Source organism: Choloepus didactylus, chromosome 13, assembly GCF_015220235.1.
Source record: "Choloepus didactylus isolate mChoDid1 chromosome 13, mChoDid1.pri, whole genome shotgun sequence".
NCBI classification, from domain to species: Eukaryota; Metazoa; Chordata; class Mammalia; order Pilosa; family Megalonychidae; genus Choloepus; species Choloepus didactylus.
The window spans coordinates 85378456-85955171 of NC_051319.1; the positions used below are offsets into that span (position 1 = coordinate 85378456).

At 44.2% G+C, this 576716-nt stretch overlaps 9 protein-coding genes, 1 long non-coding RNA gene, 1 other non-coding gene and 4 pseudogenes across 55 annotated transcripts; 6 read left to right on the forward strand and 9 right to left on the reverse strand.

Moving 5' to 3' along the window:
• Window positions 1-67763: 67763 nt before the first annotated feature.
• On the reverse strand, window positions 67764-68654 carry LOC119507774 (annotated as a pseudogene).
• Window positions 68655-83850: 15196 nt separating this feature from the next.
• TAF7 (TATA-box binding protein associated factor 7) lies at window positions 83851-86166 on the reverse strand. Its single transcript, XM_037801945.1, has 2 exons — window positions 85855-86166; window positions 83851-85453 (listed from the first exon to the last, which is right to left on the reverse strand). The coding sequence occupies exon 2, from the start codon at window positions 85382-85384 to the stop codon at window positions 84335-84337; it is 1050 nt and encodes a 349-aa protein (XP_037657873.1). The 5' UTR covers window positions 85385-85453; window positions 85855-86166; the 3' UTR covers window positions 83851-84334.
• Window positions 86167-94653: 8487 nt separating this feature from the next.
• On the forward strand, window positions 94654-274415 carry LOC119508506 (protocadherin gamma-C4). 29 transcript variants are annotated; one of them, XM_037802124.1, is made up of 4 exons: window positions 94654-97199; window positions 260305-260363; window positions 267238-267326; window positions 272351-274415. In XM_037802124.1, exons 1-4 carry the CDS (start codon window positions 94779-94781, stop codon window positions 272575-272577), a joined length of 2796 nt encoding a protein of 931 aa, XP_037658052.1. In that variant the 5' UTR covers window positions 94654-94778; the 3' UTR covers window positions 272578-274415. The 29 variants fall into 29 exon arrangements, with proteins under 29 accessions (XP_037658052.1, XP_037658044.1, XP_037658048.1 ...); XM_037802116.1 differs by lacking the exon at window positions 94654-97199 and adding an exon at window positions 115007-117781; XM_037802120.1 differs by lacking the exon at window positions 94654-97199 and adding an exon at window positions 120093-122751.
• Window positions 149709-150008, forward strand: LOC119508509 (annotated as a pseudogene).
• Window positions 200368-202924, forward strand: LOC119508507 (protocadherin gamma-B2-like). The gene has a single exon (XM_037802137.1). It carries the CDS (start codon window positions 200379-200381, stop codon window positions 202872-202874), a length of 2496 nt encoding a protein of 831 aa, XP_037658065.1. The 5' UTR covers window positions 200368-200378; the 3' UTR covers window positions 202875-202924.
• On the reverse strand, window positions 228140-229634 carry LOC119508385 (annotated as a pseudogene).
• LOC119508508 lies at window positions 236087-237345 on the forward strand (annotated as a pseudogene).
• Window positions 274416-276380: 1965 nt separating the features above from the next.
• Window positions 276381-383421, reverse strand: DIAPH1 (diaphanous related formin 1). 3 transcript variants are annotated; one of them, XM_037802236.1, is made up of 28 exons: window positions 383221-383337; window positions 356305-356331; window positions 355105-355260; window positions 352570-352671; window positions 352090-352220; window positions 351822-351908; window positions 350898-350961; window positions 349257-349396; window positions 347965-348073; window positions 347397-347507; window positions 347114-347232; window positions 346314-346430; window positions 344938-345053; window positions 344349-344413; window positions 343472-343651; window positions 341732-342457; window positions 340081-340195; window positions 339558-339566; window positions 296212-296310; window positions 289608-289702; window positions 289092-289193; window positions 288661-288900; window positions 288398-288527; window positions 287523-287647; window positions 286759-286923; window positions 286494-286629; window positions 284515-284601; window positions 276381-278406 (listed from the first exon to the last, which is right to left on the reverse strand). In XM_037802236.1, exons 1-28 carry the CDS (start codon window positions 383335-383337, stop codon window positions 278249-278251), a joined length of 3828 nt encoding a protein of 1275 aa, XP_037658164.1. In that variant the 3' UTR covers window positions 276381-278248. The 3 variants fall into 3 exon arrangements, with proteins under 3 accessions (XP_037658164.1, XP_037658165.1, XP_037658166.1); XM_037802237.1 differs by lacking the exon at window positions 356305-356331 and having other exon boundaries at window positions 278249-278406; window positions 383221-383421; XM_037802238.1 differs by lacking the exons at window positions 276381-278406; window positions 284515-284601; window positions 286494-286629; window positions 286759-286923 and adding an exon at window positions 287783-287880 and having other exon boundaries at window positions 287522-287647; window positions 383221-383421.
• LOC119508630 lies at window positions 335585-335691 on the forward strand. The gene has a single exon (XR_005211531.1). It is a non-coding gene; the product is annotated as a U6 spliceosomal RNA (small nuclear RNA).
• A 1890-nt stretch (window positions 383422-385311) lies between the features above and the next one.
• On the reverse strand, window positions 385312-398949 carry HDAC3 (histone deacetylase 3). 3 transcript variants are annotated; one of them, XM_037801363.1, is made up of 15 exons: window positions 398822-398949; window positions 398627-398709; window positions 397233-397375; window positions 393465-393546; window positions 393278-393334; window positions 393100-393155; window positions 392573-392706; window positions 391953-392033; window positions 391508-391581; window positions 391281-391345; window positions 389983-390072; window positions 389797-389855; window positions 389437-389516; window positions 388971-389128; window positions 385312-385965 (listed from the first exon to the last, which is right to left on the reverse strand). In XM_037801363.1, exons 1-15 carry the CDS (start codon window positions 398940-398942, stop codon window positions 385896-385898), a joined length of 1353 nt encoding a protein of 450 aa, XP_037657291.1. In that variant the 5' UTR covers window positions 398943-398949; the 3' UTR covers window positions 385312-385895. The 3 variants fall into 3 exon arrangements, with proteins under 3 accessions (XP_037657291.1, XP_037657292.1, XP_037657293.1); XM_037801364.1 differs by lacking the exon at window positions 393278-393334; XM_037801365.1 differs by lacking the exon at window positions 398627-398709 and having other exon boundaries at window positions 398822-398910.
• Window positions 398950-399058: 109 nt separating this feature from the next.
• On the forward strand, window positions 399059-403596 carry RELL2 (RELT like 2). 3 transcript variants are annotated; one of them, XM_037801367.1, is made up of 8 exons: window positions 399059-399852; window positions 400302-400541; window positions 400954-401019; window positions 401125-401191; window positions 401649-401828; window positions 402134-402509; window positions 402599-402632; window positions 402922-403583. In XM_037801367.1, the coding sequence occupies exons 2-7, from the start codon at window positions 400358-400360 to the stop codon at window positions 402629-402631; spliced, it is 906 nt and encodes a 301-aa protein (XP_037657295.1). In that variant the 5' UTR covers window positions 399059-399852; window positions 400302-400357; the 3' UTR covers window position 402632; window positions 402922-403583. The 3 variants fall into 3 exon arrangements, with proteins under 3 accessions (XP_037657295.1, XP_037657294.1, XP_037657296.1); XM_037801366.1 differs by having other exon boundaries at window positions 402898-403582; XM_037801368.1 differs by lacking the exon at window positions 401649-401828 and having other exon boundaries at window positions 402599-403596.
• FCHSD1 (FCH and double SH3 domains 1) lies at window positions 401483-412833 on the reverse strand. 3 transcript variants are annotated; one of them, XM_037801361.1, is made up of 20 exons: window positions 412783-412833; window positions 412456-412553; window positions 411818-411863; window positions 411344-411411; window positions 410854-410989; window positions 410633-410769; window positions 410476-410539; window positions 409625-409753; window positions 409053-409175; window positions 408787-408879; window positions 408237-408362; window positions 407748-407852; window positions 407383-407544; window positions 406664-406792; window positions 406502-406585; window positions 406218-406320; window positions 405862-406082; window positions 404992-405079; window positions 403967-404022; window positions 401483-403828 (listed from the first exon to the last, which is right to left on the reverse strand). In XM_037801361.1, the coding sequence occupies exons 1-20, from the start codon at window positions 412801-412803 to the stop codon at window positions 403763-403765; spliced, it is 2055 nt and encodes a 684-aa protein (XP_037657289.1). In that variant the 5' UTR covers window positions 412804-412833; the 3' UTR covers window positions 401483-403762. The 3 variants fall into 3 exon arrangements, with proteins under 3 accessions (XP_037657289.1, XP_037657288.1, XP_037657290.1); XM_037801360.1 differs by having other exon boundaries at window positions 410854-411010; XM_037801362.1 differs by lacking the exon at window positions 404992-405079 and having other exon boundaries at window positions 410854-411010.
• Window positions 412834-414525: 1692 nt separating this feature from the next.
• Window positions 414526-438111, reverse strand: ARAP3 (ArfGAP with RhoGAP domain, ankyrin repeat and PH domain 3). Of its 9 annotated transcripts, none has more exons than XM_037801377.1 (34): window positions 438036-438077; window positions 436609-436705; window positions 435820-436328; window positions 435625-435689; window positions 435408-435519; window positions 431514-431717; window positions 431304-431373; window positions 430958-431078; window positions 430690-430874; window positions 430510-430616; window positions 430047-430246; window positions 429866-429951; window positions 429540-429722; window positions 429298-429436; window positions 428558-428674; window positions 427608-427755; window positions 427393-427495; window positions 425362-425581; window positions 423755-423818; window positions 423373-423536; window positions 421860-422072; window positions 421486-421591; window positions 420354-420501; window positions 419977-420045; window positions 419205-419279; window positions 418996-419110; window positions 417382-417510; window positions 417170-417303; window positions 416844-416926; window positions 416721-416756; window positions 416523-416586; window positions 416260-416397; window positions 416024-416062; window positions 414526-415544 (listed from the first exon to the last, which is right to left on the reverse strand). In XM_037801377.1, exons 3-34 carry the CDS (start codon window positions 436107-436109, stop codon window positions 415059-415061), a joined length of 4413 nt encoding a protein of 1470 aa, XP_037657305.1. In that variant the 5' UTR covers window positions 436110-436328; window positions 436609-436705; window positions 438036-438077; the 3' UTR covers window positions 414526-415058. The 9 variants fall into 9 exon arrangements, with proteins under 9 accessions (XP_037657305.1, XP_037657300.1, XP_037657304.1 ...); XM_037801372.1 differs by lacking the exon at window positions 438036-438077 and adding an exon at window positions 437591-437969 and having other exon boundaries at window positions 435820-436360; XM_037801376.1 differs by lacking the exon at window positions 438036-438077 and adding an exon at window positions 437591-437968.
• A 50-nt stretch (window positions 438112-438161) lies between these two features.
• On the reverse strand, window positions 438162-446833 carry LOC119507988. Its single transcript, XR_005211374.1, has 3 exons — window positions 446761-446833; window positions 439097-439169; window positions 438162-438331 (listed from the first exon to the last, which is right to left on the reverse strand). It is a non-coding gene; the product is annotated as an uncharacterized LOC119507988 (long non-coding RNA).
• A 73276-nt stretch (window positions 446834-520109) lies between these two features.
• LOC119507775 lies at window positions 520110-535289 on the reverse strand. The gene is made up of 5 exons (XM_037800926.1): window positions 535139-535289; window positions 534526-534653; window positions 529217-529421; window positions 522032-522117; window positions 520110-520355 (listed from the first exon to the last, which is right to left on the reverse strand). The coding sequence occupies exons 1-5, from the start codon at window positions 535272-535274 to the stop codon at window positions 520110-520112; spliced, it is 801 nt and encodes a 266-aa protein (XP_037656854.1). The 5' UTR covers window positions 535275-535289.
• Between the last annotated feature and the right edge of the window lie 41427 nt (window positions 535290-576716).

Genomic DNA, 576716 nt, shown 5'->3' on the forward strand with positions numbered 1-576716 from the left:
ATCCCTCCCCAGCTTGCAGTTCCCTATATTATTAACATCTTGCATTAGTGTGGTATCTCTGTTATAATTGATGAACCAATATTTATACATATCATTAATTATCATCAATAGTTTACCTTAGGGTTCACTCTTTGTATTGTACAGTCCTATGGACTTTGACAAATGTGTAATATCATGTATCCACCATTAGAGTATCATACAGAATACTTTCACTGCCATAAAACCCCCTGTGTTCCACCTATTCATCCTTCCCTCCCTTCCTCTGAACTCCTGGAAACCACTGACCTTTTTACTGTTTCTAGTTTGACCTTTTCCAGAATGTCACATAGTTGGAATCATACATTTTGTAGACTTTTCAGACTTGTCTCTTTCACTTAGAAATATGCATTTAAGTTTCCTTCATGTCTTTTTGTGGCTTTATAACTCATCTCTTTTTATGGTTGAAAAATATTCTGTTGTATGGATGCTATAAAGTTTGTTTATCCAGTCACCTTTTGAAAGACATCTATGGTGCTTCCAGTTTTTGGAAATATGAATAAAAACTGCTATAAACACTTTCGTGCAGGTTTTTGTGTGGACATAAAACTCATTTAGGTAAATATTTAGAAGCATGACAGCAGGATCATATGGTAAGACTATATTTAGCTTTGTAAGAAACTGCCAAACTGTCTTCCAAAGTGTCTGTACCCTTTTGCATCCCCTTCAGCAAAGAATGATAAAGTTCTTGTTGCTACACATCCTCTCCAGAATATGGTATTGTCAGGTTTTTGGATTTTAACCATTCTAATAGGTATGTAGTAGTATCCTATTGTTGTTTTAATTTACAATTCCATAATTACATATGATGTTGAGCATCTTTTCACATGCTTGTATGTTATGTGTATATATTCTTTGGTGAAGTGTCTTCAGATCTTTTGTCCATTTTTTAATTGGGGTGTTTGTTGTGGCAACCCGTGGTCTCAGCAAAACAGGCCTGCAGATCTTTGGTGCACAACAGTCCGCATGACTTAGGCAGCTAAATGTTTAACCTACTGTCTTTCTAAGCCAGTAAAGAGAAAAAAGGTAAATTGACCTTAAAATGTAACTTTATGGGAAGCAGGCAGGAAGTGAGAGGCTCTTAGTCTCACAAAAAGAGCAAAATGTAATTGTTCAAGTGTTATTTTAGTCCTTCCTGCACCACCTCTCAGGTCTATGCATCTATGCTCCCCCCACCCTTCGGAAGGTCTTTGTCTTAAACCCTTATAAAAGGCTTTCTGTCCTCCTTGCATTGCTTGGTTGTCTTCCCTGCTAATGCGATGCCTGCCCGACCTGAGAGAGCCGTCATGATCTCTCCATGACTTCTCGTCCTGTAAGTAAGCCCTGAATAAAAGTTCATGTATCAGAAAATGCTTGTTGTCTTTTTTGGCCTCTGGACTGGCATGGCCCTCTTGGGCTGCGACAATTGGCAGAGCCAGCCTGGAGAATTAAATAGCCGCCAGCCGAAGACTAAGGAGATCCTGGGCACTGATGACATGAACTTGGGGAGGGGAAAGGAGAAGGCCCTGGGTGGGATACTGGGGAGGCCTGTGACATCTATGTGGGAAGGGCTGCCCACCCTCCCAGTGGAATGGATGTCTATGTCGGGAGGAGTGGCTACCCTCCTAGATGAGTGGAATCTGCCAAGGGAGTATGGAAATGTTTATAACTCTCTGGCTGGACAAATAGCCATCCTGTATCAGGCCCCAGGACCACTGGGGATTCAGAAAGAAAAAAAGGGCCACCAGATTGCAGCTGCGGTGGGCTGGCCATTGTTAGAGGCTGTATGTGCTGCTACTGAGGAAGCTTTAGCAGCGAAGTTGGCTGTAAGCCATCTGGGAGGTAAATTAAAGCTAGAAAAAGATATGAGGCTAGCACAAGCAGAATTGAAAGATGCTCTGGATAAATGTTTAGAAATATTGGCACACCAACACACTAGAGTAAGAGGGCATAAGCTTCCCAAAGTGCAAGTTAGGCATATCCTGACTTCCCCTGACTGGGACCCTAAAGTGTGGGACCCCAAAGTGTGGGACCTTGCTGACTCCTCATCAAAAGATGGTGAGCCCCTGTCTGACTGGGAAATTGATAGTGAGGAAAGTGGGCATGCTCGACCTCTGGTCCAAAAAAGGGTTAAAGCAGAAGTTCAGCACCCTGATCCCCCATGGAGGGAAGAAGGTGGGGCAGTAGCAGCAGCTTCTAAGAGTTTTCCCCAGCTGAATTAAGAAATATTAGTAACTAATATTGACAAAAACCTAGAGTGCCATTAGTGAACTTGTTAATCTTGTTTAACTTTGTGTTAAACCTTGCTAAAATGTTCTTTAGAATATTTTTAGATTTTTTCCAGTCAACCTGTCTTAGGCTTCATATGGGGAAAACAACAATGGACATTTGCTGTGCTTCCACAAGAACACCTTCAAATGTGAAAATCTCCAGAAGAGCCTGACTACTCTATCAAGTTCTTGGGTATTGTCTGGTTGGGTAAAACTAAGGCTATTCCTTCAGCTGTTGTTGGTAAAATGCAAAGATATCCCACATTGCTTACTTCTGAAAAGTTGATGGCTTTTATTGGTTTGTTGGGTTGTTGGGAAGTGTTTATACCCTATTTAGTATGAATTTTAAAACAGGTATGCAGATATGGGACACTATAAATGAGCCCCATTTGGGGAGTGTTCAGGTGAGCACACTGACAGAATGGAAAGCCTACCTCCTACGATGTGGAATTTTTAATAATGACTCTTTAAGTACAGAGATGCATGAAATTTTAGGACCAGCCTCCTATGTGAAAGAGCAGCATGCCCTGTTTCCTGTTGATCCTTCCGAGGTGGCTCCTCCCATGCCCACAATTGATGGACAAGGAAATGCACCTGACTCTGCATAGAGTGGCACATGGATAACCTACTACCTGGACAGCCATGACTGTCCAGCCCAGTACCGACACTATCTGATGGGAAGTCATCTGGATTGCCTGCCACAAATATAAGGTAACTGTTTTTCACGTCTCTGCCCACAACACCAGTTCATTACCAAGTAACATAGAAGCAGATGCCCTAGCAAAATTCCACAGCCTAACACCAACAACACATGAAGTGGCTGAAAGGCTGTGCTGGAAGACTGGGCACCGAGGACACCAGATTACTGTCACCTGGTGGCAAGCAAACTATATTGGCCCCTTTCCTCTGTCCAAAGGGACAAAATATGCTTTCACTGCCATGGATACAGCTGAACATTAAAAGATGATAGAAACAATAGACTCAAGGACTGTATCAGCATTAACTCCAGATAAAGAGGCCAGCTGCCTTCAAGCCACAATGGGGCATTGACAATAACTCTCTCCAATGTGTGCCACAAACACTAGAAATTGGGGAAAATAAGGTCAATTGGCTCTGGTTCTGGCCCATGCAGCCACACTGTTTGAGAATCCTAAGCCCATGGGTGTTAGAATTACATAGGAAACTAACTGTAGATCTGACACTGAAGGGCTCCCTGCGGGGGGGGGGGGGACATGGTATTTAAAACCCCCTCATCTGTAAACCTTCTACTATGAAGACTCAGTTTACATATATATATAGTTAAACCACTCAGCTGTCAAATTTAATGCTTACATGTGTTGTTAATTCTTGTTAAAAAAAGTATTACTATTTCAATAATGCATTGACTAAAATGTTTTCAGTATTTAGCCTTCTAACAAGAGTAATGTTATTGGTAATAATATGTTGTGAAATGCTTAACAATTTCCAGAATTATTTTGATGACTTGAATGTAGAGGGTATGAGGGATGTTTATTATTATTATTATTATTGAAGGAAAAAGAAGTCATTTTTTCCTAAATGACTTGTATCAGAATAAAAATAAGGGGGATATGGAACAAAACCTGAATGAATATAGAAAGTTGCAGAAAGTTGGTGGAAAGGGAAATTTATACCTGTAGTCAAGGTTGAAAAATGGTAAAAACTAGATATAGAATAAAGCAGAATGCCTGGCAGTTTTATTCTTTAGCTATTTTAGCCCAGGCAGTACTTGTGCTAAATGGTAGAACACATTAACCTGGCCATAGCCCCACTTTCTAATAGATTTATTATTTCTCTGTACCAGTATATTATTACTATGTTGTTTATTGTATTGTTGTTGTGAATTATGGATGTAAAGTCTGTCCTATGGTCAATGCAAACTGTTGTGCAGGGGTGGATTGTGGCAACCCGTGGCCTGAGCAAAACAGGCCTGCAGATCTTTGGTGCACAGCAGTCTGCATGACCTAGGCAACTAAATGTTTAACCTGTTGTTTTTCTAAGCCAGTAAAGAGAAAAAGGGTAAATTGACCTTAAAATGTAAGTTTATGGGAAGCAGGCAGGAAGTGAGAGGCTCTTAGTCTCACAAAAAGAGCAAAATGTAATTGTTCAAGGGTTATTTTAGTTCTTCCTGCACCACCTCTCAGGTCAGAGTGACCTGTTCCCGCATCTATGCTCCCCCCACCCTTAGGAAGGCCTTTGTCTTAAACCCTTATAAAAGGCTTTCTGTCCTCTTTGCATCACTTGGTCATCTTCCCTGCTAATGTGATGCCTGCCTGGCCTGAGAGAGCCATCATGATCTCTCCATGACTTCTCACCCTGTAAGTAAGCCCTGAATGTATCAGAAAATGTCTTCTTTGGCCTCTGGACTGGCATGGCCCTCTTGAGCTGCAACATTTGTTTTTCTTAAAGTTTTAAGAATTCTTTGCATATTTTTGGATACAAGTCCTTTGTCAGATATGTGTTTTGCAAATATTTTTTCCCAATCTGTGTCTTGTCTTTTCATTCTCTTCATTCTAACTTCTTTTGCAGGGCAGAAGTTTTAATTCAATGAATTCCATCTCATGAATATTTCTTTCATGGATTGTGCTTTTATGTTTGTATCTAAAATCTCATTACCAAACCCAAGGTAACCTAGATTTTCTCCTATGTTATCTTCTAGATGTTTTAATTTACATTTAAGTCTGTATTATTCAGGTTTCTCCAGAGAAAGAGAACTGAGAAATACATATATATATATATATATATATATATATATATATATATATATATATCCTACATACCTTTTAGAATATATATATTAGAAATATATATATATATATATCAATATAGATATATAGATATATATAGATATATCTATATATATATAGATATATAAAGAGAGGAGAGATTTATTTTAGGAACTGGTCCATGTGACACTATGGGGATTAGCAAGTCTGCATTCTATAGGGTGGGCTGCAAGTTGGAAACTTGATGAAGTTACCCTAGGAGAAGCTGGCTGGCTGAAGTAGAGATAGAAATTCTTTTTTCTGACTGCTGAAATTCTCAGTTCTCCCTTTAAGACCTCCAACTGATTCACTCCTCTCATTGCTGAGGACAGTCTCCTTTGTTGATTGCAGATGTAATCGGTGTAGATGTAATCAACTGACAAATGATGTAAATCCATCTACGAAATACATTCAAGCATTCTGCTTTTAATTTCAATTTCTAATCATTCATTACTTGATATAGGAAAGCAATTTACTTTTATTTTTATTAAATAATTATGAATGGTGAATTCACAACCATTGCATGTTCATTATGAAAATTTTAGAGCATTGACTTGGACAAGAGTGGTATTCTGAGAATTAGAATGAAGACAGATGGGTGAATTCAGATGTAATTTAATATCTTGAATACCCAAACTCATTGAGCTTCTTTTCCAACAAAAGCAAACTCACCTCAATCTTAATCAGGCTTTCCTGACTAGTATGTATACTCTGCGATTACCTCAACTGAGATAGTGACATTGCAAAGGGATGTTGATTTTCCTCATTCTCTATACTTACCAGCTCTCATTGCCTGTAGATTTATAATTACAGTCATATTGTGGCATGTTCAAGAGGAGACAAAAACCAAAATTTTCCCAACATTCGAAGGCATACATACTAAAAGAATCTCAAGATTTTGCTAATTACATCACATAAACCTTAGGAACATGTTAAGAGTTGGTTGTTAGTATGTTAGACCAGGAAGCAGAGAGCAAAGCTTTAGATTAGGCTCATTTAGATGAGCTCATATAGTAGGTTGAATAATGACCACCAAATTCATGTCCATCTGGAACATCACAATGTGACCTTATTTGAAAGTAGAGTTTTTGCTGTTATAATTAAAGTAAGGATCAAAATTAGATCTTACTAGATTATGGTAGCCCCTAAATCCAATAAAAGTGTCCTTATAAGAGACAGAAAAAGACATAACAGAGGCACAGAGAAGAAGGTGATGTGAAGATGGAGGCAGAGATTGTAGGGATGAGTCTTCAAGCCGAGGAATGCCAATGGTTGTCAGCAGCCACCAGATGCCAGAGAGAGACAAGGGATGGTTTCTCCCTCAGAGGCTTCAGAAGGAACCAACTCCATAAGCATCTTGATTTCAGACCTCTGTGAAAGAATAAGTTTCTGTTGTTTTAAGCCAACAAGATTGTGGTAATTCATTATTTCAGCCCCAGGAAACTAATACAGTACATCTGATAGAGGTTCTGGATTCAGTGTTTAAGCTTGAACATCATTGGTCCTAATAGCGTTTTGGTCAGTTCATTTAAACCTTGATTCAATGGTGGCTGAAATTAAATGACACTGATATGCCATTAATTACTTAGAATAATGTAGGCAAAGGAACCAAAGACTTAAGGAGATAAGCTCCTACTTTTAGTCTTGTTCCAAGCACCACAAAAGCTAAGGGTGCTCCTGCTCCTGTTGAGAGTCATGAAGAGTTTGATTATCTCACTGTCTGTGGTAGGCTGCATAATAGACCCCCAAAGATGTCCACATCTTAATCCCCAGAATCTGTGAGTATGTTACCTTATATGGCAAAAGGAACTTTGCATATGTGATTAAGTTAAGGATCTTGAAATGGGGCGATTATACTGGATAATCCACAAGCTGGGAACTCCAATAAAGGTTTTTGATGAATTTCTCAGGAGAAGCTGGCTGACTGAAATAGAGATGGAAATTCTCTCTTCTGACTGCTGAAATAGTCAATTCTCCTTTTAAAACCTTTAACTGATTGGACGAGGCTCCTCTCATTGTTGAAGGCAATCTCCTCAGTTGATTGTAGATGTGATCAACTATAGATTCAATCAACTTACTGATAAATCCACAAAATATCTTCACAGTAGCAATCAGGCCAGGGCTTGCTAGACCAAACAACTGGACACCATCACCTGGACAAGTTGATACACGAATCTAACCGTCACAGTAGTTAAGAGTCAGAAAAGTTGCTATAATGATGAAGGAGAAATAAAGAGATTGGAAGATGCTATGCTATTAGCTTTGAGGATGGGGGTTTGCTCCACTACCCAAGGAATGCAGGCAGCCTCTATAAGCTAGAAAAAGCAAGGAAACAGATTGTCTCCCAGAACCTCCAGAAGGAATGCAGTCCTGCCAAGACTTTGATTTTAGCACAATGAAGTGATTTTGGATTTCTGGCCTCCATAACTGTAAAATAACAAATACATTTTGTTTTAAGCCACTAAGTTTGTGGTAATTTATTACATCACTAATAGGAAATTAATACACCATCCCATAGGACATCACACTCTTTTCATCACACTAATGAGATCATGCTGATTGTACCTCTTCAGTAAGAAGTAACAGGTACCTCAGATCCTTGGTAAGACACTTGCATGCCAGAGAAGAAGATAAACCCCATAAAAATGTAAGAACCTTCCATCTCAGTGAAGTTTTGGGGGATCCATAGATCTAGAGCATGTACCCACTAAAGTAAAAATCAAATTGCTGCTTTTTGCATTCCCTGCCATTAAGAAAAGGTAAACTCGGTGAAACTCTTTTGATTTTGGAGGTAACATATGTTGTATTTTGTCATCCTTCTATGATCCTCTTGCCAAGTAACTGTCAAGGCTATCAGCTTTAAATTGAACCCAGAGTCATAGAAGGCTCTACAGCTACTCCAGAATGCATTAAGAGCAGCATTGCCTCTTGGGACTCATGGCTCAGCAGATAAAATATTTAATGTGTCTAGTATAGTGGATATTGCATGGAGTCTGTGCTATTCCTTAATAAGAGAATTATAGCTCAGGTTCCTGGGGCTTAGACCAAAGTCATCAAATAACGATTGTCCTTTAAAGAAACAGCTCTCTTTCAAAGTATCTCTCCATAAGATACTTATTAATTACAAAGATATTTGTTAAGAAATGTATTAACCATAAAAGGAAAAATAGTACCTTTATAGTGGAGAAACCCAGGATACAAAATCTTGATCAACATCACCATAATGAGACACATTAATATCATGTACCTCCTGACATGATGCACAGAGAATCTTTTCTGTAGTATTCTTGCCCAAAATATACAGCCAAAATTTAATCATGAGGAAATAAAAAATATAAATACAAATTAAGAGACATTCTAAAAAATAACTGGTCAGTACTAAGTTAATGTAATGGAAGACAAAGAAAGACAGCAGAACGATCCCAGATTGGCGAGAACTAAGGAGACATGACAACTAAAAGCAATGTGGGATCTCAGATTGATTGGTTCCTGGACCAGAAAAAGGACATTAGTGTTCAAAATTTGAATAAGGTCTTCATATTAGTTAATAGTATTGAGTCAGTGTTAATTTGTTGTATTGTGGTTATGTAAGGCATTAACATTTGGGGAAGCTGAGTGAAGGGTAAATGTGAACTCTTTGTACTATTTTATAAATGTTTTGTAAGTTTGAAATTATTTTAAAATTAAAAATAAAAAATACTTTTGATGGACATGGAGATGCACCATCCAGTTGCACCTACAAGGAGGGCCTTGTTGCCTCAGCTCTTAGAAGGGCTGTCGTAGACAGTGTTCAGCTACAAGAACCTTCAGGAATGTCCTCAGTTAAGGAGAGCTGCCTCATCCAATATCATGCCCTTTCTGGGAAGCCTACATCTAATGGTTTGTCAAGACAAGGCTATAAAGACTTAGCGATATTGGTTCCATGTGGGACAAATCTAAAGGGCCATTTTTGCTTCTCAGCTTCTAGTGGGGTTCGCAAGTCTATCGTGAGGACTGCATCACAGTTTGACTTTTCCCTCTTCCCAGTCCTGCTTCCAACCCCTTTCTTTCACAGATGGTGATCCCAAGGGCACACTCTAATAAATATCCTTCACACTAAACTCTATCTCAGATCCTGCTTCCAAGGGACTTACGTGACTCTTGGTACTAGGAATGGTCTGAGAAAGCAGGCAATAAGATTGAGTGTTGAAAGTAGGCAATAAGATTAACCCAGCAGGTTAATAAGGGTGGTGGGTACAACATAGATTGCTCCAGGCGCAACTTGGCAGTCCACTTGTTCAAAATTTCACTAGTGGGTGAACTGGGATGGTATACCAGTAGAAGAGAATACACTGTTTCAATTTGTCAAGCATTTAATAAATATGCAGTGTGTGCTGGTTTGTATATATTACGTCCCCAAGAAAAAGCCATATTCTTTGGTGCAATCTTGTGGGAGCAGATGTATTAGTGTTGATTAGGTTGAAATCTTTGGATTGGGCTGTTTCCATGGAGATGTGGCCCACCCAACTGTGGGTGACACCTTTGATTAGGGCATGACCTCTTGATTGAATGTTTCCATGGAGGTGTGGCCCCACCCATTCAGTGTGGGTCTTGATTAGTTCGCTGGAGTCCTATAGAAGGAGCTCACAGATGAAGGGACCTTGGAGGCTGGGAGTGACATTTTGGAGAGGAGCTGCAGCCTAGAGAGGAATGTTCTGGGAGAGAGCCATTTTGTAACCAGAACTCTGGAGCAGACACCAGCTACGTGCCTTCCCAGCTAACAGACGTTTTCCAGACCCCATTGGCCATCCTCCAGTGAAGGTACCCTATTGTTGATGCCTAACCTTGGACACTTTATGGCCTTAAAACTGTAACTGTGTAACCAAATAAACCCCCTTTATAAAAGCCAATCCATTTATGGTATTTTGCATAAGGGCAGAATTAGCAAACCAGAACATGATGAAAGTAACCGTAAGTGTCATGGGCCCGTTAGAATGGAGCCATTTATGGATCAGCTAATAAATGAATTCCTGGCCAAGGTCCAGTTCATAGTGATACACAAGGTCTACAGACCCACATGGTGGTCATTCCCTTCATCTCCAAATATAAAATTGAGATAGTCAATTCTTAATTTGCACAACCGCTCTCCCCTTCCCATTGGATGCTTGGCCTGAGATAAAAGCTATCATGGTTTTGAAGGCCAAGTATATCCCTCTGAAACTGTCTCCCATGGGCAAGATATTAAATAAAAAATAATGTCTGGGAGATGGCAAAAATTAGTGTCACCCTTAAGGATCTAATGGATGCAGGAATGATGGTGTCCATTATATCTCACTTAATTCACCAGTCTGGCTCCTGCAGAAACCATGTGAATCCCATAGGATGACAGTAGATTACAACAAACTTAAACAAATAGTATCCCCAATTGAAGCCTCTGTGGAAGATGTGATATTTTTTCTAGATACATGATATGCAGCCATTGATTTGAAAACTGAATTATTTTCTCTTCCTATCAGAAAAAAAGTATCAGAAACAATTCACATTCACATGAAATGCACAATAATATATAATTACCATCTTGTCCAAGGCATATGTTATCTCTTCTGCCTCTGTCATAGTATAGTCTAAAGATATATGGACTATCTGGATAACCTGAAGATTATCACATTGATCCAATTCTCAATGACATCATGTAATTGGACTGGATAAGCAAGAAGTGGTGAGCATATTGCAGGTCTTGGTAAGGCATATGAATTCTAGAGGTTGGAAGGTAAACCTTACGAATATCCAGGGGCATGCCTTATCAGTAAAATTTTTAGGGAGCAAGACCATTCCATCCAAGATAAAAGATAAATTATTGCATTTTGTACCTCCTGTCACAAAGAGGAAAGCATAAAACCTGGTATAATTACTCCACATCTGGGAATGCTGTTTCAGCTTATATACTGGGTGACACAAAATGTTGCCAGCTTTGGGTAGATCCCAGAGTAGGAAAGGGCTCTGCAGCAGGGCCAGAATGAAATGCAAGTACCCCTGCTATTTGGACCATACAACACAGCAGAATTGATGGTTTCAGAGATACGAGTGGTGGAGAAAGATGCTGTGTAGAATTTTTAGCAAGTTGTCTCATAGGGAGACTTACAATGCAGCTCTTGATATACTGGAGCGAAGGCAGTGGAGAATTACTTGCTTTAAAAAATGGTGAACTTCTTGGCCTGGCAGAAACAGAAGACCTGATCAAGAGAAACCAAGTTACTATGTAACTGGGACTACATACCATGGACTGGTTTCTGTCAGACCCACCAAGACATAAGGTTGGATAGGTCCAGCAACAATCTAATGTAAGACGGAAATGGTAGATATGGGATTGAGTAAAAGTAGAGTGCACAAGTTTGCATAGACACTCATGTCATCCTCCACTATTACACTAGCACTCCTCCCTCAGCTCACATATGTGGCCATATGTGATCCCTTAACACCAACCAACAGGGAAAGGAAAAATTTGAGCTTAGTTTATGGCTGAGTCAGCTTGGTAAAGTGAATGCAAGCTGAAAACAAATGTCAGCTGCACTACAGCCTCACTCATGGGTTGCCTTGAAACTCATCAGTAAGAGAAAATGCTCCTTGAGGTGGGCAGAGCTTCAGATGATGTGCATGCTCATCCTCTGTGTGTGGACCAAAAAGTGGCCTGAATTTAGAATATAAATGAATTTATGTTTAGTGGTAAATGACCTAATTGCCTTGTCAAGGATCCAGGAAGAAGAAAGATTGGAAGATTGGGTACAAAGAGGTCAGAGGTCTGGCCTAGAAGCTTAGGGATGGTCATATAGGAGTGAACACAAAATGTGAAGACTTTTGCATGATAAGCTAATGACCACCAGCAGGCATCCCACCACCTAAAAGGCAATAGACAATGAAGTAGACAAAGAGGCTTGCCCACTTAATATCGGATGGCCTCTTCCATCAGCCAGACCAGTGTTGGCATGATGAGTCACATGATGAGGCCACAGTGGCAAAGATGAAGGCTATGCATGGATCCCATTCAAGGCTGATCTTGCTGTTCTCATGGCCCAGCAATAGAGACCAACACTAAACCCTTTATATGGCACTACTCCTCAAGGAGAATAACCAGCCACTTGGTGACAAATTAACTACATTGGTCCCTTACTACCTTGGAAAAGCCAAATTCATTCCTGCTAGCAGGCGTGGCCCCAGTTATCATTGTTCCCAAGTATCCACTTGGGATAATTTCTTCAACTCTGGGCTCTTCCTTCTCCCGTCTGGCTCCTGAAGAAACCATATGAATCCCATAGGATGACAATAGATGACAACAAACTTAAACAAGTATTATCCCCAATTAAAGCCAGGTTTAGAAGTCTTGGTCCTCAAAAAGAAAGATTTCTACTAGAGATCATGACAAGATTCCCAATTTTAAGTTAAATCAGCTGCTTCAACCCTTTGGGTTCCATTTGCATCAGGTCTAGTAGGTAAGAAGAGGAGTCACTTCTCAGCAATGACCCTGATCATCTGGAGGAAGTAGAGCTGATATTCCAATGGGGAAGGCAGAATATGCCTGGCACCCAGTTGACCCACTTGGGTGAGTCTTGGTACCCTTTCCCCAGTTATTCTGGTAAATTGATAAGGGCAATAAACCCAGACTGAGAATTTTATGGTGTGGGCTCAGATCTCTCAGGGATGAGGGTCTGGATTACACCATGAAGTGAGTCACTGAGCCTAGCAGACATGATAGTGGAAGATGAGAGGAAATCTAAATAAATAGTAGAGAAGGGAGATGATGATTATCAGTTGTCACCCTGAGACCGGCTACAATGGTTGGGGCTATGGTTCATCCCATTAAACTTTTTTTTTTTTAATCTTCATTTTATTGAGATATATTCACATACCACGCAGTCATACAAAACAAATCGTACTTTCGATTGTTTACAGTACCATTACATAGTTGTACATTCATCACCTAAATCAATCCCTGACACCTTCATTAGCACACACACAAAAATAACAAGAATAATAATTAGAGTGAAAAACAGCAATTGAAGTAAAAAAGAACACTGGGTACCTTTGTCTGTTTGTTTCCTTCCCCTATTTTTCTACTCATCCATCCATAAACTAGACAAAGTGGAGTGTGGTCCTTATGGCTTTCCCAATCCCATTGTCACCCCTCATAAGCTACATTTTTATACATCTGTCTTCGAGATTCATGGGTCCTGGGTTGTAGTTTGATAGTTTCAGGTATCCACCACCAGCTACCCCAATTCTTTAGAACCTAAAAAGGGTTGTCTAAAGTGTGCGTAAGAGTGCCCACCAGAGTGACCTCTCGGCTCCTTTTGGAATCTCTCTGCCACTGAAGCTTATTTCATTTCCTTTCACATCCCCCTTTTGGTCAAGAAGATGTTCTCCGTCCCACGATGCCAGGTCTACATTCCTCCCCAGGAGTCATATTCCACATTGCCAGGGAGATTCACTCCCCTGGGTGTCTGATCCCACGTAGGGGGGAGGGCAGTGATTTCACCTTTCAAGTTGGCTTAGCCAGAGAGAGAGGGCCACATCTGAGCAAGAAAGAGACATTCGGGAGGAGACTCTTAGGCACAAATATAGGGAGGCCTAGCCTCTCCTTTGCAGCAACCGTCTTCCCAAGGGTAAAACTTGTGATAGAGGGCTCAACCCATCAAACCACCAGTCCCCTATGTCTGTGGTCATGTTAGCAACCATGGAGGTGGGGTAGGCGAATACCCCTGCATTCTCCACAGGCTCCTCAAGGGGGCACTACATCATTTTTTTTTCCTTGTTTTTCTTTCTTTCTTTTTTTTTTTTTAACTTTCCCTTCTTTTTTAAATCAACTGTATGAAAAAAAAAGTTAAAAAGAAAACAAACATACAATAAAAGAACATTTCAAAGAGACCATAACAAGGGATTAAGAAAAACACAACTAACCTAAGATAACTGCTTAACTTCCAACATGTTCCTACTTTACCCCAAGAAAGTTACATAATATAGCAACCTTTCTGTGAACTTGTTCCTACTATATCCATCAGAAATTAACAGACCATAGTCATTTCTGGGCATCCCCAGAACGTTAAATAGCTTATCTGTTCTTCTTGGATTATTGTTCCCCCTTCCTTAATTACTCTCTACTGCTAGTTCCCCTACATTCTACATTATAAACCATTTGTTTTACATTTTTGAAAGTTCACATTAGTGGTAGCATATAATATTTCTCTTTTTGTGCCTGGCTTATTTCACTCAGCATTATATCTTCAAGGTTCATCCATGTTGTCATATGTTTCACGAGATCGTTCCTTCTTACTGACGCGTAGTATTCCATCGTGTGTATATACCACATTTTATTTATCCACTCATCTGTTGAAGGACATTTGGGTTGTTTCCAGCTCTTGGCAATTTTGAATAATGCTGCTATGAACATTGGCGTGCAGATATCTGTTCGTGTCACTGCTTTCCGATCTTCCGGGTATATACCGAGAAGTGCAATCGCCGGATCGAATGGTAGCTCTATATCTAGTTTTCTAAGGAACTGCCAGACTGACTTCCAGAGTGGCTGAACCATTATACAGTCCCACCCACAATGAATAAGAGTTCCAATTTCTCCACATCCCCTCCAGCATTTGTAGTTTCCTGTTTGTTTAATGGCAGCCATTCTAACCGGTGTTAGATGGTATCTCATTGTGGTTTTAATTTGCATCTCTCTAATAGCTAGTGAAGCTGAACATTTTTTCATGTGTTTCTTGGCCATTTGTATTTCCTCTTCAGAGAACTGTCTTTTCATATCTTTTGCCCATTTTATAATTGGGCTGTCTGTACTATTGTCATTGAGTTGTAGGATTTCTTTGTATATGCAAGATATCAGTCTTTTGTCAGATACATGGTTTCCAAAAATTTTTTCCCATTGAGTTGGCTGCCTCTTTACCTTTTTGAGAAATTCCTTTGAGGTGCAGAAACTTCTAAGCTTGAGGAGTTCCCATTTATCTATTTTCTCTTTTGTTGCTTGTGCTTTGGGTGTAAAGTCTAGGAAGTGGCCGCCTAATACAAGGTCTTGAAGATGTTTTCCTACATTATCTTCTAGGAGTTTTATGGTACTTTCTTTTATATTGAGATCTTTGGACCATTTTGAGTTAATTTTTCTGTAGGGGGTGAGGTAGGGGTCCTCTTTCATTCTTTTGGATATGGATATCCAACTCTCCCAGCCCCATTTGTTGAAAAGACCATTATGGCTCAGTTCGGTGACTTTGGGGGCCTTATCAAAGATCAGTTGGCCATAGATCTGAGGGTCTATCTCTGAATTCTCAATTCGATTCCATTGATCTATATGTCTATCTTTGTGCCAGTACCATGCTGTTTTGGCAACTGTGGCTTTATAATAAGCTTCAAAGTCAGGGAGTGTAAGTCCTCCCACTTCGTTTTTCTTTTTTACAGTGTCTTTAGCAATTCGAGGCATCTTCCCTTTCCAAATAAATTTGATCACTAGCTTTTCCAAGTCTGCAAAGTAGGTTGTTGGAATTTTGATTGGGATTGCATTGAATCTGTAGATGAGTTTGGGTAGAATTGACATCTTAATGACATTTAGCCTTCCTATCCATGAACATGGAATATTTTTCCATCTTTTAAGGTCCCCTTCTATTTCTTTTAGTAGAGTTATGTAGTTTTCTTTGTATAGGTCTTTTACATCTTTGGTTAAGTTTATTCCTAGGTACTTGATTTTTTTAGTTGCTATTGAAAATGGTATCTTTTTCTTGAGTGTCTCTTCAGTTTGTTCATTTCTAGCATATAGAAACATTACTGACTTATGTACATTAATCTTGAATCCCGCTACTTTGCTAAATTTGTTTATTAGCTCTAGTAGCTGTATCGTCGATTTCTCAGGGTTTTCTAGATATAAGATCATATCGTCTGCAAACAATGACAGTTCTACCTCTTCTTTTCCAATTTGGATGCCTTTTATTTCCTTGTCTTGCCGGATTGCCCTGGCTAGCACTTCCAGCACAATGTTGAATAACAGTGGTGACAGCGGGCATCCTTGTCTTGTTCCTGATCTTAGAGGGAAGGCTTTCAGTCTCTCACCATTGAGTACTATGCTGGCTGTGGGTTTTTCATATATGCTCTTTATCATGTTGAGGAAGTTTCCTTCAATTCCTACCTTTTGAAGTGTTTTTATCGAAAACGGATGTTGGATTTTGTCAAATGCTTTTTGAGCATCTATTGAGATGATCGATTGATTTTTCCCTTTTGACTTGTTAATGTGTTGTAATACATTGGTTGATTTTCTTATGTTGAACCATCCTTGCATGCCTGGAATGAACCCCACTTAGTCATGGTGTATGATTTTTTTAATGTGTCTTTGGATTCGATTTGCAAGTATTTTGTTGAGGATTTTTGCATCTATATTCATTAGGGAGATTGGCCGGTAGTTTTCCTTTTTTGTAGCATCTTTGCCTGGTTTTGGTATTAGATTGATGTTAGCTTCATAAAATGAGTTAGGTAGTGTTCCATTTTCTTCAATGTTTTGAAAGAGTTTGAGTAAGATTGGTGTCAGTTCTTTCTGGAAAGTTTGGTAGAATTCCCCTGTGAAGCCATCTGGCCTGGGCATTTATTTGTGGGAAGATTTTTGATGACTGATTGGATCTCTTTGCTTGTGATGGGTTGGTTGAGGTCTTCTGTTTCTTCTCTGGTCAGTCTAGGTTGTTCATATGTTTCCAGGAAATTGTCCATTTCCTCTACATTATCCAGTTTGTTGCCATACAGTTGTTCATAATATCCTCTTATAATTTTTTTAATTTCTTCAGGATCTGCAGTTATGTCACCTTTTTCATTCATTATTTTGTTTATATGGGTCTTCTCTCTTTTTGATTTTGTCAGTCTAGCTAGGGGCTTGTCAATCTTGTTGATCTTCTCAAAGAACCAACTTTTGGTGATATTTATCCTCTCTGTTGTTTTTTTGTTCTCTATGTCATTTATTTCTGCTTTAATCCTTGTTATTTCTTTTCTTCTACTTGGTTTAGGTTTGGTTTGCTGTTCATTTTCTAGCTTCTTCAGTTGATCCATTAGTTCTTTGATTTTGGCTCTTTCTTCCTTTTTAATATATGTGTTTAGTGCTATAAATTTCCCCCTCAGCACTGCTTTTGCTGCATCCCATAGGTTTTGGTATGTTGTGTTCTCATTTTCATTCGTCTCTATATATTTAGCAATTTCTCTTGCTATTTCTTCTTTAACCCACTGATTGTTTAGGAGTGTGTTGTTTAACCTCCAGGTATTTGTGAATTTTCTAAGTCTCTGATGGTTATTGACTTCTAATTGTATTCCATTGTGGTCAGAGAATGTGCTTTGAATAATTTCAATCTTTTTAAATTTATTGAGGCTTGTTTTATGTCCCAGCATATGATCTATTCTGGAGAAAGTTCCGTGAGCACTAGAAAAGTATGTGTATCCTGGTGATTTGGGATGTAATGTCCTGTATATGTCTGTTAAATCTAATTCATTTATCAGATTGTTTAGGTTTTCAATTTCCTTATTGGTCTTCTGTCTGGTTGATCTATCTATAGGAGAGAGTGATGTGTTGAAGTCTCCCACAATTATTGTGGAAACATCAATTGCTTCCTTTAGTTTTGCCAGTGTTTCTCTCATGTATTTTGTGGCACCTTGATTGGGTGCATAGACATTTACGATTGTTATTTCTTCTTGCTGAATTGCCCCTTTTATTAGTATGTAGTGGCCTTCTTTGTCTCTCAAAACATCCCTGCATTTGAAGTCTATTTTATCTGAGATTAATATTGCTACATCTGCTTTCTTTTGGCTGTAGCTTGCATGAAATATTTTTTTCCATCCTTTCACTTTCAGTTTCTTTGTGTCCCTGTGTCTAAGATGAGTCTCTTGTATGCAACATATTGATGGTTCATTTTTTTTGATCCATTTTGTGAATCTATATCTTTTAATTGGGGAGTTTAGTCCATTTACATTCAACGTTATAACCGTGAAGGCATTTCTTGAATCAGCCATCTTATCCTTTGGTTTATGTTTGTCATATTTTTCCCCTCTGTCTATTAATATCCTTTATTGTACCCATACCGAATCTCTTTAGTACTGAACCTTTCTCCAAGTCTCTCTGTCCTTTCTTTGTTTCTCTGTCTGTAGGGCTCCCTTTAGTATCTCCAGTAGGGCAGGTCTCTTGTTAGCAAATTCTCTCAGCATTTGTTTGTCTGTGAAAAATTTAATCTCTCCCTCAAATTTGAAGGAGAGCTTTGCTGGATAAAGTATTCTTGGCTGGAAATTTTTCTCGCTCAGAATTTTAAATATATCGTGCCACTGCCTTCTCGCCTCCATGGTGGCTGCTGAGTAGTCACTACTTAGTCTTATGCTGTTTCCTTTGTATGTGGTGAATTGCTTTTCTCTTGCTGCTTTCAGAACTTGCTCCTTCTCTTCTGTGTTTGACAGTGTGATCAGTATATGTCTCGGAGTGGGTTTATTTGGATTTATTCTATTTGGAGTTCGCTGAGCATTTATGATTTGTGTATTTATGTTGTTTAGAAGATTTGGGAAGTTTTCCCCAACAATTTCTTTGAATACTCTTCCTAGACCTTTACCCTTTTCTTCCCCTTCTGGGACATCAATGAGTCTTATATTCGGACGTTTCATATTATCTATCATATCCCTGAGGTCCATTTCGATTTTTTCAATTTTTTCCCCATTCTTTCTTTTATGCTTTCATTTTCCATTCTGTCATCTTCGAGGTCACTGATTCGTTGTTCAACTTCCTCTAGTCTTGTACTATGAGTGTCCAGAATCTTTTTAATTTGGTCAACACTTTCTTTAATTTCCATAAGATCATCCATTTTTTTATTTAGTCTTGCAATGTCTTCTTTATGCTCTTCTAGGGTCTTCTTGATTTCCTTTATCTCCCGTGCTATGGTCTCATTGTTCATCTTTAGTTCTTTGAGTAGCTGCTCTAGGTGCTGTGTCTCTTCTGGTCTTTTGATTTGGGTGCTTGGGCTTGGGTTATCCATATCGTCTGGTTTTTTCATATGCTTTATAATTTTCTGTTGTTTTTGGCCTCGTGGCATTTGCTGAACTTGATAGGGTTCTTTTAGGATTTGTAGACCTATTGAAGTCCTTATCTCTAATTTATCAGATCTACAGCTTCGTGGAGTACACTTTCTCTAACTAACCAGCAGGTGGCGTCCACGAGCCACCTGTCCTCCACAAGCCAGTTCTCCCCTGCTTAGCCTTTTTGGTGAGTGGGGGAGTGAGTCTTGTGGGGTCCAATTGGTGTACCAAGCTTGCGTGTGTAGTTGGTGTTGCCTGCCCTGTATATGGGGCGTGTTTCTGGGCAGTCAGGGAGGGGGGGTGGCTCTAACGATCAAATCTCCCTGGTGATCCTAGAGTTTTAAAGCTGCTGCAATAGTGTAATCCTTCAGTTCAGTCCTGCCACAGTTTGTCTCTGCCACTGACCCACAAGTCCTTGGTATTGGCGTATGTCTCCTGAGACTTGCAAGTGGGCCCCTCTTCCAGGCCGTGCACCCCGGGTCCTCTGTTGAGGGATGACTGTGCTATGTCACAGGTGAGTGCTGTCCCCCCAGGGCAGTTCTGGGCTGCTGGGCTGTGTAGGGAGGCTCCCAGTCTGCTGAAATGATGGCTGAATGGGGCTTTGTTAATTCACACTGCTCCACCTTCCCAACTCTGGGACAATCAGCTGAGGTTGCAGGGAAGGCTAATGTCCACGCCCAGTTTTGTGGTGTGTGCCTGTTATTTGAAGAAACTTCCATCACACTGGGTTGTCTGGGGCAGTTCTGGGCTATGGGGCTGGCGATGGGCAGGAGTGTTTCCTGTCCACCAGGATGATGGCTGTGAGCGGACACCCCCCTTTTCTTGGGAAGTTGTGGTGTTTAGTGAATTTTCTCAGCCACTGGATTATTGCGTTTTTCTCAGAGCTCTCCTAGTTCTGCTCTTGACTTGTCCTGCCCAAATAGTAAGTCTTTGAAGCTTTCTGTATTGGGCTTAGATTTTGCTGATCTCAGCAGTTCCACGTTTTCATGAGTGTTGTATGAAGTATGCCCAAAGTCAGATTGCTCTGTGGGGTCCAGTCCACGCAGTTCCTGGCTTTCTACCTACTTTCCTGGAGGAGTAACTAAAACATACAGCTCACCAGTCTGCCATCTTGCCCCGCGAATCTATATCTTTTAATTGGGGAGTTTAATCCATTTACATTCAACGTTATAACCAGCTCACCAGTCTGCCATCTTGCCCCGCGAATCTATATCTTTTAATTGGGGAGTTTAATCCATTTACATTCAACGTTATAACCGTGAAGGCATTTCTTGAATCGGCCATCTTATCCTTTGGTTTATGTTTGTCATATTTTCCCCCTCTGTCTATTAATATCCTTTATTGTACCCATACCGAATCTCTTTAGTACTGAACCTTTCTCCAAGTCTCTCTGTCCTTTCTTTGTTTCTCTGTCTGTAGGGCTCCCTTTAGTATCTCCAGTAGGGCAGGTCTCTTGTTAGCAAATTCTCTCAGCATTTCTTTGTCTGTGAAAAATTTAAGCTCTCCCTCAAATTTGAAGGAGAGGTTTGCTGGATAAAGTATTCTTGGCTGGAAATTTTTCTCACTCAGAATTTTAAATATATCGTGCCACTGCCTTCTTGCCTCCATGGTGGCTGCTGAGTAGTCACTACTTAGTCTTATGCTGTTTCCTTTGTATGTGGTGAGTTGCTTTTCTCTTGCTGCTTTCAGAACTTGCTCCTTCTCTTCTGTGTTTGACAGTTTGATCAGAATATGTCTCGGAGTGCATCCCATTAAACTTTAACTTCTAAGTCTGGTCCAGGAAGAGACACCCACCAAAATCCAGAAGTATTAGCTCCATGAATATATGTGAAGAAGAGGATCTGAGCAGCACAAGAGGTAGGCTGTAAGGACATAGAGATACACTCATATCCCACTTTAAAGAATGACTTATTTCTACAAGCACTGCTGGGAGTTCCAAGAGTGCTGTCAGCAAGCAGCCTTCAGCTTTCAGACCCTTGTGGGATTGCCTCAGACCACACCCTTCCCAGGGCAGGCCACATCCAATAATTGATCAACGTGGAGATATAAATGACTGGCCATTTCAGCCTAACACAGAACAACTCTGAAGGGTCATTTTAGCTCCAGAGCTCCCCACATCTCTCTCTGGTGAATCTTGCCTCCTTCAACTCCATTCCATAGGTGTTAATTCCAAAGGAACCTCTAATAAACATCTGCACACTAACTCTATCTCAGAGCCTGCTTCATAAAGATACCAAACTCATAACTAAGCTCCTAGCTTGCTATTGGACCATGGGAAAGACGGAATCTCTGACTATGGGATCCTAAGTAAACATGTGATCTGAGCTGCCTATAGTGTACTAGATATTACCTGATTCATCAAGCCATAAAATTGGGCATGTGTATCAGCACTCCATCTTCAAGTGCAAGTGGTGTTCGGGCCCAGACCAACTTCATGCAAAGCATGAGCCAGTGCTGCCCCAAGACTAGAAAACATGCCAGGCACAGAAGTAGACATAGATTTATTAGGACTTATGAACAGGAGAAATTCTCTGGTGGCAGCCAGTCCAGAGGGATAGCCCTCTGCAAGGGACAGGAGTGCAAAAGACAGTATGGATAAGATTTTAGAACAAAGACATTCCATGTAGTGTGAGGACATCGGGCCTCTAGGATAATCATTAAGGGGGGCTTATGACCTGATATTTTACTAAGATTAATGTTTAAGACGAAGATACAGTCAATGCCATTTTACATCAGTGATTACATTCTTCCCCCTCCGGGGATAGTTTTAACTTTCTTGACCTTTGTCCTGGTTAAAGCAGTCTTCTTATGTACTCGGGGTCTTATTTCCATTTAGGAGGGGGGCCAGGCCCTGGGCCACCACAGGTGGTAATAAAAGATCATATGTGAGCATGTCCAGAAAGCTTACATATGTTTCATGAGTGGGTGTGGTTCAATGCACCTACTTTTGCCTCTCAACCTACACTATGGCCTCATTGGGAGTTCCCTGAGAACAGATGCCTGAAGGAGGGAAACTTGAGCTTGATTTAGAAATAGTTCCACAGAAAAATCTGGCACAAGTCATAAGGAGACTTCTGGAGCATTAGACCTGAAGTGGGACTGGCTCTGAAGAATATCAGGGAAGGGAGGACCTTGTAATTGGAAAGAACTTCAAGTGGTACATCTGACTGTTTACTCTTCCTGGAAAGAGTAATGGTCGGAAGTAGGAGCTTGCATTTCGTCATGAGCAGTGGCTAATGATTGCCTTATTAGTCATGGAATTAAAAGGAATAATATTAGAGAATTTGTTAAAAAATTGTCTGGGTAAGAGATATGTTTATGGAACACTTAGAATGTGGCACAGAGTCTGTGGATATATGTATTTCATATGAATGTTTATTAAATGCTCAACTTTGCAGTTGTGGATTTTTTTTTTTAATCATCATTTTATTGAGACATATTCACATACCACAAAGGCATACAAAACAAATCGTACTTTCGATTGTTTACAGTACCATTACATAGTTGCACATTCATCACCTAAATCAATCCCTGACACCTTCATTAGCACACACACAAAAATAACAAGAATAATAATTAGAGTGAAAAACAGCAATTGAAGTAAAAAAGAACACTGGGTACCTTTGTGTGTTTGTTTCCTTCCCCTATTTTTCTACTCATCCATCCATAAACTAGACAAAGTGGAGTGTGGTCCTTATGGCTTTCCCAATCCCATTGACACCCCTCATAAGCTACATTTTTATACAACTGTCTTCGAGATTCATGGGTTCTGGGTTGTAGTTTGATAGTTTCAGGTATCCACCACCAGCTACCCCAATTCTTTAGAACCTAAAAAGGGTTGTCTAAAGTGTGCGTAAGAGTGCCCACCAGAGTGACCTCTCGGCTCCTTTTGGAATCTCTCTGCCACTGAGGCTTATTTCATTTCCTTTCACATCCCCCTTTTGGACAAGAAGATGTTCTCCGTCCCATGATGCCGGGTCTAAATTCCTCCCCGGGAGTCATATTCCACGTTGCCAGGGAGATTCACTCCCCTGGGTGTCTGATCCCACGTAGGGGGGAGGGCAGTGATTTCACCTTTCAAGTTGGCTTAGCCAGAGAGAGAGGGCCACATCTGAGCAACAAAGAGGCATTCAGGAGGAGACTCTTAGGCACAAATATAGTGAGGCCTAGCTTCTCCTTTGCAGCAAACGTCTTCCCAAGGGTAAAACTTATGGTAGAGGGCTCAACCCATCAAACCACCAGTCCCCTATGTCTGTGGTCATGTTAGCAACCATCGAGGTGGGGTAGGCGAATACCCCTGCATTCTCCACAGGCTCCTCAAGGGGGCACTACATCATTTTTTTTTCCTTGTTTTTCTTTCTTTCTTTCTTTTTTTTTTTAACTTTCCCTTCTTTTTTAAATCAACTGTATGAAAAAAAAGTTAAAAAGAAAACAAACATACAATAAAAGAACATTTCAAAGAGACCATAACAAGGGAGTAAGAAAAAGACAACTAACCTAAGATAACTGCTTAACTTCCACCATGTTCCTACTTTACCCCAAGAAAGTTACATAATATAGCAACCTTTCTGTGAACTTGTTCCTACTATATCCATCAGAAAGTAACAGACCATAGTCATTTCTGGGCATCCCCAGAACGTTAAATAGCTTATCTGTTCTTCTTGGAATATTGTTCCCCCTTCCTTAATTGCTCTCTACTGCTAGTTCCCCTACATTCTACATTATATACCATTTGTTTTACATTTTTCAAAGTTCACATTAGTGGTAGCATATAATATTTCTCTTTTTGTGCCTGGCTTATTTCACTCAGCATTATGTCTTCAAGGTTCATCCATGTTGTCATATGTTTCACGAGATCGTTCCTTCTTACTGACGCGTAGTATTCCATCGTGTGTATATACCACATTTTATTTATCCACTCATCTGTTGAAGGACATTTGGGTTGTTTCCAGCTCTTGGCAATTGTGAATAATGCTGCTATGAACACTGGCGTGCAGATATCTGTTCGTGTCACTGCTTTCCGATCTTCCGGGTATATACCGAGAAGTGCAATCGCCGGATCGAATGGTAGCTCTATATCTAGTTTTCTAAGGAACTGCCAGACTGACTTCCAGAGTGGCTGAACCATTATACAGTCCCACCCACAATGAATAAGAGTTCCAATTTCTCCACATCCCCTCCAGCATTTGTAGTTTCCTGTTTGTTTAACGGCAGCCATTCTAACCGGTGTTAGATGGTATCTCATTGTGGTTTTAATTTGCATCTCTCTAATAGCTAGTGAAGCTGAACATTTTTTCATGTGTTTCTTGGCCATTTGTATTTCCTCTTCAAAGACCTGTCTTTTCATATCTTTTGCCCATTTTATAATTGGGCTGTCTGTACTATTGTCATTGAGTTGTAGGATTTCTTTGTATATGCAAGATATCAGTCTTTTGTCAGATACATGGTTTCCAAAATTTTTTTCCCATTGAGTTGGCTGCCTCTTTACCTTTTTGAGAAATTCCTTTGAGGTGCAGAAACTTCTAAGCTTGAGGAGTTCCCATTTATCTATTTTCTCTTTTGTTGCTTGTGCCTTGGGTGTAAAGTCTAGGAAGTGGCCGCCTAATACAAGGTCTTGAAGATGTTTTCTTACATTATCTTCTAGTTTTATGGTACTTTCTTTTATATTGAGATCCTTGGTCCATTTTGAGTTAATTTTTGTGTAGGGGGTGAGGTAGGGGTCCTCTTTCATTCTTTTGGATATGGATATCCAACTCTCCCAGCCCCATTTGTTGAAAAGACCATTATGACTCAGTTCAGTGACTTTGGGGGCCTTATCAAAGATCAGTTGGCCATAGATCTGAGGGTCTATCTCCGAATTCTCAATTCAATTCCATTGATCTATATGTCTATCTTTGTGCCAGTACCATGCTGTTTTGGCAACTGTGGCTTTATAATAAGCTTCAAAGTCAGGGAGTGTAAGTCCTCCCACTTCGTTTTTCTTTTTTAGAGTGTCTTTAGCAATTCGAGGCATCTTCCCTTTCCAAATAAATTTGATAACTATCTTTTCCAAGTCTGCAAAGTAGGTTGTAGTCTATTTTATCTGAGATTAATATTGCTACACCTGCTTTCTTTTGGCTGTAGCTTGCATGAAATATTATTTTCCATCCTTTCACTTTCAGTTTCTTTGTGTCCCTGTGTCTAAGATGAGTCTCTTGTATGCAACATATTGATGGTTCATTTTTTTTGATCCATTCTGCGAATCTATATCTTTTAATTGGGGAGTTTAATCCATTTACATTCAACGTTATAACCGTGAAGGCATTTCTTGAATCGGCCATCTTATCCTTTGGTTTATGTTTGCCATATTTTTCCCCTCTCTCTATTAATATCCTTTATTGTACCCATACTGAACCTCTTTAGTACTGAACCTTTCTCCAAGTCTCTCTGTCCTGTCTTTGTTTCTCTGTCTGTAGGGCTCCCTTGAGTATCTCCAGTAGGGCAGGTCTCTTGTTAGCAAATTCTCTCAGCATTTGTTTGTCTGTGAAAAATTTAAGCTCTCCCTCAAATTTGAAGGAGAGCTTTGCTGGATAAAGTATTCTTGGCTGGAAATTTTTCTCACTCAGAATTTTAAATATATCGTGCCACTGCCTTCTCGCCTCCATGGTGGCTGCTGAGTAGTCACTACTTAGTCTTATGCTGTTTCCTTTGTATGTGGTGAATTGCTTTTCTCTTGCTGCTTTCAGAACTTGCTCCTTCTCTTCTGTGTTTGACAGTGTGATCAGTATATGTCTCAGAGTGGGTTTATTTGGATTTATTCTATTTGGGGTTCGCTGAGCATTTATGATTTGTGTATTTATGTTGTTTAGAAGATTTGGGAAGTTTTCCCCAACAATTTCTTTGAATACTCTTCCTAGACCTTTACCCTTTTCTTCCCCTTCTGGGACACCGATGAGTCTTATATTTGGACGTTTCATATTATCTATCATATCCCTGAGGTCCATTTTGATTTTTTCAATTTTTTTCCCCATTCTTTCTTTTATGCTTTCATTTTCCATTCTGTCATCTTCCAGGTCACTGATTCGTTGTTCAACTTCCTCTAGTCTTGTACTATGAGTGTCCAGAATCTTTTTTTTTTTTAATCATCATTTTATTGAGATATATTCACATACCACGCAGTCATACAAAACAAATTGTACTTTCGATTGTCCACAGTACCATTACACAGTTGTACATTCATCACCTAAATCAATCCCTGACACCTTCATTAGCACACACACAAAAATAACAAGAATAATAATTAGAGTGAAAAAGAGCAATTGAAGTAAAAAAGAACACTAGGTACCTTTGTCTGTTTGTTTGCTTCCCCTACTTTTCTACACATCCATCCATAAACTAGACAAAGTGGAGTTTGGTCCCCATGGCACTCCCAATCCCACTGTCACCCCTCATAAGCCACACTTCCACACAACTGTCTTCGAGATTCATGGGCTCCGGGCCGCAGCCTAATAGTTTCAGGTATCCACCACCAGCTACCCCAATTCTTTAGAACCTAAAAAAGGTTGTCTAAAGTGTGTGTAAGAGTGCCCACCAGAGTGATCTCTCGGCTCGTTTTGGAATCTCTCTGCCACTGAAGCTTATTTCATTTCCTTTCACATCCCCCTTTTGGTCAAGAAGATGTTCTCCATCCCACGATGCCGGGTCTACATTCCTCCCCGGGAGTCATATTCCACGTTGCCAGGGAGATTCACTTCCCTGGGTGTCTGATCCCACGTAGGGGGGAGGGCAGTGATTTCACCTTTCAAGTTGGCTTAGCCAGAGAGAGAGGGCCACATCTGAGCAACAAAGAGGCATTCAGGAGGAGACTCTTAGGCACAAATACAGGGAGGCCTAGCCTCTCCTTTGCAGCAACCGTCTTCCCAAGGGTAAAACCCATGGTAGAGGGCTCAACCCATCAAACCACCAGTCCCCTATGTCTGTGGCCATGTTAGCAACCATGGAGGTGGGGCAGGCGAACACCCCTGCACTCTCCACAGGCTCCCCAAGGGGGCACCACATCTTTTTTTTTTTTTTCCTTGTTTGTCTTTTTTCTTTTTTTTTTTTTAACTTTCCCTTCTTTTTTCAAATCAACTGTATGAAAAAAAAAGTTAAAAAGATAACAAACATAGAATAAAAGAACATTTCAAAGAGACCATAGCAAGGGAGTAAGAAAAAGACAACTAACCTAAGATAACTGCTTAACTTCCAACATGTTCCTACTTTACCCCAAGAAAGTTACATAATATAGCAACATTTCAGTGAACTTGTTCCTACTACATCCATCAGAAATTAACAGACCATAGTCATTTCTGGGCATCCCCAGAACGTTAAATAGCTTATCTGTTCTTCTTGGATTATTGTTCCCCCTTCCTTAATTGCTCTCTACTGCTAGTTCCCCTACATTCTACATTATAAACCATTTGTTTTACATTTTTCAAAGTTCACATTAGTGGTAGCATATAATATTTCTCTTTTTGTGCCTGGCTTATTTCGCTCAGCATTATGTCTTCAAGGTTCATCCATGTTGTCATATGTTTCACCAGATCGTTCCTTCTTACTGCCGCGTAGTATTCCATCGTGTGTATATACCACATTTTATTTATCCACTCATCTGTTGAAGGACATTTGGGTTGTTTCCATCTCTTGGCAATTGTGAATAATGCTGCTATGAACATTGGCGTGCAGCTTTCTGTTCGTGTCACTGCTTTCCGATCTTCCGGGTATATACTGAGAAGTGCAATCGCTGGATCGAATGGTAGCTCTATATCTAGTTTTCTAAGGAACTGCCAGACTGACTTCCAGAGTGGCTGAACCATTATACAGTCCCACCAACAATGAACAAGAGTTCCAATTTCTCCACATCCCCTCCAGCATTTGTAGTTTCCTGTTTGTTTAATGGCAGCCATTCTAACCGGTGTTAGATGGTATCTCATTGTGGTCTTAATTTGCATCTCTCTAATAGCTAGTGAAGCTGAACATTTTTTCATGTGTTTCTTGGCCATTTGTATTTCCTCTTCAGAGAAAGTCTTTTCATATCTTTTGCCCATTTTATAATTGGGCTGTGTGTACTATTGTCATTGAGTTGTAGGATTTCTTTGTATATGCAAGATATCAGTCTTTTGTCAGATACATGGTTTCCAAAATTTTTTTCCCATTGAGTTGGCTGCCTCTTTACCTTTTTGAGAAATTCCTTTGAGGTGCAGAAACTTCTAAGCTTGAGGAGTTCCCATTTATCTATTTTCTCTTTTGTTGCTTGTGCTTTGGGTGTAAAGTCTAGGAAGTGGCCTCCTAATACAAGGTCTTGAAGATGTTTTCCTACATTATCTTCTAGGAGTTTTATGGTACTTTCTTTTATATTGAGATCTTTGGTCCATTTTGAGTTAATTTTTGTGTAGGGGGTGAGGTAGGGGTCCTCTTTCATTCTTTTGGATATGGATATCCAACTCTCCCAGCCCCATTTGTTGAAAAGACCATTATGGCTCAGTTCGGTGACTTTGGGGGCCTTATCAAAGATCAGTCGGCCATAGATCTGAGGGTCTATCTCTGAATTCTCAATTCGATTCCATTGATCTATATGTCTATCTTTGTGCCAGTACCATGCTGTTTTGGCAACTGTGGCTTTATACTAAGCTTCAAAGTCAGGGAGTGTAAGTCCTCCCACTTCGTTTTTCTTTTTTAGAGTGTCTTTAGCAATTCGAGGCATCTTCCCTTTCCAAATAAATTTGATAACTATCTTTTCCAAGTCTGCAAAGTAGGTTGTAGTCTATTTTATCTGAGATTAATATTGCTACACCTGCTTTCTTTTGGCTGTAGCTTGCATGAAATATTTTTTTCCATCCTTTCACTTTCAGTTTCTTTGTGTCCCTGTGTCTATGATGAGTCTCTTGTATGCAACATATTGATGGTTCATTTTTTTTGATCCATTCTGCGAATCTATATCTTTTAATTGGGGAGTTTAATCCATTTACATTCAACGTTATAACCGTGAAGGCATTTCTTGAATCGGCCATCTTATCCTTTGGTTTATGTTTGCCATATTTTTCCCCTCTCTCTATTAATATCCTTTATTGTACCCATACTGAACCTCTTTAGTACTGAACCTTTCTCCAAGTCTCTCTGTCCTGTCTTTGTTTCTCTGTCTGTAGGGCTCCCTTGAGTATCTCCAGTAGGGCAGGTCTCTTGTTAGCAAATTCTCTCAGCATTTGTTTGTCTGTGAAAAATTTAAGCTCTCCCTCAAATTTGAAGGAGAGGTTTGCTGGATAAAGTATTCTTGGCTGGAAATTTTTCTCACTCAGAATTTTAAATATATCGTGCCACTGCCTTCTCGCCTCCATGGTGGCTGCTGAGTAGTCACTACTTAGTCTTATGCTGTTTCCTTTGTATGTGGTGAATTGCTTTTCTCTTGCTGCTTTCAGAACTTGCTCCTTCTCTTCTGTGTTTGACAGTGTGATCAGTATATGTCTCAGAGTGGGTTTATTTGGATTTATTCTATTTGGGGTTCGCTGAGCATTTATGATTTGTGTATTTATGTTGTTTAGAAGATTTGGGAAGTTTTCCCCAACAATTTCTTTGAATACTCTTCCTAGACCTTTACCCTTTTCTTCCCCTTCTGGGACACCAATGAGTCTTATATTTGGACGTTTCATATTATCTATCATATCCCTGAGGTCCATTTCGATTTTTTCAATTTTTTTCCCCATTCTTTCTTTTATGCTTTCATTTTCCATTCTGTCATCTTCCAGGTCACTGATTCGTTGTTCAACTTCCTCTAGTCTTGTACTATGAGTGTCCAGAATCTTTTTTTTTTTTAATCATCATTTTATTGAGATATATTCACATACCACGCAGTCATACAAAACAAATTGTACTTTCGATTGTCCACAGTACCATTACACAGTTGTACATTCATCACCTAAATCAATCCCTGACACCTTCATTAGCACACACACAAAAATAACAAGAATAATAATTAGAGTGAAAAAGAGCAATTGAAGTAAAAAAGAACACTAGGTACCTTTGTCTGTTTGTTTGCTTCCCCTACTTTTCTACACATCCATCCATAAACTAGACAAAGTGGAGTTTGGTCCCCATGGCACTCCCAATCCCACTGTCACCCCTCATAAGCCACACTTCCACACAACTGTCTTCGAGATTCATGGGCTCCGGGCCGCAGCCTAATAGTTTCAGGTATCCACCACCAGCTACCCCAATTCTTTAGAACCTAAAAAAGGTTGTCTAAAGTGTGCGTAAGAGTGCCCACCAGAGTGATCTCTCGGCTCGTTTTGGAATCTCTCTGCCACTGAAGCTTATTTCATTTCCTTTCACATCCCCCTTTTGGTCAAGAAGATGTTCTCCATCCCACGATGCCGGGTCTACATTCCTCCCCGGGAGTCATATTCCACGTTGCCAGGGAGATTCACTTCCCTGGGTGTCTGATCCCACGTAGGGGGGAGGGCAGTGATTTCACCTTTCAAGTTGGCTTAGCCAGAGAGAGAGGGCCACATCTGAGCAACAAAGAGGCATTCAGGAGGAGACTCTTAGGCACAAATACAGGGAGGCCTAGCCTCTCCTTTGCAGCAACCGTCTTCCCAAGGGTAAAACCCATGGTAGAGGGCTCAACCCATCAAACCACCAGTCCCCTATGTCTGTGGCCATGTTAGCAACCATGGAGGTGGGGCAGGCGAACACCCCTGCACTCTCCACAGGCTCCCCAAGGGGGCACCACATCTTTTTTTTTTTTTTTCCTTGTTTGTCTTTTTTCTTTTTTTTTTTTTTAACTTTCCCTTCTTTTTTCAAATCAACTGTATGAAAAAAAAAGTTAAAAAGATAACAAACATACAATAAAAGAACATTTCAAAGAGACCATAGCAAGGGAGTAAGAAAAAGACAACTAACCTAAGATAACTGCTTAACTTCCAACATGTTCCTACTTTACCCCATGAAAGTTACATAATATAGCAACATTTCAGTGAACTTGTTCCTACTACATCCATCAGAAATTAACAGACCATAGTCATTTCTGGGCATCCCCAGAACGTTAAATAGCTTATCTGTTCTTCTTGGATTATTGTTCCCCCTTCCTTAATTGCTCTCTACTGCTAGTTCCCCTACATTCTACATTATAAACCATTTGTTTTACATTTTTCAAAGTTCACATTAGTGGTAGCATATAATATTTCTCTTTTTGTGCCTGGCTTATTTCGCTCAGCATTATGTCTTCAAGGTTCATCCATGTTGTCATATGTTTCACCAGATCGTTCCTTCTTACTGCCGCGTAGTATTCCATCGTGTGTATATACCACATTTTATTTATCCACTCATCTGTTGAAGGACATTTGGGTTGTTTCCATCTCTTGGCAATTGTGAATAATGCTGCTATGAACATTGGCGTGCAGCTTTCTGTTCGTGTCACTGCTTTCCGATCTTCCGGGTATATACTGAGAAGTGCAATCGCTGGATCGAATGGTAGCTCTATATCTAGTTTTCTAAGGAACTGCCAGACTGACTTCCAGAGTGGCTGAACCATTATACAGTCCCACCAACAATGAACAAGAGTTCCAATTTCTCCACATCCCCTCCAGCATTTGTAGTTTCCTGTTTGTTTAATGGCAGCCATTCTAACCGGTGTTAGATGGTATCTCATTGTGGTCTTAATTTGCATCTCTCTAATAGCTAGTGAAGCTGAACATTTTTTCATGTGTTTCTTGGCCATTTGTATTTCCTCTTCAGAGAAAGTCTTTTCATATCTTTTGCCCATTTTATAATTGGGCTGTGTGTACTATTGTCATTGAGTTGTAGGATTTCTTTGTATATGCAAGATATCAGTCTTTTGTCAGATACATGGTTTCCAAAAATTTTTTCCCATTGAGTTGGCTGCCTCTTTACCTTTTTGAGAAATTCCTTTGAGGTGCAGAAACTTCTAAGCTTGAGGAGTTCCCATTTATCTATTTTCTCTTTTGTTGCTTGTGCTTTGGGTGTAAAGTCTAGGAAGTGGCCTCCTAATACAAGGTCTTGAAGATGTTTTCCTACATTATCTTCTAGGAGTTTTATGGTACTTTCTTTTATATTGAGATCTTTGGTCCATTTTGAGTTAATTTTTGTGTAGGGGGTGAGGTAGGGGTCCTCTTTCATTCTTTTGGATATGGATATCCAACTCTCCCAGCCCCATTTGTTGAAAAGACCATTATGGCTCAGTTCGGTGACTTTGGGGGCCTTATCAAAGATCAGTCGGCCATAGATCTGAGGGTCTATCTCTGAATTCTCAATTCGATTCCATTGATCTATATGTCTATCTTTGTGCCAGTACCATGCTGTTTTGGCAACTGTGGCTTTATACTAAGCTTCAAAGTCAGGGAGTGTAAGTCCTCCCACTTCGTTTTTCTTTTTTAGAGTGTCTTTAGCAATTCGAGGCATCTTCCCTTTCCAAATAAATTTGATAACTAGCTTTTCCAAGTCTGCAATGTAGGTTGTTGGAATTTTGATTGGGATTGCATTGAATCTGTAGATGAGTTTGGGTAGAATTGACATCTTAATGACATTTAGCCTTCCTATCCATGAACATGGAATATTTTTCCATCTTTTAAGGTCCCCTTCTATTTCTTTTAGTAGAGTTATGTAGTTTTCTTTGTATAGGTCTTTTACATCTTTGGTTAAGTTTATTCCTAGGTACTTGATTTTTTCAGTTGCTATTGAAAATGGTATCTTTTTCTTGAGTGTCTCTTCAGTTTGTTCATTTCTAGCATATAGAAACATTACTGACTTATGTGCATTAATCTTGTATCCCGCTACTTTGCTAAATTTGTTTATTAGCTCTAGTAGGTGTATCGTTGATTTCTCAGGGTTTTCTAGATATAAGATCATATCATCTGCAAACAATGACAGTTTTACTTCTTCTTTTCCAATTTGGATGCCTTTTATTTCTTTGTCTTGCCGGATTGCCCTGGCTAGCACTTCCAGCACAATGTTGAATAACAGTGGTGACAGCGGGCATCCTTGTCTTGTTCCTGATCTTAGAGGGAAGGCTTTCAGTCTCTCACCATTGAGTACTATGCTGGCTGTGGGTTTTTCATATATGCTCCTTATCATGTTGAGGAAGTTTCCTTCAATTCCTACCTTTTGAAGTGTTTTTATCAAAAAGGGATGTTGGATTTTGTCAAATGCTTTTTCAGCATCTATTGAAATTATCAATTGATTTTTCCCTTTCGAGTTTTTAATGTGTTGTAATACATTGATTGTTTTTCTTATGTTGAACCATCCTTGCATGCCTGGAATGAACCCCACTTGGTCATGGTGTATGATTTTCTTAATGTGTCTTTGGATTCGATTTGCAAGTATTTTGTTGAGGATTTTTGCATCTATATTCATTAGGGAGATTGGCCGGTAGTTTTCCTTTTTTGTAGCATCTTTGCCTGGTTTTGGTATTAGATTGATGTTAGCTTCATAAAATGAGTTAGGTAGTCTTCCATTTTTTTCAATGTTTTGAAGGAGTTTGAGTAAGATTGGTGTCAGTTCTTTCTGGAAAGTTTGGTAGAATTCCCCTGTGAAGCTATCTGGCCCTGGGCATTTATTTGTGGGAAGATTTTTGATGACTGATTGGATCTCTTTGCTTGTGATGGGTTGGTTGAGGTCTTCTATTTCTTCTCTGGTCAGTCTAGGTTGTTCATATGTTTCCAGGAAATTGTCCATTTCTTCTACATTATCCAGTTTGTTGCCATACAGTTGTTCATAATATCCTCTTATAATTTTTTTAATTTCTTCAGGATCTGCAGTTATGTCACCTTTTTCATTCATTATTTTGTTTATATGGGTCTTCTCTCTTTTTGATTTTGTCAGTCTAGCTAGGGGCTTGTCAATCTTGTTGATCTTCTCAAAGAACCAACTTTTGGTGATATTTATCCTCTCTATTGTTTTTTTGTTCTCTATGTCATTTATTTCTGCTTTAATCCTTGTTATTTCTTTTCTTGTACTTGGTTTAGGATTGGTTTGCTGTTCATTTCTAGCTTTTTCAGTTGATCCATTAGTTCTTTGATTTTGGCTCTTTCTTCCTTTTTAATATATGCATTTAGTGCTATAAATTTCCCCCTTAGCACTGCTTTTGCTGCATCCCATAGGTTTTGGTATGTTGTGTTCTCATTTTCATTCGTCTCTATATATTTAGCAATTTCTCTTGCTATTTCTTCTTTAACCCACTGATTGTTTAGGAGTGTGTTGTTTAACCTCCAGGTATTTGTGAATTTTCTAAGTCTCTGATGGTTATTGACTTCTAATTGTATTCCATTGTGGTCAGAGAATGTGCTTTGAATAATTTCAATCTTTTTAAATTTATTGAGGCTTGTTTTATGTCCCAGCATATGATCTATTCTGGAGAAAGTTCCGTGAGCACTAGAAAAGTATGTGTATCCTGGTGATTTGGGATGTAATGTCCTGTAGATGTCTGTTAAATCTAATTCATTTATCAGATTGTTTAGGTTTTCAATTTCCTTATTGGTCTTCTGTCTGGTTGATCTATCTATAGGAGAGAGTGATGTGTTGAAGTCTCCCACAATTATTGTGGAAACATCAATTGCTTCCTTTAGTTTTGCCAATGTTTCTCTCATGTATTTTGTGGCACCTTGATTGGGTGCATAGACATTTACGATTGTTATTTCTTCTTGCTGAATTGCCCCTTTTATTAGTATGTAGTGGCCTTCTTTGTCTCTCAAAACATCCCTGCATTTGAAGTCTATTTTATCTGAGATTAATATTGCTACACCTGCTTTCTTTTGGCTGTAGCTTGCATGAAATATTTTTTTCCATCCTTTCACTTTCAGTTTCTTTGTGTCCCTGTGTCTAAGATGAGTCTCTTGTATGCAACATATTGATGGTTCATTTTTTTTTGATCCATTCTGCGAATCTATATCTTTTAATTGGGGAGTTTAATCCATTTACAATCAACGTTAAAACCGTGAAGGCATTTCTTGAATCGGCCATCTTATCCTTTGGATTATGTTTGCCATATTTTTCCCTCTCTCTATTAATATCCTTTATTGTACCCATACCGAATCTCTTTAGTACTGAACCTTTCTCCAAGTCTCTCTGTCCTTTCTTTGTTTCTCTGTCTGTAGGGCTCCCTTTAGTATCTCCAGTAGGGCAGGTCTCTTGTTAGCAAATTCTCTCAGCATTTCTTTGTCTGTGAAAAATTTAAGCTCTCCCTCAAATTTGAAGGAGAGCTTTGCTGGATAAAGTATTCTTGGCTGGAAATTCCTCTCACTCAGAATTTTAAATATATCGTGCCACTGCCTTCTCGCCTCCATGGTGGCTGCTGAGTAGTCACTACTTAGTCTTATGCTGTTTCCTTTGTATGTGGTGAATTGCTTTTCTCTTGCTGCTTTCAGAACTTGCTCCTTCTCTTCTATGTTTGACAGTGTGATCAGTATATGTCTCGGAGTGGGTTTTTTCGGATTTTTTCTATTTGGAGTTCGCTGAGCATTTATGATTTGTGTATTTATGTTGTTTAGAAGATTTGGGAAGTTTTCCCCAACAATTTCTTTGAATACTCTTCCTAGACCTTTACCCTTTTCTTCCCCTTCTGGGACACCAATGAGTCTTATATTCGGACGTTTCATATTATCTATCATATCCCTGAGGTCCATTTTGATTTTTTCAATTTTTTTCCCCATTCTTTCTTTTATGCTTTCATTCTCCATTCTGTCATCTTCCAGGTCACTGATTCGTTGTTCAACTTCCTCTAGTCTTGTACTATGAGTGTCCAGAATCTTTTTAATTTGGTCAACAGTTTCTTTAATTTCCATAAGATCATCCATTTTTTTATTTAGTCTTGCAATGTCTTCTTTATGCTCTTCTAGGGTCTTCTTGATTTCCTTCATATCCCGTACTATGGTCTCATTGTTCATCTTTAGTTCTTTGAGTAGCTGCTCTATGTGTGTCTCTTCTGGTCTTTTGATTTGGGTGCTTGGGCTTGGGTTATCCATATCGTCTGGTTTTTTCATATGCTTTATAATTTTCTGTTGTTTTTGGCCTCGTGGCATTTGCTGAACTTGATAGGGTTCTTTTAGGGTTTGTAGACCAGTTGAAGTCCTTATCTCTAATTTATCAGATCTACAGCTTCGTGGAGTACACTTTCTCTAACTAACCAGCAGGTGGCGTCCATGAGCCACCTGTTCTCCACAAGCCAGATCTCCCCTGCTTAGCCTTTTTGGTGAGTGGGGGAGTGAGTCTTGTGGGGCCCAATTGGTGTACCAAACTTGCGTGTGTAGTTGGTGTTGCCTGCCCTGTATGTGGGGCGTGTTTCTGGGCAGTCAGGGAGGGGGGGTGGCCCTAACAATCAAATCTCCCTGATGATCCTAGAGTTTTAAAGCTACTGCAATAGTCTAATCCTTCAGTTCAGTCCTGCCACAGTTTGTCTCTGCTACTGACCCACAAGTCTTTGGTATTGGCGTATGGCTCCTGAGACTTGCAAGTGGGCCCCTCTTCCAGGCTGTGCACCCCGGGTCCTCTGTTGAGGGATGACTGTGCTATGTCACAGGTGAGTGCCGTCCCCCCAGGGCAGTTCTGGGCTGCTGGGCTGTGTTGGGAGGCTCCCAGTCTGCTCAAATGATGGCTGAATGGGGCTCTGTTAATTCACACTGCTCTCCCTTCCCAGCTCTGGGACATTCAGCTGAGGTTGCAGGGAAGGCTAATGTCCACGCCCAGTTTTGTGGTGTGTGCCTGTTATTTGAAGCACTTCCGTCACACTGGGTTGTCTGGGGCAGCTCTGGGCTATGGGGCTGGTGATGGGCAGGAGTGTTTCCTGTCCACCAGGATGGTGGCTGTGAGCGGACACCCCCCTTTTCTTGGGAAGTTGTGTTGTTTAGTGAATTTTCTCAGCCACTGGATTATTGCCTTTTGTCTCAGAGCTCTCTTAGTTCTGCTCTTGACTTGACGTGCCCAAATTTCAATTCTTTGAAGCTTTCTGTATTGAGCTTCTTAGAGTAATTGTTTTAGAAAAAGCAAAAAGGATTTAAAAAAAAAAAAAAAAAACGGCCCTCCTCAGAGATCTAATGGGTTATTGAAATGCTAATAGACAAAGCAACCAGGGCCATTAAGGAAAGGTGCACAGGGCAGAGAGATCAGCCTTGCTTTGGGATTTGCATATGCGCCTCAAGGCCTGATCTCCGCCCTTCCCCTTTCTGTGTTCACCAGAACTCCAAAAATCCTCTGCTTTTATTTTGGAGTTTTTCGTGTTGTTTTTTTTCTATGCCTGTCTCCTCTCTGCTGGCCTGCTGCTCTCAGAGTCTCTGGTGTCTGGTCTCAGTCTATCTATGGTTGGAGTTTGAATCAGTAGAATGAGTTTCCGATAAGAGCAGCCACTGCAATTCTCCCTTCTCCTTCCTGGAGCTGACAGCCCCTCCTCCCCCGGGACTGAGCCTGGCAGGGAGGGGCGCGGGTCCCCTGGCCGCAAAAACTTACAGATTTCGCTGATCTCAGCAGTTCCACGTTTTCATGAGTGTTGTATGAAGTATGCCCAAAGACAGATTGCTCTGTGGTGTCCAGTCCACGCAGTTCCTGGCTTTTTACCTACTTTCCTGGAGGAGTAACTAAAACATACAGCTCACCAGTCTGCCATCTTGCCCCGCCTCTCCTCCAGAATCTTTTTAATTTGGTCAACAGTTTCTTTAATTTCCATAAGATCATCCATTTTTTTATTTAGTCTTGCAATGTCTTCTTTATGCTCTTCTAGAGTCTTCTTGATTTCCTTTATATCCCATACTATGGTCTCATTGTTCATCTTTAGTTCTTTGAGTAGCTGCTCTAGGTGGTGTGTCTCTTCTGGTCTTTTGATTTGGGTGCTTGGGCTTGGGTTATCCATATCGTCTGTTTTTTTCATATGCTTTGTAATTTTCTGTTGTTTTTGGCCTCGTGGCATTTGCTGAACTTGATAAGGTTCTTTTAGGGTTTGTAGACCTATTGAAGTCTTTATCTCTAATTTATCAGATCTACAGCTTCGTGGAGTACACGTTCTCTAACTAACCAGCGGGTGGCGTCCACGAGCCACCTGTTCTCCACAAGCCAGTTCTCTCCTGCTTAGCCTTTTTGGTGAGTGGGGGAGTGAGTCTTGTGGGGTCCAATTGGTGTACCAAGCTTGCATGTGTAGTTGGTGTTGCCTGCCCTGTATATGGGGCGTGTTTCTGGGCAGTCAGGGAGGGGGGGGTGGCTCTAACAATCAAATCTCCCTGGTGATCCTAGAGTTTTAAAGCTGCTGCAATAGTCTAATCCTTCAGTTCAGTCCTGCCACAGTTTGTCTCTGCCACTGACCCACAAGTCCTTGGTATTGGCGTATGGCTCCTGAGACTTGCAAGTGGGCCCCTCTTCCAGGCCGTGCACCCCGGGTCCTCTGTTGAGGGATGACTGTGCTATGTCACAGGTGAGTGCCGTCCCCCCAGGGCAGTTCTGGGCTGCTGGGCTGTGTAGGGAGGCTCCCAGTCTGCTGAAATGATGGCTGAATGGGGCTTTGTTAATTCACACTGCTCCACCTTCCCAACTCTGGGACAATCAGCTGAGGTTGCAGGGAAGGCTAATGTCCACGCCCAGTTTTGTGGTGTGTGCCTGTTATTTGAAGCACTTCTGTCACACTGGGTTGTCTGGGGCAGCTCTGGGCTATGGGGCTGGCAATGGGCAGGAGTGTTTCCTGTCCACCAAGATGGTGGCTGTGAGCAGATACCCCCCTTTTCTTGGGAAGTTGTGGTGTTTAGTGAATTTTCTCAGCCACTGAATTATTGCCTTTTGTCTCAGAGCTCTCTTAGTTCTGTTCTTGACTTGATGTGCCCAAATTGAAAGTCTTTGAAGCTTTCTGTATTGGGCTTCTTAGAGTAATTGTTTTAGAAAAAGAAAAAAGGATTAAAAAAAAAAAAAAAAAAAAGGGCCCTCCTCAAAGATCTAATGGGTTATTGAAATGCTAAGAGACAAAGCAACCAGGGCCATTAGGGAAAGGTCCACAGGGCAGAGAGATCGGCTTTTCTTCGGGATTTGCATATGCGCCTTAGGGCCTGATCTCCGCCCTTCCCCTTTCTGTGTTCACCAGAACTCCAAAAATCCTCTGCTTTTATTTTGGAGTTTTTCGTGTTGTTTTTTTTTTTCTATGCCTGTCTCCTCTCTGCTGGGCTGGCTGCTCTCAGATTCTCTGGTGTCTGGTCTCAGTCTATCTATGGTTGGAGTCTGGATCAGTAGAATGAGTTTCCGATAAGAGCAGCCACTGCAGTTCTCCCTTCTCCTTCCCGGAGCTGACAGCCCCTCCTCCGACGGGACTGAGCCTGGCAGGGAGGGGCGCGGGTCCCCTGGCCGCAAAAACTTACAGATTTCGCTGATCTCAGCAGTTCCACATTTTCATGAGTGTTGTATGAAGTATGCCCAAGGACAGATTGCTCTGTGGTGTCCAGTCCACGCAGTTCGTGGCTTTCTACCTACTTTCCTGGAGGAGTAACTAAAACATACAGCTCACCAGTCTGCCATCTTGCCCCGCCTCTCTGCAGTTGTGGATTTAACACTTAGATGGAAAAAAGTGATCCATTATGCGGATTTTTTATTTCCCAAACACTTACATAATGCTTACTATGTGCTAAGCATACTTCTTAGCACTATATAAAAATTAAATCATGCAGTCCATACGATACCAGACAGCCTTTTCCCCAGCTACACTGGTATTTGCTCAACGGGTCATGTATAAAGGGGCCATGGCAATAGGATGGACAACTAGCATTGGTTCAACAAAATGAACATCTCTTCATAAAGGTTATCACCTCTGCTGAATGCCAATCTTTCATCAGCAGAGACCAAGTCCATACCCCACCCACACCCCAAATAAAACAAAGTCCATACCCGAGGGAGATAGCCAACCGACAGATGTCAGATTAATTTTACTGGACTCATGGAAGAGGCAGTGATTTGACCTAACAGGTATAATTATTTATTCTGGATATGGATTTGCCTTTCTGCTCTCCATGTCCCTGCCTACATCACCCCCAAGAAATTACTGAAAAACAAAATTGTTAGTTAAAATAAAGTTGTATTCATATTAGCATCTTAGCTTTCATACTTAAATCTCTTAAATTTTTAAATTGGTAAACCACTACATTTTAGCTTCTTATGAAGAAATCACTCATATGTAGTCATTCTTCCATATACAAATTTTAAAAGAAATTATTTTATATCTTTTATAAACATATGGTTTATTTTTTAATTAAACTTTTCATTGGCTGCTTGGAGGTCATCTTTTCTAAACATATATTATTTGAGACTTTGAGACTAAATTAAACTTCCATTTTAAACTTCCTTTAATTAATAATCAATTTGCATAGTTTTGGGTTGTATATTTGTTACCAGAATAAAAAAATTTTTAAATCCCCATATAACTGTACAACCCAAAGAATGAACCCTAATTTAAACAATAGACAATAGTTAATAATATAATTATTACAATATTTAATCAATTGTAACAGACATATCACACTAATGCAAAATGTTAATAATAGGAAAAATGTTGAGGGCAGTTTATGGGAACTCTGTATTTTCTGCATGATTTTTCTGTAAACCTACAACTGTGCTAATAAAAAAAGTCATAGCTGTTTTAGAAGATGCAAATCCTGTCTCTAAAGACAAATTTACACATATTAAAATAGGCTGTAGCTTAAAATGGCCAACACAGAAACTTAAAATTTTAATTAATTCTGAATTTAAAATTTTATAGCATATTCTGCTATCTCTAGATCAGACTCCTAATTTTTTTTGCCAAATGAGTATATAAAGGAGTTCTTTGGGGACAAGTTTGGTCACCTTTTCTTCTCTGAGAACGTTGACCTGTAGTATTCTTAGATTACTTTAAGAATCCTGAAGATTCATCAATCTATTTCTACAAACACTTTATTTCTTTGAACTGATTAAAATAAGAATTTCATTGGTATTAGAGCATCTATCTTCCATGAGCCTCAATGATACATCTAAGATGCAAAATCTTTTATCAAATCATGTATGCCGAATCCATTTTCATTGTTAATGACCTACAGCCTTTACATGCATATTAAATGCTAATGTCTGAGGCACTTCCTAGCTTCCATACTTTAATTCAAATATGAATTATTTATACTCTTCAACCTAAGTTCACCCTACATGAATTTGGGCTCACTCAGGGGATCCCTATACACTCAGAGGAAGAACATAATAAAATCACATTTACCCTTAGGTTGGGGCCTTCACTTTACTGAGTCTTTATACCTAAGAACAAAGTCCTCTTGCTTATAGCTGCCCACTTAAGTAGATTCAGAATTTCTGCCCAAGCCAATGCACATATCTGAGTCTATTTACTGAAAGACTTTACACAGAATGCATCTAGACTTCAATTCATTACTAAATTGATAGAACATTTATCCTTAAGTCTAGACATCCTGTTCTACATATTATACATTATATTATATCATATCATATATAATATATAATACTATATTATATTACATTACATTACATTACATTATATATCCCTTAGCAAAAGGCTGAGTGGCATAGCTCTAACCCAGAGCTGGGAAAAATAGACAGGCAGCTCCTCAATGAAAGTCCTTTTCCTCTGGGTTTAATTTCAGGAAAATCAACAGTGAGAAGTCTGTCTATGGTTCTTCTGAGATACAAAAAATCTAAGTTACAGCAACAATAATTGACAAATAAATCAGTCCTCATGTTATCTTTTTCTATTAGAGAAGCTGTAGGTTTACAGAAAAATCATGCATAAAATACAAAGTTCCCATATACCACCCTATTATTAACACCTCTCATGTTATCTTTTCATTTTGGTCTGATAGAGAATTTCATTGGACAATACTCCAATAATTCTTGCGAAGAATCTGTGAAAAAAAATGTCTCCCAACTTCAAAACAAGATAGACAGATTTTTAATAATGAATAAGTCACATAAAAAGTGAAACTGTGATAATTTTTCTGAGTGTTCAAAACATCAGATGGTCTGATATACGCATCTTAAGCATTGTGGTTTAGCACTCTTCAAAAGTCCCTGCTCCTCTCCCTTCTACAAAGATCTAAAAGTAGACCCTCCCACAGTAATCAGGGTTCCCAAAGGACTACACCTTCATGGGGAGCATTAAGACGGGTGGACCTGCTTTTTCACGGAATTTCAGCCTGTGTTCAAAACACCTGGATCTTCCAGGGAATCTCAAGCTTTGAACTTGGTTTAAGATAGTCCTGGAGTCATAGTGCCCCCACACATTTGGAAGATGCAAATACAGATTCACTGTAGAGAAGGTACCTTCATCACAGGTCTCAAATTATTCCTGAAAATTGTTTTACAAATACAACTACAAGCACACAAAGAATTAAGACAGCATTTGTGAGAAGCAGCTGAAACAGGAGACAAAAGAAAGAGACCTACAAAAATTGGAATTATTAAATGTAGACCATAAACAAGATTAATTATGTTTTCCTTTTACCTTTAATACTATGAAATATGAGAGACATATAAAAAAGTACACAAAACAAGATGTCCAGCTCCATGATTGAGCACAAAGTAAATGTTCACATAACCATCACTATGTCAAAAAATAAAGCATTGCCAGTGTCCCAGCAGTCTTTCTCTGGTTCTTCCAAACCACATTGTCTTCTCTCCTGCCTAGAGGTTTTGACTTCTGGTTTTTATGATAATCACTTCATTACTTTTTTTCAGTTTTACCACCAAATATTAGTTTTGTCTGTTTTGTAAACTTTATATAAATGGAATAATAAATGATGTATTTCTTTGTGCCTGGCTTCTTTCATTCAACATTGTATTTGTGAGATTCATGTTGTGTGTAGCTGAACTTTTTTTCCATTTCATTACTGGATAGAATAAAACAAATTATTTATCCATTCTACATTGGCAGGCATGTGGAACTTGTGAATAATGCTGCCACAAGTTCTTTGCTATTCCTGAATTTTTACATTTCCATATCAATTTTAGAATCAACTAATCAAGTGCTAAAAAAGAAATCTGTTGGGGCTTTTAATGGGATTGAATATATGTATGAAAGAATTGATAGCTTTATAATATTGACCCTTCCAATCCTGGAATTTGATATATCCTTCAATTTTAATTTTCCTCAAAAATCTTTTATAGTTTTCTGCTCCACTGCGATGGATAGGATCTCTAGTACAAAGCTGAATAGAAGGTTGATGGTAGGTGTCCTTGTCAAGTTCTTGGTATCAGAGAAAAAGCTTTTAACATTTCACCATTAGTGTGATATTTACTGTATGCTTTTTGTACTTACCTTTCAGCAGTTAGGGAAGTTTCGTTTTAATGCTGATTTTTATCATGAATGGATATTGAATTCTATCAAATACCTTTTTTCTGCATCTAATAAGATGATTCTATGATGTTCTCCTTTATTCTTATAGTATGGTGAATTGCATTAGTTGATTTTTCGAATGTTAAACCAATTTTTAAATTCTGGAATACACCCAAATTGGTCATCATGTATTAACCTTTCTACACATTTTTGAGATTTGTTTGATAATATTTTTGCACCTATGTTCAAAAGTGAGATTAAATTGTAATTTTCCCTTTCAAGGTTTTAAGGTAAGCTTGGCCTCAAAAAATGATTTACATGTATATTCTTTTTTAAATTTTGTAGAAGAGATTGCATAAAGTGGGCAGACATTATCACTTCCTTAATTGATTAGTAGAATTCACCAGTGAAGTACATGAGCCTGGAGTATCCTTTGAGTAAAGGTTTCCAAATGCAGATTAAATTTATTTAAAAATTATGTGGATGTTCAGATTTTTCTATTTCTTATTTCAGGTTTCGTGAATTGAAATTTTCTAAGTTGTCCATTTCATTTCAAATTTCAAATTTATTAGCATGAGATGTACTGCTCACAAATTTAGCATAATATCATTTATTAGAATGTATGTAGAATCTTGGTGATTTCTATATTTCCATTCTAAACATGTGCTATTAATACATTCTCTTTTTTAACCAGTCTTACCAAGAGTTTCTCACATTTATTAATCTTTTATAAAAAACAAATATTGGCATTTATGATCCACTGTTATATTTTTCTTTCTATTTCATTAACATCTTCCCTTCTCTATTGTTTCCTTCCTTATACTTTCTTGGGGTTCAATTTGCTGTTCTTTTCTTAATTTCCTGATACAAATGCTTGGCTCATTGATCTTCAGACCTTGTTTTCTAATTTAAAAGCTATAAATTTCCCTTCAAGAATAATTTTACATGACTGATATATTTTGATTGTCATTCATTTCAAAATATTTTCTAATATCTATATTAATTTCTTCTTTGACTCATGGATATTTAAAATTATATTATTAATTTCTAAACATTTGGAGATTTTCTATTAAGGTTTTGTAATTGATTTCTAGCTTATTTGCATCGTAGTCAGAGAACATGTTCAGCATGATTTCAATCCTTTGAAATTTGTTGATATTTGTTTTATGATCCAGCATAATGTAAATTTTTGAAAAGTTCTATTCATGTTTAGAAAAAATACATATTCAACACTTGGTAGGCACAGTTTCCTATGTTTATCCATTAAGTCAATTTTTTTTATTTTGTTTTTTCTACATTTGTATTGTGGTTTTATTTCTTGTCTATTTGTTCTAACAGCTACAGAAACAAAAGTTCTATAATATCCTCCCATGATTATGAATTTTTCTGTTTCTACTTGTCAACTTTTACTTAATATGTTTTAAGTCTATGTTTTTAGTACATATATTTGGGATTTTTATATCTTCCAATTCAATTGAAGTAACCCTATTAATCTTTAGCAGTGCTTTCTTTGTTAAAGTTTTCCTTAACATAGCTTTTTTCCCTCTAGTCAATGGTTTTTTACTTTTCTGTCAGCTGATATTCGTAGGTGAAGCAAGTCTGGATACAATTTCAGAGTCTATGCATCTTGATTGTTTCTCATTTCTTTTTGTGTCCTGAGAAGAACTGATTTTTAAAAAATACATTTTTATTGTGAAATTTAGCATATATACAGAACAGTGGTGACTTTCAAAGTATGATTTAACAAATAGCAAATTTCAAAGAATGTTATGGGTTACAGCTTCACAATTTTAGTTATTTCCTTATTTTGATATATAACATTTACACAGAAAGGTGATAACTTTCAAAGTATGATTTAACAAGTAGTTATATAGGTATTTTCAAAGAATGTTACATATATATATATATATATATATAAAGATTCAGTATTGAGGAACCTAAGATGGCAGCTAGGTGAGACAGGGCAAAAAAACACCTCTGTGAAAAATACTAGATGAAAGCCAGAAAGTGACCCAAAACACCAGTTCCAGCGATGCACCAGCCAGACAAGGTCTGCTAAATCCACAGGGACGATGCATTTGGTGAAACCAGGAGTCTGCATTCTGAAACAAGTGAGTGAGCTGGATGAAAGTCCGGTGGCCATGCTGCAGTGTGGGGAAACTGTGGGTTGGCGTTTGGAGATGGACTAGTTCTTTAAAAAAAAAAAAAAATCTGGGGAGCGGCTACGGATACTGTGGGGAGAACCGTGCAGTGAAGCACAGCAGGAGTGGGCTGTACCAATGCCTCAGTGTCAGGTGTGGAGGATAGCCCTTCCCACATCTGCTGCTGATTGTCTTGGGGCCAGGGGGGCAGAGGGGAGCCAAAAGGAGAAAGAAACCACGCCCCTTGCAGCCATCTCCCCGGCAAGCTGGGGATGCTCCTGCCCGGGATGGAGCCATAGCCCAGAGCCACGCCAAAGGTCCCAATGCGATGGGGAGTGTTTCCCGCAGCACCGTGCACATGCCACAATATCGGCTGTGGACAGTGGCCTTTAGTGTACCTGCAGCTGGTTGTCCCAGAGCTGGGAGGGTGGGGCTGTGCGAGGAGGGGGAGATTAACACGCCCATTCAGCCATCTTTACAGCAGGCTGGGAATGCCCCTGCATGGCCGGGCGGCCCAGGGCTTCACTGGAGGGCCAGCGTGCACTTGTGACGTGGCACAACCTTCCCTCATCAGAGGTCCTGGAAGAGCACGACTGGGAAGGGGGACTTGCTCGGAAATCCCAGGGACCCTACGCCAATACCAAGGACTTGTGGGTCAGCAGCAGAGACAATCTTTGGCAAGACTGAAATGAAGGGTTAGACTCATGCAGCAGCCTTAAATCTCTGGGAATACCTAGGAGGTTTGATTATTAAAGCTGCCCTGCCCCCCTAACCACTCAGACACACACCCCACATTCAGGGCAGACACCACCACCAACACACCCAAACTTAGTGCACCAATTGAACCCCACAAGAATCAGATCCCCACATACCACAAAGACAAAGTTGGGGATAACTGACTTGAGGGGAATAGGTGACTCGCGGATGCCACCTGCTGGTTAGTTAGAGAAAGTGTACTCCACGAAGCTGTAGATCTGCCAAATTAGAGATAAGGGTTTGAATCAGTCTACATACCCTAAAAGAACCCTATCAAGTTAAGCAAATGCCAAGAGGCCAAAAACAACAGAAAATTTTAAAGCATATGAAAAAAAACAGATGATATGGATAACCCAAGCCCAAGCACCCAAATCAAAAGATCAGAGGAGACACAGTACTTGGAGCAATTAATCAAAGAACTAAAGACAAACAACAAGAGCATGGTATAGGATATAAAGGACATGAAGAAAAGCATGGCACAGGATATAAAGGACATGAAGAAGACCCTAGAAAAGCATAAACAAGAAATTGCAAGAGTAAATTAAAAAAAGAGATGATCTTATGGAAATAAAAGAAACTGTTGACCAAATTAAAAAGAGTCTGGATACTCATAGTACAAGACTAGAGGAAGCTGAACAGCAAATCAGTGACCTAGAGGATGAAGGAATGGAAAATGAAAGAATAAAAGAAAGAATGGGGAAAAAACTGAAAAAATCAAAATGGACCTCAGAGATATGATAGATCATATAAAACACCCAAATATAATACTCATTGGTGTTCCAGAAGGGGAAGAGAAGGGTAAAGGTCTAGAGAGAGTATCCAAAGAAATTGTTGGGGAAAACTTCCCAAATCTTCTAAACATGATAAATACACAAATCATAAATGCTCAGTTAACTCCAAATAGAATAAATTAAAATAAACCCACTCTGAGACATATTCTGATCAGACTCTCAAATACTGAAGAGAAGGAGCAAGTTCTGAAAGCAGCAAGAGAAAATCAATTCACCACATACAAAGGAAACAGCATAAGCCTAAGTAGTAACTACTCAGCAGCCACCATGTAGGTGAGAAGGCAGTGGCATGACATATTTAAAATTCTGAGAGAGAAAAACTGCCAACCAAGAATTCTTTATCCAGCAAAGCTCTCTTTCAAATTTGAGGGAGACCTTAAATTTTTCACAGACCAAACAAATGCTGAGAGAATTTGCTAACAGGAGACCTGCCCTACTTGAGATACCAAAGGGAGCCCTACCAACAGAGAAACAAAGAAAGGAGAGAGAGACATGGAGAAAAGGTTCAGTACTAAAGAGATTCAGTATGGGTATGTTAAACGACATTAAGAGAGAGAGGGAAAAATATATCTGACAAACACAAACCAAAGGATAAGATGGCTGATTAAAGAAATGCCTTCATGGTAATAACGTTGAATGTAAATGGATTAAACTCCCCAATCAAAAGATATAGATTGGCAGAATGGATAAAAAAATGAACCATCAATATGTTGCATACAAGAGACTCATCTTAGACACGGGGACACAAAGAAATTGAAAGTGAAAGGATGGAAAAAAATGTTTCATGCAATGTACAGCCAAAATAAAGCAGGAGTAGCAATATTAATCTCAGATAAAATAGACTTTAAATGCAAGGATGCTATGAGAGACAAAGAAGGCCACTACATACTAATAAAAGGGGCAATTCAACAAGAAGAAATAACAATCATAAATGTTTATGCACCCAATCATGGTGCCACAAAATACATGAGACAAACACTGGCAAAACTAAAGGAAGCAATTGATGTTTCCACAATAACTGTGGGAGACTTCAACACATCACTCTCTCCTATAGATAGATCAACCAGACAGAAGACCAATATGGAAATTGAAAATCTAAATAATCTGATAAATGAATTTGATTTAATAGACATATATAGAACATTACATCCCAAATCACCAGGATACACATTCTTCTCTTGTGCTCACAGAACTTTCTCCAGAATAGATCACATGATGGGACACAAAACAAGCCTCAATAAATTTTTTAAAAAAATTGACAAAGCACATTCTCTGACCACAGTGGAATACAATTAGAAGTCAATAACCATCAGAGACTTAGAAAATTCACAAATACCTGGAGGTTAAACCACACATTCCTAAACAATCAGTGGGTTAAAGAAGAAATAGCAAGAGAAATTGCTAAATATCTAGGGACAAATGAAAATGAGAACACAACATACCAAAACCTATGGGATGCAGCAAAAGCAGTACTGAGGGGGAAATTTATAGCACTAAATGCATACATTAAAAAGGAAGAAAGAGCTAAAATCAGAGAACTAATGGATCAACTGAAGAAGCTAGAAAATGAACAGCAAACCAATCCTAAACCAAGTAGAATAAAAGAAATAACAAGGATTAAAGCAGAAATAAATGATATAGAGAACAAAAAAAAAAAAACAATAGAGAGGATAAATAACACCAAAAGTTGGTTCTTTGAGAAGATCAACAAGACTGAAAAGCCCCTAGCTAGACTGACAAAATCAAAAAGAGAGAAGACCCATATAAACAAAATAATCAATGAGAAAGTTGACATTACTGCGGATCCCAAAGAAATTAAAAAAAAAAATTATAAGAAGATACTATGAGCAACTGTATGCCAACAAACTGGATAATGTAGAGGAAATGGACAATTTCCTGGAAACATATGAACAAGCTAGACTGACCAGAGAATAAATAGAAGACCTCAACCAACCAATCACAAGCAAAAAGATCCAGTCAGCCATCAAAAAGCTTCCCACAAATAAATGCCCAGGGCCAGATGACTTCACAGGGGAATTCTACCAAACTTTCCAAAAAGAACTGACATCAATTTTATTTAAATTCTTTCAAAACATCAAAGAAAATGGAACACTACCTAACTCATTTTATGAAGCTAACATCAATCTAATACCAAAACCAGGCAAAGATGCTACAAAAAAGGAAAACTACAAGCCTATCTCCCTAATGAATATAGATGAAAAAATTCTCAACAAAATACTTGCAAATCAAATCCAAAAACACATTAAAAAAATCATACACCATGACAAAGTGGGGTTCCTTGCAACCATGCAAGGATGGGTAAACATAAGAAAATCAATCAATGTATTATGACACATTAACAAATCAAAGGAGAAAAATCAAATGATTCTCTTAATAGATGCTGAAAAAGCATTCAACAAAATCCAACATCCCTTTTTGATAAAGACACTTCAAAAGGTAGGAATTGAAGGAAACTTCCTCAATATGATAAAGAGCATATATGAAAAACCCACAGCCAGCATAGTACTCAGTGGTGAGAGACTGAAAGGCTTCCCTCTAAGATCAGGAACAAGACAAGGATGCCTGCTGTCACCACTGATAATTCAACAGTGTGCTGGAAGTGCTAGCCAGGGCAATCCAGCAAGACAAAGAAATAAAAGGAATCCAAACTGGAAAGGAAGAAGTAAAACTGTCATTGTTTGTAGATGACATGATCTTATATCTGGAAAACCCTGAGAAACTGACGATACAGCTACTAGAGCTAATAAACAAATTTAGCAAACTAGCAGGATACAAGATTAATGCACATAAGTCAGTAGTGTTTCTGTATGCTAGAAATGAACAAATTGAAGAGACACTCAAGAAAAGGATACCATTTTCAATAGCAACTAAAAAAATCAAGTACCTAGGAATAAACTTAACCAAAGATGTAAAAGACCTATACAAAGAAAACTACATAACTCTACTAAAAGAAATAGAAGGGGACCTTAAAAGATGGAAAAATATTCCATGTTCATGAATAGGAAGGCTAAATGTCATTAAGATGTCAATTCTACCCAAACTCATCTACATATTCAATGCAATCCCAATCAAAATTCCAACAACCTACTTTGCAGACTTGGAAAAGCTAGTTATGAAATTCATTTGGAAAGGGAAGATGCCTCCAATCACTAAAAACACTCTGAAAAAGAACAACGAAGTGGAAGGAGTTACAGTCCCTGACTTTGAAGCTTATTATAAAGCCACAGTTGTCAAAACAGCATGGTACTGGCACAAAGCTAGACATATTGATCAATGGAATCAAACTGAGAATTTGGAGATAGACCCCCAGATCTACAGCTGACTGATCTTTGATAAGGCCCCCAAAGCCAATGAACTGGGTCATAACAGTCTTTTCAACCAATGGGGCTGGGAGAGTTGGATATCCATATCCAAAAGAATGAAAGAGAACCCCTACCTCACACCCTACACAAAAATTAACTCAAAGTGGATCAAAGATCTCAATATAAAAGACAGTACCATAAAGCTCCTAGAAGATAATGGAGGGGAAACATCTTCAAGACCTTCTATTAGGCGACCACTTCCTAGACTTTACACCCAAAGCACAAGCAACAAAAGAAAAAACAGATAAATGGGAAATCCTCAAGCTTAGAAGTTTCTGTACCTCAAAGGAATTTGTCAAAAAGGTAGAGGCAGCCAACTCAATGGGAAAAAATTTTTGGAAACCATGTATCTGACAAAAGACTGATATCTTGCTTATAAAAAGAAATCCTACAACTCAATGATAATAGTACAGACAGCCCAATTATAAAATGGGCAAGATATGAAAAGACAGTTCTCTGAAGAGGAAATATAAATGGCCAAGAAACACATGAAAAAATGTTCAGCTATTAGAGAGATGCAAATTAAGACGACAATGGGATACTATCTCACACCAATTAGAAAGGCTGCCATTAAAAAACAGGAAACTACAAATGCTGGAGGGGATGTGGAGAAATTGGAACTCTTATTCATTGTTGGTGGGACTGTATAATGGTTCAGCCACTCTGGAAGTCAGTCTGGCACTTCCTTAGAAAACTAGATACAGAGTTACCATTCGATCCAGCGATTGCACTTCTCGGTATATACCTGGAAGATCGGAAAGCAGTGACATGAACAGATATCTGCACGCCAATGTTCATAGCAGCATTCTTCACAATTGCCAAGAGATGGAAACAACCCAAATGTCCTTCAACAGATGAGTGGGTAAATAAAATTTGGTATACACACATGACGGAATACTATGTGGCTGTAATAAGGAATGATGTCGTGAAACATATGACAACGTGGATGAACCTTGAAGACATAATGCTGATTGAAATAAGTCAGGCACAAATAGAGAAATATTATATGCTACCACTAATGTGAACATTGAAAAATGTAAAACAAATGGTTTATGATGTAGAATGTAGGGGAACTAGCGATAGAGAGCAACTAAGGAAGGGGGCATGATAACCCAATAAGAACAGATAAGCTATCATAGGTAAATTTAACGTTCTGGGAATGCCCAGGAATGACTACGGTCTATTAATTTCTGGCAGGTATGGTAGGAACAATTTCACAGAAATATTGCTACATTAGGTTATTTTCTTGAGGTAGAGTAGGAACATGTTAGAAGTAAAGTAGTTATCTTAGATTAGTTGTCTTTTTCTTACTCCCTTGTTATGGCTTGTTTGAAAGGTTTTTTTATTATATGTTTTTTTAAAATTTTTTTATATAGTTGCTTTTAAAAAAGTTAATTAAAAAAAATGAAAAAAAATATGCAAATACCCCTTGAGGAGCTGGTGGAGAATGCAGGAGTGTTGGGCTTCCTCACCTCGATGGCTGCTGATGTGCTCACAGACATAGGGGACTGGTGATTTGCTGGGCTGAGTCATCTACCACAGGACTTGCCCTTGGGAAGACTGTTGCTGCAAAGGAGAGGCCATGCCTCCCTGTAATTGTGGCTAAGAGCCTCCTCCCGAATGCCTCTTTGTTGTTCAGATGTGGCCTCTCTTTCTAGCTAAGCCAGCTTGGCAGGTGAAATCACTGCCCTCTCCCCTAAGTGGGATCTGACACCAAGGGGAGTGAATCTCCCTGGCAATGTGGAATATGACTCCTGGGGAGGAATCTAGACCCAGCATCGTGGAATGGAGAGCATCTTCTTAACCAAAAGGGGGATGTGAAAGGAAATGAAATAAGCTTCAGTGGCAGAGAGATTCCAAAAGGAACGGAGAGGTCACTCTGGTGGGCACTCATATGCACAATATAGCAACCCTTTTTAGGTTCTAATGAATTGGAATAGCTAGCAGTAAACACCTGAAACTATCAAACTACAACCCAGAACCCATGAATCTTGAAGACAATTGTATAAAAATGTAGCTTATGAGGGGTGACAATGTGATTGGGAAAGCCATATGGACCACTCTCTGCATTGTCTAGTTTATGGATGGATGAGTAGAAAAATGGGGGAAGAAAAAAAAAGGCACCCAGTGTTCTTTTTTACTTTAATTGTTCTTTTTCACTTTAACTTTTATTCTTATTATTTTTGTGTGTGTGGTAATGAAAATGTCAAAAATTAATTTTGGTGATGAATGCACAACTATATAATGGTACTGTAAACAACTGAATGTACACTCTGTTTTATATGACTGCATGGTATGTGAATATATCTCAATAAAAATTAATTTAAAAAAAGACATAGACTAGCAGAATGGATTAAAAAACAGGACCCACCTATATGCTGTCTACAAGAAACTCACTTTAGACACAAAGACAAAACAGGTTGAAAGTGAAAGGTTTGAAAAAGATATTTCATGCAGACAACAACCAAAAAAAGTGGGAGTAGCTATATTAATTTCAGAGAAATTAGACTTCAAATGTAAAACAATTTATTAAAAGAGACAAAAAGGACACTATATATTAATAAAGGGGACAATTCATCAAGAATACAAAACAATCATAAATATTTATGCACTGAGCCAGAGTGCCCCAAAATACATGAGACAAACACTGACAACACTAAAGGGAGAAGTAGATACATCTGCAATAATAGTTGGAGATTTTAATATACCACTTTCATCAATGGATAGAACATCTAGACAGAGGATCAATAAGGAAATAGATAAATTTAATTGTTTGATAAATGAACTAGACTTGACAGACATTTATAGAACACTGCACCCCACAACAGCAGGATACATATTTTCCTCAAGTGTTCATGGATCATCCTCTGGGATGGACCATATGTTGGGTCACAAAGCAAGTCTCAACAAATTAAAAAATAATGATATTATACAAAACACTTTCTTGGATCATAATGAATGAAGTTGGAAATCAATAATAGGCAGAAGGTCAGAAAATTCACAAATACATGGAGGCTAAACAATGCATTGTTAAACAACCAGTGGGTAATGGAAGAAATTACAAGAGAAATTAGTAAATATCTTGAGGCAAATGAAAATGAAAACACAACATATCAAAACTTATGGGATGCAACAAAGGCAGTGCTGAGAGGGAAATTTACTGCCCTAAATGCCTATATTAAAAGAGAAGAAAGAACAAAAACTGAGGAATTAGCTATCCACCTGGAGGAACTAGAGAAAGACCAGCAAACTAACCCCAAAGCAAACAGAAGGAAAGAAATAACAAAGATTAAAGCAGAAATAAATGAAATTGAGAACAGGAAAGCAACAGAGAGAATCAACAAAACCAGAAGCTGGTTCTTTGAGAAAATCAATAAAATCAATGGACCCTTATCTAGACTAACAGAGAGAGAGAGAGAGAGAGAGAGAGAGAGAGAGAGAGAGAGAGAGAGAGAGAGAGGATGCAAATAAATACATACTGACCCTGCAGAAATAAAGGAGACAATGAGAGGATACAATGAACAACTATATACCAATAAACTAGACAACTTAGATGAAATGGACAACTTCTAGTAGAGCATGAACAACCAACATTGACTCAAGAAGAAATAGATGACCTCAATAAACCAATCACAAGAGATTGGGTCAGTCATCAAAAACTCCCCCCAAAAAAAGAAAAGCCCAGGACCAGACAGCTTCAAATGTGAATTCTACCAAGCATTCAAGAATTAGTACCAATCCTGCTCAAACTCTTCAAAAAATTGAAAAGGAGGGAAAGCTACCTAACTCATTCTATAAAGCCAACCATCACCCTAATACCAAAATCAGACAAAGATACTACAAAAAAAGAAAATTATAGAGCAATCTCTTTAATGAATATAGATGCAAAAATTCTTAACAAAATACTCGCACATTAAAAGAATTATACGCCATGACCAAGTGGGATTTATTCCAGGTATGCTAGGCTGGTTCAACACAAGAAATTCAATTAATTAATTCACCACATCAATAAATCAAAGTGGAAGAACCACATGATCATCTCGATTGATGCAGAAAAGGCATTTGACAAAATTCAACATCCTTTCTTTATGAAAACATGCAAAAGGATAGGAATAGAAGGGAACTTTCTCAATATGATAAAGGCAGTATATGAAAAACCCACAGCTAACATCATACTCAATGGGAAAAGACTGAAAGCTTTCCCTCTAAGAGCAGGAACAAGACAGGGATGCCCACTGCCACCACTGTTATTCAACAAAGTGCTGGAAGTCCTAGCCAGAGCAATTAGGCAAGAAAAAGAAATAAAAGGCATCCAAATTGAAAAGGAAGAAGTAAAACTTCCACTGTTTGCAGAAGACATGATCCTATATGTAGGAAATCCAGAAAAATCTACATAAAAGCTACTAGAGCTAATAAGTGAATGCAGCAAAGTGGCAGGCTATAAGAGCATCACGGAAAAATCAGTAGTGTTCCTATACACAAGTAATGTGCAACAAGAGGAGGAAATCAAGAAAAAAATTCCATTTACAATAGCAAGCAAAAGAATCAAGTATTTAGGAATAAACTTAACCAAGGCCAAAAAAGACCTATACACAGAAAACTAAAAGAAATTGCTAAAAGAAATCATAGAGGATCTTAAAAAAAAAAAAAAAGGAAGAACACACTGTGTTCATGGATTGGAAGACTAAATAGAGTTATGATGTCAATTCTACCTAAACTGATTTATAGATTCAATACAATACCAATTAAAATCTCAACAATTTACTCTGCAGAAATAGAAAAACCAATAACCAAATTTATCTGGAAGGGCAGGATGCCCTGAATAGCCAAAAATATATTGAGAAAGAGGAATGAAGTTGGAGGTCTCACACTACCAAACTTTAAAGCATTCTACAAACTACAGTGGTCAAAACAGCATGGTACCAGCATAAATATAGATATGCCAACCAATGGAATCAAATTGAGTTTTCAGAAATAGACCTTCTCATCTACAGACAGTTGATCTTTGACAAGGCAGTCAAGCCAATGCAACCAGGACAGAGCAGCCTCTTCAATAAATGGTGTTTGGAAAACTGGATATCCATATCCAAAACAATGAAAGAGGACTCCTCTCTCACACCTTATACAAAAATTAATTTGAACTAGATCAAAGACCTAAACATTAGCACTAAGATCATAAGACTTTTTTAAAAGGAAATATAGGAAAATATCTTAAGACCTTGTGATAGGAGGTGGTTTCCTAGACCTTACACCCAAAGCATGAGCAATGAAAGAAGAAATAGATAAATGGGATATCCTCAAAATTAAACAGTTTTGTACATCAAAGGACTTTGTCAGAAAAGTAAAAAGGCAGTCTACACAATGGGAAACAATATTTGGAACCCACATATCAGATAAGGGTTTAATATACAGAATATATAAAGAAATTCTACAACTCAACAACAGAAAGACAAACAACCCAATTTAAAAATGGGCAGAAGACATGGACAGACACTTTTATGAAGAGGAAATACAAACGGTGCAAAAACATATGAAAAGATGCTTAACTTCACTGGCTGTTAGGGAAATGCAAATCAAAACCACGATGAGATATCATTTCACACCTACTAGAATGGCCATTATAAAAAAAAAACTGAAAATTACAAGTTCTGGAGAGGATGTGGAGAAAGAGGCACATTTATTCACTGTTGGTGGGAATGTAGAATGATGCAGCCACTCTGGAAGGCAGTGTGCTGATTCCTCAGGAAACTAAATATAGAATTTCCATATGATCCAGCAATTCCATTACTAGATATATACTCAGATGAACTGAAAGCTAAGACACAGGCATTTGTAAACCAACGATCATAGCAGTATTATTCGTGATTGCCAAGAGATGGAAACAGCCCAAATGTCCACCAATGGAAGAGTGTATAAACAAACTGTGGTATATACATACAATGGAATATTATGCAGCTGTTAGAACAAAGTCATGGAACATATAACAATGTGGATGAACCTGCAGGACGTTATGCTGAGGGAAGTTAGCCAGAAACAAAAGGACAAATACTCTATGGTCTCACTAATATGAACTAACATTAATGAGCAAACTTTGGGAGTTAAAGCTGAGAACACAGGTTATCGTGAGAGAGAAAGAGGGTAGAGATTGGGTACTTGATGCTGAAGGTATATAGAATGTTCAACAGGATTGATAGTAAAGGTCCAGAAATAGACAGCACAATATTGTGTGATGGTAGCACAATATTGTAAAAGTACTATGAACAAAGATGTCTGTGAGTAAGTTGAAAGAGGAAGGCTAGGGGCATGTACGATAACCAGAAGGAAAGATAGATGATAAAGACTGGGACTGCATAACTTAGTGAAACCTAGAGTGGTCAATGATGGTGGACAAAATGTACAAATATAAAAATGTTTTTACATGTGGGAAAACAAATGAATATCAACTTTTCAAGGTGTTGAAAAGGGGATGGTATTGGGGAAAAATATAATCAATGCAAACTGGAGTCTATGGTTAACAGTAACATTGTAATATGCTTCCATTAAATGTACCAGATGAAATATACCAAAGCTAAATGTTTATGAGAGGGGGATATAAGGGAGGGGTATGGGATTCTTGGTGGTGGTGTTGTTGTCTGACCTTATTATTGTATTGTATTGTGTTTTTGGTTTTTCTTTTACCTTTTAAATAATTTTTTAATTTTTTTCAATTTTTTATTTATTTATTTTTATATGTTTTTTTGTTTTTTGGAGTAATAATATGTCCAAGTGCCGACTGTGGTGATGAATTCACAACTATATGATGATACTGTGAACAATTGATTATACACTGTGGATGATTATGTGGCATTTGAATATATCTCTCTGCCAGTTTGGATGTGTTATGTCCCCCAAAATGCCATTATCTTTGATGCAATCTTGTGTGGGTAGATGTATTAGTGTTCATTAGCTTGTAATTCTTTGACTGAGTGTTCCCATGGAGATGTGACTCAATCAACTGTGAGCAAGATCTCTGATTCGGATAACTGGATAATTTCCATGGAGGTGTTACCCCACCCATTCAGGGTGGGTATGAATTAAATCACTGGAGCCATATAAAAAGCTGGCAAACAGGACTCAGAGCAACTGAGAGCAGCATTTTGGAGGAGCTGCAACTTACAGAGACATTTTGAAGATAGCCATTGAAAGCAGAGATTTGCTGATAGTTTGGAGGTACTAGCTCAGAGTTTGCCCCGAGAAGCTGCAGCCTAGAGAGGAGAGTCCTGGAAGAAGCCATTTTGAAACCAGAACTCCAGAGCAGACAACAGCCACATATCTTCCCAGCTAACAGAGGTTTTCCAAACACCACTGGCCATCCTCCAGTGAAGGTACCCAGTTGTTGGTGCCTTACCTGGACACTTTATGGCCTTAAGACTGTAACTGTGTAACTAAATAAACCCCCTTTTGTAAAAGCCAATCCATTTCTGGTGTTTTGCATTCTGGCAGCATTAGCAAACCAGAACAATCCCTATAAAATTGCAGGGAAAAAAAATAAAATTGCAGGGAAAAATAAATAAGTCCTGGAGAAAGTGTAGAGAGAGGAACGTAACCAATCACTGTTCGTGGGGAGTAGAATGGTGTAGTGTTGTGGTTCCAGAGAAGCTAAGTATGTGAGTGCCATAAGATTCTCCAACTTCATTATTGGGTATATACTTGGAAGATCTGAGAGCAGGGACATGTATGGACATTTGTACACTGGTGTTCATGGCAGCAGCATCCATGATTTGCAATGGATGGAGGTGGCCTAAAGGTATGTTGACTGATGAACAGAATGGTAAACTATAGTGTATGCATGCAAGAAAATATTGAGAAGTTGCAAGAAGGAATGAAGTTGTGAGACATAAAACTAGGTGAATGGATCTTGAAGACCGCATTTTGAGTGAAGTATGCCAGAAACAAAAAGACAAACATTATAATGCTTCACTAATATGCATTAACAATAATGTGTAAACTCAGAATGAATCTTAGAGCACAGGTTATTAGGGGAAGGCTTATTGTAAAGGTCCCTAGATTGTAAGCTCTTAAGTCAGTCACATCTATTCCTGAGTTGTAATGGTTATCTCTAAATTCTGAGATGGTGAGCTCTTTGTGTATAACCTTGTCAATCTCTGGAACTTTGGGTATCTGTATGACACATGAGACTCAGAGCTAGAGTTTGGCAGCTATGAATGTCAGTATTAGTGCATACAGCAACTGTTACAAAAGCTGAAAAAGAGTTGAGGCTTCACATAGAGATATGAATGAAGAGGATCTGGTTAGAACTAAGGCAAATCAGGCCAAAGGGTAAAGGACGATACTGACTGTGTTATAAAACTTCAACTTCTGTGTAAGACCAAAGAAGAGATGTTTATTTGGTGCAGGATCTATATTTCCTATAGCATACTAAATAATTTAACTTGTACAGTCAGTTTATTCAAACACCATAATTACATGGAACTTCGAATAGAAAATGAGATCTGGTAGGTTTGTACAGGTTAGTGTGAAATCCCAATACATCCCAAAGTAATTTGCCACAGAATAAAAATGTATTTGCAGGGCCCCCCTGAGGAACTGAGGGAAAATGTGGAAATATTTAATTTCCCCACCTGGGTTATTGCTGATGTTCACTCCCAGGGATGAGCGTGGACCCAGCAGCATGGGATTGAGAAAATTTTCTCCACCAAAACAGGGAAGCAATATGAAATAAAATAAGGCTTCAGTGGCTGAGAGACTTCAAATGGAGTCAAGAGGTCACTCTGGAGGGTATTCTTATGTGTTTTATAGATAATCCTTTTTTCTCTTTAGTGTATTGTAATAGCTAAAAGGAAATACCTGAAATTGTTGAATTTGCAATCCAGTAATCTTGATTTTTGAAGACAATTGTTTAACTATGTAGCTTACACGGTGTTACTTTGTGATTGTGAAAACCTTGTGGCTCAACACTCCCTTTATCCAATGTATGGACAGATGAGTAGAAAAAGGGGGGTGAAAATTAAATGAAAATAGGGTGGGAAGGGGGGATGGAATGTTTTGGGTGTTCTTTATACTTTTATTTTATTCTTATTTTTAACTTTTTTTTGGAGCAATAAATTGTTTAGAAATTGATGGTGGTGATGAATGTACAACTATATGATGGTACTGTGAACAACTGATTGTGCACTTTGGATGACTGTATGGTATGTGACTATATCTCAATAAAACTGAATTTTTTAAAAAAAGCAGTTGCCCCACAGTGTCAGGGCCTCTTGCCCCTCAACACGCTTTTCTTGCAAGAGTGTCCTCATGTTCTTTCACACGCATTCTTAATAAACTTTCTACCTGCTTACTCAAAAAAAAAAAAATTCCTACAAAACCATATAAAGAAAATAATAGAAAAATGGGAAAAGACATGAACAGATATCTCACAAAAGAAACATATATAATCAGTAAAAACTTGAAGATGTTCAACATGTTTTACTGCAATCAGAAAAATACATACCAAAACCAGTATAAGGTATGATTTTTCACATTTAATTGTTGGGCAAAAATTTGTCTATATTTAAATAGATACTTAATATTTAAAATCCATACAGTATTTCATAGGAATACCTTACCAGTACTGCACTAATGCTAGGGATGAATTATTAGGGAATGACAGGAGCTTTGAGATGTTTTGTATTATGATAATTGTTTATAATTGAGACTGATGATGAGTACACAACTAAATGAGGACAATGCGAGATACTGATTGTTTACCTTGGACAGAATATATGTGTGCCGGTTTGAATATATTGTGTCCCCCAAATGCCATTATCTTTCATGTAATCTTGTGTGGGCAGATGTTGTCAATGTTGATTGGACTGTAATTCTTTGAGTGTTTCTGTGGAGATGCGCCCCACCCAACAGTGGGTGATGACTCTAATTGGATAATTTCCATGGAGGTTGTGCGGGTTAGAATGTATTGTGTCCCTCAAATGCCATTATCTTTGTGGTCTTGTGGGGCAGAGATTTGCTTGGAATGTGCCCCACCCAGCTGTGGGTAATGATAATTTTGATGAGATGTTCCCATGGAGGTGTGGCCCCGCCCATTCGGGGGTGGGCCTTGATCAGTGGAGCTATATAAAACATGCTGACTCAAAGAGACTAAAGGCAGTGTAGCTGTGAGTGATGTTATTTGAAGAGGAGCAAGCTTGCTAGAGAGGAATGTCCTGGGAGAAGCCATTTTGAAACCAGAACTTTGGAGCAGACGCCAGCCATGTGCCTTCCCAGCTAACAGAGGTTTTCCGGACGCTATTTGCCATCCTCCAGTGAAGGTACCCGATTATTGATGTGTTACCTTGGACACTTTATGGCCTTAAGACTGTAACTGTATAGCCAAATAAACCCCCTTTTTATAAAAGCCAATCCATCTCTGGTGTTTTGCATTCCACAGCATTAACAAACTAGAACAGATTTTGGTACCAGAGAAGTGGGGTGCTTTTGCTGCTGAGTCTGCAAATACCAAACATGTTGGAACAGCTTTTTAAGTGGATAAGGGGAAGATTCTGGAAGAACTGTGAGGAGCTTGATAGAAAAGGCCAAAACTGCTTTAAAGAGACTGTTTGTGGAAATATGGACTCTAAAGATACTTCTGACGAGGCCTTGAACAGAGATGATCAATGTGTTGTTGTAAACTGGAAGAAAGGCGATCCTTGTTTTAAAGTGGCAGAGAATTTGGCAAAATTGAGTCCTGGTGTCAGATGGAAGGAGGAATTTAAAAGTGGCAACCTGGAATACTTAGCTGAGGAGATCTCCAGACTATGTGTGGAAGATATACCATGGCTTCTCCTTGCAGCCTATAGTAAAATGCGAGCGGAAAGAGATAAACTTAGAACTGAACTCTTGGGTTCAAAGAAACCAGAAGCTGATGGCTTGGGAAATTATGAGCTTCCAGGGGTTGGATTCCCAGAAGCTACAGCCCAACGTGAGGATATAACTGAACATGGAACCCAGCCGCCATTTCAGTACAAGCCAAGATTGGAGATGGAATTATCTAGAAAGGATTTGTGGAAACTCCTATTGTCTGATGGCTTTGACCCCTGTGTGCTTCATGCAAAGCCAACGGAATTTTTGCGAGATCTTTATAGACAGAGCCATTGCCGGTCTGGACTGGAGGAGACAGACAAGGAAAAAATTAAAGGAAAAATCTCTTCAAAGACAGAGCCATGGAGGTTGAGGTCTGGAGTCAGGAGGTCTCGGGCTGGGAGAGCGGAGCAGCCCACACGCATGGAAAGGATGAGTTTGCCCTGGAGGTCGAGGGCGGGCTTTCCACCTCGATGCTCGGGAAGAGTTTTGCCACCTCAGGTCCCAAAGAGGGTGGATCACATTCCCAGGGAATTGGGGAGAGCCTGGCTGCCACCACACTGTTCTGAAGGGGTTGAGCGTGTGCCCCGGAGATGGAAGGGAATCCGGGAGCAGCCCTGATGTTTGAGGAGGGTGGGGCCGAGAAGGTGGTCTCCCCAATGTGTGGGTATGTTGGAGCACTCACCTAAGCGTTTGGAGAGGAAAGGGCTGCCGAAAAGGCCCTTGGGAAGGGTTAGGCTCCCACTCTCTCAAGCCCCAAAGATGCAATGTTGTTTTGTAAATGACTCTCAGACTTTGAAATCTAATGGAGTTTGTCCTGCAGGTTTTAAGAACTGTTTTGGTCCTGTTAACCCTGTTTTTCTTACTGTTTCTCCTTATGGCAATGGGAATGTTTATCCTATGAATGTCCCTCCTTTGTATATTGGAAGCATATAACTTGTTCTAAGTCCACAGATCCACAGCTAAAGAAAGATTGTGCCTTGGGACTGACCACGCCTAAACTGATTTTGATGGGATTTTGTGCTTAACTTTTGTTACTGAAATGATTTGAGTTTTTGTGATATTGTGATGGAATGAATGTATTTTGTATTTGGAAAGATATTGTCATTTTGGGGTCCAGGGGGTGGAATGTGCCAGTTTGAATGTATTGTGTCCCTCAAATGCCATTATCTTTGTGGTCTTGTGGGGCAGAGATTTGCTTGGAATGTGCCCCACCCAGCTGTGGGTAATGATAATTTTGATGAGATGTTCCCATGGAGGTGTGGCCCCGCCCATTCGGGGGTGGGCCTTGATCAGTGGAGCTATATAAAACATGCTGACTCAAAGAGACTAAAGGCAGTGCAGCTGTGAGTGATGTTATTTGAAGAGGAGCAAGCTTGCTAGAGAGGAATGTCCTGGGAGAAGCCATTTTGAAACCAGAACTTTGGAGCAGACGCCAGCCATGTGCCTTCCCAGCTAACAGAGGTTTTCTGGACGCTATTTGCCATCCTCCAGTGAAGGTACCCGATTATTGATGTGTTACCTTGGACACTTTATGGCCTTAAGACTGTAACTGTATAGCCAAATAAACCCCCTTTTTATAAAAGCCAATCCATCTCTGGTGTTTTGCATTCCACAGCATTAACAAACTAGAACAGAGGTGTTGCTCCACCCATTTGGGGTGGGTCTAAGTTGAGTCATTGGAGCCATATAAATGAGCTGTCAGACAGGGGAATGCAGTGCAGCTGTGAGTGATGTTTTGAAGAGAAGCTACAGCCAAGAGGGACACTTTGAAGAAAGCACAGGAGCTGCAGATGAGAGATAGTTTGGAGACAGCCGTTGAAAGCAGATTCTTGCTCTGGAGAAGCTGAGAGAGGACAAATATCCCAAGTGCAACTAAGAGTGACATTTTTGAGGAACTGCAGCCTAGAGAGGAACATCCTGGGAGAAAGCCATTTTGAAACCAGAACTTTGGAGCAGACGCCAGCCACGTGCCTTCCCAGTTAACAGAGGTTTTCTGGACACCACTGGCCATCCTCCAGTGAAGGTACCTGATTGTTGATGCATTACCTTGGACACTTTATGGCCTTAAGACTGTAACTGTGTAACCAAATAAATCCCCTTTTATAAAAGCCAATCCATCTCTGATGTTTTGCATTCCAGCAGCATTAGCAAACTAAAACAATATGCTATATGAAATTAGGAATCCCCTACTTAATAAGTCAAGCCCTTGATCTTGAGGCTTGCTCTTGTGAAACCTATGCCTGTAAAAGGGAGGCTAAGCCTTCCTATTATTATGTCCCAGGGAACCTCTTTTGTTGCTTAGATGTGGCCTTTCTCATTCTAAGCCCAACTTGGCAAATAAATCCATTAACCTCCCCCCTACATGAGACATGACTCCCAGGGGAGTGAATCTCCCTGGCAACCTGGAACACAACTCCCAGGAATGAGCCTGGCCCTGGCATCAAGGAATTAAAAATGCCTTCTTGACCAAAAGGGGGAAAAGAAAGGTAACAAAATATGATTCGAGTGGGTAAGAGATTTCAAATAGAGCCGAGGGTTTATCCTGGAGGTCATTCTTATGCAAGCTCTAACTAGATATCCCAAATGGCCACAGTATGCCAAGGCTTAACCAACAGTAGTCCTGAAATACCTAGGTCCCTATGTGAGACCCTTTAGAAGTTCCAGTCACTAAGTTTGTTTTTCAGAAACTTAAATCCACCAGTATTCCTATGCCAGATAAGTCCTAAAACCTAGAGGCAACAGCCTCTTTAAGAACATCAACCAGATGCAGCCCCCTTCCCCACAATGTCGACAGCCCTTCTTAATATGAACAAGTTAGGATGGTCACTGCCTAGACACCCTTGAAGATTGAGGAAGTGATTAAACTAGAGGAAGGGGTAGCAACAGACAAGATAGGATTTACCTAAAGATTATGAATACTGAATCTATATTTAAAAATATATTTACATATATATGTATTTTAGATGCTAGAGTATTAGAATAGATAGAAGAAAAGAACTAAAATGGTGGAACTACAACCCATAACATTCTTTGAAATTACCTATATAACTACTTGTTAAATCATACTTTGAAAGTTATCACCTTTCTGAATATATGTTATATATCACAATAAGAAAATAACTGAAATTGTGGTACTATGACTCATAACAGTCTTTGAAATTTGCTAACTACTTGTTAAATTGTACTTTGAAAGTTATCACTGTTCTGTATATATGTTAAATTTCACAATAAAAAATGTATTAAAAATTTTTTGAAGTCTGACAATACCAAGTGTTGGAAAGGATATTGCTAGTGAGAGTGAAAACTGGTAAAAAACACTGAACAATAGTTGGGCATTAGCTACTAAATTTAGACAAATTTATGCCTAGATAATACTTCAGAGTTCCAGAATTCCTATTTCTAGTTACTTACCTGTACTAATTTCCCAGGGCTGTATATCTGCATTAGTTTCCTAGGGCTGTCATAAAGTATCACAAATCTGGGTGGCTTAAAACAACAGAAATTTATTCACTCACAGTTCTGGAGGCTAGAAGTATGAACTCAAGGTGTCAGAAGAGCCATGCTCCCTCTGAAGGTTCTAGAAAAGAATCTTTCCTTTCCGTGCCTCTTTCTAGCTTCTGATGGCCCCAAGCATTCTTGGCAGCTTAACTCCAATCTCTGCTTCCGTCTTCACATGGCCATCTTTTCCCTGTGTGTCTCCATCTTCACATGGCATTCTCCTCTCGTTGTCCGTGTGTCTCTGTCTCCTCTTCTTATAAGGACACCAGTAATAATGGATTAGGGCCCACCCTAATTCACTATGACCTCATCTGAACTTGATTATACATGCAAAAACTCTATTTCCAAATAAGGTCACATTTACAGGTACCTGTATTAGGACTTCTACATATCTCTTAAGGGAACACAATTTGACCTGTAACAATACCCAAGAGAAACTCTTGCATATTTACATAAGGAGATATTTATGTGAGAATATTTATATTGGCAGTGTGCTCGAAAGCAAAAATCAGGAAACCATCCAAATGCCCATCAACTGAATGAAGAAACTGTGGTATATTCACAAAATGGAATCTTTTACAGAAGTCAAAATAAATAAGCTACAGAGACACCACAAGATTATTGGATTTTAACAATAAAATATAAGTGGAAAAATAAATACAAAGTATTCCATACAGTGTTTTACCCTCAATGTAAAATTTAAAACAACTAAATATATATTGAGAGAAAAAATGCATACACAATATAATAAAAGTATGTGCCAGAAAAAGAAAGAATGATGTACATAGAATTCAAGATGGTGACTATTCTCCTTTGGCAGTGGTGGGGTATGAAGGACAATATGGTTAGATGTAGATTATTACCAGGGCCCTGGCATTTGGAGGAGGTACTATGTTCATGGATTCTTATTACTGTTTAGATAGATTAGATAGTGTTTTAGTTTTCTGGCAGCTAAAACAAATACCATACAGTGGGTTGGCTAAAACAATGGGAATTTACTAACTCACAGTTTTGAAGCTAGGAAAAGTCCAAAATTGAGACGTCAGCAAAGCAATGCTTTCTCCCCAAAGACTGTGGCATTCTGGGGCTGGCTGCCTGCAATCCTTGGTCCTTGGCTTCTCATATGTCAATACACAGGACAGTGTCTTCTGGGTTCCATTGACTTCCAGCTTCTAGTTGCTCCCCGGGGCTTCTTTTACCATGTCCTATTTCCCTTGCTTATACAGACCTCAGCCATATTGGATTAAGGCCCACCCTCATTCACTTTGGGCACTCCTTAATTAATAACACCTTCAAAGGTCCTACTTACAAATGGGTTCACCATGCACATGACCTGAGGTTTGAGACCTGAACATGCCTTTCGTAGGGAACATGATTCAACAACCCATAGAGAGAGAGAGAGGTGATATTGGATAAGTAAATAAATAAAACAGGTTATGCTGCAGACTACTGATAAGAGTATATCATAATCTAATTCTATGAACCTGAATTCCAGTGGGATAAAAATATATATATATAACAGAAAGTAAATAAATTCTCAAAGAATTTTACTTTTTGAATAAAAGATGTGCAGATTTTGGGGGATAGAGTTATAAAAATGTCATTGGAAGACATTAAAGAACTACATAAATAGAATAATTTTAGTGTTCATGTAAAGGAAGATTCAGTATCATTAGGATATCAGATTTGCCTTTATTCATCTGTAGATTCAATGACATTTCACTTGATATCTCAGCAAGGTTGTTATGGAACTTGTGGGGTTTATTCTAAAAGTCATATAAAATATCAAAGGGACAAGACTAAACAAGAAATTCATGAAGAAACAGAACAGGGTGGGAAACTCAGCCTACCAGGTATCAAGATTTGTTATTATGCATTACTAAATAAAATTACTTATATTAATTATGATATTGGTTTTAGGCCAAAAAGTAAGCCAATGCAGCACAATAAGTGTCCCATAAACTTGTGGGTCCCACATCCACACAAATGAAGAAAAAACATTTTTTTTGTTTTTGCCTATTTACCAATTTGTCATTTTATTATAATAGTAGTTGAATTTTCTAAATAACCCTAGTCTTCTGAATGTATTTCCTAGAGTCAGTAAAATGTCTAAATGACAATATAACTCATAATGAAAACATATTGAAAAGTACAAGAGCTGATGTAAAATAATCAAGTTTCCAGGCATCACAAGATTGGAGTAACTGAAGAATAAAACTGGCAGTCTCCAAAAGACAGCCCAGTCCCCAAAAGAGGCAAGATGTACCTGGTTTAACAAAACTGCTGCCTAAGAAGTCCATCAAACTTACACATGAAATCTTATGTGTGGTAACTGAGTCATGGCCAGAAAAATATTTCTTTGGGGTGATTTCCTAATTTTTCTTGTGTCTAGAGTTGCTCTCATTTAGCAACTTAAGATTCCCTTAAAATAACAGTTCAAGTTTAAAATAATTCATCAAACAGAAGGCATTTTATAAGCAAGGTAGGCCACAACAAATATATTCAGACAATTTTGTTCTTTTTTAAATCAAAAAGCTTTAAAAACGTCAGGGATTGACAAAGATAATTAATATACATTTCAGATTTTTACCATCAATGAAAAATAAAGTATTTTTATGGACTTAAAGTTGTCATTAGTGCATTTAGCTTTGGTTAAAGGACTCAAAATTTAAAATACCTCTAAAATCATAGTGTTAATAGAAATTGGCCACATACTGAGTTCATTTTGGTGAACTACCATCATGTAAGAAAAGCAGTAACTTGGTCCCAATTAGTGACACCTTTAAAAAGATTTTTTTTAGAGAACTTTATTTGAAGACAATGTTTTTTTCAGACATATTCTGATATTCAAATCCACTTTATAGCAGAATTACAGATTAAATTTTTAATTTTTTGTTTTTAAAAAAGCTGTCTGTTTTCCATTTCTTAGGGAGATATTTTCACCAGTGTATATTTCCACTGGAAATATTTCACCAGTTCAATTCCATGGGTTAAGTTTTCTTCATTATTATTAAGAATTTCATAAATATTAGAGAGATTGCCATTCATCACTTTCTCTTTTCCAAAAGACAATGGCAGACTTGCCAGACTAAAACTGAGATCTTTAAAGGCATGCAATAACAATAGCCCCATAATGATGATAAGGAAGCCACTCAAAGTAACAATAGCATCATCAACAGGCATATCTTGCCATCCTTAAAAAGAATAGACCAGAAAACAGCTCTTCAATAGCGATTCTCAGGCCTTTGACACAGGAGATCGAAACGCTCCAATCACAGAGCAGACTGTTATATACACAAGATAAGAACGTTGGTCTGTCCGTGGTGAGGTCTCACTACGAAGATTAATATCAAGGACACAATGACCACAAGTGTTGCAACAACCACAACACCTACCTTGTGAAACATTTCATTTAAGGTAACTATCTCCTCTTCTTCTGGACCACCGATGGCAGTAACTGTAGACACAAATACCCAGTTAAGAAGTATGAAGAAAGAAGGGTACTCACCAAAACACTGAGAGCTCGCAGTGGAGTCACTAATGTGGCTGGAGCCAACGCTTACGCAGCCAAGTTGGCCACCTCACCAGCTCCAAATGATAGCAGTCCAGCCCACCACAACCATTCTTTAAGATACACATGGACACTTTGACCTGCTCTCATGGAGCCTTTTCTGGCAAGCAGCAGGAGTGTTTTGTTTGTTTTGTTTTATTTTGTTTTGTTTTGTTTTCAGAATGAAACTCCCTCCATTGAAAATGCTGGGGCTTATAGCCAATCCCAGACAAATACGAGTCATATTTTCCACGCCTCTGGCTCATTTCATTTTCTTCTTAAGAAGTTCCCGTGAATCACACTGATCACAGAACAGAGAAACTGCTGGTACTGGAGGCAGGTCAATGCAGTCCTCAAACAGAAAACATCGGCGTGAATATTCTGAAAAGTATGAGTTACTCGGCTATTCTCAGACCCGATAATGCCCTGCTCCCATTCACTATCATTGAGAGTCAATGACAACTGCGAGAACCCGGGTTGGCCGGCCGGCCGCGCGGCTGCCCCTTCCGGATCCGACCGAGTCGCCGCGGTTCACATCCCCATGCGGCTGCCACGGTCACCCCCGCCTGCGCTCGCGCGGCCACTGCCCTCATCTCGGTCCTGTAGGAGGTGCGAGCGTCCGGGGCTGCAGCCGTGCGCGCCGCCTCCTCCGTGGGGGAGTCCTGAGGGGAACCTGCCCCAGATGACCTCCGGCCAGCTGCCGCCGCCACAGCCACTTGGACCCAAGAAAAAATTTTTGCAGTAGATTTGACATGTCAGATCAGTGGGGAAATAAAAAGCTATTCAATAAATGATTCTGAGGCCACTGGTTATCTGTATAAAAACATGACTTTAGATTTGCACCTCACACCATACCTAACAAAAATTACTTCCAAGTGAATTAAGTCCTTAAATATAAAATATAAGCGCACCATTTTTCATTTCAGCATCGCTTAAAATAGAATAGGGAAGATTTTATATACTGATCTAGGAAGAGCTCCAAAACTTGTAAGTTTAAAGGTAAGGGTTTTACCAGTAATTATGTTATTATTTTATGTTAGAATGGAGAGGGGACACATGCGCGCGCGCGCGCGCGCACACACACACACACACACACACACATACATATCTGTTGGGGAAAATGTAAAGCATGCTGATGAGGGCCAAGTGTGAGAGGAAGGCTTTTCACTTTATGGTTTTTCATCTTGGGGATTTTTGAAGCTCACATCTAATCAAAGATGTTCTCTAAGTAACTTTTTTACAGCAGGCTCTCTTTTTTTAACTCTAAGTAATTTTAAATATTTAAATATAAAATACAAAACTACAAAAACTTTTAAAAACAATGTATGAGAAAATCTAAATTAAAAGACACAAAAAAACACAACAAAGAAAAAATTAACAAATTTGACTACCTTAAAATCAAGATAATCCGTTCATCAAAAGATTTCAAAAGAAAAGTCACAAACTGGGACAACTTATTTGCAAAAAATGTAAGAAAAAAGACAAATCAATAGAAAAATGGGCAACAGGTTTGATTAGGCATTGTTTTAAGAAACACAAAAAGCAAATAAATGTTTGAAAGATGATTAATCTGTTTAAGAATCAAATAAATGCAAGTTAAAGCAATGATTAGCTATCATTTTGGCAAAAGTTTAAAAATCAGATAAAATCAAGTATTGGAAAAAATTTGAAACAATGAGAACTCATACATACTACTGGTAGGGATAAATACTGGAACAACCATTTTAGAAAACATTTTGGTATTATTCAGTAAAGCTGAAAGTGTTTACAGCCTAAATCTCAGCAATTCTACTCCTAGTCATATACCTTAGAGTAATTGTTCAGTCTTTGACTGTAAGCCAGGGAAAGAAATATGTTTTACATTGCAATGCAGTGCACATACACATGCCAACACACACATACAACTAAGAGAAAAGTTTCATTAAGCAATGTGTGATGCTTACTGATACATTCTCTTGTGTTCACTAAATTGAATTCACAACTCATTAATGGGGAGCAGCCAGAATTTTGAAAAATACTGCCCTAGAGAAACTCTTGCATGAGTACACCAGGTGACAAGTATAAGAATATTCAAACAGCATCATTTGTAAAAGCAATAAAACCATTTGCAAGCTAAATTTCATTGACAGGAGAATAAAGAGTGATATAGCTATACAGTATAATATTATACAGCTATGAAGAGAAAGGAAATAGTTTCACATATCAGCATGAATTGATTTCACAAATAAACAAGCAAAAAAGCAAATCGCAAAATAGGTACAGTACAATTCCAATTATATAAAGCTCAAAAGCATACAAAATAATATATTGTTAGGGATTCATGCATGTGAAATGACAAAAAAAATCATAATAGTAGTTACCACTGGAGAAGGGTGGAACTTAGAAGTGGGGAGGAGCACATAGGGAGCATCCAGTGGATTGGTAATGTGCTCTTAAGATGGGTGCTTGCTTGTATTGTGATTTTTCTTATAATATTCACACATCATAAATATTCTTTTGTATGTATACAATCGATACAAGGGATGACAAAATTAAAAACACCCTTTAACAAGGTCAATAAAAGAATGTATTCAGGTAAAGATTATCAATGGCTGCTAAAACTGTTAGGTGAAACATTTTTGAGGAACTGAAGATTCACAAGATGTCATGTCCATCAGCTTCTCCCAGATACTTGCTAATTGCAAAGTGAGAAAGTATCTTTATACTAGAGAACTTGGCAGTCTTCTCATAAATTAAGTGATCAAACTTGTATCACTAATAGCAGGACAAACTGATTACAGGCCTCCTGATTTGATAGATAGAAAGCCCACAGAGTCACTTACAGGATGTTGAGGCTTAACCAAGCCTTTATACCTTCTCTCAAGAACCAAAAGCACAGAAACCAGGACCCTTCCTGCCTAGTTGTTCTGAAGTAACAGGACAGAATCAGTCTGGAGGAACAACTCTTGAATGTAGAGCAAGTATAAAGCAAAGAGGAAAGGCAAGCATACAAACAGAAACAGAGAATAGAAAAATAATGGCCAGTATGTGCTAAAATTCTGGAATCAAATTATCAGAAGACAATAGTGGCAGCTCGGCAGTCTCCAGACTTGGAACTGCAGACTAATCTTGCTGTGCTGTCTCTTGGTAATAAAATGGATGCCTGAATCTGAGAAGACCCCCATATCCAGTGCAGAGGAGATGAGGAAGGCTTTTTTTGTGGGCAACATTGCCAAGAATCTATATCTGGAAAATTGGATGCTGGCAAGAGGAGAGTCCACTATTTTTCCAAAGGTAGAAAGGAGCACTTCCTCTGCATGCACAGAGAGGACATTTTTATATCAATAAGCAAAGAAGCCTTGGAAAAATGCCCTAGTTGATGTCTACTGATAATCTAGGTTGTTGGGGAGGACCCAGTGAAGCTTCTTTAGGCTGAAGTAGAAACCTCACCGTATAGACAGTATCTGGCTTCCCTGTGGAAGAAATAGTACCCAAGTTTTCATCCATAGAACATGCAGGATAGTTAAGAGATGTCCATTTTCTATGAATCAGTGACCATTTTGTCCTCAAACTGCAGACTAAAGCCAGTAATATCAAGTGTTCTCAACTGGTTTTTAAAAGGTCATTAAGCCACCTGCACTGAAGAAAGACAGTCACCAACCACAAAGAGCTGGAGAAGTCGGGAAACAGGAAGATCCCAGTCCACTGTTTAAAGGTCATTGACAGGGAGCCTGTTTTTTTAGTGTTGGCATTAGGCGGGAGTTAAGAACACTGCAAACACCTTGGGGCTCACAATGCAAGCCACAGATGTGGATGATAGTTCCAATACTGAAAAAATTTACTTTCTAAAAAGGCTCTCAGAGAAGACTTCTGGGATATTCCAGGTGGATCTGGCTACCAGAGAATTACAGATTTTGAAAACAAGGATTTCAAACCTCAGGAGTTATTCAAGTTGGCAATGCAGGCCCTGGACAAAGGGATATTTTCCAGCCTTGAGCAAAAATCTTCTGTGATTATTTTATGGGCACAACAACTTCCTGGAAAAAATCAGGCCCTCTCCTAGAGGTCTGGGCTGGAAGAAAAAGAGCCAACTCTTCTTGCAGGTTCTGCACCAAGATCAGAAAGAAAATGGGCAGGCTTGGAACTCCAATGCCAGATATGACCCTTCTGAAATAATGTATTTACTTAACTACTACAGCTTGATAATTAGTAAAAGCTGGGACAGAGAGTGCATTTCTAGTTACAATATCACTATAACAGTGCAAGATGCAGACCATCTCACCTTGGTATCTGACCAAAGGATATAATAAATAACAAGATATCAGAAAAGATTTTTTTAAAAGCCTGAGGAATAAATGTATGCTATGTGGAAGTGAAGTTTAAAATAAGGCTAGGCTCAGAAAAATTATTTTGACAAATTTAAATCTTAGAATACCATGACACTAATTTAAAGAATACAAAGAAACCATAATACCATTTCATCAGAGAGAGCCAAAATTTTTACCCTAGTAACCCCATTACAAGTTTATTGCTTCATTGTATGGCTCTCATACCCATCCATAATCCACTCTGACCAGGTAATGTGACATGCTGATTGATTTAGGCCATGGTTATGCTTAGGCCATCCTTATGCACAAATTGGAACAGAGCAGGGAAAGAAGAGAACCAGAGGTTGCTGAATCAGGAAAAAAAAAAAGACATGTTAAAAATCCCTGCATGGGTTATATTGTGAAATAGTATAGGCTTCTCCAAATTTGGGAGGAGGGAAGGGAAGAAAGGGATTATCAGGGAATACTCCGAAGGTATATGGAGATGATAACCTAGCCCCGGAAATCCTATAAGAACCTTAGGAACTCGCTATTATCCAACAAATAAATTGAACTGTGTCTTTCAAAATGGAAAGCCAAACTAAGCTAGAAATTCCCTGGGTTGTTAAAAGAGAAAGTCTATTCCTGGTAGAGAAATTGTGTTATTGAACTGAGTAAAATTAAATAAACTTCCACCTGTGGTATACAAGCAACATGGCTGCGAGACAGGCAAGGGTTCCTGGGAAAATGTCCATTGGGCTATTCCATTGGGAATACCATTCATCCATCAATTCATTGACTCAGTCAACAAGTATTTCTTGACTACATAGCATTTGCCAGGACAGTGCTGGCCCTGGATTATATAGTGAACAAAAAAGTTACAGAAGGGTAGACTAAGGGATGTGAGGTAGGCGCAGTCATTGAAAATTCTATGCTGCTGTATCATATTTAGAATTAAAAATACTTGCTTTTTTAAGTTTGCATTTACATTTTCTTTTGTGTATTTTGCTTTCCCTTACTTTTAATTTTTTTCCCTTTGAAAAATTCCAAGAAGTCTCACTTGTAAGGGGAATATGGACAAGGATTTTGACTTTGTACTTACAAAAAGACAGAAAAGAAAGGTAGGTGGTACTCAGATAGTATCGGCAGAAGACCTCCAGACCACTAGGAAGTGCTACAGCTTACACAGCAGCCCTTCCCCATCTAAAGAGTCTATTTTTCTGGAATATTGGGTGTTTTTGTAAAAGATGTATTTTCCTTTCAGCAAGTCTTATAATTGTAGAAGTATACTATCCCGCCCCTTCACAGGCATCCCAGAGAAAAATGGTCCTCAGCTGTTTTAGTTGTGTCATCTGGGACTCACCTCTTTTTTCTAAATAATAAACTTATATTGCTACTCCTTTATTTAATAGTTTTAGGCATCCATTCACTTCCCATGATAAATGAGGCCCTAGCCCTTACATATTACCACCAACCTCACTTCCCCTTCCCTCATATGTCCAACATAATATACCACATTTTTTAGTGAACTCAATCATGTTTACATTATTATAACTATACAAACATCATTCATGCAGTGCACTATGATCAAGCCTCCTTTCACCTTCCTTTGTTTTTCCTGGAATAAAATGTTTCTTTTTTCATGTACATATTTTTCTTGTACTCTTTATTGTTTTTCAAATACACTGATATCTCTGCCACATCCCTATCAACATTTTTATATATGTATATGTATCAGTTCCATTAATTTTCATGTAAGTCTCCTTTCCAAAGCCATCTTACTGCTCCAATCTGAATCTGTTGTTCCTTATTCTTGCTATTCATTTGTCCTAGGACTTCCTCTCACCACTCACCTTCGTTGGGGCCTCTGTGTTCTAGATCTCATATCTTCTTTGTCACTCACTCCTTCATTTTACTGGAACATATATCCAATGAATTTCGAGGAAAGGAGTATCCCACTCATTTAAATGACTGATAACTTGGCTGAGCACCTAATTTTAGGTGGAAAATAACTTTTATCAGAATTTTATATTGTGGGATCCTAGCTGCCAGTGGTGCAATTGAGAAGTCTAATGCTACTGCCATACCCAATCCTTTTTTACATGACCTGCTTTTTTTTTTAATTAAATTCAGTTTTATTGAGATACATTCACACACCACACCATCATCCATGGTATACAATCAACTGTCCACAGTATGATAACATAGTTATGCATTCATCACCACAATCTATCTCTGAACATTTTCCTTACATCAAGAAGAACCAGAACAAGAATAAAAAATAAAAGTGAAAGAACACCACCCAAATCATCCCCCCCATCCCACCCCATTTGTCCTTTAGTTTTTATCCCCATTTTTCTACTCATCCATACACTAGATAAAGGAGGTGTGATCCACAAGGTCTTCACAATCACACTGTCACCCCTTGTAATCTACATTATTATATAATTGTTTTCAGGAGTCCAGACTGCTGGGTTGGAGTTTGGTAGTTCCACGTATTTACTTCCAGCTATTCCAATACATTAAAACCTAAGAGGTGTAATCTATATAGTGCATAAAAATGTCCACCAGAGTGACCTCTTGACTCCATTTGAAATCTCTCAGCTACTGAAACTATTTCGTCTCATTCTGCATCCCCCTTTTGGTCAAGAAGATACTCTTAGTCCCACGATGCCAGGTCCAGATTCATCCCCGGGAGTCATATTCTGCGTTGCCAGGGAGATTTACATCCCTGGGAGTCGGGTCCCAAGTAGCGGGGAGGGCAGCGAGTTCACCCGTTGAGGTGGCTCAGTTAGAGAGAGAGAGGGCCACATCTGAGCAACAAAGAGGTACTCAGGGGGAGACTCTTAGGCACAATTATATGCAAGTTTAGCCTCTCCTTTGCAGTAACGAGCTTCATAAGGGCATGTCCCATGATCGAGGGCTCAGCACATCAAACCGCCAGTCCCAATGTTTGTGACAACATCACCAACAGTCCAGGTGGGGAAGTCCAACACTTCTGCACCTTCCCCCAGATCCTCAGGGCTGGGGAGGGGGAGGCTGTAAATATATTTTTTATTATCTGCCCAAATTACTCTGGGATGTGTACATGACCTGCTTTTGCTGGAAACTTTGTAACCTTCTTTTCAGCTCTTGCATACTAAATTTCCCATTCATTATTTATTATGTCTGGGCATTTGCCAAAACATTTCAATATGGAGACTTCTGTTCTTAAGTTTGAGAAATTTTCTGGTATTATTTCTTTGTTGGTTTATTCTTCACCTTTTTTTTTTTTTTTCTGTATTCTCTTCCTGAAATTTCTATTAATCTAATATTGGATTTCCATTACTAGGCCTTCAGTTTTCTTTTTCTCTGTTTAAATTATATTTCATCTCCTTATCTTTTGTTCTACTTTCGGGAGACTTTGTCTATTACCTTTTCAACACTGCTATTGATTTTTCTTTTGTTTTGCCAACATTTTGTTTTAATTTCAAGTTATTCCTTATTCACTGATTATTTCTTTCCTATTGGCTTCTTGTTTTTTTTTTTCACGAATGTAATCTCCCCCCTTCTGTATTTACAGGGATATTAGTTAGAGGTGAGGTGTGGGGGAGAGAAAGTCTTCCCTCCCAGATAAATTTTTGTTTGTTGGAGTCCCTCTCATTTAGAAAACTTTCCTTGTTTTTTTACCATTAACTTCAATTAATATTTAAAAGTGAGGCACTAAAAAGCAGATTGTGCACAGACAAGAGTTTGTCAATAGGTAGCATCACCAGATATTGACCTGGCTTTTTCTTTAGAGATTTCCCATACATCAGTATCTGGAATTCTTCTCTGGGATATCACTTTTTCAGAGAATCATCTTTCAATCTTAGCTTTGTTTGTGTGTGGTGGTGGGTGGAGGACAGGGAGAATATATATTCTGATTTATTGAGAACAAGGCTGGAAAAGAGGGATGAAATTCCTGCAGTGGAGTATACAGACTTTCATATAATTCCCTATTTTCTGCTATACACCTCAGCATTCATCTGTGCCTCCTTAATCTGAGTTTGGGCCTTCTTTGGCTCAATTTACCCAGAAAAATAAACTTGCCGCCTTCTGTGGGATGGGAAAAGAAGATTCAGCTAGTTTCCCAGGACGGGTTAAGTATTCTGGGCATCCAACAGCTCTGAACACAGACTTTAATGTATCCCATAATTTCAGTCCCACACCTTCTCCCCGTCCTTGGAAACTTTGCCTGCAAAAACTGAGCCTCTCAGGGGTTCTATATCAAGTAAGTTTTTCTCTCTTTTATATACCTCTTTACAGACATTTACTGTGTTGGTTTGAAGCTGTTATATACCCCAGAAAAAGCCACGAATGGCTTTTTCCTATGGATGCAGACCTGTTACAGGGGGGACCTTTTGGTTAGGTTATTTTAATTGAGATGTGACACACCTCATTCAAGGTGGGTCTTAATCCTTTTACTGGAGTCCTTTATGAGATGACAAAATACATACAGAAGCCAGGAGATGAAGCCCAGAGAGCTCAAAGAAGCCCCAGAGAAGCTGAGAGACAAGGACACACCCACAGAAGCTGAGAGAGGAAGCCACTGAAGCCAGAAGCTGAAAGCACCAAAACCTGGGAGAGAAGGACCAGCAAATGCCGACCATGTGCTTTCCCATGCGACAGAGGTGTCCCAGATGCCGGTGGCCTTTCTTCGGAGAAGGTATCCTCCTGTTGATGCCTTAATTTGGACATTTTCATGGCCTTAGAACTGTAAATTTGTAAGCTAATAAATCCCCATTGTAAAAGCCAACCCTTTTCTGATACATTGCACTCTAGCAGCTTTAGCAAACCAAAACGTTTAGCATGTACCTTCCTCTGATCTCCGAATTAATTTATCATTTTCCTAGCTCCACTCTGGCCTTCTGAAACTGTGTTAAGCCTGCAAATAAACATTGAATACCAAATATAATGGACAACTATAAATTCATCCACTAATTCAGAAATGGTTCCAGCCATTAGGTGTACCTCTTAAGACAAAGGGAGTCCATTATCATAGCTGTAATAGAAAGTCCAAGACATTTTGAGTCCAACGACGTAGCACACATTCTCTTTGCATTACCATCTCATTATGGACAGATCTCAAAAACATATAAAGGTTAGTTACTATAAAGGTGTTAGTTATCTCAGTAGCATTTAAAAAATATTTCTACACAACAAATCACCCAAAAACTTAGTGGTGTAAGAAAAACAATGAACATTTATTATACCATTCAGCATCTGTGGGTCAAAAATTCTAGAGCAGTTTCTCTTGATCTGAAGACCCAATTCCAAAGCCACTCTCACACTTTAAATTTTTGTGGCAGCACCCCACTTCCAGGTACCAAAAATCTGTATTGGCTATGTATTGCTACATAACAAATTACCCCCAAAATGTAGTGATATAAAATAATAAATATTTATATCTCATACAGTTTCTGTAAGTCAGGAATTCAGGGGCAGCTTAGCTAGGTATTTCTGGCTTGGGTTTGCAGTTAAAATGTCAGTTGTTGTTGCAGTAATCTGAAGACTTAACTAGGGCTGGAGAATCTGACGCCAAAATGCCAACTCACATGACTGGCAAGCTGGCGGTTGGTAGGACACCTCAGTTTGTCACCCTATAGACCTCTCCAGAGGGCTTCTAGAGTGTCCCATGATATTGTGGCCGATCTCCCAGGAATGAGTGAACCAACAGAAAGCAAGGCCAAAGTCCCATGTCTTTTATGACCTAGCTTTGGAAGTCACATTTCATTATTTCAGCAATATCCTATTGGTTACTAAGGATATTCTTATTCAGTGTAGAAGAGAACTGCACAAGGACATGGATACTGGGAGGGAAGAATCAGTAGGAGTATTCTTGGAGTCTAACTACCACAATGACTGTGAGAATTAAAGAAAAAATATATAAGAGAAGACTGGAGAGAATGTGGTAGGTAGGAATTTCCACTGAAGGGTTACTCTCAGGCTTCAGGTATATAGGAAGGAATAGGAATTGAGAACATGCAGGAAACTGAAGTAAATCCATGCATGTGGACCAGCATGGATTTAATAGTACCTCAATTCAAAGGACACCCATGAAAACTTATTCCTGGTTAAGAATATGTTTACCTAGACACACAAGAAAAAAAAAAATACAGTATTATAAATACAGACAGGAAGGGGACATGTTTTCTGAATGGGTGAGAAGGGATGTGGCCAGGTGAATAACTCTGGGTAGAACGGAGAAGAACAGGAAGTAAACAAGAAATTTAAAGTGTGAGAGTGGCTTTTATAGAAGTAGACACTCCTTAAAATCAGTGAAAGACTATCACTTGGCATGAATTTCCAATTCAAGGATACTCAAAACTCTGACATGGAAACTAATTATCTACTATAATCTGGGAAGCAATGCTGATTTATTCCTAGATAATAAATTAGATCAAAAAGAAAGAACATTGTAGAGCTGATCCAATGGAACAATTTATAAAAGGAAGAACAATTCTTTTCATCTTCACATTATGACTACCATAGATGAAACACTGAAACTTTAACATATGGAGGAGCCAAATACCCACAAATATAGATAAATGTAAACAACAATGTCCCAGTATGTCCTAGTTCCATTAAATGAAGCTGGTATGTAGGGAAATATCACATTGGAAACCAAGACAATGGGAAGTCTTCAGTAACTGAAACCATTTTTCTTGAGTCTAACTAACCAAAATGATGATGCTTCTGTTTAACCACATTTCCACCCAAGAATATATACCAGAAAATAATGGCAAAGGAGCTTCCAACTTGTCAGTGAAGTCCACCACCCTTCACAAGATAAGATGAGTACATCAAAATCACATGCTCCCTTACAATTAGATTGAGTGACCAGATAGGTTTACCAGAAGAAATGAGATTTAAACTGAGGACTGAATGAAAAAATAGCTAGCCATGAGTATATCTAGACACTGTTGCAGGAAGAGGAACTGCAAGTGCTCAAAGCTCTGTGGTGAGGAGCTTGGCATTTGAAGTATAGCAAGAAAGCCAGTGTGGTTGCTATGCAGCGAGCAGTCTTCCTTGTCTATGTTTTAACTTGTAGAATTTTTACTGGATAATAAAAAATAAAACCCATAGCTCAAGACAGTCCTTCAGAGACATGATTTGTAGTCACAATTTGTCCAAATTTTTCATCTCAAATAAACATTTAATCCTCAAGATGTGAGGTTTTAAGACATTTAATACTAAATATAAAGATTTCATTTATCTAATCAATAGATACAATGCAAAATAGAGACCATATATACATGAATGTTTATTGCAACATTCTTCCCAATAACAAACAAACAAAAAGGGACAACCTAAGAAGCCATCAATATAAGAAAGGATAAAATTAGGGAAAAAATTTATGTCATGAAAAAAGTCAGTAAATCTATATATGCTCACAAGAAAGGGTACCCATAATATATTTTAAGCAATAAAGTTGCAGAAGTGTTTAAAACAAAAATACATATTTTGTTTTAAAAAAGGACACATGCATACAATTGAACTGTACAACAAATAAAGGCTGGAACGATATGCACCAAAATGTTAAGAGTTAACACTGGAAAGTTGGTGTGAGGGCAATGACTTTTTATTTTATTTACCTCTGTATTGTTTCAAAAATTTCAAGGAATCCTTTCCTATTTCTGCAATATTTCAAAACACTGATTTTTTTTTAAAGTTCTTCAAAAATTCTGTTCACGAACTCAGAAATATTGGAAACTGTAGCCCAACTACACCAACACACTCATTAGCCAAGGGAGCTGTGAGAAAAGTGAGCCTTTTCTGGTAACTTGAGATTTACTTAAATGGAAATGGATTTCAATCTTCAGGTGAATCTTTCTCTTTTGAAGTTTATGTAACAGATAATTATCCTCCATATGGAGGGTTTTTAAATATTAATGAAAAGCCAGCCATAAATAAATCAAATAAAAAACAGTAAAGCTACAGCAGTAAATTGAGAAAGTTTGTTTATGCTGCAGGCATAATTGAAGCACACTTTGATTCTGTTGTAATCTAATTTGTAAGCCTGAGTTAAAACAATTTTTCAAATTTGATATCAATCAACCATATTTTTAAAAACTGTTTCTTTATATATACACACTTTTCCACCATTTTCATTCACTCTTTAATTCAAAAAATAATTTATTTAATCCCTATTACGTTCCAGACTCTAGTGGATAGGCAATAATAGATTGCTTTTATTGTACATTTACTATATTCCAGGCATTGTTCTAAATCCTTTATATGTATCCACTCAGCAGCCAACAGCCAACAACACAACAGCCCGATGAGGTAGGTAATTTTTTCACCTCCATTTTAAAGATGAGAAACCAAGGCAAACAGATTAGGTTGCACAACTAAATGGTCACTGAGCTAAAATACAAACTTAGGCACTACATCATGACCTTGAGATCTTAATCTCCTTACTATTCTTTAATAAGTTTATAGTCACTAACAAGCCAAAGGGCCTACTCCAGGTGAATTTACAGCCTAGTGGGGGATATAAACAACAGATAATTCACCCTTCAGTATGATAAATGCGTAACAGTATTTATCCCAGTAGACTGCAGAGTGCATGAGATTATAGACACTGAATATTTAGTTTAACACTTTATATTCAGTGTCTGGTACTGTTTGGCAAAATAAATGTGGGAGAAGGAAGCAGAATACAGGCAAAAGCCATAATAGGGTCACTTAACCTAGATGGAGGAGGAGGTCAAGAAAGCCTTGCTGGAGTTAATGATATTTAGATTGACACCTGAGGGTTAAGTAGGAGTCAGCCAGGCAAAAGGGAGAGTCTTCTAGGTGGAATGAACCCCTTGTTAAAAGGCTCTAAGGCCCAGGGAGGGAAAGGAGTAATTAAATTCCTTGAAAAAAATGTAGATAAGCTCAGTATGGACTGAAAAACATAGTGAAGGGATGTGGTAAGATGAGGCTGAAAAGGTAAATGGAGCACTCATAATCTGTTATGTCTTTTTAAAGAAATATAAACAATCCTGAGCACAGTCATGTCTCAGTGAAGGGTTTTAAGCATAGGAGTGACATGACACACAAATACACAGACACACACACCAATTAAGAAGCTACTGTCATTTGCTATGCAAAAGAGGATACTGGCTTGAATTAAGGCAGTGGGGATGAAATAAGAGTGTATGAAGAGCTAATTAGGAAATAGAAATCAGAAGTAGCAAAATGAAGTCAAAAGTTATGGGTTGAATGAAATAGCCCAGCATAAAAGGACATGTATAATCTCATTTGTATGAAATAATTAGAATAAGCAAACTCATAGAGTCAGATTCTAAAATACGGGTTACCAAGGACCAGGTGGGGATAAGGAATAGGGAGTTAAGGCTTAAAAAGTACAGGGTTTCTATTTGGGATGATGGATGGAAACATTTTGGGAATGGATAGTGGTGATGGGAGCACTCAGTGAACATGATTAACAGCACTGAATTATATATCTGAGTGTGGTTAAAAGGGGAAATTTTAGGTTGTATATATGTTACTAGAATAAATTTTGTTTTTAAATCCATGGACCTCACAACACAGGTTGAACCCAAAGTTAAACCATGGAGTATAGCTAATAGTACAATTATAAAATGTGCTTGCATCAATTGTAACAAATTTACCACACCAATGCAAGATGTTAATAATCGGATGGTATATGGGCACCCTGTATATGCATGTTTTTTCTGTAACCCACAACTTCTCTAATAAAACAAAAAGAAAGAAAAAAGTTATGAATCAAGTTTCCAACTTCAGAAAGTGGGATGGATGGTCGTGTCGTGTATTTTCATTGATGAAACACAGGAGGAATAGCAGTTTTTCAAGGAAAGGTAGATGATGATGAACTCCATTTTGGACATTCAGAGTTGATTTGCCTGAGGGATATTTCCAAATGTTTCCAGTACACAACTGAATATACTAAATCTGAAGGTCAGAAAAGAAATCAGGCTTGGAAACAGAATCATCAGCATAGAGCTAATAATTGAAACAACAGGCATAGAGGAGATCACTAGGCCATTTTGTTGTGCCATTTCCTTTCTGCCATTGATGGAACTCAACCATCACTGGCACTGAGGTCTTGGAAAGAATAAAATTATTTTGATAGACAAGCCACTGCAATGCCAAATATCATGGGAGCGTTTCAGGTGTGAATCTTCTAAGTGTAACAAAATATCCAGGTGTACTACAAGAGATTTGTTACCTACAACCCTAATATATTAAGAAAATTTAACTCTTATTATTTGCAAACATAGTCCAAATCCAAGATATTGAGGAAAACCTTGTCTAAATCACCACTTTCTGAACTAAAATCTTAAAATTGTGAAAACGTTTTAGCAAAATAAGTGATGATCCGATGAGAGAAAAATTAGCCTTGTGAAAAGTTGCAAATATCAGAACATATGATTATAGACTTGAAGTCTGAATAACTGATTTAACATTTCACAACTGACATTTCCTGTCAAATACAAAATTTAAACAGGCTTTAAATATTTGCTTCTGAGGCTAATAGTACTTTCAAACCAAAGTTTTTTTGTTTTTTTTTTTCATTAAACAATGTCAGAAATGAATTGCTCGCAATGCTGCGTTTTGTAAATTTTACCACTAATTTTTCAAAAATAGTTCAAGTTTGAAACATTAGATTACCTTCAAAGCATGGATCATTTAAGAGACTATGAAAATTCTAAACATGTTTAAGAAATTATGAAATACCAGACTATGATACTGATTTTTATTAGCAATTTTGATGAACTGATATGAATAAATCACTTCAGTGCTCAAATTATTAAATAATTGTAGAAATTAAATTGAAAATATTTAGAAATATAATCTTAATCCAAACTAATGGAGTGATTCACTGAACTGTACTTGATAGCCACTGTTTTACTCATATAAGCGGATGAGCTTCATCTACAAAAATTGAGGTAGCTAAGGCAGATTCCATATCAAGTGTTTCCTAACCTCCAAATAAAGGAGGAGGATTGGAAATTTAATATAGCACAAAGATAACATTTCCCAATTTCTCTGCCCCTGCAGTGTTCCTCTTTTTCTTAAAACCCAATGTAACCGTTTTAGCTGTGAAACAGGATCAAATTACTCAGTCACTAAATCCACCACGAAACACCTCACAAGACTCCCACTATCCATGGAAGACAGATTAAGAGGTGAAAATCAGTCGCTTTTATTAACTGTATTAGAAACAACTTTTTGAAATGATTTGCATTTCTACATGTGAGAGCAATTGCTTTGAATAGCTTGGAAAATAGCTAATGCATGGGGAAAAAATGCAAACTAGCTTCACTGTCTTTTCTTATTGATCTCAGATGGCATCACACAGAAGCAATAATAGCATATGGCAAATGAAAAAACAGCAGCAAAGTCTTGCAGTGAAGCTGTGATTATGAACATTAAACTGTTCATTCCACTAAACCTACAACTTTTCTACAATCATTTTTCTACCTATACAATCCTACTTCCTAGAGGATAAACATCTAGCAAACTGGTTCTGAGAGACAAATCGGGTCAATTCAATAGAAGGCAGTGGAGAGAAAAGGAACTACTACAAGGTCATAATACCCAGTCCTAGGTGTTTCTTTTATGCTGACCCGCCTGAGGAATGAAATTAAGTATCAGGGTTTTTCTCACTTCTCTAGGAGTGATTCTAGCTCTTCTTGCAAAGAGCTAAGCTGCTCCTTTTCTCTGTCTTCCTTCTGTTTGAGTTCATCCAACACAGCCTGAAACCTATTCTTGAGTGCCAAGTTTTCCACCTTCATGATGAGATCCTCCTGCCGTTTTGCCCTGTCCTGGGTCTCTTGGAGCTTGCCTTTCATGTTATCAATCTGTTTCTGAATTCCCATAACCAGTTGATTGGTTCCCTCATTTTCTTGGTGCTGTTCATCAGATTCATTTAGCTTGTCCTGTAGCTGCCTCTCCAGATCTTCCTCTGTATCAATGATGTTTATATCTTCTTCATCGTGATGATGTGTCTCATCTTCATCTTCACTGCTGCTGCTGAGGTCATTGAATATCTCCCGAAGTTCATCATGTTCTAATGAGTCATGGCCCTGCCTATGGCCAGACATTCCTGGAGAGGAGATATCCAGGCCCTGATTTTCTGTCTCTTTTGTTTCATCTTCAGCAATTATTTCCCAACGAGTACTGACAGCTTCTGCATCTGTACTCAGCAACCGCTTCACTTCCTTTTCTACATCTGGAGATTCAATATACTTTTTCTTTGCTGTCTTACGGAACCTTCTCTTTCTGACATTTTTTAGAGGCAGAGTAATTCCATGGTTCCAGATAAACTTTTTCTCTTTGTCCTTATCCTTTTTCTTGCTTGCTTTTGGATCAGTAGTAGCAACTGGCTCTTCCACGGGAGGGTAGAGATCACCATCAACTGTAGATACAAGCATCTGACAGATATCAGCTGTCTTGTAAAAGGTTTTTTTATCAATGGTTTTCAAGCTTTCCATAACACAGGGCAGATCTACCAATTTTGAAGCCAAAGGGACCCGGTCCACTCTGACAATTCCATGACGCCCATCAGGATGTAACTCAATTGTCAGTCTGTCTTTCAGGTTGACATGGCCAGACTGTACTGCCCTCCTCACAGTAGAGGCATATTCCGGAGGTAGGCGTAAGATAAACTGGCTTTCTAGTTCATGAGGAGCATCATCTTTGCTCTTACTCATCTTTATTTCCTTATGACTCACTTCTCCTCTAATGAGCACTTGTTTCACCAAAAAGTTCCACGTTACTTTCTGCAATAATTAGAAAGTCCAGTTAAAAACTGAAATCTTCAATTACAAAGAGTTCTAAATAGAAAAGCAGGTAAGAGTCTATTTCGACTTAATTATGAATTAAGCCCCAGATCTTTTCTCTAAATATACTGTGACTGAGTACCAGTCGTTACTGACACAATGGCTTATTAGCAGTTATGTTCGTTTAATTCTATTAGATGCAATGCCAAGTTCCAACCTCTAGATGCCGCTGCCGAACAACGCAGAGAGCTAGCAAGCAGGAAAGAAAATGGCGGTTCCTGCGAAATTATTTTCGGCACAGAAAGTAATGCCCAGTACACAATCCCAATCCATAAACTCTCCCGGAATAAAGATATTCAAAAAGCGGGGCGCAGTGAACTGTCTTCGCCTCGGGTACTTACAATCCACTGAAGATTATAAATTCAGCTTCTCCGGACCGGTGCGAGCGGAAGAGGACGCCGCTTGGAGGAAGGAGGCCGGAAGTCGAGCGTCTCCTAGATTCGTTTGTTCTTCCTGGCTGTTGGCAAAGTAATCCGCTACCGATTACCGATGAAAGGGCTCAGGACGGTCAGCGCAAAATCTCACCGAGATACGTTGCTCCGAGTTCGGCAGCTCGGCAGCTAAGCAGCTCAGCAGGGCTCAGTTCAAAGCTGCAGGATTAGCGGAGAAGGAAGCGCCACGTCCCGCGCGGGGAAGGAGGCTTGAGAGACAGGATGACCTGCCCGGAAATGAGAGCCGCCCTAGCGCGCGCATGCGCTGTTGCGCTGCTGGGAAGTTTTTGCGACAATGTGATCGTAAACCCCGTAAGAGACGAAACATTTCGTAAAGAACTACTAGTTTGAGAATTTTATACAGAGACAGCGGTTCCTAGAAAGAGATAGATTCGCCCTACCCTCCTCCGACCACCCTGTTAAGCCAGCACTTTTACCGGATCGCCGTGGAGCGGGATAGCCTCTAGGCTTCCGGGTGATGACGGGAGATAAGGGCTTCAGCGTGCAAAGTGTAGTTGGTTCAAGAGACATTTAGGATACTCCCCAGAGCATATCTGACAGCCAATACAAGAATTTATAACTAATCATGCGATGGGTTTTAAAATACCCAAATCAGTGGGTAGTGCTGCCCACTAAATAATTCAAGGTCTCTATTTTGTTGACTATGAAAATATTTGGAGACATTTCCAATTTGGAGGATCCCAAGGGAACAGGGGTGATTTCTTTTTTAAATGTGCTTGATGTAGATATAATATTAACAAAGAAGTAAGTGTTATTCTCGAGGTACATGCTCATTTAGGACAGATGGTCTGATTAAAGTAGAATATAATTGAACTATTGTTCCCTGCCTCTTACTTGCCAGAAATTCTTTAATGCATTTGGAAACATACTAAACTTTTTTCACTATACCTCTACTATGTTGCTGGCTATTTCTGTTTGTCTCATCTATGTGTAGTCGGGTATGCACCAATACCTATTTATAGTATTGCCAAGTAATAGATAACAGTTTCAACTTAGTCTTACTCATTTCCATTTTTAAAAAATAGGATCAGTTTGGTAGAGCATCAGAGTCATTTAGAATTTAATTTCTATCCTTTCAAATATTAACAATTACACATAAATTTAAGAGAACTCTTTTATCTGATTAACATTTCCAAAATTGCTTTATTTATGTACTTGTTAATTGTTTTCCTCACCCCAGACTGAAAGCTCTGTGATAGTCAGGGATCATTTCTATCTTCTTCATCATTGTGTCCCACTACCTAGTACCATAACATGGGAGATACACAAAAAACGTTTGCTGATTGGATGGAACAATTGATCCATCTAGAAAGAACATAAATATAGGCTAAATTCTATGATAATTTATGAGAGTAGATACTTCTTTTGTCACCTTAAAATGAGATGGAATCATTTTATAAATGTCGCTAATACATAGAAAATGTTTTCCTCTCTAGTCAAGGATAGTGCCAATTGTTATGGGGTAGGAGAGATTTGCTAACAATGTATATGAATGTGTCCTCTTTGATTTAGGTAGATTGTGATATTGTATTATAGGAGAAAATTTAAATGGCCTAACACTAATTTGGTTTTTTTGTGTTATTTTTTAAGAAGAAAATATGCTCTTCCAGATTATTTTTCTCTTTGTTCTACAATGTTACTTGACTCCTCTACAATTCCCTGTTTTCTCTTTGTTGAAGAGGAAATTTTTTCAGTGTGCTTGTCCCTTGACAATACCTGATTTTACTTATTTTACAGATAGAAGAGTTAAACATGCTAGCCTCTGCGTAATGCTTTGTTTAACCATATAAAAGATGAAGTCATACTTACACATGAAAATCTAAATGTTATTTTACATTTTAATTTCCTGAGTTTTGTGTATTCAAATGCCTTCATCACAGAAAGTAGCTTGACATAAAGTCTATAAAATTCTTATTTGCCCAAATTATGATGTATTTTAGTTAGTAAACCTTAAAATGGAAGATAGTTTGAAATAACTAACGGGATTAACTGAAGTTTCCCTAAAGTATCTAGCTCCTTTAATCCTGGAACATATTATCTGCTTTTAAGTTCAGCACATTTTCTAAAGGCTATTAAGTGGGGCTTGGAGGGAGTATATTAACCCTAAAGTTAAGGTGTCTGCCACATCACCATCACCTTAATGTCTATTAATAAATTCAGGTTCATTTGTTTTTTCAAATCCATTAAACATACAGAAAAACATAAACTCTGAATTAATAAATTACCCTCCTGTTGTTGTTCCATGGAATATCTGTGATACCAATGAGCCAAATATTTAGGGAAGGCAATAAATTCTCCAGTGTGGTAACAAGTCCTTCAAAGGCTTCCTAGCTATAATAAAGGAGTATGATAATTAGGCTACTAATAACAGTGTATTTTTTAAATTTTCCTGTAGTAAGCTTCCAGTTTCCCTAAAGGGCTGCTTATACTTTGGAGGTTAAAAAATTATGGGTGATGAGAGAAATCCTGTTTATATTTTGGAATTAGAAATGTATGGGGTAAGGAAATACCGTACATCCAAAAAAGGAAACTTGTTTACTGTTATATCACCATATATGTTAAAGGCAAATTACCTAAAAATATATACAACATATACAACATATCTGTGTCAAGTGGGAAGCTTTTTATAAGACAAAAACTAATATATACTGATTTAAGCAATAATTATTGGATCACTGTCCAATAAAAATATAATGTAAGTCACAGATATGAGCCACATATGTGATTTTAAATTTTCTAGTAGCCACATTAAAATGGTAAAAAGGAACAAGTAGAAACCAATTTAAATAGTATATTGTATTTAAATCAATATATGTAATATTATCATTTCAACATGTAATCAATATAAAATTGCTAATGATATATTTTATGTTCTTATTGTGCAGTAGTCCTTCAAAATCTGATGTGTATTTTACACTTACAGCACATCTCATTTTGGAATAGGCACATTTCAAATGTTCAATACCTGATTTTACTTATTTTACAGATAGAAGAGTTAAACATGCCAGCCTCTGCATAATGCTTTGTTTAACCATATAAAAGATGAAGTCATACCCACACATGAAAATCTAAATGTTGTTTTACATTATAATTTCCTCAGTTTTGTGTATTCAGATGCCCTCATCACAGAAAGTAGCTTGACATAAAGTCTATAAAATTCTTATTTGCCCAAATTATGATGTATTTTAGTTAGTAAACCTTAAAATGGAAGATAGTTTGAGATAACTAAGGAGATTAACTGAAGTTTCCCTAAAGTATCTAGCTCATTTAATCCTGGAACATATTATCTGGTGGCTGGTGTATTGGACAAGAGAAAACTAGAGGTATGACTGGCTCTAGGCATGATACAATTGTGACCTGGCACAATTTGTTTTTCTCTTCCTGATTTTGAAGAATGAGAATTTATTTCTGCTACTATTTCTATTTTTTTCAGCTCTTCCCTCCTCTGCCTGTAAATTTCAAAAGTTGCCCACCTTTGTGGTTGTGCCAGTTTGAATGTATTGTGTCCCCCAAACACCATTATCTTTGATGTAGTCTTGTGGGGCAGACGTTTTGGTGCTGATTAGATTTGCTTGGAATGTGCCCCACCCAGCTGTGGGTGATGACTCTGATGAGATATTCCCATGGAGGCATGGCCCCACCCATTCAGGGTGGGCCTTGATCAGTGGAGTCATATAAATGAGCTGACTCAAAGAGAAGGAACTCAGTGCAGCTGTGAGTGACATTCTGAAGAGGAGCAAACTTGCTATAGAGGAACGTCCTGGGAGAAAGCCATTTTGAAACCAGAACTTTGGAGCAGACGCCAGCCACGTGCCTTCCCAGCTAACAGAGGTTTTCCGGACGCCATTTGCCATCCTCCAGTGAAGATACCCGATTACTAATGTGTTACCTTAGACCCTTTATGGCCTTAAGACTGTAACTGTATAGCCAAATAAACCCCCTTTTTATAAAAGCCAATCCATCTCTGGTGTTTTGCATTCCACAGCATTAGCAAACTAGAACAGTGGTCATAAGATACCTGCCAGCAGTGACTAGGGAATTTCCTCCCTTGTCCACGGCAAGTTACCAGAGTGGCTCGCCACCAACCAAAGTCTTCCTTTCAATCCAGTTGGATCAACTTATGCCATATACCCATCCCTAGAACAATAACACCAGAGAACTACCTTAAGCCTATGATTCTCAACCGAGAGGGGGGTGGGGCGCACCTGGTAATGTTGGAAGACATTTTTGGTTGTTAGACCTGGGGTGGAGAAAATTGCTACTGGCCTCTAGCGGGCAAAGGACAGAGATTATTGCTAAACATCATACACTGCACAGCACAGGCCCCTACAACAGAGAATTATCTAACTAAAAATGCCAGTAGTAGTAAAAATGAGAAAAACCCTGCCATAAACGAATTATTTTAAGCCTATATTCCTAAACCAACACTGCCAAGAGAAATTACCATTCTTGGCTTAGATTTATCAGGATCCACTGCATCTATGACTAGCTGCAGCTTCCCCTTAGGTGAATGGGGTTGGGGTAGGGTGAGGGGCGGACACCTGAACTAAATGGGAAGTCCCATCAATAAAGCAAATAGAATCTAATGAGGAGTTTCGGAAATAACTCGCGGGAGATATCACATAGGGCCTCTGGGTGCCGCTGTCGGCCAATCCGTGGCTAGAGTGAAGCAAAGCAATCCAATAGACAGTCTGACGCAGCGATCCCTGCAGATTTTTTAAGAAACACATCAAGAGAGGACTCTGCAAGCTCTCTTTCCCGCAGTCCGTTCCAGATATTTGGATAAAGAATGTCAGGATATTTAATGACCCAAACGCGGCGCTGCCTTTTCTTTTCAGAGCACCTCGGTAATCTGCGAAAAACCGAGAAGAGAAAGTGAAGAGGCGCGGAGCCACAGGAAGCACTATTTCGCTTCCTGCTCTCTTTGTGCTGCTTAGTGAGCTACGCACCAGATGCACTACGAGATTCCGGAAGAGATGGCCAAAGTGGAGAATCTCGCCAAAAATCTGGGGCTCCGTGACCAGAAACATACTGGTAAGTACTGAAAAGAAACCTAAAGGTGAGTGCTTTACCGCGAGGGATGAACCTGAGAATGACTGGATAGATCGAGCTGATATGCCAAAGGAAGACCCCTTGAATTTGAAACAGTCACTGATAATCCTACAAGAATTTCTCATATTGATGTATTCATCCTGGATATAAAAGATAACAACAACAACAAAAAAACCTTTTAAAACAGTTATTTTGTTTTGGAAATCCTGGAAAACGTCTTAATAGGAGCAAGGTTTACTTTAGAATCCGCGGTAGATTTGGACGCGGGCAGTAAATCTCAATAAATTACCAGATTAGTTTCAGTAACCACCTCTACCCCATCCCCTCCCAAGAAAAGAAGAGCGCTGAGGCAGGAAATCCTCTAAATTCCTGGAAAAACCTGGACTGCGAGGAGCAGAGCTGCCACCACTTAATGCTGGGAGGAGGAGCAGAACAGCTCATAGAAAGATATGGGATTTGGATGCCCATGAGAATTCCTCCGGTGTTGAACCGCAGTGTGTACAGCAGAGTCAGCCTGCAGAGAACCTCCTTTTCACCTTCTCCTTTGCATTCTTCAAATGACCAGCACTGACCTCCACCAGGCCCTTAATGCCGAGTTCTACACTTTCCACACAATTTCACAGGGCATACGGAATATATTCAGCCTACTGTCCAATAACAACAGCACAGTACTCCACTTTGAAGAGTGGCAGTTAAAACATGGAGTAGAAGAGAAGAATGGGAGCAGTTTGATGACCTATTTTAGAGTCCTGGTTGAAATGGATGTGAGGAACTCTAATGCGGTGTAAGTGCCTTTCATCTGGGTATCTAGTCCTATCAGAGGCAACACTGGACTGTCCTAACTAAAACCACAGGACGGAGAGACCTGCTTCATTGGAGAGGTGGAAATTATTGTGGAGAGGAATGATCTGGCCAGCAAACTTCACCACAAAGATTACCGTGTGGTTCTTTGTAAGCTACTGATAGATGGAATCCTAATCTGGGAGCCGGCCTTGAAGTAAAATGCTACCATCACAACCACCGGCAAGGGCAACCTGTCCCTCTCCTCCCCCTCAAGCTTTAGCCTGTACATAACAGACATCAACAAAAACGCCCCCATTTTCCAACAGGCCTCCTACATGGTACAGGTGTCTGAGAATACCCACCCTGAGCACCCACACTTTAGTACCTCCCACCCTGACCTGGGGTTGAATAGCCATGCTTCCTACTTCCTTCGTGGCCAGTGACCTGGTGTTGCCGGCATTATCTTCCTGTGCGTGGATGATCGCAGAGCTGAGTGGTGTTCACGCAGTCTACCTTTGAACTGATTGCAGGCCCGTGACCTGGCTTGGACCCGGCTCCGCCTGATTGTGAGCCTGTCTGTGATGGTGGACAACTGCCGCGAGAGAACGCCACGGACCATTTGCACGATGCTGAAGCCCAACAGCGGAGCCCTCTTCAACAAGGCGCCACGCACCTCAAAGTACAGCCCAGCTAACCGGTCACCAAGGTGGAAGCCGACTGGGCGCAATGACTGGCTGCTCTACCTCGTGCTGCCATCAGGCTAACATCCGCTCTTCAACCTGGGGACGTGCGTGGCTGAGGTGTGCACTGCGCTGCTGGGAGCGACGGAGACGCTGCCCGCCAGCGCTTGCTGATAACGTGCCAATAGCGACAGCCTTGGTCCCGCTGCATCTGGTCTTCGCTGACAGTTTGCAGGAGTACCTGCCGAAACCTCAGCGACCGCCCGGTACCCTCCGACAGGCAAATTGACCTGCAATTTTACTTGGGGGTGGTCTTAGCCTTGATTTCTGCTCATTTCCTCCTTGCTATGGCTCTGATCATCACCCTGCGCCTGCAACGCTTCTTAAACTCCACAGTTTTCATCGTGCTCCCTCCTCCTAGCCTGGATTTGGAGTTGCTACCCGCTTCAGCGAAGGAAATTTGCCCTATTCCTACAATCATTTGCTTCTGATGTTATGAAATAACTTCTTCAAGTGGATTCCAGAAACATCTTTCAAGTGGATATTCTCTGTTGTACCACTAATGAAACCTTAACTATTACATTGGAGTCAATGTCTTTCCATGTGAGTTTTAACTTTTTTGTTTCCTAGTGTCCTTTTATAAATCAATCCTGATTTTTCATTGCTGTTGGGAGAGGAATCTACAAGTTTACTTGCTAGTTTCTATTTATATTTTGATTTACCTTATTAGCCTGGACAATTCCTTTGTGGGGAAAGTTTGTGTCATTAGTGTATGTTTTGAGAAGTTATGTTTCATTTTAAAGAATCCTTTCCTTGCGTTTTCAAAGGAGTTTAACTCTATCTTTAAATTCCTACCTTCCGGCCCCATACACTTGTCTTTGAGAAGCCATGAAATTGTAGGTTCGGTTATACAAGGAGAAATGCTCCTTCCAAGAACTGTTCTTATGGCCTTTGATTCTTTACTTTTCATTCCTCATTTTCCTGACCCTTCTCAGATATGATGTCCATGGGTTGGTTGTCAGTATCTGGTGCTGTTTGTTCTTGAAAATATCAAACACTGGAATGCAGAGAACATTCTTTGGTAAGTTTGAAGTAAAAATAAAAATTGCTGTGAGACTGAGGAATTTTAGTCAGTACTCTTTTACTAATATTGCCATGGGCAGAAGAAGGAAGGCAATGTCCCCATTTTTCTAGTTTAAAAATACTGCTATGTCAGAAAACCAACTTCTCTTGGGGAAAATATTAAGTGTGGTTTTAAAGGAATACATATTATTCTAATAGCCTGCCTAAAAATAAATATGTGAACTTTTATTTTTAGTTTTGAGGAATATCACTACTTCTTCCACCTCTTAAATTTGAAGTCTAAATTATATATTCATATGATATTTTTCCAATACAATCTCAAAAGCTCAGTGTTATTTTACTCAAAGTATATTACTTTTGGGTAAATGAAAGAACTTCTTAAAAACCCATACAATATATAGACACTCCAAAAAAAGAGTGAAAATAAGGATGGGTAAAGCACATCATTCAAAATGGCAAGATTTCTGATAATATTCAGGGCACAATGGAAAGGAAATGGATGGTCCAATTTTTAAAAAGTCTGATATTCTAAAACTTTGTTTTTCCCTCCAAATTTTTTTCATCCTCCCATTAAAAGGAAGCCACCCTGACTTATGTGACCTGAAAGATTATCAAGTGGTCAAGCTACACTACAGAATTGGTAGAGGGATGATTTTGTTCTCTTTGTGGTATTAGACAGCTCTCTACTACTCCCTGAATAGCAAACAGGGAAAGCAGATGTCTGGAAAACTGGGATTCCACTGAATATTGGAATTTAGAAGCATTTGGATAGTTTTGATTAAATGGGCATGATATTTTCTCCTTTTCATACATATATTGTAGGATGATTAACTATTTCCTTAGGCAATAACTAAGACTTAAAAGATAAGTCAGATTAACGAAAAGGGATAGTATTATCTAAGAGTGCAGTAACGGGTTAGGACTCTGGGCGCCGCTGTTCACCCATCTGGGAGATACAGGCAAAACACACACACACACACACACACACACACACACACACACACACACACACACCACATAAAAGAAATAGCTTGTGCCTCTTAAAACTTCAGCCACTGCCAGAAAGGAAACAATTTCCCCGAGGCTGCCTTAATTCTACTTCTGGACGACTCTCCACTCTAAATTACCCCTAAATACAGGTAATTTAGGCTCAGAACAGCAGAGAAACATTACCCTTAGTACCCAATTAGAAGAAAACTACGAAGCGAGAAAGCAATGGCGATTCAGCCCCAGCTGCCGGGCTGCAGCGGGCTGGTTGTGCTGTACCTTTTTCTGGGGCTGATGTTGGAAACCGGAGCGGGGAAGATTCGCTACTCGGTGCTAGAAGAGACAGACAAAGGTTCCTTTGTGGGCGACATCGCCAAGGACCTGGGTGTACAACCCCAGGAGCTGGCAGAGCGTAAAGTCCGCATCATCTTCAGAGGTAAGACGCAGCTTTTTGCTCTCAACTCGCGAAGCGGCAGCTTGATCACAGGGGGCAGGATAGACCGGGAGGAGCTCTGCACCCAGAGCTCGCGGTGTCTGGTGAATTTTAACATCCTAGTAGAAGATAAAATGAAGCTTCTTCCTGTCGAAGTGGAAATAATTGATATTAATGACAATACCCCACAATTCCAGTTAGAGGAACTGGAAGTAAAAATGAATGAAATAACCACTGTGGGTACCCGGATCCCTCTGCCTTCTGGGCAAGATCTAGATGTGGGGATGAACTCGCTCCAGCGCTACCAACTCAGCTCCAATCCTCATTTCTCGCTGGATGTGCAACAGGGAGAGAATGGGCCCCAACACCCAGAGATGGTGCTGCAGAGTCCCCTAGATAGGGAAGAAGAAGCTGTCCACAACCTGATCCTCACCGCCTCTGATGGGGGCGACCCTCTCCGCTCAGGGACGCTCTGCATTCGAGTTCAGGTAGTGGATGCGAATGACAACCCTCCAACGTTTACTCAGGCACAATATCACATAAGTGTACCCGAGAATGTGCCTCTGGGCACTCGGCTACTCATGGTAAATGCCACAGACCCAGATGAGGGCACCAATGGGAAAGTAACATACTCGTTTCACAATATAGACCAAAAAGTGGCCCAAATATTTCAATTGGACTCTTACACTGGAGAAATATTAAATAAAGAACCACTGGATTTCGAAGAATACAAAATTTATCCAATGGAAATTCAAGCTCAGGATGGTGCTGGGCTCATGGCCAGAGCTAAGGTGCTAGTCAAAGTTCTGGATGTGAATGACAATGCCCCAGAAATGACTGTTACCTCCGTCTCCACTGCTATACCAGAAAACTTTCCTCCTGGGGCCATAATTGCTCTTATCAATGTGCATGACCAGGACTCTGGAGACAATGGCAGAATGACGTGTTCCATTCCTGGAAATCTGCCCTTTAAATTAGAAAAATTAGTTGATAATGATTACCGCTTAGTGACAGAAAGAACACTGGACAGAGAGTTCTCCTCCGGATACAACATTACAGTGACAGCAACAGATGAGGGAACTCCAGCTCTATCTACTGAAACGCACATTTCACTGTTAGTGACAGACATCAACGACAACCCGCCTGCCTTCCCTCATACGTCCTACTCTGCCTACATTCCGGAAAACAATCCCAGAGGCGCCTCTATCTTCTCTGTGATTGCCCACGACCTGGACAGCAATGAGAACGCACGAGTCACTTACTCCCTGTCAGAGGACACCATCCAGGGGGAGCCCCTTTCTTCCTACTTCTCTATCAACTCGGACACGGGAGTCCTATATGCTCTGCGATCCTTCGACTACGAGCTCATCCGTCACTTGGAGTTGTGTATGATAGCCCGCGATAGCGGGGACCCACCGCTCAGTAGCAACGTGTCGCTGAGCCTGTTCGTGCTGGACCAGAACGACAACGCGCCCGAGATCCTGTATCCCGCCCTCCCCACCGATGGCTCTACCGGTGTGGAGCTGGCACCCCGCTCCGCAGAGCCCGGCTACCTGGTCACCAAGGTGGTGGCGGTGGACAGAGACTCAGGGCAGAACGCCTGGCTGTCCTACCGCCTGCTCAAGGCCAGCGAGCCGGGACTCTTCGCGGTGGGGCTGCACACGGGCGAGGTGCGCACGGCGCGGGCCCTGCTGGACAGAGACGCGCTCAAGCAGAGCCTCGTGGTGGCCGTCCAGGACCACGGCCAGCCCCCTCTCTCGGCCACCGTCACGCTGACCGTGGCCGTGGCCGACAGCATCCCCGATGTCCTGGCCGACCTGGACAGCATCAAGTTCCCCGCCGACCCTGACTACTCGAGCCTCACGCTCTACCTTGTGGTGGCAGTGGCCGCTGTCTCCTGCGTCTTCCTCGCCTTTGTCATCATTCTGCTGGCGCTCAGGCTGCGGCACTGGCACAGGTCGCGCCTGCTCCCGGCTGCAGGAAGCATGTTGGCAGGTGTTTCAGCCTCGCACTTTGTGGGCGTGGACGGGGTGCGGGCTTTCCTGCAGACCTATTCCCACGAGGTCTCCCTCACCGCGGACTCGCGGAAGAGTCACGTGATCTTCCCCCAGCCCAACTACGCGGACACGCTCATCAGCCACGAGAGCTGTGAGAAAAGCGACCCTCTTCTGATAACTCAGGATTTATCTGAAGACAGAAGGGAAACATTTTCTCAGGTAAACTCTTTGTAGCAAGCTTATAAGCTAACTTGATTTATTTTAAATCTGAGTTTATTTGCTTGCTTTCATTTTTTACTACAAACAGTTCTATTACTATATAGCCTTGTAGTTCTATTATAAGTCCTGGAAAATCATTATTAGCGGGTCTACACGTTTTTAACCAGGCATATTTATAATTGTTCTCACATTGGAAGGAAAGAAGACTGTAATCGCAAAGTAGGTGGTTGAGATGAAGTGGATCCTAAAGGTCCTATCTTGGTTGTGGAAAGAGCATTGCATTAGAAACAAGGAGATCTAGCCTCTAACATTTTCTTATTTGCTTTTGGCCAGAGCATTTTATCATTCTGGGTTTACCATCCTCTTGTATGGAATGGATAGGGTTAGACTAGAAATTTTCCCCAACTCTCCTTCTGCTTTAAAAATTGATTATTGTAAATTTTGTACATGCCTTTTCCTTTCCAAGTTCTTTGAAAAGAGTAGATTATATCTTCCTTTCTCACCAAAACCTAAACTTTTTCCTGAGTTTATATGTGAGACAAAAATTGAGTCATGAGTTACATTTTTGTATGTCCCTTCCTGATAAATTCAAACAAGTGGTATTAAGGAATTTCTATTCGTTACAATATTTCAGAGAGATATTTACAGCCTACTGCTGCTTATGTTAAAGTTGTGTACCAGCCTTTGGAAAAAACTGTCATTCCTTGAGGAAATGGATATATTCATTAGAGGATGTCTGGATACAGTCTTTTCTGTGGACAAGTTAGCAGACTTTCTTTAATCTTTAATATCAGCACTATAGCTAATTACAATTTTTTATTCTTAAAAATCATAAAGACTTCCCAGTTACTGCAACATATTTAAGGACAAAAAGCCCATCAATATTTACATGACTAACATTGTTCTTAAATTTCTTTATAAATACCAGATAATTCATTCCTGAACTTAATGTAAATATAATCTGTCAGAGTGCTATGATATTTTATTTGGGGACTTATTTAAAGGTAAGGATTCTCTAAAGTGGTATGTATAGTTGTGTTAAATACATGATTGTGGAATTTTACATAAGCTGAAATTTAAAATTATTAACTATATTAGCTCTTTGTTTAATCTTTTATTAGGAAATATATTATCCATGCAAGAATATACCTAAGGTTTAAGTAATTTATTAAATGAATAAAATGAACAACAGGTAACTTACTGTACAATTTGAAAAATAGTTTTGAAGTCTCCTGACTTTTACATTATACTTGTAAGAAAAATTCCATTTTAATGTGAGTGTTCACAAGAAGAAATACACCATGGATGAGTAAATCTATGCTTTCATATACCTACTCAGCTCGAATAAATTACAGAGATAGACCTTTTGAAAAAGAGGAAAGCAAAAAAGCATAGTCAAATAAAAGATAAATATCTAAACAGAAAAGAGATAGAACAGAAAGTGGTGAGCCTAGAGCTAATTTCCCATAGTTTGAAGCTATGGGAGTTATAGTCTTGGACTTAGAAGACTGGCTTTGACAGGATAATGGGGACAAAAGTGCTTCAGGCTAGACAAAGGGAACTGAGGCAGGCTTATTGCTCAGATCCAAAATAAGCAATGAGGGCTCTCATCTAGTGAAAAAGTGGGTGTTACATACAGATGCTGCCTTGATTCCTGTGATCATGCCTTATTGTAAAATGCAGAGCAAGGAAGAGAGTTGAACACAGATGTTGGCTATAGGCAATGAACACTAATCCTCTCAGACTTAAGTTGTGATATTGATAATATCACTGCTGCACAGGAGTCCCAAGGCACCATTAAAAGACCTACTTATGGCCTGGGACTTCGGATCAGATGGAAACAATTTCAAAACCATTAAAGACAGAGCACTGAACTCAGGAGGGAAGGAGATAGGGAGACAGTGGGAGAGGGAGCAAATTTTAAAAACAAAGATCTCGCACTTAAAATAAGTGTGAAAACCAAAATTATGAAACAAATGAATAAATATAACACTAAGAAAAATGGACAGAAACATCAATCAGAACATTCACTTACATTTGATGGAATAAATTTTATAGAAAAGCTGACACATAATTATGTTGAAACGCACTAGAGATAAATGAAGGAATATTCATTATAATAAGAACAAAGTTTAATAAAAAACATAAATAATATAGTATATGAAAATATACTATATTTTCTATATATGTACTATATATAAATATATATTTATATATAGTTTATATATTTATATTTTTATTTTTATAGAATTTTATTTATTTATTTATTTTTAATATATGTTTATATTTTTATTTATTTTATTATTTATATAAATATATTTATATTTATATAGATATATTTATATCTATATAAATATACTATATGTTTATATAAAATATACTATATATGAAAAATAACTAGAAAATTATTTAATTAAATTATAGTTATTAAAGTAAAAAGAATACTCAATAATTGGTATAAAGTCATATTGGACACAACTGAATATAATGCTAATGAACCATCAGATTATTGGAGAAATTCTCTCAGAACACAGCACTAAAAGACCATTAAACAAATTTATAAAACTGACATTAAGAAGTAAAAAACAGATGGAAAATTTCCAACATATATCTAAATGTAATTCCAGAGGAATAAAGTGGAGAGAATATCACAAAGCAAAATTTTACATTCTAAGAGTTGAGAAAATCCATAATTGAATAACTTAAGTTATTGAAAGTATAATCTCAGTACCAAACAGAAAATAAAAACAGAAATTCTCACTGTGACATACAGAAACAATAAGAAAAATTCTTAAAAGTCCATCAGAGTGAAAACAGAATACCTGCAAAATAATGAAAATTTGTTGACAGAAAATTTCTCATTAACAACAATAAATTCCACATGACAGGGAGAAGTATCTTCAAAGTGTTAGAGGACAATAAAAAGCAATTTAGAATTTTATAGGCATTTTAACTAGCATTTTAGTAAGAACTAAAAATAAATAAATAGTATTAAAAAACAGTGAGGGAGTTCCCTGCCCCAAGTGGGAGGAAAGGCAGCGAAAACTCACTCAACCCAGAGCCAACCGGCGTTTACTTCACCTGCAGCAGTACACAGTTATAAACAAATACATTTAGCTCGGTTTGCTCCTCTATTCACTTACATCTGTGGTTCTTAAAACTAGATGAGAGGCGGGGCAAGATGGCAGACTGGTGAGCTGTATGTTTTAGTTACTCCTCCAGGAAAGTAGGTAAAAAGCCAGGAACTGCGTGGACTGGACACCACAGAGCAATCTGTCTTTGGGCATACTTCATACAACACTCATGAAAACGTGGAACTGCTGAGATCAGCGAAATCTGTAAGTTTTTGCGGCCAGGGGACCCGCGCCCCTCCCTGCCAGGCTCAGTCCCGGGGGAGGAGGGGCTGTCAGCTCCAGGAAGGAGAAGGGAGAATTGCAGTGGCTGCTCTTACCGGAAACTCATTCTACTGATTCAAACTCCAACCATAGATAGACTGAGGCCAGACACCAGAGACTCTGAGAGCAGCCAGCCCAGCAGAGAGGAGACAGGCATAGAAAAAAAACAACACGAAAAACTCCAAAATAAAAGCAGAGGATTTTTGGAGTTCTGGTGAACACAGAAAGGGGAAGGGCGGAGATCAGGCCTTGAGGCGCATATGCAAATCCCGAAGCAAGGCTGATCTCTCTGCCCTGGGCACCTTTCCTTAATGGCCCTGGTTGCTTTGTCTATTAGCATTTCAATAACCCATTAGATCTCTGAGGAGGGCCGTTTTTTTTTTTTTTTTTTTAAATCCTTTTTGCTTTTTCTAAAACAATTACTCTAAGAAGCTCAATACAGAAAGCTTCAAAGAATTGAAATTTGGGCACGTCAAGTCAAGAGCAGAACTAAGAGAGCTCTGAGACAAAAGGCAATAATCCAGTGGCTGAGAAAATTCACTAAACAACACAACTTCCCAAGAAAAGGGGGGTGTCCGCTCACAGCCACCATCCTGGTGGACAGGAAACACTCCTGCCCATCGCCAGCCCCATAGCCCAGAGCTGCCCCAGACAACCCAGTGTGACGGAAGTGCTTCAAATAACAGGCACACACCACAACACTGGGCGTGGACATTAGCCTTCCCTGCAACCTCAGCTGAATGTCCCAGAGCTGGGAAGGGGGAGCAGTGTGAATTAACAGAGCCCCATTCAGCCATCATTTGAGCAGACTGGGAGCCTCCCAACACAGCCCAGCAGCCCAGAACTGCCCTGGGGGGACGGCACTCACCTGCGACATAGCACAGTCATCCCTCAACAGAGGACCCGGGGTGCACAGCCTGGAAGAGGGGTCCACTTGCAAGTCTCAGGAGCCATACGCCAATACCAAAGACTTGTGGGTCAGTGGCAGAGACAAACTGTGGCAGGACTGAACTGAAGGATTAGACTATTGCAGTAGCTTTAAAACTCTAGGATCATCAGGGAGATTTGATTGTTAGGGCCACCCCCCCTCCCCGACTGCCCAGAAACACGCCCCACATACAGGGCAGGCAACACCAACTACACACGCAAGCTTGGGACACCAATTGGGCCCCACAAGACTCACTCCCCTACTCACCAAAAAGGCTAAGCAGGGGAGATCTGTCTTGTGGAGAACAGGTGGCTCGTGGACGCCACCTGCTGGTTAGTTAGAGAAAGTGTACTCCACGAAGCTGTAGATCTGATAAATTAGAGATAAGGACTTCAACTGGTCTACAAACCCTAAAAGAACCCTATCAAGGTCAGCAAATGCCACGAGGCCAAAAACAACAGAAAATTATAAAGCATATGAAAAAACCAGACGATATGGATAACCCAAGCCCAAGCACCCAAATCAAAAGACCAGAAGAGACACACCTAGAGCAGCTACTCAAAGAACTAAAGATGAACAATGAGACCCTAGTACGGGATATGAAGGAAATCAAGAAGACCCTAGAAGAGCATAAAGAAGACATTGCAAGACTAAATAAAAAAATGGATGATCTTATGGAAATTAAAGAAACTGTTGACCAAATTAAAAAGATTCTGGACACTCATAGTACAAGACTAGAGGAAGTTGAACAACGAATCAGTGACCTGGAAGATGACAGAATGGAAAATGAAAACATAAAAGAAAGAATGGGGAAAAAAATTGAAAAACTCGAAATGGACCTCAGGGATATGATAGATAATATGAAACGTCCGAATATAAGACTCATTGGTGTCCCAGAAGGGGAAGAAAAGGGTAAAGGTCTAGGAAGAGTATTCAAAGAAATTGTTGGGGAAAACTTCCCAAATCTTCTAAACAACATAAATACACAAATCATAAATGCTCAGCGAACTCCAAATAGAATAAATCCAAAAAAACCCACTCCGAGACATATACTGATCACACTGTCAAACATAGAAGAGAAGGAGCAAGTTCTGAAAGCAGCAAGAGAAAAGCAATTCACCACATACAAAGGAAACAGCATAAGACTAAGTAGTGACTACTCAGCAGCCACCATGGAGGCAAGAAGGCAGTGGCACGATATATTTAAAATCCTGAGTGAGAGGAATTTCCAGCCAAGAATACTTTATCCAGCAAAGCTCTCCTTCAAATTTGAGGGAGAGCTTAAATTTTTCACAGACAAAGAAATGCTGAGAGAATTTGCTAACAAGAGACCTGCCCTACTGGAGATACTAAAGGGAGCCCTACAGACAGAGAAACAAAGACAGGACAGAGAGACTTGGAGAAAGGTTCAGTACTAAAGAGATTCGGTATGGGTACAATAAAGGATATTAATAGAGAGAGGGAAAAATATGGCAAACATAATCCAAAGGATAAGATGGCCGATTCAAGAAATGCCTTCACGGTTTTAACGTTGAATGTAAATGGATAAACTCCCCAATTAAAAGATATAGATTCGCAGAATGGATCAAAAAAAATGAACCATCAATATGTTGCATACAAGAGACTCATCTTAGACACAGGGACACAAAGAAACTGAAAGTGAAAGGATGGAAAAAAATATTTCATGCAAGCTACAGCCAAAAGAAAGCAGGTGTAGCAATTTTAATCTCAGATAAAATAGACTTCAAATGCAGGGATGTTTTGAGAGACAAAGAAGGCCACTACATACTAATAAAAGGGGCAATTCAGCAAGAAGAAATAACAATCGTAAATGTCTATGCACCCAATCAAGGTGCCACAAAATACATGAGAGAAACATTGGCAAAACTAAAGGAAGCAATTGATGTTTCCACAATAATTGTGGGAGACTTCAACACATCACTCTCTCCTATAGATAGATCAACCAGACAGAAGACCAATAAGGAAATTGAAAACCTAAACAATCTGATAAATGAATTAGATTTAACAGACATCTACAGGACATTACATCCCAAATCAACAGGATACACATACTTTTCTAGTGCTCACGGAACTTTCTCCAGAATAGATCATATGCTGGGACATAAAACAAGCCTCAATAAATTTAAAAAGATTGAAATTATTCAAAGCACATTCTCTGACCACAATGGAATACAATTAGAAGTCAATAACCATCAGAGACTTAGAAAATTCACAAATACCTGCAGGTTAAACAACACACTCCTAAACAATCAGTGGGTTAAAGAAGAAATAGCAAGAGAAATTGCTAAATATATAGAGACGAATGAAAATGAGAACACAACATACCAAAACCTATGGGATGCAGCAAAAGCAGTGCTAAGGGGGAAATTTATAGCACTAAACGCATATATTAAAAAGGAAGAAAGAGCCAAAATCAAAGAACTAATGGATCAACTGAAGAAGCTAGAAAATGAACAGCAAACCAATCCTAAACCAAGTACAAGAAAAGAAATAACAAGGATTAAAGCAGAAATAAATGACATAGAGAACAAAAAAACAATAGAAAGGATAAATATCACCAAAAGTTGGTTCTTTGAGAAGATCAACAAGATTGACAAGCCCCTAGCTAGACTGACAAAATCAAAAAGAGAGAAGACCCATATAAACAAAATAATGAATGAAAAAGGTGACATAACTGCAGATCCTGAAGAAATTAAAAAAATTATAAGAGGATATTATGAACAACTGTATGGCAACAAACTGGATAATGTAGAAGAAATGGACAATTTCCTGGAAACATATGAACAACCTAGACTGACCAGAGAAGAAATAGAAGACCTCAATCAACCCATCACAAGCAAAGAGATCCAATGAGTCATCAAAAATCTTCCCACAAATAAATGCCCAGGGCCAGATGGCTTCACAGGGGAATTCTACCAAACTTTCCAGAAAGAACTGACACCAATCTTACTCAAACTCTTTCAAAACATTGAAAAAAATGGAACACTACCTAACTCATTTTATGAAGCTAACATCAATCTAATACCAAAACCAGGCAAAGATGCTACAAAAAAGGAAAACTACCGGCCAATCTCCCTAATGAATATAGATGCAAAAATCCTCAACAAAATACTTGCAAATCGAATCCAAAGACACATTAAAAAAATCATACACCATGACCAAGTGGGGTTCATTCCAGGCATGCAAGGATGGTTCAACATAAGAAAAACAATCAGTGTATTACAACACATTAAAAACTCGAAAGGGAAAAATCAATTGATCATCTCAATAGATGCTGAAAAAGCATTTGACAAAATCCAACATCCGTTTTTGATAAAAACACTTCAAAAGGTAGGAATTGAAGGAAACTTCCTCAACATGATAAAGAGCATATATGAAAAACCCACAGCCAGCATAGTACTCAATGGTGAGAGACTGAAAGCCTTCCCTCTAAGATCAGGAACAAGACAAGGATGCCCGCTGTCACCACTGTTATTCAACATTGTGCTGGAAGTGCTAGCCAGGGCAATCCGGCAAGACAAAGAAATAAAAGGCATCCAAATTGGAAAAGAAGAAGTAAAACTGTCATTGTTTGCAGATGATATGATCTTATATCTAGAAAACCCTGAGAAATCAACGATACACCTACTAGAGCTAATAAACAAATTTAGCAAAGTAGCGGGATACAAGATTAATGCACATAAGTCAGTAATGTTTCTATATGCTAGAAATGAACAAACTGAAGAGACACTCAAGAAAAAGATACCATTTTCAATAGCAACTAAAAAAATCAAGTACCTAGGAATAAACTTAACCAAAGATGTAAAAGACCTATACAAAGAAAACTACATAACTCTACTAAAAGAAATAGAAGGGGACCTTAAAAGATGGAAAAATATTCCATGTTCATGGATAGGAAGGCTAAATGTCATTAAGATGTCAATTCTACCCAAACTCATCTACAGATTCAATGCAATCCCAATCAAAATTCCAACAACCTACTTTGCAGACTTGGAAAAGCTAGTTATCAAATTTATTTGGAAAGGGAAGATGCCTCGAATTGCTAAAGACACTTTAAAAAAGAAAAACGAAGTGGGAGGACTTACACTCCCTGACTTTGAAGCTTATTATAAAGCCACAGTTGCCAAAACAGCATGGTACTGGCACAAAGATAGACATATAGATCAATGGAATCGAATTGAGAATTCAGAGATAGACCCTCAGATCTATGGCCGACTGATCTTTGATAAGGCCCCCAAAGTCACCGAACTGAGCCATAATGGTCTTTTCAACAAATGGGGCTGGGAGAGTTGGATATCCATATCCAAAAGAATGAAAGAGGACCCCTACCTCACCCCCTACACAAAAATTAACTCAAAATGGACCAAAGATCTCAATATAAAAGAAAGTACCATTAAACTCCTAGAAGATAATGTAGGAAAACATCTTCAAGACCTTGTATTAGGAGGCCACTTCCTAGACTTTACACCCAAAGCACAAGCAACAAAAGAGAAAATAGATAAATGGGAACTCCTCAAGCTTAGAAGTTTCTGCACCTCAAAGGAATTTCTCAAAAAGGTAAAGAGGCAGCCAACTCAATGGGAAAAAATTTTTGGAAACCATGTATCTGACAAAAGACTGATATCTTGCATATACAAAGAAATCCTACAACTCAATGACAATAGTACAGACAGCCCAATTATAAAATGGGCAAAAGATATGAAAAGACAGTTCTCTGAAGAGGAAATACAAATGGCCAAGAAACACATGAAAAAATGTTCAGCTTCACTAGCTATTAGAGAGATGCAAATTAAGACCACAATGAGATACCATCTAACACCGGTTAGAATGGCTGCCATTAAACAAACAGGAAACTACAAATGCTGGAGGGGATGTGGAGAAATTGGAACTCTTATTCATTGTTGGTGGGACTGTATAATGGTTCAGCCACTCTGGAAGTCAGTCTGGCAGTTCCTTAGAAAACTAGAGATAGAGCTACCATTCGATCCAGCGATTGCACTTCTTGGGATATACCCGGAAGATCGGAAAGCAGTGACACGAACAGATATCTGCACGCCAATGTTCATAGCAGCATTATTCACAATTGCCAAGAGATGGAAACAACCCAAATGTCCATCAACAGATGAGTGGATAAATAAAATGTGGTATATACACACGATGGAATACTACGCGGCAGTAAGAAGGAACGATCTGGTGAAACATATGACAACATGGATGAACCTTGAAGACATAATGCTGAGCGAAATAAGCCAGGCACAAAAAGAGAAATATTATATGCTACCACTAATGTGAACTTTGAAAAATGTAAAAGAAATGGTTTATAATGTAGAATGTAGGGGAACTAGCAGTAGAGAGCAATTAAGGAAGGGGGAACAGTAATCCAAGAAGAACAGATAAGCTATTTAACGTTCTGGGGATGCCCAGAAATGACTATGGTCTGTTAGTTTCTGATGGATGTAGTAGGAACAAGTTCACTGAAATGTTGCTATAGTATGTAACTTTCTTGGGGTAAAGTAGGAACATGTTGGAAGTTAAGCAGTTATCTTAGGTTAGTTGTCTTTTTCTTACTCCCTTGCTATGGTCTCTTTGAAATGTTCTTTTATTGTATGTTTGTTTTCTTTTTAACTTTTTTTTTCATACAGTTGATTTGAAAAAAGAAGGGAAAGTTAAAAAAAAAAAAAAGAAAAAAGACAAACAAGGAAAAAAAAAAAAAAACAAAAAAAAAACGATGTAGTGCCCCCTTGAGGAGCCTGTGGAGAATGCAGGGGTATTCGCCTACCCCACCTCCATGGTTGCTAACATGACCACAGACATAGGGGACTGGTGGTTTGATGGGTTGAGCCCTCTACCATAAGTTTTACCCTTGGGAAGACGGTTGCTGCAAAGGAGAGGCTAGGCCTCCCTGTATTTGTGCCTAAGAGTCTCCTCCAGAATGCCTCTTTGTTGCTCAGATGTGGCCCTCTCTCTCTGGCTAAGCCAACTTGAAAGGTGAAATCACTGCCCTCCCCCCTACGTGGGATCAGACACCCAGGGAAGTGAATCTCCCTGGCAACGTGGAATATGACTCCCAGGGAGGAATGTAGACCCGGCATCGTGGGATGGAGAACATCTTCTTGACCAAAAGGGGGATGTGAAAGGAAATGAAATAAGCTTCAGTGGCAGAGAGATTCCAAAACGAGCCGAGAGATCACTCTGGTGGGCACTCTTACGCACACTTTAGACAACCTTTTTTAGGTTCTAAAGAATTGGGGTAGCTGGTGGTGGATACCTGAAACTATTAAACTACAACCCAGAACCCATGAATCTCGAAGACAGTTGTATAAAAATGTAGCTTATGAGGGGTGACAGTGGGATTGGGAATGCCATAAGGACCAAACTCCACTTTGTCTAGTTTATGGATCGATGTGTAGAAAAGTAGGGGAAGCAAACAAACAGACAAAGGTACCTAGTGTTCTTTTTTACTTCAATTGCTCTTTTTCACTCTAATTATTATTCTTGTTATTTTTGTGTGTGTGCTAATGAAGGTGTCAGGGATTGATTTAGGTGATGAATGTACAACTATGTAATGGTACTGTAAACAATCGAAAGTACAATTTGTTTTGTATGACTGCGTGGTATGTGAATAAATCTCAATAAAATGATGATTAAAAAAAAAAAAAAAAAAAACAGTGAGGGCAAACTAGAGACATATTCATATATTCCAGGACTAGGAGTTTATCAGTGAAAGCCCTTTGTTAAAAAGCTTTTAGAGGATTAATTTAGCAAGAAGAAAAGTGAACCTTGAAATAAGGCTTGGGATACAAGAAAGAATAGTGAGAATAGACTGAAAATATGTTATGAAATTTAATTACCTACTCCCTGAAAATATAATTGCTATTTTTTGTATACTAAAAAAAGATGACACCAAAATGCTTTACAACAGGAATAAGTGGAGATTGTGTGTAGTGGGTTGCTTTAGGAGGATTGGAATATTAAATGGCTTAAGGGCTTTGATGGAAAATAGGCAGGTAGTAGTTAAAAAAGTAACAGTAGCTGTGAGACATGCAACGAGATGAATGGATCCTGCACATAGCATTTTGAGTGAAGTAACCAGAAATAAAGGCAGACACCTGAAACTCAGAGCTAGAGCTCAGCAGATATGAACATCAGTATTAGCACATACAGCAACTGGTAAAAAAAAAAAAAAAAAAAAAAAAGCTGAAAAAGAGCCCAGACTTCAATTAGTGATATGAACGAAGCAGATCTGGTTAAGACTAGGGCAAACTGGGCCAAAAGGTAAAGGTCGAAACTGACTGTTTTAAAACTTCAACTTCCATGTGAGACCAAGGGAAGAGATGTCTATTTGGTGCAGGATCTATATTTTCCAAACAGTATGATTCTACAGTCAGTATGTTCAAACACCACAATTACATGGAACTTTGAATAGGAAATGAGATATGGTAGGTTAGCATAGGTTAGAGTGAAATAGTGACACATCCTGAAGCAATTTGGGCAGAGAATGAAAATATATTTGCAGGGTCCCCTCTAAGGAGCCGGGGGGAAATGTGGAAGTGTTGGACTTTCTCACCTGTACTGATGCTGATGTTGTCATGGCATTGGGGACCGGTGGTTTGATGTGCCAAGCCCTCTATCACGGGACTTGCCCTTATGAAGCTTGTTGCTGCAAAGGAGAGGCTAAACTTGCATATAATTGTGCCTTAGAGTCTCCCCCTGAGTATGTCTTTGCTGTTCAGATGTGGCCCTCTCTCTCTCTAACTAAGCCACCTCCCCCCTACATGGGACCTGACTCCCAGGGGTGTTAATCTTCCTGGCAACGCAGGATATGACTCCTGGGGATGAATGTGGACCTGGCATCGTGGGATTGAGAATATCTTCTTGACCAATAAGGGGATGCAAAATGAAATGAAATAAAGTTTCAGTGGCTGAGAGATTTCAAATGGAGTTGAGAGGTCACTCTGGTGGACATTCTTATGCATTATATAGATAACACCTCTTAGGTTTTAATGTGTTGGAATAGCTAGAAGCAAATACCTGAAACTATCAAACTCCAACCCAGTAGTCTGGACTCCTGAAGATTATTATATAACAATGTAGATTACAAGGGGTGACAATGTGATTGTGAAAACCTTATGGATCACACTCCCTTTATCTAGTGTCTGGATGGATGAGTAGAAAAATGGCGACAAAAACTAAATGAAAAATAGGGTGGGATGGGGGATGATTTGGGTGTTCTTTTTTACTTTTATTTTTTATTCTTATTCTGATTTTTTCTGATGTAAGGGAAATGTTCAAAAATAGATTGGGGTGGTGAATGCATAACTATATGATGGTACTGTGAACAGTAGATTGTATACCATGGATGATTGTATGGTATGTGAATATATTTCAATAAAACTATTTTTTTTAAAGTAACAGTAATAAAGAATAGAAATCCAATGTGCATTCCAAACTAACACATATTAAAAAAATGTGAAATCCAACAGAAGGCAAACATTTTCTAAAGATACAAAAATATGATGCCAAAAAGATACAGGATTATGACATTTTATAAAAATATACAAGAAACCACAATATATGTATATTACTCACCTATTAAAAACAGAAATTATCACATTGGATGATTTTTTTAAGTCCATCTATATTCTGCTAACATGATAACATGCCTAAAATAAAATTATACTGAAATATTGAAAATAAATTAATGTTGCTTTAAAATCTTAATTAATATATTAACAAATCTTATCCACCACATATTTAAATACTTAAAGCTTATGACTAAATAGGGTTTATCTCTGTGACTCAAGGATATGTCAGTATAAAAAAATTCTAATAATGCAAAACTCCAGATTAAGATATTAAATATTTAAAACCATGTCATCGTTTCAATAGTCAGAATAAAGATCTTGAGAACATTTGACACTTGATTAAAACCTTTTAGCAGACTAACCATTGGAGAAAATTTCCTTAACATGATAAAGAGTACCTGTCAGTATGTATCACACATGGTGAAAATCAGAATCACTCTTACTAACATTCAGGGACAAGATAGGAGTGTCTGCTATTACAGCATCTCCAAAAAATTACATTGGTGGAACTAACTAATGCAAATAGTCAAGAAAATGACTATACTAATTGGGATGGAAAGACAAATAGTCAAGAAAAAGATATACAAATTGGGATGGAAAGACAAAATTATTCTTTGCATACATTGTGATTTTTTTCTATTTAGAAAATTTCAGTTTACTATATAGACAAAATTATTAGAATTAATAAGAGTTTGATAACATTTTTGAATATATGATCAACATATTATAAATCAATAGCTTCTCTAGACACCAGTAACAAACATAAGAAAATAAATAAGAACAAAAGGCCCCATTCCCAACAGCAACAAAAGCTATAAGGTGTTTCACAAAATAACATATTCAGGAACTTCATAGAAAAAATTACAAAAAAACTATTGAAGAACACAAAAGAAGACTTGTATAATCAAAAGATTATGAAAACTATGTCAATGCTCCAAAATTAATCTATAAATTCAACACAATTCTAATTAAAATATCAACAGTATTTTTCATTAAACTTTGTGATCCTAAAATGTGCATGGAATAGCAAAGCTATTTTAAAAATGCCAAAATAATTTGAAGAAAAAAAAATTGAAAGAAATTGAATTGAAAGAATTGAAAGTAGTTAAACAGGATATGTTGGCATGGCATTAGACAAAGATAATGGAATAAAATACCCATTAAAAGCCAAATATATATGGAAACTTCATCAGTAGCAGAGGTGGCATTATAAATCAGAGAGTAAGAAATAACAAATATTTCTGGGATGGCTGCTTATTTGTATGAAAAAATGTATATCCCTAACTCATACAATACAAAAAATAAATTTAATATAGGTTAATGACCTAAAAACAAAACTTTTGAATTTTTAGAAAACAGGATGCTAACATCATAATTTTGGAATATAGGAGATGATAAAATTATAAATCATTAGGGGAAAGAAACAATAATTTGGACAATATTAAAATTTTAAACCTCTTTATAAAAATGGCACCAATAAGCATAGTGAAAACAATCCAGAAACAGTGAAAAATATCTGTAATCTCTATGAAGAACAAAGAATTGTTACCCAAAATATATAATTAATATCTCTGAATTTAAAATTTGAAGAAGAAAAAAAGAAACAAAGATATGAATAAAAAAATCACTGAAGAATTCCAAATAATCAATAAATATGATAACATTCTTAACCTCCAGTTAATTATAAAAATGTAAATTAAAACAATGAGATACATTTTTATACCCATCAGATTGGCAAAAAAATATGGCTGACAATACCAAAGTTTAGCAAGGATAGAGCAACAGAACTCTTGTATCCTTCTGTCAAGAGTGTAAGTTATTCAAATAATTTTGAAAAACAATTTGGCAACATCCACTAATATTGAAAATGTGTTCCATTGGTGGCTCTCCAATGAACCATTCCTCCAAGTATTCATAGCTTCTACAGTTCCCTCCCCTTAAATCTGGGCTGGCCTTGTGACTCCCTCTAACCAATAAAATTTGGCATAAGTGAAACTTGCCAGTTCCAGTGAAGACTTAAGAAGTCCCAACAACATCTGCTTTTGTATTTGGGGGAGCCACGAACCGTTCCCTGATGGAGAGATGATGTAGGAAAACCACATGGAGAGGCCATGTGAAAATTGAGGTCATGACACTACATAGAAGAGAGTCACCCTGATGTCTCAGCACAAAAGCTGAGCCCAGTCCCCACATGACCCCCATCTCAATGATGCCACATGAGTAACCACCAGCAAGACCAGCAGAACTGAAAAATCTGATCTCAGCCCATATTGAAGAATATTGAACAAATGAAACCATGTTGTTTTTTAAGACACTAAATGTTGGGGTGATTTATCATATAACAAATATAACCAAAGCAATATGCATACAGTTTGACTCAATTCTACTTTCAAATTAATATCCTAGATCTAGAGAAATTTGGATATGAAGAGACATGTCCAGTGTTCATTGCCTCATTGTCTGTAATAAGAAGGAAGGAGGGGAAAGAAGAGGGAAGGAAATGAGGGAGAGAAGGAGGGAAGGAGATGGGAGGGGGAGGGAGGTAGGAAGAAAAGAAAGAGGAAAAAAGGAAAGGAGGAGGATGGAGGAAAAGAAAAGAAAGGAAAGGAGAGGAAAAAGAGAAAAGAAACACCCTAAAATCCTCATAGAGATGTATGGAAAAATAAATGTTGGCATTTTCATGCAATGGAATATTATGCAGCATGTAAAAATAAACATTATCAACATAAATAAATATCAAGAATGTAATGTTGAAGGAAAAGTACATTACAGAGTAAGTATAGCATGATACAATTTGTATGAATTTGAATAGATAGCATCTATTTTTATTGATACATGCATATTCAGTAAGAGAGTGAAAACATGCATGGAAATAATAAATGCTTTATTCGGGATGGTAAATAGCTTGAGGGAGGGAGGGAAAATACTGTAATTAAGGAATGGTGCTAGAAGGATTCATCTCTTTCTATAGGTTTGTTTTTTAAAAATTGAACTCCAAAAAACTACAGTAGTGATTGTTTCAAGCAAGAATCATCAGTGGTGAAAGTTTGTTTACAAACAGGATATTTACTTAGCCTCAAAGTATCTCCCTACAAGATACTTAAGAATTACAAAGGGAAAAACAGTAATTTTACAATGGACAAACCTAGAAGTCACTATCTTAGCCAACTGATCAAAGTTAACATTACCAGTAATGGGAGGAAGATATGTGTCTCCTGATATGATGCAGTCAGAAGGATATAACATCACTTCTGTTGTAGTCTTGTATACTTATATATGTACAGGGAGAGAGAGAGAGAGGTAGTGTGAAACCAAATGTCATAAAATGTTAACATTTGGGGTAATTGTGAGTGAAGAGTAAATGGGAACTCATTGTACTATTTTTGCAACTTTTCTGTTAAGCCTGAAATTATTTCAAAATAAAAAGTTTAAAAGCTGGTCGTATTTAAATATGGCAAGATGTTACAATCTGACAAAGTTGAATGGTGTATACACAGATTTTAGTATATTATTTTTCCTTACTCATTTGTATGTTTGAATTATTTCAGAATTTACTTTTGAAAGAGCAAATATATTATGCATAAGTACATAAAAATGAAATGGGAGCAAGAAGAGACCCACGAGATTGCATTTTTATATCCCTAGAAAACATTAAATCTCAGGAAAAGGACTTGGCAACTTCAAACAACTTTGAGTGACTGATTTCCCTTGTGGTGAAAAATCCTTTCCTGTACTAGCTTTAGCCAATAGAACCACTTTCAGTTTCCTTGATGTTCCATGCTCTCTCTCATCTTTAAGCATTTATGCTGAGGTTCTAGAATATCCTGCCAGCCTTTCTTGATCCAATCCTACTGTTTTTGTTTCTTTGGCTGCTCAGGCAAATACCATGCAATGGGTTGGCTTAAACAATGGGAATTTAGTAGCTCACAATTTTGAGGCTAAGAAAAAGTCCAAATCAAGGTGACATCAAGGCGATGCTTTCTTCCAGAAGACTAGTATTCTGAGGCTTGCTGCCAGCGATCCTTGGTCCTGGGCTCTCCTGTCACCTGGCAATGCACACGGCAGCCTCTCCCGTCTCTTCCTGGTTCCACTGACCTTCAGTTTCTTGGTTTCCATGGCTTTCTCTCTTTGTCTGAATTTCATTCTGCTTATAAAGGACTCCAGTAATAGGATTAAGACCCATTCTGCTTGAGGTGGGCCACACCTTAACTAAAGTAACTTCATCAAAAGGTCCTACTTATAGTGGGTTCACAATCACAGGAATTGATTAAGTTTAAGAATGTGTTTTTCTGAGGTACATACAGCTCCAAACCACCACATTACCTTTAGGGTTCAGCTATAATCATCATGAGAGTCTTTTCTGACTCCCAAATCTATACCCTTCCTATGTATTCCCCCTTCACCCAGTGCTTCCCGCCATCATAGAAGTTCTCATACTCTATTATAACATCATGTTTACTTTCCTATGACCTCTGCTATATTGTAAGCTTCCTGAAGGCAGGGTCTGTGACCATCAGATTTACCATTTGTATCTCTGGCACCAAGCAAAATATAAGGCACATGATAGTCACCCATTAAGTATTTGATGATTCAATATTTAAATACAGGTTTTGAAGTTAAATGTCAGGCCACCAAGCACATAAATTCAAACTATTTGACCTTGTGAGACAATGTAGCTAATGATTTTTAAATGATCTTACTGTCTGAGTATAAAATATGAGGTGGAAGATGTTTGGAGAGAGAGTTGATTAATGCCTTGAGCATTGAACAATACCTCTGTAATCACTACCATCAAATTTGCATTCGTTTACACCGTTATTAATTATGAGAAAAAGATTCCTGACGACAGATCTACTTCTAAGGTATCTTAGAACTGTAAGAGTCTTCAAAGCGACTTGAAAGTTACAAGGCCAACACTGACAAGTAAATTGTTTGCCTGAACTGGTGCAGATATTAGTTAGGCCTCTGAGCGTCGCTGTTGACCACCTAAGCGGCAACAAGCAGCGAGACATCCAATCCAATCTTCCGACTCCTACAACGCAAAGGGCTAGCAATTTGGCCACGCAAGCTTCGGGACGACAAAGAAATTCAGTCCAGCAGCCCACTAGCTCTCTCCACAGAGACCTAGATCTGTGAATGCTGGTAGCCTCAGACCCTGAGGAATAAAGATTGGAATCCCGCACTGGATGCTGTAACTTGACTCGGAGAAAAGATTGCGGCAGAAGGAAAATGGCGGCTCAGCCAAAGTTCTCACACTGCAAAAGGATAGACCTGCTGTGCCTTCTTTTGTCCGCCCTGTGGGGAGCCGGGGCTGGGCAGATGCGCTATTCTGTGCCGGAAGAGACCGACAAAGGCTCTTTCGTGGGCAACATCGCCAAGGACTTGGGGTTGGAGCCCCTGGCTATGACAGAGCGGGGCGTCCGCATCGTCTCCAGAGGGAGGACGCAGCTCTTTGCTCTCAACACGCGAACTGGTAGCCTGATCACCGCGGACAGGATAGACCGAGAAGAGCTCTGCGCTCAGAGCGCTCGGTGTCTGGTGAATTTCAACATAGTACTGGAAGATAAATTGAATATTTATTCAGTAGAGGTAGAAATAACAGATATTAACGACAATGCCCCTCGCTTTGGAGTAGAGGAACTGGAAATAAAAATCAGTGAAACGACGACTCCAGGATTCCGCATTCCTCTTAAGAGTGCGCATGACGCGGATATAGGAGAGAACACGCTCCAGAAGTATGAACTCAACCCAAATGACCACTTCTCCCTGGACGTGCGAAGCGGGGCGGATGGGAACAAGTACCCAGAGCTGGTGCTGGAGCGCGCCCTGGATCGCGAGGAAGAGGACGTTCACTACCTCGTTCTCCTGGCTTCGGACGGGGGCGACCCGGTCCTAACTGGCACCTCCCGCATCCGAGTGACGGTGCTGGATGTGAACGACAACGCGCCTGTTTTCACACAGCCCGAGTACCGTGTAAGTGTTCTGGAGAATGTGCCCGTAGGAAGCCGAATACTCACTGTAAGCGCCACTGACGCAGATGAGGGATACAACGCTCAAGTGACATATTTTCTAGAGAAAAATCTTGGAAAGACCTCAGAGGTATTTGAGCTTAAATCTACAACTGGAGATATAGAAATCATTAAAAATCTGGATTATGAGGATGCCAAATTCCATGAAATTGATATTGAAGCTCAAGATGGCCCAGGCCTTCTGACCAGAACGAAGGTTATTGTCACAGTTCTGGATGTGAATGACAATGCCCCAGAATTTTACATGACTTCTGCCACTAACTCAGTTTCTGAAGACTCTCCTGCAGGAACTGTAATTGCACTTTTCAATGTACATGACAGAGACTCTGGACAGAATGCACTTATCACATGTTCACTCCCGGAGAATCTTCCTTTCAAGTTGGAAAGGTCAGTGGACAATTATCACCGACTGGTTACAACCAGAGCCTTGGACAGAGAACAAATTTCCTCTTACAACATCACTGTGACCGCTCAAGATGGAGGGAACCCGTCTCTGTCTACAAATGCTCACATTTTGCTGCAGGTGGCAGACATCAACGATAACCCACCCGCCTTCCCTCACACTTCCTACTCTGCCTACATTCCTGAAAACAACCCCAGAGGCTCCTCTATCTTCTCCGTGGTGGCCTATGACCCCGATAGCTATGACAATGCCCATGTAACTTACTCCTTGGCTGAGGACACCCTTCAGGGAGTGCTCCTGTCCTCCTACATTTCCATCAACTCTGACACTGGCGTCCTGTACGCCCTGTGCTCTTTTGACTATGAGCAGTTCCGAGATCTGCAGCTGTGGGTAATAGCGCAGGACAGCGGAGTCCCGCCACTCAGCAGCAACGTGTCTCTGAGACTGTTCGTGCTGGACCAGAATGACAACGCGCCCGAGATCCTCTACCCCGCCCTCCCCACCGACGGCTCCACCGGAGTGGAACTGGCACCCCGTTCTGCAGAGCCCGGCTACCTGGTCACCAAGGTGGTGGCGGTGGACAGAGACTCAGGGCAGAACGCCTGGCTGTCCTACCGCCTGCTCAAGGCCAGCGAGCCGGGACTCTTCGCGGTGGGGCTGCACACGGGCGAGGTGCGCACGGCGCGGGCCCTGCTGGACAGAGACGCGCTCAAGCAGAGCCTGGTGGTGGCCGTGCAGGACCACGGCCAGCCCCCTCTCTCGGCCACAGTCACGCTCACTGTGGCGGTGGCCGACAGCATCCCAGACGTCCTGGCGGACCTGGACAGCATCAAGACCCATGCCAACCCCGACGATTCGGGCCTCACGCTCTACCTAGTGGTGGCAGTGGCCTCAGTTTCATGCGTCTTCCTGGCCTTTGTCATTGTTCTCCTGGTGCTCAGGCTGCGGCGTTGGCATAAGTCCCACCTCCTCCAGGCTGTGGGAGACGGACTGTCGGGTGTGCCCGTCTCGCACTTTGTGGGCGTAGATGGGGTGCGGGCTTTCCTGCAGACCTATTCCCACGAGGTGTCCCTCACTGCGGACTCGCGGAAGAGTCACGTGATCTTCCCCCAGCCCAACTACGCGGACACGCTCATCAGCCACGAAAGCTGTGAGAAAAAAGATTTTCTATCAGCACCTCAGTCTCTACTTGAAGGTAAAGGAGAAGAAACACTTTCTCAGGTAAACTAACTCTTCACAATATACTTAAAAGCTATTATGAAAAAAATTAAATTTTCCGATTTACTTAGCGGTCTACACTATTTAGTATATCTCTTCTGTTTCTCCTATTTCCTTAAGTGTATATTCTATTTTTAGGAAATGAGTCCTGTTGAATTATCAGTAGGTAGGTCTAAGTGTTCACACTCTGTAAAGGATTAGGAGGGGCTAGAATCATTGTGCAATGAGCTTAAATCAGAAGTTAGTAATTGAAGACGATATTTATCTCAAAATATATCAATATATTTATATCAAAAGAGCACAGTATTAGGAACTGGAGTATCTGGTTTTACATAATTTCTTTCCTAACCCTGTGCAAATCATCTCATCTACCTGGGTGAACAACTCTTTCTGTCTTAAAAATATGAAAGCTGGGTATTATGTTTATTCAAGTCCCTCCTTTAAAATTTAAAGTTTTTATGTTTTTTATTTGAATCTGTTTATCAATAGTGAAATGCTTTAATTGGGTTGTTCATTCAATTTGGAAGTGAAGTTCTTCATTTTGCTTTTTTTACATGTCCTTCCTTATTATAAATTCAGAAATTTAGGAGTACACATCCTTTCCAGTGCTTCAGAAAAGTATGTCATCGTATCTCTGCTTAGTTAAAAATCTTATCAACCTCTAAAGTAGCTAAGTGCTCCTTGAAGAAGAGACTGAGTTGTCATTTGCTCTATAATACATTGGGAGAGTAATAGAAAATAGGCTTCTTTTTACCGATACTGTGTATTTTTCTCATACCTGGATCATATTGACTTTTTATCCTTAAAAATAATAAACATCCTTAGTATAACTTTTCCTAAAGAAAAGATAGAAGGGATTCAAAGACCATATTACATAATTGCTCCCAAATATCTTCTTTTTGCAGTTCTCTTCCCAAAGTTTTCCCACCTGCAATAGCTACTAAAAATGTTCCCAATCCCTCTCCTCACCCCTAGTCCTCCTCAGAACCAAAGTTTTCCTTCTCCATTCCTCTTCCCATGTTGACTTTTTAATATGTTAATTATATATTTAAGAACAGAGAATACACTAACATTCTATGTAGCTTAAACTTTTTTTTTAAATTCTGATTTGGTACTAATCATGTACTAACTGAGTCTTGTATCTAATAATGTCATCACCTCTCAAAAATATTCTTTATTATATTTAGAGACATCTGATAAGGTAAAATTTGTCTGAGATAATTATTCTATTGTGTTTATTACTATTACATAATTCTCTATGAGGTAAAACTTGCATTCCTTGTGGAAGAATATGTCACAACATCTTTACTTGTAAGTACAATAATGACATCATGAAGCAGTCTAAGCTAAGGAAAATTAAAGGCAGTCCATTTCAGTGTCTGTAGTAACTTCACAAGAATAAACACTTTATGCATAGGTTTATGTAATGAATCAGATTGAAAGGACAAATGTATTTCTATTTCTGTGCTTAGAGAGGAAAATAAATACAGAGAAAGAGTCCCTGGGATATAAAATAAAAATTCTTTTTCGCTACCAGTTTCAGTTGTGTTTTTGGTGTTTTTTTTAAAAAAAAAAAAAACAAAAAACACTTTCATACTCTAGATTTAGGCAAAGTGAACTACTTTCAGTACCCTTAGAGTCTGTAACTCCTCTCTCATGTCTAGACATTGTCATGCTCTTCTCTCTCACATCCAGGCCTTTTGCTTGATCCACTCTTCTCAAGCTTCCTGGGAAAACCTTTGCTAACCTTGAAGGCTGAGTTGGGGGCCCTCCCATCACCCTCGGCTTCTCCCATTATAGTAGTTATCTTGCTGCTCTGTAATTCCCTGGTTACTGTAATGTACTCATAAACTCTGTGAAGAATGTATCTGTGTCCATATTGTTCCCCTTAAATCACTGCCAAACATTATCTGACATAGCACCCAATTATGCATTTGTTTAATGAATAGTTCACTAACAAATATTGAAACTAAAATGCCAGGATTATCAACGACAAGCTTCAAGATGTATAATCTGTAAATATGGCTGATATTTCTGTGTGGTTCTTAAACATTGTTAGAATATCTCAAAGCAATAATCCCGCCGTATTTGGAGCAATATTTGTAGCATTAAGTTTAGTGCATGGCTTCCCAAGGAGACTAACTTGAAGTCACCCCCTTTAACATATATCAGCCCTCTTGTGTGAAATAAATGCCAGTCACATGACCGCTAACAAAAAGGATTTGGGGTGTTGGGAAACATTTTTTAAAAGTAACTTGGGTTTGTCTGAGAACGTGCAGTAAACGGTTAGGGCTCTGAGCGTCGCTGTTGACCACTCAGGGAGGAAATCGCAGCTGGAGAGCTAGTCCACCATTTCTTTGCTCCCAAAACGCAGATCTAGAAAAGCAGACTCAGAAGATCTGGGGCTACTACGAAACTTATTCCATCCGTCGACCAGCTCTTTGACCTATGAATTAGATCCATGAAACGCTTGGTTCCCTGAGGAAATAAAATTGGAGTCACTTGTGAGACACTGGAAAGGAATTCAGAGAAAATACAGCAAAAAGGAAATGATTGAGTGCCTGAGATTACGAAACGGCAGAGGACTGGTCCTGCTGTGGGCACTCCTGGGGACGCTGTGCGAGACCGGATCCGGGCAGATCCGCTACTCGGTTCCAGAGGAGCTAGACAAAGGTTCCTTCGTGGGCGACATCGCCACGGATATGGGACTGGAGCCCCGGGAGCTGGCGGAGCGCGGAGTCCGCATCGTCTCTAGAGGTAAGACGGAGCTTTTCGCTCTGAACCCGCGAAGCGGCAGCTTGGTCACTGCGAGCAGGATAGACCGGGAGGAGCTCTGCGCTCAGAGTGCGCGGTGTCTTGTAAACATTAACATCCTAGTTGAGGACGAATTGAAAATTTTTGAGGTAGAAATAGAAATTAAAGATATTAATGACAATGGTCCTGCTTTTCTAAAAGAGGAATTGGAAATAAAAATTAGTGAATTAACTGATCCTGGAAACAGGTTCCCACTTAAGACTGCATTTGACCCAGATGTGGGCATGAACTCCCTGCAGAACTACCAACTCAGCCCCAATGACTACTTCTCCCTGGCTGTGAAGACTGTCTCTGATGGGACCAAGTACCCAGAGCTGGTGCTGGAGCGGGCCCTGGACCGCGAAGAAAAACAGATTCACCAACTTGTCCTTTCTGCCTCTGATGATGGTGACCCTGTCCGTTCTGGCAGCTTGTGTATTCAAGTGTTAGTTCTGGATGCAAACGACAACCCACCAATGTTTACTCAGCCCGAATACCATGTAAGTGTTCCAGAGAACGTGCCAACTGGCACCCGACTGCTCACAGTGAATGCCACCGACCCTGACGAGGGATTCAATGCTCAAGTGTCCTATATTCTAGATAAAATGCCTGGGAAAATGGCTGAGATTTTCCATCTCAACTCAGTGACTGGAGACCTATCAATACTAAAAAGTCTAGATTATGAAGATGCTGTGTTCTATGAAATTAAAATTGAAGTACAAGATGGACCAGGTCTCCGTTCAAGAGCCAAGATTCTGGTCACAGTTCTGGATGTGAATGACAATGCCCCAGAAATTACAATCACTTCTTTCACAGGTTCGGTCCCAGAAGAGGCAACTGCTGGAAGAGAAATTGCCCTTATCAATGTGCATGACCGAGATTCTGGACAGAATGGGCAAGTCACAGTTTCTATCCTGGGAAATATGCCATTTAATTTAGAAAAATCAATAGGCCAATATTATCGCTTAGTGACAGCCAGAACCCTGGACCGTGAACAGGTGTCTGAATATAAGCTCACTATGAGAGCCACAGATGGGGGAATTCCACCGCTCTCCACACAAACTCATGTCACCCTGCCTGTGGCAGATATCAATGATAACCCACCTACCTTCCCTCATGCCTCTTATACCACCTACATTCCGGAAAACAATCCCAGAGGTGCCTCCATCTTCTCAGTGACTGCTCATGACCCAGACAGTGAAGATAACGCCCGCATCACTTATGCACTAACCGAGGACACCCTCCAGGGGAAGCCTCTCTCTTCCTATGTCTCTATCAACGCGGACACTGGCGTCCTGTATGCTCTGCAATCCTTCGACTATGAGCAGTTCCGAGAGTTGCAGCTACGTGTGACCGCCAGCGACAGCGGAGACCCGCTGCTCAGCAGCAACGTGTCGCTGAATCTGTTCGTGCTGGACCAGAATGACAACGCGCCAGAGATCCTCTACCCCGCCCTCCCCACCGACGGCTCCACTGGAGTGGAACTAGCACCCCGCTCTGCAGAGCCTGGCTACCTGGTTACCAAGGTGGTGGCGGTGGACAGAGACTCGGGACAGAACGCCTGGTTGTCCTACCGCCTGCTCAAGGCCAGCGAGCCGGGACTCTTCGCGGTGGAGCTGCACACGGGCGAGGTGCGCACGGCGCGGGCCCTGCTGGATAGAGACGCGCTCAAGCAGAGCCTCGTGGTGGCCGTGCAGGACCACGGCCAGCCCCCTCTCTCGGCCACTGTCACGCTCACCGTGGCTGTGGCCGACAGCATCCCCGATGTCCTTGCCGACCTACACAGCCTTGAGCCCTCCCACGACTCTGACGTCTCAGACATCACGCTTAGCTTAGTGGTGGCCCTGGCCGCAGTTTCATGCGTCTTCCTGGCCTTTGTCATGGTGCTGCTGGCGCTCAGGTTGCGGCGCTGGCATAAGTCGAGCCTGCTCCAGGCTACCGCGGACGGACTGACGGGCGTGCCCGCCTCGCACTTTGTGGGCGTGGACGGGGTCCGGGCTTTCCTGCAGACCTATTCCCACGAAGTCTCCCTCACCGCGGACTCGCGAAAGAGTCACATGATCTTCCCCCAGCCCAACTACGCGGACACGCTCATAAGCCAAGCGAGCTGTGACAAAAGCGAGCCTCTCCAGGTATCTCAAGATTTACTTGAAGTAAAAGGAGACTCCAAGCTACTTCAGGTGAGTTTATTTCTCTCTTCGGATTTTATAAAGAGCAATTATGCCAGCGTGATTATTATGAAGCTTTAATATACGATTATTTAGAAATAAAGCAATATGGTAGTCAATAGACTCGTTATCTAAGTATTTCTTTTCCTCTCTCCTTCTGCATATATGGTAGGACTGCACTTCCTGGCCAGTTATGGCTGAGTGGGCCTATGTAATCAGCTCTGGCCAATAAATTGTGTTTGCCATTTCCTGGAGGAAGCTCCAATTGACATTGTGAAAATTTCCAGATTTCTAAGTTACTCTTTGAAAGTGTGGCTGCTCCTTCTGCCTGGGTCCTTGAGTACTTATGTTAAGAGAAGAGCCAGTGGTTGACCAAACATTTGTCTATATTCCTGTGATAAATAGATCTTTATCTCCTGAGAGATCTGATTTGCTGTTTGCTTGTTACTCCAGCCTAACCCAGGTTGTCCTGTCACAAACAAGTAAAAAAATATATAAATACAAGGTGTCTTAGGCTTCCACAGAATTATACTTGACTTCTACCAAGCCAGACCACAGTCTTTTCATCTCAATTACATAAAAACTGTAGGATAAAAGTGTAGAGTTTGGACAAATGGTTTCATCTGGCCTTGATTCTCCATTTTACATGTACCTGAACTATACATACAGTTTAGACAAATGCGTTTTGCCGTGACATCTGATTTCCTATTGATTTCTGACTTTTGCCTGAAGACGGAAATTTCATTTACTTAAACTGTCATGAGACTTGGACTGGCATTTCTTGCCCTTTGAGAAGAATGATAAATGTAAAGGGAAATGTCTCACCTTCTGCAGAGGTGATTTCCAGCCATCCATTCCAACAATAGAATAGACTCCTGATCTTGTTCTACAGTTCTCTTGGGCCAGAAATTGCTGGCCCATTCTGAAATTTATGAAATTGTTTTCACCCATGAGGTCATATCAGAGAGTCATCCAAGATTAGACCAAAATAAATTTCAATAGACCTCAAAGAAAAGGAATGGTCTCTCCCTAAATATATTTGGAAGAGGCACATTCAGAAGTGTGAGATAACAGGACCTAAAAAAAATAACCTAAAGCAGAGAAAGATGTGTCCTCACTCAGACATGGAAATTTGTCACAGGAAAAAAGGCACATAACCTTTGGCATATCTTTCTTAGAAAACTTCTTTATATTATTAATATCACAATCCTCATAAGGAGAAAAAATATTAAATGGCTAGTGCTAGGAAAATGTTAGATGCTCAAAGATGATTTTCTAAGAATCCCATATAAAACATAGCCAACATGTGTGATGTGAAAATGCACTGTGAGTGCAAAGGCAGTGCAATTTCCAACTACTTGTATGGGTGATGAGAGATCTCAAACATGCCATTTTCATTAAAAGGGAACTTTTTCTGAAGTATGGGCAAAACTTCATTACATTAGAAAGGGACAAGAGATTCATAGTAAAAGGGGAAAAAGTATATTGGCATGAAGGAAGAAAAATAAGAGGAGTATCTTAAGAAAACAGACAAGAGTCTGCTTTGACCACAGTATAAGATGAGTATGGGTGAGCACTGAAAAACAGTAGAATAAATGGTTGGATTGGGTTTCTGATTTGAGAGTGAATTTGAAATAAAGGGATTTGGTTGTTTGGGTTACCCAAGACTAGTTTGAGGGTTACAGGGTAAGTTCCAAAACGAAGTGCCTAAGGATCCTCGATGCCTCTCCAAGATCTACCAGTGATCAACTCAAACTCATTTCACTCATTTTGATGGTTAATTTCATGTGTCTACTGGTTCTGTTTCTCTGGAGTAACCTGACTAATACACTCATTAATGTTATAAATTGGCTGAAGCTGAGAATAGGCATTGTAAAGTATTGTGTAGACATTTACATAGGAATGAAAAATTGGTTTCATCAAAATAAATATGGCTTACACAAGATTCATCTTTATAAAAAGTATGTGCCCAAATACCAAATTGGTTCCTTTAACAAAATATCAGGCTTTCCTCTACTTAAGTAGGAAGATGATCTATGTTTTATATAGAAGAGCAGTACACTAAAATAAGTCTAGGGCCTTGACTCACTTTTTGCAAAGACTATATCTTTAAAATGTGTTACTGAATTGGTAAAGTATCTAGGGAGAGATTTAAAATACTAAATAAGTGAGGTGAATCCAATGAATTTACAGAAACATAAGGAACATGGCTACTAAAAACGTAGATTAAAAGCCACTCTCTTATTTGGATACATGCACACTAGTCATAATAGTATTTATAAATACTGTGAAATCACTAAAGATATTTTTGCCCCACAAACTCTGAAGAAAAATGGCTGTATACCTTATCATGAATATTCTTAAACAAAAAAAGAAGGAATGCAAAATAGGAATGCAAAAAAGAAGGAATAAGTAAAATGAAGATGCTTATGAAATTATGAAATTAAAACTATCTAATTTAACGGGAAATTTTAAATATTTGACTCTTTCCAACAAATAAAAAGACAAAATATATAGATTAAAGAGTTGGCCACCTTGAAGATAAATAGCTGGGCAAGATGCAGTTTTTTAAGACAACCTCCGGGTGCCGCTGTTGACCAAAGGGAAAAGAAGCGTTCTCAATTCTGCAGGATCGTCAGGGAGAGTGCTTCCCTCTTTGTCCCGTGCAAATCAGAACGGAAACCCCTCAGGAGCCTAACAAGAGAGTCTTCCCTTCAAATCACAAAACTCCAGGATGCTATCGATTTTTTAAACATCCCAGAGAAACCTTGTAAAGAAGCTTCCCGAGGAGTTCAAGATAGGCAGAGGAGCGCCAGACAAGCTGAAACGATGAAACGGCAGGTACTCTTTCCCTTCCTGCTGTCTTTGTTCTGCGGGGCCATCTCCCAGCAGATCCGCTATGCGATTCCTGAGGAAATGGCCAAAGGCTCGCGGGTGGGGAACCTCGCCAAAGATCTGGGGCTCAATGTCCAGGAGCTGCCGGCTCGAAAACTTAGGGTTAGTGCAGAGAAAGATTATTTCAATGTTAGCGCCGAGAGCGGGGATTTGTTAGTGAATGGGAGGATAGATAGAGAGAGGATTTGCGGGCGGAAGCCTGAGTGTGCACTAGAATTCGAAACGGTCGCTGAAAACCCAATGAATGTTTTCCACGTGGTTGTCGCAATCCAAGATATTAACGACAATGCACCACGTTTCATTGCAAAAGTTATTGACTTGGAGATCTGTGAATCGGCCTTACCAGGGGTAAAATTCCCCCTGGATTCTGCACAAGATGCAGATGTAGAAAGTAATTCACTGAAGATATACACTATCAATCCCAATCAACATTTTTCTCTGTCAACAAAGGAAAGTCCCGACGGAAATAAATACCCGGAATTAATGCTGGAAAAACCTCTGGATAGGGAACAGCAGAGCTCCCATCACTTAATCCTGACTGCCATAGATGGTGGGGACCCATCCCTAAGCGGCACCACGCAGATCCGGATCCAGGTCACCGACGCCAACGATAATGCTCCTGTATTTAGCCAAGATGTTTACAGAGTTAGCCTCCAAGAAAACGTGCCCCTGGAAACTTCCGTGCTGCGGGTGATGGCCACCGACCAGGACGAGGGCATTAATGCTGAGATCACATACGCTTTCCTTAATGCTCCAGCTATTACCAGCCTCCTCTTCAGTCTCAATCCAAATACCGGTGAAATCACAACCAATGGTACATTGGACTTTGAAGAAACAAGTAGTTACGTGTTAGGTGTAGAAGCCAAGGATGGAGGGGTACACACGGCACACTGTAATGTTCAGATTGAAATTGTTGACGAGAATGACAATGCCCCAGAGGTGACATTCATCTCTTTTTCTAACCAGATTCCCGAGGACTCAGACCTTGGAACTGTAATAGCCCTCATTAAAGTTCGGGACCAGGATTCTGGGCAAAATGGTCTGGTGACATGCTATATTCAAGAAGAGGTTCCCTTCAAATTAGAAACCACCTCCAGAAATTATTACAAGCTAATGATTGACAGGGCTCTGGACAGGGAGCAGACTGCAGAGTATAATGTCACCATCGTAGCCAAAGACAGGGGCAAGCCACCCCTGTCCTCCAGCACAAGTGTCACTCTGCACGTTGCCGACATCAACGACAACGCCCCTGTTTTCCACCAGGCCGCCTACATGGTCCACGTGGCAGAAAACAACCCTCCTGGCTTCTCTATTGCTCAGGTCAGCGCCTTCGACCCGGACTTGGGCCCCAATGGCCGTGTCTCCTACTCCATCCTGGCCAGCGACCTGGGGCCGCAGGCGCTGTCGTCCTACGTGTCTGTGAGCGCGCACAGCGGGGTGGTGTTCGCGCAGCGCGCCTTCGACCACGAGCAGCTGCGCGCCTTCGAGCTCACGCTGCAGGCCCGCGACCAGGGCTCGCCCGCACTCAGCGCCAACGTCAGCCTGCGCGTGTTGGTGGGCGACCGCAACGATAACGCGCCGAGGGTGCTGTACCCGGCGCTGGGGCCCGACGGCTCGGCGCTCTTCGACACGGTGCCGCGCGCCGCGCAGCCCGGCTACCTGGTCACCAAGGTGGTGGCGGTGGACGCCGACTCTGGACACAACGCCTGGCTGTCCTACCACGTGCTGCAGGCCAGCGAGCCCGGGCTCTTCAGCCTGGGGCTGCGCACCGGGGAGGTGCGCACGGCTCGCACCTTGGGCGACAGGGACGCGGCCCGCCAGCGCCTGCTGGTCGCTGTGCGCGATGGCGGACAGCCACCCCTCTCGGCCACCGCCACGCTGCACCTGGTCTTCGCTGACAGCCTGCAGGAAGCGCTGCCGGACCTCAGCGACCGCCCTGCACCCTCTGATACCCAGGCTGAGCTGCAGTTTTACCTGGTGGTAGCCTTAGCCTTGATTTCTGTACTCTTCCTCCTCGCAGTTATCTTGGCCATCTCCCTGCGCCTGCGCGGTTCCTCCAGCCCTGCAGCCTGGGGCTGCTTTCAGCCTGGTCTTGGCTCTAAGTGTGAACCTCGGGTTCCCCCCAACTACAGCGAGGGGACTTTGCCTTTTACCTACAATCTGTGCGTTGCCTCGCATTCGGCAAAGACCGAGTTTAATTTTCTCAACCAGACCCGGGAAATTGTTCCTGCTCAGGATCTCCTGTGTGATGATGCTTCTGTGGTTGTATGTGCCAGCAATGAAGACTCCCAAATCGTTTATGACTCCTTTTCCTCTCACGTGAGTTTCTGCAAACCTATTTCATTTTTATATGCTGCATTTTCTTCTCAATGGTGCATAATTAATTTGTTCTTTGTTCTAGTGTTGTTATCTGGTGGGAAAGGAATATGATATGTTCGATGGACAAAGACTGGTTCCTTGGTTGCTCAGTAGTTTGTCACCCAATTACTACTTTTCGGTCTTTACTGCTGGAATTTTTGTATGATGGGGTTATTCTTGCTAAAGAGAGCTGTTTCCTGGGTATCACCACCTTTAGTAATAGCAATGCCCTTTATTGGTTGATGTGTCATACTATTTTTTCAAGTAATGCAATGCTTTACTCTTTATAAATACATTGACAATTCTTTCAACTTTATCAATTACATTCTAATTGTTTATCCTTTTATTGTGACATGAATATTTACAAAACCTTTCAATAACTAAGTCTCTCAGTACTTCTTTGCCTTATTACAAGTATCAAAGACTGTCAACATTTACAATTAAATCACTAATCTTGGGTCATTTTCTTTCCCACTTCATAATCTCCCTCAAGGATATTCTGTAATTTTCTTAACTATTCTTTAATAATTGATTTTTATGCTCTTTCTACTTTGTCACTATTATAAGAAAGGATGTAATGAACGTTTTGTATAGAAAGCTTTTCTTGTAGCTTTACTGTTTCCTTAGTACAAGTTGCTGAGAAGTGAGTCAAATCTACAAACAATTTGAGATTTAAAAATACATATTGTCAAATTCATTTCCAAAGCATCTAATTTAACCCCTCATTCTCCAGTAATTTTTTAGCTATTTGAGAATTGTGGAAAATAGGTTTAATATCCTCTCTCAAAGTCTGAAGTTCTGTATAGTTAATGGGTTTTTTGTGTCTAGTTAAAATTCCTGGGTCATTTGTAGATGCTAATTATTATGTGAGGAATAATCTAAAGAACTTACTACTACTTATCTCAGGTTTTTTCAGATTAGTATGTTAAGTATTCCTGAATAAGAAAGCTATGGAGCTATGAGTTGTATATGAGGATGCATATACAACTACTAAAAATTTCCTTTTACTAGCTCTTTTGAAAATCAAAACTAAATTTAGATATAATCATAAAATAATATCTTCTGGATGTGAATTTACATGAAAATGTTACTGAATATTATCTTTTTACAATTCTTCAATGTAACTTTTTTCTTGTCTTTATTATCTATTTTTAAGATCAGATGGTATTCACCCATTGTTTTTAGGTTTTTCAATTGCTTTAGCACTCATTCATTAAACATCAAAAAATTTTATTGAGTGCCTACTCTATGAAAAGTACTCTTCTAGAAATTGAGGACACAACCATGAACAAGATAGTCATAGACATAGTTTGTGGGTTAGAAAATCAGTGAACAAAAAATCTCTCCCCAGATCTATCATCATTATTGCCAAGCCCATTTGTTTAAGGGCAAGACTAGCTCTTGAGCAGTAGGTAATTTCTTGCAATAGAACTGAAAAGTTATCCCAGCTCTAAAGAGTCAACTTGTGAGAAAACTTGTTTCTGCATATGTTGGGGACTAGCACCCAGATCTCCAAGGTATCTGGCTATTGTTTTTTTCACCTCTTCCCTCCATTCCTTAAGTCCATCCCTATTGTTCCTAGGAGAGATGACTGTGTTCCTCACACAATACACTTTACTGAAAACGGGCTATGTAGATGAATAATACAAAAACTGAAAAGAGGCAGGAAACATACTTAGTTTAAAAATCACCATATTATTTTCTGGGAAAAAAATAAATTCACTTAAGACTTGTGGATACCAACAATGCCCCCGTATTCAGTCAGCTCGAGTACCATGTAAATGTTCTGGAGAACATGCCAGTGGGCACACACTTACTCACCGTAAAAGCCACTGATGCAGATCAATGAGGAATTCCTGGATTTCCACTGCATGTCAAATGACAGAAGTTTGACTTTTATTCTTTCTGAAAAAATAGGATTAGGAATGGAAATGATGTATTAAAGAGACGCTTTATGGATCAAGAATGGATTGCAGGAACAGCTTAGGACTCTGAGTGTCGCTGTTCACCAATCAGGAGAAAAAAAGACAACCAGAAATTTAATGCGAGCCACAAGATTTCAGCATCAAGGAACACTGGTTCTGGGACTTTTCAGCTAGGGCCTCTGAGAGAGCCAACATCCAGCAGCAAAAGCGCATTATCTTGGACCTGGAATAACTTGGGACTCCTCAGGTCTTCACCTAGAGAAATCTGAAGCGCAGTCTACGCCGCCGCGGGCGGGGCTGTAATGGCGGCTCCTTATCGTCGGGCCTGCGGTAGGCTGCTCCGAATCTGCGTTCTTCTGGGCACTCTGTGGGAAATCCGGACCGAGCAGATCCGCTACTCTGTGTCTGAGGAGCTGGAGAAAGGCTCAACGGTGGGCAACATTGCCAAAGACCTGGGTCTGGAGCCCACGGAGTTTCCGGAACGCGGAGTCCGCATCGTCTCCAGAGGTAGGACCCACCTCTTTGCTTTGAACCCGCGCAGCGGCAGCTTGATCACAGCGGGCAGGATAGACCGGGAGGAGCTCTGTGACAGGTCTCCAAAGTGTGTGGTAAACCTAGAGATTCTCGTAGAGGACAAAGCGAACATTCTTGGAGTAGAAGTGGAAATAACTGATGTTAATGATAATGCTCCCACCTTTGGGACTGAGCAAAGGGAAATCAAGGTCGCTGAAAGTGAAATACCTGGGACAAGATTTCCTCTTCCTGAAGCTTTTGATCCGGATGTAGGGATAAATTCCCTGCAAGGTTACCAGCTCAGCCCAAATGGTCACTTCTCTCTGCACGTGCAAAGCGGAGCCGATGGGATTCAGTACCCGGAGCTGGTGCTGGAGCGCGCCCTAGACCGCGAGGAAGAGGCAGTTCACCACCTCGTACTCACCGCCTCCGACGGCGGCCACCCGATTCGCTCTGGCACTGCCAGGATTCACATAAAGCTTGTGGATACCAATGACAATGCCCCCGTATTCAGTCAACCCGAGTATCATGTCAGTGTTCGGGAGAATGTGCCAGTGGGCACGCACCTACTCACCGTAAAAGCCACTGATAGAGATGAAGGAGGAAACGGGGAAGTGACATATTCTTTCCGGAAAGTAAGAGACAAAATATCCCAGCTATTCCAGTTGAATTCTCTTACTGGGGACATAACAATATTGGGGGATTTAGATTATGAGGACTCTGGATTCTATGACATAGATGTGGAAGCCCATGATGGACCTGGTCTCCGAGCCAGAAGTAAGGTACTGGTGACAGTTCTGGATGTCAATGACAATGCCCCAGAAGTCACAGTTACATCTCTCACCAGCTCAGTCCAAGAAAAATCTTCCCCAGGTACAGTTATTGCCCTTTTCAATGTTCATGATGGTGACTCAGGAGAGAATGGCCTCGTAACATGTTCAGTTCCAGATAATCTGCCATTCAGACTTGAAAAGACCTATGGAAATTATCATCGGTTGTTGACACGCAGAATTCTGGACAGGGAAGAAGTCTCAGAATATAACATCACAGTAACTGCTACTGACCAGGGAACTCCACCTCTGTCAACAGAAATTTGTATCTTGCTCCAGGTGGCAGACCTTAATGACAACCCACCCACCTTCACTCATGCCTCCTACTCTGCCTACATTCCTGAAAACAATCCCAGAGGTGCCTCCTTCTTCTCTGTGACTGCTGAGGACCCCGACAGCGGCGAGAATGCCCACATTACTTACTCCCTGGCAGAAGACACCCTCCAGGGGGTGCCTCTCTCCTCCTTCATCTCCATCAACTCGGACACTGGTGTCCTGTATGCTCTGTGCTCCTTCGACTATGAGCAGTTTCGAGACTTGCAATTCCTGGTGTCTGCTAGCGACAGCGGAGAGCCGCCACTCAGCAGCAACGTGTCGCTGAGCCTGTTCGTGCTGGATCAGAATGACAATGTGCCTGAAATCTTGTACCCCACCTTTCCCACCGACGGTTCCACCGGCGTGGAGCTGGCACCTCGCTCCGCAGAGCCCGGCTACCTGGTCACCAAGGTGGTGGCGGTGGACCGGGACTCAGGACAGAACGCCTGGCTGTCCTACCGCCTGCTCAAGGCCAGCGAGCCGGGACTCTTTGCGGTGGGGCTGCACACGGGCGAGGTGCGCACCGCGCGGGCCCTGCTGGACAGAGACGCGCTCAAGCAGAGCCTCGTGGTGGCCGTCCAGGACCACGGCCAGCCCCCTCTCTCGGCCACAGTCACGCTCACCGTGGCCGTGGCCGACAGCATCCCCGATGTCCTGGCCGACCTGGGCAACCTCGAGCCCTCAGCTGACCCTGACGACTCGGGCCTCACGCTCTACCTTGTGGTGGCAGTGGCCGCTGTCTCCTGCGTCTTCCTGGCCTTTGTCATGGTGCTGCTGGCGCTCAGAATGCGGCGCTGGCACAAGTCGCGCCTGCTCCAGGATGCAGGAGGCGGGTTGGCTGGCGTACCCGCCTCGCATTTCGTGGGCGTGGACGGGGTCCAGGCTTTCCTGCAGACCTATTCCCACGAGGTCTCCCTCACCGCGGACTCGCGGAAGAGTCACGTGATCTTCCCCCAGCCCAACTACGCGGACACGCTTATCAGCCACCAGAGCTGTGAGAAAAGCGACCCTCTTCTGATAACTCAGGATTTACTTGACGCAAAAGGAGAACCCAATCTTCTTCAGGTAGGTTGGATCTTAAAATAGATCCAGTGATACCAAAACATAGATATAGAGCTGGGATAAAATATGTCTCCAATCGTGTAAGATATATATCTAATTAAGGCACTTCTTTTTGTAATGTCTACAGACTTTAAAGGGTGGGGCGGATGATCCTTCGATACGGATCAATAGTATCTTTTATTGTACAAAGAAGTTGTTTACTATTTATACTTTATAGTCTTCATTCAGTTGTAGTTTCTCAGTTTTATTCCTCTAAACCACATCACTTCTTTAAAAGGCATTTTCCTTTAGGCATTACTGAAATGACAAATTAGACCTGTGAAACAGAAGGCAATTGTGCAAATTCATATTTACAGCAGTTTTTCTTATGAATCTATGGTTGGATCTGGTCTGAGTATTTTAATTTCCTAATTTTACATGCCAACAAAATGCTTTGCTTGAAGTTTCCTTTTCTTTCCTTGAAAGGCTATTTTCCATTTTGGTTAGGAAATGGAAATATATGAGAAGTGGAGAAAATATTTCACTTTTTAAGATATAACTTTAACAGGTTTTTTTTTTTTCCAACTGGACTAGTATAGTTCAAATATTTTGTTGTTACTGTTTGTGAGATGCACCAGCAGTTACTATGTGGTGAGTCCTTTGGTGTACTTACGTGATTACTGGAAATATTGCCCATTTTATTTCGCTCTTACTTAAGCATATTGTAGGAGTGGTACTAAATTACTTATTATGGCATCACTTGAGTGTTCTAGGTTTCTAATGAAAACAAAACATTTTGAAGTCTTTTCTTTTTTCATCATGGGAGCCTCTTATAAAGGTTGGGTAACTTGGATTCTGAACTGATGTGATTAGTAAGCAGGCCTTATTCTGTCCCTAAAAATTTATCTCTTTTTAAAAATTATTAATGTATTTGTTTTATTTGAGGCAAAATATACATATCATTTAAATCTTTTTAACCATTTAAGTGGACAATTCATTGACAGTATTGTGTAACTTTCACCACTATCTATTTCCAGACTATTTCATCATCCTAAATCAAAATTCATACTCATTTGTTCTAACCCAGATTAGCCCCCAAACCAAAGAATATACCTGACACAGAGTTACCCATAAGTTTAATTAGGGACTTACAAAACAGGAGAGGATTTTTCACCATGGCAACTGGTAGGGAGAATGAAGTCAGTCTTCCAGCCATTCCACAGAGAGAGAGAACCCGGGGGTGCCAAGGGGTGCTTAAAAAGTTTGTGACAACGGAGTTTCTCACGGGAAAGGCGCCTGTTGCCTGGTCTTGTAGGCAGCTGCGTGTATCTCAGTAATGGAGGAGGGAGCGGGGCTCTGGGTCCTGGGTCCTCACATCATTTAGCAAAAACTCCCCATCCCCCCTTCACACCACCCCTGCTAACCACTATTCTGCATTCTGTCTCTATGAATTTGCTTATTCTACAACATTTGTCCTTTTATTTATGGCTAATTTCACTAAACATTTTATCTTCAAGTTCATCTATGTTGTAGCATGTACCGGCACTTCACTTCTTTTCATAGCTGAAATTAGTCCGTTGCAAGGGCAGATCACATTTTGTTTAACCATTCATCTGCTGATGGACATGGGTTGCTTCCACTTTGACTATTGTGAATAATGTTGCAATGAACTTTGATGTACAAATATCTGTCCAAGTACCTGCTTTCAATTCTTTTGAGTATATATCTAGGAGTAGAAATGCCCAGTCATTTGGTAATTCTATTTTTAACTTTTTGAGGAACTTTCAAACTGTTTTCCACAGTGGCTGCAACATTTTACATTGCCACCAAGATTATATGAAGGCTGCTATTTCTCTGCATCCTACCAACACTTGTTATTTTCAGGTTTTAAAATAATAGCCATCCTAGTGGGCGTCAAGTAGTGGTATCTTACTGTAGTTTAAACTTGTATTTGTCTAATGGCTAATGATGTTAAGCGTCTTTTCATATACTTATTGTCCATTTGAATAAATTCTTTGGGAAAATGTCTATCAAATCCTTGGCCCATTTAAAAAATTCATTTGTTTGTCATTTTGTTGTTTCTTTGCAAGTTTTCTTTTTACATTTTGGATATTAAACTGATCAGATGTATGGTTTCCAAATATTTTCTCCCATTCTGTAGGTTACTTTGCACTTCCCTTATAATGTCCTTTGATGCACAAATGTTATTAATTTTCATGAAGTTCATTTTATCTATTTTTTTTCTTTCGTTGGTTGTGTTTTTGATGTAAAATCTAAAAATCCATTGCCTACTGCAAGGTCTTGAAGATATTTCCCTATGTTTTCTTGTAAGAGTTTTATAGTGTTAGCTCTTATAGTTAGGTTGTTTATCCATATTGATATCTTTTTGTACATGGTGAGAGATGGGGCCCATATTCATTCTTTTGCAGGTGGGTTTCCAGTTGTCCCAGCATCACTGGTTGAAGAGACTGTTCTTTTCCCCACTGAATGGACTTGGCACCCCTGTCAGTTGAAAGTTCATCTTTCAAATAACTTTGCCTTTAGGCTCTGGGATGATCTGAAATGGGGAAAAATATTTTGTGTGCAAGGGATTTTCTACACTTTTGTTCCCTGTACTTTCATTTAGCTCTGTGAGTTGATATAGAATTAATGAATGTCTAAGACTACACAAATTAGTGACCCTTGGAAACCTGCACATTGCACTGATAGATTGTGGAAAATGCCTCAATTTAATTTTGCAAGTAGAGTTTAGTTTCTACATGATTTTGTCTTCATGTAAAGCTGTGGTGCAATACATAGAGTAAATGGGAATGTGATAAGATACAATTAGCTGGTACAAAAAGAGGAAAAAGAAGAAAACAAAAGTGACCATAAAAAAGACAAATTCCATTTGAAAAGTTATTTAAAATAACAAAGCTCTAATACACATTTTGGAAATGCTCAATTAGCCTGAAACTGTATAAAATATATTCAGATGTTGTCCTTAGGAATGCCATTTCAAAATCGGAGAGGTTTTAAATACCTAGGAAATCAGTAAGAATACAGGCTCAAATCACATGAAAAAAAAATATGCTTTTCCCTGAATGGGCATTGGGTTTCATTTAGAAAATAATATTTCTGATTAAATATTTGATTTATTTCTTATTTTATTCTGATTAAATATTTCTGACAAACATTTCTGAATTTTTAATGAATTACTGCGTAGCTATAAGAAATAAATGATGTAATGATACGAAATTACCTTCAAGATATAATGAGTGAAAAAAGCAAGGAGGAGAACATGATATATTGTATGCTTCCATTTGTGTAAAAAAAGGCAGAAGAACACTTATAAAAATGTACTGCACTGTGTATAACATATCTCTGGAAGAAGACATAAATTTCTTCTGGGAGAAATGGGTTGTTGAAATTAGTGATGAGAGAGGAATCCTATAGGATATACCTTTTGTACCTTTTTAATTTGGAATTATGTGAATGTATTCCTTTTTAAAAAAACAAATATTCTACAAATCCAAAAGCGAAAAAAGTTCTTTGCAAAAATTTACAACTCATTGGTGCAGTTACCTGGGAAATCCCCTGGGCGTCGCTGTAGGTCAAAAGAAGGGAGAAGAAATCTGAGACGCATTGGGAGCCGGGTAGAGGATAATTTCCTGCGCAAACGCACCATACAGCGGAGACCAGTACAGGAAAACGAAAGCAGAAAAAGTGACCCTACTCCGGATTCTGCCATCCACGGAGAGCTTATTCCTCCTCCTAGCCAAGGATTAGAGCAGCGGCGGAGAGAGACAGAGGATGAGGCCGCGCACTGGAAGGAGAGGCTGGGCCAGGCGGCGGCAGGTACTGTTGTCTTTCCTGCTGTCTTTGTTCGGCGGGGCTCTCCCGGACCAGATCCGCTATTCAATTCCTGAGGAGCTGGCCAAGAACTCGGTGGTGGGGAACCTTGCCAAGGATCTGGGGCTCCGGGTCCGAGACTTGTTGGTCCGGAAGCTGCGGGTTAGCGCTGAGAAGGAATATTTCACTGTAAACCCAGAGAGCGGGGACTTGCTTGTGGGTGACAGAATAGATCGTGAGCAGATTTGCGGGAAGAAGCCACTGTGTGTTCTAGATTTCGATACTGTCGCTGAAAATCCTCTAAATATTTTCCATGTATCAGTAATTGTACGGGATATAAATGACAACACTCCGGGATTCAAACAGAATAATACTGATTTAAAAATTGGAGAATCCACTCAGCCTGGTACAACATTTCCACTAGACCCGGCCCTGGATTCAGATGCTGGTCCTAATTCATTGCAAAGATACCACCTTAATGACAATGAGTACTTTGATCTCTCAGAGAAGCAGACTCCAGATGGACGTAAATATCCTGAGTTGATTCTGAAACATTCTCTTGACAGAGAAGAGCAGAATTTCCATCAATTGGTCCTCACGGCTGTGGACGGCGGAGACCCAGCCCTAAGTGGCACCACTCAGATCCGAGTCCAAGTCACTGATGCCAACGATAACCCCCCGGTGTTCAGCCAGGACGTGTACAGGGTCAGCCTGCGGGAGGACGTGCCCCGGGGCTTCTCCGTACTTCGGATGATTGCCACAGACCGGGACGAGGGCGTCAATGCGGAAATTACCTATTCCTTTCAAAATGTGGATGAAAATGTAGAAAACATTTTCAACTTAGATAAAAGAACAGGAGAAATCACGACAAAGGATGATTTGGATTTTGAGACTGCTAATAGTTATTCTCTGAGTATAGAAGCAAAAGATCCTGGAGATCTAGCAGCCCATTGCAGTATCCAAGTAGAAATTCTCGATGAGAACGATTGTGCACCTGAAGTGATTGTGACTTCAGTATTTACTCCCGTACCAGAGGATTCGCCGCCAGGGACAGTGATCGCCTTAATCAAAACGAGAGACAGAGACTCTGGAGAAAATGGAGAAGTTTACTGCCGTATATTTGGAAATGCTCAGTTTACATTGAAATCTTCCTCGAAGAACTATTACAAGATAGTAACAGACGGAGTCCTGGACCGGGAACAAATCCCAGAATACAACATCACCATCACGGGCACCGACAGGGGAAAGCCACCTCTCTCCTCGAGCGTCAGCGTGACCGTACACATCGCCGACGTCAACGACAACGCGCCTATTTTCCACCAGGCCTCCTACGTGGTCCACGTGGCCGAGAACAACCCGCCCGGAGCCTCTATAGCTCAAGTCTGCGCCTCCGACCCCGACTTGGGCCCCAACGGCCGCGTCTCCTACTCCATCGTGGCCAGCGACCTGGGGCCGCAGGCGCTGTCGTCCTACGTGTCTGTGAGCGCGCACAGCGGGGTGGTGTTCGCGCAGCGCGCCTTCGACCACGAGCAGCTGCGCGCCTTCGAGCTCACGCTGCAGGCCCGCGACCAGGGCTCGCCCGAGCTCAGCGCCAACGTCAGCCTGCGCGTGTTGGTGGGCGACCGCAACGACAACGCGCCGAGGGTGCTGTACCCGGCGCTGGGGCCCGACGGCTCGGCGCTCTTCGACACGGTGCCGCGCGCCGCGCAGCCAGGCTACCTGGTGACCAAGGTGGTGGCTGTGGACGCCGACTCTGGACACAATGCCTGGCTGTCCTACCACGTATTTCAGGCCAGCGAGCCCGGGCTCTTCAGCCTGGGGCTGCGCACTGGGGAGGTGCGCACGGCTCGCGCCTTGGGCGACAGGGACGCGGCCCGCCAGCGCCTGCTGGTCACGGTGCGCGATGGCGGACAGCCGCCCCTCTCGGCCACCGCTACGCTGCACTTGGTCTTCGCGGACAACCTGCAGGAAGCGCTGCCGGACCTCAGCGACCTCTCTGCACCCTCTGATACCCAGACTGAGCTGCAGTTTTACCTGGTGGTAGCTTTGGCCTTGATCTCTGTACTCTTCCTCCTCGCGGTTATCCTGGCCATCGCCCTGCGCCTGCGCAGTTCCTCCAGCCCTGCAGCCTGGGGCTGCTTTCAGCCTGGTCTTGGCTCCAAGTCTGGACCCGGTGTCCTCCCCAATTATAGTGACGGGACATTGCCCTATACCTACAATCTGTGCCTTGCTTCACAGTCGGCAAAGACAGAGTTTAATTTTCTTAACGTGACGGGGGAGATGGCTCCCAACCGGGATCTTCTCTGCGAGGATGCCTCCTGGGTACCGAGTACAAATCATGGAGATTCTGGGGACCGACGTGCCTCAGATACTATTTTAAAGGTAAGCTTTAATTATTTCACTTATTTTCACTTTTTATTTTAAAGTTTCTTTAAAATCATCCAACTTAAGTAGAAGACTCCATCTCCTACTTTATCATTGCATCATATTTGGGCAGTTTCCTTCCTTAATGATCTTAATCTTATCCAACAAAATCTTAGATATGGTTTGTCTATCTGAAGTGTCAAGTTTGTCCATGATTAAAAGCCTTTGCCACATGAGATACTTCTTTTTCTTCCTCATCTTTACAACCCTTACCTCACAAGGTTTATGACTATTAGGGCTTTGAGATTTTCCTTTCATCTTCACAGGGTCTTTTTTACTCAAGTTTTAGTTTTGCTGCCTCTGAGAATCATAGTACTTCGAAGAAAAGAGTCCTTATTTTACTAGTTTTGGGAAACTAGGAACCAAAGAAAGGAGGAGTTTTTGCTCAGTGTCACAGTTTATCAACAACAGAGCATGGCTACAACATGACTACACTGACTTGAAGACCAGCCCCTAAGTGTCTTTACAAGCTGACTCATGGGATCCTGGATCAATTTTAAAAGGTTAGACAAAATTTGAGGTCCAAAATGTCTACTGTGGAGGCCATATTTGACAAATGTGTGAAATCATTCTCTCTCAAGAATATTAATGAATTGCCCTTAGGAAAACCTGTACCATTGGGAATAATTTTGCAACCTATACTCACATTGTTTTATACCAAACATTCCGTAAAACTTTATTTCTTTTGGAAATTTCTAATTGTAGATACAATGTAACTTCATGCTCTTTATTTTCCTATGAAGGTGTCACTAAGTAAAAAGTGTTTCTCTCGCTTGAGGGACTCTCTGAATTGTCCAGTTTTTTCAGTCATGAGTTTTTCTTTTTCTGCTACCATAAAAGATGATAACATTACATATCTGTCTCAACATATAAAGACCACTAACTTCCTGATCACTGATAAGTGTCTGGGCATGTGTTCTTGCATGGGTGATGAATTAAAACCCTTTCCTCCAGAGTCACTATAATGATTATCACCAAGAGTCTGTCATTGTAAAATGTCTAACTACAAGTGTTTAAACATGGCATTAGGAAAATATAAATAATTATTTGAGAACCCAGCTCAACTCTCAGTCTTCTATCAGTACAACTGCCATATCCTTAGTGTGAAAATCTAGAAACCTCCTTAAAGACATAAGTAACAAAAGGTTCCTTTCTTCTTTCTGCATATGACGGCCAAATCAGTAGTCCATTTTGCAAAAGTACATTGGGATTTGGGTTTGCTTCCTTGGCATTCTAAAGTACAAATGGACACATTTTCATAAATGTTTCCTCATTTAAAAAATGAAACCTTCAGACCTATATAAGAAAGAATTGCAATGCCCTAATTTATGATGAAATAATCTCTAACACATCCAATACAAGTAACAGTAAAATATGAATAAAGGACATAGATTCAGTAGCACATTAAATAAAACTTTTCAAAGGAGGTAAATAATTTAATAATTATTCTGATCTTGGGGGTTTGTAGAAATCCTTCACCGATTCAGAATTAAAGCTTAATTAAATGCCATCAACGATGTCACACGGTAATACATTAAGGATATAGCAAAAGTGTCAGAAATAAAAATACAATCAAACTTACGGGAAATAAAAACAAAATTGGTGCAGTAACTTGTTAGGACTCTGAGCGTCGCTGTTCACCAAACTGCGAAAGAAGCTTCCGCAGATGCGCCCAGACTCCGTTCCTTACACACTAAACACCCACAGATAAGACAAGCTCCTAGTAAAAGCTGCCCATCCGCTCCCCGCTCCGATTTCCTCTAAGGAATGTGTTCCCCTAGGCTTTAGAGAAATAAGAAAACTAAGAGAAAATCAGGAGAAGAGAGAGCAATGGCGAATCCACTAAGGCGCTGGTGCTGTGATCAGCTGCTCCTGCTCTTCTCTCTCCTGGGAAACCTGTGGAGGGCTGAGTCCGGGCAGATCCGCTACTCGGTACTTGAGGAGCTGGACAAAGGCTCCTTCGTGGGCGACATCGCCAAGGACCTGGGGCTGGAGCCCTGGGAGCCGGCAGACCGCGGAGTTCGCATCGTCTCCAGAGGTAGAACGCAGCTTTTCGCTCTGAACTCACGAAGCGGCAATTTGATCACTGCGGGCAGGATAGACCGAGAAGATCTCTGCGCTCAGAGAGCGCGGTGTCTGGTGAGTTTTAACATACTGGTTGAGATTAAAATGAAAATTTATGGAATAGAAGTAGAAATTATCGACATTAATGATAACTTCCCGCGCTTCCGGGATGAGGAATTACAAGTAAAAGTGAATGAAAATGCGGCTGTGGGAACTCGGTTAGGTCTTCCTTTCGCGCGGGATCCGGATGTGGGTTTGAACTCCCTGCAGAGCTACCAGCTCAGCTCCAATTTGCACTTCTCTCTGGACGTGAAAAGCGGAAGTGACGGGCAAAAGTACCCAGAGCTGGTGCTGGAACGACCCCTGGACCGCGAGAAAGACGCTATTCATGACCTCCTACTCACAGCTTTAGATGGCGGAGACCCGGTACTCTCTGGCACCACGAATATCCACGTGATGGTCCTCGATGTCAACGATAACGCGCCTCTGTTCACTCGACCCGAGTACAGAGTGAGTGTTCCAGAGAACATACCTGTGGGCACTCAGTTGCTCACGCTAACTGCCACAGATCCAGACGAGGGAATAAATGGGAAATTAACCTACTCTTTCCGCAATGAAGACGACAAAATTTCAAAGACTTTCCAACTTGATTCCAACCTGGGGGAAATCTCAATTATGCAGTCATTGGACTATGAAGAATCCAGATTCTACCTCATAGAAGTGGAAGCCCAGGATGGAGGTGCTCTTCTTGCCAGCGCTAAGGTGCTGGTCATAGTACAGGACGTGAACGACAATGCGCCGGAAGCGACCCTCACCTCTCTCACCAGTTCTGTCTCTGAAGACTGTCTTCCCGGAACTGTAATTGCACTGTTTAGTGTACATGATGATGATTCTGGAGAGAATGGCGAGATTGCATGTTCTATCCCCGGGAATCTGCCCTTTAAATTGGAAAAGTTTGTTGATGATTACTATCAGTTATTGACAACGAGAGTACTGGACAGAGAAGAGACCTCGGATTATAACATCACAGTAACTGTGATTGACCACGGAACCCCACCCCTGTCTACAGAAACTCAAATCTCACTGAAAGTAGCAGACATCAATGACAACCCGCCCTCCTTCCCTCACACCTCCTACTCCACCTACGTCCCAGAAAACAACCCGAGAGGTGTCTCCATCATCACAGTGACCGCCCAAGACCCTGACAGCGGGGACAATGCTCGGGTCACTTACTCTCTGGCTGAGGACACATTCCAGGGAGCACCTCTGTCCTCCTATGTCTCCATGAACTCTGACACTGGCATCCTGTATGCCCTGCGTTCCTTCGACTATGAACAGTTTCGAGACTTGCAGCTGTGGGTGACAGCCCAGGATAGTGGGCAGCCGCCACTCAGCAGCAACGTGTCGCTGAGCCTGTTCGTGCTGGATCAGAATGACAATGTGCCTGAAATCTTGTACCCCGCTCTTCCCACCGACGGTTCCACCGGGGTGGAGCTGGCACCCCGCTCTGCAGAGCCGGGCTACCTGGTCACTAAGGTGGTGGCAGTGGACAGAGACTCAGGACAGAACGCCTGGCTGTCCTACCGCCTGCTCAAGGCCAGCGAGCCGGGACTCTTCGCGGTGGGGCTGCACACGGGCGAGGTGCGCACGGCGCGGGCCCTGCTGGACAGAGACGCGCTCAAGCAGAGCCTCGTGGTGGCCGTCCAGGACCACGGCCAGCCCCCTCTCTCGGCCACCGTCACTCTCACTGTGGCCGTGGCCGACAGCATCCCCGATGTCCTGGCCGACCTGGGCAGCCTCGAGCCCTCAGGTGACCTTGACGACTCGGGCCTTACGCTCTACCTGGTAGTGGCTGTGGCCGCTGTCTCCTGCGTCTTCCTCGCCTTTGTCATCATGCTGCTGGCGCTCAGATTGCGGCGCTGGCACAAGTCGCGCCTACTCCAGGATGCTGGAGGCGGGTTGGAGGGTGTTTCCGCCTCGCACTTTGTGGGCGTGGACGGGGTGCGGGCTTTCCTGCAGACCTATTCCCACGAGGTCTCCCTCACCGCGGACTCGCGGAAGAGTCACGTGATCTTCCCCCAGCCCAACTACGCGGACACGCTCATCAGTCAGGACAGCTGTGGAAAAAGCGAACCGCTTCTGATACCTGATAAGGTAACTGCAAGCAGAGAAGAACCAGGAGTTTTTCAGGTTAGTTTTCTTTTTCAGTAGGGATGACTGGAGCATTTTCTTCATCTGTTTTCCCGTTTTTTCTGCCACAATCGAGTTCCGTTAATTATATAAATAGTGAATCATGCCTTGCTTTATGAAGACATTAGATTTAGATAATTTGTTGCTTTCTCCATTTGTTTTCAAATTACATATTTTAGATTTAATGCTTTTTTCAACACTTTGATGCTTTAGAAAATCTAATTGACACAGATTTAGGTGAAATGGGTCCTTTAAAAGGAAGTGGTTAAACGTAATCATTTTACCCAAAGTTTTTGATACATTAGAACTGTTATTCTTTTAATAGAAGAGTCGTTGATTAGTCCAAATTGTTAAATGTTTTGTCCTCTTTTGACTATTTGCCTCAACAGCATTAGTGAACTTGTTTTGGAAAGGATATTGTGCAGGATTGCTATTTTAGTATACTTCATGTTTGCATAAGGAAATAATTTCCAGATGCATAAGCAGTGAAAGTGTACAGAAAACTTCTTCATGATAAATGTCACAAAAATAAATTAAATTTATAATGCCATTGGTAGCACTCTGAAATCTGGAAAGTTGGACTAAACCAAGTAATTATTGAACATGTGCATTTGTTGAGAGAAGAAATCAGTGAGCAGACTTAGAATTGTGCTGTATTCTGTGATGTACTTTAAAGCTTCCATACTGCTACATTCATCAAATACAAATATGTCATGCACTTGAAATTTTCTGGTTAGCGGTTAGCCCTATCACGTCTTAGAATCAGAATTTACTGGAATGTTTGCATTTCTGCAATTATATGTACACTTGCACTTTATTACAAGTGTCTAAGGTTTGCAACTGAAAAATCTTCCAACTTAAAAATGGTTTGAAAATTTTAAATTCATTTCTGAGAAATGTGCTTATCTGAAATTAATAACTTTTTAAAAATGAGATGCTTGTCTTAGGGTCTCACATTTCTTGAGCATGTGTTATATAATGGGAGAATACTAGTCTATTCCTTTTCTGCATCTGACCTGCTGAAGATTTTCAGATGCTCCTTATTAAAAGATTTTCTATCTTTTGAACTTTATACTTTCAACACCTTGAACATCAGAGGCAAAGTATGAATTAGTCGGAGAGAATGGTAATAGAATATTATTAATGGGATGACAGGTTACATTACTCAACCATATGAAATGTTTATTGACACATTTGAGAATCTAGGATCACTTGATTTTTATTGTTTAAATATTTAATTAAAGACAATCTGATTGTTTTTACATAGAGACAATTATGACTTCAATGTAAAATATGCAGACTCACTGAATAGCTAATGCATCCAAAGAGTAACAGGGAGAAACTGTATAATAGATGCTGATATCATTCATTCCTACATGTCAACTGACCTTTCCATTATTTTTAAGTAACAATGTATAGATTTGGGTATATATCCTCAGAGTTGACATTTTTATACAATGGAAATATCTTTTAAACCTCTATAAATTACCAATAGATTTTTCAGTATAAAATGCTTGATCCACAAATTCTGAGTTTATATTCTACATATACTGTTTATTTTAATCTGTCATTTCATATGTATGCTGAAAAGATAACTTTCTGGTACTAACTGAAATGTTCATACAATGGAAAGGCACTTGTTTGGGCAGTTGTGGAGCAAAGTCTTGAGTCGTTAGTGTTCTTTATGCTTGTATAAAGTAAAAATGCCAGTGACTGGCTCTCTAGAATCCTGCATACAATGAGAAGCATACAGTACTCTAAAGCTACACCACTATAAGGTGAATTCAACATTTCCACACACCTGCCAAGTTTTAGAGCTACTGTGTTTTATGTAGGTAACAACAATTTCTTTACAGAAATTTTCTGGACTGGAAATGGAATTAAAACTGAAAGACATCTGTCAGGAATATGGTTATTGCCAGACTTATTGATAGAGTACAAGTAACAAAGGGTTGGTGATCAGATCATACCCTAGGGATCAAGGAAAAGTGGGCAACACAGTTTACCTTCCTTGGAATAGAAAAGAGCAGAAAATAATTTTATGTATTCATATCTCATCCCTAAAACCCTGTTAAGATACTTGAGAAGAAACAGTGCAATTCAGAACAATAATAATTTGTATGGGAAAAGTATCATTTGTAAAAGAGTTTTTTTCATACTTGATTAAAAGCAAACACTCGGGAAAAGAGAAGAGAGTCTCCTTCTACTCACTATATTTTTACTTTATACGAACAATGAATCTCCTTGTTTAACTATCAATTATTTGGAGGGAAGATGAAAAAGATTAGGGAACTGAAGCATAGGATAAAACAAAAAGCTATGAATTTTACAACTTTGATAATTTAGAGAAAAGGAAATAGAGTGGGATAACCTAGTACACATCAAGTTGGTGTTTCAACAGTTTTCATATGATACCTTTATGCTTTTCTATATATTATCCTTTTGGTCCTCAGTTCTACTAAGATAAGGAATGGAAGATGTTATCAATTTATGACAATGAAAACTAAAAACACAATGATGCCAATAAACACCTTGTGCAAGGTTACTTCTCTTTGACAAGGAAAAATCACTTTGATTTGGATTGATAAAGTTCAAGATCAAAGAAATGACAGCCAGGCTGTAGGTAGAGTATATAATTTAAACTGTAACAGATCTTTGAAAAATGGGGAGAATGAGGAGGTATCACCGTGCAGTGGAATTTGCTCCTAAGCAGCTCCTTGTTTGGGCTGATTTAGTAACCAGTACTACAGTTCTGCAGCCGAGGCGCAGGGTGCCGCTGTTGTCTAGTGAAGAGCGAAGTACCGGCTTCTCCCGCCGCCGCGGCATCGCCAGCTCGCAGACGTCCCTGGAACACAGTGATCTCTTTCTTCCACTCTCTGTGTCAGAGGTATCCACCAGGAAACCGACCCGCCCAGACAAAGCAATTATTGCTCCTGCTCAGAGAACTTTTGGGATCATTCAGCGATCGCCTCTCCTCGGAATCAGAAAGGCCAAGGTGCTGAGAGCGGTATGGGAAACCTCTCCCCACCGAGGAGCCGGGCTGGGCGAAGGCAAATGCAGTTTCCCTTCCTGCTGTCTTTCCTCTGCTCTGCGCTCTCTGAGCAGATCAGCTACACTATTCCCGAGGAGCTGGCCAAGGGCTCGCTGGTGGGGAACCTCGCCAAGGATCTAGGGCTTAGCATGCGAGATTTGCCTACCCGGAACCTGCGTGTTAGTGCAGAGAAGCAATTCTTTACCGTGAGCCCTGAGAACGGAGACTTACTTGTGAGTGACCGTATAGACCGAGAACAGATTTGCGGAAAGAAGTCAACGTGTGTTCTGGAATTCGAAATGGTCGCTGAAAAGCCTTTAAACTTTTTTCATATAACTGTGGTTATCCAGGATATCAACGACAACACACCAACTTTTAGCCGAAATATCACGGAACTGGAAATCAGCGAACTGGCGCTAACTGGAGCCACCTTTGCCCTGGAATCTGCTCAAGATTCAGATGCAGGTGTCAATGCACTGCAGCAGTACCGCCTCAGCCCCAGCCCTCATTTCTCTTTGATTCAGAAGGAGAACCCCGATGGCACTAGGTACCCGGAGCTGGTAGTGAAGGCGCCCCTGGACAGAGAAGAGCAGTGCTGTCACAACCTGGTCCTCACGGCCGTGGACGGGGGCGAGCCCCCCAGAAGCTGCACTGCCCATATCAAGGTACTTGTTGCAGACGCAAATGACAACCCGCCAGTGTTCGCCCAGGACACGTACAGGGTCAGTGTTCGAGAGAACCTGCCCGCAGGCACTTCGGTGCTGAGAGTGATGGCTACTGACCCGGATGAGGGCCTCAACGCCGAGATCACCTATGCTTTCATCAACATCGACAACGCAGAGAGACAACTGTTCAAGCTGGATAGTAAAACAGGGGAACTCATTACTGGTGGAGGACTGGACTTTGAAGAGAGAGATTGCTACACTCTTGGGGTCGAAGCAAAGGACGGAGGACATCACACTGCACATTGTAAAATACAAATAGATATTTTGGATGAAAACGACAATATCCCTGAGATATCTCTTGCTTCTGAATCCAAACATATACAAGAAGATGCTGAATTGGGGACTGTTGTCGCCTTGATCAAAACACATGATCGAGATTCTGAATTTAATGGAGAAATACTGTGTCAACTAAAAGGTAATTTCCCATTTAAAATAGTTCAGGATACAAAAAACACATACAAGTTGGTGACAGATGGGGCTCTGGACCGGGAGCAGACCCCGGAATATAACGTCACCATTACGGCCACAGACAGGGGCAAGCCACCCCTGTCCTCCAGCACAAGCATGATCTTGCAAGTCGGCGACGTCAATGACAACGCACCTGTTTTCCAACAGTCCTCCTACATGGTCCACGTGGCCGAGAACAACCGACCCGGCACCTCAATCGTGCAAGTCAGTGCCTTAGATCCGGACTTGGGCCCCAACGGCCTCGTCTCCTACTCCATCGTGGCCAGCGACCTGGGGCCGCAGGCGCTGTCGTCCTACGTGTCTGTGAGCGCGCACAGCGGGGTGGTGTTCGCGCAGCGCGCCTTCGACCACGAGCAGCTGCGCGCCTTCGAGCTCACACTGCAGGCCCGCGACCAGGGCTCGCCCGCGCTCAGCGCCAACGTCAGCCTGCGCGTGTTGGTGGGCGACCTCAACGACAATGCGCCGAGGGTGCTGTACCCGGCGCTGGGGCCCGACGGCTCGGCGCTCTTCGACACGGTGCCGCGAGCCGCGCAGCCCGGCTACCTGGTCACCAAGGTTGTGGCGGTGGACGCCGACTCTGGACACAACGCTTGGCTGTCCTACCACGTGCTGCAGGCCAGCGAGCCCGGGCTCTTCAGCCTGGGGCTGCGCTCGGGCGAGGTGCGCACGGCTCGCACCTTGGGCGACAGGGACGCGGCCCGCCAGCGCCTGCTGGTCGCGGTGCGCGATGGCGGACAGCCGTCCTTCTCGGCCACCGCCACTCTGCACCTGGTCTTCGCCGACAGCCTGCAGGAAGCGCTGCCGGACCTCAGCGACCGCCCTGCACCCTCTGACCCCCAGGCGGAGCTGCAATTTTATCTGGTGGTGGCTTTGGCTTTGATTTCTCTGCTCTTCCTTCTCGCTGTGATTCTGGCCATCGCTTCGCGTCTGTGCAGTTTCTCCAGCCCCGCAGCTGGGGGCTGCTTTCAGCCTAATCTCTGCTCCAAGACAGATCCTGGGGTTCCTGCCAACTACAGCGAAGGGACTTTGCCTTATTCCTACAATTTATGTGCTGCCTCTCATTCCTCAAAGACCGAGTTTAAATTTCTCAATATAAGGCCAGAAATCACTCCACCACAGGATCTTCTATGTGATGAAGCCTCTTGGTTTGAAAGTACCAGTAAAGGCAATCCGCAAATGACATCTAATTCAGTCAATTTGCAACAGGTGAGTTTTTTCAAAACCCTTTCCCCCATAAAATATTAAGTTTCAATTAATTATTTTAGAGGTAAAAAGTATAGGTTAAATATGCCCTTGTACATTTGTGTTTTGTTGATTTTTCCGAGAGTAGAATGACGGTAGGAATTCTCTGTCCACTTACCTGCGTTGCAGTTGTTCTTTCATAGAAAGCCACTGTTCTGGTTTGCTAATGCTGCTGTTTTGCAAAATACCAGAAATAGATTGGCTTTTATAAAGGGGGGTTATTTGGTTACAAAGTTACAGTCTTAAGGCCATACAGTGTCCAAGGTAAGGCATCAACAACAGGGTACCTTCACTGGAGAAAGGCCATTGGCATCCAGAAAACCTCTGTTAGCTGGAAAGGCACATGGCTGGCATCTGCTTGCTTCCGGGCTGCCTTTCAAAATGGTGTTCTCTGAGGACGTTTCTCTCTAGGCATCTGGGGGGTGTTTTCTTAGTTTCTCCCAGGCAAACTCTAGAGTAGCAAATGTCTGCTTTCAATGGCCATCTCCAAAATGTCTCTCTCATTTGCTCTCCAAAATATCACTCATAGCTGCTCTGAGTTCCTTCTGTTTGTCAGCTGTTTTATATGGCTCCAGTGATTTAATTAAGACCCACCCTGAATGGGTGGGGTAAGACCTCCATGGAAATTATACAATCAAATGTCTTGCCCATTGTCAGTTTATTAAGTCACATTTCCATGGAAACAATAAATAGGTTCCAACCTAATCAACACTAATAAATCTGCCCCCACAAGACTGCATTAAAGAATATGTCATTTTGGGGGACAGCCGCCTTTGTGTCTTATGTTTTCTAATCATAAAACAATATAATCTGAAACATTTTAATACACTATTATATCACACTATCATTGTGAGACGTCTGTCTAGAATTAAAAACAAATAATAATAATAAGCAATTTACTTATTTTCAACTGATAAATAATTTATCTGCTGCAATCAACCCTAAAATATATTTTTCAAAATAGCCTATATATTCTCACTTTCCTTCTGTATGTTTAAGAGTATACACAGATGTTGTCTGAGTTAGGACAGTTTTAATTTCCTTGTTAATAAAATAGATAATGGCATCTAAAAATGGCAACTCTTGCTATAACTGACACTGTCGTGGATTGGTTAATAATATGTGTGTGGGAGATAGTTGGAGGTTGGTGGCACTGTGTTGTGGGCCCTCAGAGCGATCATGTCACACAAACAAATTTACTATTCAAACAAATACAATGATGAGGAGTTTGAGTACCAACATGTCATGTTGCCCAAGGACATAGCCAAGCTGTTCTCTAAACCCCAACTGATGTCTGGATTGGGATGAAGGAATCTTGGCATTCAGCAGAACCAGGGTTGGGTCCATTATATGGTCCATGAAACCAGGGCCTCACATATTGCTGTTTTGGAGACTTCTACCCAAGAAGCCAAAGTAATGAAGCCATTTTCCAGCTTCAAGCTGTACACAGCTGTCCTTAGTTGCTAACATTTTTCTGATAATAATGTTGCCTTTTTGTTTCTCACTTTAATATTTAAAGGATATTCAATAGAGTGTTTGAATGTGATGGTGACTCCTTTGCTTCTTGAGCAAAACTAACACCACCACAGCCAGCCAGATGAGTGCTGTGCAGAGCACAGCCTCCACTAAGTGTGGCCCTAGAACCTGTGGTGAGCTCTGTACAGGAGATCACACCTGGCAAATGGATGGAACATCTGAGAAAAAGACCATGGCTCAGTTAAAAGGATTGTATAAGTTTGCTGTTTTTAGTTTTCCTACTGAGGGTTGTATGTATGGTAACTTGTGTAGGCATGTTTCAGTGTGTTGGAAACTTTCCCTTTTATTCAAGAAATCTGTTCCATGTTAAAAGCCTTGACTAAAAAGGGAATTTTTATAATCCAAAAACTATGTATGTGTGTGTATGTTTGTTGATGCCCTTATTAAAAATTCTGAGAATAAAAAACAGGTAAAATGATGGTGACATGTGATAATTCAAGATTTACAGAAACATGTAATAGTATTTCTGTTCTTCAAAGTCCTAAGAGATATTGTCTTTCAAATGAGAGGTAAAATCCAAGGAACATTTAAAATTACTCAAAATGAGCTGTTTTTTCCTTCCAAATGCTTCCCTTTCTTGAAGAGAGAATATTATGAATGTCATCTATGTAGATTTAGCAGAAATAAAATCCTGAGTTTCACAAAACGGTGCAGTATTAGGTTAGGACTCTAAGTGTCGCTGTTCACTAACCCGGGCGAGAAAAGCGATGGGAACTCGAGTTCTATCCTCCAAGCACAAAGCAGATCAGACACAAAAGCTCTCCGGCTGCGCAGAAATTCTGATCTCAAACACTTTGCATCTGGATTCTGCTTGTTTTTGGATCTTGACTTCTAACTCTGAGAAGCGCAAGTGTGTTGCGGCCGTGTTCGCTCTACTTACAATCCCAAGCAAGTCCACAAGGAGCCAATTATGGCGGCTCTGCAAGGGAGCCCGCACCGCAGCGGGCTGGTCCTGCTCTTCATTTTCCTAGGGAAGCTGTGGGGGGCCGGGATCGGGCAGATCCGCTACTCAATTCCTGAGGAACTGGAGAAAGGTTCCTTCGTGGGCGACATCGCCAAGGATCTGGGGCTGGAGCCCCGGGAGCTGGCGGAGCGCGGAGTCCGCATCGTCTCCAGAGGTAGGACGCAGCTTTTCGCTCTGAACCCGCGAAGCGGCAGCTTGATCACCGCGGGCCGGATAGACCGGGAGGAGCTCTGCGCTCAGAGCGCGCGGTGTCTGGTGAATATTAATATCCTCGTTGAGGATAAACTGAAGCTTTATCCGGTGGAAGTGGAAATAATGGACACTAATGACAACTCTCCCAGATTCTTCAGGGAAGAATTGGAAGTGAAAATTCTCGAAAACGCAGCTCCATCCTCTCGTTTTCCATTAATGGAGGTCTATGACCCGGATGTGGGAATGAACTCGCTTCAGGGCTGCAAGATCAGCGGGAATAGTCACTTCTCAGTGGACATGCAAAGCGAAGCTGACGGGCCCAAGTACCCGGAGCTGGTGCTGGAGCGCGCCCTGGACCGGGAGGGAGAGGCCGTTCACCACCTGCTCCTTACTGCTGTGGATGGCGGCGACCCTGTCCGCTCAGGAGTAGCGCGAATTCAGGTAACTGTCCTGGATGTGAATGACAATGCTCCGGTGTTTACTCAACCCGTCTACCGCGTGAGTGTTCCTGAAAATCTGCCGGTGGGTACGACGGTGCTGTCGGTAAATGCCACCGACCAGGATGAAGGAGTACACGCAGAAATAACATATTCCTTCGTGAAGATAACTGAAAAGAACTCACAGATTTTCTCCTTGCATGTTTTGACTGGAGAAATATCACTTTCCACAGATCTAGACTATGAGGACTCAAGTTTCTATGAGCTGGATGTTGAAGCCCAGGATAAGCCAGGTCTTCGAGACAGAGCGAAAGTCTTAATAACTATCTTGGATGTAAATGACAATGTGCCAGAAGTGGTCGTTACATCTGGAAGTAGAACAATCGCTGAAAATTCTCCCCCAGGAACAGTAATTGCTCTTTTCGAAGTGCTTGATCCAGACGCCGGACTTAATGGTCTGGTAACGTGTTCCATCTCGCAAAGTCTACGGTTTGAATTGGAAGCATCAGTAGACAATTATTATCGATTAGTGACAAATACAGTTCTAGACCGAGAGCAGGTGTCCTTGTACAATATCACCGTGAGGGCCACAGACAAAGGGATGCCACCTCTGTCTACAGAAACGCTCATTACCCTAAAGGTGGCAGACATCAATGACAACCCGCCTGCCTTCCCCCACACGTCCTACTCGGTCTACATCCCTGAGAACAATCCTAGAGGCGCCTCCATTTTCACTGTGACTGCATACGACCCCGATAGCGAAGAGAACGCCCTGATCAGTTACTCCTTGGCTGAGGACACCTTCCAGGGCGCGCCTATGTCCTCCTATGTCTCCATCAACTCTGACACTGGAGTCCTGTATGCTCTGCGATCCTTCGACTACGAACAGATTCGTGACCTGCAACTGAGAGTGACCGCAAGTGACAGCAGAGAGCCGCCACTCAGCAGTAACCTGTCGCTGAGTCTGTTCGTGCTGGATCAGAATGACAATGTGCCGGAGATCCTGTATCCCTCCCTTCCCGCAGACGGATCCACTGGCGTGGAGCTAACACCCCGCTCCGCAGAGCCCGGCTACCTGGTCACCAAGGTGGTGGCGGTGGACCGGGACTCAGGACAGAACGCCTGGCTGTCCTACCGCCTGCTCAAGGCCAGCGAGCCGGGACTCTTCGCGGTGGGGCTGCACACGGGCGAGGTGCGCACGGCGCGGGCCCTGCTGGACAGAGACGCGCTCAAGCAGAGCCTCGTGGTGGCCGTCCAGGACCACGGCCAGCCCCCTCTCTCGGCCACAGTCACGCTCACCGTGGCCGTGGCTGACAGCATCCCTGATGTCCTGGCCGACCTGGACAGCATCAAGTCCCCCGCCGACCCCAACGACTCGAGCCTCACGCTCTACCTTGTGGTGGCAGTGGCCGCTGTCTCATGCGTCTTCCTCGTTTTTGTCATCGCATTGCTGGCGCTCAGAATGCGGCGCTGGCACAAGTCTCGCCTGCTCCAGGATGCGGGAGGAGGATTAGCCGACGTGCCCCCCTCACATTTTGTGGGCGTGGACGGGGTGCGGGCTTTCCTGCAGACCTATTCCCACGAGGTCTCCCTCACCGCGGACTCGCGGAAGAGCCACATTATTTTCCCTCAACCCAACTATGCGGACATGCTCATCAGCCAGGAAGGCTGTGAGAAAAATGAGCCTCTTTTGATACAGGAAGATTCAGGTTTTTGTAAAAAGGAAGACTCCCTTGTTCAGGTGAGGTTATTGCATTTATTGGTTTTATTTGGACAGGAAATTTAAAAATTATCTTTGATAAGTTGCTTAGTTTTTTTTTTTTTAGTCTTTTGCAATGAATCATATAATTCTAAGGAGGATTTTCTTTTATATCAATAGCTCTCTCCTAAAATTAGTTTTCTTGAATTTCATCAAAAATATCTTAATAATGCATGCCCTAGATTTTCTGTACCTTTCTCCAGTTAGGAAACTGTGCCTTGGATTACATACATCTAATTCTTGAGGTTTTTTTTCCTATGATTTGACATTTGTGAAATCCTTTCTTTTTCTAATATGAAAAAATCTGAATTACAACTTCAGTTAAAGACTATCAAGACTTTTTTATTTCAAATATTACTTAAATTTTCTAACATGATGGAGATCTGTGACAGAAATTTTTCCCCTTTAACTACCTAGGAATGAAAAAGTTTTTTAAAAAGATGAGTAACTGAAGTCTGCAGGAGGGAGGACATGGGCTTTGGTTTTAGAAGATGTTAATCATGTTCCTGGAACTATCAGTTATTTTTATTGGGCCAGTTACAATATCTGTAGTCTTCCATTTAAAATTAAAAGAACCTGCTGTATCTACCTCATGCAAATTCTAGGACAATAAAACAATTTTTTCAAAAGTTTTTTTTCAAACTATGTAGCAGTATACTGAAAAAGTACTTCTGACATCACCATTACTATAATGATCAGATTCTTCAAAAATATTGTAAACGTTTGATATGATGTGACTACTATAATATTTTATATACACTTTGTGCTCAATAATCTTTTAAAAATGAAAATGAATTTTTAATTGTGCTCAATAGAGTACACTTCCAGGAAATAGCCCTAAAAATAGAAGACTGACTATTGAGAGGGAAAATGAAGGATTAGTAGTGTTCAAGTAAGAATTTAAATAAATTTGGCATATTTAACCCAGATAAAATAATGCTTCTGCCATATGGAAGCTCTTTATTCAAATATTTGAAAGAAAGTGGTTGTCATTTTGAAGAATGATTAGACTTAAACATTTTGGCCCAAGGTGTGAATGAACTATTGCTTCATGAATAGAAAGAAGCAAAGTTTTGAATTGTCAAAGTTGTTCTAATAGAAAATGAGCTGCTAAGGAGGTAGGAGATTCAATTATTAGAATTCTTAAAAGTTAAGTTCGTGGTCTGGAATTAATGGAGTACAGGGTATTCTACAATTTGATGAGTTATTGAAAGCATTATAGCCAAGATCTTTTCCTACCCTGAGCTGGAAGGGTTTATGATCTGTTTATACAGTGTATTCACCACTTGTGCATCTGAATTTAGTATATGCATGTAAAAAAGTTTGAGGAGAAATCTTGAAAATAAATGAGAACCTCTTTTGTAAAATATATATAAAGGTAATATTGAGTCCATGCTCTTTAAATAAGCTGCTAAAAGTAATATTTTATTAAAAATGAATATTGTTGTATTCGTATTTGAGCAATTGCTATAAAATTATTTATTTCAAGATTCTAAATATATATGACTAACCAAAGGTTTCAATACTATATATTTCCAAATCTAATTTGGTTGGACATTTTAAATGTAATTCTTTGATGGTTTTAATCAGAATTTGACAGTAAATAACAATTTTAAAGAACTTGAATCTCGGGTATTGGTCATGTGGGTCCAATGCACTCTTGTACAAATATTGTGATTTATTTCACACATTCTGATAATGTGAATGTCATTTTATTATATCCCCAGTTTGGGTGATTTAAACTACATCTTGAACATCCCATTATTACAGGCAAAATGTACTAACTGGATTTCATGGATAGTAGGCTGGTTTATTTTATTCTCTTATCTTAGTTACCCGTGACCATTTCTTTTAAATAAATCAAACATTTCACTAAAGGAAAAACTATCAGAATCTACTCTCTCAATAGTCTTTCATTCTTGTGGACTGATCAAGTATTAAACATCCTGGCAATCATGGAATTTGCTAAGTTATGACTGAACAAACCTCTTTGATCTACACCCATACAGATCATTAATAAGATAGGCTGTCTGAGATTTTGAGCATGAACTGAATTTTGAGGCATCAGAAAAATCTACCACATTGTTGGGCTATTTTATCATTTGTGAAAATCACCCATTCCTGATCAAACTTCTGGTTGAGGCTGCAGTTGTCAAAGGGTTGTGAAATCTTGGAGAGACTTATTAGAAAATACCTACTTCTTTGCTTGGGAGTGAAAACATAAACAGAACTCCAAACAAATGGTTCTACAATAGAAAAAATTTCCACAATGAAAGGAGAAAAGATAATTAACTCAACACCCTGGAAAGTAAATAGACTTTCCATAGAATGTTTTAAAATGCAAGTAAACAAATAAAGGTTGCAATTCTTCCCGATTACTCAATCAGTAATAACATACTCCCTTTAAAATTATATAATTATTTCAATGTTATATAGTAAGCTTAAGTTATATTTTGTTAAACATATCTTGGAGGTCTAGTAGAGGTGTCTAATATTTAATTTATGTTGTGGAATAACTTAGGAAACTTGAATATTAGAGATAATGCAGCCATTTACTCTCTAAGGTATGCTTTATGTTCAGAGTTTGTCTATAATCTTATTTAGCTAATTCATGTTTATTTACCTCCAAAGAAGGTATCCACAAATCAAGTTAATTGAGGTAAAAAAAAAAAAAAAAAGGTAGGAATAAGAGACAAATGTGAAATGAAACTATGGATTTTGGGGCATCAGGAAAAAAAAGGATCAATGTTTTGGGAGCTATAACCTCCAGTCCTGAAAGTTTTGTTTGAAAGTGTCTGCAAGTACTCATGATTTTTGATGACAAGGGACTTTCCTTGCATCAACAAGAAGTTCAAAATTACTACTAAACAAATAGTTTTTAACTCCTGCTTATGAAATTCATCTTTAATACCTATACTGATTCCTTTAAACAAAAGTTCTAAGTTTTATATACTTGTTGAAGGCAAATATGACTATGAATTATTTTGGTAAATTCAAGTATCAGTTCACTGGAATAAAGTATTCCCCATACTTGGGAACAATGCCACCAGAAAGCAGAAATAGATTATTTATTTGGGACCCTCCTACAAAACTAAGCAAAGTATTTTCAGTGTTACTTCTGGTTCCTTCTCTAGTGCCACTAGCTATTGCTATAGGGCTTAAACTATTTCAGAAAGCAGGCTACTTCTTCAGGTCTTCTTTCCAAAGTAGACCACTCTCTTTTCTTCTGCAACTATGTGGAAAGAACTTTGCTTCATTTCTACCAGGTGAGGGTGGACTCAGATTTATCAACAATTGAGCATTATTCCATCAGCCTCAGTGGATAAATGAGTACTTTTATGGATCCTCTCAAGACAGTCTTGCATGTATGCTCAAAGAATATCTAGAGACTCTCTTTTTGTCAATTATTCTAGAATAGAGTAGGATGAAGATTTGAATAATTTGCACAATGAAAAGAAGCAGTCAGTCAATACCCAATTTCTTATGAATCCACAACCAGTAGGACCTCTTTGCAAATTTCTGCTTTCTGTACAAAATGAGTTGCTTCTATAACTAATGTTTGTTGCTTGGCTTCTCACCTCATCTCTAATGGCACTTTTTGAGTACAAATCATCAGTCAGGCCAATAATGATTCCCTTTTCTCTTCTCACAAGACAGGATATTTGGATTCCCATCTTGGTTCTACTACTGTATTATGAGGGACAAGACAATCTCCCCCCTCTTCTAACTATTTAAAGTGAAGGTGTTGGACTAAACCATCTCTAAAATTCCATCCAATCAAAAATCTTATTTACCTCTTTATATTTTAAGGAAAATTTTGGCTCTCTGAGTCTTGCATGGGTGGTGTTTAGAACACATTATATATTCAATAGTAGTATTGAATTAATTAAAATTCATTATACCCAGATACAAATCATTTCTACATAACATCTTTTACATGTGCTTTTAAAACAATTTTTACCTTTTTACCTGTAATGGCTGCTTTTTCTCTATGTGCAATAAAGTTTGAGGCAGTGCCCAAAAGAGTCACTTCAAAGTTGCAATGCAGACCAGAGATTTAAAAATTATCTGGAATTCGACAACAAAAGGACAAACAACCCAATTTAAAAATGGGCAAAAGACATGAATAGACATTTCTCCAAAGAGGGCATACAAATGGCCAATGAACACATGAAAAGATGTTCAACATCATTATCCATGAGGGAAATGCAAATCAAAGCCACAATGAGATACCATTTCATACCCACTGGAATGGTTCCTATTTTAAAAATGGAAAATAACAGGTATTGTAGGAGATGTGGAAAAATAGGAATACTTATTCATTGTTGGTGGAAGTATAAAATGGTACAGTTGCTGTGGAAAGCAGTTTGGCTGTTCCTCAGAAAGTAAAGTATAGAAATACCACATGACCTGGCAATCCCACTTCTAGATATATACCCAAAAGAACTGAAATTTGCACACCAATGTTCATAGCATCATTATGCCAAAAGATGGAAGTAACCCCAGTATCCATCAACAGATGAAGAGATAAACAAAATGTGATAAATATAATGAAATATTATTTATACAATGAATATTTGTATGTATAAAAATATACGTAAAATGGAGTATGATTCCTTAAAAGGAATGAAGTTCTGATACTTGCAACAACATGGGTGAACCTTGAAGACGTCATGTTGGGTGAAATAAGTCAGACACAAAAGGACAAATGTATGATCTCACTGATATAATTAAAATTAGCAAATTCATAGAGTCAGAAACTGGAATACAGGTTCTCAGGGGCCAGGGTAGAGGTAGGGAACAGAAAGTTAATGCTTAATTGGTATAGCATTTCTTTTTGGGGTGATGGAAAAGTTTTGGTAATGGATGGTGGTGATGGTGGCACAACATTGTGAATGTAATTAACACCACTGAATTATATATTTGAATGTGGTTAAAAGGGGAAATTTTAGGTTTATATATGTTGCTAGAATAAAATTTAAAAACAAAACAAAACAAAACATAGCACTGTGCAACACAAACAGTGAACCCTAAGGTAAACTATGGGACCATAGTTGATAAAATTATAAGAATATTGTTTCATCAATTGTAACAAAGGTACCACACAAATGCAAAATGTTAACGATAGGTATTACTGTGTTTGGGGGGCATGTGGGAACTCTATTTTCTGCATGATTTTACTATAAACCTGCAACTTCCCATAAAGAAATAAATCTAAAAATTATCTGGGATTATCAAACACCATCATCTATGAGCACTGAAGCACTAACTCACAGTTTCTTAAAATGGTTTTTAAAATTATATCAGAAATTTTACCAAAAGGGGGAAGTTTGGAGGTTGAAACAATTTTACGAAAAATCCGTTTAGTTTGCTTCAATATAGTGCAGTAACTTAGTAAGGACTCTGAGCGCCGCTGTTCACCAGTCCGGGGAAAAAATGGTGCGAGAGATCAGCCAGAACCCTTGAGCTTTTACAGCTCAAAGATAAGACAGATTGAAACAAATCCTCTCCCAAACTGCACCACTCAGGCCTCCGTTCTGTGGGTTCTGGGCTCACCTTACGAATACTGAGGGCACATCGACATCCAGAAGCACCTCCCGAGACAGCTCAGTGTCTAAGCAAGACCAGCAGGACAACAATGGCGGCTCGGCAGATGGGTGGGGACTACAGAGGATTTGTCCTGCTCTGCATCCTCCTGGGGACCCGATGGGAAGCCTGGGCAGGAGGCATTCGTTACTCGGTGCCGGAAGAGACAGACAAAGGCTCTTTTGTGGGTAACATCGCCAAGGATCTGGGGCTGGAGCCCCGGGAGCTGGCGGAGCGCGGAGTCCGCATCCTCTCCGGAGGTAGGACGCAGCTTTTCTCTCTGAACCCGCGAAGCGGCAGCTTGATCACGGCGGGCAGGATAGACCGGGAGGAGCTCTGCGTTCAGAGCGCGCGGTGCCTGATGAACTTTAGCGTCCTGATGGAAGATAAAATGAGTCTTTACCCTATAGAAGTGGAAATACTGGATATTAATGACAACGCTCCTAGATTCTTGATGGAAGAAATGAATGTAAAGATAATGGAGAATTCAGCTCCTGGGTTGCGTTTTCCATTAAACGAGGCTGTGGACCCAGACGTGGGTACGAACTCCCTCCAAAGCTACCAGCTAAGTCCCAATCGTCACTTCTCCCTGGTTATGCAAACTGGAGACGATGGAACCAAGTACCCGGAACTGGTGCTGGAACGGGTGCTGGACCGGGAGGAAGAAGGCCTTCACCACCTCCTCCTCACTGCGTCTGATGGAGGCGACCCACTCCGGTCCGGCACCGTGCGCATCCAGGTGACAGTGGTGGATGTAAATGACCACGTGCCAGTCTTTTCTCTGCCTCAGTACCAAGTGACTGTCCCTGAGAACATACCAGTGGGCACGCGACTGCTCACGGTAAATGCCATCGACATGGATGAGGGAAGCAATGGGGAAGTGACATATTCTTTTTGGAAAATTACTAAAAAATGTTTACATCTATTCCAACTGAACTCCATGACAGGAGAATTATCGACTTTAGAAACCCTGGATTATGAAGAATCCAGGTTCTATGAAATGGAAGTTCAGGCTCAGGATGGTCCTGGTAGTCTGACAAGGGCAAAAGTACTGATCACAATTTTAGATGTGAATGACAATGCTCCAGAAGTGACTGTAATGTCTGTAAGCAGCTTAATTCCTGAAGACGCAACTTCTGGGACAGTGATTGCTCTTTTCTACGTACAAGACCGAGATTCTGAAAAGAATGGCGAGGTGACCTGCACCATTCTGGAAAATCTGCCTTTTAAATTAGAAAGATCGATAGATCATTATTATAGATTGGTGACAGAAAAAAATCTGGACCGGGAAAAACTCTCTGTGTACAACATTACAGTGAAAGCCACAGATGGTGGAAACCCTCCTCTGTCCTCAGAAACTTACATCTCCCTTCAGGTGGCAGACATCAATGACAACCCACCAGCCTTCCACCAGATGTCTTACTCGGTCTATGTCCCTGAGAACAACCCCAGAGGTGCCTCCATTTTCTCTGTGACTGCACACGACCCTGACAGTGAAGAGAATGCCCGGATCAGTTACTCTCTGGCAGAGGACACTTTTCAAGGGTTGCCTGTGTCCTCCTACATCTCCATCAACTCCGACACTGGCGTCCTATATGCACTGGGATCCTTCGACTATGAGCAGTTCCGAGACCTGCAGCTGTGGGTGACTGCACGGGACAGCGGAGTCCCGCCGCTCAGCAGCAACGTGTCGCTGAGCCTGTTCGTGCTGGACCAAAACGACAACGCGCCCGAGATCCTGTACCCCGCCCTTCCCACAGATGGCTCCACCGGTGTGGAGCTGGCACCCCGCTCTGCAGAGCCTGGCTACCTGGTCACCAAGGTGGTGGCGGTGGACCGAGACTCAGGGCAGAACGCCTGGCTGTCCTACCGCCTGCTCAAGGCCAGCGAGCCGGGACTCTTCGCGGTGGGGCTGCACACGGGCGAGGTGCGCACGGCGCGGGCCCTGCTGGACAGAGACGCGCTCAAGCAGAGCCTCGTGGTGGCCGTGCAGGACCACGGCCAGCCCCCTCTCTCGGCCACAGTCACGCTCACCGTAGCCGTGGCTGACAGCATCCCCGATGTCCTGGCCGACCTGGGCAACCTCGAGCCCTCAGCTGACCCTGACGACTCGGGCCTCACGCTCTATCTCGTGGTGGCTGTAGCCGCTGTCTCCTGCGTCTTCCTCGCCTCTGTCATTGTACTGTTGGTGCACAGAATGAGACGATGGCACAAGTCGCTCCTGCTCCACGCGGCGGGAGACAAGTTGGCGGGCGTGCCCGCCTCGCACTTTGTGGGCGTGGACGGGGTCCGGGCTTTCCTGCAGACCTATTCCCACGAGGTCTCCCTCACCGCGGACTCGCGGAAGAGTCACGTGATCTTTCCCCAGCCCAACTACGCGGACACGCTCATCAGCCACGAGAGCTGTGAGAAAAACGATCCTTTGTTAACAGCCATTGATTTTAATGAAAGTAAGGATAAAAACCCCACTACTCAGGTGAGTTCAGTTCTTTTATTTTTATTTCGAAGCGGAATATTTTGTGCGATGTTATTGTTTTGTGACGCAAGTGCTTTGAAGGTGAGGGTAAAGAGGTAAAAGAAGTGTAGCGGCTTGTTTTCCTGGTGACACTTTAAAATGGAACACATTGATACAGGTTTTTGTATCATTTGTTTAGCAAAGACAATGGACACGATTGTGAATATGTGACTATCACATTTTTTAAACTTTCAGCTATTATCCACTTGTTTTCTAAACCCATGCATTTCATAAATGAGAATGAATGATAAATTGTCCAGTCTTTCTTCATTGCACTGTTTTTTTGCAAGAGCGCAACACACCTCAGCCTTCTTCTCAGAACTCTCTTTAGGATTCAGATCTGAAGTTCTTTTCTTTATGCTCTTTCTGCCTCCATCTTCCTCAGCCTGGTACCCCTGGAAACCTCAGCTACTTCCTGACCTACTAAAAACATCTTTATTTATTAAGGATGGAGTCCTCAGTGGAAGGTTTAATAGTCCAAAAGAATGAAATGTGTGACTTCACTAAAGTCTATCTGTATCAGTGACAAACATGGAATCTAATGCCATACAAAAGACTATCAGCAAAAATATAATGTCAAATAAAATGTGACTTCAAGTATTGTCAGAGGCATTTGTGAAATAAGCAATTATGTGTTTCAACATGGAATTCCAATTGCTGTTTTAGTGTGCGGCCATGTGAAGTGTGAGTTTGGGAATGCAGGCTTTATGAAAAAACCATCTCATATACTCAAGTTCTAGACCAGTGGTCAATTTTATTTATTGGGTCTGCTGAAAAGTACAGTTAGAAATAATTCAACCTGGAGTTAACTGCTTCCTATTCCTTTTTTTAATAGTATTTCCGTAAAGCTGAATACATCAATTGATTATCATCTGGAAAGGGTAGAGGACAAGGTAATCTTGATTCCTGAGACCTTTTCCATATTAATTAGGACACTTTTTAAGCCTGATGTGTTTTGTGGTATTTTGCGTATAAAGAATTGTGCAATGACAGTGTGAGTATATTTCCTATATTTTGTAGTGTCCAGGTGTTAAAATCATTTGTGTAGAAAATGTTACTGACACTTTGGGAGGAAAGGTCTTTTGGCAGAAATATGGTCGTCAAGTATTTTCAAAAAGAAAATCCTGAGGCCAAAATTTATTATATGTTCTCAAATAATTTTAAACAAAGAGGAGAAATCCCTGAACTTCATAAGCTATTGCAAGTAAACTTTCTGTAGATTTGTTTCCTTCCCTTCTGAGGTCATAACGGTATACAATATAAGGGCAGGGGTAGGGGCCAGTGCCTCAGTGCAATAGACCACGACTCGGTGACTTTGTGTTGCAAGGCAAATTTTATTATCTTGATAACTTTGAAGACTGATGCTACATATTCTAACCAGGCAATTAATTACATAATGGAAAGTAGGATCTGTTAGGCTACATCGTTTCATTAACTGAATATTACCTAAGATGGTGAAAGCGATAATCAGATATTTTTACTATAAAAAGATTGCTGAAACTATTTGAGAAGAGGAGATATTTTTGGAGGTAAAAGTATTGTGCCTTTTAGTGACCTAAATTTCGTCATTATTGACGCTCTCTGAAAAAAAAAAAACCATGAAGTGAATCACCATGGAGGGAACTTGTAGGTGCAGAAAAACAAAAGGAATAAGGAAAGGCTAGAAATGGATCCAATATATTGCTAATGAATAAGTATTCAAAATCACTGGGCTCTAAGAGGGTTTAGGGCAGGTCTGGGTTCTAGTCACCTTTGCATATTTGAAGATGGGGAAATGATTGTGTTGACATATAGAGGTTTGTGTTTTAAATCTGCGTGTGATTTCCCTAAAAACCTGGAAAGTTAGGATAGAGAAGTTAAAGTTAATAAATGTTTAAAGGTATAAACATAGTCCATTCAGTTAGAACCAGAATTAAAATTATTGTAGCTGATTAAACTAAAGCAGCAGAGGCTGCAGTTTCCTAGTGCGGACTGTGGGCGCCACTGTTGGCCAAAGTGGAGAGCTTGGTGCTAGCGATGTTCTTGCGCAGTCGCAGTGTACTTTCCAGGGCAGCCCCAGCAGACTCACTAGCGCGAGTGTTTACACTGCTTCTTCCACTAGAAAACGAGAATCTGGGCCCCGTGCACTGCAATTAAAGCCGGTTAGAGATCCGGACATCTGCAATACAGAGTCTCCAGGCTGGTGAGCAAACTGGGGGGAGCAAGAGGCATGGGGAGCGGCGCTGGGGAAAGGCGTGGGGCTGAGAGGCGGCCAGTGCTCTTTCCCTTCCTACTGTCTTTGTTCTGCCTGGCGCTCTCGGAGCAGATCCGCTACAGGATTCCCGAGGAAATGCCCAAGGGCTCGGTGGTGGGGAACCTCGCCAAGGACCTGGGGCTCAGTGTCCACGAGTTACCGACTCGAAATCTGCGGGTCAGTTCCGAGAAGCCTTACTTCACTGTGAGCGCTGAGAGTGGGGAGTTACTTGTGAGCAGTAGGCTAGACAGGGAGCAGATATGCGGGAAGAAGCCAGCCTGTGCTCTGGAATTTGAGGCTGTTGCTGAAAATCCACTGAATTTTTATCACGTGAATGTGGAGATCGAGGATATTAATGACCACGCGCCAAAATTCACGCAAAATTCCTTTGAACTGCAAATAATTGAGTCCACAAAGCCGGGGGCACGGTTTATCTTAGGATCTGCCTATGATGCAGATATTGGTACCAACTCTTTCCAGAACTATCAGCTCAGCCCCAATGATCACTTCTCACTCGTGAATAAAGAGAAATTAGATGGCAGTAAATATCCTGAGCTGGTATTAAAGATGCCTTTAGACCGGGAAGAACAAAAATCCTATCACTTGACCTTGACTGCTTTCGACCGCGGGAATCCGCCCCGAACTAGCACTGCACAGATACAGGTCCTAGTGACTGATGCCAACGATAACCCCCCAGTGTTCAGTCAGGATATATACAGGGTGAGCCTTCGGGAAAATGTGTCCCCAGGCACCACTGTGCTTCGGGTGGTGGCCACCGACCAGGACGAAGGGGTCAATGGGGAAATCAACTTCTCTTTCAGCGAAGCAGGGCAGATGACCCAATTTGATCTAAATTCGAATACAGGGGAAATTACAATACGAAATACATTAGATTTTGAAGAAGTCAAAGAATATACCATAATTTTGGAAGCAAAGGATGGTGGAGGAATGATTGCACAATGTACAGTGGAGATTGAAGTACTAGATGAAAATGACAGTGTTCCCGAAATGATATTCCAATCTCTACCCGACGTAATAATGGAAGATACCGAACAGGGAACACACATTGCTTTGCTCAAAATCCGTGACAAGGATTCCGGAGAAAACGGAGAAGTTACTTGTAAATTAGAAGGTGATGTGCCTTTTAAAATACTCATTTATTCAAGAAACACGTATAAATTAGTGACAGATGGGATTCTAGACCGTGAGCAGACCTCGGAGTACAACGTCACCATCACGGCCACTGACAAGGGCAAGCCTCCCCTCGCCTCCAGCAAAAGCGTCATCCTGCACATCGGCGATGTTAATGACAACGCGCCGGTTTTCCACCAACTCTCCTATGTGGTCCACGTGGCGGAGAACAACTCACCCGGCGCCTCAATCGGACAGGTCAGCGCCTCCGACCCCGACTTAGGGCCAAATGGCCAAACGTCCTACTCCATCGTGGCCAGCGACCTGGGGCCGCAGGCGCTGTCGTCCTACGTGTCTGTGAGCGCGCACAGCGGGGTGGTGTTCGCGCAGCGCGCCTTCGACCACGAGCAGCTGCGCGCCTTCGAGCTCACGCTGCAGGCCCGCGACCAGGGCTCGCCCGCACTCAGCGCCAACGTCAGCCTGCGCGTGTTGGTGGGCGACCGCAACGACAACGCGCCGAGGGTGCTGTACCCGGCGCTGGGGCCCGACGGCTCGGCGCTCTTCGACATGGTGCCGCGCGCCGCGCAGCCCGGCTACCTGGTCACCAAGGTGGTGGCTGTAGACGCCGACTCTGGACACAACGCCTGGCTGTCCTACCACGTGCTGCAGGCCAGCGAGCCCGGACTTTTCAGCCTGGGGCTGCGCACCGGGGAGGTGCGCACAGCTCGCACCTTGGGCGACAGGGATGCGGCCCGCCAGCGCCTGCTGGTCGCTGTGCGCGATGGCGGACAGCCGCCCCTCTCGGCCACCGCCACTCTGCACCTGGTCTTCGCCGACAGCCTGCAGGAAGCGCTGCCGGACCTTAGCGACCGCCCCGCACCCTCAGACCCCCAGGCGGAGCTGCAGTTTTACCTGGTGGTAGCCTTGGCCTTGATCTCGGTGCTCTTCCTCCTCGCGGTGATTCTGGCCATCGCCCTGCGCCTGCGACACCCCTCCAGCTCCGCTTCCTGGAGCTGCTTTCGGCCTAGTCTCTTCTCCAAATCTGGATCCGGGGTTCCCCCCAACTACAGTGAGGGGACTTTGCCTTATTCCTACAATTTGTGCGTTACGCAAACGGGAATGACAGCGCTTAATTTCCTAGAATCTAGTGAACAGTTGAGATCAGGAAAAGACGTACTTTCCGATGGTTCACCTGGGCCTTTATTTCCATTTTATAATTCCAGTGAGTCAACTTCCCATCCGGTGAGTTTCCTTCAAGCATAACCTACTTTTCCTTGTCTACCCATTTCTCATGTCCCATCCGGTGAGTTTCCTTCAAGCATAACCTACTTTTCCTTGTCTACCCATTTCTCATGTTTACACTTAGTGATTTGTATTAAGAAAGTTATAGTTAGTCAAAGACTTATCTTTCAATTCTTTAAGGGAAGGGTAAAGTAGGAGGAATTATGTGCCTCATAGGGGCGTGTATCAGATTTGCTAAGCAGTGAGGATGTAGTTTTAGCTACATATCAAATGCTTTAGACAATGTTTTCTGCTCTATCCTCAAACCTATTGAGATTTTCCCCATATTTTTCTTCATCTCTTGATATATCATGACTATTTTTTTATATTTGAATGTGCCATAAATATTGAAGTAGGCAGTCATTTAAATAAACCTTTTGAGCAAAATAACAAGCTAAAATTATGTATCTTTCTTCATTGATTTAACTAGTATAGTTTCCATACCATTCTGGTGATTTGTTTCTTATATTTCCTTCTCTTTTGTTTCCAAACCTTCTAAAAAAGTATCTTACACTTCATTTTTGTGCCCGTGAACTCCTTGCACTTCTGTGTTAGGTACTGTATATGTGAGCGCATGTGTTCATGCACATGCACAGAGACATTTTACTTAGCAGAGTATTATGTTCATCATCAGAGCAAAAGCTGGTTCTCTTTATTGGCAGCATAGATGTTTTCCAGAATTAATCTGAACTGATGCTTGCTCAATAGGCTCCTCCATCAAAGAAAAGACAATGCTCTGCCCCTGTTGCTTTCCACACACACACACACACACACACACACACACACACACTTCTGATATGTAATTTTTGAACTGTTTTATTTGTAGCCCTAAATAAATGTGACTTGAGATCTTCTGGTCATTTTACCATTGCTAGGAGAGAGATAGTCTTGAATTCATCGCATTTTTAGACAAAACCTTGCAGTTTGATGTGTATAAAATAGTGATAGTACATTGTATCAACCTTTTTCTAGGTTTCCCTTAGCAATTGCTTCAGTTATTGATTTATTTACAAACTGCTGAAGGAGACATTTTGGGGTGGCACTTACTGTTTGACTTCTTAGTGATAATTATGTGTTCCTTATGATTTGTGGTTCTGTGGATCAAAGTACTAATTAAGGTAAGTAACTTTAGAATATATGTATACCTTAATTAAGTCTGCTTTAAAATTTAATCATCTTTTGTTAGTGGAAGGAGTGGAATGGAGATTAGCTATTCACTGTATATTCATTTGTACCTTTGAAAATATTTTCTACTTACGTATAAAATAATTTAAATAAAATAGGAAAACAATACAATCAATAAACAATGAAACTTGAATTGTGAAAGGCTTTATCCTGTTAAAATTATTTGAAAATATTATTCATCATTGAGTAATTAAAATGGCATTTTCAAAAAAAATTTAAATCAACAGATCTTCAGAAAGCTTTCTATAAACATTAACTCATTTAAACCAAGTAAAACAACTTCTGAGTCAATCATCTCTAGAAGGTCTATTTTAGTCTCAATATGAATTAATTTCCAGTGACAATTGGAGTGTTTGCTTAATTGATAAGTAGATGTTGAAGACATTTACAATAAAGCAAAGGGGGAAAAGTTATCATAATTTATCTATTTTAACTGACAAAATTTCTTCCAGGAATGTGAGTAATTTAATATGGTATGAACCCATAATTCTGATCATTTAAAAGTACTTCAGAGAACTTTCACCCCATTTCATCCCACATTCCTTGGCAGTTGCTTTGGCAATATGAATTCAGGGATATCACAAATGAATTCAAAACAAACAAACAAAAAAGCAAATAGTATCTTTTTCTCGGTAACATAGCATACGGTATTACATATCTAAGTGGATGCAGTAACTGCTTAGAGCTCTAAGTGCCGCTGTTCACCTACTTAGAGAGAAATGCAACCCAAGCCTCAACCGGGTACCGGACTCCCAGTTCACACAGACTGGCAGATTCCACAGATCAACTCCTGAACTTCAGCGATTCTCAGACCCTAAATTGGGGCACTCGGGTTTTCTGTAAGATTATGATCTCCGTAGCTGCACAAAAAGATAGCAAGACACAATACGCCCAATGAAGATTCAGAGAGAATTTCCTAGCGAAAGAATAATGGCCACTCCAAAGAATTCAAGCAAGCTGGTCCTGCTGTGCTTTTTCCTGGAGACGCTGTGGGAGACCGGGAACGGGCAGATCCGCTACTCCGTGCCAGAAGAGACAGACAAAGGCTCTTTTGTAGGCAACATCACCAAGGACCTGGGGTTAAAGTCACAAGAGCTGGTGGAACATGGAGTCCGCGTCGTCTCTAGAGGTAAGATCCAGCTCTTTGCTCTGAACCAGAGAAGTGGCAGCTTGATCACAGCGGGAAGGATAGACCGGGAGGAGCTCTGTGCCCAGAGGGCACGGTGTCTTGTAAATATTAACATCTTGGTTGAGGATAGAGGAAAACTTTTTGGTATAGAAATAGAAATAACTGATATCAATGACAATGCCCCAAAATTCCAAACCAAAAATCTGGAAGTAAAAATCAATGAAATCGCTGCGCCTGGAACGCGTTACCCTCTTCCAGAAGCTGTTGATCCGGATGTGGGTGTAAACTCCCTACAGCACTACCAGCTCAGCCCCAATCACCACTTCTCCCTGGCTGTGCAAACTGGAGACGATGGAACTATAAACCCAGAGCTGGTGCTGGAGCGCGCCCTGGATCGCGAGGAGGAGGCTGCTCACCACCTGGTCCTCACCGCCTCTGACGGGGGAGACCCGCCTCGCTCCAGCACCGTGCACATCCACGTGACAGTGCTGGATACGAACGACAATGCCCCGGTTTTTGCTCAACCTATTTACCGAGTGAAAGTTCCAGAGAACGTGCCCCCAGGCACTCAGCTGCTTACCGTAAGAGCCACCGACCCAGATGAGGGAAGCAATGGAAAAATGGCATATAAATTTGGGAAAATTAATGAAAAAACATCTCTGATATTCCAACTTAATGAAAATACAGGGGAAATATCAATAGCAAAGAGTCTAGATTATGAAGAATGTGCTTTCTATGAAATAGAAATTCAGGCTGAAGATGTGGGAGCACTTCTGGGGAGGGCCAAAGTGCTAATTTCAGTGGAAGATATAAATGACAATAGGCCCGAAGTGGTCATTACATCTTTGTTTAGCCCAGTCTTGGAAAATTCTCTTCCTGGGGCAGTGATTGCCTTCTTGAATGTGCATGATCGAGACTCTGGAAAGAATGGTCAAGTTGTCTGTCACACACCTGATACTTTGCCTTTTAAGTTAGAAAAGTCAATAGATAATTATTACAGATTGGTGACATGGAAATATTTGGACCGGGAAAAAGTCTCTATGTACAATATCACAGTGGTGGCCTCAGACCTAGGAGTCCCACCTCTGTCTACTGAAACTCACATCACCCTGCATGTTGCAGACACAAACGACAACCCGCCTGCTTTCCCTCAGGCTTCCTACTCTGCCTATATCCCAGAAAACAACCCTAAAGGCTCCTCCATCTTCTCTGTGACTGCACAGGACCCAGACAGCGCTGACAATGCCCGCATCACTTACGCACTGACTGAAGACACCCACGGGGGCGCGCCTCTCTCCTACATCTCCATCAACCCCGACACCGGCGTCCTATATGCTCTGTGCTCCTTCGACTACGAGCTGATTCGAGACTTACAGCTATTGGTGACTGCTCGGGATAACGGGGACCCGCCACTCAGTAACAACGTGTCGCTGAACCTATTCGTGCTGGACCAGAACGACAATGCACCTGAGATCCTCTACCCCACCCTCCCCACTGACGGTTCCACCGGAGTGGAGCTGGCACCCCGCTCCGCAGAGCCCGGCTACCTGGTCACCAAGGTGGTGGCGGTGGACAGAGACTCGGGACAGAACGCCTGGCTGTCCTACCGCCTGCTCAAGGCCAGCGAGCCGGGACTCTTCGCGGTGGGGCTGCACACGGGCGAGGTGCGCACGGCGCGGGCCCTGCTGGACAGAGACGCGCTCAAGCAGAGCCTCGTAGTGGCCGTCCAGGACCACGGCCAGCCCCCTCTCTCGGCCACCGTCACGCTCACTGTGGCCGTGGCCGACAGCATCCCAGATGTGCTAGCCGACCTGGGCAGCCTCGAATCCACCGCGGAACACGATGCCTCGGATCTCACGCTCTACCTGGTGGTTGCGGTCACCGTGGTCTCCTGCGTCTTCCTCGCCTTTGTCATCGTGCTGCTAGCGCTCAGGCTGCGGCGCTGGCACAAGTCGCGGCTCCTCCAAGCTGCGGGAGACGGGTTGGCGAGCGTCCCCGCTTCACATCTTGTGGGTGTAGAAGGGGTGCGGGCTTTCCTGCAGACCTATTCCCACGAGGTCTCCCTCACCGCGGACTCGCGGAAGAGCCACATTATCTTCCCTCAACCCAACTACGCGGACACGCTTATCAGCCATGAGAGCTGTGAGAAAAGCGATTCTTTGTCAACATCCATAGATTTTCATAAGTGTAAGGATGAAGCCTCATATGTTCAGGTGAGTTCAGTTCTTTATTTTATTATCCATATGAATTATATTTGGTACAAATTCAGTTTGTTTTGAAGCAATATTGTAAAAATAGAGTTGGAATTTTTTGCTATACAACAAAAGTCTTGGGTTTATTTTAGTGGTGATACTTCAATTTAATCATCATGGACGGTTGTTTCATTTGCTTTCAAAAACCTTGGACAAGATTGTTTAAATATGGACTCTCAACTTTTTAAAACTTTCCACTGTTTGACTCTTATTATCACTCATTTGCTTAAAGAGTTACCCAGCTACAAACCATACTTTCGCTATTGTACATGCTGATATATACACACACACACACACACACACACACTGTATACACATATATATCTCATTTATATCCTCTATTAGAAGAGTTTGCTATTTTACATGCTAATATATATATATGCTATACATACCGTATATATATATATATATATACACACACACACACCATATATTTCCTAAATTAGAACAGGAGAATTATTGAGACTTCTCAATTCTTGTAGCTTTGTAAAAGTAAAATACATCTCAGAATTTTTAGGATTATATTTAGAATTTGGACTTATAACTAGGCTCTTGAAGATTTCTTCAGTTTAGACCTCTTTTCTGAGTCTTTCTACTGTGTCAGTATCCTTTAAACTTTATTGCTTCTTAACATATTTCAAAACATAAACAAGTTTTAAAGGGTGAATCCAGGTAGGAAGTGAGACTGGTCCTTAAGTGTTACGTGGGTGTGTCAGCAGTCATCCGGGGCCTGTTATCAATGCAGATTTGAAATCTAAAGCCTGGAATGGCCATTGCCCCCCCCATCAGTAAAACCAGTATTGTTTTAAAATTTCATTTCAAACTGTTGGAAGTGACTTCTGTAAAAAACAGAACATGTTTCAGTAGAGTTTGATGAGTGGTCCTTAGTGTAGCACTTGAAAAAAGCTAATACCCCAATTTGATTGTCAAAAGATTTATCAGGGCATGATAAATCTTTTGTTATTAGTGAAAAGAACATTTCCCAAGAACTGTGTAGTGTTTTGTTCTAATTTTCATATAGATGACTGTACAGTAGTGCAGGAGTTAAGTTCATAATTTCTGTAGTGTTAGAGTGTACAGTCATTTGGGGGGACTATTGACACTTTGAATTTTTTTAAAGTATGAGGACATTTGCCCCAACAAAAGAAAATCCCTACTCTCCCTCTAAATGTTAGCTAAATTTTTTAATTTAACAAATGAGTAAAAAGAATTAGACCAAATGCCACTATATGCGGTAAGTTTATGCAAATAAACATGCCATGACTCAATTATTCCAATTTCAAAGTCATTACCTCAGTGTATCTATGGGTACATAGATAGGGAAATAATGCATTCTACTGGAATTTCAATGTATGACTTTGTATGGGACAATAGATAACCATTTTCCCTAGTGACTTTCAAGAATGACTCTGTGTACTATGAAGGGCATGACATATGCCAAATAATTTTCAGAAATAAAGAACAGGGACCTGGTAGGATAAATCATCTCTTGGCTACATTAGAAAGAACGATTTTTGAGTGAACACATCTTGAGGTAAGTCAGAAGATTGAAGAAAAGTTTATAGAGTGTTTATATTATCAGGAAGAGGAGATTATTGGAGATTGGTGCAAAATTGCACACTTTTACAAAATAACTTCCAGCATTATTGATGTTCTTTAATATACATGATACAAAACAGGATTATTTATCTAGAAATGTTGGGGGGCATAAGAATTGATGAAAGAAGGATAAAAAGTGTTTTGACATTTCACATAGATAATAAAAGGAATTTGTGAAATCAGTAGATTCTGAAGTCACTGAGGGCAAGAACTATGTTTTACTAATTGCTATAGGGCCACTGACAAGGGCAATACTTAGCACAAGGTTAGAGTTCAATACGTTTGTAGAATGGTGAAGTGAGTTGAATGGCTATATATATAGTACAAAAACCCCAACATGATAGTTCTAAGAACTTGAAAAGATACCTTTAAAAGGGCGTTTAAATATATGAACACAAAAACACGGCTTGTTCAGTTAACCACAGAATTTAAATTATTGTAGCTTGTTAAACTGAAGCAGCAGAGGCTGCAGTTTCCTAGTGCGGACTCCGGGCGCCACTGTTGGCCAAAGTGGAGAGCTTTGTGCTAGCGATGTTCTTGCGCAGTCGCAGTGTACTTTCCAGGGCAGCCCCAGCACAGACTCACTAGCGCGAGTGTTTACACTGCTTCTTCCACTAGAAAACGAGAATCTGGGCCCCGTGCACTGCAATTAAAGCCGGTTAGAGATCCGGACATCTGCAATACAGAGTCTCCAGGCTGGTGAGCAAACTGGGGGGAGCAAGAGGCATGGGGAGCGGCGCTGGGGAAGGGCGTGGGGCTGAGAGGCGGCCAGTGCTCTTTCCCTTCCTACTGTCTTTGTTCTGCCTGGCGCTCTCGGAGCAGATCCGCTACAGGATTCCCGAGGAAATGCCCAAGGGCTCGGTGGTGGGGAACCTCGCCAAGGACCTGGGGCTCAGTGTCCACGAGTTACCGACTCGAAATCTGCGGGTCAGTTCCGAGAAGCCTTATTTCACTGTGAGCGCTGAGAGTGGGGAGTTACTTGTGAGCAGTAGGCTAGACAGGGAGCAGATATGCGGGAAGAAGCCAGCCTGTGCTCTGGAATTTGAGGCTGTTGCTGAAAATCCACTGAATTTTTATCACGTGAATGTGGAGATCGAGGATATTAATGACCACGCGCCAAAATTCACGCAAAATTCCTTTGAACTGCAAATAATTGAATCTGCACAGCCAGGCACGCGATTTATATTAGAAGTAGCAGAGGATGCAGATATTGGCTTGAACTCGCTACAGAATTATAAATTGTCTCTTAGCCCTAGTTTCTCCTTGATAAATAAGGAGAAACAAGATGGCACTAAATACCCAGAACTAGCATTGGAGAAACCCTTAGACCGGGAAAAACAGAGTTACCATCGTTTAGTCCTGACTGCCTTGGACGGAGGAGATCCACCCCTAAGTGGCACCACGGAGCTCCGGATCCAGGTCACTGACGCCAACGATAACCCTCCTGTGTTCACCCAGGACGTGTACAGAGTCAGCCTTCGGGAAACTGCGCCCCCAGGCACCCCTGTGCTGCAGGTGTCAGCCACCGACCAGGACGAAGGGGCCAACTCGGACATCACTTATTCCTTCTACAAAACTGGGCAAGTCTTCCATCTGAATTCAAAGAGTGGGGAAATTACAACTCTAAGGACATTGGATTTTGAGGAAATCAAAGAATATTCTTTGGTGGTGGAAGGGAGGGATGGTGGAGGAATGGTTGCACAATGTACAGTTGAAATTAACATTCAAGATGAAAATGACAACAGCCCAGAAGTTACATTCCATTCTCTACTCGAAATTCTTCTGGAAAACGTCGTGCCAGGAACGTTGATTGCTTTGATCAAAATACATGACCAAGATTCTGGGGAGAACGGGGAGGTTAATTGCCGATTAGAAGGTGACGTCCCTTTTAAAATAATCTCGTCGTCCAAAAATTCATACAAACTGGTAACAGACGGGGCCCTGGACCGGGAGCAGACCCCAGAATATAACGTCACCATCACAGCCACCGACAGGGGCAAGCCACCCCTCTTCTCCCACAAAAGTATCACCCTGCAAATTGGCGACGTCAATGACAACGCGCCGATTTTCCTCCAGTCTTCTTACTTGGCACACGTGGCGGAAAACAACTCGCCTGGCGCCTCTGTAGCTCAAGTCTGCGCCTCTGACCCAGACTTGGGCCCCAACGGCCGCGTCTCCTACTCCATCGTGGCCAGCGACCTGGGGCCGCAGGCGCTGTCGTCCTACGTGTCTGTGAGCGCGCACAGCGGGGTGGTGTTCGCGCAGCGCGCCTTCGACCACGAGCAGCTGCGCGCCTTCGAGCTCACGCTGCAGGCCCGCGACCAGGGCTCGCCCGCGCTCAGCGCCAACGTCAGCCTGCGCGTGTTGGTGGGCGACCTCAACGACAACGCGCCGAGGGTGCTGTACCCGGCGCTGGGGCCCGACGGCTCAGCGCTCTTCGACACGGTGCCGCGCGCCGCGCAGCCCGGCTACCTAGTCACCAAGGTGGTGGCGGTGGACGCCGACTCTGGACACAACGCCTGGCTGTCCTACCACGTGCTGCAGGCCAGCGAGCCCGGGCTCTTCAGCCTGGGGCTGCGCACCGGCGAGGTGCGCACGGCTCGCGCCTTGGGTGACAGGGATGCGGCCCGCCAGCGCCTGCTGGTCGCCGTTCGTGATGGCGGACAGCCACCCCTCTCGGCCACCGCCACTCTGCACCTGGTCTTCGCGGACAGCCTGCAGGAAGCGCTGCCGGACCTCAGCGACCGCCCCGCACCCTTTGACCCCCAGGCGGAGCTGCAGTTTTACCTGGTCGTGGCTTTGGCCTTGATCTCGGTGCTCTTCCTCCTCGCTGTGATTGTGGCCATCGCCCTGCGCCTGCGACATCCCTCCAGTCCCACCACCTGGAATTGCTTTCAGCCTAGTCTCTGCTCCAAATCTGGATCCGGGGTTCCCCCCAACTATAGCGAGGGAACTTTGCCTTATTCCTACAATTTGTGTGTCGCACAAACAGGAATGACAGAGTTTAACTTCCTGAAATGTAGTGTACCTTTGCGTTCAGGAGAAGATACACTTTGCGGTGATTCTTCTAGGGCCTTATTTCCAGTCTCTAGTTCAAGTGAGTCGACTTCCCATCCAGAGACTCTAATGCCGGTGAGTTTAAGTGTCTCCTTTTCATCATCTACCCAATTTTCCACATTTATATGAAAATGTATTACATTTCCAGTTCTAATGAGTTGTCGTAGGGAAGATGGAGCCAGTCTGAAAGCTGCCATTTCATTTTTCATGGGGAGAATTTGAAGTAGTTACATTCCTTGTAATATGGAGATATCAACTCATATTTACAAAGTAGTAAGGGTCTGCTCTTAGCTTCACAGCAATAGGAATGGGTAATTTTTAAAATCTCCTTTTCAATGTTAGTGAAATTTACCCATAGACTGTTTCATTCTTTAACATATACTTAAAATATGACTATGTGTAAACATTTCATTTAAAGTAGGCAAACATTTAATTCAACTTTTAAAGCAAAGAAACTATAAACTACTAATAACTATCTTCTTTCACTCTTTCATTTATATGGATTATGTCTTTTTGTGTTTATTCCTCATGTAGTTCTTTTACTCTCCTAAAATCATATAAGAGTACTGTGTGTGTGTGTGAGTGTGAAGAGGAGGTCTTAATGAACTCATCACAAAGTCCAAAGATTTGTATATTTTGTCTTTCACATTGGGTCTTCAGAATTTATCTCTGTTTAAGTTCCTTCAAATTGTCTTGGTTGCAAAACCTCCTATTCCTCCTTATAGTAACCAGAAAAAAGAAACGTTAAAAGGAAAGGAAATACTTTTGTATCTATTTCTCTTGTTTTCATTCTTGACATATAATCTTTAAAGAAGAAAGGGGGGAAAAGACAGTGGACTTGCCTTATCATTTAGAGGCCTTAACGTGGCTAGAGGTTTTCTAAGCATCTTTGTATTTCTAAGATAGAAGGAAAATCCTGCATTCTTCCATTTTTAAGGCAAAAACTACTCATTTGGGGTACATACCAAGTTGCCGTCACATGACATCAGTCTTTGACTTGGTTTCTTTTAGCAACTGCTTCAGTTAATGGCTTCTTTACAAACTGCTAAAAGAGATTTCTTATAATTGGCACTTATTATTTTTACTTTTTAGTAGCTATCATTTGTTCTATATTTTGTGTTCTTTTCTCCAAATTATTGCATAAGTTTAAATGACCCTGAGAATATATGCCCTAAATAAGAAGTTTAAGACTAATTTAAAATTGCATAACCTCTTGATGGAAGGAATGAAATGGAAACTTCCTTGTCACTGTTTATGCATTTGATGCTCTAAGTGCACATTCATTCTGTATAAAGAGAAAACTGAAAGATTTTTTTTAATATCTGGAGTGTAACAATTACAAAAATATGAAAATTTAAAACCGTAATCCTGTTAAAATTTAATAATATTAGGAAAGAAAATCCATAACAACTGGTGAATTAAAATTAACTTTATAAAAGAAAAATTTTAAGGAAGACTTTCTCTGAGAATTTTACCAACAAACCAAATGTAACCTTATAAAAATTTCAAAGTGAATAATCTAGGCATATATTTATTTAATATAACTACACAATATGCATATAAAAATACATGTGTATAAAATTTAGAAAAAGAAGAGTTTACTTTCAAAGAGGATTACACATCTGAACTACCTGTGAAAGTAGATGGTTAAGACATTTAGAAAAAAATTGAAATGTCATTTAAAGGAAATTAGAAGATTAAATTCATTTGATATTAAGAAAGAAGCTTGGTGATTTAATAATACACGTATAGAAATTTCACCCCACTTAATCTCTCGTTGCTTTTGGAATGTAAGTGAAGGAACCAATTAACAATCACTGAAATCGTAATTAAACGGTAGTATTTTTATTTAATTAACCGTCTATAGTTAAGTATTGCCTGTCAGAGAATGTAGTAACGGCTTAGGACTCTGAGCGCCGCTGTTCACCAACTCTGAGAAAAACTCAGCCAATGCTTCACTCAGATTTTCAGAGCTGCAACAAAGCCCCGCAGAACCCAAAAACCGGATTCGGGGTTGCAGCATAACGCAGCTTCTTGGCGCACTCAAGCTTTTTCCTGAGGAAAAAAGGTCACCATACCAAAAAAAAAAAAAAAATACTCTAAGGAGTAAGCGTGCATAGAAAGGATTCTAAGAAAATTCCGCAGCGAAGCTACAATGGCCGCTCCGAAGAATCGCCCTCACCGCAGAAAACTGGTCCTGCTGTGCTTTTTCCTGGGGAGGATATGGGAGATCAGGGCCACCCAGACTCGCTACTCAGTGCCCGAAGAGAGAGAAAAAGGTTATATTGTGGGCAACATCTCCAAAGACCTGGGGCTGGAACTCCGGGAACTGGCAGAACGCAGAGTTCGCATCATTTCCCGAGGTAAGACACAGCTCTTTGATTTAAACACCCGAAGTGGCAGTCTAATCACCGCGGACAAGATAGACCGGGAGGAGCTCTGCGCTCAAAGCCCACGGTGTTTGGTTAACTTTAAAGTCCTGGCTGAAGACAGAGTGAAACTTTACGGAATAGAAATAGAAATAGCTGATATCAATGACAATGCCCCGAAATTCGAGGCTGAAAATCTTCAAGTAAAAATCAACGAAATCGCTGCGCCTGGAACGCGTTACCCTCTTCCAGAAGCTGTTGATCCGGATGTGGGCATAAACTCCCTACAGAGCTACCAGCTCAGCCCCGGTCACCACTTCTCCTTGGACGTGCAAACTGGAGACGATGGAACTATAAACCCAGAGCTGGTGCTGGAGCGCACCCTGGACCGCGAGGAGGAGGCTGCTCACCACCTGGTCCTCACCGCCTCTGACGGGGGAGACCCGCCTCGCTCCAGCACCGTGCACATCCACGTGACAGTGCTGGATACGAACGACAATGCCCCGGTTTTTGCTCAACCTATTTATCGAGTGGAAGTTCCAGAGAACGTGCCCCCGGGCACTCGGCTGCTTACTGTAAAAGCCACCGACCCGGATGAGGGAACCAATGGAAAAGTGGCATATAAGTTCCGGAAAATTAATGAAAAACAGATTCCAATTTTCCAGCTTAATGAAAATACGGGGGAAATATCAACAGCGAAGAGTCTGGATTATGAGGAATGTGCTTTCTATGAAATGGAAATTCAGGCTGAAGATGGTGGGGGATTAAAGGGGCGGACGAAGGTGCTGATGTTGGTGGAAGATGTAAATGACAATAGGCCTGAATTGACCATTACCTCCCTGTTTAGCCCAGTGAGAGAAGATGCCCCTCTGGGAACAGTAGTCGTTCTTTTCAATGCTCATGACAGAGACTCTGGGAGAAATGGTCAGGTTGACTGTTCCATCCAGAACAATTTACCTTTTAAATTAGAAAATTCCCTCGAAGATTATTATAGATTGCTGACAGTCCAAATTCTTGACCGAGAAAAAGTCTCTGAATTTAACATCACGGTGTGTGCCACGGACAGAGGAACGCAGCCACTGTCCACGGAAATTCACATCACCGTAAACGTGGCCGATATTAACGACAATCCACCTGTCTTCTCTCAGGCCTCCTACTCAGTATATCTCCCTGAGAACAACCCGAGAGGCGCCTCCATCTTTTCAGTGACTGCCAATGATCCTGATAGCAACGAGAACGCCCAGGTTATTTACTCTCTGGTGGAGGACACCCTTCAGAAGGGGCCTGTCTCCTCCTATGTTTCCATCAACTCGGACACTGGTGTCCTGTATGCTCTGAGTTCCTTTGACTATGAGCAGTTCCGAGATCTGCAGCTGTGGGTGGCAGCACAGGACAGTGGGGACCCTCCGCTGAGCAGCAACGTGTCGCTGAGCCTGTTTGTGCTGGACCAGAATGACAATGCTCCCGAGATCCTCTATCCAACCCTCCCCACTGATGGTTCCACAGGCGTGGAGCTGGCACCCCGCTCTGCAGAGCCTGGCTACCTGGTCACCAAGGTGGTGGCGGTGGACCGAGACTCAGGGCAGAACGCCTGGCTGTCCTACCGCCTGCTCAAGGCCAGCGAGCCGGGACTCTTCGCGGTGGGGCTGCGCACGGGCGAGGTGCGCACGGCGCGGGCCCTGCTGGACAGAGACGCGCTCAAGCAGAGCCTCGTGGTGGCCGTCCAGGACCATGGCCAGCCCCGTCTCTCGGCCACTGTCACGCTCACAGTGGCGGTGGCCGACAGCATCCCTGACGTCCTTGCTGATCTGGGAAACATCAAAACCCCCGCCGACCCCGATGATCAGGGCCTCACGCTTTATCTCGTCGTGGCTGTTGCCGCTGTCTCCTGTGTCTTTCTCACCTTTGTCATTGTGCTGCTGGCATTCAGGCTGCGGCGATGGCACAAGTCACGTCTGCTGCAGGCTTCAGGTGGCGGATTAGCGAATATGACTGCCTCGCACTTGGTGGGCGTCGATGGGGCTCGGGCTTTCCTGCAGACCTATTCCCACGAGGTCTCCCTCACCGCGGACTCGCGGAAGAGTCTGGTGATATTCTCCCAACCCAACTACTCGGACACCCTCATCAACCAGGAGAACTGTGAGAAAAATGAGCCTTTATGTGTTTTGGATGCATCAGGATTTCCTGTAGAAGATAACCTTTTGGTTCCAGTAAGTTGTGTTTTTTCCCTCTCCTTTTATTCTGATTCACTTTCTTCTTAGTTTCTCCACTTAAAATGGGATTTTAATGTGTTTGAGTTTAATGCATTTCTCTTCTTCATTTAAGTTTCAACTGGGCCTGTTTCTCAGTCTGACATCTAAAGGAGGCATTTATTGGTTATCTGACTGATAAGGTTTTCATTTTCTCATAATAACCTAATCTCAATGAACATCATTCCTCCTGAGGCTGCTTTCAAAATCTTGCACTGATAGGAGCTTTTTATGTTGGGTTAGTTGGTTAGTTACCCCGTGGTTCACTACTGATTCCTAGGGCTGGATTTCCATTCCTGAAATTTAGTGATTATTGTTATTTCCAATGGCCACATTGTGAAATTCTTACTCTTAAACCCATTCTACAGTAAATGCTATTTTTGTAAACAGGTCTGTTTAGAAAAGGTAAATTAATAAGAAAGCATATGCTTTCTTCTCAGAGAAACAACTCAAATCCTAGATTTACTACTCTTGCCTTTTTGTTACTATGACAGGGTAACACCTCTTTGAGGAGATGTTTTACAGATCATCTCGACTTTGTAGTGGCTCTTTGCATTTAAAGATTAAAGATCTTTTCTTAGGAAGATTCAAATTTCAGTTATCATCCATTTCCAAACCAAAGTGAAGTATGATTTTATTCTTTTATGGTGAAAATTGTAGCATTCTTTATTCTCATACTCTCAAAAGGTTTTCATTTCCTAATGCTGAATGGCCAATTATGGGGAATGGTTTGACACTCTTCTCTCCTATTATGTTTGAGTGCTCAAGAGGTGTTTCTGAAACTGTGGAAGGACAAGACAAGGAAAATAAACATGCTACTTAAAATGCCTGTTTTCTTCTGGCTCAATTTTCCAACTTTGAGCCTGGAAATGAATCTGGATATGAGAGGTGTTTAAGGGAAATATTCCCAGGAACTTCAAGGGAGATTCTAGGGGTATTTTACTGGTTGTTTGCTATAAGGAAAAGAATAATGCATTAATAAAATTGATCTTAATATAAATAGTGCAGAGTGTCAAATAAGAAATGAAATTCCAGGAGATGATTCAAAAAGAACTTTGAAGTTGACTCAAAATTATATTCTAAACGAGTGACCCATAGATACAATGATGACTGTGGCATTTCCATGGCAATAGAGAATTATTTTGTCTTTGTAATTATTTTTGGAATTTGTATTGTTTTGCTTGTAAGAAAATAAGGGAAAGCATGTCTGGAAATCCATTACAAGATATGGATATAATTATTTCAGACATGCTTTATTTCTTAAGCTAGTAGGGAAGAAGTAATGCATCCTTCAGGGTCGTATTTTTAACCAGGCAATAGAAACATTGTCATTTTAAATTCTTGTCCTGGGGAATAACTGTTAGTACTTAATATTCATAAATATTAAAATAGGTTTTAATTTGGAAAAATGTAATGGCATAGATGTTGACGAAGACTGGTCTGCCATGGTAGGTAACTACTGTTCTCCACTACAAAAATGTCACTTGCCTTTAAAAACAACACAAGGATATAAGGTGATTCTCCCCTGTTCTGTCTTCTTTGTACTGCTTAAGCATATGTGTCATATGGCATCTGATCATCCCAGTAGTGTATCTGTTCTTGGCAGGGAAGAAATGATCTCTCTCACTTTGTCTCAAGAGAATGGTGTGCAAATTGTTACCCTGCCACAGCTGCCAGCTGTTGGGAAGGACCTGCTGCCCTCTATTGAAGCTGATCTTTATCTGTCTCTTCTCTATGTCCCATTGCTCTGAATAACAAGAGCTGAGGGGGGAAATGAAACTATCAGAAGACAAGGGCATGCAATATCAAGAAGAAATAGGATTCACTGAATTTCAAAAGGCTCAACAGAACCATTAGAAAGACACTACAGAAAGATATTCTGTTTATTTATTTTTTATTTATTTTTTTCCTTTTTAAAAATTCTGTTTATTTTTAATTAAAATACCAAAAAGGAGCACTTTAAGAGGTATTATAGAAAAATATATGAGAAAACAATAAATATTGGATAGATTTTTTATGTCTGTAGGAGTAAAGTAAGATATTTCTTTTTGTGTGTTTCTTTTTTGTTCTTTTTTTGTTATTAAAATATATTTCTGTAGACTAAAACACAAAGTTCAGTAGAAGTATGATTTGTCAGAGTGTGGAAAATGCTGAATTATAGTTTTCTTAAATTATTTAGGATTTACTGTGTATTGGTCACCAATCATAGAACATAATAGGCTTAAAGAAAAAATTCTTTCTCTTATGTCTCATCTTAAAGAGAAACGCTAATTGAAATTGTATTATGTCTTAGATTTCCTTCAAAATTAAGGAGAAGTGCAATATATATTAAACAAAGATTGCCTTTGATATTCATTGAAGCTGGGTGATGGAAACTTGTGGGTTCAATATTTCATACCCTTACTTTTGTATAAGTTTGAAATTGTCCGTAATAAGTTTCTTTAAAGCGCTATGTATTTAAGCATCCACTCTAATACTTTGGTAAAACTAAAATTGGAGGCCACTATATTAATGCATCTTCGAAGAGCTTTTCTCCATATACATTCTGAAGAGAGGCATTGGATTCTACTGCAACACCAAGCTGCAGTCCCACAATGAGCCTCTGGGCGCCGCTGTCGGCCAGTGCAGAGCAAGCGCTGACGCCCGGAATTCCTCAGCCTCTAGCCTGGGATTCCCTGCACCGCAGGAAACACAGAGAGAAGAAACTCGCTCCCACACAAACCTTGCCGCGCACACACGGATTCCAGGCCGCGAGACTCAGGGCTCCGCCTGTCCTGGGCCGAATGTTCTTCTAGTGACGCCGTGGACAGCACTTTCTCGGACTAGAAAGGCGGGAACTAGAGCGAGGAATGGGAGTGAGCTGCGCGCAGAGGCGCCGAGCCGGCCGGCGGCAGGTACTATTTCCCTTCCTGCTGCCTTTGTTCTGCCCCGCGCTCTGCGAGCCGATCCGCTACGCGATTCCAGAGGAGCTGGCCAAGGGCTCGGTGGTGGGGAACCTCGCCAAAGATCTAGGGCTCAGTGTCCAGGATGTGGCGGCTCGGAAACTGCGAGTTAGTGCGGAGAAGCCGCAATTCATCGTAGACGTGGAGAGCGGGGAGTTGCTTGTCAAGGACAGAATAGACCGTGAACAGATATGCAGAGAGAGAAGAAACTGTGAGTTGCAGTTGGAAGCCGTGGTGGAAAATCCCCTAAATATTTTTCACATCATTGTGGTGATTGAGGATATTAATGACCACGCCCCTCGATTCGATAAAAAGGAAATACATTTAGAAATTCTTGAATCTGTATCCACTGGTGCAAGGATATCCCTTGACTCTGCCACTGACCCGGATATAAACATGAACTCAATTAAAGATTATCAGCTAAATCCTAACGCTTATTTCTCCCTAGTGGTTAGAGTTAATTCCGATGGTGGCAAATACCCAGAGTTATCCTTGGTGAAACCCCTAGACCGTGAAGAACAGAGGTCTCATCACTTGATATTGACTGCCTTGGACGGAGGGGACCCGCCCCGAAGTGCCACCGCTCATATAGAAATCTTTGTCAGAGACACCAATGATAACGCTCCGATATTCACCAAAGACGAATACAGAATTAGTCTTAGTGAAAATCTGCCCCTGGGGTCTCCAGTATTGCGAGTGTCAGCCACTGACAAGGACGAGGGAATCAATGCCGAGATAAACTACTATTTCCGGAGCACCGCCCAGAGCACAAGGCACATGTTCTCACTGGATGAGAAAACAGGTGTGATTAAGAATAACCAGTCTTTGGATTTTGAGGATGTACAAAGATACACTATGGAAGTGGAAGCAAAGGACGGAGGTGGTCTCTCTACCCAGTGTAAAGTAATCATAGACATCCTAGATGAAAACGACAACAGCCCAGAAATAATCATCACTTCTTTCTCTGATGAGATTTTGGAGGATTCTCCCCCAGGAATGGTTGTGGCCCTCTTCAAAACACGGGACCGGGATTCCGGGGTAAATGGAGAAGTCACATGTAATTTAAGTAGAGATGTTCCATTTAAGATTCATTCTTTTTCTAATAATTACTACAAGCTAGTGACAACTGGGCCCCTGGACCGAGAGCAGACCCGGGAGTATAATGTCACCATCATGGCCAACGACAAGGGCAAGCCACCCCTCTCCTCTAGCAAAAGCGTCACCCTGCACATAACAGACGTTAACGACAACGCACCTGTTTTCCAACAGTCTTCTTACTTGGCACACGTGGCCGAGAACAACCAGCTCGGCGCCTCTATAGCTCAGGTTTGCGCCTCCGACCCGGACTTGGGCCCCAACGGCCGCGTCTCCTACTCCATCGTGGCCAGCGACCTGGGGCCGCAGGCGCTGTCGTCCTACGTGTCTGTGAGCGCGCACAGCGGGGTGGTGTTCGCGCAGCGCGCCTTCGACCACGAGCAGCTGCGCGCCTTCGAGCTCACGCTGCAGGCCCGCGACCAGGGCTCGCCCGCGCTCAGCGCCAACGTCAGCCTGCGCGTGTTGGTGGGCGACCTCAACGACAACGCGCCGAGGGTGCTGTACCCGGCGCTGGGGCCCGACGGCTCGGCGCTCTTCGACACGGTGCCGCTCGCCGCGCAGCCGGGCTACCTAGTCACCAAGGTGGTGGCTGTGGACGCCGACTCTGGACACAACGCCTGGCTGTCCTACCGCGTGCTGCAGGCCAGCGAGCCCGGGCTCTTCAGCCTGGGGCTGCGCACCGGCGAGGTGCGCACGGCTCGCGCCTTGGGCGACAGGGACGCGGCCCGCCAGCGCCTGCTGGTCGCTGTGCGCGATGGCGGACAGCCGCCCCTCTCGGCCACCGCCACTCTGCACCTGGTCTTCGCCGACAGCCTGCAGGAAGCGCTGCCGGACCTCAGCGACCGCCCCCCACAGTCTAATCCCCAGGCAGAGCTACAGTTTTACCTGGTCGTGGCCTTGGCCTTGATCTCAGTGCTCTTCCTCCTCGCTGTGATTCTGGCCATAGCCCTGCGCCTGCGACATCCCTCCAGCCTCGCCATCGGGGGCTGCTTTCAGCCTGGTCTCTGTGTCCAGTCTGGGCCCGGGGTTCTCCCCAACTATAGCGAGGGGACATTGCCTTATTCCTACAATGTATGCGTTGCACACATGGGAAAAGCAGAGTTTAATTTCCGAAAGTGTAGTCAGCCCTTGCATTCTGCAGAAGACACGGTTTGCTGCGATTCTTCTGGAGCCTTAATTTCTCTTCACAGTGGGAATGATTTGACTTCACATCCAGAGACTCTAACACTGGTGAGTTTCATGTTTGCGTCTTATCTAGTATTCCACTTGTTTCTCATATACTTCATTTCCATATCTTGAATCATATTTAGAAAAGACATAGCCAATAAGCATCTTGTCTTCTCGATGTTGATTATACTTTTCAAAAGATTTATTTTGCTCTTTGTTCTCTATAATTCAGAAATAACGCCAGCAAATTAGAGGTTTCTTCTCAAGCTCTGAACAGCAAAGCATAGGCAGTGGTCTGGCTTCTTATTAAATAAATAAAAATAACCTGTCTATTCAAATCTGCTAAGATTTAACAGGAATTTTCCATATTTTGTTTTACATATTTTTAGGTTTTAAAATATTCTGGCAAGTATTAGATACCAAAGTAGGTGGTCCTTTCAAAGAAACATTTATTACAAATAATCTGTAAGGTATCTTCATTTAATTTGTTTTTCCCAAACTGCAAGTATCTAAGGGGGGTGTGGATCAGCAGATCCATGAAGTCCCTGAAATTGTATGCATAGTTATAGATGTATGCATGTATCTTCGAAGAGGATTCAAAACTTTGTTCATATTTCCAGGTTCCCATGGTCCTCAAACTTTATTAGTCATACCCTAGAAGCAATTTTTCTTTTCAACTTTTGGTTCCTCTGGCTTTATTCTACATTTAGGACTCTTACCTTTCCTTGGAGCTCAAATAATATTCTCTCCCAATTTCTTTTCCTCTATGTTGCAAGTTAAAGAAATCTCTAAGACAGCAAATGAAATGCATTGCCTTTTGCTTTCAGTCTCTCTTATTCTTTGATATAAAAATCTTTGAAGACAAAAGGTAACATCTTTGAAGCAGTCCCTGCTGAATAAGCAGTTCTCTGTATGAAAAGTGTGAAAACCTAAACTTTCACCCTTGAGGAAATAAATTCTGCTGGGTTGATGGGCATACACAATTGAACACTGGTCTCACTGCTTTACTTGGGGATTCTGCATAAACTGCCTAAAAGAACAGATTGTTTATATTGACTTCAATGCCTTAATAAGAACAGGTCACTTAACAACAACAAACAACATTAAAAACCTGCATCACTCTATCTCACTCCATTAAAAAAATCATAGCACTTGAAATTCTACTACATATCTCTTCCCTTAATATTCAATTGTTTTACATGTTCATTTTGGTTTGTGATTACCCTGCTCAATTCATTTAAATTAAGTTCAATTAACTTCTAATAACATATGGTTATATGAAAAAGTAAATTTTAAAAATTATTAAGGCTTAATAAAACTTTTGTAAAATAATATTTTGAAACCTCTTACCACAGTCTTAATACTAAATTAATTTAGTAAAATTAAATCTTAATAAAGGTTCAAAGTGAATTAACTCATAAGAGCCATATTTCATATAGTCCTGTGAACGTATATCAAACATAATTGAACCATTTAAAGTGCAATATCAGAAATAATTGTAAGACTTTTCTGACCATAACTCGATGCTATAGGAAATTAAATAAGCATTATTTACCTTTTAAAGTGGTCATGTTTCTATTGGGAAAATGAATATTGAGAATATATCGTTAAGCAACTTTTATAATTTAATATTTCATAGTACTTTCACTCCACTTTATTCCACCACCCAGTAAGGAAACTACAAATTGTAATTAATTTATGGATACGAGTGGAGGAACCAAAAAAGTGATGTTAAACAAAACATCCATCAAAGATAGAGTGGTGTTTGTTTTCTATTGCAAATATAGTGGGTGCAGTAACTTCTTAGGGCTCTGAGCGTCGCTGTTCACCTACTGGGAGAGAAAAGCAGCCAGAACTCAAATCTGGATTCTCAGGGCTCCAAATGCACAAAGCCCCACAGTTCCTACAAACCTGCTCCCCGGCAGCAGCGAAACTCACTCCAGAATTTAAGGTGCGCAGGCTGCAGAAATTCCACGTAGTCACAGAAAGAAAAAGAAACCGATTGATACACACGTGCCCAGTGAGGGCTTTGAGAGGAGTCCGTGTTCCGGCAACAATGGCCGCTGAAAGGAATCGCCCCGACCGCGGCGAGCTGATCCTGCTCTGCCTTTTCCTCCGGATGCCATGGGAGGCTGGGGCCCGGCAGATCCGCTACTCCATTCCTGAGGAGTTACAGAAAGGATCTTTCGTGGGAAACATCTCCAAGGACCTGGGGCTGGAGTCCCGGGAGCTGGCGGAGCGCGGGGTCCGCATCGTCTCCAGAGGTAGGACGCAGCTTTTCTCTCTGAACCCTCGAAGCGGCAGCTTGATCACCGCGGGCAGGATAGACCGGGAGGAGCTCTGCGCTCAGAGCTCGCGGTGTCTGGTGAATTTTAATATCCTTGTTGAAGATAAGGTGAAACTTTTCGGGGTAGAAATAGAAGTAACTGATATCAACGATAATGCCCCGAAATTCCAAGCAGAAAATCTAGACATAAAAATTAATGAAAACGTCGCTCCAGGGATGCGTTTTCCTCTTCCGGAAGCTGATGATCCGGATGTGGGCGTGAATTCCCTACAGAGCTACCAGCTCAGCCCGAATAAGCATTTCTCCCTAGGAGTTCAGAGCCGAGCCAATGGCGTCAAGTACCCGGAGCTGGTGCTGGAGCGCGCCCTGGATCGCGAGGAAGAGGCAGTGCACCACCTGGTCCTCACCGCCTCAGACGGGGGTGACCCTCTCAGATCTGGCACTGTCCTCATCAGTGTGACTGTTTTCGATACAAACGACAATGCACCGGTCTTCACCTTGCCCGAATATCGAGTGAGAGTTCCTGAGAACCTGCCTGTGGGCACACTGCTGCTAGCGGTCACCGCCACTGATAGGGACGAAGGAGTCAATGGGGAGGTAACATATTCGTTCCGAAAATTACCTGACACACAATTGTCGAAATTCCAACTAAACAAAAATACTGGGGAAATAAATTTATCAGAAAATCTAGATTTTGAAGAAACCGGCTTCTATGAAATAGAAATACAAGCAGAAGACGGAGGAGCATATCATGCAACTGCCAAAGTGCTGCTTACAGTAGAAGATGTAAATGACAACAGTCCAGAGGTAACCATCACATCTCTGTTTAGTCCAGTGACTGAAGATTCCCCTTTGGGGACTGTGATAGCCCTTTTAAACGTTCACGATCAAGACTCTGGGCAGAACGGACAGGTCACTTGTTCCGTCTCTGGGAACCCACCATTTAAGTTAGAAAAGTCCATTGACAATTACTATAGATTGGTGACGCACGGATCCCTGGATAGAGAACAGGTGTCTTCTTACAATATCACTTTAACAGCCACCGATGGGGGAAGTCCGCCGCTATCAACGGAAACTCACCTCACCCTGCACGTGGCAGACATTAATGACAACCCCCCCACCTTCCCTCGTGTGGCCTACTACACCTATATTCCAGAAAACAACCCCAGAGGCGCTTCCATCTTTTCGGTGACTGCACACGACCCTGACAGCGAAAGGAACGCGCGGATCACTTACTCTGTGGCCGATGACACCATCCAGGGCGCGCCCCTGTCCTCCTATGTCTCCATTAATTCTGACACAGGTGTCGTCTATGCACTGCGCTCCTTTGATTATGAGCAGTTTCGGGATCTTCAGATGCAGGTGACTGCTAGTGACAGTGGGGACCCACCGCTCAGTAGCAACGTGTCACTGAGCCTGTTTGTGCTGGACCAGAATGACAATGCTCCCGAGATCCTCTACCCAACCCTCCCTACTGATGGTTCCACAGGCGTGGAGCTGGCACCCCGTTCCGCAGAGCCCGGCTACCTGGTTACCAAGGTGGTGGCGGTGGACAGAGACTCAGGACAGAACGCCTGGCTGTCCTACCGCCTGCTCAAGGCCAGCGAGCCGGGACTTTTCGCCGTGGGGCTGCACACGGGCGAGGTGCGCACGGCGCGGGCCCTGCTGGACAGAGATGCGCTCAAGCAGAGCCTCGTGGTGGCCGTCCAGGACCACGGCCAGCCCCCTCTCTCGGCCACCGTCACGCTCACTGTGGCCGTGGCCGACAGCATCCCCGATGTGCTAGCCGACCTGGGCAGCCTCGATTCTCCTGCCAACCACGATGCCTCGGGGCTCACGCTTTACCTGGTGGTTGCCGTCACTACGGTCTCCTGCGTCTACCTCGCCTTTGTCATCGCGCTGCTGGCGCTCAGGCTGCGGCGCTGGAGCAAGTCGCGCCTGCTCCAGGCTGCGGGAGGCGGGTTACCGGGAGTGCCTGCCTCGCACTTTGTGGGCGTGGACGGGATGCGTGCTTTCCTGCAGACCTATTCCCACGAGATCTCTCTCACCGCGGACTCGCGGACAAGCCACGTGATCTTTCCCCAGCCGAACTACGCGGACACACTCATCAGCCAAGAGAGCTGTGAAAAAAAGGATCCCTTGTCTATGTTAGATGATTCGAGGTTTCCTATAGAAGATACCCCTTTGGTTCCAGTGAGTTCTATTTTTACTCCTTTTCTTTCATTTTAAAAATGTATTGGTTGTACTCTTAGGTTTGCTGCATGGTTGGGAAAATTCAATCTTTATTTTCATCACTTTTTCCTCCAACTCAATGGCACTTGCCTCTTGCTGAAACTTTGAAGAGGGAAATTTGATGGTTATTAAGACTGACATTGTTTAATTTTCTGGTAAATATTCACCTCCTCTCTTTTGTCCTTGGGCTATTATGATTAGCTTTGCAGGGCCTATATTTTATAGTTTTGTGGGTTACAATACTGCTGATTCCTGATTGAAAACTTCCATGTAGGAGTGTTTCAACCTGAGTGCTCTTCTGGGTGGCCACATGCTAAATATCTAGCTTCTTAGATCTCATATTCAGAGTATACTCCTGTTTTGAAGGCAGGTCTGGTGGAAATAGGTAAATTTCAGAAACAAATGCTTTAGCCTCATTGGAAACACAACCCAAAGCCCAAGGTCACTCAGTGCCATTTTTCCCAAGGTGAAGAACAAATACACCTTTGAGGTTATATTTTTCAAACTATGTATTGTGGTGACAGCTTGCAGTGGAATATCCTTCCTAGAGAAAATTAAACTTTTCATTAATGTTCTCTTAATTTGTGGTAATGTATGTTTAACTTTTTCCAACTATTATCATAACTGGTAACACTACAGCATTCTTTTTTGCCTGTGATTCTCTAATCCCATGCTACCATCTGGAATTAAACCATCCTTGCTCAATAGGGATTATAGAAAGTTTATAGAGGGTTAAATTAAGGAAATTTTGGGTTCTGCACACATACACTTTTTGCTGTTAAATTCTCCAACCTCTAAGGCTGCAAATAAATATGCATTGGGGAGGCAGATAGATTTAATTACACATTTCCAAGAAAATGTGTGTGGGATGTGTGCCAAGGGTATTTCAATGACCTCTTAGAGTAGAAGAAGGAAACCCCACCTGTGAACTTGAGAGTCAAAATAAACTCATAGAGTGAAAAAAAGAAATGCCATTTCTGCAGGAGATCAGAATATAAGCATAAAAGTATGCAAAATAGTTCTAGATAAGTTACCGCTGGAGTTACTGAAGCCCATTTAGTCTGTTGAACTAATTGATGTATTTAGTTTGGACTCTTATTTTAAAATTATTACTAATATTCTTTTAAGATAATAAGGTAGGTTAAAGTGAAAGAGCATTCTAATGTGTCTTAAAATACTCATGAAGTCATGACTTCTTTCATGTTAATCAACATTTGTTTATTGATAGGTCAGGAAAGGAGAGTGCACCCATTAGGGCCATAGTTATTGACTACTGAATCATTAAAAGTATTTTAAATTTCTGTCCATGGGACTCAATATTACTATGTATACATCTCAAATAATTATATTGCCTTGAAAATACTGTTTTTAAAAGCTACTCTTTTGACAGTTGTAGCTATTGTGAGCAAATGATTTTTCTAAATATAATTATTTAAATACAGTGCAGGGTACTCAGGATGATACTAATGGATATGGCAATGGTTGCATTCTGTTCCTAATTATGGGGAGAAAGGGTTATTACTTTCAAGCTGAATACAGGCTACAGTTGACAAAGTGTTTTGCTTATCTTCATTTCTTCCAACTTCGTGGATAATAACTCTTAAAAGGAACAATAGTGATTGCCTCTGGATGGAGGAACTTGATAGCAGTGGGAGACCTACTTATCATTCATATTCTTCTGTACCTTTTTGAATGTTCAAAGAAATAATTTTATCATCTATTAAAAGTAAACTTAATTTTTAACACATAAAAAGATACGGTTGATAGGACCATTCAAAAATGTTTCATGATAAGTATGCAATGATGGAGAAACAAGATTCAAATAATTTAGCTGTTATCAACTTGTATTTAAAGAAAAAGATAACCTGAAATAGTGTTGGAAAGCCAGGATGCAGTCCCACAATGAGCCTCTGGGCGCCGCTGTCGGCCAGTGCAGAGCAAGCGCTGACGCCCGGAATTCCTCAGCCTCTAGCCTGGGATTCCCTGCGAGGCAGCAAACACGGAGAGAAGAAACTCGCTCCCACACAAACGTTGCCGCGCACACACGGATTCCCGGCCGCGAGACTCAGGGCCCCGCCTGTTCTGGGCCGAATGTTCTTCTAGTGACGCCGTGGACAGCACTTTCTCGGACTAAAAAGGCGGGAGCCAGGAGGAAACTAGAGCGAGGAATGGGAGTGAGCTGCGCGCAGAGGCGCCGAGCCGGCCGGCGGCAGGTACTATTTCCCTTCCTGCTGCCTTTGTTCTGCCCCGCGCTCTGCGAGCCGATCCGCTACGCGATTCCAGAGGAGCTGGCCAAGGGCTCGGTGGTGGGGAACCTCGCCAAAGATCTAGGGCTCAGTGTCCAGGATGTGGCGGCTCGGAAACTGCGAGTTAGTGCGGAGAAGCCGCAATTCATCGTAGACGTGGAGAGCGGGGAGTTGCTTGTCAAGGACAGAATAGACCGTGAACAGATATGCAGAGAGAGAAGAAACTGTGAGTTGCAGTTGGAAGCCGTGGTGGAAAATCCCCTAAATATTTTTCACATCATTGTGGTGATTGAGGATATTAATGACCACGCCCCTCGATTTCGTAAAGATGAAATTAACTTAGAAATCAGTGAATCTGTCAGCCCAGGGATGCGAACGATTCTTGAGTCTGCAAAAGATCCCGATATTAGTACGAATTCCCTGAGTAAATACCAACTAAGTCCTAACGAGTATTTCTCATTGGTGGTGAAAGACAATCCCGATGGTGGCAAATATCCAGAATTACTATTGCAGGAGACCCTGGACCGAGAAAAGCAGAGCGCTCACCACTTGGTCCTGACAGCCTTAGACGGCGGGGATCCGCCCCGAAGCGGCACAGCTCAGATCCAGATAGTGGTGATCGATGCCAACGACAACCCCCCTGTATTCAGCCAGGACGTGTACAGGGTCAGCCTTCCCGAAAACGTGCTACAGGGCACCTCGGTGTTGAGGGTGAGGGCCACAGACCAGGACGAGGGTGTTAACGCACAGATCACCTACTCCTTACTTGCTGTTACCGATAAAGTCCAGCACGTGTTCTCTCTGGATTCTACTACAGGAAACATTATCACTAATCAGTCCTTAGATTTTGAAGAAGTAGAAAGATATACATTGGATGTAGAAGCAAAGGACAGAGGATCTCTTTCTACACAGTGTAAAGTAATTATAGAAATTCTTGACGAAAATGATAACAGCCCAGAAATAATCATTACTTCTCTCTCTGATCAGATTTTGGAGGGTTCCCATCCCGGAATGGTGGTGGCCCTCTTCAAAACACGGGACTGGGATTCTGGTGAAAATGGAGAAGTCACGTGTAATTTAAGTAGAGATGTTCCATTTAAGATTCATTCTTCTTCTAAAAATTACTACAAGCTTGTAACAGACGGGGCCCTGGACCGAGAGCAGACCCCGGAGTATAATGTCACCATCATGGCCACCGACAGGGGCAAGCCGCCCCTCTCCTCCAGCACAAGCATCACCTTGTACATAACCGATGTCAATGACAACGCGCCCGTTTTCCACCAGGCCTCCTACGTGGTCCACGTGGCCGAGAACAACCCTCCCGGAGCCTCCATTGGGCAAGTTAGTGCCTCCGACCCCGACTTGGGCCCCAACGGCCGCGTCTCCTACTCCATCGTGGCCAGCGACCTGGGGCCGCAGGCGCTGTCGTCCTACGTGTCTGTGAGCGCGCACAGCGGGGTGGTGTTCGCGCAGCGCGCCTTCGACCACGAGCAGCTGCGCGCCTTCGAGCTCACGCTGCAGGCCCGCGACCAGGGCTCGCCCGCGCTCAGCGCCAACGTCAGCCTGCGCGTGTTGGTGGGCGACCTCAACGACAACGCGCCGAGGGTGCTGTACCCGGCGCTGGGGCCCGACGGCTCGGCGCTCTTCGACATGGTGCCGCGAGCTGCGCAGCCCGGCTACCTGGTCACCAAGGTGGTGGCGGTGGACGCCGACTCCGGACACAACGCCTGGCTGTCCTACCACGTGCTGCAGGCCAGCGAGCCCGGGCTCTTCAGCCTGGGGCTGCGCACCGGCGAGGTGCGCACGGCTCGCGCCTTGGGCGACAGGGACGTGGCCCGCCAGCGCCTGCTGGTCGCTGTGCGCGATGGCGGACAGCCGTCCCTCTCGGCCACCGCCACTCTGCACTTGGTCTTCGCCGACAGCCTGCAGGAAGCGCTGCCGGACCTCAGCGACCACCCAGCACCCTCAGACCCACAGACAGAGCTGCAGTTTTACCTGGTCGTGGCCTTGGCTTTGATCTCCGTGCTCTTCCTCCTCGCTGTGATTCTGGCCATCGCCCTGCGCCTGAGAGCTTCCTCCAGCCCCGCCGCCCGGGGTTGCTTTGGGACTGGACCTGAGTTTCCCCTAAACTACAGCGAGGGAACTTTGCCCTATGCCTATAATTTGTGTGTGTCTGGGGATCAAGCTAATAAGGAATTTAATTTTCTCACATCTGTGTATCATTGTCCAGCTACTCAAGATATTCTCAACAAAGACAGCTCTTCAGTGCTATTGGCCAGCGTTTTAACTCCTAGTATGGAAGCAGATAAGAAGTCTTTTAAACAGGTAACTATTTAAAATAATGCTTTTTATATTCTAAGATTATATGGCACTGTATTTCAAGAGTCTGGGTTATCTCTTGGTAGTTTCTGAAATAAATCTAGGTTAAAACTATTGATATCAGTGTTAAGACTAAAGTTGGCAATTTTTAAAGCATTTTAAAGTTAAATAGATAAAGAAAATTAGATGAAATTAAATTCCATTTAATTAAGAATGTGAATACAGTTATATTTTTAAATCGAGGTATTTTAAATGACAACTCCAATGTCATTCCAATGTTCTCAAACGTCTCATCTTAACAAAGAAACATTAAAGGACCACTGGTAAAATTATAGCCAAGCATTCCACCTGATGACCTTCTCAGGACCATGCTATTTCCATTTTTTAAAACGTCGTTTCCTTCAGCCGGTAAAATCAATAGGAACCAAATCTAACCTGCAAGTTTTCAGGTCCAGTAGTATTTTGAAAATTTTAAAAATATTAAGAAGAAAGCCCTTTTCATAATTACTCCTTTTAGTAAGTGTTCATGGTAAACTTTTTAAAATCGCGGTAAAATATATCTAGGAAAACTTTTAAAAATCACATATGTCACTGTTTGCCATTTTAAGCTTTACAAAATACTTGAGATACTCGAAGAGGTGAGTAATTTCTTCTAGAACCGGCACTTCGGTTGCAGGTTTCCTTAAACATTGCAATAATAACATTGGACTCTAGGCGCCGCTGTTCACCAATCAGGGAGAGAGAAGCAGCGCGCAATCGAGTCTCTCCCTTCCCCCACCTCTACCACACAAAGCAGACTGAGGTGGATACTTACAGATCCTGATGCTGGAAACTTAAAGTACTTCCCTTCATGCTCTAATATATTTTGGATGCGGACGACCCGGGAGTTCGTAAATACATAAGCTGATTCAGGAACAAATCTGTGCAAGAAACCGCGGAATATCGGCTCGGACACCGCCATGGCGAATCGGCTAAGGCATCTGGACCGCAGCGAGCTGGTCCTGCTGTGCATTTTCCTGGGGACGCTGCAGGAGTCCCGGGCGGGGCAGATCCGATACTCGGTGCTTGAGGAGCTGGACAAAGGCTCCTTCGTGGGCAACATCTCCAAGGATCTGGGGCTGGAGCCCCGGGAGCTGGCGGAGCGCGGAGTGCGTATCGTCTCCAGAGGAAAGACGCAGCTTTTTGCTCTGAACCCGCGAAGCGGCAGCTTGATCACCGCGGGCCGGATAGACCGGGAGGAGCTCTGTGAGACAGTTTCCTCCTGTTTTTTACATATGGAGATTCTTGTGGAAGACACCTTGAAGATTTATGGAGTGGAGGTGGAAATAATGGACATTAATGATAACGCCCCCAGCTTCCGGGAAGAGGAAGTAGAGATAAAAGTCAGTGAGCACGCAACTCTGGGATCGCGATATCCCCTTCCTAACGCTAGGGATCCAGATGTGGGAGTAAACACTCTCCAGACCTACCAGCTCAGCCCTAACAGTTACTTTTCCTTGCAAGTGCGAGGCGGAACCAGTGGGGCCAAGGATCCCGAGCTGGTGCTGGAGGTGGGCCTGGACCGTGAGAAGGAGGATGCTCACCTCCTCCTCCTCACAGCCTTAGATGGAGGAGATCCCGTCCGCAAGGGTGCTGTTCCCATTCGTGTGGTGGTCCTCGACGTAAATGACCACACCCCAAAGTTTACTCAGTCTGTTTATCAAGTGAATGTTCCTGAGAACCTCAGCTCCGGAACTCGGGTGCTCGTGGTAAACGCAACTGATCCAGATGAGGGAATCAACGGGGAAGTGATGTATTCATTCCGGAATATGGAAAGCAAGGCTTCTGAAATATTCCATTTGGATTCTCGAACTGGAGAAGTCCTAATATGGGGGTCTCTCGATTATGAGAAATATAGATTCTTTGAGATGGAAGTTCAAGGCCAAGATGGCGGAGGTCTCCTGACCACCGCTAAATTGTTGATCACTGTTGTGGATGTGAATGATAATGCCCCAGAAATAACTATCACCTCTTCTACAAGTTTGCTGCAGGAAAACTCTCCCCCAGGTACAGTCATTGCCCTTCTAAATGTGCAAGATCGAGACTCTGAAGAAAATGGTCAGGTTTCCTGTTTCATTCCTAAGAATCTGCCTTTTAAATTAGAAAAGACTTATGGAAATTATTACAAGCTATTAACAAGTAGAGCACTGGACAGGGAGCAGGTCCAGAGCTACAATATAGCACTGACAGCCACTGACCAGGGAAGTCCACCCTTGTCTGCAGAAACTCACATCTCATTGAATGTGGCAGACCACAACGATAACCCGCCTGCTTTCTCTCACTCCTCTTACTCAGCCCACATTCCCGAAAACAACCCCAGAGGCGCTTCCATTTTCTCGGTGACTGCCCTTGATCCCGACAGCCAAGAGAACGCCAGGGTTGTTTACTCTCTGGCCGAGGACATCAGCCAAGGGTCGCCTGTCTCCTCCTATGTCTCTATCAACTCAGATACTGGCATCCTGTATGCGCTGCGCTCCTTTGACTATGAGCAGTTCCGCGATCTGCAGCTGTGCGTGACGGCCCGCGACAGCGGAGATCCGCCGCTCAGCAGCAACGTGTCGCTGAGCCTGTTCGTGCTGGACCAAAACGACAACGCACCCGAGATCCTGTATCCCTCCCTCCCCACTGACGGTTCCACCGGAGTGGAGCTGGCACCCCACTCAGCAGAGCCTGGCTACCTGGTCACCAAGGTGGTGGCAGTTGACCGGGACTCAGGACAGAACGCCTGGCTGTCCTACCGCCTGCTCAAGGCCAGCGAGCCGGGACTCTTCGCGGTGGGGCTGCACACGGGCGAGGTGCGCACCGCGCGGGCCCTGCTGGACAGAGACGCGCTCAGGCAGAGCCTGGTGGTGGCCGTCCAGGATCACGGCCAGCCCCCTCTCTCGGCCACCGTCACGCTCACGGTGGTGGTGGCCGACAGCATCCCTGAAGTCCTTGCTGACCTCGGCAGCCTCGATTCTCCTGCCAAGCACCATGCCTCAGGGCTCACGCTCTACCTAGTGGTCGCCGTCGCCTCTGTCTCCTGCGTTTTCCTCGCCTTTGTCATCGTGCTGCTGGCGCTCAAGCTGAGGAACTGGCACAAGTCGCGCCTGCTCCAGGCTGCGGGAGGCGGGTTGGCGGGCATGCCCACTTCGCATTTTGTGGGCGTGGATGGGGTGCGGGCTTTCCTGCAGACCTATTCCCATGAAGTCTGTCTCACCGCGGACTCGCGGAAGAGTCACGTGATCTTCCCCCAGCCCAACTATGCGGACATGCTCATAAATCAGGACAGCTATGAGAAAAGCGAGCCACTCTTGATAGTTGAAGACTCAGCTACCGGTTTAGGCAAATGTGAACCAACGAATAATCAGGTGAGATTTATTTTCCTGACTCCCAATTGCTAGTGTCTGGGAGTGCATTTTTTAATTGGCTTTTTCTGAGCATGCGAGCATGTTATGAAACCTGTTTGGAGGAAGACATACTCAGTTCATACATCTTTAAAGCAATATATGTGGGTTTTGTAATTTACCTTTGATCAAATTACTATCATTTTCCAGAAAGGTTTACGAAAGTCGTATTTTAGTCCTGGCATATTTTTCTTTTGATTCTAAAGGATGAGTCACCTATCTTAGCTTGTTATAAAGTATATCGAGTTTTAGTTAGTATTACTTTTCCATCACTAGTGTCTTTGGCTGTCAATGTGAACTAAGTATGATTCGAATTAATGATGCACACTTTTTATGTTTATTTCCTCACCTTCACATTGCCCCACTGATTCGTATGTTCTACCATTCTCTGCTATTATTCTAATGTTCATGATCCTATGGATTTAATAACATGCTCTCTCTAGCCCTCCTATCCATCATCTGTAGATCTATATCTATCTGATTATTTATCTTTCTAATCTATATCTACACATACACTCTCACATACACAGAGGGGAGCTTTTCTCTGGCCACAAAATAATTCTATTTTGACTCTCAATGACTGGTAATATGTTTAGATACTTCTGACTAGTTCAAATTTGTATCCTTGCTTCCTCCTACCAAAGCAGACATGGACTGCCTTTTAATATAATGGACTCTCTTGAGAGAGGAAATGTAGAACTCAGTTTTCTTAAGTTCCAGACATCTTTTCTATCACTAGTTTTTTTTCTAAAGAAATTATTGAATTTTTGAACTGCTATTTCCTTATATTCTTTTGCTCATATTTATGTGTGTTGAAGGTGTAAATTCACATACAAAAATAACTTAATTTTGATCTAGTGCTTCTCGCAAAGTTATTTTCGAATCTGCTAAAGGTGCTTACATTTTTTTTTCAGATTTATTTATGTGGACTCATTTGTGAATATAAGAGATGGAGTTGGTATTTAGACCTTAAAAGAGACTAATCCGGCAGGTATTTCTCTGGGTATTTTTAATTTACTTTCAGTACTTCTAGGAGTCATGGATTTCTCCTATTTTCCTTCATTTTATATCACTTATATGTATGCTCAATTCTTATATGTAGAACCAACTTGTCATTGAAGGTTGGATAGTTACCTAATGGCATACATGTTGTCTGAGGCAATGTCTCAGAAAGCCAAGTGATGAAAGGATCAGAGAATCATCTCCATGCTTAACTCAACTCAGTACTCTCCTACCACTCTTAGGTATTTGGCCCTACGTGCATATTCATGTTCCCTCTCAATTTTATGTTTCTCATTTAGGAATTGACCTTAATATCATTAACTGAAAACTGAATGTCTAGTACTTGGGGCAAAAAGAATTTCAAATGTAGAAGAGTGAAGTCCCCCAACACATGCCTAAATTTTTCTTGAAGCCTAGAAAAATGTTAGAGTTTTAAGTGCCTCATGATGAAATTTATTTTTATGGAATTCTAAATGAGAAAAAGGTTTAAGGCATTTTAAGTAGAGTAGAATTAGACAAGTAAAAACATGAAAAATGATATGAAATATTTGCCTGCGAGAAGGGGGGTTGTTCCATATTTTTTACACAGCAGAATTAATTAGGAACTGGCAATCAAGATTTTGAACAATAAAAAAGAAGGGTTGCCTTGAAACTTGATACTAAGTTTACTTTGACTCATAGGTAATGAAAAGTTCTGTCAAAGTGCAACATATGGTGGTGTTAAACAAGAGGATAAAAACAAACACTTCCACATTTCAAGTCATTAAGTTCCTATGGTAACCTTTGGGGCTATTTACCTTTATATTCTCTTTAGGAAATGGAAGTGTAAAACACTTTATAATTCTTTCCATAAATCTCTTTTATAAGTAACAAGGAAGATTTTATGAGTTGACCATCATTTTCTTGAGTATGCCCTATGTAGCTCTGAGCTGTACCCCAGTTTCCTTTGATGAAAGAAAGTTATCTGCCTATTTGATAGCAGACAAAACTGGGTATCATTTTCATGACTGCTAAAATTTCCCTATACCACTTGATGGGCTATTTCCCTACATGGTCTTTGTTCTAAGTCTGGAAAGATTTTGCTTTGTTCTTCCAATATGTGCACTTCCTCTGATTAGAAAAAGACAAACCTTTAACTTTTCATTACTGCATTAATAATTCTTCTATAGGATCGTATCTCTAAGGAACCTTGTTGGGGAGTAAACACTTGGGAAAAAAGATGCAGCCAAATCTCATAAACTGCCTCATTTCCTATGTATCAGTCCAAAATTTCTGTCGGAATACAGAATCCGTTGAATTTGCTAAGGCTTCTGACTGCAGTTTTCTAAATAGACTCCGAGCGCCGCTGTTGGCCAGTGTGCTGCAAGAACTGGCGCCAGAGATCTACCCGTTGATTTTCTGCGCAGTCACAGAAGCAAGTCGGAAGGGAGAGTGGCCCGGACTCCGGCTCTCTGCTCGGCAAATGATTCCGGAATACGGATTGGGGTGCTCTCAAACTGGGAGCATTGGTTTTTCTACGTAGTGGAAGTAAATATTTTTTAAGCGTCTTGTAAAGTGTCTTCTCTTAACCTCCGAGGCTGCAGCGACTCGCTAAAAGGATGGGAAATAGGGCGAGGCAGAAGAGCAGGACTGGGCGGCGGCAAGTGCTCTTTCCCTTCCTGCTGTCTTTGTTCTGCCGGGCGCTCTCGGAGCAGATCCGCTACGCGATTCCGGAAGAAATGGCCAGGGGCTCAGTGGTGGGGGACCTCGCTGAGGACTTGGGGCTGCCCCTACAGGATCTGTTGACCCGCAACCTCAGAATCAGTGCAGAGAAACAATATTTTACAGTGAACACGGAGAATGGGAACGTACTAGTGAATGACAGAATCGATCGGGAGTCGCTCTGCCTTCAAAAACCTCTCTATGTCCTGCCCTTAGAAATTGTAGCAGAAAATCCCCTCAATGTTTTTCACATAAACGTGATGATAAAGGATATAAATGACAATCCGCCTCATTTCCCCCAAAATAGCATTGTTTTACACATCAATGAATTTGCAATTCAAGGTGCTCGGTTTGGCCTGGAATCCGCTATAGACGCAGATGTTGGGTCCAACTCGCTTCAGAGTTACCAACTCAGCTCTAATGAGCATTTCTCCCTAATGGCCAATACTGAAGTCAAGAACGCACCAGAATTAGTGTTGAGGAAGCCCTTGGACCGGGAAAAACAGAGCTCCCATCTCCTGGTCCTGACTGCGATGGATGGGGGTGACCCCATGCGAACCGGCATTGCCCAAATCCGGATCCAGGTCACCGATGCCAACGATAATCCCCCAGTGTTCAGCCAGGATGAATATAGAGCCAGTCTGCGCGAGAATGTGCCCTCAGGCACCTCTGTGCTAAAGGTGACAGCCACCGACCAGGACGAGGGCGCCAATGCAGAGATCACCTACTCCTTTAAAATGCTGCGAGATGATATTGGAAATATGTTTATGCTAGATCATGAAAGTGGAGAAATTAAATCCAGAGACCCTATAGACTTTGAAATCAGTAGTAGTTATACCATGACCATAGAAGCCAAGGACGGTGGAGGCATGGCCGCGGAATGTAAAATTGTACTAGAAATTCTAGACGAAAACGACAATGCCCCAGACGTGGTTTTCACTTCAGTGGCCAGTTCCATTACTGAGGACACAGAGCCGGGGACGGTAATTGCTCTGTTCAAAACTCATGATAAAGATTCTGGGGAACACGGAGAGATCACATGCCTTATAAAAGAAAACGTTCCTTTTAGAATCGAATATTCCTCCAGTAATTACTACAAGCTTTTAACAGATGAAGCCCTGGACCGGGAGCAGACCCCGGCATATAATATCACCATCGTGGCCACCGACAAAGGCAAGCCGCCCCTCTCCTCCAGCGCAACAGTAACCCTACACATCGGCGACGTCAACGACAACGCACCTGTTTTCCACCAGGCCTTGTACACGGTCCACGTGGCAGAAAACGACCCTCCCGGCGCCTCGATTGCGCAAGTTAGTGCCTCTGATTCCGACGTGGGATCCAACGGCCGCGTCTCCTACTCCATCGTGGCCAGCGACCTGGGGCCGCAGGCGCTGTCGTCCTACGTGTCTGTGAGCGCGCACAGCGGGGTGGTGTTCGCGCAGCGCGCCTTCGACCACGAGCAGCTGCGCGCCTTCGAGCTCACGCTGCAGGCCCGCGACCAGGGCTCGCCCGCACTCAGCGCCAACGTCAGCCTGCGCGTGTTGGTGGGCGACCTCAACGACAACGCGCCGAGGGTGCTGTACCCGGCGCTGGGGCCCGACGGCTCGGCGCTCTTCGACACGGTGCCGCGCGCCGCGCAGCCCGGCTACCTGGTCACCAAGGTGGTGGCGGTGGATGCTGACTCCGGACACAACGCCTGGCTGTCCTACCACGTGCTGCAGGCCAGCGAGCCCGGGCTTTTCAGCCTGGGGCTGCGCACCGGCGAGGTGCGCACGGCTCGCACCTTGGGCGACAGGGACGCGGCCCGCCAGCGCCTGCTGGTCGCTGTGCGCGATGGCGGACAGCCGCCCCTCTCGGCCACCGCCACGCTTTTCCTAGTCTTCGCCGACAGCCTGCAGGAGGTGTTACCTGAACTTAGCGACCGCCCTGCACCCTCTAATCCCCAGGCCGAGCTGCAGTTTTACCTGGTGATAGCCTTGGCTTTGATCTCTGTGCTTTTCCTCGTCGCTGTGACTCTGGTCATCGCCCTGCGCCTGCGCCGTTCCTCCAGCCCTGGCGCCTGGGGCTGCTTTCAGCCTGTTCTCCACTCCAAGGCTGGACCCGGGGTTTCTCCCAGCTACAACAAGGGAGCCTTGCCTTATTCCTATGATCTCTACGTTGCCTCTGATTCCCGAAAAACAATGTTTGATTTTCTCACCATGACGCCAGAAATAGTTCCCCCACAAGATTTTTCTAATGAAGCTTCTTTGGTAGTAAGTGTCACTGAGGAGACTAACAAGATGAGCTCTGACTCTGTCACTTCTACTCAAGTGAGTTTCAATGAATGTCTTTCATCTGCAAATGGCTTTGGTTTAGTTTTCAAACCAGTATCTGGTAAGAAAAATCTGAAGTAGATTATGTCTCGTTTCCTTTCATCTTCCCACTCTCCCTGTTTTTACTCGTTTCTGCGTGGGCCAGAAAAGTAGCCTTCAAATATGAAATATTTGGCGATTTGAAGACTTGAAAAAGTCTTCGTCTACTAAAACCAATCTCCGTTACTGTTAGAAATGGGTATTGTGTTGCTTCTGGCATTCAAATACTTTTAAATGAAACATAATTGTTTTCTTTCTGTAGATGTTAACCTTCCTTGAAACCTCAATATCTTGAGTATATAAGGCTTTAAAAAACAAACAAACAAACAAACAAACCTATAGTTAACTACAAAGTAGAGGAGAATGCATGAGATTTTTCTTTTTAAATAAGGGCTTGGTACTGATTTGATAATAATATTCAGGTTCATTTGCTAGAGAGTCTTTGAATCCCATTGAGTAGGTCAGTTTTTGGCCAGATCTTTTTTACAACTACCTATAGATTTTCTCTCAAAGTTATAGATATTACCTTATTTTATGCCTATGAAACATGCTTATCCTCAGAATATAAATATAAATATTTACACCATGAAAACACAAGAGCCATATATCCATTAGGGAGATTTTTTTCCCTATATTTTGATGGGCTTCCAAATGTATTACCAGTATTTTGAAACTGGAATTGGAATTAGGTCTGTTACCCAAGAAAAAGTAAGTTTATAATATTCTTTTGATTACTAATATTCTTTTGCTAATCTTCAATGCCAAACTTTCTTTTGAAAATATGATGTATTAGTAGAGTTGTGAATGACTACCCCTATTTCCAGTCAATGCAAGTTGAAATGCTTCCATTTTGTTTTGAAGCAATAATGTACCTTCTTCACTTGATTTCCCCCAGGTGTAACTCTAATGATGATTCTAATGATATGTATAATCGTATTTCTCATTTTTAGGTTTCCTTATTGTGAAAATTATTTTAAATTAAGGGTTAAATATCAATAATCTGTTTAAGTAGTTCTTTCATTTAGGCAAATTCCAGAAATCAAGAATCTCTTGCTGCCAATTATAATTGAGTCAGAAAGTTTAAATTATTCAATTTAGGATTTATCAAAACTGGAAACTCTTAGGGAAATGTCCCATAGTAGGTGTGTTGGGGGGTGGTCTCAAAGTAGATGCACTAAAATTATAAAGTGAAAACGATGGCTTATAGAAACTTCAAATTCATTTAAAAGCTCATTGGAAAAATCAGAATACACCTACAGCTACAGAAAATACTCACAAGAAGTATCACTGAATGAAAATTTTTAGGAAAATGTGAAAGAAGCTCACTGAAGTTCCAGTGTATACAAATACCTTCCCTCTAGTTGGCTCTTCTTCCATCCCTCTTTGAAGAACAGTAGGTGGAGCTATTTAAGGAATAAAAATCAAAACTCGTTTCCCGGAGTTCAAGATTGTGCAGTAATTGGTTAGGACTCTGAGCGCCGCTGTTCATCAATCAGAGACAAGCAGAGGGCTCCTGCTCGCTGTGCACAGCCTAAAGCACAAAGCACCGATGAAGAGAAATAACTATTTCCCTGACTGTGAGGAAACTGGGCTGAGGAGCTCTGACCCCCAACCATCCGATTCCAAAGACAGAATAGCTGATTCTGACTTCGGTGGTCAAGGGCTGATTTCGAAATCCTCTAGGAAAATGACAATATTTCCAGTGCAACTGCACCGGGACTGCAAAGGGCTGCTCCTGCTGGGAGTCCTCCTGGGGATCCTGGGGGAAATCGGATGCACCCAGATCAGCTATTCAGTCCCCGAGGAGGTGGACAAAGGCTCAAGGGTGGGCGATATCGCTAAAGACTTGGGGCTGGAGCCGGGCGAACTGGCGGAGCGGGGAGTCCGCATCGTCTCCAGAGGTAGGACGCAACTTTTCGCTCTGAACCCGCGAAGCGGCAGCTTGATCACGGCGGGCAGGATAGACCGGGAGGAGCTCTGTATGGCGGCCATCAAGTGTCAATTAAATATAGAGATTCTGATGGAGGATAAAGTGAAAATATATGGAGTGGAGATAGAAGTGAGGGACGTTAATGATAACGCCCCGTCCTTTCGGGAAGGTGAACTAGAAATAAAAGTGAGTGAATACGCAGCTACCGGGATGCGGTTCCCCCTTCCCCATGCTTGGGATCCAGATATCGGGAAGAACTCTCTCCAGAGCTACGAACTCAGCGCGAACACTCACTTTTCCCTGGATGTGCGAAGTGGAGCAGATGGCAACAAGTACCCAGAGCTGGTGCTGAAGCGCGCCCTGGACCGAGAGGAAAGGGCTGTTCATCACCTGGTCCTCACGGCCTCCGACGGGGGCAACCCAGTCCGCACCGGCACTGCGCGCATCCGCGTGACGGTCGTTGATGTTAACGACAATGCACCTGTGTTTGCTCAGTCTGAATATCAGGTGAACGTCCTCGAAAATGTGGCCGTGGGCACCCAGTTGCTCCTGATAAATGCCACCGACCCTGACGAAGGAGCCAACGCGGAAGTGATGTATTCCTTCCGGTATATAGACGACAAGGCAGCCCAAGTTTTCAAACTAGATTGTAACTTGGGGACAATTTCAACAATAGGGGAGCTGAATCACGAGGAATCAGGATTCTACGAGATGGAAGTGCAAGCAATGGATAACGCAGGATATTCTGCATGGGCCAAAGTCCTGATCACAGTTCTGGACGTGAATGACAACGCCCCCGAGGTAGTCGTCACCTCTCTCACGGGCTCTGTTCCGGAAGACTCTCCTAGAGGGACATTAATTGCCCTTTTTCATGTAAATGACCAAGACTCTGGGGAAAACGGACAGGTGATTTGTTTCATCCAGGGAAATCTGCCCTTTAAATTAGAAGAGTCTTATGGAAATTACTATAGTTTAGTGACAGACACTGTCTTAGACCGGGAACAGGTTCCTAGCTACAACATAACCGTGACCGCCACTGATCGAGGAAGTCCGCCCCTATCCGCGGAAACTCACATCTCACTGAATGTGGCAGACACCAACGACAACCCTCCCGCCTTCCCACAGTCCTCCTACCAAGCCTATATTCCAGAGAATAATCCAAGAGGGGCTTCGATCATTTCCATGACCGCCCATGATCCCGACTGTGATGAGAATGCCCAGGTCACTTATTCTCTGGCGAAAAATACCCTCCAGGGAGTGCCCGTGTCCTCCTATATCTCCATCAATTCAGACACTGGCATCCTGTATGCACTGCGCTCCTTCGACTATGAGCAGTTTCGTGATCTGCAGTTGCAAGTGACGGCACGTGACAGTGGGAATCCCCCGCTCAGCAGCAACGTGTCGCTGAGCCTGTTCGTGCTGGATCAGAACGACAACGCGCCTGAGATCCTGTATCCCGCCCTCCCCACTGACGGCTCCACTGGGGTGGAACTAGCACCCCGCTCTGCAGAGCCGGGCTACCTGGTCACCAAGGTGGTGGCGGTGGACAGAGACTCGGGACAGAACGCCTGGCTGTCCTACCGCCTGCTCAAGGCCAGCGAGCCGGGACTCTTCGCGGTGGGGCTGCACACGGGCGAGGTGCGCACCGCGCGGGCCCTGCTGGACAGAGACGCGCTCAAGCAGAGCCTCGTGGTGGCCGTCCAGGACCACGGCCAGCCCCCTCTCTCGGCCACAGTCACGCTCACTGTGGCCGTGGCCGACAGCATCCCCGATGTCCTGGCCGACCTGGGCAGCCTGGAGCCCTCAGCCAACCCAAACGCCTCCGGCCTCACGCTCTATCTTGTGGTGGCAGTGGCCGCTGTCTCCTGCGTCTTCCTCGCGTTTGTCATCGTACTGCTGGCGCTCAGGCTGCGGCACTGGCACAGGTCGCGCCTGCTCCCGGCTGCAGGAAGCATGTTGGCAGGTGTTTCAGCCTCGCACTTTGTGGGCGTGGACGGGGTCCGGGCTTTCCTGCAGACCTATTCCCACGAGGTCTCCCTCACCGCGGACTCGCGGAAGAGTCACGTGATCTTCCCCCAGCCCAACTACGCGGACACGCTCATCAGCCACGAGAGCTGTGAGAAAAGCGACCCTCTTTTGTTGTCGGGTGATTCCATGTTTCCTAAAGACAAACACTCATTAATTCAGGTGAGTCATACCAAATATTCTTTTCTGAGCTTTAGAACAAAACATCCTTTAGCATAGATAATTAGTATATATTTGGAATTTATAGTGCAGACACAAATAGACTTATATATCTGGCAAACACCAACGACAACACTTCTGCCCTCCCTCAGGCCTTATTTATAATAGACAGACATATATAATTTTTACCAATTTATCAAGTACTTTGTTTATACTCTAGATTTACTTGTTTAATTTATCAACTACAATGCTCTTTCTGATTTTATTTTGTTTTTATTTTTCACTGGTTTTGCAGCAATTTTATGTGGAGCATCTAAAGCCATTTTATCTAAGAACACACATTCTTCTAGAGGGAATCAATCTAATTCAATGGAAAGTATAGATGAAATTATGTATAAACTTTTATAAACAGAGCAGCTTCTAACTTTACTTGAGATCACTAGCAAATTCATCAAGTGCTTTTAGTTCCTTTTAAAGTACAGTGACTCTTCTTGATCATTAAAGATGCAAATATTTATACTTCTTGTCTTATGTCATTTCATGGTTTTAAATTATTCATGAACTTCCGCTTACAGTGAGTTTATTTCTTACATATTTAAAATTTTCTCACTGAAATATACAAAGTAATGTCATGAGGAAAAACTTGAAAGGTTTCTTTTTTTCACCTCTGTTACAGATTTGAGGAATGCGTTGTCTATACATATTTCCAGGTTAGACTTTTTTTTGTTTGTTTTTACCCATTTTACCAGCAATGATGATCTTAATGATAACCTTGTGGAATACTCACAATTGAAAAATTGTGGTTTGAGTGCATTCTTTAGTACTATGATGAAATTGCAGTGATTCTCTTTGCTCTTTACGTTAAATTTTCCATAATTTTTACCCCACACATGGAAAAATTTTCTGGAAAGTGTACAGATTCCAAGTGTTTCCTGAGGGGCTTATGCTTATTGTAGAATATTTAAAAGAAATTGAATGCTAAAGTATTACTCCTGGGAAAGCATTGCTGGAAACTAACTTTATTTAGGCACAACTCATTTAGAGCTAGGGCAATGAATAGTCATGGCCCTTAGACTGTATCTCAAAGATCAGTGATATCAACTATGCTTCTAGTCTGAGCTGAATAGATCTCATTAAATAGTTGTTGAATGAATGAATGAACAAATGAATGTGCTCTGGGGATTGCCTGGTACCAGTATTCTATGTTTTAAGATGTAGTATGATAGAAAGAGCAGAAAACATCCTGTGAGACCTTTGACAACTTATTTAATCTTTTTGGGCTTTAGCAAAATAGGGGTAATAATATCCAATTTTAAAGGGATAACGTATAAGTTGTCTGGTTCATAATAGATTCTTAAATTAAGAATAGCCACTTTTTATTGTTTATAGAAAAAGAAGTCATATTTTCAATGCTAACACACTTGAAATTCTTTTGGGAAAAGTAGTAATGATTTGTATGCTTCTCTTGTTGATACAATGGAATGAACTGTGGATGGAAACAAACTTTTCTAAAATTTCTGCAAAAGGTAGTTTAAAGACACATTCTTGACTAAGAAATCACATTTCAGACCACAAAAGATGGGAGAAAGATTGTTTAGGATGGGATAATTTTATGAGTAAATGTTGGTTTATCTCTGTCTGAACCATAAAGTAACCTAAACAAGGGTTCTTTGAAACTTCTTATTTTAAAAGAGCAGTTTCCCCAGTGGAATTACTAGGTGGATTTAACTGGAAAATGAATTACCAAAATCTAAAGGTTGGAGTTACTTAGTTTTGGCCATATGAGAGTTTTAGCTAATAGTTGAGCAAAATACCAATCTTAGCTTAGGATATTTGTTGGTAAGTTTTTTCTGAGAGTAACTGGACAATGGGTTTGGATGTTTGTATTTCTTTTGGTTCCAGTAATGAAATTATGTCATCAGTATCAAAGATTCTGCTTGTCTTCCTATGTGTCATGGCAGGGGGGTATGCATTCACCTTGTCTAATAAATTAAGCAATGTGTTCATCTATAACTTAAAAGAACCTAAGTCCCCCGCTGATTTAGAGTACCTAAAATTGGAATTTAATATGTCAGCAGACACTCTTCTCCCACTTTCATTATAGAAGAGATATTATGCTCCTCAAACAATGATAGCATAGGAACCTTGATAAGTCACTACAACTTGACTTTTAGATCATTTTTAAATGAATTAGAAAGCTGATGATAAATGAGTGGGCTATGCCACAGTTTTCACAGTGATGTGTAACAGATTATAGCTGTAATTGAAAAATTCTTGTGAAATAACTGTTTTTTCCTCATGCAAGATATCCAGTTCAAAAAAGCAAATGCATAATTATGAAGAGATGTTGATCAAATCAGTGAGTCTGTATTTTAGGAAAGAGACATGTTTACTCTCTAATGTTATACTTCAAGTTCAGTGTTAGGAAACCATACCTAATGAAAAATTAGCAATAACAGAGCACACTTTTATAACAGTATTAAAATACTGGTAGCAAAAGATACCCTATGGCAAAGGTGATTGGAAAAAAATATTTTATAGAGGATGAAGTGTCTGGATGCCATATGGTAAGAGTTCTGGTTCATGAAAATGTGAAGAAATTGTCATGGAACCATGGAGTCAAACAAAATAATTCATCTAAATGAAAAAGAAACCGCTACTTCCACGATTTCTCTTAGAGAAGTCGTACAAAGATCTACCATGTGTAATATCTTTTTAAACTCATTTTATTGTGAAATTTAACATATATACATAACAGTGATAACTTTCAAAGTATGATTTAACAAGTAGTTAGAGAGCAAATTTCAAAGAATGTTATGGGTTACAGTTCCACAATTTGTTATTTCCTTACTGTGAAATATAACATATATAGAGAAAGGTGATAACTTTCAAAGTACAATTTAACAAGTACTTATACAGATAATTCCAAAGAATGTTATGGGTTACAGTTCTACAGTTTCAGTTATTTCCTTATTGTGAAATGTGAGATACATACAGAAAGGTGATAACTTTCAAAGTACAATTTAATGAGTAGATATAGAGTAAATCTCAAAGAATGTTATGGGTTACAATTCCACCATTTCAGTTATTTCCATTTAGCTATTCTAACATCCTAGCATCTAAAAATATTTATAAAAGGATTCAGTATTCATAATCCTTTGTTAAATCCTATCTTGTCTGTTGCTACCCTTTCCTCTTGTTTAATTACTTTCTTGATCTCCAGAGGTGTCTAGGCAGTGACCACCCTAACTTGTTTATATTGAAAAGGGGTGTTGACATTATGGGGAAGGGGGTGCATCTGGTTGATGTTCTTAAAGAGGCTATTGTCTCTGGGTTTTAGGACTTGTCTGGCATAGGAACACATGTGGATTTAAGTTTCTGAGAGAGAAACTTAGTGAGTGAAATTTTTATATAATCACAGATAGGGACCTAGGTATTTCAGGACTTCTGTTGGTTAGGGCTTGGCATACTGTGGCCATTTGGGATATCTAGCTGAAGCTTGCATTACTGTGTGTAATATCTTTGAGGACAGGTGTAATTTCCTAATTCGTCTTTAAGTCTCTGAAGCATTTCACACAGTGGTTTGCACACCTTCATATTAATCACTAAAGACTGTCTATTCAGTGATTAGAAAGTGGTCTTGGAAAAGGGAATCACAGTACAAAACCAATTATTTTACATATGCTTTCCCTCTGTGCAAACCCCTAATAAGGACCAATACTCTGACTTATGTACATAAAATGTACATAAAGCTAAGGGACTTGACATTTGTTGAATTTGGAAAATAAATGCCTCAGTCCATAATATTTCCGTATTGTGAAACCTCTTAGATGCTTCCCATATATTAGCTCCCAAAGATTCAGCCAACATTTCATCCTGAGACTGTGCTATATGAAAAAAAAAAAAAAAGCTTTCCCTCCAAAAAAAAAAAAAAATCTTAGCATAAAAATGCTCTTAAACATCAAGAAGAAATAAAAAGCAGTGTTCAAATTTGGGAAACACCGAGGAAATAAATTTCTCGGAAAAATTAATTGCGTGAACAAGATTGTTCTAGTGCCTTTCAACTCACAAATTGCTCTCACCTCTCCAGAACCTCCCTAGCGCTGTTTTCTTCAGGTTGCAGTTCTAGAGTAGGGACTCAGAGCGCCGCTGTTGGCCAGTGTGGAAACAGAACTAAGTGAGGAGGTCCTCTAAGGTTCCAGCTTAGTGGCTTTCCTAAGCATACAGAGTTCAAAACTGAAAGCAGATCCCACATCCGGAACACTCCTGTGGTGTGTGACTCTGGGTTTTCAAATCTCGATCCAGAACATACGGATTCACTGGCATTCGCTCTACTGCTTCTTGGCTGGAGACTCTAGAATCCAAAGATAGTTTGAAAAGGACCATATCTGGGCTGGAGCAGCAGCAACTGTGGAAGAGATGGGGAACAACTCTGGATGCAGGGGCTGGAAAGGACCAAGGCAAGTACTGTTTCCCTTCCTGCTGTTTTTGTCCTGTGGGGCATTCTCTGATCAGATCTGCTATTCTATCCCTGAGGAGCTGCCCAAGGGCTCAGTGGTGGGAAACCTTTCTACGGATCTGAGTCTCAGAGTCCAAGACTTACCCTCTCGCAAGCTGCGAATTAATGATGGGAAAAAATACTTTACATTGAGTGAGGAAAGCGGAGACTTACTTGTGAATGACAGAATGGATCGGGAGCAGATATGTCCCCCAAATAGAGTGTGCACTATAAGTTTAGAAATGGTAGTTGAAAATCCTTTCAATGTTTTTCACATTAACATAAAGATTCAGGACGTGAACGATAATGCTCCCCGCTTCAGCAGGAATGTTATTAAATTAAATATCTCTGAGTCCACCTTGCCTGGAGCAAGATTTGCAATAGAACCTGCACAAGATCCTGATGTTGGAAGCAATTCCTTACAAAATTACCACCTTAGCAACAACTCTGAATTTGTCTTCGAAGTAAAAGAGACTAACAGTGGAAAGAAATATGTTGAACTTGTGTTAGAGAAGCCACTAGACCGGGAAAGGCAGAGGTCCCACAGCTTGGTCCTGACAGCCTTGGATGGCGGGGACCCTCCCTTAAGCAGCACGGCTCAGATCCTGATCCTGGTGGTTGATGCCAACGATAACCCCCCGGTGTTCAGCCAAGACGTGTACAGAGTCAGCCTTCAGGAAAACGTGCCTCCAGGCACCTCGGTACTGAGGGTGAGGGCTACAGACCAGGACGAGGGCGTCAATGCCGAGGTCTCGTATGCTTTTGCAGCCCAGAGTGCTCATATCCAATTCAGTCTCGATCACGATAGTGGAGAAATGCAAACTTTAAGTACACTGGATTTCGAAGAGATAAAAAAATATTCCATGGTTTTGGAAGCGAGGGACAAGGGTGGACTGGTTGCCCAGTGCACTGTTGAGGTCGAAATTCTGGACGATAACGACAATGTTCCAGAGGTGATTCTTACTTCTGTTTCCACAATGATTCCCGAAGATTCTGTATCCCGGACAGTAATCGCTCTGTTTAAAACACAGGATCTAGATTCCGGAGAAAACGGGGAGGTCACATGTCGAATACAACAAAATGTACCTTTCACAATTGAATCTTCCTCCAAAAATTACTACAAACTGGTAACAGACGGGGCCCTGGACCGGGAGCAGACTCCGGAATATAACGTCACCATCACGGCCACAGACATGGGGAAGCCGCCCCTCTCCTCCAGCACAAGCGTCATCCTGCAAATCGGTGACGTCAACGACAACGCGCCTATTTTCCACCAGGCCTCCTACGTGGTCCACGTGGCAGAAAACAACCCGCTCGGCGCCTCTATAGCTCAAGTCTGCGCCTCCGACCCCGACTTGGGCCCCAACGGCCGCGTCTCCTACTCCATCGTGGCCAGCGACCTGGGGCCGCAGGCGCTGTCGTCCTACGTGTCTGTGAGCGCGCACAGCGGGGTGGTGTTCGCGCAGCGCGCCTTCGACCACGAGCAGCTGCGCGCCTTCGAGCTCACGCTGCAGGCCCGCGACCAGGGCTCGCCCGCACTCAGCGCCAACGTCAGCCTGCGCGTGTTGGTGGGCGACCGCAACGACAACGCGCCGAGGGTGCTGTACCCGGCGCTGGGGCCCGACGGCTCGGCGCTCTTCGACATGGTGCCTCTCGCCGCGCAGCCCGGCTACCTGGTCACCAAGGTGGTGGCGGTGGACGCCGACTCTGGACACAACGCCTGGCTGTCCTACCACGTGCTGCAGGCCAGCGAGCCCGGGCTCTTCAGCCTGGGGCTGCGCACCGGCGAGGTGCGCACGGCTCGCGCATTGGGCGAAAGGAATGCGGCCCACCAGCGCCTGCTGGTCGCTGTGTGCGATGGCGGACAGCCGCCCCTCTCGGCCACCGCCACTCTGCACCTAGTCTTCGCCGACAGCCTGCAAGAAGCGCTGTCAGACCTCAGAGACACTGCAAAGTTACATTCTGAATCCAAAACTAATTTCTATCTGGTGGTCGCCTTGGCTTTAGTTTCTGTTTTATTCTTCCTGACTGCGTTATTTGTGCTCATTTTGAGGTGCCAGAGACTTCAAAACGGCCCTGTCTTGGATTCTTTCCCCAGAGATCTCTATCCCACTCAAGCCCCCAAGCTTCTGGGTAACTGTAACTCTATGGTGCCATATTCCCACCAGGTGTGTGCTGCTCCCACGAATCCAGGGCTGAGTGAATTCACTTTTTTGAAGCCCTCCTCCTTGGGACTGAATAACAGCCTCACTGCGGAAATTCCGTGTGGGAAAGAGGGTGAGCCTGATGATTCTGATTGCTTGGACCAGAATCCACCCTCCAAGGTGAGAAATTCTTGATGAAACTATGTCCAATCGCAAGCAGGTTTTCTTACAGCATGAAATACTTTCAGAGATCTCAGGCAAGAGCATTTCAGGCAGCAAGACCTGAAAAAGATGCGAAAACTTTGGCAAAGTGAGCTTGAGGGACGTTAGAGATGACAGGACTATCAGATGGGCCTTGTAGGTCCTGGTAACATGTTTTAATTCTATTTTATCACTTTACTTTGATATTCAAATTGTGTTGTTCCAAATAAAGGGGGAAATAATAATTCAACCCACTGTTGGGTTAAAAGGAAATGATGGGAAGAAGGAAATTCAAACATTATCAAAACTTTTCTCTGACTGTTGGTGTGTACCATTTTTAAACCCTGAGATAAAAGAAGTAAATTTCTGTCAATTTTTAAAATTGTTTTCCATATTCTCTTGAATTTTTTTTTAATCCTTATAATACAGAAGATGCACATTAACAACTCTGAGACACTGTTTATCACTTATTCAGTTCATGACCTCTCACTGCAAAAAGACATTCTGGCTGATAAAGTTAGTCTATCATTTCAATAAATCTAAGAATAAGACTAATGGATGTTGCTAGACCCAAACCTTGAAAATTACTGTGCAACTGAAGAACTTCTCATGACTAGGTGTTCTTATCTTCCTACTCTGAACTTTGCTCCTAAACTAGATTATGAGAACTGCCAAAAGTAAGGCTGTGTTTTGTTCCCATACCCATGTGCAAACCGTTGTTCTCTATAGTACAATCAGAGGCTTGGGAAATTAGGCCAATTCAAGCACTTTAAGTGAGTTTGAGCTTGCACAGAATGCTGGATATGGACTATTCCTTGTACAAAGGGATCCAAATAATGTTAGCATAGTATTTTATTGAACTAGCAGTTTACAAACGCTTCAAAAACTATAGTAACAATTGCATATGAAACTCCACATTATATAATTATGTATTTCACTGTCAGTGATACATTGACTATTTGACTGACAGGAAAATGCTAGTAATTTGGAAGTTTGCAATAACACCACCCCCTCCCAAAAGGAAAAGGAAACAATTACCTTTGGGAAGGCAAAATTAGGTAAAGCAGGTAATATGAAAAGAGTGAAAAGAGAACAAGTAAGTCATGAGAAAAAGAATATTAGTAGGGGGATGCATAAAAGTGTGTCTGGTTATTCTGATTGGTTAGTCTGATTGGTTCTTATTGGCATGGATTCTGTGGTCTACCTAAGATGTTAATTTTATTATAATATTATTTGGGTGTTGGTCTCTAAAAAGAATTCAGCAAGTCAAATAATCTGACATCTCCAACATGGATTCTGATACTCAATGGAAGAGTTTGATAAAGCTTGGAATCCAAGAAAAGGCAAACATTGGAGAGAAGTATGTGTGACTTGCTTGCATATACTGATTCTATTTTGTGTAGTACTTTGCTCTGGCAGTATATTAGGGGAGGCAGTGGATATTCCTGGTAAGCAAAGAACACTTATTTGACATGAGTTGAGTCTTCTTTTCTATTTACATTTTTTAAAAATTGAGGTATAATTTACACACACATAGATTTTTGCATGTGGTGTGAGGGAGCAATTTAATGAAGTAGGATTGAGGTTTTTTTTTTTGACCCCATGTGGTTGCCCAGTTTTTCTTTGACACCCTTGTTGAAAATCACTTGGCAGATACATGTGATATATTTGTTTACCCCTTTCTCAATATCACACTGTCTTGATTATTGCAGCTTCATAGCAAGTCTTGAAGTCAGGTTAATTAAACCCTCCAACTTTTTCTTCTTTATCAAGATTTGACTATTCTTGGTTCTTTGTTTTTCCAAGTAAACTAAAATCATCTCATCAATTTCTGGGAGCAGGGAAAGCCTGCTGGGATTTTGAATGGGATTGCATTGAACGAATTTTTTTGGGGGGGGAGGGGAGATCATCATCTTAAACAATATTGAAACTTTCAATCCATGAGCATGGTATAGCTTTCCTTGGTCTTTAATTTCTCTGACATAGTTTGTAGTTTTCAGTATAGAGGTCTTATATATCTTTTATTAAATTATCTACATATTTGATTTTTTGATGTTATTGTAAATGTTATTTTTTTAAAACTTCCCTTTTCTAATTGTTCTTTGCTATTATACAGAAAAACTATTGATTTTTGTATATCCCATACTCTTTGGGAAAGTAAGAGGCCCAAGGTGGCTCTATTCTCACACTGCAGGGTGGTTCCTTCTGTCTCATACCCTAAGCCTAAGGCATTTCTACATAAAAGCAGGCTTCCTCTCTCTGGCATATATAGGTTGGAGGGCCCACCTGAGAATAGAATGAATGCTGGTGTCTGCCCCAAGTCTAATAGTGGGCTGTTACTTAATTCATTCATCATATGTATATTAATTAACTGCCTACTTTACACAAGGCACTGTCCGAGGTGCCAAGAATGCAGCAGTGAAGAAAGCAAATGTAATTCCTGCCTTAATAATGGGCTCCCATTCTAAGATATGACCTTTAACAAGTCTGATAATGCTCCAAAGGAGAAATTCAAGGGTGCTAAGGGTGCTTCTATTAGGGAAGCCTGGCCTAGTCTAATAGCTTAGGGAAATCTGCTTTCAGGAAGTGACTTGTGTGGTAAGATCTGAAGGATGAATAGAAATTAGCTAGGTAACAAGGAAAGTAAAATGGTCAGGCAGAGGGAACAGCATGTGCAAGGATCCAAAAGAAAGAAAAGGTATGACTTGTTTGAGCAATTGAGAAGGCTAGGGGAGCTGTAAATGAAAAATAAATAGATGAGGCTAGTGAGGTAGACAGGGCCTTGCCAAGGCATATTGAAGATTTTCTTTTAAGTACCCCTTGTACTTAGAAGCCATTGAGAAGTTTTAAGCAGAGTGACAAGATATAATTAATATTTAAAATATCACTCTGTTTGTTTGTGGAGAATGGGCTTATCAGGGTTACAAATGGAAGCAGGGAGAGCAGATGGGAGATTATGTAATATTCCTTGTAAGAAATTATGCTGACTTGGATTAAAGGTGAGGCAGTGGAGATAGAAATAAATGAATGGATTGGAGACATATTTAGGAAATAGATTCAACAGGACTCAGTAATAGGATGAGTGGAATGTAAACACCACGAGGGCAGAGATTGTTTTTGTTTATTACATCCCTCAGTGTCTGGCAAGATTGATGTCTGGAAAATGGTAGATCGTCAATAAAATATTGATGACTGAATAAATATCATAGGTGTAGGAGAGTGAAGATTAACAATGATTTCCAAGTTTCTGAGTTAAGGAAGTGGATGGGCAGAGGTGCCACTTGGTGAAATGGGGGAAGACTAGAGAAGGGAAGATTTAAGAAATACCATGAGTTGAGTTGTACATATCTTAAGTCTTAAGATATTTAAGACTTAAGCACAGAGAGAACTTCACTGTGTCCAATACATACTCAACCCACTCAGCAGACCAGTCCTGGTGTCCAATTCTTTTCTGAATCTAGAATTCTGTTTTAATTATAAACTTAGTAGACTAATTTGTGTGTGTGTGTGTGTGTGTGTGTTTGTTTGTTTAATTTTCTATCACCAAATTGTAGGCTTTTTGTGGAGACTTTTAAGCTCATTTCTTCTTCACCATCTGGTTTTGGGTTACTATCAGTAAATGACAAAGAATGTTGAGGATAAAAGATGCATAGCAATCATAAAAAAACTTGTTAGATTTTTAATAGTGTGAATATACTTGGAAACTTGTATACCTACATATCCTTAATAAATACCCTGTAGAGTCCTCAGTAACCATGTAAAGAAGATACTACTTTTCTTTGGCTTTTGTCTGATATATATTTGTTTCTTCATCTATTTATTAGCTCTACCCTCCCCCCAACCCTCCCACCCTACCAACACAAATATAAGTTCCTTGAAGGCAAAGTTTTATTTTATTTCCACTACTGTATTTGTAAGGACCAGAGCAATGCTTGGCACATGTTAAGCTCTTAGTAAATATTTCTTAATGTAATTGACATTTAAAGTTGAAACCAATAATATTATTAATGGTAGAATTTTCTCCCTGGACGTATAGAAATGTCCCATATCTTGATAGAGGAGTGGGTTATATAGGTATATACGTTTGTCAAAACTCATCGAACTTAAGATCCTTTCATTTCACTGTATATAAATTTTACTTCCATTTAAAAAGAAATTCAAGACAAGAAAAGATCAGCTTCCACACACCACCCTACCACCCCGCCTCCTCAGCTTGCTTCCAGACTCATCCCCAAGAGATCAATAACTGGTTATGTTACTGTTAATAGCTGGGTTTGTATATTTTATAGCATTTCAATCTCAATGCAAATGTGTATGTATGTGTTTTTCTGCACAACAGAATTCATTTTACAATATATGTATATGTGTGTTTGTGTGTACGTATGTGTATGTATATATAGAGAGATAGATAGATACTATTCTGCAACTTGCTTTTTCTACTTAACAGTATCTCAGGGACACCTTCCCTTTTGCATCCTTTTAGGTCTGTCATCTACTTTAATCTTAGTAATTTTCTTTTATTTATTTTTGAATAAGTAATACATTTACAGGGTTCAAAAATCAAAACCATGTAACAGGTATATATTGAGAAGTCTCACATTCATCCCTATGCTACTCCTGCCCCACCCCTGTTTCCTCCTGCCCCCGTAAGTAAAAGTTTTGTAGTTTCTTAACTATCCTTTCAGCATTCCTTTATGCAAATATAGGCAAATATGGATATATATTTCTATTTTGCCACCTTCTTTTGCCACCAAAAAAGATATACTGTGTACTACTCTGTACCGTACTTTCTTCACTCACAATATAACCTTTTAAAATCTTTCCATATTAATACATAGAAATCTTCCTATTTTTGAATAGCTGTTTAGCAATTCATTGTGCTAGTCCTCTATAAATGGAATTTATAAGTGGAGTTGATGGGTCAAAAAATAAATAGATTTGTAATTTTGATAAGTATCTTTACAGGAAGTTTTCTTTTTAATTTTTATTTTGAAATTATTTCAAAATTTCAGAAGAATTGCAAGAATTGTACAAAGAACTGTATATTCTTTACCCAGATTCAGCTATTTCATCACTTTGTATTTTATCATTCTCTCTCTGTATATAATGTAAATGATATTATATAAAACTCAGAGTAATTACAAAAAGTACGTTCAATCCACAATAACATGATCAGTGACCAATCACATCACTTCTTTCAATATCTGTCAATGATTGGTCATTATGCGTCTTTTATTCAGTTCATGCACAGATAATAAGGTAGTTGTGTTGTCTGCTCCTCTCCTAGTAAACCCACATGACATTCTACAAAAGTGGGTAGAAGGAATTGGCCAACAAAGGTGAAAGTGCAGGCAAAAAAATAAAGCCCCCCAAAGTGGCAATGCAGGAAGTGTAATTTGGATCAAACATAGAGTTATATAAAAGAAATTGCTGAGAATGTTGACACTACTGCCATTTAAGAGAATCTGAAAATGAAGCCAAAGGAACTTAGTGAAGGTGAACTTACTAATAAAAATGAAGAAAGCGGTTGTGATGAAAAGGATGAAAATGTCCCAGAGAAAGTGATGCCATCAAAAAACTTCACATTAGAGGAGCTCTAAATATCTCAGAGATATTTTCTGACATTAAAGCTCAAAGGATAAGAGTTGGAGGCTAATCCAAGTTTCGAAGGAGTATGACAATTTGCTGAGGCATAGAAAAAGTGCTTGCTCTGTATCCTTTTATTTGATAAGAAAAAGCCAAGCACTGTTCAAACCACTCTTGAGAATATTTTGCAAAGAAATAAAATACTTTAATTCTCAATGTTTCTAATGTTTTAAATTATACCGTACCAAATAAATATTAGCTTTACTGTTTTTTCACTTAGCTATACTTGGTTTAATAATTCAATTTTATTGGGATATATTCGCATATCAGGCAGTCATGTAAAGAGTACAATCAATTGTTCACAGTACCACCAGTTGTGCGTCCATCACCAAAATTAATTTTTCAACATTTGCACTACCACACACACAAAAGTAATAGGAATAAAAATTAAAGTGAAAAAGGACAATTAAAGTAACAAAGAACACTGGGTGCCTTTTTTTTTTTTTTTTTTGCCCCCGTTTTTCTACTCATCCATCCATACACTGGACAAAGGGGAATGTGATCCACATGGCTTTCCCAATCACATTGTTACCCCTCATAAGCTACATTTTTATACAATCATCTTCAAGAGTCTTGGGTTCTGGGTTGTAGTTTGATAGTTTCAGGTATTTACTGCTAGCTATTCCAATTCATTAAATTCATTAGAACTTAAAAAGGGTTGTCTGTATTGTGTGTAAGAGTGCCCACCAGAGTGACCTCTCGGCTCCTTTTGGAATCTCTCAGCCACTGAAACATTTCATTTCATTTCACATCCCCCTTTTGGTCAAGAAGATGTTCTCCATCCCACGATGCCAGGTCCAAATTCCTCCCTGGGAGTCCTATCCCACACTGCCAGGGGTATTTACACCCCTGGGTGTCAGATCCCACGTGGTGGGGTCAGTGATTTCATCTGCCAAGTCGGCTTAGCTAGAGAGAGAGGGCCACATCTGAGCAACAAAGAGGCAATCATGAGGAGACACTCAGGAACAGTTATAAGCAGGCCTAGCCTCTTCTTTGCAGTAACAGTCTTCCCAAGGGCAAGTCCCGTGACTGAGGGCTCAGCCCATCAAACTACCAGTCCCCAACGTCTGTGAGCACATAGCAGCCATCGAGGTGGGGAAACCAAATACCCCTGCATTCTCCCCCAGCAATGTTCACATTAGTGGTAGCATACAATATTTCTCTTTTTGTGCCTGGCGTATTTCACTCAGCATCATGTCTTCAAGGTTCATCCAAGTTGTCATGTGTTTCATGACATCGTTCCTTCTTACTGCTGCATAGTATTCCATTGTGTGTATATACCACATTTTATTTATCCACTCATCTGTTGAAGGACACTTGGTTTGTTTCCATGTCTTGGCAATTGTGGATAATGCTTGTATGAACATTGGCGTGCAGATATCTGTTTACGTCACTGCTTTCAGATCTTCCGGATATATACCGAGAAGTGCAATTGCTGGATCGAAGGGTAACTCTTATCTAGTTTTCTAAGGAACTGCCAGACTGTCTTCCAGAGTGGCTGAACCATTATACAGTCCCACCAACAATGAATAAGAGTTCCAATTTCTCCACATCCCCTCCAGCATTTGTAGTTTCCTGTTTGTTTAGTGGCAGCCATTCTAATTGGTGTGAGATGCTATCTCATTGTGGTCTTAATTTGCATCTCTCCAATAGCTAGTGAAGCTGAACATTTTTTCATGTGTTTCTTGGCCATTTGTATTTCCCCTTCAGAGAACTGTCTCTTCATATCTTTTGCCCATTTTATAATTGGGCTGTCTGTACTATTGTCATTGAGTTGTAGGATTTCTTTATATATGCAAGATATCAATCTTTTGTCAGATACATGGTTTCCAAAAAATTTTTCCCATGGAGTTGGCTGCCTCTTCACCTTTTTGACAAATTCCTGTGAGGTACAGAAACTTCTAAGCTTGAGGAGTTCCCGTTTATCTATTTTTCCCTTTGTTGCTTGTGCTTTGAGTGTCTACTTACCTATACTTTTATAACCAACGGTAGAGTTTTTAATGTAAAAATTTTTAGAAGTCATGGAAAAAGTGTAATGTTTCCCATTGATTATTAAGATCAATTTACACAGTTTCAGCTTGCATGGTCATTTTTACAGCACCACAGTACTGTGCAAAGTGAGAACTTCCTACTTTCTAAAACTTTCTAATTAACTTTATTGAGGTATAAATTACATACAATAAGATGCATCTTTTAAAAGTATACAGTTCATGTAATCCAATAGACTTGATTCTTGATGATGATCGTGTAACTATATAGCTTTTATCGTGTGACTGTGTGATTGTAAAACCTTGTGACTGACACTCCCTTTATCCAGTGTATGGGCAGATGAGTAATAACATACAGACAAAAATATATAAATAATAGAGGTGATAAGGGGTATAAGATGTTTTGGGTGTTCTTTTTATTTTTTTTCTTTATTTTGGAGTAATGAAAATATTCTAAAGTTGATTGTGGTGATGAATGCACAGCTATATGATCGTACTGTGAGCCATTGATTGTATACTTTAATGGATTATATGGTGTGTGACTATATCTCAATAAAATTGCATTTAAAAAATGTACAGTTCAATGAATTTTGATAAATGTTTACACCTGTGTAACCATCACAACGATCAAGATACAGAACCTTTATATGATCTTCAAAAGTTCCATCATGCCCTTTGTAATCAACTCTCCACATCCCCAGTTCCAGGCACTGATATGCTTTCTGTCACTATAGATTAGTTTGCGTCTTCCAGAATTTCATCTAAATTGAACCGTACAACATGTACTCTTTCATGTCTGCCTTCTTTTGTTCAGCATATTTTTGAAATTCATCTATGATATTGGATATATCATAGCTTGTTCCTTTCTATTCTTGAGCAGTTTGGCATTGTATGGCTATATACCAATGTGTTGATACATTCACCTAATGATAGACATTTGTGTTGTTTCCAGTTTGGTGCTACTCTGAGTTAAATTGTCATGAACATTCAGGTATAAGTTTTTTTGCATGTGGACATATGCTTTTCTATTGGATAATTGGATAAATATATAAAAGTAGAATTGCTGGGTCATATGAAATGGGAGATGTATGTTTAACTTTATAAAAAGCTGCAAAACTATTTCTCAAAATGGTAATATCACTTTACCTTCCCACTTTCTCACTAATGCTTTCTATTGTCAATTTTTAAAATTTTAGCTATTTTAGAGGTTGTTTAATAGTATCTCATTGTGGTTTTAATTTGTGTTTCCTTGTTGATTAAAGATATTGAGCATCTTTTCATGTGCTAATTGGATATTTGTATATTTTCTTAAAGTGTATGCTCAAATTTTTTTGCTCTTTTTAAATTAAGCTGTTTGTCTTAAAATTGAGTTATGAGCTTTTTTTTTTAACATAGTCTGGATCCAAATTCTTTGTCAGATGTATGTGTTGTTGATATTTTATCACAGTCTGTGACTTGATTTTTCATTTTTTAAATGGTGTCTCTTGAAGAGCATAAGTTTACATCTTTATAAACCCCACTTTATCCATATTTTTCTTTTATGGTGTGTACTTCTTACATCCTACTTAAGATGGACTTACTGGCATTTGCAAAGTTGTGATGATTTTCTCCTATATTTTGCCGAGAAGTTTTATAGTTTTACCATTTACAATTTAGTCTGTAATTCATTTAAGAATTTTTAACATGAATGGTAGTAAATTTTGTCAAGTGCTTTTCTACACATATAGAGATGATCATATGGTTTTTCTTTTGTAGCCTCTTACTATGATAAATTATACAGTTTGGTTTTTGAATGTTTAGCCAACCTTTCACTTTTAGAATATACCCGACTTTGTCATAATTTAGTATCTTTCTTTAATATTGCTGCATTGAATTTGTTAACATTATGTAAAAGATTTTTGCATCTATGTTTATTAAGGATATTAGTCTGTAGTTTCCTTATAATTTCTTTGTCTGGCTTATTCTTAGGATAATGCTAGCTTCATAAAATTAGGTGGGAACTGTTTCCTCCTCCTCTATTTTCTGAAATGAGTTTGTATAGGATTGGCATTTTTTCTTTATTAAGTGTTTGATAGAATTCACCAGTGAAGCCAACTGGATCTGGAGTTTTCTTTGTGGGAATGTTTTAAAATATGAATTCAATTTCTTTAACAGCTATAGAGCTATTCAGCTTTCCTGCTTTTTATTGTGTCCATTTTGGTAAATTATGGATTTCAAGGAATTTGTCCATTTCCTCCAATTTATTGTCATAAAGTTGCTCATAATATTCCCTTATTATAATTTTAATATCTGTAGGATCTGTAGTGTTGTCCCTGTTTCATTTGTGATACTGGTAGTTTGTGTCTTCTTGGTTTTTATCTTAAACTAAACTTACCAAATTTATTGGTCTTTTCAAAGAAACAGCTTTTGGTTTCATTAATTTTTCTCCACTGTTTGTCCATTTTCTATTCATTCATTAATTTCCATTCTCATCTTTATTATTTCCTTACTTCAACCTATTTGGGCTTGCTTTAGCCTTCTTTTTTTCTAGCTTCTTAAGGTTGTAGCTTAGATCATAGATTTTAGACCTTCATTTTTTTCTAATATAAGCATTTAAAGAAATAAATTTTGCTCTAAGCACTGAGTCATTTAAAAGTGTGTTGTTTGATTTCTAAATATCTTTTTATCATTGATTTCTAATCTAATTTTATTGTGATCCAAGAACAAACTTTGTATGATTTCTATACTTTTAAATTTGTTTAATAAATTTAATGGCACAGGATATGGCCTTAGTGAATGTTCCTCGTGCACATGGGAAAAAAAAAATGTTTATTCTGCTGATGGTGGTTGTTGTTATTGTATAATTGCCAACTAGATCAAGTTGACTGATAGTGTTGTTCAGGCCTTCTCTATACTTACTGCTTTTTTTTTTCCCTACTTGTTCTATCAAACACTGAGAGGAGAGTTGAAATCTCTAACTAGAAATGTGGATTTGTTTATTTCTCCTTTTAGTTCTATTAGTTTGTGTTTCATACTTCTTAACTTTTTATTTTGAAATAATTTCAAGCTATGGGACAGTTGCAAAAATAATACAAAAATAATGCATACAGAAAATTCTAACATACCCAACCCAGGTTCCCAGATCCACCTAATTTTATGTTTTGCCACTTTTGCCCTCCCTCCCTCCCTCCCTACCTTCCTTCCTTCTCTCTAGCTATCTGGCTATCTATCTACTTTCTAAACATTTGACAGTAGATTGTATGCATCACGTTCTTCAAACATTTAATACCTTTATGTACATTTCCTGAGAACAAAGATGGTCACTTATGTAACCATCTTAAGTACAGTTATCAAGTTCAAGCAAATTAACATTGATATTTAGGCTATTGTCAATAGTCCAGTTTTTTTTCATGTATCCTAGTAATGTCCTTTTGGGCCATGTCTCCTCTGTTATTAGTTCAGGTTCAAGATCATGGATTGAATTTCATTGTCATTGTCTCTTTAGTCACTCCTTTTTAAAAAATTGTAGAAACGTGTAAACAACATAAACTTTCCCATCTCAACCACTCTCAAATATACCATTCAGTGGTATAATTCACATTCACTATGTTGCACTACCCTTACCACCCTCCATAACCAGAACTTTCTATCACCCCAAAGAGAAACTCTGCACCCATTATGTATTAGCTCCCCATTGCCCCACCCCTGCCCCTGGTAACCTGTACTCTACTTTCTGTCTCTATGAATTTGCATATTCCAGTTATTTCATACAAGTGAGGTCATACAATATTTGTCCTTTTGTGTCTTGCTTATTTCACTCAACATGATGTCTTCAAGGTTCATCTACATCATTCCTTCTTATGGCTGAATAATATTCCATGGTATGTTTATACCACATTTTGTTTATCATTCATCCACTAATGGACATTTGGGTTGCTTCCATCATTTGTCTATTGGAAACAATGCTACTAGGAATGTTGGTACACAGATATCTGTCCAAGTCCCTGCTTTAATTCTTTTGTTTATATACTTAGAAGTGGCTTTCTGGGTAATATGGTAGTTCTATGTTTAACTTTTTGAGGAACCACCAAACTATTTTCCACTTCATATGTTTTTAAGCTGTATTATTAAGGGCATACTGTTTGTTTTTTATTTTTTAACTTTTTATTACAAAATAATTACAGACTCACAGGAAGTTGCAAAAATAGTATAAGGTACTGGGGAGGAATCTAGACTCGGCATCATGGGATGGAGAACATCTTCCTGACCAAAAGGGGGATGTGAAAGGAAATGAAATGAGTTTCAGTGGCTGAGAGATTCCAAAAGGAGCCAGGAGGTCACTCTGGTGGGCACTCTTATGCACAATATAGACAACCCTTTTTAGGTTCTAATGAATTGGAATAGCTAGCAGTAAATACCTGAAACTAGCAAACTACAACCCAGAACCCATGACTCTTGAAGATGATTGTATAAAAATGTAGCTTATGAGGGGTGACAATGTGATTGGGAAAGCCGTATGGACCATATTCCCCTTTGTCCAGTGTATGGATGGATGAGTAGAAAAATGGGGGCAAAAAAAAAAAAAGGCACTCAGTGTTCTTTTTTACTTTAATTGTCCTTTTTTGCTTTAATTTTTATTCTTATTATTTTTGTGTGTGTGGTAATGAAAATGTTCAAAAATTAATTTTGGTGATGAACACATAACTATATAATGGTACTGTGAACAATTGAATGTACGCTTTGTATGACTGCATGGTATGTGAATATATCTCAATAAAAATGAATTAAAAAATAGTATAAGCAGTTCCCCATACCCATTACCCAGCTCCTCCATGACAACATTTTATATCACTGTAGCACAAGATTAAAACCCACTGATACAGTGTACAGATATTCATAGTTCAACAGTTTTTACATGTCCTCATTTGAGTGTGTGTATTTAATTTCTATGGAATTTTATTACATGTGTAGATTTGTGTAACCACCATCATCATCAAATACAGAAGTATTCCAGCACTATAAAGAATGCCCTCGTGCTACCCATCCCCCCACCCCTAACCCCAGGCAACGACTGATCTACTCTCCATCTATATAATTTGGTCATTTTTAAATGTCAGATAAGTGGGATAATACAGTCTGTAAACTTTTGAGATTGGCTTTTTATCATAATTCCCTTGAAATCCATCAAAGTTGTTTCATGTATCAAGAGTTTGTTCCTTTTTATTGCTGATGTTCCACATATGGATGTACCAGTTACTTTACCCATTCACCTTTTGAAATATATTTGGGTTGTTTCCAGTTTGGAACTATTACAAATAAAGCTGCTCTGAACATTCATGTATAAGTTTTTGTGTGGACATAAGCTTTCCATCTCTCTGGCATAAATGACCAGGAGTTCAATTGCTATATCATATAAGTGTATGTTTAGTTAAATAATAACAAATTATTTTCCAGGAGGCTGTATCATTTTGCATTCCCACCAGTAATTATGAGAGATCCAGTTTCTCCATATTCTTTCCAGCATTTTGTATTATCACTATTTTTTTATTTTAGTCATTCTAATAGGTGTGTGATATCCCATTGTGATTTTAAATTGCATTTCTATAGTTGATAATGATGTCAAACATCTTTTTATATGCTTATTTGCCATTTATATATCATCTTCAGTGAAAAGTCTACTCAGATATTTTGCCCATTTTCTAATGAGATTATTCATTTTATTACTGTTGAGTTTTGAGAGTTCTGTATATATTCTAGGTATGAGATATGTGATTTCAAATATTTTCTTCCAATCTGTAGCTTGCCTTTTCATCCTCTTAATGGGGGCTTTCACAGAGCAAACATTTTTAATTTTGATAAAGTCCAGTTTATTGACTTTTTTTCTTTTATGGATCATGCTCTTGATGTCATATCTAGGAACTGTCCATTAAGACCTAAATCCTGTTTTGTAGATTTAAGGTTTATGTTTGAATCTATGATCCACTTTGAGTTAATTTTTTATAAGGTGTGAGGTTTAGGTTGAGGTTCCTACTTTGATCTGTGGATATCCAGTTGCTTCAGTATCATTTGTTGAAAAGAGTAACCTTCCTCCATTGAATTGCATTTTCACTTCTGTCAAAGTTAGTTGGCCAAATAGTGTAGGAGGAGGTTATGCAGGAGGAGGAAGATGTCACTTTATTCTTCAGGACCAGGAAGTATGCAGGATTGTTGGCAGCCATGATGAAACCATAAGAGGAGGCAGGCTTAGTGTGAAGCTCATACCATTGGATGTTAAATAAAGAGAAGGAAAAAAACAACGGGTTCTTGGTGATGTAATTATGCCTTCGGATCAAATCAATCTGGCACCTACATATATCTGGACTTCCAGTTATATGAGCCAATAAATCTTTATTGCTTAAAAGAATTAGTTGACTGTACTTGTATGGGCCTTTATCTGCATTTTCTATTCTGTTCCATTGAACTACATGTTTTATCTCTCTACCAATACCATACTGTCTTGAATACTATAGCTACAATGTTAATCTTAAAATGGGTAGAGTAATTCCTCCTACTTTATTCATCTTTTTTCAAAACTATATTAGCTATTCTAGGGGCTATGCCTTTACATATAAAATTTAGAATAAGCCTGTTTATATCTACAAAAAATCTTTATCATATTTTGATGGGAATTGTGTTAAATCTAGATCATTTCGGGGAGAATTGACATTTTTACCATCTTTTTTTTTTTTTTACCATATTTACACATACTCTTTGTTGTGTTTCAGTGCCAACTGATCTGATTCAAAGTAATGAGCGTCAGGATCATCATTTTCCTCTTCTGTAATGTGCTGGTTGGCACTCTCTTTGGCAGATGGCAGATGTCCAATATTGAGTCTTGCCTCTGAGGGTCGCTTACTTAATCCTTCACTTCCATAATTTTCAGAGTCAGAACAGATCCTTTTTTCATTCTGAGAAATTTCATCTGGGTTTGTATGAGACTCACTTACATTACCACTAACAGTTGCATTCATTTCATTGGGGCTAAGATTATTCTCCTCATATTGTCCATTTTCTCTGCAAGGAGAACGTTTTTAGTGGGACTACCTCTGGTAGGGGCCACCCTTCATGGAGTTCTCAGGGTATAAGGATGTTCTTGAGGTTCTGCTAAAGACATCATTTGAACTGAAACACAGCCTAGAACAGAAGATGGTTCTACTTCTCCAGACTGGCATACTCCAGTTTTCATTACATCAATCTTTTGAGGCACTGCTATATCCTGCCACATCTACTTCCTCCTCAGAATCCGTTAAAAGTGACTGAATTTCAGAAAAGGGCCCTGTAGCTGTCTAAGTAGTAAGCTGATTAACATGTTCTGCGGGTGGGCAAGCAGTTACTATTTTTTGGTCCTCCAATTTGACCTGCACTTCTGAATTTGTGCAAGGCATGTTATGGTCTATATAACTGTCTTCCTTCCTGTTATGAAAGAACATTGAAGTTTGGATAACCAAATCCCCATTTTCAGCTACTGATTTTTCCTGCAGCACATAGGAATCAGTGCTATTTTGTTTAGTGTTCCCTTCAGGCTGACAGTCATCACAGCTTATAACAGCTGAATCACTGTCACCAACACCTCTGACAGCCAAACAGCCTGAGATTTCTTCAAGTACTGCAGAATTAAGTGGCCCTTCCTCACTGACATTCACATTTTTAATTTCCCCTTTTCCACCATCATCCAATATAAGACATCAACAAGCTCGTTTAGTCTCTTGAAAATCTGCATCATTGTCCACTACTGTGCTCCTCTGTTCTACTGACTCCTTGTCTGATTTTATAGGTGAATCTTCTGAACTGTTTGGTGCTTCAGATCTTAGACAACGTTTAGTTCTTTTTAAAACTGGTGAAACAGGTTCTGTTTGCCTTCTCTCACAATTTTCTGTAGCCTGCCTTTCTATGTTATCCTTTTCCGGAAGGAAAAAAGTCCTCTTTTCCTAGGGCTTACCCACGATTCTCAAGTACTTTGCTGTTTTAAGTCAGCGGTTCTTCCATTACTATGTTCATTCTGAATTTGCACAGGCTCTGGTCTCTTTTTTGTTGATCTTGATCGTACTTGAGAATGAAAAGAGATTCCTTCAGGATGAGCAGTGCTATGATTCCTTAAAGTCATACCACAAAAAGATTCATCCAGGCCCTTTAATCCCACTGTTGATCTGTAACATGAGTAGATCTGGAAGCAGCCATACTATGGCAAGTCCCTACAATATGGTCATTGTGATTCACTCATTGGAAAACCTGTACAACCAAAGAACTATCATTGTGGAAATCTCTCTTTTCCTTATATCCCTAAGAGTTGGAACTATCATCTAGAATAGAGCTTAAGCATCAGGGTTTCAGACTCTCAGCTGCAGCCTTTCTTTTTACAAGTGTTTCCCCTAGTATTTGATTCCTAAATGTTTATGTTAACATTGAGCCTTCAGGTATTAATTATTTATGTGGTTGTACTAGCACAACTTGATATCTTCCCCATGGGGCTAGATGCCCCAAGCCAAAGAGGTGCAGCCCCCATGGCTGCTCTCTGACCCCACCAGGACACTTGCTAAGGTGGCACCGCCGCAGGAAGCTTGACAGTGGCCCGTTTTTACCATCTTGAGTCTTCCAATCCATGAATATTGTATGTCTCTCCATTTCTCTAGATCTTTGATTTCTTTTATCAGCATTTTGTAATTTCCAACATACAACTTCTGTACATATTTTCTTAGATCCATAGCCAAGTATTTCATTTTTAAGCAATGTAAAATTGTTTTGGGTTTTTAACTTCAATTTCCACAAATTCATTACTAGTATATAGATATACAATAATTTTTTTAAAAAAAATATTTATTTTTAATTGTTAGTAAAATGATGTACATAACAAAAATCATTTTAACCATCTTAAGAGGACAATTATTTGACCTTAAGAACATTGATTATGCTGTGCAACTTTCACCACTATTTCCAGACTATTTTCATCATCCTAAACCAAAACTCATGCTCATTTAGCAATAACTCCCTATTTCCTCCACCTGCCACCCCTGGCAACCACTATTCTGTTTTCTAGCTCTATGAATTTGCTTATTTTAGGTATTTCATATGAGAGAAAATAAACAATATTTGTCCTTTTGTGTCTGGCTTATTTCACTGAACATGATCTCTTCAAAGTTCATCCATGTTGTAGCATGTACCAATATTTCACTTCTTTTTATGGCTACATAATATTCCATTGTATGGATATACCAAATTTTGTTTATCCATTAATTTGTTGATGGACACTTGGGTTGCTACCACCTTTTAGCTAATGTGAATAATGCTGCAGTGAACACTAGTGTACAGATATCTGTCTGAATCTCTGCTTTCAGTTCTTTGGGGTAAATACCTAGGAGTGGAATTGCAAGGACATATGGTAGTTCTACTTTTAAATTTTCTGAGGAACTGCCAAACTGTTTTACACAGTGTCTGCAACACTTTACATTGCTATCAATAATGTGTAAGGGTTCCTATTTTTCTGCATCTTTACCAACACTTATTTCCCATTTTAAAAATAATAGCCATCCTACCAGGTGTCAGGTGGTATCTCGTTGTTTTAATTTGCATTTCTCTAATCTAATCTAATTCAATGGTTAATGATGTTGAGCATCTTTTCATATATTTATTGGCCATTTGAATAGCTTCTTTGGAGAAATGTTTATTCAAATCCTTGACCCATTTTTAAATTGGGTTGTTTGTCTTTTTGTTGTTGAGTTGTAGAAGTTCTGTATATATTCTGGATATTAACCCCTATCAGGTATATGGGTTCCAAATATCTTCTCCCATTCTGTAAATTGTCTTTTCACTTTCTTGATAATGTCCTTTGAAGCACAAAAGTTTTTAATTTTGATGGAGTCCGTTTAATCTATTTTTTGTTTTGCTGCTTGTGTTTTTGGTGTAAAATCTAAAATCCATTGCTATTAGAAGGCCCTGAAGATATTTCCCTATGTTTTCTTATAAGACTTTTATAGGATTAGCTCTTATATTTAGATTGTTGATCCATTTTGAATACATTTTTGTACATGGTGAGCAGTAGGAGTCCACGTTCATTCCTGACGTGTGGATTTCCAGATGTCCCAGCCCCATTTGTTGAAGAGAGTGTTCTTTCCCCATTGAATGGACTTGGAACCCTTGTTGAAGATCAACTGGCTATAGATGTGTGGACTTAACTCTGGACTCTCAATTCTATTCTGTTGGTCTATATGTCTGTCTGTATGCCAGTTTCACACCTTTTATTACTGTAGCTTTGTAGTAAGTTTTGAAATCAGGAAGTGTGATTTCTCCAACTTTGTTCCTTTTTAAAGATTGTTTTGGCTAATTGGGGCCCCTTGCAATTCTATATGAATTTGGGGATCAGCTTTTCCATTTCTGAAAGAAAAAAACCAATGGAATTTTGATAAGGATTGCATTGAATTTGTAGATTGCTTTAGGCAGTTTTGACTTCTTAACAGCATTAAGTCCTCCAGTGCAGGAACATGAGATTTCTTTCCATTTACTTAGGTCTTCTTTGATTTCTTTCAGCAATGTTTTGTTTTTGGTGTATAAGCCTTTCACCTCTTTGGTTAAATTTATTCTAGGTATTTTATTCTTTTAGATGCTATTGTAAATGGAATTATTTTCTTTATTTCCTTTATATATATTTTTTTCAGAATAAGTAGTAAAGTTTATTAAAGAAAGAGAGAACACACGTTAATGAGATAACATGGATGTGTTCAAGGGAGAAGCACACACTGAGTGGGAATGGGTTGGCTTGTTATAAAGGGAAGTTTTTCAGTGATCTTTTTAACTTGACCTTTGAACACTGGCGTCTTCTTTGTACTGGGAGGAGATAGTTATTGCAGTTGTCAGAACTTGTGACCTGCTCTTGCGTATCTAAAATTTGTCTTTGGGCAGATATTTAGCAACTTTTATGACCCCATGCTCTTTCTGTCATAAACTAAGAATTTGCTTTGGGTCCATGATTTTACAAACTTTTATCGTTTGGGGAGGTTTCAGAGCTTTAGGGAAAATTTTTGTCCCGTGAGCATTCTCAGGTCTGCATTAACTCTTTTGAAGCTGAATAGATGACAGCTTTGATGCCCTATTCTTTCCTGCCTCAACTTCCCCAAGAAATAATTGAACACCCTTCGTCTTAAAGGGGTGCTGAGGGGCAAAGATCCAACTCTGAACTTTCCTCCTGCTGTTTTAAGGATGGTAGACCCTGCCTGCCAGGGTGTAAAACTCTTTCCCTATTCTAGTAAGGGTGGGGGGTAGGCTGGTCCTGGTCTGGAACAGCTTGTTATTCACCGGAGAGCATGATCTTAGTGTGAAATGCTTGCAGTCTGTTGGAAACAAATTTGACAAGTAGGTTAAATATGCATGGGCCAGACGTAAGAATGAGAAGAAAAGGAATTAAAGGACTCAGAAAAGGAAGGATCCAAGCAGTTAGATTAGGTAGATGTGGAAAGGGATTCCAGTTGCTTCCCGTATTATATTTAATTTTTTGGGCTTGTTCACAAAGGTCCCATATGTTCTCTTGAATTTCACCTGAGTGGTTGACGTAAAAGCAGCATTCTTGTAAGAAAAGGCAAGATCCCCCTTGTGCTGCAGTGAATGCATCCAAGGCTCACCTGTTTTGGATCAACGCTGCTGCTAGGGGCTTTGTGTCTTGAGGAGGCCTGGAGTTTATGCGGTGGATTAATTTAAGAGGCCTTTTTTAAGGGGTGTTTGGACAGGATGTGAGGTACAAGGGCCTCACTAGAGAGAGAGTGAGAGAGAGGGAGAGAGATCATTGTACCTAGCTCTGTTTCTTTAGTAGGAGTTTTTAACTGTCCAGTAGCCGATAGCTGTAGGATTTTTTGGTTCAGGAGGGTCTGTAGGATCCTGACTGGGGAGCTAGACCCTGGACAGATGAATCCAACTGGAGATTCTGCAGACCTTGACTGCTCAGGATGTATTCTCAGTTGAAATCAGCAAAGATGGACTCCTGGAAGCTCTTGCAGCAATTTTCTCCTGGCTTGGCTCACCAGAATATGTAGCTGGTGTCCTGCTGGCAACAGTGTCAGGCAGAACCCCTTTCCAGGTTTGCGACTCTCGCTGCAGAAGGAATTCAGAGACAAGAGGGGCCAGTAGGAATAAGTAGTAAAGTTTATTAAGGAAAGAGAGAAAGAATACACGTAAAAGAGATAACGTGGACATGTTCAAGGGAGAAGAACGCCTTGATTTCCTTCTCAGATTGTTCATTACTAATGTTTAGGAACCCTACTGACTTCGGCATGTTGACCTTGTTTCCTGAAATTTTGCTGAATTTCTTTATTAGTTCTGGTTGCTTTAATGTGGATTTTTCAGGGTTTTCTATGTATAGGATCATGTTATCTGCAAATAAGGATAATTTGACCCCAAATTGGAGGGAGAAGTTGATAGTTCTACAAAAATATTTGGAGACTTCAGTACACCTCTTTCAATCATTGATAGAACATCTAAGCTGAATATCAATAAGGAAATAGAGGACTTGAACAACACTATTAACCAATTATAGCTAAAGGGCATAGACAGACACTCCACCCAACCTTTTTTCTTTATTTTTATGTAATCAAACCAATCATTCTTTTCTTGGATTGCATCTGAACTTTGAGTCATAGTTAAAAAGCCTTTCCCCATACCCAAGTTATAGAAAAATTCATCACTGTTTTCTTCTAGTACTTGTATGGTTTTATTTTTTACATTTAGATTCCTGATTTATTTGGAGTCTATTCTGTGTGTGGTGATGCATGGGTCTAAATTTATCTTTTTTTTTTTTTTTTTTCAAATGGCTATCTAGTTGTCCCAATACCATGAAATTAGTTTCCCACCGCTAAACAAATACTACACAATGGGTTGGCTTAACAACAGGAATTTCAGGCTCAGGGTTTTGGAGGCTTTCTGGCCTGCTACCTCGGTATCTTCTGGCTGGCCGGCTGGCAATCTTTGAGGTTCCTTGACTTTTCAATCACATGGCAAGGCACACGGCAGCGTCTTCTCCTTTCCCTTCCAGGTCCCTTTGACTTCTAGCTTCTGACTGCTCCCTGTGGCTTCTCCTTCCATGCCCAATTTTCTTTGCATATAAGAACTTCACCCATATTGGATTAAGGCCTACTGTATATCAGTGTGGGCACACTTTAATTATTAACATCTTCAAAGTTCCTGTTTACAAATTGGTTCACACCCACAGGATCAGGCTTTGGGACCTGAACATGCCTTTGTGGGGGATATGATTCAGTCCCCAATAATAATTTATTAAAATTTTCATCTTTGTCCCTGTGATTTGATTTAGCAACTCTATCATGTAAGTATTAAATTTCCATATTTCCAGAAGGTTTAAAAATTATTTTTTTATTAGAGTAGATGTAAGTTTACAGAAAAATCATGCAGAAAATACAGAATACTTTACCCCCTCATATGCACAGTTTTGTTAGGAGGTTTTAATGTTCAGAAAGTCACACTGCTTTCTTACTCACAGTTGACAGTATGTGTTGAAATTAATCACTCCACTTAGGAAAAATTGACAACTCAGTAACACAAAGCTACTTGTTTGGTGAAAAATGAAAATTTATGTAGCAAAATAATATCAATATGCTTGGGTGAAAGTGGACAAATTCTACCTCTTTAAGAATTTACATCTCTTGGAGGGTTTTTACATGGACAGATTTAATGTGTTCTTTTTCAGGTAGTTTCCTGACATATTTAAGCTTTGTAATATGATAAATAATGGGAAGGCATTAATGTAATAAAAACTAGAAGAGAATAGCACCCAAACAGGAGGAGTAAACATCTTTTAAAGACTTTTTAACTACTGAAATAACTGTTTATAATTTCAAAATATTTTGTTAAAATAATTTATTCTTGTTCTAAGGGTGGATAGAATAGAGGACTTATAGTACTTATTCTTGAGACTCACAGACCATCTTTTCAAGTCAAACTGCAAAATATGCAGCTAAACTTCAGTTAAAGGCTAAAACACTGAGCTTCTTCACCAAACCCATGAATCCTCTACCTTTTAAATTAGGAACATGTTTGATTGATATGTTGGTTATCTTTTTTAAATATCATTTTTCCTCAACTGATCTCTTAAGTTGATCTTAGAATGCTCTTCAAATATACAAATTATTTTGCATTGAGACATTGTTATATGATATTCAGTATTTTGAGGGGGCAATATATATTTTTTTCCTTGAATGCAGTATTTTAATCTCATCGTGAACAGGATTTTCTGGTGTTATTGCTCCTCTAGAAATAATATTAGCTAATATTTATTGAGTGCTTCCTCTGTGCCAGGGCCAGCTTCACAAGCCTGGGATCTGTGGAGTCACACAGGGCCCTGCTCTTAGAAGGTGTCGTGCTTGGTTTAATGCTCTGCTGTTGCCATCTTGAAATTCTTAATAAGTTTTGAACAAGGGGCCCCATATTTTCATTTGGTATTGGCCCCATAAATTATGTAGTCAGTACTGATGCTGAGCACTATGTTTAGCAAGGAGGATATATATTCTGATCTATGTTTTTGAAAGATCATTCAGGCTTCTGGGTGTGAAACAGATTTTAGGGAAACTAAGAGAAGAAGTTAGAAGACCAGGGAGGATGCTAGATAATATTCAAGTGGATTTAACCCAGGTGGTGGCAGTGAAGATGAAAAGAGGTTGATAGATTCAAGATACATTTTGGAGGTTGTTAATATTGGCAAAAATAGGATGGGGGCATGTAGAAAGATCTTAAGAATGACATCTGGCTCAAGCTAGACTTCCGTGCATCCAGAAGGCATGTTCCCGGCTCTCAGACCCAGAGCTGGATGCCAGTTGAGATCCTACTGTCAGTAATATGGAGGCTGCAGTGGCAGCAGAAGTTGAAAATGAGGATGGTGACGGCAACAGCAATGAGGACCTGTGCTTCATGAACAAAGGCCTGCCAGGTCCCTTGTTGAACAACTAGATCAAGAAAGACAGAAGAGATGGAAAGCTGAATGAACTGAAAAGAAACTTATTGATTATATTGATGAACTGCATAACCATGCAAAAGAAAAAAAAAGATACTCATAGCCTGGCTCTACTTACCACAGATAGGAAAGATTTTGAAACAAGTGAATTTTTTAATGATGCTGAGTTCCAGAATGCCTTGGCTAAAGCAATAGCCAAAGAAAAGCGAAAACATGAGCAAGATAAAAAAGAATACCAGGAAAAAAATTGATATATTAAACCAGCAGTATATGAATTTAGAAGATGAATTCCATGTTGCTTTAACTATTGAAGCCAGAAGATTTAAAGATGTTAAAGATAGTTTTGAAAATGTTGCAAATGAGTTAGCAAAGAGCAAACCTGCTCTGGTTTGGGCCCAACGAAAAGAAAAGGAGTGTTCCTCTTTAATTAAAGATCTGATATGTATGGTGAAGGAACAAAATATAAAACTTGCAGAAGTTTCCAAATTAAAACAGGAAACAGCAGCAAATTTACAAAATCAAATCAGTACCCTTGAAATTTTTATTGAAGTTGACAAGGAAAAGAGTGTTCAAACAGAACTTCTCAAGCATGAAAAAGTCCAGTTTATTTCCAAGCTAGCAGCCAAGGAATCACTAATGCATGGTTTAAGGACAGAAAGAAAAGTATGGAGACAATAGCTGGCATAACAGGGAAGTTCACTTTCTCAAAATTGTGGAAAATTATAGGCCAAAATTGGAAATTTATGTAGAGAGGATGAATCTCTGCAAAAAGCGAATGAACGTGATAGTGATGCATTAAGAATTAAGAACAAAATCACAGAAGACCACACTGAAGCTATTGGAAAATTAAAAGACTGTTTACAGGAAGGAGATGAACAGATTAAAACATTTCAAGAGTACTAGTAACTAAGTGCTCAGAACTGTACGAGGGCCTGTGGGAATATGATATTTGCTGGCCCTTAATGTACCGGTTCATATATATTATGTTCCCCAGAAAAAGCCATGTTCTTTGATGCAGTCTTGTAGGGGCAGACATATTAGTGTTGATTAAGTTGGAACGTTTGGATTAGGTTGTTTCCATGGAGATGTGCCCCATCCAACTGTGGGTGATAACTCTGATTGGATAGTTTCCATGGAGGTGTGGCCCCGCCCATTCAGGGTGGGCCTTGATTAGTTTACTAGAGCACTATATAAGCTCAGACAGAAGGAGCAAGCTTGCTACAGCCAAGAGGGACATTTTGAAGAATGCACAGGTGCTGAGAGTTGCTGCAGATGAGTGACAGTTTGAAGACGGCTGTTGAAAGTAGACTCTTGCTCCAGAGAAGCTAAGAGAGGACAGACATCCCAAGAGCAACTGAGAATGACATTTTGAGGAGGAGCTGTGGCCTAGAGAGGAACAGCCTGGGAGAAAGCCATTTTGAAACCAGAACTCCAGAGCAGACACCAGCCATGTGCCTTCCCAGCTAACAGAGGTTTTCCGGACGCCATTGGCCATCCTCCAGTGAAGGTATCCGATTGTTGATGCATTACCTTGGACACTTTATGGCCTTAAGACTGTAACTGTGTAACCAAATAAACCCCCTTTATAAAAGCCAAAAAAAAACCAAAACCAAAAACAAAAACCAAACATTACAAGAGCAGTTCACTGAGATACAAAAATGTACTCAAGAAAAACTTGAGAAAAAATCCTCACAATTGGATGACATAATGGAGAAATTGGAAAGGCACAATGAAAGAAAAGAACAATTAAATTAACTGTTGAAAGAAAAGGAAATAAAACTTGAGGAAATTAGAAAAGCTTACAGTAACCTTAACCATAAGTGGCATGATAAAGGAGGACTTCTACATCATCTTGAAATACAAGTAAAAAAGTGAAAGAAAAACTTGGAAACAAGGAAAGGAAACTTAAAAAGGAAAGAGACAAAAGTATTGAACTACAAAAGGATGCACTAGAAAAACTTCATAGTGTGGATGATGCCTTTAAAAAACAAGTTGATGCAATTGTTGAAGTTCATCAAGCTGAACTGCTACAACTGGAAAATGAAAAGCAGAAATATATTGATTCTGCAGATAAAAGGGTTTATCAAGTCAAAGAAGAAATTTGTGAGCTTCTGGAAGAAACATGCAAGAACAAAAAGTCAATGGAAAAAAATTAAACAACTCTTTTTTGCTCTAAATGAAATTCAGCAAGAATTATGATGATACTGAGAAAGAAATTCATTGAAATAGACCAGCAAACCTATTTTAAAAATGATTAAATATTCTAACTAGTATCATCTGTGACTTTGAAATGTCTCTTTCTACACATTTCATTCTGAATATATTTTTAAACATTTGATCAAGTATTTAATTGCATTATACAGGTTTTATGATAATAAATTGTTAATTATAATGTGTATTATGTTAATTATTATGTGACATCTGAATTTCTGAGTTGAGAAACTAGTTAAAAGGAAGTGTCATTTACTAGATGAGGAAGGGTGGAGAAAGAATAGATTTGAGGGTTAAGGCAAGAGCTGGGTTTGACATAATATTAAATGAAAGAAGCCATACACAGAAGACTACATATTTTATAATTCCATTTTCATGAATTTCTGGAAAAAGTAAAGCTATATAGATAATAGATCAGTGGTTACCTGAGGCTGTTAAGTAGGAGCAAGAATTCACTGCAAGTAGGTATGAGAGCTTTTTGAGACAGTGTGAGCATTCCAATACCGGATTTTGGTGTTGGTTGCACAACTGTATAAATTTACTAAAAATCACTGGATTGTATGGTATGTAAATTTTAACTCTTAAGAGTTTTAAAACAGATTGAATTCTGGGCTTGATATCTCTGTGGTTATGTCAAGGATTATTATTCCCACTTTACAGATACAGGAAATAAAATTTATAGAAGTTAAAAAAATACGTTTCATAGCTACAGAGATACTAAATGTGGTAGCCAATATTGGAACTCGAGTCCTTATACCAAGGCCTCATTCTTGACCACTATAATATATCCACTTTTCATTTTACGGTAATATTATGTTTGCTGCATCTTATAGGTCATAGGCTCTCTGAAATTATAAAATGGAGAGGAAAGAAGATGGAGACTAGAAAATTATATACTGGTTCTTCCATTTCCCCTACATATGGGTGACCCAGCTGGTTATGCCATCTTTGTTTTTCGTTCAGTGTGAGTGGTATTACCATACCTTACTTGACTCTTTGGCAAATTATATTTACTCTTTCAGAGCCTTAGGTTAAAAAGCCATATCATTAGGCACACTGGTAGCTTCAAAAAATGAATGTATCTTCCAGAAGTGCTTACCCTTAGGGGGAATGGATGCACACAAATAAACATAGATAATCCTTAGTGTATTTTATGATTACTGCTCTATAGCATGAAGATTTGCTATGTTAATACTTCTTAAGTGCCTGCTGTGCTAGGCACTGTGGATACAAATGGTCATCAGAATAGGCAGTCCATGCTCTCCTGGAGCATTCGGTTTTAGTGGGAGAGGCAGACATTATGCTTAAACAAAAGAAAATATAAAATTAAATTATGATAAATTCAATGAAGGAAAACATAAGGTTCTCTGAGATAACGTAACAAAGGATCTTGGTTTTACCTGGGGTTCAGTGGAATGGAAGACTTCCATTAGGAAGTAGCATTTAAACTGAGACCTGAAATATTTGTAGGAATTAGCAAAGCAAAGGTAGGGAGGGGAAAGAAGCTTTCCTGGGAAAAGAACAACTTGTGTGAAGGCCCTGAGACACAAAAAGCATGACTGATGATGGCACTGAAAGGCAGTATAATGGAGTATGGTGAGGGGGAGGAGAAGGCATGAGAACCTTACATGTTATGCAAAGGATTTGGTATTTTATTTCAAGGGCAGTAAGATGCTACTGAGGATTTTTGAGCTGGAGAATGGTATGATCCAATAGAGTTATAAGAAGATCACTCCGGCTACTGTGGGAAATTGATCTGTTCCAGTTTGCTAAAGCTGCCGAAATGCAAAATACCAGAAATGGATTGGCCTTTATAATGGGGGTTTATTAGTTCACAGATTTACAGTTCTAAGGCCGTGAAAATGTCCAAACCAAGGCATCAAGAGGTGCCTTTTTTCTTTTTCTCTGAGGAAGAGGCCAATGAGATCTAGAATACCTCTGTCAGCTGGGAAGGCATGTGGCTGGCATCTGCTGGTCCTTTGCTCCTGGGTTGCATTGCTTTCAGCTTCTGATTCCAGTGGCTTTCTCCTTAAGCATCTTAGCTTCTCCAGGGCAAACTCTGGGCTTCATCTCTTAGCTTAGCATCTCCAATTGTCTGGTTTCAACAGCTGTCCCCAAAATGTCTCTGGGCATTTTCTCTCTAAGCATCTCGGAGTTCTCACTTAGCTTCTCCAGGGCAGACTTTGGGCTTCATCCCTTAGCTTAGCATCTCCAAATGTCTTTCTGTCTGCATCTCTGAGCATCTCTGTCTGTGTTGGCTCTCTTAAGGACCCCGGTAAACTAATTAAGACCCACCTTGAATGGGCAGGGTCACATCTCCATGGAAATAACCTAATCAAAAGGTCCCACCCATAATAAGTTTGCACCTACAAGATTTGATTAAAAGAACGGTATGTATGGACTGTATGGTATGTAAATATGGGGTATATAACAGATTCAAACCAGCACAGGATCCAAGAGGGTTTTGTTGGTTTATGAAGAGGTCATAAGAAACCTATGGGCTCTATTATCAATGCAAGAATTACTCAAATTTTAAAAAGCTTGTTTTCAAAAACCAGACTGTGAACTGAGTGATGGTGAGTGGGAAAAAGTGATTGATAAATCAGTATGTCTCTGAATAACCCACTAGACCAGTGCTTCTCAACTTTTAATTTGCATTCAAATCATGCAGTATTTTTGTTACAATGCAAATTCTGATTTAGTAGTTCTGGAGTATGACATTTCTGCATTTGTAACAAGCTCCCAGGCGATGCTTATGCTACTTGTCCCCAGCTCACACTGTCAATAGTTAATTACTGAGCTATAGCCTATATTCTAAATTCTGGATATACTCTATGGAATATATTTTCCAATGACTGTCAGCTTTCTTGCTGGTCTGGCCAGTTGTCACTCAGTATTTAAAACTGGGTGTTTTAAGAAATAAAATTAATGCTGTGAGGATGTGGAAAGACACATCACATGAGGCTTTTCGTCTCTTCAGTATCTTATGTACACATATTTACTATCTACCTATCTAACCTGTCTGTCTACTTTCCTGCCTGTGTTCAAGATTCAAGTACAGTTCAGAAAGGACTGTGTGCAATAAAAGATATATCCAAGACAATGTCTGTGATTAACTGTGCAAATATTAGAAATCTCTCTCACAAACTAGAAGAAATATATGACAGTACAACCAGAAGTTGATAATAGAGAGGCATATAGGGAAAAAATATATACCTATATTTAGCTAACTACATACTACAGTTAGTAATATTTTAACATTCTTTCATCAACAGTAACAAATGTACCATACCAAAACTATGAATCAGTAATAGAGGGGGGTGTGGTTAGGGGTATGGGAGGATCAGAGTTTCCTTTCTTTTGTCTTTATTTCTTTTCTGGAGTAGTGAAAATGTTCTAAAAATTGAAAAAAAATTAATTGTGTTGATGGATGCACAGCTGTATGGTGGTGTCGTGAGCAATTGATTGTACACTTTGGATCTTTAGATAGTTGTATGGTAGGTGAACAATCTCAATAAAAATATATATATAATTAAAAAAAGATATGTCCAAGACATGTACAGAAATAGTATGAGGTGCTAAACTTTACATTTAATATCTAATAGGGTGATTTGCATCATTAACTGAGGCTTTCTTTGTGCCAGGTACTTTACCTGTTTATTCATTTAATAGGGTAGGAACCTGGGAACCCTTAAAGGGTAGTTTATTTTCCAAGGACATAGAACTCAGCATTAGCTTAGTTCATAGCTGACTCTCTTATTCGTTATGTTAATCATTGCTATTTCGTTTGGTGGCTACAATCCTAAATGCAGAAAAATTAAGACTGCTTTCTCTGTGGGAAAAGGTTTTGCATTTCTCTAAAAACTTTATGGCACATTGCTACCGTTATTTCAATTATTTTATTAGGGTTCTAAGTGGTAAATAGGCTTGACTCTTTTTTTTTTTTTTTTCATTTTTTGCTTAATCGTTATTAACAATGCAACTTTTCCATGTGGCATACCAGTCCAGGATCCTGGCAAAAGCATTCAAGTAAAAGGAAATGTTTGAAATTATGCTCTTTGGGAAAGACAGGGTAGTAAATTTCATGTTGCTCCCTGGTTCTTTAAAAAAAAAAAAGAGAGCTAAAATCCGAATTATATTTTTAAATTTCGTAAGAAGGAGCAAAACCAAATAGGGTAATAGCTTCTGTTGACTTGCACTACTTAGGAAAAGACAGGGAATTCTAGAGTCTCATTTGGTAAGAGAGAAAATGAAATGATTATAGTAGGGTCTGGCCAGTTCCAACAAACCAAAGTTAGTGTGTCATTTTCGGTTTGGTTTGATCCCCTTTCTTGTGAGTAAAGAGATTAAAGTGTTTAATAAACCTTGACTGGGTTTGGAGACTTGCAGAACGGCCAGATTCATTGCCCTGCAGTTGGCTTTCCCGGTTAAGGTAGGTTTCCGATGTAGGGATACTGCCAGCGCGCATCGGCGGGAAACTCTGGAAGGAAGCCAAAGCAAAGTGAAGTTCTTGGTGCTAGCGCGAGTCCCGCTCAGGGAGCGGGGCGCTAGCGCATTCTTCGTGCAGTTATTGGCTGGGACTCTGTGTGCCGCTGTCGGCCAATGAAGACGCCGGAGATCTGGCCCCTGCCGGTCCCCTTTCGGCGCCCCGGGATGAGGCAGAGACTGAACAGCCGGCAAGCGAATCAAAAACATCCAGGAAGCCATGTCCGACTCAGCGCCCAGCGCCCGAGCGCTAACCCGCTGAAAGTTTCTCAGCGAAATAGCCGGGACGACCTGGACCCCGCTAAGAAGAACTGCTTTTGAGTGAGATGGTCCCAGAGGCCTGGAGGAGCGGACTGGTAAGCACCGGGAGAGTGGTGGGAGTTTTGCTTCTGCTTGGTGCCTTACACAAGGCTTCCGCTGTCATTCGCTATGAGATCCTGGAGGAAAGAGAGAAAGGTTTCGCAGTGGGCAACGTGGTCGCGGACCTTGGCTTGGATCTCCGCAGCCTGTCAGCCCGCAGACTCCGGGTAACATACAGAGGTAGCCGAAGATTCTTTGAGGTGAACCGGGAGACCGGAGAGATGTTCGTGAACGACCGCCTGGATCGAGAGGAGCTGTGTGGGACACTGCCCGCCTGCACTGTAACTCTGGAGTTGCTAGTGGAGAGCCCGCTGGAGGTGTTCAGCGCGGAAGTGGTGATCCAAGATATCAACGACAACAATCCCTCTTTCCCTACCCGGGAAATGAAATTGGAGATTAGCGAGGCCGTGGTCCCGGGGACGCGCTTTCCGCTCGAGAGCGCGCACGATCCGGATGTGGGAAGCAACTCTTTACAGACCTACGAGCTGAGCCGAAACGAATACTTTGCGCTTCGCGTGCAGACGCGGGAAGACAGCACCAAGTACGCTGAGCTGGTGCTGGAGCGCGCTCTGGACCGGGAGCGGGAGCCAAGTCTGCAGTTGGTGCTAACGGCTTTGGACGGAGGCACCCCGGCTCGCTCCTCCAGCCTTCCTATTCGTATCACTGTGCTGGACGCGAATGACAATGCGCCTGCCTTCAACCAGTCCCTGTACCGGGCTCGCGTCCTGGAGGATGCGCCCCCCGGCACTCGCGTGGTGCAAGTCCGTGCAACTGATCTGGATGAAGGCCCCAATGGGGAAATTATTTACTCCTTCGGCAGTCACAACCGCGCCGGCGTGCGGGAACTATTCGCCTTAGACCTTGTAACTGGGGTACTGACAATCAAGGGCCGCCTGGACTTCGAAGACACGAAACTCCACGAGATTTACATTCAGGCCAAAGACAAGGGCGCCAATCCTGAAGGAGCACATTGCAAAGTTTTGGTAGAGGTTGTGGACGTGAATGACAATGCCCCGGAGATCACAGTCACCTCAGTGTACAGCCCAGTCCCCGAGGATGCCCCCTTAGAGACTGTCATCGCTTTGCTCAGTGTGACCGATCTGGATGCTGGCGAGAACGGGCTGGTGACTTGTGAGATTCCACCAGGTCTTCCCTTCAGCCTGACTTCTTCCCTCAAGAATTACTTCACTTTGAAAACCAGCGCAGCCCTGGATCGGGAGACGGTGCCAGAATACAACCTCAGCATCACGGCTCGGGACGCGGGAGCCCCTTCGCTCTCCGCCCTCACGACACTGCGGGTCCAAGTGTCTGACATCAACGACAACCCTCCACAATCTTCTCAATCTTCCTACGACGTTTATGTTGAGGAAAATAACCTCCCCGGGGTTCCAATACTAAATCTAAGTATCTGGGATCCCGACGCCCCACAGAATGCTCGCCTTTCCTTCTTTCTCCTGGAGCAAGGAGCTGAAACCGGGCTAGTGGGTCGCTATTTCACTATTAATCGTGACAGTGGCTTTGTATCACCCTTAGTGCCCCTGGACTACGAGGATAGGCGGGAGTTCGAATTAACAGTGCGTATCAGTGATGGAGGAACCCCGATCCTGGCCACCAACATCAGCGTGAACATATTTGTCACTGACCGCAATGACAACGCCCCCCAGGTCCTATACCCCCGGCCGGGCAGGAGCTCAGTGGAGAGGCTGCCTCGAGGCACCGCTGCCGGCCATTTGATCACTCGGGTGGTAGGCTGGGATGCAGATGCAGGGCACAACGCCTGGCTTTCCTACAGCCTTTTGGGGGCCCCCAACCAGAGTCTCTTTGCTGTGGGGCTTCACACGGGGCAAGTCAGCACTGCCCGCCAAGTCCAGGACACAGATCTGTCCAGGCAGACTCTCACAGTCTTGATCAAAGACAATGGGGAGCCATCGCTGTCTACCACCGCGACCTTGACTGTGTCAGTATCGGAGGAATCTCCCGAAGCCCGGGCTGAGTTCCCCTCCGGCTCTGACCCCCGGGAGCAGAAAAAAAATCTCACCTTTTATCTACTTCTCTCCCTAATCCTGGTGTCCGTGGGGTTTGCAGTTACGGTGCTGGGAGTGATCATATTCAAAGTTTACAAGTGGAAGCAGTCCAGGGACCTATACAGAGGCCCTGTGAGCTCCCTGTACCGAACACCAGGGCCCTCCTTTCACGCGGACGCCGTGCGGGGAGGCCTGATGCCACCACACCTTTACCATCAGATGTACCTCACCACAGACTCGCGCCGCAGCGACCCGCTGCTGAAGAAACCCAGTGCCGCCAGCCCGCTGGCCAGCCGCCAGAACACGCTACGGAGCTGCGATCCGGTGTTCTATAGGCAGGTGTTGGGCGCAGAGAGCGCCCCTCCTGGACAGGTAAGGTTTAGCAAGTCGTCCCTGAACTCTATTAATGCTTCTTGATTCCTGTACCATGTTCAGGAAGGTATGGAGTATTTTGTTAATGATGAAGATGTTTTCCTGATGATGTATGCACACACACTTTCACCTGGTGCTCCGTTAGATGGAACTGTGTGCCTTTGTGAGAGGGATGGCCTGGCTAGAGTGTGGTTTGTGGTCTCATTTCAAGGTAAAGTTTATTGAGTCATTTCTGGACCCAACTCACTTGCCATCGCAACTAACCAGTCTTGCTAAGGGGCCCTAAAGCTGAAACCCAAGAACTCAGCACTCAGAGGTTAGCCTGGTGTCATTTGCATTGGGAAAAAACAAAACAAAACAAAACTACTGGATGCCTTTAACCAGTGACAGCTGCTAAGAATATAAAAACTACCTCATTCATCCATCTTTCAAATGATTGCTACATCTTCATTAAAGAATAATGGTTTGCTTGTAATTTTTCTTTGCCTACACAGATCCTGTATTTCATTCTCAGATTATTTTCTATGAAAGAAATAAAGTTCTAGGCATCCTTTAAATTTTATTTCAAGCATGCTACTGGAAATGATGTGCACATTGCTTACAAAATATTCTTATGTTATAACAGTAAAGCATGTGCATTGTAGAAATTTTTGAAAATACAGAAAAGTGTAAAGAAAAAATTAAAATTACCTATAATCCTCAAACCCAAAGATAACCACCATTAGTTATAAAAGTGATAATTTATATTTAAAACAAACCCAGACAATCCAAAAGAACATAAATACAACTTGAAAGTCTGCTTGTACTTCAGAATCTTGCTCCATCCTTCCACCATTATTTCCCTAGGTATATACCTAATGTGAAAGACAGGTGAATTCATATCCCTAGAAAGGTAAAGCTTTCATTCATTTGGGATGGTGTGCAAGTGACTGCAAGACCTTTACCTTGGAGAGAAACGGTCATACACTTCTGATCGTGGGAGAACCACTGTTATTTTGTTGCTGATAGGAAATGTTGTTGCTGTCAACCCTTGGATTCTGCAGTTAGACAAACCAGGTTCCATCACTTATCAACTATGAGTCCTCAGCCAAGTTACTTTATTTCCTTTCTAGCTGTTTCCCATATGCAAATATGGAATGTGTTCAATAAATTAGCTGTTACTATTTTTTATTAGATCTTCACCCACTCCAAATCTTAAACACACCTTGAAAATCAGCAAAACTGGGGACAGCCAAAACTGACAAAGTATGAAATCCAAAGAGAAGCAAGTGCTGCTCTTCTCAGCAGCTGGTAAACAACTGGCATTTTCCCCAGAATGATGCTAGCAAACTTGATTGCACAGTGGAATCACTTAGGGATCTGTAAAAGAAAAAAAAAATTTGAAGTCTAGGCCACATCCCAGACCAATCAAATTAGTGCATAATCTCTGGGGGTGGCATAAGGCCAGTAATTTTTTAAGGTCTGCAGATGATTCCAATATGCAGACAAGTTTGAAAACCACTGCCCTAGAACCTGCTGCTAGCTTATCAATGAGCATATTTAAAAAGCCAAGTGTTGTTTTGGTGTTCACAGAACAAGAAGCTACCTTTATTTGGCCAGGCAGTTTAAAGAATACTGTAATGTCATTTCCCAAACTTAAAGCATTACATAGAATAGCTCTAAAAGAGCATTGAAGATGTAGACATAAGATGGTATTTCAGTCATCCAAAGAGAAAAGTCTCCCTAAACCACCAATGCCTGGACAATTGTTCTTTGAAAGTAGAGAGCTAGGTAATGGGTTATTGCTTTTTTTTGGGGGGTGGTGGTGACAAAATATTCTATAATTAGATTGTGCTAATGGTTGCACAACTCTGTGAATATCCTAAAAGCCATTAAATTGTATACTTTAAATGGGTCAATTATATGGTATGTGAATTATATGTCAATGAAGGTGTTTCAAAAAATCTAGGTTTGGAAAATCACATAACTGACATAAGAAGATGAAGACTAGGATATGTAGGATTAAGGCTTTATGATACTCTAATTCTAGTCAAACAACCCGTGGGCCTGTTTGTTTTGGTGTGAGTGTGCTAATATAAGTGTTAGGTTCTGTAAGAAGTTTAGTTCTTGGCTGTTAAAAACATCAGTAGAGGGCCAGTTTATGGTGTGGGGATGACAAACTGGTTGAAAAATCATTTAAGATGTCATAGAAAGAGGTTTTATTTATTGCCAAACAGACCGAGGGTGGGTGTGGGGAACCCTAGTACTGCACGTACTAGTTGTTTGGCTTTAGACAAGTCAGGTCCCACTATGAACGCCAGTTGCCTTGTCTATAACATAAAGATGACGCTTACTTTGCAAAGTTGTTGAGAGTGAAGATTAATGCATATGAAGTGCCTTGTACATAACACGCATTCAATAAATGTTTGCTGAACTGATAAATAATAATATCAATAGTTCACTATTTATTGAGCATCCTTGTGAGCCAAACTCTTTGCTAAGCACTTGTAAAAGATGAAAAGAGACAGTCCTGCCATCATAGCACACAGACTGCCATGGGAGAGAGATGGGCAGAAAAACAATGGTAATAGAGGTCTGTATATGCAAGAAGCAGTGGAAACAAAGAGGAAGAAACACCTAAGTCAACGTGGGGAAATCAGGGAAGACAGCAAAGGTGATGATGTTTGAGTTAAGAACTAAAGGTTTAGCAGAAGTTTGTCAAACAGTAAAGGGGGAAAGGAGGTGAGGGGGCACTGCAGGAAATTCCATGCAGAGGGAGCATGGTCTTTCATTATTTCTGAATCTTAAATTGTGTATCTTTACAAATGAGGTGAAGCAAGTAGGCAGGAATTAGATCCTGAATAGCCTTTAGGCCATGCTAAGGAGTTTTTATTTTATTTCATGTACATGATAGTCATTGAAGAATTTGGAATGGGCATACACATAATGCCAACAGTTTTTTTTTTTTTTTTAAGAGAGATTACTCTGGCAATTATAAAGTGAAATAGATTGGGGATACCAGGACTGGAGGCAAAGAGACCAGTTAGAAGGCTATTGCAATATTTCAGGGAAAGATTAATAAACACTTGAATCAGCACAGTGCAGCATGGATGGAGAATGACTACAGTAAAATCATCAAGAATTGTTGTTTGACATGATATAGGGAGTGAGGGAGAGGAATGAGTCAAGGATGCCCCCAGGATTCTGACTAAGGCAGGTGGGTGGATGATGGTGCCATTCACTGAGATTGTGAATCCTGGCATAAAAATCTGGTCAATCAGGTTGATCTACATCCCCATCATTTTATGAGGGTTAGGTTTTTTTTTTGTTTTTTTTTTTTTTTTTTTTAGTTTTGTGTGTGTGTTTTAATAAAAGAATACAGAAAGTTGTATTCTTCCATTTGAGACCAGGATGTTGGTTGCTGGCCTGCCTATAGCCAAGAAGATATTCCTGAGGATCAAGTGTTTGGAAAAAACATAGGGAGGATAAGAACTCCAGGTTTTGCTGCCAGTTTTGGCAGCCAGAGGTAACCTAGGTGAGGGTTTAAATGAGTTCAGAAATCTTATGTCCAGATCAGGCTGGAATTTCTCTTTTTCTATGCTCTGGTGTGTTTGCCACTCAGATTACAGCTTGCAGGTACTTACACTGTGAAATGAGCTATGTTTCTGTGCTTGTACAAGGTTGTAGCCAGGCTCCCAGGAAGGTCTGAATAGGGGTGGGGGTAGGGTGAGCTCAAGACTCCAGCTCCAAGGAACTCCCTGGGGCTAACTGAAAAGCTCACTCTTTTGAAATGAGCTCCATTGGTAATTAACTACATATCAAGTGTACGGTAGTGTCAAATAAAGAGGATTTGTAGGCACAATGCTGTTGGTAGCTGATCCCAATCATTCAAGGTAGCTGTTAAATCTGTGAACGTTAGCATTCTGCTAGGTAATGAGATCCAGTGCTTAGCGCCTCCTAGACACACTGATTCTTTACTAATTTGGAACGTCTCCCTCTCCTGGCTTCCTCCACCCACTTCATATCTTTCCATACTGTCCTTGAAATCAATGAATGGTAATTTAGTGTATCACTAGGAAGTGCCTGAATAAGAGATTTGGTTTCTGCTGCGCCTTCTGTTAAGATAAAAATGTGTGCTGCATAAATTTAATTGGTTACATTAATGTGTAAACCTTTTCTGCAAAGATGGATACGTTTCTGAATAAGCTGCAGAGGGGCAGAGTTTTGAATATACGGCAGGGCTTCTAATTAGCTGTTTCTCTAATACAGTCATACCGAGGCTGAAGCTACTCACTTAGAATACTGGTTGATGACAACACTGGCTGGAACAAAGTGACCAGTCTCAAATGGCTACTCACTCTCTGGGCTGCAGGTTGCTAGGGTTCTGACTGTCGCTGTTTCCCTCCGCCCCTCCCCCCAAAAGGGGCGGGGTAAATTGGTCTGTTAGGGAAAAAAAACACATGCATATATGTTGCCTGCCTCTCCACAGAAGTAATAACCCACGGAAAGAAATGCTGTTGAGCAGGAGGAAGGCGAAAAGACAGGGTTTTTTCTTCCTTCTTTCTTTTCTTTCTTTTTTTTTTCTCCTCCTTTATCTTTTTCTTTTTTTTCCCAATGCTGCGACGCATTAACCCTGCTGCTATTGGGACATTCTCTGCTCAGCCTATTGGCTGAGCCCAGGAGCCGCTGTCTGCCAATCGGATGGTGAAAGGCAGACAAATCTACCCCGCCACCAGCAAAAAACCGCGCGTAACCCTTGCGGCGCCGGCGGAGCCGCGCCAGAGGTGGCGCGGGGAAAGGGAGATCGGTGTCTCCAGCTGCTGTGGCCGTTTGGGGCGGGTCGACTTCTTCGGCTTCTCAGCATCAGGTAGACAGCTAGCGGGTGGCAGCAATGCTCTGCAAGGTGAGAAGCTGGGTGGCAATCTGGCGGGGGGCTACCCTTTTGTTCTTCTTTTGCCACCTGGGTTACGTTTGTGGGCAGATCCGCTACCCGGTCCCAGAGGAGTCACAGGAAGGGACTTTTGTAGGGAATGTCGCCCAAGATTTCCTGCTGGATACAGAGAGTCTGTCAGCTCGCAGGCTGCAGGTCGCTGGAGAGGTGAACCAAAGACACTTCCGTGTGGATTTGGACAGCGGAGCCCTGCTCATCAAGAACCCAATTGATAGGGAGGCACTGTGTGGGCTCAGTGCTAGCTGCATCGTGCCCCTAGAGTTTGTAACCGAAGGGCCTTTGGAAATGTACCGAGCGGAGGTAGAAATCGTAGATGTGAATGATCACGCCCCCCGATTTCCTCGGCAGCAGCTGGACTTGGAAATTGGGGAGGCAGCTCCTCCAGGACAGCGTTTCCCCTTGGAAAAGGCTCAGGATGCAGATGTGGGGAGCAACTCCATCAACAGCTATAGGCTGAGCTCCAATGAGCACTTTGCACTGGATGTCAAGAAGCGCAGCGACGGCAGCCTCGTCCCAGAGCTGCTCCTGGAGAAGCCTTTGGATCGAGAGAAGCAATCCGACTATCGCCTGGTGCTGACTGCTGTGGATGGAGGGAACCCCCCGAGATCTGGCACAGCGGAACTCCGGGTATCCGTGCTGGATGTGAACGACAACGCCCCAGCCTTCCAGCAATCCAGCTACCGGATCAGCGTGTTGGAGAGCGCGCCAGCCGGCATGGTTCTCATCCAGCTCAATGCCTCTGACCCGGACCTGGGTCCCAGTGGTAACGTCACCTTTTCTTTCAGTGGTCACACCCCTGATCGTGTGAGAAACCTCTTTAGCCTGCACCCCACTACTGGAAAGCTTACCCTGCAAGGACCCCTAGACTTTGAGAGTGAGAATTACTATGAATTTGATGTGCGGGCTCGTGATGGGGGTTCTCCAGCGATGGAGCAACATTGCAGCCTTCGGGTGGATCTTCTGGATGTAAATGACAACGCCCCCCACATCACAGTGACCTCAGAGCTTGGAACTCTCCCAGAGAGTGCAGAACCTGGCACCGTGGTGGCGCTCATCAGCGTGCAGGACCCCGACTCTGGGTCAAATGGAGATGTGAGCCTCCGTATTCCTGACCACTTGCCATTTGCCCTCAAGTCTGCCTTCAGGAACCAGTTCTCCCTGGTGACTGCTGGGCCCTTGGACCGAGAGGCCAAATCTAGCTATGACATCATGGTCACTGCTTCTGATGCTGGGAACCCTCCCCTGAGCACCCACAGGACTATTTTCCTCAATATTTCAGATGTGAATGATAACCCACCATCTTTCTTCCAGAGGTCACATGAGGTGTTTGTTCCTGAAAACAATCGCCCAGGGGACCTGCTTTGCTCCCTTGCAGCCTCTGACCCAGACTCTGGTTTGAATGCGCTTATCTCCTACTCTCTCCTAGAGCCCAGGAACCGAGATGTGTCAGCTTCTTCCTTCATCTCTCTGAACCCCCAGACAGGAGCTGTTCATGCTACTCGATCCTTTGACTATGAGCAAACGCAGACACTGCAGTTTGAGGTGCAGGCGCGAGACCGGGGCAACCCACCCCTTAGCAGTACTGTGACAGTTCGCCTATTCGTGCTGGACCTCAATGACAATGCCCCAGCCGTGCTCCGCCCTCGGGCCCGGCCTGGTTCCTTGTGTCCCCAAGCACTGCCTCCATCAGTTGGTGCTGGCCACCTAGTCACAAAGGTGACCGCTGTGGACTTGGATTCGGGTTACAATGCTTGGGTTTCCTATCAGCTCTTGGAAGCCCCAGATCCTAGCCTGTTTGCCGTGTCTCGCTATGCTGGAGAGGTGCGGACCGCTGTTCCCATCCCAGCTGATCTCCCACCGCAGAAGCTGGTCATCGTGGTGAAGGATAGTGGTAGCCCCCCACTGTCTACTTCTGTTACTCTCCTGGTGTCCTTAGAGGAAGATGCTCATCCAGTTGTCCCTGATCTTCGAGAATCTTCAGCTCCACGGGAGGGAGAATCCCGCCTGACCCTCTACTTGGCTGTATCTCTGGTGGCAATCTGCTTTGTCTCCTTTGGCTCCTTCGTGGCACTGCTCTCTAAGTGCCTGCGTGGGGCTGCCTGCGGAGTGACCTGCTTTCCGGCTGGCACCTGTGCCTGTCTCACTCGCTCTCGAAGGAGGGAGGGGCTTCCTCCTTCCAATGGGATCCTCCGAATCCAGCTAGGGTCAGATGATCCTATCAAGTTTGTTGATGTGGGCGGCCACTCTCATGGTTGTACACCCTTGGCTTCTGCACCCACTCGGAGTGATAGCTTCATGATGGTGAAGTCACCCAGTGCACCTATGGCAGGGGAGCCTGTTCGCCCAAGCTGCCCACCCTCTGATCTTCTCTATGGGCTAGAGGTGAGACCTTTGCAGGCTCAGCCAATGCCTGAGGGTTGTTCTGATCTAGGCATGTGGCTGGACTGTGTCCTAGGGAGTACTGATCTCTCTGTAAGAGCCCATAATAATGTCACCATTTTTGAGTGGTAACTATGTGGTAGTTGCTGTGCTTCAGGAGTGTTTTGTGAATTAACCAGAGAATTGTCACAGATTAGTACTTGGAGGTGGGTTGTGCCCATATCTGAGATTAAGAAGTGAAAGCAATTGGTGACCAAGAGCCAGGCTATTGTGGAAGCATGCTGCTGGCAGGTGGGAGCATGGAAAGGTAGAGCGCACAAAGGAAGGCTGCACGGGCAACCACCTTAACCCAGGTGGCTGCTTTCTTTACCCTTCCTGAAGATGGTGGGAGTGGGCAGAGAGCACAGCTTCTGGAGTATCTTGACTCCAGGTTGCCATTTCCCAGTAGACTGAGGGAGACTGATGAGATCTTTATACCCACACAGTATCTAGTCCTCCTTAACTTACTACCAAGAGAGTTATCTCTGAAACATAGCAGAGAGCACAAAGAGGAGCATGCTAAGGGAGTAGAGAGGCATCGATCAAGGTGGTAGCAGAGACCTTTTGGTCCAGGTCTTCAGAACTCCCAATAAACTCCCTCCTGGGATTTGAATTAGATGCAGTAGATTGTGGGGAGAGGCTTCACCTCTTTGGGAAAAAAGCAATAAGTGAAATCACTTAATGTCAGAAAACTGGTTTATGGCTGAGGAATTCATAGAGATAACCACTTAGGGGATCTTTAAGTAGAGTTCTCCTGAACTGGTAAAACAATATAGCCTACAGGCCAGGCCAACTCCTGGGTGATCTGCATCAGCCCCAGAAATGTTCTCTCTACCTGTAAGCTGTGACCCACATTCCATAGCATAAGTCTTGGGTCTCAGAAAAGCTGAGTCCTGTAGCCATCAACTGGCATTAAGATTTTCCTCCAAGTATTCCTGGAGACTCGGAGCAAGATGTTTCAGGGTCCTAACAAATCTTTTCTCTCACCCTAGCAGCGTTTGGCAGAATGGGTGAGGGTGGCAGGTGGCGGGAAACATGGGTTTTGCCTCTCCCATAGGGACAAATTTTGTTGCTGATTCAAGCAAAGTAGTGGAAGCTTCTGAAGTCATCCAGGAAGTTGCTGGGGCAGAACACTGAGGAGTTGTGTACCACTTTGTCTTCCCTGTTGAGCACCCTCTGAGCTGTCAAACTTTGCTGCCAAGGGGGTTGAATCCACCTGCAGCACGAAGTGAGTGTGGAGGTAGGAGGCTTCTGTGAGACAGACTTGCAGCGCCTGTTCCTAAGGTTTCCAGGACTGAAGAGACTTCATAATTGGTTGAGAACAGACAGACTTTTGGGCCAATCAGACTCAGAGCTGAGGTGGGGGATCTGCTCTTCCTGCCTGCCTCTCCTCCCCCAGCTCCCCAGCTCCGGCTCAGATTCAGTTCCCCACCACCACCACCCACCCCCGCCATTCAGTGACTGAGAAGAACTGCTGCAGGCAGGCAAACCTGGAAGCAGTTTTTAAGAGGCTGAAAGGAGACATAAGAGATTTCAGCTGCTGCATTCCGAGACCTGGATCTACCTTGGAGATAGGACAGCACCGTCCAGGAAGGGACCTCTGGGTCATGGGGCCCAAGACACCCCCACAGCTCGCTGGGAAATGGCAAGTGCTGTGCATGTTGTCCTTGTGCTGCTGGGGCTGGGTGTCCGGGCAGCTTCGCTACTCAGTGGTGGAGGAGTCTGAGCCGGGGACGCTGGTGGGGAATGTTGCTCAGGATCTGGGCTTAAAGGTGACCGATCTGTTGAGCCGCCGACTGCGGTTGGGCTCTGAGGAGAACGGGCGCTATTTTTCCCTGAGCTTGGCGAGTGGTGCTCTGTCAGTGAATCGAAAGATTGACCGTGAAAGCCTGTGTGGAGCCAGCACCGGTTGCCTGCTGCCAGTGCAGGTGGTGATTGAACACCCCCTGGAGCTAATCCGTGTGGAGGTAGAGATCCTGGATCTCAACGACAACTCTCCTAGCTTTGCCACCCCTGAGCGAGAGATGCGCATCTCAGAATCAGCTGCACTTGGGGCACGATTCCCACTGGATAGCGCCCAGGATCCAGATGTGGGTACCAATACTGTGAGCTTCTACACCCTAAGCCCCAGCAGCCACTTCTCTCTGAATGTGAAAACCCTGAAAGATGGGAAGCCATTCCCAGAGCTGGTGTTAGAGCAGCAGCTGGACCGGGAAGCCCAGGCAAGATACCAGCTGGTGCTCACTGCTGTGGATGGGGGCACCCCACCCCGGTCAGGGACCACCCTTATCTCTGTCATCGTGCTGGACATCAATGACAATGCTCCAACCTTCCAGTCCTCAGTTCTGCGTGTGGGACTCCCTGAGAATGCACCCATGGGTACACTGCTGCTCCACCTCAATGCCACTGATCCAGATGAGGGCACCAATGGCCAGTTAGACTATTCTTTTGGGGACCACACATCTGAGGCAGTGCGAAATCTCTTTGGCCTAGACTCTAGTACTGGGGCAATCCATGTGTTGGGTCCTGTAGACTTTGAGGAGTCAAGTTTCTATGAAATTCATGCGAGAGCCCGTGACCAGGGACAGCCTTCCATGGAGGGCCACTGTGTAATTCAAGTGGATGTGGGAGATGCCAATGACAATGCCCCAGAAGTGCTACTGGCCTCTTTGGTCAACCCTGTGCCGGAGAGCACTCCAGTGGGTACAGTAGTAGGGTTGTTTAATGTACGAGACCGAGACTCAGGTAAAAATGGTGAAGTGAGTCTTGATATCTCTCCGGACCTGCCATTTCAGATTAAGTCTTCGGAGAACCACTACTCACTGCTGACCAGTCAGCCATTGGACCGAGAGGCCACTTCACACTATATCGTTGAGCTGCTGGCCAGCGATGCTGGCTCACCGCCCCTGCACACACATCTCACTATCCGGCTCAACATTTCAGACGTTAATGACAATGCACCTCACTTCACCCAGCAGCTCTACACTGCTTACATCCCAGAAAACCGGCCCCCAGGCTCCCTTCTCTGCACTGTGGTTGCCTCGGATCCAGACACTGGGGATAATGCCCGCCTCACCTACTCCATTGTAGGGAGCCAAATTCAGGGAGCCCCAGCCTCCTCCTTTGTGTATGTCAACCCTCAGGATGGGCGAGTCTTTGCCCAGCGTACTTTTGACTATGAACTGCTGCAGATGCTACAGATCGTGGTGGAGGTTCGGGACTCTGGCTCTCCTCCATTGCATGCCAACACATCTCTGCATGTGTTTGTCCTGGACCAGAATGATAATGCCCCAGCAGTGCTGCACCCACAGCCAGGTCGAGAACGCTCAGCCCCCCAGCGTCTCCCTCGCTCGGCTCCCCCTGGCTCCTTTGTCACCAAGGTGACAGCTGTGGATGCTGATGCAGGCCACAATGCATGGCTGTCCTATTCGCTACTGCCACAGTCCACAGCACCAGGACTGTTCCTCGTGTCTGCACACACTGGCGAGGTGCGCACAGCCCGGGCCTTATTGGAGGATGACTCTGACACTCAGTGGGTGATGGTCTTGGTGAGGGACAATGGTGACCCTTCACTCTCCTCTACAGCTACAGTGCTGCTGGCTCTAGAGGATGACGACCTGGAGGAAATGCCCAAATCCAATGACTTCCTCACACACCCTCCTGAGCGCTCAGACCTTACCCTGTACCTCATTGTGGCACTCGTGGCCGTTGGTCTCTTATCCTTAGTCACTTTCACCTTTCTGTCAGCTAGGTGCCTTCGAGGGCATGCAGATGGGGACGGGGGTGGGGGCCAGTGCTGCAGGCACCAGGACTCTCCCTCCCCGGACTTCTACAAGCAGTCCAGCCCCAATCTGCAGGTGAGCTCTGACGGCACGCTCAAGTACATGGAGGTGACCCTGCGGCCTACAGACTCGCAGAGCCATTGCTACAGGACGTGTTTTTCGCCAGCCTCCGACGGCAGTGACTTCACCTTTCTAAGGCCCCTAAGCGTCCAGCAGCCCTCAGCTCTGGCGCTGGAGCCTGACGCCTTCTGGTCCCGCTCCAGTACGCTGCGGGAGCGGAGCCAGGTGAGGGGCTCGGCGCAGCCGGGGTCTGCCGTGGGGACGACACTGGAGAAGCCACCCGTCCACGTAAGGGACTTTGAACTTGTATCCACTCCTCTCCAGCGGGCCCAGCCGCTGGCTGCGCTCCACCCGACCTGCGGAGCCAATCGGACTGACTGTGCGGAACCAGAGGAGTGGTCGAGGAGGCGGGGATGGGGCTCTGAGCGCCGGGAGGTGCTGGTGGCCGGCCCAACAGAGGGAGGGAAGGTGGGACCGCCCCCCGCCCCTGCATCCAAAAAAGGCTGGGGCGGGCCGCCTGGCTGAGGGTCCAGGCCGATTCTCCAGCCTGAGGTTCCGGTGAATTTCTGGCGGTTTCCGCGGGGGTTGGGGGTGGGGCACGCGGGGGGCGGGGTTGGGGGTGGTGGTGAAGCGATCACAGACCTACAGTTGCAGACGGCGTCCTAGGCGCCGGCACGCTCCGCTGGTCCTGACGTTTCCTCCTCCGTTTCTCCCCACTCCCATCACCTGTGACGTCGCTGTTATCCTCAGTCCTCCCTGGCCCCCCATCACCCTCCCGCATCCGTAGACAGGACACAGGAGCGCGCGCAGGGCTCAGCGTGCCCTCCCTGCAGCCACGGGCCACACACGGCGCATGGGCTTGCCACGCCTCAGCTACACGCTCACTCGCACGCACCAGCTTGTACTGCCAGCTGCTGGCTGCCAGGTTCACACAGGCTGTCCCCGTCCCACACAGAGCTTTCTTCCCATCCACCTGTCGGCCTCAGAGGTACTCACCGCTGACCGAGCACTCACTGGTGAGGATCCCAGGTCTCTGCCGCCCAGGTCCTGGCAAGGATTCGTCCTCCTGCTCCCCTACCACCCTCTCCCATCTCCAGCCCCGGGCTGGATCGGGTCGCCTCTCCGCTGGCCTGGGTGGGCTGTGGCACCCGGACCTCGGGAAGGACTCTGGATGCTCTAGGCCTGGACTCTGTGATCCACAGGCCGGTGGATGGGCCCCGGGTCCAGCAGCCTCGGGTGGGCTGAGCTGCCCTGTGGCAGGCTGGGGAGAGTGAGTGGGCCTCCATAGGGGAGACAGCCCTGGAACCCAGTGGCACCAGCATTCCCCTTCCTCCCACAGGACACAGGAGTCTGGAGCCCCTGGCTCTGCATGCTCAGAGATCAGCTTCTGGCTCCACTGTGACCCGTGTGCCAGGCAATCTAGCGTCAGGGCCTTAGGGGGGTGGGGTTGGGGTAACAAATATTATCTGAGACTCCAGCAAGTCCTTCCCCTTCTGGCAAATGGAAAGCCATAGTGTCTACCAGATTTCTCGTGCCCTCGTATATGGAAAAACTTAATAGTGAAAAGCACAAGTTTTCACAATCTTGGGAACTTTTATTCAAAATATAGCTATGTCCCACTCTGCCCCTACTGAATAAGAACTATATTTTGAAAAAGCACCCCCAGGTGATTCTGATAGCTGATAGCCAGGGCCTTATTCCACACCTCCTTTGAGAACCACAGCATCTCATTTGCTTCCCTAGCAATGTAGTTGGATAGATATTAACACCCCCATCTTATAACTCAGTTTCACAAGGGGTCAAGTGATAGAGTGTAAGTGATGAAGAGTCTAACCTAGGTATGTCTATCTCCAGAATTTGTGCACTCAATCGCTTGGCACTTGGAACTTGTAAAGCTGGAGGGGGCAGAGGTGGAACTCTTTCCCTTTTAGGGCTATACATATGGAGAAAGGCCTTCTGGGGCTCCTCATCCCAGAGTAGCCCTCGCTGAACAAATTTGGACCCGCCGTCCTTATTTAGGTTTTGAGTTTTGCCCAGCAGCTCAGCATTTCCAGCCTATCATGGCCCCTGCATGTCAGGGTAGATTCTACTGTGTTTATAACAGTAGCTGAGGGCTGGTCATTCCAATGTCCTTCCCCACAGCAGCCTCTGAAAGGTGGTGGTGACTCCTGCTGCACCTGGGATGCTTGGGTTTCTGGGTTCTGTTCCCATCGCTGTCACTTGTGAGCCTTGTGGAGAATCATTTGGTAGCCCTGGTTCTTCCTTCTCCCCAGTGTAACTCTCTCTGCTCCTTGGAGTGAGTGTGAGAATTAATTACCAGCTCACCCCAGAACCAGTGAGGAGATGGCTCTACGAGAGCTTCATGAGAGTGTGTGATGGGATAACACACCCTCTGAAAAGACTGAAAGGAACTTAGGAGTGAAGTGGCTGTCAAGAACCCCATACCTTCAACCATGTGGGCTACTGATCAGTCCCTGGAAGCCCTGAAGACTTAGCTGGCTCTGCTTGGAGGCTGTGGGAGCTTGATCCCTGCTGGGCTCCATCCCAGCAGTTTTCTCTGTCCCAGACAGAGTGGCCTTGTTCTCTCCTCCTTAGAGGCCATTATCTGGCAGAGTTCTGTGGGTGAGAGGTGTCCTGGGGCTTGGATACCTTGCAAAGGCCCAGTCTGGCATGACTCCTAAATTAATAATGTATTTAGCTGTGGGAAGGGATCCTTGAGGGCCAAGGGTCCGGAGGAGGTGTCTCTCTGAATGTGTTACTGCACAACCTGGCACAAAAAGGGTTACCAGGAGCAGCAGCCATCTTGCTGCAGAGGATGCTTTGTTGCCAGCTGAGGAGCTGAATACATTCATTCTAGGGCTGGTGAAGTTCTCATTGGAAAAAAACCTCCTCTGCCATGTTTGGGGGCTTTCTCTGCATCTACCACCCTCCGTCCCACAGAAGACATTTTTCAGCCCTTGAATTTCAGCTTGGAAGTTCTGAGCCTGGGGGAAGGGAGGAAGCATTTCGTTAGCAAAGGAATCTGGGCTTGCTCACTGTGGTCAGATGAAATGTTCTTTTATCCCTTTGTCGCCCATACCTTGGACCTCTGAAACCTGAGGCGTATTTTGTCTTTGGAGATGTGTCTATCCCTCCCCCACCTTATCCCATTTTCTTTCCAGTGCTGCAGCTTTTCTGTGCCTACTCCCCTCCCCCCACCCTGCCCGTCCCCACGGGCTCAGGTGACATTCTGACTCCTTTTTGGTACTCAGCCCCTTTCCCTCTGTTTTTTCCACAGCAAGCCCCACCCAACACGGACTGGCGTTTCTCTCAGGCCCAGAGACCTGGCACCAGCGGGTAGGTGACTGACTCTCCAGCCCACCCTCTTCTCTGCGGCATTTTCTCAGTGATGACGTGGGAGGAGATGGGGGAAGGGCTCAGCATTTGCTATAAATGTCTTCTTCCCTCAGTTCAAGAATTCAGGGGATTTTGGTATATTTGGTGCTGGCATTTGGGGCTGGCTCACAGACTCCAGAAGGAAGAGGTGCCTACCCTGACTATTTGGAAGCTCAATTCACATATTCGTTCCCCACCTTCTCCCCGTCACACCCACGCACACACACACCTCACACACACACACCTACCTTTCCCTATCTCCTGGAGGCTCTGTGGGACCAAGGAATGGACTTAAGGTGGTCTCTGGGTGGAGGGAAGGCATTTTATACCCGTCTCCTGCCTATGCCTCTCTCCTCCGGGTTGGGCTGGGCTGAATCCTGACCTGGGGTTCAAGCAGAGAAACACGGGACAAGAGGAGGAGGCTGTCAGCAGTCAGAACCTCCTCCAGAGCCTGAAGAAAGGGGCAGAGGCAGAGGGGAAGACAGTCAGGCAGCTGTGAAGAAAGCGGAGGCTGCGAGGCCGGGGGTGGGGCTGAGGCGGGCGCCCCTCCTCCAGGCGACCCTGTGGCCTCCACTTGTCCCACCCTGTCTGCCTGCAGGCCTCTCATCTCTGCCCCTTTTCTTGAGTCTGTCTCTGCCACTCTCTTATCTTTGTGTCCTTTGCTTGGTCTCTATCTCAGTTTGCACCTCCACCTCTGCCTCTCCCTCTTGGTCTCTATCTCAGTTTGTCTTCATTGCCACATCTTGGTCCCTGCCATTTGCGACGTCGCCTCGCACTGTGCCTGGCAAGGTGTAGGTGCTCAATAAATGTGGAATGAATGAATAAATGTGACTCTTCCTTAGTCTCAGTCTCTGTTTCTCCTTTCTCTCTGTCTCTGCCTCTCTGTGTTGGACCTCTTGTCTGTCTCTCCTCTTTCATCCTTTCCTTGGGTTCTGACTTTGACCTCTTTATTTCTTTGTCTCCCACTATTTCTGCTTTCTCCTGTCTGTTCTCAGCCTCTCTGGGTCTCTTTCTTTGTCTTTGTCTCTCTCCGTATACCTCTCCATGTCTGTCTGTCTTTTTCTGCCTCTTTGAGTCTCTTTCTCTGTTGCTCCTTTCTTTATCTTTTTCTGTCTCCCTCTTTTCCTGTCCTTTGCTCTGTGTCCCTACCCCAGTCTCTGTCTCTCACTTCTTTGTACTTCTGGGCAAGCCAGCGCACACGCACGCCCCCCACATGCTCTCTCCCTCCCCCGGCCCTCACACACGGAGCCTCCACTTCACACCCTCCCATCCAGGCTGCTCCAGCTGTTCTTTCCAATCGGAATGAACTCCTGCTGAGACAGGAACCCCCTGTGGGCGGGGGGGAGGGGAGACTTCGGCCCGAAAGACCTTCCATTGGTTTGGAGGCAGTGGAATGGGCTTTGCGCCAGACCTCTCTGTTAGAAGTCAGGAACCTGATTCCTAGGAGCCTGGGGAGTGAGAGGGAGGGCAGGAGCTCGGGCTGCCTCCCCTTGCCTCCTTGCTGGCCGGGCACTTACTTCCCCCATTTCCCCAGACACTACAGATGCTGAGCTTCTGGGCTTTCCTCTTCACTCCTGCCCCCCACCTCCCCAAATAAGACCCCAGGAGGCTTGGTGTATCGTGGAGACTCCAGCTCCTGGGCATGTGCAGTCCGGCCACTGGCATCAGGATCTCAGAGCACCTTCCTAGGAGGCCCTGGAAGCTGCAAACCAGAAGGCTTAGGCTGCCCTTGCCCCTGACTTGACCCCAGCTGCCACTCCCAACTGCCGGCCCCTAGCCTGTAGCCTTCCTGTAGGTTCTCCATTAAGTCATTCATATATTCATTTATTTATTCAACGGATATTTATTGAGCGTCTTCCATGAGCCAGGCCCTGTGCTAGATACTGACCCATAAGAGTGAACAAGCAGACACAATCCCTGAACCCATAGGGCTTCAAGGCCAGCAAGGGAATCAGATAATTGATAGCTAATTACACTAAAAAACAAAACAAAAACATCTGTTTACAAATCATAAGTGCAGAGAAGCAGAGGGTAATGGGAAAACGGGTTCAGGGATGGCTGGTTGGAGGAGGTGACATTTGAGCTAAGACAAAGAGAAATACTAGGCAGTTTGTCTGCCCTTTAACTGCACTCACCCCAGGCCACACACTGGTCCTGGAGCAAAATTCATTACTGAATTCTGGGTGCCCCATGGGAACCCCATCAGTTGTCTCTGAGGTACCCTCTGCCTTCCCCTGACTTAAGTACTGTTTCATGAGTTGAAAGGCTTGGTGATCTGGAAAATGTGTGGGAGCTGTTGGAGTGATGGAAGAGAATACCCAGGAGCTGCTGCTTCCTCAGTTAGCTTGAGGGGAATGGAACTGACATTTCTGATTCAGCTCCAAAACATCCAAGATGAAATGTGTTAGGGGCCCAGTCCAGCAAATTCCCTCCCTCATTCATTCAATAAATATTTTTTAAGCAGCTACAGTAGGCCAGGCAGTATTTTAGGTGTGGGGGATCCAAAACAGACATGGCCCCTGCCCTCAAGGAGTTTACAGTCTGTTGAGGGAGACAGATATTAGCCAAATAATCACAAAATAAATCTAAGATAGCTACCGTAAGTAGGACCTGGTAGTGAGGGCATATACTAGGGATTTGACCCAGTCAGGTAGCAGGAAGGACATCCAGAAGGAAATGAGATGATGCTGAGATCTAAAGGATGAGTACAAATTAACCAGGTGAAGAAAAGAAGGGGAAGACCATCCCAGGAGGAGGATGTGCAAAGGCCCTGTGGTGAGGCCTCAGGAGTAACAGAATGATAGGAAGTTTATTCTTTGCTGCCGTTCTGATGATGCAAGTGGAGTAAGGGGATTAAGGGGGGAGGTGTCTCTTATCCAGTGTACCCCTGGCTCCAGCCCTCCCCTGCCTTCTTCCTCCCCATTGTCTTGCCCAGTGCAGTCCAGCCAGTCTGGTCTGGCACAGCAGGTTCAGGGCAAGGCTAGTAGTGCTGAGTTCTTCTGTAAACCTAGTTCGAGTTTGAACCAGCTCCAGGTCACACTGCTTAGACAACAGGGACAAAGACCCACATTTTGGAGTACCAGAAAGTACCTGCCTGCCAGGTGCTCCTCCTTCCCGTGCCCTCCTTCTCAGGTCATCCTTTTGGCCTCTGATCCCAAGAGCTGTTGTCCCAAGAGCTGAGCCCAGCAAGCCAGTTCCCCCTCCTCAGGCTGTAACCCAGTCCCAGCGTCTGCACGGAGGAGGGAGTTTCCATTTGGCTTCCCCAGGCCTCCACCCTGTTCCCCTTCGATGGCTCCTTACCACCCTTCCCCAACTCTGGATCTCCTTCTATTCTGCCTCCTCTGAGAGACACTGTTCCTGCTCTCCCTCAGATTGGGTGTTCTCCACAGCCCCAAAACTCTCCTCCCTGCCCCTCCCTCCCACCTGTCCCACTTTATCCCCATTTGACCCCTTCACCCAGGCCTCACCCCCCTGCCTCGGCCCTGCCCCCCAGGAAGGCCCAGACAGCTCAGTCAGGCTCGAAGTAAGGACCCCTAGGTTTTCAGGGAGACAGAGGTGCCTGAGGTCCCCTCACTGGAGTCCAGTCCTCCTAGAGGCACCCCCACCCTCGGTGCCGTCTTCACACAGGAGCAAGAGTGAGCTATAAAAAATTAAATCTGATCACAACAAACCCCCTTTTAAACATCTCAGTGGCTTCCCAGAGCCCTTAGTTTGAGGCCAGAGTCTTCAGTGTCCACTCTGCAGCCCCAGCCCCTGCCCTGACAGCGCCTGCCCTGTTGGGCCATAGCAGCTTTCTCTTACTCCTTGGAACCCGCCAAGCTCCTTCCAGCCTCAGAGGTCTGGGGTGTATTATTCCCTCTGCCTGGAAAACTCTCTCCCACAGCACTACACCTTCTCCTGGGTACCTTAATTTTACCATTCAACTTTTTTTTAAATGTAATTTTATTGAGATATGTTCACACCCCATATGATCCATCCAAAGTGTACAGTCAATGGCTCATAGTATCATCATATAGTTGTGCATTCATCACCACAATCGATTTTAGAACATTTTCATTACTCCAAAAAAATAACAAAAGTAATTAAAAAAAATTACACTCAAAACATACCATTACTGCTCAACTTTTATTATGCAATATTTCAAACCTATTGAAAAGTTGAAAGAACACCCAAATACCCTTTTTACCTAGATTTACCAGTTGTTAATATTTTACACATTTGTTTTATCTTCCTCTCTGTACACTCATACACACACACTTCTTTTCTGAACCATTTAAAAGTAAGTTGTGGACCTGACTGCACTTGAAACGCCTCAGTATGCATCTCCTAAGAGCAATAACGTTTTCCTAAATAACCACTAAAGAATTATCACCTGAGGAATTTAACATTGATACAATAATATACAGTCCCCATGCAGATTTTCACAAATGCTCCCAAAATCTCCTTTCTAGATTTTGTTTGTTTTTAATCCAGGATTCAGTCAAGGAACATGAATCACATTTGGTTGCATGTCTCTTTCATCTCCTTCAATCTGGAACAGCCTCCCCACCTTTTTTGTTTGTTTGTTTGTTTTTCGTAACATAACATTTTAAAAGAGTCCAGGCCAGTTGTCTTCTAAAACATCCTGCAGTCTGGATTTGCTGATTATTTTCTCATAGTTAGATTCAGGTTGGACAAGCTTGGTAAGAATCTTGTGTGGGTGAGACTGTGTCCTTCCCGCTGCCTCACATCAGGAATCACCTAATGTCAGTTTGCCTCAATATCATGAGTGCTAGATGTGTTCACTTGTTTAAGCAGTGTCCCCAGATCTCCTCATTTTAAAGATATTTTTGAATATTTGAGATTAGTAAGTAATCTGTGGCTGATACTTTGAGACGATGCAACAACCTTCTACCCAATTTTAGTTTTTTTGTATTCACTGGTGATCCTTGTCTGAATCTGTTTTTGCATCAGTGGTTACCGAGAGGTGGTTTTCTAGCAGTCCTTACATTTACTTAGCTGGCATTCTTAAGCCAATCACCTGGGTAATTTCTTCAGACTTACATTTTGCCATCTTTTTCTCAAGGAAGCCTAGACTGACTGCCCCCCTAACACTGACTAGGTCAGGTTTCCGTTATACCCTCTGGTAGCCCCTGCTCTTTGCCTTCGTGGCACTAGTCACAACTGCAATTACATAAATGTGAAGTTATTTAACGTCAGCCTCTCAATGTGGACCGTGAGCACCACAAAGATGGGCAGCTACTGCTCAGTAAGTATTTGTTGAATAAGTGGACACAGAGTTCCAACTTTTCCCACTTTGGGGAAGGAAAAATGAGATTCCTGCCTTCCTCTCCAGCCCTGACTTTACGTTTGCTATGGCGGTGCCAGAGCCATGAAACAGCTGTGTGCTCTGTTCCAAGCCTTAGCCTGAGTTCCTCTACCCGGGGGTGAGAAATCCCAGATTATGGAAACCATAAGCAGGGGCAGACCTTGGAAAAATTGTAAAGAAGCTCTTGGTTCCACTCACCCGCTATGACAAAAGGCATACTTTCACATCTTGCTCGCCTTCGTGCCTTCAAGGCCTGCCCTGCAGCCCTTCTCCTGGAGCCAAACCCTTCTTACTTCATAGACACCTAACACTCTCCACTCATTCAGGCAACAGTTATTTATTGAGGAACTTCTGTGTGCCAGATGTTGCCGGATTACCTAACGGGCAGACTGTGTGTTCCAACGGGGCTTCCCCTCCTCAAAAACGCAGAAAACAATAACAACAAAAAAATTTTTTTAAAAAAAGAAAAAGAAATGAATTAGTCTTGAAACTTAAAATAAAAAAAAAAAAAGAAAAGAAAAGAAAGAGAAAAAGCATTAAAATAGTTACTATAGGAAAAATCCAAATAGGGTTGGAATTCCTTAGTGCTATTTTAGAATTTAGTATTTTTTAAAAAATTATGATTCGCTTTACATCATTTTCAATGCTCATGAGCATGTCTAAAGGTCTTAACTGGGTCCAGAAGCCTCAGCGAGCTCCATGTGGAGGGGTGGATGGGGTAGACAGCAGGACCAGTGATGCTAGTGCCACCACGGGGATGGGCCCTGGGGGTGGGAACACAGCAGACACACCTGACCCAGCCTGGGTGGGTTCAGGGATATCTGCTCTGACGCATTTTGTTGTTCATACAACCAAGGCAAATGTTGAGGGACTGGCATTCTAGGGAGCACCTTCTTCCCAGCATTTCAGCAAGGGAGAGTTTGTGGGATTAGGGAAGTGCTTCAGAAAAGGTTTGGTCATAGAATATTTGGAAGCAGGGTTGGGGTGTCTCTGTAAAATAGGAGGGGAGAGTTCTTAAGGCCCATGGATTTTATCTTGAGGGCTTAGGAAGCCATTGTAGTGATCAAATTTGGGTCTTAAAAATCTCTCTCTCCCCACCCAGGGCATCTCGGGGCCCTCCTGCATCTCCTCCTGGGTTCTCTCTAGGTTCCCACCTCTTTCTCTATCTCTGGGACAGTCTCTCCCATTTCCCACCTTCCCTGTCCTTGGGAGAAGTTCTGGCCTCCATCGCTGTGACAGTAGGTCACTGCTTTCTTGTGAAAGGCAAGCTGCAGCTGATGCCTGTCTGTTCCTGTATGGGACCATGGTAAATGCATCTGAGCCAGTAGAGAGCTGATGTGGGGAGCTGTCTTCTAGATATCTGGCTTCTGTGTGATTTTATCAGTTGCTTCCTCCTTGCTGGAAGGGAGCAGGTCTTGGAAGTAGGGTGGGGATAGGGTACTAGATTTGGGAGACCTTAGGAGGACAGGAAGGGCACAGGTTAATGTGTTCTAGGAGATTTCATTCACCATTCCACTCTTTCCCCAGGTCACAAAATGGCGATGAAACTGGCACCTGGCCCAACAACCAGTTTGACACAGAGATGCTGCAAGCCATGATCTTGGCTTCTGCCAGTGGTAAGTTTTGCCAACAGATGGTATGGGATCTTGGGGCTTCAGGATGCATCCCAGAGCCACCATCCCCTGAGACTGGATCTCGACCTTTCAGCTGGTCTGAGTGGGCATCAAGACAGGCTAAGGCACAGCAGGAACACCAGAAGGACTGGGGGCCCTGGGGTGGGCAGAGAGGACTGAACAAGGAGTGAGCTACCGAGGAGAGGTGGGGAGTAGTGGTTAAGGGTCTAGCTCTAGAATGGGACAGCACAGGTCGGGTCCTACCTGTGCCACTTACTATCCTTGTGACTTTGGTCAATATACTAAATCTCTCTAAACCTCAGTTTCCTCAACCAAGTAATGGGGAGAGCGGCCTCAGAGAGTTGTTGGGAGGATGAAATGAGATGATACCATAATGCACTTAGGATGGGCCTGGCCTACACAAGCCTCCATCAGTGGAAGCAGAAGTGGATATTTCCAACACAGAGAACACACTGTGGATATGTGAGTCTCTGCTCTTTTTTGCTGCCCCCTTCCAAAGCAGGATTTTGGTTTTCCTACAAGGCTAGAAAAGAACCTCACATCAGCAGAGATTCAGCAAATCATTGTCCCTGAGGAGCTCCCATGGTCCTGAGCAGGGGAAGCAGAATAATATCATTAGTACTTAAGAACATAGATTTTGGAAGTGGCCCACTTAGCTGTGAGTCCTCAGGCAAATTACTGAGCCCCTGTGAACCTCGGTTTTACCTACTGTTAAATGGGTGCAATAACATAAGACCTCATTGTGTTTGTTGTGAGGGACAAATGTTAGGCATCATCACAGATTAGCGGAGAGTAAGGGCATAATTCATGGTAGCTCCAATTGATTATTATCCTTATTGACCCATAGGGATGGAAGACAGAATTAGAAGAATGCCTATTATTAAAGAGTAGCTTCAAGGGCAGCAAATCCAGGCCTTATATGGAGGTGGGCAGAGGATTAAGGCATTGATTGGCCTTATAGACTGAACTGAGATCCCTGCCCTATAGTATGCCTGGAGGATTTGTGGGTAGAGAGGTAGGCAAAAATCATAACAATAATCACCGTCATCACTCCTCTGTACTGCACATGCTGGACAAACGTTATGGGCCTCATGTCAATTAATCCTCTCAACAGCTCTTATTTACATTTGACAGATGCTCAAGGCCCCCAGTTTCAAGCTGCAGAGCTATAATTCTAACTCAGCCTGACTCCAAAGTTCAAGCCCTTTCTACTACCATCACCATACGAGGCTTTAGATCAAGCCTCAGTTTCCCTTTTAGCCGAATGGGTCTAGACCCTGAACTCCTCTTAATGCCCAGAGTTATTCTCCTAGATTAGGGCTGGCAGATAAAATACGGGATGCCCAGTTAATTTTGAATTTCAGATACATGACAAATAATATTTTGGTATAAGCGGGTCCCAAATGTTGCATGGGACATACTATACTAAAAATTATTCATGGTTTACTTGAAATTCAAATTTAACTGATCACCCTGTATTTTCATTTGCTAAATCTGGCAACCCTACCTCAGATCTCTGTGAGGCTGGATGGGGCCAGACCTGTGGTTGGTGAAGGGGCAGAGGAAGGGACAGGGAGCAGAGGCAGCCAGTCTCCTGAAGAACAGCTGTCTGGAGGGACCTGATTCCAGAAAGGCAGATATTGGAAAGAGGACTGAGTCTGGAAAAGGCAGCTTGATCTGGGAAGACGCCAAGTCAGGCTCTGGAGGGAAGTAAACAGACAGTCAGGTATATTTAGCTGTTGTGGCCTTGAGCCCTAAGGCCAGGAATGCAGGCTTTTCAGTCTAAATGTAGACTTTAAAAACAGAAATGGAGTCAGTATTTACAGCCCCAAACCCTCCCAGAAGGTCTCCTGGAGCCAGGGTCACACAGGGTTCCTTGGCTGTCAGGGCTCCACTCCTCTGGCCCACTTTGGGCCTGACCCTGGGCCCTGGGGAATGGGCCCTGGGGGTGGAGGTGGCAGGTCAGGCTCCCACTCTCACTTTCACGCCTGCTTCCTGGCCCTGGAACCAGAGATGTTACTGGACTCCAGCCCAGGCAGGCCCATGGGGCTGTGGAGGGGGAGTAAGCAAGAGGGAGAGTAAGAGCTAACACTTGAGAGGCTTTTTAAATAAGCATTTGGGAGGAGGTGTGCCCTGGAGGAGGCTGCGGTTTGCAGCTCCACCAGCTCTGGTCTTCCGGTCTGGCTGGACCAGGCCTTCCTGGGCTGCTCTCTGGAGTTGCTCCCTCGGCCCTGGACTAGCGGGGAGAAGGAAGGGTGCCCGGAGAGTGGAGGAAGCTCATGGAGCTGGGACCTGAGTTCCCAGGAGTATAGTGGCTGACACAGGTTGAGGAAGAGAGCTTCACTCCTGCTTCCTCCAGGCCAGAGGAGGCCCAGGTTCTTTCGTGATATTTTTCTAAGTCTGTTTCTCCTTGGACTGAGGAAAGATTCTGGCCCCTGCTCAGTGTGAGTCTTGCTGGGGTAGAGAGGGGCCATTGGAGAACTGATTCCTTAGATCAAAGATGGCACTCCAACTTCTTCCCCTCTGATTCGTGGATGGGGAAAGTGAGGCCTGAGTGATGTGGGGTCTTGGCCAAGGTCACACGGCTCTTAGTGGCAGAAGGGACCAGACAGATCTCTGGTGCCAGCCTCTTTTATGACACTGGATTTCCACAGCTCTCCCTTTCCCAGTCCAGCCTCACCTCACTGTACCCCCACAGGGCCTCAGCCAAGGTCAGGCTTGGTTGTCTTCACCCACCCGGGGTGAGGGGCTTCTCAGAGACCTTGGGCACAGGTAGGGATGGGCCTGGCTTCTAGTTCCCTAGTCGGGCCCTTCCTGTCTTTCTTTTCTGCCTCCCTCCCTTCTCCCTTTTTCTCCACATTTCCTCCTCACTCTCTTCTGTGTATGTGTGCACCCGTGTGTATCTCTCTCCCGGCCCCCCTCTCGCTCTCTCTTCCTCTGGCACCTCTGAGGTCTCCCCTCTAGCCCCTAAATCACTCAGGAATCCCGGCTTTTGGAGCCGGCTCCGGGCCCCTTCCCCCACCCCTTCCATTCCCAGGCTGGAAGAGGCTGGGGGCTGGAGGGGAAGGGGCGGGCTGGAGGGACCTGGCTCCCTCCCGGAGTTAATTAGGGAAAACAGAGAAACGTCAGTGGCTTGCAAGGGCTGGGGGAGGGGCCAGCCTGGGGAAGGGTAGAAGGAAGTGGGCAGCTGCTCGCTCCCACTCAGCCCCTCTTCCTGGCCCCAAGAGGACCCTCAGACCCAGGGATCTGGGACTTGAAATGGAGGCTGTAGAAACCTGAGAGCTGGGATGTGGAGGCAGAGGGACCGAGGCTCCTCCGTCTTTCCCTTCCTTGCTGGTATCCACCCCCCCACCCCCACCCCCGCTTTATGCCGTTCTTTGGAAATATTTCCTGTCTCTCCATTTTCTCCATTTCTCAATCCCTGGTTGATGTCCCAGGATTACTCAGCCTCTCCGGCTTTAGTCACGCTCTCTACCCGCTCCCAGCGCCTGGGGGTGGGCTTAGAGGGGACTGGGAGGGAAGCGCTTCAGCCGGCAGGACTGGGGCGGGGCTGGGCCTTCCCGGGGCTTTAACCCTCTCACCGCCAGAGGATTTCAGGGCCTCCAGCCTCCAGCAGTGAGCCCTTGTGAACTCAGGCAGAATGAGTCAGAACTCCTATTTTTACACTCCTTGGCACAGCCAGGGAGAGTGTAGAGTGGAGGAAATGACACACTGTATGACAATAATAACAACAACAATACAAATAGCAGCTAACATTTATTGAGAATCTACCTATTGCCTGGGCACTGGGTAAAGCCCCTTTTCATTTACTACTCACAAAAACCTTATGAGGTAGGTACTTAAGTGCTTTTAACGTTTAAAGTGCATACAAATCACTTGGGGAGCTTATGAAACTGCAGATTCTGAGAGTGTGCATTGCTAACAAGCTTCCAGGTGATGCTGAACTGGGGCGACAACATGTACTTCTCTGGGCCCATTTCTGCTTCTGTACAGCGGGAAGTTGGGCTGCAGGTGGCTCTGATGTCACCTAACTCTGATACTCCGAGCCTACGTCTACACTGTACCCCAGGATCACCATCATCTCAGCCTCATGGAACATGGCTCATCCTGATCTTCTCTTGCCTCCTTTCCCCCTGAGTAGTGACAATGTCCAAGCTGGTGGTCGTGGTGGTGGCTGGGTTCTGAGTAGGATACACTCAGGTCTGAATCCTGGCTCTGGCGACACTGGCTGGTATCACTTTTCCCTTCTCTGAACCTTGGTTCCCTCATCTGTTGAGTGGGCTCAAGACCACACACCTCCTGGGTGGTTGTGTTGAGGTGAAAAGCTCTCATGCCTGTAAAGAGAGAGCTTTAGGCAGTAGGTAGTCATTTGCCGTTATGGAATGAATGCCTGAAAGAGCACCCTCCTAACTGGTAACAGAATGACCGAATGTCTACTAGTGCTGGGCACTGGTTGGAGAAGGATAGGAGGATGTACAAGACACGGTTGGTGCCGTTCAGGAGCCCTGGCCTAGTTTGGAAGCCAGAGGTTCCCTTGAGAAGTCCCTGAAGAAGGGCTAGGGCAAGGATTTGAGAGCCAGTGTCTCAGCCCTGACAAAAATAATAGCTAGCATGTTTTGAGCACTTGCCATGTACCAGGCACTATTCTAGGTGCTTTATATACAGTATCTTATTTAACCTTCACCCAAACCAGAAGTGGTAAATACTAATATTATCCCCATTTTACAGATCAGAAAACCGAGGAGGCATAAGGAGGAGAAGTAGATGTGTGCAGTTAATAAGTAAAAGGGCTAGGAATCAAACCCAGGCTTTCTCGCTCCAGAGCCCCTTAACCTCTATGCTAAATACCTTGTGGATAGAGACTGCCTTGGCGGCCACTGCGTTCCCAGTGCTCAGTGCAGTCAGGGCCAGGGATGCTGTGTAGTGTTCATTAACTGCTTGTGCTATAAGTGAGTAATTGCTGGGGACCCTAAGTTTAGTACCCTGACCTTCCTCTGTCTCTGCAGAAGCGGCTGATGGGACCTCCACCTTGGGAGGCGGTGCTGGCACCATGGGCTTGAGTGCCCGCTACGGGCCCCAGTTCACCCTGCAGCACGTGCCCGACTACCGCCAGAACGTCTACATCCCTGGCAGCAATGCCACACTGACCAACGCAGCTGGCAAGAGGGATGGCAAGGCCCCAGCAGGAGGCAATGGCAACAAGAAGAAGTCAGGCAAGAAGGAAAAGAAGTAATGTGGAGGCCAGGCCTGGAGCCACAGGGCAATCTCCCTCCCCTACCAGCCCAGCCCAGCCTCCCCCTACTTGTACCCAGGCTGCAGAAGTTCAGGGCTCACCCCCAGGATGCTGGTAGGGGCTAAGGCCATGCTCCCCTTGGGAAACAGAAACAAGTGCCCAGTCAGTCACCCCCCTTCTCTGCTCCCAGGGGGTTGAATATGCAAAGGGAGTTCTGCTGGGAACCCCCATCCAATCTCTCTCAATGCTGTGCCCGGGGTAGGGGTGGGGTGATGGGATTAGCATAGATGCCAAGAACCATTTATCACACCCCCTTTAGTTACAGCTGAACTCCTCCATCTCCCAGGTATAATCAGGCCCATCCACCCCCTGCCTTCCTCTCACCCCACCCCACCTGACTCCTTCAATAGCTCCTCTCTTGAGTAAGATGGTTGGGGTGCTGAGGTTAATAGGCGCCAGAGAAAGCTCACTGTTCTAAAGAGTTGGAAGGGCATCATGACCTCTTGGCCTCTCCTTCAATTCTCACACTTCCTCCAAAGCATGGTTTGGTGCCAGTCCCTTCACTTCCTTCTAGAGCCTGAGACCATAATCTAGTTTTGGGGGACACAATCACCATCCCCACGGTACTGATGCATGCTGGATTTAAGGAGGGCATTTTGCTACCAAGCCTCTTCCCAATGCCCTGGGGACCAGTCTTCTGTTTTGTTTTTCATTGTTTGACGTTCCGACTGCATGCTGTGACTTCCCTACCCCCTCCCCAAACAAGAGACTCCATTGCATGTTCCAGAGCAGTATGGGGTGGTAAGAAGAAGGGAAGGACGTGGATGTGGATGGGGGGGAGGGGCGGATGGATAACCCCTCAATTAATAGGTCTTGCAGGTGGCTCTATGTCCCCAGGGCACTGACCAGATCCCCAGATTTCAGCCATAAATCAAGCACCAGGCTGGCCCCTCACCCCACATTCAGGGTTCAGCTCCGGCAGCCAGCTTTAGACTAAACTACCAGGACCAATGGGTTTAAATTGGCATTACAGTCCAAGGAAGCTCTCTGAGGGTGTGGGTGTGAGACTAGGTCCCCTGGAGAGGTCCAAGGGGCCTCTGTGGGTGCTGGGTACTCCAGATGTGTCACTGGTGGAAAGGACCAATGAGGCCCCAGCAGGGAGGGAGGGCCAGCTAGGCCATTCTTGGTCCCTGGGTCGGGGAGGCAAGGAGCAAGAACAGGGGCCAAGTGGACCAAAAGTCTCAGCCCAGGATCAGGACTTCACGGTACCCCTGCACTCCTCCAGCCTCAGTCCTTCACCTTGCCAGGTGCCATTTCTTCTCTGTGAAGATCATTGCGCAGGCCTCCAGTCCGCCCCACAGTGGCCAGAGCCTGGTTAAAGTCCCCCAGTGCCTCCTAGTGCATAGACCTTCCTCAGTCCACCCCCTTTCTGCCCCCCCCCCGCCCCCCCGGTCCCGTTCATCCAGCGGGACTGCGAAAGAACCCCACTCCAACCCCTACCGTAGTGTAGAGCTCCCTCCCTCTTCGGGCTGGTGTAGAATAGCCAATAGTGTAGTGCAGTGTGCTTCTTAACGTGATGGCGAGTGGGCAGCAGGCGGAGGGCTCTGCGCAGCTGTCCGTCCTTGAATCTGCCCGCGGCAGCCCGTGCTGTGTTTTGTGCTGTGTCCACGCGCTGCGGCGACCCCTTCCCCTCTACTGACTCCTATAAGCGCTTCTCTTCGCATAGTCACGTAGCTCCCCATTCCACCCCCTTCCTGTGTCTCACGCAAGTTTTATACTCTAATATTTATATGGCTTTTTTTCTTTGAAAAAAAATAATAAAATGGTTTCTTCTGAAAGGCTGAACGTTTCTCTGGCATGTGTGGACGAAGCGATGAGCCGAGAGGTGTGAGGGAAGAGGGGGCTCGGGAGGCGATGATTGTGATGGTGTCTTAGTTTTGTCATTGTGTGCTTAGATGTTTCTGAATTGTGCCGTGGTGTGTGTGTTGCTGTATGTTGCCTGTGAGTCTGTGTATGACTGTCAAATGTGGCTGTGTATGCTTGCAACATTGTGTGTAATCGGCTTGCGGGTCTGTAGGGGGTGGGGTGGGATCTTTGCGGCGTGTCATTGTGTAATTGAGTGTGCAGTTGTATGTTTGCAGCAGTCTCCGTTATGGGTCGAAGCGCCAGTCTCCAGGCAGAGGAGGCGGGGGCGGGGGCGGGTAGGCACCGGCAAAGGCAAATAGCGCTGGAGAGGCGGCAGAGGACGTTTGCTTAGTTCCCGCCCTTTCCCTCTTAAAATTCCCTGCCTGGAGCGCCGGTGCGGGCTTCGCGGGAGGACCTTGTACTCTCTCCTTTGCCCGCACTATCCCTGCTGCCTAGTTTGGGAACACGGCGGGACTGGGAGGAAATGCAGGAGGCAATTCTCCAAAGGCCGATAGTTTGGGCCTCAGTTTCCCCATCTGGAATTGCTTTCCTGCTCACCTCTCTCCGACCAAGCCAAGGAATCTGGAGGGCCCTTGCCTTTCTTGTAGGGGGTCAAGGGGACTGGAAGGGCGTTCAGGAGATGAGATTGCCCACAGACCCATTTCTCCCCTTCGTTCTTCCCTCTTCTCTCCCTCGATGCTTTGCCATTCACTTGGGGGCTTTCCCTCCTCCTGCCTCCAGGAAGAACAGTGGGATTCCCAGGTTGGTGCAGCCAGAGAAGCTGCAGGAAACACTTGGGGATAGGGGAAATGGGGAGGGGTGGAAGGATAGAAACACAGTCCTACTGGAGTTAAGGGGTCAGCCAGGGGATACCCAATAGCAGGGTCAGAGGAGGTTGTCTCGGGGTTCCTCTATGTGGAGTCTCTAAGAGCCAGGTCACCCATCCTCCCTGTTCCTGAAGTCTGTTGTCATGGAAACCAATCCCTCCAACTAAGCATCTGAGGGCGACTTTCTTGTGTGGGAGGAAGGGTGGTGCTGCCGCGGTTGCTGAGATGGAAGCAGGGTTTTGTTTGAGAGCCAGGCTGAGGGGAGGCGGGGTGCTGGGGGCCCTGGGTTCTATTCCTGGCACCATTGCAGACTGGCACAGCACGTGAGCAGCTGCGGTTGGCCCCTAATTGGTCTGTGTGCTCTGAACCAGAAAAGCGTGCCCTCTGGATGGGGGCAGAGATGGGGGCTTGGGAGAGGAGAAAGGCAGCCCACCCCCACACATCCGGCCATACTGGGGAGGCAGCTGCCCAGGCTCCAAGGCTATTTAAAAGGCTTTTATTTCTAGCTTCAGGACCTGCCCAAAGTGGTTTGTGGTCTTCTCTAGGCCCCTCCCTGTCTATCCTGGATATGCTCCTTGCTTCTAAGATTTCTTTGTGCAGGTCACAATGCAGCAAAAGTCACCTGGAGCATGAGCTTGGGCTTCTCTGCTGGGTGGGCTCGGGTTTCTGCCCGGTTTAAGTCCCTCTGGAATGTGGTTTATGGCCACCAAGAGTGGTTGGAATGGGAGAATGGGAGTCAAATGCTACTCTTAGCAAAAAAAAAAGCACAGGTACTGCCAGGAAACTGAGTATGATGTCTAGGTGCATCAGGAGGTGGGAGTTAGAACCGAGCTCAAGAAAAGGACCCCAACTCCTTTATGGAGGGAAAATGGTCCTGAGATAAGCTCCAGTAAGACAGAAGAAGCCATGTATCAATTATCTCTGTAGCCCTGTGTCTGAGCTTAGTGTCTAGCACATGATGGGCACTTTAAGCTTTCTGACAACAATTTGTCAGGGCAACCAGGGGTTTGAGGCAGTAAAAGAGTAGAAGAGCCTGGACCAGAGTGAAAAGAAAATAGCTCAGAAATTCAGTATTGTTTCAATGCTTTATTAACAGTTGGAAACAAACCCAACAAACTGGAGGTGATGACATCCCAGAAGCCCAAGAGGCGAGGGAAATGGGTTTGCATTTTGTCCCTTTTTTTTTCTTTTATTATTAAATGCATCTTAGCAAAAGTACATTAAAAAAAGAAAGGGTCAAAGCCCCAGATGTCAGCGAGCAGAGAGAAGGAGGGAACTTGGGAGCAACAGATCCCCTGCACCACAGTCTTCCCAGAATAGATCAAAGGAGCTGCAGTTGCCCCTTCCTACACAGGCTCAAGCATGTTGGACTTGCCTAGAAATCAGAACCCTCCTTCCTGGCCCCAAGGCCTCCTTGCAGTCATCCTTAAGTCTCCTAAGTTCCCCTCTGCTCTTACAATTACAATTCTGGGCAAAGCCCTTCTCCCTCCATCTAGGGGTGGGAAGCTAAAAGGGGCACAAGGAGGGCAAAAGTGTGACCTTGAGCCAGAGAATCTGAGTTTCCTGTGGCCGGGGCCACCAAACAGTTTGACCTGCCCACTGTTCAGAATGGAGTGGGCGTATGGAGGCACTTCCTGTGCCTACCTCCCAGTGTCCAGTTAGCATTTGCACATTAGGCTTGATAAATATATTAAATTTATAAAAATTCTGTGATCTCAGAGCTCCCAATAGATACTTCAAGGCCTGGCCCAGCTCAACCAGAGGTTCCTCCTGCCCCAGAATTGATACTGGGAGAGAGAATCTGCCTTGGCTTCAAGGGTCCAGAGGTTTTGAGGGCTGAGGTTGAGGGCCAGGGTCTTATTCAGGATTGAGGCCTGTGGGGGGCGGGGAGAACCGCAGGAACTCTGGAACCTGCCATCAAAGCCTCTTACATTATGGAGGGGTGAAGGAGGGGAAAGAGTTATTTTCTTTAAAAAAAAAAATCTCATATAAAAATAGATCCATTTGGAAAACAATTTCTCAGCCAGGAGGCTTCCACCTCCCATTTCCTTGGAGACAGAGGGTGAGGTGTTGGGATGGTCACAATCCAGCCCATACTCCAGATGAGATGCACCAAAGCTCCGGGGAGGGGATGAGGGATCTTGGCTCAGTAGCCTAGGGGCTGGTGCAGCAGGTCGAGAGAGACAAGGGGCACAAAGCAAAAGCATGGCAGCAGGCTAAGGGCCAACTTCCATATTGTCTTTGCCCTGCCTGCCCATAGGCTCTGGCCTGGGCCACAGCTGATCAGGCAAAGTGCTCCAGACCCTTTTTCTTCTGGGATGCTTTTTCCAGGAAGGTGGGGTGAGGGTGGGATTTGCTCCCTCTTCCTTAAAGTAGCTCCCAGTGCCACTCCACTAGTAATAAATAACAACAGCCAGGAGAAGGAAGAGAGAGAAAGACTAGAGGTGATGGCAATAAAAGGAAGGATATAGCCCAAAGGTTCACAAGCCCCATGCTGTTCTCAGGGCCAGAGAAACCACACACACACACACACACACACACACACACAAAAAAAAGCACAAACCCAGCAAGAATGACCTACAGGAAAGCCCACTGGAAAGTCAGGGGCTGAGAAAGCAGCTGGGCCTTGTCTGAGATGAGGCCTCAGAGTAACACAGAGACAGGTTAAGGCAGCAAACACGGACCCTGCTTTGGTAATACAGCAGCCAGGGCTGGCTGGGTTGGGCTCAGGCCTCCCCCACACTGCCCGTTCCTTCTGGCCTCCAGGCAGCTGAGGCTGTATGTGATGTACAGAGTGCAGTGAGCCAGAGAGAAAGACAGGACCAGGCAGGTGGGAGTGGCCACCCCACAGGAATATCCCCTCCACCCTTTAGGCACATGCTGCAGGGCAGGACAGTATGGGACTCCACTGAGGAGCTAAGGTGGCTACAGGACCCAGTTTAGCTTGCACGGCCAACCAGCTCCTTGCTTTCCTCAAGTATCGTGGTGACTCCCTCACCAATATTGGGCTTCTTGGCAGGAACGGCAGTCATGGCATCATCCTTGGTCAGCTCTGAGGCTAGCAGAGATGTGACTGCACATCCAGCCTTCCTGTTGGCTGCAAGAGAAGACACGAGATACAATATCCATGGAACACCCAGTTTCTAATCCCTTTCAAACTCTACAGTAGACATTTAGCCAGATGCCATCCAAACGTGGCTGCCCTGTTTGGTTCACAGAGGCCCTTACTTTGAAAAGGAAGAGACAGAGATCTCAGAACATGTGGAATCCGCCTTTGAGTGTCAGAGAAAATAAGAGAGTATTGGAGAAACAGGAGAGCAAGCCTCAATCTTGCTACCCCGTGTGAAAATAGTATCACACAGTTAGACAGAACTGGGTTCAAGTGTAAGCTATGTGACTTAGAGAGAGATGAAGTACTCAAGGTGTTTTCTCATCACAGGGTTGCTGGAATTCAATAGGCTAAAGTTTAGCACACGGTATTATTTTTCTTTCTTGGTTCTCAGGAAGCTCCTTGGCCCAAATGCTTTCATTTTTGTCAGTCCCAGGGAGGGCAAAGAGGAGCAGGAGCCACTTACTGACATCACATACCTATTACACTCCCATGTACTCCACTAACCCTTCCCCTCTCCCTCAAGAGAGCCCCACATGCCTAGTTCTTTCCCACTTCTTTAAGGTTAGCAGCTTTGATACAAATGCTGAGGGCCCTACAAGGGGTATAGTGTGTGTGTAATGAAAAGTATGTCAGCAAAGGCTGAGCTGGGATCAAGGATGGCCAGGAAGGGCCCCCTATAAAGAAATCTCAGCCCAATGGGCTAAGGTACTGTGAAACTCTGAAATTCATCCCAAACTGGAAGAGAAGAACCAATCAATCCACAAGTTTCTGTTCTAACTGCTGGGATCTGTCCCCAAGACTCTTGTAATCATTTATGGCATCCAGACACATGGCTCCAGTCTCCTCAACAGGAAGGCAGCTCGAGACCACGCCCATCTCTACTGCTGTCTGCTTCTTCCCGTGACCTAGAAGCAGTACAGAGGGACTGCATGTACACCAAGAGCTGCCTGGGGGCGGGGGGTGGGGGTGGGGGTGGTGGAAGCCAGACACAAAAGTATGTGGTATGATTCCATTCTATGAAATATCCAGAAGAGGCAAACCCATAAAGACAGAAAGTTTCTAGGAGTTGGTATGAGGGGGAAATGGAGACTGACTGATAATGAGTATGGAGTTTCTTTGGGGGGCAATGAAAATGTTCTGAAAATAGTAGTAATGGTTGAATGAAATTGTAAATATACTAAAAACCACTTAATTGCACATTTTAAAGAGTGAATTTTAGGTATGGGAATTATATCTCAATTAACAAGAAAAAGAGCTGCCTGAGGGCATAGGAAAGTTAGAGTGGAGAAAGCAGTACCTAAGCCTTCAAGAAGCAGGAACAAATCAAAGAAGCCTAGTGCTCCTAAATGAAGACTGCAGGACTAGGGCAGCAGGAAGGAAGAAGAGGTCCAGAGGAGTCATGGAGCAAAGTACCCAGAGCACCACTGCCTTCTTTGGACCAGCAAGATTTTGGTAGGGCAGAAGCCAAATGGAACAGGAGAGCCCAAGCCTTCAGAAGAACTGTCACCTTCCCCTGCAGTCATGACCCAGGGCCACTGTTTTCACACAAGCAGAGGCTATACACAGGACAGGCAGGGAGCGTACAACATGCCCTCGGGTTACCAATTTATGTGAAGACCCTGACTGACAGCTGCAAGGGCTTATTTGGTTACAGATCTAAAATGTGTTGACCTAGACTCTGGGAATTTCATGCAAACCTTGGGTTATATTCATATAATCTTGCCTCAGTGACTGGAAGGTGAGGAAAAGAAGCCCATTTGAGCATGGCAGCCTACGCAAATATGCTTCTCCTATCTTCTTTCTTAGTTTCTCCTCATCTGCAAAATATCCCTTAGACCTGCTTAGTTTGCACTTTCCTGAAGCGTTCCCTTCTCTAGGACCTCATTTCTCATGTCCAGAAAGGCAGTGGCTTAATATCATCTTACTGTTCCTTTGAATTCAGTCTCGAAAAGTTTAGAAAACACTATTTGTGTGTGTGTGTGTGTGTGTGTGTGTGTGTGTGAGAGAGAGAGAGAGAGAGAGAGAAGAGAAGAGAGAGAGATAGACCGACAAAGAGAGAGACTCAGGAGGTGGGTATGTGGGTATGTGTGTGAAACAACTGACTCCAGACTCTGGGAAAACGAATACTGGGCATTAAGGGACACTTGTCCCGGGCAACACAGGAGGTGCCAGAGATCAAGTGTGGCGTGTCTTTGGCTTCTTTCTATAACTTAGAAGATACCAGTTACATCCAATCAAGCAGTGTTTCTAGATTTTCTAGACTCAAGAAGTTTCTGATACACTATAGATTTCATAAAAAATAGGAGTGGATGGTAGGCTTCCCCTTTAAGCCTAGAAAACAGGTACACCAGGAAGACATGATGTGGCCTAAAGCTTGAGATGGGAAAGCTCTGGTTGGGACTGGCAATAAAACTGACAGAATCTAAGGTATCTTGACTTCCACTCTCCTGCCACAATTGTCCTGAGAAGCTTGAACAATTAAGAAAAAAATGACCTCTCCCCTCCTTTCCCTAACTTGTTAAAGCTATTGAAAAGTAGCCAGAGAACCAGATAAATACTTTGACTGTATGGGATCGGGGAGGATTATTAACTCATAATAGAACAGTGGGAAACAGACACAAAGAATGGAGTGTGGGGAAAAGGGAAGAATCTTGAGACATCAATCAAAGCTCTCTGAAGTCAGATTCCTAAAAGTTAGAGGTGGGCTAGGATAAAAACACCAGCAAAGTCAACCATATAATACCAGTACAGCTGAATTAGAAAAAGGTTAATATAAAACACAGGACAGGAGTTACTACTAAAGAGGAAGTGCTCTTGTTAATAAGCTTCCTTAGGGAAGAGGAAACTAGGACAGATGGGGCAATCATTACCATCCTAAATAACTCATTATTGTTTAAAACTCTCCTAATTGTAATTCCTGTCCTATTTTTACAAACACACACACACAAGGGGGGTAGGGGGATGGGGTAAGTGGTGGTAGGTATAGGAAACACTCTTATCAATCTTTTCTAGAAAGGTGGTCATCAGAAAGTCTCCCTGAGGCAATTCCACCATGTCCAGGACTCTCCTTGTCACAAGGTATGAAAGAATATCTCTGGCCCACAGAAGGGATCACTGTCATCTCTCTTCAATTATGTAGGTTTAGTGGAAATAGTTCTAGACTTGGATTCATAAAAGTGGGCTACAGTACTGGGCTCTATCATTAGCCAGCTATATAGACCTGGACAAATGAATTGTCTTATCTGGGTAATAATTCCTCTTACCTTTGAAGTTAGATGCTAACTGCTAGAGGTCTTTAAGGTCTTTCCCAAATCTAAAGTCCTACTACTGTTGGTGGAACTTACAAGGAAGCTGGAAAATGTTAGAGGGACGGAAAGGGAGAGAGAGATGAATTTCTTTCTTCCCTTGACTTTTATCCCAGTGAGCAGATGGTCTATATGTAAAAGGCCACAATTCAGACATGGAGATAAACTTGAGTCATTAAAACCACAGGCTGACTCAGTCATCAGCCTGAAATAGTAGCTATAATACAATCACATGGATTCTTTCCCTTGATACTCAAACCACTGTTCTCCTGCACCCTGCAGATCATAGCAGTTTACATGTTGCTTTTAATGAACCAGCCCTGATAGTAACCCTGCTCTTCCAACTCAATGGGTCTTTGTATATTGGTCATTCCCTCAGGTCTCTAGAGACCCAAAGATTTTTTTTTTTAACATTCCTTTAAATTTTAGGGAAAAGCTAGTGTCTTTGAATAGTGACAGCTGCCCCTTTGGGGATGAGGAGGTCTGTGAGGCAGATATGTTGGTAGTGCTTCTGTTTTCTGGCTCAAAGCAATCAGCCAGGATAGTCAGAGACAGCCAGGCAAGGGGTGGCACAGCTAAGTCCAGTAAACACAGAGAAACTCTCAGCCACTACAGCCTTTATATTTTGAAAATGGGGTCTTGCGAGCCTCACCTCTTTCTTCCCTTCTCCTCTTAATTCTATTATGACTACAGAAATATGTTAGAGCTGGAAAGGACTCAAAAGACCATTCTACTCCAACTTTCATTTTACACACGAGGAAACTAAGTCCCAGAAACATTCAGTGACTTACCTAAGGTAAAACAGAGACAATATGAGGTAGACTTGAATTTGGGTCTTTTGATCCCTATCTATTCCTATGCTCTTTGCACCTCACTGCAATGCCTATCTTTCTCTTTAAAGTTCAGAAAGGTAAATTGACTGGAGATAATTTTAAAAATATGTACTCTTTTTTTTTTTTTTTTGCTTCAATATCTCCTACTATAAATCTCCTCCTACTCCCTCTTGCTTGGGAAACAGTAGTTTAACTAATTCAGGTCCTTTGCTGAAAGGTTAGGTTCCAATAAAATCCTTGCTTCCTCCATCTTTGAGACCTGGTTTTCCCACTTTAGGAAGAAGTGGAGAATGGGGCCTCCCAGCAGAGGGAAGCTGTTGATGTCTGGCTGCCTGTGTACAGGAAGCATCTGGGATTCTAGTCTGGTTTCATCGGAAGAGGCTTAAAAGGGAATTCCCCACCAAAAGCCTGATACTAACTAGCAATGAGCTGAGAGGCTAAGGGAAAACAGTAAGATGCAACATATTTTCATTTGGCTAGAAATTCTCGATGTAAGGCTACATTGCCTTATATGGGAGTAGGAAACAATGCTAGCTGTATTCTCTACCCAGCCATCTATAAACACTTCATTCCAGACAGTTCTCAGCCCATCATAACCCATTTCTCCTTTCCTCTAGAGAGCCCATACTTGAAGATACCAGAAAGGATAACAGTGTGAACAGAGATTCTTCTTTTTAGGGCAGGTTCTAAAGTCATCTAGAAGAGCGCTCAGGAGAGATTTTCCCTCTGGGTATTCAAAATATGGGTAGAAACAGGTGACCAGCCATTACAAATGAACCTCTGTGATCTGCAGCAACATTTGGGCCAGGTAACTGAGTTTATGTGGGTTAGAATGCTCTATACCCTTAACCCTTGGAAGGTCTTCTTTCCAGGGTGACAGGTACTAAAGGCCCTACAGATACCTACCATTTGTTCAATCAATAGCTAGGCACTTGTCAAAGCAAGTGGCACAACTCCTTTTCTTTATACTAACATCAAGGTAAGGCTGAAACTGAACAGGCCTACAGAGTTCACCAGCCAGGGAATAGGGAAGATAGCTTTAATTCCTTTAGTAGTAAAGTAAGAAACTCTGAGGCTTCATGACGCCTTTTCTGTCACTCCCACCCTTCAGCTAGGAAAGAAACCATCACTCCTAGCCCCAAAGGGCCTTCATCAGACACAATGGTGCAGGTGAACCCCACCTGAGGGGTAGCCTTGGCTATACCTCCTTTTGGACCAGCCCCCCTGGCCACTGTACATTTTACCTAAAAGGAAACTTACCCATTGATCTTTCCCCATACTAATGCATGGATCATTTGTCCTCTTATACCCATAATTCTTAAAGGCTCTAGTGCAGTGTAATCCACTTTAATCTTCTAAAGGGTGGGAGAAGGAGTTGCAGGGGGAGGTCAGGGGAAGTGGAGAAAGGCAAGGACAGTGGAGGCTAAAAGGCCCCAAAGAAAAAGTAGTTCTCAAACGTAGCACAATCCTTCAACTGAGATGCCTGGCTTTCTTTCCATAGGATCTTATACTTTATTAGCTCTCTCTCTATATCTCTTCTGCTTGTGAACCTGAAGGTAAGGACTCTAAATTATTATTTTTTTCATTGAACTTTCTGTATCTAGTGTATGGTTTTGTATTTAGATAAATTTTTGTTCATATACACAAACACCTACTCATGTCCTTTATCTCCTGCAGTATAATCCCTATGTTCAAGAATGGGGAGAAATGCAAGAACAATCAAATGTAACTGGTTTGCTGTCACTCCCTCAAGCTCTAGTTCTCTTAGTCAGTAGATACTTTCTAACAGAAGAGGAAGAGGACTAGATAATCCACTCTAGATGCAGGGACTACTGTGGGGAAGTTTCTAAACCCTTGAGCATCATTACCTTCTCTTTAGCCCAAGTCTAGCAAGACCAGAAGCAGAGAGACCTACCCCCTTCTGCATCTAGGCTGGTTTCTAGTTGCTTACTTACCCTGACGGGGTCCTCTCTTCCGACGGAATGCTGCACCTGATTGCAGGGCTTCTAGAAGACTGTCCATCACACCTGTCTCATCGCCCTCTGTTATGAATAAAGATGGAGATAAAAACTATTCAGCTAAAGCCACCTGTCAAGTGCCGAACTCCACAGAGAATGCATAGCCATTGCTTGGCTTCCCCTCACCCACAGTGACTGGCAGCTAAGAGTAGACAAAGAGGACTCAACCTCAGGTCTCAGAGGTCATGTTTACTTGTGTCTGTTTAAAAAATGGTAGAAACAAGATTTCATCGCCTACAATACAGTGCAAACCTTGGAATATTTTCCTGCAGGGCCCAGTGCTCCCCTCCCTACCCCAATCAAGATTAGCACACACAATTGCAGAATTGCTCAACAACAAGACAAGGATGAGTACGGAGGCTGGGATTATGAAACTAATGAAGGAAATAAGGAACTAAATCATTCCCTCTTTATCCTAAAACGTTTCACTCCAATTTACATAAACTCCTCTTAGAGAACTGGTTCACATCTCAAAGCAGAGCTGAGGAAAGATGAGAGAGATCACTGATTAAGAGCATATTTCATTTTAAGTGCTGTCTTCAGTGGCTGAAGACAGCTGTGCATATAAAAGAAGTATCCTGGCTGGAATACAAAGAGTTAATATAGAATCCCTGTTCCAGCCTTGCTCAGTTTCCATGGCAACAGCTCAGGGTGGTGAAATCTGAAACTGTGAAATCCCTAAGAGCCAGAGGGCTGCCCGCTTCAGGGCTGGGCTCACTGTTCCCGGCGCCACCTACTGGCTGAACAACAACAGAACAGCCAACCTACATTCCAATCTCGCTTGCCCTGGGGACTGGGGCAAGGTTCACTACGCCACCTGTTGATGGGTGCAGACCTCATCCCACATGTCAACGGGACTCCACTCTTTCCCCATCGCGTTCCAGACAGTACGAACCCTAGAGGCTTGGCGAGAATGCGGGAAGGTGAAGGATACTCCATGTGGGTTTTAATAGCACTACCACATCAAAGTTTGTGGTTTCTATACCACTGGGTAGGGGAAATGCTTCCCAGGGCTGTTCTTGCTGCTTTCTTCAGGCCCAGGTCCCTGGTTTATAACTGAGACCACAACAGGAGCTGCCAGAGAAAAGGCCCTGGGAGCAAGAGGTTTGAGAACAGCCTTTGCTTTTTGTGCTCAGCAATGTGCTCTGATTCTTGCCATACTTGGCATCCCCGAGAATCCCTTCATTTGCAGAGAGCTTGAGGCCCCTGAGGGTCAGGGAAGGGTGGCATCAACTCAGTGCTATGAGCAGTGTATGCTTGTATGCTGTATTTCTGCTGCCCTCAGAGCGAGCAGCCAGAGAGAGGGGGCAGGGAATCGGCAGCAGGAAAGAAGCAGAGACAGGAAACAGAGCGCCAGTAATTGAGGCCATATGTTTCAACAAAGACATGCTTCTGGTAGTGAAGTAGGAGATTCTGCCGGAGAAAGAAGAGGGTGGCCAGTGCCCCACTGCCTTCCAGGAGTTCACTCCATTACAATCTGATAGGCATTTACAACTGTGCTAAAATACTGGAGACACAGTACTTAGTGAAACAAGCAGAAAGGGAGGGCAAGCCACCATTTCAAAATAAGAGGAAAACGTTTTGGGAAAAAGAACGAAAGATTTAGTGGAGGGTAGGAGAACAGGCCAGAGGAGCCTTTGGTCATGCAGAAAGGAGGAGTATGTGTTACAGCAAAACTAAAATCACTGGGGAGATGAGACATAATCCAAGAACCAGCAAAAGAGAGAAAAAAAGATTTTAGCATGGAAAATTGGAGAGTTTAAGTTAAAGTCCAGCATCAGGATCCTGGAGGTAGGAGGCTGCCAAAAACTGTTTGCCAGGAGTTGAGCTCAGTCATGAGCTATTCTCTCTGGAGTCTACAGAGACGCCTTCAAAATGTTCCTGTCTCCATCTGTTTGCCCTTCTTCACTTCTTACCTGCATTCATGTCTATGAGTTGCTCTCTCTTCTGCTGCTTTTCCAGCCGCTCCTTTTCTGCCTTCTCCTTGGCTAGTTTTGCTCGCCGCATCTTTTCCTCTGTCTCTCGCCGCTTCTGATTCTCCTTGACTGCTTGCTGTGGGAGACAAAAAAGAACACATGGGAAATTATACACCCACAAATACACCTACGACCAATAAACAGGAACCCAATGGATAGTGACAAATGTCCACAAAAATTCAGTCAGCAGGTATCCCCTGCTCACCAAAAACATATTCCTGAAGTTGTGCAGGTCCATGAAGAATTCTTCCACAGACACCTTCTTGGGGTCAAAGAGGAAGTAGTCGCCCAGTTCCTTATAGAGGGTCTCCATGTTAGAATGCATCATCCGCAGCTTGTTATATTGTTCCTGTGCATCCTTCACAAAACTGTGAAGCCAAGGAGTAAAGGACCAATACCAAGGAGGAGACCCATTTCTCTAGCCCAGAGAAATATTGAAACAGAGGTTCAATACAACACTTTATAATAGCAAAAAACAGAAGCATGCACAAGGAAGTTCAATACAACATTTTATAATAGCAAAAAACAGAAGCAATCTGAATATTCAAAATAGGGGAATGGTAAACAGTAAACTATGATACACCTATGGAAGAGGAGGTGGTAATTAAGAGGCTGTTCTTTATATGTATGTGCAGTGGAAAAAGCAATATAATGCAATTTTGTTTAAAATAAATTCATAAAGTACAAATTGGAAAGAAGTTTAATGGCAGTGGTTACTGTGGGGAGGGGCAGGCCGAGCACGTGTGTATGTGTGTAGTGGAGACAGGGGGTTAAGGGAGACTTATTTTATCTGTATGGTTTGCTTCCCCTGCCTCGACAATGAAAATGTTTTCAAGAACTATTTTAATTTTTAAAAAAAAATTTTTTTAAGAGGGAAAAATTATTTATCACTGATCTATTCTGTTGTCCCTCCATGGGAGGTTCTTTTTCCCTTCTTAGGGGTAGTTCCTTCATTTCAAGAAAGGATATAGTCATTTTTTCAACAAACTTGTCTTTCTCATCTGTGGCAGCTGGGAAATTCTGAACATCACGTTCCACATCAGAAATTTGTTTCTTCATTTGATCTAGGTTCTTTTGCAAGTTCTCAGCAGAAACTAAAGGAAATACAAAAACAGACAGCAAGAGCTTACTAATTCCAGCCTCCAGACCCCTTAGCTTCTGACCCTCTAGGTCACAGCTCAGTCTATATACACAATCTGGTACTTAATAATTTTAGTTCTCTTACGTACTATCCTCTAGTTGTTTCACACATATAAGCTTTCATCTTTCCAGTGAGACTATACATTACTTGATGGTTGAAGCTCCTGCTTCCATGAGGTGCACAACACTAAGAACAAAGGGAAGCTTCATTTAATTTAATAACGACAAAAAAAAAAAAAAAATCTATGAAATCCCTTGGGAGGTCTCATTTAATTTGGAGAACAGGGCTTGGGAGAAAGGAGACATAACACAGAAATAAAGAGGGGCAGAGCAGAAAGCTGCTCCCATTTCTACTGAATGCTGCTTTTCCTTTGCCTCGTTCCAGGATAATTTTTATTAAATTGGTCTCTGCTTTCTGAATGAGAAAAGCAAAGACTGTTGACCCAGATTAAAAACACCGGCCTTTCATCCAGCTGTTCTGGTGTTCCAGGAAATTAGTGCTTCCATTTCTATACATGGGGACCTCTTTTGTGCCTTATATTCCCTTGTGGCTTAGACACCATGCCTAAACCCTCTCCCATATCCACTTAAAATAGTCTGAACTGAAAGTGACCTAAAGACTTGGCTTATGTCTTTTTTCTCTCCCAATGCAGGGACCTCTGGGGCCCTGAACAACCTTCTAGCTTCACCCCAATCTGCCCCACCTCGACTGGCTTTCTCCACATGGGCAAGCTCATCTGGAAACTTGAGGACATCAGGATGGTCATTTTCACACAACTCAGCCAAGAAATGCAGCAATGTCATCTTCTGATCTGCAGACTTGGTGTCTCGAAGCTTAGGGTAAGATGAGAGATTATTAGTCCTGACGGCCCCAAGATCATCTTAGGCCAACAGAAGTTGGCCAGTCTGGGCTCTTGAAGGCCAGTAGCCTTTCCTTCCGTTGTCCTGTTCTAACACCCAGGCTCACCTTACAGAGAAAGCTGATATTGAAGCCAAAAGCACCAGCGTTCCTGGAGCCAGCATTCATATAGTTTCCAACAAGCAAGGTAATTTCCAAGAGGCTAGAGAAGCTCTCACTCTTGCGTAACTCCTCACATGCAGCAGTCACAGAAACGATCTCTGGCTTGATGTTCTCCACTTGCTCACTGAATTGTAGTTTGAAGAGGATGGCATTTAGGCGAGGCCGCAGACGGGGCACAGTGCCCATCTGGTGGAGAAGAGAAGCAGTTCTATTATAGCCAACACAGAGAGAGAATCAATAAAAAGACCCAGTTTGAACCTCCTATGGGAGGACCAGAGTTCCAGAGAAGGGAAGAGAGAGAGATGAAGATAGGTTCAAAATAGACAAGAGGCAAGGAGAAAGTGAGAGAAGAGTCTTTTGCTATAGGCCTTACTCACCACCACACCAAACTGCTCTGATTCAGCCAGGTCATCATATTCATCCTTCAATTCAGAAAGCATTTTTAACTGCTCTGGCTCTGGCATCTGCTTAATGAGGTTCTGAAAGAGAGAAGGGATTGTCTCAGTCTGAGAGGGATGAGATGACTTAAGCCTAAATAACTCCTTCTCTCGTCAGTCCTACACTCTGCCCAAGGACCATTAAAAAGGACACAGGGGCTGGAGGGGTGGGGAGTAGACACAACTAGTGAGTGAAATGGCAGGACTTCTAAAAAATGTCTGAAAAAAATTTATATATATATATATATAAACAAAATAAAAATATATTAAAAAAACTGTGTGTATGTATGTATATATAAATATATCAGAAATAACCTGACCACCCAAGAAACAGAAGCTTTTTCAAAGCTAGCATTCTCTAAATTAACAATGCTAGAGAAGGACCCTCGGCATCTCAGTAGAGAGGAGATGAGGCTAGTGTACAGCCAGCTTCAGCAGAACCACCTTGATCCTTACCTGGACCATAGACTCAGTCAGAACAGCCTCATTCACTTCCAGGATGACAGTCTTAATCTCTTGATAGGGCATGCGGAAGGAACCCAAAAAGATTGCTGCCAAAAAATAAGACAAAAAGACATGTTTTCTCAGTCTTCCTCTTCCAACCCATCCTACAAACCTATGCCAGATAATCTTCCTAAGAAGCTTCTTTAAAAGTGACTCTCAGAACCAAAAGGGGGATGCAAAATGAGACGAAATACTTTCAGTGGTTAGAGATTTCAAATGGAGTCGAGAGGTCACTCTGGTGGACATTCTTATGCACTATATAGATAACACCTCTTAGGTTTTAATGTATTGGAATAGCTAGAAGTAAATACCTGAAACTACCAAACTCCAATCCAGCAGTCTGGACTCCTGAAGACAACTATACAATTATGTAGATTACAAGGGGTGACAGTGTGATTGTGAAGACCTTGTGGATCATACTCCCTTTATCTAGTGTATGGATGAGTAGAAAAATGGGGATAAAAACTAAAAGACAAATGGGGTGGGATGGGGGGATGATTTGGGTGTTCTTTTTTCACTTTTATTTTCTATTCTTGTTCTGGTTCTTTCTGATGTAAGGAAAATGTTCAGAGATAGATTGAGGTGATGAACGCATAACTATGTTATCATACTGTGGACAGTGGATTGTATACCATGGATGATTGTATGGTGTGTGAATGTATTTCAATAAAACTGAATTTAATAATAATAAAAAAAAAAGACTCTCAGAAACCTCTGATAGCTCCTCAGTGTCTATATAATTAAAATCCAAGTTCCTGGGTCCCACCTCCCAGCATTCTCCCTCATTAATCCACACATTTATGTCACATACCAGCCACAATGCTCCATGTACCACACTCCCAAAACACCATGATTCCATATCTTTGCTTACACAGGAAATCTTTGATCTTCTCTGTCTATATACATCAAAGACTTTTACCCTACTCTGTGTGCCCCTAGTCTACTTTCTCCCACCCCTCTTGGCAGCTCCTCAAAATATCTCCATTATCCCAACTGTCTACCACCTTCTCATTTGTTCTAAAGAGATCCTGCTCTCCTTCACTGAGAAAAATTGAAGCTATTGGTTAAATTACTCATTCAGCTTTTTCTTATGCCACCTACATACTTATCAGCATTGGAGGCCCTTGGTTGTAGCCAGACTAGAAAAAGGTTGAGTAAGAACTATTTTGGAATCACCCTGAAGAAAACTGGTGCTAAGATATCTGTTAGTTTTTCAAAAACTATACTCATGGACTCATCTTTTCCTCATATTTCAACAGAAAAGGTGGCTCTAATTATTGGAACTTTTCCAATAATAAAATTTCTATCATAAAAAAAAGCACCAATACCTTTCCTAGGGACAACAAATGAATGTCAACCGTGCAAAGTGTTAAAAATGGAATGGTATTGGGGAAAAAAAATCAATGCAAACTAGAATCTACAATTAACAGTAATATTGTAATATGCTTCCATTAATTGTAACAAAGGCAATATACGAAAGCTAAATGTCTATAAGAGGGGGATATAAGGAAGAGGTATGGGATTCTTGGCATTGGTGGCGCTGTCTGATTTTGTTATTGTATTTTTTATTGTATTTTAATTGTTTTTTTTTTGGTTGCTTTTTAGTTGTCATTATTTTTCTTTTTTCACCTCTTCCTCTTTGTGGAAGAAATGGAAATGTCTTCATACAGATAGCAGTGGTGAATGCATAACTATGTGATTATACTGGGAACCACTGACTGTTTATTAGATGGAATGTATGGTGTTATGGTGTGTGAATAAAACTTTAAAAAATAAACAGAGGGATACAAGTGCTGGAGAAAATGTGGAGAAAGGGATATACCAAATCACTGTTGGTGAGGAAGTAGAATGGTGCAGCCCATCTGGAGGACAGTGTTCCTCAGGAAGCTAAGCAGGGAGTTGCCATTTGGTCTTGCAACCCTGTTGTTGGGTATATACTTTGAAGAACTGAAAAGAGGGACATGAATGGACATTTGCACAGTAGAGTTTATGGCGGCAGTAGTCATGATTCACAGTGGATGGAGGTGGCTTAAGGGTACATCGATGAACAGAATGGTGAACTGTCGTGTATACATACAAAGGAATATTGAGCTGCTGCAAGAAGTAATGAATTTGTGAGGTGAATGGACATTGAGGACAGTATGTTGAGAGAAATAAACCAGAAATGAAAAGAAAAACATAATGCCTCACTAATATGGACTAACTATAATGTGCAAACTCTGAGAATTGAATCAGGGGAAGGCTTATTGTAAAGGTTCTTAGACTGTAAGCTCTTACTGCAGTTACATATATTCCTGAGTTGTAATGGCATTTCTAAATTCTGAGATGCTGAGCTCTTTGTGTATAACCTGGCCAGTTCCTGGAACTTTGAGTGTCTGTGTGTCACCTGAGACTCTGAGCCAGAGTCCAGCAGCTAAGAATGTCAGCATTGCCCCACACAACAAATGTTAAAGAGTCAAAAAGAGATCTGATTTCAATCAGGAATATGAATGAAATGGACCTGGTTAGGACTAAGGTAAATTAGACTAAAGGGTAAAGGATGATATTTATAGTGTTTTAAAACTTCAACTTCTGTGTAAGACCAAAGGAAGACATGTTTATTAAGTGCAAAATCTATATTTTTTGCAACACACTATTTAATTTAACATGTATGGTTAGTTTATTCAAACACCATAATTACATGGAAATTTGAATAGGGAGTGAAATCTGGTTGGCTTGTGCAGGTTAGTGTGAAGCTGTAATATATCCCACAGTAATCTGGGCAGAGAATAAAAATGTATCTGCAAAGCCCTCTTCAGGGACTCGGTGAAAATGAGGAAATATTAAACTTCTCTACCTGGGGAATTACTGATATTCTAACAAGCATTGGGGACTGCCAATTTAGAGGGCCAAGCCCTCAATCTTGGGGCTTGCCCTTATGAAGTTTTTTACTGCAAAGGAGAGGCTAAGCCTACTTAAAATTGTGCCTAAGAGTCACCCCCAGAGAACTGCTTTTGTTGCTCAGATGTGGCCCCTCTCTCTAAGCCACCTCTGCAGGTAAACTCACTTCCCTTACCCCTGCATGGGACATGAATCCCAGGGATGTAAATCTCTTTGGCAACATGGGATGTGACTTGCAGGGATGAGTTTGGCCCTGGTATCAACAGATCAAGAGAGCCTTCTTGGACCAAAAGGAGGAAGAGAAATGAAACAAAATAAAGTTTCAGTGGCTGAGAGATTTCAGATAGAGTCTAGAGGTCATTCTGGAGGTTATTCTTATGCATTATATAGATATACTTTTTTAGTTTTTAGTGTATTGGAATAGCTAGAAGGAAATACCTGAAACTGAACTGCAACCCAGTAGCCTTGATTCTTGAAGATAATTGTATAACTATAGAGCTTACACTGTGTAACCATGTGATTGTGAAAACTTTGTGGCTCCCACTCCCCTTATCCAATGTATGGACAGATGAGTAGAAAAATGAGGACGAAAAGTAGGTGAACAATAGGGAGGGATAGGATGTTTTGGGTGTTTTTTTTACTTTAATTTTTATTCTTATTCCTTTTTTGTGTGTGGTGATGAGGATGTTCAAAATTCAATTGTGGTGATGAATGTACACCTATATAAGGACACCGTGGACAGTTGATTGTATACTGTGGATGACTGTATGGTTTGTGAACGTATCTCAATAAAATCGAATTAAAAAAAAAAAAACTTTCCTGACCCAATTTTCCTCTCTAATTCCCATTTCCTCTCTTTCCTTCACTTTACAGTATTTAAAAAATACAACTGTTCATTCTCTCTCACTTCCATAGCACTCATTTATTCTTCAACCCCAAATAATGTGGATTCCATCCCCACAGAGCTGATAAACAAGACCATTTATTCAGTATATACTTTATGTAAGACGTAGTACTTTAAACATAATACGCTATCTACATATATGATCACATTTAACTCTATTCACAATATCCCTACAAGTTGGTATTATTAGCCCCATTCTACAGAAGAGAAAACTCATACTTCAAGAAGTTAAGCTTCCCATTCAATGTCACAATGATAGTTAAGTGTTGGAACCAGAATTTAAATACAGAACTGATTCCAGAGCCTTTGGTCTTAACCACCATTCTACACTGAAATATTGCTTAGGCTATTGATTTTCCTAATGCCAGATCCAAAGGATACTTGTCCTGTTCTGACTCTACTTGTCCCTTGTCTTCATTTGACACCATTGACTATTTATTCTTCACTTAAGGACTATGTGATACTATGTTCCAGAGGCTACTGAAGCTTCCTCTAAGGCCTTACCCTTCTCCACTTGACCCTTAAATGTTATTGCCCATCAAGGCAAACTCATAGCTTCAACTATCATTCATATACTATGTCCTAAATTTGTATCTCCAGCCTAGATCTCCCTCCTGACATCTATATCTACCAGGATCCATTCTTTTGGAGGAGTCCTACCAGAGTCTCAAATTCTTCCCTAAAATTAGTCATTTCTACTCACCACCCTGCCACCTCTCACTCTTGTCCACTACCCACTACTCTTCCCCAAAAAAGACAGGATTTTTTTCAGTTAACGGTACCACTCTCCACAGTAATCTAAACCCAAGGAAAACTTTCTTCTTTATCTGCTCAATCACCAGGTTCCATTAATTCTATCTTATTACTATCTCTCCCTTCCGTGATCTCTCTGCCTACAGTCTCTCCCTACACTAACAATCTAGCCTCAAGATCACTACCAAAGTAGCTTTCCTAAAACCACATAGTGTTGTATTACACACTGTCCCAAGTCTCTTCAATAGCTGCCATAGATTTCAGGATAAAATATGTACTTCTTAGCCTAAGCCTGCAAAAATCTTTATGAGCTAGCCCTTATCAATTTCTTCTCCCACCACTTCCCTACATACAGCGTTTACTCAGCTGTATGCAACTACTTGCAGTCCCTGACCTGCACAATATCACCTCATGCCTATGTGACTTCATACACGCTGATTACTCTTCTTGAAACCGAAGTTAAGTGCAGGCCCTCATCCTTCACATAATCCATTCTTAGTAGTTCTTTCAACTCAGGTCAAGCTGTACCTCCTTTAGAAAGTCCTCTAGGATTTGCCTCCTCCAAAACCATCACCCCCCATTTGATTTAATGTCCCCTTTCCTAGAGCTCCCATAAGCAATCCAGCATACCTCCAACACAGCATTCAATAATTGGTGCTATTATCATTTTTTAATTTACATTTCTGTCTCCACCAGACACATAGTACATAAGGATAGGGACTATGTCTTACTCAGCTTTGAATCTCTAGCACATAAGAGACAATTATTGAGTCACAAAAAACTAGATCCCAGATCATTCTACCCTAAACTAATCTCAATTCTCTTTCTGCATTCTGTTTTCCATATATTATATCACTCAACTAGAAATAATAATGTACTACCCTATGATCTCTCTCATATTATTTCCCAAAATAACAATTACTTATGTTTTATGTTCCTAGAGATGATCTTGAGAAGAGGAACTGTTCTTTGTTCCTCTGTGTAGAGAGTAAAGTCTCCCGTTACTTTATTTACCATTAACCCCATAATAGGACTTAACCAGAGATACTATTTAGTAATATTTACAGACAATGATCTAAGATTGTATAGCTTAGAATAATGTAAAGGCTTGCTGCTGCCTTTGTATCACAGACTTATGGCTTCATGTAATTATTAGTTGTGTGACCTTGGCCAAGTCACAACACTTGAGTGTCAGTTTTCTCATTTGGAAAAATGGTAACAATAATCATGTCACAAGATTGAGAGTGGATTTAATAGAATATATAACCTTTCATCTCCAAAATACATGCCTAGCATGTGCCTAATAGAGCTTGGCAGATAAGAGATCCTAAATCATTTATTGAAAAATATTTAAATCTGTAATACTCAGCATAAAGTACATAGCTCTACAGTCGAACAACAACAAAGAGAACTTTTATCCTGATTGTCAAATAAGACTACCTATATCAACTTTGGCATGGAATTTCAGATCTGAAAGTTCCTTTTGCCACCAATCAGAGTTATAAGTAGGAGATTCAAAACAAAACACTCTCTGGAGTTACTGATCCTACTTTGAGAAGAACAAGATTTACATAATTTTTTGTAAACCACAAAGTTATTTTAGATTTAATTGAAATCAAGCCAGTGTCTGCATTTAAAGGAAGTATTTATCAGAAAAAGAAAAAAGGAAATTTACAGTGGGGAAAACATTTGTAGTAGATATTCTGTGAATACAATGGCAACAGTAATTGAAATAAGAAAGCCTGAGATTCATATTCCAGATCTGTCTCTTACTAGTTACGTGACTATGAAAATTTCCTGAAAATCTTAGGCTTCTGTTTCTTTGCTATGGAATTGTATACTAACAATTCTGCAGTGCTACTGAAGGGATTAAATGAAGTATCGGAATTTCACTATGCAATGCCTGGCATACAGTAGGAACTCAACAAATAGAAGTTTCATATTGAGGAACCTTGAACCTGAATTAAGTTCTTAAAAGAACTCCTTCACATTTCAAATAGAAATCACAGAGTTACTCACAGAGATTCTGGGCCGTCTTTGAATCCAATACCTTTAACTCTTTTACTTTTTTCTTTTGTACAGATTTCTTTTCTTCTCCACCTTCCTGATCCTTCTTGGCTAGTAAGAAAAATATGAAAAAAAAACAAAAAACAAAAACAGCATGATTAAGGATGCTACACCTCTGTGCTTTATTGAGCTATTTTCTCAGCCTTGAGTGGCCCCTTACCTCCTCTCTACTAATAATGTCCTTCCTGTCATATCCCTTCATGGCCAACTTCCTCCTTTTTCCCTTCCACTACTGATCCCAGCACCCTGCCAACTAAAATAAGTATCTTATTTTCATTTCTTCAGTAGGTTCAGTGAGGCCTTCCTGCCTACATACTATCTACTTGCAAGGATCAGCAAACTTTCTGTAAAGGGCCAGATAGTGAGTATTTCAGGTTTCATGGTCCATATGGTCTGTCTCAACTTTTCAGCTCTGCCACTGCAGCACAAAGGCACCATAAATAATACATAAACAAATGAGCATGCCTGTGCTCAATAAAATTTTATTTACAAAAACAGGCAGTTACATTTTTCTCTTAGTTCTTAATTCAGGAAGTTACTTTTCTCTGAGGAGGGAACTTTGTCCACAGAAATGAAATGATACCAAGACCATTTGCTTCTATCAGGGGCAAAAACCTCGATAGTCTAGGACATGGAAGTCTGGAGGCCAGAGGACCCTTCTGGGAGGGCCCCAAAACATTTACTTCTCTCCTTCTCAGGGTGAATGTCTTTGCACGCCCCTCTGATGGCTGGAGCTGGCTTGCAGCTCTGGTTCTCCTTTAATGACCTTATAATATGATGCAAACACTGAGCCCCAGAGCCTGGCTATGCCCTAACTTCCTAACTGGTATGACAAAGAGAGATTTCCCCCTTTGTGTGCCAGTATTTTACTGTCTTTTAACTCTTCCAAGCCATGTTTACTTTGGATTTCTGGATACTATGTACAAGCCACTAAAACCCTGGCTGCTCTTTGTTGCTCAGATGTGGCCCTCTCTCTAGCTAAGCCAACTTGGCAGATGAAATCACTGCCCTCCCCTCTACATGGGATCTGACACCCAGGGGAGTGAATCTCCCTGGCAATGTGGAATATGACTCCCAGGGTGGAATCCAGACCCGGCATCGTGGGATAGAGAACATCTTCTTGACCAAAACGGGGATGTGAAAGGAAAGGAAATAAGCTTCAGTGGCAGAGAGATTCCAAAAGGAGCCAAGAGGTCACTCTGGTGGGCACTCTTATGCACAATATAGACAACCCTTTTTATGTTCTAATGAATTGGAATAGCTAGCAGTAAATACCTGAAACTAGCAAACTACAACCCAGAACCCATGAATCTTGAAGACGATTGTATAAAAATGTAGCTTATGAGGGGTGACAATGTGATTGGGAAAGCCATATGGACCACACTCCCCTTTGTCTAGTTTATGGATGGATGAGTAGAAAAATGGGGGAGGGAAAAAACAAAACAAAACAAAACAACAACAAAAAAGGCACCCAGTGTTCTTTTTTACTTTAATTGCTCTTCTTCACTTTAATTTTTATTCTTATCATTTTTGTGTGTGTGGCAATGAAAATGTCAAAAATTAATTTTGGTGATGAATGCACAACTATATAATGGTACTGTAAACAACTGAATGTACGCTTTGTTTTGTATGACTGCATGGTATGTGAATATATCTCAATAAAATGAATAAAAAACAAAAAAACAAAAAACAAAAAAAACTCTGGCTGGGACGTCTGTCCTCAGGCCTGCATTTTTGTGCTGTGCTGGGAATGGAATGTTTCCTAAGCCAGTCATATCTCAGAGACAAGTGTGATAAAAAGCATGGTGTGTCACAACACCTTGCTATTTATTACAATAAAGACCTGGTGACCACAACACAATACAACACAACAGGCAGCCAGCCTGTTGGCCATAGTTTGCCAACTACTGTACTAGAACCTTCCATTACGTTATCATTTTCTGCCTATTAAAATTACTATTTATCTTTCAAGCTCCATCATAAGCATGACTTTCCTATAAACTTTTTCTTGATTTCCCCAACTGCCTATGATCTCTCTCTGAATCCCCAAAGTGCTTCCTTTCACTGACTTGATTATATGATAGTCTCTCTTCTTCAAGACAAGGGCTTTCTTACTCATTTTTGCAAATCCTATGGGATAAAAAATATGTTTCTAGTAGGATCTTACTACTGAAACATTACCTTGGTGCACACGCATAAGGTATAATACAGTTTACTCCTACACTCTTCTCAGACTATCCAAAGACAACAGTTTTCCCTTTACATGATGCTTTCCCTGATAAAAGTACTCAATCTCTCCTTTGATAAACTAATTTCCACAGTATTTGTTATCTATACCTGTGTTGGTTTGAATCTATTATGTACCCCATAAAAGCCATGTTCTTTAATGAAATTTTGTTGGGGCAGACCTATTGTAGGTGGGATCTTTTGATTAGATTATTTCCGGGAGGTGTGACCCCAAGCATTCAAGGTAGGTCTTAGTTTACTGGAGTCCTTAAGAGAGCTCACAGAGACAGAAACTCAGTGAAGCTGAGAGAGACACTTGAAGATGAAGACAGAGAGATGTTTGAAGACGCTAAGCTAAGAGATGAAGCCAAGAGTTTGCCTGGAGAAGCTAAGTGAGAACCCACAGACGCTTAAAAAGAAGCTACTGGAACCAGAAGCTGAAAGCAACACAACCTGGGAGCAAAGGACAAATAGACGCCAGCCATGTGCCTTCCCATGTGACAAGGAACTCTTGATGCCATCGGCCTTTCTTCAGTGAAGGTATCCTCTTGTTGATGCTTTAGTTTGGACACTTTCATGGGCCTCAGAACTGTAAATTTGTAATCTAATAAATCGCCTTTATAAAAGCCAATCCATTTCTGGTATTTTTGGCAGCTTCAGCAAACCAGAGCAATACCTCATTCAATAATTAAGGATTCAATGTGTTGTGACATTTCATATGTATCATCTTGACCTTCTTTTAAACCCTGTGTTACTTTGTGTGTGGATATTTTCCCACCCCACCTAGATTTTGAACTTCAAGGGCATGGGCCAAATAGTATTTCATTATATTATGCCCTAAGCATCTACCATGATAGTAATATTCACTAAAAAACAGCTGACACTGGCTGTCAAGGAGGGTTGAGCAGTACAAAGAAAAGGAAATAAGAACTCTTCTGGACAGACTAAGTTTAAAATATTCTGTCTCACAGTACAATTTGACATCAACTTTTTAGAAAGCCATATGGGAAATGAGTCAAGAAACTGACAAAGCTAGTTGTTTCTGAGCAGAGGAATGGGTGGCTGAGTATGGGAGTGCGAGAGAAACTTAAACACAAACATTTTTGAACCTTTTGAGCTTTAAATCAAAAGGTATGAAGAACTACAAAAAATATTCATCCCTTTGGTCCAATAGTTCCAATTTGAGGAAGAGAAATGCTAAATACATAAAGATATGTTATTTAAATAAATGTTTTTTGAGTATTGCTATCTATAACTGTATGTGCCAGGCTCTGTTCTGGGCACTGGGAATGAAGCCATGAACAAAATAGAGAAATATTCCTGCCTTTATGAACCTAAATTTCTAATAAAGAGAAATAGAAAATAAAATAGTTGACAGATAAAATAATATGTTAGATGATCATGAGTGCTATGAAAAGAAAATAAAGTAGGGAGAGAAAAGGGAGATTAGATGGGAGAGTATATTACAACTTTAGGGGGTGGTCAGTGAAGGTCTTACTGAGACGGTGACATCTGTGTAAAGACCTTTTAGAAGGTGACAGAATGAGCCACATGAATACTTGGGAAGAAAAGCAATTTAAGAAGAGGGAACAGCAAATACAAAGGCCTGAGACAGAGCATGTGTGGTGTGCTGAAGGAAAAGAAAAGAGGCCACCATGCCCAGAGTAAATGGAGCAAGGGGGAAAAGCAGGAGGTGAAAGCAGATCATATAAAGATTGAATATTATGGGTAGTCAGATAAAAATGGAGACTTAGAAAGATTGTATATAGAAGCAGGGCTTAGAAGCAGGGAAGGAGAAAAGAAAAAGTAAATATTGCATTTTATAACAGGCAAGGTGAAAAGATACATGTTCATTATGAAGTTTAAAAATAGAAATAGATTCCATTTTCTTTACATTTGCAATAAGATAAAAATAAATAAAAGATACAAGAAGAGAAGAGATGAAAACATCATTTTGTGGAACATATGACTATATGTCGCATTTGAGATAATCCAATGAAGAACTACTAAGACTAATATTTCTGTAAGGTTGACAAATACAGGACAAGCATATAGACTTCCAGTTCAAACAAGATGGATGGAGTAGTCCCATTCTTCCCAGGTCCGTCCTCTGACAACTAAAAGCCCCAGAAGTAACACAACAATATAGGAAGCATCTGAAGTTGGAAAGAAGGCAGCAGATATACCATAAGGGCCTTGGCACTGGAGAACAACAGGGTGGTGAGCCCCATGGAATTCCTTCTTATTGCCTCCCACACAATCCCAGACAAGGCACTGACAGCAACCCAAGAAAAACAATTCAAATGACAGCAGATACCTCATTAGAAACCATGAAGGCCAGAAGGAACTGGCACATTCTTCAAGTAATGAAAGATGAGAATTGTCAACCATGAATTCTATATCAAATGACAGTATCCTTCAGGAATGAAGGGGAGATAAAAGACATTCTCAGATGAAGGAAAACTAAGAGAACTTGTTGCTAGTAAACCTACTCTTAAAGAATGACCAAAGGAAGTTCTGTAAACAGAAAGGAAGTATCAACAGAAGAAGGCTTTGAACTTCAGAAAGGAAAGAACATCAGAATGTATAAAAAAGAGGGTAAATACAATAAACTATACTACTTGTCATGAGTTTCTTAAATCGTATTTGATGGTTGAAGCAAAAAAATAAAAGCATCTGATGTGGCATTCAATGTAAGTAGAAGAAATACTTAAGACAATTATATTTAAAAATGGGGTGGGCAAAGAGACCTAAATGGAAAAAAGTTTCTGCACTTGACTCAAATTAGTAAAACATCTATATCATTAGACTTAACTATGTATGAATACTGTGATACCAGGAGCAACACCTAAAAAAACTACATAAAGTGATACACTCAAAAGCACTATAAATAAATCAAAATGGAATCTTAAAAAAAATGTTCACACAACCCATAGGAAAGTAAGAAAAGAGAAACAGAGGAAACAGAAAATAAGTAATAAAACAGCAGACTAAAGCCCTAATCTATCAATAATGATCTTTATTGTAATGGTCCAAACATACCAACTGACAGAGATTGGCAGAGTGGATTAAAAGAAAAACCATAGTCCAACAATATGCTGTCTATAAGAAACTTCAATATAGAAGTTTCTTCAAATACAAAGATATAGGTAGACTGAAAGCAAAAGGATGGAAGAAAATATAACATACACATGCTAATTTAAAAAAAGTAGAAGTGGCTATATTAACTTTAGATAAATAGACATCAGGTCAAAGAAAATTACCAGAGACAAAGAAATTGTATAATGATAAAATAATCACTCCAATGGGAAGACATAACAATTCTACAACAATGTGAATGCTTCAAACAATAGAGCCAACATTACCCTAATACTAAATCAGATAAAGAAACTATAAGAAAACTACAAACTAATCTCTCTAATGAATATAGATGTAAAAATCTTCAACAAAATATTTGCAAATTGAATTCAACAGCATATTAAAAGAATTATACACCATGACCAAGTGGATTCTATCCCATGTATGCAAGAAGTAAAACTGCCATTATTTGCAGATGACATGATCCTATATTTAGAAAATCCTGAGAAAACAACAAAGCTACTTGAGTTAATAAATGAGCTCAGCAAAGCGGCAGGATACAAGATCAACATACAAAAATTAACGGTGTTTCCATACACTAGCAATGAGCTATCCAAGGAGGTAATCAAGAAAAAAAAAATTCCATTTACAGTAGCAACTAAAAGAATCAAATATCTAGGAATAAACTTTAATCAAGGATGTAAAAAACTACAAAACATGCTAAAAGACATCAAAGAAAACCTGAATAAATGGAAAGACATTCCATGTTCCTGGATTGGAAGGCTAAAATGCCATTAAGATATCAATTCTACCCAAATTGATCTACAGATTCAATGTAATCTCAATCAAAATTCCAACAAACTATTTTGCAGAAATGGAAAAGCTAATTATCAATTTTATTTGGAAGGGTAAACATCTTGAAAAAGAAGAATTGAAGTGGGAGGTATCAAGTTTCCTGACCTTAAAGCACATTATAAACAGCATGGTACTGGCATAAATATAGACATACTGATCAATGGAAATGAATTGAGTTTAGAAATAGAGCCTCAGATCTACGGTCAATTGATTTTTGACAAGGCCCCCAAGCCCACTCAACTGGGTAGAACAGTCTCTTCAATAAATGGTGTTGGGAGAACTTAATATCCATAACCAAAAGAATGAAAGGGGGCCCCTATCTCATACCCTATACAAAAATTAACTCAAATGGATCAAAGACCTAAGTATAAGAACCAATACCATAAAACTCCTAGAACGGGTTTGGAGAAGGGAAACCTCTCCAAGATCTAGTGATAGGTGGTAGTTTCTTAGACTTTACCTCCAAAGCACAAGCAACAAAAGAAAAAATACATAAAGTATTCAAAATCGAATACTTCAGTGCTTCAAAGGACTTTGTTAAAAGGGTGAAAAGGCAGCAAACTCAATAGGAGAGATTATTTGGTATCCATATATCTATCTGATAAGGGTTTGATATCCAGAAAATATACAGAAGTCCTACAACTCAACAATAAAAAGACAAATATCCCAATTTAAAAATGAGCAAAAGACATGAACAGACATTTTTCTGAAGAAGAAATATAGATGGCTAAAAAGCACATGAGAAGATGCTCAGCCTCACTAGCTATTGGGAAATGCAAATCAAAACCACAATGAGGTAGCATCTCACACCTATTAGAATAGTTGCTATTAAACAACCAGGAAACTGCAAGTGTTAGAGAGAGTGTAAAGAAATTGGAATACTTATTCACTGCTGGTGGGAATGTAAAATGTACAGCCACTGTGGAGGGTGGTTTGGCAGTTCCTCAGGAAGCCAAGTATAGAATTACCTTACAACCCAGCAATTCCACTACTCGAGATATATTCAGAAGATCTGAAAGCAGGGACATGAACAGACATTTGCACACCAATGTTCATAGCGGCATTATTCACAATTGTCCAAAGACAGAAATAACCCAAGCATCCATCAACAGATGAATGGATAAATAAAATGTGGTATACACATTTATATATCGCTGGAATACTATCAGCGGTAAAAAGGACTGAAGTCCTGAAGCATGCCAACAACATAGATGAACCTAAGGCCCTTATGTTAAGTGAGGTAAGTCAGACACAAAGGGACAACTATTGTATGAGTTCATCAATACATAGACATAAATTCATAGGCATAAAATATGGACTATAGGTTACCAGGTTATAGAATGAGGCTAAAGAATGGGGAGTAGTTGCTTAATATGTGCAGAATGTTAAACTAGGTTGAACTTAAATGCTTGGAAATGGACAGAGGTAATGGTAGTGTGTTATTGTGAGAATAATTAGCAGTGCTGAATGGTGTATGAGTGTGGTGGAAAGGGGAAGTTTAGTTATCTATGTCACCAGAAGGAAAGTTGGAGGTTAAGACGTGGGAATGTATAACACAGTGAATCTTGCGGTGGACAATTTCCGTGATTAACTGCACAAATACAAAAAAGTTCTTTCATGAACTAGAACAAATGTATGACACTATTACAAGGAGATAATAATAGAGGGGTTTATGGGGGAAAATGTACCTATGGCAAACTATGGACTATAGTCTAATATTTTAATATTCTTTCATTAACAGTAACAAATATACTACACCAATACTATGGGTCAATAATGGGGTTAAGAGGTATGGGAGGCTTTGGGTTTTCTTTTTAATTTTTATTACTTTTCTGGAGTTATGAAAATGTTCTAAAATTGATCATGGGGTTGTATGCACAACTATGTGATGATACCGTGAGCCAGTGATTTCATACTTTGGATGGTTTGCATGGTGTGTGAATATACCTCAATAAAACCACATCAAAAAAAACAAAAACAAAAACATTTGAATTCATAATTAAAAAGCACCCCAAAAAAGCAATCTCCAGGTTCTAGTGGTTTCAATGAGAATTATGCCAAACTTATTTTTTTTAATTCTACAACTATACACACAAAATAAACACTCCCATCACAACCACACCCAAGCATACCATTCAGTGGGATTAATCAAATTCACAATGTTGTGCTACCCTTCTTACCATCTATCACCAGAACTCAGAACTTTCCCATCACCCCAAATGCATGAAATTCCTATTCCCCAGTTCCTGGTGATCTGTACTCTACTTTCTGTCTCTACCAGTTTGCATATTCTAGCTATTCCACATAACTGGAATCATAAAATATCTGTCCCTTTGTGTCTGATTTATTTCACTTAACAAGATGTTTTTAAGATTCATCTATTTAGTGATATGATATGCAGGTACCAGTTCTTCATTCCTTTTTACGGTTGAAGAAGATTTCATTGTATATACATACCATATTTTGTTTATCCGTTCATCAGTTGATGGACACCTGGGTTGCTTCTACCTTTTGGCTACTGCGAAAAATGCTGCCATGAACATTGGCATATAGATATCTGTCCAGGCCCCTACTTTCAATTCTTTCATATATATATACACACACCTAGAAGTGGGATTGCTGGGTCATATGGTAGCTCTATGTTTAACTTTCTGAGGAACCACTACAATGTTTTCCACAGTGGCTACACCATTTTACATTACCTCTTTCTCTATCACATCCTTGCCAGCATTTATTATTTCCATTTAAAAAATAATAGTCATTCTAGTAGGAGTGAGGTGGTATTTCATTATGGTTTTGATTTATATTTCCCTAATGGCTAATGATGTTAATGATGTTCAGCACCTTTCTGTGTGATTATTGGCCATTTGTGTATCTTCTCTGGAGAAATGTCTATTGAAGTCCTCTGTTTATTTTAAAAATTAGGTTGTTTGTCTTTTTGTTGTTGTTTCTGTTGAGTTATAGGAGTTCTTTATATTTTCTGGATATTAAACCTTTATCAGACATATAGTTTCCAAATACTCCCCCATTCTGTTGGTTGTCTTTTCACTTTCTTGATAATGTCCTCAGATGCACAAACCTTTTTAATTTTGAAGAAGTCCAGTTTATTTTTTCTTTTGTTGCTCATGCTTTCTGTGTGAAGTCTAAAAATCTATTGCCTTACACAAGGTCCTACAGCTATTTCCCTAAGCTTTCCTCTTAGGGTTTTATAGTTTTAACTCTAATAGATAGGTTGTTGATCCATTTTGAGTTATTTTTTTATTTGGTGTGAGATAGGGGTCCACTTTCATTTTTTTGCATGTAGGATATCCAGCTTTCCTTGCACCATTTGTTGAAGAAACTATTGTTTTCCCACTGAATGGACTTGGCACCCTTGTCAAAAATAGATTGGTCACATATACGTGGGTTTATTTCTGTGCTGTCAATTCTATTTCACTGGTTTATAAATCTGTCCTTGTACCTGATTACTAAAGTTTTGGCTATTTGGGTTCTACCAAACTTTTAAAGAAGAATTAATACCAGCTTTTAGCACTCTCTAGAAAACAGAAGAGGAGGGAAGACTTCCCAACTCATTTAATGAGGCTAATTTTATTCTCATAACCTAAACCAGAAAAATACAGTACAGAAAAGAAAGCTCGAGGTCAAAATATCTCATGAATTAAGATGCAGAAATCCTCAACATAATGTATCAAATTGAATCCAGCAACACCTAAGAAGAATTCAATACCATGACCAAATAGGATTTATTCCAGTTATATAAGGCTAGTTCAGTATTTGAAAATCAATCAATGTAATCCACCATACCAACAGGGTAAAGAAGAAAAATCACATGATCATAGAGAAAAAGCATTTGACAAAATTCAACACTCATTCATGATAAAAACTCTCAGAAAATTAGGAACAGAAGGGAACTAAACTTGATAGAGAATATCTACGAAAAACCTATAACTAACAACATACATCATGGTGGAAGACTAAATGCTTTCCCTCCAAGATTGGAAACAAGGCCAGAATGTCTGGTCTTACCAATCTAATTCAATAGAATACTGTAAGTTCTAGTTACTGCAATAAGGGAAGAAAAATAAAAGCCATATAGATTTAAAATAAGAAATTAAACTGTCCCTATTTGTAGACGGCATGATTTTCTATATAGAAAATCCCAAGGAATCTACAAAGAAACTCCTAAAACTAATAACTGACCATAACATATAAACTCAACATAAAAAATCAACCATATTTCTATACAATAACACTTAGCATGTGGAAAACAAAACACCATACCACTTTATGTCACTCCAAAGAAAATGAAATATGTATAAACCTAAAACATGTGCAGGATTGTATGCTGAAAACTACAAAATGTTGATGAAAGAAATAAAAAAAGATCTAAATAAATGGAGAGACATTCTGTATTCATAGATTAGAAGACTCAATGTTGTGAAGATACAATTTCTCCCAAAATTGACCTATAGATTTGATACAATTTCTATCAGAATTCCAGTAAGATTTTTTTTTGTAGAGAAGCTTATTCTAAAATTTATATAAAACTACTAAATAGCTAAAACAATTTTGAAAAGGAATAAAGTGGGAGAAATACTCTACCTAATAATACCAAGGCCTACTATATAGGTGCAGTAATGTAGTAATCAAGACAGTGTGGCACTGATGGGGGGGATACATACACAGACAGACGGAATAGAATAGAGAACCCAGAGATAGAGTCATACAAATATGTCCAACTGATTTTTTTGCTGAAGGTGCAAAAGGAATTCAATGGAGGAATAAAAGCCTTTTCACAAATGGGTCCTGGCATCCAAAGACCAAAAACAAAACAAAATAAAACAAAACAAAACAAAAAAACTTTGACTTAAAACCTCACCCCTTAAACAAAAATGAGCTCAAAATGAATCATGGACTTAAATGTCAAAACATAAAACTTTTAATAAAAATAGGAGAAAACCTTTGATCTAAGTCTAGGCAAAGAGTTCTTTACATCAGAAGCATGATCTATAAAAGGAAAAAACTGATAAATTGGACTTCAAAATTAAAAACTTTTGCTCTACAAGAAAATCCTGCTAAGAGGCTGAAAAGACAAGCTGTGGAGTGGGAGCAAATTTTTACAAACCACTTATGGTGGCCCAGGGCTCAGGCCCCATCCTAAACAGCCTGTAACAAGCCTGCTTTGGTGAAGGACAAAGGTCAAGAAAGTAAACAATCTTCCCAAAGGGGGAAGAATGTAACCTCACATGTAAATGGCATTGACTGTATCTTAGTCTTAAACACTAATCTTAGTAAAACATCACGTCTCAAGCCCCTTTAATAATTATACTAGAGATCCGATGTCCTTATACAATATGGAATATCTTTGTTCTAAAATCATATACATATCACCCCCCACCTCCTGCACTCCTATTCCTTGAGGGGTGCTCTCTCTCCGGACCGGCTGTCACAGGAGAATCTCTCCTGTTCATAAGTCCCAATAAATCTATGTCTATTTCTGTGCCTGGAGTGTTTTTCAGTCTCGCAGCAGCACCAGCCCATGCTTCGCACGAACTTGGTCTGGGCCTGAACACCACATATCCAACAAAGGACTAATATCTAGGATAAAGAAAGAACTTTCAAAATCAACAGTCCAAACAAACAAACAAAAAACCCACATCAAACAATCCAATTAGAAAATGGGCAAACGACATTAACAGATATTTCAAAGAGGATAGGTTGATGGCAAACAGCACATGAAAAAACTTCAACATCATAAGCCATTAGGGAAATGTAAATTAAAACCACAACAAGGTATTACAGCTGCTCAGAAAAATGGTTTGGCATTTCCATTTAAAACTAAACATATCACTATCATATTACCCAACAATCATACTTTTGACCATTTATCCCAGAGAAATGAAAACTTATGTTCACACAAAAAGTTCATAGATGCTTTTATTCATAATAGTCCCCAATTAGAAACAATCCAGATGTCCTTAAACAGGTAAACCCTTAAACTACTGTACATCTATACCATGGTTTACTACTCAGCAATAAAAATAACTACTGATACATGCAACTACTCGAACAAATCTCCAGGGAATTACGCTGAGTAAAAAAAGCTAATCCCAAAGATTACATGCAGTATGTTTCTATTTATATGACATTCTTGAAATGACAAAATTATGGAAACTGAGAACATATTAGTGGTTGCCAGGATCAGGGACTACAGGAACTGGTGGAGGGACATAAATGTGGCTTAAAAGGGTAACACAGAAATCTTTGTGGTAAAATGGAACTTTTCTGTATCTTGATTGTATTAATGTCAATATCTTGGTTATATTATTGTAGTACTTTTGCAAGATGTTACCATTGGGGGGAACTGGGTAAAGGTTATATGGGATACCTCTGTATTATTTCTTACAACTACATGTGAATCTATAAGGATCTCAAAATTAAAAAAAAAAAAAATTAAAAGAAGACATGATGTATTACACTATTAAAACGCTGCTGGGTTCATCTTAATAGTATTTTGCTAGATTTCTGTATTGCTATTCATAAAGTCTGGTGTACATTATGGTTTCCTTTTCTTGGGATGCCTTTATCTGGCTTTGGTATCAGGGTGATGGTGGCCTCAAGAATCAGTTAGGAAGTGTTCCCCCCTGCTATATTTTTTGGAGGAGGGTGAGGAGGATTAGGACGAATTCTTTAAATGATTGGTAGATTTCATTAGTGAAGCATCTGGTCCTAGGCTTTTCTTTGTTGAGAAGTTTTGGATTACTGATTCAATCTCTTTATACAAGATCTGTTCATATCTTTTATTTCTTCTTGAGGCAAGTCTGTTAATTTGTGTTTTTCTAAGCATTTGTCCATTTCATCTAGGCTATTTAATTAATTGATGTACAATTGTTCTTAGTATTTTCTTACAATCCTTTTCATTTCTGTGAGTTCTGTAATAATGTCTGATTTCTGATTTTAGTGATTTCAGTTTTTTCCTTGGTTAGAAAAGCTAAAAATTTGTCAATTTTGTTAGTGTTTCAAGAAATCAACTCTTGGTTTCATTGATTCTCTCTACTGTTTCTCTATTTTGTATTTCACTTATCTCCACTATAATCTAAGGAAACAATAGTTTCCTTCATTCTGCAAGCTTTAGGTTTAGCTTGCTCTTCTTTTTCTAGTTTCTAAGACTATAAAGTTAGGTTATTTATTTTGGAATCTTTATTATTATTACTATTATTTGTAATCTAGGTGTTTACAGCTATACATTTCCTGCTGAGAACTGCCTTTGCTACATCCCATGTTTTCTTACATTGTGTTTCATTTTCACTCATCTCAAACCATTAACTCACTTCACTTATAATTTCTTCTTAGAAACAGTTGTTTAAGAGAGTGCTTTTTAATTTTCAAATATTTGTGATTTTTACAGCTTTCCCTCTCATACTGATCTCTATTTTCGTTCTATTAGGGTGGGAGAAGATACTTTCTATGATTTAATCTTGACTTATTTTGTTGTCTAACATATGGTCTATCCTGCAGAATGTCGATGAGCACTTGAGAAAAATGTGTATTCTGCTGTTATTGGGTGGTGTGTTCTATGTATGTTTGTTAAGTCTAGCTGGTTTATACTGTAGTTCAAATATCTCTATTTCCTTATTCATCTTATGTCTAGTTCGTCCATCCATTATCAAAAGTATTGTTCTAAAGTCTCCAACTATTATTGTAGAACCATCTATTTCTTCTTTTGATTCTGTCAGCTTTGGCTTCAAATATTTTGAGGCCCTGTTGTTAGGTATATATATGTTTATAATTGTTATGGCTTCTTGGCAGATTGATACTTTTATCAATACATGCCTTTGTCTCCTGAAACAATTTTTGTCTCAGAGTCATTTTATCTGATATTAATATAAGCTATCCCAGCTATCTTTGGGTTACTATTTCCATGGAGTATCTTTTTCCATCCTTTCTCTTTAAATCTATTTGTGTCTTTGGATGTAAAGCAAGTCACTTGTAGATAGCAGTTGGATCATTTTTAATTCATTTTGCTAATCTCTGCCTTGTAATCAGAGTTTAATACATTTACATTTAAAGTAATTACTGATAAGAAATTCTGCCATTTTGCTATTTGTTTTCTATATATCTTTTTCTTCCTCAATTCTGTCATTACTGCCTTTTGTGTTTATTTTTTAACAGTTCCATAATTTCAGTCATTTTCATTATTGTAAAATATACATACAAAAATGTGTTAACTTTCAAAGTACAGCTCGACAAGCAGTTATACAGGTAATTTCAAAAAATGTTATGGGTTACAGTTTCATAGCTCAGTTCTTTCCTTATTGGGAAATAAAAGATATATAAAGAAAGGTGATAATTTTCAAAGCACAATTCAATGAATAGAGCAAATTTCAAAGAATGTTATACATTACAGTTCCACCATTTCAGTTATTTCCTTCTAGCTATTCTAATACCCTAGCATCTAAATATATGTATATATAAAGTTTCAAAGTTTCAGTATTCATAATCCTTTGTTAAATCCTATCTTGTCTGTTGCTACCCCTTCCTCTCATTTAATCACTTTCTCAATCTTCAGGGATGTCTAGGCAGTGACCACCCTAACTTGTTCATATTAGAAGGGGTTGTCAACATTATGGGGAAGGGGGCTGCATCTGATTGTTGTTCTTATGGGTTTGAAGATTTGTCTGGCATAGGAACACTCTCGTGGATTTAAGTTTCTAAGAGATAAAACTTAGTGATTGACTCTTTTATAGAATCTCAGTTAGGGACCTAGGTATTTCAGGACTACTGTTGGTAAGGGCATGACATACTGTGGCCATTTGGAACATCTAGCTGGAGCTTGCATGAGAGAAACCTCCAGGATAGCCTCTCAACTTTATTTGAGATCTCTTAGCTACTGTAACATCATTTTGTTACCTTTCTTTTCCCCCTTTTAGTCAAGTAGTCATTTTCGATCCCTTGATGCCAGGGCCAGGCTCATTCCTGGGAGTTGTGTCCCACATCGCCAGGGAGATTCATTCCCCTGGGAATCACATCCCATGTGGGGGTTAACTGATTTTTTAAAAAGTGTACTTCTTTGATTCCTTTCTCATTTTTTTCTGTATATTTTTCAGTTTTTTTTTTTTTTTTCTTAGTGGTTACCCTGAGTATTACAATTAAAATCTTTACATCAAAAGAATCAAGTTAGAGTTAATACTGATGTAGTTTCAATGGCATACAAAAACTCTGTGCCTTTATAGCTCTGTCCCCCAATTTTATGTTTTTAATGTCCAAAATGACATCTTGATATATTGTGTGAAATTTAAAAAAACAAATCAATTGACAAAAAGAATAAAATAATGAGGAATATATTTAACCAAGGAGGTGCAAGAATGGCACATTGAAAACTAGAAAACATTGATGAAAGACATCAAAGAAGATCATAATAAATGGAAAGATACCTTGTATTCATGGGTTGGAAGACATAATACTGTTAAGATGACACTATTACCCATAGCAACCTAAAAATTCAATGCAATCCTTCTCAAAATCTCAATGGTCTTTTTTGCAGAAACAGAAAAACTGATCCTAAAATTCCTAAGGAATGGCAAGGGACCCTGAATAGCCAAAACAATCTTGAAAAAGGATAAAGTTGGAAGACTTACACTTCACAATTTCAAAATTTATTACAAAGTAAAAGCAGTCAAAACAATGCAGTATTCACATAAAGACAGACATAAAGATCAGTGGAACAGGACTATAGGTCAAGAAATAAATGCAATGAGGAAACAATACTCTCTTCAACAAACGGTGCTGCGACCAACTGAAGAGCCACGTAAAAAAGAATGATGTTGGACCTCTCACTCATGCCATATAAAAGTTAACTCAAAATGGATCAAAGAACTAAATATGGGAGTTAAAACTATAAAACTCCTAGAAGAAAACATAGGTGAAATCTTTGTGACACTAGATTAGGTAACGATGTCTTAGGGTAAGACATGTAAAGCACAAGCAACCAGAGGAAAAAAACTAGATAAATTGGACTGCACCAAAATTAAAAAATTTTTGTGCTTCAAGGACACTACTGAGAAAGTAAAAAAAACAATCCACATGAGAGAAAATATTTGCAAATCATATTTCTGATAAAGGTCTAATATCTAGAATATATAAAGAACTCTTAAGACAAGTAACTCAGTTACAAACTAGGCAAAGATTTGAATAAACATTTCTCCACAAAAGATATACAAATAGTCAATAAGCACATGAAGATGTTCAGCATCATTAACCATTAAGGAAATGAAATCAAAACCACAAGGAAATACCACTTCACAGCAACAACTGCAAGGAACAGAATTCATCCAAACACCACTGAACTTGGAAGAGGACCTTGAGATTACAGAAAACAATGCAGCCCAGAGCCTTGATTTCATCCTGTATGACCTTGAGCAGAGGATCAACTAACCTGGATTCCAAACCCATGAAAACTGTGCCATGATAAATTTATGATGTTTCAAGCCAGTAAATTGGTGGTAATTTGTTATGCAGCAGTAGTAATTAATACAAATCATAAAAGAAAAGTTTGATAAAGAGGGATTCATCAAAATTTAAAAGTTCTGCTCCTTGAAAGACAATGTTAAGAAATGAAAAGACAATCCATAGACTGAGAGAAAATGTTTGCAAAACATAAATTTGATAAAATACTCATATCCAGAATACATAAACATTTCTCATAAGGAGCAACATTATCAACATGGTGATATAAGAGATACCCTAGGAAAGTCTTCCTTAGGAATCAACAAATAAAAGGACAAGTCCCACTTGATGAGAAATCTGGAGGGCCATAGGGACTAGAGAAGGACTCCGTAATTGCTGAATCAAAGAAAAAGGAAAAGGAAAAGAATCTCCAAGATAAGTTTGGAAATTTCCGTCCTGGTCTCACCAGTACAGACCACCCCACCCCCACCTGACATGGACTTTCAAAGCTTAGGAATTGTGTAGAGGCAGCATGGCCTGGATCCTCCTGCCATGGATACAGACTATAGAGCCACTGCAGTGAATCAGAACCCCATGCATAGCCAGGCAGATGGATCCAAGTTCACAGAGACCCAGAGCAAAATATAAGCTACTGAAGCATGTTGGATGCCAAAGGGCCCCCAGGGGAAACAAAAGAAAAAAAGAGAGAGAGATTGCAGCAGAACTGTTGGCAAGAACTGCGTACATTCAATCCAGGTTCTGTAGGCTGGACAACCTAAAAGCAAAATGGACTTTTCTGGATTGACCCCATCAGGGTCACCAGGGTGGGATACCCTAAGTGGGGAGTAACTGGAAGTGGAAGAGCCTCACAGAAAAAAAAAAGGGGGGGGAAGGGGGAGAACTGAACTGTTTTAAGACAGGATCAGTCCCAGAACTGAAAAGTGTAAGGAAAAAGGGACATTGAGTAAGGAAGAGAATTTAAACAAATCATAGGAACTGGGGGAAAAAAATTCCACACAAAAACAAACAGAACAGATCAAGATTCCCAAAGAAGGAAGAAAGCAAAGGAAGCTTTCTTCTGGAGGTAAAACAATTGCACAAAAAGTACAATTTTAAAAACTGTACCACATATCCAGGGCAAGAATCAGATGAAGAAGAGCTGGGAAAATCTGAATAGTTAAATACAGGCTACCCTAAAGATCCAGAATAAGTTGGACCAAGCATCAAAGAAGAACCTTAACACAAAGCTAATCAACAATAAAACCCTAAACAAGAGGGAGAAACAGAGATCTTCACAGTTAACTCATAAAGACAATCAGACGCCTAGACATCAGCAAAAAAATTGCAAGCCATCCTAAGAAAAAGGAAGATATGGCTTAGTCAAGGGAATAAATTAAAACTTCAGAGGAAACACAGAATCTGGAAAAACTAATCAAAGAATTTCAAACAAATCTCCTAAATTTATTCAAGGAGATGAAGGAAAATATGCATAGAGAGCTAAAAGATAATTAGAAGACAATGTATGAGTATAAATAACAAGGAACAAAGGAAAAGAAACTTAAAGGAAGTATAAAAAGAAACAACAGAAATGATGGAGATGAAAGACAAAATAATAGATACTAAAAATAAACTAGAGGTAGAAGAAAGAATCAGAGAACTAGAAGACAGGACAAAAGAAATACAATCAAAAGAACAGACAGAGAAAAGAAAAAAAAAATTGAGCAGTGTCTCAGGGATATGAGTGACAGCATAAAGTGAAAAACATGTGTCATGATTATCCCAACGAGAACAGAAGGAAAAAGCGGCAGAAAGAATATATGAGGAAATAATTGCTGAAGATTTCAACTCTTATGAGAGACATAAATATACATGTCCAAGAAGTGCAACATACTCCACCAAACAGAATGAACTGTAACAGACTTACTCTGAGACACATACTAATCAGAATGTTAAATTACAAAGACAGAGAATCCTGAAAGCAGCAAGAGAAAAGAAATTCATCTCATATAAAAGATCCTCAATAAGACTAAGTGACAATTTCTCATCAGAAACCATGGAGGTGAGAAGGCAGTGGTATGATATATTAAAAGTACTGAAAGAGAAAAACTGCCAGCCAAAACTTCTTTATCCAGCAAACTATCCTTCAAAAATGAGGGAGATTAACCCATACAGAAAATGTTAAAGAGGCTGAAAAAGGGATCAGAGTTCAATTAGAGATATGAATGAAATGGCCTTGGTTAGGACTAAGGTAAATCAGACTAAAGGGCAGAGGATGATACTGAATGTATTTTAAAACTTCAACTTCTGTGGGAGACAAAAAAGTACAGATGTTTTAATGGTGGAAAATCTTTATTTTCTGTAGCATGCTATATAATTTAACTTGTATGGTCAGTTTATTCAAAACCATAATTACACAGAAATTTGAATAGGGAGTGAGAGCTGGTTTGTACAGGTCAGTGTGAAGGCCCAAAACATCCCAGGGTAATTTGGGAAAAGGATAAAGAAATATTTGAAAAGCCCCCTTGAGGGACTGGGGGAAAATGTGTAAACATTTAATTTACACACCTGGGGAATTCCTTATATTCTTGCAAACACTGGGGACAACCAATTTAGTAGGTCTAGCCCTTGATCTTGTGGCTTGCCCTTATGAAGTCTGCTACTGCAAAAGGGAGGCTAAGCCTTCTTATAATTGTGCCTAACAGTCACCCCCAGAGAACCTCTTTTGTTGCTCAGATGTGTTTTCTTTCTCTCTAAGTCAACTTGGCAGGCGAACTCACTGCCCTCCCCACTATGTGGGACATGACTCCCAGGGATGTAAATCTCCCTGGCAACATGGGACATGGTTCCTGGGGATGAGTCTGGACCTGGCATTGTGGGATTAAGAAAGCCTTCTTAACCAAAAAGGGGAAGAGAAATGAAACAAAATAAGTTTCAGGGGCTGAGAGATTTCAAATGGACTTGAGAGGTCACTCTAGAGGGCATTCTTATGCACTACATATCCCTTTTTAGTTTTTAGTGTTTTGGAATAGCTAGAAAGAAATACCTAAAACTGTCGAAATGCAACCCAGTAGCCTCGATTCTTGAAGACGACTGCGTAACTATGTAGCTTACATGGTGTGATGGTGTGATTGTGAAAACCTTGTGGCTCACATTCCCTTTATCTAGTGTATGGATAGATGAGTAGAAAATGGGGACAAAAATTAAATGAAAAATGGGTTGGGATGGGGTGTGTGTGGAATGCTTTGGGTGTTCTTTTTTTACTTTTATTTTTATTCTTTTTTTTTGGAGTAAGGAAAATGTTCAATAATTGACTGTGGTGATGAATGCACAACTGTATGATGGTACTGTGAACAGCTGATTGTACCCTGTGGCTGACTGTATGGTATGTGAATATATCACAATAAAACTGAATTTTAAAAAAGCAAAAAAAAACTAAAAAAGGGGGTAGAGAATGTGCAAAAAATTTAACCATCTTTAATAATCATATTGTTGTTAGTAATTATTAATTAATACTATTATTCTGAGAATGTTTTATATGTAATATGGTAGGAAGCAAATTAATAATCATGTGATATATTAATGATTCTGGAACATCTTACCATATCAGATAACATAGGAGCTATCAAAGACAGCTAAGATTGAATAAAAGGACCTGAGAAACAACTTGAACAGACTCCAATTGGTCAAAGGTGATACAACTGGAGTTATCAATAAGAATAATAAAAGCTATGGACAAAAACACATCAAAAACATTTTTTTAAAAACTTCTCATCTTTGAAAAATGACAGGGAATCAACTCTATTTTGAAAACAAAGGAAAAGAATCAAACATTTAGCCTGCCTTTCCTATATAAACAATGCAATAGATAACCAAATAGTAGATATGTAAAAGTTTCTTGTTTTGGAGCTATTGAAGCAAATAAGTGAAGGAACAATAGAACTGGAATACCACCATTATGCAACACTAATAAATTAACAGATCTATGCACTAATAATCAACAGCTGCTAACACCATAGAAAAGGACAATAAGATATTATGTGTCTTCTGAAGAGGAACCTAACACTTATGAAAAAACCTTGACAAAATGAAACAAAGAAACAAAAGGAGCCTGATTTTTATTAAGGCTCTAAAACCAATTACCAATTTACAGCAAACACGGGGGACAGAAGCATACAAACTACACTACGGGAATGCAATTGCAAAATCCAAATTATGGGAAACTCCACAGAACAAATGACTTGGTTTTTTTCAACATATGAATTTCAAAGAAAAGAAAGAAAAGGAAGAGACAGAGTATATTATAGGTTACCAGGGGCTGGGAATGGGAGATATTGCTTGCAGGATACCGAGTTTTTGTTTGGGGTGATGAAAAAGTTTTGGTAATGGATGGTGGTATTGGTAGCATGATATTGTGAATGTAATTAATATCACTGAATTGTACACATGATAGTGGTTAATGGGAAATTTTGTCTTCTATATGCTACCACAATAAAAATTTTAAGAAGAGCAAAACTAAACTAAACTATAGTGTGACTGGGGCAGGGCATGTGGAGGGTCCAAGTTTAATCATTACAAGAAGACATAAAAATTAAATAATAATTTGGAGGAGAGGAAAGAGAAGAGTAGAATTATGAATAATATTGCTGCTTTCATAACAGGGAGGCAATAGATAAAATCTTCAAATTAAAAATCAGAGAAAAAAGAGCAGAAGCATTTTATTTAAAGTATTAATATACAATAAAGAATGGCTGTCAATTAAAATTAAAAAAAAAAAAAAAAAAAAAAAAAAGAAAAGGATTTAGTACTCCAAGCGAGAGATGAAGACATGACCTAAAGTATGGTAGAGATGAAGATGCACAGAAATCGACGGATTTGAGAAACATGCAATAAAAAGAATCAAATAGGCTTAGTGTAAACAAATAATGAATTCTAGTTAGATCTGTTTTTCACAGTGGTTATGAATTAGAAATTCTGAAGGTAATTAATGTATATTTTAGGAGTAAGCAAGTAAGTAAGTATATTGTGGATACTCAGCACCAGGAAAAAGGAAGCTATGGTATTAGAAATCAGGATAATAGTTATCTGAATTGGGGGTGAAGGGATTGGGGGAACTTCTATAACTGGAAGGGGGGACATCTGGCTCCCAGGTCTTAGTAATGGTCTATTTCTTGATCTGGGTTTTGATTATATGGATGTAAATTTCACTTTTCAATTTGTGAAAATTCATTAACCTATATACACATTTGTATACTTCAAAATGAAATAAAGAAGTAAAACTAAGATATACACATGTACACACAACTGATTACATCCATGTAAATGTTATATACACATTAAAGGCAAAAACTAAAAAGGAACACAGATTTGTTCTGTGTTAATGTAGTGGGTAAATGTAGCTATGTGTAGATTTTTAAAACTGTTGCCCCAAGGGAACTGTGAGAAAGACAGGACAGACCTGGCTTTGATTCAGCTTTGCCACTGGATTGGGAGAAACCCCACTCTGAACCAGCAGTTGGATTTTTTTTTTTTTTTAATTCAGTTTTATTGAAATATATTCACAAACCATACAGTCATCCATGGTATACAATCAACTGTTCACAGTATGATCATATAGTTATGCGTTCACCACCACAATCTATTTCTGAACATTTTCCTTACACCAGAAAGAATCAGAATAAGAATAAAAAATAAAAGTGAAAAGAGAACACCCAAACCATTCCCCCATCCCACCCTATTTGTCATTTAGTTTTTACTCCCATTTTTCTACTGATTTTTTTTTCAATTTTTTAACTTTGTTTATCAAAAAATTAAAAACAAACAGGCAAACAACAACCAAAAAAAAACCCCACAACATTTCAAACAAAGCAATGGATTAAGGAAAACAAATAACCTAAAATAACTACTTTGCTTCCAATATGTTCCTACCATACCCAAAGAAAATTAATAAACCATGTCCAAACAGAGGAGTAAGAAAAACAAATAATCTAAAATAACTACATTGCTTCCAACATGTTCCTACCATACCCCAAGAAAATTAACAACCCCTAAGAAAACAAAGGAATAAGAGAAAAAAAAACCTAAAATAACTCTATTGCTTCCAACATGATCTTACTATATCCAAGAAAGTTTACAAACCATAATCATTCCTGAGCATTCCCATAACATTGAGATTACCCTCCATAGTTTATCTGTTCTTATTAGATTATCATTCAGTTGGATTTTATGTGAACATAAAACAATCAAAACCCAGTACCCACAGATGCTCCCATTAAGTAATCTTCTCAGTCCTGTTACAGGAATAGTGGATTAATTCAGCATGCAGATATCATAGCACAACACGCCACCTTATCAATGGTTGGGCTCTAGCCCTCGTTTTTGCTAGAGCAAGGATTGGAAGGCCAGGACAAGGATTAGAAGGCCAGAAGAAAGCCCTCATGCCATGCTTCATTAACAGTGACATAGAAGTCTGAGTAGAGAGAGAACCCAGAATGGCGGCTAGGTGAGACAGGGCAAAAAAACACCTCCGTGAAAAATACTAGATAAAAACCAGAAAGTGATCCAGAACACCACTTCCAGAGTAGCACCAGCCAGACAAGGTCTGCTGAATATACAGGGACTGTGCATTTGGTGAAACCAGGAGTCTGCATTCTGAAACGAGTGAGTGAGTCAGCTGAAAGTCCCTTGGCCATGCTGCAGTGTGGGGAAACAGTAGGTTGGCATTTGGAGACGGACTAGTTCTTTAAAAAAAAAAAAAAAAAAAAGCCTGGGAGCAGCTGCAGATACAACGGGAGCGGGCTGGGCTAACAGCTCGGTGTCTGGCATGGAGGATACCCCTTCCCACACCCACTGCTGATTGTCTCGGGCCCAGGAGAGCAAAGGGGAGCCAAAAGGAGAAAGAAATGCACGATTTGCAGCCATCTCCCCGGCGGGCAGGGGCACTCCTGCCCGGGGCCGAACCCACAGCACAGACCCGCGCCAAGAAACCCAGTGTGACAGGGAGTCTTTCCCGCAGCACCGTGAACATGCCACAATATCCGCCGTGGACAGTGGCCTTTAATACACCCATGGCTGATTGTCAAGGAGCTGGGAGGGCGGAGCTGTGCAGAAAGGGGGAAGTTAACGCATCCCATTCAACCATCTTTGAAGCGGGCTGGGAATGCCCCTGCACAGACCGGCGTCCCAGGGCTTCCCTGGAGGCTGGCATGCACTTGTGATGTGGCACGATCCTCCCTCCCGCAGCAGAGGTCCTGGAAGAGCACAGCAGGGAAGGGGGAACCACTCAGAAATACCAGGGAACCTATGCCAATACCAAGGACTTTTGGGTCAGCAGCAGAGGACAGCCTTAAATCTCTGGGAACACCTGGAAGGTTTGATTATTAAAGCTGCCCTTCCTCCCTAACCACTCAGACACACGACCCTCATTGAGGGCGGACAGCACCAGCAACACACCCAAATTAAGTGCACCAACTGGACCCTACAAGAATCAGATCCCCACACACCACAAAGACAAAGTTGGGGAGAACTGACTTGAGGGGAATAGGTGACTCACGGATGCCATCTGCTGGTTAGTTAGAGAAAGTGTACGCCACCAAGCTGCAATTCTGACAAATTAAAGATCAAGTAAAGCAAATGCCAAGAGGCCAAAAACAACAGAAAATCTTAAAGCATATGATAAAACCAGACGATATGGAGAACCCAAACCCAAACACCCAAATCAAAAGATCAGAAGACACACAGTACTTGGCGCAATTAATCAAAGAACTACAGACGGGCAACAAAAGCATGGCACAGGATATAAAGGACATGAGGAAGAGCATGGCACAGGATATAAAAGACATAAAGAAGACCCTAGAAGAGCATAAAGAAGATATTGCAAGAGTAAATAAAAAAATAGAAGATCTTATGGAAATTAAAGAAACTGTTGGCCAAATTAAAAAGACTCTGGATACTCATAATACAAGATTAGAGGAAGTTGAACAATGACTCAGCCTTCTTGAGGACCACACAACAGAAAACAAAAGAACAAAAGAAAGAATGGGGAAAAAAATTGAAAAAATCGAAATGGATCTCAGGGATATGATAGATAAAATAAAACATCCAAATTTAAGACTCACTGGTGTCCCAGAAGGGGAAGACAAGGGTTAAAGTCTAGAAAGAGTATTCAAAGAAATTGTTGGGGAAAAATTCCCAAACCTTCTATACAATATAAATACACAAAGCATAAATGCCCAGCAAACTCCAAATAGAATAAATCCAAATAAACCCACCCTGAGACATATTCTGATCACACTGTCAAATACGGAAGAGAAGGAGAAAGTTCTGAAAGCAGCAAGAGAAAAGCAATTCACCACATACAGAGGAAACAACATAAGACTAAGTAGTGACTACTCAGTGGCCACCATGGAGGCAAGAAGGCAGTGGCATGACATATTTAAAATTCTGAGAGAGAAAAATTTCCAACCAAGTATACTTTATCCAGCAAAACTCTCCTTCAAATTTGAGGGAGAGCTTAAATTCTTCACAGACAAACAAATGCTGAGAGATTTTGCTAATAAAAGACCTGCTCTACTTCAGATGCTAAAGGGAGCCCTACCGACAGAGGAACAAAGAAAAGAAAGAGAGATATAGAGAATTTTAACAGGCATATACAGAATATTACATCCCAGGTCACCGGGACACACATTCTTCTCTAGTGATAATGGATCTTTCTCCAGAATGGACCATATGCTGGGGCATAAAAACAAGCCTCAATTAAAAAAAAAAAAAGAATTTGTTCAAAGCACATTCTCTGACCACAATGGAATACAAATAGAAGTCAATAATCATCAGAGGCTTGGAGAATTCACAAACACCTGGTGGATAAAAATGAGGGGGAGATGAAAACATTCTCGGATAATCAAAAGTTGAGGGACTTCATCACCTGTAATCAGTCCTATAAGAAATGCTAAAGAGAGTTGAGCAGGCTGAAAGGAAGGGACACTAAACAATTGACTGAAACTACATGAAGAAATAAAGATTTCCAGTAAAGATCACATGGTAAATATAAATACCAATACTACTGTATTTTTGACTTATAACTCCACTATTTACTTCCTACGGGATCTAAAATACATGACCTGTAATGACAAATCAGTGGTTTTGGACTCAATGTAAAATATGTAATTTCTGACAAGAACTACATAAAGGTGGGGGAATGATGGAGTATAGGAACACAGTTTATGTGTCATATTGAAGTTAAGTTGGTATGAAAGAAAAACAAGATTGTTATAGATTTAAGATGTTAAATTTAAGCCCCACGGTAAACACAAAGAAAGTATCAGAGAATATGACCATAGAGATGAAAAGTAGAGTAGGGGTTCCGAGAAGTGGGGGAAGGGGCAATAGGGAGTTAAGAAATGAGAGTAGGGTTTCTGTTTGGGGTGAAGGGAAACTTCTAGAAATGGATGGTGGGAGAGTGACAGCATTTCAACATTCTAAATGTGATTAATCCCACTAATGGAAGGCAAGGAAGGGGGTGGAATGGGAAGATTTAGGCTATATATATGTTTCCACAATTGAAAAAAAAAAACAGACAGACAGTCTAAATAGATGACAATTAAATGCCAAGGATGACCCTGGATGGGATCTGAGGATGGAGGAGAGGAGGCTCAAAGGGACACAGATGGGACACACGAAAAAAAAAAAAAAAAGGAAATATAGAATGTAACCTTTATATCAATGTTGAATTTCTTGAACTTCTTAGCTGTGCTTAATGAGACTGCATAAAAGAATGTTCTTGTCCATGGGAAAGGTATATGTGAATTATATTGTTTGTTCAAAGATATGTGCAGCTTGCTCTCATATGTTCAGAGGACAGAGCAATAGACGATGGATGATAGATAGGGAGGGAGGGAGGGAGGGAGAGAGGGAGGGAAAGAAAGAAATGGTGGTGTAACAGGATGTTAAAGGTGGTGGATCGGGGTATCGGGGGAGGGGGTCGGGGTATGATGGAGTTCTATGTATGGGGTTTGTACTGTTTTTGCAACCGTTCCTGTAAGATTGAATTTATTTCAAAATAAAATTTATTAAATTAAAAAAAAAAAGACTTCATTATTTTAGATGATGATGAACCACTGAGGGGTTTAAAACAAAACAAACAAACAAACAAAAAGTCTGAGTAATTTCAGTTTATAGTATTAAGGGAAATTCCTAAGCACCAAAAACAGAAGTGGGTACAGACAGCTACTTTACACAGAGGGAAGGAGAATCTTATTTGAAAATGACTGTGACTCCCTGCAGATAATAGCAGAAAAGAGAGATCCTTATCACGTAGCTGACTCTGATAACAAGCATAGCAGTGCCAGGGTCCATGTTTCTAGCTGCTGCCACTCTGGTCTCTTTGGTAGATTTCTAAGCCCTTTGCTAATGAAGTACAGCTTCTAAACCAGGAAAGTAGCCAACCTGGACTCTAAAGTTCAGACTTTACCAGTGCCCAGCCAGCCTTGCTAAGAAGTCAGACCCTGCACCTTGCTGTCTGTAACCTGTGCTTTCCTATACCCTAGATGAAGGGAACAGACTGCCTGCATGGTTCCTGAAAGTCCAAGCCACTGATCCATTTTGGAAGGGAGAGGAAGAACATCAAGCAAGAGCTTTCATCTCATCATCTGCATCTAAGTCAGTCTGGGGGATTATCTCCAAAAAGGTCGTGGGGAGTAAAGATGTTATAATCCCGACACCATGAAAGACTTTCACCATGCTCCCTTCTCCTTCAATTCAACATATTTTTTTCTTTCTGTAAACAGCTCTTTAAGTGTTTCTAACTCATTAGATGGAGAGAGGCTACCAGTGAAGTAAAAAGAAAATATTTGGGAGATAAAGCTGAGGATCTGGAGTCACCCTAGGGATGCAGCTATTGCACAAAAGGCAAATACGATGTCCCAAAGCTTAACAGTTCTCCTTTAATCCTAGGAAAGGGCACAGTCATCCTATGACCACGCTGTCCATTGAGAACAGTCTGGAAACTAACTTCCAGACTTCAGGTAACATGCTCTCCTGTCAGGAGAAACAAACCACTCTTCTAGTAAGACTCCAGCCTGCACTGCTCTTTTGCTTCCTTTCCAGTCACCTCTGAGGGAAATCCTAGACAACAGGCTCTCTTCTATAAAGAGGGGAAGTCTGGTTCTGTAATCTTCTCAGTCCCAATCTAAGACATCCTCCCTCATTATCTAAGAAAATAGGTTTATAAACAAACTTTAAGGTAAAAAATAAAAGAGAGCGCAAGCTAGAGAGTGAATCTATAGATTAAAAGATATGTACGAGACATCAACCAATTGCCATGTGTGGACTCTATTTGGCTCTGATTCAAAGACACTGATTAAAAAACAAAAAACAAGTACCTACCACAAGATAAATCTGGGAAATTTAAACACTGACCAGATATGTGAGGATATTAAAGAATGTTTTAGATGTGATAATGGTAATGTAATCATCTTTTTTTAAAAGTCCTTATTTTTTGACATACATTTGGAACTACTTAAGGATTAAATGATATGACAAATTAGGAAATACTTCAAAGTAACTGAGGTGCCAGGGAGGCAGTTGCAGCAGTTGTATGAAAAAGACTGGCCAGCTCATAAGTTTTTAAACTGGATGATAGACACATGGGTGTTGATGATACTATTCTCTCTGTATAGATATATATTACATACGTGTATGCTTTTGTTTTTGTTACATTTTCCATAATAAAAATTTTATTTTCTTTTTTTTCAGTCAGACTGTTTGCCTGGAGTCATTTGGGCATCTGATTCTTCTGGACAACTGAGGGAAAAGGGTATCTTTTATATGTAGCTGATTGTATAATTCTGAGTATCATCCTAAATATTGCCATATAGTAAAGTCGACCTAAACCCAAGCTAAGAGTCTAGAGGAAGGAGAAGGGGTGCTCTGACTGCTTTCTCAAAAGCCAGCATCCTGTTACTATTAGGAGGTGTCCAGCAGCCAAACATCACTTCGTTCTTTGCTCAGCGAGCAAGGACTTGCTTCTCAGGGTGCAGGCAGCCTGCAGCAAGGTATGTCCCTGATGAGCAACTGCTGAGTGGAGGAGTCTGCAGCCGTGCCTTGGCCTGTCTCACTTCCTCCCCCAACCAGACTCCTCCTCCCTTGCCAAACTCTTTTTTTCCTGCGTCACAAACACAAAATGGAGTTAGCTAGGGAGCAAAAACAATCTGTCTAAAATGGCTGAATGCAGTAGGGAGTGCCAGGCAGTAAAGCGAAGGGAAAGGGCACCCCCTGCTGTCCAACACAGGGACCTTATTTTTCTTGCTTTACTATTTCCGTATGTCAAAAGAAACAATTCTACAGAGTCCAGGTTAATTTTGTCAAGATTCTCGATATCTGTGTTGAACCCTAAAATTTAAAGAGTAGAAATTAAGGCATAAGAAGGGGAAATTATTTTTAATCTCTGAAGACAGAGGAGAGTCAAGGCATCAAGTCAGCAGCCCAGAGGCCTAGTGACTGCTTGGTTAAAATTAGTATCAGTTAAAGGAAGGGAGGCCCTTCTAGAGTACAGTATCCCCCAACTTTAGTTAATGAGCTAATGGCCCTGAGGTCCAACAGCTATGACCATCACTTCCCCAGGAAATCCTGTTGCAGATTTGTCTCAATGAAGTACACAAACAGGAAATGGAGGAGTGGGGAATTGCCTGACATCCTGGAAACTAAGTTCTTAAGCACTGCAGGTGGGAGTAAGTGCAGTGGGAAAAAGGACTTTGGGGAAATACTGTAGAGAACACAGACTGGCTCTAAAGCCTGTTACATACACTGGGATGACAGGCTCAGGCTGAGCAAACTCCACCCAACCTTAATTCTCATTCACTCATTCAGGACCGCAACACTATCTGCTCCATCAAGATGAAGCCCATGGCATTTTTTCTGCAGGAAACACCCTCCCTAATCTTATGCTACACCTTCCTTGAGTAAGCCAAGTACCTTATGACTAAAAGAAAACACATGGAAAAAAGCAGAAACATCTTGAAAAATCTGGGGATCCAAGTCCTTAATGAGTTCCACTATTTAAGTGAGGCAGCACAAAAACTGGAGTTTTTTAAGGCCCTAATGGGAGATAATGGCAGCATACACACATGAGCACGGAATCACAAAAAAGGGTGGACTCTGGTACCACTATAGTTCTCTCTGAGAAAAAAAAAAAAAAAAAAAAAAAGGGTCTTGTGTTAGAGTCCTAGATCACTCAAACATATCTGAAAGATAAAGAACACTTAGTAAGATCCCTGAGAAATAACAGCAAACTTCCTGTGAGGATAACACAGCTATGGAATTACCAAGTCCACCAATGATACAATAAGCCATGTCTACCAAGCTCTGTACAAACTCACTGATTCTGGGAAAAGAAGGTACTTGAATGTGCTAATGTGAGAAGTTGCCCACATGGAGGATTTCTAGTTTACATTCTTCATAGCTGTAACATATATGAGGGAAGAATTAAGCACCTCAAAGCCATTTGTAGAGGGAAAAACAGAGAGCATGCAAACTGAATAGCACTTATTCCTGACCAGAAGTAACCAAATTCCCATCACTGACCTTCTGGTCAAAACAAACACCCATCTGCTAAATACCACAGAACTATAATGTTATGGATATGTAAGCCATAAAGAAAGATAGAGGCAAATTGGCAGAAAAGGGTAAACTTGAAGTACAAGATCAAAGCCAGACAAAGAACAAAGCTACAAGAACCAAGTGCTAAGAGTTAAAAGGAGGGGGAAGATGGAAGTCTGAAAGGGTGGCTAAAAAGCAGCATTAGAAATCTGAGCAGTCCACAAAGCATTTGATCATTCAGACAATACAGTCATTGAATTTCTCACAGATAATTCCCAGCACACCCAGGATGATGACTCAATAAGGGTGTGCGAAGAAGTGCTCTACTTCAGAGATGCAGGTGGGTAGGGACTGGAAGGACAGACACTGCCCTAAGCAAGGACTGGGATATGTCAGCAGAGACAGGATCAGTTTCTGCAAGGGAATGATAGGGCTGGAGGACAGGAGAAAAATCATCAAAATAAGGAACTAGGAATAAAGCTTGTTTCCCTTCTTAAAAAATGTTTTATTATGGGGAAAAATATATACAAAAATAGAATCTAAAACAATGAATCTCCATCATCCAGCTTGAACAATTATCAACCCATGGCCAATTCTGTTTCACCTATGTCCCACCCACTTCTAAATCCCAGACATCATATACTTCTAACTGCAATTATTTCAATATATATCTGTAAAAGATAATGACTTAAAAAATTAACCACAATCCATTATCACATCAATTTCCAGTTATTTCAACTGTCAAATGTTTTATACAGTTTGTATGAATCAAGATCTAAATGAGGTATACACTGCAACTGGATGACATATTTTTAAATTATCTTTTAATCTATATGATCCTTTCCATCTCATTTTTTCCTTTGGAATTTATTTGTTGCAGAAATCAGGTGAAAAGCACTGCTAAAAAGCAAGGGACACTGGCACAAGTGCCATGACACAGACCCTAAAAGTAGACACCTCAGGTTTCTCTGAACATGCCTTCCCTCTTGCCTCTCCTTTTCACCAAGTGCTGAATTCTGAGCTGAACAGATCCGGGCTCAAATGCTGCCTTTTGTATTTACTTGCTATGAGATTTTAATAAAGTCAAGGACATTCTCAGTTAAATTCATATGATTTCTCAGTTATAAAGTGAAATCTACTAGGCAGCACTGTTTTAATAATAATTAGATATAATATGTGATAAGCCTCTAGCCCAACATCTGACATTAAATAGGTATTTATGAATAAGATGAAATGAGAAGGCAAAGTACCTTCATCTTTCTCTGGGTGCTCGGAGCAGTTTTAATCTGTTCAGTCTCATGCACGCCACCTAAATACTGAGTAAAGTGCAGATTTCTAAGCCATTCTCTGTAAGAAAGGATCCCAGAAATCTTCTCTATTTTATTTAGGGTCAGGAGTGGAGGCAACAGGGTAAAAGCACAACAAAGAGAACAGATGGAGCAAATACCCTGCCCCCAGCTTAATTCTGCCAATGCAGCTGCTGGTTTTCGTCATACTGCTGTTTTTTTCCCTTCTTTGTTCCTGAGGTGGAAGCCAGGAAAGGGTGGAGAAAGAGGGGGAGAGTAGGGGTGGGGACGAGGGCAAGACCATCGTCACTGTTACTGAAAGTCACCTGATACTCTCCTCCAATCCCTGTCTCTGACCTCACAATCTGGAATCTGAGCCAAAATAGCTCAACTGCGCTCACTCCGTGGCTGAAAAGAAAAATGCAATCAGGACAGGGAAAAAAAGGGACACTCTTCCTGAGGGGATTTTAGCAGTTTCTCTTGCCAAGGGGAATTAAAAACCCACAAAAGCACACAGAGAAGAGGTTCCTTATCTTCTAATGTAATTGAGCCAAAAGAAAAAACCACTGACTTTTAGAACAAGAGCTGGGATTATTGGTGAGGAGAGAAGAATGGTTCCATACCATTTTGCAGAAATGGGGTTACTAATCCTCTTCTGTTATATAACTGGGGTTCCCTTGCCCAAGGGGATTTAGAGAAGAACAAAGAGTTTTTTATATTCTAATCTGAATTTTCAAAGAGAGACAGTAAATCTTAAAGCAGGCTAATGGAGCAGAGGATGCTAGAACCTGCTCTGCAGAACTGGATATAGCACTCAGCTTTGCAGAGATTAACATATTAGGTCCAAGTACTTCTAGAAACCCCCCTCCAAGCATCCTGGACACTGGCAAATTTCTTTTTAGCCTTTCTGTCCTTCCCATTATAACAATAATATAACCACATTATAAAAAATTTGAGGGAAAAAATCTAGCACCCTAACAAAATCTCTAACATAAGTTAAAATATACATAAGTATATTCCCTTTCAATCTTTTACTTCTGCATTTTTTCTGTTAAAAAAAAAATTTGTTATAAGGATCTATATAATGTTTCCTGCTTTTTCCACCTAACAACATACATGAGCATTCTTTTATGTTGCTCCAAAGCCAATGGTCTAGAGTTCTAAAACTGGGAACAGTTACAGGGCACTAGGTTCTAGAGCAATGCCCATGACAAAAACTGAGATGGAAGCAAGAAAAAATGAGGTATGCCACCCTTTCCTTTAAGACCATAACCCATTAAGGAGTAGTGCCCCATGCTAGTGATATAAAATTCTGTTCCTGTCCAGGAGTACAATGCTCCAGTGAAGTAGCTGGAGGTCTGAAAGGTCCCAGCAGGACTTTTCAACCTTCTCTTCCTCATATCATAAAAGTCGTAAGGCTAGAGTTTGAGTTGCTATACATTCATAGAATTGGTGTGGGTAACTAACTCTTCAGTCCATTGTTACATAAAAGAGTGTGCAGGGAGAACAAAAGTATATATATATGTAAGCTAAGATGCAGTGAGATCAAATGGGTGATTGTGGCTACTATTTCAGAAAAAAAAAAAAGGAAAGATTATTTCATCACTGTATTTTTCCCTTGTATCCTCATGTTCATTATAAAAGTGATCTACACTTACTGAAACATTAGGATTTTTTTTAGTGAGGAAGATCTCTATGTTTTGACAAGAAAGATCTCCAGGATATAAAAACAAGGCATTGAACACTATAGACAGTATGCTACCTTTTGATAAGGAGTAAGGAGACAAGAATCTAATATTTGCTTACAGTTGCATAAAATAAAAAAACACCCAATTTTGAAATGATAATCAAGAAACATAAAAAATGGTTTCATCTAGAGGATGTAAGAGGGAGGAAAGTGGGATGGATGAATAGTAGGGTGGGAATGAGACTTTTAAATACTGTCTTGACTTCTGAACTACCTGTTTTAACTATTTAAAAAATGGATAATAGAGAAGCAGAAAGAAAAGTCCCAGAGAAAACATTCTGTGGAAATATGCTCAGTATACCCTGCAAACTAGCCGGTCTACAACCTTATGTTTGGAGGGAGACTTATCCACCATCAGCAGAAAAGTCATTTTTGATCCAACAATTTCCAAAGTGGGTAAGATCAAGGGATCTTCACAACAGTGCATTTTCCTTGAGGGTGCAGTTCTAGGCTTGGATATGTAGCCAAAGAGCACTGGGTCCCTCTCCTGCTTATTTCAAAGCCTAGTTCTGTTTCCACATTTCCCAAAGATCCCATTCCTCTCTCTTCCTAAACACATTTCTGATTCCTGCCATCTCCAGGTCTCCATGCTGAGAAAATAAGCAAACATGAACAAAAGTTATGTCTATCCAGCTGTAACACTCCTCATCCTGATCCCTGATTTCCTCCGGTTTCTCACAATTCCATCTTTGTTGCACAAGCCTGAGAGATCTCTAAGAACTCTGCCTCCCATTCATCCTCTCCAGATGAGTTGGTTTCTAAGTGGCTCCCATTTATTTCACTGACCCCAAAGAACTTCAAATCCTTCTTCAAAACATCCTTATAAGATATGTGTCAAGTCCTGGCTGGAAAGAGGGCAAATATAGAAAAGAAAATAATTTGTAAAAACAAGTACCAACAATGTAACCTCCATTTTCCAAAATGTTAAGTTTATAAAAAATGTTAAATTGTTTCCTAATTACTCTCATATGAGTTCCAGAAGAATAGGAATAATACCTGAACAATACCTACTCAGGGACATCATAATGCTATCAAGAGAAAAAATAGAAAGCTTCTAGACTGAGCAGCAAGTAGCAAGAAAGAGAGCAGAAAATGGAAAAAGAAATAAAAACTGAAGGAATGAATCAAGCTGTTTAGTATATCTAAAACAAAATCACATGAGGTGCTTGTTAAAAATGTACCCTTATACAGTCCTTGTAACTTAGACTCTCTGAAGGTGGAACCCAGGAATTTATACATTTAACAGCTCCTCATATAATTCTTATGCACATTAAAGTTTAAGAACTACTTTCAGAAATAGACATTTAAGTACAAGAACTGACTGACAAAAGTTTGAGCAATACTGATTCCCCTGTTAGATGGTCTAAGTCTCAGACAATGGCATTTAAAAGAATGTTTTGTCAAAAATCAAATCTAGAACCTGCAGATAATGGGTTTTAAAGATGTAGTTTCAATCTGTGTTTGTCCAGAATAGAAATGCAGGCACAGGAAAGTGTGAATGGCTAAAAATAGACTTTAAAACTGGAATTATCTTGGGATGATTAGGAGTTAACAAATATTAATGACACAGAGTAGACTGTAAAAACTGTTCTGTACCAGCAGATTCCATCCAAGGTAGGCCAGAGGAACTCCCTGAAGAAAATAAATTCAGTATAGTATCTCTGGTTAGATGTCAGTATATAATTACTGGGTGGGTTCTATTATGTGCATGCTACAAGCAACGCTTTAGCAGAAATGGAAACGAAATGGGATTATTAATATATATATAATGGGGTTGCAAATGTATATATAATGAACTACCATGCTAGTAAGACAAGTATACTAAAATATAATTCTCTCTTTAAAGCTCTCTAAAAAGAAGGCTATGCTTCCATGAAACTATCAGACAAAACAACAAAAACATTCTCCAGCCTCTAGACCCCCAAAAGAACACTGATTTGCTCCTATAAAATACTAGCTGCATAGCTGCAATGAGACAATATTCTTTTGGAAGAAAACAGGCTAGACCTTCCTGTCTTTTAATTTTATTGATGGTCAGTCCTCCAAACGCATTTCCTGACCAGTAGAGGGCAGCATACCAAGCAGTTTGTATTTGAAAACAAGGAAGGCTGCCTCTCTCTAACGTGACTGCATCACTACCAAACGTAACAATGACACATCTAAAACAGAAGAGTTCCATGTGCCATCTGGTGGTAAAAAGAATACACTGCTGCAGATAAAATGTATCAAATTCCTCCAGTTTAGGAAGAATCAAAGTTTAATTATCTTTATCTGATGACACCCTCTCTTAAATCTCCACCAGTTTCCAAGGAAACTACATCAGCAGCCTTCATATAAACATTCTAAAGTTTTGCACAAATTTAGCTCTATACCCCCAAACATTGGTTGTAAGCAAGCAGCAATTCCCAATGCCTGACCCTTGATACACAGAATAAGAGAATGAAACTCAGACCAAAAAAAAGCAAAATAAGCACTTAAAAACCTGTCAAAACTAAAGAAGAGTTTGAGATAACTTAAAAAACCAAAGGAGGTTATGCTAGGAAAATGAAGAGGAAAAAGGGAACAAAATCAGAAGTTTGGAACTGAAAGATATCTATCTTCAGGTTAATCTATCTCATTTTACAGATCAGGAAAGAGTCAAGATATGAAAGAAAATCCCTTAAGGCAATCTCATTAGTGGTCAGATTAAAACAAGATATCACTTTTCTCCTATCAGACATTAAGACAAATAATTTCCTATTATTGGTAAAAGTATAAAGTTGTAAAATCCTACACCTAGCAAGTTGGACCCAGAAATTTTATCTTTAAGAATTTACTATAAAGAAATACAAGTATACAGAGATAAATGTATAAAGATTTTTCCTGCAGAATTGCTTGTAATATAAAAAATGGGAACAAATCCTCAATAAGGGATTAGTTTTATACATTTATATTATTCATATGACCGAACACAAGTTACCCACTAAAGTCTGAGGAAGATCTATATAAAAGGACATTGAAAGATGCTGAAATATATCATGTTAAGAAAAAGCAAAATAGGATTACACAGATTGCATTATCAAATGTGTGTATACCCTCACATTTCTATAATTTTATCTTTTAATTTTCCAGTAAGACTCTATTTGAAAATTTCCCACATTTCCTCACCTGGATGAAGGGAGAAAAGGATCTGCCCACTCCTTTACTAGAATAACATATGCATACAAAAGGATGGAAAAACATAATCTAAGTCGTTAACGATGGTGACTCTGGAGGGTGGGGAGGGGGAGATTTTTTTACTTTATATTTTCATTGTTTCCTATACATTTGTTGAAATGAGCACATCATTGTAGTCCAGGACCTCGCTTTACACAGGGCCATGGTAACAGGGAGGAAAACAGAGAAAGTGGTTTAATGTGATGGAGGATGTCTATGGATGTTCTCTTCTGATTACTTTAATTTTCTCAGTGAAGTAGGAAGAAAACATCCTCAAGTGAGAATCAGGATGGGGGAAGAGGAGCTGGCCCTGGAGGAAAAAAAAAGTGTGAAATAATCATCTAGAAGAGTAGAAAACTGAATGGACTGGAGATGTTTAAGATATTATTGCCTGGTAGCACCCAGGGCCAGGCAACATCTCCAAAGTGAAACAGAAGAAAGAGATCCAGTGAGGTAGGAGAAAAATAAGAGAGTTTGCTGTCCTAAAAATCAGCTGAAGAAGTGTATCAAGCCAGGCTGGCTGTACATTTTTTCTCTAGCCATGTTCAACTGCAGAGCTCCAGGTACAAGGTGGATGGAGAGATGGACTTAACCAGGATTCTGGTTTTGCTAATCAAGGATGATGAAATGAGAGGGAGGAAAGGGAAAAATAAAAACAAAGGAATGATTATTATAATAATTAACCCATGGAATTTTATCTGAGGAAGACAGTGAAGTCATCAAGGGGCTGAAGGACAGGAAAAAGGTAGTAGGATAAATGGACTAGAGGTCCCAGTAGGGTTGAAGGATTTTTGGGTCAGGGTAGAGAGTAAGCTAAAAAGATAGGAAGTGAACAGTATAACTAAGATCATGGAAGGGGTGCAGTTATTGTTTTGACCACAGTAGGGAATGGGTGAGATAGGGTAGAGGACACAATCACTGGAAAAGAAAAAAATCAAGAAACTGTGAGGTCAAAATATTAAAAGGAACATTTCTGCATATATAGAAATTGCTAAGAATCAAAACAATAGTATTAGAGAGAGGAGCCATAAGCCAGGAGCTAAAATGGTCAAGAAATGAGGAGGAATAACTTGGGGTATTAGTAGATGATAACACAAAGAGAGGTATTGGGTCACATAATTTGATGCCATAAAATTGGGGGTTTTTAGGGCAGAGAAATGTAGAAATGTAGAATGATCTGAAAGAGGCAATGAATAACAAAGAGAGAAACCCACAACAACAAAGAACAAAGAGGTCTATGGGGGTTAAAAAGCAACTCCATGAGAGGGCAAGAAGAAAAGCAGTTTGTCAAGGAAAAGCCAGATTGCTGTTAGCACAAGTACAAGTTGAGTATATGGAGATTTTGCTGATAATGGACTATGAATTCCAGAGGGCACAATGGACCTGTTTCAGGAGCCTAGGAAGGGTGGGAGAAGGAGACAGAATAGGAGATATACAACAGGATTAGAGTATGGGAGCTGAAGAGTGACCTGGGAATCTAGGGCTTCCTATGGTGAGTAACAAAAACCCAGATAAATGGCATAATATTAGATCCAGCGAATTCAAGGCCGATAGCGATGACAAGGTTGGGAGTGTAGAGGAGTACGTAAGAAGGCTCTTTTTTTTTTTCTTTTTACCCCTAATGATGAGAGATGACAACCTAGAGGAGGTGTGGTACTAATTCCATGTGCAGGACTCCTTGTAATCCCAGGTGATAGGGACAGATTTATGTTTTAAACTTCAATGGAGTACTATTTAATATTATAGAACTTCCTAACTGCTTTGTACTAATAGCCTGACCCTATTCAAAATCCAAAAAAGCTAGTAATTAAAAGATCACAATCCCAACAAATGTTCCCTTGAATAGTACCTCTGGTCCTTATTCTATACACTTAAGAGTGAGGAACTGATAGAACCAAGGGAAAGAACATCTTCCTGCCAAGAGACTCACTGAACAAGGCAAAGCTCTTACAAAATCTTGTTTCTAAAGGTTAAAGCTGCAGAAGCTATGAAGATGCAATAGGACATTTCCTAATAAAGATCCAACTGGGTAGGTGCCACCTAGTGGACAGAAGAGGACCACAGGGAAAAGGAAAAAGACTCTAGGATCCTTTTAGGGAAAGGCGATTGTTTCCCCATAATTGGCTCCTGCTGAAGCCTGAAGCTTCAGTTAAGAAAGCTTTGGGGAGCTGCAGACAGGTAAATCTAACTGTTGTTGACAACAGTTCTGATTTCTGGGACAATAACACAAGCCATGGTATCAGGACCCACAGTCAAATTTTAACCAGAATACTGTTTTATACATACATAAAATTCTCAGCTCTTGGTTGAGACCTTACTTTAAAGCCAGAGTTTTCTCTAAATTACTGCTGTTAACCACTTAGAGAACTGTTCTGATATAAATAGTTCCCATAAAGCACCTCTAATGCTATATATTGTCACTGCACACCTACTAAGGATCTTTTGGATCTGATGAGTCTAAAGGTTTCTGGAAGGAAAGAAGGAACCTGAAAAGAAAAGTCAGTGTACTTAGGACATCGGTTATCACTCAAAACCCTACATTTCAAGAGGTGATATTTTAAATTAGATAATGTCACCAATAAAAGAGAGTAAGAGAAAGAAAGCAGAATGAAAACCTAGTTATTTGTACCTACAATAAAGCTCTGAGGCAACCACAGTGATGAAAATGCTTCTACGAGGTAAAATGAAATTTATCTATTGAACATGTTCCCAAGGAGTTCAAGAAGCAATTTTAACAAAGAGAGCACGATAAAGGACTCCTTGCTGATCAAGACTAGAAGTTGGAAAAAATATTATTCCTCCCAGCAGGGAATAAATCAACTAAGTAAATTCTTGATTTATAGGAAACCGAGCATTCAGAAACAAGAGACCATCCTTAAGAAACAAAAAATGTGCAGGAGATGTGCTTGCTCTGGCAGCACATATACTAAAATTGGAATGGTATGGAGAAGATGAGCATGGCCTCTGCACAAGGATGACATACAAATTTGTGAAGCATTTCATACTTTTGAATAACATATTTGAATGTGGTTAAAAGCTGGAAATTTTAGATTGCATAAATGTTATTAGACTAAAATTAAAAAAAAAAAAAAAAAAAAATCCATGGACCTGCACAGCACAAACAGTGAACCCTCAGTTAAACTAAGGACTACATTAATAGTACAATTATAAAATATGGTTTCATCAATGGTAACAAATGTACAACACCAATGGCAAGGTTCATAATAAGGTGGTACATGGGAACCCTGTATTTTATGCATGGTCTTTTTTTGCAAACCCACAACTTCTGTTAAAAAAAAAAACAAAACACATAAAACATGTAGTAAAAATTTCAGGACCAGTTCCTCTCTCTTAGCTCATCTCAATAAAGAAGCACACATCTGAACCTCGATGAAGCAGTGGCTGGAGAGCTTTGACTATAGAAGGCAGGTATTTTCTGTAATGCCCATTTCAAGAAAAGCCAGTAGGTATAAGGACGGTTGGGAAAATCGATAAAATATAGGGAGATATAGGCATTTCAACAAATAGCAGAGAATTGTGTTTAGCAAGCAAGAGAGGAAATAGTGCAATATGATGAAAACCAAGTGTCCAAATAACTTCCTCATCAAGAAAGGCAAACTACTGAGTGAAATCATTTAAGCAGGACTTCTACTGAACTTCTAATCCAATTGGGTTCATTTTGCTGAAGACACTATGGTCAGCACATGCCTCTTCTTCTCCAACCCTGAATATCCAGTATATCCTTATTTTCCTAATCCTTTTTGGTACTCTAGGAGTCACTGCCAATTCAAGGACATCTGTACTAGAATGAATGAAGTTGATAGAGTCAGCATATCTCCTTCTTTCAGCTTTTATCCAGGTCTAAGCTTTGAGAGGCTCTTAGGGCACACAGAGACACTTCTGGGAAGCAGAGGGCTAGAGCAGGAACTTTGGACTCAAAGAGTCTGGAATCTATATCCTGGCTCTGGAACTTATTACATGGCTTTGAAAGAGTTATTTAACCTATGTCTCTAGTTCTTCATTTGGAAGATGGGATATTTACAGAGTAGTAATGAGTACTTTATCGTTAATATTAAGATTATGAATGAGAGATTTGGTAACTAAAACTGGTTACCTAATTTAATCAAAGACTATGGATAAAAGGCCTTTTCTGAAATGTTATACTAAAGATGTTTAAAGCACTGGAATCAAAGTGAACCTTGCTTTCATACTAAGATCTGGGTCCTCACCTCTGAAGTTTCAAAAGCTTGAAATTCCTTATGTAATAAAAACCTAAATGCTAACTAAGAAACCAAAAGATTTTCTACTAACGTATTCCTTTTTGGGCATGTTGTAAGGAAGAAGGGAGCCACTTGGGAACAGTCTGTATTGAGTTTGTCAGCCTAAGAACCAACAGTGTCTAGAGACTGCTTCAGGAAAGGCAGGGGTCAGTTGGTTACCCAAATCACAAGTGTTACACATGGCACTGCATCCATATGCAGCACTTTCACCTGCTACAGGATACCTGTACAAAAGATATCAAGGCAACTATTTTGTCCCCAAGAGAGACACATTAAAACAAACCCTGACAATCAAATAGCTCTCGGGTGACCATAAATTTACAGAGTAATTTAAAGGGAAAGAAAGCAGGGAAACATAGAAAAGGAAGTAATTCAGACAACACTGGAGCCAATAAAACACCAAGAATCCAAAGAAGAAATACTGTTTTAAAAGGGAGGTGTTTGTTCCTTGGGGGAAATCTTTGAAAGGATATATAGATGTATCATGGCTGACAAGAAGCAGAAAGGTATCTTCTATCTGAGTGCTGCAGATAATTAAGAAATGGGTAAACATATATGACTCTTGAAAAGACAGAACTATACTTATAGAAAATAGTTCAGTTGTTGCAGGTATTATACATGAAGGGAGGGAGTCTCTATAAAAGAAAAGCATAAGGGTGTTTTCTGGGGGTGATGGAACTGTTCTGTATCTTGATGGTAATGGTGGTTACATGAATTCATACATGTGTTTACCTTCCTAGAAATGGACACCAAGGGGAAATAAGTCAATTTTACTGTAAAAAAAAAAAAAAAAAAAAAAGAATTGGGCAAACAGTAAGTACTTATGACTATATTTGACAGAGGAAGAATCTCTCCCAGAAATTTCTTAAATTAATGAAGATTTAAGATGTCTGGAAAATGCTCATGATGTTATAATTTTCTAGAACATCTTCTCTAGTGCTTCTTAACAGACTGGTAAATTAAGACAATGTGCCAATATAATACCTGAAAGTCCTAACTAAAACTAAAAAATTGTTAAGATCAATTAGAAATTTCTTTCACTGATAGCAGCAATCTACTGGTGATTATTATCATATGAAAAGCAACACCGCCACTAAACTAAACTGATTAATTCATAGTTATTCTTTTCAGAATAAGATACAGATTCTAAGAGGGAAAAAAAAGTCAAAGCTCCTGGAAAGTTAGAATCTTCAATGACTGGAAAACAGTTTCCTGAGCAGAAGGTGAGAGCTGATGGAGCATTACAAAGTTTGGTTATTGCATTGTTGAAAATTAAAGAGGAGAAAGTCCTGCTTGGGTATTTTTAAAATACTATATGCCAATTCATAATGGGAATATAATAGCAAGAAGACCACTAAACTGCAGAAAAATCCCACTAAAAACAATAGGAATACAAATGAACAAGATAAAAGAAGGACTGGCTGAGAGAAAGGAGGAAAAGGGGCCCCATCAGTGTATATTTGTAGTGGCACTCAGAGCAGAGACCAGCTGTAAGAAAGAGACTTATGCTAAAGGCCAGCACAGGGATAGATTCTGTGAATTTACAGATTAAGAATTAATTTCTCACTATCTATTAGTCTTTATTACACTGCAGGAATATTAAGTAATTTTAACCAAGGGATGGGCTGGAAGGTGACAATTTAAGTGGATGGATGGAAGGTAACAATTCTCTTAGAAGAAAAGGCCATTTGCCTTACATGCTAGAGCAACAGGACAGGCCTGAGCACTGTGATGTTATCCTCCTAGATATATGATGCATACCCAATTTCTAGGGGCCATGAGAGGTACCCAGCAATCTGTTAAGCTTCTTACTGCAATAGAGTATGGCTTGGTTCCATCAGATCACTTAAGGGGAAAAACAACAACAACATATGATTGCCTTTAAAAATGGGTTGGGGAAAGGGAATGTTCCAAAATTGTACCTAATTTTTATTACTAGAGTCATAACAGGCTTCTAAAGAAAACAAAGATGCCAGAAGAAGATGGAAATATTGAATTATTAGGTTATAATTGTCATTAGGTACATAATTGTATCTCTTAAGGGAAATAATTACAAATGCCCCATCATCACAAGGCAGCACAAAACCACAAGAATTAGGAAGTGAAGAAAGAAGAGGGCAGAATAGACCAGCTCTCCTAAAATAAAGGGGGGAAATATGAAGCAGAAAAGCAAGTAATTATATAAAAAACATGGACCGCAAGTCAAGACACCTGGATCTAGCCATATAACCTTGGGCAAGTTACCTAACTGCTCAGAGTCTCTATATGCCACAGAATGGAGGTACCACACATCCTGCCTACCTCACTTGGAAAATACAAACATAAGGTAATAATATAACGGTGTTATTACTAAAGTTGCCCTTCCCTTTCCAAAGAAAGAACAAGTGTGTGGTAGCATCAATTTAAACTTCAAATAACTTTCTCCCCTGTTGGTTAACACCATAGCTACTTACTGGTCCTCCTGGACTCCAGAAACCTTAAAAAGTGCAATCATTCCCCAATCTCCAGTTTCAGTTTTCTAAAGAGAAATTACATGTTTCATTCCTTTCTCTAACATTCAGGAGACCCAATTAAAAGGCTCTTCTGTATTCTTACCTTTGGAAGCTGTAGGAACAAAAGGCCAGGAAGGAGAAAGCATCAGATATTGGAAAGAAATGAAAAAAAGAAACAGAATCACACATGGTTCTTTTGTTATTACAGACATTCACTCAGCCACCTGACCTGTTAAGATTCTGTCCAACTCTTTTTAATTAAGTACCTGGGTCTGGAGACAGGCACTGAAGGCAGTGTTGGAGTTCAGTTAAGAGCATCATCAAAATGGGCCCTGCCTGAGCTTCTGTCACCTTCATCTCATATCCCCCCAAGCTGTCACCGTCATCTCATACCCCCCCAAGTTACACTGATATAAAATACTTAGATGCAACAGTTCTTTTTCCCAACCCTGGTATCCTCAGAATATGAAAACATCTTATTTTCTTCCTAATGGGAAAACTCATCACTCTTCCACCCAACATTCTCTTTCCACCCTCACCCAGAGAAGGGAAGGGAACAGGAAATCCACTTAAAAGATACTCTAAGCTCTAGACTAGCCCTTTGCATGAAAGAGGAAGGTACTCACTCTTGGTCTGGGAAGAGAAGGTAAGGGTAAGTTTGGCAAAGAGATCGTTGTTCTCAAAGCGGTCCTCCTTCACTTTTGTCCAGAAGCAGTCCTGGGAGAGGTCCTCAGCAACAAACTGTGGATATAGGTAAGGTGATAAGGGTTACTAAACTGAAAATGAAAACTTCAGTGAGATACTATTTCATACCTACAAGGATGGCTCTTATTTAAAAAAAAGGAAAATAAGCATTGGTGAGGATGTGGATAAACTGGAACCCTTGTACTCTGTTGGTAGAAATTTAAATGGTGCAGCTGGCATGGGAAAACAGTGTGGTGGTTCCTCAAAAAGTTAAAAATAGAATTACTACATGACCCAGCAATTCCACTGCTAGGTATACACCCAAAAGAATTGAAAGCAGGGACTGAGACAGATATCTGTATACCAATTTTCATAGCAGTATTATTCATAATTACCAAGAAGTAGAAGCAACCCAAGTGTCCAACAACAGATGAATGGAAAAACAAAATGTGCTATATGCAACCAGTGGAATATTATTCAGCCATAAAAAGGAATGATGTTCTGATGCATGCTACAACATGAATAAATCTACAAATACCATGTAATTCCACTTACATGAAACTCTAGAATAAACATTCATAGACACATAAAGTTGGTTAGAGGTTACCAAGGGCCAGGGGAAGGGAAGAATGGGGAGACACAAAACCTAAATTTATCATTAAGTTAGTGGATTTAAAAAAATTTTTTTTTGCCTTTTCTCTGAGTATTAGTAGCACGGTAACACACAATGATAATAGCCATTTCACCAATCTGCAATTTATTGATAATTGTGCTAATCCAAAAATCATCATCACCCTCCCCACCAAGTGTTGGAGTAACACAGGCCATGCTTGCATGCTATTGTTCCCATTATATGTTTAAGATCCCCGTGATTCTGAGTCAACCTTTTGCTTCCAGAAACCAAATTAAAGGGGCTTGTGGGTTTGTCCGTAAAATAAACAAATTTGATGCAATTAGCCAAACTGATGAGAAAAATGTGATGTGGTAGAAAGGGAAGATTTAAAATAAAGCCTTAGTACTTCTGAAATAAGGGGATTTGAGGTTAGAAGGAAGATAAGTAGCATAATTTATCTAGTTCTTGAGTAATTACCAATAAACAACCTGGAAGCATCATCTCTAATCCCATCACAAAGAGCATAGCTATTCTCTGTATCTTAGGTTAGCCTTATTCTAGTATGACATAGCTATTAACCAACCAGCCACCTCTTTTACTTCTTAATCAGTTTTCAGGGATTAAAAAATTGTGTTTATATATATATATATGCCAAAATATGCCATTTTTACCATTTTTAAGTGTACATGTTAGTGGTGTTACAGTCACAATGTTGTGCTACTCTTACCACCTCCCATTACCAAGACTTCTTCATCACCCCCAAAAGAAACTCTATACTCATTAAGTAATAACTCCTAGTGTGTCTGGCCCATAGGAGACGTCCAATAAATTTCTGCTATTTGTTCATAAGCCTGAATGGAACCTGAAGACAGACAGATGTGAGCCATAGGAAGGGACGCCTACCCATGCACAAAGTACAAAATGGGAAACTGAAGTGGTTTCCAAGATCTATTAATGAGGAAGTGGATAGAAACTCTCACCTTGGACCAGTTTGGCCTTCGGAGCTGTACCTCTGGCTTATAAAGCTTCTTTGGGGTTAATCCAAATGGCAGAACTGGGGCTGCAGGAACTCCAAATCCAAAGGGAGGAGGTGGAGGCATACCCATCCCAGGAGGAGGTGGAGGAATTCCAGGACCACCAGGAAAAGGGGGAGGGGGAGGTGGCATTCCTGGTCCTCCAGGCAAGGGAGGAGGAGGTGGGAGGATGCCAGCAGCACCAGGCAGGGGAGGAGGTGGGGGGATGCTGGCACACCCAGGCAAAGGAGGGGCTGTGGGAATACAAGCACCCCCAGGCAAGGGAGGTGGTGGGGGGATGCCAGTATACCCAGGCAAAGGAGGGGGTGTGGGGATGCCAGCACTCCCAGGCAAAGGAGGGGGTGGGGGGATGCCAGCACTCCCAGGCAAAGGAGCAGGGATGCCAGCATCCCCAGGCAAAGGAGGGGGTGGGGGGATGCAAACACTACCAGGCAAAGGAGGGGGTGGGGGGATGCAAACACCCCCAGGCAGAGGAGGAGGTGGTGGTGGAGGAGGAATGGCACTACTCTCAGGAAGAGGAGGTGGGGGTTGTATGCTAACACCTTCTGGTAAAGGAGGGGCAGGGGGAACCGAAGCACTGCTGGTAATGGGAGGAACCACAGCAGTAACTGCAGCAGAGAGAGAAACCACTTCTTTCTTGGCATCTTCTAGTTCCTTTGACAGCTTGGCAACCTACAGAAGGAAAGAACATCAGTGTGAGCACTTCTCACCCTATTTCAGGGACTACTGGGGCTGGAAGGGACCTAACAAATTACTGTATTCAAACCTCTCATTTTACAGATGAAGTGACTGAGAGGAGTCACATAGATCTAATGATCCATCTAAAGTCACACTGTTATTTAGTGGCAGAGCTGCAGCTAGAATTTAGATCACCATGTTTTTAGTTCAGCTTGCTTTGCATTAAAAAGACAACTTTATGTTCAAGGACCATGATGTGTGCAACCTACTTACAAATGTTCAGAAAAACAGAAAGACAAGGAAGGGAAGAAGGGCAGGGGAGGGGAGAGGAAAGAAACAGCAAATGTGGTAATATGTCAAAATTGGTGGGGTATGTTGGAATTCCTTGTGTGGGGTTTGTATTATTTTTACAACTGTCCTGTAAGTCTGAATTATTTCAAAATAAAAAGTTTAACGAAGAAAAAAAGACAATTCAGCCCTAATGTCAAACTCTCCCTTTTCAAGTAAATAAAATGAACTCATTATATAATTAAATTATGTGCTATACAGGTAATTATATAATGCAAAAGTGATCAAGTTAATCAGATACCACAGATCATGTAAATATTTATAACTGCAGAGAAAGTGCATGGGGATAAATCTATCTGGAGACAACTAAAATAAAAGAAAATTAGTCAATTTATGAATGGTTTATTTAGTCTTTACTCCTAAACTTAATTATAAGACTATTATCTTTATTTCTGGTACTGCGACTCATTTTGTTCTTTATATTTTTCTGTATTCCCCAAATTTTTTATCATATGTATTACCCTCCCCCTAAATAAAACCAAAAAACAAAACAAAACACACACAAAAAAACATGTAGTAAGTGATTTTTAAAATACGCAAAATCTAATAGGATTCATCTATTAGTAGCTGAACCCTGCCTAAGAGTGAGATGACTGACTCCTATTTCAACACATGCTCACCCTGAGCTGCTGATCATTGCCTTCATTACTCAGCAATTACCTCTCCTGTGAGCTTAGACACCTCTGCTTCTAGGTCCTGTTTCTCTGTGGTAATCTGCTGCTTTTCAGTATCCAATGTTTCCTTCTCTCCCCGAAGATCCTGGAGCTTCTGCTCAAAATCACTTTCCATCTTTTTCATTTCCACCTGTAGCTCATGTCGGGCTGTTAACTCTGAGTCCAGCTACAGAAGAAAAGAATCACGCTTCCAGCAAGCTTGCCATCTCAAGTAAGAAATATACATCTTATTCCCTATTATTTACTGTTCTGTGCTTGATCTTTAGAGCTCTCCTACCCACAGCTCAGGCAATATGGGAAAAAGAGAGCACCATGATTTTAACTTAATATCAAGGTTAAAGGAGAGGGATCATTTCCATGCCCTTCCCTACTTTGGGAGTTAAGAGTAAAAAATTTGAGGTTTTAAGACATTTAACCAGGAGAGCCATGGTGGTGCAGTCCTAAGAGAATTCAAGACCAAGAACCTATCAACCACAATAGGAGTCCTTAATAACCTAAGAGAAAATGAATGCAAACTTCAGACATATTCTAGTTCCTATTGTTCTGGGGATAAGAGGCCTGAGTTGCCAAGCAAACCTGGGAGTGCCATCACTATCATTTAAGAGTATCACCTGTCTTTCCTGTCCTGTGCAGGGGCCCAAGAACTGTGCAAGCCCACCACTACCTCCTCATAGTTAAATTCGTATCACCTTCTCTCTAACTATACCAGAAAGATTTTCTCCTAGGAACTACTATTGTGTGCTAAATGCTTTCAAAATACCAAAGTGATAACTGTCTCATATGTTAGAAAGATCATAACCTAATTCTTAGACAAAGGAAGAACAAATAGACCCCAAACAAATTTTTTGATCTCTCACACACACCTTTTTTTCCAGCTCTGTAGCTTTGGCTTCAGATTTCTCTACCTTCGTTTTATCAATCATCTGATCTGAAGAGAATGAGAAGAGTCAGTGAGTAAAGCTCAACAGCTGTCTCTGCATTTACCGCTCACTACCTAAGTCGTTCGATATAACTAAAGGGGAGTCTTTTGAACTTTGGATTATTTTTATTATTCTTGTTAATGTTCTGCACTAGAAAAACACCTGGAACTTTCAATTATATTCAATATATAATTCCTGGGTGCTTGTTATGTAGTAAGACCCTCATGCTGCGTGGCTCCAAGAAAGCCAACAAGAGATATGTAAGACTTTCTGAGACCAGAAGAAGTCACAGATAATAGTTTAAATTCCTGCAAAAGGTGGGGTGGTACGTACAGGCTTATGAATTTATGTAAAAATAAACTAAAAGCCTGTATATTCCTAGCACAGACGTTTGTTATGACCCAGTTAAGGGCAAAAATGGAAATACCTGGGGACTGGAAACATACCTTCTCTGAACTTTTTGCTGAAAAACAGATGCAAAATGAAAATTAGAAGCAATGTTTCAAGGATCCAGATAGAAGAGTATGCTTACCAATCAATCCTTCAATATCAATCTGGAGGTGTCGGCACTTGAAGTCAGGATCAGCCCCATTTTTGTGCAGAACTATCTGGGAAATACATTCTTCAATCAACTTATAGTACTGTGGTCTACAGAAGAAATAAAACAGGGTTATCAAAGGGAAAACCAAAACATAATTTTTTCAAGTATTCAGGATCAAGAAAAACTAGCTGCTTTGACAGTAAGAGAGGGACCTGAAGGTAAGCATTCTAGAAAATACCTTTTTGTAAAGTTAACAGAAGTATCACTGCCACACTAAGAAATCTCCCTCTTCCATACCAGCTACACCATCTACTCCAGATAATCGAAAATCCCTGCCACCTACCTCCTAGTGCCAATCCTTCCCCATCTAAAAATACAGACTTAACTCTTTCTGTGAATAGCACTATTGCTGCATCTTCACTTCCAGGCAACTAGGAAGAATTTTTTAAACTGCCATCTCCCTTTGTCATCATCTTCACCCCACCCCAAAAGAGGAAGGCCATCTCACCTTATAAACTTTCTGACCTTTTACATAAAGATCCCTTTTAGTTTGTGTGCTGGTTTGAATCTGTTATGTACCCTATAGAAGTCTATGTTCTTTTAATCCACTCTTGTGGGGGCAACCTATTAAGGGTGGGATCTTTCAACCAGATTATTTCCATGGATATGTGATCCCGCCCATTCAAGGTGGGTCTTAATTAGTTTACTGGCATCCTTTGAGCTCAAAGGGGGAGAGAGAGCTCAGAGCTGACACAGACCCAAACATCTGGAGAAAGACATTTGGAAATGCTAAGCCAAGAGATGAAATTCAGAATTTTGCCCCCGGGAGAAGCTAAGACAGAAGTTAAGAGAGACATTTTGTATAGAAGATGTAATCCAGAGTTGGCCTCTGGGAGAAGCTAAGAGCGAAGCTAAAACAGAAGCCCAGAGACACTAAGATAGAAGCCCAAAGACATTTTGGAGAAAGTCACAGAAACCAGAAGCTAAACCCGGGACAGGACCAGCATATTCCATCCATGTGCCTTCCCATGTGACAGAAGAACCCCAGACACCATCGGCCTTTATTCAGTGAAGGTATCCTCTTGTTGATGCCTTAATTTGGACATTTTTATGGCCTTAGAACTGTAAATTTGTGAACTAATAAACCCCCATTGTAAAAGCCAATTTATTTCTGGTATATTGCATTTTGGCAGCTTTAGCAAACCACAACAATTGGATTAAAGGGACAACTGACAACTCCTTTTATACCCGCAACTATAAATTAACTCTAATCCTTGATCTTTATCGTTTCTTTTCTCTGGTACAGAACAATTTTTGAATTGAAGAATTTTGCTCTATTTAGGCTCAAATTCAAAACTTCATCTTACCTGGCCTCATAGTCATTCCGGACCAAGAGTAGGTGCTGCAGGATGGACAGGAAGTGTGGCTCTGCCTTTGAATCCTTCACTGTGTTTAAGAGAATCTGAAAGACTTCACTGAAGTCAGTGGAAAAGGGAAAAGGGCTAAGGAAAGTATATATTTAGAAACTATGTTTGACAGGTAGCTTGCCCAACTCTTGGAGAAGCTATGGAAAGTAGCACAATCCCCTTCTACTCTAACAACTGTCCCTCCTATAAACATCATCAGCAACTTTAAGCTTTATAAACTTCCTTTGGCCAAGGGACCAGTGAGTTGTGTGGTACTATACACAGAGAAAGAAGATTCCTAATACTCGACTTGAAGATCAAACAGCAAACAGAAATTAAAATATAACTGCTTCAAAGCACTTGTGGAAAATATCAATAGGTAACAAAATCACTCCCTCTGTCAGTCTCAGAGACACATACATCCCTGAATTGAAAATGTTCTCCAAAATTCCACTCTATATCTGGTTAGTAAAGCTGATAAGGTTAGGAAGCTAACTATCAAGTTCCAGAAAGTCTATACTAATTTTGATGGCTGCTTCCATGCTAAGCAACCCTCAGACCATCTTTACTGACTTCTCTGGTCCATGCTAAGGTAAATAAGGTCCACAGTAATAAAAAAAGCATATGCTTTCCCAATTGAGAAGACACAAAACCTGATGCCCTGTTCAAAGTCATCACCCACCACACCGTACCATACAGGAATCTGCAACTGAATGCAATAAATGTCTCCTCTGTCTTGAACCCAGTCAGTGAAAGGATATTCCATCTCCATGCGAATGTCATCCAGTCGTCCTTTCAGGTCATAGGAATCTTCTTCCCCTTGTTCATCAAACACATTTAGTTGCACTCTCATATCATCATTTTCAATCTCTCGAAGGTCCTGTCAATGTTGAAAGTAGAAGAGTCAGGGGATCTATACGGCTAGAAACCCAAACCTTTTAATCTGGTTTTTGGATTGAAAACCAGAGTTATCCCAGGAATGACTGGGGCTATAAGAGCAGCAAGGAATCAGCCCAGCCTTTCTAATGAAGTGTTGTATCTCACCTGTAACATCTGATGCAACCCTAAGCGCATCAATTCACTTCGGATGTGAACTCGGAAGTCAAGTTCTTCAGCTGGCGTGATGAGGGCATTGATCAGCTGTAGGCATCCCACCTAAAATAAGAAAATTTAGCAGCTATGTAAAGGCTAATTCCTAGAGATCAAGATTCCATTCTCTTTACACACATTTTAAAGCCCCCAAATATACCTAGAAGATGCAATACAAAAACTACAAGCATGACTTTCTATTAGAGCATTGCTGCTTGGTTTGAGTCCAGGTCTGGAGAGCTCAGAAGTCTAAACAATTCCAAGGATTTGATGGTATACTTTGTTATAGGCCTTGGTTTCTGGCTTGTAGAGAGATATAATGCCTTTTTTTCCATCTGATAATGAGAGAAAGTTCTTTCTATGCCTTCTTGGAGATAAGGATAGTAATTTTCCCTTCAGAATGGATTCTGAAATATAAAACATATTTGGGATCCACTCCATGTGTTCTAGTAAGATAAAATGAAGCAAAGCCTTTCCATCTTGGAATTCTATACTTAAGCCCAGTTTTGGGGGATATACATGCCTTGAGTGCAATAGAGGTTCCATTTTTTAATCCATCCAACAGTGGTTGGAAACGTTCCACCTCATCCATCTCAGCTCTTTCTGTCATTGCCTCCAAGACCCTTTCATTCCTGCCCAGGAAAAAGGAAAGGGAGAGAACTACCCAAGTGTTCTGACACAGGCCAGAGACCAGTTAGGAAACAGAACTTTATCAGAGCTCCAGATTTCTCACATTATTCTTCTCATCACTACAGCAATGGTCAGAATCTGCTGAAAGGTAAGGACCATCTCTTCAGAAAAAAGGCTCTCCCTAAAACTCACCCTGAGACTCCTATCCATGGATACCAAATTAAGACCTCTGTTCTAGGAAATATAAACTGGTACTTTTGGAGGGGCATTTAACAGTACCAATCTATTTTTAATGCATATAACATATGGCCCCCTTCTAGAAATCTATCCAACATAAATGGGTAAGTGTGAAAGAATATATGTACAAGTATGTTCATTATAGCATAATTTGTAATAGTGAAAAATTCTTTTATCACCTAGAGTAGGGGTCACAATCTGCTGAAAAAAGTCTAAGAGTCAAGCTAAAAGTCTAGCAATAGGGAATTGTTAAATAAATTACCGGACATACATACTGTGGAATATTAAAGAGGTACTAAAGATAAGTATTGACAGAGAAGAATGTTCAAGATCTGTTAAAAAGAAACAAATGAAAAACACAACACAAAAAGAAAAACTTATATTAAAAAATTTAAAAGAAAGAAAAAGAATGTATGGTATTCAACTTTTGTTAAAATAAACCCCGCCACAAAAATAAAAATCTATCCTATACATGCATCTTATTGGTTATGTAGGCATGAATATTCTTAGTCCTAAGATTCCACCTTTGGGGCAGCAGACAATGTTTTAGAATCAAGGAAATGCAATATGTTTGTCTACGCTTACAAAGAGATGTATGAGACTATACCAAGCCATTAACAGTGGTTACCCATGCAGAGTAGGATTTGGTGAAGGGATGAGGTTGCTAAATTTTGCTTTATATACTTCTATATTGTTTGAATTTTAAAAATAACATTATATTACTTAATTAAAAAATAAATTAAAAAAAAAAAACACGTAAAAATAAACCCTTGTTCTGGAGAATGTAGACATTAATGGATATGTGGGAGATATCCTGCTACGCCAGTGGTACACTCAGGACAGCTTCTGTCACTTAGGAATCTTTCTTAACCATTAAAATTCACAGTGTTCACTAGATTAAAGGGTACAAAAAGAAAATGGAGAAAAGAAATAATTCCAGTCACATACATGTCCTCTGGCTGTGGTAGGATGCAGAGAGCAGAGAGCAGCTTAGCTGCATCGATCATCATGTTGGGGACAGCAGGATCCATGGCTCTCACCAGCAGCAGGATTCCCTCTTCTGTCTCCAACATAGTCTTGATTCCAAACTGCTCAGACAAGAACAGAGAGGGGAGGCTTAAAGATGACAGCATCTAAACAGTGGTAAGTTTAGAAGTAGAATACTTTTCCCAACATAGCTAAAGGGAGCTAAGCATAGCAAAATAATTTTCTAGTAGACACAACAGAATCCCATGTCTTTTAAGAATAAAAATTTTAGACTCATAAATGTTTCTTTTTAATGCCAAAAAAAAAAAAAAAAAGAATCCAATAAAATAAATTAAAATAAGTGAAGTATAACAGAATTAAATAGTGAGGAAGTCAGGTTTGTACTCAAGGGCAAATAACTGTTAACTCCTGGGGCAAGTCCTTTAAATACTAAACAGACAAAAAAAGAAAAGGGGAAAAGATCCTAAGGTAGGAACAGCCTGGAAGGGGGAAAACAAACAAACAACAACAAAAAAAAAACAAGCAAGGAATTTAAAAAAACTTCCAAAAAACAGTAACTACAGTTCAGAAAATTCAAGAATTAGCAAGAGAAAGTATGGAAAGAGGAAGAATATTGAGCGTACTCTTGGAAACAGAATTGGAAAAAAAGAGGAAAAAGGCCTGTAGATGTGTATATAGGAGGCAACGAAAAACATTTCTGATCCTCAAAGGGAGAACTAGAAGTCTTTCTTTTTAAATTAAATTCAGTTTTATTGATATATATTCACATACCAATCAGCCATGATGTACAATCAACTGTTCATAGTACCATCATATAGTTATGCATTCATCACCCCAATCTATTTTTGAACATTTTCTTTACACCAGAAAGAGTAAGAAAAAGAATAAAAAAATAAAAGTAAAAAAGAACACCCAAATCATTCCCCTCATCTCACCCTATTTTTCATTTAGTTTTTGTCCCCATTTTTCTACTCATCCATCCATACACTGGATAAAGAGAGTACGATCCACATGGTTTTCACAATCACACTGTCACCCCTTGTAAGTTACATAATTATACAATCATCTTCAAAAGTCAAGGCTACTGAGTTGGAGTTTGATAGTTTCAGGTATTTATTTCTAGCTATTCCAATACATTAAAACCTAAAAAGGGTTATCTATGTAGTGCGTAAGAACATCCACCAGAGTGACCTCTCGACTCCATTTGAAATTTCTTAGCCACTGAAACTTTATTTTGTTTCATTTTGCATGCCCCTTTTTGGTCAAGATGTTCTCAATCCCATGATGCTGGGTCCAGGTTCATCCCTGGGAGTCGTATCCTGTGTTGCCACAGAGATTTACACCCCTGGGAACCAGGTCCCACATAGGGGGGAGGGCAGCAAGTTCACCTGCTGAGTTGGCTTAGCTAGAAAGAGAGGGCCACACCTGAGCAACAAAGAGGTACTCAGGGGGAGACTCTTAGGCACAATTATAAGCAGACTTAGCCTCTCCTTTGCAGTAACAGAGCTAGAAGTTTTGAACCTCATATTCCTTGTTTCTTTTTTGGGTTTGCCAATAGAAGAGAAAGAATGAGAGTTGGGATGAAAACAGGAAATATCTTACCTTGTTATTCATAAAAGCTTTCAAGCAGCGAATGATCTCATGCTTGTTACGGCTATCATAGCTTCTGTATGTAGAAGATATAATTAGTGAAGTCCCTTTATTCCATACTTATTTCCCATTTGACTTTCCAATCCTTCAAACAAGGATCCTAGGATCACCCCAACTAGTAGCTGAGCGTATTCTGGCATGTAGCACTTTGCCCTGAAACACTGGCAACAAATAGATAGCTGGAAAGGTATCCCTACCACCCAAAACCTTTGGTTAATCACCCCTCAATCTAAGAACTTAATATCACAGTAAAACCTTCACTTTAACTCCCTCTAAGTTCCTAAGTGCTCAGTTTTATTAGGGTAATATCCCATCCCACTACTGCATGTCTTGCTACATCAAAGGCTCCAAGTATGACAGGTAGATATATGAGGTCAAGGCCCTGTATTGTTTTCTTTTAGAAAGATCCCTAGGAGGTCACTTCAGTTTAGGGTGGCTTCAAGGGAACATAAGACAATCCAAGGTATCTCAGGAACTACTCCAACCCTAAAGGCTGCCATAAAGCCAGTCTCAAGCTGATCAAATGTATTATAAGACTTCAAAATCAAGATATGACCCAGACCAGATCACAGGGCAGCTCTGGACTAAATCATATCCGATTTCCAAGCTGGATAAGAACCGGTGCTGGGAAACTAGTAATCTTAAGTGGTATATATCCCATATTATTCACAGTGAAACTTAAGTTCCTCCTCTCTTTCCTGTATCTACAATCATCATTCATCCTCTAGTCACCCCACAATAAATCCCATTCTCATCTAACAGCATATTCCCCCGGTCCATAACTTTAGCTTTAACTGCTATTTTCTTCTTTTGAGCAAACAGTCAAGTCCCCTACTACCCTCCAAATAGAAGATGCCAAGTCTTGGAAATCCTCACCCAGCAGTCTCCTCTTTCTCATCATGAAGTCGTTTAAGGATGTCCAATAAGGAGGCCAGGCCCTCAGCACCAAATGTTTGCACCCAACTGTAAGAAACACACAGGGACAATACAATATCAAATCAAATCAAATCAATAGTCACCAATTGGCAATTCTTTATCCAAATCCAGACCATTCCCAATGCGTCCCTGACTCCTTTAATCTTTAATCCCCACCAAGGAACCCAAATCTTGGCTCCAGCTCCTATCAGCACCTTAGAATCCTCACCTGACAGGGTTGTTGTTGAGAGAGACACGAAGGGACTCCAGGCAGCTAAGAAGATTCATGTCCCGCAAGCCTGACCTCAATTCCTGAATATACATCATGGCAGACCTAGAACTCTCCTTTTGGTTCATGCCCTAAACGGGGGCATACAGAGATTAGTAAACACTGGACCCAGTCATAAATTGGGAACTAATGTTGGTAATGACATATAAAGTGGTATTAAGGTAGATATCCATCACACATACTACTGAACCACATAAGACTCTGAATTTCCCACCCCATGACCCATATATACTTTAGGAAGATTTAATCAGGTAACAAGTTAAGAATAGTTAAGAATAAGAGAGCAAAATATAAGTAGGCTTATACAGTGGAATGAAACAGAATTGATGTACACATAAAACATTACATAAAATCTACAAAACAAACAGATTCAAGATTAGGGTACAGTTCCCAAGTCATGGGACCTGCCCCAGGACTCACAGCCTTGGAAGTGTGCAAGTACTGGGACACCATCTCCCTCTTGATGATAATGTCCTTCTCCCTCAAAGGTTGCTGTTTCTCCTCGTTCAGGTTCATATCCAACTAGCAAAGGGAGAAAAAAAAAAAAAGAGAGAGAAAAAAACAAAATTGTCTCAATGCCTTACAAGTTTTTACTGTTTAATATTTACTATTATTAGTGAAGATTTGAACACATCAAATATTTACTGAATAAATAAATTTTCCTGATCCCTAGAAATTTAACCTATTACAAATGATGAAAATTCCTTAGAGATAAATGTGGTTATTGACATTTTAGTATAAATCCCTATAGACATTTTTATACATAAACATTCTTATTTTTTTCCTAACAAAACTGGACTCAATATAGATGAAAAATTTGTTTTGTATTTTTGAAAGAAAAACACACATTATGGTTTTTGTACTAAGGATGGACCTTAATAAACTGTGCAGATAAAAGCCTGGGTGACTAACATCATCAAAACACGAGCAAAATCTGCACCAACTCTAGAACTTAAATACCCATTACTTCTGGTTCACTCAGTCCCTGTACAAACTCCTTTCCCATGAAGAAAGATTTGGAAACTCTATGATAAACTAGGAGTGTTTTGTTGGGGAAGAGGCACTGCTTGAGCCTATGATAAGTATAACCATGTGTCTGAGCTGTAGTGAGCACAAGTTTAACCCTAAGAAGCCCAGAATATTATTTGAAATTGGGAACGGATAGGAAAAAATACATAGATATATTCTATTTCTTCTTGGGGAGTGAAGGAATCATTGCCTCCAAGTAACTGTCATAATTTGAGGTTTTTCTGACTCAATTTCTGATGGTTTTTTTCTTTTGCAGATAATACAGAATTTGCAAAATAGTGACTCTCAAGTTCAATCAGACTTGACAATAAAGTACATTTTTTCTTTACTGGCTCTACATTCTAAATTTGGGAGACTTCATATTAAAAAACGTTTTTTCTAGCTTCTTTAGAAAAAACAGAAATATCTGGCACTACTGGATCAGCATCGCTACTGGAATGCTACAACCTACTGGAACGGAGTTGTGGCTGGCCTTTCTAACAAAAATCTACAAAGTCCTTCTTAAACTTACCACAGTCCCCTCCACTTTCTGTCATCTTCTATCTAGCCTGCTTAACTTATGCCACATGCCTGGCTCAAAAGACATCATAATTTGCAATCCTAAGTCAAGAGATTGTCTTGACAAATCACACTCTTAGACCCTTAATGCACCTGGAGTATTAAGTGGTGAACTGAAAACTTTAGTGAAAAATAGTAGTAGTAGTAATGTTTATTATGGGTTGAGGGTTTTACATATATTGCCTTATAAGGTAAGCTGTATCACTGCCAGTTTCCATGCAAAAGTTTACAGGGTTGCCTAATGTCACAAAGCTAAAAGTGGCTGGGGTGAGATTTAAACCCAGATCTACTACACCTAAAGCCCATACTTTTAATTAAGTTAGATCTGCCACTAGTCTCTAATTAAGTCTGAGAACACAGAGCCATAAAATATACTGGTCTCTGCACGGTGGTTTGATCCAGACTTGGTGGTGGCAGCTCCGGGACTCTCCTCCCTCACTTTTAAAAGATAGTTTTGCCAGATATAAAATTCTTGGATGGCAACATTTTGCTTTCAGCACTTTATGTATGTCATCCACTGCCTTTTTAACTCTATGATTTCTGGTGAGAAATTGGCACTTAATCTTATTGTGGCTTCCTTGTATGTGACACACTGCTTCTTTCTTGTGACTTTCAGAATTCTCTCTTTATCTTTGGCATTTGACAGTTTAACTATAATGTGCTACAGTGTGGGTCTATTTGGGTTAACTGGTTTGGAGCTTTCTGAGCATCTTGGATGCGCATGTTTATGTCTTTCATTAAATTTGTGAAGTTTAAAATATATATATATATATTCTGGTCTCATGAAACCTTATAAGCACACACTCAAAATTTTCCAAGACTTAACACTATATTGTCCTCACTGAGGAAGAGGACACACAAGTGAGTCAAATCCATGTATACTTCGTTATTTAACTGTGTTCAGCTATAATCTTTAAAAGTCTTCTAGTGATTACTCTCTTTCCAGATTCATCACTAAATAAAGGATATTAGGCAAATGATGCTTTTCCATTCCTCAGTTTCTTCTTTGAATAGAATTCCTTGAGAATGCTTCAACGTTTTGTCTACTCTGGATGGTCTCCACACTGCCATTCAAGTTGGTCTCCTCTCTCTATGTCTTTATGGCTAAAGGGCTGCTGGGCAGAAGGACATTAACATGGTGGCCAGTCATCAGATATTTCCAAGCCTAATTCACAAACTCCAATTTCATGGACAGGAACTTGTATCTTTAGTCTCTTGGTTAAGAGGGCTGTTATTAAGAAATACCCTGTTAAGCTTGAAATTCTTTGTAATGAAAGTCTGGTTAACGCGGAACATGCACAACAACGGGCCCACTATGCCCATAAATGCATTTTCAGGAAGAAGCAATGGTTTGGGGTGGAAACTTACCAGCATCTGTTCAAACAGAACTAGTACTTGCTCATCTGAAATATCTTGCAATGACTGTGCTGTGGGATCATCCCCATATGATGCAGAAGAATTTCTATGAGAAGAATTGGGCTTTTCTTTCTCTTTCTTAATTCTCATGCTGGTAAATCTCTCCAGCTAAGAAAGAGAAAAAAAATATCAGCAATGATCCATTTTCATTTACACAACAAAACACACATCAAATAGCCACCACTTTAACCTCATACACATGCATGGTTCCTCTGGTTCATGTGCTGTTTAAGACTCTCCTTGCTTGAAAAGGTGAAATTAGTCTTCTTCAAACTTAACTTAGCATACTGACTCTGCACTTGTCATCTTTATCCAAAGTTAAGAGGACTAGAGTTTTAAGATTTGAAAGTTCTCTAAAAATAGGGAAATTTATCCTTGAGCATCCCCTACCATTCCGAAGCTGTCCAAGCAGCACAGAACTGAAAGTATCTCATAAAAAGAGCTATTTCAATAGACACCCTTTCTGCTTCCTCTAGCCACCCAATAATGTGTGTGGCCAGGTCCCCAGAGGATTCCTCTCTTCAAGAGGTGAGTATGACCATAGATTTTAATAGACCAAAGTCATACAAACTAAAAAAGTAAATTCCTTAAAATCAGGAAATTTTTCTTTCTTTTGTATACTCCATAGCATTGTGTCAAGGAGGCCACAGAAGTTCAATACACATTCTTCAAATGAGTATAAATCCCCCTTGCAAGACATCTAGTCAGCAAAGAAAACAATGCACTTCAGGAGTATATATGCAATCTCTCTGCCAAACAAATGCTTATGAACCAGTCCTCAAACCTCAAGTACAGATGCCAAAATTAAAAAGACCCACTAATAAGCTGCAGCTTATCCACTCCATTTGTTTGAAAATAACAGTAAATATTTGCAACCATTGAAGAGCTTCAGGTAATAATAGTGGCATCCAGACTGCAAGGCAGTCTGGAGTTTAAAGAGCATGCCTAAGGTTGGAAGCTAATCAATGTGCCAGGGAAATGCATGCAATGGGCCAAACAGAACAAAGAGTTATGAAAAGCCTTGGGATATTCCGAGAATAGACCCCGTATCACCTTTCCAAGTTAAAGAGAGTTAAAGGTTATGGCAACTAGTAAATACCATCAGGTAGGAGACAAGCTAGAACATGCACATGCTGAATAAAATCTCCTTACCTCATCTGCCATGAGCCGCTTCAGAGTCTAGGAAACAGGAAAGAGGAGGGAGAAGAAAAAGGAAAGAGATCAGTGAAATGTCAGGAAACATCCCAAACACTGAAAAGGTTGGGGGAAAAAAAAAGAAAAGAAAAGAAGCTGAAAGGATCTAAGCTATTTCCCATAAGCTAAAACAAGATTACTGCTGAACTACCCCTTAGCTATTCTCTCAGGTAAGGGGTTTTAAAGTCACTAAGAGATGATATCTTATTAAAAAAAAAAAAAAAAAATTTTGAACAGGTGCTAAATTCAAATGACCAATAAACATACGAAAATGTGCTCAATATCATTAGTAAACAAGGAAATGCAAAATAAAACCAAAATGAACTCAAAAGAAGAAGATGAGGCTCCAGCAGATTGGACCTGGCACTACGTCCTAGAGCATTCCTGTCATTTCCCAATGCAAAATCTTCAGCCTTCCATCCACAGGATTGAAGTGGCCAAGTAATAGGAGACTTGAAACCAAAAGGGACCTAGTAATGAGTAGTCAGATGTTAGAGCCTGTCTGGATACCAAGACATGAGTCAGAGAAGAAAGAGTATCTGTGTCAGGATAGCAACTGCTCCAGGGAGGTAAAATCGTGGGCTTTAGAGTCAGACTACTTGGTTCTCAATCTCACTTCTGCCATGTGAGAGTTCTGTGACATTGGGAAAAATCACGTAAGTCATTTGTGCCTCAATTTCTTCATCCTTAAAATGGAGTAACAGAATGTATTTCACGGGGTTGTTGGGAACCATAAATGAGCAAAGTCACATAAAGAAATCAGAAACAGGAAATAGAAAGAGTGTAGAGATTGGGCAATTGATACTTAAGGAGTACAGAATGTTGAATACGGTTGATTGTATACTTAGGATAGATTTATATGGCATGTGAATAACACTGTTAAAAAAAGAAATTAGAATACAAGCAGATAGATATTACGTATTCAGTCATTTTTGCTGATACTATAGCTATCCTGGGTGAAGAAAGAGCAGGTGCCAAAAAGACAGGAGCCATCACTTCAGTGGATAGAGTGCTACTGGGACAGGGTGCCTCTCAGAGGCCATCACCATACCTTCAGGACCATACTGTGGCCATCTTAAACATTCCACAGGCATCTAATAAAATAAACCACTGCACAGAGCACAGCTGACTTGGGCAAATGCATTATGTTTCCTCTGCCTAAATTCAGGTTTGTTTTTTTTTTTTTCATCTTTCCACATCACAGGCTCCTGAAAAGACCAACTTGAGGTTCGTATCAACATTTATATTGTCAGGATGCGATTAAGCTTTGAGAAGATTAATTTCTGGCTTTCTTACCCATCACCCACCCCACTTACCCCCCTTCCTCCAAGTCTCTAAAAGAATCTAGTATTGTAAATAAGGATCTGATTAGCAACTTGAATTCAGCCTTAAGATCCCTGGTGAAGGTTTGGTTACAGACACTGTTTTAATCTCTGAGGATTATTCTGCATCATTTAGAGAGACTTCAGTTACTTTCCTGGGCCTTTGAAGAATTTTATCTCATCCGAATACTGTTGACAGCTCTAAGGACCTTCTGAGGAGTAGACTCAGAATTAGGTCTCTGTAAGGGTTAATAAGAACTCTCTTTAGTGTCAGACATCCTTCCAATTCCATTTACATCTTCAGAGGAGGATAACACCTCCACTTGACTTTCTCTCAGTTGGGGTGTCAACGAAGACGTGACTCTTCAAACTCAAGCTTCAAGTGGAGAAAGATACAGCAGGGCTCTGGTTCGCTTGCTAACCCAAAGAAGCACTTTAGCTTTAGTGGCAGAGACTCTCACTGTGGCCTCTAGTGCTCACATTCCTTCCCTCTCTCCATCTCACTACTCCTGTGCTCACAGAGATTCTCTTTGCCCCTCAACTGGACCATTCCTTTATGATTTTCACACCATGGCCAGATTAATAGCCCTGGATGTGGCTTTAATCACACCATTAGGTCCAGATAAAACCTTCAGTGGTTCCCGACTGCGCACTCAACAAAGTCCAGAGCCCTCACCATGATGAACTTTACCTGAGCCCTGTGCTCCTGAAAAACAGTGATGGTTAAGAACCACCTCCCCACACACTTTCATTTTCCAGGAAATGGCTTACTGCAAAGAAAAATCATTGTCCATATGACCTAAAGAACACCAATGGGTGCCTCCCTTATTTACCTATGACAAGGCTAGACACAGACCTCCAAATTCCCATTCTCTGCCTTGTAAATGATTAGCTGAACTGCCTGTCCTTTCTGATTAATCATTTAAATGCTTAACCAAACTTTGGTTAAGCTTTTCTCCTCCCCCTAGCCCAACCACAGCCCAAGACAGCAGACAACCTCTCCTTAACTGAGAATAGGCTGGCCTTGTGGTAAAATATTCTCTGATCTACTATCCAATCAAACCACCCTTTCATCCTACTTCCTCACACCCATTTCTTTCTAGCTTTGTTCACACCACCGTATAAAAGAAAAACCCCCTTTTCGCTAACCCTTAAGACAGACACTTATAGATGTTATGGTCAGAGGTTCTCCCTATTGCAACAGTCCCTTTCACCCCTGCTTGTAATAATCCTTTTGAACAAAGTCTCTCCTTATTAAAAACAAACAAACAAACAAAAAACAAAATGAAGGCCAAATTTGCACTCTGAGGATCAGCAAATATTTTCATGTCTGTCTAGTCATAGAACAACATTATTCCCATACACTACCAATGGTACCGTAAATTGCTCTGGCCACTTTTGAAAATAGTTTGGGTAGACTTAAATATGCACATACACTACAACTCAACCCATCAATTTCTATATATCTACCCTACTGAAACTCTTGCAAAAATGTAGCAGGATGTGTGTAACGAATGTTCATGGTGACACTATAATATCTAAAACAGAGAACAATCCAAATATCCATCAAGAGTAGCAGGGACAAACAAATAAATGGGTATATGGGTACAATGGAAACAATTATGCAAAGAAAGGGAATGAACTTATAGCTACCCCACATCATAAATGAATCTCACAAACATAACATTGAATGCATTATTCCCTTTTTTAAAAACAACAAAATTATATTATTTAGGATGTAAATCATAAAGGGAATGATTACCACAAATGTCAAAACAGTGGTTCCTTTAGTGGGGTAAGAATTGTGCCTGAGGAAGGGGATGGGGGGGAACTTCTGAGGTACTTACAATATTCTAATTCTTGACATGGATGGTGGTTATATGGGTGCTCTGTTTATAATTATACTTTAAACTGTACATTGTATGTTCCTTTCTGTGTGCATGCTAAAAAATGTCTGGAATTTTACTTCTTCCTATTTAATTCTAAACCATATTTCTTTTTTGTTAATGTCCTTGGGAGAGTATAGCAAATGCCTCTTGACTAACCTTCCTCAACTAATAAAAAACATTCTGTCCCTTCTACAAAGCTTTTTTTCTAACCTTCTTCAGGGCAAGAAAAATCTACATCATTACCTTCATGTTCCCCACATCAGAATTCAGTTTTATCCAGTGAATTTTAACTTTGCCTTCCATGGTCCAGAGAAGAGCAACAGGCTTCCCTTGGCTGAGTGCTGATCACCCACATGAAACCATAAGAACCTTGCACAGCATCAATGGAATTTACAATTACTTTGTATGTGCTGCTTCCTGGGGAACGAAGGCAGAAGGATGATGAGGCAGAGAGACATTACCACCATAGGTAACTAACAGTAGCTCCTGTTGTTACCACTCTTAAGTTGCTTGACACAAAGAGGTGAAACAAGTCACAAAAGGGAAGAATGTGTTCAGTTTAGGTTGCTATTGCCAACATTAAACTTATTTGCTCCTAGAGCAATTGCTTCCAAAACCTTGTCCCCCAAACTCAAAGCGTTCCCTTAGAACCAAGCAACATCCAAAACAACTCTGGGATGCATGTGAGTGTAGCTAACAGAATCTGGGGCTAATGCATAAGTGGCAGCTGAATTGTTCACAGCTACAGCTTAAGCCAAGGAAAGGGGAACCAGCAACTTGTTCTTTCTGCCCACCAACTATTCTTGTCTCCTTTATCTTCCATCCATCCTCACTACTACTACCTATGTTCATACCACCTAAGTGATCTCCCTGCCTTCGTCCCATCCACCCCACACCAAACCCATTTTCCAAATTATGTCCCAAAGTATTCTTTCTAAAATGACAAACTATCCATGCTACTTCCTCATTTAAAGCCCTTCAGTAGTGAAGATGGCAGCATAGACAGGAGTGGAAGCTAGTTAGTCCCCCTGGAACAACTAATAAACAACCAGGAACAACTAGTAAATAATCCAGAATAACTGTGGGGGGACACATGTGACCGTCCACTCATCAGACACCAACCTGAATTGGGAGGAATGCTCAAGATTGCAGCATAAAATCTGTAAGTAAAAACAGCGGATCCAAGCCGGGAGATCCCTCCCCCCACAGCCCGAGCTGCAAAGCCTCGTGGTGCTAGAGAAGCTTGCTCTCAGCAAGCAAATATAGCTCAGCTGAGCTCCAACTGGGGTTTTAATTAACAAGCATGGACTGCTCACTACGAGCTATGAATCCCCAACAAGCAGACAGAGGCTTTGGGTGATGACTGACCTTGGAGAGCCAGAGGGTGGCCACGGACTAGCCCTGAGTGGGGCATTCTGTCCCTGTTTTGGCTCGGTGGAGAAAGCCTCAGCTATTTTCTGTTCCCAGTGCTCTGATCCAGACAAGGGTGGAGATAGCACAGGCAGAGTCTATTCAAATGCTAATGACCTCTCCCTAGGGGGGTTATCTTCCCTAAGAGGAAAGGGCTGTGAGGCCCACCTCTACTACCTGCCTTCCATTCAGAACCAGACCCCAGAGCCTGGGGGAAAACAGCCATGGGTCACACCTCCTTACACCAGTCTGGAGTTACAGGCTGACAGGCACCACCTGCTGGGCAGAAAAGCACAGTGACCTGAGGCATCACAGGGTGTACCAATTTTCTAAGACACACCCTCAGGAAAATCGGATACTGAATATTTCTTCCTTCTGGGACGTGAGCCCGTTCTGGTCTGGGAAAATTGAATTGGGGTAACCAAGGAAACCATGCCTAGACAACAGAAAACTACAACCTACACTAAGAAAAACGAAGTTATAGCCCAGTCAAAGGAACAAACTTTCACTCCAACTGAGATACAGGAATTGAAGCAACTAATCAGTCAATTCAAAAAGTTTAGGGAAGATATGGAGAAAGAGATGAACCGTATAATGAAAACACTGGGTGTGCATAAGGTAGAAATTGAAAGTTCGAAAAACCAACTGTCAGAATCTATGGAAATGAAAGGCACAACAAAAGAGATGAAAGACACAATGGAAACATACAACAGCAGATCTCAAGAGGCAGAAGAAAACACTCAGGAACTAGAGAACAAGGTACCTGAAAGCCTACACACAAAAAAAGATAGAGAAAAGAATGGAAAAATACGAGCAACGTCTCCAGGAACTTAAGGACAAAACGAAAAGCAAGAATGTATGTGTCATTGGTGTCCCAGAAGGAGAAGAGAAGGGAAAAGGAGCAGAAACAATAATAGAGGAAATAATCAATGAAAATTTCCCATCTCTTATGAAAGACATAAAATTACGGATCCAAGAAGCGCAGCATACCCCAAACAGAATAGATCTGAATAGGCCTACGCTAAGACACTTAATAATCAGATTATCAAACATCAAAGATGAAGAAAGAATCCTGAAAGCAGCAAGAGAAAAGCGATCCATCACATACAAAGGAAGCTTGATAAGACTATGTGAGTATTTCTCAATAGAAACCATGGAGGCAAGAAGGAAGTGGGGTGATATATTTAAGATACTGAAAGAGAAAAAACACCAACCGAGAACCCTATATCCGGCAAAACTATCCTTCAAATATGAGGGAGAACTTAAAATATTCTCTGACAAACAGACAATGACAGAGTTTGTGAGCAAGATACCTGCTCTACAGGAAACACTAAAGGAAGCACTGCAGACAGAAAGGAAAATACAGGAGTGAGAGGTTTGGAAAACAGTTTTGGGAGATAGTAACACAGCAATGTAAGTACACTGGACAAAGATAACTGTGAGTATGGCTGAAAGAGGAAGGTTGGGACCATGTGGGACACCAGAACAAAAGACGAAGGTTAAAGACTGGGACTATATAACTCAGGGAAACCTAGGGGACTCAACAATTTTAATAAAAGGCACAAAAATGTTTTTACATGAGGTAGAACAAACGAATATCAACATTGCAAGGTGTTAAAAATAGGGTAGGATTGGGGGGAAAATACAATCAATGCAAACTAGAACTATAATTTATGGAAACATTGTATTATGCTTCCTTTAATATAACAAAGGCAATATACCAAAGCTAAATGCATATGGGGTGGGGTGGGGAAAAGGGGAAGGTATAGGATTCCTGGCATTGGTGATGTTGTCTGACTCTTTATTCTACTTTAGGTTAATGCTGTCTTTCCTTTTGTTGTTTTCTAGCTGTCAAGTTTTGTTTTTTGTTTGTTTTTCTCTCTTCTCTTTTCTTTTTCTTTTGCCTCTCTGCCTTCTATGACTCTTCCTCCGTCTTTGTGGAAGAAATGGAGATGTCCTTATATAGATAGTGGCGATGGTGCTGAATACATAAATACATGACTATACAGGGAACCAACGATTGTTTACTTAGGACAGATTGTATGGTGTGTGAACAAAACCATCTTAAAAGAAATGGGTTGATGAAGAAATCTTGAGGGCACTACATTGAGTGACATAAGACAGACACATAAAGGCAAATATTGCAGGGTCTCAATGATATGAACTAATTATAATATGTAAACTCATAGACATGAAATATAAGTTACCAGGATATAGAATGAGGCTACAGAAGGGGGAGCGGTTGCTTATTACGAGCAGAATGTTCAACTAGGGTGAACCTAAACGTTTGGAAATGGACAGGGGTGATGGTAGCATGTTGTAAGAATAACTAACAGTGCTGAAAGGTGTGTGAAAGTGGTAGAAAGGGTAAGCTCAGAGTCACATATGCCACCAGAAGGAAAGCTGGAGGTTAAAAGATGGGAATGTATAAAACAGTGAATCTTATGGTAGACAATGTCCGTGATTAACTATACAAATATTAGAAATCTCTCTCACGAACTAGAACAAATGTATGTCACGATAACTAGAAGTTAATAATAGAGAGGAATACAGGAAAAAATATATACCTATTGCAAACTATATACTACAGTTAGTAGTATTTTAACATTCTTTCATCAACAGTAACAAATGTACTATACCAAAACTATGAATCAATAAGGGAGGGGGGTGTGGTTAGGGGTATGGGAGGATTTGAGTTTCCTTTTTTTGTCTTTATTTCTTTTCTGGAGTAATGAAAATGTTCTAAAAATTGAAAAAAAAAAGATTAATTCTGTTGATGGATGCACAGCTGTATGACAGTACCTTGGGCAATTGATTGAATACTTTGGATCTTTGGATAGTTGTATGGTATGTGAACAATCTCAATAAAATACATATATATATATAAAGTATTACATCAATAAAAATAAAACCCTTCAAAAGTCCCCCCTACCAACCCATCCATTGCCCTCAGGTTAAAATCCAAATTCCTAAGAATGGCATATCACTGTCCTGGTTTCTTTCCCTCAACTCACTTCTCAACAAATCCTCCACTTCAAACTCTATCTTCCAGCCAAAATGAACAAGTTGCAGGTCCACAAACATATCATGCTGTCTCTCACCACTCTAGACTTTCACACTCCTGCTTCTCTCAGTCTGCATTGTCCTTTTGAGGCTAACTCCAACACACCTTGCACGATGATACCTCCTCTAAGAGCCATACCCACTGATCCTCCAGGGTTGGATGGGCACTTTTCCTTGTGTTTCCACAGTAATGGGTACTTTCCTACCTCACAACACTTTTACTGATTATAATTGTTTTTTGATTGTCTATCTCCTCTCCTCTACCCTCTTCCAGATTAAGCTCCTTAAAGGCATGGCCTGAGACTTAAGTCATTTTATCTCCTATGGAAAAATGCCACATCTGCTGCTGATTTCCTAAAATACCAATCCTTACAAAATCTCTCAAAGTCTATTCCACCTCTTCATTGTATCAGTAAAGAAAATGGAGCCAAGAGAGATGGCTTAATTCACCAAGGTACTGATTAGGGTCTGAGTTCAGGTCTCCAGATTCCAACGTCCAAGATCTTTGCATTCCTCAAAGTCCTCTGCCTTGGTCGCATTTAATGCCCACTAATGCTTGCCTTTAGATACAATAGCAAACATCTTTTCCTAAGAAGGAAGAATCCAGTTTCCCTTGCTTTCCCTGTGGCACCATTAAAAACTGATTTGATCCTCTTGGACAATTATCCATGTTTTGGTGCTCTATTTGGGTTAAAGAAATCAACGGTGATCTTGCAGGATAAAAGCTGCATTTCCTTAATTAGTCCGATAGAGGGCAGCGACAACCATCAAAGCGAATCACAGTAGAGGCAAAATTCTGTTTCAGAACCCGACAGAACACTCAAACAGCAAGCTCAATTCAGTTATTGAAATGGAAACCTGCTGCTACAGAGCAGTGCAGTCCCCTGACCATACGCCTATTAGATGTCTAGTACTTGGTATCTTGCCAGATGCTCAACTGTGATGAGTTCTATGTTCCCAGGTCTCACTTACAACCTGACCTATTGACTTCCTTAGAGAGGCCTGTATAGTTTCTTGAGATTGACATAACAAATTACCACAAACTCTGTGGCTCAAAACAACAGAAATTTATTCTTTCACAGTTCTGGAGGCCAGAAGTATGAAATCAAGGTGCCAGAACAGTTGGTTCCTTCTGGACGCTCTGAGGGAGAATCTCTTCCCAGTCTCTCTCCTAGCTTCTGTGGCTCCTTGGTTTGTAGATGCATCACTCCACTCTGCCTCTGTCTTCACATCTCTTCCCTCTGCACTTCTGTGTGTCAAATCTTCCTCTCCTTTATAAGGACACCAGTCATTAGATTTAGGGCCCACCTGAAATTCAGGATGATCACATCTTGAGATCCTCAACTTAATTGCATTTGCCAAGGCCCTTATGCCAAATAAGGTTACATTCTGAGGTTCTGGGTGGGCACATCTTTTGGGGGTCTACTATTCAACCCACTAAAGGGCTCCTGTAAACACTCAAGAGAATCTAAAGTCAGATTTTGACTCAGAGACAGTGTCCAGTTCATCTTCTTCTGGGATCCTTCATCTAACAGTGGCAAAACGGCCATTTATACACACAGTATAGGTTGTTGCTTGCTACTCAATTTTTACAATAATCTTTCATTTATATGCAATTATTGATAAAAACAAAATTTATTGGAAAAGGGGCAGAAAAACATTCTATAGAAAATTTTTATTCAATAAAATTCACTAAAATTAGATCATTAATAAATTTCTAAAGGCCATTAATTAGTACAAGAAAATAGCTTAATAGAATTGCATTTACTAAAATGAGCTTGATCTCCAAAAGGCAGGCTGATTCTCAGTTTCATCAAATCTTACTTAAATCAAAATAAATCACTCAATAGTATACTGCATCAAAAGTAAGAGAATCACATATAAATATACTTAGAATGAGTATTGCTCTGCACTAAGGTCATCAATCAACATAAAAATGAAAAGCTGTCTCTTCCAGAGAGCAATTCAAGGTTTTGATTTAGTCACCACATCCTAATGTAATATGTGGTAAGATAAATCTTTTGGTTACCATCTACAGGAAATAAGAAACTCCCTAGCTACTTTACAAATTAATCCCTATAGGAAACAAAAAAAGTCAAAGGACCCCAATGTATGCCCTGTGAGGCTAAACTATTTAAACTAAATGACCTAATGAGTTGGAAAAAAATTCTGATCAATTACTATCATAACAAACACAAATGAACTGTAAAACTTCTTTTGCATAACTGTATTCGTTGTGGTGGTTGAATCTATTAATATTTCAGTTTTTAAAAAGTGGGCCAATGGGACTAAACTTGGCAGTCCTTTGGACAAAGGTTCCCTCTGTTTGTCTAGTAACAGCATTGGACCTAACGTAAACTCAAGGATACAAGAAAATCCACACAAAGGGCTGCTGGTACACCTCAACCTGATTTGCTGATCTCTTGGCACAAGACGCTCATGCAGCGCAGCAAAAGGTAACTGGTAGTGTCCTTAGCAGCAGAGAGGTTGGCAAGGATCTAATAAGGGAATATGATTAAATGTTACTCTGAACACAGAGTACATTAATAGCAAAAAATGTTTCCAGTTCCTACCACTGTGCTTCACAAGAACAGTTAATCACGGACAGTAATTGCACGAACTATGCGGCTAGCACAGTGGTAATATAAACCTACAACTGCAAGCCTGTATCTCAGCATTTTTCTAAAGATTTTGCTCAGGCTAACTTAGGACAGCTATAGCTGAGCTCTTGGCTAAGCGGCCTAACCAAAAGAGAACAGTTGAAAGTCACTTGGCTCCCACACTCTGTGATAATTCTGGAAGGAACAGGATCCCTGAGAACTCCAGGTTTTCTTATAATACCTATAATCACAATACATGTCTCTAAGTGCCTAAGTATATTCAATTCCTATTTCTCTTTTGATAACCTCCCTTGTTCAGTAGGTGGAACATGCTAAATGTGTTAAGTAGAATTCTAAGATGTCCTCCAAGATTCCATCCCGATGTACACATCCTGTAAAATCTCCAGGACTGTGAATGTTTCTGGTTTGAAGATGGAGGGGGGCAAATGGAAAGGATTGGCAGCAGCCTCAAAGAGCTGAGAGTAGCCCCCAGCTGAAAGCTGGCAAGTTAACAAAGACTTCAGTCCTATAACTGCAAAGAACCGAATTCTGCCAACAATCTGAATGAGCTTGGAAGCACATTTTTCCCCAGAGCCTTCCAGATAAGAATTTGGCCCAGCTATCACCTTCATTTCAGCCTCGTGATAGTTGGAGCAGAGAACCCAGCTGCACTGCCCATACAGGACTTCTGATGTACAGAACAGTGACTTAATAAACGGGTTTTTGTTTTAAGCTGTTAAAGTTTGTGAAAATTTGTTACAAAGCAATAGGAAACTAATACAGTAAGCAAACTGCCAAAACACAGAATTTATGGCCATGCACTTTGACTAAAGGAAAAAGACGAGTCTTGATTTTTATTTCTGGTTTTCTAAGAAGCCGCAAATAGGATTTTCAGCAAATCACTTTGATTCCATATTCTTCAGTTTCCTCATTTATTACAGAAAACAAAACCAGAGACATATCTCTTGGAGGATCTTAATAAAATGGAGTGAACAGAGAGAACATTCTGTTAAAAGCAACTGTGCTATTATTACTACAGGAAGACTTCTTGTAAAACACACACCTAAAGACTGAACAAATTGACATTATATTCCAAACATGGCATAAGGAAAAAGCTATTCCACATCCATAAATTATACACTCAGCTATAGCCAATGATTTTATAACTGTACCACTGTCACAAAAGGAACAAAAGGACTACAATAATTTCATATCAGATCCTTAACTTAACAGAATGTTTATTGTGTATGCTTCTGTGGATCAAACTATAAATTGCCTGGAGGCAGGAACCATGTCTAGTTCATTTAATATGCCCTGATATTTAACAAATATTTTTGCATAACCAGCATCACTATGCACTTAGGAGTAGCATCCTAAACACAGTATATTCATTCATTCATTCATTCATTACTTTATTCAAATTCAGGAAATTGAGGAAAAGTTTCAAGTCAAAGTCAATGACAATACAGTATGATTGTTATGGGCAGTTCAGTACACCATGAGACCAAACCTTCAAAAGTAATATCTTTCCCTATCAATGAGGCAGTCAGGAGACCCTGATTGGTGCTTCAGCCCATGTGTCATACTTGGGAGTTGTCCTTGGGGAAACAGACAATATGGAACAGTATATCACCTAGGGAGTTTGCAACCTCCTTTGAAAAGCAATAAAGGCCTCAGTAAAGATACAGGGTACCTAAGAGTAAAATAAAAAATGTCACTAAAGTCAGAAACAATTTACTTTCAAATCGTAATCTACCCACCCAAGAAAGATTATGCAAGGTATCTTTCACTCAGAAGGACACAGAACAGAGATCAGAGTTCCAGCTCTCATAGATTTCTTTGTTCTATCATAGGACTTACATTCAGTTCCTTAGGATAGTGAGGCAACAGAGGGTTAGAACCTGGATTTGAATTAAATTACTAATAAATCCTAATCCAGCTTTACCACAAAATTGACCACATTTCCACTAAAGGACAATAAAGGCAAGGTGAGCTTTTTTATCTACTACAGCTTCAGTCTTCCTATCTTTAGGACTGTGCTGTCTCCTAGGACTAGTGTGAAAAGTAAATAATAAAATGGATGTAAAGCACTTTGTTTTGCAAAGTGCTACATAAAAGTTAAATAATATATGATGATGGAACTAATCAAACTGGCTAGTTTCCCTTCTTCAATTCCCATTCCTTACACAGAAGCCAATTACAACTGGAGAGAAGGGAATAAGGGATAATTGCAAGTGCTGAGAACTTTCCGTACCGTTTTCAAGGGAATAGTCTAAGGAAGACGGCAAATGAGTTTAAATCTCATCTACCATTTACAGAGAAACAGACTAGAATCTGACATCACTTATTGGTGCTGACAACCTGAACAGAAGCTGTACGGATTTGGAGTGTCCAACATCAAAAAGAAAAAAAAAAGAAAAAGAAAAATGGTATGGATAATTCAGAGGAAAGGAAGTCTAAAAGAGAGGTACAAAATGACTAAGAATGGAAAAACAGGAACTACAAAGCTAGAAAAAGTTACATGTGCTTAAAGAAAAGAATTGGAGATGATAGATACATGTTCTGTATGACCACTAAGGAAAAAGTGCTAAAGGAGTAAGTAAGACTCTAGCAGTTCATCTATTTGATTATGCACTGCCTTGGCAGACCCCAACCAAACTCAGTATTGAAGAGCTAACTCCTCAGCAAGCATTAAAGGGCCAACAAAGAGACCATAGTAGAGGACAGGATACAAGATCTTTTATTCCTAACTTAGAGTTCTCTCAATCTACCCCTGCCTTTCAGAGTCATTATCTTTTTCTTGATACCATCCATGGAGCCCTGAAAGATTCCAGGCAGTGGCCCATTCAAGCTCAAGTTAAAGATGTCATATAAAAAGCTGTAGGCCACTCTTTGTTTAAATAATTTACTTATAAATTCAAAGCAACAAACTTGACTTCCCTACCATCTGTGTAAAGTTGTTGGCCCACAATTGGATGAGTCCACTATTCAATAAACCACATATCTAAAATTAAAATGAGGGAAAAACTATTTTGATATTAGGATTCAATCTTCAACAAACAGGTCCAAAACATATTACTCATCTTATAGTCCAAGAAGGCAAGTCTCTTGGGGAAAAGGAGAAAGTAACTTTTTGCCTACAGCTTAGCTCATTTTGAAGCCCTGGTACTGGCACAGCCAGCATCCTAGATAGCTGATAGCCCAGAGGGAAGAAGGAAAGTACACTCAGGTTTCACCATTCCAGCACAGAACAGGTGGAAACCAGGCTGGGAACATTGCATTCCTCTTACAAGTCCATCAAAACAAACTACCAGGTCCTTGCACTATGAAGCACTTGTGGGTTGGGGAAATAAGCTGCCAACAGAGAAGGTGCTCAAATTCTGGAAGTCCTTTCCTATTAAATATTACAAGATGTGACAGATATGTCCATCTCCTTTGTTGTCAGGGAGAGGAAAGCAGAGCCTGAAAATATGTTGTTATTTAGTGAAACAACAGTAAGCAGTTTCCTGCCTTTCAAACATCCTAAGGTTCTGATAAAACTTTTGAATACATGTCTAGAAAACAATACATATAACCTATTTTTCCAAAGTTCAACATATTTCTCAAGCTCCCAATACTGAAAGTTTTATTCTTCACTTCTAACTAGGTCTCTCTCTTTACTTCCTGAGCTTAGAGAAGATTGTGATTGCTCCTTTAAAAAAGGGGTGTTGTCCATTCATTTGGAAATAGTCAGTGACTCAGGAATGCTATTTCCCAATCTCCGTAGCAACTGCCTTCTCCTCCCATGTTGTGATGTGAGTTGCAGGACCATCTCCTCTTCCTCAAGGGTGGGCACGTGTGTGACACACCCCAGGCCTGGCAGACAGGAAGTTCCTGCGGCTGCTATTGCTTCTACATGCAGCCACAAAGTATGAGGACACTTTGTTTTAAATCTCATTCCCAAACCCTATTCATTTCTAAGTGATGGTCATACTTTTTTCCTATTCTCAAACCACTCCTGAATACTCAGAAATAATCATTTAGCCTACTGATAAGAGCTTAACTAATCCAGAAATTATTCAAAAAATCAGACTTTATCTTATGAAATCACACTAAACATTTTCTGGCCTTTTACAAATCCTGTATAAGATTTTATTTTGAGAGAATTTCAAGGAATGGGGGATAGGGGAGAGCATGGGGATGAAATCTCATTACCCCTGTATTGCTTGAAATATAAGCAAAAGTTAAAATAAGGTCCTTCTGATACTTCTAGCAATCAACCCCCTTGAACACATACAGAATTTCATCCCAAAGCACTTATGCTCCAAAAAGACTTCCATGTATCACTGTATTTTCCTCTTTGATTCTATTTAAAAATAACTATCATAACATCTGGGAAACAAAGGTAGAAGACTGTTTCACTCTATTTTTATGCACATCTGTATTTTCATGGGAAAAATTAACACGTTTATAATAAAAAATACACTCCCATTTAGAATAAAAACAGCAACTTTCAAAGATGCAAAACCTGGAAATTGTTTGTAATATACTGTTTCAAGAGCAGAAAACAATATGTGAGTAAACTATAATTGCAAAGTTGTAAAAACATTTGTGTATTGAAGTACTGACTAGAACATTCAACTACTATGTGAAGTAAAATGAAAAATAAAAACTTGGAGTTCTTATTGTTATTTTGAAAATATATTTATGTCTTTTCAAAAAATAATCATTAGGACAGCATCTTATAGCAAAGCAACATTATCCAATTCCAAATTCAAAATGCCCACCAGTATTTACTCTTCTTCAGTAGTACTTTCCTTAAGGAAACACTACAACCGGGCACAGTTACAAAATGTAGGGTTGACAAAGCAATGTGAGAATACTGAATTGTTAGTGGAATATAAAAGCTAGCTCCCCTAATCACATGACCTTGAGCAACTTAATACTTCGAGGCCCAGTGTATTCCTCATTTTAAGATGAGGAGGCTGGCTCAGATCATTTTTAAGGTTTCTTAAAGGGCTCTTACAGACTTTGTGCTTACTTACTACTATTCTTTTTGAGAGCAGCCCCATGACTGCTGCTTGCCTGATAGCACCTATCTTACACTGGCTCCTCACCACTTCTTCTTGTGGTTTCAATCACAGGAAGCAGACATCACCCATGGGCCTAGAAGTAAGTAACGAACAAGCCCTGGCGGATGTAAAGAGCTGCCAACTAAAGCCAACTCCCATCTTTTAAAAATATGAGAATCAAGAAATCACAAGATCCCAAGGTAATTTGGGCAGAGAATAAAAAAGTATATGCAAAGCCCCCCTTGAGGGACTGGAGAAAAATGATGAAATATTAAAATTCCCCAGCTGGGGAATTCCTGATATTCTCGCAAGCACTAGGGACTACCAGTTAGTAGACCAAGCCCTTGATCTTGGGCCTTGCACTTATGAAGCTTTTACTGCAAAGGAGAGGCTAAGCCTACTTACAATTGTGCCTGAGAGTCACCCCCAGAGAACCTCTTTTCTTGCTCAGATGCGGCCTGTCTCTATCTACGCCAACTAAGCAGGTAAACTCACTACCCTCCCACGTATGTGGGACATGACTTCCAGGGGTGTTAAGCTCTCTGGCAACATGGGGTGGAACTCCCAGAGATGAGCCTGGACAAGGCATCATAAGATTGAGAAATACTTCTGGACCAAAAGGGGCAAGAGAAATGAAACAAAACAAAGTTTCAGTGGCTGAGAGATTTCAAATTTGGAGTCAAGAGGTCTTTCTGGAGGTAACTCATGCATTATATAGATCCTTTTTTAGTTTTTAGTTTATTAGGATAACTAGAAGGAAATATCTGAAACTGTTGAACTGCAATCCAGTATCCTTGATTCCTGAAGACAATCATATAACTATACAGTATAGCCTATATGGTATGACCATGTGATTGTGAAAACCTTATGGCTCACACTCCCTTTAGCCAGCGTATGGACAAATGATTAGAAAAATGGGGACAAAAAGTAAATGAATAATAGGGGGGCAGGAGCGGTATGGGATGTTTTGGGTGTTGTTTTTTACTTTTATTTTTACTCTTATTTTTATTTTTTGGACTAATGAAAATGTTCAAAAATTGATTGTGGTGATGAATGTATAACTAAATGATGATACTGTGAACAACTGTTGTATACTCTGGATGAATGTATGGTATGTGAATATATTTCAATAAAACTGCATTTAAAAAAAAAGAACAAAAAGAGAGGGTTCCTATTTGGAATGATGGAAATGTTTTGGTAATGGATGGTAGTGATGGTAGCACAACATTGTAAACGTAGTTAACAACACTGAAACAGATATCTGAATGTGGTTAAAAGGGGAAATTTTAGGTTGTGTATATGGTAACAGAACAAAAATTAAAACAAAAACAAAAACAAAACAAAACCATGGAACTGCACCACAGAAATAGTGAACCCTAAGTTAAACCATGGACTATAGTTAATAGTACAATTATAAAAATGTGCTTTCATCAATTCTAACAAATGCTCCACACCAATGCAAGATGTTAATAAAAGGGTAGTATATGGGAATCCTGCATTTTATGCATGATTTTTCTGTAAACCCACAACTTCTCTAACAAAAAAAAAAAAAAGGAAAAGAAAAGAAATCACTAGCAACCTCTATGTCTGGGAAGTCCTACAAAAACTAACAAAACTAAAAATATAACTCTGTAGGTCCCATGCAAACATGATGAAATGATTTTTAAATACTCCTCAACTATTTTGCTTCTATAATCAAATGACGGAAATGAAGGAACTCTATAGCTATGGGTGGGAGTACAGGTCTTTAAGGAAAAAAATGGAACATTCCTGCTATCAGCATTTTTGTAGTGATCCAGACATATCCTGAGAATTTGAAGATACAACTTTGCCTTCTTTATGTAATATTCTGGGTAAACCTTTCTATAGCCATGAAAGACTATGATATTAATAGCTATAAATAATATGGGGACTCAGCAATTATTCACTTTAAATGTATGTTAAAAATCTTTAGAGCACTGAGTCAAATACTGTTCTCATTTATAATGATAAAAAATTGGCAGCCTCGTATATGTAAAATAACACAGAGTTTTTTTAATCTTGCAGACATCTTAATTCTTCCTTAAACACCATGTGAAAACTTTAAGACACAATTTCCAGAGATAAATAAGGATCTTTTCTCAACACAGAGTTCATCCAGTCTAGTGTAGTTACATTAGAGGTTCTGTCTGCCCCAAAGTTATCTTGATGAGAGAGGACTAATAGTTTCAAAATGGTTAATCTCCTACATTAGACCACTGAAACGAAGAGCCTTGAAAATAATCTCAAGATCCCAAGGTTTAAATTAAAACTAAAATTCATGAAAGGATATTGCTAACATAAGTTAAACACTACCACACATTCTGCTCTTGGGTACTTTATATGCTAGATGGGAGATAAGATACCCCATCCCCCAAGATATAAATATTTTTGCATTCAAGAAAAGACTAAAGAACACTTCAAATAAGCATGCAATCAAAAGTTATACTATATTGTATTGTACTAGAGAAACATTTAGAAGAAACAATAGGGCCCAAAGATAGGCTCAGATAGTTTCCAAAATGGCTGTTGCCCACCTGAGGTCATGATCTGGCTATTTAGCCTTGAAAACTGGCTGAAGCTCATGTATTTTTAAATCCAGATTAACCTCTGAATGTATGAAAAAAAATGGACCAATGAAAAGTGACAAAATTAGAAATCAAACTTAGCTATCCAACCTCTACCTGGATAGCAGAAATATTTTACGGGAACACTGACCTTAATACTAATCTATTCATGTTCTCTGATGTCCTTGATCTACTTACTGTTACCACCACACATTCACATGGCCAAAATTGGCAACAACATGCATCATGATGATACGTTAAAAAAAAAATGCTAACTTTCAGTTGGCTTGATGCAGGTTTCTAGAGAAAAGGAAACTAAAAGTCCTTGCTGGGTACAAATAATCTTTATAAAGTGACTTCATCTTTCTTAAATGATTTATCTCTCACAACTCTTCCTCATTGCTGAAATTAGGCCATTTCTCTACTTCAGCACATATTGATATCTCTGAACTTCTGTTCATACTGTTCCCCATCCCATAAAATTTCTTGTCTCTCTCTTCTTTACCAATCCTTTGATTTCTTTCAAGGGCCACTCATACCACCCCCCCCCCATCTTCTATGAAGCCCACTAACACTGCCCCACAATGATATCTTGGATCATTCACAGAATTTGAGGTATTAGCACAGACCTTGGAAATCATTTAGGCTAATTCCCTAAATTTAGAAGAGAAGACAAGACCAAGAAAAGTGAAATGACTTGCCCAGAGTTCACACGGCTATTTGGTGGCAAAATGAGGACCAAGCAGCAGTGGAGTGGAAGACAAGGGTTCTAGTCCTAGGTCTAGTTGTAAATTTGGACAGCACTTCCCTAGGCTGGCATTTCTTAATCTATAAAATAAAGGTGTTGAAGTAGATAATCTTTAGCATCCTTTTACCTCTAGCATTCTAAGATTGTGAAACCTAGATTCTCTCAGTTCAGTAATCTTTCAATTTAATTCCTCCACTGCTCTGAATTTCTACAGCATTTAAAGTCTATGGTCATGACCTTAGAGAGCTTTCCCTACCCGTTCTTGTATAATCATGGCTTGTCCCCGCAGCCGAGATTGCAAACTCTCAGAAAGAAGGGGTAAACCTAATAAGGCTTTATCTTTAGCTTAGTAGACCTAAGATAGATACACATAGATCCAAAGAAACTCTATTCTCTACTCTTTACCACTAGTCATAAAAAAATTATTTCTGGGAACTCAGATCTCTTAATTATTAACCACAATTTGGCAAATAAATGCCAAATCTAAAGAACAAACTTCAGCAGACCCTTAACTCAGAAAAGACCCTGGAATTATGGGCCATTTGGAATCCATACGGTAGTTTCAGGGCCATAAAGAGACATCTTTAAGATTATCATATCCCCATAAGCCAATAGTGAAACATAAAAAGGATAACTCTAGAAATGGTCTAGCAACATCTCCCTCCTCCCACATTTTGTTACTACTACTTGCAATTTAAAACAGCTAAAATTCCTTACAGGTGATGCTGGTAGAGTTGTTCTACTTGCAAAGGAAACGAGGTTACATTTAAAAAAATAATAATTTAGACAACTTCCTAATAACTCATGAGCCAATTAGGTTGCATGCACCATAACAGCTACTTGTTTATGCCTAAGATAAGGAAGGTTTAATTAAGATTATTCTAATAGTTTCAAAGTCTAAATGACTAAATGCAAAAATAGTTAGACATGCAAAAATGACTAAATGCAAAAATAATAGACCGTAGATAACCGAAGGACCTAGAGGGATACAACAAAAAATTTTCTAGGAAATTCCTAGCAGTGAATACTCTGGGGTCAATCTCTCTATTAAACTGCAGGTGCAAAAACTGGATACATGTAAATTATCAGTACTATGTGCTTCTGAATCAGCTAGATTTAGGTCTGAATCCTAGCCCTGTCACTTACCAGTGCTATGTCCTCAAGCAAATCGCTTGATCTCACTTAGTTTCAGTTTAATTACCTATAAAATGGGAATAACAATAGTACCAATTTTATAAGGTTGATGTGACGATTAATGAACTAATAGATCTAAAGCTCTTTAACACAGTGCTATGGCCATAGTAAGTGTATGCAACAAATTGCTGCAATTATTAGTGTTATTATTGTTATTGCTATTATTCTGTCCTTCCACCTTGGAATGAATTAATTTTCCTATTTATAAAGCTGCTGAATATTCACTAATATTTATGGGTAAGAAGATAGACATTATGCAACCTGTTAATGCTTCCAGGATAAACAGAATCTCAAAGGTCCCTGGTCTAGAGTATCAGAAACATTCTGTCCTGACTACAGGTGAAAATTTTACACCCCAAAGTGAATTGTGGAACATAACTCACAAATCCACAGCAAAAAAGAGAATTTAAGAGCTCAAACTATAAAACTTCTAGAAGAAAACATAGGAGAAAGTCTCAGTGACCTTGATTTTAACAAAAAATTTTGAAATATTACAAAAAAGCATGAACAATAAAAGAAAAAAATTGGACTTGATCAAAAAGAAACATTTTTGCTCTTCATAAACACTGTTATGAAAATGAAAAGGCAAGCCACAGACTAGAAGAAAATACATGCAAAACCTATCTCTAAATGACTTGTATCTAGACTATAATAAGAATAAATTTTAAATGGGCAAAAAATTTGAGCAGACACTTCACCAAAGAAGATATCTATATAGCAAATAAGCATATGAAAAGATGCTCAACATCATTAGTCATTAGGGAAACGCAAATTAAAGCCACACAGAGATACCACTATACACTCACAAGAATGGCTAAAATTTTAAAAACTGATCAAATCAAGAGTTGGCAAGGAACTGGAACATGTATCCATGCTAGTGAGAATGTAAAACGGTACAACCACTCTGGAAGAATTTGGAAATTTCTTAAAAAGTTAAACATAGACCTACCATAAGACCCAGCATTGTACTCCTATATTTTTACCCAAGAGAAATGAAAACATGTCTACACAAAAATCTGTACATAAGCGTTCATAGCAAACAAACAAATCTGGAAACAACACAAATGTCCATTAATAGGCAAATCCATATAATATACTACTAATCAGCAATAAAAAGAAATGAACTATTAATATATGCAACACGTTTCGTTTAAAGAAGCCAGACCAAAGAGTTCATACTGTATGATTTCTTTACCTACAATCCTACAACAGAAACTAATCCATTGTGATGGGAAGCAAATCAGTGATTATCAGGATGGGGCAGTGGGGAGGAGTGAAGGGACAGATTACAAAAGGCCCAAGGAAACTTCTGAGGGTGATGGATATGTTCATTATCTTGACTGTGGTAATGGTTTCACAAATTGTGCGCTTTAAATATGTGCAGTTTACTGTTTGTTTATTATACATCAATAAAGCTGTAAAAAAGGAGGTGAGGGGTAACTTTTTTTTACTTGATCCTGAAATTCTGACATTTAAAATAAAAAGGCAGATACATCTGAGATGGAAGGCCCACTACCAAGGTAAACTCCTTGATTTCCGTGGCCTCTCAGCCCAAACATGGTCTGCAAAATCACCCTCTTGTTTGGTCCTTCCAGTATGTTAAAATTTAAAAGAAAATACAAATCCTATGCCTTCATACAGTACTATTCATAGAACAGGGAATAAGTCACAAAATCAGAAATCCAGAAAAGTAATCCAGTACACCATAAACTATCTGCATCTGCTACTCTAGCAAAATGCCCAAATAGCTACTGCCTAAGGATCTGCACAGACCAGTTACTGCCACCACTAAGGATGGACTTTTCCCATGTTCCATAAAGAATGCCATGTGTTTCTCTAAATTCAGTTCCGTTATACTTATTCTCCTTTGTGTCCTCTTATCTGTTCCAGTCCCTACTTGGAGGAAAGAAATTTAAACAAATATTTAAAGGGCAAATTGACACTCCCTTACTGTCACAGAGCCAAGCAAGAGCCAGTTTCTTCAATCTTTTCCCTCTCAGTCTCCCAGCTTCTAGCGCATCTGTTCCTTTGGTATAATCCCTTTCTTCTATTCCAGCTATTCCAAGATCCTGAAATTTATTAAAGAAAATGCAGAATCCAACATTTCTGCTCCTCCTCCTCCATTTACTGATGTAAAATAAACCCTTTAATCCCCTGGTGCTTCCAACCTACAACTGCAAGAAGGGATTTGGGCACTGAGTGGGTGTTCAGGCTTGATGACATTTAAAGTACCTTCCAACGCTAAAGTTTTAAGGCTACCATCATATCAAGCTTTAATAATGACAGAAGTAAGAATCTCAAAGTTGCAAGAACAATGATTCACCCAGAGTTATCCTGTCGTCTGTGGTAAAATTCATTAAAATACTGGTCTCAATTATTGCTCTTTTCCTTTAACAATTCTTTTATTTCCTTAAAAAGAGTTCCTTGATTCTAAAAACTGTGTCTGTAAGAAAATACAGTAAAATGTACGATTTAAATAATTCTTCACTTTAGAATTTTAGTTTGGAGGTTTTAAGTTAGTTTGTTTCAATAGCTTCTGTCTCTTCCTGATTCTCCTGACTGTTCAAGAGTCTCTAGCAAGTCCCTACAGAAAGCAAGAAGGGAATAAAAACAAAGAGGGAGAGAATGATAGACAGGTCAAGAAGGGTCAGCTTTGTCTCACCTAACCCTAACTAGGGAACACCCAATGCCACTTTGCTGGTTGACAAGTGGGGAAGATTTTCCTACTGCTTTCAAACAAAAGCGACAGATCAGGAGACTCAACATAATAAAGAAAAACGCTTGAGTAATACAAAATTTGTTTCAAAATGGGGATGGCTCTCCTAGCCAAGAATGTTATCAGCTACTGAGATATAAAGCAGAGAAAATTACACCTGCATACACAAGCCTTTTGTTTTTCTAAAATACATAGTATTTCTTGTTAATAAACATGATTTTAACCTGTTCTTCTAAGTCATGTGGCATAACCTTCTCTTTTAAGCTGTTATTACATTTCACTGAAGATATAACACTCTCCAAGAATAACGTAGCAATCCAGTTGTAAAATACACTGAGGACCCTGGGAGAAAACAAAAGTTTATTATTTCATACAGGAAATAAAATTAGTTTATTCTGAACCCATGACCCCATCAATAAAGTTAAATCTTTTTTCATTTATTGCTATTTTCTTAGCTTTTATAATGAACATAATTTACAGGTCATAAAATTTTCATCTCTTATTATAAAAGTATCCCAACATTTACCAACTCTCCCAAGGCAGAGATTTTAACTCTAAGGCACTCCCTCAGTTTGACCTCTTCTGAGACAGGATTTCCTTTGAGACATGTACTTGTGACATCATCAAATGGGCCCTTCAGCTGTCTTTTAAAAGGCAAGGCAGGAAGATGGGCAGAAATTTCTAAGGTATCATTCTGTCATCTCAAACATCTCAGTGACATTCCTCCAGGCTATCCTCCCTCTTTCCAAACTAAATTATCCCAGTGTTTATCATGGTTCAAAAACACATGATTTGTACAAAGCTCTCTGTGTACTCCTTGGTTGTCTGTGACCTTTTGGATGACAGTTAATGTCTTCTTTATGAGGAGATAAGCAGATTTGTACACGAGTTCCACATCTTTCACATTTTATTCCTTACCTAACACCTCCTTAAAATTCTGCCTGACATTCTTCACCTTTGACTGCTCTTGTTTTGGACAGAGGTCCACAACTAAACATTTATAATATATCTTTGCTTTTAGAAGGGCATGAAATTCTAACATCGTAATAATTCAGCACAGGCATCCAAAATTACACAAGACTTTTAAAATTATGTATCTTGTATTCTTTCTATTCCCACACTAAAATTTACGTTTTACCAAGTTATACTCCTAGCTGAATCAGGAAACTTTTCTTTTAGAATGTATCAATTGCTTGACTGTATGAGAAGGAATGAAGTCTATTAAACACAGGGATACTGTTCAGCCTCCTAACATCCTGATTGTACTTTCTCCCCTTGAACTTCAGAAATCAATCTATTTGACACCCGCATTTATCATTGCTGTAGAGCCCAGAAAACACTCCAAATTCTGTTTATTTATAGTTCTCTTATTTTCCTTCATCTTAAGGACTTCCAAAAACAACTGGAATGATGCTGGAGAAGGGACATGCACATGGCCTGGGAGAAGACTCATGAAGAACCAAGGGGGAGTATCAGGCTGCCTGGCTTCACCACTCAGGAGAGCACCTCTCTAACAATCATATCTTTTAAAAGATGGTGTCCACAACTATATGATGATACTATGAACAGTTGACTGTACACTATGGATGACTGTATGGTATGTGAATATATCTCAATAAAACCAAATTTAATTATAAAAAAAAAAAAAGAGAAGGAGGGGCCATGTATCAAGAGCCTTAAGAAACATATCAACCAAATGTAAGGAGTGGATTTTCAATCCTGACTCAAACAAATTAATTATAAAAAGAGATTTTTTTTTTTTAAAAAAAAGATGGTATCCATTCACTTTTTAACCTTAGACTCTTATCTCCTTTCCACACAAGAGTGTCTCAGAGGGTAAGAGCTCTGTTGTCTCGCCAAATGATCTGTACACAGAACTTCATAAACCCAGAAAGGTATGTAGCAGCTAAAAGGGCAAGTAACCCCTCAGATGCAAATAACCTCCAGGCACAATTTGTCCAAACCAGTGCAGTTTTATAAAGAACACTCTTAATGGAGTTCCAGAGGACACACACTCTGGAAAAGGTGGAGTAGGCAAAACAGCTTTGAGTTCCGTTTTAGCCTGCAGTTTAAGAAAACCAAGCCATGGGTAACAAAAGCACACCAGCAATCTTGCCCACACCACCCACCCACATATACGTACACACAGACACAAAGAGAAGTAGATTGCAACGCTCCTCCTAGTCTTCCATTTCCACAGAATTCAAACAGAATATTCTGACGCCTTGAGGCAGGTTACACTTGGCAATAAAGGAATAAAGCTGCACACTTTCTTGGAAATCTTCCAATCCCCTAGCTACCAAAGCAAATCTTCTTACTGCCTGTGCTACAAATTTTTTAAAATTCAACAGGTTAAGGGTTAAGACCAACACCTCGGAAAGAAAAAGAGAACTTGGTTCAGCTCCACCCTCTCTAAAGCAAATACGAACCACTCTGAGCCAAATCCACTCAGCATACAAGACTCCAGTGACATTTCAAAAACAGGTGAAAAGAAAGTCAAGTTTCCTCGCCAGAAATGCAGTAAATTTCACAAATTTGTGAAACATATACACACTAGATAAAACAAAAACACACATAAAATTCTACTGAGAACTTGAAAAAACATTTACAAGCCACAGAGGTCATTATAAATCAGCAGTTGGAATTCAGGTTAGGAAGGTCAAACAATACCCATGGAAACAAAATCAAAACAAAAAGATACAGAAACTAGAAGGAATATAAGCCCTGTAATATGGGTCTTAGAAGGGAAATTCTCTAAGTAGAGGGTCAATTATTACCCTAAAGAAACATAGGGAAATGCTGCTTTAATCATCAAAGGTTAGGGGGGCTAGGGGTGGGGCGTTCCTATTAACCCTACACATATAGACAAAAAGATGTTCACCAGATAAAAACAAGCAGTTATGGACAGCCTGTAAATCACTGGAAAGGCGAGTCCAGAAGCACCTGGTCTTGCTAGAAACAGGTAGAAAAAAGATGAGTCACTGTTTCATTCTGTTTAGTTCTGTCCCAATCTCAACCCTCTGGGTCAAAATATTTTCTTCCTGTTTCCACCACTTTGTCAGTTTTCTTCCCAAACTTGCGGAGTTGGGTCAGTATGTGAGGGGTAAAAAGAGAGAAAGAAAGAGGAGCTATAAATCCTGTGGCCAGGAGAAAAGAGATATTGTAACCACCTGGAAAAGATTAAAACACAGTTACAACTAACAAATGATTACTAAGCCTCTTTCCCTCTCCTGGATAGGGCCCCAAATCTTTCAGTTTCTATGGTAAAAAGCAGACAAATAGCTCCCTGGAGAAAAGAGTAAGAAAGAAGATTTAGTGTGGGCAAAAGGTAATGAAATATGATAGAGTTACATGAATATCAATATTTCTCCAGACTAAGACTGGAAGTAACTGGCACCTGAGGAAAACTATACCCTTCTACAGGTAGGAAAAGTGATGCCAGCAGCCTTGGGGCACCAGAGGTGGCAGAAGAGGAGTTGAAGAGATAGTTATCATGGGAAATGTATAAAATGCAATTCAATTACTAACAAACTTCTTGGACTTGCAGTCTAACTTCCTTCCCATAGGAGAGGTTTATCACCATCCCAGGTCAAGAAGGGCATAATATGGGAGAAGTTCTAACTCCCTGAAAAGTGTTTAGCAACAGGGTAAAGAAACAGGTTTTTTTGAATAGAGAAATATTGGGAATCAAAAAATTAACGTTCAAGTCCGAATGACCAGAGGACCTGGGCAGGAACCTATTCCTGTAATCGCATGACCCAAGTCAGGTAACATTCCTGAGGGGAAGAATTATCAAGTGACACCGGGCTGAGGGCCCAGAGGGGGGACTGGGCGGGGAGGAAAGTTAGCAGGTGAAAAGGATCAATTACGGGGAAGGAAGTGACCTTTAGGAGAAGGAAATAAGAAATTACAAAAAAAAAGGGGGGGGGGGGCAATTGGAGAAAATGGACCCGGGAAAGCACAGGGGCTCAAGATAGAGAAGGCGTGAGCGGGTAATAGAGAAAGAAAGGAAGTGGGGCTGGGAGGGAGAGATGGGGCTGAGAGTGGCCGGGGCTTATGGGGGCGGAGGGCAGAGCGTGCCGGCAGGAGAGTAAAAGAACACCCGCGGCTGCTGGGGCAAGAGCCGAGTGGGACTCCGGAGCTTCCCGAGGTCCGGGAGGAGGAGGATGTAGGGCTGCGGAGCCAAGGAGCCAGTCAGACAAGGAAGGAAGGCGCGGGGTCCGCTACTGGGGTCTCCGGGGTCCCGAGGGCAGTTGCGGGGCCGGGCAGAAGGAGCGGGGTAGGAGGGACACTCACAAATTTCTTGGATTTGCCGCCGTCGCTGCCCGCTACAGGCAGCTCGTCCGGGCTCCGACCCTTCTTTTTGTCCCGGGTCCCGCGGCCGGGTCCCAGGCCCCCACCGGGCGGCTCCATGTCCCGGTTAGCGCTGGCTGGCGACCACCGCGCCTACGTCGGTCCCACCCGGTTGCACCGCGCCCGTCGCCGCCACCGCCCGCCCAGCAAGCAGCTAGCTCCTTAGCCCGCCGCCGCGCCCCGCCTCATTAGCATGCCGGGCTGCGCACGCCTCATGAATATACAACGATGACGCCTCGCTCCCGCCCGCCTGCCCCACTTCCGCCCGGACCCGCAGCTCCTACCAACGGGGGAAAGACAGGGGGTGGAGGGGAGTCGCGGAAGCGCTACCTGCCCGGCGGGCCTAACCATTTGGACCCACGTGGGGGTTGACGAGTGGGCGGTGCAGCTCTACTCTGCCGCAACCCGGGGCAGCGCCCTCTGGCGGTTGGAGCGGCGAAGCGCAGGCCTCCCAGTTCCCACGCAGCGCCCACGTGTCGACCAGCATATTATAATATGAACCAAAAATCGAATCAGACGGACTGTTACACTGGCAGAAAATTTAGTGCCGGATTTTCCGGGATAATGCAGTTTTTCTATGTGCAGTACCCGTGGAGCACATTGAAAAAAGTGACAGCCACCAATTACTAAGTGCGAAGAATAGACCTTGGTCCCTGTTAGATCCTGAACCAGACCAGCTCTGGAGTTAGATTGCCTGGTTTTGAATCTCAGGTCAGCTATTTTCTAGTCGTGGTTCTAACTTGGACAAACTAGCTATTCCGGACATTGCCTAAACAGTAATTAGTTCCATTTACTGAGGACTTGCTCTATGCTAGGCACTGTGCAAAGCACACTACATGTATCATCTCACTGAATCCTCACAAACCCATATGATAGATTCTACTAGTCTTTCCATTTTACAGATAGGAGATTTGGGCTTTGAGAGTTAAGTGACTCAGCCTAAGGACACAAAATTGATTTTTTTAAAAAAAAGAAAAGAAAAATTTAACCCAGGTAGTCTGACTGACAAACCCTATATTTAAGCAGGACTCCTCACTGAAATAAACTGAACATCAGTGAAAGGAAGGGATATTCTCCAAGAGCATGTTCTTTGCTTTTCCAGTGCGACATTCTCCCTCAGCAATTTCCTCCTCTCTCCTAGCTACATCTGTCCCTTGTGTGAAAAGTACCTGGCACCAAGTAGGCCCTCACAGTATGAACTGAATTTCCTTGACTACAGGTGGCAAAAAATTTCAAGTGTACATTCCTGGAGGGCAGAGTCAATGTCCTACTCTGTTATCCTGTCCAGGGCCTGGTATATTGCAGACAGACACTCTGCCAAACTGGCTAGCTCCTAATCTGGCATTCATTTCTCTTGTGCTCCAGACCTTCTAATTGCCTGATGGAAAGTTGCACCAAGCTGTCCAGCCCACATTTCAAATTCATCTTCTTCAAAACAGTTCAAAAACTACTTAGTTTCTAAGCTGGAGTGCTGAGAAACAGATGGGATCAAAGGATGGAAAGAGTGGCTTATCTATTACTCCTCTTTCTTGTACCACTGTCTATATGTACTATAACATTTAGCACACTCCATGTGAATTTGTAACTCCCTCCCTTACTGGATTGTAAACTACTCCAGAGAAGGGTTCATGTTTGTGGCTACTATAGTATCTAGCTTTGTTCATCACATAGATAAGACAATGAGATGAGTAACTACTTGCGTCATGCACAGTGCTAAGCACTTGACATGTTTTATTGTATTTTATCTTCAGCAACTAGCATTGCTATTCCAAACACCCAGGTTCAAAACCCCAAAGTCATCTTCTATTCTTCTCTTAAACTAGTAATCCAGGTTTGTCTAACTTGACTAGAATGCTTAATTCCCTGAGTAGAAGTAAAATAATCTATACAAAATATATAACAGGGCCTAACATAGAATATGTGCTAAATGAATATTAACTATGATTCTTATTAAAAGCAGTTACCCCCATTTCCCCTTCCCTTCATACATGGTCAGCTAGCAAGGGTTAAGAATACTCCCAGAAAGGCAAAAGGTACAAAAAATACCAACTTGATTTATTGGATAAAAACAGTGGTAAAATGGACATGAAGCCAAAAAAGTTAGAACATGACATTTTCACATCCTCCCCTGACACAAAACCATACATTCCATCATCTGAGATTAAGGTGTTAGGGAGTCAGAATCCCTGAAACCTCTCACACTTCACCTGTCCTGGAAGAAAAGCCTGCAGCAGGAAAACCCAGGCAAGGAGGAATCAGAGGCAATCTCAATCCTGCCTACCCCCCTTCAGGCCTAAGTCTCTGGGTTGGAGGGAAGCATAGAAGTAAGGGGGGCAGAGGGGTGGGGACTGGCTTCTAGGGCCCATTGCCCAAGATATCCCAGAGACAGCTGTCCTTGCTCCTTTCCCCTCCCTAATAGGTACCACTGTCAGACCTTAGGAGGCAGAGGAAAAGGGGAAGTTGGTTTTAGAACCAGATGTGGTCTCCAAACCTTTCCCCAGAGTTGGTAACAAACCCTGGTTGTGATCTGTCCAGCATTGGGGAAGTCACGTCTTCTCCCTCCCACCCAACCAAGAGGTGAAAAGGAATTCCTTGGGACATAGCATCCCCAGCCACTCTTAAATCTCGACGTCACTTTCCTTGTCATTGTCGTGGTCTCCATCATAGAACTCATTGGGTGCCTCTGGCCTGCAAAGCAAGGGGAGAGAGATCAGGGCTCCATTCTCCAAGTTCCAATCTTCTCCCATATGGGCACCCTTCTCTGGAGCTACTTCTCAGACTGCCTCTGTCAGGCAACCACTCTTTTCTTCCCACTGGTAGAGACTGAGTGCTATTCATTCATCTAGTCATATATTCGGTAAACATTTATTGAGGGACTGTATTGCTAAGGCATTGTCATAGACTTTAGCAACACAGTAAAGAATAAGCCAGAAAGGTTTCTGTCTACCCTCAAAAAGCTTACATAATGAAACTGACAATAACTAACAAAGTCTATAAATAAACATGATTATTTCTGATGGTGGAAAGTGCTATGAATAAAATGAAATAGTGACATGACTAAGAGGAAAAGGGTAAATTTCAGACAGGATGATTAGGGGAAATTTTTCTAAGAAGACAAGACCTGAAGTCTGAGATGGAGCTGACCAAGCAAAGGTCTCAGGAAGACCATTCCAAGTTGCAAGAAAACCAAGTAGAGAGGTCATGAAGTGGAAGAAGACTGATGTATTCCAGTAAGAGCAAGGAGGCCAGTATGGCTAGGAATAGTATGCAACAAAGAGAGTACTGAGATGAGACCAGGGATGTATGTAAAAGCCAGCATGCAGGACTGTTTTAAGCCATGGTCAGATATTTGGATTTTCTTCTAGGGTCAACAGAAAGGAAGGTTTTAAGCAGTGGAGTGACATGATGTTATAAGCCTGTAATGAGAGAACGGCTGTGAAAACACTGGACCCATAGGTGCTCAATACTGGTTTCTTTCCTTTTGGAAAACTATTCTCTGGGAGAGAGACACTTGAGCAAGTCATCAAAGAGAAGCTGGGAAATAAGCCAGGAAAGGTCCTATCCACCTGGTGAATAATGTTACCTCTAAGTGCACAAGAGTTAAAGGTGTGGAACCAAAGACTCAGTTTGAATCTCAGCCCTGATTTTAACTAGCTGTGTGACCTCAGGAAAGTTACTTAACCTCTCTAAGCCTTAGATGCCTCCTCTGGCGATTTGAGAATAGTAGTCACCAATTAGGGCTGTCTGATGATGATAGGATGATGACTCAAAGATATGTATGTTGTTTATAATGCACTCAGCATTGAATCTGCTGCTTAGCAAACCCACAAAAAAATGGTAACTTCTATTACTACTACTGGAGCTATAGGAATCTCTCAAAGAACAGGGAGTTAGGGCTTAGGAAGATGCCCGAGGCTTCTACTGGCTGTTCAAAGTGGATGGTAAAAAGCAGACACTAGGTTCAGATGCCAGTCTGGAACTATAGATGAAAAAGCCACATTTTACCAAACCAAACCAGACAGTGAAAACCAAATTCCAGAAGTCAAGCCCCAGTGACCTGGAGATGCTGAAATGGAGATGATAGGTCAAAAAGGAAGCCCTGAGGCCAGATATTCAGACACTTCCTCCAAAATTGGAATAAGGAGGTACTCAGGTGGGGGTGTTGCAGTAGTCCAAAGGGTCAGAGGAGAGCTCTGGAGGCCTGAACTCCAAGACAGAGCAGATTCTGGAAGAAACTGAAAAGTCCACTTGACTCTGCAGCAGGACCAGCTCAAACCTCTACCACTGTCATGGTTCTCTCTTAGTCATATAAGGAAATCAGTTCTCCATTTGGTACACCTGTTTCTGTACTTCTGGATTCTCTTGTCTTTTTCCTTCATTTTTCAGTAAAGGCTGGGGATTTTGTAAAAAAATTCTATACTTGTCTTTTTATTCCCGATTCATTACATCTATATTTTAGTACATATCTCAGAAAGATAAAAGTTTCTTTAAAAAACATAACCACATACCATTATCACAAATGAAAAAATTAAAAGAACAAAGAGAACAAAGGGCATGTGGGTAGTGACCTGGAAGAAATGAGTAAATGCTGGCAAGAACATAAATTGCTACAGACTTTTTGGAAGGCAATTTGGCAGCAAATATAAAAAATTTTTAGTGAACACAGCCTTTGACCTAACAGTGGCAACTCTAGAAATTTAACCCACTGAATTACTCAAACAAGCAAAGATATATGTATAATGGGGTTCTTTGCCATGTTTTTTGGTATTAGTGATAAAATGGAAAATAATCTATCCATCTATGGTAATTGGTTAAATTAAACTACATCCACACAATGGAATATCATACAGCCTATAAAATAATGAAGCAGATCTGTATCTATTGACATGGAAAGATGCATTGTTTGTTTAAAAAAAAAAAAAGCCAGGTGTGACTTGTAGAGCAACATGCATAGAATGATCTTACTTATATTTTTTTTTTTTAAAAAAAGCACAAACCACAAACTCTGAGAATATATGTGTTTATATGTGTATGAGGAACAGAATTTTTGTTACCTAAAGAAAAAGATCTGTTTGAAAAGATACAACTCAAACTATTAATAGTAGTTACTTCTTTGGAATGAGTTTGGGACTATGTGAAAGCAGACAATATATCTGATGCAGTTTGAAATTTTTACAATGAATATGCATTACTTTTTTTTTTTTTTGTATGGGGTTCCTAAGTTCACATAGCATATGTTATGTTCATGATAATTCATCCATATCTCACATTATCATCACTTACTTGTACAATCCTCATCACTCTCCACATTAAACAATTCTCATGGCCTGAAACACCTCATAGCTCTTTTCAGCCCTTAATTATTTGTCCCTAGTATTTCTGTGGTACTAGTAAGGTATTCCTATTAATTATAGTCCCTAGTATGCAACAGGTAGATTTTTCCCATATACCATTCCGTTGTCAACTCTCTGTACTAGTGTCATACCTGAGAAGTATATCAAAATATGCATTATTTTTGTAATTAAAACAGAAAAGGGAAAAAAAGAGAGTAGGGAGATTGTAGCAGGCCAAGGAGTAAGCATACTAAAAGAGGTAGGCCAGAAACAATTAAGCATGCCTTCAGTGTAGTTTTTCCCTCTTAACCCTCCCCCACAAGCCTGCTGGACCCCCTCTCTTGAGTCCCTGCCCCAGACCTGCTGTAGTTCTCCTCGGGACCTCTCTCCTCTGCATCAGCCTCATCCGTCCTGTCATAGGTCAGGAGGTCTGAGGGCACATCATGAATCTGGACACTAGGTGCATGGTTGAGCATCTTCAAGTTCTCAAAGATTGTCTGGCGGATCTGGTCCAGATACTGGTTGGATATGAGGAATAGAGAGTGAGCAGTTCCCAGTGATTCCCAGGCAACAACCCTTCTAACTGCCTTTCACCCCACTGTCCAAATTTTAATCCCAGATGGTATTTCTAGTTCAGGTCCCCCAGTTAATAACTGTCCCTCCCACCAACCCTGATTGCCTCAACTTTAACCTGTGCTGCCTCCTACAGAGAAGTGATAGCAATGACTTAGAACTTCCTCCTCTTCTTCGGTTTCTTTTACTTCCCAGATCCTGGACCCCTTCTAGGTTCCCCCACCCTTGTACTCAGCTTCTCCAAGCTGCTGACCTGGCGCGAGTTCTGATTTTCGATGCGGGTGCTGACATCTGGATGGAGCGTGAAGTCCGGGGCAAAGTACTCGAAGTATTCTTTGAGGTGGGGAGAGGGGGACAGGGGGGTTATGAGGAGAGGGTAGTATGGCTCAGACTGAGAGAGTAAAGGTTGAGGCAGTCTCAAGACTTTCCAATCTCTCTCCTTCCCACCTAGACCCCTTACATTACAGCTGCCCAATCTTTTCCCTGCTCTGAGCCCAGGGGTTTAGTCTGAGTTCTGAAAGTGTAAATTTCTCATCTGCCTTCAAGCTAGGCCATTCTGGGGTCTTGTGAGAATGGGCTTCCTGTTGTGGGGGTGTCCTGGGAAGATCCTTACCACTATAGGGAAGCTCCTCACTAATGGCCTCTTCTACCAGCAATGACGTCTCATAAGTCCTGAAACCAACCAGCAAAGTAGGGCAGGCTGAGCAGGTGGGCTGAACGGCCCAAAAGCCCGTCTCTCAGGGAGCTCCCAGCATACACCAGACAAGAGAGGAGAAGAAAAATAAGTGAGGGTGCTCACCAGCAGCGGGCCACATTCCGGACAGTATAACCGCCTCCACCTAACACCAGGAGAGGGATATTGAAGCTCTTGACGTATTCTACACACTCCCTGTTAAAAGAAACCAGGGAAATGGGTGGAGGAAGTTATTTGAAAACCAAGGTACACACCCCTAAGTATTGCCTGGAAAGGGGAACAAAGGAGCCTTCTGGGGAGTCAGAAATGTTCTATATCTTGATCTGGATGGTGAAATTCATTGAATTTAAGATTTGTGTACTTTATTGTATATATGGTATGTTTCAATAAAAATTTGAAAATAAATAAAATGCAACCCCTACCTCTGTCCTGCTCAACACCCTCCCTTTTAATCAACCCTTCTCAATGCATCAACAAGTTCTGTCAGTTCTAACCTCCAAAATATAAACCCAAAACGTCTACTTCTCTCCATCTCTACCACCTCCACTTTAGCCCAGACACCACATCTCCCACCCAGGCAATGCCTGGTCTGCCCACTTTCCCTTCTATTCCCCCCACCCAAACCTTTCTCCATTCAGCAGCCAGCACAGTCACTTTAAAACTCGAGGTGGATCAATGTCACTTCCCTCCTTATAATCTTTCAATGGTTCCCATCATATTGGGAATGTAATTCAAGCTTCTTACGAAGGTCTAAAGGCCCTGAACAATCTTACCACTGCTAACTTCTCAGACCCCACCTCAAATATCCTTCAGCTTGCTTGGTGTGTCCTTGCCACTAGTTTTGCTCCATCTCCTCCACTACACCAGCTCTTCCCTGCTTCAGATGCTTGGCTAGTCTCCCTGCCTGCGATAGCCTCTTATGGCTTGTTCCTTCTTAACTTCCAGGTCTCAGCTCAGATTTCACCTATTCAGAAAATCCTCTCCACATCACACTATCTAAAGTAGGTTCCCTACTGTTATCCTGTGTCATAGTTCTCATGTTTTTCCTTCATAGGATTTATAACAATTTAATTATTTTATTAGCTTACTTATTTCTTGTATGTTTCCTACACTAAATTGTAAAATTCATGAGGAGAGACCTTGTCTGTTTGATGCCCCAAAACATCCCCATTTCCTATGTTTCAATGCCTGGAAAATAATAGGTGCTTAATAAAACCCTACTGTGACTGCATGATCAGTTGGAGAAGCTTGCTCAAGGCGACATTTTTTGTTCAAGTATAATTCTTAGCTATTTTCAATTCCTAAGAAGAGTTCTGAAGCCCATTCCTCACACCCTCACCCAATGTGATGGGGTCCTCAGGTCACTTGAGAACCTGAGAGAATGGAAGGAGGGTGATTCTTACCCATGTCCTCGGATGCTGAGGTTGAAGCAGCCCAATCGATCACAGCCCAGAGAGTCAGCACCACACTGCCAAAAGCACAACCCCAGGCAGATGCAGTGCAAAACTGGTCAGAACACAATGGATGTCCTTCATTTCCCTTTCCCCACTAAACTAGGGAATCCCTTCTTCTCTACTCTCTTCTGCCAAACCCAGATGGAGCCCTCCCGAGAAGGCACTGGCAGTATTACCTGGAGCACAATGCATGTGGGTTGGTAGAAGTCCACCACTTGGTTGATAACCGGCTGGAAAAGGTGCTTGTAACCTGAGAGAGGGCCAAAGATGGGCACCTGGCACCCCAAGGGGATGGGGAGACAGGAAATAAAAGGAAAAGGGGGATTGAGAGAGCATGTAGCCCAGGAAAGGAGCAACCCAGAGAACCAAACCGTTGGTTTTGAACTTCTGGTGAGGGCCCCAGACTCCTTTGAATAACTGATGAAAACTAGTGACCCTTTTCCCAGAAAATTGCACATATACACAATAAGTTGCATACAATTTCTGGGGTTCATGGTCCCTCTGAAGGCCATTCACCCTTAAGGACACCTGGCCCAACAACAGAAAATACCAGGCAGAAGAGGTTAATTCAAGGCGAGAAAGAAAAGGCATAGTGAGCAGAGAGAAGACCACAGTACTTACTCTGGTCATCGATGCCATCCCGTAGGGGCACATTGAGACAGTAATAGCGGCCACTTTCTGCTCCAACTTCATACATGTCACCTATAGGGAAGGGGAAGTGGTCGTAGTGGGAGCCATGCATCGGGGGCACCCACAACCCAGCTGTTTCAACTCCAAATCTCACCGGGGACTTCTCTATAAATCTACATAACTCCACAGACTCACTAGAGCCACTAAGTCTCTTGCAGCTTGCATTTATTCAACAAATATATTTTGAGTGCCTACTATGATCTGAGCTGTATTCTAGGCATTGGGGACACAACAGTGAGCAGAATTAATAAAACTAATGAAATCCCACCAAGCTCACATTCTTGGGGGGTGGGGACGAAAAGGGAGATGGCAGACAAAACAAAGTAAAATAAAACCACAATAACTACAAACAGCAGTGAGTGCTCTGAAGGAAACAAATGGGGTGCTGTGACAGAGTAATGGCGAAGGAGGTGATTTTTATTTTAATTGGGGTGGTCAAGGGCAGCTTCTCTGAGGATGTGACATCTGAGCTGAGACCTGAAGGCTGACAAGGAGGCTGCATGGTAAAGTGCTGAGGGAAGCGAAGGGGAGAGCATTCTCTATTCCCATACCTGTGCCAGGAAAGAAGTAATTTCCGTATTTGTGGAAGGACACTGTCATGACCCGGTCAGTGAGGTAGAAGGCTTCCTGAACCCCATCACCATGGTGGATGTCAATATCGATGTAGAGCACCCGAGGGTGGTACCTGAATGGGGGTGAAGCTAGGGTCTCAGGCAGAAGTGAACCCCAGAGAGATAAATCCCAACCCACTCCTCCCAAACATGGGGTCTGGAATTATGAAGAGTCTGCTTCTGCCCAAGTCATCTGAAACCTAAAACCAGCAGCTCCCTAAGGGCAGTCCTGGAGCTCCAATCTGGAGGCTAGAGATAGGGACAAGAGAGAGATGTGCCAAGAAGGCTGAAATGTGAGCAGGGACAGGGAATAAACAATAAAGCAGAGGAAGAAGCAGCCTGAGGAAAGTATCGAGAATTTGGGAGAAGCTAGTGAGGAGGGGAAGTCAGGTCAGGACAGGGCAGAGTCTGGGGGACCTCCTAAGCCCAGAGTCTCATAAGATCCCTTCTCCTCCTGGGCTACTTACTTGAGCAGCTCCAGGATGCCGATGACAATGTCATTGACATAGCAGAAGCCTGAGGCCTATGGCAAGAGAGTGGTCTTATAAAGAGAGGAACAATTCTTCCACCCAGCTGCCCTCCACTGTCATCCTGACACCTGTCCTGGGTAGCCATTGTCCCACTCCTTCCCATCACCCCACTCACCTCAAACTTCTTGGCATGGTGCAGACCACCAGCCCAATTAATGGCAATATCACAGATCTGAAAGACAAACACCCAACTCACAGTTCTTCTCCTGCCCACCCCTAAAGCTGGGAGCCAGAGTCAGGGCTAAGGTCCTGAGTTCAGGGACCCACAGGAAAGGGAGAACACGACTTGGGGCTCTGGTCACCTTGTTGTTCAGCTGGGTTGCTCCTTGCAGAGATGCGCCTGTGTAACGGGAGCAGAACTCAAAGAGCCCGGGAAACACTGGGCTGCAGGGGAGAGGAGCCAGTTGGAATTCTCTTGCCTCTGTCCAGCCCCTTCTTACACCTCTCCCCACCTCAAGCTCCTCCCATCTCCATTCTTCAATAACCCTCTCTACCCCTCCTACACAACTGAGTTATCTGCAAATTTGTTCAACAAATATTTTGGGCCAAACCATGCACCTAGCCCTGTGCACGGCACTGGAAGGGACACAAAGAAGCATTTAAGTCTTTGCTAGGGAGTTTGTACCCTATCTGGGGAGAGAAGCAAATAGTTTCTAGATATTTTAAATAATACCTAGGATCTATGAGTTTTGTTTTTTCTAATAACCTTTTATATGTATCACCTTTTAACACGATGTTCGATAATAATGTTTATAGTTACACATTTTAAAAAACAATTGTTTTCCTACATACGCGAAACAGTAATAATGATGAGATAATCCACAGAAAGCCTTCAGCATAGTGTATGGCACCTGGTAAGCCCTTAATAAACGCAAATATAGGGACAGACATCAGATCAGTAGTTGTCTGGAGCTAAGGTGGAAAGAACAGATTGGCTATAAAAGGGCATGAGGAACCTTTGTAAGGTTATGAAAATATTCTACAACTTGATATATGCTGTCAAAACTAACAGAACTGTACAGGTAAAAAAGGGTGAATTTTACTGTTTGCAAATTATACCTTAATAAACATGACTTTAAAAAATCTCTAGTTTTTTGTCTCCATGTTTGGGAAGAATTAGTGATTGGTATCTAGAAATGAAAGCAAATGAAAAATACTCCACTCCAGGAAAAATAAAAAGTTGTTACAAGAAAATATTTTAAATCATATATACTATTTGGCTCAAAAGTAAATAAGTTTTACAAAGTCATAATAATATAAAAATTGAACAAAGATTTAATAAAAACTTGTGATTCAATTACATTGTAAAGCTCGGAGGGGAGGAGAAGCCAGAGTGACTAAATATAAGAAGACGAAGTATAAGAAGATTAAATGCTCACCCTCCACACTAAAAGCTTAATAGACACTGCCTAAAATTGACAAATGAAGAAACAGCAATATGAACATATTAGAAAAGGCAGTATAACATGGTGGCATGAATAAAAGCCCAGATACTGGAGCCAGACTACTTAGGTTCAAATCTTGGCTTTTCAACACCTACTAATTATTGTGAGGCTATGCAAGTTTTTTAAATTTTCTGCACCTAAGTTTCTTCATCTGTAAAAAGAAGACAATAGAACCTGCTTCTTAGGTGTTGTTGAAATTAAAGGAGCTAATAGCTATAAAGCATTTGGAACAGTACCCAGCAGGTAGTAGGCATTACTAAGTATTACAGATTAGTATTAGTCACAATAGGTTAGAATTAGTATTTTGAAATCCAAAGATAAATACCAGAAGAAACAGATAAAAGGGCTGAAAGTGGCTGCCACTGGGGAGGGGGACTTATGGGTGGAGAGGGATGGGTCTAGACTGTTCTTCTTCATTAAAAGCCTTGTAGTACAACTTGGCCTTTTATATTAAGTTACTTTGAAAAACAATCAGAAATTAGTTAAAAGGAAAAAAAAAGGAAGGAAAACTGATTCTTATCTGAAATACATGTAAGCACAACTGCAGCCTAAGTTTGACAACCCAACAGATGCAGCACAAATCATCAAGTGATAATATTCCCTAACTACACAAAGAGCATCTACAGGGCCCCAGCTGTGGCCAAGGGCTGACTCTGCATTCCTGGACGTAGAAAATGAACTCAGAAATAGCAGCAGCAACAATAACAGAAAAACAAGAAACTGCCAAGACAGCATGTGACTGAACACCAAATGCACAGTACAGTGTGTGAAGGACAGAGCCTTTTGGCTGATTGGTCAAAAAGGGCTTCGTGGAGGTGGCGTGAAGGCCGGGAAGGCCTTGGAGAGGCTGAAAAGAGAACAAAGGGCATTCCAGAAAGGCCTCCTATGCAGCAGGAGTATGGAGATAAGATTTGCAAGGCGCTCAATGCCGGCCCAAAGAGTCGCCTCTATCCTCCAGCGCAGGCTGCTTCTATCGGTAAGGATCTTTCAGGGAAAGATCAATGTAGCGGTTAAAAAAACATGGGCTCTGGATCTGAATCCTGCCACCTCCACTGACCAGTTAGTGAGTGACTCAGGGTAAATTACCTAAATCTCCCCCAACCTCTGCTTACTTATGCCTAACATCGAGAAAAGGACTATTACATCTCAGGGTTGGTGTGAGAATTCAATGGATGATCCAGCAACCCTCAGCATAATACCGGGCAGAGTAAGCACTCAATAAATAGTGGTTGTTATAGGAATCTCTACAGGATCAACAACCTCGTTCCTTCAAGAAACACATTCAAGGAGAGGGAAGAAACTACAGATTAAAAATCTTAAAAGACATATCAATCAAATGCAATGGGTAGAACAACAAACTGCAAAAAAATGTTTAGAACAACAAACTAAAAAAGTATCATGGGACAACTGGGGAAATGTGAACACTGACTGCATATTTGATATTAAGGAATTACTATTAATTTTTAGCTGTGATGATGAGATTGTGGTTATATATTTTTAAGTATATCATTTGGAGATACATAATAAAGTACTTATGGATAGAAAGGATGTGACATCTGGAATTTGCTGAAAAATAATCTAACTTGAGAGGGTATAGATGAAATAAGATTGTCCACATGCTCATAAATGTTGAAGCTGGATGATGGGGGTTCACTGTACAATTCTACTTTTAGAAATGTTTGACATTTTCCCTGATAAAAAGCTTTAAAATAAAAATAAATAAAATTGAGTAAATGTTACAGTTAAGATTTTGTCATGGTTGTATATCAGAATGTAAGCAAGGATCATGGCTTGGCTTTGTTGTCCACTCTCTTCCCCATAGCACATAGCCCTGAGTCTTCTACAAGCCCTGACTATGATACAAGCTCAACATGAACGTGCTCATGGCAAGTCATCCTCATTTTTAAAACACTTTGGTGGCTTCCCTCTTTTCTAAGGGTAAAAACTCCAATTCATAACAGGGCTGCTTAAGAAGTTGGGCCCCACTTATCTCTTTAGCCTCGATTCAGATTACTCTCTTCTTTATATTCTGCATATGTCCTTTCCTCTGTTCCTCAACCGAGTCACATTCAATCCACAGACCCTTAGCACATGTTGTCCCCACTGCCACTACATTCTTCCCCTTACCCTCCATCCACCTAATCACCTCCATTCACCTAATCACCTCCTCCTCTTTCTTCAGATCTCAACTCAATTTATTTTACTTCCTCCAGGAAGCATCCCCTGACCAGCCTGCCCCCAAACTAGAACATTTTCCCAACTATAAAGTCTCATGGTCTGTTATGTACCTCTCCTTCATAGGACTTAGAACAACTACAACATTACATGGATTTGTAGGTTATGACTGCCTTCACACTACACTGTATGCTCCATGATAGGCTGCCATCCTCCTCCTTCTCCCCACTGTTTAATTTTGTTGTTCATCATTCCATTTCCAGCACTCAGCACAGGGCCTGGCCTACAGCAAATTATCGAATAAATGTTTGTTGAATAAACAAATGAATAGAGGATGATCCACTGATAAGCAAGTCCCTTTCATAGCCTCCCACTGCTGCCACAAGACCTCACTCAAGTATCCCCTTCTTTCAAAGTGCGTGGCATCAAAAGTCCCAGGCCTCCCCTCACCAGTCATCGCCCACGTTGAAAGCATTAAGGCTCTTGGTGAAGCCTTGCATATTGGTGGGGCTGACTCTCTGCAGGAAATCTATGTAGTCCTCGGAGTGGAAGCGGCACATGTCATGCTGGGAAGCCTGGTATGGCTTGAAGACCTTGGGATGGAGACACAAGATAATCACAGGCAGGGTCAGCCCCATTCATGGAAGTGAAACCACTCACATTGAACCAAGCCCTGGGGATTGTCCAAGACCACACATAGCGGCCCCCCTCACCATCTCAATCCCTGTTACTCTAGGAATGCAAAAGTTTGGTCTGAGCTTGAAGAGGCTCCAGTTACCCAGGTGGGTTACTACGATCATGCCCCCTGAAAATCACTGGGTTTGCTTCCTCCTTCCCACCTCTAGTCCAGCCTCTCCTGCCTTCTTAACCATGAGCCCTGATCTACCTGCCCTGTTCCCTGGGTCTGCCTCTCCCCTCTGGCTTCTTCTTCATTCTAGCGTCAAATACTATGGGGTATATGAGAACCTTCTAATTAAAATCCAAGGGGCTAAACCAGATATTTAGTATCCTTTGGGGGTGGGGTGGGGTGGTGGTTCACACACCCTTTTAGAAACTGGGCAAGAACAAAGGAGCTTTTATCTCCCCAGAAAACACACACATGTACATACAGACAAATGACAAATGATTTCAGGGAGTTCACAGATTCATGCACTAATGTCACTTCAGTCTGTGCTATGATAAATCCACTTGTCTGTGCCTCAGCATAAGCCGTGGACACACAATCATACTGTTGATCAATTCCCCTCACAGTGTATATGAGCTGGGCCTAATGGTTATAATCCCACATCTCAGCTATAAATTCCAAGCTTGGGGCTGCACATGTGTATCTGGGGGATGAAGGACTGGATAGGGATGAAGCAGAACCATGTATGGATGTCCTAGGTTGGAAAGGGGACACCCAGGACATCTCCTGCCTCCTCCACACACACATATATTTACTTTTATAGCTGCTGAGTGCTCCTTCCAGAGCTCTAGCTCCTTGGAGATGGAAAGAGAGGTGGCAGGAGGGGTAGAACTGAGGGTAAACCAGTGGCCCAGCCCCTCTCCCATCCCTGAAGCCACAACACTGCCCAAACCCTAAAATGCTAAGTATGAACACACCATGTCTTTAAACCAGTCCCACACCACCCTACTCCTAGCCAAGGGCTGGTCAGTGTGAAAAGTAACTCCCACTAAGTCAGAGGACGCCACCCTTAACACTTTGGAGACAGAGAGGGGCTCAGCGCTTTCTAATCAGCCCCTCGACTAGAGGGATGAGCCGCAATTGGTACATTCAATGCAGCCCACCTTTCTCTAAGGACACAGCTCGACCCCCACCCCCGAACCCTGGCAGAGGCACTCACGATCATCTTCTTATAGAGACCGTAGTGCAGGACCAGACTATGGGTCAATGCCAGGCGATGGGGCTTCATAGGGTGCCCAGCCCCTGCGGGTGAGAAGAGTTCGTCAGTTCCCACCCCTGGAGTTACAGGAGTTACAGCCCCCGCCTCGAAACCTCCGCGTCCCGAAACCTCTAGCGCACAACTCTGTTCCCTCACCGTAGTGGAAGTTGCCCACGTCGGGGTCGTAGAAATAGGCCACGGTCTTGGCCATGGTGACTCCAAGACCAGGCCCCGCGCCTCCACCGCCCGCCAGTCCGCCAGCCCCACCCCCGGGCATGCGTGCCACGTAAGCACGCAGTCCGCTTCTGCGGAGGGAGGCACAGGCCTCGCCTCTCCGATGCCACGCCCAGGCCACGCCCCTTGCGGGATTTCCCCCCCTTGGCTCGCGTCAACCTCCAAGGCTCTGAGGTCTGAGCATCCGGGCTTGACTCGGGGCCCGTAGCAGCGATCCTAGGATACGAGGGCCATTTTCTTCTGTACGGAGGTCAAATTCTCGAGAAGCTGAGTCCATCCTGTCTAGCCGCCTGCCCAAAAGGCGGCGCAGGCCGTGCTCTCCGCGCCCACCTCGCTAGGAAGCTCCAGAGAGCCGGCACGCCGCTGCTCTCGGATGCAGAAAGCCCGCTTTCTCCAACCCGCTGGGGAGATTTCTAGCTAGTCATCTGGCAGAGGCATCTGAGGGCAGGAGTCGTGCCAGGCGTGCCGCATAAACCATTGGAGAGCACCCCCGTCGGACCGCCTGTCCCGGACCAGAACCGAGACTCGGCGTCGCACACTCCCCCGGGGGGGGGACCGGCGCAGTCACGCGCGCACCACACTTGGGCTCACACGCGCACACACCTGCGCTCCGCCCCTTGGTCCCCGACCGGCGGCGGGTGAAGGCATTTGGGAACCCAGGGGCGGCGGCGCCCCCTCCCCTGATCTCTCCCCTTCCCAGGGCCGGAGTTGTCCGGAACCTGCCGCCTCTCCCAACTAGCTCACATCCTTCTCCATCCTTCCCTCCCCCCGCCTGCCGCGGCACCGGTATCCGCAGCCGCAGCCCGGAGCCGGTGAGGCGGCGAAGCGGGGAGGGGGAGGAAGCGAGGGATGAGAACCGGGAGGGCGTCGGGGGCCTTGAGCCGGACTAGGACGCCCCTGGAGCCGGGACCCGAGCCGAAGCCGGAGCCGGAACTGAACCACCGGAGGGCCAGGTGGTACCGGGTGGGCCAGGTGGTCAGGGTGGGAGGAATTGAAAAAGGAGGTGGCGGGATAGCAGGAGTACAGGAAGGGGAGGGGGCTGCAGAGGCCTGGCCCAGGCCGGCGCAGAGGACGTGTGGACGCTGACTCCAGCGCTACTCCTGTGCCCGCTGCCTGAGAATTCCGTCCCATCTCGCGCTGCAGTGTCCTTGGGAGGGACGGAAGAGCGGGGACGAGCGGGAAAAAGGAAAGCTCCGGGCGTCGGGGAAGCGAGACCAGGGTCGTGGAAGAGGGCTTGCGCAGACGCCGTCTGTCCCCGCGCCTGGGCCCAACTTGGCGGGCCAGCACCCTTGGGGCGGACAGCTCCCTGGTTGGGTAGAGGGTGGGGCTGGACCTCAGAGGCTTGCCTGTTTGGGATTCTGATGATGGCATTCCTACCCCCCACCCCCCACCCCATCCCTAGCTGAGCCCCCTCCACCCCAGAAGGCACCCTGGCCCTCGCTCGACCCCCTGGGCCTCATGTCGGAACCACAGCCTGACCTGGAGCCACCCCAGCATGAGCTGTACATGCTCTTCCTGCTTGTGTTGGTCTTCTTCCTCATGGGACTGGTAGGCTTCATGATCTGCCACGTGCTCAAGAAGAAGGGCTACCGCTGCCGCACCTCCAGGGGCTCAGAGCCTGACGACACCCAGCTCCAGCTCCGTGAGTGAGGAGCCAGGAACCCTGGTTCAGTCACCTTTCTCCCTTACCCTCTCCCCACAACTCTTTCCACCTCTTGGGCCAACATACCCAGGCCCAAAGCTGCTGAAGCCTGCAAGAGGCCTAGTAGTGTTTCATTGAGTCAGCAAGTGGATGACACCACCCTCAAAGCAAGACAATAGGAGGCAGCATGGGTAGGAAGCTCTCACAGATGGGAACCTTGGGTTCCCATTAGCTTTCTCATCATTCCTGTCCTGACCCCTGAAATGCTAAAGTCCAGCATGATGGCAAATAGGTAAAAGGGGGAGGAGGGGAGCATTATGACTTGATCAACAAGCCATGAGGGCCACCAGGTAAATATCCTTCCAAAGCTGACTCATTTCTCCCATCCTCACCAACCTCTTTCATCCTTCAGCTGAGGAAGATGACATGAATGAAGACACAGTAGAGAGGATTGTTCGCTGCATCATCCAAAATGAAGGTGGGCTAGCCTGTTTGGCATCCTGAAGACAGCATTCCTACTGCCGCTCCTCCTTCCCCCCTGACCTTTACCTCCACTGACTCCGTCTTTCCCTTCTCCCCTCAGCCAATGCTGAGGCCTTGAAGGAGATGCTGGGGGACAGTGAAGGAGAAGGGACAGTGCAGCTGTCTAGGTGAGTTGGAAATGTGGGCCATCATGGCTTAGCTTGCCTTGGAGAGTACCCTCTCCTCCAGCACAATCCTCTATCAGCCTCTCTGCATGCTGGTTAGGGCTGCTGGGGGGTGGGGGTGGGGATCTGACTTACCTAAAGGAAGAAATACGTTTTGTAGAAATACCAATGCTTCAAACCATATCTCCCACCTGTATATCATCAAGACTACTGTTTACCTCTAGTGCCACTCCTTTGGATTAAGCATTGCCCTCTTGTTAGCAAACAGCCCTGATAGGGAGAACACATGCTCACTGACATCTTAATATTTGTTTTATTAGACAAAGACAACAAAAGAATGTTGTGGCTCAGGGAAAGTGGGCATCTGGGAGTGTAAGGAGCATGCTGAAAGAACAGGAGAAAATGGAGCAGGAAGGGAAATGGGAATGTCACCCCTGCTCCCTTCCTCCCTACTGTCCAGCGTGGATGCCAGCCTACAGGACGGAGCCCCCTCCCACCATCACACAGTGCACCTGGGCTCTGCAGCTCCTTGCATCCATTGCAGCCGCAGCAAGAGGCCCCCACTTGTCTGTCAGGGCCGCTCCAAAGAAGGGAAGAGCCGCCCCCGGCCTGGGGAGACCACCGTGTTCTCTGTGGGCAGGTGGGGATAGAATGCCCCAGGGAAAGGGAGGTAGAGGTGGTGACCCCAGTGATCAGGCACCTCATTCCAAAGGTGGGCCTGGTGGGGCTCCATGCAGGACCCACGAAGGCCCCAGCTCTTTCCTCTTGGGCTGGGAGTTGCAGCAAGAAATCAGGTGGCATAATGTGCCCCACAGTCTGAGGTGGCCTCCCCTGCCCTAGGCCAGAGGGAAGTGGCTGTCACAGCCAGGATGTTCCTGGTTGGAGGGGAGGGCCAAGCAGCCTCTGAGTTGTGATCCTAAGTCCCAGTGTTCCCTCCCCTCCTAGGTTCCGGGTGACACACATCGAAAAGCGCCATGGGCTGCATGAGCATCGTGATGGCTCCCCCACAGAAAGGAGCTGGGGCTCTGGTTGGGGGCAGGACCCAGGAAGCAGTCAGGGATCTGGGGGAGGGCAGCCCGGGGCAGGGATGCCTGCCAGAGAGAGGCTGCCCCCTGAGGGGCTACAGCCCCAGGCCCTAGCCAGCCCCCCAGTGCAGAATGGAGGACTCAGGGACAAGAGTCTAGTCCCTTGTGCACTTGAGGGGAACTCTGGAGCCTCTGCAGAGCTGGCGCTGGGGGCTGGAAAGAGAAGCCCAGGCCCAGGGCTGCCCAGTCAAGAGGAAAATGAACAGCCAACCAAACTGAATGCCTCAGATCACCAGGTATGAAGATGGCCAGGGCTGCAGTGGACTGAGCTCTTATTGCCCCCTATTCTGGGGGATGCTGATATGATCTTTCCCCTTTCTCTCAGGTATCCCCACCATGGGGAGCAGGGGTTATATGAGGTGAGTCTGACTGGGCCCTGAAGCAGGGAATCTCATCTTCCTATCCCCTACTCAAGACTCTCTGCTCCCCAAGCCCCAAGAGTAAACAGCTGTGGTTTTAGCTTTTGCTTCATATTCCTTGGTTTGGTGGTGGGGAGTGGGCATGTGCTCCCGGGGAGGGGTATATTCTGGAACCTGGAAATGAGGGAGGGTCCTGCAACTGCTTGGGAAAAGTGGGACAGAGCTTGATTAAGAAGCAACATTGTTACCTTCCCTCTCCTCCAAGCCTCATTCTTCACTGCTGCTGCAGGGACTTCCAGCTGGCAGAGCCAGGGGTAGTGGGTGGGCATGAAGTGCCTCCCATCCACCGGACAGCACTGCCCCAAACTGAGGGACCAGCCCTACTCTCACCTGGAGTTGCCAGTCTCAGGGTGGGGGACTTCAAGAGAAGTCCTTCCCCACCTCACCCCCAAGTTTCCTTCCCTTCTCCTGCCTGCCAACAGGCTGTCTGACCCGCCTCCCCCACCTCTGCTCCATATGCTCGAGCGCTGGCAGATGGGAGCAGGCCCCGCCCTTGGTGGGCCCCTAAAGCAATAGCACCTTAGGCCCCCTGCCCTCTTGGCACAAGAGGTCCAGGCCCCAGCTTGGGCTTCTTGCCCTTTATTCACTGTCAATAAATCCGCTCAGACCATTACAGCTACTTTTGCATCCTGGCTCCAGCTCCTTCTGACCCCCAAAGCCTGCCCGTCTTGGCCCCAGCCCCAGTGGCCCTGGCATCCAGGGTGTGCAGTGGGGCCCAGAGCTAGGATGGAGAAGCAGATGGGCCGAAGCCACTCAAGACTTTGGAGAGGTGGGTTCCAGCCCCAGAGATTTCAGGATGGGGTAGAGGGGATTCCAGCCCTAGAGATGGGATAGTGGTAGAATAGAAAGGGGTAGTTCTAGCCCTAGAGATGGCAAGAGGAGAATAGGGGAAAGGGAGGGGTTCCAGCCCCAGAAATGGGTGAGAAGAGAAGTTTCTATCCCTGGAGATGAGAGAAAAATGGGGCAGGTTCCAGCTTTTGGCTGTGTTGTTCAGGATCATTGAGGGCATGGTCTCTGACAGCATGGAGGAGACAGCAGCATCACCGGGGAGGCAGTGATCACCCTGGTCCTCAGGTGAGGGGCTCTTGGTGGCCAGGATCCGGGGCTTTGGCTGGAGGGGGAGGTGGTGGACGCATCTGTAGGGAACACACAGTCATTGCTCCAGAGTACTGTCTTGGGGATATCCTTGTCCATTCCCTCAGCCCTGCCAACAAAACAGGAAGAGGTGGAATAACCTATCACCACACAATCCTCTCCTAGGCAGGGGTCCTTACCGGCTTCAGTCGAGGCACCATCAGGTCCAGGGGTCCAGGGAAGTCCAAGAGTTGGTCTAGAAATAAGAACCACAAGTCAGTCTTTGGATTTTGTTTTGTTCACTGCTGTATCTCCAGCACTTAGGACAGTGGCACTCTATAAAGATTTGCTAGATTAACAAATAGTCACCAACTTGGCCATAAAATCTGTCACTCCATCTATCCACACAAACATTGATTAGGTATCTGTTGTCTAATCAGCCCTGCTCAGGGCTCTAGAGCAGGGGAGGCAGAATACAGCACTCCCATCCAAAAGAGCTATCAGGAACCCAATACATGGAACATCAGCAAACACAACGAATGACTGGGACTACATCATTCAAAGTGAACTAGGGGTGCTGGAGAAATAGGGCAGAAAATGCACACGGGAGTCCTGAGGGTCAGGGAAAGGGAGGCTCTGTGAAGAAGGTGGAAGTACGAGGTTTTTGAAAAGGTGGGTATTCCAAGAGGAAGAATGATGACATAACCCAAGGTGTTTGCAGGACTCAAGGACACTAAGAACAGAGAATGTATATTGGGAGAACACTGTGAGACTGTGAGAGAAGTTAGATAATTAATAATAATAATAATAATAATAATAATAATAATAATAATAATAATAATAAAAAAAAACAGCTACTACTTACATGCTTACTATGTGCCAGGGACAATGCTGTGTACTCTATGGACATCATTTTTAACCCACACAAGAACTCAGTAAGGTAGGTGCCTTTCTTTCTCTCATCTTATAAATGAAGTAAACTGAGGCCCAGACTGGTTGAACATTCCACCCAAAATCACACACCAGGAGGTGACAGAACGAGGTTCAAACCAGTCAGCCTGGCTCCTAAGCCCAAGCACTTCTGGCCACCTGAGACAGTGAGCCCGTCTGTGGAGGTGCCTGAAGGCAGGCAGAGGAACAGAGCATGGCCTAGGAGGAAAGAGTCCCAGGCTTCCTCCTTCGTCCCATCTCTTACCCTCCCAGAGCCCTCATTCCCTCTACTCACCCCCAGGCAGGACAGGTGCAGGGGGCCCATCCAAGGCAGAGGTGGGTACAGGAGGGGAGAAGCTCGGAGGAGAAGGGGATGGCAGTGTCTGGGGGTGGGGGTGGGGCATAGAGTTATTCCTGGGATGTGGGAAGATTTCACCAGCTTTTCTCTCACCCAAACTTCAACTCCTTTCCCATCACTCCCCAGTACAGGAAGTAGACAAATGCTGGAGTTGTAGCTGATCCCATTTCAATAGCCAATATGTACTGAGCACTTACTATATGCCAGGCATTCTGTTAGCCTTTCACATGCACTAAACCATTCAATCCCCACGAACAAATCTACAAAGTAGGTGTTTTATGATTCTTATTTTAGAGATGGGACTCAGAGATGTTAAGCGATTGGTTCAAGATCACAGAGCCAGTCAGTGGCGAAGTCCTGGCTAGAAGCCAGGTCTCCGGATGCCTATGCCCATGTTCTTCCTGCCCTACTATAACAATAGGTACCCTAAATAAAGCACCTCCTATGTGCCACTGTGCTAAGGGCTTTAGCTCCATTATCTCTAATCATGATACTGAACCTGCTGAAGTAGATATGATCCCCATTTACACAGGAAGAAACAAGGTCAGGGAGGCTAAATCACTTTTCTAAGTTCACACAATAGGAATTTGAGCTCCCATCTATCCACACTAAAGCTGGAGCTCTGAAATGGTATGTCACACTGCCTTGGTTTCCCTTTTTCCTGCCCAGCCAAGGGAGATGGGGTGGGGCAAGCCACTAGAGGAGGTAAACCTGAGGAAGGGAGGGGCATTAAGATGAATATAGGGCCTACTGGTGTGGCAGGTCAACCCAGAGGTGCTTAGGAACCCAAAGAGGAAGATACCTCACCTGTTCAAGGTCTGAGAGTTCATGGGGCCCTGGGGGCCCAAGCAGCTCCTCCACCAGCAGGGAGGGGAAAACCCCAACATGGCCCCCAAATTCTCCCCTCCAGAAGCCATCATCCACTCCATCCTGAGCCCGGGGCAGCAAGCGGATGAGTGCCCCCTCGGGGAAGCTCAGCTCCTCTGCGCTCTGTGCTGTGTAGCCATACAGGGCACGGGCCAGGAATGCTGCAAGAGCCCAGGAGAGATGATGAAGGGGAGAAGTGGTGGTAGCGCCCCAGGACCATGACATCCCAGGGCCAAGACCACCCAGCAACCCTCCTCCACACCCAGAGTCCCCAGACCCCAAATTTCCTTCCTTACCTGTGGGTTTGCCGCTGTCGTGGCCCCCCTCTGGGAGGGAGAAGTCTGAGAAGTTCAGATACCGCTCAGGGATGAAGCCTACCTCGCCACGCTGGTTCCGAGCCTGCTTGCCCAGCAATGTGGACAGAAATCAGACTTGCTTCAGCAGCCTGTGGCCCTGGCCCTCCTCCACTCAGGCTTCTGGCTTTGCCTGGCTGGGTCCTTAGGGACCACAGAGAAGTCTCTCCCACTGCCCCCCCACCCCCAACCTCTGCCAAGGTCAGAGCCCAGGGTCTCCTACCCACCTTGACCCATTCGTCAGCATCTCCCTCCTCTATGACCTCCAGCCACTCGCCCTCCGTGATGGTCAGCTCGTCCTCACGCCCAGCCTGGGCCCCACAAGGAAGGATTCAGGACTTGGCTGTCCCCCATCCCCACCCAGCTGAGTTTCCCACCCCCATTCACACCTGATAGCCAAACACCACGTGTGCAGGGCAGGGGAAGGGCCTGGTGGTCAGGGCGGGGGGAGCGGGCTCCTCAAAGAGCTCCCCCGCCTCCTCACATTCCTCAAAGTCAGAGAGCTCAGCGTCCTCAGCCTGGGGTGGGGGGGAGATAATAGACATCATGTGAGTCCCACTCCATACCAGTTGTATCTCCTACTCCTCCATCCTACCCCTGAAAGATACTGGATCCTCCTCCAAGATAGCGCCACCCATTCGTTCACCATGAATCACAAGCAAAACCACCACAGGGCGGGATAATACTAATGATAATAACAGAGTTAGGGTAGTTAATCGCTCTGTGAATATAATTCAATATTCCTAATAACCTGCTGTATTTTGCACAACAATTAACCTCATTTTACTGATGCAGAAATAGAGGTTCAGAAAGCTTAAGTTAATTTCCAAGATCACACAGCTAGTAAGAGGAGCGGCTGGTACTCAAGCCACTCATAGTCTGCCTCCAGAACATCAGTTCTGAACCACCATGCTACATTTAAAATAAAAGTTTATTAAGAATTTTCTGTGCCAAAAACTGTGCAAAGTATTGTACTTAAGTTATTTCACTTAAACCACACAACCTAATTTTGAGTTAGGTACCACTGGGATCCCAATTTTATATGGTCTGTCTTCCAATGGAGAGTTTCACCCTCGTGGGTGTGTACAGGTAAGAAGAGGGGACTCACGGTGGGAGAGAGGTCCCTCTGGGACAGCCGGGCCTCACTGAGCCGTCGCTCCTGTTCCACCTCTTCCTGGGCCTGCGTCATGGCTGGCTTCAGCCAGTGCTGCACGTCCAGGCCAGCCCCCTGCAGCAGGGCCAGGCGGGCAGCCCCCTTCACCTGGCTTACCTGGCATGGGGAAGAAGTGTCAGTTAAGGCTATGGCCTGCCTGGGCCTGCCTCTGAAGTGATTGGAAGCTTGCCAACTCTGTCTACCTTCCACCTCCTGCCTCCCCTCACCCCATCATCAGAGGAATGGAGGGCAGGGGCTCGGACAGTGGGCTGGCGAAGTTGCCTGAGTAGGTGGGTCTAGCCCCGGGGACTGTGTCTCACCTGTGCCCGTCGGATGCTCTCCCTCACTTCCTGCAGCCGCTGTTCTATGACTGGAGCCTCCCGCTCTGGAGCCTGCTGCTGCCTCTGTTCCAACCGTTGTAACACCTGTGGGGAGGGGAGAGGACAAGAGTGGATGGGGACATCTGGCCCTTTGCTGGTTGCTTCACATGTATTATGTCATTTGATCTTGCCTATGAGAAGGGGGCCATTATTAGCCTCAATTTAGTGATGAGGAAACTGAGATCCAGAGAGGTGAAGTCACTCCCTCACCGAGGTTTACATAACTAGGAAGCAACAGAGTGGGATTTGAACCCAGGTCAGTCTATCTCCAAAAGCTATGCTCTTAACCACTGTGCCACACTGTTGGCTTAAAACACCTTTCCATCCCTTCCTGCCTTTAGCCCCCTGACTCTGCCCCCCATGACTCCAGGATCCCCGTCCCCCAGCCCTTCTTGCCTACTCCCAACACCTGCGCCCCCCCCACCTCACCCGATGCCCATGGTTCTGGATCTTGTAATCGCGGGCAGCTCGGCTCGTCCAACGCTGAACCTCCTTCTCCAGGCCACTCACCCCAGCCATACTTCCTGCTCCTCCCTCCAGCTCCAGAACACACACCTGAATGGAACAGAGGGTAGGGGGCTATGAGAGGACCTGATGCCACTCCCTCTCTCTTCCCATTCTCTCCAGTCCCCTTCTCTTTCTTCTCTCTGTCCTGGTCTCCAGGGACAGGGGCAAAGAGGTAGGGACACATGTCTGTGTCCACTGACATAAGTGTTGTATTCGTGTGGACACAGAGAGTACCAGAAATTGAGAGCATGTTGAGGGACAGAGGCGGAATGAAGAGAACAAGAGCAGTGAAGTGACTGAAAGGTGAAATGAGGTGTGTTCATTTGTGCTCCCAGCGGGAGGGAGGTGAATTGGAGCTCTGAAACCCCCTAGCCAAGGTTTAACAGTGGCTAAGTTACTACCAGAACAAGGGTAACGGCGAAGGAAGCCTAAACCACATTTGGTCTGGTTCCAACAAGCAGCGAGGTCTCACCTGATCAGTCCCTGCTGGCTGAAACTGCTGAGGTGGAGGGGGGGAAAATACTCCAGACTCCTGAAGAAGCTTCAGATCATGCTCCCAGCTTATCTGAGGATTGGAAAATGTCAGTCGCTCACTGGCTCTCTCTCCAACTTTGTCCCCTCTTGGAAGAAAGAGGACCAGGTGAGAAGGAAACAGTAGAAATGCAGTAGAGTGGTCTAAATTAAGAGAGAAGGGTAAAGAAGATATCTGGGGGAGTTCTTACAGGGCACAGGCCTCACCTGGGAAGCTGCCTGCCCCCCATGGCGGGCCTGCTCCAAGGCCATCTCTGCGGCTTCCAGTTCAGTGTGGCTCAGTAAGGCCAGGGGGTCCCTCAAGTGCTCTGACAACTCACTAGCCAGGACCTAGAGAGAACACCAAGACATTGACATCACCATTTCCCCCAGGCCTCTGTTGCATAGCTGGCTCTCTGTCCAGTTTGGAAGGATGATGGGCATGGGGTATGGGAGGAGAGAAGGAAAAAAGCGTTATGATTGCTTCTAATAATAGGCTCTCATATGTATACAGCACTTAACAGTTTAAAAAACACTTTCACGTTATCTCCTTTGAACCCCATTACAGTCTTATAAGGTAGGCAGATCAGGGGTTATCCCTGATAAGGAAACTGAGGCTCAGAGGGGTTAAAAGTCTTGCACAATGTCACATAGTCAGCTAGAGGCAGAACATGAACCTAGGAATGTATCTTGTAGCCACTCTAAGTGGGCTAGGTCCCTGGCACCATCCAGTATGAGGAGTGGGAAGCAGAATGAGGTCTTCCCCACTGAGGGGCAAGGGGATCTGGGCTGAGACTGGCCTTGAGCAGGGCTGGCAGTTCCTCCTGGTAGTAGTGGTCAAGGTGGGCATTGGTGGCCACCAAGTTGAGCAGGTACTCATTGCGGGCTGCCCTCAGCTGCTGGGAGTACTGGGCTGACTGGGCAGACAGCTGGGAAAGGAAAACAAGTGTTGGCAGGGAGCCCTGGGCCCCAGGCCTCACAACTCCTGCTCAAAATCCTCTAGTGGCTTCTGCACATATTTAAAATAAAATCCAAATTGCTCCTTACCATGGTCTACCAGGTCCTACATGAGCTGGTCCCTGCAACCTTTCTGATCTCTTTTCACAGTTCTTGTCTCCTTGCTTACAGTGCTCCAGCCACACTGGCCTTCTCTCAGTTCTTTGAGCCTACAAAGTTATTCCCACCTCAGGGCCTTTGCATTCACTGTTTCCTCTGCCTGGAATGTTCTTCCCCTAGATCTTCTTGACACTCAGGCCACTGATTCAGACAGGCTTTCCCTCTAAATTACATTCCCTATTACCTTTCATGACAGCCTCTTGTTTTATTTTCATCTTAACCTGATTATTTATTTACTATTTGTTTTCCCCCAAACCAGCTGTGAGGTTCCCAAGGGCAGGAACTCTACTGTATCCCCAGTGCCTAGTACAGAAGAGGTCCTTAATAACTTCAGGTTTAAGGTATAATTAAGAAAGGTATTATTTCCATTTTGTGGATGAAGAAAATGAGGCCCAAAAGATCAAGTAATTTAACCAAGGTCACCCGCCTAGGCAGTAGGGGAGCCTAAATTCAAACCTAGTCTCTCATGCTTATACCCCTGCATTCTGAACCACTAGACAACCCTGCCCCCTCCCCATACCCTCATTCCCCAAACCTTGGTGCTGAGTTTCTGGAGACTGGTCCGAGTATGGAAGAGCCCGTGGTCACTTCGGTTCAGCCTGAGTTGGTGGGAAAGAGGATTCAGGGTCAGGTCCAGTCATGCCTTAGCTCTACCACTTCCCACCACCGCCCCTAATTCTCCACAACCCCACCTAGCCTGGACATCGGCTGCCTTCTCCTGTGCCAAGGCCCACACACGTTCCCGCTGTCCATACAGCTTCCGACTTCGGCTCAGCTCCCGGACAGACTGCAGCACTTCAGCCTGTGCTCTCTGGAGGTTTTCCGCTCCCTGGTGGCATGGACATATGAAGTCCTAACCCAGACCCCCTCAAGCCCCAAGCCAGCCCTTCCTTTGCCCCATTCACCAACATACCTTCCTCAGCACCTGCTCCTTGGCACTCCGTCCTGTGCCTCCTGCCAGGTCACGGTATCGATCGGATGCCTGGAGCCGGGCTTGGCCCCCAGCCACAGTGGCATCCAGCAGGCAGCGCCAGGCACCAAATACTGTCCTGCTCCTCCCCAGAGAAAATCTGTTTTGAAGAGGGGGCCACTCCAAAGCTTCATGAGACCCCCTCCCCCACACCATGGGGGAGAGAGTGCTTCCCCATCCCCCACACCTCCCCCCCTCCATGTCTGGGAGCCCATCAATCGATCAGCCCATTAGCTCAGCCACAAGGATCACTCATGCCCTCCACCCCCACCCACAATGTCCTTGCTGGGTCAGCTCCTCTTCTGCTGCTGTGTCAGCTCTACCTGCAGCACAAGTGCCCTCTCTCCTCACTGGGCCTTTACCCCCACAGGTTCCTGGGGTTGAGTTCCCCATCCCTTCTTAGCCCCTTTGACTCTCCCTTCATGGCACCCACCTGCTGTCCATCTCCCCACTCCGGTGCCCTTCCCTCTTCAGGAATGGCCCAGCCAGCTTCTGGAGTGCCTGGTGGGAAAGCCATCACAGACCCAGTTCTCTTTCAAAGGCCCTCCCCAAGTGGGAGAAAAGGGGATCAGAATGTAATAATACCATTCACTGAATACAAATCATGTGTCACTCACTTCAATAAATGCCTTGCCTTAATTAATTGAATCAATCCTTACCAACAATTCTACATGAAGTTACAGTATCATTATTATTATTCCCATTTTACAGAGAAAGAAACTGCGGCCAAGCAGTTAAGTAACTTATCCAAGGCCACACAGCTAATAAGTAGCACAGCAGGTATCTGACACCAAACCTACATTGACTCCAAGTATTTGCACTTGACCAGAATAGGCATACAGGATGTTGCTGGTGATGTAGAGGAGGCTGGAACAAAACAGAAGGTCCAGAGAAAGAAGTCCCATACCTGTCCATACTCCCGTTCAATGGCTGCCCTCTGCTTGCTGTAGGATCTGTGGATATTGGGGGGAAGGGAGAGGTGTAGATTACTGCTTGCCCGTGTTCTCCCACCCTCGATCCTCTCTCTCCTCAGCCTGGACAGGGGAAGAGAGGAGTCAAGCCTGGAGTGTGACTGCACCCAGAGAGAATGGGACTGAAGAGAGAGGTCCTTGAGATCACCTCCGGAAGCCACAAACCAGACAACCTCACCTCATAGCTCAGAGCCCCAACAGAATCCTCCCCACCCCTGGAGGACCATCTGTGGGCTTGGAAGTGAGGACTGATGGGGGCCTGGGTACGGTGTCCAACAGCCTTCCATCAGGTCTGGAAGAGGGAAGGGGGATTGTGCCCTAAACGGGATTGTGGGGATGGAGGGGATGGCATGGGGTCAAGAGGTTTGAGGGAGGGTCCCTGTGTGTTTATGTGTGGGGGTGGGTAGGTGGGGAACTATCCCATCCAGTATCTGGAGAGGCAGGCCTAGGGTAAGAACCGTAAATGGGCAGGTAGGAGGGCTGTTCTCCCCTGTCCCCTGGCAGAGAGATGTATGTTGGGAATGGGGCGGATCGCGTGACGGCGGGGTAGGGAATGCGTGGGGTCGACGGCTACCTGATGTCCTCCAGCAGATCAGCTTCCTTCTGCTGCCGTGTCTGAAAGTTGCTCAGCTGCTCCAGGAAGCGAAGTTTCACCTCCTGGGCCGGCTTCACCTGTGGGGGTAAGAGGAGGATGAAGGGCCTGGCGAGGGAACCTGAAGAACACAGCTCTAGGAGAGGTGAGGGGGCGGGGCCAGGGAGGGGCTGAGTTGTTTCCTCGGTTACTTCTTGCTTGGGCCCTGACCCCTTCCCACTCCCCATCCTCCACTACAGGCCGGATGTCCCTTTAGCCCTCTCTGCTCCCCCAGCCCGCCAGAAGCCCCCATTCCCCAGAGAAGCTCACTTTCCGAGGCGGCGGCTGCATCTCCGCTCCGGCCCAGGCAGCGACTCGACTCCGGAACTCAAGGAAGCCCCGCCCACGCCGACGCCCCGCCCCGGACTGCTCCGGCCCCGCCCACGCCTGGTCCGGCTACGCGCGCGGCGCCGCAGCGACGGGGGGCGGCAGAGGAGCCAACCCTCCGTTAGGGCTGTGAATACGCCGGAAGGGGCCCGGCCTCCGGGTGGACGCCGCGTCCGCTGGGGGCTGGGGGGATCCTTGGGCTTCTGAGTCAAGACGCCTGGGTTCTATTTCTAGTGGAGCCGCTGACTCAGCCCCTAATTATTTCTAATCGGTCATTTACATATGCAGATCACCAATCCCGGCGCGAAGGAAGAGGAATGGTGAGGAGCTCAATGTGGGACCAGGGAAACTGAGTCACTGGACGCCTGAGCGAAGATGCAGCTGACAAAGGCAAGCAGGGCTGGTCCCAGACCAAAATTTTTCCCAATTCTCGCTGAACTGGAAAAGCCAGGGTGAGCTGGGTAAGAAAACGCCTGGAGGCCGGAAGGAACTAGGCCCAGAGGAAAAATATATCCTGGGCCTCAGTGGAAACTAAATGATACCAGCAAGTGGGCCTGAACTGGGAGATGCCGGAGTTGCTTTACAGCCCAGAAATTCCCTGTCACCTTTAGGATCTGCCTTTCAGGTTCAGCTGCTGCACTGCTTTCTGAAGATCCATGCCCCTTTGCCTCTGTCCCTTCACCTAAGTTCCCCTGGCTCAGGCCCCTGTCCCTGACATATCTAGCTGCTCACTGACACCTCCACTTGGGCATCTAACAGGCACCTCAAACTTTTAAAACAGCTCCTTCAACCTGGTCTTCCCCCAGGTATCATCTTTAATGGCACCACCCTCCATCCAGTTAGGAAAATCAGAAACCCGGAAGCCAGCCTTCATGATGCCCTTTGTCCCATCCCTACATTCCATCTATCAGCAAGTCCTGTGGGTTCCATTTCAAAAAAAAAAAAAAAAAAAAAATTAGCTCCTGTTAACTCACTTGCCTCAATTTCCAAACCCACCACCCTGGTCCAAGCCTCCATTATCAATTTCCTGATCTAATAGCTGGTCTTCTTGCTTCCACTCTTGTCCCCTTACAACCCATTGTTCACATAGCAGCCAGAGGTATCTTTTTTTAAAAAAAGGAGATAAGAGCTCATCAGTCACTCTCTTGCTTAAAACCTCAATGCTTCCCATTGCACTCAGAATAAAATCCAAATACTCTACCTAGCATGGCCCACATGGCTATTCATGACTAGGTCCCTGCTGGTCTTTCCCACTTCAGCCCATACTCCCCCTCCCCACTCACTGGGTTCCAGCCACTCCAGCCTCTTTGCTGTTCTTCCAACAGTACAAGTCCTCTCCCATTGCAGAGCCTTTACTTGCTGCTTTCCCTTTCTGGAAGTTCCTTCCCCCAGTGCTCCATGTCTAGCTTCTCATTTCTTCACAGAGGCCTTCCCCAGCCACCCAGTATGACAGCCACCTCCACAGCCACTCTCAAACACATCACATCACTTTGGTTTAATGTCTTCACAGCACTGAATTCACTTGTCCATGTATTTGTTTATGTGGATGTTTTCTATTTTCTGTTGTCCTTCTACAGGGAGGCTCCAATAGAGCCGGGACCTCATCTGTTTTGTTTGTACCATATCCCCAGAACCTGGCAACAATGAGGTAACATATTTGTTGAATGAACCAAAGAATGGCAGACATTTGGTTCCAAAATTTATTAACAGTGACGTATCCATTTTTGTCTCCTCTTTGTCCCAACCCCTAAACCCAATCACTCTCCCAACTCCAGGGCTCTGATGTCATCCCAGAATGTAGGAAGTGGGGTAGGATGGACTTAGATCATGCAGACCACTGGCAGTGAAAACCATTCTTTTAAAACCCAAAATCTCTCACAGGACACCTATGTATCAAATATATAAAGCAGGAACTGCCCTTACTGAGGGCAAATATGTGGAACTTGCAGCTCTGGGAAACACCATTTGACATTCACTACTCTCCTCATCTCAGCTACTTCATGGTACACAGAAGTGAGCTGAGGTCCACAGAGGGGCCAAGACCTCTCCTGGGACACACAGCCTCATGAACCCTCAGTCCAGTGCCCCTTCCCCAGCACCATGCTGGTTTCTGGAATCTTTCCAACTAGGGCAGAGGAAGCTCCCAGCAATGTCTGCCACTGAGAGTGTGCGTCTTCTGCCCCCTGGGTACCTGTCCTCTCAGACTGCTGGTCCTAGGGTCATGTGAGGGGCTGGCTGGAGGGTGGACTGGAAGAGTAGGGGGGTTGGGTGGGGAAGCTGGATGTCTGTGTTGGAAGGCCAGTGGGGCTAGGGGCCCGGGGGCTGGAGGGCTGGGAGGAGCTGCTGAGACCTGCAGTGGTTTCTCCCTTCCTCAGGATGAGACTGTTGAGCTCCTGGAGCAGCTGTTCCTCCAGGGACCCACCTGCCTGGGGGCTGCTCTTTGAAGTGGGGCCCAGAGAGGAATCTGATAACCTCTCCTCCTTGCCCAGGGTGCCTGCCTTGGAAAGAAGGGGTTGATCAAAGGACCTCTGGCTGGTAAGGGAGGGCTCTGGCTTGGCTGTCCACTCCTGTGGGGTGGAGAAGGAGGTGGTGGTGTCCTTGGTCAGCTCAGGGAAGGCCCCCACTTCCTCGTATACCGGCTCCTCATACACAGGCTCCTCCAGTTCCTCTTGCTCCTCCACAGACCCCTGGGAAGACTTCATCGGCTGGATGGGAATGGGGGTGGCAGTGGGTGGGCACAGAGTTAGAGTTATGGAATTATTAATCACTAGCATTTATTGAGCTCTTCCTCTGGGCCACATGCTATAAAATAGTTTGCATGTATGATATCAAAACAGCCCTGTGAAGTGGTTTATACTTCAGATGAGTGACCTGAGGATCAGAGGAGTTAAGTAAGTTGTCCAAGATCACAGAGTGAGTAAATGGTAGAGCTGGGGCTTGAACCTAGGGGCAACCCCAAAATGTGTTAGCCACTTTTCTTCTACTTCTCAGATCCCATTACTCCTTTCCCCTTTTCTCACCATATGCTACTGGCCCCAACCCTCTCCCTGTCTCTCTCTCTCCCTCCCCTCACCCCCACCCATACACAACACACACACACATTGGAGAATCCTCCCAGGCCTGCATCAGGGGGCCAGGCAGCACAAAGGGACAAAGCTGACAGACACACGGGCCTAGTACTCACAAAGAACATGGACAGGGTCCTCCGGTTGTGTAGCCGCCGCTGGGCACAGGTGGGGTGAGGATGGTAGTGGGGTGGGGGAGAGACACAGAGACACAGTGAGGCCGGGCAACAGGAGGCAGGGTGGAGAGTGGTGCTCTTGGGGCACCAGGTGGGTGGGCACACCACTCTCCTCCTACAGTGTGGCCAGGGCAAGGGCAGAGAGCAGAAGGGGATTAGGGCAGACTGGGGGGCCTCACCAGAGTCTGATTGGCAGAGAGGAGGGTGGCCCCACTGTCATCCCCACGGATGGGCAACAAGGGCATAGTGCCAAACTTTTGACGGGCGAAGTCTGAGGAGGAATGGCGTCGTAAGATGACTGGCTGCTGGTCATCGTGCTGGTGAGAAGGTGAGCAGTCAGCACAGGTGGGCATGGCAGGTGCTGAGGGGTATAGCTGAGCCCAGTGGGGGGTGAGGGGCCAGGGACCACAGACCTAGCCCTTGGCCCCTTCCTTCCTCTCACCTGGGCTTTGAGGATGCTAGTGGTCCAGTCCCACATCTCGTCCTCGTCAGTACAGGACAGGTAGCTGGAGGTGATCAGAGGGGAATTAGAGGGAGGGGAAGAGTCACAGCTATAGGGATGGAGGAGGGAAAAAGGAAAGAGGTGAAGGACAAGGTGCAGGGTTGGGCCAGAGGAGAAGCCAGGCGGGGGGCTACTCACAGGTGCATCTTCTCCAGTATCAATGTGAAGCCCCACCTAGAAGGCCAAGGAGAACAGTGATGGTGAGACCAGAGGGGTGATGGCAGGAAGGCCCTAGAAGTATGGGCTGGGAAGAAAACTCACGGTGTTGGAGGCTTTAACTTCTTGCGGATTCCCAGATAGACCTTGGCACCTTCCAAAGGCCACTCCCGTTCTGGTTTAGAGCTCTGAGAACATGAATGGAATCAGTGAGGTTGAGGAGGGAGAGAAAGAGCATGGTTAATGAGGTCAAGAAGTCAGGGAAACATTGGGGGCTGGTGGGATCTTGGGTTATGTGATCATGGATCAGAGAGGTCAAGGGGTCAGGGAAGCAATGAGATTAATGAGAGAAGGGGCTGTGGAGTCAGAGGGTCAATGCAGTCGTGGCTTCTCCCACGTGGTCACCCAGTGCTCCCCACCCCTAGCCTCACCCTCTTCTCCTTGAGCAGCAGCAGGCAGCGGTCACGCAGCAGAAAGAACCTCTCCTGGAAGCGGCTTCCCAGCAAGCGGGGCGGCTCCTCGCGGCACCGTAGCAGACCCACCCGTGGGCTCTCACGCCGGATGCCTGGGCACAGATGGACAATGCTGAGTGGAGGGGCTGGGGAGAGGCCTGGGGGATGCTGGGCTGAGGAGGGAGGCTCACCTGTGAAGAGGCAGCCAGCCTGGGCCAGGGAGACTTTTTGCAAGAGGAGGGAGGCTGAGCAGGGCTCTGGGAGCTGACACCATTGCAGGGCCTGCTCTAGGACCCTTTCCTTGGGGTGCAGTGGCCGCTCTAAGGGGCAAGTTGGGGGTAGGTATCAACCAGAATATCTACCCACAGCCTGGAGCCCCCATCTCCCCCACCAGCTCCACATTCATTCATCCAGCCGCAGACATTTATTTTAGCACCAGCTCTCTGCCAGGCACTGTCCTGTATCCCCTGGTGAACACCTGGTGAACATGATAAACTTGGTTCTGGCCCTCACAATGCCCACAGCCTAGTGAAGGAACAGACAATAAATAGATAAGCAAACAAAATAATTGCAGACAAATAATTGCTTTGAGAGAAGAATAAGAAGCTGAGAGAGAGACAAGGCAGCTAGTGAGCTAGGGTGATCAGGGAAGGCTTTCAGAGGTAGCATTTGAGGATGAGACCCAGAGACCTGAAGGATTAGAAACAGCAAACCATGCTATGATCAGGGGAAGATTTCAGCCATGACAAAAAGCAAGAACAAAGGCCCTTGAATTGGGAACGATGTATTTGAGGAACTAAGCGGCCAGTGTGGCTGGAGGAAAAGGATAGACAAGAGAAAGAGTGATGTGAGAAGAGGCCTGAGAATTAAGCAGGGGCCAGATATTTGGGGTCTTTAGGCCATGGTAATTTTAAGTTCAATGGAACTTAAAATTCCACTAAGGAGGTTTTTAACCATGGTAATGGCATGGTCTGATTTATGCTTGAAATATTCTTTGGCTGCTAGGCAGAAAATGGATTGTAGGGAGGCAAGAATGGAACCCTGTCCAGCTAGTCCCTTTCTGAGACTGTACACTTTAGGGGTGTACAGGGCAAAAAAGATAATAGTGACTTCAGGTAGGGCGGTGGTAAGAGTGGAGATGCAGAGAAGTGATAGATCTGGTGGACTGGCTGAAGGGAAGGAAACGGAGGAGTCACAGAGGACCCCCAGGTTCTGGCCTGAGTAAATGGGTGAATGGTGGTGCCATTTACCGAGTTGGGGGAAACTAGAAAATGGCCTGGGTTTTTTGGTAGGGGGAGGAGGTTGGGAATTGAGTTTGGTCTTAGATGTTTTAAATTTGAGATGTTTATGAAATGTAAAAGTGGAGGTATCAGATGGGCAATTGGGTATGTCTGTCTGGAGCTCAGAGGAGAGGTCTGGGCCACAGGTAAAAATATGAGTGTCAGTTTATTATTGGTATTTAAAGCCATGGGAATGGGTTAGCTGGTCCAAGGAGGAAGAGAGAGAAGCAGAAAGGGGCCAGGATTGAGCCCTGGGTCACTTCAACATTTGGAGTCTAGGCAGAGGAGGAGGAGAAGCCTCCTTTGAGGTTGAAGGGAAGCCAAGGGTATGTAGGGTCCACTAAAGCCAAGAGAGAAGACAGAGTATTTGAGAGTACTGAGAAAGAGGGAGTGGCCGGCTGGGTTGAATGCCCCCTCACATGGATGACAGTGTCCACTGGATTTGGCAACATGAGAGCCTTGGTGACCTTGACCACATGCCCCATGCACACTCATGTGCACATTCACACACATGGTCATACTCACCAAGCTCCCCATGCTCACGAATCTCAAATGTCACCCACAAGTCTGTCCCAGCTGCTGTCCCCCGCATCTCCAGCACCTGGTTGGTCAGCTCCTCAGCAGTCAGTGTTGGGGACACCTGGGGTCAGGGCAAGAGTGGAGGACCCAAGATGGGTCATTGCCCCTGCCCCCCATCATCCTCTCATTTCCCCTCCAGTCCCCTCAGGACTGACCTTCAGGGTGACACAGTTGTCTGGAAGTTGCTGCTCAATATAAACCTCCATGATGAGGTCACCAGCCTGGGACAGCTGAGGGGAGGGGCAAAGAAGTCAGGAGGACACAAAGGATGCAAAAGATCAAGGTCAAAGGCTTCTCATGCTCATAAGCATCCCTCAGCAAGGTCTCCTCTTGCCCCCCACCCCCAACATCACTCAAGACCCTTAAAAGGGAAAACCCCAGGGGTGGAGGAGCTGCATCTTTAGGCTGCCTACACCTATGCCATAGTGGGTGGGGGGAAGGTTTGGAGTCACACTGCCTAGGTTCTAACCCTGCCACTCATTACAATGTGACCTTGAATAAGTGACCCCTGAGCCTTAGTTTCTTTATTTGAAAAAGTGACTACATACTTCGTAGAGTTGTGTGAAGCTAAAATGAGATTAGAGGTGCTTAGAATGTAAGAAGTCCTCAGCTAATGTTCGCTATTATATTTGTTATTATTATTCTCATTTCTTCATCCAACTGACTCCTCCTTGAATCTCTTGCACTTGAAGGTGGGTGCTGCTGCCACTATTTTGTAATGAAGAATCCTCCTCGTGGAATGCACAGAGTGAATCCTAACCTAAACCTTAACCAAAGCAATCCCCTCCTTGAGTTTCCCCTGTGTCCCAGAGACCTGAGGGCCAAGTGTCCAAAAGGACCAAAAAGGAAACTTCCTCAATCAGGGAGAAGATTAGCTTCCCATCTTGATGTTCACTCCCACCCCACTGAGAGGCTGAGACAAGTTACCTGCACATCCTTCCACGTGGTAATAAGACTGACCTCCAAGTCAATCTGAGCTACTTGGTCAGAGTCAATCTGTGGAAGAGCCAAAAGGGGGTGTGTGGGCTGCTGGGAAAGGAGGGAAGCAGAGAGAGATCTGCAAGACCAAAGAGGACCTGTATGAGAGGGTTAGAAGCCAGAAGAGTTAAGAACCAATGGGGCAAGGATATTGGGGGCAAGATTATGGGAGAAAGAGGCCCAGGGTTCTGGGAAATGGTTCCTGGTGCAGAGGGCCCTCAGAGGGTTGGGGCTGGGGGCTTTCTGGGGTGAACAGGACTACAGTCTCAGTGTCCTGCAGGGAAAAGGGAAGCGGGGTTGCAGGTCAGGGATCAGGAGAGCCTTACATCAAAGACAGAGACGTAGCCGTCAATGAGCTCCTGCAGCACCCGCACCTCATGCTCCCCCCGCCCATCCGTCTGGAACACGCTGGGTGCAAACAGCAGGGCCAGGTTCCGTGTGCACATCTGGTTTAGAGCCGCACACTTCTGCACCCTGCAGAAGGGCGCCAGGGTAATGAGGAATGCAGCTTGTGCTCACCCATTCCTCCATGCATCCATTCATTCAGCAAACATGTATTGAGCCCCTACTATATGTCATGCCCTGAGCCAAGTACTAGGATGCAGCTGTGAGTAAGGTACAATATTGGCCCAGTCAGTACTGGATTCTAGGGGGTAGACAGACAAGGAATGGGTGATGATAAAATATAGCAGGGGTCAGCAAACTTTTTATGTAAAGGGACAGACAGTAAGTATTTTAGGCTTGCAGGCCATACAGTCTCTATTGCAACTCCTCAACTCTGCCATTGCAGTGCAAAAGAAGCCATAGATAATACATAAACGAGTGAGCATGGCTTTACACTTTATTTATGAAAATAGGCAACCAGCTGGATTGGGCCCACAGGCCGTAGTTTGCCAATCCCTGTAAGATAGTGTAATCAGTACAGTAGAGTAATTTAAGGGTCTGTCTCTCCCCATCAGACTGGTAAAGGTAGATCTGCATCTTACCTCTCTTTGTGTTTCCTGCATCTAACCTTTTACCTGGCATAGAATAATAAAACAAAATGATAGTGATTGCTAACCATCTCTAAAGGCTTACTATAGGCCAGGTGCAAAGATTATGTCATTTAACCCTCACATAACCTATGAGATAGAAACTATGTTACATCACCTTCCTTTTACAAATGAGGAAGCCGAGGCTTAGTGAGAATAAATTCAGCTCAGCGCTAAATGCTTTACATGCATAATCTCACTTGAGCCTCATGACTTGGAAAATGAGGATGGTTAGTATTCCCATTTTACGGCTAGAATAGAACCAGATTAAAGCCTAGGCCTACCTGACCCCAAAGCCCATGCTCTAAACATTTCCGCTGGGACACCTTCACTTAACACTATCTGTAGAAGGAATGAATGTGAGTGGGGGTTGGACCAAGAAGCACAGGGTAGGTGAGGGGCCTGCACGGGGTCTGGCCGCACTGACCGATAGAGATGCCCGATGAGGGTGGCCAGTGTGCGGCGGTTGACCCGTGGCAGACAGCCAATAACTTCTTTGTATTTCTCCAGGCGCTGATTCTTCTGGGGCAGCTCTGGGGATGAAATGGAGAAAGGCTGGGAAAGGCAGGGAGAGTGGAGGCTGCAGTGGGGTGTTTTGTAGAGAAACAAACTTGGGAGGGATGTGTCTGTGCCCCTTCCCCACCTTGCCCTAAGCCAAGTCCCTGGGTGATGCTCCCGAGTGGGGGGTGTTGGTGGCAGGGGCTGCCCAATCCCACAGGAGAGTCTCATGGATTCGGGAAGTGATGAGGGGTGTTTGAGCTTTGGCTGCCCACGAGGAGTGCTCAGGGATCTAGGGAGTACCAGCAGCCTCCCTCCAGCGAGGCAGCAACCGTGCAGAGGTCACAGGGTCATCAAGCTCCCGGAAGAAGCGTTTGAGTGTGTCGGTGACATCCTCCACAAAGTGCTCCCCTGGTCGGAGCTTCACTGACCGGGCATCCCGCCGGAACTCAGCCAGGAGCCGCAGGCTGCGGGCACGGGCTCCCCCTTTCCTGTAGACCCCCTCCAGCCGCAGCCCTGGGAACAGCCAGAGTCTCTGCTTGCCACTGCCCAAAGACCACCCATCACCCATCCCACACCCTGCACTGCTATCTGTGACCCACCAGCATGGTGTGTGGCTGCTGGGGGCAGGGGGGCAGAGGAGAAGAAATCTATGCCTTTATAATATCGTTTCTCAGGTCCTGCCCAGGTTTGCAGCCTCAGAGAAGCCCACCCTGACAACAGGATCACACACTGCAACCCCCTCACCGTATCTCCTCACCACTACTATTTTTACATAGCACTGTGTGAAATTACATTTATTTGTTTTCTTATTTATCATCTGTCTCTCCCACTAGTCTATAAAGCTTCATGGGATCTTCCCTTGTTCACTGCTGTATCTCCAGTGTCTGGCATGCAGTAGCTGCTCAATAAATATTTGCTGAATGAATGCAGACTGGAGGGGTGGGAACCACAAGGGATGAGTATGAACCCCACACTCTTTCTCCAGAGCTTTTTCACTGAGCCTCGGCCCTAATCCCTCCTTTGGACAGGAGAGAGGCTGAGAACAAGGTAGGGGTCTAGTGGGGTTGGGGGTTGGGGAAGTCACTAAATGAGACCCCTGCCAAAGTGTGAAGAATGTCTTTAGCCACTACACTATTCCTTGTCTGTGGCTGGTGAGCACTGAGCACAACTATTTATTTGTAGGTTCATGAATGTGCCTTTTTTTTTTTTTTTAAATTTACTGCCCTTCTTAGTTTTCTGTAAATTTTCCTTCTAAAGAGTCTAGCCTTCTAAAGGCAGTTGGCAGGGGACCTAGATTCTATTTGATTCTTAGTCAAGCTGGAGAATAAAGCAGAGACCAAAAACTCAAGAATTCTGGGACCAGTTGCATTGCTTTATTCCTGGAAAATCTCCCACTCAGAGTAATTCTGCTCAAACCTTCAGGGATTTGCTGCACAGCTGGGCTTTGCCCTGTAGCTGCCCCCTCATTGTCCTCTATGGCTCTGTATCTCCAGTCACATTTCCAGTGCTACTCTCACCCTCCATGCCCACATCCCAGTAACAGCCACCACCAAGCACTTGCTACTTGCCAGGCTCTGCACTAAATGCCTTACATGTGTTATCGACTTAAGCCCCACAACCATCCTGGAAAATGAGGACAGCTAGTATCCCCATTATACAGATGAGGGAACTGAGGCTCAGAAAGCAGCTTGCCAAGGCTTGGTTGATGTCAGGCTGTAGTGTCTGGAAGCAAAGCTCTCCCAGACTGACCACCACCATGGCTGCACCCATGTTCTCCACCCCCACAGCTCAGTACGGACGAGGGCTCACTCACCATGCTGGGTAACAAAACTGATGCAGGCATCCACGATAATGGGGATGTCACCCCGGCTCATCTGCTGCTCCTGCAGTCCTGTGCCACCCCCACCGGCGGCCCCCGCAATGGCTGCGTTCCACGCTGTGAAGTCCAGCCGGCCCTCCCCCTGCAGATACAGGGTCCTGAGACCCGAGAGGCCTGGGTCAGAGCCAACTGCAGAGTGTCCTCTGACTGAGGTCCAGGAGCCCGGGGAGCCGACTTCCCGGCACCACCAGCAGGGGGCAGCAACGCCCGATGCAGACAGGCCCCCTGAACTGAGGGAAGCTGAGGAAGTGGGCAGTGGTCCAGCAGGCCAGGGTGGAGGGTGTGACAGGGCTCCCAGGGTAGGGCCAGCACGTACCTTCCTGTCTCTACCAGGACCAAATGTTCCTTTTTGTCTGGGGTGTCAGCTGTAGAGACCACACCTGGGAGGAAATCATGGGACATTATCATCATCCTTGTCTTCATCATAATGACTGCTAATTATTAAGTGCTTAAGGTATGCAGGTGCCAGGCTAGGAGTCTTACAAACAATGATGCATTAAATCCTATAAGTTAGGTACTATTATCCCCATTGTACAGGAAACACAGTGAAGCTCAGAGAGGTTAAGTAACTTGCCTCAGATTACTTGCTATAAAATGGCAAAGTTGGCTCAAACCCAGGTGTCAAAAGGAGGAAGGGAGATGAAACATAAGATTCCAGTGGCTGAGAGATTTCAAATGGAGTTGAGAGGTCACTCTGGAGGGTATTCTAATGCGTTATATAAGTATCTTTTTAGTTTTTAGTGTGTTGGAATGGCTAGAGGGAAATACCTGAAGCTGTCAAACTGCAACCCAGTGAACTTGATTCTTGAAGACAACAGTATAACTATGTAGCTTGCACAGTGTGACTGTGTGATTGTGAAAACCTGTGTGCCTCACACTCCCTTTATCCAGTGTGTGGACAGATGAGTGGGAAAATGGGGACAAAAATTAGATGAAAAATAGGGTGGAATGGAGGAGATAGAAAGTTTTATGTGTTCCTTTTAGCTTTTATTTTTATTTTGGAGTAAGGAAAAGGTTCAGAAATTGATTCTGGTGATGAACGCACAACTGTAGGATGGTGCTGTGAATAACTGTACACTGTGGATGACTGTAGGGTGTGTGACTGTATCTCAAACTATTTTAAAACAGTAAATGAACAATGGGGGGGAGGAGGGGAATGGGATGTTTTGGATGTTTTTTTAATTTGAATTTTTATTTTATTTTTTTGTTATGAAAATGTTCAAAGATTGTGGTGATGTGTGCTCAATTATATGATGATACTGTGAACAACTGATTGTACACTTTGAAGGATTGTATGTTATGTGAATATATCTCAATAAAATTGCATAAAAAACCATAAGACTATACAACACAATGAATCCTAATGTAAACTATGGACTATAGAATAGTTATAATAAAGTATTTCATCAATTGTAAAAAAAACAAAACAAAACAAAACAAAACCCAGGTCTCGTCTCCAAAGCCCTAGAACATTATCCTGCACTGCCTCTTTTAGGAGAAAATACACCATTGAGAGTACCCGTACACTCTTCCAGTCCCCAACCAGCAAGTGACTCCAAGTAATAAGCCTAACAATAACATTTATAACATATAACATTTTTTGAACACTTATAAGATTCCTCCAGCCAGGCTCTTTGATAAGTGCTTTACATGTATGGCCTTATTTGAACTTCACTTCAACCCTCTGAGGGAGGGCTTATAATTGTGCATATTTTACAGATGAGTAAACTAAGGCACAGAAAGGTTAAGTAACCTGTTCAAGGGCACACAGCTAGGAAGTGACAGAGGTGGGATCTAAACCAGGGCAATTTGACTCCAGAGCTTGAAACCACTGTTTGGCTGTTTCCCACAGAAACTCCCAAATAGAAGAACCTTCACCAACTCCCAAGGCCACCCTTTTGCCCTGGGCCAGCCCCTGCTCACTGATCTCCTGGAGCCGCCGCAGATGCACCATGTCCTCAGGGGCTGGGGGGCCAGGGCCCGGTGCCGGACACAGGAAGAGGTGGTCACCACGGAGGAGGCCGAACCCAGACATCCAGAGGCCAGAGGCCAGGGCTGTATGGGAGGGGGACCGCAGCCATAGCCGGCCTAGCCGCAGCAGCCCAGGGCCCAGCAGCTGGTGACAGCTCAGCGGGGAGAACCACTGCAGGGGGAGAACATAGGGAGAGAGGAGGGTGGGGGAAGAGACAAGGAGTTGGGAAGAGAAATGAGAGTGAGAGGGAGAGAGAAAGGCAGAGAAACACATGGAGAGAATGCAGAAAAAATGAATGAAAAGTGATGGGGAGAGAGCAAAGGAGACATGAGGAGATGGATGAAGAAAGACAGGAAAGAGATTCAATTCAATTCAATTTGCCCCAGCCAACTGTAGAGGAGATGGCTTGTGTCTTTAACTTGGGTGTGGGGATAAGAAAGAGCAGGTGGCCCAAACTGAGGAGTCAGGATACCCTGGGAAATCCCACTACCCAAGGTGCTGGAACAGGTTTCGTAGAGGAGGGGCCATTCGAGGTGGACCTTAAAGCAGTGCTTTTCCAACTACCTGTAGTGAAGGACCAGGCTTGCTTTCTTTTAAAAAATTTTTATTCCAATCTATCACTGATCAATGCTTCTGTTAAAGTAAATAAAGAAAGAAAGAAATACTAGAAAAGTGAAATGCAAAAACAAAGACATACAAAATACAAGCCCCCTAGTTTTTGTTAGATTCCATACGTAAAATTAGGCTAACAAATGCTATAAAAGATTCTAAACTTAAAGATTCTACTCTCAATTTCTGTCCTTATCCTGTCACAGAATATAACAATCCATGGACCAGCATCACATCACAGTCTTCAGACCATACTCTGAGTGGCACTGCCTTAAAGGCTGGGCTAGATTTGTGGACAGTGTAGATAATAAGAGGAGACTGGGACCTGGCTGGGAGGGCCACGGCAAAGCCTGGTGTGAGGAGTTGCAGGAGAACCAGAGACAGGGGACGGGAGTCAGAGATACTGAGCACTTCCTACAGAGGTGTCAGATGCTGCACAGATGACCTGGTGAGGTCAGAATAAGGCCCTCGGAAGTCCCTGGTGACCTGCAGGCAGCTGCCTTGGAAGAGTATGGACAAAAAAGGCAGCTGCAAGGGGTTAAGGAGGAAGTGCAGCTGCCAGGGTACACCCCTTACTGAGAAATTGTCAGGTGGGGAAGAAGGATGCCAGGGAGAAGGGCTGAAGGTGGAGCAGGGCTTAGGGAAAAGCTGCTTTAGGCTGGGAGAGATTGCCATCATCATCATCACCATCATGTCAACGCCCACATATGGAAGGCGTGCTGAGTGCCCAACAGTGTGGACCCCCTATCTCACTTAATCCTCAGCCCTAGGGGGTGAGTCTTTATGCTCACTCTACAGATATGGAGAAGCCCACAAGGCTAAACACTGTAGGACTCAAATCCAAATCTGGAGTCTGACACGAGGGCCTGAACTTCTAATTCCAGGAAGAGGGTACAGGATGGAGAAATTGGATTATCTGGGATTGGAGAAGCTGGGACATGCGAAGGCAGCTTTGCCTCTGAGCCTGCTGGAAAACCAGAGTGGGGTGGGGGCAAGAGGCAGAGGCAGCTTCTCTGTGAGAAGACACACCACACAGCATGTGTGGTTTGGGCCATGAGGCTTGGAGGCCTGATTTTTTTTGGTCCTGCTCCTTCCAGCTCTGTGACTTTGTCCAAGTGACTTCATAACCTCGGAGCCTCAGTCTCCTTACATGCAGAATATTAACAGTCCTTACTTATGAGTGTTATTGTGAAAATTAAATGGGCTATTGAGTGGACAGTGCTTAACACAGAGCCTGGCACAGAATAAGCACTCAATCAACCTTAGCTGTTAGTGGAAGTGGTGAAGTGGCTGCAGGAATGAGAGAGAACAGGATGGGGCAGGTGGGGACAGGAAAGCCATGAGCTGTTGGGGAGGGGTCTCGGCTTGCTCACCTTGCCCAGGGCACTGGTCCAGGCCTCCAGACTGTCAGCTCCATCTGTCCCAAAATGCTGGATCCTCCCCCCTGTGAGGATGAGCTCAAAGGAAAAGGGGAACCTGGAGAGAGGTTGAGGGAGGAAAATGAGGGTCCGAGAGGGGGTTGTCAGGTTGGGGATCGGGAAGGAGAAAAGGGGGAGCTGAGTGTCAGTGAGCACGGGGGAGCCGTTACCTGTCAAGATCACTTGGGTCAGTGGGTGGGGGGCTCACACCCAGACATACTACATCCTGGGGCTGGATGAGGCTAAGGGGTTCGGAGTTGCTTTCCGATGCAAACATTTCCAGAGCCGCTCCCAGCACGCACCACAGTCGATGGGGAGCTAGGAGGGAGACAGGCAGTCGGGGGCAGCAGACAACTGCCTCCACTGTCATAGTTTCCATTTACCAGATATTTATTCTGTACCAAGCCCTCTGCCTTTGTATGATCTCAAGTAACCTTCACATCAACCCTATGAGGTGGGTATTTATTATCAGCCTTATTTTACAGAAGGGGAAACTGAGGCCCAGAGTTTCAGTAGCTGACCCATGTTGCACAGATAATGTTATGGTTTTAATCATGTCCCCCTAAAAGATATGTTCAAGCCCTAACCCCCAGTTCTGTGGGTGTGAACCCATTTATAAATAGGATCTTTGAAGATATTATTAGTTAAGGTGAGGCCAAACTGAATCCTATAGGAGTGGAGTCTATTTATGTGACGGAGGCAAAGATTGAGTTATGGGTTGCTGGCAAGCCACCACCAAAACGCTACAGACTTTGGAGAAAGCATGGCCCTGCTGACATCTTGATTTTGGATTTCTAGCCTCCCAAACTGGGAGACAATAAATTCTTGCTGTTTAAGCCAACCAATCTGTGGTGCTTTGCTATAGCAGCCCTGGCAAGCAAAGACAGGTAGGAAGTAGTGGAGCTGGGATTTGATGCAGTCTGACTTGAAAGCACAGCCTCTTAATCACCCAGTGCTGCCACCTGGCATGGCCCCTCCCTCACCCCCAGCACCCCAGCCCACTCTGGGGCATGGCCCCACTTTCCCATCCCAGCCCTCCCCTCCCTGCCCCTCGGTGGTACACTGATGCCCACCCCAGTTTCTGCTCCTGTCTCCTCCCAGCCCTTGGCTCCCCACTCACCATCCCGGCCCTTGCGAGGGGGTGGGAGTCCAGCTTTGTTGCTGATGGGACCACAGTAGAGAAAGCTGCTATAAGTGGCAGGCACCACCACCTCGTTGTACACCCCAGGGGAGGAATCTGCAGGGGAAGGAAAAGTGGTCAGGTCAGGCCAGTGCAAGGGGGAGACCTTACCCTCTTTGGGGAAGGGATCAATTGGAGGAAGACAGTGGGACCCAACTCTACCAGCAGCACGGCCAGGCAGAGCCCAGGGCTGCTGGGTCCCTCACTATCAGGCTCTTCCACTGAGCATGGATTCCAGCCTAGGAAAGGTGGCAGGGGGTGAAGGCCTCTTGCCCTGCCCTTGCCCACTGCCTCTCCCACCAGATCACCAACGAGGCAGTCACCTCTGGATGGGGGCACCAGTGCACAGGCCATCCTGTAAATGCCTCAGCCCCTCCTGACCTGAGCCCTGGAGACCAGCACCGTTAAGCTGATCATGTCTATGCAAGCTCAGCCTGACACCAAGACCTGACCTAAGGGGTTGACCCTATCAGGGGTGGACCAGCACTGACACCTGGAACACCCCACCCCTACCCCCAGGCAGGGACCATCCTCATTCATCTCATGACAACCCAAGCTGGGATGAAGTAAGACGCCCGGTGATGGGTTAATTGAGCCCCCACCCTCACCCCGAAAGAACCAAGCACAGGACAGGGCTGAGAATTCCTGGGGTGAGAGACACAAGGCACTCGGGGGCTTACCGGGGGGCAGGAGGCCAGGGAGGCTACCATCAAGGGCTGAGGGGGGCCAGGGATCCTCCTCGCCCTCAGAGGCCTCGGCACAGAGGAGCTGGGTCATGTCCTTCAACAGGTTGGGTCCTGCCACAGCTGAGCACAGGGCCTGCAAGGGGAAGGGCCTCTGTCAGCCTCCACTCCCCGCTCCTGGGGACAGTTACCCAATCACCAAAAAAAGCTCCCAGCACCCAAATCTAGGCATCTCCTACCTGGAGAAGCTGGTTATGATCTGGATACTGAGGGTGGGGCTTCCGGAAGAGACCTAGCCGGTACTTTCGGGAAATGAACTCTCCTCGGGGGCCAGGCGACGTATCTGGGTGCAGACCCTCACCTGGGGGTAGTGCCCCTGCCCAGAAGCGGTTGGCACGATCGTTGCCCAGGACAATGAATAACTGTGGATGACAAGGGCCAGAGGTGAGTCAGGAACTCGAGAGTCCTCAGACAACCAACTGCCCTCTCCTTCTGCTGGGCCCAAGGCCTTTTCTTGGATGCTCCCCTTCCATCCCTCCCACTTCTTGCTCTTCGGCCCCCTCACCTGCACTATCTCATTACTCCACACACTTGTGTCCAGCTTCAGGCTCTGTACCTTGGAGATCCCGGAACCCAGGGCCCGGTGCTGACCTGTCAGGGTGGGAGGGCATGGGGCATGGGTACCCTGAGCCCTCCTGCCCCAGCACCCCTTGCTTCCCCCATTTCAGCTTAGAGCCAGCCCTCACCTGCACACTGCTTGCAGATGACCACCCCCAGGTTGACAGCAGCCCAGTCTGGCCGGGAGGCCCCACAGTCTGCACAGTGCCGGTTTGCCCGATTGGACCAGATTTTCTCAGCCACCTCGTAGTCAGACAGGGTCTCGGTTACTGCTTCCTGCAGAGCGGCCGCCCAGCTCTGCCGAGCCCCCCCAGATTCGGCTGTGAAGCTAAGGGGTGGACAGCCAGTCCGTGGGCATGGACCCTCCCGACCTGTCCCATCCCACTGGCCATTCCTGCAGGAGCCACCACAGGCAACATCTTGGCCAGCCAGGCCCTCTGGACACCCCTGCCCCTGCCCACTCAAACCCCAACAGTGTACACAGCTGACATCCTGCCAAGGAGGCCTCTGGTCCTCTGCACACCTGTGCCTCCCACCCTCACCCCCACCCTCCTGTCTCCGAACCATGCCCCCCACCAGCCTGGGTTCTACCTGAAGCAGCGGTGGGGCGTGAGCAGATCAAAGCTACGACTCTTGGTCTCCCGGACACTGCAGCCCTGCAGGTCGATGAAGCAGATCCCGATGCCCAGAGAGAAGGCCTGGTGGGGACAGGCACAGTGAGGTGCCAGAACCGGCTAGACCAGCCCCCCGCCCTGGCCCAGCCCTCTTCACCTGCTCACTCTTGTATAGCGCCAGCTCTCCAGGGCTCAAGGCGGCAAACACCTTGGCCTTGTGTCCACGCAGCTCCAGCATGCCCGTGCGGAAGGGTCGAGGTGGCTGGGGGGGCCGGGGGTGGCCCAGGAGGCGCTGCTCCTTCAGGCAGGATTGCAGTGTGGAGCACCAGGTGTCCCGCTGGGCTGGTGGGCAGTGAGCAGGCAGGTCAGTGGGCTGTGCATGCACACCCCTCCCTCCCCCTGAGCCCGTGGACCCTGGCCCTCACCCTCACTCTCTGTGCGGAACACAAACACCCTCTGACCAGTGATGACCTGGAACTTGTTGTCCTTGCTGCTGCGGGTCATCGCAATGGCAGTTAGGGGGATCACGCCTTTGGGGAAGGGGTCCTGGAGGGAGAGCCCAAAGACCCATGGTAACAGGGCGCATTAACCCTGGGTCCGGCACCAACTTTCATGAGATCAGCACTCAAGCAGCAGGGACAGCCAGCTAATCTAGCTGACATTAAGCCATGTGGCAACCCTCACCCCTACCACGGGCGGCCCCCCATCCCATCCAGAGCCTCTCGCAACCTCCCTTTCCCCATTCTCTATATACCACTTCCCTGACCCCACCTTGTCACTGCCAAAGTACATCAGACTCCTCCCGTTGAACTGCACAAAGCGTCTCTGGAAGACGTAGTTTCTGGGGAAGGGAGGGGCCAAGATCAGGCAGGGTTGGGGTTGCATTCGGGGGTGGGTCATGGGGTCTGTGAGCACTTAGTCCTCGTACCCCCTCACTGCCTCCCGGCCTCCCTCCCTCCCTTCCTTTCCCAGCAGCCCCACCCCTGAGGGGAGAGCTTGTCTAGCCAGCCACTGAGCAGGGGCGTGGGGCGGTCTGCCATGGAGGAGAAGCTGGCATAGGGTGAAATGAGGTCATCATTGGTCTCCTCCATGTCCAGGGTGGGCAGCGAAAGGGTGGAGTCCCCAGGCAGCTCAAGGCTGGCGTAGCCAGTGTCCTCTCGGGCCTCCAGATCCTGTCTGCTGAGTCTAGTGGGGGCCGAGAGAGGGAGGGAATAGACATGAGACAGCCCCAGTGTCCTGGACACCCTCTTTGTAAACTTCTCCATCCCCACCTGTGGCATCTAGAATGCCTGGCAGGTAATGGACCTGCTTTTCAAACAGGGGAATAGGAAGGATGGGAACCCAAAAAATTAGCATGGAGCTTCTTTCCTGAGCATACCTGGAGTTTTTATATCGGGAAACTTTCGAATCCTCTCCTCTGCCATTAGTGTTACTTGGGTGGAAAGGCTGGGGAAGGGCTGTGTGGATGGGTTTCTCCCTGCTGTGGTTGCCATATCTAGTCAGTCAATACACCTTATTGGTCTTATTGGTCCTTTCCCCAAAAATGTCTCAACCTTCTCTCCCTGGACCAAGCCTCATCAGCTCTCACTGGGATGATACAAATGACGTAAGTGGTCACCAGCTTCCACTCTTGCCCTCCCTCCCACAGTCATTTCACTCCCCAGCCTGAAACGCTTCAATAATTTCCAGTTTGCACTTAGAATAAATCCCATTCCTTACCGTGGCCTGCAAGGCCTTGCACTACGAGATCCACAGCTACTCCCCTGGCCGCATCTCATACCCCATTTGCCCTGGCTCACCACAGTCCAGCCACATCCTCTTTCCCGTTTCAGAGCCTTGGTACGTGCTGCTCCCCCTGCCTAGAACGTGCTTCCCTGGGTGGCTTTCTCTCATCCTTTGGGTCTTTGCTTATGTCATTTTCTCAGAAAGACCTTCCTTAACCATCCTGCATAGATTCCTCTATTATTTTCTGTCACTGCTGTGGTTCCCAACCTTGGCAGCACAAAGCCACCCAACAAACTTAAAAAAAAAAAAATACTAATATGATAGCCCCATTTCAGATGACTTAAATTTTAATCTCTGTGGTGGGGTGTAGGCATCTATGTTTTTTAAGGTTCCTCAGGCTACAGTGCAGCTACAGTTGAGAACCCCTACTCTGCCCTGTTTGTTTCCTACCTCACTGAGAAAATTCAAGCAATGAGATGAGAATCCCCCAGACTGCCCAATTTCACCCACAGACTCTGCCTTCCTCCTGTTACTATCCACACTCCAGTCTAACACCAGTCCCTCTTTTTATGCACTTGATCCTATTGCCTCGCACCTACACAAGGACATGGCTCCAGAATTTCTTCCCTCTCTCTCCTACATCACGTAATCTTCCCCTCCATGGGATCACTCCTATTTGACTACAGACACGTGTAACATCCCATCCTATCACCTCCACTATCAACCATCACTCTAGTCCTCTTTTCTCCTTTGCAGAAAAACTCCTCAAAGACATTGTCTATTCTCTTTAGGTTGACGGAAAAGCTTTGGTAATGAATGGTGGTGATGGGAGTACAACATTGTAATGTAATTAACAGCACTGAATTATATATTTGAATGTGGTTATAAGGGGAAATTTTAGGTTGCATATATGTTACTAAAATAAAAATTAAAAAAAAACATAGCACTGTACAATACAGTGAACTCTACTGTGAACAAGACTATATATAGTTAATAGTACAATTATAAAAATGTTCTTTCATGAATTGTAAAAAACATACCACACTAATGCAAGGTGTTAACAATAGGGTAGTATATGGGAATTCTGTATTTTATGTGTGATTTCTCCATAAACCTACAACTTCTTCAATAAAAAAAAAAAATGCATAAAAAACTGCATTGTATATACATGTGGTTTCCAAATCTTCCCTTCTATTCTCTCTTAAACCCACTCTGATCAGGCTTCAAGCCCCACTCCACCAAGACTGCGCTTGCCAACCTCCCCAGAGACCTCCACTTTGGCATTTCCAGGAGTCAGTTCTCAGCCCTCATCTTACTTGATCTCTCAGCAGCATTTGATGCAGCTGCCCTCTCCCTCTTTCCCATACGCTTTCTTTACTTGGCTCCTGCAACACCATGTTGTCCTGGATTTCCCTCTACTTCACTGGCTATTTCTTTTCAGTCTGCTTTGCTGATTCTTCCTTTTCTCCCAAACCTCTTGATATCGGAGGACAGCAGGGCTCCACTCTGGGTCTTCCTCTCTCTACACTCACTCACAGCTATATAAACCCATCTGTATGCTGACAACCCACAACTTAAGATCTCCAGTTCAGACCTCTCACCCAAACTCCAGACTTGTATATCCAACGGTCTATCTTTTACCTCTTCTTGAATGTATAACATACACTTCAAATTCAATGCGTCCCAAACACCTGATCTACCCCCACCTCCCACCTGCTTTATACATGTAGGCTTCCCCATCTCGGGCCACAGCAACTCCGTGAACTTTCAGTTGCTCACACCAGCGCTGTCCAAAAGAAGTCAATGCAAGCCACATATGTAATTTAAATTTTTCTAGTAGCCACAATTAAACATAAATAAAAAGAAACAGGTGAAATTAATTTTAATAATATCTTTTATTTAACCCAATATGTCCCAAACATTAGCATTTTAGTAACGTAATCAATACACAGATTATTAAGATAGTGTACACGGTTCTTTTGGTACTAAATCTTCAAAACCTGGTATGTTTTTTACACTTACAGCACACCTCAGTTCAGATTAGCCACATTTCAAGTACTCAGTAGTTACACACAGCTAGTCGCTATGTATTGGACAGCGCAGGCTCAGACTGAAACCCTCCAAGTCCTTCTTGACAGCTTTTTCTCTCACATCCCACATTCACTTTGACAGTTTGCCTTCAAAACATAACTAAAATCCAACTGCTTTGCACCACTGCCACTACCAACACCCTAGTCTGAGATTTCTCACCTGGATTATTGCAATAGCCTCCTCACTGGTTTCTCTGTTCTGCTTCTGCCCCCTACTCCCCAACACAGCAGCCAGAGGGATCCTTTAAAAATGTGTCAAAACCCCTCCACTGCAAAGGCTTCCCATTTCACCACGAGTAAAAGTGCACGTCCCTACAAGGTCTTACCGATCTAGCCCCTTTACTTCTCTGGCATCGTCATCTCCCCTCACCCTCTGCCCCCACCCTGCCCCAGCCACGCTGGCCTCCTCACTGCTCCTGGATCCCCCTGGGCACACACCCTCCTTGAAGTCTCTATTCTGGCCATTTCCCCTTCCTGGAACACTCTTCCCCCAGACATCTTCATGGCTAACTCTCTCACCTCCTTCAAGTGTTTGCTCAAATGTCATCTTCTTTATGTTCTGACAACTCTAATGAAAAATTGCAGCCCACCCCCTGCTCCCCACTTCTTCCTAGCTCCCTTCCCTGATCTGTTTTCTTCCATGGCACTTAGCACCTCTGAACATACTATGTAACTCACTTATTATGTTTATTGTTCATTGACTCTCTCCCCACAGGGCTGGGATTTCTGTCTTTGTTATTCACTGGTCTACTCAAAGCATCTACAGTATCTGACATGCTATGGCTGCTCCATTAATATTTGTTGAATGAAAGAACAAAAGGCACTTCTCCCAATTTTTAATCATATTTCCCTTTGTTTGTCTACTTGTTTTATTTCCTGCCTTCCCCACTGAGTCACAAGCTCCCCAGGGGCAGGACCATGTCTGTTACATTCCTCCTGAATGTGCCTGGCTGGCACACAGCGAGCACTCATTATGAATGAGTGAACCCATGGCCGCCACCAGCTCACCCGCCCCTCAGCTTCCCCTCTTCCTCCCATCACCTCCCTACTGGGCACTCACCTCCGTTCATCCCTGTCCTGACAGACACCTCGGACCTCTCTTCTGTCGGGGGGCCCCAGAGCCCCCACAGGCTGGACACCATAGTACAGGCAACCAGGGTCCATGATGTGCACTGGCAGGGGGGAAGTGGGAGAGCAGAGGGAGGAGGAGTCAGGTAGGAGTGTCGGAAGTCTTGAGGGCACTGTCCTCCCAGCAACCCATGGTAGAGCCCACCTACCTGTGCCTGCTGTGGGCCTGAGGGAAGGGGTGGCGGCAGCAGCCTGGGGGGAGCTGTCTGGGGCCCTGAGGGAAGGGCCTGTTGGTTATTAAGGGAGAGAGGAGGAAGGACAAGCCCTCATGGCCTGTTCCTCCTGCCCTCCATCCTGCCTGCTCCCACTCCAGCATTGGACCCCAGGGAGCCAACCCCACTCACGTGTCCTGAGCTGTCTGTGACCCTCCTCTTAAGTCCAGGCCAAAGTAGAGGGTATTAGGCATCATCTCCACAGTGTCCAAGGCTGAAGGCTGCTCAGAGGAGGCGGCGGGGGGAAGAGGGGAACTTGGGCTGGTCTCTGGGCTCCTGGATACCTCTGGTTGCTGGAGAGCTGGGCTCAGTCCAGGCCTCTGGATGGCAGCAGGGCCCCTGAGCCCACCAAACACTGTTCTGGGCTTGGGCACAGGCTTGGGGGGCTGGGCCTGGGGGTCTGGGCTGGGGGATGGCTCCATGGCACTATCAGATTGGGGATCCTGGAGGTGCCCTGCAGCGTCCGCCTGCAGCAGGCGCAGAATGCGTTTCCGGTGCCCGGTGGCGCTGACGCCCAACTGCCTCAGCTCCTCGTGGCCCAGGCCCTGGGCTGCACCCGCTGTAGCCAGGCCATGTCGCCGGAACGTGTCTGCATACTGCTCCAGGTGCACCGTGGCCAGCCACACAGCGATGTCCAGGTCCTGAGGGGCAGCCATGGGGGCTCAGGCCATTGCTGGGGGGAGGGGCAGGGTGAAGGGAGGGCTTAGGCTGAGATCCCCCCTCCCCACCCCAAAGTCTGAGGTCTGGACAAGGGGTACCAGACTCCAGTTTTCCTCCAAAGAAAAATGCTCAAAGGCCTGAGATCTGGGGGCATAGCCATCCCAGAACACCAGAAGGGCCCTCTCCTTAGAGGAGAATCCCTTCATTTGCAGGTGAGGAAACTGAGACCCAGAGAGGGGACAGGGCTTGCCCCAGGCTCACAGCAAATGTTGGCAGTGTTGGTTCCCATGCTCCTGCCCCACTCTAGATCTAGGTCAAAGCTCTGCCCCTGCATGGCATGGTACAAGATGCTGGAACCCTGTGGGGAAATGGGGGAGGTGGGGTGGGATGGTGGGGAGGATAGGACCACTGATAGGGACTGCTACAATTTTGGCATAAGTTGGGCATGTTAGGTAGGAGGAAGGAGGTTTCCAGAACTGTGGTACACGCTGAGCCATTCTAATCCTGGTGTTCCCAGTCCCTCCTCCCCTTCCACCTATTGTCTCTGCTCAGACTTCCTTCCTGTGCCTCCAGCTCTGGCCGCCCCCACATCCTGCCTGCCCTGGTCAGGCAGCCCTGAGAGCCCTAACCAGTCGCAATGTGTGGGGCCCAAGCCCTGGTCAGAAGGCACCTGGGGATGAGGATGGGCTGGAGAACTCGACCAGGGGCCAGGGGTGCTCCAGGGTCTCTGGGGGTTTCTCCACTGTCCACTCACCAGCAACACATGCATGTTTGCATGCAAGCACACACACTCTAAAGGAACTCAGCAGTGTGAAATGACATACTTGCACCTCTGCTTTCCCCAAGGCTTCCTTTTCTGAGCCTTCTTTCTGTCTGCCTACGCCCTTAGGCTCAGGTCTCTGGGGCTCTGGCCCATTCTGCCAGCCTGACCCTGGTCTATTCCCTGCAACAGTCTCTGATTCTGTCTCCCCTGAGTTGTTTTTTTTTTTTTTTTCCCCTGAGTTTTATCTCTGCCCTGGGACTGTCTCTATCCCACTCTGTCTCTGTCTCTATCTCCATCTCCATTTCCAAATCCATCTTTGTTCCTCTCCCTGTCCTTCTCCCTATCCCGCTCTGTTTTGCTCTTTGCATTAAGCCTGTCCTTGCCTCAATCTCCAATTGCAACTGGCTCTTTACTTCTATCTGAGTCTCTGGCCTCTCCATCCGACCTTGACCCTGGGTTTCTCCGTCTCTCAGCCTCTACCTGCAGGGCTCTCCCTGTTGATCTCACACTCGGTCCGTCACCAACGCCTCTCTGCTTCCCAGCATCAGCTCGGGCCCCATCTCCAAGTCAGGACCCTGGTGCTGAGCCTCCGGCCCTGACTCAGTCCAGTTTCCCGGTGACTCAGGCCTGGCCCGAGGGCACGGGACTGGGAACCAGGAGGTGCGCGCCCGACAGGAGTGCGTGCGCGGGCCGGGCCGCGCGGGGCCATGCGGGCTGCGGCGAGGGAGGGGGCAAGGAGGGAGGGGGCAGAGGCCGGGCAACAGGAGGGAGGGGCGGGCAGCGGCGGGGAGGGGGGGAGGGAGGGGGAAGGAGGGAGGGAGAAGTACCCCCGGCGCGGGGGGGGCCTGGGATCCCACGAAGGCCTTCGAAGAGGTGACGGGGAGGAGTCTGGGAAGTAGGGGCGCGGGGGGCGCGGGGTCCTCACCTCACTGTGCGGCCGTCGTGCACTCCCGGGTGCCCGCCGCGCGGCCCGAAGCTCCGCGTCCCTCCGTGCCGGCCCCGCCTCCCCTCAGCCCTACCCCGACGGGGCCCACCCCCACCCAGCCCCGCCCCGCCCCGCGGGTTCCCTCCGCGGGGCCCCGGACACTCCTTGTGCAAGCGGCGGCCTTCAAAAGGTTCGGGCTCCTTACCCAACCGTCGCGCTTATCTCGGGGCTTGCCCCGCTCTGCCTGCTCCGGGATCGAGAAAAGGACCCTGCACACGAGTGGGGCAGGGACAGCCCTAGAGAGACAGGGACAAAGCAGTGACCAGAACAGAGACCAGACCCGGACGGGAGGGGGCGGGACTGGAACAGAAACCGAAAAAAGGAGAGCGCATCCCTGCGTCCATTCGCTCCCAGTTCTGCCATGTGGAAGAGGGGGAGGGGGGACTAAGCACTCTGGGCCCCTCTTCCACGTCCAGCAGGGTGGCTGGATGCTGGCACCCAGTTTAATGGGGGACAGAAGCTGGGGATCCAGAAGTCATGGATAGCCACAATCTTCCACGCTGGGGACCCCCTCTCAGGAGCCTAGCGATTTGGCCTGGGGAAAAAGAAGCCTCGTATCTGCTTCTCCCTCCCCAAGCACCCGGCCTAGGTTTCTTCCTGAAGATGAAGGTCAACAAGGCGTCACCCCACTCCCAAATCAGGGTTTGGGATACAGTGACCAAGCCAGCAGCCTTTTCATTCTTGGGAGAAGGCCCTTCTCCCCAAACTTAAAATTGCAAGGGAGACCTGAGGAGAAAAGGATCCTCGACCTCTGCTCCTCCATGTTGCCAGTGGGATTTCCAGTCCTGGAGTCAGTCCCCCAGAGCCTGAGGCACTTCCCCCTCCTAGCTGGGCCTGTGTTGAGCTATGTGGTGTTGGGGGAGGGGGGTCGCTGGCTGCCTGTGTTTTCCTGTTTGTATGAGAGGAAGTTGGCTGTGAGTCAGCAGATGCAGGAACTGTCAGTAGCTAGGGGAAGACCCCTGCCTCTGGAGAAGGAGAGGAGAGTGTGAAGTGGTTCCCACCTCTCTCAACAGCCCCAGCTGGGGGAGGGACAGTCATCTTCAGCCTCCTGGAGCCCATTTCCTCAGGGCCTTCCTTTTGAGAAAGAGATGGATAATAATTAAAAAGGCCATAATAATGACCACCAGTTATTTAGAGCTGACTATGTTCCAGGTCCTGTGCAAACATCACTGTGTAAACTACAATTAATCCTTACAACAATTAATCCTCAAATAGGAAATCTTACCAACTCCATTTTACCGATGAGACTCAGAGCCTTAAGTTACTTGCCCAAGGACCTGCAGCTAGTAAATGGCCAACTCCCCAAGCCCAAGCCCTAAACGACAGCGCTCGAGCTCACCATGTAGCTGGCCATAAGAATCCTCCCCCCAAACCTCCAGCTATAAGAGAGAAATGGCTCCTCTCTGAAATCCATCAGCTCTGGCTCTAAGGCCATTCTTCCCACTGAGCTGCTCTCAGCCAGTGACCAAGTACAGCAGAGATTCTAAGGTAGGGCCATTCCTGGGAGGTACGAGATGCCCCTGACAGCCGACTTTGGCTCAAGAATTCCCCCAAGGCCTTGCTGAGCTTTCCTTCCACGGCCTGGCAGTCTAGGATGCAACTCCCCAATGTTACTTCCCGCTCTTCTTCCCTAGGGGTCAGACTTGCATTGCAGTCTGAAGGCTCTGCCAGCCCAGCTCCCTCCTCATTTCCTCTCACAGACATTTCCCCTAATAGAATCCTTGCACTTTTGATTCTGCCTGAGCATCTGCTCCTTGGAGGACCCAAGGTAACGAAGCAATAGAGGGAGCAGTAAAGGACGGTGCAGGGTACAGAGTGCTCAAGGGGATGGATACTATGGGATGCTGGTCAGAGGCCAGACACAGGGGTTCTTAACCTTTTTTTGTGTCATATTCCCCTTTGGCAGTGGACTCCATCTCAGAATAAAGTTTTGTTTTGTTTTGTTTTGTTTTTGTACTGCAAACATACTGTAACAAACATTTCTGTAAGATAGAATTCCAAGAAGGAGGACTGCTGAATCGTGGAATATACACTTTTTAATTTTAACAGATTCTGCTAGACTGCTTCCCTCCAAATTAATTTATATTTCCACCAGCAATTTCCATTACCATCAGCAGTGGATAAGATAACCCATTTTCCCCTCACTCTCATCAGTTTTGGATCTTATACTATTTTTTACCCATCAAACTAGAAAAATGAAAAAGATAAAAAAATTTAAATGGTCACATTTCCCTATCTGCTAGTCTGGTTAAGCACCTTTTCATGTCTTAATTTGCTGTTGGTACAACAGTTATGCTAATTTTAAATTCATGTCCTATATCCTGCAATGTCTTGCAAATGCAACCGTCTTAACATATCTTTCGTGACAAGTGACAAGTATGCCTGTGTGGGTGGGTGTTTATAAGAGTATACACACACACACACACACACACACACAAGTGAGAAAAACACAATGTAGCAAAATTTTAGTTGGTGAATCTAGGTTATGCTGTATACATTTTCACTTTATTATTGTTTGAACTTTTCTGGAGGCTTGAAAATTTTTCAAAGTAAAATGTGGAGGAAAAGACAGTCTCTTCAGTGGCAGGTGTGATATCTCTGGGTTTTCTCAGAGTTGGGTTGTCAACTTCTTTGCTTATTGTTATGTATGACCCCTGAGTTTTGGCTTCCTGCCTTCCTGGCTCCTGATCTGCGGAGCATCCCAACCTTTGGTTTTCACCTGTGTCTTCCATTGGCACCCATGAGCTAAACTCAAGCAGATGCCCAGAGATTAGCATGTCTTTTCCAATAGCTGAGCCTCTCTTTTTAGTATAATGTTTTAAAATAATGAATAAAATATAAAATAAAATATATAGGGTTTCAAAGGAAACCAATTATATATGGTATTGCCATTATAAAAATACTTTAATGTGATATAGTAATATATGCTTCTTTATTAATGCTTTAAATAACAAGATCTAGTGGTAGGTCGATATCTCACATAATTTTGAAGTAGTGATGAGTGTGAAAGATGTTTAAAATAGCTGCAATACTGTACTGTGATATGCTATGAAAATATATGTGATTTCTATTGGTGACAGAGCCATAATTATGGTTAATAAGACTGGTTTGTTGCCACAATCGTAACTGAAGAAAACGCTAAATTTCAGTTAGATTTTAGTGAACATAGCATGATTTATTTTTCCCATCCAGGTTCACTGGCCCCAAATTAAAGATACCAGAGCCAGAGTGTCAAGGCAGAGCCACTGAGAGGGGCGTTGGCTTCCTTCTTCAGACCCCACTTCCCCTCTCTGGCTGGGGCGGGTGGAGGCCTCTCTCCCTGGCTTGCACCTTCCTTCTCTCTCCCTGGCTCTCTTTCTGTTTCTCCTCTCTCTGCTTCCGTTTCTCTTTCTTCTCTGAGGTTCTATTTTTGCCTTTCTTCCTATTTCTCTCTTTTTTAGTTTGTCTTTCTGTCTTCCTCTGTGTGTATCTGTCTTTCTCCACTCTGAATCTCTTTGTGGTTTTCTTTGTGTGCTTCTCTTTCTGCCTGTCTGCCTCTGTGTCGCTGTGTCTGTCTTGTGAACCCACAATCTGTCTCTGAGGGCATGGGACAGACTCAAGGGGATCCCTGTAGCCTGGGCACAGTTAGGCTGAAAGAACCCTTTGATTCTAGGGTCATTGGGAGCTGGAAGGGGTGGTGTCCCTGGGCCCCAGTCTTGGCCTGGGAGGCACAGATCTTTTCTTCTTTACTCCCTCTTTCATTCTTCTTAAGGGCAGAAACAGGTCAGGACAGCTGAATGAGGAGAAAGGCAAGGGGCAGGGGCATCCTAGGTTCTGAATTTGGATATAGTGGGATTTCTCCCCAAACTCCACTCCCTGGAGCTGCGGTCCATAAATCCTGGAGTTGAGGCTTTCTTCCATCCTCTCCATGCCTTGGGAGTAGGGTGGGGTGGGGAGCAGCACAGAGGCAGGTCTGGTGTGAGGGCACAGGGACTCATGAGCCTGACACAGAGTAAGTCTGCAGCAGATTTCAGGCCTGGACCGAGATGCATGGGCAGAAGGGAGGTCAGTGGCTCAAGGAAGGGAGCACAGATTTAGGGGGTTTGGTCTTTTCTCTGAATATTCAAGAATGGGACAGGGCACTAGGCCAAGTGTTCCCTTGTGGGGCAGGATGCACCCGAGAATGATTTGGTCGGGCAGAGAGGGGGTTGTCATTGGCCTGGGGAATTGGGGAAGGTGAGTGGGCGCAGAATGTCCTAATAGAGCTGGAAGGCATTGCAGGACAGGGGGCTTGGGGGTGGTAGTGTAAGAGGTGCACCTGGTCCCAGGACTGAGGATGAGACTGAGTGGGGGCCTAGTGTCCCCTGCAGGAGCTTCTCTGGAAGGCTATCTTGGGTCCTTACCCTTTAACCAGGTCTCACTCATCCTCACTGTCCAAGGAATCTACTTACAGCCAGATAAGCAGTGCAGGCTCAGCAAGGGAGCTAGCTCTACTCTAGGGAAGGTATGAGCTGCCTTTTCCTTGTGGGGTTTCTTTTGTGTCTTCCTTAGGGCCTGGTGGGCAAAGGGGACTAAGAAGGGACCCTCTTCAAAACTCTAACCCTGGAACTTCACAGGCCCAGTTTACCCTGGCTAGAGAGACTGAATTATTGACCATTATCAGCTGATCTGTCTACTGTGGTAAGCTGGGGGTTCACATGACTCAGTATATGCTAGGACGCTAACGTTTAAAAATAAGGTACAGACTGTCAAAGAACATGGTGTTTTGGAGGACGAAATACATCCAAACCAGCATATTCCACCCCCTGGACCCCAAATGACATGATCTTTCCATATACAAAATACATTCATCCCATCACAATATCACAAAATCACAAAAACTTAAATCATTTCAGTAACAATAGGTAAGTACAAGATCTATCAAAATCAGTTACAGGCGTGGACTGTCCTAAAGCAAAATTCCCCTCTAGCTGTGGACCTGTGCAACTTACAAAAGTTATCTGCTGCCAATTTACGATGGAGGAACAGGCATAGGATAAACATTCCCATTGTCATAAGGAGAAACTGAAAGGAAAACAGGGTTCAGAGGACCAAAACAATTCCTAAAACTCACAGGGCAAACGTCATTGGATTTCAAAATCTGAGAGTCATTTATAGAATGACGTTTTAGCCTTGGGGCTTGAGAAAGCAGGAATCCAACCCTTTCCAAGGGCCTTCGCAGCAGCCCTTTTCTCTCCAAACGCTGGGTGAATGCTCCAACATATCCACGCACTGGGAAGACCACCTTCTTCTCAGTCCACCCTCCTCAAACATCAGGGTGCCACCCAGACTCTGCCTTTCTGGGGCAAAGGCTCTCCTCTCTCTGAACAGTGGGGTGGCAGCCAGGCTCTCTCCAATCCCTGGGGAATGTGCTGCACCCTCTCTGGGACCTGGGGTGGCAGCACTCTTCCCGAGCATCGAGGTGGAAGGCCCATGCTCTGCCTCCAGAGCACATTCACCCTTTCCACATGCATGCGTTGCTCTGCTCTCCTTGCCCAAGATTTCTTGACTTCAGACCTCAATTTCCATGGTTCTGTCTTTGAAGAAATTTTTCCTTCAATTTGTTCCTTCTCTGTCCCCTCCAGTCCAGACTGGCAGTGGCTCCATCTATATAGATCTCGCAAAAATCTTGTTGGCTTGGCATGAAGCACATGGGTCAAAACCATCAGACAATAGGAGTTTCCACAGATCCTTTCTGGATAACTCCAACTCCGATCTGGCTTGTACTGAAATGGCTGGCTGGTTCTAATTATCATTAAATCTTCGCATGGGGCACTATCTTCTGGGGTCTCACTTCCTGGAAGCCCAGAATCTTCCAAACCATCAATTTCTGGTTTCTTTGTACCCAAGAGTTCATTTCTCAGCTTATCTCTGTCTTGTTGCAATTTACTATAAGCTGCAAGGAGAAGCCAGGCTACATCCTCCACACGTAGTCTAGAGATCTTGTCAGCTAAGTATCCCAGTTCATCACTTTCAAATTCTGCCTTCCATCCAGAAGTTGCCCTCTCTGCCTTCACTGTATCTGCAGCCCTGGCTCCTGGTGGTAGTCAGGATCAATCACCCTGACCAATACAGAAACACTCCTCTTTGTACATTTGTCCAGTGGCCTGAGGAACTTAAGGTGGCCAGGTGGCAGCCACAGCTGCTTCCAGTTTAGAGGAAACTTTACTGTTTCCCCTGGTGTAAATTTTTCCTCCCTGGTAACTAGGACCTCTAACTGTCAGAGTCCAAAGTTTTGGGGACTCATTAGTTTGCTAATGCTGCCAGAATGCAAAACACCAGAAATGGATCGGTTTTTATAAAGGGGGTTTATTTGGTTACAAAGTTACAGTCTTAAGGCCATAAAGTGTCCAAGGTAAGTCATCAACGATTGGGTACCTTCACTGGAGGATGGCCAATGGTGTCCGGAAAACCTCTGTTAGCTGGGAAGGCACATGGCTGGTGTCTGCTCCAAAGTTCTGGTTTCAAAATGGCTTTCTCCCAGGATGTTCCTCTCTAGGCTGCAGTTCCTCAAAAATGTCACTCTTAGTTGCTCTTGGGGGTGTTTGTCCTCTCTTAGCTTCTCCGGAGCAAGAGTCTGCTTTCAATGGCCGTCTTCAAACTGTTTCTCATCTGCAGCTACTCTCTCAGCTTCTGTGCATTCTTCAAAGTGTCCGTCTTGGCTGTACTAGCTTGCTCCTTCTGTCTGATCTTATATAGTGCTCCAGTAATTTAATTCAGACCCACCCTAAATGGGTGGGCCAACACCTCCATGGAAATTATCCAATCAGAGTCATCACCCACAGTTGGGTGGGGCACATCTCCATGGAAACACTCAGAAAATTACAATCTACTTAACACTGATAGGTCTGCCCACACAAGATTACATCAAAGATAATGGCATTTGGTGGACATAATACATTCAAACTGGCACAGGGAGCAAAAATTCTCCAAGTGTGAGAGTGAGAAGGGCCACTTCCATTTCCCCATTTGATCCTGGGACCTGCAGTTTCTGGGTGTAGGCGACACAATACTAATCAAAATAAATACGTTAAGGAGTTCAGGCTCCAAACCCACAGGTGTCATCCCCCCGCTCAGTATTCGACAGATCATTCCACTGCTCTACCAGGCAGCTGCTTTTGGATGATGGGGTACAAAGAAAGTCTAATGAATCCATTGATCCCATTATTTTACCTCACACCACATAGATAAAGTAACTCAAAATGGATTAAAGACCTTAAAGAAAGACCTAAAACTATATGCAAATCTTTAAAGGAGGTACAGTAGACAAGGAAAACAAATCCAGATCTGTAGCCCCTATCAGTAAGGACAAATCTCTTGACTCCTCCAAGACTGAAGGAGTCCAGTGTAATGGATGTGCTACCAGGTGGTTGGCTGGTCTCCTGAGATAGATAGCCCTACTAAGTGCTCAGTGTTGGTCTCTGCTGTAGATTGGTTGAGCATGAAGTGTGGCAGGGCTAGGTCACCCTTGGCAAGAGGGAGTCCATGGACAGCCTCCATCCACTCAGTGGATGACCACTCTGTTCTGTTCACAGGCTCATTGTGCAGCCACTTGTGGTGAACAGAGAGCGTTTCACTCATCAGCTGAATCGTCCTTTCTGCCTTGTTGAGAGCCTCCTCACAGTGGGTGCCCAGCTGGGTGTTCACTTGAGATGTAAAAAACATGAAAGTTTGCACATTTGTTGCCCACTCTCATCCATCTACCTCTTCCTGGATCTCTTTGCCACTGATCATCTGGTCTTGTTCCTTCCAGGCTCCTGACCAGCCAGCCAAGCCATTCACCACCGCCCAGGAGTCAGCGAATGACCACATCTCAGGCTACCTGATGATGAGCTCTGCACCCTGGGATTTCCCTTCACCTCTGTCCTTCAGGGCCAGGGGCCTTAATGGGGCAGCAGTCTACTTCCAACTTGCACCAACATATCACAGTGACCATCTGTGAACCTGGCCTTATCCATCAGCTGGTGGTAGGGAATCTGAGAAGCCACACAGGTTTGTGATCCATTATCCCCCATTATGCCTCCTCCCCTCCCATCTGCCTGTCACTGTTGGAAAGTGGCCCTTCACCCCTCTGACCTCTGATCTCACTGCACACTCTTGCCAGACCAGGCCACCCTGGAACTGGGAGCTGGAGAGCTATTTCCTTCTGGGCCTTGGGGGTGGGGGCTGCCTTCCCAAAGCCTCAGCAAGCTCATGGCAATAACAATAACAACTACGACCACAGTGGCTCCTCATTTGCCAGGCAGTGAGCTTTAATAATCAGGGCCAGGACTAGGATGAGGGGAATGGGGCACCAAAGGCGCAAATTTTAAGGCGGTCTTGGGATCTTGCAAGCCCCTAATCCTTAAATTTTGCATCCTAGATGCCTCATGTGCCTCACCAAGCTGTTTACATATATTAACTCATTTCATACTCACAAGTAGATATTGTTACCCTTGTTTTACAGAAGAGGAAGTTGATGTAGAGAGGTTAATTCGCCAAGGTCACACTGCTTGTGGGTAACTGGCACAAGCCATGTTTTTCTGAGTTTAAGACCTAAGTTCTTCACTACCAAGCTGCATTAGCCCATTTACCTCAGCCTGGCCTGAGCTTGGTGGGAAGGTCCCTGCCCATAATACTCCGAAAAATCCCAAGTTCCAAGACTCACGCGAGGGCCTGGGGCACCAGGTTGCGATGAGCCTTTTCCGCGTGGGCGGAGAGACGCGTGTTGGATGCCTGCAGCCCAAGCAAGGCCTACGGCCGGAGCGGGCAGGAAGCAGGGAGCGCTTACCTGCGCATCTCCACTAGATGGCGCCCCAACACCGAGCCACTGAACCCTGGCGGCCGAGTGGGCAGCCTTCCAGAGCCGAGACGCAGCGCAAGGGCCTCCTCCCTCCTCGGGCCCGCCTTACCAGGACCCAAGGCTGGGGGCTCCCGCCCTAGCCGTGGGACTCGCCCCCCCGCCAGGTCCCCAATCCTCCTCCACCCTCCCCGATTTCTGTATTCCCCACCTCCTTCCCTCCTGCCCTCTGGGGATGGGCTGGGGCCCGGGGATCTTTTCAAGGCCCTTGGAAAGGATTCTTCCTTCCTTCCCCTAGAAAGTGTCTCTTTAGGAGCGCCCAGTGCCTCCCAAACACAGCGCTGCTTCTTCCCTTCGTGTCCTTTCCGAATTCCCCAGGCCCTCCCTGTCACTCCCACCCTCTCAGCTTCTGCCAGTCTTCCCGAGGCAGGGACCATTAAGACCGATTCCACAGATTCGGTGATGCAAATACATGCAAATGTATGCAAATCACCATGTAAAGGAGGCTTGCCACTGTGGTTCTAAGTGGCTGTCACAGCTTCTCTGACACCTGTTCTGAGAGACAGCCCTGCCCCCTCCTGCTCAGGCATCTATCTGCTGTTTGCTCCCCTTCCCCTCCTTCAAGGCTCGGGCCTCTGGTCCTCTCTCCTTCAGGGACCCCCCTCCCCCATGCTGGCTGCTGGTTACAAAGTATCCTTGAGATCTTCTCTCCAATCTCCCTTGAGGGAGCGAGGAAGAAAGCACATCTTATTGGGCACGGACTTTGGCATCTGAAAAGCCTGGGTTTGTGTCCCCACTTCACCATATCCTGCTGCGTGGCCTTGGGAAAGTAATTTAACCTCTCTGAGCCTCCATTTCATCATCAGTAGAATAGGAATAATGATAGTCCTCAGCTCTTAAGCCTGTTGTGAAGAATCCCCATGGGCCTCTGAACATAGGAAGCATGTTATATTATTAATGCTATGATTAGCATTGACCCTGGTTGTGATCATATGCTGTGGGCTCGGGCTCAGGCTTGGAGGATTATGCAGATGTGCACAGGCTCAGGCATGAGCACACATATGGTCTCATCCCTGCACATGCATGTGCACATGCACACGCACACACTCACAGCTGACAGCCTCATGCACTGGCGAGGCGCACGCGCGGGTACTCACACACATTCAGAAACACACACACAGGAGGAGGCTGTGGGAGGTGGAATCTGAGTCATCGAGACCAGAGCTGTGGGTGGTGCTTTTGTCCTGATTTCCGGGGCTCCGCTCCATCTCGAACAAGGAAACACACGGAGGACGGCACAGCCAAGCCGCCTAGAGAAGAGCCAGCTGTGTGGGCCCCTTCCTGGAGGCCACACCCAGGACAGCTGCATGCGCCCCCTCCCCAGGCCCACTGTCAGCCTGGTCCCCACCCGGGCTCCGTGTCACTGGGGCTTCCCCTTCCTCTGGTCCTGTCCCCAGCTCCACTGAGGCCCTGCAGGGCAGGCCCACCGAGGGCCCTGACATCATAGAGAGGACCCTGGGGGCTCTGCGGGTGTGGTGGGGCCGGGGTCTGAGGGTGGTGGTCCAGAGCCCTATGTTGGGGATGAGGTAGAAGACCCAGGTCCAAGTCCTGACTCAGCCTCTATGTTTGACCTTTTATAGTTTCCTTAAGCAATTTGGGCCTCAATTTCTTTATCAGTAAAATGGAGCCAAAAAATGGTGACTTTTCAATGAAATAATGCACAGAAATATGTACTTTGCTCAGTGCTGCATACTACTGAATGTTCTTAGGTAGCCATCATTTTGGATAACACTTAAGGAAGGCAAGAGCAGGTCCTCTGGGCAGCCCCACTCCCAGTGTTTTTCCCTCAGTCTCTGGAGCTGCCCCTCCCTCCTGCTCCTTTCAGGCTTGGAAAGAAGAGGGGACAATGCTACCAGATACTTGGGGTCTTAGGGGCTACTTCCTTGGTCGGTGCAGGCTGGGATATCAAAGGGCACATGTGTGAGACTCAGGAGATGGACCCCGACCAGGTTTTCTTCTCTGGCAGATGAAGGATTAAGGTGGGTCAGAGCCACAAAGAGGCCAGGAGGAAAGGAAGGACACGGACATTTACTGTGCACCTACTATGTGCCAGGCATATAGTATGTGCTGCTCCCCGTGAGCTCTTTTCGCCCTCACCACAACCTTGTGGAATAGGTACCAATATCTCTCGTGGGCAAATGAAGAAACGGAGTGACTTGCTCAAGGACACTCAGTGAGTAAATTGAGAAACAGGGATTCCAATTGAGTCCCATGCTGTGCTACGTCTACCTGGCCACATACATCAGTGTTTTTGACTGATTCACGTGGGCTCCACAGACGTGGCATCAGAGAGTGTTAGTTTCCTGCCCAAGACTGCTTGAGCCTTGGCGGGGAGGAGTCAGTTTATCGGGTCAGTCTCCTGAGGGCCTTGTGGGCGATGGTGGAGCTGGTGTGAACCAGTTAATCTACTGGAAGCATCCCCAGGTGTCATGCACTTGGCTCCCAGCCAGCAGTTCTGTGCTATCAGGGAAGGGACACGGTGCACAGGACACAGGTGCATGGAGGTGGGGGCTGAGATGGGGGCAGCCTAGACACCTGCCCAAGGCTCAGTCCAGTGCCAGTGGATGGGTGGGTGGGGAGGGGAAAGCAGCAGATGGACAGGGGAAGGGTGGGGGCAGGAATGCTGAGTCGGCTTGGAAGCCCAAGGTGACTCAAGAACCTGCCCAGAGGAGGAAAGTGTGAAGGAGAATAAAGGGAAGGAGGGCAGGGGTGCTGTAGTGGGGGAGAAACTGAGGCAGCTGAGAAAGGCCTGTGGGGACAGGCAGTTGATAGAGAGCACAGGCTCTGGGATCCCATAGTGCAGGCTCTTTTCCCGGCCCTACCCCTCACATGTGGCTGGTGGCAAGAAACTGTCTTTTAGCTTCCTCAGTTGCAAACAGTGTGCCAATGGTGCCCTCCCCTAGAACCTCTAGTCCTGTACCACCAGAACTTAACTGGCCTGGCTTCTCTTCCTGTCTGGCTATCCAGTAACCTGCTACCAGGCCGTTATTTGCTGTCAAGCTGGGAGGGCCTGCTTCAGGAAGCTCCAGTCCAGCTCCCACTCTAGTCTAAACACACACCCATTTTTTCTCCAAGTGTTGGCCACATCTTCCTCTAGGCCCAGGTCAACAGCTGATTCTGCCCTGCTCTTTGCCTGAGCACCTAGCACAGAATAGGTGCTCCACGAAGATTCGTTGAGAGGATGAAATGAATGATACATGACAAGTGGCTGGAGTATTCCACGATTGCACCTTAGCTGATTGAATAGCAGCAAATATTTCTCGAGCATCCACCCGGTGCTAAGCAGACAAGACCTGGACCCTACCCTCCTGGATCTGCAAATCAGTAGGTGAAGAGTTTAAGGTGGTGATGAGGGTTACTGTGGTGACTTCAGGAACGTTCCCAAACTGGGCCCCAGCACTTGGAGGAAAAGAACTTGTGTGGTTAGACCTGGCTGGGGAGCCGGCCCCTGGAGCCTATGAATGGTGATGAAGGCCCCTGTGGCTGGTTACTCCTCAGCCAGGCCGGAAGAGAAAGCCTGTAATTAACAAGCTGGCATTCACACAACCACATGTCAGCACTTCCAAGCACTGGGATAGCTGTCTGTCAGTCGTAGCTGCCGGTGGAATTTTTTAGACAGCTGGGCTCAGGCCGGGAAATGAATCTAAGTTACATTTCTATGCATCGTTGTTCGTGGTGGTAAAAAAAATTAATCAGTGACATAGCTGTGACACATACTCATTTAAGAGTCTACAGAGAAATGTTCATTTGTCAGAGGCAGCAAAGAAGAGATTATGTGTCAGCCGGGGAGGGGTGAAATATTTATACAATGGCTAATAAACACCGGTGTGTAAGGGGGTCAATTGATTGTGTCAGTAGCCACATGACAGATACACCATTGAGCGGCCATTGGCACTACCCCTGTGCCAGGGGGCTCCATTCTGATGACAAATACACAACGTGTTATGTGAATGCTCCCCACCGACCACTGCTCGGTGCTCTCTGCCAGCTGGGGCGATGGAAGCTTGCTGGGAAGCAGAACTCCCACGGAAGCTGCCTACCCCCAACTTCATTAAGTTGAACTCGAAGTTGGTAGATTACTCCCCAAATGCCAAAACAGCTGCAAGAAATATTTCTTTGTGTGTGTGTTGTTTTTTAAAACTCCACATTTCTGAATTTCAGAAGGCCTGGAAAATGATTGGCCTTGCTCCCTGCCTCCACCAAGCCAAATCACCAGCTCTCCCAATGCAGACCTCACCCTGCCCTGAGCTCTGCTTTCCTGGACCCTGTGAGCTGGTTGTGGCCACATGGGGCCATTGGGTCTTTGTCCAGTCAGCCCCGCAGCTGATTTGACCTCCTTTCCTGTTTTCACACCTGAGGTCAAGGCCCAATTTATTCCCTAGTTGTAGTAAGGGGATCCTGTACTCTCCCAGGCACAGTGACCTTTCTGGACCTGGACCCCCACCTGCCATTGCCTAAGAGAACGGTAGTCCGGTTAGGACATTGAGAGAAATGTCCTTCACCATGGGCACCCACCTGGTGGGTTGGTTCTCTCCTCCCCAGAAGGTAGAGAACTTCATATCAACAATGACCACTACTAATATTTGAGCCCTGATCACATGCAAGGCACTGTCACTCTATGTACATTATTTCATTGAGTCTTAACACAGCTTGAGATAGGTGTAATTAATAGTCCAGTTTTATGGGTAAGGAAACCAAGTCCCAGAGGAAAAGCTTGTGTAAGGCCCATGGCTATGTGAATGGAAGAGGGATTCAAACCAGGTTTTTGGACTGTGGAGCAGAGCCTTCTGGGACCTGGCTCACCTGTCCGACCACGTTGGTCTGTGTATCATGGTTAACACCTGAAAATCTTAATCCCCAAGTTTATATATTTCAGCATCTAAGAGATTAATTCGTAATTCTAGATGACTGTAAACTTCTAGAGGCAGGGGCTGGGTTGCTCCTTGCTCACAGCATTTACTCCAGAAGAGTTTGGCTGATCCCATCTCTCATCTTAACTGGGGCAGGAAGAACCATTCCCAATCCCCAGAGAATCCCCTCACCATCCCAGCTGAGGATCATGGGGTTCATCACCCCTCCAGGGGAGGAAAGAGGCCCCCTTCCCTGTGCCCACTCCCAGCCTTGTACCTGCTGCCAGTTGCTGTAATTCCCACGATCATTCCTGCAACATCCAACATCCATCACTTGATTTGGGATGGGATGACGCCCTGAGAAAACAGTAGAGATGAAATTTCACACCTATCTGTGAATGCGGAGATTACAGATAAACACAGGTTGTAGCTTGTTTTTACTTTTTAAAATGAGATTCCTCCCTTATGAAGTTGTACTCACGTTAGATTTCCAACTGAAGGAATCTTGATGATATTATTAATAATAGTGGCTTAAACATAGGTGGCATTTATTGAATGTATATTAGATGCTAAGTGCTTTATGTATTATTTTGTTTAATCCTCACGACAATCCCATTTTACAGATGAGAAAAGTGAGAACCGGAGAGATTAGGTAACTTGCCAAAGGCCACATAGCTCATAAGAGCTGGAATTTGAACCCAGGGGTATCAGCTGCAGATTCCTTAGAGTCTTAATCATTAAGGCCTGAGTTCACTCCTATCCTGTAGTCGCCTGCCCAGACTCTGGCTCCAGCCATACAGAACTACTCTAGCTCCCCCACTGGTCTCTTTTTGCTTCTGGGCTTTTGCAGATGCTGTTCCCACTCTCTGGAATGCTCTTCCTTCTGCGGGCTCTCAAATGGGAACCTCACTGGGAACTGCTGGGGGAAGTCTTAACTCTTACACCTTCGCCCCATCCACTACCACCCCCCAGGCCCTCCGGAGGCTTCCAAAGCACAGCCAATGAGCACGGGGCACCAAGAGTGTCCTGAAAAGTTCCCTTCCCCACATCCTGAGACTGTGAGGCTGGCACCTAGGGTCTAGATGGAGAGGTGACTGGGAAAGATCTTGTGTCAGAGTGGACAGCATCCCCCAAAGCCAGTCCCCACCTTCCACATAGGTTTCCACAGCATCCTTAATACAGACCTGACACACCCATCCCCAACACTGTACAAGTCTCACCTCTCCTCTTTCCTTCCCCATGTTGTCTACACTCCAGCTAAACTCCCTACTTATAGTATCCCTCAATAGGACTTGATCTTTCTTGTTCTCTTCCTCTCTGAAGAACATTCTTCCTTCTTCCTCTCTGCAGCCTGACCTCTACTCAATCTTTAAGATGCATTTCAGATGCTCCTTCCTCCAGGCAGCTTTCCTAGATTTCCCCAGCCTGGAATAGCCCCTCTAGAGCAGGAGATTAGGCCACTGTTCACTGTGGTATTTCCAATGCCAGGCACAGAGGAGGGCCTCGGTGAATGTTTGTCAGATGGATGTGTGAAAGAATGAGTGACCTGTCAGTGCAAAGAGCCACAAAAAAGAGACATCTTTAATGATTCCAGCCTCCAGGGAAGAGGTCCTGGAGGTTTGAGGTCTAAGAAGAGGCTGCAATTAAACCAGGAAAAGCCTAGGGTTGAACTTAAATCTGAGATTGTTCAAATGGACCAGAATTGAGCCCTGGATCTGCTCCTTAATGGCTTGTGTCAGCCCAGACAAGTTAATTTTTCTGAGTTTTGCTATCTTGTCTGTAACATAGGGGCTGATAATATTGCCCATCTCATAAGGTGGTATTGGGAGTAAAATGAGATAGCAAAATTCAAGTTGCATGTGTGTTGTTTTTGTTGGAAATGGACAGAAAAGCTGGGGGCTGGGGAGTGATGCTTTGTAGGCTACTTGAGGCTTGGGCCTCAGGGCCTGCGCAAGCTAAAAATTAAGAGCCCTGGACTGTCAGGGACTGTCCTGGACCCAAATCTGGCCCCAACAGGCTATGTGAGGTCAGGCAAGAGTCTTCCGTCTCTGAGTCTTTGTTTTCTTCTCTACAAAATAAAGACATTAATTCCTTTCCCAATATCTACCCAGCAGGATTATTGTGGGAGACCGTATGAGATAACATGTGAAAATGCTTTGAGATGTGTTCAGGGCTGCATAAATGCAAGGGATTATGATTATCTACAGGCGGTTTGTAGGAGCTTAATTATTAGTCAGCATTCTCAGGCCCTGCAGCTTTGGTGCAGTCCTGCAAATGTTCCCTTGGTAGCCCCTAGCAGGAAGAGCCCCATGGAGAAACTGAGGCCAGGATTTCCAGCATGTGGTTGCCTTGGCAGAGTTGCCTTGGCAGTGGAGGGTGGGGTAGATAGGGGTCACTGAGATGGGACAGCATCGGTGGTTCCAACCCTGCTCTGATTCCCAGTTTTAGGACCTCCAACCACCTTTGCGAGGTGGGAGTCTGCAGGAAGGAGAGGCAGAAGCTCCTTGGCTTCAGGTGTGAAGTGCTTTAGATGGTCTTCTGGGTTTGCACCCAGCAGCTCCTCAGGCTGGGGGAGCTGGGGACAGGCAGCTACAGGCAATGACTCAACATTTGTTAGACCTGCCTGGCTGGGGGGAGGGGGGTGAAGAGGGGTGCCCAGACTCCCTGTGTTTGCAGACCCACAGCTGTGTTCTTCGGAGGATGGAAACGAAGGGGGCCCGGGGTGCTCAGGCCCAGCCTGCCCCCAGGAGAGCACTGCAGGGGCAGTGATTGCCCTACTCTTCACCAGGAAGAAGCAACCGAGGTGGGAAAGGCCCAGCCAGGTGGTGGCCTGGAGTGGATGTCTCCGGAGGAAGGAAGAGGAAGGAAGAGGGGTGGGGAAGCAAAGAGCTCGTCCTAGGACACCAGAAGTTATTCCTCCGAAGACTGGAGGGCAGGGAGTCAGTAGGAGGAACTCATTCAAAATATTTCTTGAGCATCTACTCCATGCTGGGTGCTGAAGATAGACCAGTGAACAAGAAAGCGCATCCCCTGCCCTTGTGGAGCTTAGAGTCTAGCAAAGGAGACAGACGCCAAACCCACACATTTCAAAGGGGACACACAGGAAGCTGTAGAAGGGGAAGCAAGAGGCTCTGCTCAGCCTCAGCAGCAGAGAAGACCTTTTCTGAGAAGCGTGGTATGTGCTGAAGCCAGATGGAGTCAGCTGGGGTGGGAGTGGATGCAATTCTTTATTGATCGTCTACTACTAATTAACAAATAGACAAATTCCCTGTCTCAAGGGGTTGGGGTTTAGAAGGGAAAAGTGTCCCAGGAAGAAGGAACTGCATGTACAAAGGCAGACGGCAGAGGGGCCAAGTATATCACCAGAACCATAGGGAGCTCGGAGTGCAAGGGGCAGGAGAGGTGAGAGACAAGACTGCAGTGGAAGACAGACCCAGGCCATACCAGGGCACTTGGAGCTTGTCTGAAGGCGACGAGAGAGAGAAATTCAGATTTGCATGCTTGAAAGGTCTCCATGGCTGCAGAAAAAGGTGGTAGGGAAACCCCACTCTCAAGTCTCTGTTGACACCCTGGGCAGATGTGGAAGCCTCTGTCCACACTCCCCCTCTATCAGGCCTGGTCTGAAGGCTGGGAAGTGTGTGTCTAGGCTGCATGTGTGAACAGCTCTCTGAGGCTCAGTGTGTCTGCCACTGACCAAATGCAGGAGTGAGTGGTTGTGGGTTTGCCTCCTGCCTCCGCACCTTTATTAGCATTGGTGAGCTGGCAGTGGGTCAACAACAAGAGTCCCTCAAGTGGGCCTGGCACCTCCATCCATTTGAGTTTCAGAAGAGAGCTGGCCATGAAGCCCAGCCAAGACTTCTACTCCCATTTCACAGATAATGATATTAATAACAATAGCTAACATCATTGAGTGTTTAGCGTAGTATGAAGACTCTGTGCACATACTACCTCATTAAATATCGTCAACAGTGTCCCCATTTTACAGATAAGGAGAGACTAAATTACCCAATGGCACACAGCTTGTAAATAACTGAGCTGAGACCAGAACCCTGTCCTCCTGATTTCCTGTCCCTGTCACGTGGCATCCCAGCCCCTCCTCCTACCTCTCCATCTCTCCCCTTAGAGTGGCAGCGCTGCCCAGACAGGTAATAACCTGGTACTGTGGGAACAGTGGTATCTCCTGAGCTCAAATTATAAACTGTGCCCCTTCACACCACACCCCTTCCTCAGGTGAGCCCCTAAATCTTCACAGAGTGGGCACCCCACCTGGCTGCATCATAGAGCCTCACTTGGTCAGAGTGGTCAGGGGAGGCAGGATAGATGTGCAAAGAACTCAGTAAGACCCCATCACAGGCATCTGGGCTGCTGGGTAATGACAGATTAAAAACCCATCGGGTGGAAAGGAGGAAATAATTCAGCCGGCTGGCCACTGTGAGAAAGCCTGGGGCTGAAAGTGCTGGTGGTGGCATATGTCAGGGGGTGCCAGGGTTGGGAACGGCTCCTGGCCTTGGGAATCTGCACACACACACCCACTTTGGTTCCATCCTGAAAGCCACCTTCCTTTGCTTTCTGTCTTGAAGCCAAGGCAGACAGATCCCAGCCCCCCCACAAGGAGCAGCAAGCGGGAGGCAGGCTGGGAGAAGCTGAGGGCACAGCTGATGCCTAGCTCCAGACTCTGGTTTATTTCCTTCACAGCAATGAAATTATTTTGCCCATTTATTTGTTTATGTGTGTGCAGTCTTTCTCCTCACCTAGACTATAAACCCCAGGAGGCCAGGGACATGTCCATCTTTGTGTACTGCCACACTTCCAGCTTCCAGCATACCAGTAACCACTTAGTAATTGTTGAATGAGTGCAAAAGTGGGAATCCTGGCTCTTGCCACGTCTGGCTGTATGCTTTCTCTGGGCCTTTCCTTCCCTTAGCCGTAAAATGTGCACTGTAGCGTCCTCCAAAGATCTCAACACAGTGCGTGGCTCCTTGGAAGCACTAGAAAGGATTTTGTTTAATTGATTTCAGAAAATGGAAACCGTGCCTGACGCGTGAGCCGCCAACAGGGGGCACCCTTGTGCAAGTCGCTCGGCGCGCTGTGCTGTCCGCAGGCTCCCGCGTGAACGCGTCCAGGGCCGCCCCCATTCCTCCGCCCACACCTTTGGGGAGTTACCTCCTCCCCTTTCGGTGCCGTTCACACACCCACTCCCACCCCGGCGCGTGTTCCTGCAGCCAGGGGACATTCTCCGCAGCCCCCCGCCCCCCTCCCCCAAACCCAGCCCAGACTCCTTCCGCCCACGCGGCTCCATATGCTGGGAAAAGCTTCCCACTCCCCATCTGTCGAGCCACTTTCTTGACCCATTCCCGACTCCGCCGCCGTCCCCTCCTCCAGGAAGCCGTTCCTGATTGAAGGAAGGGGGAAAACCAAAGTCACCAGGCACCCGCTAGCCACCCCATCCCCTCCCCCAACCGCCCGGCCTCGGGGAAATGCCCGCTGCCTGGTGCAGTGGATCTCCAGCGCCAAGCTCTGAGTCTCGAGCGAGGACTTGCAGACAGATGCGAGCCAGAACTCTGTGCGGTTCAGACGCGTGGGCAAACCCTGCCGAGGCACGAAGTGGGGGGATCGTCCCCTGGAGCCTTCCGGTAGTGGAAGGACCTGCATGGTGTCAGGCCCGGCCCAGGGGTCACAGCTACCTGGCAGTCAGCTAAGGGACCCGGGAGGGCACGCGGGAGCCTATGCGGGAGCCACGGTCACGAAGAGCCGGGGACGCAGGTCCTGGGGAGTACGGTGCGGAGAAAAACAGTCTGTCTTTCTTGCCTGAAGGACCGGTTTCATTTCGCAGATTGATCATTGCTGCGAGCGTGTGTATGTGTGTGTGCTTGGGCGTTGTTAGTTTTTAAATGTACCTTGCTTGTCTAATGAATGTTTGATTGCACCTACACCCGGAGGCTGTTTTAATGAAAGGTGAAGGCTCCTAGAGGGAAATAAATAAAAAAAAGGATCACTCCCCATCATTCGGCTCCCCCCTCTGCTCAGCAACGACTCTGCATCCTCGGCTGTCTTCTGAAGCCTATGCCCTCGCGGAAGAATTCTGTTCCTGTTTGAATGTTCCCATGTAAATGACGCTTCTCTCCCGGGGAAATCACACCCTTCAATCGGTCAATCTCAGAGCTTTTATTAAGGGTGTGAAGGGGAGATGGATGAGAGAGGGAGCTCTCAGGGGAGTGGAGCAGGAGACCTTCCTCTCCCGGCCCGCAGGCTCCACTGCGGGTTTGCTCACTTGTTGAATGAACGCCCACTCTGTGCTAGGGTTTGTGCTGAGAGCTGTGGATAAAGAGAAAGGAGGCATGGGTTAAGTGAGGCCAGTGTGATCAGTTCAATTCCTCAACTGTTTGTTAGCATCCCAGTCCCACGATTTGACCCTGAGGAATTCAGTGGCTCCAGAGAACCTCAGTTTCCTATTCTGTAAATTGGAGCTAATAATCATGTCTATTTTATAGATGTGCTGGGAGGATTAAATGAGATCATGTGTGTAGAGTGCTTAGCATGTGCCTGGCACACAGTAAGCAATTAATAAATGCCTGCTATTGTTATCTATTACATAGGGGCCATGAGCAGGCAGAGTCATGGGGCACTGACACAGGAGTTTATTGGAAGGTGGCTGGAAAGCATGTTGCTCTTAAAAGCAATATGTCTGGGTTTGAGCTCTGCCTCGTTCATTCATTATCAACAGTTAATTCTTGAGTGCCTGTGTGCACTGTTCTCAGCTCTGGATACAGCTGTGAAACAGGTGGACATGGTCTCTGTCCACAGAATGTTTATGTCTAGTGGGGGGGGGGTCCATAAAAGGCTCTTACTTGGCAGGGTGGGCAGAGCCATAACAGAGAACACAGGCAGCCGTGGTGGGAGCACAGAGAAGGGGTGCTTCACCAGAATGGGGGTTGAGGCCGGGCTTCCCAGTGGAAGGCAGTTTAGCCAGACAAAGGTCTGGAAGGTAGTGGTGAGGAGTGTGTAAGGGATGGGAGGGAAAATGTTCTAGGCACATGGAACTGCCTGTCGGAGGCACAGAGATTAAGAGAATGAACACATGGCTTGTGCAACTGAAATTTCAGTCTCCGAGGGTGGTTAAAGAAACGGTTTTCAGCTCAGATGTTTGGGTTCAAATCTTGGGTCTGCCGTTTACTAGCTGTGTGACCTTGGTCAAGTTCCTTAACCTCTCTGTGGGTCTTCTGTGAAATGGGTATATTGATAATAGGGGTTTAACATAGTACCCATGTCATTGGATTGTTGTGGGGAATGAATGAGATGACATCTGGAAAGTGCTTAGCCCAGATTTAGTATGAGGTAAACATTTAGTAACTGTTAAATAGCACTATTATACACTGTTGCTGAAGATTAGGCTACAGGTGGGAGAGGGAGAGGTGAGTAGGAGTTTGAGGTCATGAAGGACTTTATAATTCCCATTAAGGGATTTGGACTTCAACCTAAGAGCAACGGGGAAGTGATGGAGTGACAAGATCAAATCTGCAACCATCCTTGATGTCATTCTTGACTCTTCTCACACACTACATCCAATACACCAGCAAATATTGTGGGCTCTACCTTCACAAGTCATCCAGCATCTGATCACTTCTCACCACTTTTACCACTACCACCTTGATCCATGCCGTCATCAGGTCTCCCCTGCATTGCTGCAAAGGCCACCTAACTGGTCTCCCTGCTTCTACTCTTGTCCCTCTAGTCTATTCTCCACAGAGGGACCCTGTTAAAATGAAAGTCAGATCGTGTCACTCCTAGGCTCAGATACTCTAATGGTTCCCCATCTCAATCAGGGTCAAAGCCAAAATCTTTATAATGGCCTAGAAACTCCTGCAAGGTGTGGCTGCCTACCGAATATCTCACCTCACCTCCTAAACCTTTGCCTTTCCTCTTACTCCTTTATCCATGCTGTCTATGCAGTTTCTCAAACTTGAACTTGCCAAGCACTCTTCCACCTCAGGATCTTGCACTTGCTTTTACATCTGCCTGGAGCAATCCCAGGTATCAGTGAGGCTCACTCCCTCACTTCTTTCAGACATCTGCCTAGTGAGAGCTTCCCTCCCTACCCTATATAAGAACAAGCCCCTAGCCTGCCTGAGCACTCCCTTTTTCCCTTCTCTGCTTCTTTTTCCCCTCTCCATAGCAGTTATCACTATCTAGATACTATATATTTACTTGATTATTTATTATCAACTCCCCTAACTTCCCATTGGAATATAAGCTCCATGAGGGCAAGGGCCATGTTTTGTTCATTGCTGTATCTCCAGCATCTAGAACAGTGCCTGGCACATGGTAGGTTCTCAGTAACCATCTGTTGAATGAATAAATAAATAAATGGAATGTGCATTAGAGAAAGACCATTCTGACTGCAATGCACAGAATGGATGGGGTGAGGTGGGCAAGGGTGGAGGCAGGGAGGGAGACCTTTGCAATCATCCAGGGGAGACGGCCCTTTCACAAGGCCTGGGGTAGTAGAGCCGGAGAGAATTCAGTGGTCTGGAGAGATTTAGGAGGGTGGGGTTTGGGAACTATCTGGCCGTGAAGAGAGGACAAGGTAAAGGATGTTGATATTGCCCACGTTTCTAGCCTGGGTACCTTGGTGGGTGGTGGTGCTGTTTACTGAGGTGAACAGGGAATAGGTGGGGTGAGGAGTTATGAGCCTCTGTACCTTGGTTGTCTTATCTGTAGAATGGGAAGGATGACTCCTGCCTACCCACTTGCTGGGATGGTTGAGGAGGTGGAGAGAGAGAAAAGATATGGAAGCCCTTTGTACAAGTGCCTAGAAGGTTCCTAGATATGAGGGACCATTAATATCATTATTACAGTGGGCTTGGGGAGATCTGACAGGCAGGTGAGATGAGAACCTGGGCAGAATCTAATCCAATGCCAGCCCAGGTGGAAGCAAATACCAGAAAGCACAATTCAGTCGATAAATGCAGTGAGTAGTCAGGACGGGAGAGAAAGCTGTGGACTGAGTGGTTGGAGGCTAGTGGGGGTGGGGGTGGCACCAGAGCAAAGATTAAGGTTTGGTGGGAACTATGAGCAGAAAGGACACAGGGCAGCTTAGAGATCTGGGGGTAGGCAGGGGCGCCTGGGCATAGGATAGACAACAATGACTTCCTCCTCCCTACACTCCTACCTGCCAAAGGAGAGATTAGTGGTAATCCTCAGGTGGGGGAAGAAGAAGGCAAATCCTGGGGAGAAGCCCTCAGAGTGTGGCCAGTTGGGGTCGGCCTCTGCCATGCCATCTGACCAGTTTTGCTCATGCACATACCGGGTGCCAAAATTCATACACTGATGTGCATCAGGCACCTACCAAGTGCTGAGGAATTGGCTGTGAACTTGTAGATTTGGTCTCTGCCCTCCAAGAGTTAGTAGGGAGACAAGCATTCAATAGGTACAAACCCCTGAGGTAGGTAGGGGCTGTCATCCTTCTCATTCTACAGATGACAGACACAATGATGTTAAACTCACCCCTTGTTAAGTAGTAGAGCCAGGATTTGAACCCAGGCAGTTTGGCTCCTGAGCCCTGGTTTGGAACCACTGACCACACTGACTGAGGCCAGAGGTCTATGGTTCAGGGGCTTCAAGGTGGTGGGGGACAGACATGTATAATTCTGTCACCAGATCCCTGTGATCTTGGATCTCTAAAGAGGTCACCAGAGAAAAATCAGGAAAGTGGAAAGAACAAAAGGAGCCCTTGACAGCAAAAAGAGGGTCTTAGAGGGAGGCTCACTGGTGAACATGACTTCATTCATTCATTCTCTGAATCAGTGTGTTTGCTCAAATGTGTTTGGTACCTACTACGTTCCAGGTACTGCATGAGATGGCGTAAGTGATGTTCATTTATTACTTCACTCAACAACTATTTGTTGAGCACCTACTATGTGTCAGACACCATGCTAAATTCTGGGGATACAATAGGAACAAAACAGACAAAAGTCTCTGCCCTCATGGAGCATGTGTTCTAGTGGAGAGACAGAAAATAAAACGAGCTGAATTAGTTAAACAAATACATGCAGGTAGGATGATATTGATAAATGTTAAGGAGAAAGAAATAAAGGGGATGCGAAGTTGAAATTTTAGACAAAATGGCCAGGGAAGGCCTTGCTGACATAGGTGGAAAAAGGTCAGGGCATGCAAGATTTTGCTGGCTTCCTAAAAAAATTTTTTTTTATTCAGTATGCTATAGGAGGCCAGTGAAATTTGTTTCTGTTTTGTTTTCGTGTGCAGGATTTTATTAAAGTGTTCCTTTGGGATCTCCACCTGTGGAAGGGAGGGGAAGGAAATGGAAAGGGGCAGAGGGAGCAGTCAGGTGTGATGCAGGCTCAACAATGGCTTTAGCCGACCCCATGGGGAGCTCTAGAGCTAGGAGGGCCCTTCACAGTTGTCCGGAGTTGGGTGGAGATGGGTCCTCCTTAATATTTCTGCATGGGTCAGTCAGTTTGTGGAGCACCCCTGGAAGGCAGTTTTCTGCAGCGGAGGCCATCCTTGGGGAGGCCGAGAGCTGGAAGCTGTCTGCCCACAGCACCTCCAGCACCTGGGGCAACGACCACCCACTGATGGGTGTTATGGGCTACATTTCACATCACGTATACAGGTCTTCCCTTTTTTGCCCAGAATAATATTTATTCAGTGGAGGTGGTTTTTTTTTTTTTTTTTCCTAACCATAATGACATAATCTGACTCATATGTAATTGCTAAAATGTCACTCTGATTTCTGTGTGTGGAGAAGGGATTGAAGGAGTGGGGAGGGGCCAGCAGGGGGAGGGGAGGCTGACCCGTTGGGACGGTGAGGCAGCTCAGAGTGCAGGCAGGACCCACCGTGAAGCCGGGGCAGGAGAGGCCAGCTGTGGCTCCGCTGGATTCTGAACCAGAGCACACTCCCTACCCCCACATCCTTTAGAATAGGAGTGGGTACTGGGTGGTCTCAACTTCGGCCACAACCTTGTCACTTTAGAGAACAGTGGGAGACAGAGAAGCCTGTCAGGGAGGAGACTAGGGCTCCAGGGACCAGAGCTAGAGAGGCCTCCAGCCCAGCCCGGGGCCCAGGCAGGAATCTAGGGGTCCTCATCAGGAAGGGCCTTCCTCACCCAGAGGAGCAAGTGGTGAAGAGGGCTTTGTGTTCAAATCCTGGTTTCTTTATCAACCAGCCAAGTGGCCTTGCACAAGTCACTAACTTAACAGGACTTAACCTCAGTTCCCTCCTGTAGAAAATAGGATTAATAATATTGGAAGGTTCTGGGGTGACTGAGACTCCCACATATATCAGAATTGGGACCAACCCAAATCTGCCTCCAGTGAGACAGGGTTGGAGCCACTAGTAGTACCAAGGGAAGGCTTGGAGTGGGGGCTTTTCCCCCAAGCAAATTTTCCACCAGCAGCATCCCACTCCCAAATTCCCAGCCCCCCACCACCCCCTGAGCCTGTATTCCTTAACATGGCCAGGTCCTTACTCTTATGTGAAGGGCTTTGCAAGCACAGCTGCAAGTCCCCACCTTTCAACCCGAGTGCTGTCCCTGGACCATCCTGTACAGACCCTCTACAGCCTCAACACTGGGGTGAGGAGGTGGGGGGAGTAGTAGCCTGTAAGTCCCCACAAACTGAGTTTGCGGCCAGGTTTGAGTTCCTTTAGAGTTAGGAGCCTCAGCAATCTGGACATTCCTTTCCCAGCTTCTGCATTTTTTCCTTCTTTTTTCATTTCCCTTTTATTCTTCCCTCTGTTTGCTAAAAAGGTTTCCTTTTGAAAAATTTATTATCCTAGCTGAGCTGAGAGAAAAGATGTGTCTGCACTGGTAGAAGCTGGCTTGGCAGGCTCCCGCTACCTCACCCATTCCCAGCCCTGTGAGAGGATGTGAGGAACCAGTCGTAGCCAAGAGGAGGAGAAGATGGGCCAACCTGAGAGGGAAGAGGTTGGGGCAGCCATGCCTTCTGCCTGGAGTGGACCTGTCCTTGGTGGAAGGGGGTTAAGGGTTGGGGAGCTGGGGAGTTCTGGGGGCAGCCGTTGGTAGAATGGCAGGGTTGATCTGACTTCTGCGCAGATGTGGAAAGCCTTGTCTTCCAGGGGTCCTGGCTGACTGGTAGACACAGGCAGCTATTTCTCCACCCTCACCAAACGCACGAGGAAGTTGCTGGTCCCACCCCACCTCACTCTTAATTAGTACTAGGGAATGCCAAAGCCATGTCAGTGTGGAACAGACCCCTCCAAAGAAACTGGGCCCAGCCACAGGATGGCCAGCTCTCAAAATCTAATGAATGCGTGTGTTTGCAAGCTCTTGCACTTGCCGTTCCCACTGCCACTAATGTTTACTCCCCCAGCTCCTATGTGGCTGGCTGTTCACCTTCATCCATTTATCAGATCTCGGGCCCTCTCTGGCCACCCTGTCTTAAGATAGTGCTCCCCACTCCCTCTCTATCACCTCACTTGGTTTTTCATTGTTGTTGTTCCCCTAAAAAATATTAGCGCCTGTAATTTTATCATTTGCTGGTTAATTAATTCTGTGTCTGCTTCCTGTGACCGGATTATAAGCCCCATGAGGCTGGACACGTTGCTTGTCTTGTTATCTCTGTATCTTCGATGTCTAGAATAGTGCCTGGCGTATGACAGGCACGTAATAAATTATTTGTAGCCTGAAGGAATTAAGTTTTTTCTTCTCGGATCACTCATCCGCAAAAACAAAAAGGAGAAAATCAAACCTGTGAGCCTATATACAGCCATGGATAGGCAGTCCTTCCAAAGAGGGTGAGCAGGCACCCAGATGCCAGGCCCTGAGCCCAGAGTGTGTGAGTGCGTGCACATGTGTGTGTTGGTGAGAAAAGAGAAGACGTCCAGCTGAAAGCTGAAGTTCCTGTCGCACCAAATGCAGGGACTCCTGGAGCTGTCAAAGGCCATCTTTTCTGGGGGAGCAGGAGAGGGAGGGATTCTGAAAGTGGCCCCTGGAGGTAGCAGGCCCTTGCAAGGCCTCAGGCTGCCAGCTAGGGACGCCCAACTGAGTGTACCCAGCTCATCCCCACTGTTCCCACACCATGGGGACTCCAGCTGCCCCTCCTACCAGAAGAGGGAGAATCTGTCCCATCAAGTGTGACCCAGGTTGGTGATGAATATCAGACATCGTAGGATCAGCTAGAATAACATGTCACACGGTGGGCTGCACTCAGGAATGCTGGATTGGGTAACTGGCAAATTGAAAGGTTGCTTCATACTATAATGGTTAAAGAAAAAGGGAATTATCTCATGCCTTTCTTTTCGTCTATCAAGGTGTCAGCATATGCTAATTACCTGGCAGAGGCTTCAACGGGAAGAGGAAGAACAACTATTACATTTCTGAGGAAAGATTTATCTTGTGTTATTGGCGCCAGTTGGAGGAGGTGGAGGTGGTAGGGGGGTCAGAGAGACGAGGTGAGAATTGTTCCTTGACTTGAATGGAATTGAAAATGCCTTTGAACCAAGGTTTCTCTCCAAGATTAGAAATAATAAGCCTTGTTGGGGAAAGAGGCTTGCTCTGAGCCTGTTGGCCAGGGGACGGGGGCAGGATGGGCCAAGGACTCGTGTCCTAAGAGACGGTGTGGAGGGGTCAGCCCACGTTCAGCTGACTTGGGAGGTATTTGAGACTCATGCATCCATTCATTAAGGGGGCTGCATGGGATGAGAGTTTAGAAGCACAGCCTTGGGGTCAGGCAGCTCTAAGTTTTAAATCCTGGCTCCACTAGCTCCTAGTTGTGGTGGATGGCACATCACTTGATCTTTCAGAGCCTCTGTTTCCTCATCTGTGGGGAGAGAAACATCTGCTTTATATGGTCATATATCTGCTTTACTGTCACAGCTAAATGGGATCATGTACATGAAGTGCTCAGTGTGCAGCTTGATCAATAATAGAAGCTGTGTATATTATTATGCAAAAAATATTTTCTGAGCACCTACTGTGGTTCAAGGCCCTGGAGAAACAAGGGTGAATAAGACAGATAGGGCTTCTGCCCTCTAGGATTTTATCATAAAATGGAGGGCCTGTATCTCCTTTGGCTCCTGCCCTCTCAAGGGGCCCAAAAAGTGGAGAAAGGGGGTATGGGAAGCAGAGAAGTGTCCTCAAGACTTTCATAAGGCCTTGCTTGCCCTAATAATCATAATAATCATAATAATCAATAAAAGAAAGCAATTAACTCAATTTGGATGCTTGGCAATAAGAACTCAAAGCACAGATTAGGTGGGTGGGTGATGGAGGTCAAAGGATCACCACAGGAAGGGTCTTGGAGGGGTCAGGCTTGCAGTGATTCAGTCTGGAAGAGACTCATGAGAGGCTGGTCAGGACCTGAGCTCTGGAGACCTGTGCTGTGGGCCTGGTACCTCCGAGGGGGCCTCTAATCAGAGGTAGCGGGCTCTGAGAGCAGATGGACTGACTCCTCATCTGTTGACCCCAACACCTATGTCAAATCGCAGCCACCCCAAGCCCTTCCATTCAGGATCAGCCAACTGGAGAGAGTGAGCTGGAGAGACGCAGCCCAGCATGGCAGCAACTGTATAGGCTGCAGCAGGAGAGTGATCTGGGTTTAAATCTAGTCTCTGACTCTTACCAATACCAACCCAAGAGGAACTCGGGCCAGTTCCTTAGCCCTACTGTGCCTCAGTTAAATGAAGATTATAAGGCCTGACTATGGGGTTGCTGGGCAGATTAAAACTAGGCGTTCAAAGCACCTGGCACGCAGTGGGTGTTCCCCAAATGGTGGAGGTTATTACTAGGAAAGGCCATCCTTGCCAGCTCCATCTGATTAAGTGCTGGCCCCAAGCCCTGTGGCCTGGAGAGACATTTACTGCTCTGGGGATGGTGGAGGTAGAAATGGGGGTGCTACCAGGTGGGTTGTGTGGTAGGCTGAGACTCTTGAGTAGGTAACGGCTGTCAGAGACTAGCAAATCACAGGTGTCTCGGGAACAACAGGAGTTACACTCAGATACCAAAGAACAAACACGCAGCACAAGACGTTTTGCCAAAGCAAAGCTGTTTTGATCGTTCCGGATGTGACATGTATCGCATGAGGAAAGAAAGCCCCTTGCGTGGAGGCTGCCTAATTGACGGCTGCAGCTCCAGGCAGAGTGGCTGGGCAGGGTGGGGGGCGGGGGCAGAGCAACCCACCCAGGCAAATCTTCATCAGCTTAGACACTCTCAGCTGAGCTGTGTGGCGAGGGAGGCTCATTATCCCCAGTGCCTCCAGATCTATCCCCGACCTCCACCTCTTCAGCCCCTTCTGCATCACTTTTAGAGCTCAGGATACGTGCCAGCCTAATTGAACTTCTAGAGTTTGCCAAATGCACCAGGCACTCTCTGGCCTCCAGGCCTTTGCATATGCTATCCCCTCTGCCTTGGATTCCTTACCCCTCCCCTCCACCTGGCTAGTAATGGCAAATGCCTACTTAATAACAAAAATCATAGCAGCCGTTTATTGAGCACTTAATTCTGTGCTCAGTACTTCACAAATACTATCTTATTTAATTCTCACAACACTATGAGATAAGTTACTACTATTATCCCTATTTTACACATGAGGAAACTGAGGCCCAGAGAGGTCAAGTAACTTGCCTGAGGTCACCAGCTGGAAGTGGCAGAGCACAGGTTCCTGCTCAGGCTGCCTGACTCCAGACCTGGGGTTCATAACCACTACAACATCTGCTTCCCAGACTTCCTTTGAGACTCAGCCCAGACACCACCTTATCCAGAAGGCCTCCCCTTTTCCCTGATTGAGTCAGACATTTCCACTGGGCTCCCGTGGTTCTCTGGGCTTAACAACACTCCCTGCCCCTTGCAAGCACCTACCACCCTGTGACGTTTGCTTGCAGTTTCCCCTGGGAGTGGAAACTCCTGAACACAGGGACTGTCTGCCTGCTCACTGCTGAATCCTCAACACCAAGCACAGTGCCTGGCACATAGCAGGGGCCATATATGTCTGTTGAATGACAGCATGAATCCTACCAAAGCACCTTCCTGCTCTGGCTCCCCCTTTCCAATCACAAGGGCTGTAAAACCCAACTGTATGCAATCACTGGGGTCCAAAAAATTCAATCACATAAAGTCTGGGTTCTTTTTTTTAGGTAGTGTTAGTAAGAAACAATATTTATCCATTCGTCTGAATTGGCCCATAAAGTAAAGATGGTAAAACATATACTGTATACAACTGACCTCATACTGAACTGAGAAAGTTCCAGACTAGTACAGGACAGTCACTTCCTAATACCCCCAGCCCTGGATCATGTTATGTCTGGATTTGTGTTTCTTGTGGGGGGCATTAGGAGAGGGTGTCATCATACCCACTTTGTGCCCAACCTGGGCCACATGCTCTGAAGGTCAAGGAGCTGGCAAGTCAGAGGTGCCCAGAAAGCATGAGGGGCTCTGAGCTCATTCCACACAGAGTCTGTCCTTAAAGCATCACAACAACAAACTGTTCTCCCCAGGGTTCACTTTCCCACTGCTAACTAGTTGTTGGCTAATACCTTTTGAGACAATGATGAGATGACAAGCTCTGCCCTGCCTTCGGAGTTGCTGCCAAAGGAATGGAAGAGAAGGATGGCTCAGAGAAGAGGGCATTCCTGAGGGTGGGCGGTCCAGGCAGGCTCCTTGGAGGAGGCGGCATTGGGTTTGGCCTCTGCCCGTGACAGCCTTTTCCCAGTGGTGTAGGGAGCTCAGAAGTGCCATGTGAGCCTCAGCCTGGATTTACCCTTTGAGTCAATGGACAGTTTGGGGATGGGTTCAGACATCCCCGAGGAGATGAGAAGCCAGACCCCATTACCGCCACCACTACTCACCCAGCTGGGAGGTGTGGGAATCTTACTTTCCTCACCAATAAAATGTAGATAATGATAATACCTTCCTCCCAGGCCTGTGGTGAAGATCAAATGAGAGAATGCAGGAAAAAGCGTCTTATAGGCTATAAAAGGCTCTGACAAATGCTCATTATCTCTTCCTATTCTTCTCCTGGAATTTATCAAACACTTTATGGGCCCTGGAGGTATTTTTTGCCTCCATTCTACGTGGCTTCCTCTGGCTCCTGATTCTCTTCTGCTGTACTCTAGGGGAAAATGGGTAGCACAGTGGGGTCAGGCTGGCCTGGGTTTGAATCCTGGCCTCACTTCTTCCTGGAGGTGTGACCCAGGGCAAGTCACACAACCTCTTTGAGCCTCTTTGGCCTCCTCCTTTGTAAAATGGGTATAAAAATTGAACTTAACTCATAAGGTCATTGTGAAGATTACATGAGATAATTTGTGCAAAATTCTTGGTACGTTGCCGACTAAGTGTTTAATAAGTGCCACCTTCGTTTTGTTATTGTTGTTGTCATTATTCTCTCTGGAAGGTGGGACCCTACACCTTGGCTCTTTGAGTGGTTAGAACCAATGAAAGAAAGCTCAGGCACAATTTTCATAGGCTTCCTTGCCTTCACACTCAAAAACGGTAGATCGAGAAGCAGATTAGGCATTCATTCTTTCTTTCAGCACAAGCAGTTTTTGTGTGCCTTCACTGTGCTGGGCACTCTGCTGGAGTGACAGGATGACTACATTGAGTCTTCATCATCGGGGAGTTCACATTGCCTCAAGGAAGATATCCATTCATTCGTCTGTTCGATTGTTTAGTCAGTCAGTTACCACCCATTTGCCGGGTTCTCCCCTGCCAGGTGCTGTGTTGGGCTCTGAGGCCGGGAGCAGGGCAGGGAGCCAGAGTAGCAAAGGTCTAGCTGGAGTCCCTCAAGGCCTCCACCTCTCCTGGACGGGTCTTCCTGCCTCAGTCTCCCCATCTGGACATCAAGGGGTCACTTGAGCTGGTCCCAAAGCTCCCGGCCCACACCAACATTCCAGAATTCCGAGCCAAGATGGACAAATGCTGAGTGACATCCCCATCCCTGCTCCTGGCCCACACACTCACTCGGGGCACCGGCATCGACCGGCTCGGAGCTCATTAGCGGCCGTGCAGCCGTTGCATCATGTCACAGGCTCTTAAAGTCTCCATTACCAAGGGGCCTCACTCCTCTGTATTTTTAGCCTGCATCTGGAGGAGATGGCTGGCGTCTCCTGCAGTTATACACGTCAGGTTCAGCGGTTTCGACAACTCCTCAGGCCTCTGGGTGCCTGGCAATGGGGGCTCCCAGATCTGCTCTTGGGAGAGAGGCTGTTGGGAGGTGTGAGACCCAGGAGTGGGGCTGGGGGCCTCCCCTCCCCTACAACTCCCCAGACCACTCCTCCAGGCTGCCTCCTCCCAGGTATGACAGAAGCAGAGGATCCCCCTGCCCCCCCAACACACACACACATACATAGAGGCTGCTCTGGGACCCAGGGGGACAAAGAACTCCTTGGATGACGCAGGAGTGAGGGCAGGGGACGCCAATGTGGGAACAAACCCCAGGCCGGTTGGATGCCCCCGAGGACCAGCCACGGGCTCCCGCTGCAGACAGGTAGAGCAAAGCCCACAGAAGCTGCCCAGCAGCATGTTGTCACCCAACACAGAACAGGTTTCTGTCTGCCTGCGGAAGACAGAGCAAGCCCAAGCAGCCCGCCCATCCTGGGGGAGCCTGGTTCCTCTTGTGTCTGGGTGAGAACTCCATTTCACAGACCCCAGAAGGCCGGGGAGGATGTGTTCACAGTGTCCCAGAGTGGGTGGGGGGGTATCCGGAAAGGAGAGGCAAGTCACAGTGTGCCTGAGAGGAAGAGGAGGGGGGAGAGCCAGTCCCCAGGCCTGAGATGGGCATGGGGCTGAGACCATGTCAGGAGCACGAAGCCTGGACTTCCAGAAATAATAAAAGCCTCCATCAAGGACACAGCTTAAATTTCTTCCTCCTCCAACAGGCATATACCCTGAGACATGCTGATAAAATCATACTAATGAACAGTCATTACTCTGTCCCTCTGAGCCAGGCAGTGTACTACGTGCTCTCCTTGCCATTGCCTGATTATTTTATTGATTTTTTCCAGTATGGCAGAAACTGTTGTGATTATTCTCAATTTATAGATGAGGAGACTGAAGCTCAGAGAAGCTAAGAACTCACCTGAGGTCACACAGCTGAGCCAGGACTTCACTATAGAGTGCAGGCATGGCGAGCCTACACGATGTGTGTAGCCTAAGTTGCTGAGGAAAGGAATGAGGTACATTGTCACTCACCAGTGTCATTTTACTGAGAGGCAGTGGGAAGAACCTTGCTTTGAAGTGTCAGAGGGTTCCGGCTCTGCTGCCAGACTGTGGTTCCAACAAAGCCCCATTTTCCTCTGGGCCTCAGTGAGTGAGCTGGATTGAGGTGGGATGGTTCAACGCCACATGGCACATATGTTCTGAGCTCCCGTATGACTCTGATGAGGTGATTAGTAAAAACAACAACAATAATAGTAATATTTGTGGTGTATTTACTCTGTGCCAGGCAAATCACATATTTGTTTCATTTAATCCTCACACCTCCACAGTGAGGTATTACCCTTGACCAGATGAGGAAGTAAAGCTCAGAAAGGCTGAGTAACCTGCCCAAAGTGACCCAGCTGATATGAGGCGAGGCTGGAATTTGAAATGTGGTCTGCTCTTCATCACACCCCTATTCTGCCTTCAGTAATATAGGTCTTGTGATGCCTAAATGTTTTGAGAAGGGGAGGCTTCAGGCACTCTCTGGCAGAGCTGGAGGGAGATGAGGGGCTCTATCATCTCCAGGAAGAGCTCAATGTATTCTGTTATCCAGGTGAGAGCAGTGACATCCTTGCTTTCTGGCTCAGGACACCAGCTTCCCTCCATCCCATCACGTTTCACTCCATCCATTATTGACATCCCACTTATCTCCAAGTCCTCTTAGAGCTTTTCAAACACAGAATACTTCCTGAAGGAGGAAGAGGGAGAGAACCTGCAACACCTTCACCCCATCCTAGGGGGACCTGGAGCAGCAACGGGCGTATCGGGTATAGTGAGTTCTGAGCAGTTTAGATTTAATAGTTCCACCAAGCAAGATCCTGAGAACTCAAAGCATCTCCTTAAGAGAAAAAAGTTAGAAGGGTAAGCCTACCTTATGCTACCTTTACAAATAACCTAGGATTTATTTACTAACAGGGAAAACCCTCAAGATTCCCAAAGTCCTCCAGACTGATGTACCTGGATTCTAGGGCGCGTCAAACATCCTCAGGTCAGAAGGCACTCAACTCAGAGGCCACCTGGAGTGGCCTGATTTGAGATATTCCTCCTGGCAATATCTCTAGTCATTTGGTGTGTTTGCAGGGAAGCTGAGCCCACTGGGTGTCAGATGCCCTGCCAGGGCAGGATGGCCACACACAGCTGTGTACCACACAACCCTCAGGGGCGGCATTCTCACTGCAGACACGTGTACCCAACACCCACTCTGGGTGCAGGGCGCTCCCTGGTGGGTGAGATGGACCTGGTCCCTGACATGGCAGAAGACGCATTCCAGTAGGGCGGAGAGTCAGGTGAACCAGGAGTTACCTCACCGTGTGGCCAGTGTGGTAACGGGGGAGGAGCAGGAGCTCTGGGAGCTTGGAGGGGAGACCCAAGTCAGTGAAGGCTTCATGGAAGAAGTGATTTCTAAATCAAGGCCTGAATAATAAATAGAAATGTCTGCCGATGAGGGAAAGAATGTTCCAGGCAGAAGAAAGAGCACAAGCAACTAATTATAATACAAGGTGATTCAGGCTACAATATTAACATGAACAAACAGCATTGGGAGACTTTATTCAATCATTTACTCATTAAAACAAACATTTATCGAGGAGGTGATAAATTGTTACGCCTGGGAGTTGGAAAAGTTTCACCAAGGAGGTGACATTTGAACTGGGCCTTGAAGGATGAGTAAGAGTTTTCCAGGTAGGCGAAGAGGGAGAGAAACATCCAAGGAGAGAAAACCACAAGAGCAAAGGCCTGAGGTTGGAGATTTCCTAGAATGTTGCCTGCATAGCAAAGGGGTTTAGGATGTTTTCCTAAGGCTACCCTTGGGAGCACTTTGTCTCTTGAAACTAGTCTTGATATTTATTCATTTTTAACACGATCTCATCTGTTAATAAGGGTTCAGATAGGAAGGTTGGAAGGATGCATGCACGAGTACAGGAATGAACAGATGGGTGGAAGAACTAAGGAATGAATGAGAGAATATAAGAAAGAATGAATAGCAATAGCTAACATCTATATGGTGCTTTCCATGCACCAGGCATTGTTCTAAGTGCTTTACATTTATTAAATCATTAAATCCTCACACAACCCTAGGAGGTAGATACTGTTATTATCTGCATTTTACAAATGAGAAAATTAAGGCATGCAGGGTTAAGTAATGTGCTCCAGGCCACACAGCTAGGAAGTGGTGCAGCCAGGGTTTGAACTAGGCAGTCTGCCTCTGGAGGACACGTCAAACTGGGTCCCAAGGGCAGGGAGTTAGGCAGTTCCTCATTCATCCAGACATCTTTCTCCTTCCATAGTGGTTCCTTGGCTAAGACGCCTCCAGAAATCTGCTGTTTCTGTGGAGGAGCCCCCCCGGGCTGGGGCCCAGAGTGGACTCCGCATGCTGCACAGGCTGGCTGTGACAGGAAGTACCCGCTGGCCCTGCAGTTAGCATCCACGTGCTGAGTGTGAGGTGCGGCTGCTGCTCCCTTGGGCAGCCTGGGTGTGGAAGCAAGGCCTCTGGTCTCCACAGCGGACGGCGCCCCAGCGCTGGGCGTGCCTCTGAGATCACTGGGCAGGAAGCGTGAAGTGTACCTTTCAGGTTGATCATATTGACATTTTGGCAGAGTTCCCCTCTGTGAAGTGCACTGACAATTCACTCGGGCTGGGCTCTCACGGAGGGCAGGCTCATTGGGACGTGCCACAGATTTCCTAGGAATCCTCGGAGACATTTTCACATTCTGATTGTCATTGCCAACGTGGGCTGTGAAGGAATTAATTGACATGGATGAAACCCTCAATTTCCAAAGTCTGCGTAATAAAATAAAGGTTATTGTATCACAGATTCCACCACTAATGAAAAAGGGCTAAAGCCCACAATCACAATAAGGCATGCTTAGTGGGGATTTACCTTGATTTCCGCGGACAGCCATTCTGAACTTTAGGGAACAGTATAATAATTGTTACCATTTATTGAGACCTTAATGATATATTAGGCACTTTGCTAAATGATGTAAGCATTTACACAACAATTTTATTACTATTTTCGTCCCCATTTTACATGTGAAAAAATTGAGGCATAGAGAAATGAAGTGTACATGACTTGTGAGTTATAGAATAGGAATAGACAATCCTGTAAGTAAAACACAGTCTGGGGGGTGAGGGAGAATTAAAATATTGTGGACAGGCAGGATTAGGATATTGGCCAAGTATAAGGCATTCTGTTAGTAGTATATTTTGAGTGACTGTGCACATTCTTCAAACTCTGAGAGAACACCACTGCCTTTTCCCTCCTGAGACCACAGAAATCCCATCCATCCATCCATCCATCCATCCATCCATTTATCTATCCATCAATCCACTTATCCATCTATATATTATCCAGCCCTCCATTAATTCATCCACTCATTTATTTAGCCGTATATTCATGATGTACTTTTTCTTTCAAATGAGAGGTGTCTCTAGCTCCTCCTGTGATGGATGTAGGTATTCTCCTTTACCATGGGTGCCTGCAGTAACTAATTTAGGCTGCTGGGGGTGGGGGCACAAAGAGCTGGGGGTACAGTACTAGATCCACAATTTGTAAAGTCCCTTAAACATTCTCATTCCTAGACTCCCTCTGTGTAAAACGGAGATGATAATATTTGTAGGATTTTTGTGAGTTTAAAACAAGCAAATATGTGACATGCTTTGGAAATACAGAAGTGCTACACCAATTTGTCACCATGATTTTTATCACTAGCACAGCATGTATTCTAACCTAAAACATCCTTACGTTTTAGAAGTCAACATCTGTAAAATGAACTACTTCCGATTTTGTTTTGTAGAAAATAGGTAAAATGTTCAAACATGAAATTTTGTAAAATGAAATAACTTAAAATCATGCAATTACTTAGTTTTATAATAATCAAATTATTCTCTGTCCTCTTGGAGCTACAGGAAGTATTAGAGAGGGAGAGTGGGAAAAGGACCTGGTAATAGGAGGTACTTGATAATGAAAACATCAGGCCTGGCTTTCCTGCCTTAATTGATAGAGCCCCTCTATCAGAAGTTACTATATATTAGGGTATGATTGTTCAGGGTTCATTCCTTGTTAGTTCTCAGGACAGGTGAGGTACTATAAGGAAATATGTGCCTAAAAACTCAGGAAAAGATAAACAACCAGGTTTCAAGATGAGCAGGAACTGCAGTAAATATACTGCCTTACAGACATTGTATATCAGTCAGCTTAGGTCAAGTTATGCTACAGTAACAAACAATTCCAAAATTTCAGAAGCCTATGATAAATATTTGTTTCTCTCCTTTGTTATGTGTCTGTCATGAGTCAGCTGAAGCTCTACTCTAGGTTCTTTTCACTCTGGAACCCCAGTTGACAGAGGCACACTCTGGTTCTTAAAGCTTCCCCTCACATTTTATTGGCCGAAGCAAATCAAGTGGCCATGCCTCATGTCAATGGGTTGGGGAAATAGAATCTTCCATCACAGAGGGACACCCCAGGGAGGGGCAGCAAACATTTTGAAAAATAACATAACCTTCCACACATTTTGACTGAACTGAAAGGTTACTGGAACCTTGAAGTGGCTTGGCAAGAGGGACCTTTGTAAGAGATAGTGGTGTGCACTCCCCTAAGGTAGCTTGGCTTCTCTCTGTATGTCCAGTTCTTCCTCTCTCATCACCAACTGAGTCTCTGTACCTTTTCCATGCCTTGTGGCTTCTGATTTTCTCTGTGTTGTTCCTGTTTCCTCATGACTTTGGCTTCCCCTTCACAGTCCCTTTGTCTCCTTTCTATCTTGTGACATTTTCACCTTCTGTTCCTGCCACGAATTGGCCAGAATTATTTGGGTTCTGGTGTAGAAACCCAAATCAAACTAATTTAGGCCAAAGGAGAATAAAAAGAATAAAAGGAATTTGTTAGTTCACGTAACCGAAAAACAAAGATAGACCTGGCTTTCAGTAGGGCTGGGTCTGGGGCCTCAGTGACATCCTGGCCTCCTCTCGTCTATCCTTTCTGCTGTGTTGATGCCATCCTGGGACGGACTCTCTGTCACTGCTATTGCAGAGGCTCTTGGCTGTCTCCCAATTGACCTTCTCTTCTTCCTCCAACATGAAAGAGATTTTAGCTGCAAAAGGGCCTCCCTTGCAAGTAGGTGTGGCTTGGGACTAAGTTCTGGCTAATGGGATGTAAGCAAGAGTGATGTATGCAACTTTGGGGTGATTCCCTTAAAGGGAAAGGTCAAGTTATGCTTCCTCTTCCTTTTTCTGCTGGCTGGAATGGTCATGGTGGTGTTAAGGGCAACCCCAGAGTGGGGCAGAGCAACAAGATAGAAAGAGTCTGGGCTCCCAAAGACCTTCATGGAATAGAACTGTTGTAACCATTTGGGAGAAAGAAAAAAAACTTTTATAATTTTTAAGCCACTGCTGATTGGGTCTCTTTGTTACACTAGCCAGACCCATACTTAATTAATTCACTTCCCCCTTCTGAACTCACCATTATGATCAGGGGATGAAATCTGCTGACTGCCCAGGCCTGAGCCGGGGGCCCTATCCCTGAATCTGCAAGAGGGACCAGCTCTCCTAAATTCTAGAGACTGAGAGAGGTAGAGGAGTAGTTCCCCAAGGAATACTGGGGTGCTATCAACCAGAAAAATATGAAATGAGTGCTGGGCAGGAAAAACAGCTTATGTCCATTGTACCCTGTTAACTCCTCATTCTCCTTTTGCTTGCCTATTTAGATAACCAGAAAAGACAGTTTGATTGACCTAACTTACCTTTGTTCTCCCACCAGGCCACAGTGAAGATTTCTGGCTGGTGATCATCTGCCTTTGAGTCAGGGGCCCAGTGGTTTGTGGCTATGGGAAGGGATACCCGTGACTGCCCTTTGGTAGCCGGGATGGGTGGGGTGGGCAGCGTGGGTCTTGCGTCTTGGGAGTCCTTTGTCCACTTGCTACAGTGGGTGGGGTCCATGAAGGAGCCTTCGGGGGACTCATGAAACAGATCAGGTTCTCCCATCCTGGGGAATGGACTAGGATAAAGATGGGAGCTGGCTAATGGAATTGTGCTCTCTGCCCCAGCTTCCAACAGTTAGTTTCTGACTGGTTGTCTCCGCAAAATGAGACAAGGATCTTGGTTGGGTTACCTTCACTGTGCCAAAGGCAAGACAAGTCCTTTAAGTTTACTGCAAACGTTCACTGGGGATGGACCAGAGTGTTTGTTAACTCAAAATGCCAATAAATGTTGATAAATAATGGTATTAAAAGTGTATTAGGAGGCGGGGCAAGATGGCAGACTGGTGAGCTGTATGTTTTAGTTACTCCTCCAGGAAAGTAGGTAAAAAGCCAGGAACTGCGTGGACTGGACACCACAGAGCAATCTGTCTTTGGGCATACTTCATACAACACTCATGAAAACGTGGAACTGCTGAGATCAGCGAAATCTGTAAGTTTTTGCGGCCAGGGGACCCGCGCCCCTCCCTGCCAGGCTCAGTCCCGGGGGAGGAGGGGCTGTCAGCTCCAGGAAGGAGAAGGGAGAATTGCAGTGGCTGCTCTCATCGGAAACTCATTCTACTGATTCAAACTCCAACCATAGATAGACTGAGGCCAGACACCAGAGACTCTGAGAGCAGCCAGCCCAGCAGAGAGGAGACGGGCATAGAAGGAAAACAACACGAGAAGCTCCAAAGTAAAAGCAGAGGATTTTTGGAGTTCTGGTGAACACAGAAAGGGGAAGGGCGGAGATCAGGCCTTGAGGCGCATATGCAAATCCCGAAGCAAGGCTGATCTCTCTGCCCAGGGCACCTTTCCTTAATGGCCCTGGTTGCTTTGTCTATTAGCATTTCAATAACCCATTAGATCTCTGAGGAGGGCCGTTTTTTTTTTTTTTTTTTTTTTTTTTTTTTTTTTTTTTTTTTTTTTTTTTTTAAATCCTTTTTGCTTTTTCTAAAACAATTACTCTAAGAAGCTCAATACAGAAAGCTTCAAAGAATTGAAATTTGGGCACGTCAAGTCAAGAGCAGAAATAAGAGAGCTCTGAGACAAAAGGCAATAATCCAGTGGCTGAGAAAATTCACTAAACAACACAACTTCCCAAGAAAAGGGGGGTGTCCGCTCACAGCCACCATCCTGGTGGACAGGAAACACTCCTGCCCATCGCCAGCCCCATAGCCCAGAGCTGCCCCAGACAACCCAGTGTGACGGAAGTGCTTCAAATAACAGGCACACACCACAAAACTGGGCGTGGACATTAGCCTTCCCTGCAACCTCAGCTGAATGTCCCAGAGCTGGGAAGGGGGAGCAGTGTGAATTAACAGAGCCCCATTCAGCCATCATTTGAGCAGACTGGGAGCCTCCCAACACAGCCCAGCAGCCCAGAACTGCCCTGGGGGGACGGCACTCACCTGTGACATAGCACAGTCATCCCTCAACAGAGGACCCGGGGTGCACAGCCTGGAAGAGGGGCCCACTCGCAAGTCTCAGGAGCCATACGCCAATACCAAAGACTTGTGGGTCAGTGGCAGAGACAAACTGTGGCAGGACTGAACTGAAGGATTAGACTATTGCAGTAGCTTTAAAACTCTAGGATCATCAGGGAGATTTGATTGTTAGGGCCACCCCCCCTCCCCGACTGCCCAGAAACACGCCCCACATACAGGGCAGGCAACACCAACTACACACGCAAGCTTGGGACACCAATTGGGCCCCACAAGACTCACTCCCCCACTCACCAAAAAGGCTAAGCAGGGGAGATCTGGCTTGTGGAGAACAGGTGGCTCGTGGACGCCACCTGCTGGTTAGTTAGAGAAAGTGTACTCCACGAAGCTGTAGATCTGATAAATTAGAGATAAGGACTTCAACTGGTCTACAAACCCTAAAAGAACCCTATCAAGGACAGCAAATGCCACGAGGCCAAAAACAACAGAAAATTATAAAGCATATGAAAAAACCAGACGATATGGATAACCCAAGCCCAAGCACCCAAATCAAAAGACCAGAAGAGACACACCTAGAGCAGCTACTCAAAGAACTAAAGATGAACAATGAGACCCTAGTACGGGATATGAAGGAAATCAAGAAGACCCTAGAAGAGCATAAAGAAGACATTGCAAGACTAAATAAAAAAATGGATGATCTTATGGAAATTAAAGAAACTGTTGACCAAATTAAAAAGATTCTGGACACTCATAGTACAAGACTAGAGGAAGTTGAACAACGAATCAGTGACCTGGAAGATGACAGAATGGAAAATGAAAGCATAAAAGAAAGAATGGGGAAAAAAATTGAAAAACTCGAAATGGACCTCAGGGATATGATAGATAATATGAAGCGTCCGAATATAAGACTCATTGGTGTCCCAGAAGGGGAAGAAAAGGGTAAAGGTCTAGGAAGAGTATTCAAAGAAATTGTTGGGGAAAACTTCCCAAATCTTCTAAACAACATAAATACACAAATCATAAATGCTCAGCGAACTCCAAATAGAATAAATCCAAAAAAACCCACTCCGAGACATATACTGATCACACTGTCAAACATAGAAGAGAAGGAGCAAGTTCTGAAAGCAGCAAGAGAAAAGCAATTCACCACATACAAAGGAAACAGCATAAGACTAAGTAGTGACTACTCAGCAGCCACCATGGAGGCGAGAAGGCAATGGCACGATATATTTAAAATTCTGAGAGAGAGGAATTTCCAGCCAAGAATACTTTATCCAGCAAAGCTCTCCTTCAAATTTGAGGGAGAGCTTAAATTTTTCACAGACAAAGAAATGCTGAGAGAATTTGCTAACAAGAGACCTGCCCTACTGGAGATACTAAAGGGAGCCCTACAGACAGAGAAACAAAGACAGGACAGAGAGACTTGGAGAAAGGTTCAGTACTAAAGAGATTCGGTATGGGTACAATAAAGGATATTAATAGAGAGAGGGAAAAATATGGCAAACATAATCCAAAGGATAAGATGGCCGATTCAAGAAATGCCTTCACGGTTTTAACGTTGAATGTAAATGGATTAAACTCCCCAATTAAAAGATATAGATTCGCAGAATGGATCAAAAAAAATGAACCATCAATATGTTGCATACAAGAGACTCATCTTAGACACAGGGACACAAAGAAATTGAAAGTGAAAGGATGGAAAAAAATATTTCATGCAAGCTACAGCCAAAAGAAAGCAGGTGTAGCAATATTAATCTCAGATAAAATAGACTTCAAATGCAGGGATGTTTTGAGAGACAAAGAAGGCCACTACATACTAATAAAAGGGGCAATTCAGCAAGAAGAAATAACAATCGTAAATGTCTATGCACCCAATCAAGGTGCCACAAAATACATGAGAGAAACATTGGCAAAACTAAAGGAAGCAATTGATGTTTCCACAATAATTGTGGGAGACTTCAACACATCACTCTCTCCTATAGATAGATCAACCAGACAGAAGACCAATAAGGAAATTGAAAACCTAAACAATCTGATAAATGAATTAGATTTAACAGACATCTACAGGACATTACATCCCAAATCACCAGGATACACATACTTTTCTAGTGCTCACGGAACTTTCTCCAGAATAGATCATACGCTGGGACATAAAACAAGCCTCAATAAATTTAAAAAGATTGAAATTATTCAAAGCACATTCTCTGACCACAATGGAATACAATTAGAAGTCAATAACCATCAGAGACTTAGAAAATTCACAAATACCTGGAGGTTAAACAACACACTCCTAAACAATCAGTGGGTTAAAGAAGAAATAGCAAGAGAAATTGCTAAATATATAGAGATGAATGAAAATGAGAACACAACATACCAAAACCTATGGGATGCAGCAAAAGCAGTGCTAAGGGGGAAATTTATAGCACTAAACGCATATATTAAAAAGGAAGAAAGAGCCAAAATCAAAGAACTAATGGATCAACTGAAGAAGCTAGAAAATGAACAGCAAACCAATCCTAAACCAAGTAGAAGAAAAGAAATAACAAGGATTAAAGCAGAAATAAATGACATAGAGAACAAAAAAACAATAGAAAGGATAAATATCACCAAAAGTTGGTTCTTTGAGAAGATCAACAAGATTGACAAGCCCCTAGCTAGACTGACAAAATCAAAAAGAGAGAAGACCCATATAAACAAAATAATGAATGAAAAAGGTGACATAACTGCAGATCCTGAAGAAATTAAAAAAATTATAAGAGGATATTATGAACAACTGTATGGCAACAAACTGGATAATGTAGAAGAAATGGACAATTTCCTGGAAACATATGAACAACCTAGACTGACCAGAGAAGAAATAGAAGACCTCAACCAACCCATCACAAGCAAAGAGATCCAATCAGTCATCAAAAATCTTCCCACAAATAAATGCCCAGGGCCAGATGGCTTCACAGGGGAATTCTACCAAACTTTCCAGAAAGAACTGACACCAATCTTACTCAAACTCTTTCAAAACATTGAAAAAAATGGAACACTACCTAACTCATTTTATGAAGCTAACATCAATCTAATACCAAAACCAGGCAAAGATGCTACAAAAAAGGAAAACTACCGGCCAATCTCCCTAATGAATATAGATGCAAAAATCCTCAACAAAATACTTGCAAATCGAATCCAAAGACACATTAAAAAAATCATACACCATGACCAAGTGGGGTTCATTCCAGGCATGCAAGGATGGTTCAACATCAGAAAAACAATCAATGTATTACAACACATTAAAAACTCGAAAGGGAAAAATCAATTGATCATCTCAATAGATGCTGAAAAAGCATTTGACAAAATCCAACATCCCTTTTTGATAAAAACACTTCAAAAGGTAGGAATTGAAGGAAACTTCCTCAACATGATAAAGAGCATATATGAAAAACCCACAGCCAGCATAGTACTCAATGGTGAGAGACTGAAAGCCTTCCCTCTAAGATCAGGAACAAGACAAGGATGCCCGCTGTCACCACTGTTATTCAACATTGTGCTGGAAGTGCTAGCCAGGGCAATCCGGCAAGACAAAGAAATAAAAGGCATCCAAATTGGAAAAGAAGAAGTAAAACTGTCATTGTTTGCAGATGATATGATCTTATATCTAGAAAACCCTGAGAAATCAACGATACACCTACTAGAGCTAATAAACAAATTTAGCAAAGTAGCGGGATACAAGATTAATGCACATAAGTCAGTAATGTTTCTATATGCTAGAAATGAACAAACTGAAGAGACACTCAAGAAAAAGATACCATTTTCAATAGCAACTAAAAAAATCAAGTACCTAGGAATCAACTTAACCAAAGATGTAAAAGACCTATACAAGAAAACTACATAACTCTACTAAAAGAAATAGAAGGGGACCTTAAAAGATGGAAAAATATTCCATGTTCATGGATAGGAAGGCTAAATGTCATTAAGATGTCAATTCTACCCAAACTCATCTACAGATTCAATGCAATCCCAATCAAAATTCCAACAACCTACTTTGCAGACTTGGAAAAGCTAGTTATCAAATTTATTTGGAAAGGGAAGATGCCTCGAATTGCTAAAGACACTCTAAAAAAGAAAAACGAAGTGGGAGGACTTACACTCCCTGACTTTGAAGCTTATTATAAAGCCACAGTTGCCAAGACAGCATGGTACTGGCACAAAGATAGACATATAGATCAATGGAATCGAATTGAGAATTCAGAGATAGACCCTCAGATCTATGGCCGACTGATCTTTGATAAGGCCCCCAAAGTCACTGAACTGAGCCATAATGGTCTTTTCAACAAATGGGGCTGGGAGAGTTGGATATCCATATCCAAAAGAATGAAAGAGGACCCCTACCTCACCCCCTACACAAAAATTAACTCAAAATGGACCAAAGATCTCAATATAAAAGAAAGTACCATAAAACTCCTAGAAGATAATGTAGGAAAACATCTTCAAGACCTTGTATTAGGAGGCCACTTCCTAGACTTTACACCCAAAGCACAAGCAACAAAAGAGAAAATAGATAAATGGGAACTCCTCAAGCTTAGAAGTTTCTGCACCTCAAAGGAATTTCTCAAAAAGGTAAAGAGGCAGCCAACTCAATGGGAAAAAATTTTTGGAAACCATGTATCTGACAAAAGACTGATATCTTGCATATACAAAGAAATCCTACAACTCAATGACAATAGTACAGACAGCCCAATTATAAAATGGGCAAAAGATATGAAAAGACAGTTCTCTGAAGAGGAAATACAAATGACCAAGAAACACATGAAAAAATGTTCAGCTTCACTAGCTATTAGAGAGATGCAAATTAAGACCACAATGAGATACCATCTAACACCGGTTAGAATGGCTGCCATTAAACAAACAGGAAACTACAAATGCTGGAGGGGATGTGGAGAAATTGGAACTCTTATTCATTGTTGGTGGGACTGTATAATGGTTCAGCCACTCTGGAAGTCAGTCTGGCAGTTCCTTAGAAAACTAGATATAGAGCTACCATTCGATCCAGCGATTGCACTCCTCGGTATATACCCGGAAGATCGGAAAGCAGTGACACGAACAGATATCTGCACGCCAATGTTCATAGCAGCATTATTCACAATTGCCAAGAGATGGAAACAACCCAAATGTCCTTCAACAGATGAGTGGATAAATAAAATGTGGTATATACACACGATGGAGTACTACGCGGCAGTAAGAAGGAACGATCTGGTGAAACATATGACAACATGGATGAACCTTGAAGACATAATGCTGAGCGAAATAAGCCAGGCACAAAAAGAGAAATATTATATGCTACCACTAATGTGAACTTTGAAAAATGTAAAACAAATGGTTTATAATGTAGAATGTAGGGGAACTAGCAGTAGAGAGCAATTAAGGAAGGGGGAACAATAATCCAGGAAGAACAGATAAGCTATTTAACGTTCTGGGGATGCCCAGAAATGACTATGGTCTGTTAATTTCTGATGGTTGTAGTAGGAACAAGTTCACTGAAATGTTGCTATATTATGTAACTTTCTTGGGGTAAAGTAGGAACATGTTGGAAGTTAAGCAGTTATCTTAGGTTAGTTGTCTTTTTCTTACTCCCTTGCTATGGTCTCTTTGAAATGCTCTTTTATTGTATGTTTGTTTTCTTTTTAACTTTTTTTTTCATACAGGTGATTTGAAAAAGAAGGGAAAGTTAAAAAAAAAAAAAAAAAAAAAAAAAAAGAAAAAAGACAAAAAAGGGGAAAAAAAAAAAAAAAAAAAAGATGTAGTGCCCCCTTGAGGAGCCTGTGGAGAATGCAGGGGTATTCGCCTACCCCACCTCCATGGTTGCTAACATGACCACAGACATAGGGGACTGGTGGTTTGATGGGTTGAGCCCTCTACCATAAGTTTTACCCTTGGGAAGACGGTTGCTGCAAAGGAGAGGCTAGGCCTCCCTGTATTTGTGCCTAAGAGTCTCCTCCTGAATGCCTCTTTGTTGCTCAGATGTGGCCCTCTCTCTCTGGCTAAGCCAACTTGAAAGGTGAAATCACTGCCCTCCCCCCTACGTGGGATCAGACACCCAGGGAAGTGAATCTCCCTGGCAACGTGGAATATGACTCCCAGGGAGGAATGTAGACCTGGCACCGTGGGACGGAGAACATCTTCTTGACCAAAAGGGGGAGGTGAAAGGAAATGAAATAAGCTTCAATGGCAGAGAGATTCCAAAAGGAGCCGAGAGGTCACTCTGGTGGGCACTCTTACGCACACTTTAGACAACCCTTTTTAGGTTCTAAAGAATTGGGGTAGCTGGTGGTGGATACCTGAAACTATCAAACTACAACCCAGAACCCATGAATCTCGAAGACAGTTGTATAAAAATGTAGCTTATGAGGGGTGACAATGGGATTGGGAAAGCCATAAGGACCAAACACCACTTTGTCTAGTTTATGGATGGATGTGTAGAAAAGTAGGGGAAGGAAACAAACAGACAAAGGTACCCAGTGTTCTTTTTTACTTCAATTGCTCTTTTTCACTCTAATTATTATTCTTGTTATTTTTGTGTGTGTGCTAATGAAGGTGTCAGGGATTGATTTAGGTGATGAATGTACAACTATGTAATGGTACTGTAAACAATCGAAAGTACAATTTGTTTTGTATGACTGCGTGGTATGTGAATATATCTCAATAAAATGATGATTTAAAAAAAAAAAAAAAAGAAAAAAAGAAAGTGATAGATTAATAGATAGAAAGATAGATAGATAGATAGATAGATAAATGGATAGAAGAATGGATGGATAGATACGGCAAATATGGCAAAATGTTAAAAATTTGTGGATCTGTGTATGGGGGGGTTATGTTCAAGTTCTTTGTATGGGTTTTGTATTGTTTTTGCAACTGTCCTGTAAATTTGAAATTATTTCAAAATAAAAAGCTTAAGGAGAAAAAAAAAAAAAAAAAAAAAAAAAAAAAAAGTGTATTATTACTCTGACACTTTTTTATAACATCTTTCTTCTTACTTTTTTCCCATGTAACAGTTGCTTTAAAAGGCCCCAGTCAAAAGCCAAACACCAATAAAACTGCACCAAGTCTCCCAGAACATCTTCATTTATGAAACACTCAAAGACTCAGCACTTGGGGAAAAGCCACTGAGAATTTCCACTATTTTGTAAACTTTGAAAAATCCATAGTTCTTGTGGTTGAGGCCTAACTGTATGTTGAATTTGAAATTTGGAAGCTTCAATTGCTTAAAAATATTATAACTGCTTCTCAAAAGAGAAAATTGCATTTAGATTTCCCTCTGTGTTTAACCTTAGACTGACAAGAGATAGTCTTCAAATTTCTCCAGCAAATGAAAATCACTTTATGATTGAGATTGCATATGGATAGTTCCTACCACAAGGAAAAAGAAAATCTTCAGAAGCAAATACAGTCATACATTCTGTGCTGGGCCCATAACGTGGAGAAATAGATGATCATTTTGGCCTATAATCCACAGCATGAAGGATTCAGGACAGAGACCAGGAAGACATTTCTGAATATGAGGTTCAGTCACATCTGAACTGTTACTAAGGGAAATTACAGTGTCCTACACTCAATTTTCTTAGAGCCAGACTCCTGCAAAATTATACGGATTCCTTAAGCATTTTCAAGGATGCATGTCAAAGTCTGCATCCTCCCCACAGAGGCTCTAGTGCTTGCAAGCTACCTCACCTCACCAGTCAATCTTATAACTCAAACTAAGCTTATAACTTCAAACTATATAACTTATAACTTCAAACTAAACTTATAACTTCAAACTAAAGTGTGATGTTTTGCATCTTAAAGGGGACCAATGGGAAGAGGGAGGCAATTTAGTCAAAGGAATGGACAAGTGAAATTCTAGGCAATGAAGACAGCCTACTAGATGGAATGTTAGATGCGGGGACTGGGGGGTGTCTTCCTTGTTTACTTGTAAGACTGTTTTTACCTATGACATATACATCCACTTTCCTTTCCCCCTCTCTCCCTCCCTCCCTCCCTTCCTTCCATCTATTCAACAAGCTTCCATGGGGCATCTGCCTTATTCCATTCCCTATGCTCAGTGTTAGTGCTGGGACAGGTACTTCCTACAAATAAGGGAACTCAGTCCAGGAAATAATAATTATAATCATACGCCTGCAATTAGCATTTATTGAATGAGTGCTGACTACATGCTGGAGACTATGCTAAACTTTCTATGGGTAGCATTTAATCTTCACAACAACCCAGTGAGACAGGTAGTGCTAGTCCCTTTTCTCAGACAAGAAAACAGAGACATCATTTTTTGTCAAGGTCACATACACTAAGTGTGGTACTAGGCTGCCATCCCAGGCAGTCTGACTTCAGAGCCTTTTTTCCGGATGACATTAGATTAAAACGAGCATATAGGACAGGCTTCAAGGGGACACAGTCCTCGATGTGCTTTGTGCCTCCTGAGGGTTGTGTTGAGAGGCAGGAAGGGGGTCAGCGTCTTGCAGCAGGTATTTGAGCCTCAGGTGAGGACACCCCAGTAAGTCTTGGGCAGGTCTCCCCCTCCTCCAGCCTCAGGGTCCTCCCTCCCCCCATTGGTAGACACCAGAAGCAGACGCCTGGCTGGGCCCCAGGCACGGCTTTGGTCAGGAAGAGGGGAGCTATTGTGAGCTGCTGGCCTGGTCTCCGTTAATGCCAATTAGCGTTTCTGCCTGCTCCGAGCTGCGGGGGCCAGCAGGCTTCTGTGATGCTGGTGGCTAGAGGTTCTGGCCTAGAAATGCTCAGGATGTGGGACAGAAGTCAGAGGGTCTGAGGGGAGGGATGGTGTCTTTGAGTAGAGAGGAAATGGGGTTTTACAGAGGCTCTCTGGGGCCCAGCCTGCCTGAAGGCAGGGCAGTCTAGGGCTGGACAAAGAGGAAGCCAAGAAAGCGACATCTGCTGCCCCTACCCCTCCCACGCAAATTTCAGTGTGTCTTGACTGTGGAGTGGGGCCTGATTCGTGAGAGAGGAGAAGAGAGAGTGGGTTGTGGCATTTCTGGGCTTGTAGAGTTCTTCTGGGAGCTCCACTCCACCTTAAAGCAAGCCCAGAATATTCCCTTCGGATTTCTAGTCATTCCTGAGTTGTAGCTGAGGGTGGGGTAACTTGAGTAAATGTTATCAAGTTAGCAGACTGGTCTTTGTGAAGGACTGGGCAGAGGACTGGCAAGATCTGGTTACCCCCTGTGCCGGTTTAAATGTATTATGTCCTCCAGAAAAAGCCATATTCTTTGGTGCAATCTTGTGGGGCAGACAGAATAGTGGGGATTAAGTTGGAATGTTTGGATTAGGTTGTTTGCATGGAGATGTGCCCCACCCAGCTGTGGGTGGTGACTCTGGTGGGATACTCCCATGGAGGTGTGGCCCCACCCATTCAGGGTGGGCCTTGATCAGTGGAGCCATATAAACGTGCTGACTCAAAGAGACTGAAGAGAGTGCAGCTGTGAGTGACGTTTTGAAGAGGAGCAAGCTTGCTAGAGAGGAACGTCCTGGGAGAAAGCCATTTTGAAACCAGAACTTTGGAGCAGACGCCGGCCACGTGCCTTCCCAGCTAACAGAGGTTTTCCGGACGCCATTTGCCATCCTCCAGTGAAGGTACCTGATTACTGATGTGTTACGTTGGACATTTTATGGCCTTAAGCCTGTAACTGTGTAGCCAAATAAACCCCCTTTTTATAAAAGCCAACCCATCTCTGGTGTTTTGCATTCCGCAGCATTAGCAAACTAGACCAACCCCTTATGAGGCTATTTTGGGGCTCACAGTTGGGTATCCCCGAATTCATATGGTGTAGGAGATGGCCCTGTGTCAGCTTGCCTGAGCTCTCTCCCATCTGCCTTCTCCCAAGCTCCCCACTCTTGCCCTCTGGCTCTCTATGTCCCTCCTCCTGCCCCTCCAATCTGTCCTTTTTGTCCAGTCTCAGGCTTCTTGCCTTTCTCACTCCACTGAGCCCACTTGGCCCCAGCCCTCCAGCAGGGGTGAAAATCCATGCTCCCATTTCCAGCCCTCACTTGGGCTAGACCACCCACCACCTTTCTCCTTCCTGTGGGAGGGCTGCCTCCAGTGTCATCTGCAGAGCAGCCAGAGAGGATGCCCAAGAGCCGGCTGAATGTTCATCCCTTCTCTGGCACCTGGCTCCAGCTCCGCCAGCTTGCCCAGATGCTCTCCAGTGACTCCCAAATACCCCCAGGGGAATGGTTTACCAGAACCCTATGAGTGCAGGTTCATGAAAATTCCTTCACCTTCCAAACACAGAATTTGCCCAACTCTCCCCTACTCCCCACTGGGGGCTTTTCTGAGCAGTGCATGAAAGGACACGGAGGGGTTATCTACAACAGGAAAATGCTCAGACCAAATTTCTTCTCCTTGAACGCAAGCCCTTCTTCTCTTCCTTGTAGTGTCCACTCTCTTTTTGGGGGCTTCTCCAAACTCCCATGGCAACAACTGCTTCCTGACCCTGCATCCCTGGGAAATGGACAATTTCAAGGTTAGGGAGGAGGCCTGAGTATGTTAAAGGACTTATATTTACTTCCCAAGCCCCTAACTCAGCCCTTTTCTGTTCTTCCAGGATGATAACTGAGAGGACAAATGATCATTTCTCTCTCTGCTGAAAAAATAAGCTTACCATCTCTACACCCTCCGTGGTGAATATCATACATTCCTTCTTGCTAAGCCTCTCTTTGCTGCTGCTTGGCCTTATCCAAACTCAAGCTGAAGCCCCAGGATGCCCCTCAGAGGTGAAGAAACCTGCTGTGAGCATGGACCTGACACAGGATCAGCTTTCACCTGACATGGGGTCAGTGTGGACCTGACATGGGGTCAGCTTTGTGTTGCCCCCTAGGTCCCCTGGGTTGTGTGGGCATGGGGTGGGGTGGAGGAATCGTGCTTTGCTGCAGGAGCCAAGAAAGGGGCTTAGGTGACCTGTCAGCTGCGGGGCTCTTCCACAGCCTGGGCAGCCTGTGAGGTTTTCTGCTTGCTGCTTGAGCTGAAGTCAGGTCTCCTGGACTCCGGCCAAGCTCAGCCACTAATGTTAATGCAGATGGAATCAGAACATTTGGACCAACACAAACAGCTCCTGTTTCTTGAGTACTTAGTGAGGGTCACTCAAACCTTTAAGCCTCACAACCTTGTTGGAGAGCTATAACAATTATCGCATTTTACAACAGAAGAAATGGAGGTTCAGAGAGGTTAAGTATTCATCCAAGGGTACACAGTGAGAAAGGGATGAAGCCGGGATTTGAACCCAAGTCTGTCTGGCTCCAGAACTCCAGCTCTTAAAGTGTTGTGCAGTCTTTCATAGAAGGGAAACCTAGCACCTCCCCAAGTCCATCCCCTTGCCTCGAGTGGGCCCACCCACTGCTGGGGTTCTGAGGCCAGAGACCTGGGGTCATGGGAGGCCAGGTGCCTCCAAGACCTGCTCTAGGGGATCTTCTGGTGTCAGTGATTTGGGGCTTTCTCCTTCCCCTTCTGGCCCATCCTGGAGGCTTCCTACAGTGGGGTGCATTGTGGGGTGAAGTGAAGTGTTGGGAAGCAGCTTTGAGAGGCTTTCTCTCTCCCCATTGGCCACCCACTCCCACTCTGACATTGGTGGCTAGCAGGGGCTGCTTTGCCGACAAAGGTATCACTCAAGCTTTTGGCCAGCTTGTCACTCATCTCTGCCAAGGAAGGAATGGGTGGAGGGATCAGTCATCGAGCTTGACCCTGCCCTTCCAGCAGGTGTTGCAGCCTCCTGGGGCTACCCAGAGAGGAAAGAAAACTGTCAGGGGCTACCTCTGTGTTCCCACAGCTTGAGGTACACAGTCAGCACATCCCAGCCCCCTGCAGCCTGGGTCACAGGACTCTGCAGAAATCAGTCCTCAGACTTGGCAGGAAGAGACTAGACCACCTGGTGGCCAGGACAAGCTGGAGCTCCTCAGCCTGGCACCAAGAGCCTCTGGCATCTGAATCCTGTCTTCCTACCCCAGCTACCAGCATGAGCTCCTCCCCGCAGACTGGCTCAGCTCGGACCCATGAGCTGGCCTCTGGGCCTTTACATATGCTGCTTCCTCTTTTGTCTCCTCCCCTCTCTGTCTGTCTGAATCCTGCCTGCCCAGGAGGACCCATCTCAAACTTCATCTACTACAGGGAGCTTCCCTTGATTACTCCAGCCCATAACAAGAGCTCCCTCCTCTGAGCCCTAGCAGTTCACAACATAGCACTAAATTCTATAGTATCTCTTGTTTTTCTAATTAGCCCATCAGCCCCTTGAGGACAGGAGACCATAGGTGACCCCTTTTTGCCTCTCCCTGTGCACTAAGAGAAGGGTTGGATTTGCTGGGAACTTAGCCATTATTGGTTGGCTAATTGGAACTGGCTGGACTGTGTTCAAGGCCAGGCATTTGCATGTCTATGTAGTTTGCACATGTCTGTGTGTAGGCTTGACTTACATGTTTATGCATGTATGTAGGGTGTGTGTTCATGCATACGAATATGGTTCACATATTTTACCATGTGCATAAGTGGTTTAATTCATTCAGCAAGCATTTACTGAGGCTCTGCCACAAGCTGGGCACTGTGCCAGGTGCTGGGGGTGCAGTGGTAAGGGAGAAATAGATTGTCCCAGTCCCTCAGAGCTAGGAAGAGAGATTGCCAGAGAAGCAATAACAATAACGTGAGCTAAGTGCCATGATGGGGGAGCACATGGCAGGGGCACTTTCGTTAGTCAGTCTGTGGGGACAGGTCAGGGAAGCAGTCATGAAGGAAGTAACAATTTGGTCAAGACTTAGAGGCTTTCTAGGAATCTGCCAGGTGAGGAAAAGGAGGGAAGAGTGGTTCCACCAGAGGGAACTAGACAACACAAAGGCTTGAAGATTACACATGGCAGATAGAAATGGAAGGTTCAATACGGCTGGAATGCTGCCCAGGAGGTGGGAACAGGGGTTTACATGTAGAGCATATATGTGTGCATATATGATTTGCATGTCTGTGATTATGTGCCTGTGAATAGTCTGTGTATTCTTGCATGTACTTCTTGGAGTTTTGCATGTTTCATCATGCTTTTATGATTTGTGTGTTTCTGTATGTTCTGGTATGGCTTGTGTCCTGACCTGTGTATGCATGCTTTGCCCTTGAGTGCATGCATGTGTGGATAGTCTGCAGGTCTGTGCATTGAACCAAAGCAAAGCATTCATGCCTGGTCACAGGAAGTTGTCTGCATAGTTGGTGCTCATCTGTCCTGTTCAACAAGACTAAAGCAGAGAGGAGGGTGCCTGAACTGTGCTCATTAGCAAGAGGCATGTGTGGAATGGAACTTCTGAGTCCTTGAGTTTGATAGCTCGAGGTAGCCTAGGAGATGGCCCAGATTCCTCTTGCCCCTCAACCCAAGCTTAGGCAGTGGTCAAATACCCACTGCCTAGAAAGCATCTTCTTGGGAAAACCCCACTTCCTGGACCCAGGTTGCTGCTGAGGATAGGAGTCAGGAAAAATGCCACCGCTATCCCAGGCTCTTCTGGTGGGAAATGTAAAAGGTTGTGCATGTGTGCATTCTTATGGGGAGAGGATGCTTGGCTTCCATTATGGTCAGAGGGTCTGTAGCCCAAGAAATATAAGAACCATTTCTCTAGTGTAGGCTGATATTGGGGGTGTGAGCACATGCATGATATAGACAGGTGTGTGCAAGCGTGCGGAACTCCCAACCTGCTCTGTCTCCGAGAATATGGTTGGATCAGGATGTCGAGTGCAGCCCCAGGCCCTGCCAGCTGCTGCCGTGGTCAGATTGCAGGGTGCTGTCCTTGACAGAGCTGGTAGAGCAGATGGAGACAGTGTTAAGGACAGGGAGAAAGGGGTGGAAGCTGCTGCTTTGGTGGAGAGGGCTAACTTGAAACCTGGAGGAGGGCCTCGAGATCAGCTACCCTACCTGACTAGCCAGGTTTTAGGTGGTTCACATCCAGGCAGAAGCCTTAGGTAAAGACAGGGTGGGAATGGGGGGAAAAGGTACACAGAAAGAATTGTAGAGGTTCCTCTGTAGAAGGAATTGGGGATTTCAGAACCTTGGTCAGCACCCTAAGCATGTCCCACAGCATCAGCCTCTCTTCCATTTCCCTCTCCATGTCAATGTCTCTGGGTTTGTGTGGGAGTGTGGTGGACCCAAATGTAATGTTCTCTATATAGTTGGGGACCTTGTCAGGGTTACAGGAGTTTCTGAGATGCTGCATGGGGAGAAGCATCCCTTATGGATAAGGAGGAGTGCTGAAACCCAATAGGATGAGGGAGGAGGATCTCCAAGGATCCTGGGTGGGGGGGGGCGGTGGAATGGAGGCCTGATGGGGGAGTTCCTGGGGCTTCAGGTTTAACCAGTGGGAGGAGGAAGATGAGGGGAGCAGGTGAAGGAAGTAGCTAAGGCTTGGGTTATGTTTCTCCTCAGACTCTGCTCAACCAAACTTTCTTCCTCCTATGAACTCCCCACAATGCTTTCCAGGACTTGGGGTTTCCCTGAGGCCATGATCCCAGAGGTCTTTCCCACATCCCTTTCTTCTGCTGTCACACTCTTCCACTGCCTGTCTGTGCCCCTTCGCAACCCCCCACCCTGCCCTCTGTCCTCCCTTGTTGGGAGCCGACAGGACTTCACTGCTGGCTCTGCCTAGGAGATCCCCTGGCTACACGATGTGATGGCTCTCTACCACCTTCTTTTCCTTCCAAATAACTTTTTACAAGCAATTAATTAACCTCATCACATCCTTTCTGTGGAGCTCAGGGCAGCAGCAAGGGAGGGAGGGATGAGAAGTGCCTTGTCCCCTGCGGGCAGTCAAGTGGAAGTGTGGCTACTCTGGTGGCTGCCGGGGATTCTCTCTCAGAGTAGCCAGCCCCTCCTTACTTTGGAGCTGGCTCTTTGTGAGCCAAGCTCCAGGGAGAAGCCGGAGTCATGCTGTCTGCTCCCAGCCCTGGTTTCCTCTGCAAACTGTCTGACAAAGGCCTTTCTATCTCAGATGCTCCCTCCAGTTGCTTCCACTCTTTTCTCCCAGTTTTCCCCCAGGCAAAGATAGGGCACAGAAGACTTGGGAAGGAATGCAGATGAGTGTGGAGGAGCACAAACTTGGGTGGCAAAAATAACCTTTCCCTGGATGCTCTGCCTGCCCTATTGGTGCAGCAAATGACATGGAAATACATGGAAATACAGTATGACTGCATGCAAATGCATTCTGGCCTCCTGTTCACTTCACTGGCTGCATGTGACCTCTGGGAAGTCCCTGTGCAAGGTCAGATTGCTCATGACATAAGGAGTCTTGACCCCGCAACTACTAGGGCACTGGGTGAGGGGCCACTGGGCCACTTCAGCTGGTCCTGATGCCAGTGGACAATGCCCCTCCCTCTGCTCTGTAACCCCACCTAGGCCCCCGTGTGCCCAGTGCATGACATCTGGGGAGGGATGGAGTCTAGGCTGGGGGTCAGAGGAATGACAGAGTGAGAGAAATTGTGCACCTACCGATGCCAGGTCCTGAGCTAGACACACTATACATGTTGACTCATGTCATTCTTCCAACACCTGAAGAAATTCTGAAAGAAACTGAGGTTTAGGAAGGTGCAGGAACTGGCACAAGGTCACACACTGAGCAGTGGGGCCAGAACCAGACCAAGATTTTTATTACCTAAATAAAATTTAAAAACATAAATGCACCCTGCCTACATCATTCCCATGGCTTCTCAGTGCATTTAGCACGGGTTCTGTTTTTCTTTCCACAGCTAGCAAGACCCTCCTCCTCCCCTCTCTACCTTCATCTCCTCCCCATACCCCTCACTCACTCTGCCCCAGCTGCCTGGCTTTCTTTTTGTTGCTCTGGCACATGCACTCATTCTCTCCTCAGAGCTCTTGCACTCACTGTTCCCCTGGCATGGAGAAATTTTTCTCCAAAATCCCATGGGGCAGCTCTTTCCTTTCTTCAGGTCAAATGACACCTCCTCAGAGAGGCCTTCCCTGACTACCTGGGCAACAGCAGCCCTCTCCTTCACTCTCTTTCCCTTCATTCCAGTTTCTTTTCTTCACAGCACTTAGCAGTTGAAGTTATTTTTACTTGTTAACTGTGTTTGTCCAGTAGAACATAAGGTCCTTCCGGTAGAAACCATGTCTCTGTTCACCTGGTGCTTAGTAAGTGCTCCATAAATGTTTGATGAATGAATGACCTCAGAAAAGGTTCACTGGGTCCCAAGAGGGCAGATAGGAAGGAGGGGCACACTGGACAGAGAACTCGGCCATTGGGCTACAGAGCACATTGAGCCTGGTCACCAAGACTCTGGGGTTTATAGAAGAGTCCACTTGTGTGTCCACCTGTCTGTCCTTCCTTGGGGTGGACTGACCTCCCTTCCTGGTGTCCCTGGACCAGAGAGATAGGGAACCTTGGGCTCTCTGCGTGCTTGCAGCCTTTCCCAGTCTGAAGTTCAACCGCAGCTCTGGAACCTACCCTTCCTGCCCCCGGGGTTGCATCAGGCATTGCTGCCTGGGAGGGGGGAACTCACTGCTCAAAGAACCTGATCTTTTGCATTCACTGACATTCTTGGATTTGGCATTTACAACCTCAGGGTTCTATTCCAGGGAGGCCTTTTGTATTTGATGTAAATATTATGGTGATGAGAGGTGACAGTGAGAATACTCTGTAGGAAATGTAAATCCATCCCCACCAGGCTGGGAGCCTCTCCCCAAAACTGCTTTGTGTTGTTATTCAGGGAATCAATTCCTCCCAGTTTCTCTGGTTAACCCAGAAATGCCCCCTTCACCTGCAGGCAGCAAGGTCCAGTAATAGCATGTTAGTTATTTTTCCGATCGCAGAGGTGCATCCATCCATCAATTTGGGGAGAAATCAGAGTGAGTCCAGAGCCAGGTGGTGCTGCAGCCCTTCTTTGTAGGGGATGTTACCTCCCAGAGGCTTGGGCATTCTCTGCTCTGGAGGGGTGGGGCTGGGGGACCCAAGCACAGCAGTCCCAGAAGTAGGCTGATCTTCTAACTGTTGCCCCAGCACTCCCAATTTCCACTTGTCTTCCACTTGTCTAACCCTGGATCTACGTGCCTTTCTAATAAGCATGGGGGACTGCCTCCAGCTGCAGTAGCCCTTGGGTGTCGGGCACTTACTCTCTTCCCAAACTCCCAGAGAAATGATGTTCATAATCCCTCTTCCCCCGCAATCCTGGTGGGAAGCTGGGACTTGAGCAGATGTCCTGAAATGATATGCAGGGCTGAAGAAAGCGATGGCTCCTTTATGTTGATATCTCTTTGATGTGCTGTGTGACAGGGACAAATCACTGAACGTCTCTGAGTCTTGGTTTCCACATCTTTCAAATGCGGAAAATAATACCTATGTCATAGAGTTGTATGAGTGTCCAAAGAGAGTGCATGCAAAGGGCTAGCACAGTGCTTGGCATGAAGTGAGTACTCAGGAAATGAAGGCAGTTATTATTAAAGGGGTTTGTGAAGGATAGATAGTATAGACCAAGAGCCAGTGCCAGCTTGGAAGCCCAGAACTTATGGTTTCTGTTCCCAGCTGTGTTATGAACTTCACATGTATAGTGTCCAGTCATTCACTCACTAAACTGATTATTTTGATGTATAATGAGTACTTATTATTGTTATCATCGGTAAGACAGTATATCCTAGCAATCAGATTCTAGAATTGAAGAAAGTTCAAATCCTAGGCTTGGCCACTAGATACTGGACTTCTCCAAGTTTTGATTTCTTCATCTGTAGAAAGAGAGTGATATAGGACCCGTGTCAGATGTTGTAAAGATTAAGTAGGGTAGAACTTGGCACATAGCAAGCCCCCCATGAATGTTACTACAAAAATTATATGTGGCAGCTTGTTAGGGGAATGCTTATTGTAATGATCCCTAGATTGTAAGCTCTTACAGAAGTCACATCTATTTCTGAGTTGTAATGGTCATCTCCAAATTCTGAGATGCTAAGCTCTTTGTGTATAACCTGGTCAGTCTCTGGATCTTTGGGTATCTGTGTGATGCCTGAAACTCAGAGCTAGAGCTTGGCAGATATGAATGTCAGCATTAGCGCATACAGCAACTATTTAAAAAGCTGTAAAAGAGTCCAGACTTCAATTAGAGACATGAATGAAGCAGATCTGGTTAGGACTAAGGCAAATTAGGCCAAAGGGTAAAGGATGATTTTGACTGTGTTTTAAAACTTCAACTTCTGTGTGAGACCAAGGGAAGAGATGTTTATTTGGTGCAGGATATATGTCTTCTACAGCACACTAGATAATTTAACTTGTATGGTCAGTTTATTCAAACACCATAATTACATGGAAATTTGAATAGGAAGTGAGCTCTGGTAGGTTTGTACAGGTTGGTATAAAATAGTGATACATCCCAAAGTAATTTGGGCAGAGAATAAAAATATATTTGCAGGGGCCCCCTGAGGAACTGGGGAAAAATGCAGAAATGTTGGATGTCCCCACCTGGGTTATTTGCTGATGTTCTCACAAACATTGAGGACTGACAATTTGTTTGCTGGGCCCTCAGTCTTGGGGCTTGCCCTTATGAGGCTTGTAACTGCAAAGGAGAGGCTAAGCCTACTTATAATTATGCCTAAGAGTCTCCTCCAGAGAACCTCTTTGTCGCTCAGATGTGGCCTCTCTCTCTAGCTAAGCCAACTTGGCAGGTGAAGTCACTGCCCTCCCTATGTGGGACCTGACTCCCAGGGGTGTAAATCTCCCTGGCAACGCAGGATATGACTCCTGGGGATGAGCCTGGACTTGACATCGTGTGATTGAGAAAATCTTCCTGCCCAAAAGCAGGAAGAGAAATGAAACAAAATAAAGTTTCAGTGGCTGAGAGATTTCAAATAGAGTTGAGAGGTCACTCTGGAAGGCATTCTTATGCACTACATAGATATCCCTTTTTAGGTTTTAGTGTATTGGAATAGCTAGAAGGAAATACCTGAAACTGTCGAACTCCAACCCAGTAGCCTTGATTCTTGAAGACAACTCTGTAACTATGTAGCTTACATGGTGTGACTGTGTGATTGTGAAAATCTTGTGGTTTACACTCCCTTTATCCAGTGTATGGATAGATGAGTAGAAAAACAGGGACAAAAACTAAATGAAAAATATGGTGGGATGCAATGATTTGGGTGTTCTTTTTTACTTTTATTTTTTTAGTCTTATTTTAATTCTTGTTGGTGTCAGGAAAATGTTCAAAAATTGTGGTGATGAACGCACAACTATATGATGGTACTGCGAATGGTTGATTGTACACCATGGATGATTGTATGGTATGTGAATATATCTCAATAAAACTGAATTAAAAAAAAATTATGTGTGGTATAGTGGGAAAGATTCCAGATCAGAAGACCTGGGTTTAGTCTGCTTCTTATTTGCTGTGCTACCTTGGGCAAGTCAATTTACCATGGAGTCCCTATTTTCCAATCTACAGAAAGGGGAAAATGTCATCTAGTTTTAGATTGCCATGAGGAAAACTAAATGTTTGGCATGAAGAGGGTGCACAACATTTATATGATGAATTAATGAATGAATGAATGATGCAGAAAGATTTTAGTATTTGATTTCAGAGAACTTGGATTGGGAAACCCAGATCTATCACTTTCTGTGTGATTTTGGGCAAGTGACTTCACCTCTCTTAATGTTGGGTTCCCCCAGTATAAAATAGGATAATACCCACCCCACAGCATTATTGTAAAATTAAATTAGACAGTTAATATTAAAATGCCTCATAAACCATAGGACACTGTGCTCACTCTAGTTTAATATTACATTGTGCAGGGCCCTGGGCAAGGAACTATGAGAGCTTCAAAGATATGCAAAGTCCTTGATGCTACAGAGCTGTAATAGATTTGGAGAGAGAATGCACAATGCAGGGGGCAGAGCTACAAAGAGCTCCATCCATTCATTGATTGCACGCATATTTGGAGTGTCTTCCAAGCTCCAGGCATGAAAGATCTATTGGAGAGGATGGAGAAGCCATGAGGAACCCACTAAGGCCCTTGGGCAGATGTCTCAGAAAACTCATGTGCTATCTCTGCTCTTGGGTCCCCTTGCGTGGCAGGGCTCTGGCTCGCTGAGCCACTTCCCTCAGTCACTCTCCAAGGGCCGAGCATGCAGAGCCCATTGTCAGGAGAGCATTGAATCAGCTATTCAGTGGGTGACCCCTCCCCAAAAGTCAGTGGCCTTTCTGGCCACCGCAGCTGGTGGCCACAAAAGACCTGCTGAGAGAATTCAATCTAATGGAGCTGCAAAGGCTCAAGCCTCTCTTCCTGGGAGGGGGAGGGGGAGTTACAAGGTGATTTCGGTGCCACCACAACCTCCCTTTAGACACAGTCTGCCCTCGAGGGCAAAAATAGCAGCTTCAGAGGCGGGAGTGTTGTGACATCATCCCAGGTTCAGCCAGCAAACTACACTCCAGCAAGATGATCCCTGCCTGCCCCTTGGAGACTTGGGCCAAGGTCCTAGGAGAGGACTTTGGTAGCCCCAGGCCCCTTCCAGATTCCTGTCCCCAGTTCTGGGCCTGTCTATTAACAGAAATTCCTCCTACTGGGCTGTATATTCACCAGGTGAAGAAGAGGATACATGACACTCAGCAGCACTGTGGCTGGGCTCTTGCCCACCTCCTGCTCCCCAGGGCTCAGAGCTGCAGATCAGCAGGCGCCTGCAGCCTCTGTGGGCCAGCAGCTCACTGGCTGGGCTGGAGATATTGAAGATGGCACCTAATCTGGAGGGTGAGCTGAGGGGAAGGCATTCTGCAATCCCTGGGAGGTGGGAGGGAGGAAGGGGGCTTTGCAGAGAGAATAGAGGAGTTTGTCCAGTTTCATGGTATGCGTGTGTATGTGTGTGTGTGTCCTGCAGCAAAAGAGAAGGAGATGGCAGGAATCAGGACTCCACAGCCTCCACTGATTAGAAGGGTTTTGAAATTGATAAATTACTTTGTATTGGGGCAAAATGATTTGACCAGGTTTCAAATGTCTCAGGGAAGGGAAGCTTCTCTTGGGCCAAGTATTGATTGCATTTAATAGAGCTGGAACTTTCTCACTTAAAAACAATAAAATAAACATCTAAGAGACAGCACTAATTCTCTCTCTCTCTCTCTCTCTCATCTTTCTTCTCCCTCCCGTCCTCTCATCCCCCTTCTTTCTAAGAACAGAGACCCACAGTAGCCAGAGCCTCCCACCCAATGCTGGGGTGGGGTTGCAGCAGTGTTGATGTTGTAGCCATGGAGTTGATTGTGGGTAGATTGATGGTGGGGGCTCAGGAGAACAGGGGGCCCTGGGTTGGTCCTATTCTTCATAGATCGATTTTTGCCCAACAGTGACTGTTGGAGCCTTTGATAAATCACTAACCCAAGTGATGAATGTCTAAGGCTGGGCGAGGTGGGGGGAAAGAGGCAACCCAGACAAGGAGAGGGGTGAGGATGGAGGGCTGGTGGTAGAGGGAGCCAGCCGCAGTCAAAAGTGAGTCCCAGAAATTCTGTGATATATCCCTGGATAGCTAATCCTAGTTTTGTGTCTCGACAGGATTTGACCACAATCATTAACTCAACAAGACTTCAAATTCACTTTTGGTCTGTCTTTTGCGCTAAGCCTCACTGTCTGCATCCATATCTGGCTTATCATTTGACTCCAATGGTTTCCTCCCAGGAGAAGATTCCCTTGGGCTTCCTGAAAAAATGGAAAGGAGGATGGGGAAGGCTGGTACCAAGTAGGGGCTTGGAAGTGGGAAGTAGGATGAGAGGACAGAGGGCATCTCCTGGGATAGATGGAGATGAGACCACATCAGGGACCCAGGACCAGCAGAGAGAGGGACAGGGGCTGAAGAAATGCAGATAGGAGTTTAGTGAGCCAGAGAGAAACCCTGGCCAGAGAGAAACCCTGGCCAAAAAGAAACCTGTTTCCAGGGAGTCTTATTCCTCATGGAGAGAAAGGTCATTGCCATGTGGTTCTCCCAAATCCCCACCCACAGCAGTGAGAGCACAGATCTGCCTCAGCTTGGCTCCCTGAGGAATAGCTAGAAGTGTGGAAGGGGAGAGAGACCAACCCAGAGCCACAGAACTGATCTCTCTTTGTGGTCAAATGCTGCCTTGGAGACATAGCTCATAGAACACACATCTGAATCAGCTCTGGGGGACTTTGGACATGTGACTAAGTCTCACTCATCTTCTGGTTCCTCATCTATAAAATGGGATGATATAATAAGGTTGTATGAGGTTTATAGTAATGACATGCTTGGTGTCTGGTCCATAACAAGCACTCCAGTAAATGTTAGCTAGGAATATTACTGCTCTCCCTGGTAGCAGCAAAGCAGATTCTGAAATCATGAAAATTCAAAATGTGTCAACCATTCTCGAGTCAAGAAGAGGGACTCCTGGCTCTACCTGCGGGTAGAGAATTCTACCCCAACTATCCATCTACAGGCCAAGCTGTGTTCTATGCCCTGCCCCGCACTGTCAGTGCTGATGCTCCATGAGCTGAGGCCTCCACTGCCTTCTCTGAAAAGTTAGCTGGAACGTAGCCCTTGAGATACCTGCCAGGTCCCTGGCCAGCCCTCGGTGGTCTGCCAGTAGGGGTTGGGTTCAGCTCCTCCTTTGCCCCCCACCCCCACCATGAGGTCATGCCCAGTCTCTTTCACGGTCCTGTCCATGGTGCTGATCCATGTCTTAACCTGAGACTTGCCCATGGTTGAGAACTTCTCACCTCAACCATTTCTCTTGCTCCCCAACTTTAACATCTCTGAAATCACCCCAAGTACCAAGAATGAATTCTGAGCTCATGTTATGGAATGCTGCCAGGAAAAAGGAAGCGGCATTAGTATAAAGAATCACACAAAAGGCTGCAGGTAATTATGTCTCTTTTAAGCTGCTAACAGGATTGGCCGTTTGATAAATGGGAGGATTTGAGGCTGTTTTGTCACTGGCAAGCTGTTGTAAGATCATATTGGAAGCTGAAGACAGTTTATCTTCATGTGTATGGTGGAGAAAGAGGAATTCTCTGTGGATTTTACACCCTCTTCAAATTAATGTGATTTCCTAGGCCAGTCCTGTGCACGGGAGTGAGTGATCTTTATGACTCACCCTTGATTAGATTACCTGGCTCAGCAGCCACCTCCAGCCCCTCTGAGCCCCTCGCCCTCCCCTGGCCCCTCCTTGCTCCCATCCCTCCAGCTCCCTCAGTCCTCCTCGCTCCCTTCCTCTGGCCCCATTCTCAAGTCCAGCTCAATTGCTGTTGGCTAGCCTGAGAAGCGGAGGGATCTGGTTTCTTCAGTTTCTCTGGAGGGAACAGAAGTGAGGGAGGAAGGGTGGGGAGAAGAAAGAGGGAGACAATGGGAGAGGGAGGGAGGGAAACAGAGGAGAAAGAAGGAACAAGACAAAGAGGGAGTTTAAACAGAGAAACAGAGAGCCATGCTGGGGTAAAGAAATAAAAGAAGAAAGGCAGAAACAGTAGCAAAGGGAGAGGCTGGGTTTTTCCTTTCATTTCCAGAACTTGTTCTCCACAGGCACCAAAGTAACCTCCTTCCCTGAACCCCCAAATTAAGCAGGTCCCCCAGGCATTTCTCTGACAATTCTGCTGTATCTTCTTCACAGGACTTACAGCTATTATCTTATTTATTTATTTGTTTGCTTCTATGAATTTGTCTCCTCTCCTAAATTTTAAGACATGTGAGAGCAGGGGTCATGCCTGCCATGTTCTCTGCAGGACCCAGCATCTAGCACATAATAGACACTTGGCAAATGCTTATTGAATGGATGATGAAGCAGGGATATGGAAGGGATCTAAAGGGGCAGGGCTGACTTGCCCTTCTGGCAGAGGTCTGGAGGTATAGGGGAGGGTGGAGGGTATAGGGCTGGATCACCAAGGACACCATCACTGGCTGTATCTGGGGGGAAATTTCTGGGGAAGGGAAGGCTTGAGTAGTTTTTTAGACAGAATTAGGCACCCTCCCCAGGACAAAACTTCTCAAAATGTGGTCCATGAACTACCTGCATCAGAGTCCCTTGGAAACCTACATTTTCACAGGCATTCCAAGTAATTCTGACACAGTGGGTGTAAAGTTCACACTTTGAGAAACACTATTCTGCAAAATGGGAAAACTGGAACTCCTGTCCCAAGAAGACCTCAGCAGAACCAGGGATCTGGCTGCTTGTGTGTGGGAGTGGGGGGGTGGGGGAGTGGAGGGGTGCTAGTGGTTAGAGTAACTGCAGTAGAATGAAGAAGCTAAAAACAATTATTTGTACCCAGGTGCCATCTCATTCTACAAATACTGCAAACTACCTGTTGAGGAGCCTCCAAGTTCAAAGGAAGGACTAAACCTGCTGGGGACAGATCCCCCCCCCCATCCAAGACCCTTGAAGAAGAGGAAGACAGCAACAGATGTGAAAGGGAGAAGGAGCCCTCCCTGCCCTGTGCCCAGGGGCCTCTGCTCCCCTCACCCACTGAAGTCTCTGCAGCTGGCAAGTCATGCCTCATTTCTCAGGCAAGCTGCGCACCCACCCCCAAGCTCCAGGCCAAGCTCTCTCCCTCTTCAGGGGCCCTCCCCCAGATTTGTCAGCAATGTATGCTCCAGGATTGGCTGCCACCCCAGCATTTCTCTCTCTCTTTCTCTTTCTCTCTCTCTCTCTCTCACACACACACACACACACAAACATCTCAAGTGTCACAGCCCCATCATACCAGACACAGGCAGGGCCCCCACAGGACATCTGAATTACAGTGTTGGATAACAGTGTGTCCAAGCAGTGGGACAGCATGAGCCTCTTCATGCTGGACCTCAGCCTGGGTCTGAGAACAAGGGAGGTACAGAAGTCAAGGGCCAACCAGTTTAAAAAGCTAGCTCACCCCATCCCACTTCTGCCCAACAAAATTCAAGCCTGCAGATGGAGCTCATATTACCTCCCACTCACGGTATCCCCCAGCTGCTCTGGCCTTCCTTCATCCCTCAAACACTCCATGCTCCCTCTCCTTCAGTAGTATCTCCTCACTCATGCTGTTCCTTCTACCTGCAATGCTTTCCTACATTCTTCCATCCCTTTTACCTGGTGATTCTTACCTTGGTGGATAACTCTTCCTTGGCAGGTCTTTCCAGACCCTCTGGCTCTGAGCTCCCAAAGCTCTACATCCTTTACCTTTTGCAACAGCACAGTTGTCATTACATATTCAGTGTTTATCTTCCCCTCAGAGTATGAGCTCCATGACAGGATGGACCACATCTGTCTTCTCATCCACTGCATATCCCTAGTACCACCACCCACAGTGCCTGGGATGGTGGACACTCACATGGGAAGACTGTGGGTTACGTACATTCATTTGTTTCAAGCAATTGTTCTGGAGCACCTGCTATGTGTCAGGCAAGGTGCTAGACCCTGAGGATACAGAGGCAGGCAAAAAGGCACTCTCCCTCCTCTCACAGAGACTGCCATCTGGTGGGGAGATGGGTGGTTGTCCAATAACTACACAAATGATGTAAGATTGCAACTCTGGCAAGTGCTATAAAGGAGGGGTTCATGATGCCAACACAAGTACATAAAAGGGGGATTTGGTTCCATCAGGGAGGTCAGGGAAGGTTTTTCTGGATGATTGTCTTTCTCTGAGATGGAGAAGGGGATGTAGAGAAACAGCAGAAGAGATAGTGTTCCAGAGACAGAGTGCAGCATGAGCAAGGGCCCTGTGGCCCTGTGGTGGGAGGGAGCGTGGCTTCTGAGAGACCAGGAGGGCTGGAGCTGTGGGAGGAGTAGGACGGCTGGAAAACAGGCAGAGGCCAGACTCTGCAGGGCCTTCTCCACTGAGGTAAGGAGGAATCTGTTTCTTCCTCTAAAAGCAAAGCATTTAAACATTGAAGAGTTTAAACAGCAGCAGTGTGGGCATACAAGGCAGAGATATAATCTGAATTGGATTTTGAAAAGGCCATTCAGGTTTCAGAGTTAAGAAGGGAGGGAAGGGCTAGAGTGGAAGCAAAGAGGCCACTTAGTGGTCCATTGTGGTCATCTAAGCTTGGGCCACACTGGTGGTGGAGATCAAGAGGAGTGGACACTTTTTGAGAGAAAACTTTCAAGCAACACCAAAGGATGGTGGCAAAACCAGGGCTAGTACCCCTCCCAAGCCTTGCATATTCCTGGGGGCCACTCAGCCTGGGCCATCAAAAAGAGGGGTTCCCAGACCTACCCCAGAAATACTCCCTACTCTCTGACCCCTCATAGGTGCCCATATTCTACACCATGTTCTCTTGGGGGTGCCAATATGTGCCCTCCTCCAGGCTGGAAGGCTGTGGCTGGACACCCAACCGGAAGGTAGGTTTCTCTCACAGCTCCAGGTACTTTGCATTCTGGGAATAGTAGTTCTGAAGCAGGAAAGCAGGCCTGTTCCTGACTGTGGGTCTGGCAGGCAGCCTGGTTGCCATGGCAGCAGCTGGGCTGGAGCCACCGAACCATTTCATCCACAGCTCTGCTGGCTCTGAGAGCCTTCCAGCAAGAAAGCTTGGGCTCTGGGGAGGAGGGGGAGGGAAAAGAGGGAGAAGGGGGAAGGGAGAGAGGGGAGGCCCTCCTGGGCCTTCCCCAGAGGCTGGTGCTAGGCCTTGCCCTGCTCTGGGCCTTGTGGCCTGAGTCAGAGAGCAGTCCCAGCTCATCCTCAGAGCAGGATCCCCTGACCACTGGAGTCCTGTTCTGTTCTGTTCTTGTCTGTCAGTCAGGCTCCATAGACTCAGCTCTGTGAATGCAGAAGCCTACACCAGAATCAGAGAAAGGAGGGGGCAGCTCCCATGCCCAGGGGGACTCAGAGCCTGGGTAGAAAGGCAAGAAAGCCCCAAAGAATTACTTAGGAAGGAAAAGTCCTGTTCATTTCTCCTTCAAAGTGTCCCCAGAATCCTTTTTCTCCTCTCTGCACCTTGGCCACAGTCCTGGCTCATGCTATCTCCCCCAGAGAAGTCTTTCTAAAACACAAATCTGGTCCTGTCACACCCCTGCTTAAAATTCTTCAATGGCTCCCTTTTGCCCACGACTGGATCCAGTCCAAATTCTCTATGAGGATCATTCACGGCCTTTCAAATTCTGCCCTGAGGCTCCCTGTCCAGTTTCGTCTCCTGCCTCCTCCTTGGCTCCAGCCATGCAGAAGTTTTCTGGTCCCTCTTTATCTCTCCCTGCCTTTGCACTTGTTCATCTCTGCCTAGAATGCCCTTCCCTCTCTCTTCCACCCCTGAGCTGACCAAACCCAGCCGAAACACCTCCTCCTCAGTGAAGTCTTCTAAACTCCTTCTCTACCAGGGGAAGAACTAATGGCCTGGAGCCCTGACCTGGAGCTCTGAGCTCCCAGAGCACTTTGAATGTCCCTCTCAAGCACTTATCACTGGGGTTGTGATTACTGTCTCTGTGGCTGTCTCTCGCTCTCTCTTGCCTACGTCTGTGCTATCCCAGGGTCCCTAGTGCCCAGCTCAGCATCTGGCACAATGTAGGCACTCCATATATGGTGAACAGAATAAATTCACCAAAGGATGGCTATTTGGGCCTTTCTCACTCTCTAGCTCTTCTCCCTCCCTGGGCTTGGCTGCAGTTCCTGGTTTCTAGGCCCCTTCCCTCCCCTGCTCCTCCCATGGGTACACCTTGCACACGGCAGCTGATTGGCAGGCCCTATCGACCAGTGCCTTCTATTCTGGGCAGGGGTGGCATGGGCACCTGCACGTGGAGGCTGCAAACCTTTCCATGTCATTGGGAGTGCACATCAAGTTGCACCCGGGTCTCTGGAGAGGAGGCACCCATGTCTTAAATGGAGCCGTGATTTATGGGCCTAGATCCTGGAACTGAAAAAACCAATTAGGTTTCCCTGTTTCTCCAGCTGGAGGCAGGATAATTCTGGGAAAGTCCTTCCTCTTGGGCAGAGGCTCCATCATCCTGGGCCTCAGCCCTGAGGTTTACTCACTCAGTACCACCCCCTATGCCTGCTCCTTGGTGAGTAGCACCAGGCCTACTGGACCAGCTTTCCCTGCATTAAAATCCTGGCTCTATCACTTAACATCTGGGAAGCCTTTTCCAGATTTCTCTCCTCTCTGAGCCTCATTTCCTCATCATAATAAGAGGGTAAAAATCCTTATCTGCCTAGATCATTTATTCACTTACATGTGCATCCATTCATTCATTCACATATTCATTCCATGAAGATTTGTTAGGCACTCACTGTGGGGCAGGTGCTGGGTTAATCACTAAGTTGGCAGAGTTGTATAAAAAAGACATGGTCCCTGAGAGGAAGACCAACCTTGAAGTACTTCCAGGAAGAGGCAAGACTGTTAAGTACAGTCCTGGCCTGATCTGGGACCTCAATATTTATTCACTCAGTGGGTATTTACTGTGCACTTATGACATGGAGGATAAGCCTGGAACCAACCCAGGCCCTCCCCTGACTTGGCTCCTGCTCTCAGAGAAAACAGAGACAGACAGGGGAGCACAGAAAGGACTCTGAGCATTTGCTACATACTGCAGTGGTGAGACGGCCAGGAGAGAGAAGAGGGGGCTCCAGCAGTGGAAAGCAGTGGTGCAGACTACCCAGGGCTTTAGGTAGTCCCAGAGATGGTGGAGAGAGATTCCTTTGCACCTAGACTGGGCTGGGGCAAGAAGCAGCCTTCCCTGGTGAGGGTATTTGGGGCCGGGGAACAAGGCACTCTCAGAGAGAGGAGGCAAGAGACAGAGGGAGGATTGGCAGCTACACAGGGCATGGAGAGGGAGACGGGTCCCCAGAGCACGCAGAGGCTACTGTGTCACTGTCTCGCCCATGCTCTGTCATTCAGCATGGCCCTTATTTTCTCCATTCCGGAGGTAGCAGGAAGAACCTAGTCTAGGTGTTTGTCCCTTGAGGGGTTATGAGGGCAGAGGCCATGCGGTAGTGGCTCAAGCTGCTCCCCTCACTGCATCTCCCTAAGACAGAGCTGGCTCCTCGGACCCTCCCCCTGCTCCTGTTTGTTGGAAATCAGGGTCTTCACTCAAAGAGGTCTGGGCTCCAGGGCTTAGAAAAAGGTAGGAGGTGGCAGGCAGTAGGGAGAGGGTGGGAAGGTGGAGAACCATCATTACTAATCCTCATCCCCAGAGCAAAAATAACTGGCTTGCTCTGTGAGCTCTCAGCCTCCATTCCCCCATCTGTAAAATGGTGGGGTTGGACTAGGAGAACTCGAAGGGCTCTTTGGGTTCTATTTCTTCTGCTGTTGGGAATAGGGAGATAGCGGAGGGAGGGCACCGCAGAGAAAGGCTGGCTCCACCCTCTGCCGAGTGACCTAAATCAGCATTTGGTGACATTTCCCAGGACGCCTCAGTGCTGTGGCATTTCAGAGACTTGCTCCCTGACAGGGCTGGAGCCCTGAAGTGGCTGACCCTGTAGTCTCTGCTCCAGGCAGGCTCAGGCCACAGGCCCCCTCCTGGGACAAGCCTCACATTCCAAATAGCAGCAAAACGACATCTTTTGAGGTTAGTCCTGAACTGGCTTGGGGGCCGAGGTCCCACCTTGAAAACACTGGTTAGGGGAGGAGCGAGGCAGCCCTGGGCCCAGAACTTTCCTCACTAAGCCTCCTTTGTAAAATGGAGGCCCACAATCCCTGCTTCCTTCAGAGGGTAGTTGTGAACCTCTGACCAGATAAGTGTGAGAAAAGGGAAGTGTTTCATGAAGTGTGAGTTGTTGTGTAATGATGAGGGCCTCTGGTAAGGGCATTAGGCCTGGGGGTTGGGGGTTGTAACTTGTAAGAGATTAACAGGTTATAGAAGCTGGAAGAACCAAGTCAGACTCTGGCAGTTTCACAAGTTGGAGAGGGCTGCTTGTGGGGAGAAGGCAGCAGAGGGAACACGGTTGATGCTGACAGATGCTGTGGCAGTGTCAGAAATAGCTCATTTATTCAGTCTCAGGGTTGGTGGTGCCTGGGCTTTGGAGTCAGAACAAATCCTGGCTTCTGTGATCACTAGCAGTAAGGCCTTAGGCAAGATACTTCAATCTCTGAGTTTCATTGTCCTCATCTGTAAAATGGGGGGCAGTAATAATGCATAGCTTGAGGATTTGTTGATAAAATTAAAGAGGCTAATATTTGTAAAGCACTTACCACAGGGCTGCCACATAACAGGCTCTAAATCACTTGAATGAAGGCCACCATTAGTGGCATCACCCCTCAGACCCAGGAGGCAAGTTGGCCTCACCAGGAAGTTTTTCATCTCTGGTCAACCTGGTCTATAAAGGGGAGCAACCCCCCAGCAGGTTTGCATGCATTTAAATGTGTACTAGGCACTTAATGGTGCCCAACTCAGTGTGATAGAAAAGAGGAAAAAAACTTGATTTCAAGTCAGAGTCCTAATTTGCTGTTTATGTGAGCTCAAACAACTCCGGACTCCTCTTTGAGTCTCGGTTTTCTTATCTTTATAAATGGGAGTAATCAAGCAAGGATTATGGGTTGGTACTAAAAACCACTCTGAATGGCTGATGGGGAAGTGGACATTTGTTTGGTGCTGGAATAACCTGCAAACCTTATTTTCTAGAAGCAGGATGGGGGGAAAATCATAACTATCATCACCCAAGGTCCATCTGAGCATTTCTAATCATGGGCAAATGAGATATTCTGTGTCTTCTGATGTACTCTACGTGTAGTACATCACATCACCTAGCATGTGTTCTATCCAAAAATGTTTAACTTGAATCATTCTTTCCTTTAGATCTAACTTCCAGTTTATAGGAAATGCCAGGATAGTGTCAAGCTAAACAACATCACAAAGGAGAAATCAGACACATCTGGAAGGAGGGATATTCTGTGGGAAAACTGATGTGGACGTTTCAATAGGTCAAAAAAATGGAGGAATATATCATATTAAGCAATTTAAAGCATGTAATTATCAGATGACGTGTGGCCTCACAAGCCAACTGTAAAAGGATTCTGAGGGAGTCAGTTGGGGAAATTTGAATATGGTTTGGGTATTAGAAGGGATGAAAATTTACTGAAATGGAAAGGTGGAGATTGCTAACTGACAAAAAAGGAGGACATAAAGCAGTTTGTACAGGACAGTCTCATTTTTGGTAAAAAGATACTTATATGTAAGACAAAGATCTGGAGGGACATACATTAAGTACTAATAGTGGGAATCTCTGGGTTGTGGGAATATGATGTCTTTATTTTTATATTTTTGCTTTCTGTGTTTTTAAATTGTCCACAATGCACATGTATTGCTTCTGTAATAACAAAAGATTATTTAATAAATACAATGAGAACAATAATAGTGTGTAACTTGTAAGGCTGTAATGATGAAATGAGATCATTCAGTGAAGCAAAAGGCATAACATAAGTACGTGCTCAGTAGTTAGGCGCCGCTAAAATGTTTATGTTGTTCACCCCACCCTACCATTAGAGCAGAGCTGGTTTATTAGGAATGCGTCCCCCCACCCCCGGCCCCTGCTCCCTTCTCCCCTTCCCTGCCCTGCTCCTGGCTCATAGCCCGGCCCTGTTGATGTTTGCTGGACAAACTACTTTCCTTGGTCCAGCCTTTCTTGGACATCTAAGGAAGCATGATGGAAATAGTGGCCTTGTGCTCACACAGGTGCAGGTCTGTCCCAGAGGCCTCCCACTCTTCTCCATGAATCCCCAGGATATGCCCTCAGCTGGGTCCTCAGAACAAGCAGGAAGTGACCCTCTGCCAGGGAGTGAAGATGTAGTGGTCTGAGCTGGAGGAAACAGCCAGCTCCTACCACCCCCACTCCCCACTTCACTCCCAGGGCCATACCCTCCCAACCAACCCAGCTATTTTTGGCATCAGCTTCCAGAAGCTTCCTCCTCCTTCCCTACCCTAAACTTTGGGGCTGGGATAAGAGATAGAGATTGGGTCTGAGTTTATCCCACCACATGGCCTGGGATTAAGACTATCCCTACCATAGGAACTGGTTTTCTTCCTTTCCTTTCTTCCTTCCTACCTTTCTTTCTTTCTTTTCTTTTTCTTTCTTTCTTGTATTTCTTTCTTTCTTATTCTCTCTATTCTTTGCTTCTCTCTCTCTTGTCTTTTCCCTTCTTTCATTTCCTCTCCCTTCCTTCCTTCTTTCCTTTTCTTCCTTCCTTTCTTCCTTCCTTCTTTTTTCTTTCTTTCTTTCTTTTCTTTCTTTCTTTCTTTCTTTCTTTCTTTCTTTCTTTCTTTCTTTCCTTCCTTCCTTCCTTCCTTCCTTCCTTCCTTCCTTCCTTCCTTCCTTCCTTCCTTCCTTCTTACTCTCTGTGCCAGTTTGAATGTATTATGTCCCCTAGAAAAAGCCACATTCTTTGATGCAATCTTGTGTGGGCAGACTTATCAGTGTTGATTAGATTGTAATTTTTGAAGTGTTTCTGTGGAGATGCACCCCACCCAACTGTGGGTGATGACTCTGATTGGATAATTTCCATGGAGGTGTTACCCCACCCATTCAGGATGGGTCTAAATTAAATCACTGGAGCCATATAAATGAGCTGACAAACAGAAGGAACTCAGTGCAGCCAAGAATGACATTTTGAAGAGGAGCTACAGCCAAGAGAGACACTTTGAAGAATGCACAGGAGCTGAGTAGAGGGAGCAGCTGCAGATGAGAGACAGTTTGAAGATGGCCATTGAAAGCAGACTTTAGCTCCAGAGAAGTTAAGAGAGGACAAATGCCCCAAGAGCAAGTAAGAGTGACATTTTTGAGGAACTGCAGCCTAGAGAGGAACGTCCTGGGAGAAAGCCATTTTGAACCAGAACTTTGGAGCAGACACCAGCCACATGCCTTCCCAGCTAACAGAGGTTTTCCGGACACCATTGGCCATCATCCAGTGAAGGTACCCTATTGTTGATGTGTTACCTTGGACACTTTATGGCCTTAAGACTGTAACTGTGTAACCAAATAAATCCCCTTTTATAAAAGCCAATCCATTTCTGGTGTTTTGCATTCCAGCAGCATTAGCACACTTCCTTCCTTCTTTCCTTCCTTCCTTCCTTCCTTCCTTCCTTCCTTCCTTCCTTCCTTCCTTCTTGTAGAAAAATCATGCATAAAATACAAAGTTCCTATATACAACCCTGTTGTTAACACCTTGGATTAGTTTGGTGCATTTGTTACAATTCACGAACGAACATTTTAACAACTGTGCTATTAATTATAGGTCGTTGTTCATGATAGGGTTCACTGTTTGTGTTGTACAGTCCCATATTTTTTGGAACTGGTTCTTCATCTGGGTCTGAGGCTAGCTTTCCAGATAGAGCCTTGGAGTTGGGACCAGACTGCGTCTGTCTCCACTTCCAGGGCCTCAGGATTCAGGCTAGGTCTGAGGCCAGCCCCCTGCTAAGAGCTGGGTTTTAAGACCTGAGGTGAGCCTAGGTCTGAAGCTTGCTCTGAGCTGAAAGCTGAAGCTGAGGTGTTATGGGCTAAGGGCTGGGCTATTGCCCTACCTGTAAGGATTGGGAGCGGGCTCTGTACTCAAGAGAAGGAGGCTGGGAGGCCGGTGGCGGGGTGTGAGGATCGCGGGACTGGGCGTGGAAAGGGGCTCTCCGCGGAGACGCAGAGGCGCCTCGCGTACCACAGCTCTGGCTCCCGCGTCGGGTGAACCTTGCGGTGAGGATAGGACAGGAACGTCCCCGTCGGGGGAGGGAGGGGCGGGCGTGTGCTAGGGGACCCTCGGGCACCAGCAGAGGCGCAGTGCGGAGGGAGGGAGCGCGAGGAAGGGCTTCTGAGGGGACACGAGGACCTGGAGCAGCGCAGAGGTTTCCCGGCGTGCGTGGATAGCGCCCCATTACCCCCAGCTCCGCCCCTCAGAGCCTGATCGGCTCCTTGCTTATTAGGCAGACATCTCCTCCTTAATAAAAAATACATGACTAAATAAATAATAACATCCATAATCAAGCGGGAAACTGCTTGCCACTCTTCATTTTATTTCCCCAGCTCCTTCTTTCCAGGGTGGTCCCGCGGCTCCAGGGTTGGGTCGTTCTGTAGTGCCCTCCTTTTTCTCCCCTAGCGTTGTTCTGATCCCTCAACTCAAGAGACGACTAGGAACGAGGGAATGATAGAGCTGCTCTTAGGGTGACCGAATAGGTAGGTGCCTCTCTGCTCTGGACCTGCTCTTGGAGCTATATCAGCTTTTCAGGCACAAGCAGCGAGCAACAGCTGAGCCTCTGGGGCCAGGGCTGGGGTAGTCCCCAACACAGGAGGACCCCAAGTCAGGTCGTGGCAGGAGACAAGAGAGTGAGAGAAGAACCTGGAAGATGGGACTGCTAGAGGGTTGCAGGCACAAACAGGAGCTGGCATATGCATAGGGTGAGGGAGGGGGCCTTGACCAACACTCAAGTCCCCAGAGGGGAGATTGTCTTTCTTAGAAAGAAAAACAGAATCACTTTTTTTTTCTCCCAGGCAGCCTCATGTTTTGTCCCTTTCTCTCTGTCACTGTGTGTCACACACACTCTCTCTCTGTGTCTCTGTTTTGTGTTTCTTCATTGCTTCTCTTCCACTATCATCCCCCTCCTTACCCGGCTCAGTATGCTTTGGAGATGTTGGCCAGGAGTGACCATTCCTCAAGGTTAAAAGTAATTCTATCCCAGGCTTGAAGGTTCAGGACCATGGAGAGCATCCTGCAGGGGAGAGGCCACTTTCCAAAAAAAAACCAGAACAAATAAAAAGGAGCATTGGATCGCCTGTGGAGGGTAAGGGAGCAGGGGAAAGGTGGTGGGGAAAGGGAAGGGTGTAGGTGAGGGTCAGGCCCTTCTAGGCTGGGTGCCTCTGAACTCGGACTCAGAATTTTTGCTCCCCTGGACCAAAGGCCTTGTTCCTCTTCCCTCCCTTTACCACCTTCAAGGAGCGGGGAGAGGGAGGAGCTGCCTGCCCTGTGGGGTACGCGGCTCTGCAGCACAGTTTGCTAGGAAGCTCTCTGAACCTCTGTAGAGCAGAAATCTAAACACATGAACCGAGTATGTTTTTCTTCAAGAGAATGGCGTGACCCTTGGCAGATGTTAGGGAGACTGTGTAGGATGTGTTGTGTGTGCATGAGAAGGGGGTAGTTACAACCCTTCAGATAAGGATGTACCCCAAATGTAGGGGGAGTAGGAGATAGGGACGAGGGTCTTGTTGGGCCTGTCCATTCTGGCAGCTGCAGCCTGAGAGTGGGTGGTCAGTCAGGGCCTTCCCTGGCCTCAGCTCAGGACTAATGGGACCCAGGAGTCTCCTCTTCCCTCCAGCAGCTCCTCCTAGGCTGAGCCAGGAGCCAGATTTCAGGAGCAATCCAGATGTTCAGGGGAAATGCAGAGAAATGGAGCAGATGGGTCTAGGATTCCTATGAGGGGGTGAGGGGGGAGAGGAGGCCAGCAGTTGGAAGATATGCTGGGGCATGTGCTTGAGTTAACATGTACCTGGGCATGTGCCACAGCATGTGCTTAGGGTATGGGACTGGGTCAGGGAGCTGGCTGGGTCAGGTGGCCCTAGGTGGTTTTCCTATACCGGCTACTGAGATCTGTCCTGAGCTGCCTCCAGCTGTGTTAGGGTCTGAAGGGTGCACTCCAGTGCCACGTGCTGCACCAGGCTCTGAGAATACAGATCTGAGCATGGCACACCTTGCCCCTGACCTTGGAGAGCTCAGTCTTTCACCCCAGTGAAGAGCCGTGACTTGGGCCCAGGGAACCCATCTGTGCCGTTTTGTATATTTATATCCCCCAGAAAAAGCCATATTCTTTAATGCATTCTTGTGGGGGCAGACGTATTAGTGTGGATAGGTTCGAACCTATTGGTTCAGGGTTCATGGAGATGTGACCCACCCAACTGTAGGTGATAACTCTGATTGGATAATTTCCACGGAGGTGTGGCCCCGCCCATTCAGTGTGGGCCTTGTTTAGTTTAGTGGAGCACTGTGTGAGCTCAGACAGAAGGAGCTCATAGCTAGCTGGAGCTCAGACAGACGTTTTGAAGATGGCCATTGGAAGCTGATGCAGATATTTTGGAGAACGCCATTTTGAAATGCAACCTGGGATCAAGCAGACGCCAGCCACATGCCTTCCCAGCTAACAGAGGTTTTTCGGATGCCACTGGCCATCCTCCAGTGAAGGTACCCTTTGCTGATGGACACTTTATGGCCTTAAGACTGTAACTGTGTAACCAAATAAACCGCCTTTATAAAAGCCAGTCCATCTCTGGTATTTTGCATTCCAGCAGCATTAGCAAACTAGAACACCAACCCTCTGACCTGAGGCCAGAATGACCTCTCCTTGTGGACTGGGGGAGGAAAGCCCTGAGGCCTGAATGAGAAGGTCTAAGCTGTCCCCTCATTTTCTACCCCAGGAAACCACAGCTCATTGTCTCACCTAGAGCCTCAACCCCTGACTGTGCCATCCCTGCTGTTTTCTGCAGTTACTGTGTTTCCTGGGAAGCTGTGGGGCAAGGCAAAGGAGGCTGGACACCTATGGTCAGAATCTAGAACTGGTGTCTGCTCCTGACTCTCCCATGGACCCTAGGGCCCAGCATCTGGCTGTGGTCAACTCACCACATTCACACCAGCCTGGGGGAACCGACATGAGTACCATTTGGCAGATGAGCAAACTGAGGTACAGAAGAGTAAAACCACTTATTCAATGCATACCTCTTCAGCAGAGCCAGGATTTGAACTTAAATTTGTATGCCTCTTTTTCTACACTTCTTCCTCTAGGCAATCAGACCATTCTGGCTCTGCACACCAGCCAGCTGCGTGGCCCTAGGCAAGTTAGTATCTTTCTCCTCTGGGCCTCCATTTTCCCATCTGTAAAATCTCGAAGAGCCTGTCCCATTCTGCTATCCTGTGATGTCACAACCACCCTCAGCCCTGGGAAAGGAGTCAGTGAGGGCAGACCACGTACTGATGCTATTTTAAGTTAAGGCAAGGCTGTGGCCACTTCCCCACACCTGCCACACCCTTGGGGCATCCCAGGATGTCAAGAAGCTTGTTGGAGGTGGGGGTCCTCTGTAGACCATAGTGCTGGGGTTGGAGTGGGGTCTGGGGGGGCCAGGCCTGGGCCAGTCTTTGCCCACTGGGGAGGAGGAGCAGAGGGAGGTCTGGGTGGGGAGTGGAGCTCGCTGGGCAGGCCAGAGCTAGGCGGGCAGAGCCAGGCGGGGAGAGCCAGGCAGGCAAAGCAGAACGAGGCTCAAAGCTCCAGGGCTTTACAAATGGATTTTGCTGTAATGGAAATTTCCACCCATCCCTGAAATGAGCCTGGCAGTGAGGGCCAGGTCTGGTGGGGGCAGTGACAGCCGGGGATGTGGACAAGGACAAAAGCCAAACTCTTGAAGCCCTTCAGACCTATCTACCTCTCTCCATACCACCCATACCCCTCTATCACCCCTCTCCCCAGCTGAGGTCCCCCAGATACTAGGGACCTTTGCAGTCCTCACACATTGTTACACTCTTCTTATTTTCTCTCCTAACCACTTCATGCCCTCTTACACCCCTAGACGCACCTGACACTCGCCCCCTACCTCCAACTTTATCCTCAGGCCAACTTTTCACCCCCCACCCCCTTACCCCTCTCAGGTCCTGCCCCCTCCCCCTCCCTCACAAGCCCACACACACCTGACACTCCCCTCACCTACTTCATCCTCAGGTCACCCTTTCACCTCTTACCTCCTCATGCTCCCCCCTACCTCCCCCACACCATTCCACCTTATACACCTTCTCACATGCCTGACACTCCCCTCACCTCCTATTTCACTCCTCACACCTCACCCCTTCACTCCTCCTCACTGCTCACACCCCTCACCGACTGGCCCCCTTCACCTCCTCACACACTTTCCCGCCTGCACTTCTCACCCCTTAACCCACGTGGCACACCTCCTCCTCGCTTCAGTTCATGGAATCATCGTCTGTGCCCGACGTGCCCCCACTTTCCACTTCACTCCTCATGCCCCTGTGTGCCCCTCACCCCTCTCTCATCCCTAACCCCCTTCTCACCTCACATCCCTCCGTCACTAACCATGAGGGCCCAGTATCTCCTTGTGAAGAGATGGGCTTGAGTCAGGCCCTCCCTTCCCAGCTGGGTGAGCCAGGAAATTACCTAATCTCTCTGAGATTCAGTTTTCTCATCTGTAAAATGGGACTGACCACTGAGGGCTGACTGAGTGGGCCAACGTGTGTGTGGAGCCCTTTGCTAAACAGCGCTGGGTGGGGATTGTGGGTAGAGTATGTGCTAGATCTGAAGAGCTGGTGAAAGTGCCAAAAACTCTTTTGGGGGGAGGGGGAAGGGTGAATCTGGTCATGCAGGCCCACAGGGCGGAAGTAATGGGGTAAGAGCTGACTAGGCTGCTGGGAAATGTGGGTGGTGCCGGCCTTAAAGAGGTGAGTCTGGTGGCGGTGGGGGCAGGATTTCCGCTCCCAGGATGAGCCTGGGGCATCCAAGGAGCCTGGACACTCCTTTTTAGGAGCTGCTGGCCACAGCCACTGGAGGGCAACCTGCTGCCTCCCCAGGAGAGTGGGGGTGTGGCGGGCAGGGTGGGGGAGGGGAGAAGAGCACAGGGGAGTGGCTGGGATGGGGACAGACCCTGGAGGGGCATCCCTGGTCCCCTGCTGGGAGGTGGGGAGAATGGGGAGCGCATCAACGGAGCCTTGAGTACAGAATGTAGAAGCCAAAAGTGGGGGAGCCTGGAGAGGTGTGGGGCTTGACTTGCTGTGGTTTTCCTTGGGGGACTGATTTCTTATAAGGGCTCAAGACAGAGGTGGAGGGGGGAAATTAGCCTGGTCTCTCGGGAGGTTGTCATGCCAGAAGTGTTGGAGATGGGATCCCCATGACTGCAGGAACAGGGCTCCTTCTGCCCTGTGGGAAGGCTGGGGGGTGAAGCTGGACAGAATTGAGTGGGGAACACCGTGAAGGGTGAATGGGGGGCTACGGGACCCAACAGGAACCTGGGAAGGTGAGGAATGGAAGAGGGAATCAGGAGGGGCCTGGAGGGGACTGGGTGAGCCTAGGGTTGCCCTCTGGCCCAAGCAGTGGCTAAGGCCGGAGCATATGTGGCCCAGCTCCAGTCTGCTCCCCCAGGGCAGGGCCCACGGAGCTCAGCCACATGCCCTCATCCTCTAATTACATGTCGACTTATTACTCATTATTAATTAAGCAGCAGCTCTGAACTGCTCCAAACTTCCTCCTGCCCCAGCCACCAAGAGCTGGGCAGCAAGCAGGAGCCCAGGACTAAGCTGGGCCAATGGATGGAGAGAAACAGGGGTGGAGAAAGGTGTGGAGGTCATAGGTCATAGGTGAAGGACGATACACAAGGGTAGTCATTGAATGTCCATTCAGATGAGAAGTGGCCCTGAATCTGGGGCAGGGGGTGGGAAGGGCAGGGGCAGGGGAGCTAGAAATGGGGAGGAGGCACCAGGGAGCCTGTATCTGGGACTCTGGGGAAAGGAGGGAGAGCTGGTAAGGCCAGAGGAGGTGTGAGAGACCAGGGGTGGCTGGGGTAAGGGTGGGTGAGTGTTGGATCCTGGGTTGGACCCTCCCCCCACCCCAGGTGAGATCTTCACAGGACCTGCATCAGGTGCAGAGCCAGTGTCTACCACCAGGGGGGCTGTCTGTGAGGCTGGGCCTGTGCCGGCGGCTCTGCATTTGCGGGCTTGTGCCTCCGAAAATGGGTCTGTGTTGCTGTCATGAGCACCCAGCTCTGCAGGGAGAGGGGAGGAAGCTCCCTGGGATTGAATTACCTTTCAGATCTAAAGCCTGGATTCCTCCAGGCCCAGTAGGTGGGCATGTACACACGTTCCCGAGAGCATTACTGCATGTGGGCTGTTACTAAGGAGCCAGAGGCTCGCCCGAGTTTGTTCAGCTCCCATCTACCCCGTCCACAGGCAAGGAAAAGGAGGGGTGGGCTGGGGGAGACACCCGCCCCTGCCCGCGAGGCCCCTCAGACAGGACTGGGGAGGCCTCTATTAGAATTCTGACTCTCCTTCGCTCTTGCCACAGATGACCTGGCACATGAATGGTTTTCTCATCTTTAAAAGGGGATGATAATAATGACAACAGCATGAGCCAAGCACTGTGCTAAGTACTGAATTTTTTAATATCTTCACCTAATCCTGTAAGGTAGGGTAGGTACCATTTTATAGGTGAAGAAGCAGGGGCTCAGAGAGGCGAAGTGATTTTCCTGTGGTCACACAGTTGGTAAGTGACCAAGCTGGGACTCTGACCCCAGCACCTTGCCCTGAAGGAAGTGTGGGGCCCATATCTCAGGGTCGCAGTGAGGAGTAAATGAGACACTGTTTGGGGCTCAGCACACAGTAAGTGCTCGGGAAATATTGTGTTAATATTGTTATTAGTTACTCATCTGCACCTGCTCAGGTGGCAGGGGGCTGGGGGGCGGGGTGTGGAGAAGCTGGTTGTGGTGGTGGGTGGAGGGGAGGCAGCTGCAGGGAGGTTATGGATGCAGGGGCCAGGAAGCGGGAGGTGGGGGCTGGATGCTGAAGGCAGGGGAGGGTGGGGCAAGCTGAGCAGAGGAAACGGAAGTGAATGCTTGTGTATTTACTTAAAGATTTTGCTCCGGTGTTTGCCTCATTGGCCAGACATCTGGTTTTCCCAGGCGTCCCCCGGGGAATGGAAGTCAGACAACATTACTTCAGTGGCTCTAATGCCATCCACCTCAGGCTCGCTTGCACTCACTCGTGGGGCTCAGGATGCCCCCCTGCATGCAGACTGGGGGGTGAGCAGCTGGTCTGGATCCAGAGCTCACTCCCTAGGAGTGGGGAGCCCCTTCTGGCTGCCAGTTATTCTCTTCTGGCTGCTAGTTATTCTCCTCTCACCTGCTCAGAGCTGGAAACAGTGGGGTCAGGCTCTTCAACCCACTCTACCCCCCCCATCCTGACCTTCCTCCTAGGCACCTGGTGGGGTGGGGGCTTGTGAGGAGCTGTGGTGGTGTGAGGGTGGGAGGCGGGAGTTGGGGGGGGCACAGAGTTGATCCCCCTCCATGGGTCTCTCCTGCCTTGGACCCAAAGGAGGGGTAGCCCATCAGGCAGCTGCCCGGGGCATCCATTTCTAAGGGACGCTAAAGCTTCCCTGGTCACCTCACAAATCAAAGAAAAGAATATTTACCAGGCACGAGCTGTGAGGAACTGGGGGGAGATGGCAGGAGGTGAGTTCCATAAACTGCCCACACAGGTGAGATCTCCATGGGGACACTCAGGCTTCAACAGTTAACTGAGTGGGGGGTGCTGTGAACTTAGGGCCAGAACTGAATTGTATGGGCTGATGGAGGAGAGACTACGGGCTGCAGCCACCACTCCCAACCTGCCCAGTCCCCAGGCAGCCTCTCCCTCAAATAAATATTGAACAAGTATTGAAAGAGTGTTTGTTTGAAGAGGCACCAAATTATTAGCCTGCCTTTGGCTCTCTAATTTTTCAGTCCAGCCCTGTTGCAAAACAGGGCTTTGATGATTCCCTTCCGGACTTGGGTCATGACTGCATCCCATTCATTCATTTATTCCCTCTCTCCACAGATGTTTCTAAGCACCTACTAGGTGCCGGGCACTGTTCCAGGCACTGGGGAGATACAACAGCAGCCACTTCCTCTCCCCAACTTCTCGCCCACATGCAAGTGGACCAGTAGCTATCCAGGGCCTCTTGTGTCACCACACTGGATTGGGGTGATGCATGGATCAGATGAGGTCTCAGGCTTGGTCCCTGTCCCCAAAAGGAAACCATCTCCTTGGGGTGACAAAAAGCCATGGTAGAGCAATCTTTTTTGTGCTTGTCCCCAGCCCGGCACCAGCCTCTCCCTGGTTTTCCCTTCCAGGCCCCTCGCCTTCTCCCCTCACCCCAGCTTTTCATGCCCTCAGGATCTGGTGGGCACTTATAACCGCAGGCTGTGTCCAGGAAGCCGGGTGTGTGTGCGTGTTGATCTCGAGGAGGGGGCTTTGCAGGGTCTGCATTCTCCCTGAGCAGAGCTGCAGGGTGGGCAGATGGGGTGAAGTAGTAATGAGGAGGACAGCAGAGGATGCCAGAGCCCTCCTGGGCCTCTCTGATGGGTGGGGCTGGGGCAGTGGTTTCTCTCCATCACCTGGGAAGGGGACCTGCAGGAAGGTCAAGAGTGGGGAGGGACTCAGAGGCTTGAAAGTCATCTTTTCTGCCTCTTCCCTGAGAAGGGCAAGATACCCTTAGAACACAGGCCCACCCCACCCTCACCCCTGCCCCCAGCCGTTCCACTCCACTGCTTGTGCTCTGGCATTTTTCCAGTATTGAAAGGTATGAAGGGTCCCCAGCCTTGATAGCCTTGTCCCACCCATCCTACATGGCTTGAGGGGAGAGGGGCAGGTACCCCTGAAGTCAGGACTTCCACTCTTCTGCACTGCAGCCTTGACCCAGCCTCCTCCCCAGTCAGATGCCAATGAGAATGTTCATGGAGACTTTGGGGGAAGTAGCAGATCCCCTCCACCCCAACCCTGAATCCTGGGGCGATGGCCGCCCCAGAAGAGGAAGGCTGTGGGAGGCAGGGAGTGTACGTGGGGAAGACTGGGAGCCGGGCCTCACGTGCCCATGAAGGGGGGGCCGTGTCTGCACAGGCGTCCCCCACACCCTGTCTGACAGAATGAGCTGCGTCCTTGCCATCTCTATTTTTAGTCGGAACTGGAAGGAAAGGAAGTTCGGGGGCCAAGCCACCAGCCCCAGCTCCCGTTGTTGGCACCCACCCCATGTGGGGTGGGGGCACTAGAGGAGCCCCGAGTCCTAGCTCCTCAGGGAGGTGGGACACCATCCCCTCCCAGCTGCCAGCCCAGGCGCTGCTGGGCCTGTTGGGTCTCGGAGTAAGGGGCACACTCTGGGTTGGGGTGGGGAGGCAGGGCCTGAACACTTCCTTCCCCTCCCTGAACACACAGCTGTGCATGGCAAAGACTGAGCAAGTGGAGAAGGAGAGACTCAGCTCAGTCTCCTGAAAATGGGACTTCGGTAGCTCTGAGGTGCTTTATTTTGTGGGCTCTTTGAGTGGAGCCCCCACTTTCTGCTTCAAAGTTTAGACATCTTGACCTGTGTTGGAAGGTGGCTGGGCTGGCTCTTGCACAAGGCACGAGCCAACAGACTCTCCACCCACAACAGCAGAGAGGGAGGAGTTTTTCAGTGTCCCCACATCTCCAGGAAAGCAGCTAATCCAATTTTCTGGCTACCAGAGGCAGGAGCACTACTTCCTAGCTGACTCCATCCTCACAGCTATGTCATAACTTCTGGTCAGGGAGCAGCAGTTAGGGTGGCAGTAGACTGTAGGGTTAGACCCTGGAGACTTGGGTTCAAATCCTGAGTCCTCCACCTTTTAGCTGTGTGAGGAAGTGGCTAGATCTCTCTGAACCTTTTTCCACACCTGTAAAATGGGGATAATCACAGTACAATCCCCCATAGGATTGCTGAGGATTAAAAGAATGTGAGAAAAATGCACACAGTAAGCACTTTACTGTTAGTTAACAAAAATTTAAAAGCAGATTCAGCCCAATCCTGAGCCTGAACCACTATGTGGCTGATCTCAGGCCCACATAGCAGAGATTCCTCTCAGATCTGACTGGCCTTTCTCACCCTCATTACTGCCCCCCAAAGTCCCAGGCCTCTGACCTCCAGGCAAAGGGTAAATGAGTAGCCCACTCTCTACCTGCAGAGCTGGAAAAGCTGTTCTCTCCAGCAACCAGCTACCTCCCCGAGGGCTCCCCAGCCCCATATACCACCCTTGCCCACCCACTCTCCACCCTCACCCGAGTAGGGTACATACCCAGAACCCTGGTGGAGAAATGGCCACATCAAACTTGTCAGGGGTCACGTGGGGCAGAGAAGTTTGTGGAACATCTGAGAAAAGACCTTGACAGGGAAGAGAAGACAGAAATGAAAGACTGAAGAGTCAGCATGCATATACATTTTGCAAGAGTTTCTGCAAGTGGTAAAACTTTCAAGGAATAGCTGGATAGGGTACAGAGTCAAGCTTCAAGCAGTCCGTGAACCTCATGGAAGTGCATTCCAAGAGAGGATCCATAGCTTTTGGCAGATTTTCCATGAGCTCTAGGACCTCAAAACAGTTAAGAACCACACAGACTCTGGTCTGAAAACCAGAGGATCTAAGTGTTTGCTCTAACTCACTCCTTGGCCAGCAACCCTCCTCAGTTTCCCCACCTGCTCCAGGAGGGGTTGGACCAACTGAGGTCTAAGCTCCAGCCGGGCCACTGAGGCTCCATGAAGTCTGATGAGCAGTGATGGAGAGACCTGGAGTTTTGGGAGTCAGGGTCCCAGGAGAGTGGGCAGGGGTCCCATCCCCTCACTCCCCAGGAGCCAGCATGGTCCGCCAGCCAACATGTCAGCCAACCAGTCGACAGAAACTGAGCTGCATCCCTCCACCAACCTGGGAGGCTGTTGCCATGGCAACTTCATATTTATCCACTTTAGCTCCTAATTAAGGGGAAAAGCATATAACATATTGGATGTCAAGGAGGCTTTGTGAGCCTCAATTTAGCGGCCGTGCCTGGATGTCAAACTCCAGCGTGATTGCTGTTAATCACCTTCCAAATTACCAAGGCAGGTCGCAAAGGAAAAGGTCCCCTAACAGTGGGGGCAGCTGGGCCCAGGGAGGGGTGAGGAGGTGTGGGGAGGCAGGAAGGGACACCCCGATCGGCCTCATGACCTGAGGGGCTGCAGAGTGAGTGCTGGTCCTGTGGGTGTCCGATGATCAGGCCTGTGAGGACGGTGGCTGGGTCTGCTCTCCCCGACTGAGTCAGGGATCTCCACCCTGGAGACTCACAAATCAGGGCCCTTGGTCTGTAGACAGGGACTGATGGATTGATGAACCAAGAGGCAAGTAAGGGGCATCTGGTGGTCCCTGACATTAGAAGGAAGATTGACAGTTGATCAGGGCTGGTAATGGATGAATGGATGACGGCCACAGGGCAGGCGGAAGGTCCAAAGGGGACCCGCTTAGAAGAGACTGGCCATGTGGCCTGGATCACCAGTTTATCTGCGATCTCCCAAGGGCTCTCCCAAGGGAGAACAGCCCCAGCTCTGGTGCTTCTTGCCTGCCTTTGGGGCTGTGGCCAGAAACCACATTTCTGGGAGAAGTGCCAACAGGTCCCTGAGGATGTGGGAGACAGAGAGTGGAGCTTGGTAGAGCAAGGTTGGGAGTGGGGAGCACTGCAGGGAGGACATCAGAAGAGAGACTAAGAGCAGGAGTTAGGGGTCAGGCAGACCTAGGATACCTTTTCTCCGTGACTATTAACAGCAGCATGAGTTTGATCAAGTCACCTAACCTCTCTAAGCCTTGGTTTCCTCATCCATCAAGTGGGGATAATAATTCATACCTAACAGGGCTTTGTGAGGCTCTAATAAGATGACACATGGAAGGAGCTTAGCATAGTGCCTGGCCCATGGTAAGCACCTCAACAACTGTTAAGACACGGTTATCAAAAGAGACAGATGTGGGTTAAGGATAGGAACATGGGCACTGGGGCCTGGGCCTAGCGAGGGGTAAAGGAGCCCTTCCCCTCAGGTCCCCTCTTGGTCAAGGCTCCAAAGGAAAGAGCTCGCAGAAGGCAGCCCTAAGGGAGGTGGGGACCAGGCTGGGAGCTGAGAACAAGTGTGAGAATCACGGGAGCCAGCCGGCCTGTGTGGCACGTTTCACAGCCCGAGAGTCGGCAATCGGGGAGGGCGCCGTATTCCCAAAGTCCTGGTCAGAGTCAGAAAGGGGCTCAGGGACGGTCCTGGCAAGTGGAGCTCCCACCTGGAAGATCATCATGACCACCTGGGATGAATCCACAAGCTCAAAGCCCCTGGGCTCACCCCAGACCTCCCTAAGGAGAATCTCAGGGGTGGGGCCTGGGAAACTTGTTTTTTTTTTTAATTCAGTTTTATTGAGATAGATTCACATATATAATTATCCATGGTGTACAATCAACTGTTCACAGTTCAGTTCCATCATATAGTTGTGCATTCATCACCTCCATCTATTTTTTGAACACCTTCCTCATACCAGAAAAAGTAAAAATAAGAACAAAAAATAAAATTTAAAAAGAACACCCAAATTATCCCCCCCCACCATATTTTTCAGTTAGTTTTTGTCCCCATTTTTCTACTCATCCATCCATACACTGGATAAAGGGAGTGTGATCCACAAGGGTGTTTTTTTTTTTTTTTATGTTTTATTGTAAGATAAATACAGAATCAGAAACCCATAGTCAAAAATTATAAGGCAAACACTTTTGTAACCATCATCCAAGACAAGAATCAGAACTTTGCCACCCATTCCAGAAGCCCCTTCCTTGTGTTCCTTTCCAGTCACAGCCCCCTCCTTTTCCCTCATAAGAAAAACGTTACCCGAACTCACAAGGTTGTCACAATCACACGGTCACCCCTTGTAAGCTACATTATTAAACAATTGTTTTCAAGAGTCAAGGCTACTGGGTTGTAGTTTGATAGTTTCAGGTATTTACTTCTAGCTCTTCCAACACACTAAAGCCTAAAAAGGATTATCTATATAATGCATAAGAATGTCCACCAGAGTGACCTCTCGACTCCATTTGAAATCTCTCAGCCACTGAAACTTTATTTTGTTTCATTTCACTTCCCTGTTTTGGTCAAGAAGATGTTCTCAATTCCATGGTGCCGGGTCCAGGCTCATCCCCAGGAGTCATGTCCTGCATTGCCAGGGAGATTTACACCCCTGGGAGTCAGATCCCACGTAGTGGGGTGGGCAGTGAGTTCTCCCACTGAGGTGGCTTAGCTAGAGAGAGAGGCCACATCTGAGTAACAAAGAGGTTCTCTGGGGGTGACTCTTAGGTACAATTATAAGCAGGTTTAGCCTCTCCTTTGCAGTAAGGAGCTTCATAAGGATAAGCTCCAAGATAGAGAGCTCGGCACACCAAACTGCCAGTCCTCAATGTTTGTGAGAACATCAGCAACAATCCAGGTGAGGAAGCCCAACACTAGCAAACTGGTTTTAAAGCACTTCAGGAGGGTCTGATAATCAGCTGGGTCTGGACTTACTGGCCCAAACCAGAGGCCCCTGAGGGTCGGAGCTGGAAAGAGCTGGAGTTGGATGGACAAGCATCTCACTTCACTTTTTATGTAAAGTATCAGGATTCTGCTTAAAATTGTATTTGAAAAGAAAAACAATTCTACAGCTAACAGGTTTGAAAGAGACCAATTATGATGATGCCGATTAATCACAGCTACCATTTATTGATTGTTTACTGTGAGCCAAGCACTGTGCTAGGTGCATCACATGCATTATCTCTTTTTAATCCTCTCAATAGCTGTTGGGGTAGGTGAGCTCATTTGTACAGTGAGGAAGACTGAGGTCCAGAGGTGTGTGCCAAAGGTCACACAGCCGATTAGTGGTGGATATAGGGTTCAAATCTGAGCAGTCTGGATCTGAATCTATCTACGATTAGGTCACCTTCTCATTCTACAGTTGAGGAAACAGAAGGCCCAGAGAAGTGAAGTGACTTTCCCAAGGTCACACAGGAAATCAGCAGCTAGAGGAGGGATTAGAACCCAGGAGCTCTTCTTTTCTTCCTGCTCTCCAACCCGACCCCTAAGACACATTTTATGGAAAACTGTTAAAGATGGGTGGGCCGAACAAAAGGACCTCAGCTCTGCACCCCCATTACAGGCAGAGTCCTGGAAAGATTGGGTGGAGTGGAAGGGATTGAAAGGTTCCTGACTTGGAGGGAAAAGGAGAAGCTTGAGAAGCGGTGACTATAGCCATGGCAGCCTTGCTGGCCTGGTGGGAGGAGATGCCGTGGCCTGGTTTCCGCAGATGTGGGCTGCAGCCATCCCTCTGAATGGGAGGCTATTAAGGGAAAATGCTTTGCAAGGAGCTGAGCAGCTGGGAGCGGAGATCATCAGGGCACTGAATGGGGGGCTTTGTCCCTCCAGGCACTGGCAGTGCTTGCTCCCTGGGTCTGTGTCTGGGAGACTGGCTGGTCGAGAGGCCAAGGGGCGTCACCCTTAAGAAGGCTCCATTGCCTCGGTTCCTGTCCTGGTCTTCCCCAGTGCTGTCCCACATCCAGGGCCCCTGGGTGGTAAGAGCACCAGCTCCAGGCCCCATTCTGTAGGTGTGAGCCCTTGGACATGGTACTGAAAATCTGTGCTTCAGTTTCCTCAATTATAAAATGATATTAATAAGGTTGTCTACTTTTAGAGTAGTTGTCAAGAGTGAGCAAGAAAATGGAGTTAATGCTTTGGTAGTGCTGGTGATTGTGGAAATTCTCTCCAGCTGAAGAGTTGACTCTCCTGGTTCCTTTCCACCCTGGCCCCCCATCCCTGGGTGGGAACTCCTCACCCGGATCTCAACCCTTCTCTCCCTCTTCCCCCAAAAACTAGGCCGGGGCTCAGGACAGGTGCCCTTGTTGGGATCCGAGGCTCTGTGCAGAGAGAGGAAAGAGCATCTGTTGGGCCAGGCCCCAGGCCCTGCAGGAAGAGCTCTGAGGAAATAGTCCAAACTCTTAGCACGCACTCCGACTCTGGACTCACTCGAAGACTTAAATCTGCATTTTTCTCTCCCACCGAGGCCTTCCTCTGGACTGTTTCCTCTGCCTGGAACACTCTTTCTCCCTCTTACCCAGCTGACCTCTACCCGATCTTCAGATGTCAGCTTGGGCAATCTCGCTTCCAGGGAGCCTTCCTTCCGACCGGGTGTTCCTCCTGACACCCTCCCACCCCAGCACCGACAAAGCACCCAGCCCCTCTCCCCTCCAGCCATGAGCTCTGAGGGTGAGACCTTCAACCTGTTTGCCTGTCTCCTAGCCCCTAGCACAGGGCCTGGCCCAGACTGATCACTCTACAGGTAATTGTTAGATGAAGGCATGAATGAGTAAATGAGTGATTGGGCTCCCTGGCCCACAGTGGGGGTTGGGGAGGAGCAGAAAGGAGAATATCTGGTGGGAAGAAGAGAAAGGGGAGAGGGTGCTTTAGAAGAACTGTAAACATAATCAAGTTTGGGGCCTCCCCCGGGAACAAGGACCCAAACTAACCTCTTCTCTTGGGACCCCATTTCGAAGTTAGGCTCTGTGTCTGTAGCCGCATCCTCATCTCAGATCGTGCTTACTTAGGACCAACTGTGTATCAGGCACTGCATCAGCACTTATACACACACATTTATTGTGTGCTGCCTCATTGCACTTTCAAAACAACTCTGAGACAGGTACCATGTTATCCTTATTTTACAGACCAGAAAGCTGAGGTTGAGAGAAGTGAAGATGCTTGCCCAAGATCATACAGCTTGCAAATGGTAGGGTTGCAGGTATGTTTGGGGCTCATGTATGTTTGCTTAATTCTAGAGATGGAGCTCTTAACCACTAGGCCATCTTGCCTCTCCTGTAGAATGGAATGGAAGTCACCCTCCCAGGAAGTGGAGGTTGCTGGGAAACAAAGCTGGAGACAGTTCAGACTGTTCAGTTAGCGTTTGGTGAACAACCACAGTGCACTGGGCTCAGCAGGAAATGCAGAATTGGCAGCCAGCCCAGCCACCCAGCTCCCCATCTGAGCAGACAGACAGACAGACCCCAGGAAGAGAGGTGGGTGATGACAGTGGGCTGGGGGAGGGTGTCAGCCCATGTGGTGGAGACGGCTGGCGTTCGTCACCGGGTGGCTCGAGGGTGGACAGTTGTGGGCCCTGGGAACAGGGCACGAGTACACAGAGTTGTTCTTGGAGGGGCTGTTTGGAAGGCTTTGCACACTAGAAGCTTAATCACTCGACATTTGCTGAGCTCAGACGGTGCCTCCTTGGCACTGAAGCCACTAACAGGGATGATGACTTCTATGCCTATCCCTAGAGAGGAAGTTTTCCTGCTTCTAAGGCATTCTAACGTGATCATTCTCTCCCGGTGGCTGCAGGATTCCAAGCTTTCAGAGAGTGCCCTTCTCTCCTGACAAATGTAAATGTCATCCTGTTAGCAGAGCACAGAGACCCTCAGTCTGTGGGAGACCCCGGGGGCTGTACTCCCTGATTGTCCACCGGACTGGAAGCAGACAGCCCATTAGGCTCAGCTTTTGGCTGTGTAGAAATTACCAAGTGAAGTGTGAGGAGTGGCAGTGCTTCCCCAGCAGAGCACTAATATCTCACTGTTCCTCAGGAGCATGGCTCCTCAGCTCTGTCCTGGCGGCTGGGGGCCTGTCAAACTCCCACCCAGGTCTTGGAGTCATTGGAGCCAGTGGCCAGGAGCTGAACCCAGCAGGAGGCACCCAGACTCCTGCACTCAGAGCTGAGGCCTTGTGCACCCTGAGCAGTGGGAGCCGCTCTCCAAAGTTCCGATGGCTTGGTAGCTTGGCTCAAAATAGCAGCCCTCTAACAGGGACCATGCAACCAAGCTAGGGGCTGGGAAGAGTCCCAGGGTGAGGGACTGGCACTGTTGCAGTGAAGTCGAATCAATGTTGGAGAAACGGTTGGATGGGGTGAGCAATAAGGACTGGGAAGGAAGTTGGGGATGGGTTTCCATCTGGGATGGATATTGGAGTAAGGACTGGGATTGGGGTCAGGGATGTGGTTAAGGATAGGTTAAGATTAGAGATAAGGATGCTGTTGATACTAGAGTTAGAGTTGGAGCTGGAAATGCGATGGGATTATTATTGCTATTAGGGTTAGAATTCAGGATGGGCTTCAAGTTGATTTTGGTATTAGGGACAAGTTTAGAATTGAAGTTGTAGTTGGGGTGAGGATTGGATTTAAGGTTAGAGATGGGATGAGTGTCAATGTTGGCATTTGGGTTGTGGCTGGATTGTAGATTTGCTGTTGGGGTCAGAATGAGGTTATAGCTTGGCTCAGAGTTAGAACTGGAGGTAACTGGGCAATGTGGGAAGGGGTGTGTACTTTCTGAGTGGGTAGAAACCCAAAGTGGGAATACTGGGACCACCTCAAAAGTTACCTGCCACCCACCACCTCTGTCTCATCCACTTACCTCTACCCTCCCACACTTACTTCCATCTTCCTTGACATTCATCTCTTGCTCTTGGGCAAAGCCAAGGCCAAAATGTTGTCTCCTTACTGGGTGCAGCAGTTGTGACTCTCTGAGGCCTGTGTTGTGTCCTTGTCTAGGCAGCGGCTGTTTCGCTGAGTCTCCATGTTCAGGGGTTGAGCTGGAAACAAGGCGTTCTGGGTAGAGCTCCTCAGCTGCAGCCTCATCCTAGGGGAGAGTGAGGACATGAAGTGACCCCCTCCTTCCTGGCCCTTGCCAGGGCCCTGACCTCTCGTCTCCTTTCTGCAGAGGCCCCAGACCCTGCCTGCCCCCTCTCGCTTCTCAGGATGACAACCTGACATCCTCTAGCACTCAGCACAGGGGTCAGGCTTTTAAAGCTGTCATTGGGGAGACCATGGCCCCTCTTCCACTGGTTCCCCTGCCCCAGTGTCCCTTCATGCAGAAACATACATCAGGGCATGAAGCAGAGGACAGCCGTGGCACTGTGATGCATCTAAATGCAGGCAATTAATGGCTAAATAAAATACAGAAAAATATACAGAGACGGCATCTCTGCCTGCTTCTGCTCCTGAAAGCTGCTTGGGTTAGGGACCCCAGAACTGATTGGGGGGAACAGAAGATGAGGTGCCCACCACCTGGTCTGGAGCCTCTTCCTGGGAGAGGGCTGCAGACAAGAGGGACTCACAGAGTCCTAATAAATTTCTCAGACTTATTAGAGAGTTTGGGTTCTTGAGGGTGAGTCCTGCAGAATAGTGAGAAGCAGAGGGTAGTGGCTTTGGGACATGACAGATCTGGGCAGGTTGCTTGACATTTCCAAGCCTCAGTTGCCTCATCTGTAAATTGGGGATGCTAATAGTAGTACCAACCTCTTACTGATGTTGTTAGATTTAAATGAGATCCCCCCTTCCCCCCCAAGGCAGAGGCATGAAAGGGTTAGCAATATCGCTAAGAGGTCCTGGCATGGATGGATGGGAAGACAGACCATGGAAGGAAATTGGGAGCCCAGGGAAAGCTGAGCAGATCCCAACCCTGGGCCAGGGGCTCTTTCCTCACCGATGCCCCTCCTCAGATTCTCCAGAGAGATACAGGTGCTTAGACTCAGACTGTTAGAGGATGAAAGAGAAAGAACTTAGACCTAGCAATTCTGGGAGTAAGTTCCCCATTTGATCCTCCTTCGCCACCACCCCTCTATCAGAATGCCACACAAAGACAGATAACCATCTGGGATGTCTTCTGGAGCCTCAGTTTCCCCTGAAGTACGGCTTTAACGAAAGTATGTTCCTTGAACCCTTGAGAGGGGTCACATAAGGAGCCCTTAACAAAGCTGCTAATTAGGAGCACCCTCATAGACTGACACCTTCCTTCCTTCCTTAACTCACTGGTCTCTCCATATTGCTCCCACCCTGAGCAGGGACCTCTCAGGGGTGCTTCTTGGGGGTGGGGCAGGGGTCATGAAGCAGCTCAGCAGATGGCAGATGGGAGACAGAAGGGGCTGGCTGGGGGCTGGGAAGGCCAGCCACTTGGCTCCTGCTCCCATGTGGACCCCATCCCTGAGCTCCAGCTCAGCCCTTTTCTTTAAATAAAAGGGATGACGTCATCCTCGTGCTTGGCTGCTGAGCTAGAGGGAGGTGAGCTGAGAGACCGTGGACGGGAAGCCAGACGAGCTGGGCTGGGGGCGGCGGGGAAGGCTTGGGGCAGGTAAAGGACAGATGCCTTGGCCCCTTTGGGAGAACCTGTATGTGTGTGTGGCTCCTGTGTGTGTTGGGAAAACTGCAGAATTGCAACATGTTAGAGCAGAGATGGAACTTCATTGTACTGCTAGAAAAACAGGTTTAGTAGGATCATAGATAACATGGTGAAGTTACACAGATCTAGACAAGGTTCTTAATGTTCTGCGTCCCAGTATCCTCATCTGTGAAGTGGGGATAACAACAGCATTGGCCTTGCAGCATTGTGTGTGAAAGGATTGGCAGAGGTGACGGATGAAAGTACCTGGCACATAGTAGGTGCTCAAATGAATAGTGGCTCTTATGACAGGGCAGAGGCAAAGCCAGGCAGCAAAAGACCACTGGGCTGGCTGTCAGGAGACCTCCCCTGGGTCCAGCTCACCCTCCCTAGCAGGGGCTCCGGCCCAGGTCTCCCAAGTGAGGGGGTGGGTGGTCCTCAGTGCCTCTTCGGACTTGCCTGCCAGTGGCTCCCCTCCAGCCCCGGGTGTCTGCTTGCCCCCTCCCTTTGCGGCTCTGGATGTCCTTGCAGAGCCCTGGGTTCTGTTTCCCCCGAGCATCTTCGAGGCCTCCCCTCAGGGTTTGCTCAGGTTCCTGACAGCTTCACCCCTCTGAGCTCTCACTCGCGGGCCGGGCCAGGCCGGGCCACAGTTCCTGTTTCCGTTTCCTCTCAGGGTCCTTTTCTTCTCCCTCTTCCTTTCTCATGAGCACTTCATCTTCCTTTTGCTCATCTCTGCTTTCTTTTCTGAGTTTCTGCCCCTTTAGGAATTTGCTCATTCTCTCTCTCTCTCTTTCTCTCTCTCTCTGTCTCTGTCTCTCTGTCTCTGTCTTTCTCTCCCGTCTCTGATCTCTGTCTTGAGTCAGACTCCCGTCTTGGCTTGCTTCTGTCCCTGTTGCTATCTCTGTGGGAACTTTCTCGCAGCGCCTCTCTCCCAGTCCCTGCCTTTCCCCATCTCACCTGTCACACTGTAACTTTTCTGCTTTCTACACAATTAGTCCAGCCTTGAGCAAAGGCCCGAGGGGCCAGGTCCAGGCCAGTTATCTGGGAGGGGAAGGGCTCCCCACCCCCACCCCATGTGAGGTGTAGCCCTGGCTCTCTGTGCTTCCTGAGCACGGGTGTGTGTGGGCCGAGGGCAGAAGGCCCATCTTGCCTGTCATCTGGAGAGTCGTGTGTGCAAAATGTTAGCTCTATGGCTCTGATTCAGCTTCCAGGCAGCTGGCTGCAGAACACGGATGACGGAAGGGGGTGACAGAGACCCGGAAAAGGGAGCCGTGCTGGAGATGGGACTTTGGCAGAGGACCTGGGGGTGCCTAGAGAGAGGGCGTTTGGGTGGGGGACATGGGTCCACTGGATGCAATGACATGGACTGGATGGGGTGAAGGGGCCATGGGATGTGATGAAGGGGACCCTGGGTGGGGAGTAGGGGATCCGATCCTAGGTGGGGTGATAGGCCACTGGGTGAGGGTTCAAGGGATGGTGAATGGGAGTAAAGGGGGTACAGGGTGGGTGAGAAGGAGGTATTCAATGAAGTAACGAAACGTGGGTGTGGTGAAGGGCCATTAGATGGGGCTGTGGGGGACCTTCCTCTGCTTGTCCCCCCATCTGTCTCTCTCCAGCCTCTGCCTCACGCCAGGCCTCTCTGCTTCTGTTCCCCACTTTGCTGCTTTGGGCCCTCACCCCCCAGAGCCTTGGCTTCCCCACCTCTCCTCTCCCCTGTGCAGTGAGGTGCTGGAGGCTCTCCCCATGCAGGATACCTCCCTTACGGATGACCTCATCATTGTGACCTGACCCTGCAGCTGACAGTCTGTATTGCAGCATTGCCCCCACATAGATCTGTCTGTCCGTCTAGTCTAGAAAGAAGGACCCACCTTCCCACTTGCCCTGGTCTGGCTTAACCAGCAGTTCTCACATGAGAAGGGGTCCACGGTAGCTCCTGAGCCTGGGGTCTGTGAGCTGGGGCTCTGCTGGTGCGGATCAGAGCAGGGAGGGGCTCTCCAGCAGGTGTCATTGCTGGCCGATGATTTAACAGGGAATCCCATTTAGTGCCCAGGGGCCGGCATGTGTCCAAGCCACAGATGGTGCCTACAGTCAGCATAAAGCCAAACCCACCTGCTGCTTCCCCTTCCCAAGGAGCTTCAATGAGTCTGTACCCAAGGAGGCCTGCAAGGGGCCACCATGACCCTTGGGTTCGGGGGAGAGAAGATCAATTTCAAAATATGTCATGATGATTCCAATAGTAGCGGCAGGAGCTATCACTTATTGGGTACTTACCCTGTGCTAGGCTGTAGGGAGACTCTGTACATTTTTTAAATTAAACAAAATATTCCCAACTCTCTATGAGGTGGGCATTATTTTGATCCCCACATTACAGAGATGGAAACTGAGGGTCAGAAAGGTTAAGTCACCTGCCTGGATTCAAGCCCAGGCTCATTTGCCTCCACAGCTTGTGCTTTTAACCCCGGAAGATGCTGTGCAGCCCCCACAGTAGACAACTCCTTGGTGTGAGCGATGGAGGTGGGGACAGGTGAAGAATATTCCAGGGGATGCTTATTCAGGGCTGCAACTTCAGGAGGCACTGGGGGCTCCTGGTTTCTCCCCTGCAGCCCGGGACAGCCTTCTAGACTACAAAAAGTACTTCCACATGGGCCTGAAGATCCCCCCTGTCTCCACCAACACCCTCAGAAAGCTGTTAACTGGTTACACTTGTAGCCAATGGGGGAGGCAGTGACCTAAATTGAGACCATTTTCCTGGGCTGTGGATGGGAGCATGAGGTGGGGGTGAGGGGTTGTCTGGGGTCCGTCCCTGCTCTATCGGTCCTGCCCTACGAGCTGCAGGACCCTCTGACAGCCGATGGAGGTGCACGGAGACCCTCCCCATGTGTCTCTGTGTGGGTGCGCTGGGCTGCTGTGTTCCTGTGGCACCGGTGGGTGCGTGACGATGGCAGCTCCCACCCGGCAGAGCCGCGAACAGAAGGGGCGAGCTGCCGGCAGCTTTAAATAGCTCCTTGCTGTATCTCACTTGCTGAAGCCCCATCCCCCACCAAGTCTGGCTGCCCCAGGGAGGGGCTGTGGGAGCCCCAGAAATGAGGCCAAGACAGAGGGACACAGCCCTCCCCCGAAACTTAGAAACATCTTCCAGTCACGGAAACACCTGCCAAGCAACACCTGTTCATCACTATACCTGAGGGCCACAGCCCACTTTTCTTGGGGAGGGGATCCAGGAAATCTCCTAAGGGACCATGAGTTGTCAAGAGGCAGGCTCTGCCTAGGTCTGCAACTTGGCTGGAGGAACGCAGCAGACAGGTTTTCATTCAGGCCCTCCCATAAGGGGGATGGCTTGCCCACCCCCACCCCCCAAGCCCAGGCAGGGCCCCAGCCACTTGGGCTCTGAAAAGCAGCCTACTGCCCTTGCTCCTGAGAGCAGTCACCAGCTCACCTCCAGACCTTGACATACGTCTCTCTACACACAGACCTTTAACAATCTGACCCTGCAACCTCATCTCCCATCACTCTTCCCAATCCTCCCACCTCGCTTCAGCCACTGGGTCGTCTTTCTGCTCCTCAAACATGCCCTTCTCATTCCCACCTCAGGACCTTTGCACTTGCTGTTTCTATGTCTGGAATGCTCTTCCGTGGCTTTTCCCCTGGTTGGAGCCGGAGCCACACTGTGACTTTCATGGGCCCTGGCAATTCTGCCTTTGTGACCCTTTCCTCCTTAAAAAGACACACAAGTTATATTTTACAATTGCATTGGTATAAACACAAATACACCAATATTAAATACTAAAATAGTTCCTTCAACCTAAAAGTTTGTTATTTTATTCTGATTTTAAAAGAAATTAAAACATTTTCATGGAACTTTAAGAGTATCAGGGGTTCTAGGCATTGGGCTACTGTACTTATTAGATAAGTCAGCTCGTGTGGAGCCTTCTCATAATTTGGGTCTGAATTCAAATGTCACCTCCTCCAAAAAGCCTTCCTTGAACACCCCATTTAAAATATCCTCCCATATCTATGCTTTGGCCCATTACCTTTGCAGAATATGTAACTATGTGACAATATCTTGTTCATGTGTTTACTTGTTCTCTGTCTGCTGTAACTAGAATGTAAGCTCCATGAGGCCAGGGACATTGCCTTTTCATTGCTGAAGCACCACCTGTTCCAGTGACGAGGTCTGTAGAATGAATGAATGAACAGACCTGAACCGCCCGACCAGAACGCAGGGTCCGTCCTCTTGGCTGCCCCAATGTCACTGCTCTCGCTTATTGGTCCACCTCTGCTCTCCAGGCTCTTCTGACATTTGAAAGAAGAAGGCAACCCATCCAAAGGCCTCATGCACAGCTCACTTGGCCTCACTGAGCCTCAGTTTCTTCATATGGAAAATGGGAATAATAATGCTAGCCTGTTCTGAGAATGCAAAGAGACAGCATATGTGAAAGCAATGGCCGACTCACGGTGGGGGTTTAGTAAATTCACGTTCCTCTCCCCCTTTTCACTGCCCACCTCAGAGTCTGTTCTTGTCCAAAGTAGAGAACCTGTTGGCACTGAGGCCAGCATCTCTCTACAAACCGTAGGTGCTCAATGGATATTTGTTGGTTGCTGGGTTGACTATGCCCCTCCCCTTCTTCCTCCAGCAAAACCTTAAACAGAAGCTCTATGGAAACTCAGAAGATCTTGCCCTCTTGCTCTGTTTCTACAAATATTTATTGAGCCCCAACTCTGTGACAAGCACTGTGCTGGGCTCTAGGAAATCAATAATAAGTAAAAAGAATGCACTGACCCTACCGTCCAGGAGCGTCTAGTCTGTTGGATGAGACAGGTGTTTAGCAAATAATCACTGCCGTGCCTGTAACTGCAGTTGTGCTAAGGGCCTGAAAGAAGAGGCTCACTGGGCTGTGAGAACAAATGATGAGGGGATTTGACCAGGTCAGGGCGGCTGGGGACACCTTCCCTGAGGAAACGACGACTGACCTGAGAGCTGAGAAATGAGTTGGACTTGACTAGGCGAGGAACCCCACTGGCAGTAGGAACATTCCAAACTGTGGGAACGGCATATGCAAATATCCTGTGGCAGAAGGGAGGTCAGCCAATGAGAGGGACTGAGGGGAGACATGGGCAGCCGTGTGATGTGAGATGAGGCTGCAGGGGCGGGCAGGGGCCACAGGGTGCCGGACCTTGTAGGCCCCACTGCGGTATTTTCTCTTTATGTGGAGGGTCACCAAAAGGTTTTAAGTCATGTAATCAGATTTGTATTTTGAAAAGATTACTCTGGCTGCTCTGTGAAAAAAGGATTGGCAGTTTTTGACCAAAAGACTCAGCAGTCCTACCAGAAGATGTATGACAAATACATGCAATACTTGCCATAATTCCCCATTCTCAGACCCATAGCAGATGGCACTAAATGACGACAGCAGTGCTTCTCAAAGTGTGGTCCTTGAACAATCAGCATCAGCATCTCCTGGGAGTTTGTTGGAATTGCCGATTACCAGGCCAGACCCTACACCAGACCCCTTGAATGCAGAACCTCTGGGGGTGGAGCCCAGCAATCTGTGATTTAACAAGTCTCCCAAGTTGTATACTGGTTTGAGAGCCATCAAACTATAGCAGTATTTCCTACTAAGTCTTAATTCAGCATCAGAAACCATCCCAACACGGCAAGCTAAGCAGACACTACTGGTCCCAGCGCCTCTGTGAAGCTAACTGCACAGAGCACTGGGCTGGGGCCCCAAGGAGGGGGCTGCACAGACCCAACTCTGGAACTCGAGAAGCTAAGATCCTGACAAGACCCTAAATGTAGGCAGGCAGGCAGGTGTGCTAGGAAAAAGAGCACTGGACACAGAGTCCGGAGATCTGGCATTGAACCCCTGCTCAGCCACTGCCAGGTGACACAACCCTAGGGGGTCCCTTCTCCCTTCTGGGCCTCAGTTTCCTCATCTGTGCATTGCAGAATGTGACTCTGAGTGGCGGCCCCTTCTCCTGCAGCCGCAGAGCCAGAGTGAAGCGGACCGTGCATGTGGTCCCTGGGGAATCCCCCTATAAATCTGCCTCCCCGTGGGGCCGGGAGTGGAGCGGGGAATGCAGCCAGTGGCGGAGACGTTGCCCAGAGCTTGTAAGAGGCAGCACATGACTCAGCCCTGGGAAGGAGGCATCCGTCACCCAGGGAGAGAACCAGGGGAGGGATAGCGCAGGAGTGAGGGGGTGAGGGAGCCGGGGAAGGAGGAGGCTGAGTCCAGCCCAGTCCACTGCTCAGCCAATTTCTCAGGCCTGAGACCCATTAACCGTCAAGAAGGGGAGTGTACTCCCCTAAAGGGGCAAACCTGAGAAAGGGAGAGTGAGGTGGGGTGGAGGGGGGCGGGGACCAAATTCTATGATACCATGTGGGATACAGAAAATGTGAGCCTGAACTGCTTACAAATCCTGAGACTAAGAACAAAAAACCCACCCCACCCAAGCCCAGAACCACACTTAAATTTGGCTCCTTCTCAGGCCAAGTGTCACCTCAACGGAGAGGCCGTCAGTGATCAGTTATCTCTCCCTTTCCCTCCTGTCACCTTTTTATTGTCCTTATAGCATTTAGCACTCTTTGGAATTATTTTATTCATGTGTTTACTGGCTTCTGGTCATCTCCCCCCATGTTCCCGGAATGTGAGCTCCCTGAGGGCAGGGACCTCCCTGCTTTGCTCACTGCTGTCCATAGTAGGCGTCCAATAGAACAGGGATCTACTATGTGCAGAGAACTACTTGAGATGATTTACACGCATCAGTTCATCAATTTTCCCAACAATCCTTAAAATAAGCCGTGTAATTTTTTCATTTTTCAGACAGAATCAGAGAGGGCCAGAAAGATAAGTGACTTGCTCAAGGCCACACAACTAGGAAGTGGTGCAACCCTCTTTGGATCTAAATCTGCCTGATCCCCCAAATCAAAAAATTTGGAATGTGGGGGTAAAAAGGGGGTGGGGGTGGGGGGGCATTGACCCAAACCTCCCATGTTACTGATATGGAAGCATTAGCCCAGAGCAACAATGTCCCTTCTAAAGCTGCAATTACTTAATTTAGGAATTCCAAAGGGAAGTCCTGCTTTGCACAGCTGCTGTTCAACTTCCGGAATTTGTTACCCCCAAGGGGTCTTCACAAGCTGAAAATAGAAAGGAGTTCAGAAAGGGTTGCACAAAATTAATGGATGATGGGTCCCCAGTGGTAATTAAAGGAAGTGAGAGATGCTGGGGTTTGGGCCTGGACATTTGAGGTCAGCATCACGGCTGGGGATTACCGTGGTTTCCCCCAGATGGGTCCTGGGTGCCCCTGAGGCTGGGAAGCATGGGGGAGGGGCATGAACTCAATTCCCTCGTGCAGGGCATGGCTGCTTGGGCAGATCCCCCCTTCCCCATTCCCAGGTCCAGCTGGCTATTAGGGGCTGGGCCTCTTGGCTTGCTGACTCACTCACCTTTCCAAGATGGGCAATTTGCATATGTTCTGGTTTTCTGAGTATTATCTTTGCTACCTTTTTTTCTTTTTTTAAGAAAAATCTATTTTTGCAAGGTCTTCATTACTTCCTAATTACTCCTTCCATTTTTTGTCTTGTTAAATACGAAACTCAACAAGCAGCTCCCTTTCTCATCTGCTTCAGATTCATTGTGAATTTCGTGCCCACATCCTTCCCCTCATGTGAGCCTACGGTGGGACAGGCCCCGTGCCCCCTCCTCCAGCTAGCCAGAACCTCTTTGGGAATATCACTCTCACTGTACTGTCTTGATCTCCCCACCTCTCCTTAACACCCCTCCCCAGTCCAGAGCTTCTCTCTTCTCTGTGGCCAGCTCCCCCCCCATCTACTTTCCTCCCTTACTTCTCTCGGTCTGCTCACCGCCCTACGGCTCCCCCTGGCTGCTCCCAGTATTTCTTCCCCTTCCTCCCCATCCTACCCAGGCTCCTTTTTCCCCTTATCATTTACCCTCCCCTCCCTTTCTGCCTACTCCCCCCACAGCACCCTCACAACAGAGCCTCAAGTGTCGCTCCTACCTTGCCCCAGTTCCCACTCTCTGAATTCTAATCCATAGGCCCAACTTGCTCTGTGTCCCGGCTTCTCTATTGGGTAGGTGCTGTACACTCACAGCTGATAATTCATTTCCCCCCAGCAGTGCACAGCGCTTATTAAATTGCTTAATTCCTGAAAATTCACTTCCTCAAAGCCCAACAGCAGCAGCCCATGGAAAGTGGGGACAGGGCCCTAGGACTCCCAGTCCCTGGCCTAGTAGGGCGAGACCCCATCCCTCTTGGAGCTCCGTCGGGGTGTCAGGGCTGAGGGTAGCAGCTCTCAGCAGATCCTCCCCCCAGGCCTTCCTTCCGAAGGCTCTGATGGTCACGGTGGCCTCTTCTTACCCCTCCTCAGGCCCTCCCCAAGGGGTAGGAGGCTACACTGGGGGAGTTAATAGCTGGATCTGAGCCCCTCTCCACAACCAGCACCAGCTCCAGGCCCTTTGGAGGGGCCTGATTTCTGCCAGGGCCTTGTTTGGCCTCTGGTGCAGCAGCTTCCTAGGACAGGGGTGCACATGCTCACCCAGACGTGCATCAGCCTCTTATCTCTACACACCATATATATTCCCAGACCTGAGTGCATCAGAATCACCCAGAAAGCTTATTAAAATAGAGTGCTGGGCTTCACTTCCAGGGTTCTGATTGAGTAGGTCTGGGGTCGGGCCTGAGAATGTGCATTTCAAACAAATGCCCAGGTGATGCTGATGCTTCTGGTCCCAGGGCCACCCTTTGAGAACTGCTGCATTAGAGCTGCCCACATGCACACGGAAAGGAGGGCATGCATCCCTGCTCCAAAGCTTTAGCAAAACAGCGAGAGGGATGAGGCAACTGGGGAGAATGAAAACTAAAAACTCAGTCTGGGGATTGCTCAAGTTAAGAACATGGAGTCCCAGTACCAGTCTCTCTGTCTCTGACTCTTGTTCTTTCTCCATCAGCCTTACACTGAATGCTGCAGCATTTCAGGGTACCACTTTCCCTGTCTCCCCCCACCTCCTGCAGCCTCCCAGCCCGAGCCAGGCTCTGCAGCCTCCAGGTGGCTTCCCAGCTCGCCTGCACTATGAGCTCATCCATCTCCATCACCCTGTGAGTGAGTGGCAGGCAGGTGAGAGAAGAAGATTACAGAAGAACAGCCTCAGCTTCTCACTAACAGGGAGCTCGCTCACCGCAAGAACACAGACAATTATTCCCCCTGTTCTGGGGGATAATCATTAATGCCACAGGAAATTCTAAACAGCGATTAAATCATTACTGGGGAAGGCACAGAGAGCCCGTGCCATCATTAAGCCTCCCTTGTACCGCTGGTCGCAGGAGGGCTTACCTGGGAGGTGGGGAAGGGAGGAGGAGATGGGCCTGGCCCAGTCTGGCAGGGTCTGCCCCAGAACCTCCTGCCCCCTCTTGAGCCGCACCCCCAGCAGCTGTCCCCAGAAGCTCTCCTGATCCACCAGCAGTTCTTCATGATCTCAGGCCTTCTAAAGCCTTGCCCAGTTGAAGAATCCATTCTGCCAATTGACAAATATTTACTGAGAACCTACTATGTGCCAGGCAGTATGCTAGGGACTGGACTCAATGGTGAACAAGACAGAGAAGGCCTCTGTCTTCTTGGAGCTCACAGTCTAGTGGGGAAGGCAGATAATCAAAAAGTAAATAAGTAACTGAGAAAATAATTTCAAATTGTGGCAAGTGCTCAAGAGGAAATAACCAGGATGCTCAGTGGTTTGAGTGGAATATCTACTTGTGGCCCCCCACACTTTAACAGACAGCACTTCCTTGGGTTGACCAGCAATCTATGCCTGTTGCTTGAGCTTGCAGATCATATTTTATATGAATATCTGCAACACTTGAGCAGCCCTTTTTCTACCTCAAGTCTCCAACACACTGTCTTTGGGAAGATAATAAATATCTATAATAGCTAGTGTTTTTTAGCACTTACTATGTGCCAGGCATTGCCCTAAGCAATCTATGCTCATTACATCATTTTGTCCACAGAACAATAATAACATGATGAGATAGGTATTTTTAATCCCCATTTTACAGACAAGCAAATGGAGACCTGGAAGGTTTCAGCCATTTAGTCACATTACACAGTAAGCAGGGGGTTTGAACTGGGGCTCAGAACTCTGAGTCCTGAGCTGAGCTGTTTAATTCCCACCTTGTCCTCCCCGCTAGGAGAAACATGAGAGATCTGTGTAGGCTTCTCAGGATCCATTTCAGGGCTAAGAAACCCCACAGGCTGGGGTCCCTGCAGACATGGGGCTGCATTGGAGCCAGCCAGCCAGAGCTGGGCATGAAAATATAACAAGGAGAAACTCTTCTTGCTGAAGATCTCCAAAGTGCAGCCCAGAGAGTCAGTGGCCTGAGATGGCCAGCCACGGGATCCCACTTGCTCAGGGAGAACCCAGAGAGACTGTCAGCCCTATCCCCTGGCTGCCAGCTCCCGTCCCAGGGCCCAACAGCCTCTGGAAGGCCCCTCCGAGTGTCCCTGCAGTCAGGGCACCCTCCCCAGGGCCGGTGGGACGGCCAGGGGCAAATAGGACTGGAGCTTGGGTCTGCGGTGACTAATCAGCTAGCACTTGGGAGGCCACGGTGAATTATTCACACGGATTCTGTGAATTATTCACGTTGTTTTTATTTATTTTTCAGATGCACCTGCAGCACAGCCTCCAGGCCCATGTTCAAAGGATGACATAACTCCTGACTCTTGATCGCCTCTGTCTGTGGAGAGCGAGTCGGGCTTCTCTTTCCAGCCTTGTCCAGGAGCCCCCAAGAGCAGGCTGAGGGCCGGGAGCTGCAGATCCCCAATTCTAACACCAATTACAGAAATAACTGCTGCCATTTACTGAGACTTCACTGTGCACCAAGCGCCGTGCTTTCCATACAGAAGCTCGTGTTACTGTCACAATGAATTGATAATGGAGAGTATTATCAATCCCATTTTACAGATGAAGGTACCGAGGCTCAGAGATGTGATATACCCTCATCCAAGGCCACCAGCTAAGTAATTGGGATTCAGGCCCAAGCCTGTGGACTCTACAGCCAGTGGCTGCTATGCTGCACACGTTAGTAGGTGTTGTACTCGGCAAGGTCCTACCAAGCCCCTTTGCAGGTCCAACTATGCCTCATCCCTGCCCCGGCTTCAAATCTTGCTGAGGGCAGGCCACGCCCAGCATCTCACATCCTCTCAGCGGAGACTTCTGCATCTCCATGGCAACCGGATCCCGAGCTGCCAGAGCTGAGCTTGGTCTGTCTCTCAGGAGTGGAGGTGGCCTTTGCCCACAGAGCACCCCCAGGTGTCCCAGGCTGTGAACAAGTGTGATTCAGGACCCCCCAGACATCCCCCCACCCCCACAAAAGCCCTCCTTCCCTCATCCCCACTCAGAGCACCACCCTGGCCTCACAGAGCTCCAATGGGAGTCACCCAGCCTCCCTCCCCCACTCCTTTACAGAGCTCACCGTGGGCTCACACCCATCCCCCTGGCTGCAGGTCCTTCTCCCAGGCTGAACGCCCCGCTCCACTCCCATAGCTGCCAACTGGGGCTGGACGCAAGGTAGGCTTGTGGACATGTGGACCATGGGCAGGTCCTGAGGGTGCCTTGCCAAGGTGATCTGAGTCTCACCAGTGCACCCTCCTATCCTGGAAGGACACCCCTGTCTTCCTGCCACCTAATTCATTCATTCATTCATTCAAGCACTATTTATTGAGTGCCTACTCCGTGCCAGGCACTGTTCCAGGTGCTAGGGAAATAGCTAGGAGCAGCAGGGCCTCCTTCTTAGGGCCCCTCCCCTCCTGGTGTAGCCTGGGCCCCCTCTGCGGACCTGTCAGTCCTGACTCCAAGGCAGCAAAATCACAGGCAAACTGGATTCAAGTTCTGACTCGCTGGGTGACCTTGAGCCAGCAACTCCCCCCTCTCTGGTTTTCCCCTTTTAAAATAAAGGAGTGAGGCCAGAATCTGCTTTCTAAGGCCCTGGCAGCCCGGCTTTTCTCAGGTGTCAGTAACTCAATAACGGACAATATAATCATTTCCATCCTACAGCTGTGAAAGTCAGAGCTTTGCACGTGCTTCATCTCAGGTGGACTTAATAACTGTCCCACTCTGCCCGGGTTTGTGCATTTTTAAAGAGGAGTCTGGGGATGGCTCTGCTGCTAATGGTGGATTTCAGTTGCCAGAGAGGCTTGGGGACTGAGGGATGGGCAGAAAAGGAAACAAACGTTTGCAGAATGCCTATGCTTTTTTCACAAATGTTCTCTATAAATCTTTGCAGAGGTAGATGCTATCATCCCCATTTGACAGACAAGGAAACAGGGACTCGGGCAACTGAGAGTCTCCAGGCAGTGAGTAGCAGGATTTGAACCCAGGACCATCACAGTCTATGCTTTTACTGCTTCAAGGTGTAATCTCTGGACCCAGCTGGAGCCTGGGGATGGTGTGTGGCTTCCTCTTCCAAAGCCTCTTCACTGAAAGTCAACTTCTAGGGAGTTGCATGCCATGGATCTCCACCCTCCCCACCAACCACAGAGGGAAACTCTGGGGCCCAGCTGCGCTGAGTCATCCAGGGCCCAGGAAATCCAGATCTATAGTTTCCCTGAAGCAGCCACCTCTGCAGGCTCAAGGCTGTATTTCCTCTTTATACCAAAGCACCTGGACTTGTTCTCTGGGTGGGCAGGCAGGGGTGGGGGGCGTGGGGGGCTGGAGGCTGGACCTCAGAGACCACCCCCTGTCCTTAGGGCACCCAGACCTTGCAGATGGACTCCGGTCTCCACCTCAGTGCCTGCTTACCACCAGCCTGGACCTTTCCCAATGGTCTGGGGCAGAGTTCCTTATAGTATAGTCCCCATACCACCAACTGCTGGCCTGACACTTCAGTGCCTGGGCTCTGGGACAGTCCTGAGTTTGAATCCTTGGGCTGCCAATTACTAGTTGGGCAGCCTTGAGCCAATCACTTAATCTCTCTGAACTCAGTATCCCCATTTGAAAAATAGGGATGATACCCAAGGATAACACAAGAGGATGTCAATAAAGTACTTGGTAAAGGTCACTTAGGATGGGCATCACGCCCTGCCCTCTCTCCTCCCTTCTTCTTGCCTCCCAGCTGACTTAGGGGCTGGGGCTGCAGTTCCAGGAGGACTGAACATGTCCAAGTTCCGGGCTCCTCAGAGCTGCAATGTGTCTGAACTCACCCTCCAAACCCCAGTCCCATGTACCTATCAGCCCCCTCGACCCATCTCAAGGCTCCAGACATCTGTCCTGGACAGACTGGGTGACCAGGCCCCTTCTGGAACCCCTGAGGTCAGGCCCCTGGAGTCAGGGAGAGCTTCCTGCCTTGTGGCTTCAGAGGCAGACAACCTGGGAGAAGACCGGGCCTGGGTGGTGGCACTGCTCTATCCTGGGGAGATACTGTGTATGGAGAACCTGAGTCCCAAAGAGTTGACACCCCTTAATCCTCACCAGCTCTGGCTGAAGTAAGTACTGTTACTAGCTCTTTTACAGATGACAAGCCTGAGGCTCGGTCATTGACCTGTAGGCTTGGAAGTGGAGAAGCTGGGATTTGAACTCAAGTCTGCACGATTCCAAAGTCTGCGTTAATAAGCAGTGTGTGTCACCGCCACCCTAAATCATCACCCTCATGCTGACAGTTAGTGAGCACTGGGAAGGGGCCAGGTTCTGAGCTAAGAGCCCTACCTGCATTCTCTCATTTAACCTTCACAACAGGCCTCTGAGATGGGTACTGTTGTTGTTATTCCCTTCTGATAGGGAAGGAAACTGCAGCTCAGAAAGGCTGAGGGCCCAAAGTCACCTTGCAGGTTAGGACAGGGCTGCCTGGCTCCTTCCACTGTCATGTTGGGGTCCTGGGACAGTACCTCCCCCTTTGAGCTCCCATGATTGTGCTTCATTTCCAGGGCTCCCCTTTGCCTCACTACCCGGCCCTTGCTTCTTTCAGGGGTTTCCTCACCCTTCCTGCACCCTCATCCCAGCCCCTCTGACCCTGAGCCAGGACTTCAGACATGGGACCCCCACTCCCCACTCCTAACAATGAACTGCCCTTTCTGCTGCCTCCAGGCCCACTGGGAATTTGCCCCTAATTGCATCTCAGACTGGGAGGCTATTAGCCTGTGATTGCCTCCCCAGCGCCAGCCTTGTCCCCTGGGTATCCTCTCTCAGCTCCTGCAGGGGTTTGAGATGACTTAAAATGACGTAAATCTCTAATCTGAGGGCCTGGCCAGCTCAGCTCCCCAGCACCCCCACCACCCAGTCCCGGGTGGGCTGCTCTGCAGGGAGCCTGGTCCTCTCACTGTGGGGCAGCCAGCATCACCCCTGCTGACCTGAGGAGGTTCCCAGCCATGCAGGGGCAGCACCCCTGTGGCTGCACATACATATCATAGGTGTGCTGCTATGGGGTCCTCAGACCCTCTCCCCATTGTGTGCCCCTGGGCACCCCCTGCCAGGGCCTTCCTCTTCCTGCCTGGAGCCGCCACCAGTTAGGACTCCTGGGTCTTTTTTCTGGCTCAGGAAGCCCCTTCTACTGCCTGGGCAGAAAAATGGGAGGTTGATCTCGGTGATTTCTAAGCAGCTTCTAGCTGGAAAGATATACAATTTTGGTAACTCCTGGGGGCTTTCCTTCCCCAGACATCTCATGCATGCTAGGCATGGTGCCAGGCACTGAGGAGTCTATCAAGGCAAGTTCCTGCCCTCACAGAGCTCACAGCCTAGCAGGGGAGAAAAGAGACCAGACAGTTACAGCCCAGACCCATCAGGGCTCTAATGAGGGGAGCATTGGGGACAGAACAGGGAGGCCAGTAGTGGACCTGGGGTGCCCAGAAGAGGAGCCTGGTCTAGCTGGAGGGGTAGCCTGAGACCTAAAGAATGAGGGAGAATGAGCTGTGTGAAGGAGGAAGGAGCTGAACTCTCTCCACATGGGAAGAATTCTGGAGGCCTTCAAGGGAGGGGTGTCGAGAGTGGAGGCTGAAGGGGCAGGCAGCGTGGGGAGTTGGGACTTTTGGTCTGAGGGCGCTGGAGAGCTATGGAAAAGCTGGGGGCAGGAGGGGGATGGGACATGCGGAGGCTGGACTGGAGGCTGGAGGGTGAGGGCAGGAGACCTTCAAGGAGGCCCCCAACCACCTGTCTGACCACCCCCACTTCCTCACAAGGTGTGAGGACCGCAGGAACAGCCCCTCCCAGCCCAATGGGGAGGGAAGCTAGACTTCCCTTCTCCCTCTTCTCTTCCCCTGCCCCCTGCACTCCCTGTCTCCCCTACCTGCAAACACACACACACACACACACACACACACACACACACACGCACATGCACAGAGCCAAACCTGCTTCAGAGGTGGGGCTGAGTCTGCCTTGGGAGAGCTAGAAGGGAAGGCATCTGGAGGGCGATGTCTCCGATGTCTCCATGTCTCCTTCTCTCAGGGCCCCGCACGGCCCCTCCCCTCTCCCCTAAGGGGCTAATCTATGTATGAGCCCTAGAGACTGAAGCTGGGAATGTAGCTACCAAGAACCTCCAAGATCCTCCAAGACCCTCCTCCTCCTTGGCCCCCTAAAAGTCCCTCCCTCCCTCTCACTTCCCTACTGGGACCAACCGGACTATTACAGGGGAGTAGCCCAGACCTCGGCCGCCCCCTCCCGCAGGGCCCACCATGGAGCCCGGGACATTGAGGTGGGGGGGACGACACGTGCCGCACACAGGAGGGTGTGGCTTAGAAGGGATTTCAGGAGGATTCGGCAATTAGAAAATTAAATGACCTGCCCCAGCCTCTCTGTCAGGCCTGGAATCCCACAGCACTCAGCTCTCCCAGCCCCCAGCCTGAAGGATGGGGGTGCCCAAGCCAGACTCCACCAGCCACTGTCTCTGACCCCTTGCAGCAGCCCTGTCCAGAAGGCCTCTGGAATTTCTGCTTTTCTCCCTCTCCACAGCCTTCACCAGCCCAGGCTCCAGCACCTCCCAGGAGGACACATGTAGCAGGCTTCTCCGTCATCTCCCTGGTTCATCCTTGCCCCTATCCCACCAGGCCTCTCCACTGTAGCCAGATGGAGGTTTCTATAAGAAAACTCACTCGGGCCACTACTCTCCTCAGCTTCCTTCAGTGCCCTCAGGATAGACCTGAAGTCTTCCTCGTGGCTTCCCGCACTGGCCTTGGCTCCTGACTGCCCCCCCCCCCCACCCTCTACCACATAAGAACTGTCGTCTCCAGCCATGCCGGAGTGCTTCTCATCCTCGAAATCACGTTGCCCTGTCTCAACTCCAAGCCTCAGCATTACTGCCTCCACGCTCAGAGTCCCCATCACTCATGGGCTCCTGGAAAATCTCTCCTCATCATTCAGGTCTCAACCCAGAAATCAGCTCCTCCTAGAAGCTTCTGACCACCATATAGACACCACTTTTAGGCTCTCTTAGCCCCCCAAAACTTCACCTGTCACAACACTGACCACACTGTACTGTAAATGCTGTTTAACGTCTTCATCTCCCACACTTCACCACATCAATAAGAACTCGATAAATGTGTTCCATGTGGATGAAGGAATGAAGGAGGTTGGAGAAAGACAGGATGGCACAATTCAAGTACCAAAGGACACTATGATTACTATTATAACTTGTCATGATAATAATGGCAGCTATCATTTATTGTGTGTCCACTCCATGCCTGGCACTCTCCTAAGTATTATCTCATTTCATTCCCCCAATGACTTTGAGAGGTAAGTATTATTGTAATCACCCCCATTTTATAGAAAACGAAACTGAGGCTCAGAAAGATTCATTTGCCCAAGGTCATATGGCCAGAAAATGATACAGGCCAGATCTTCTGAAGTGCTGGGACATAGGGGGCTTGATGTGGGGGCCTTTGCACGGTCTGAATTTTAAATGAAATTCAGAAAGGCCATTGATGAGCTCTAGATCACTCAGTAGTCCTGGAAAGATGACCAGATCACCCCGTCGCCCCCCACCTCGGGAGAAGTCCTCTGGCTACGGGTAGGGACTCCTGGGTCCCTAGGAGGAAAGTGTGTTACCCAACCCTGGAAGCTCCCAGGAGGCATATAAACAGAAGTATGTCCCTCATGACACCCTTGTCCCCACTCATGTTTCTTTCAGGAGAAGTCCTGAGTAAACCCCCTCATCATCGGGGCAGAAGGTAAAGCACTGAATTTAATAACAAAGCAGATTTGGCTGGAGAGGAAATGAGATTTCTTTGTCAAGGTGAGTGTGTCTGGGAGAGCTGGGAACAGGGTGGAGTGGGGGATGGGAGCACTTTGGGGGGCTGCAAAAGGGGGAGTGTGGATCTGGAATTATTAGAATGTTGATTATGTCCTCTTGATTGTTAATGAAATTCTTCACCTTGGATTTCTGGACCAGGGGGAAACCTCATGGAGCTCATTTTCACACTGATGAGAGCAAAAGTGAGGGCAGGAGGAGGCAGAAGACTCTTGGCTTATGGAAAAATTAAATTCCGCCAAACGAATGGGACTGGACAAGCCTGGGCGCTGCCATTTAGAGGCAGAGCCCTGGGGCTGACCCAAGCTCCCCTCTGGAAATGGGATTGAGACCCCTGGATGGCAAATGGCCCAGAGGCCCAACTCAGGCAGCAGAGTGCAGCTCCAGTGCTGGCAGCAAACCTTGCTGAGCGCCTTCCTATAAGGCCTGAGCTAAAGAATGTGCATGTATTGTCCCATTTAATCCTCCCAACAACACTTGGAGAAAGGTACTATGATCGTTCCCATTCTGCAGGTGAGGACACTGAGGCACAAAGAGGGTAGAAGTTTGCCCAGGGTTCCAAGCTGGTGAGTGGAAGCACAGATACTTCAGCTCAGGCTGCTGCTGCCAGCTCCGGTCCTCTGAGATTTGAAAGGTGCCCAGCTCTGCCGCCTTCCTCCATCCCTCCCTGAGCTTCAGCTGCCTCATCTGTAACATTAGGCCAATGGTGGCTGTCACCATAAAGGGTAGCTATTTGGAGTCAAAGAAATAAAAATTTTAAATGAAATAAAAAAAAAACAACAGCACTGAAATAGTATTCCCTTTAGAGCCTTGCTCCCCGCCTCCCAAAGTGGGGAGGTGCCCCCACCTCATCTGGCAGAATGGTGCAGGGATGAGTGGGTTTGGCCATAAACACAGAGTCAAATGAGAAGGCTCCAGAGGGTGCCCTCCATTTGTTCTTTCATTCCACAGATATTGATAGAGCAAATGATGTGTAGGAGCTGTCCTAGGTGCTGGGGATCTGATGTGAACGCAGCAGACAAAAATCCCTGTCCTTGTGGAGCTTACATTTAGTGGGCAGAGGCAGAACACAAACAAGATGAATAAGTAAATTATAATGTATGTTAGAAATGATAAATGCAATAGAACAGAACAAAACGGGAAGGGAAGAGAAGGAGTGCTACCGGGAGTGCTACATTAGAATGGGGTGGTCAGAGAAGGTCTCACCGAGAAAGGGACTTTGGAGTAAAGTCTTGAAGAAAGTGAGGGAGGGAGTGTGCGAGTACTTGGGGAAGAGCCTTCCAGAGAGGTGGAACAGCAAGTGTAAAGTCTCTGAGGTGGGGCCACACCTGGCATGTTATTTGACCAGCAAGAAGGCCAGAGTAGCTGGGTTAGCAAAGGGAGAGCAGTGGGAATTGAAGTCAGGAAGGAGCGAGGGGCCTTGTTGGCCTTCGCGAGGACTGTAGCTTTTATCCAAATGAAACAAGAATCCACCAGAGGGTTTTAGGCATGATCTAATTTATGCTTTAAAGGTATCACTCTGGTGATGTTGAGAATAGACTGTAGAGGGTCAAGGGCAGAAGCAGAGAGAAGGGTTAGGAGGGTATTGCAATAATCCGGAAGGTGGCTTAGTTCAGGGAGGCAGTGATGGAGGAGGTGATAAGAGGTTGATTCAGGGTGTATTTTGAAGGTAAAGCCAACAGGATAAGCTGACAGATCAAATAAGGGAAATTTGAGACAAAGAGGCGCATCAAGGATGATTCCAAGGCTTTTGCCTTCCCAGCTTTTAATTCCCTGAAGACCCTCCCCCTCCTCTTTTTTTAAGACTCAGCTCTGACCTCCTTGACCTCTTCCCAAGTCCTCCCAGACAGCCCTTGGCCCACAGGGCTCTATACCAGATCCTCCACCTCCCATCCCCTCCTCCCTCCACTGCCTGGGGCTTTGCCTTCCAGAGCCCAGTATAGAGGACCCTCACTGAGTGCATCTTGACCCAGAGCCTAACTCTGCCTCCTGGCCTTCTGGGACCTCCCAGATCCTTACCCCAGCTCTGGAGGTCCCTTCGCAGTCTGGGGTCCTCCTTAGCAGCCCTCGAGGTCCCCTGCTCCTCCTGACATCAGTGCTCCCTTCTCTTGGAACAGAGCCTGGAATGGGCTCTGCTCTTCTCTCCCACCCAGCTCCTCCTTGCCTGCCTTGGATCTCTGCTGGACACCACCACCCCCTGGAAGCCTTCCTTGACCTGTCAGTCTAGATGAAACCCCCCTTCCTGATTCCAGGCTCTTATAGACCTGGGCCACCACCACAGGGCAAGTTTACCTTGTCTCGTGTGACTGTTTGATGAAAGTCTGACTCCCCACTGGACTGTAACCTCCACAAGGGCAGGGCCTCCTGTTTCCCCAGAAGCAGGCAATTCACCAAAAGAGACATTCAGTGGATTTGACATGGAGCTTCAGGCTTTTGGTAAATTAACTTTTATTACCTTAAAATTTCCAGCTGCTAGGTAAGTGCCTGACACATAGCAGGTGTTTAACACATATTTATTGAAGGAATGAATCAGACAATGAATCAAAGTTCTCCTATAACATGTTGAGCATGTGACATTTTTTGAGCCCTGATTTCCCCATATATAAGGACGGGAATAAGATTACCCACTTCTTGGATTGCTTTCAGGGTAAAAGGACACAAGACACGAACAGTGCCTGACACGAGCAGATGCTCAATAATCATTCCTCCAATGCATGTTCAGACAATTTCCACCACACAACTCCCGTGGCTTCCCCTCCCCTCCCCTACTCCCTTCCATCCCTCTCCCCCTTCCCCAGCCTCTCCCCTCCCCTCCTAAGGACTCCCAGTTATGGAATCATCATAACCTCCAAACACAACCCTCTCTCCCAAGATGCCCAGATTCACCACTGGTTACATATTGATCCTGTTTAACTTTCCCAGTGGATGATAAACACAAAATTAAAATGACTCCCTGGAATATTAATGTAGTAAATGGCCCTATTAAAAGAAAGAAAATACAGCTGAGAAAATTCGCTTTGATGTAGCGTTTCTGCAGGAGGCTCATTTATCTGCAGCTCAGACTCTCGAAATGAGATTCTGAAGGTTTCTCTGATGTCTCTTAGTTTTCCCTCACCCAGAATTTAAACAGAAAATAGAATCACAAGCTGGTGTCATAAAAACGTGGGCCTTTCCCCTTCTCTACCAAGAAGCAAATGAAAACAGGGCCATGCAGATGTCAGTCTCTGCCAACACTGGGCTGAGGAGGGCCCTGCCCTCCTGGATTCTGCTGCGTGTTGCCCACAGGGCCTGGTGCAGGCTGCCAGACTGGACTCTGGTGTCACCGGGGCACTCAGAGGCCTGCTCTGCGGCTGCCAAAATTAGAAAAGGTGACTCAGGACCATGGGAGGCTGCCCCAGGGTGTCCCAGTTTTGGTGGACTTGAAATCCTGCCTCTGTCACTTATTAGCCATGTGTTCTTGGACAAAGTCCTTCACCTTCCCAAGCCTTGATTTCCTCATCTGTAAAGTGGGGATAATTCTAGTACCTAACTCACAGACAGTTATAAAGTTTAAATGAGAAAACATGTCTAGCTCCTGGTAGGTGCTTGGTATTGTTATTGCTTTTTACTATTATTACAAATAACAATTTGTGTTACTATCACAATCATTCAGGTCTCAGCTAAGATGTCACCTCCTCCAAGAAGCTTTCCCTAATGCCCAGTCTGTGTCGCATGCCTCCCCTGGCCTATGGCAACCCCTGAGCTGCCCAAATCCCAGCCCGGGTAACTCCCCTGCTTCTCCCAGCAGCCTGCCTGCTCCATGAGAGCTGGCCAGTTTCTTGCTTGCAGTTGCAATGTAGCAGGGGCACAGGGTAGAACATAAATGTCTGCTTGGAGTATTAGGGTCGGAGCCAAGGTGCTGGTGACAGAGTCTCCTGTCCCCAGCCTGGCTTGGTCTGCAGATTTGCATCATGGCAGAGGGTCCTTCTATGCAGCCACAAGAGCTCAGAAAGCCCAGCTTGGAGATGATTGTCCATCCCACCCACCCCCAGCCCTGGGCACCAGTATCTGCACCTTCCCTGGGTCTCACCTTAGACTCACTGGGACATTCCTTCTGCCCCAGCCTCTGGAAGGTAGCAGACAGGGCCATTCAGATCGGGCCTCTGGGATCAACTCTTTCCTCCCTTCTCCCTTCTTTCATCAGTCTCCCTCCTTCCTCTTCTCCTCAGAAACCTGCTAGGAGCCTCACCTGGATTTAACCTTTTGGGCAGGTAGAGGGGGCTGCATGCCCTCCTCCTTGGCTGAGCCTCCCTGGGTGGCCCTGGATAAGCATAGGGTGGGCCCACAACTTCCTTAGCTGGGCAAAGCCCTGTCCCTGCCTCCTGAAATTTCAGGCTCTCATGTCCCTTCCCTGCTGTGAGGACCCCTATGCTGGGACCAAGGGAGCTGAGTAGCCTGCTCCTCCCAGGCAGCCAGGACCCTGTGCAAGCTTCAGAACCATTCACACTCCAAACCCAGCCTCCCCTGCCCTCCTGCGCTCCCTCTCTCTCACACACAGTCACATAGAACTAATACTCTGATACCCAGTCACACAGTTGCTGTCGTCCATAGCCACAGGACTCATGAAGAGAGAGGAGCCCTGTGGATAGGGGCAGACGCTGGGATCTGTGGAAGATCAGCTTGCCTGCTGGGGGCACTGTCCTCTGGGGGCCCCTCCCCAGTCAGCCCACAGCTCCCTAGCAGGAAAATGAGAAGCTGGAGCAGAGGGGTTAATTTGGGGGAAAGCAGCAGCTGCTTGAAACAGTGAGGGCGAGCCCCAGGGGCAAGAGCTACTCCTGCTGAGATAATGATTGTGAGGGACGCTGGGTCTGGGGGCCACCTGCACAACCCCCAAGCTGGCAACCCCCCCAAACGCCCTCACGTGCAGGCAAGTTATCTGTTTGGGCACACACACACACACACATACACAGAAGCATCATAACCATCTGGGCTTTAAGACACAGTCCCTTACACACAATTATACAAGCACTGCAGTCGCTTTCTGTGTTCGAGTATAAAACCATTCAGACACAAGCTGCAGGTGATCCTGGCACTCAGGGGCTGTGACACACATGCGCACACACAGCCACACCTTTCATGCCGTGACCTCCCCTCCCCTGGCTGAACAAGGGCAGAGAACTCCACCATGTGAGAGCGAGCAAAGAATTGAGGATCAGGGTGGGAAGGGACCAGGGACTCCTGCCCAGAGCTCAAGGGACTGACCAAGGGCAGAGCCGTCTTAGACCTTCTTGGGTTTTCTCACTCCTGGGGGCTACTCCTCACATATTATCAAACATAAGAAGACACATCCGGATCCCACAGTACATATGATTTGTATATTACCATAAGAGTAAAGCAGCTTTGCAGCTGGTGTAATGTTACATTTTGTAGGCATTTAATTAAGCATCTGTTACTTTTGATTTGTTCATGTGTGTTCGCTTCATATTTTGAGGTCATCGATATATTTTAGCTGAACGCCTTAAAAGCCTTTCAGCCCTGGTTCCTGGGCCTAATCGTTTGTGATGGATAACGGCTCTGGTGAAAGGGATGGTCGACATGGGCTGGGGGAAAGTTGCCATTGAGAATCTTTGGTACCGGCCAGCATAAATGAACAGGGACTCATGGGTAGGAACCCCCATGAGTCCCGGACCCAACTCGGTGACCAGTTAGTATTTCCTAGAGCCAAAGAGAAAGCTTAAGTTAGACCCGTGGGCTCAGTAGTCTTCACTCCGAGACTCAGACCCTGCACACACAGCATTTCTCTGACTCACGCACACCCCATGCCTGGACAGCTATGCGCAGGCACCAACACAGACAGATACACCCCAACACACACTTGACAGATGCACGCCCTCACCACCTGGACACACACCCCAACAGATATGCATCACCCCAACACAGGCACACACTGGCACAGACACACTCTCCCCAACAGGCTGGCCCAGAGACTCTGACTCAAGCAGATCCAAAATCCACCCCCTACAATGCAGAGACCCACCTGGAGTGGCACAGAGGCACCCCCTGGGCAAAGGCCCTGGAGTCCACACACCAGGACATGCCAGGCACGTAATGACAGATACTCACATTGGAACAGGCCCCCTCCGTCTTCCTTTCACACCCACTCGCACATGCTCCCTTGTCCTGTCATGGGGAGACAGAGCATCCCAGCCCCACGGAGCCCAAGGGGCCTGATTAACAGGAAATTCTACGAATGCCAATTAGAGCCAAGTTTACTGAACAAATTGTTTGCAGTTGTGCCCCAGAACCATCATGAATTTTAATCTTGCATTGATTTGCACTGATGCAAAGTTTGCAGAAGCTAGGGCTTTTAGCACCTCCTGCCCTCCCTCACGTGGGAAGGCAGCCTTCAGCCTCCCCCTGTCCAGAGACAGTGGCCTGGGGTCGGATCACCCCAGCCAAGAGAGACCCATGATGCCCAGAAGATAGGCAAGAGTTGTGGAAATGCATGAGGCATAAACATGTGGTGAGGATGAAGAGGGCCCTAACTTTCCAAGGACCCTAATAATCTGCAAAGGAGCTGGGAGCCCTAGAGCCTCAGGAAGGACATAAGCAAGGACACAGATATGGATATAGACATGGATGTGGCAGAGATACAGAGATGGGCACAGAGGTTGTAAGAGTTCTGCTCTTACCTCAACTAATATAGCTTCCAGGATTATAATTTCAGTCCAAATGATCTCTTCCAAAGTAAATTTGATCATGTCCCCTCCTCCCTTCCACCAGACCCTCTCCTCAAACCCTTCCATAGTTTTCCATTGCTTTTACAATGAAGGACAAATCCTGCATGATCTGCGCCCTCCCCACCTCCGTACCTTCCCCGCCTCATCTCACTCTCCTCCTTCTATTATCCAGCCACTGTCTGCCCCTTGTCGGAGCCAGAGTCCATTCGAGCCTCAGGGGCTTTGCACATTCTGTTCCTCTGTCTGGAGAAGTTTACCTAGTTAACTCCTACTGAACTTTCTGGTCTCAACTCAAGTGGCATTTCCTTGGGGAAGCTTCTTTGACCCTGCCTAAATCAACCCTCTCCACTCTCTTGCCATTAAATGTTCTCATGGCCCCATCATTAGAATATAAGCTCCATGAGTGCAGAGACTGTATCTGGTTTTGCTCACCACTGTCTCCCTACTACTTAACACAGGACTTGGCATATGGTAGGTGCTCTGTATTAGTCAGCTTTTGCCATTAATGCTGCACAGCCAACTACCCCCCAAATCAGGAGTATACAGCAAGTATTATTTCCTGCAGGTTGATTGGATTTTGGCTGATCTGGACTGGGCTGGGCTGGGATTGGTTTGAAGCCATAGACGTCTCTCCATGTGTCTCTCATCCTCCTTGGACCAGTGGTTACCTAAGCACAATCTTCTCGTGGCAAAAGGCGGAAGCACAAGAGAGCAAGCAGAGCATGAAAGCACCCTCCTGGCTGAAGCAAGTCCTGAGGCCATGGCCAAGCTGGGGATGTAAAATACTACAACAGGCAAATGAAGAATTGGGATGAGGTGATCCTACCACGTGCTAAATAAATATTTGTTGAGTGATTGAATTGAGTGCCTGCTCTCTGCTAAGCTTTGTGCTAATCACTTTACATGCATTCATTCATCTAATCCTTGAGTCAACCCTACAATTATTATTAACCCCATTTTGAAAAATTAAGTATTTTAATTGGAAAAAATAAAACCTGCACAAAGTAAGAAATTCAAACAGAACCAAAGCATATTCAATGAAAAGTAACTCTTCTTCCTGGCCTAGCCCCTGTCCAGCTCCCCAGAGGGCAAGCATTGTTTTAGTCTTTTTTTGGACTTTCTGATATAGTCTTTGCATATACAGCCATATCCATGTGTGTTATCATGTTTTAAAATCCAGCTTGGTGTGTACTATATTAACACTGTTCTGCATCTTGATTTTGTTTAGTTTCAATAAATAATATGTCTTGTAGCTCCTTCCTTATCAGTCAATTTCATATACATTATTTTTCACTTATCTCCATTTTGCAGAAGAGGAAGCTGAGGCCTAGAGAAGTGAAGAAACTTGCCCAAGCTGGCAAGAAGCTGGGTGGGGATTTAAGTTGGAGTCTGCCTGACTTCAGAGCCTTGTTTATAGCTGCTCTGCCCTATTGATTTGAATGGGGGGACCCACAGGGTCCCCCAGCATGGGCAGAGCACACCCAGGCACAGTCCGCTGAGGTCCAGCCGGGGGCTGTCGGAGACACAAGGGACAACAGTGGGGCACTGGGTGGAGGAGCTGGCCTGCTGACCCCAGCCTTTGCCTGCCCTCTGATAACCTACCCTGCGTGGTGTCCCAGCACCAGCTCTTGGCAGCTAACGTGGCACTGACTCAAGCCTCATCACCAGCTCTGTTCCCTGTGGAGGAGGAAAGGGCCTTAGGAGGGGGGCAGGGAATCTGAGACCATTCTTAGTGCTGTCTCTAGCTTACTTGATGCCTTTGGGCCAGGCACGGTCCCCTACCTGTGAAAGGGGGTGATGGTTCCCACCACTGTGCTTCCAAAGGGGAGCAGGGAGGCTCTGCCAGTACCTGGGTGTGAGTGCAGCATCCTGTTGGAGCTCAGGTGTGGGTGCTGAGTCCGAGGCTGGGCCTGGGGCTCTGATCCTTATGCCTGGGCTGGGGTCCGCCAGGGCCACCCACGGTGAGCACTCAGAATCGGGCCTCTCTCCACGGAGCTAGCACCTATGCCTCAGGAGACACTGTAGCCCAGTGGCTCAATTCCTGCCTCTGCCACTTACTGACTCTGCGGCCTTGGGCTCTGCTAATAATGGCTTTCGTAAATCGAGCCCCTACAGTGTTCCAGATGTGAGCAAACCTGCCTCGTTTAATTCTCCTGACAATTCTATGAAGTAGAGATTCCTGATCTACACAGGAAGAAACTGAGACTCAAAGAGGTTTAAGTGACTTGCCCAAGGCCAAGAAGAAAGGAAGCAATTTATTTCACTTACCCAAGCCTCAGTTTCCTCTTCTGTAAAGTGGGTACAATAATATCCATCTCTCATGTTGTGGTGAAGAATAAATGAGTTTAGTTCGTAAGCAAACTAAACTGGCATAGCTAGAGGTACATAGTAGATGCTCAGTAAATGTGAATTTCCCCTCTCATCTTCTTGGAGATTGAAGAGTGTACACTGGAATCACCAGGGATCTTTAAGAAGTACTGATGCCTGAGTCTCACCTCCAGAGATTCTGATGTAATTGGTCTGGGGTACATCAGAAGTCTTAAAACTCCTCAGGTGATTCTAATGTTTAGTCAAGGTTGAGCTAAGACTGATTCTAATGTTCAGCTACTGTATTCTAGACCCTAAACAGGTGGAGGGTGGAAGGGATACCCACCCCTTACCCTATTAACTCCTGCAATAGCCTCCTCATTGGCCTCAAGTCTTCCACTGCCGTCTCCCACCCCACCCGTTCTTCACTCAGCAGCCAGAGGCATCATTCAAAACTTAAACCACATCACTCCCTTTCAATGACTTCCCATCCCACTTAAGAACTTAAAAATCCCACCCCCTTCCAAGGCCCTGTACAGCCCTGCCAGGCTCCTCTTGGTGGCTCTTCCCCTGACCCAGGCCCCTGGCCTCAATGGCCCTCCTTCAGCCACTGCAGCCTCTGCATCCTTTCCCACCTTGGGCTCTCACTCCCACTGTCCTCTGTGCCCTCTCAGCCCCAGCCGCCCCTGGCCAGTTCCCCTTGGCCTTTAGATCGTGTCTTAACCAGCACTTTCACAAAGCAGTTTTCCCTGACCAGCCATCCAGAGTTGGCTCTCTCGGTTTCTCTCTCCCAGATGTTAAATGCATGATGAAATAAATTGCATTGAAAATCATCTCTTCGTTTGGTTGCCTACCTGTTTAATGTCTGTCTCTCTCACTAGACTCTAAGCTCCACGAGGGAAGGGATCAGGCCTGTTTTTGTTCATTGCTGTATCCCAGGGCCTGGCACAGAGTAGGTGCTTAATAAATACTTGTTTGAAAAGTGAATGAATGGCACCAGCTCCATAATGTCTTGGAGGGCTGGGTGTTTGGGAGCTTCTTGATAATTTAAAAATGTATATTAGTAATAGCTCCCGTCTAATGAGCATTTACTATGCCTCATTTCAGTAGGAGGAGCCTGGACACGGTCCTCCCTCTCTTGCTCTCTCCACCCTCAGAAGCTCCTCTGCCTTCTCTCCAGCTCACCCTGCTGAATGATACTGTCCTGCACAACCTGCCTCCCAGACTCTGATCCACAGCATCTCTTCCACCTCCTAATATCCTCTTTTGGGCTCTAAAGGCTGAGTTCACCCAGCAGCCAGAGCTGTGCCCAGGTGGGTCAGCCTTCGTCAGAACCCCAGTGGAGACGCCGGGGGGGTTGTGCTGTCTGAGGGCACAGGAGGGGAAAGCAGCCGGCCGGCAACTCCAGAATCAGTTAAGTCTACAAGGGGAAGAGAAGGGCAGTGGAGAGAGAGCAGTGAAGGGGATTAGAGTAGGAGCCATGGTCTGGTGGGGAAAAGGATGAAGAGTAGATGTGCAAACACCATCATGCCAGGTCTCCAGCCCCTGCCTCACCCTTTCCACCCAAATCCTCAGGCTGCTAACTGCTCCCTGAGTCTGGTCCAGACTTTCCCAGCCTTGGAGGGAGCATTGGAGTTTAGAAGAAGCTCCAGGGAAGGGGAGGAGTGCCACCAGCCTGGGTATCCCCTCCTCCTCCTCATCACCATCTTGGTGGTGGCACTTTACCCACCACATCTCGGTTCACCCTCTCAGCATCCACAGAGCATGTCACTCTTGTTATCCTTGACCAGAGGAGGAAACTGAAGTTCAGAGTGGTGATGTCACTTGCCCAAGGTCACCACGTTTGCCTGCTCTCAGAGCCCACCTCTTAACCACGATGCTCTACTTGGTCTCCAAAAGGCTACCGTCTAGAGCCATCATGAATCCCAGACCTGAAAGGACAGCCTCAAGTAAGGTGGAGTCTGCCTGCTGTCTTCTCAAGGAAATAATGGCGATACAGTCGGACCCATCCTTCATTTTGATAGCAGCTTTCTCTTCACGCTTAGTAAGGTTGCTGCAATTACTGTGGCCACCTCTGGCAAGATGAAATTTAAAGGAAGACAGAATCATAGGATGTCAGGCTGGCAAAGACCTAATGCCACACCTCTCAGTGACAAAAAAGGAGGTCCATAGAGGCTTCCTACACCCACCTAAAGCAGCCACCCACATTTGCGAATTGAGTTCTCTTGATATTTGTGCACATGTTCTCCTGCTATTTCCTAGCCCAAGACGAATCCTTTGCAACCGGCCTAGTTGCTGCTTTGGTAGATTTCCATTTTGAATTTCATCCCTCTTACCAGCAAGCCCCTGGGAGCCTTTAAAGAAAACTCTCCTTGCCTGAGCTCCCTCCCATTGGATTTTGTCCTTTGGAGCTGGGTCTCCCTCCCTCCCTCTCTTCCTTCCTTCTTTTCTTCCTCTCTCACCCTCCTCCCACGCAGGCATCTTCCTCTTCCTTATTCTACAGGGGGAGCAGGACCCTTGGGAGGCCTCCAGCCCCGGGGGCGTCCAACCCAAACGTGGGGGCCCACCCACCCTCCCTGGGTGGGGGTGAGGGTGCGGGGTTCTCTGCCGTGCTGCAGAGCCTCTAACTGCTGCTCCTCCCCCTCTCTCAGGGTTGCTGGAAGATTATTAGATAATTTTCAAATTTGTAAAGCGCCTTAAGCTCCTCGGAGGAAAGGTGGTATATGAGTGTAATAACAATAACAATCCTATCTGTCAGAGCCATTGAGAAAATGAATCTTGTTATCCTCAGGAACCAGCGGTAGGAACCTCAGCAAGAAACACGAAAATAAAGCGTGGAGCGCGGGCTCCTGACCAATCAGGGGAGGGGAAAGTGACACCCGAGGGCCAGGGTGGCATTCGAGCCCACTCCACCCCCAGCCCAGCGCTGGCAGGAAGGGGTTCCCAGAAATTCACCCAAATTGCCTCTGATGCTTCACCAATTAAAATGACTTTAGGACAAGTTGAAATCAACTTAGGGAGCAAAGCATTCTGATTTCCGAAACTCTCCAAAGGCAGCGGGGAAGGCAAGTGTCTGAGCAGGTTGTCACTCACTCAGGAGTAATGATGGGAAAATCCATCACGGTAACGTGATTGAGTTTGGTGAATTAGTAAGGATGTTTACACTGCGCTGGAAGCTCGAGTAGGGCTGGCCGGGCGGCTGGGGTTTTTGACAAGTGTGGCAGCTTCTCTCCTAATGAGGTTCTAGGACTCACCACTCACTCTGGCTGGACTCACTGTTGCTGAATTCGAGTCAGACTGTATCTCACTCTTCAGGCAAGTGCTAAGGGCAGGGGTGGGCTCTGATGCCAGACAGAATTGGGCTTAAATTCTGGCTCTGTCACCACCAGCCCTGTAACCTTGGGCACAGCACTGCACTTCTCCAAGCCTCTGTCTCCCCATATGTAAAATCTGCATAATGATAGCTCCCAGTTCATAATACTGTTGTAAGGAAAAAATGAGATGAGTTATCTTTTTTTCTTGTTTATTTACCTCCCCAGGCCCAGCATAGACATGGAGAGAGAGGGAAGTTGGATTTTTCTCCTCTCCCCGGGAGTATCCATTTCCTTAAGAGCCAAGAGAAGACAAGGAAAGTAGAGACATGTGGAAAAACATAGCCCAGAGTTCAAGTCCTAGCACTGCTTCTTGCTGTCTGTGTGTTTTCATACAAGTCACCTAACCTCTCTGGACCTTGGTTTCCTCGTTTATAAAATGGCGATGAAGAATACACTTCTCCGTGGGTCTCTGAACAGAACTTCTAAAAGTTCTGAGCAGACATTTTCTTAGTACGCCAGGGAATGAGTGGCTTCTGGGAGACAAAGTCTAGAGAGGGAGAATGAGAACAGGTTGCCACTCCTGGTGACCATGGCTGCCTGACGGGGGAAGGGGATTCAAAGGACTGGCGGGGGCAGATTGTAAAACCTGAGAAGGGGAGGTGAGGGTAGACGGGGCCTCTGGAATTTATCAGTTAGGCTTGCTGGGAATTACCAGAGGAAATTACACCCAGCTGCAGCATGAAGGACTCAAGTCAGACTGGAAACAGACTTCCAGACAATCGGCCAATAACAAACTCACTCCTTCCTGGAATCTTTGGCTATCCCTGAGCAAAATCTCTCTTGAGAGGAAAGTCTCAGCCTGACTGTGCTGGAAGGAAGAGAGACAGATGGAAAGGATGATCCAGAAGATGCTTCTGTGGGCCAGACCAGGAGGTCACAGTGGTACAGAAGTCCCAGAGAGAGAAGGCAGCAGCCCATCCCCGTAGCCTTTCTTTGAGCCTCATCCCTTGGAAGTCTTGGTAACTCTGAAGGGAGGCCACTGGGCCCACTCCAGAGCAGGGGCTGTGTCCTTGCAGACATGCCCAGGTCAGCAGCAGGCCACAACCCCATTATTCAAGGATCTCGTAAAAGAGCAAACCTCCCGGCCTGGAAGAATGGCCGGGATCCTGACTCTTCCTGCACAGGAAATGGAGCAGCTGGGCCTGAGCCCTGGTGGCTTGACCTGCTGGGGACTCACCAACTCCTGCCGAAGCCTCCCTGCCTGAGGGGGCCCCACTGCCGCCGAGATGGGGACACCTGGGTCCACACCAGGTCCCGCCCTCCCGGACTGAGCTCAGACCCGCCCACCCCAGACCCACCGCTTGTGGACTCTGCAGCGATTTTATTGTAATTTCCTCGTTGTCGCAGCTAATAGCATTAGTTTGTTAATTACTGTATATTTTAAAAGTAAGAGGAAAGGGAATTCCCACTGGAGACTTGTTCTTGGCTGAAACAATGTGATGTGAGGGAAGGGAGAGTGTTCGCGGGGTAATGAGCTTGTTCTGCTGGTTTCTGCTCCTCCTGGCAGTGCCTGGGGCCAGAGACAGGGCTGCAGCGGAGGGAGGCCGGGGCCCTGGCAGAGCCTCCTGGGAGCGGGAAGGTTCTGCAGCACAACTTCTCAGCCCCTGAACCTCTGCCTGAGTCTCCTTTCCCCCAGCCCTGCGCTATTATCTGAGTAGGACCTTCGGCCCCGAGGGGAGGGGCTGCAGGAGGAGTCCTCGGGACTGGGGTGAAATAAGGCACTGAGGGGGGCGGCCTGTGATAAGGGGCAATGATTGAGTAGGATGGGAATTTTTTTTAGGAGACAGAGCTGGAGATTTGGGGGAGAGAGGCTCTTGTGCTTAAATTCAGCAGGAGACTTCAGCCCCCAGAGGGAGAGGGGATGGGAGGCGGGAGGGGACAAGGTCTTACAAGGGGCTGGAACAGCAACTAATAGACATGCACTACAAAGAGACCAACTGAAGGGGGCAAGCAGGGCCTGGAATTTAGCCCCCATTCTGCCGGCCAAACCGTCGGCTCAGCTTGGTGGAAGGAAGGCGGGGTGTCTTGGGGTGATCCATCCACCTGGAGGGGTTCAGTGTGTGCTCGCAGGGCCCTGCAGGTTCAGGTGCCCCCCACCCTTCCCAGAGTCACAGGGGAATGGAAGCTGGGACAGGACAGGAGCCCGGAGGGGTTGGGGCTAGAAGATGGAGAAGAGCAGATGGGGAGAGAGAGGGAGGGAGGGAGGGAGACTTAAAGACAGAGAAGAATGGCGGACTGAGAAAGAAGTTCATACCATCTAGAGGAGCTGATTAAAATCCTGGAAGAAAATGTGATGGAAAGACTTTCTATCTTCCTATTGAGACATTTAACCTAAAAGAAATGAGTTAAATAATTTATACAGAGAACGAGTGAAATTTGCTTTGATCAAATTAAAAAATATGGCTCTGGAAATAGAGTGTCCACCGCGTCCTTTCCAGGCAGCAGAAAGAGCTGCCAAGAAACAAAATGATGAAGACATAAAAATAACTAACCCTAACCCGGCGAATATTAGTACCATATTTTTGGGGAGATTGCATGGCCTCACTGCGGGCCACGCAGAGAAATCCTCGCTAAGCACCAACAGGAGAGGTTTTGCTCATTGAGGAAGCCCCATAAAAACCAGAAAATGGATAAAATTTTCCTTTACAGAAGCGATCCGACTTCACTCGGGGGTTGGCCCAGAAGCCTCAAGGGATCAAGTTAAATTTCCCATCTGTGCATTTTAAAAAAGAATAAAACTGCTTCCCTCCCCTCCCCAACTCTGTTTCTTCCTCTGCCATTTGCCCCCTACACACACACACACACACACACACTCACTCACCCCCTCCTGAGAAGCATCACAGTCACGCTCCAAGCCCCAGTTTGTCCCTCTTTAAAATGGGGCTGACACCCCCTGCACAGAGTTGTAGTGAGGGTCAGTGGAGATGGTAGAGCCCGGCAGGCGGGAGCACTCAGTAAATGTTAGGGACCATCTCTTTCCTCTTTGACCTGAAGAGATACCCAGCAAGTGCAAAATTAGCTGCCAGAGATCCCCCATATGACCTACACCTTGACCTGAAAATTCCACATGGGGGACCTCTTTAATTCAATCCTGGAGAGAGAGTTTAGCTTCAGGGACACTAGTCCCTCCTACTTTTTGGACCCAGTTGGCCAAAAAGACACTGTAGTACTAAATAATGGGGAGGTTTAGACAGAGGTTAGCAGCATGGGCTCTGGAGTCAGACAGCACCAAGTTCAACCACTGATTTAGCTGTGTGGCCTTGGCCAACTTGACATGATCACTCCAAGTCTGTTTCCTTATCTGCAAAATGGGAATAATAATGGAATAAATCTCATAGGATTGAAAAAGAAAAGAGATGTAAAGAGTCTAACAGGGCACCTGGCATGTAGTAAAAAAGTTCAATAAATAATGACAGTTTCCGTCATTACATTATTTTTTCAATGACCTTGGGAAGGCCATTCAAGGTCAGAGTGAATTTTCTTCCCAAATCCTCAGTTATAGTTTCTGATCCCCAGCTGACTTTTCCTCTGGCTACACCACAGGAAGGGCTGTGGTCAGCTTTTGACCACCTTTAATAGTCCCCTGACATACCCTGGTGGCACAGAACAAGGGCACGAGGATGGAGAAAGGACTGAATCCACTGACATATGAGCCCTGAAGGAAAGACAGGGGTGTTCAGCTGGTGAGACCGGAGGCCTTGGGGGCCTGGAATGGCAGCCTTCAGATTCCCAAAGGCCTGTCACATGCTACAGGGAGTCTGAAAAGGAATACAGGCTCATACTGAAGAAGCGCTTGAATAATGGGAGCTTTGCAGCAATGAAAGAGGCTGCTCCAAAGGTAGTGAGTTCTTTGTCCCTGGGGGACTGAGGCAGGGGGTGGGGGGGTGGTATGTAGACAGATCCTGGAGGTGACCTAGAGGGGCTGTGAGCCTCAGTGGAGAAATGCAGTGGATCCTTCCTGCGCAGCTCTTGGTATATGTCAAGAGGGTTTGCTCAGAAGCCACCCTGACTGCTTGGTCTGAGGCTTTCTGCCCGTATGCTTATTTTCTGTGCTCCTCCTTAGGCAAAGACCACACAGGGATTAGAGGCTGTGCATATTGCGGGTCTACTTGGTTGAATGGTGTGAAAGTAAAGGAAGGAGGGGCAGGGTGGTGTGTGAATGTGTGTGAAAGAGACAGAGCAGGAGGCAGAAGAAGAGAGAGATGAGGCAGCGGCAGCAGAGAAAGGGAGATACAAAGCGAGTAGAAGGGGCAAACCAGACAGGGGAAAGAAAAAGATAAACAGAAAGAAATGGAGAAAAGGAAAGATCCGACAAAAATGCTGAAAGGGAGAAACAAAAATGAGAGCTGTAGAGGTGTTTCAGAGGTTTCAGAGAGAGAGGCAAGTGGGCTGGCAGAGGTGGGGCAGCCCCAGGCCTGCAGCTGTGCTGCTGTCTGAGATGCCAGGCATTGGGTGGGCCTGGGGCACACGCGTGTGCACATAGACCTGGCCGCTGAGCCACTGTGACAGTGCGAGCGTGTCAGCCCCTGGATGGGGATGAGCCAGCTTTTATCTCCTCTGGCTGCGCAGGATTTACAAGCTTTTGAAATGCAGGATTAATAAGAAGAGGCCGGTGTTTTAATCTATAATGGAACAGAAAGTATCATTATTGTTAAATAATGCACAGCCTGTTGTTTATTAAGAATTAATGGTTTATCGAGTGCTCAGGTTGCTGCAGCCCTCCCGGGCCTGGGCTCCTAGTGGCTGTGCCCCTGCAGAGCCGCTGCGGACAGGCTGGAGGGTCAGCAGGCCCGGGTGGTGGGCCTGACAGGCTCGGCGCTCTTGTTCCAAGTCTCAACCTCTCTGTACGGTCTTTCTTCACTCCGGCCGGGGATGGGGAGTAGGCTGTGGAGTGGATGTGGGTGTGATGGAGTGGAATCCCCCCCTCATTCCTTTAGCCTGGAACTGTCTACCCCTTGTCTGTCCTCACCATGCGGGGCTTACCCATCCCACCTCTTTTTCTAGGCCTACGAAATTCGATTTCCACTCTCATGCTGAGTGCTCTGGAAGCGAGAACAATACAGACGCCGAGGAGGCAGGCTTTTGCTGAGAACCCACCTGTGCCAGTTATTTCGCAGCCTTCACTTCATTTGAATTCACATCACCGACCTAGGAGGTATTGTTCTCTCCATTTCATAGATGGGAAAACTGAGGCTTGGGGAAGGTAAGTCATCTACCCAAGGTCACATCACAGGTGGCAGAGCCAAGCTAACCCATTTTATTCCATAGTCTTTTCAACTCCAGGTTTGGGGGCACCAGCCATGGGACTCCCCCATTTGTCCGAAACAGCTAGTTAGGTGACTTCAGGTTGCTCACTGTGAGAACTACTATAGGGTATGTGTCCACCACGTGGGGCTGTGACTGCCAGGAGGTGATAGGCAACAGCAAGCCAGCATCTCCACCAGCTGGGAAAACGGAATCATGGAATAAGTGAGCGGGCAACCCAGGGGCCTGACACCCAGCTCAGCATCACAACCAGACTCTGTTCTTGAGCTCCAGAGCCACAGAACTCCCTGCCCTCCCCTGCCACCAATCTGCATGATTTAGGTCTCTGGCCACAAATATTCCTGGTCCATGAATAGCAGCTGACCATGTTTCCACTATATCTGAAGCAGGGTTCAAAGCTGTGTGAGCTTGGGCAAGTTACTCAGCTTCTCTGAACCTCTGTCAAAGGGTAACAGTGTTCCTCTCAAAGAATTGTTGGGAGTCCTGAATGAAGTAATCCATGCAAGAGCTTGGCACAGACCACACAGTAAGCACTCAGTGTTCATATGGGGTGGTGGGCACTGGTGTTGCTGTATTGATACCAGAGAGAGTTGTTCCCAGCATCCACAGCCCACCAGTTTCCACCCCGTTCATACATTTCACAAATATGTATTGAACACCTACTATATGATAAGCACACGCTAACTGAACACTTAACTGTGCCAGGCCCTGTGCTGAGGATACGTAGTGAACAGTTTTGAGGCTATGACTATCTCTCAGAGGCTCCCAATCTCACCCTTCCTCACCACCCTCTCCATCTCCTCTCTCAATTTTTTCTCATCTCACTCAATCTCAGCTGCCATCCCAATTTCCCACTGTCACCTTCTATCTTCAACCCCATTCCCCTCTCTGCCTTGCATCCTCCACCAGCCTCATCTCTGTCCCCAGGTCCCCCCTCTAGCCCTGTCATCCATCTCACCCAATTCATTCCTTCTTCCTCCTCTTCATCTTTTCCTCCATTCCCAACCCCGAACCCACTGGCACTTCATCCCCATCTCACCTCCATCTCCCTCCTGATTCCCATTCCCAGCCCTCAGTGCCATTTCTCTCCTTTACCCCATCTCCATTTCCTCTCACCCCCACCGCCAGGGTTCCTCCCATTACAGCTCTAGGGTCCAGTGGTCCTGATGGGGGCGGGGACACTGCTCACAGAGACCACCACCATGTGAAAGTGCACTTTGGGGCTGAACCCGGAATCCTCCTGGGCTGGTGCAGCTCTAGGCCCCACAGTGAGTAGAGTCCCCTCTATGGGCTGGAGTGGCGAGGGCGCTGACTGGGCAGCAGAGAAGCTCCTCCCTCCCCACCCCCATCCGTCCCTCTCTCCTCTGAGCGGGCCACCACGCCGGGACCTCGGCCCACAGCCCGGCTCCTCACGCGGCTCCTGTTTTATTAACCTGCCTGTCGCTGCTCTCGCCACTGAATAGGGCCTCTGGGGGGGGGGGCAGGAGGGGGGCCCTGGGCTTTGCCAGGATCACCATGGTAACAGCAGCCTTGGCCAATCAGTGGGCAGGCAGCGCCAAGTGCAGCAGGCAGCTGGGTCTCCGAAGCCTCATGCAGCCTGCAGGCTGACTCCTGCCTGATGGGCCCTCCACAGCCCCTGCCTGGGACAAGACCTGGGAAGGGGCACGTGGAGGGGAGTGGTGAGCAATGCAAGGCCAGGGGACGCTGAGGGCTGGACTAGGAGACAGGCAGAGACTGGGAGGGGGATTAGAGACTCCTGAGCTAGGGATTTGGAGGTAGGGTGGCCGGAGCCTGGGGCAGGAGGCTGAGTTTCTCCCTAACTGCAGTTCTCCATCTAAGCCAGGGTCGCTCAGTCTCAGCACTAATGACATTTTGGACCAGATAATTCTTTGCTGTGGAGGATCTTCTGTGCATTGCAGGATGTTTAGCAGCATCACTGACCCCTCTACCCACTAGAAGCGTATGACATCTTGTACCCCAAGTTGTGACCACCAGAAATGTCTTCGGATATTGCTGAAAGTCCCATGGAGGAGGGTCGGGGGAGGCTACGGTCCCGATTGAGAGCCATTGTCCAAGCTTTCCCTGGTCTGTGGTCTCCACTGATGGCTCTTGCTCTCTCTGAGCTGGCTTCCCTGAGAGGAGGGTCAGAAAATGAGTGGGAATGGGAGAAAAAGGAAGAGAAGGAGTGGTGGAAGGAGCAAGCCTAGGGCAGGGTTTCTAGTGGGCGGGAGAGCCTCTGGAAATAAGGATGTAGGAGAGAGGGCCTGGGCTGCCAATTTATGCTGTGAGCATTAAATAAAATAAAGCAAGGGCTCTAAACAGCGTTCTTCGCTGAAGTTCCCTCTATCTATTGTATCCTTCTCCAGCCAGAGAAATCTTATTCTTTCTTGAGGCACCACATGCAAGAAGCCCTCCCTGATTCTCTAGTCGGATTGATTTTTCTTTTATCCACAATCCCTTGTCACATTGCACTTACTTCCATTCTAGTATTTAGCATGGTTCACCCTAATAACAATAGTTACCTTAATTGAGGGTTTACTATGTGCCAGACACTGCATTAAGGCTTTAAGCACCTTTTCCCATTTAATCCTCCCCATAACTCCATGAGCTGGGTACTAATATCATCATTTTACAGATGAGGGAACTGAGGCTTGAACTAAGCAACTTGCCCACAGTCACCCAGTTAGAAATAGCAAAATGAGGATTCAGACCCAGGTTTTCATGGTGCCAATACCCATGTTTTTAATTGCTGTACATCCCTCTCCCCCATTAAAATTAGAATCGCTCACAATGCCCTGCCTAGTGCTGGTGAGTCATAGGCACTTGGGAGCTGTTTTGAATTGGTTGGTGGTCTCTGGATGGGGTTCCCTGGCCTGAGCGTCCATCTGGGTATTGAGCCCAAGAAGGCTGAGCCTGAATTGGCAGCCCCAGGGTGCTGAGCGCCCCCTAGGAGGTACATTTTTCAAAAGCCCTTGAATTTAGATGGGACCTGAATTAGCTGAACTGACCCTACAAAAGGTAAGTGCCAGTGAGGCCCCATCTCAGCCACACTGTCACATGGGGCCACCTTGGATGCTGGGCCGTGGCCCCCCCTAGTGGCCAGAGGGCCCGGGTGTCATGGTGGGGGGTAGGGGTGGAGTGAAAGGGCAGTTGGAGATCTCACCCACAGCCCAGCAGGCTTGTCTGGGAGCCCCATTCCCAGGCTCCACGGCACCCCTGCCTGGGGGAGTGGGAGCCAGAGGCCTCAGGTGATTGTGTCGATGTAGGTTTGACCCTAACCCAGGCCTAGAGGACAAAGCAAACCCCCTAATCCCTTACCCCTTCCCCACACAGTAAGAGCCCCTTTCCCTCCTGCCCCATTTGAATTTAAGAGGTTAGTGTTGGCAGAGGATTTCTATCACAGTCTCCCCGGTGGATGTAGATCCCACCCCTTATCCTGGCTTTACACTCAGCCAGCCAGGGTTTGAGGCTGAGGGGTGTCTGCCAAGAAGCATCCCATGATGCTGTTTCCCTCTCAGGTTAGGGTTTTGATCTGGAATCCAGGGGCTGGAGTCCCAGGGGGCTCACATCAGAACTGCTCTCCCACCCCAGACACACATACACCACTAGCCTCCCCCAGGAACCTGCAACACACTCACCTCAGCTTTGAAGACAGGGCTCCTGGCAGGCTGCTGTTCCCATGGCAACCCCATCCCAGGCTGCCCTACCCAGCGCTTCCTTCCACCACCCCCCCTCCTCCACCTTAAACCCACATCACCTTCATTCATAGAGCAAGAACCAACCGTTTAACAAAGTGGACGTCCCCTTTCTCCCAGTTCTTTCTCCCTTTTCTTATTCAGTAGAGATCCAAGGACCAGAGAAAGAAATGGATGGGAAGAGTGGGGCTTGACCAGGGTCAATGGAGGAGTAGGACAGGAATGGGAAGGAGCCGTGACTCAGTCCCCTCCCCTCATCCTGTGACCCACCCATGCCCAGGCCTTTGCTCCTCTCCTTCCCAGTTTTGCCTGGGCTTATGGATCTGTGCCTCTTCCAGCTCTGTCTCTGAAGATTTAAGGCCCAGATAGGTTCCCTGATGAGCTGAATGCTCCAAAACACTATATGGTCAGGTGTCAGCCTCCAGACCCAGGTTCTCTCTCCTGCATCAGCCAAACTGTGGCTCAGAGACCAGATGCAATGGCTCAGCCTTGGAACTCAACCCCAAGCCCCAAGGCAGACCCTGACCTTGGTGCCCATGTAGAAGGCACTATTTGCCTTGCAAAGGCAGTTGTGAGGGACAGGATTCCAATTTGCAACGAATTTTGAGAAGGGCTACAGGAGAGGGTCAGTCCCAGCTCTGGTTAAGCAAGGCAACTCCGCTTAGGCTAGGAGAAGAAAACTTGGCTCCAAGAGAATAGGCAGGTGCTGTTGGAAGGTCAGGAGGGGCTGCTGGGGGCAGGCATCAGTCCCATCTCTGCAGGAGGCTGGAGAGATGGGCAGCAGCTCTTTTCAGAATCAGCCAGTCTGAGTTTGAACTCTAATACCCTAACTTGCTCTCTGTGATGCTAGGTAAAATACTGTCTCTGAGCCTCGATTTTCTTATGTAAATAACCAAGATATTAATTATATATTTAGTCCTAGGTCCCTTCCAGACATTGTGTTAGATGAGTTACCTCATCTAAGCCTCATAATAACCCAGGGAGGTAGATATTATCATTGCTACATCTATTCTACAAAAGGGAAACCGAGGCTCAGAATGGTTAAGACGATTTGGCTAGTGGGAGAGCAGGGCTTTGAATTCAAGCAGTAGGGGATAATGTAAGCACAGAGTCCAGCAGCTGCTGAAGTCCTCAGTAAGTGGAGAAATCCTTATTAGTGCACTTTCCTAAGTTGGGGCCACATCTCTCATTTCCCTTTCACTCTGGATTCACAGCCTCCACCAGCAACCAGGATTGTGCATGTCTCTGAGCCAGAAACTGGGGATCAGGGAGGGGCTCAGGCTTGGTGAGATTGGGGATGTGGTATGGGAGGGGAGACTAACTTTGGACCAAGGAACATTCAAGCTGACTGATATCCAAGCTGTGAGAGACCATCTCTAGGCCTGCAAGAAGGCGAGGTCTCAGAAGAAAGTGATCCAAGGTGACCTGGGGGATGGACAGCTCTGTCCCACCTCCCATCATATGCAGCCTTTGGATGACAAGTCAAGGTCAAAAGCTTCTGAGGCTTAGAATCCCCAGGGAAGAGTGGGGAGAGGTGGAGGGAGAGACCCTTTCCTCAGGATGGGCTGCCCTTGAACTCAGGCTCCCCAACCAGCCTTGCAGCCTCTCCTCTCCCTTGTGACCTACTCCCAGTTCCTCCAGCTTCCTCCCTCCCCTGAAAGGGTCTCTTATCCCTGAGCAGCCCCTGAGCCTCCAAGACTCCAAGAACCTCAGAACACTGGGACCTAACCATCCCCCCCAACCCCCACCTTGAGTGAACGTGCTGAACAAACAGCATTGTTCCCCATACAATGGACACAAAAGAACTTGGGAATTCACAGAAATGGTCCTGAATTTCAGCTTCCTTCCCCTCCAAGCCCTAGAAACATCCATTGTCTGTAAACTCAGCTTAAAATATGCACAGTTGCTCCAGCTGGGGAGCCACTTAAGTAGTACAGAAGAGCCTCCCCCCATCTTCCTCTCTCCCCTCCTTCCCCAGCCCGTGCAGAAAAAGGCGAGGAGGAGGGGGAGGGGGAGGAGCAGCCACGGGGAGTCCGGACAGGACACGAACCTGCCCCCACCCCACCCCCTGCAGTTCCCCTCGGTGCCTGGGGCCCCCATTCTGCATCTGAGGAGACAGACTAGAGGTGGGCGGGGGGACCTGATCCTCTTATAGACTCCTAATCTCAATACTTCAGCACTGAAGACTTCAGGGGCCCCTCCATCTCTTCTGCTGGACCTCCAAGGTCGGGGAACTTACTACCTCATGAGGCGCTTGTCCCATTCCTCAAAGTTCTCATTATTAGGAGACATTCCCCAGAAGGAGCCCACCTGCCTCCCTGTTAACAGCCCAGTCTTTTGCCACCATATCAGCTGGCTCTTCCTGGTACAGGACAGGCCTCCTGGAAGATTGACATTATAGTCCCCTGATATTTTCTTTCTCTGGGCTGAACATCTGCAAATTCTTCACTCAGGCCCCATGATCCAGTGGTTTTGAGTCCCTTCCCCATCTTATTCCCTCTGTGCTGCCTAGTGTGTCATTGGCGATGCTGAGCTGTGGGGCCCAGAGCTAATTCCAGTACCCACAAGTATTTATTCAACACATATTTATTAAGGCCTTCCAGGTACCGGACACTGTGCTGACAGCTAGGGATATAGACAAGATCCCAGCTCTCTGGAGGTTTGTGTTCTGGTGGGGAAGTCAGATGTTAATCAAATAAGCACAGGAATTAATGCATAATTACCAAATGAGATAAGAGATCTGCCCAAAGGAACTTGATAATTTGAAAGCATCTAACAAAGGAAACTGATCTGGTGTGCAGGGGAGAGGGGTGGCCCACCCTAGGCTTCCCTGAGATCTAAAGGGAGTTGGATTTAACTAGAGAGAAGAGGGAGGAACAGCATTCCAGGCTGCGGGGACAGACTATGCAAAGGCCCCATGACAGGAGAGTGCTTGTTTTATTCAGAGAAAGACACGAGTGCAAGTGGGCAATAATGGCTTGCTGACATTTGCCTCAAAAAGACACAGATTCCTAGAGCTTTTGGTCCCAGTGCAGTTCTTCTGAGCCTGCTGTTCCCTCTACCTGGGATGCTCTGTTCCTAGATTTTTCTGAGGCTGATCTATTCTCATCGGCCTCAGGTATCTGCCGAAGCTACCCAGCCTAAAGGATCTCCTTCTACATGTGCTATCACTCTCTACCTCTGTAGCCATTTTTATTATTTTTTAATACCACTTTCACAATCTGAAGTTGAATTATTTATTTATGTGTGTGCTTACTGTTGCTCTCTTCCTTGCTAGAAAATAAGCTCTGAATGGGCAGGAATTTTGTGTCTTTCTTAGTCATTACTGCCTTATAGCATCTGGCATAGTGTTAGCACACAGTAGGTTCTCAATAAATGAAGAAATGAATAAATTACTGAATGCATGCCAAGATAAAAGGACCAGTGTTTCCCACAAACACATATGTACTAGTGGGTTAGTGCATGCATGCCATGGTTACACCGAGACCTCCCCCACCTACACAGATCAACTTTTGATGGGCCTCCTAGACAATCCAGAGCCATGGCCTTTACAGATCCTTGTGCCAATCCAGCTAATCAATACCCACTTCCTTTGGCTGGACGAGGATCTGGACAAGCAGCCATGTCTGAGGTTGGCTGTTGGTTAATCAAAGATGAGGGTGGAATTTTCAGTGCCCTGTGGGAGGGGCAATGGAAAGAGATCGATCCATGTGGCCTGGAATCAGCAAAGCCCCTCAGAGGCTCCATCTGCTTCCCATCCCCCACCTCTTCCCAGGACCCCAGCCCACTTCCCATCACTCCTATGTCTTACTCTATGTGGAGACAGGCATTATGTGGGCACTAGAGCAGAGAGATTAGAATTTAGTGGTATTTTACAGGGTTTGGGAATTTGACTGGTTGGGCAACTTTTTAAACAAATATTTACTGATTTATTGAGTACCTACTAAGTGCAAAGCATGGCCAGGGACTGCCAGACTAGGGCAGATGGTGAAAAATGCTTTAGGTGGAAACCTTTGAGATAGAAACCTGTTCTCAGAGTACCATTTGGGGGTGGAGGATGGGCTAAGATTAACTCCCAGTTAGGGAGCTCTAGGTCAGTTTGTTGGAGTATTATTAAAAATAACAGCCACAACGATTGAGCACTTACTATGTGTTATGCACTTTTTACTGGATAATCCTCACAATGTCTCTGTGTATGTGATTATATTATTATCCCATTTACAGATGGGAAGACTAAGTCTGGCTCAGAGGGGCTAAGCAGCTTGTCTAAATTTTTAACAGATATTAAGTGGTAGAGTGGGTTTTTCAAGCTCAAGAAGAGATTCCATGCATGCATGCTCTTTACCGTGATGATGGTGATAGTGCCAAAAAGCAAAGGTAGGACTTGGATGGGCAGATAGGAGAAATCTATTCCAGGAGGAAGTCACAGCTTCAGCAAAAGCCAGTATGCATTGCTGCCAGATCTGAAAATCTCTGGGAGCAGGAGGCTCTGGGAGATTAAAAAAAAAAAACAAAAAAACACCCCCTCCAAAACAAAAACAAAAAAAAAAAACCACCTGTTGCAAGCTTTTCCTGTCTCTGGCCTTTAGGATATTAGCTCCAGGAAGGATTCTCTGCCTTAAGCATGTCCCTCTCCAGTTTCCAAACAGAACTTTAAATCCTGTGGCTGGGGGCAGAGGGGTGGTGGTTGGCAAGGGTGGACAACAACTTCTGGTGAATTGGTCTTCTCCCTGCCCTGGCTGGGGATGGGGGCCACTTGGGGACACTCTCTGGGCCAGGCTGGTCCTCTGCCCATCTGCATCCCTGCCTCCTGACTCATTACATTCCAACCAATAGATTTGTAGCATGCAAATTCAATGAATAGGCAAAGAAATGATTGGCTCATTTTCCCCTGATTTAATAATGCCACTATTCAAGTAACTCCTATATCCCCCACCCCCACCCCCATCCTGGGTATTTGATTATGTTTCTGGCAAGAATCCCCAACTCCTCCATTTCCCCCTTTCTTTCCCCATTCTGAGTTAGCGAATCACTTAAAAAGGCCTGACTCATCTCCCAAGGGATGGGATGTGTGGAGGACCAGGAAGCCAGCACCCTTAGGACCGAACCACTTTGTTCCCCCTGGGGGGCCCCATTTGCCTCTGGCGGCTGTGAGTAGCATCATATCTGGGATAATGGAGCCCTTTTACCAAGAGATTTTGTAGAATCCATGTCCAAGGGCTTCCTGAAACCAAACCCCAGCATATCGGCTGTTCCTTTCAGCCCCTAATTTAGTAATTCTATTGAGAAAAAGAGATTGTGGGGTTTTTTATTTGGTGTGATTTATTCTTTATCATATAAATAATAATAATTTACACAAAGCTCTTCCCCAAACAGAAGAGAATCTGTACATAAAAATAAACAAAAATTAAACTGAGCTGGGCCTGGTGCCCAGAAAACCAGCCAATTCCAAACACAACCAAGGGGAAAAAAAATCCTCCAGGTCCTGGGAGCTCTGGGCCCTTGGCTAGAATTCTGGGTGGAGGCTTTGGTCTGGGAAACCACTGCCCCCGCCGCCTTGTTCCTGTGCAGGATGATGGCACCGCTAGCAGCCAACACCCACAGAGAGCCACCTAACAGGCTTTTTGGGATGGGAGGTGAGTGGGATTTGGACTCAAGGAAGAATCAATTTTTAAAACTCCTGGGCAGTGTTATTACTGGCTTCCAAGGACTGTGAGAGCTACTGTGGCTCTGGAAGATGGGGTATTGGCCAACACCTAAAGTGGGCAGAAGCTGCCTATGGTTCCATCTTTCCCCCATAGCTCATTAGAGGTACAAGCTGGGCAGCATATCCTCTGATCTTCTGTACCCTTGGAGCTCCAGCCCCCTCCCTGGAGAGTTATTATTTCTATATATATTGAAAGATGACAAGCAATCTCCTTGGCCATTGATTAATTTCCATTGACAGATACTCTTCGGCTGTTTACAACTTCTCCCACCTCTTTTTCCAGAGAAGTGTCCAAGAGGGAAATGGCCTTTCCACGTTCTGGCCTTTTTACCCTTCACTTGTGTGTCTGAGGGAATGCACATGTGGCTCAGACTGTAAGCCCCCTCCTCCTTTTTCCAAGACAGGAGTTAGAGCTGCAACAATCTGTAAGTACAGAGTCATTTGCAATTAAAGATTTTATAAATGGTGAAGTAAATAATGATAATGAGTGTAATGACGTTGAAGATGATGATAGCAAAGGTGGTGGGGAAGATAATAAAAGGGAAAGGGGAGTGTGATATTGATGCTGAGCCTGCCCTTGTGTCTGGGGCAATTATCTGGCTTAGATTGAAATAGGAAAATGTTGAACCATGGAGGTAGTGGTGATGGTAACAACGAAAGGAGAGGGTAAATGTGTGCAGGTGCAGGTGCAGCTCCAGGTGAAGAGAAGCAGCACAGCAGAGTGATGAAGAGCCCAGATTCAGGGGCTGGATATTCTGGTTTCAAATTCCATCTCCACCTCTTACTAGCTCAGGGAAGTTATTTAACCTCTCTGAGCCTCAGTCTTCCCACCTGCAAAATGATCACAGTAGTATGTGTCTCATGGGGCTGCTGTGAATTCATATAAAATGCCTGGCTCTTGGTAGGCACCATGTGAGGGTGTGCTCTCTAAGGTGTAGATGGGAGCAGCAGCTACATCCAGAGTAAGGGCCATCAAGCACAGGAAGCAGAGTTGGTTAGATTCAGGAGACCTTGGTCAGGCTCTATCACTGCATGACTCCCACCTCTTGGTTGCCTTGTGAACAAAATGAGAAAGTTGGAGTGGATAATATTCAAACCTCAAAGGTCCTCTTGAATAGTAAAGGTATACATGTGTGGCTCACACATGGCCCTGGGGGAACATCCAGGCCCAGAAAAGACCCTACAAGTCTGTAGGCCCAGATGGAGATTCAGCAGACATGTCTGTAACGGGGGTCAAATAGGGGGAGATGCTGAGCAGGTTGGACCAGCCTTTTAAGGTGATGGAAAAATGAGTGATAAGCTCCTGCCTGGGGGAGGCAGCTCCAGCTGCCCCTCATGCTAAGGAAGCTGCCACTCCCCACCAAAGTGCAGCTTTGATGGGGCTGAGCTGTAGATTCTGGGTCTACTGTGACTGCAGCCATGTTGGCATCTGGTCCCAAAGCTGGGTGCACTGGAGTTTCACTAAC

Coding starts and splice junctions, on each gene's coding strand:
- LOC119507775 (XM_037800926.1), bottom strand. CDS start 535,274: ATGAGGCCTTTGGATGGGTTGCCTTCTTCTTTCAAATGTCAGAAGAGC. Junction 529,422..534,525: donor GCAAGTGCAAAGGTCCTGAG/GTGGGAATGAGA, acceptor ACTCTCCCCTAG/GATGAGGCTGCAGCTGAGGA. Junction 522,118..529,216: donor GAATGTCAAGGAAGATGGAA/GTAAGTGTGGGA, acceptor TTCCCTGTCAAG/GTCTTTTCTCAGATGTTCCA.
- HDAC3 (XM_037801363.1), bottom strand. CDS start 398,942: ATGCCCGGGGGTGGGGCTGGCGGACTGGCGGGCGGTGGAGGCGCGGGG. Junction 391,582..391,952: donor GGATGGCATCGATGACCAGA/GTAAGTACTGTG, acceptor GCCCTCTCTCAG/GTTACAAGCACCTTTTCCAG. Junction 389,517..389,796: donor TGAGGAGCTTCCCTATAGTG/GTAAGGATCTTC, acceptor CCCACCTCAAAG/AATACTTCGAGTACTTTGCC.
- RELL2 (XM_037801367.1), top strand. CDS start 400,358: ATGTCGGAACCACAGCCTGACCTGGAGCCACCCCAGCATGAGCTGTAC. Junction 401,829..402,133: donor ACCGTGTTCTCTGTGGGCAG/GTGGGGATAGAA, acceptor CTCCCCTCCTAG/GTTCCGGGTGACACACATCG. Junction 402,510..402,598: donor TGAATGCCTCAGATCACCAG/GTATGAAGATGG, acceptor CCTTTCTCTCAG/GTATCCCCACCATGGGGAGC.
- DIAPH1 (XM_037802236.1), bottom strand. CDS start 383,337: ATGGAGCCGCCCGGTGGGGGCCTGGGACCCGGCCGCGGGACCCGGGAC. Junction 352,221..352,569: donor ACTTGCACACTTCCAAGGCT/GTGAGTCCTGGG, acceptor GCCCCCGTTTAG/GGCATGAACCAAAAGGAGAG. Junction 351,909..352,089: donor CTCAACAACAACCCTGTCAG/GTGAGGATTCTA, acceptor TGTTTCTTACAG/TTGGGTGCAAACATTTGGTG.
- ARAP3 (XM_037801373.1), bottom strand. CDS start 436,343: ATGGCTGCCCCTCAGGACCTGGACATCGCTGTGTGGCTGGCCACGGTG. Junction 422,073..423,372: donor CAGTTTTGTTACCCAGCATG/GTGAGTGAGCCC, acceptor GGCTGTTCCCAG/GGCTGCGGCTGGAGGGGGTC. Junction 416,927..417,169: donor TGCTGCTCAAGGAGAAGAGG/GTGAGGCTAGGG, acceptor TCATGTTCTCAG/AGCTCTAAACCAGAACGGGA.
- TAF7 (XM_037801945.1), bottom strand. CDS start 85,384: ATGAGTAAGAGCAAAGATGATGCTCCTCATGAACTAGAAAGCCAGTTT.
- FCHSD1 (XM_037801360.1), bottom strand. CDS start 412,803: ATGCAGCCGCCGCCTCGGAAA. Junction 408,880..409,052: donor GGGGGCAGGCAGCTTCCCAG/GTGAGGCCTGTG, acceptor TCCAATCCTCAG/ATAAGCTGGGAGCATGATCT. Junction 407,853..408,236: donor TCCAGAACCATGGGCATCGG/GTGAGGTGGGGG, acceptor CCCTCCCCACAG/GTGTTACAACGGTTGGAACA.
- LOC119508507 (XM_037802137.1), top strand. CDS start 200,379: ATGGGAAATAGGGCGAGGCAGAAGAGCAGGACTGGGCGGCGGCAAGTG.
- LOC119508506 (XM_037802109.1), top strand. CDS start 187,152: ATGCACAAAGCCCCACAGTTCCTACAAACCTGCTCCCCGGCAGCAGCG. Junction 189,750..260,304: donor AAGATACCCCTTTGGTTCCA/GTGAGTTCTATT, acceptor TTTTTTCCACAG/CAAGCCCCACCCAACACGGA. Junction 267,327..272,350: donor GATCTTGGCTTCTGCCAGTG/GTAAGTTTTGCC, acceptor CTGTCTCTGCAG/AAGCGGCTGATGGGACCTCC.